General features: G+C 44.1%; 1 protein-coding gene across 4 annotated transcripts; it reads left to right on the top strand.

Annotated features, from left to right (window-relative positions):
* Positions 1-20,839: 20,839 nt before the first annotated feature.
* DISC1 (DISC1 scaffold protein) lies at positions 20,840-413,122 on the top strand. Of its 4 annotated transcripts, none has more exons than XM_090044055.1 (14): positions 20,840-20,872; positions 64,932-65,974; positions 70,192-70,261; positions 137,044-137,191; positions 143,611-143,740; positions 151,402-151,637; positions 177,739-177,793; positions 183,907-184,009; positions 212,580-212,768; positions 327,917-327,977; positions 363,531-363,774; positions 371,281-371,325; positions 397,961-398,077; positions 409,829-413,122. In XM_090044055.1, exons 1-14 carry the CDS (start codon positions 20,842-20,844, stop codon positions 409,976-409,978), a joined length of 2,622 nt encoding a protein of 873 aa, XP_089900181.1. In that variant the 5' UTR covers positions 20,840-20,841; the 3' UTR covers positions 409,979-413,122. The 4 variants fall into 4 exon arrangements, with proteins under 4 accessions (XP_089900181.1, XP_089900197.1, XP_089900205.1 ...); XM_090044063.1 differs by lacking the exon at positions 20,840-20,872 and adding an exon at positions 21,014-21,085; XM_090044071.1 differs by lacking the exon at positions 212,580-212,768.
* Positions 413,123-576,716: the final 163,594 nt, after the last annotated feature.

A 576,716-nucleotide genomic window follows, 5' to 3' on the forward strand; every position in this document is an offset into this window, starting at 1 on the left:
GCTTACAAATGGATTCGTTGAGGATCTGCTCCATGATTTTTCCAGGGATTGAGGTGAGGCTGACTGGTCTGTAGTTCCCTGGATCCTTGTTTTTCTTTTTTTTAAATATGGGCACTATGTTTGCCCTTTTCCAATCATCTGGGATCTCTCCTGATCACCACGAGTTTTCAAAGACAATGGCCAATGGGTCTGCAGAGACATCAGCCAACTCCCTCATCACCCTCAGGTGCATCCCATCTAGCCCCATGGACTTCTACACATCCAGCTTTTCAAAGTAATCCCCTAACCTGTTCTTTTACCATTGAAATAATTAGATTAGGAACAGTCAGCATGGATTCACCAGGGGCAAGTCATGCCTAACTAACATCATTGCTTTCTATGATGAAGTGACTGGCTGTGAAGATGCAGGGAGAAGAGTAGATGTGATATACTCTGATTTTTAGCAAGGCTTCTGATAAGGTCTTTCACAACATTCTTGCAGGCAAACTAAGGAAGTACGGGCTGTATGAATGTGCTGTAAAGTGGCTAGAAAACTAGCAGGAGCATTGGGCTCAGAGGGTAGTAATCAATGGCTCAATGTCTAGTTGGCAGTTGGTATCAAGTGAAGTGCCCCATGGGTCAGTCCTGGGGCTGATTTTGCTCAGTGTCTTCATCAATGGCCTGGAAGATGGTATAGAGATAGAGTGCACCCTCAGCAGATGACACCAGGTCTGCAGATGACACCAAGATGGGGGAAGTAGTATATACACTGGGGGATAGGGCTAGGATTCAGAGTAACCTAGACAAATTGGAGGATTGGGACAAAAGGAATCACATGAGGTTCAACAAGGACAAGTGCAAAGTCCTGCACTTAGGACAGAACAATCCCATGCATTGGGACAGGCTGGGGGCTGACTGCTGGGCAGCAGCTCTGCAGAAAAGGACCTGGGGATTTGTAATGGGGGGGCCTGCTTGGGGTCCGTCTACTGGTGATCCCACCCACCTGTTATGGGCCAACTGCCCACCTTCTCGCCTGCCATGCCTTGTTGTTAATTAATTATTGTAAAATTAAGCAGGAGGCTTCCCATTTTATGCCCTGATGCTGGGGGAGCTATTTGCAGCTCCATTCCTCCCCTACACTGCAGCCCAAGCCTCACAGATGGTATTTGTAAATTCCTTTTTATGTTGGGGTCTTAGCCGCTGTTGGCCTACCCCTTCTCCCTCTAGCTAGGCCTTTCAATCAAAGACCCGCTAATCAGGGTTTGACTCCTGGGCTCTAGCTCTCAAAAAAATAAAAAAAATTAACTAGGGCTCCTGTGCCCTCTGTGGCACTGGGTTCTGCTCACCCCCGGATACTGCGCCCTCTCTGGCACTGGGGTCAGCTCACCCCCAACTACTGCACCCTCTCTAGCACTGAGGCCTGTGCACCCCAAATGCCACTCCCTCTCTGGTGCTGGGGTCCCTACACTGCAGTGGGCCCACAATGAAGCCTCCTCCTTCCCCAAATAGCCTCACCCAAACCATGGGTCTTAACATTCAACACAAAACATAGGCTTCTATGGCCATATAATGAAAAAATGATAATACAGAAAATAGAGAGGCAACATGCCTGCTTACTTTCATAGCGTAGTCTTCTGACAGAGACTGCAGCCATGGCACCATGGTCATTGGGAGTTCCCCTCCCTGCTGCCCCTCTGACCTTCTTCACTTGCCATTTGTAGGATCCTGGCCTTCCTCTTCCTGTCACTTGACTGGCTGGCAGGGCTTGAGCCTTAACCCCTACTTAACTGGCCAGCCATGACTAGAAGGTTCTGGATTTAAAGGGACCATCCTGTCTCTTAGTAACAGGGCTAGGTTCCCTGTTACAGGGTTACAATGGATAATAAGCTGAATATGAACTAACGATGTGCTGTTGTTGCCAAGAAGGCTAATGACATACTGCACTGGTAGGTGTGTTGCCAGCAGGTCAATGGAAGTGATTATTCCCCTCTACTCAGCACTGGTGAGGCCATTTGGAGTATTGTGTTCAGTTTTGGGCCCCCCAGTATAGAAAGGATGTGGACAAATTGAAGAGAGTCCAACAGAGGACAATGAAAATGGTAGGGGGGCTGCGGCACATGACTTATGAGGAGAGGTTGAGGGAACTGGGCTTATTTAGTCTAGAGAAGAGAAGACAGAGAGGGGATTTAATAGCAGCCTTCAACTACCTGAAGTGGGGTTCCAAAGAGGAGGAACTAGACTGTTCTAGACTGACAGAACAAGGAGCAATGGCCTCAAGTTGCAGCAAAGGAATTTTAGGTTAGATATTAGGAAGAATTTTATTACTAGGAGGGTAGTAAAAAGCTGGAAGAGATTACCCAGAGAAGTTGTGGACTTTCCATCTTTGGGGGGTTTTAAGACCAGGCTACGCAAAGCTTTGGCTTGGATGATCTAGTTGGGAATGGTCCTGCTTTGAACAGGGGTTGGACTAGATGACCTCCTGAGGTCTGTTCCTACCCTAATTTTCCATGATTCTATGATTCTCTCAGGGCACGGCTGTAGAGCACTTTCAAGAGGCTACTTGCACAACAAACGTAATTTCTGTCTACACCTTATGTGATCCCACCACTCTGCAAGAGGGGAAGTCAAAGCAACTGCAGCTTACAATAGTGCTCTCTCCTCTGCCACGTAAGCATCTAGCATACATGATCTTCGTTCCTAGTTCCACTCTTGTTTCCAAAGGTCAGAGTTCACGGAAAAATAAGCTACAGCTTCCCACATCCTCTCTGCATACTGCTGCTGTAACAGTACAGACAAAAGCAGGAACAACTTATCCCCTGGTGCTGAAAATGTGCTATAATACTGAGGAAGGTGCAGCTCCAGAAGTGCCTGAACTCTCTGTGTTAATGAACCAGCAACATTTCCACCCAGGGGCTTGTGAAGGACAGACAGCTTTTACCAAACTGCATCAGCAGCATAAGTTAGGGAGATACCAAGAACTTTGGCATATCACCCCAGAAATCCTAATGCCATACCCAGCTATTGTAGTGCCAGTAGGGATACAACTAGCTAAGTATGAATTGCATGTGGTTCTTCACTGTGAACACGTGGGGTTGGCAAGCCTGAGTGCCCAGACCTCTGTAGTGTAGGCATATGCTCAGTCCCATTCCCAAGCTGCCTGTTAGTTTCCCCAGAGCTAGGGCCCAGGCTCCTAACCTCCATATCCCACACACAGCCTCTTGTTCCTTCTGGTATTCAACAGCACCTGCCTTTCTTGTGCTGGAGGGACTATGGAGTCCTCTAATATTTAGATGATGCATGAGGGTTAATACAGAAGTAAATGGTAAAAGAAGTCAGCAGTAATAGGCTCCTTACACCATTTAAAGAAAGCTGTTAAAAAAATGTTTCTTTTAAAATCAATTTAAAAAATGAGGTGTGAGGTAATGTCAATTAAAGTTAATGGAGAAGCAGGATATAAGAATACATTCCTAAGCAGGATATGCACTAGCCAAGACAGACTGTAATACTGACAATTAAATAGGAAACAATTGTACCCACAGATGTGAACAGTCCTGTTCAGAAACACTTGTTGCCTAGTGACAGTGTCTTGATGTAACACTGTCCATTTCCAGCCAAGGTTGCAGGCTGCAGGGCAGACTCCAGAAACAAAAATGAGTGTCAGTTTGAGATATTTTTGTTTTTGTTTTAACATTAAAAAATAGTTGTTAGAGAGAGAAAAAACTCCAGCAGTTGTATTTAAATGCCAGTGTGCTTAGAGATACCACTGGGCTCTTATTTGCATGGGACAGCATCAGTGTCTAGGTTGCTGCCAGCAGCCAGGCTGGCCCAGCAGCAGCACAGTGGCTGCTATTTTTGTGTCGCTTCCAAGTTAGCACCTATAGCTGGTGTCCTGGTTTCATTAACCCTTTAGCTACACTACTGGGTGTGCCTGATTTCAGATTTCACTTATTTCAGTTTTGTGCTGACCTAATTAAATAAACTAGAGTAAACAGTTTCCTGCTCCAGATGGATGTAAGTAAATCAGGTCCCTACAGTTTATTTGTAAAAAATCCTCAAATTGTTGCAGTATAAATCCCCAGCTCACTTGCTAATGCTTTCATGTCACTATGGTAAACACTACATTTCTTCCATTAGTCTACTTTGATGGAAATGTATTCAGAAAAAAAAATCATTCAAAGTCAAATTCTTTTGATTTGTATACCAAAGGATTTATGACTTCAAGCATTTGGGGTTATCTATAATATATGATCCTTAATCCTATAAATAATTTTGCACTGAGATGTAATGAGCTATCAGCTTTACTTTGTAGTTCAGAGGTCCACACTAAAACCAGGAAAAGAATTATTTAAAGTCAGACTATTGGAATCAAGAATGGCAAATGATGCAACTAAGTGATCTAGCTGCTTCCAAAGAGACATTTGCAATAGAAAAGATAGACCTTTGGAATCAAACTTAGAATCATAGAGAAGGAAGGTTGGAAGGGACATCCAGAGGTCATCTACTTCAGTCCCTTGCCTGAGGCAGGATCATCCCTATCCACACCATTCAATACAATCCATAACCTAAACGCTACATAAGGTGACCATCAACCCTGATACAAAACAAACCTAACACCCTAATCTGCTAGAAGTAAAACAGGGGCACCATGACAGCCAACTTCCTGCTTCTGTGAAATGTTGTCAATGTATGCACAAGAGATTCCAGGTAGAGGGCCACAGACCCCACTACAGAAGAAGGCAAAACCCCCTACAGTCCATACCGATCTGACCATGGGGCAAAATTCCTTTCTGTCCCAAAATATAGTGATCTGACCGTAAGTAAAGGGAAAAGACCCTCTAGCCAGAATCCTCCAGCTTTGGTCCCAGCAGAAGCATTGGCACACCCCAGTCAGTCCCTAGTCTAGGCTGTAACCAGTACACCGTGCCTCTGAGGGAAGCTTAAAAATACCCTGACACATGTAGGACAAAGGGAGAGTGGAAACAACCAGAAAAGCCCAGAAGCATGGGAAATACCCATAGTAGAACATAGGCATAGCTATGCCTAGATCATCCCCAACAAGTGGCTGTCCAATCTCGTCTTGGACACCTCCTGTGATGGAGAGTCCACAACTTCCCCAGGCAATCTATTCCACTGCCTCACTATTCTAACAGTGAAGAACTTTTTCCAGATATCCAATCTAAACTTACTTTGCTGCAAGTTTAGGCCATTGTTCCATGTCCTCCTCTCTTCAGCAAGACAGAAAAAGTGCTTTCCCTTTTCTTTATGGCAGTCCTTCAAGTACTGTTCACCTATGCTTTCAAATGTTTTAAATCTTAGAAGGAGGACTGTAGCTGCTTCTCTTGGTTAGTTTAAGACAGAGATGTCAGACTCATCTGGCCCTGTGGGCTGGATGAGGGGTATAGGGGCGGTCTGTGGGTTGGGCTGCGCTGGGCTTACAGGCTGGACCCACACTCTGGTCCTGTTCTGACTACTGTGGGCTGTGCTGAATGGCCCCAGAGCCACTGCAACAAGACTGTGCTGCATGGCTGTGAAACTGCCACCATGTACAGCAGAGCCCCAGCGCAGAACATGGCTGTTCCAAGGCTATCCTGCATGTGGCAGCCACTCTACCACTCTATGGGCATCACACAGGGCCATCTAGAACACCCCACATTCTGTCTGTGGCTCACTCGGAGACCCATGGGCAGTACCAGGGGCTGGATGATATGACTACACAAGTAGTAGCTTTGATATCTCTGGTTTAAGACAAAGTACTATGTCAGATCACAGGTCCCTCTAGCCCAGGGGTGTCCAACCTTTTTAAATGTAGGGCTGGATCATGAACTTTTTATTACCCAGTGGGCCAGCAGGAGCAGGCACTCGTGTAGCCTGTCTGGTTCAGCCGCAGCCTGGGGGTGCAGGGGTCAAGGGTTGCCACCTGACCCCGCCGTGTCCTCCCTGCCACCTGGGCAGCCTCAAGGATGCTCCCACACCTGTGCACCTGGGCTCAGCAGCCAGGGGGACATGTGGGGACTCTACAGGAGAGTGAGGGATGTGCAGGGACACCCCCCTGCTCCCTCTCCTCAGGGGCAGTCCAAGCCTGAGCCCAAGCAGTAGGGGTCCCTCCCTCCCCAGGGCCTGCAACTCACTACCCCCAGCGTGATGTCTGTGGGTGGAGGGGGATGCGGGGAGGCGGTAGCAGCACTGGCTTCCTGCCCCGACAACCACAGCAGCAGTGGCAGCAGCATCTCCTGCAGGCCCAGCCGCAGCATTCCTCCAAGCCAGCATCCGCGCCCCCTGCACCTGCCAACCTGCTGCACTGTGACCTGCTCCAGCACACATGGCCAGCAGGGACCGGCGCAGGGTTAGGCCGGCATGCAAATGAGGAAGGGAGGGGCAGGGCTAGGAATGGAAACCCTGCAATGTGGGAGAGGGGAGGAGCTGGTATGCAAATGAGGAAGGGAGGGGTGGGGCGAGGAAGGGACACCATGAAATGAGGGGGGAGGGGAGGAGCCACACCTCATCAGTCACGTCAAGCTGACACGTGTGGGAACCTTGTCTCTTCCCCAGCCCTTCAACAGCCGTTAGAAAGCTGCTGAGGGGCTGGGGGAGGGACAAGGAGTGGGAACAGCAGCACTGCGGGCCACAGAAAATGGCTTGGCGGGCCGCATGGTGGCCTGCGGGCTGTATGTTGGACAAGCCTGCTCTAGTCCATTATCCTGTCTCTCACAGTGGCCGAGTGAGGATGCTAAGAGGAAGAGTATTTAAATAGGGCATATCCAGAATGATCCATCCTCTGTCACTCTCCTCTGATAGCTTCCAGGTATCAGAGGCCCAGGAAGTCCTAATGTTTATGCTGCATTCCTAACGGAGGTTGTTCTGATGGATCTGCCCTCCATGGATTTATCTAGTCTTCTTTTGAATCTGGTTAAATGATCAGCTTCCACAACATCTTGTGACAATGAACTTCACAAGCTAATTATCCACTCCATGAAAAAGAGCCTGCCATCTAATAATTTAATTGTATGACTTCTAGCTCTAGTACTGTGAGAAATAGTAAATAATTAACCTCTATATACTACTTCTGTGCCTTTAAATGATTGTACAGACCTCTCTAGCATCCCTTCTCTCCCATTATCTTTTTTCCCCAAGCTGAACTGAAGTAAATAAAGGCTTGATATTCAATTAATTGGGGCTGAGATCCTACCCTTTGTATCTAGTGCTCTCAATTTATTGAGAGAATTCAATTTCATTATTAAGAACAGCTTTCAAGAAAACCATATTCTAAAACATTTTCCAGAGCTGCTATAAACATTTAGTAAAAGCTTACAGAATTAAATTAAGTAACAATCACATTTAATCTACTTAGCACTGTCTCTGATCTTCCTAAAGTGCTGTTGCACTGGTTTCTAAGGTATATGCTGATTAAACTTGTGCAAGTACACACACGTACACATAGTAGTTAGTGACTAAAAAACTGTAAAATTTCATTTCAGGTTGACACAACTTTTTTATGAATTGAAAGAAAGTATTTTTTCATTTTGATTTGGGCATTTAAAACTTCTCTGTAAATTAAAGGAAAAGAAGTTTGGAAAGAAAGCGCTAAATTTACAACGGGAGTTATATGCTATTCAGAAAAACAAGAAAGTAGGAGATAATTTTTCCCCTCACAATTTCACTTATGGGATTTAAAACCATGTTTCCCAATCCCAAGAAGTGCTCTAACCACTGGAATATAAGGGCAGCAATGCTACCCTTTCTTTTGTTCTCCTTCGTGAAAGCTGTCCCAGTTTCTTTTGTGCATCTGGTCTGAAAAATCAAAATCTTTCATTCTGGAAATATCAAAATGAACAGTTTAATTTTTTTTTCATTTTTATCAGCCCAAATTTTGCCAATTTGACCTGAAATTGCATTTTTAGTGAATAAAAGTTTTGAGACTTGCCCCACATGTGCACACACACAGAGTGCCAGTTCTAACACTCTTAGCCCTGAGGGAAAGAAATTAAGAAATGTAATACAGCAGAAAATAAGTGTTTGAGTTTTTAAATGAGCTGAAGAAGTGGCAAGACACAGAGGTATAGGCAACCTATTTCTGATAGCAGCAGCTGCAGAAAGCAACTTACAGTGAAGACAAATTAATGTGAAGGAGCTGTAGAAAGGGGAAGCCAGTTCAAAACAAGCAGAGATACTAGAATGGGCAAGAGGCACACAAAAGGGAAATGTTGAACTGGATTTTGTAATTTTAGTGAATATAAAAGGGGTAATGGCATTGCTGCTTGCTCACAGTAGTTTTCACTGAGTAGGCAGCATTTGATGAGCAGCGTCAAAGACATGACAGTCCCCACCTCTCCAGCGCAGAATAGGAATGGTTGCAGAGTACCTGTTCTGTTCTAAGTAGGTTCATCATTGCCACAGGCATCTATAGAATAACACACCCATAATCAGGACCAGACAGTTTCTCTCAGGGTTTAGTTCCTAATTCAAACACAAAATGCACAAAACAAAGGGCACTGACAGAAGTGATTGTTTGTTGTGCGTTTGGGCTACTGAAGGCACTCTACAGCCATGACCTGACAGAAGAGCAGGCCTGCAGAGCTCTTTAAAAGTGCTTAATCATGTGACAATCTGAAACCTCATTACATGAGGGTTTAGATGAAGGCACTCCAAAGTGAAGCACCTTCATTAACTTGTGTCAGTCTAAGCTGGGAGCAGGGCTGAGCTGATACTGCCCAGCCTCACCCCCGGTGCTGTCTTCAGAATGGGAGGGAGAGAAGGAAGGGGAGGAAGCTTGGTTTAGAGTTTGCCCAGCTGTCACTGGAGGGTGGATTGGAATCATCTGCCCCCCCTCTTCCCCCAGGTTCACTCTAATTCACCCGTCCCACCTTCCAGTGCAGGTGGGCAAACCCCAGCTGGAGCTTCCTCTGCTCCCTTCCCCGACTTCCCATTCTGAAGGCAGCACCAGAGCTGCAAGGGATGAGGGGCAGAGCTGGGGGACAGCAGTTGCAGACATGCAGCTGCTCCAAACTGGAGCTTGATATTCGAACCCCCTGGGTCCAACAACCAATGTCTGTTGGGTCCAGGGGATTGCTGTAACTCCTGGTGCTTCCTGCAAAGTACCATGAGTTACTGTGGGGAGCACACATCTGTCAGAGCCCAGAGTTATTCCCCTGATCAAAGCAGGCCTAGGAATCCACTTGCTTCGTACAGCTGTTTCAGGCCTTTAGAGCAGTGATTCTCAGCAAGGGTGATAGAGCACTCTGGGGTGTCTTGAGAGCCTTTTAAGGATGCTGCAGGGGGCTACACAGTGTTAACATTGTTAGATGTAAAAACACGATTCACAAGATAAACTCAGAGACTTCAGATAGGAATTCATACTGTTAAAAACATTTTGACCTGTTGTAGTTTTCCCCAAGTTCTTTGCAACAGAAGAATTGCTCTATTAGTTTTTCTATAGTCAAAAAATTAGTGAAAGCTAAGAGATAGCATTTTCTGAGGGGGTTCCTCAAACCTTAAAACATTGAGAACCACTGTTTTAGAGGAAACACCTTTATCCTTTCCAGCTGTTTCTGGTAACTGAACAGGACTGCATGCTTCCCTTCTCTGACCTTTAAAAGCACAATTCACTGTTGCACTGAATCTGCCAGGTGTTGTTTATCTTATCCTTATTTTCCCCAGGGCAGAAGATATATGCAGTGGAGTGGTTTGTTTCAATTGGATTTTTTTTAAATATATGCATTTATTGCAGAGAAGATAATATTAAGGAAAGGTGCCTTGCACATGGAGCAGAAAGGAGTGAGGTCTGTGACAGGTTTTAGTTCCTGGCAGACTTCCTTTCACAGTCTCAGACTGGCCCCCAAGAAAATTAAGTCCTTGCACAGATGGGATTTACAGAAAGTTACAATTTTTATCTGGAGCATTAGGGAAACTTTACATATTCTGGCCCCAGACCATGCAGTGACTTGACCATAAAGATCTAGACCTTGGACCTAACTCAGTGCTCTGTAAGAACACTGTGAAAACAATGGAGGACAGGTGTGATGCAGGTTTACAGTGGCATTTATTTCTGAGGGACATGCTGCAGTTCTGTGCTTGGTGAGGTTTCATAAATCCTGAAGGCTTCATGCTCAAGTGCACTTCTGCACTTCAGCTACCCGGGATGTTAAGAACTGAGGCCAGGTCATTGTGAGGAAGAATGGAGTGATGTCTTGTGGTTAAGCAGAATTCGTAGACAGAATTATTCATGGATGCTGCTTTATGAGAGCCTAGAGTCTGAAAAACCCAATAGTATGTTTACACTATGGACTGAATTGCCCAATGTGGGTATGTACCTTTGGTCAAAGAAGACCACTCCTCTCAGTGCTTCCCTTTACCCATTAGCTTCACTTCTGATTTGCTTGGTCTCAGTTTTTATCGACTGTTCTTTCCATAAGTTGATCTCATCCAAGCACTGGGACGTGTTGGTGCAAATGGAATGTACTGCAGTTTCAGAATGCAGGCAGGTTAATGGGGTGTTGGTAGATAGAAAGCAGTGGAGGACTAAGGACTCATTTTTCTGGAACACCACACAGAGGAGGTTTCAGCAGAGATGCCGGCAGGTTGCAGAGAGACAGAAGCCCCTGAAGAATGATAATGCTTTTAATAGACAAAGGAGAGCAATTTCGTTGCTGGTGCCAGATTGAAACTAGATTGAAATACACATTCCTCACTGTTCCTCAGAGACTGATGATATAATGACCATGTGTTAGACTGTAGCTGAAACACTTTATGTTTCTGACACCCAAATTCACGGTCTTGGGAAATCAAACCCTAAAAATAAACAAAACTAATTGAAAGAATTTGTTCAAGTATGTCTTTGTCTACACCAGACGTAGATAATCTAACCTGAAATAAAATGTAAAAGACTGAGATATATCAGAAGAGAACATAATTCTTACTGAAGGATGAGGGAATGCAACCTATAGCTATAAGGCTGCACCAAGCACAGGATTTGTTTTCAAGCTATTCTGCAGAAAACCAATTAATATCATATGCAATTGTCTGCATGCTCCATCAACTTGACAATAAAAACTCTGCAACACACACCTAAATGAGTCCTAGGGAAGGACTCCTCAGTGTGTACAATGGCTGCACTATCCGTGCTGTATACTGAAGCAAAATGTTTTTCATGTAGTGTATTCCACACTAGATTATGCCACATCTTTGTTCACAGCCTGAAGTAAGGAACAATGATGAACCCATAGTGCTTCAGGAAGTACATGGGAAGATGATTACCTGTAGACCATTCGATACAACACAGATGAAGCCTCCTGCACGCTGGTGCAGAGGCTGGAGGTTGGTACCATGGCCTCCTTATGCATCCCGAGAGGAGTGTAGAGACGGCCCCTGAATTCAGGGGATGCAAACTGGCCTGAGTTTGAAGGTGGGCCCAGGAAGTATTCATGATGGAATGCTTCCTTTTGCCTTCCCCTGGGGCTCATCTGCCCAAGTGTCAATCAATCAGTGGGCTTCAGTGACATGGATATGTGTTAATTTTAATGAACTGCAAAAATTCTTCTACCATGTCAGATTTGTACACCTCCTGTTTTTGAAAATAGTTGTTCATGTGCAATTTTTATCATCTTACTGCATAGCCTGAATCTACTGATTTACAGTCATTCAATATCCATAACAACTGCCAGTTTTAATCTCCACACACAAAGGCGCATATTCCCCTCTTGTAGAGGTTTATCTACATTGTGCAATGTTGTAATTCTCTTTGTGCCCAAGGTTGTGGCAGTTAAATGCTATCATGGATACAGTATGTTTATTTTGTAACTTACTTGGTAAAACTTATTTAAAACACATTAATTTCTAGGCTGAATCTCGAGTCTGGTATGTGTGCAGTTTCAATTCAAAGTAAATGAAAAATCAATCACAAAATATAGGAATAAATTAATCACCCAGTTACTGAGTTCAATCCCTTGCAGTGGCAGGCATCTGTAGAATAAATGTTTGTCCAAAAGTGTTCATAAGAACATCCACACCATGGCCATGAAGCACCCTTAACACTGATTAGTGCAAAGAAAAACTACAATGTGAAATAGGAAAAAAGTGGGACAGACAAAGGCACTACAATTTCCTGGAGCCCTACAATGGCAGGGAATTTGCTGGGTGAAAGTTGCCTAGATAATCCTAGAAAGTGGACTACCATATTTCTTGCATACAACATGCCCCCTTGTTGAATAAAATATGCACATACATTTATACATGTGCTCCAGAAGTTGGGGGGGTGTTAATTAACGTGGCTCTAATTAAAGCATCTAGAGTGTCTCGTGGGGGCACTTTTATCTAAAGCTCATTTGAGGAGCTTTAGATAAAGTGCCCCGATTCCATTTTTAAGCGTGGGGACACTGATGCACGAGATGCTGGAGGCTGCTGGAGCGTAGTAATTACCATGCTCCAACAGACTTGATTAACTGAGTCTGCTCTGATACACTGTAATTACAGCATGTCCAGCAGCCTTGCTGTTCATCTGTAGGCAAGCCTTGATTTTAAAAGGCAGAATGAAAGAAAAAAGATCTTTCCTTGCTTTGCAAAATATTCTAGCACTTCACTCCTCTGAGAATTAGATGTTTTCTTCTAGCATCCAGTCTCATTTTAAACATAACCAATTTTATCTTTGGCTACTTAACTGAATAAAAGGACTTACGTGAATATCTTGTATTTATCTATGAAGCACCTAAAAAGCTTTTGGTTCTATGGAAAATAAACGTCTTGTATTACACAGTGTGTTTTACATGCCTCCTGAGGGCAAATCCAACAATAATTCAGTTTCTCTGATGATATGCAAATTACCCTGGGGTATTTTATTTTGCAACTGCATATGGAAACTGCACACAGTATGTTCAGACTAACTGTAACAGGGCAGGTTGGCCTCAGCCTTCCACACCCAAAATAGGAATACAGAAGCCATGCTAACGTGGCTGGAGGGACAAGACCAGCAGCAACAAGTGTTCCAGCAGCTCCAGCCTCAGCAGCAACAGTTTCAGGAGAAATTGCAGGAGGAGCAGCAGCACATCATGCTTTGTCTACTGGACCAAGGGAAGCCCAGCCCACAGGTAGGTGCCACTATTCCAACCCTGGCAGAAGGGGGCAGAACTCTTACAAATATGGGGCCGGATTCTGAGGCCTTTGTGGAAACATTTGAACAAGTGGCTGGAATGATCAATGGCTCCAGGCTCAGTGGGCCACTAAGCTTGCCCTTTACCTAACAGGAGAAGCTCAGGCAGCATATCAAGCCTCGGAAACTGAGGCTGAATGCGGCTATGAAACCCTTAGACTGCTTGGGTCTCATGCCTGAACTAGCATGGGTAACATGCCCATGCTAGTTCAGTGAAGAGCTGTTTGATATAGACTCCTGGCCCTGAGTGCTTGCCTAACACCTTGTACTTGATAACTTAAGTCTAACTCAGCCACAGATATAGTAGAATTGATAAGCCTGGAGCAGTTTTGCCAATTATTATATATGGGACCTCAGAAGTAGTTTGCGAACACTGAGTTAGTGATCTCAAGGAGTCTGTTTGCCTAATAAAGAACTTCCTGGAGGATAAATTGGACCAAAGAGCTGCACCTCACAAGATATGAATCTGAAAGGGGGAGAAGCCCCTGTGGCTTGGTAGCCTTTGGGTAGAGGACCTACATAGATTCTGCAATCTTGCCCTGATCCCCATGGATACAAAGGCAGGCTCACCAATACTGGACTAATGTGTCAGAAGCAGAAAAAGATCCCTTCTGGGATGTAATGCCAGTATGAGAGAAACGGAAGACCTTTGTTTGCTTTATGGGTGGGAAGCCCAGCCACTGGTGCAAGGATTGCTCACTAACAGACTAGAACTATATACAGATGTGGATCTCTGAGGTGTAGGCAGAAGCCCCAGGGCAGAGGACCTAAATGGTCTCAATTAAGATAGGAGATACCAGGCCCTGAGTTGGATCTGGGTTCTGAATAAAAATTTACCTATGAACAGCTTGCGGACCTCAACCAGCTGACAGTGATAGTATGCATATATATGATCTGCATCCATGGGGTGTTAGACACTATCCTAGCACAAGTGTAAAGCTGACAGCTGAGGGCCAGATAGAACTGATGGCAGTAGTGACTAGTGATCTATCTCACTTAGTGGTGGTGGGTCAGAAATAGGGCCCAAAATGCTGTTTTACAACAAAAAATAGGAAGGATCTGGGTAGTGACCACCTCAAGAATGATTATATGATCACCTCTCTATGGACCGAGACCTTGTAGTGGTAGAGAAGCTTGTATCCCCCAATGCTCCTCAGAGCAATGTCACCTGGAGTGTCACACTCCTGGCAGAATTGCCTATGGTGAACAGGACTGAGGGGCAGTGCCAGACAAAGTCATGGTCCAATCCCAAGTCCTCAGTGGCAGATCAGGTAGAAGAATATGTCAGGATCTTGATGGCTGTAAAGACAGAAGAAGGCTGCAGCAAAATAGAGGGTTCCTGTCATCTAGGGTTCTGCCTTGCCACTGGGCACAGATCTCTACCTTGGCAAGATATGTGGTTGCTGTTTCTGCACACCAGCTGCCTTACATTAAGAAGTCACATGCAGGCTTCTACCATGGGAAAAAAACATGTTCTCCTTTACCAACCTCCATAAGCCTTGTGGCAATGGACCAGTAGTGACAGAGACAGGATGAGTGAATCTGTCAGTGTCCGGCCATGAATCTGCACACAGGTGGTTGTAACCTGATGGTAATCTTGCACCTAGGTTGACATAGGAGTGTAGATCAGCAGCTGCTACCATGGCTGAGCAGTTCTGTTCAGGATCCTATGTGCTCACCCCACATGGGGAAGGGACTAGAAAGGGTGTCCTAGGCTGTCTTATCTGCTCCTGACTGGATAACTGCATCCAGTGGGATCACTCTGTGGTCAAAAACATCATAAGATGACAATGATTTTCATCACACAGAACGTTTGCACCTTGATGCGTAACCAAGACAATGAATGACCAGGAAAAAAGACCATTGCCTCCAGACAACTAGCAAGATACAACATTAACAGTGCAGCTTTGAGTGAGACAAGACAATGGGATGAGGGTCAGCTGACAGAAGAGGGTGGAGGCTATGCATTCTTTTGGAAGGGGAAACTGGCCCAGGACAGATGCATTTGTGGCATTGGCTTTGCCATCAAGAATTAGCTTGTCAGTTAAATTATGGAGCTCCCTCTGGGCATTTATGACTGTTTTATAAAACTCCATCAAAAACCAGTTCACCACTGTCATCAGTGCATACAGCCCAATGCTTGAGGCTTATGACAATGCCAAAGAACAGTTCTACTTCAACCTTGACTGTGTTCTGACTAATACTCACAAGGAGGAGATTGTTTTCTTTGGTGACTTCAATGCCAATCAGATATGGCCGTGAACTCTGGAATGGCACCATTGGGAAGAAGGAGTAGGAAAAGCCAACTCCAACAGCATCCTTCTCCTGAGCATATGAGTGGGGCACAGTCTTATCATTACAAACACCATCTTCAGACAGAGACAAATCCAAGACCACATGAAGATACCCTTTTTCTAAGCACTGGCACCTCCCCAACTGTTATTGTTAAAGCCCACAATCTAATGGATATCCATATCATGGGAGCCATAAGAGGAACTGATGACTTCTGGTGGACAGATCACCATCTTGTCAGATCTATTATGAGCATCTGGCTTGGTCTGAAACACCAAAAACAGCCAAAAGCAATGTGAAAGACTCTCAATACCAGATCTTTTCAAGACCAGAAGGTCTGTTAGGATCTTTAACAGTGTCTCCATGAAAAGCTCTCTGTCCTGTGCACAAATGAAGGAAATATTGGGGAACTCTGAAAGGAGCTTAAAACTGCTGCTTATATGGCCTGTGCTGAATCCATTGGCTGTATCACCCATCAAAAGGAAGACTGGTTTGATGAGAGTGATGCAAAGATCCAAGCACTGCTCGACCAGAAGAGAAGGGATCATTCCTGTTGGCAAGATGACATCTCTTCTCAGCAGAAGATGTATCAGCTCATCAAAGCTGAAACACAAAGAAGGATACGGGAAATAAAAAATTGGTGGTGGCAAGATAAAGCCAAGGAGATCCAACTGTATGCTGACAAACATGCTGTACATAGCTTATTCCAGGAAATGAAAACCATCTGCAGCCCAACTTTCCACAGTCCTAATTTCCTGTGATTCAGGAGCATCGAGCCATCCTGCAAAAACAATGAATGCTAAGATATAAGAGCACTTTGAGGCACTCCTGAACTGTGATGGATACCACCATTGAGTCCAAAGCCCTGAAAGAGGATCCTGTGCCAATGCTTTTGTCCTAAAAGAAGTCTGGTGTGCCATCAAGGAAACCAAGAACATGGCTACTGGACTGGATGGCATACTTGCTGTAATCTACAAGGCTTGTACTTAGACTCCATAAATTCATTCTTCAAATTAGGAACAAATGGGGCTCCCTGGGACCTCAGCAATGTCAGCATAGTAATTACCTTCAAGAAAGGACATAAGTCTGTCAGAACTGCCAAGGTATCACCCTCCTTTCCACAGCAGGGAAAATACTCTTCTGCATCCTTCTGAGCCATCTTCTACCTCTTGCAGAGGAAGTCCTGTCAGAATCTCAAAGTAATTTCAGACTATCCTGTGGGGCAATTAACGTGATCTTTGTTGCCTGCCAGATTCAAGAAAAGTGTCCGAAACAACATCAGGAGCAGTATATGGTTTTCATTGACCTTACTAAGGCCTTTGATTCGATCAGTCATGGAGCCCTATGAAAGTACTGGCCAGATTTGGATGTCATGGAAGTACATCAAGATCCTGAGGCTTCTCCATGACCGGATGACTGCAACCTTTCTTTGTAGCAGATTGGAGACAGAAGTATTTGTCATCTGAGCTAGGGTCAAGCCAGGATGCATCCCAACTCTGTTCTCCATTAATTTGACTGTCTTCCTGGCTCTCATTAATAACTGCCTTCCTCCTGGGAATTGACACTGAATACCAAATGGATGGAGGACTCTTCAGCCTGGGACATTTTCACTTGAAGACCAAAGATCAAACTTTGGGCCTCTCTCTCAACATTGAGAAGACTAAAGTACTTTATAGTCTGCCCCTGGCCCTGAATGTATCTCAGCATGTCTTTATTCACTGCAATCTCTGGAAAGACACTAAGATTGAGGTCTAAATCATCCCCACTCTTCTCTACTGATGTGAAATGTGGGTAACCTACCATTACCATCTCAAGAGTCTGGAGAAGTATCACCAATGGTGCCTCCAGAAAACCCTCTGCATCAAATAGGAACATTGACTCAGACGCCAGCATCTTTGCTGAAACCAGTGTTACCAGTATTGAGTCAATGATCCTCAAGCACCAAATTCACTGGACCTGACATAGTGTGCAGATGCCTCACTCTTGCCTCCCAAAACAAGTGCTGTACTCCCAGCTTAGTAATAGCCTGAGAAAATGCTACAAAACACTTTGAAGGCATACCTCAAAAAAACAGACGCTGACAATAAGAGTTAGGAGAAGCTGGCTGCCAGCTGACTCCAGTGGCACCACAAACTTACCCAAGCAGCAGCCCATTTTGAGGTAAAGTGTCTTGCCCTCAGAACAGAGAAAGCAAAGGAAGAAAAAGGAGAGGAATCCCAGCCTGCAGCTTAGTCTCCCCGCAACTTCTGTGGATGGATCTGTGGCTCTAGGATTGGACTCCCAAGTCACCACAAGACTCATCAGTGAGCCATGGGAGACAGCATCCTTGGATCAAGGGATTATCACTTATGGGCCCTGGCCTACCTCATATTGGAAATGCCAAATGTTCAGAAGGGAAGCATTCTCGGCAGAGGGGAAGCGTGGTAAAAGACTGGGTAAAGGTGTTGGCATACAGTTTGAATTAGGAGGACCTAGGGAAGAATGCACAGAATTGTTCTTCTCAGGCAAAGAACCTGAGCAAGGTCATCCCCATAGGAGAAGGGTCTGATTTTATACAGAGGCAGAGGGAAGACCCAGACTTTGTTGCACTCTATTGTCAGATCTCTGGTCCACCCATGGTTTAAAACCAACTGTCTGGCAGTAGCAGCAGCATTTTTAGTCAGACAGCTGGTGAGGGAGTCAATTGACTTCAGGACTCATTATAATCTGCCTGATCCCTTCTAAAAACTCTTCATTTCGTAAGTATTAATGATCTTCTCTTCTTTCTAATGGCCTTGATTTTCTACCCATCAGGATGCCCTTCCTTCTGCCATTCTGCTGTGTGTTAGGGCTCTGCTACACATTCAAATTAAAGCTGGATAGAAACCAGCTATACAGTTATTACATACTTTCAAGCACTAACTTTATAGCTGGTTAGCAGTTTTTACAGCTGGAAAGTCATTTTTATCATGTGATAATTTATGTATACGGGTGGCCAGTCTAAATTTATTGCGCCATTCAACTGTGAATTGCATAATATATGTAAGGTATAGCAGGGGCCTAGCTGCTTCTATTTCACAGACCTGCAGATTGTTTTTGAACGCATTCCAATTAAGTTATGTTTGTGTCTGCTCCAATCTTAAACAGAATAACACAGCCCTGGACCCCTGGCATTAGTAAAGTTTCTAGTTTAGTTTAAATGGGAACAAAATATGTATTGTGTTATCTGTGATGATGGACCTTATTTGAGTCACTCCCAAGCACTGAATTAGGTGGAGAGACCTTGGCACATGCCTACCTTTGAATGCGACAGGTTGTAGTTCCTTTTTTTTGCCTCCTCCAGAACCTCCTGCTGAAGTTCTGGTTGCATGACTCCCTGCCCCCATTTTTATTATGTGCTCCCTATCCATAGCACCCCCACATCTGGGACCTCCTAGTCAACCTTCTCCTGGTCAAGATGGCTATATACCCAACCAGGAAGGATCAGGCCCTGGCTGGGAGGACTCTGGGGACTGCAGGGCTATTTTCCTGTCCTTGGTCTGTTCACATTTGCGGGCAGAGTTTCACTGGGCAGTGTCCGCTGGATTCCTGGATGCATTCAAGGACCAGTGCACATGTTCCAGTGTTCTGTGCTCAGTCCACCCCCTCAGTGCGCTCATTCTGAACCTTTGACCTTCACTTCTTCCCTTATTTTGCATTTTATTTGTCTCAAGCAATCAGTGATATGCCCTCAGTGGCTCCCCACATTAAGGGGGTGGGTGCTCATAGCCCAGTTTGATGAGCTTTGACTCTCATCCTGCAACAGCACATTAGAAGGCCTGGCCATCTACCAGACCAGCTGGAATTAGTTGGGTATGTCACAGAATCCTAGAAAATGAGAGCTGGAAGGGACCTCAGGAGGTCATCTAGTCCAGTGGTTGTCAACCTTTTTTGTACAAGGACCCATCTGTAAACATTGATGGCCAGTCCTGACCCAGTGCCCCTCACGCCCAACCTGCTGCCTTCTGCCCCAGTGTGTGAGGTGGGGGGAAGAAAAGGGGCAAGTAGCCCCTCGCAGGCTGGAGCTCTGCCAGCCTGCAAAGGGAAAGCCCTGGCTTCCCACATTTTTTTTCTTTAAAGGAGAATCCATTTTTAAAGTTTGCTTCCAACCCTTTTGTATATTCTTGCAACTCACTTCTGGGTCATGACCCATGGGTTGAATAACACTGATCTAGTCCAACCCCTTGCTCAAAGCAGAACCGGCCCCAGTGATAGGCAGAAACATTAGGTTCTTAAAGGAACTGTACTTGACAGACTTGAAAAGCTGGGTGAAAACTTTAGTTCCAAGTGACCAGCACCATACCTAGACTCCTGGCACCCACAGGCAAGCTTTTAGTATTGCCTCCCCTTCACCAGGGATAATAATAATAATAATAATAATTAGCACTTTTGGGACCCCTTTTCTGCCTGGGCCCCAGGCAGCTACCTGGTTTGCCTATGCCTGTGTCCGGCCCTGCAAGTGGCTTGAGGTGCCTGAGAGGTTATGAGGATGACACTTTTGGATTTAAAACACATCAATTCTGCCTCATTCCTACTTGCTGTGCTCAAGTCCCTTACAGCAGCATTTCTCAACCTGTGGATTGTCCTTTAAAGGAGAAAGATGTGGGAAACCAGGGCTTTTCCCTTGCAGTCTGGCAGAGCTCCAGGTTGCGAGGGGTTGCTTGGAGCCCCCTGTGCCCCACACAATGGGGGCAGTGGGTTAGGAGTGAGGGGCACTGAGTCGGGACTGGCAGTACCATAGCAAGGGCGGGGAGGGGGGGAGTAGGGCGACTGCCCTGGGCACCTAAGTGAAGGGGCAAGAACAGGCGGTGCCCAGCTTGGGCAGGGAGTGGGATGGAGCAGCAAGCGGCTGGTGTGAAGAGGTGCTGGGACCAGGGAAGGGTAGCTTGGGCCACTGTGTGCACTCCTGTGCAAGCTTGGGGTGGGATTTGCGTGCAGGGCTGGGGTGAACTGCCACTACGGGCTTTGCCCTGGTGCCAAACTTCGTTGCTATGGTACTGGGGACTGGCCACTGATGCTTGCAAGTGGGTCCTGGTCCAGAAAAGGTTGAGCACCACTGCCCTACAGGATTGGGGCCTGAGGTGTATTTATTTTTTAATCTCCTCAGTAGCTTCCCTGATGAGGGGAGCCTGAGCCCACGGATGGGGCCTGACCCCGTGATCTTTGGCAGCTCACAGAGGCCTGTCTCCCCCGCCACAATGCGGCCGGGCTGGCGCTGAGGTGCTGGGGGAAGCGCGGGGGTCCTTGCCCCGCCGAGCAGAGGCGGGCGCGGCGCGCGGCGCGGACGCCTGTGCCAAGGCGGGCGGTTGGGCGGGCGCTGGCAGCTCCCGGCGGGGGAGTGGCTGCGGCGCGGGCTGGGCTGGGCTGGGCTGAGCTGAGGGGGTGGCTCTCGCTGTCCCGGGGCGGGCCGGAGGATGTGGTGCGGGGCCAGCGGCGCGGGGCGAGGTGAGGCCGGGGCGGGGGGATCCCTGCGGTGCATGTGCGGGGCCGGGGCAGCGCCGCCGGGTCCCCGCCGCCGAGGAGGCGCCGCGACCGGGACGGGGCCCAGGCTGCGCGGAGTGGGGACTCCTCCGGCCCCTGCTCGGCCGCATGGCTGCACACCCCGGGGCTCTGGAGCAGAGGCAGGCTGGCCCCCGAGCCTGGCGAGGGCACGGCTGTGTAAGGCAGGGCTTCTCGAGCGGGCCGGCACCCGGGGGTACCTTGAGATCTCTTGGAGTGCTTTGTGGTCCTCCTCGGTGCCTTGGGATTGTGGGGTCTCCTGGGGTGTCTTGGGATCCTCCCGGGTGCCTTGGGGTCCCCCTGGGGTCCCTCGAGATATCCTGGGTGCCTTGGGATTGCAGGGTCCCCTGAGATCTCCTGGGGTGCCTTGAGGTCCCCCTGGGCACCTTGGGATTGTGGGGTTTCTTGAGATCTCCTAGGTGGTTTGGCATCATGGGATCCCTTGAGATCTTGTGGGGTGCCTTGGGGTCCTCCTGGGTACATTGGGATCATGACATCCCTTGAGATCTCCTGAGGTGCTTTGGGGTCCTCCTAGGTGTCTTGGGCTCCTGGGGTCATTTGAGATCTCCTGGGTGCCTTGGGATTGTGGGGTCTCTTGAGATTTCTTTGGGTCCCTTGAGATCTCCTGGATGGTTTGGCATTGCAGGGTCCCTTGAGATCTCCTGAGTGCCTTGAGACCATCTGAGGGAGCTGTCACACACCCTTAGCACTGCTTACCCCACAAGATGGGCAAAGTTAAACCTAGAGATTGCTGTAGGACTCCCATAGCGGCAGGCTTTCTGCCTGCGTTGTGACAAAACACCGCTCTATTTCTTTTCTGTAGGCCAAAAAAAAAAAAAGGAAGAGTGAAAATGCAAAGCTGGTCCATGCCGACAGGTGCCTTCATTCTATCCAAGGATGCCTTGAGCCTAGAAAGGGTGAGAACTGCCCGTGTAAGCTTTTGGTAGGCAATAGCTTACTTTTTGTCAGGTGCTGTGAGCCAAGTAAAGTTTGGCAACATAGGTGGTTGCCTGCCAAAGCGCATGTATTAGTCTCTCAGGCAGTGGTTCACAACTTGCTTTAAGCTTGAGGCACCCCTAATTAGACTCAAGGCACCCCATGGAAAATGCCAGCTCTTAGCTGTCACTTATTATTTCCCTGTCCACAGTAAGAGAGCAATTCGTCTATAGCAAAGATCTTAGAAGGACCACAGCAGGGCAGGCAGCTTTTGACGCTGCAGATTCTGTTTGAAATCTCTGGGTTTATCTTGTGAATCGTGTTTGCACATCCAACAGTACTAACGTTGTGTGGCATCCTTGAAAGCATCTCAAGACACCCTGGTTGCGAATCACTGCTGTAAAGGCCTGAAGCAGCTGCAGGAAGCAGGTGGATTCCTGGGCCTCCTTAGCCTCCTTTGGAATTGCATATATTCCCAACCATGCTAGTATTGCGTGGCACCTTTGAAAGGATCTCTCAGCACCCCAGGGCACCATGGCACTGTGCTGGCTCCCAGGTGCCACCCTGTCCTGCCTTCTGCCTGACTTCGGACTAAAACAGCTACCTACCTCTCTCTAGAACAGAATAGAAAAGCTTCCAGATATTTCTCTGTAAACATTACCACAGAATCTCAACCAAAAGAAAAGATCTGGTACTTATCTGAGGGGATGCTATTGAGATCTGCCTCTTGTTAATGGTAGGTGGCTGAGATTTCCAGACTGTTTCAGGTAGCTGAGCTCTAGTAGTGGTGACAAAAGTCCCACCAGTGATTGGGTGTGGGATTGCTGTGAGCCTAGCACAAGTAATAGGTACAGGTTGGTATACTGGCTTGCTCCCCGGAGCCAGTTTCTTCCCCTCCTCCTGTGGTGTCCAGAGGCATAACTGGCTCATATTTTGCCCTGGATGGTGGTCGTGCAGGGTGCAGAGGCAGCGGCCAGAGGTTTGCTGTTGTAGGGGGGAAATTACACTTTGTTTTCGCTGCTGACGTGTTGAATGATGGCCAAAAAACACTGGTTTTTGGTGGCAAAGAAAGGAGGTGGCATCTCTGTCTTTTGCAAGCAGCCCATTGCTCCTATGCACTGGCCAGTCCTACTCTGTGCATTGCTGTTACTGCTTTGCCCGCTTGCTGCCAGAGCTGGAGTCACTGCCTGCGAAGGTGCAGGTTGTGGGGAAAGGGACGTGGAATGGGAGGGTCAAGTGCCCCATCAGCTCTGTTCTGGCACCTCTCATCCCCTGTCTTAGGCAGCACCTGGGGCTTGTGACTGCTTGCCTACTCATTACACCTTTGATAGCGATCACTGTTAAGTTTGGGAGTGCATGAGGTGACTCCTGGTCTTCTAAACATGACAGCAGTGGTGGTTTTTAGTAACGTGTTATAATTATTGGTTTGTTTTGCTTTTGTTCACCCAGAAAGCCTGACAGTTTTGAAATATTAAATGTATAATACAGGAACTTTACTTTGAATATGGTAAAATTCCCAGTGCTGCTGGAAAAAAATACTTTGATTTCCACACTTGTTTTAAGTGCATGCTATTGCCAGTACATAATCCACAAAGGAGGTAAGTACAAAGATTTAAAACACATTTTCTACCATTGTTAATACTGGCTTGGGTCTTGTCTACATTAAGAAGTTATGGCATACTCCCAAGCAGCATGGATACAGTTACAGCTGGTACATGCTATATATCAATATAATTATTCCAGTAGAGGAAGGGGAGGCATTGTACTTGTATAACGTGTCTACACTAGGGATTTAATTGGCAGTAATTATCATGCTTAAAAAAAAACCAATCCCTAACTGAAACAGTTATACTTAGACTTTAAAGCTAGATCAGCCCTCTGTTCCACCAACATTGGGAATGTTGAAACTGATGGTATGAAACAAGGATGTCAAATATACAGCCCTTGGGCTGAAATTGGCCATTGGAAGGGTTTCAACTCCTAAATGAACCAGAAATTCAGGGGTGGGCTGAACAATGTTGGGGCTGCCACCTAATTTCCAGCTATAAAGCCTAGCTGGGGACGTGTGTATGTGTGTGGGGGTGAGTGATGGCATTAACCCTTTCAGTATCGCTTGTCCTGCTGTGGTTTTTGGTTGCTGCTTGCCCTGCTGTTGGGTCTGGATTTGGCCTGTGAGGCTCCTTGTGGTCTGAATCCAGTCTACTAGGAGTGCAGGTGAGTTGGGCACCCCTGCTGCAGAGGATACTAACACTTCAAACAACTTTTTGTTACTACTGTAAAACGGGTTGGCAATCGATAGCCTGCGGCCACCACCTGGCCCACAAAGCCATTTAATTTGGCCTGTGGACACAGGGCTTTGGTGGTGGGAGCTCTCTTGGTGCTGCAGTGGGGAGAAGTGACAGTGGGTGTGGCTGTGTCCTAGTGGCCTTTCCTCCGACCTCTGACCAGAGCTAAATATTATGGCCCACAACTTGAAAAGGCTGCTGACTGCTGCTCTAACGGATGTGATCTATGCAAGACATAAACACTGGCAGCAGAACGTTACCTATCTGCATGAGAGCTTCAGCAACAAGCCTGGTATAGAACAATGGTAGGGAAATCTTTTAAGCTTTCTTTTCTTAAGGAGGCAGAGCCTAATGAAGCAGTGCTTATGGTTGAATGGACATAGCAGATCCTTTGCTTTCGTATAGCTACACTTGTGTTTTTTAAAAGTTCCATTAGTAAAGCAACCTCCCTGGGGAACCTTTTCATTATCTTTGCCAATAATATAAGAGTAAAGCTTTGCTACTTCACACTTCATTAATCCACACCAGTTTTTGTGTGCAAGTTGTAGGCTAAGGTCTCTCTATGCTGCTGAACAATTATGTAAGGGCGCTACAGTGAAGTATGTTATTACAAAGACATTACTTTTACAAAATACACTACAACACATATATCATGCAGTTTTATGAGTCATTAACACCAAATTACACTTGTCACATAAATGTACGAAGTACTTTTTGATGCATTAACTTGTTTTTTTTTCCATTGTGCTTGTTTAATTACTTGCTAATTTGCAATGGACCTTATAGTAATTAGTGCAAATTAGTGAGGTTCTACTTTATTAAACCTTTCCTGGGTGGTTAAAGCGATTCAACATTTAATTATGGAGTAGTGGTGTCCTTCTCTCATTGCTAAATTTAAGGCATTATATTGGGTTTGAGAATGGCTTTATAGATAAGGTTGCATGATGATTTTTCTCCTGATAGGACTTGTAAACTTCCATGGTGCTTAAATGGTTGATCTTTTAAAAAAACCCAAAAACTTCAAAGGGCTCTTGGTCATTGGCAAATGTTCTTGGTGGCAGAAAAAAGTAAATATCATGTGTTTTGGAGATTTTGCCAGGTGGCTTGAATTTTGGACACATTTTTCACAAAAACTATAGGAACAGAAAAGTTAAAAATGAGCATTCTCCCCTGAACTACTTACTCCTACTTGCTCCAGAATACTTGTGTTTTTTTTGTTTGGAGAAGGAAAAGAACCAAAGATCCATTTGACTGATTCATGAATGTTAAATTAAAAGTTTAGAATTAAAAGTTTGCATTCTGGCGTGTTTGTTAGGAATGTGATGCATTACTATAAGGCTAGGGACAGATATTCAAAAAGTCTGAGCCTGAATTGATTCAATCTTTGCAGGTTAATCTAACCTGGTTAGGCTGAATCAGTTTGTAATTGCAGAGGCATCCCCTCTGGACTGAGAAAATGCCAGCACATGCCTGCAGTGGCTCAGGCTAGAGGCTAGGGGGTTCTAGAGCAGCCTTCCCTTCCCTTTTACAGTGCTGGACTGAGGGGTGTTTGCCAAGGCCCTCCACCATGCTCTGGTTAGGGAGGAGTTCACCCCCTGCTGACCAGCCCAGCAAGGAATTGATAACACAGTGTTTATCAGCCCATTAAGAAAACAACAGAGGGACCTCTGATTACTAGCTACCTCTTGATTCTGCCTTTGTCCCATCTGCCACAGCACTGACTATAACCAACATGTGGTCTGCTAGGTAATGCTGAGAGGTGTCTCTGTAAGGCAGAGGGAAGGTGAATCCATGCTTAGCAGGCAGTGGTGTGGGGAGCAGGGAGAAGCCAGGCAGATGCCTCTGTATATGCAGTCTTTGCTGGATCTGCAGCCAGGGAGCAGATGGGAGGGGCCAGCTCTGCTGTGGAGCAGAGAGCCTGTCTAGCTCAGAGGGCATGCTGAGATGCTGAGGGAGTCTGGTTTATCTTAAATCAGCAAAGGGTCTGGGACAGACATTGCATAAACCGGTTTGAGCCAAATCAGTTAAGTCTGATATACTACATTCAACCAGGTTTATCTCAAACCGATTTCAGCTATTTTCAGACTGGCTTATCTGTGCTGAACATCTGTTCTGTTACAGGTTTAAATCGGTTTCTGATCACTTAAACCAGTTTATGTGTAAGGTCTGTCCCTTGCCCATAATTTGGAAGCTTATGCAGCTTGTTTGTAGAGAGGCAGAGTTGTTAAAACTTACACATCAGATTTCCTGACCAGACATTTTCTTTCTCCAAGGGTTTTACTTGGGCTCTGGATCTGGATACAGGGAATTTACCTCATAGTTAGTTTCAGTATTGTGGCTTTGAAGTGCCAAAGTCCAAATAGTCTGAAGGACTTATAACTTCTACATCTAAAGGTTTTTAAATTAGTTTAATATAACAAGTAAACTTTTCTTAATGCTGTTTCCGATGCCTGAGATTATTAAAAATATAATAACTTTTAAAAATGTAGTTCTGCTACTTACCACATATGCTACCATATTTGCTTAGCTTTTATCTAAGATCAACAAACTAGAAAAAATAAACTTATTTTATAGTCAGCTGCTAGCTTGCGTCTCCTAGCCTGACGCTGCAGTGTCACTGTAAACATGCACGTGGGAATATTTGATTCCAAACATATTGTCTTCCTTGCTTTTCTCTTTTTATGTTTAGATATTATTTATGTTGGCCTTTGTCATTTTTATTTTTAAACAAAACCTAACTTTTGGGCCTAACCTACTGTATCTGGCATTACTCTTTTGGCATAATTTAAGCAAAGAGGTCTTAGTTTGTAATGAAAACATTATATAAAAGGCCTGAGTACAGGATAAATAGTATTATATTGTAACTGCAATGTAGTAAACAGATTACCTCTAGCTATGTTCAACAGTTAGGCACTTTTTATTTTGTTCACCGTAACTTGGGCATCCTATAGGCACCCAGTCTGTTAAATGCCATTTGCTCCAGTGTACCCCCCAGGTGTTTCTCAAGGATTATGATTTTTTCATTTCAACATGCTTGCTTTTTCAAGTGCACGTGCTTTGTGTCTGAATGGTAAGCAATCTTTTGCTCTTTCTAGTTTAAGACCAAATAGTACATGTTAACACCCCCTGTAAACACTGCCTTTTTTCTATTTTGGAATATTGGATCTAAGATAAACAGAAAATTAAGCTGTGGAGTTGCCATAGTGATTTCTAAATTCATTCTTACCATGTTGTGACTTTTGCCAGAGACCTGTCCTTTCATGCTGTGTCACCTAGATTAGGATTGGGCATATGAGATGTCATAATACTATTCAGTGTTCTTGAGGGAAGGTTGCTGCAGAGCCCTCATGTACCAGGAATGAATGTAGTTTATTGTGTATCAATGAAGTTACACTAGGGAAAAACTTGTTTGACCAGGACTGAAACATAAATGTGTTGGCTTTTCTTAAAGTGTATTTGGTTTGTTAATTTGGTGGAATCTTTATGATTTTTAAGTCTTCTGTGTTTTTTTCCCTTGTGGTTAGTGCTAGGGAAGTTTCCTTTAGCAAAATATGTGTTTACTGGGGGGAGCAGTGGGAATCTTTAAATTAAGTGCTCTTCAAATGCCTTTAAAAATTAATGATTGTGCCAGGGGAAAAGGGATCTGATATTAACATGCTTTGTTAGTTAGACCCAAGTTCCTCATATGGGGAATAAATTAAGATGGCTGCTAACACTGAGGTACTTACAGTTTACTACAGTTGAAACCTTAAAGTAGTTTTATGCCTAACAAAGTTTGCAAACTTAGAACCATTCTCTAATGCATGAAACTGAAGTACAGTTTCTTTGCTCAGTGTCATTCTTTTGAGGAATTGCATCTAACCTTTTGTCTGATGTTCAAGATCTGCATGCTGTACAGTAATATATGATACCTCTCATCCATTATTTCAGTGGAGATTCACACTTGTATCCCACACAATCCAGTTAATTTTCTATTAGGTCTTGACATTCCATATTACTAATGGGGAGTCTGTGTCCTAATGAGCACAATTGTGTGGGACTCTCCACCCTTTCCTATCTCCCTTCTCCTTTCCTTCCTCTCTTGCTGCCTTACAAGTAGGTTATTGTTTTGTTGTAGACTTGTGACATCAGATTAAATCATCTAGCTGTTACTCTGCTCTTCTTGCTGTTTCCTGACTTGCTTGCCTGCAGCAGTCCTGTTACTTAAGATCTTTATCTCTCAATCTAAAAGTTCCAAATAAGCAGCTGTTTGATCAGTTGTCAGGAGTGGGAAAATGGACCTATGGATTATTTACAGTAGTTTCCATTTGTGTAGTGCTACCTGCTTTGACTGATTATGCAGAATAGTATCTCATTTGGATAAATTGGAACAGCAGTAGTAGTTTTCTGAACTATACACTTGACTCAGATGATAGAATCTTCCCATTTAGGAGCTGTATCAGAAACAGGCTTTCATGGAATCACATGTTGATTATGTGAACAAAGTGCTTGACATTGTATACAAAATGATGCATGTAATTTTTTTGGTATTTTTTCTTTTAGTAGTAAGTAGAGGTTTCTCTCTTCAAAACTGGGTGTGATGGAGAGTGCCATTCATTTAGCACATACATTCCATGACGGGAGTAAGATGAGATGGGTGTTAGTGTGCTGCTTTCCAGCGTCTCTTCATGAGCAGACCAAAGTCCTTGCTCTGATGGTTATTGGAAACACAGAAGTTTGTTCAAAAGTCTTGATTATTTCAGCTTGCATGTAGATAATTGTATTGGTTCAGGACTTCCTGACCACTCGGGCAGTTACAGCAGTGATGGACCAGGGCAGTTACTGGCCAAGCTTGTCCAGTTGGTCACACATCAGTCTTGGTTTTTGAATTGGAATTGGAAGTTAGGCAGCTGAACTTTGTGCCTGTGTTAAGGGACCTGTTTGATGGTCCAGTCTTGGAGATCAGTAGAATCTGAAAGGTTTGAGAGCTCCATGGGGAAAAATCTTATTTTATCACTAGACCACTGCCTGGATGGCTGGTTAGGATACTAGAAGACTTTTTTTCTTTTCATATTCCACCACTTGTAAGGTGATCATTAAGCACTCACTTTCAAGTGATGCAGTTGCAAGAGTGAAGGCAGCTGAAGTTCTGAAGGTAGAAACCTTTTGCTAAGGCTAATTGCTTATATCATAAAGTTGTGTATTTGGGTTTTTTGAGCTTTTTAGCTTTAATTTTTATGCCATGCTGGTGCAAGAGACCAAGAATTTTTTTCCTTCTTTAAAACCCCTGCAAAATCTCAGAGAGAAGATCTCTTAAATTTATTATTAAGCTCAGATTGTTCATTGTGCTGTGAACTGTCTGCTCAGTAATATATCTGAGTCCCTACTATTGTGAGGATAATCTTTGATTGCTTTTCACATGTAGGATCAAACCTAGGGATGGTCTGTCTGTTTCTGGGCTGGGAGAGTGAGGTTTTGAATGAACAACGCCCAGGTCTTTCGGCTTTTCATTTTTAAACAATTTAAAGTGTTACAGAAGTGAATAACTTTGTTTATATTGCTTATTCAGGTGCCCATGTTGTATGGCTTTTGTTGTCTCAGGTGAATTTGACAGGCAATTTGTCCATAGCATGGACTAAATGCTCTAATAAATTTGAAGAAGAAATACCAAAAACTATTTATCTGAGAAAAACCAGCATGTAAACTATGCATTAGTTTATTTTTTTAAATTGTCAATCTCATCAAATTGACCTCCCCCCATATATATACATATCTTATAGTTTTTGATAAGTGAAGGAATAGGCCAAATTGTCTTGTATTAGTATGGCTACGATAATGACTGACATTTCAGCTTAAATTACTATATTTTACTTAAGTGTCAAATTTTCATTTTGTAATGTAATGATATAGTGGAAAGAGGAGGAGTATTATCTGGAACCAGTCATTGGTCTCTGAGTCAGCAAAACTCACCTTGATAGGACCTTCAGGTAATGTGATATACAAAGAGTAACTGTATTGCATGCACTATTTTCACAGTGGGCTGTCTGGATGTCCAGGCACAGTCAGTCCTAGCACAGCAGACCGTGTTATATGTGTATCTAGTTAGCTGGCTCCAGACGCCAGTTCTGGTAGTCACTCATTTGGTGATATGGGAATTCCTGATAGAGGCAAAGATTCTCCTCACCACAGTGAATTGATGATTTTCTTAGGTAGTAGAGTGTCTCCATCCAGTTAGGCTTCCCATTATTCAATCCTGAGTGAGGGGAAGCTGTTGTGTTTTTGAATAGTGACAAGCATGGCATTTGCAGAATTCTGGAGATCCATTTGTTGGTTTTTCATTGCTGGATGTTAGGTGGGGAGATACTGCCTACAATCAGGAACCATACACCCTCCAATACCGTTTCAGGCTGGACATAAGGAAGAACTTCTTTACTGTCCGAGCTCTCAAGGTCTGGAATAGCCTGCCTTTGGAGGTGGTTCAAGCACCGACTTTGAACACCTTCAAGAGAAATTTGGATGTTTATCTTGCTGGGATCCTATGACCCCTGCTGACGTCCTGCCCCTGGGGCAGGGGGCTGGACTCGATGATCTTCTGAGGTCCCTTCCAGCCCTAATGTCTATGAAATCAATGTTTTGGTCAGCTTCAGTGTACCTGTGATAAATTTCATGGTCTGACAAGCCTCACGGTATGTCTGTAGTTGTTTGGTATAGAAAGATCTTAACCAAATTTAGCCACGCAGTTAGACAGCTGAGTAACAGGGGTGTTCAAATGTTTGAGTTTCCACTCAAATGTTTATTTATTCTTTTTTTCCTCCTTGACATCAGTGCATTTGGTCCATCACAGAAGCGGTTTAGCTTCACTTGTCTTGTAGAAGTCCCTGTCCTGCATGTCTGGAAACTTCTTAGCTGCTACAATCAGCTCATTATCATCACTGAAACTCTTCCCATGATGATCTTCCTTCCCTTGGGGAAAAGACAAGGTCTGAGGGAGCCAAATCTTGTGAACAAGCCGGATGAGGAAACAGTAGTTCAAAACCGCATTTGGTCACTGCATTGTAGGATGTGTGGGGTGATTGTATTATTTTGGAGAAGTAGCACCCTTCAGTTCCACTTTCCACAGCACTTGTTCTTGATGTCACAGTAGTTGGCTAGCATAGCACTCCCTGTTAATGGTCTTTCCATGTCACCTATGTCAGTCATCTCAAGATGCATGCTCTCTTCAACCTTCCCAAAGTAACAGTTCCTTGTGGCCAAGCAGATACCATCATACATGACCTGCCCTGACACTGTTTTTAGTAGTATGCTTTAATAATGTGGTCACCAGCATTAAGCCTTGCAGAAGCCCATTTTTATGGAGTGAGCAGGTTCTGATTTTTGAGGTGCAGGGCCACTTGAAAACATTTACCTCAGCATATCAGTTGTCCTAACCGCCCATCTAAGATGAACTTCTGGCATCTTGTATGGTGAGCCAGTGTTGCCACATGGTGTTTTAAGGTCAAAAGTGTCTTTTCCCTTCCAGTTTCGTTCTTTTCTCAAGATCCATTTTTCATGGCTGCAGTGATGTGCTAGCACTAAGTCACAGGTGCTTTGATTTGGTCAGTCTTGTTTGATCGTTACTCAAAAGTTGCTCTGTCATGATTGCTATTCTCTCTTGAATCGTTTGCTCACAGTTTTTTTTATAGATATAGCTCAGGAGTGTTACTGGGTGAAAGCTATGCCAGAGCCAAGCAATCACCTCAGTCGTTAGTTTTATCTTGGCTCTCTTATTCTCTTGCCTGATGCAGGACATGAAAATTGCTTTTCTTAAAATAATGAAAATGACAGGCTTTTCCTGTCTTCACTGATTTCAGTGCCTCTGTTTTGTCTTCCATCAGTAGCATAGCTAGTGGTTGGGAAAAGGACATTGACCCTGAGTGCCAAGTTAGGAGCTGGAACTGTCCCCACCCCTGTGGAGTTCATGCCCTGGCAGCATGCCCATGCCAGAAATTCCAAAGCAGTCTTCAGCTGCTGTTGCCAGCAGCTGGGGTGGGCGAACTATGAAGCTGATTAAATGCAGCCTGCACTGAGTGTAACTTCATATGACCTGGAGAGGGGATGAATGCTGATGAGAACCTACGATAAGGATAGGTTAGAGCAGCCCATCTGAGTAAGACATATGATAGTACTCATTGAGCACAGTCCCCCTTAATAGAGGTGCACCAATATATCGGTTGCCTATTGGATGGGCACCAATAAAAGGGAAAATTATGTTATTGACTATTGGAAATGTTCTTCAACAATTTTGCCTTCAGGCCTGGGTGCCTGGATGCTTGGGTTCCCTCCTTCGAGCCAGGGTGACCCCAGATATACTCCCATCCCCTCACTGGCAGGCCAGATTGGGCTGGAGTGGAGCAGCTTCTGCGGTGTCCTGGGTGCTGGTGCAGTGCAGTGTGGACTGCAGGCTGGGGCCAGGGCAGGCGCTGCGTAAGGTACCGAATGCTGCAGACATGACTGGGGCAGACGGAGCTGAGCTGCCTGGCCCAGTGTGACTTGATTCACAGTGCCTGGGGGTTGGTGCTCCAAGGGTTGGGCAGCCTACATCCCCTCCTCTCCCCCTCCCCACCTCCCGCTGGGTTGTCAGAACTGCTCAGGCTCTGGTCCCTCCCCAGAGCACAGCAGAATGTGGAAGTGCAGTCCTTCTCAGGGCGCATAGCAGGAGCAGAGTCCCATGTGCTCCGTGACTGCCTGGGCCTGCCACCAGTGGGGGCAGAGGGCGAATAATGGGTGGGGCAGAGACTGCAGGGGGTGTGAAGTTTGCTGGGGCAAGCAGCTGCTGTGGGTGTGACTCTGGCTCTGACCCAGACTTAGGGCTGGAGTGGGAGCCACAACAGCTGCCTGCTGTTCTTCCCCCCTACATGCACACTGTGGGGGCTCACCTTGCATCCAAGGCACTGGGTTAGGGGGATGAGGCCCCTCACAAGGAGGCAGTGCATGGGGGAGGAAGATGGCTATGAAGGAGAAGGGGGAAGGCAGGAAAACCACCTTGATGTTTATCAGGTTGGCATCAGATGATTTTTTTTAACCCCCTGTGAGGGAGTTGTTCGCCCCGGCTCCGTCTGTCGCCGGTCAACTTCCTCTCGGGGGACCCCCAGTAGGGAGATACACGTAGAGACTCATCGGCCTCAATGAACCCACGCGCCGGTCTCGCTTGCCACGACTTCGATGATATGTTATTGGGTTCAGATGTTATGGCGCGTGTAGTCCGGCAAATGAGACTCTCATCCTCCGCTGGGTCCTGGGGTCCTGAGGGCTCCTCCCACCCCTACACCCTCACCTGATCCACCGGGTAGATCATCCTATTGGAGCGGTCCTCAGCGCGGCGTGCTCTGGGCCGCGCCACCAACATAAACACAGTCAATCAAACGCCTGTTATGGATGAGGGACCTACGGACTCATGCCTGCCCTCAAGGTGCGCCTAGGCTCCTCGTCGGTCAGGGAGTGGGGTGCTCCTTCCCGTCCCCTCCCTTTTAGTCCTAAGCTCACTGACGGGGCTGCTCCACCCTCATCGTCTGGTAGGTCATAAAGGAAAGTCTGTAAGAAAATCGGAGTACCGGCAGCTCCTGCGTTCCTGGTGCTCCTCCTGGCCGGCGTCTGCCGCCTCCCTCGATTAACTACCCCAAAAGGTCCGTCCTCTCCTCCATGCCACCTGGATCCTCCGCAGTCTGCTCCTGCCGGCGCCAACTCCTGCCACCGCCACCTCCGGATCCACCACCCCTCTGCATGCCTCTGGCACTCCTTTTTATGCCGGCCCAGGTTGCTCCCGCACCAGCTGCTTCCGGGTTCCTGTAAGGGGGAAGTTTCCGGTCTTTGCCCTCTGCCGTGACCCGGAAGTCGGGCCGGGTCCCGCTGCTGCTGGGATCGCCCGGGCTCGGCACCCTCTTCACTCCCTTACACCCCCCCCAAAATATATATATACACACACTCCGAGTATCCCTCCACAAAGACATCCTTAACCTATTACAAAACCCGTACCTGTGCACCCATACAAAAGTCCGCTGGCCACCCAAACCTGTTCCAATATCTGCATCGCATGCTACACATACAAGCAACTTCTGGTCTCTCAGACCAGGTAACCCTTTCCTTTCATTCCCACTCCGCTTGCAGGGGCACATAGTTCACCTGTTGCCCATGTTGCTGTCACTCCAGCTCCCACTGGAGGACCCACTGCTGCTGCTGCCGTCATCAGTTCCACTTGTCTCTTCCTCTTCTGCGCTGTCACTGCCCCCTTTTCCAGTTGGTGGAAGGTGAAGGTCCTGTGCCACATAGCCAGATAGCTTTGGCCAAGTCCTCTCTCCTCCATTATTGATTTCTGGTAGTAGGTCTAGAGTTTGCTCAGAGCCTACTACCTGGCTGGTTAATAATTAGCTATTAGTATTGGTCAAGAAATATCTTTTTTTGGTGCACCCCTACCCGTTAGCACTGACTCTTTATAGTCATGATGAGCAAATACATTTCATATATTTTGATTTCCTCTTTACTCTGACGGCTGAGCTGCGCTTTTCTTTTCTGTTTCCAGTAATTCCTGTTTTTTTACCAGCCTTAAATGTGTGGCAAACATCACCAAATGGGGCCCCAAACAGTTCACCCAGAATTCCTCTGTCACCCCTTTTGCATGTGATTAGTGTGGACCTGCCCTCCATGAGGTGAAGCCAGGCCAAGTTGCCCTATGTCTCATTTACTATAAATTTTTGGAGGATCTCAGGACTCATGACAAGAACACTCAGTTCCAATCATGCATGGGGAGGCGGGGGAGGGGCTAATTAGCACATGGCTTATTTGCAGTGGGGGTACCTGGAATATACACACATAGGGCACATATAGATGTTTTGGGGGGGAGGGGTGCCTGGTGTGTCACGTGTATCAGCTTCCCTGCACTGAAAACGCTGGAGTCTGCTGGAGCGTAATTTACCAGACTTGATTACAGGGCATGGGAGCAGCCTCGCTGCATGTGTATAGGTGCCCATACTGAGCTGTGCTGGGCTGTGGGACCACAATGGCTGGAAACACTGTTGTCTTTGCTGGAGCCAGCCCAGTTAACTATCTGGTAAATCATTTCTGGCTTTGGGCTAATATGCATAATTTGTACTCTCTCTAAGTAGGTGCCAAAGTGCTTCTTAAAAGTATTTTTATGGAGTACCTGTGTTAAAGCTGGAAGCAGTTTCAAAAAAGGTAAAATGCATAATTTCTGGGTGAACTAAATCTATAGGTACTATATGCTAATTGCTACAGCTATATTTATTTCAAGGGCATTTTTTTTCAGATTTGTTCTTCACTTCCATGTGCTCAGGGAAAGCAGGGTCTGAGAATAAGGGGGGAGAGGGATGTGGGGAAAGAAACTGGGGGGCAGAGAGCAGAGGCATTACCTGGCCCCTATATTTATTTTCCCTGCTATAGCAGTGTGAGGGAGACAAATTCAAGGCAAACCTCCAATAAGTAGATTCCATATCTGGAAAATTATATCAAATTTATAAATTTTCCAGATATAGAATCTAATTATTGCAGGGTCATCTCATAATCAGTGTCATCTTACAGTCGAGTAAATATGGTGTTTTAGGTCATGACCAATGTTCCTAACTCTCTGTTCACTGATAATTAACTGCTTTTGATTATGTCATATCTTCTACATTACTATAGTATGTATGTGTGTATATATACACATATATATATTATACACACACACACACCACATATATACATACAACTTAAAGTTCTAGCACTGTTCCTTTCTTGTTACAGGACTGTAGACTCAATGCATGGGCCTTTTCCTTTCTTTGCATCCAATTTGATGAACACTTCATTATTTCTGTGACTATATCATCATACCCAAAGAGGGCATTCTAACCTTAAAAATTTGCTTAGCTCTACAAGAATTCTATTTTAGTCCCTTTTTCTCCTACAAAATTCCTGTTCCTGACTCTAACTTTCAGGTAATCTAATTTCAGAGGAGAAAGTGATGTCAGTTCAAGTCTATTGACTAAAAATGTCATGATAGTTTTGTTAAATAAGCACTGTAGCATCATAGCAGATCATAACTTGCATTTTTTTAGCACATCAGGAAGCTGTTAAAGCTTTTAACATTTTCCTTTTTTGGTAAGACTCTACATGCAAGCTGTTCCTGCTGAGTGCAGGAGTCTTTAAATTGTGGAATCTTTGGAAACCATTTCAGGACTCTTTTGGGTATTCCCTTTTCAGCTTTCTTTAGAATCTGGAGAGGAGTCAAAAAGCTTCCAGTTTGAAGATAATGCCCACTCTGTTCCTCTGCAGTGTAGAAAAGATAATGCCAACACTGTTCTTTTTCAGTGAAGAAATAAATGGAGGTCTTTTATTTTATCAGTAGAAGAACTCATAAAAAATTAATGTCAGATGTTTTATTAAATTTTCTTTTTCCTATCAAATCTGAAAATCTGTTCAGAGTTCCAGGCATCTTTAGGCTTTGTCCAGGGTGTAGAAACACTATAAATTGATTTAGTCTTTTTTTGTATGGATGGGAGCAAATTATGATATGCACACAAGAAGTCAGGTGAGCTAATGCATTAGCATTTCACTTCTGGAGTCATGACTTCATATTTGGTTTAGATTATCTCTGAAAATTAGTCTTAAATGAAGTCCCTGATGGAATATTTTCTGACAACACAAAATCTCATACAGTTTCGTGTGATTGGCAGATTTTGCTTAAGAGAGACTCATGACTTGAATAATGAGGAACTTACTGCTTTCACTACTTTACTTCCAAATAGTGCTGAGAGCATTCTGGGATTCCAAAAAAAAGTGCTGGGAAGGAATTTTATTTTTAGTAAGTCTGTAAGACAAACACTTGAAACAATATGATAAAGTCACAGGTCCAAAAGATACTAAGCTCAAAGTGTTCTTTCTTTGAGAACAATTTTTTTTCCCCTAGTGATCACTCTGCAGTCCCAGGAAAGTTGCTCCTTCTACCTTGACCATAGTTTTGTAACATTATTCAAGCCACTTTAACCTTTAATGGGGCCTGTTTACTAATGGATGGGTATAATAAAGCTGTATCATTGAGACTTCATCTGTTCTGTGTCTGAAAATGCTTTACTTTCCTTGCAAAGAGAGAATAAAATATGGAAGATATAAAATGAATTATATTATTTATGTTGCTGTTCAAGAGTGTTGTGCCTAAATTTAACAACTGACTGTTATTTTAGAACACTTATAAATGCCAAGACTTCTGTATTAGGCACAGTGGTAATTTTGCATTTAAGACCCCATTTTTCTCAGTGCTTTGCAGATTATTATTGCTAATTTTAATGTATCAGATTCAGACTGGTGTAAGCAGCAAATTAGCAAATTTTTGCACCCATAATGAAACTGCCCCATGATATTTACAGCCAATCTTGACTTGCTCATGGTTGAGCACTTCTTAAGTCCTTGAAGATTTCTGCCAATTGGGAGTAGGAGGATGTGTGCTGTCTGCTTGCTTGTGTTTTCTAGCTGAACTCTTACCACCTCCATCATGGGGACCTTTGAAGTTCTTGTTCCAAAGTGTCAGAGGATCCCCACAATCTTTAGGTAGTGCTTCAATTTGTGATCTTGAGTGAGAAGAAAGGGGTCGTCATAAACAAAGAAGCAGGAACTCGCCCTGGGAGCAACTGTAGAAAAGAACTGGTTTAGATCATCTGCATTTTATTCACAAAGAGCTCTGTGAATCCCAGTGAGAGCCACAAAATGTGCATAACAAATGTGGAATAAATAAAAGGAAAAGGAGGAAAACACAGCAGCTGTATAGAAAAAACTGAAAAATAATGTAAGCAAACAATATCAATGCTCCCTTTCATCAAGTCTTTTCTGATCTACATGTTGGCAGATCTTCTCTTGAGATCAGTTACTTTTGTTAGTATAGTGGCCCTCAACCTTTTTGGCTCATGGACAAATGAGTGCCTTGGGGCTGGTGTGCAGGCTAGATGGAGCTCTCTGCCCCAGGATCAGGTCCTGCGGCCTGGCACCACCCTCTACCTGCCTCATGTGCTGAGCTTAGGTCCAGTGTCCCAGCACTGCCCCTTCCTGCCCCTGTGTCTTGGGAATGGACCTTGGAGGCCCAGTACTGGCCCCTCCCACCCCGTGTGCTGGGATTGGGCCCTGGGGACCTGGTGCTGCACCGTCCCACCCTCACACACTAGGATTGGGTCCTGGGAAGCAAGCACCACCCCTTCCCCTCCCTGAGGCCCAGTGCTGCCCCCTGCTCAGCCCTGCATGCTGGGATTGGATGCCCAGTCCATTGTGTAGCGCCTGGGTCACCCCATGAGTCTAGACATTTGGCAGTGGGAGAGTAGTGCCACCATTTCTTTGCTGCCAAATTTCAGGACCTGTGGGGAGACTTGCAGGTTGGATGACACTGTGCTGTGGATTGGATCTGATTTGGGCCTGGTGGTTGAGCACCCCTGCTGTAGTATATTTTGGGCTCCACAATTCAAAAAGGATGTGGAGAAGCTTGAGAGAGTCCAGAGGAGAGCCACGCGCATGATCAGAGGTCAGGAAAACAGATCTTACGATGACAGGCTGAGAGCCATGGGACTCTTTAGCCTGGAAAAGCGTAGGCTCAGGTGATCTGATGGCCACCTATAAGTTTATCGGGGTGACCACCAGGATCTGGGGGAACGTTTGTTCACCAGAGCGCCCCAAGGGATGACGAGGTCAAACGGTCACAAACTCCTGCAAGACCGTTTCAGGCTGGACATAAGGAAGAATTTCTTTACTGTCCGAGTCCCCAAGGTCTGGAACAGTCTGCCAGCGGAGGTGGTTGAAGCACCTACACTGAACACCTTCAAGAGTAAATTGGATGCTTATCTTGCTGGGATCCTATGACCCCAGCTGACTTCCTGCCCTTCGGGCAGGGGGCTGGACTCGATGATCTCCCGAGGTCCCTTCCAGCCCTAATGTCTATGAAATCTATGAGTAGCACAGGGCCAGTCTATGGCTGGAGCCCATGGTTGCAGTTGGTGGCTTGGATCCTGTGTGGAATCTGCATGTTGGGTTGGTCCATGGGTACGATCCCACATTTTGGTGTTATCCAGCGATGGAGCGACACTGTGCAAATCAGCACGCATCCAGCCTGCAGGGCTCCCTATGTGTCATGGGGAAGCAGTAGCAGCATTAATTGCTGCAGCTTTCAAAGCTGCAGAAATTAATGCTGCCACCACTCCTTCTCTCTTGCAGACAAATTTCCAGGCCTAGGGGGAGTCCCATAGACTGCATCTGGTGGCCCCATGGGCCAGATGTTGAGCATCACTGTCTTAATATGTTAAGATTAATCCAAAATCTGCATGCATAAGATGTATCTCATTTGCTTATGTTTACATTTTTTATATCTTGAGCTTTTTGAATTTTAAGGCCCAATTTCATGTTTACTTCATTTTGTTTTCCAAATTAAAAGGTTGCATTGTAAACTTTTTCATCTGCTTCATTTGTATGGAGAACTTTGCATGATACCATAAATTGTCTCATAGAAAGCTAAAGTACAGTATTAATCTCTTCAGGGAAATGTTTAAGTATTAGGATAACGAGAAGAGACAGGTAGGGTTCCAAGTGAAAGATGGCATATATTATGGCCCTTTAGTTAAAAATACTTAGATGATATGCAAATAAGATGTGACAGTAATCAGTTAGCAAACCCCTAGCAAAATTCTACACTTTCATTTCAGCAACAAAGGCATAATATTTATTAATAAATGGCAACCTGCATTCTTGGCTAGCATACATTAGCCCAGAGAGACTGTCAGAGTAAATTTTGGAAATTAATTGTCCTAAGGTTTCCAATTTCCCAGACTTGAATGGTAGAGATTTACTGAGCCTCAAAAGAGAAGGTCTTATAAACAGTATTTCTAGTGTGACACTCTCAAGAGGGACAAATAGGTCAGCTCAATTTCTATCTCCTCATACTTGAGCTACTTCCTAAAAGCAGACCTTCCTTGCCCCACACCTCCCTCCTCAGCCACTGAGTTTTTCCTATGCTTTTTTCTTTTAGAAGGAAACCACATTCCTCTACAGAGGTAACTGTAAACTTAATTAAGCCCTGTTGCTCATGGTAACCACCCCAGCAGTTTCTTTTCATTAGCCACATTCGTTTTCCAGTGTCACTGATGGTGTTGGCTGGTCAAAGACCATGTAAGGAAATCCTTTTATAGAGCTGGAAGATGTTTGATAGAAAAATGCATTCATCTTAGTGCAATACAGGCCTCTGTACTAGAGGTCCTTGACTATGTGTTGGACTAAGAACAGGCAGGTCCCTTGTCGTTCCTGGTCAATTATGATCCAGTTTGAAATGATCTCACCTTTCTGTTTGCTTGTATAGTCATGCTCAGTCTGTTCTCACAACTGTGGCATCAAGGTTTCTTGAAAGACTGCATTCTTACCTACTGGCTAGAGACCCTACTTTGGGTTTCCAGCCAGTCTTCCTGGGACTTCAGTCAATCTTCCTGAGATTTTTGTAGTCTCTACAGGGCCACCTGTCAGACTGTTTCCTGCATTGCCTCATTCTGAAGACAGTTTTTAACAGCTATTGCTTCAGCTTGGGAGAATGAGCAAATCTCAGGCACTTATGATCAAAACTTCTTATGCAGCATTGTACAGAGCAGGGGTGGGGAATTATTTGGGCTGGAGTACACTTAAGGAGTTCTTGTGAGCTGTTGGGACGGGGGGAGGGGGTTGAGGTGCCGCAGCCCTCTGACCCAGCCACAGCCCTCTGTAATGACTGTTTACGCTGCCCAGCACAGTGTGGGGCTGGGAGATGCCAGTTGATCCTGTCTGGCCCTCAGCCCATCTGTCCCACATCCGCTGCCAGGGGTGCCACACAGAGTGGGCAGGTGGGCAGCTGCGTCTCCATGGAGACCAGCCTGGGACCCCCACAGGCAGGGGGTGCATGGCTGGATGGATGGGATGGGGCTACAGGTGGGCAGGGGACAGCATCTGGCAGTGGGGCCAGAATTGCAGAATGGTGACAGCATGGACTAGAGCCATGATCAGCTCCCTGTTCATCCTTGCAATGGGAACAAGAGCCAGCGCCCATCGCAGGGACATGTAGGGAGCGGATTGCAGCTCTGCCCTGGCCCCACGCAGCCACCACCTCACAATCCCAGCCTCAGCCCCACTTGCCCACCCTGCTCCTGGACACTGTTCTCTGCCCACCTACGGCCCCATCTCATCTGCCCAGCTGAGCACGCCCACCCCGTTGGTGTCCTGGGACAGTTTCCATGTAGACCCCATCTGCCCATTTTGTATGGCGCCCCTGTTGGTGGTGAGGGGCAGATGGGTCAAGGTGACAGTGGTGGTGATACTGGCAGTAGCAACTGGAAGGAACCTCCCTTGCCCCACCCCACCACCATGCTGCGTGGCCCTGCTGACTAGAGCTCTTAGCATGCCTGAGAGCCACGCGCAGGGACAGGGCAGGTTCTACTCTACACCAGGCAGCACCTCCGTGCCCAGTCCAGTGGTACTGGCTTTACACACCATGGCCTGAGCTGCTCCGCCCCCCGCCTGCACCTGGGCCAGGTGGGGCTAAGGGACCTGCTGTGTGTTGGATACAATCTGTTGGCAGGCCAAATCCAGCCCATGGGCCATATTTTGCCCACCCCTGGCATAGAGCCAAAGTTCATTCCTCGTTAGTTTCATCTAGATGAGTCGATCAATATACCTTTCTTTTTAAATCCACAATTGACACAAGGGGGGGAGAAAAGATACTTGATTCAGTGTCTGCTTTGTTCTGTCAATGAAGTGATAAAGCAAACTATTTTAGCCTGTCAACCTCTTTATCGATAGCCATGGTGAGGAGTTCCAGAAGTCAAGCCATTTCCCTTCTGAGACTGTTGAAATGGATAGCATTGTGTTTTTTTGCTGCATTGCCAGTTAGGTGGTATGTATCTGCAGCCAAACATTCAAACTCACTCTGCTGGAACTCAGCCGACAGCCTTTGCCTGCTTTGGGAATGGATCAATTTCTGTGATTTGCAGGCAATGAAAATGCTTAACCCTCTGACCCCTTTATTGAGCATTGCTCATTGGACTTGGCTACTTGAGCAGATGCCAAATTTGGGGGAGCAGTACTATAATCCCTGCCTGATTCGATTCAGCTGATTCTCCTCATCCTGAAGGGATACTTCTTGCCAGTTGCCTGCTATGGGATGTGCACTGACAGGTACTTCAAAAGGAACAAAAATGGTCAGTTATCTTGTAGTAACTGTGGTTCTTTAAAATGTTGCTCTTTGTTGATGTGGATTTTACTACCTCTCCTCCATCCCTGTTTTCTGTTTTCTGAGCCTTCTGTTCACTGGCTTTGGATTGTAACTGTAGAAGGGTCACAGCCACCTCACCCTTCTTTCTCTTGGAATCGAAACAAAAACAGAACAAAAAAACCATATATGAAGTAAGATTCATTATATATATCTGTAGTGGGACACACTGGCTAGCTCAGTAACCTAGGTACTGTAGAGTATGTTAAGGTTCTTTATGTGCACACAGGTTAGTTGTAACAGTATGTCAGAGTTCCTGCGCTGAATCCAGAGATACATCCACTGGGACCTAAAATAGATCAAAGGCAATTGGGCATCTGGGGGTTTCTTGTAGGCAGAGAACAAACAACACAGATTGCATATGGACAGAGAAAGACTGTGCACAGGATCACCATTGGTCACTGCAGTGCATTGTGGAGAGTTTTGGACAGAGCCAGTGAATCTGTAGACAGTTTTTATGCATCTGGTTGTAAGTCTGGGTGGATCATGAGCAGTATCTACTCTTTCTACCCATGGCCAAAACAGGATGGATGGAACCTGACTATAGTGGTGCTTTGGGTTACTAGCTTGGGTGTGAGGATTTTTGTCCCAAAATCTGCTTTGTGTGAGAAGAACATTTTGCAATCTGGTTCTGCCCATGGACTCAAGACTGGATCTTTTCATTTGTGTCTATCTGTAAAAGGATTCACGTTTTCTGAATGGGGTCAAATCAAAATGGAATTTGATCTGCACAGACTGTCCCATCAGGCTACCTGTGGCTGTCTTGCCTGTGTTGTTGCTGTATATGATGAGAACTTGTCTAATAATGGGCCCTCTGCCTTACTACTAATTGAAATATAGGCCCCTTCTTTTTGGTGGATATGGTATGAACATTTCTTAGATAATCATTGGCTTGAGAACATCTTAGGAAACTGTCTTTCATAATTTCCCTCAGTCACCATCTCTTGAGCCTCTTTCTTCTTAAATATTTTTGTAAAGATAATGGCAAGGCAGCTCTGGCAACATTTTGGAGTCTCACACTCTGTGCTAACTCCTGTTCTCACTAAGACTGCTTAAGAAAACCCCTCCTGCCCTACCATCAGTTGAACTGGAGTACAGTTAGTAAATACTGGGAACCCTAGAGAGGCTACCAATTGCTGGTTTAAGCCCTGTGCTTTAGGTCAGTAGTCAGCAACTTGTCAGAGCTGTGTGCAGGAACAACTTGGTTTGGGTGGAAGTAGGTGGTGTTCTGACCTGGCTGCCCCTGCCATTTTTCCCTGCTGCTGCCCCTTCCCATCCCCTGGCTGTGATGGGGGCACAGCCTCCTGCTGGAGTCCCCTGCCACCAGAACACTGCTGAAGCCCTCTTCTCTGTGGGTTGGATCCAATGGGTGGGCCAGATCTGTCTCACGGGCTGTATGTTGCTGATGCCTGTTTTAAATTGGTTTGTTCCTTGCTGATTGTACCCTATGGGGAAAGCTATAGCAGCTCATCATGCTCTTCTTCTTTCCCATCCACCTCCCTCTTAAATGAGACGTGACACCTGGGTTGCTCTTCTGACTTTGCTTCTCTTTCCCTGAAAAAGTAGCTGCCTGGAATATGTTTTTCTTTCCTCTCCAGCAGAAGAGCCAGTGTCTCTACCCTCTGATGCCTTGCTAAGTGGGCTCTTCAAGCCCTGCTTGGGCTGTATCCTTATAGCTTGATTAACTGCATTTTTTTGACACTGTGCACTACAGCATGGTATTAGTGTGCTCCCATGGCAGGTGTGTATACAGAATTGTGCTTGAGTGATTCCATTCTTTTTTTTTTTGAGAAGGCCAGAATGGTATTGTCATCTCTCTAATGCAGAGTGCGGCAGGCTTCTGTTTTCTCCTTAAGGGAGATGCTAGGATGACTGGAGTTGCAGTGTGTTAGTGATGGTATGTAGCTCTGTATCTATTCATGACAGATGAAATAATATGGTTGCTCAGTTTTCCTGGCATCTAGGTGACAAAGCAGTTAGGGTGAGATTTTGGCTGGCACCTGGCTTTTACAGCATGACCTCCAGAGTGGCCAACTTCCTGTGGGAGACAAAGGAAAGGAACTTACCCTAGGATTTTATATGAAATTGCAAAGTTAGAAGCTGACTGACTCCTCACCCGTGGCAATATAGGAACTGCCATGTTGTTTTATTTTCATTATATGTGATCACTATTGAGCTGTTAAGGGAAAATTACTTTCTATTTCAGCAAACTCAATTCTGGTTTCAGACTGACTGTGCATCAGACACTTAATTTGGAACCCACTCTCCTGGTGAAATTAAAAATTCAAATCTCCAAGCTGGAGCACTCAAACTGTGCTTGTCTTTTAAATTGACTGCTGCCAATGCGCTCTCACATCTTCATTTTTTCCTTGTGATGAGTTTTATAGTGGAGCCTGCTGCAGGTGATCTATCTGACTGGGCAGACATGGTGGGAATCCACGGTGCTGCTCAGCACATATAATGATGAAAGAAATGTGTGGTTTATTAAATAGACCTCAAAAAGGACTGTGGGGCTACTTATGTCATTGTACGTACATCAGGTGGAACTCTTTGTTGTTGTTGCAGCATAGTACTGTTCTCTCCATTAAATCATGCTGTAAATGAAATGTAGGTCTTTAATTCAGCCGTATACATAGTATTTTTTCTGTAAATATTTTGTTTAAAATCAGACTACTTATATAATCACATTTGGAAACTATTTTGAAGTAAATAAGCTAAAGCCACATTATCTCATTTTGCTCCTCCTGTGCAACATGTTGGGGCTGGGATTGAGGTGGTAATTTGCCTGGGTACTGTTTCATGGAAAGGTGTAGCTTTTAAAAAAATTAAAAATTTACTTTGCTGTTACAACTGTAGTGTTGCAGGCACCATTGAAGAAAGCACCTGCCTACTCATATGATATGATTTTTAATAAAAAAACTCCATGGATTTTCATGGCTAAAGAAGGGAAGAGTTAAGTATTTCCTGCATCTACATTTAAAGATATTTCCTATTTACATCTAAAGAAGGGAAGAGTTTAGTAGCACCTTTTTGTGTTGTTTTATTGGCACTGAAGCAGACACACACTTATCTGAACTAGTATTCCGATACAGCTAGTAGCAGGTGAGCTGAGTTGTCTGTGCGTTCAAATTCAGAGGATACAAGTTGAATATGGTGTCTAGTCCTATAACCAGGACTCTAAAGGCTGTGCTTTTCAATTGTCACTGGATGCGCCTCCTAGTATCCAAAGCACTGTGAATACTTGACATATTTTCTTTCTTTCTGAGATAACTAACACCAGTCAGTATAAGGCTAGACACCATATTCAACTTGACATCATGTTAAACTTTGGAGAAGGTTAGGCCTAATGTCTTTGACTCAGAAGCAGTTGAGTGTTGTTGGGATGCTTGTGCTAAGTAAAGGTTATGTTTACCTTTCTGTTGGCAAAGAGAAGAATGCTTTGGATACAAAGCTGGGCTGACCTGAATAACTTTGTATAAGACTGAAGGCTGAGGTTGAAACATCTCTTTTCTTTGGTGTTAGCTTTGAGAGGAAAGGAGGGAGTATTGGGATGTTTCTCAATTACCTGAATTGACATCTGTACATAGTCTCTTGCATGGTATAAGAGTGAAAATACTGTTTATACAAATACATTTTGATAAGGATAAGTAATTATTCTGTCTTTTGTGTCTCTCTGTGTCCCCCCCCTTGTCAACTCCCCGTTATCATTATTCGTAATAGTATGTTATCTAAACTCCTTCATTTAGACCTGGCACCCCACTGTGCTGCGCACTTTAGAAAGAAATGGTGTAATAATTTGTGTACCAGAAGGATCACAATTTTCTTTTTCCATTCCACTTCCGAGGTATGGCTTGCCCTTTCCCAGTTAGTTTATAAAATCACTGCCCTTTCCATTTAGGAATCTCTCTGGGACCGATTCCTTTCCTGAGGCCTATAAAAAAAATCCCCTTGCTAACTGTTTACTGATCTTTTTCTTTTAAGTGAACTTTTCATTCATATGGAGAGATGGGAGGCGAGTGACATTACAGTAGTAGCCAGTCTTACTTTTTAGAGAAGGAGAGATGAACGTAATGAATGGCAAAGAGAGGTGTGAGGAGGAAAATGTGGAATATTTAAGTTAAAAATATTGTCAAAACATTATAAGCAATGTTTATTTTTTACAATACACAAAGTCTACAACCCTGCCAGATGGTTTTGCTTTGGTGCTGGAGTCTGTCCACGTGAAAACAGTTTTTAGGATTGGAGCCTCAGATGTTGTATTGATATCTTGGGCACTATAGAAAAACCTAAATTGACGCAGAAAGACTGTTACTTTGGGTATAGCATAAGTACTTTCTAGGACTGTGCGAAATTTCTGTGGGTGTTTCATTTCAAAGCTGTTTCAAGCTCAAAACAGCGAAATTGTAATGAAACGAAAGGCTTTGAAACAGCTTCGAAACAAAACGAGGGCACTCAAAACGTTTCAAGCTTCAAAGTCGGGCTTGCTTGCAGCTAAACAGAAACTGAGAGGGAGGGTGAAGAGGGGAGAAGGACTTCTCTGATATTGACATCTAGCTCCCGGCTCGATTCTCCCAGCTCTTCCTGGTGGGGTGCAGGCCCCCAATCTGTACATGTGGTTTCAGTAGGCTGCTGCTGCAGGCTGGGGCCAGTGGCAGCTGCTTAGTGCAGCCCACACCAAGTGCCAGGAAGACTGTGGTGCTGCTGCTGGTGCCAGCCTGCAGTGGCAGTGTGCTGAAACCCGGTGCACAGATCCAGGGGCCTGTGCCCCCTCCAGGAAGAGCTGGGGGAAGTTATCAGGGAGCTGGGGAATTGAACTGGGAGCTGGGGGAATGTTGAGGTCCCTGAATATTTCCATAGTTCCGGTTTGATTCTCCAGTTCCTCAATCTTTTCCCCAGCACTCTGATCACTTCCCCCAGCTCTTCCTGGGTGGTGCAGGCCCCTGGATGATGCAGGATGACATCAGGCTGCTGCTTCCAGCTGGAGATTGCGGCAGCTCTGGGCTGTTTTCCCAGCCAGCAGCAGCCTGCTGAAACCCCACATGAAGATCCAGAGGCCATACCCCCTGGGAAGAGCTGGGGGAATAATCAGATTGCTGGACAATCAAACTGGAAGCTCTGGCTGACAGGTGGAGCTGCCCCAGCTCCCAAATGGTGCATGGTGCCCTGCCAAATTGTGCTGCACATGCGCCATGGGGCAGCTGCCACGCAGATGCCAGGCAGGGGCAGGGGGCATGATCCCTGCTGCCCTGTGTTGTGTGTGGGGGGGGCTCTGCCACACCCAGAGGCCCCAATCCTGTGTTGTGTGTGGGGGGGGCTCTGCCACACCCAGAGGCCCCAATTGCTGCTGCCAGAGCTGATGAGTGTGTGGCTTTTTTTTAAAAAAAAAAACTCTTCACACCCACTACAGAGCATGCAGATGATAGCATGCTGCCACTGCCGACTGAGGCCAGCGGCAGCACCCAAGTCTGCCTGGTGCAGCCTGGAAGAGCCCAGTGCTGGTGCTGGCCTCAGCAAGCAGCAGCAGCAGCCTGCTGTCATTCTGCACGCAGATCTGGGGTCCTATGAGTTAGGCAAGAAATGACAAAGTTATAGGCATTTTCATGATTCCCCATTATAGCCTATGGGCAAAATGTTGAAATGCGTTGAAACAGATTCGCCGAAACAAAACAGAACAGTGCTTTGGAACATTGAAATGAAACAATGTCCCTTCGAAATGGCAAAATGGAAGTTGAAACAAAGTTGTGCTGTTTCGCACAGCCCTTCATGTTTACTCTCTAACAAATAACCTGTTCCTTTGTTATGGATGACTTTTTTTGTTAAATATTTCAGGTTGCATTAGCTGTCAGAAAGGTCCTTTCAATGCAACTTAGACTTTCACAAATCAGAAAGTATTGTGTTTTTTTGTTTTTTTTGTGGGTTTTTTTTAAAGGAGTTTCAGAAATCAGCATTTCATAGATGTGTGGAACAAGGTATTTAACAATATGTTGAACCTCAGATATGTGGGTAGTCACTGATTTGTTGAATAGGGATAGATTTACACAGGTGGTTAAATTTTAAGTTCTTCCTTAAGTGCTTTCTTGATTCAGGGTTTGATTCTGAATAACTGGAAAATAAAAACCAATATTACAACATGTAATTACAATTTGGAGTGTTTATTCTTCTCCCTGTTTGTTTATTTGAAATAATTGGCTGTTTTTGAAATGCCAAAGGTATTTGATGGCTCATTTTTAATGGGAAGATTTAGAATGAGTTTCACATGCTGTGAAATGTTACTGTTTTTAACATCAGATCCCTAGGGGCTTGAACCTGGGTCTTGTGGCCTGGGCACCACAAAACAGCAACTGGGTGCTAGACACAGCCCACCCTGGGCCTTTCTGTTATGTTCCCCCGCAAGCCCTCCCACTTCCCCTGGGGTTTTGTCCCAGCAACAGTGTTGGTAGCCTGGTTATTTTGGACCCTCCTTTCTTGCTCCACTCTTATCTTAGTCTTGCTCTGGGCTCGTTCCTTCCCTGAATTCCCTGGGTAACCTTTGGTTTGGCCTTGACCACAGACCTGTCTTGACCCCCTGAGGTGACACCTAAAAACACCCAAACACGTGTAGCAGAAAAGGAGAGCGGGGCAAACCTGCAAAGCCCAGAAGCATGGGAAATACTATAGTAGAACATGGACATAGCTACACCTAAATCATCCCCAGCCAGTGATTGTCAACCTCCTCTTGAACACCTTCAGTGATAGAAAGTGCACACCTTCCCTAGGTAGTCTATTCCAGTGCCTCACTATTCTTACAGTGAAGATTTTTTTTCCAGATATCCAGTCTAAATTTGCTACAACTTCAAGCCATTGGTTCCTGTCCTCTTCTCTGTGGCAAGAGAGAAAAGTTCTGTCCCTCTTCTTTATGGCAGCCCCTCTGGTATTCGAAGACTGCTATCATGTCTCCCCTTAAGTGATCTGAAAATGCCTAGGTCCTTCAGCCTCTCCTCATATGACTTGCTTTCCAAGTCCTTGATCATCTTTGTTTTCCACCTCTGAACCGTCTCTAACTTCTTCATGTCCTTTTTAAAATGTGGAGTCCAGAACTGCATACAGGACTCCAGATGAGACCTAAACAGTGCCAAGTAGAGAGGCACTGGTTGCCTCTTGTGTCTTGCGCCTAAAGCTTTTATTGGTGCTAGGGGTGTGTAACAGGGGCTTTTTTGGGGCCAGTCTGCCATTGGTCCGCCCACCTGTTTCTGGGCCAACCGCCTGCTTCTGCCCCTGCCATGACTTGATGACATATAATTATGTTGTTAATTAGGTGGGAGGCTGCCCATTCTTTTCCCAATGCCCAGAGGGCGCTATCTGCAGCTCCATTCTTCCCGTACACTGCAGCCCAAACTTTGCAGATGGCAGCTACAGTTCTTAACATCACCAGCCCCACACTGGGCCCCAGAATCCTTCAGTCCAGACCTCAACTGGATCTCTCCAATCAAGTGGCCTACTCCGCCCTCATTCAGGGCTGTCTAGCTCCCTGAACTCTTCCCCATCTCAGGCGTGGCCCCCCCCAGGACTTTTGGCCCCACAGGCCCTGGCCTTACCTCCAAAGCCAGTCGGAAACCCCAGGCCCTGAACTCTGGGCATCCCTTACAGTGGGTCCCTGGCCCTTTTAACCCTTCTGGTCCTGGCCCCAGCACTGACCAGTTGAGGCTGTTTAAAGTCAGGCTTCTGAGCCCCTAGCCCACTCTCTAGCATGGGTCGGCCTTCTTGGCCCTACTGTGGGGTATCCCACATGGTTGTGGGAGCTGGGGTTATAAGGCACCCCAACCCGCCTTTCATCAGGGTGGTAACTGGCCTGGTATTTCCTGGGGACTCCCACACCACTGGGAGCCCGACCAGGCCACCCACTCCTGGCAGGGTGCAGTTTTAGGTCTTGCCCAGGACCAGGAGCCTCCAAACCAACCCCTTAAGCTCCTTCCTTTAACTCCAGGATGTTGCATTCAGTCTTACAGCCAAGCAATATTCCTGCCTCCTCTGCCAGCAGCAAACTGCTCTGTTTATGTAGGTGGCCAGAGATCTAAAATGGCCACCACAATCAAGCACCTGCTGGCTGCTTGGATCAGTCCTTCAAGTGCCCTGCCACAGGGTGTAAATGAGTTTTTGGTTGTAGCTGTGTTTCATAGTTTCATAGTTGGTAGGGTCGGAAAGGACCTGAGCAGATCATCAAGTCAGACCCCCTGCCGTGGGCAGGAAAGAATGCTGGGATCAAATGACCCTGGCTAGGTGATTATCTAGCCTCCTTTTGAAGGCCCCCAGGATAGGAGCGAGCACCACTTCCCTTGGAAGTTGGTTTCGGATCCTAGCCATGTTGCTCTAAGGACATAGGTAGGCAAGGTACTTTGGGTAGATGTGATATTTTTTATTAGACCAACTGAGTAGTTGGGAAAAGATTTTTTTGTAAGTTTTCGGGTGCAATCACCCTTCTTCAGGCATAGGAACATACTAGGGAAGTCCACTTAGACATTTAAATGCCTGACAGTGTTTAAGTGTGTTCTACAATGACAGATAAAACTAACAAGCATTTAATGATTTCAGAGGCTTTTTGGCTATGACATCTTGAAAAAGCAGTTGAATAACTGAACTCAGCATGTGATTTGGAACCATTGGAGTCTTGGTGAGGAAATAATTCTTAAATGGGAATCAAAATAATTCCCTCATCAATTTGTTTTCTCGAAGTTTCAAATACTTATATGGTAGCATTTAAAACTATAGCTATATATGAGAATTAAAACTGTGAAACATGAATTCTAAGAATGATGAAAACCTGTACTCAGAAGGAACTTTCTCTCAAAGAGATTCCAGTTTCTGTTAACTTCTTGAGTATTAATTGTGTCATTAGTAACAAATCTATGTAGTTTTTAGATTTTAATTTTGGAGTTCAGCAAAGAAACCAAAATGTTCCAGTAAAAATTAAACATACCAGTAAAACATAAAAACGAACTTGCTGAAATATAAACTTTGTACAAAACAATCAGAGGACAAAATTATTTTTTCACTCAAGAGTGATGAATTTCATTATTTATGCTTGTTGGAGATTGTTGTTGTATAGCAACAGACAAAAACTTTTTGTTTCTGTTCTCATTGTTGGAAATAAAATGTTTCCTATGCGGAGAACTTCCTCTATATCATGCATGTTTTTATGAAGGCAGCAGTAAAAAATTTATTAGAAAAAGCACAGCTGTAGAAATCCAGTAAGAGAGTGGGATTTGGACAATTGACTTTGAAAAGTGCCAAATGCTAACAGTTGCCCATTCATGCATTCCAGGAAAGATCTCGCCCCAGTTGTTCTAAAAAGGGGAGCACTGATACAGATGTTTTGGGCCAATACTGATGGCCAATTTTTAACGAGCCATATCAGTCGTTACCTGATTCTGTCATACAGCCCCACAGTATGGAGAGCAGCCAGGTCTGGCTGGTAAGTCTGTTGTGGGGGGAAGGGGTGTGGAGAGGGAAGGAGCATGGGGGGGAGCAGATTGAGGCTCCCATGATGAGGGAGGGAGCAGGGCTGGGGCAGGGGCAGGTGCTGCCCTGTTGAGGTGGGGCATGGTGCAGGACAGAGCTGAGGCTCATCTGGGTGGTTGGCTCCTACTGCTGCATGCACCCTGGGGGGTTACGGGGGGGCGTGTATCCCCAGATCTGCATGCAGTGCAGGGCACCTACATATTCTGTGTAGAAAATGAGGAGAGCTAAGCGATTCAGAAATCCCAAAGGTCCCTCGAGATAGCCCATAGGGAACATTAGAACTCTTGCTTCTCTTGGTGAGCTTAGATGCCTCACTCAGGAATGCCCAGTGGGTGCTTTGCAGTCCTACAGTCCAGAATTTCTACTTCAACATCTGAGGGTAGCTGCCTAAGTGATGTGGTGGTGTCTGAGTGGAAAAAATGCACTCAGGCCCCCTCCCTGTACTTCCTCTAGGGGTGTACTGTAACCACTAGACTACAGTCATTCTTCCTCTTTTCTGCATTTTTCTGGCCTTGCAACTCTGTTCAGCTACCAGGGGCAAACCTTCAACATAAGCATATAAGAGTGTTCTTATTCAGTCTAGCTTATGGCTTGATGGTTATAGCACCCTCCTGAGAAGTGAGGGGAAGGCTAAAGAAGGCAGAAACCCAGGTGTCCCACTGCTTGGCAAGGGCTCTAAACTTCAGGGGTGCCTGTAGACATGTGGAGCACCTGCTCCAGTGCGCTGTAATTACAGCATCTCAAAGTAAACTTGATTAATCAAGTCAGCTGGAGTGTGCTAATTAGCACACTTGAGCAGCCTTCACATCTCATGTATTCAGCATCCCTGTGCTTCAAAATGGCAGGGACGTTTTAACTAAAGCTCATTGAACAAGCTTTCGCTAAAGTGACTTGCTGCCATTTTGAAGTCTGTGAAGCTGAATGCACAAGACTCTGGGGGCGCTTTAATTAGAACGGTACCTGAGAGCTGCTTGAGGGGAAATCTTTCTCTCTAGCTCATTGGTCTAGGAGTGTGCATAGTACTTTAAGCTGTGAGATGTCTTGAGTTCAAATCCAAGGTAAGTCTATTTTTTTTTGGCTGAGCAGGGCAATCCAGAAGAGCTTATGGGGAAAAAGAGAGGTTTACAGGAGGTGAAAGCAGGGGGCAGCCACCAAAGAGGAATATACCTGCTTGGCTCTCACTTGCAGGCAAGCAGTGAGGAAGGCCAAAGCAAAAACAGAACTCAGGTTGGCAACTAAGATTAAGGGTAACAAAAAGCCCTTCTTTAAGTAGATAGGGAGCAAGAAGGAGGCGCAGGGTAACCTAGGGCTGCTACAGGATGGACTAGGAAAACTCAGACAAGATGGACAAAGCTGAGCTCTTAAACAGTTTCTTTGCATCTGTGTTCCTGGTCATGGATACAAACACACCACCCAATGAGACTTTCATCTGGCTTGAGAGAGATACCAGTCCACCTACGGTTAGCGCTGACCTGGTGAAGGTGCACTTGGCGGGGTTGGATGTATTTAAGTCAGCAGGCCCTGATGATCTTCATCCAAGGGTACAAAAGGAATTAGCAGGTGTTATAGCGAAACCACTGGCACAACTGTTTGAGAGCTCATGGTGCTCAGGACAGGTCCTAGATGATCAGAAGAGCACCAATGTGGTCCCTATTTTCAAGAAAGGGAGGAAGGAGGACTCGGGTAATTATAGACTGCTTAGCCTCACCTCTATTCTCGGCAAGACCTTTGAAAAAATCATTAAGGATCACATTTGTGGAGGGTCAGTGGGTAACACAATGCTAAGGGGCAACCAGCATGGGTTTATAGCAGGCAGATCCTGCCTGACTAACCTGGCCTCTTTTTACGACCAGGTCACAAAGTGCTTAGATGCAGGAGTAGAGGTAGATGTTATTTACTTGGATTTTAAAAAGGCTTTCGACACAGTGTCGCACCCAGTTCTAAGAAGTAAACTAAGTAGTTGTGACATGAATTTTTTCACAGTCGGGTGGGTGGAAAACTGGCTTCTGGGGCGCAACCAGAGAGTGGTGGTGGATGGGTCGGTTTCTACCTGGAGAGATGTGGGCAGTGGCCCCCAAGGCTCTGTCCTTGGATCAGTGCTGTTCAATATCTTCATCAGCGATCTGGATGAGGGTGTAGAAAGCACTCTGTGGAAATTCGCAGATGACACCAAACTGTGAGGTATAGTAACCACACTATGCAGCATTTGTGAGGCTGCAGCTGGAGTACTACATCCAGTTTTGGGTGCCACACTTCAAAAGGGATGTGGATAACCTGGAAAGGGATCAGAGGAGGGCTACATGTATGGTTGAGGTCCTGCAGGTAAGATCCTATGAAGACAGACTGAGGGACCTGAATCTCTTCAGCCTCCACAAGAGAAGGCTGAGAAGTGATCTTGTGGCTGTCTACAGACTCATCGGGGTGGGGGGTCAGCAGAGACTATGGGATACTCTGTTTACCAGGGCACCCCTCAGAGTTACTAGAAACAACAGCCATAAACTGAAGGAGAGTATATTTAGATTGGACATCAGAAAGAACTTCTTCATGGTTAGGGTTGCCAAAATATGGAATGGACTTCCAAGAGAGTTGGTGCTTTCCCTTACCTTGGAAGTGTTAGAGAAGCACCTGGCTGAGGTCAGACTAGATGATCTAATAGGTCCCTTCTAACTCTAGAAATCTATGAAGAGTAGCTCTAACAAATGCAGTCTTTTCTAGCCTTACAAAACTGGGATTTGAACCACTTAGGATGCCTTAGACATCTTCATTCACATTGTAATTAGAGCGCATTGGAGTGGACTTGATTAATCATGTCTGCTCTGTGTTCTAATTAGAACGCTCTAGCATTATGCCATGGGGGCACTTTTTATTTAAACCTCATCGAATGAACTTTAGAGAAGATGCTCTGTATTTATTTTGAAATGTGCAGGGACTTAATTCATGTAATGGTGAGCCATTTTAATTAGAGTGGCTGTCTGGGCCACTCTCCCATTCCCAAGCATGTGTATAGGCAGCCATACTCAACATTTACTACACAAAGGAATAAGCCTGCAAGGCAAGGTGAAAGATTACTTCAATATCTTCCACAATTACATTTACTTATATTTGAAACAATGAAATAGTGCTCTTGTTGTGTTTAATTGACAAAAAGTACAGTCAACTTTCTTCTAACATATTTTTAAAAATCTAACATCACAGCTCTCTCTGATATGCTTTCCCTCCTGCTTGTTGCTCTATGTCCTCTTTTCTAAAACAGATCACTGCATAACTCTTACTGAATGGCCTTTAGTGGGTTTGTCAATTTAATAAAACACTAATTACCAGAAGATCATGGCAGATTGACACTGACTTGCGTACCTGCTTCTTTCACAGATTTGAGGAAGGTCATTTTGTGCCTGACAGCTTTTCTAACATTTCCCTCAACTATTTAGTTGCTTCTTTGAAAGATATTCCCAAACAAAATTTGCATCTCATTGATTTACCAGTTAGTCATTTGGAAAGTCCAATAAAATAAGTTATCTCCTTTCTTTCACAGCTAGTTACCCTAGATTCAGTTAGATTCTATCAGCTGCATCAATTTTCATGGAAAACATGGTTGGTAGGTTAAAGTGAAAAACATAATGATTTCTGTTTCTGAAAGGCTAAAGTTTGCAAAGGTGGGATGAGAAACAGCTACTGTTTCTTCCCCTTTAAAAGGATTCCAAATTTTATGAAAGTTATGAGCCACAAGCTGTTTCTCTTAACACCGAATAAAATCCTGACTAGATTTGAGAAACCTACAGAAATTTTTTTGTACATGTGAGTGTGTAATGCATTTTCCCTGCAAGGGATGTAGATGGGGTTCTCTGTTCTGTGGTTTGGGGATGTTGCTGGTTGAACCAATAAAGGGATCATGCTGCTTCTGGGGATATGAGGAGAGGGTGGAGGAAGCAGAAGAGGACCTGGAATTGAGTTGAGTTCTGTCTGCTTATAGGGTGGGATCTTTGGAAGCCTGCGTGGACTTAATACAGTGTGTAGGTATGTGTTTTCACTACCCAGTGTTAAATTAATGAAGTTACAGGTTGGCATCTGAAATTCATTCTAGTGTTGTAGTCTCTTAATTGTGCATGATAGGGCTGCCTGGCTCTGGAGTGGACTCCCAAGGGAGGTAGTGCTCTCTTCTGCCTTGGGGGTCTTCAAGAGGAGGCTGGACAGATATTTGGCTGGGGTGTTATGTCCCTGCATTTATTCCTGCCCAGGGAAGGGGTCAGACCTGATATTCTGTTTAGGTCCCTTCTGATCCTAAGCAGTATGAAACTATGAATACTAAGACACTGGTGTAACCTGAATGACTAGAGGAAACTTCAAGGTACATAGCTGGAGAAGAATGTTCTCAAAACCCAAGTACAGACAGTCAAAAAACCTGAGGGTGAATTCAGTCCTTGCAGGTTAGCCTAAACTGCAAGCAAATGAACACACATTCAGTTTTGATTCAGGAAATGCTGCCACATGCCTGCAGTAGCTCAATCCAAAAGCTGGGGGGGGGGAGGGTGGAAGGAGGGGTTTGACCTAAATCAGTTAAGTCTGATAACTACATTCAGTCAGGTTTATGGTAAACCAGTTTCAGCCACTTTGGCTAGGGACAGGCATTCAAAAACCTGGAGCCTGAATTGATTCAACCTTTGTAGGTTAGTCTAGCCTAGGTCGAACTGGTTTGTAACAGCACAGATGTTCCCCTGGACTGAGAAAATGGGGCATATGCCTGGAGTTGCTCAGGCCAGGAGCTGGGGGGCGTGACAGCGTGCTCTTGGCTGCAGGGAAGCTGTGCTGGGGGGTGTGGCCAGTTTGGGCTGAACTGGCCAGAGAGGGGTTTAATTCTCCCCTCCCTGTCTCAGCACAGGGACCCGAGTGAGGTCTTTTGGGTGCTCCCCCCTTGCTGCTGCAGTGGTGGACAAGAGTGGCCTCTGAGGGGGGGACTGCAGCCGGGTCTGCTTGTCCTGACCACCGCTGCCGCTGAGTGGCAAAATAAGCTCTTCCTGTCTCCTCCACCAGACACTGAAGGAAGGGGGAATAACTGCATCCCTGCCCCCTGCAAGGGGCCTTTCCAGCTGGTATTTGGCCCTGCCAGGTGGGGGCTAGCTGGGGAGCAGGCTTCCCAGGCCAGTTCAGAGGTGCTGATGAGCCCTGAGCCCAGCAGCCGCCACCTCTACACCCCCTGCCCTGTGCAGCACCCAGAGCTGTAGCTGCACAAGCAGCTGTGGGCTGGCCAGGGTGGAGGGCTGTTCTAACCCCCTTGCCTTCAGTTGCCATGGCACCCGAGTGGAAGGCTTCAGTCCAGGGTCTGCAGCTGGACAGGGCAGAAACTGCTGGGTTGAAGCTTCGCTCCCATCCCCTCCCGCCTCCCGTAGAGGCTCAGGAGCAGTAGGAATGGGAGGGGGAGTAACTGCTGCAGGCAAGGGGAAGCTGACTTGGCCAAGCAGGGCTGTTTTTCTCCCCTTGCCTTCAACTGTGGCTCCTGCTGCACTGTGCAGTGCCTCTCGGGGCTGGGCTGAAGGAAGTGCTCCCAGCCCTGAGTGGTGCTGCGTGGTGCGGCCCCAGCCCTAAATGGTGCTGCTGGGCCAAGCCTGCTTCCCCTTGCCTGCAACAGTTACCCCCCCTCCCATTTCTGCCTCTCTTGAGCCCTCCTCCCTGGCCAGCCTGCACAAGCAGCTGCAGCCCTGGGCGCTGCACAGGGCAGGGGGTATGGCGGTGGTGACTGCCCACCTCGGGGCCTGCCGGCACCTCTGAGCTGGCCAAGGAAGCCTGCTCTCCAGTCAGGCCCTACCTGGAGGGGCTAGATGCCAGCCAACAGGACAGGGGTTATTCCCCTCTCTTAAATATCTGGCAGAGGGGACAGAAAGGGGCTTATTCCGCTTTTCAGAGGTGGTCAGTGTGGGCAGATCCAGCTGTGACCCTGGGGCAGTGGGGGTAGAGAGGAAAATAACCCCCTAGAATTATCCCCTTCCCTGCCCCCCTTTGACTTAGGGGTCATGCTAGCCTACTGCTGCATCAGCGAGGGGGGAGTACCTGGCAGACTTGGCTTGGTTTTCTGCTGGTAGGGCAGGGAGGGGGGAATTAAACCTATCTCTGGCCAGATCCCCACCCCTGCTTGTCGCTGCTCTGGCTGGGGAGCAGAGGGGCAGGGTAGCCCTGCTGGGCTGGAGAAGACTCCAGCCCAGAGAGCATGCTGGTATGCTGGGGGACTATGGTTTAAATTAAACCAGGAAGGGGTCTGGGACAGACATTGCAAAAACTGGTTTGACCCAAATCAATTAAGTCTGATATTACATTCAACCAGTTTTATCTCAAACTGGTTTTGGCAATTTTGAAACTGGTTTATATGCACTGAGGGCACCTGTACACACCATGGTGTTTAATCCTCATTAAATTAAATAGGTTTATAAAATTTAAACTTGTTTATTTTGCAGTGTCACATCAGTGCACGCATTAGGTTTTCAAACGGATGAGGTGTTTGGAGCATCACACTAGTGTTTGCACACATTTGGTTTTCAGATTAATTAAACCTGATCCCTGGTCAGTGCCATAGGTGAGCAGGGCGGTCCAGCCCTGCCCCTCCCCCCCATCTGTCCCCTAACTCATGCTCTGCCACATGGATGTGGAAGCACAGAGCTGACACATGCCACAAGAAAAAACTAAAAAGTGTAAGGAATTTGAAAGTGGAAGCATTCAAAGTGGTGAACTACAAAAAAGTCGCAGCGCCATCTGGTTGACAAAGAGGCTCGTTAAATGTCTTTGAGCACCTTTTTGTTTGCACACAATGAATCTGTGGACGTGATGCTTTAATTTGTGGTGAGCCAAACTAAACTACATCCAAGGAGTTTTACTTTAATGTGCCAGAAAGTCTTTTAAAGCATTTGGAAAACCTGTTTGTGCAAACAATCATGCTATTGCAGCACAAGAAAGGGCAAAAAACGTGGCATGTACAAAGGCCCTGAATGTCTTTTCTATTACAGGTTTAAACCAGTTTCTGACCACTTAAGTTTATGTGTAATTCCTGTCCCTAGCCTTTGAAACTGGTTTATGTGCACTGAGCTTCTGTTCTGTTACAGGTTTAAACCAGTTTCTGATCACTTAAACTAGTTTATGTCTAACTTCTGTCCCTAGCCAACAAGTGTAAAATAATGTTGTTCCTTTTGTCTTACAGTCATAAAAATGACTCACTAATATTTGTGCTGTAATCACTGTGGTGATAAGCATCTTTAAGAAGTCCATACACTAAACTGATGTCACATTTCATTTATATATTGAAGTTTAATGAATTTGGATAATGGAGATGCTATGTATTCTTTAATTCTAACATGCTGTAACAATGCTGCAATGCAGTGGTTTTAAATGTTTTTTAGCAAGTGTACACATTTGATCTCAAAGTTTTAGCTCGTACCCCTTCATATTTTTTTCTTGTTTTTAAGGGGGAGGGCAGATCAAGGTCCCTACAGTGAGGGAGGGAGTGGGGCTGGGGGCAGATGCTGCTTAGGTGGAGGGAGAAAAAATTATTTGGGGGGACTGAGTGTGTGTGCGTGTGTGCACTCCCCCCAACAAGTAAGTCTATGGGGAAGGGGAAAGGGCCATGGGGGCAGGGAAGATCGAGGCCCCCATGGTGAGCAAATCATTCACCCCTACCCCTGTCCTACTCCCTCCCACATTGTGGGGATTGTCCCATGACCAGACCTGGCTGGGGCCCCATTCATCGTGAATCAGAGCCCAGTGGCTCATCCAGGGGTATGGTGTGGCAGAGTCAAGGGGGGGCATGTGCCCCCCTCCTTGGCTCCCCTGCAGTGAGTGCAGTGGCGGGAGCTGCCCACCCATGCCCCTGGACGAGCTGCTGGGCTCTGATTGCATCACAATCTGGCTGGGCCAGGTCATAGGACAATCCCCACAGTGCAGGAGGGAGTGGCTCTGGGATAGGGGTGAATGATTAGCCCCTGCCCCACTCCCTCCTGCACTGTGGGGGGGCTCTTCCTGCCAGGGGCTGGGCTGGGTTGTGCTTTGGGTGGGTGGCAGTGACACTGGGAGTGGGGCTACGGGAGGGGCTGCAGCCACACACAAAAATTCACTGTAGCCCTCCCCAACCCCCTCTCAGTGCAGCCCGGCCCAACACCTCTGCTGGGAACAACTTGGCACTGCCCTGGCCCCAGTTGCAGTCTGCAGTGACCCACAGTCTGCCTTTCCCCATGTGTTGATCCGGGGCACACCCCCCTCCCCATGGCCACCTGGGAGTGAGCATAGCAGCGGTGCTGGGGGGAGGGGGACCAAACATGGAGGGGGCTTGCACACAACAGCTACTGCCACCGTCCTACTTGGCTGTGTGCCGTGCCTCTTTTCCATGGCCAGTTGTGGCTTTGCGGGCTGCTGACGGGCCTTGCATGTGGCTAATCACATGCCACTGGCGGTGGTTACAAAACACATTTCCCTCCCCCCCACCATTCAGACCCTCGCAGCTCTGCTGCAGGGTAGTGGCCAGTCTGGAGAGTGGGCTGGGGTGGAGGGTGGGGAGGCACCGCAATGTGTCTCCTCCCCAGGTAAGAGGTGGATGCGCCAGGGGAGATGCCGCCATCTCTGCACCATGGGGTGTGCTCCATCCCTGCTTGCCCATGTGTCCCTCTACAACCTTTCAAAGTACCCCAGGTTGACAACCCCTGCTGTAATATTTTGGATTAGAAGAATCATAGGGGAAAGTTTAAATCTAGTCCTAAAACTGTTTTCTGGTTGGAATTACAAGTAGATTAATTAAAATGAGAACATTTAACCGGTTTATAAGTTCTCTAAACCGTTTTTTTTTGCCAAAATCTAAGTTCTAGGACTAAGTCAGCCTAATATCAGCAAGTAGCATTAGTTTTATGTATGAGGACCCCTGTGATGAGACTCTATATGGACTGAGGCACTTCCTCCAGACCACTTCCTCCACCATTGCGGACCATTGTAATGGGTTTGTGTGTATCTATCTCCTTTCTCTCTAAGCGTCGTGAACCCCCTCCTTCCCCTTCCCCCCTTCCTCCCACCCCTCACCCCCGGGCTTAGTTGGCTAACATTGTATCTCCTGTAACCTAGTTGCATTCCCCTCCTCACCCCATCCCTCTACTGTTAGTCCCTCGCTCGGGCGATCTGTATTTCTCTATCAGCTTTGTCATCTTTTTTTTCTGGATTCCCAATCCTAAGCATTTACTAATAAAAGTCAGTCTGTTCTTAGTTTTATCTATGGAGCTTTACTTATGCTTGGTTTTCCTCTTAAAAATAAGGCAATATTTCTATTAGAACATTGTATCTGTTTAGCTACAATGATTTAACCAGACCAGATTTTTAAATATGACACAGATCCCTAATGTTGACACACTTGAATCAGTTTAAACTTTGCTTATATCTATTTAGCTTGGGTCAGAAGTTTAAACAGATTTAAATATCGACTCTGGGGATTTGTACTGATTTAATTAGCTAGTTTTTAAAGATTGATTTTAGGTAAACCAGTGAAACATTTTTATATAGATAAGACTTGTGCCAAACCTTTTTATAGTAAGGTATGTTACAGGCTATTGCAAAGAATAATCTCTTCCAGTCTCTCAGTACTGTTTGCCCGGACACAACACTAAATTTTCAAGGTTTTCTTTTACCTAGGGGTAAAAGTCTAGAAATTAAGTCTAGAAAGACTGACCTATCTGGATTGCAGATGACCTTGATAAAAGCAGATATTTTTAGTGTGCATTAATTTCTATGTCAGATGTAAAGTAGAAAACCTTTCCTAAATTCTAAGGAACGTTTTTGCCAGTCCCAGTTTGCCTTCTTACATCCAGAGCAGATTATATTGGTGGTTGTGTGTTTACCAGATTAACACAAATAGAAAATATTGTTATTTTCTACATTGGTAAGGTGATAAACTGAATGACCTTTTTCATTACTGTGGTTCTTTCTACTGGGTAAAGAAGATATGAGTGACTAAATTGGAATTAGGGATTCTAAATTACAAGATTTTTGAAGCACTGTGTAGAAGCTGAATTACAATACTATAAAGAAGAGATTGAAATTGCAATATGTATGTCATAATTCAGATCATAGGATTGTAGGAAAGTAGAGCTGGAAGCATGAATGCTGTGTGCCCCAGGAGGCTGTGGGGGCACCGTGACCTCCTGCAGGTGGCGGTGTTGCTGTTGGGGGCGGAGGGGACAGGGGCAGTGAAAGCCGACTGGCGGTCAGCGACTACCCGCAGATGCTGCCAGCAGCATTGGTGGCGGCCAGCAGTGGTCGGGGACCGCCCACAGATGCTGTTGGCAGTGGGGGGTGGGGGCAGGTGGCGAGCGGTGACTGCCCGCAGGCACCGCCGGCAGTGTTGGTGGCACTTTTTGCAGGGAGTGCACTGCCAATCTCAGGCGGTGCTCATGCACTCCCTACACATCACCAATGGCTGGAAGAGGCCTCATGAGGTCATGGAGTCCAGCCCCCTGTTCAAGGTAGGATTGTCCCTGCCTAAACCATCCCAGCCAAGTGTCTGTCCAACCTGCTCTTGAAAACTTCCAGGGATGGAGATTCCACAACTTCTCTAGGTAGCCTGTTCCAGTGCTTGACTACCCTTGCAGTCAGACAGTTCCTCCTGCTCTTCAACCAAATTTCTTTTGCTGCATCTTGAGGCCATTGCTCCCATTTCTGTCACCTTCAGCAGAGAGAAAAGCCCATCTCCATGCTCTCTCTAATTGCATTTCCGGTATTTGATGGCTGTTATCAAAATTCCCCTCAGGCCTCTCTTCTCCAGACTAAATAATTCTTGTTCTTTCAGTCTTTCCTCATAAGTCACACTTCTCAGGCTCCTAATCATTTTTGTTGCTCTGCACTGGAATTCTTCCAATCTGTCCACAGACTTCGTGAAGTGTACAGTATTCCAGGTGAGACCTCACCAGTGCAGAATACAGTGGAAGTACACTTCCCTTGGTTTTCAAGCGACTCTCCCATTAATACAACTCAATATTCTGTTGGCTTTTTTTTCTTTTTCATAATAAGGGCACACTGTTGGCTCATATTCAGCTTATAGTCCACCGTAACCCTTGAGTTCTTCTTTACAGTACTGCAGCCTAGCGAATAGTTCCCCATTTTGTATTTGTGCTTACAGTTATTCTAATCCAAGTGTAGGACTTTGCACTTGCCCTTGTTGAATTTCATTTGGTTGATTTTCAGACCATTCCTCCAGGTCATTCTGGATCTTAGTTCTGCCCTTTTAACCAACTGGAGGTGGAAGGAGGATGGGTTGGCCACCGTCTTGGCTATTTCCCTTTGTGCTTCTCTACCCTGGCAGGCTGCTTCAGTGGCTGTGAGAACCACTGGCTCCCACTGGGCAACCAACATTTTATTTTCAGTAAGTAAGGTTTTTTTTTTCCCAGCGATTCTAAAGATTCTCTGTAAAAACACAAATTCCACAATTTTCTCCTCTTTTCCATGACAAATGGATTTCTAGGATCCCTGTTAATTAGTTGTTGAGCACGATGTTAGGTATCTACCTTACAGTACTTTCTCATAGTCTGTATGTCCTTACCTTCTTAATGAAAATGCCTTGGGAGACAGTATACCTCCCTAAGGATAAGGTGCATTGGCATCCAGAAGAAAAGACTAGCTTTGAATCTCATCTGATTGATTGCAGACCACTTTTCCAGTCTATCCAGGTAATTCTGGATACTAGCCCTGCCCTCCACAGTGTCTGTTTAGTTGAAGGTTATTTGAAGAAAAATGAAGTGAGAAGTTAAGAGTAAGCTTTTGGAACAGTCTACATGAAAGTCTTGGGAGTTACACTTACATATTTAACTTTTCCTGACATATTTATATACCTTCATGTTAGTGTTTTAGTAAAACACAAATGCAATTTTTGAAGTACCTGATTTTTTTCTTTTTAAAATAAAAATCTACTTGTATATTTTTAAAGTTAGAAGGAAAATGGAAGAGAAACTATTAAATAGATTCTGTACCTCATTCATTTTTAGCACAAGTAGAACAGTTTTGTATGTCTATAGCAATTTTTTACATAAACTACTGATATGAAAACAGACTGTTTTTAATTTTTCCCTGTTCTGAGGGCTCAGTTCAAAATGCAAAGCTCAATATGCTGCTGAATTATAGGGACCTTTTCTTAGTGATATAGTCTTGCAATAATAATCTTAATTACATAAAATGGCAATCGAACATTGTGTAGGGGACCATCTGCCTCAGAACTAGCTTTTGTTGCTTGATTATTATGATGGGACTTACTTGATTTGATATTTTTATGCATACAATGCTTTTAACTATAAGTAAAATTAGAATTTAGGATTTTTCTTATGTAGAATTGCATTGACACATTTTGTATATCTAATACATGTTTGAATTTTTTGGGCCACGATTTAAAAGAAAAAAGAACTGTAGGCTGTGTTAGTAAAATATGCATGTGAATGCGAGAAACTGAGTGAGAGCGAAAGATTTATGCAAAATTGCTATGCAAGGATCATTTTACATATTATAATTTGCTGTTTTTGGTAAATGTGAGTTCAGTGCTGCACCAAACATGTGTAAATGAGTGTTTTGAGGGTGCCTGTTCATTCATGCTTGTGTGAAAATCAAAGAGCATGTGTGGGGCCTGTTTTATTTTATTGCAGTGATCAGGATAACTTTGTTGGATCCTAAGAACTGGAAAAAAGATGTGATTTATCCTGCCAAAGTCAGAATAATTGTGAAAACTAAATGAATTAACTTGTATACATACTTAAAAAAAAAGTTGGTACCTTTAAAACATGGCTGTGTTTTGCAAATCATCCTGGGCATGAGGAAAAGAGAAAATATACAGAAGGGGGAAGGGAGGAGAGCCATGTTACAGCTGTTTTATCACATATCCAATCTACAGTATTGTCAGTTTCTTTGTTGTGCTTAAAAAGAAATCAGTGTACTGCCTGCATGTTCTGAAGTAATTGGTTTCAGATGCTGCTGTATTTTAAGCCTAAAAAATTATACAAACATTTTAATGACATTTTCTTGATTTTCTTAGATGGTCTGGGTCACCTCATGCCTGCAGGCTCTCTTCATAAAAAGAAACTGGCAAAGAGACCAGGATACATGAGACCAGAAGCTCAGCAACAAATAGAGTTTCAGCCTCCTGCTGACTGCAAGCCATTCAACCCAAAGGGGCTTAAACATGGCAGTACGCCTTGTGCGGACTTCAAGAATTGCTCTCTGCACAGACAAGGCAAAAATGACTTTGAATTCTCACATTGTAATTCATCTGTAAACAGCACCGTAGTTACCACCAGTGTGGTAATGTCATCAACCACTGCTGGAAATACACCAGGGAGCTGCAGAAATCTATCAGATCACAGGAGTCGGCACTCAGAAAACGTAATTATGCAGGTTTGCCCTGGAGCTGCCATATGCAAAGGAGACTTCTCACCTGTACGCACTTCAGCTACATGGCAGACTGACTTACTAACAACTGCATGGCAGACAAGCCATAGTGGGAGAGCAGAGGACCTGCAAAAAATGTGCACTGTCAAAGAGAAGGAAGTGAACAATCACTGCGAACATGAAAACAAAGAAGTTCTTTCTCACTCTCCAGTTTCTCAAGATAGCTTTAATTCAAGTTTTAGCTTCATACAGCTCTCTCTGAACTCAGGTTATGAAAGAAATACCACCGAAAGCCAGTCAGATGGCAGGGGAGCTGAATGTGTTCTACAAACAAATGTAACAGGAAAAATGGACAAAGTGAATTTGGGTGAACTCGGAGAAGGAGGAAGAAGTTCTCATAAGGACCTGGGGGCTTCATCTTGCCTGTGTAGGCATAGTGAGGATTATAAGTATGCAAGAGAGACCATTTGGAATGATAAACTGCAGGATTGTGAGACTGTATCTCTTTCAGATACAGATGCAACATTTTCATGCTCCACAGATACTTCAGATGCAGCATCTGCTGGTTCTTCTATTACCTCAGGCTATGAAAGTAGCTTTACTATTAGTGATCACAACTGGGACACCCTGATGAGGAAATATGAGCCTGTACTCCTGGACTGCTTACTTGGCAACCGTAGTACATTAAAGGTTGGTAATCATGCTCCCTGTTCATGTTCATTTGGTAGAAAGAATTTTTAGACCAATCAATCTTTGGACAGCTGCTGGAGACAGGAAATGACTGACTGCTGGGGCATTTCTATCTAGAGATTTGCAGCAACGTGGTGCATGGTTAAAAGAGGAGGAACCATGACAGTATGTTTGTTTCCTTAATTTTCTGTTAAAAATACAGCTGGCTTTTTTTTTTACCCACTGTTGTAATGGCCACTATTACAGTTTCAGTAGTTTTCAGTGATCTTCATTTCCTTTTCTAACAGATTCTGCACCAACTTGATTTCTGAATTAAACAGCTGCTACCTCCCTCCAGAGGTGGCTGTATATTAGTGATTGATTGACTTGTCTATACATATGTATGTGTGGAGGTTTGGGGGAAGGTAGAGCTGACTGGAAATGTTCCTGTGAAATTTGCTCTCACTCAACTGCAGTAATATGTCAAAAATGCCACTTTTCTCAGGAACTGCTGACAAACTTTCTTTTGAGAGGGGATTTCTCAGTCCTAGATGGAAGTTTTGGTCAACATGAAATGGACCCAGTCCAGAATAGCCAGTAGTCTAGTAATTAGGCACTTGCCATGGATGTGAGAGACTCAGGTTCAAATGATTATTCAGGACCAGGGACCTGAATTTCCATGTACTCCATTTTGAGAGGGGTGCTCAATACAGTTGATTAGAGAGTCCTGTCCATGGAGAAACCTCAGAAGGCCTCAGTTTTTCTCGCAGAACAGAATGGGAAATGTTTTGAAATCCTTCACAGCTTTGCAAGATTGGAAAATTGTTTTTTGCTCATCTGTAATGTAAGGCCAGATTCTGGTTTGGGCTGTGTAAATGAACAGCAGTAGTTCAGAGCAAGGGCTTGCCAGCCAAATCTGGCCAGCGGACTTGATTCTTTTGCAGCCTTGGGTGCTGGGGGGCTTTGGTGTTGGGAGCTTTCCCCATGTTGCCTCTGGGAGAAACGGTGGTGTTATTGGCTGTGTCTTAGTGCCTGACTGTCCATTTGCCTCTGAACCCAGCTGGGTCAGGCCAAGCACGGGTCTAGAGTCCAACACTGGGGTAACTGTTGTCCCGATTTTGAAGCCTTTCTAGATCTACACAAACCTTGTTGCCGATCTTCCCTGTCGAGGACTCTGGAGGGGTATTCTGGAGAAGGACTTGGAGGTGAAATGGCACAGTCAGCTCAATTTAGTACATTGGAAAAGACATAGTCTGACTAGTTGTTTCTGGCAGGGGGATGCTTGTGCAGCTGAGGACAGGGAGGAACCAGCTTTTTGCTAATACTATTTATGCAGATGTTATCATATGTGTTCACTAGGGGAAATTACCTTCTTTCAGTCCTGAAAGAATAGTGTGGCCATAAGCTTCAGTATTTTGGGAAGCAAGTGCTATGTTAATATACATTAGTGCTATGTTAATAGAAATTAATTGCAAGCATAATCAACATTTAAAATGGTCTGCTTTCCTTTCAATAGGCCCTCTTAATGGCAACATTTGCTTGTCTTGTGCTGTAGATCAGAGGTGTTCCAAATCTGGTACATGGGGCTTTCCATGGCTCCAGAAATTTGGCAGCAGGAAGGTCGTGGCACCACTCCCCCACTGCCAAATTTCTGGACCAGTGGAGATCCCAGGGCCCTGTGTGCTGGATTATGTGCCAGCAGGGCCAATCCTTGAATTCAGGGGGCTGGGAGGGGCTGGTGCTGGGTCCCTGAGACCCAATTCTGGCACACTTGAGTGGGAGAGGGCAGTTTCAGGCCCCCAGGATCCAATGGGGTGCTGCTAGGCTCTTGGGCCCAATCCTGGCACGCATGGGTGGTGCTAGGCTCCCAGGGACCAATCTCAGTGCATGGGGGCAGCAGGAGGCAATGTCAGGCCTGAGGGCCTGATCCTGGCTTGCTGGGCTCAATCTGTCCTGCAGATCAGCCTCACCCCACTTATCTGGCTGCAGCTGCCTTTAGGCTATGGGGGCTAAAGGCTGAGCACCACTGCTCTAGATGCATGTTTAAAGTTACTCTGTTCATTTAGTAAAGAAATAATTATTTTTATCCCAAATGCAGCTTTCTTTGAACCTTTATTTTAATGATTTTACTTGTTGAGCCTTAGAATCTTAATGTTAATGAGTCTGTTTTGGAAAAAAAAAACTGTAGAAGAAGTTACTGTTAAGGGAACAAAATCTGACATTACTAAAAATGCTAACAGTAAATTTTTCCTTTTTGAAAATAATTCTTCTTGTACAGATGAAGATTTCATCAGTTGAAATGCACAGTGTTTTTGATAATTCCTTTCTAATTTCTTCAGATTTAAGATGCTGTGCAGCAGTAATATTGGTAGGTCAGCTGTGAGACACCATATGTTATAGACTTCATCCTATCAAAGACTTGGAAAATGACACGGTTTTACTTCCCAGATATTGATTAGTAATGTACAATACTAGCAGGTACAATGGAAACAACTATATTAAATACCCCTCCATAAAAAAGGCCCCCAAAATAACCCCCCACTCCTCAAACAAACCCAACCCCTAGCCCCTGAACCCAAATCCAAGTCCAAACCCTCAGTACTGCAGTCTTCTGTTTGTGGTGTCATATCTTTTTCACATGCTGAGTTAGGCAGTGGCAACTCTTCAGAGAGCCCGCTTCTCCAACAACATGCATTCTTCCCCAGCCTTAAAAAGGAAAAAGTCAAGTTGGCCCAGGTGGGTTCTCTGTCAATGGAGGAATTCTTGGTGGAGGAGGCCTGTGGGACCTGTTTTCTGTTCTTTATTTTGGATGGTGTCAGATGATGACTACTTAACAAAAAGGCAAAACTTTAGTATGTGCATTGATCTGTTTCTGGCTTGATCCTTGTAATGGTCTGTTCACTGATCTACTTTCATCTACCATATTTAGGTTGCATGCTAGCCAGAATCTGGTAGCCCATGTGAGTTTTTATTTGAATGTGGCTTTCTAACGTTTCTCATTAGCTACCCCATTTCTATGTATGTGTTACCCTAGTAGTTAAGGACTTCCACTTGGGGCATAGTTTTATTTGAGAAATCTTATTCTGTTGCTGCTGCTACAGCCTGGACAGAGCACCTGTTAAGTGACAGCAGGCATGGTGGGAGGTGTGGGGCAGAGGCTGCAGGAGGTGAGACAAGGGAAAGAGGTAGGGCCTGAGGCTGGGGGGGCAGAAACTATGATGTTGGGGAGGAGAGGTACCCTCCCCCCCCAACCTCATACTCAATTGCAAGGCAAGGGGCTTCCCTCCATGTGATGCTGTGAGGGAGGGGAGACCTCTTCTTGGCATCAGGCAAAAATGGTACTTTATATAAGAATTCTTAAATTTCAGGGTGTGGGGTTATGTACTGTTTCTTTGGCCAGGTCTGTACTAGAAAAATGATGTCAGTATACTTTTGCCATGAAACCCTCTGAGTGCAGAAGCAGCTGGTTAAATCTGTAGCAGTAAGTGAAGCAGGAATGGGGATAGAAAAGGATCTAGAGCAGAAACTTCCAGGTGAAGTTTTAGGTACATATTTGTGTTTCCTTCCAACGCACATTCCCTGTTGATTGCAAAGGGGCGGGGGAGGCTTTTGGAAATATTTGCCACAGGAAAGAATTGTTGAAAATTTAGAACTGAATGTAATGGACCAGTCTAAGCTGGGAAGGCCACCTTTCAAAGGAAGTTGACTCCAAGCTCAAATAAGAAGACATTATTTTTCCCCACTGTCCCTTGTTTATTCATATAGTATATTGGTACTTTTTTGCATTCATTTGTGGGTGCAAATGGGGTTTGCAGGGTAAATTCTTGGATTTGCTGTGTGCAGATGTGTGTACCAAAAATTACATTGCTAGAAATTTGTGCATTCAAACTTACAGAGAGCATAAACAAAAATCGGGGATGGATTATGATTGTAACTTATAGTTGAGCATTTGAAGTAATAAATAGGGTATGGAGGCTTTTCATGAGTATGTCACTTTGGTTCCTTTCAATATATAAGACAAAGGTTTTCCATATATCTTAAATCTTGCTACACACATCTGGACTAAAGCCCTCTTCAGCACAGGTGGCTATAGACTGGCTTCAGAATATGTCTCCCCCATCGATGAGTGGTGGATTTAGCTCAGCTGGACATGTTGTACTGCTGATTATAGTGATTGTCTTGATACCTCATAGAAATTACAATAATAATATATATCCTTTCGTTTTGTTTTGCCACAGATAAAAGCCTTAATGTTAAGGCTTCAGAGGCTACAAGAAAAAGCAGTAGAGGAAGATGATTATGATAAAGGTGAGACTTTTTCTTCATATTTTCCATATAGTTTCATCTGTTGGCTTTCATTTAAAAAATGTTGTTTAATAGTTGCTACAATGCTAATGAAGCAATGAATAATAGTGAGGAGTTCAGGGAGTATTTAGCAGTATTGTTTACTCTGTAGTACAGCAGGATGAAGAAATTAAAGAAAGAAGCATGTCAGCAATAGGTAGCACAGGCAACAGTTTATTGTATTGAGGCATCCTCAAGTGAGAAGTTCGGCATGCAGATATTCACTAACTGGATCAGCTGCATTTGAATATTATGACTTAAAAATTCAGAAGCAAATGAAAGACTTACACGGAGCAAGGAGGTACTTACTGCTGCTGAAGCATAATTTCTTGTTTACCACAATTAGTCACTGCAGTATAGCAGAGACCAGAAATAATGGTGAGGATGGCAATGCTAGAAGCACCTATCACAAGTTGCAATAACAGCTTTTACAGGTGTATGGTATGATATCTTGTGGGGCTAACTGAAGTTGAAACAAATTAACTCATCTGAGTAAAAGGATGTAACCTTGCATTATGTATGTATTGTCTCCAGGAAAATACAACTGCAGGAGAATATCCCACATTTAAGTGATACTTTTCATCCTAAAAGTATATTAACATTGTTATATGCTATATGCATATAGATGTGTACAGGTGCCAGGCACAGGTCAGGAGTGTGAAGGGCTGGGTTCACATTTCAAGGTACCCAATGAGTTATACCAGTGGCTCGAGCCCCCAACCAGAAATGTGGGAACACCAAATTTGACTGGGGTGTTACACACAAACAAATCTCCATTCCTGTAAGCAATATAAACCAACAAATACAAATCTATTACCAAATCACAAACAAAAAAACAAATGAAAGAACAAATCCTTAAACACAGTATAAATATTATCTCTACAACTACAGTTCATGGATTGAACCCCTTTAGAGAGACTTTGGCCAGTCTGGGATTTGTGTCTCCGCAAAGACTCAGTTTCAGGGTCCATACCGGAGCATGTGGTTCACCACACATTGGTGGTTTGGTTGTGGTGCAAGGGATCCCTCGCTACTTCTGGAGAAATGGTTGAGTGCTGATCTTTGCTCTCCTGGAGAAGCTGTGTGAAGGGAGTGATTGTGGCTCCAGCCAGCATACGTGCACCCTAAAACTTCTGGGCTGGGCTGCATGGCCTGCTGAAACAGAAACTGCAGGACAAATTCAAAAGGGAGCCAGGTTGATTACTGGCTATGGCTGGCTCCAACCACACAGCTTGGCTGGAGTCAAGGACTGCTAAAAGAAACAAAGTGGGGAAAGCCAGGCCTACCCTCTGGGCCTGGGCTGCAGGCAGTCTGGGTCACATAGCTCCACTGGGACCAGAAGGCTACAAACCTCAACCCTGGCCCCAAGCAGGGAGAGCTTCAACCTTTTCCAATCTAGCAGAATTAGAAACTTCCAGGTTTCAACCCTGTTTAAAAACTGCCAGCCCTAATTCCTGGCCAGCCAACCCAAGGAATCAATACCTTCCTCCCTGGTATTAATCTCTTAAAACCTCAGAAAAGGAGGAGAGAGGAGTTCCCAGACCCTGGGTTACTTTCTTCTTTCTCTCTCTCCTCTCCTTGAGTTTCCCTTTCTCTAGCTGCAGATTCCTTCTCCCCTTGGAGGGGACTTTTCTCTTCAGCAGGTCATAGCAACTTCTCTCCCCTCCAGACCAGCCTAGCTGACCTTATATCCCTTAGCATGACATCGTTTTAGCCTTGTCCAGTCAGGGAGTGCCATGCTTCAGTTTCTCTCTTAACCAATCTACCTGCAGAAGCTTCTGCTTCCCCTGGCTACTTAGGCCATAAGATTTTATATATCTTACCCAAATACAAGACCCCAGGTTTCTCTGTGCAGAGCACATGGCCCGAACAACAGGAGCCATCTTGCCCACATAGCCGAAAAAAGGGAAATACAGAAAACACTCTCTCTCTCTCTCTCTCTCTCTCTGCAACTGACGGAGCACACTGCCATATACAGCACAAGTGTGTGTGGGTGTTACGTATTATAACTGGATCATCTATTGATGCATATATTTAAGGCTGTTTAATGCTTCCATTATAAATGTCTACTTTCAGATACTTATACTTCGACAAAGTGGCATTGTTGGTGGAAACTTTCCATAAGAAGTCCACTGTGTGTTTTAAAAAGTTTGGGAAGTTTTAAGTAAAGTCTCTTCAGCTCTTTTTGAGAAGGTCCCTTCCGACCCTACAAACTATGAAACTATGAGATTGGGGACTGACTTTGTCAGTTCCACATGGCAACTGGATGCATGAGGGGTGTAAGCTTATGTCCATATAAAATTTTGTCCAGAGCTGGCCCAATTTATAAGCAACAGAAAAATATCTTTTGTACAAGCTCAGTACAGGTTGTTCAGCCCTTTTGCCTTGACTTTTCGTAGTGCTTCTGCATTGTGTATGCTCAGGCCTTGCTGACAGTGTTCCAACTTGCTTTTCCTTCCCTAGCAAAAGGTTCTGTTTAGGGAAATGTGCACTGGATTAGGAATCAGTCAACCCTGAATTGAAATCCTGAACTTCCTACTTTGCTATTGAGTGGGACCTCCATTCTGACTCTGTCCAAGGCAGAGAAGTATAATTCCCCATATTTTTTACCGAAAAAGGTACCTCAGATGATGTTGCAAGATCCTTCTAGCAGAGTTGCAAAGAGAACCTAGGTCTTGATAGTATGTCAGAGTTTAGTAATACTGTGCAATCTGTGTAGTTGACTGTTGTCTGTAACCTGTGTTTTAGGGTGGGTAAAGGGACCATCTTTTCCACATTGGAATGCAGGACACATGCCTGTCAGCCCCCAACTCTGCCAGCGGCATGGCCAGGCCAGTGCCCAACTGCATTCTAGCCCCAGGCACCAACTTACTAGGGGTGACAGCCTCACAGTGTTACCCTTGCAGCAGGAGCAGCAAGGGTATCCACATATTGTGTTGCTGCTGTAGGAGCAACAGCTGAGGCGGGCAGACTGTGCTGCAGCTGTGGCAGCAGCATCTGGGGACTGTTTTTGAGTCTTCGACATAAGGTAAGACTCCCAGCCCCATACTGTTCCCTTGATCTTGGAACCCTTGCTCCCTGACACCCAGTGGTACCTCTCCACCCCTGTCTCCACAGTCCCACTCTTCTGCAGGGTTTGCCCATAGTGCAAACCCTGCTTGTTATACCTCTGCTCTAATGACCAGATTATGCTCAGCTCCCAATATTCTGGTGCTACTGAACATATAATTTTGTAACCCTCTTGGAAGTGTGTGCCTCCCTCTAGTGGCTGGTTCATATAGGAAACAAGTCTACTAAGGGTACGTGCAAATGTTATATTTATTTCAACCTAACCAAAGTTAGGTTGATCTAAATGCCTGGCCATGCATGTATTCACAGGGTGTAAATTACCCAAAATATGGTGCATCTGCCTCAGGAAGTGAGCTAACTTTAGATCGATAAAAGGTTAACCCAGTCTACAAAAGGTTACCCTGACTTAGCGAATGCCTGCCCATGTTCACAGCACAGCCCTGGGTCTGGGAAAGCCCAGTCACTTGCTCCAGCCTCCACGCTGTGCTGTTCTGACCTCTCCAACTCTGACTGGGTTGTTTTTGGCTCCCTCACCGGCCTTCCCCAGCTTTGCCAGTGCATTCCCCCACCTGGACCCACAAATCCCTCTGATCCTCCCAGCCCTCTTCCACTTTGTAGTTACTTTCCTTGGGCTGCCTGAACCACTCCTGGCAGCAGCGAACACCTGTACACTCTGCAACTGGTTTAGGTTTAGGCAGCTTCCACTCTGATGTTCCACCTTATTAATTTAACTCAAGTTGGGGCTTTGCAACAAGACTGAGATACTGCTGGGACCTGCTGGAATCCACTGATATGCAAGCGGGAGTAGGAAAACTAAATTGTGTTTACATGTAGGACTGGGTTAGGATAAAATGTCCTATGTATGGGAACAGACTTGAATAACATACTTCTGTTAAACAGGCAGTTCCTCTGAGATCTTTCCTTCCTGTTGAGTCAACTTTGTTTCTGAACTGAGGGCGAGAGCAGGTAAATAAGGGCAGAGACTTGTTGTGAAACAGCTAATCTGCAGGTCCTGGGCCTGCATTTCCTCACCAGTCCCCTCTGTTTGACACCGGTGAGCCCACATCTGAAGTACTGAGTCCAGTTTTGGGCCCCCCACTATAAAAAGGATACAGAGAAATTGGAGAGAGTCCAGTGGTGGGCAGCAGAAATGGTTAGGGGCCCAGGGCACATGACTTATGAGGAGAGGCTGAGGGAACTTGGTTTATTTAGTCTGGAGAAGAGAAGACCGAGGGGAGATTTAATAGCAGTCTTCAGCTACCTGAAGTGGGATTCAAAAGAGGTTAGGGTTAGAGCAAGACTGTTCTCAGTGGTGGTAGATGACAGAACAAGGAGCAATGGTCTCAAGTTGCAGCAAGGGAAGTTTAGGTTAGATATTAGGAAGAATTTTCTCACCAGGAGGATAGTAAAACACTGGAACAGGTTACCCAGAGAGGCTGTGGACCCTCCATTCTTGGAGGGTGTTTTAGACCTGGCTAGTCAAAGGCTTGGCTGGGATGATCTATTTGGGGATGGTCCTGCTTTGACCAGGAGGGTGGATTAGATGACCTCCTGAGGTTCCTTCCACCCCCCGTTTTCTATGATGTACCTCTCAGTAAGTGAGATTGTAAACCAGGGCAGCTTGGCCTTAGAATGAAACAGTCTATGTTGCTTTGACTGATTGTGGGGTAATTGTGAAGGCTGTTGAGGTACAGTTAAGTCCTTGCCCCCTCTGAATTACAAGCACACACATACTTATGGCTATCTATGTGCATGCAATTACTCTGCATGGTTCAAAGTCAGGAAAAAACGTGAGTGGATGGAAGCAGGGAAGGCTTTTGCAGTCAGAATGGAAGTGGGATTAATTAATAGTCCTTTGCAGGCCTCTAGGTGAAGTATTAGACCTGTGCTGTAAATCTGAAGGTCCTAGGTTCAAGCTCTGCTGATTATACAAGTGTTGGAGGATCATTTTGGTTTCACATTATGAAATTCTTTTCCTGATTTCTGTTAAAATAATAAAGTTGCAAAGTCAATTTTGTAAGGTGACAGAAATTGTCATGAGGTTTCCCATGCATCTTTAATTCTGCCCCATGATGCATATGCATTATGACATGATACTTGATGACATGCTCACATATTTTTTTGGACAAAAATCTGTACCTTGTTCAGGACATAGGATATAGAGTGTTCAGTAAAAGAGACAGCTGTTCAATGTGTCTTTTCATTTTCATCATTTAGTGTGCAGCATCATGCCGTATTTACTGTATACCCTCCAAACTGTGTACTGTGAATGCCCTTCTGAAAGCCATGAAATAGTTGCATTAGATTTGGTACCTAACTGAGAACTAAGAAGTGAAATATGAGAACCGAATTAGCGACCAACTGAAAATTCTTATCCAAATGACTTGTCTAACATCATGTAGGAAGTGTGCAGCAGAGAGTACCTAGTTCTCACTAGTGGGAACAGTACCGTTTTTTCTTGTTGCATAGCTGTTCATTTATTATACTTCCTTGCTCCTCCAACAACTTAGGAAGAGGTTCTGAAACCTGTGTCATTTGCTATCCATCTTCTGCACTTAATGAAGGAGTGGCTTTGGGGGGCAGAGACTTAGTATGCAACTAAAGATAGAATAATATGTACATAGAGATAGGGTCAAATTTTCAGTACCTGGACCCCATTTTCAAAAGTGACCTAGGCACTGGAAGAAAACCTTAGTCTTATTTAAAGTTTTTAAGATTTATGTGCCTAGAACACTTTTAAAATTGGAACTTTGCTTCTGAAGTCATGTACAGGGTGAGTTATTTTTAAATCTGAGTATTTAAAAATGCATACTCATGTGAACTTAATTCTAGCTTCTTTTTATTTTTGAGAGCTTTACCTATTTTTTTGTCTTGAAGCTCTATGTTTGTCTCCAATGAAATCCTTAGCCAACTTTTTCTGACTACTTTTCATTATTTTCCTGACATCTGAGCTGACTTCTCAAGTTTTTTCTTTGTGAAATGCACACTACTCATCTCAGGGGAAAGACTGGTAGACAATGTACAGTGCAGCAGGAAGAATTAGAACTGTGATCTTCCTCCTTCTTTGTGTGCTGTTGTCCATTTCTTTTTGCTTCTAGCAAGACTGCATCCTACTGAGAAGTGAAGTTTTAAAATTTTTCAAAAAGCCAATGGATTGTCTAGCACCAATTTCCATGTAAAACTTCGTAAATCTGTAATGACTCTCTTTTGTGAAGTGATTTTTTCCTCCCCCTTTCCATGCCTCTAGCAAGGAATGGAGATGCTGAATGTCTCTTACCAAAAATGAAATGTTTAAGTATGAATGGGGAAAAACAAACTGAAACAGTGATTTGAAAATATAGTAGGCATTAATGGAAACAAAAAATACATAGTGACTTCTCCATTCAAAAGGAGAGCTGCTGTTCAAGTTATAGTATATAGCAGGGGTTGTCAACCAGGGGTACTTGAAAAGGCCCTAGGGGGTATGCGTGGGCAGGCAGGGATGGAGTGTCTCCGTACACCATCCTGCACAGGCGCCACCCACCCGGCCACATGTGGGGATGGGGGAAGCTCACACATGGCAGCTGCTGTCGTTTTGCATCTGGTTGGCCGCCCGCATGCCCCAGCCCCCGCCCTGCTCCGTATCCAGCTGCATGACCCCCCCCGCTCTGTGTCCATCCACGTTCTGCCCCTAACCCCTGCTCTGAGGCCAGCTGCGCGCTCCCCGCTCCCAGCCCCATTCCTCATCCGGCTGCTGGGGGCACACTGATCCAAAAAGGTTGAAACCCTCTGGCATATAGAAGTGTAGTTGTTTGCCACAGACTACTGGTCCATCTAGTTTGAGGATGCTTCAAAGGAGTAATGTACTGCATGCATGCCAGCTGTGGGCAGTGCCATTGGGAGTCTGAATGATGGGTACGAGGTGATCTGTTCATATCCGGAAATAGGAAATTTGCTTATTGCCAAAAATAGCATAGTTTGCAAGGGAGCAAATTCTAGCAGTGGTTTTAAGATTAGTCACTTCTCTTTAGCTGCAGTACATGATAAGTACCAAAGTAATAGATTGCCAGTCCCTGATCTTTTCAAATTCCTCTGTAGTTTGGAGGAAGACATTCTTTTTTGAATTAGATTCAATGGGTAGGAATTCCCCAACAGTACAATTTTAATGTGGGTTTCTGTTCTTGAGTCTTTCAGTTTCTTTGTAAATAAAACACAGGGGGGGTTTTTATACTAAAACATACAAAACATTGGTTGTACTTGGAAGAGATTAAAGGCCATTTTTTATTTAAAAAATGGGCAGAACAGTCACTGGAGTGAACAGGCACATGTTAATTGAATTGTACAGAAAACCAATGATAAGATGAGCTTGAAGGACCCCATAATTGCAAAATCTTATTGCAGACATTGATCCTCTTTTCTATGATCCTGTTCTTTGTAATTGCTATAGTGGGTTTTTTAATTTCAAAATTCTGGAAATTAAATGTAAATAGAATGAGATCTGTTCTGCTGGGAGGTGAAGTTAATGTATTATATTCTCAGTTGTATTTTAGCTTGTTCTATTACCATGGAAAAAGAGTATTATATAAACATATTGTTAATGGTTTTGCAGAGAGGAGAAAAAATACTCTTTTATTCCATCTACTGTGTGTCAAGAGGGTTAAAGGTATGGATATTAACAAATTAATAGTCCTCCTCTAAATAGCCAAGGCATTAAATGACAGGTTCTGAAATTCAGGCTGATTCTAAGGGATGATGCTGAGTTGCAACTTCAACACATTTGAAAAATGTTGATGTTAACATCTTTTATTTCCTCCCACCCAGCAAAGCCATTTCTTTGTTGTCCTTTCCATTCAGTCCTTAACAATCTCCTTTGCCATGGTGCTTACAACATAAACTTTACCATGGCTAGTCTGCTGGAACTGCACTTATCTCCTTCTACTTCCTCCGATTTGTTACATTACACTTACGGTACAAACAGATCTTGTCTTTGGAGTGGGATCAGCTGTGCTGGGACACATCCTGGCACAGCTGATCTGCTTTGCTGGCATCTACAGTAGTAGCCTGGGGCCATTGTCCCATGTGGTTAGACTACTGTGGCTTCTGAGGTCTGATCCTGCAGAACAAGAACCCCAGGTGCCATGCCCCAACCTGGGACGTGTCTGAAAGCTGTGGAACCTGCAAGCTAGGGAACCTGCACTTGCAGATGGACTCCCTGAGTCAAGGCATAGCAGTCTGTAGACACATGTCCTGAGTCAGGGCATGGCAATGAGGTACACAATCCACAGAAATTCCCTCCAAGAGGATTCTCACAGCGCAGGACGTTAAGGGGGGCGGGGAACCCTCATGCAGCTTCCTTGGCTTGCAGGCAGCGTATAGTGGTCTGATATGCACGGTGCAAGAATGCCTTGCTGGGGAATTCCTAGGGTGTGCTATGAGATGTCTTCCCACTGTGACTACCTTTGGTTGTGGTAGTGTTTTTGGGCACTTGGAGCATGGCAGTGGTGTAAGAGGTCTGTTTATTCTCAGCCTGTGCCTCCGTAAACAGTTTTTATGGTTGAATGAAGGGAGATGTCTGCTTGCATTCTTGCTGGGGGAGCAAGTGTTCACAAGATCCAGCTTAGGTTTAGGTGGCTTAGTTTAAACTAAGGTGGCTTAGTGTGTGCAGGCATTTGCAGGAGGGAAATAACTTGGTGGGGGAGGGGGGCTGGCGGGTCTGGGGGGCCTGCCTGGTTTGGGGGGTGGTATTGCCCGGTTCAGGAGGGGTAGTTGGCGGGCGGGGGCTAAAAATAGGCTGGTCAGGGTTGCAGCAGGGCTGGAGAAAACAGTACAGCCTTGGGGCTGGATGAGTGACTGGGCTTTCCCAGCCTGGGAGCTGTGCTGTGAGCGTGTGCAGGTGTTCACTAGGTCAGGTTTAATCTCATTAGGCTGGATTAACCCTTTATCAATCTAACATTTGTTCACCTGAGAGGTGAGGTGAAATAACTTTAGATTGGGTGTGCCATTTTTAGGGCAATCTAAACCTCGTGAATGCTTGCACGCCGGGACATTTATGTTGATCTAACCTTGGTTGATCTAAATGTAACGCTTGTATGTACCCTTAGATTGTGAGGCATGGACTGTCTTTTTTTAAATTTTGTTATAGTTTTGTACCTTTTTACAATTCCCAGCCCACTAGGCTTCTGGTCTCTAAACGGCTCCTGATCATATAAATAATGAGCAGACTCAGTGCCAGTAGCATAGCTAGGGCAGGCACCCTGGTACTGACTTGTGCGGAAGGAAGGGGTACAAAAAAAAGTGGCTGCCACTGGCAGCCCTGTAATTGCAATTTCAAGGCAACCAGAAGTTGCCACGGCCTGTGTGCCCAGCTGCATCCTTATGCTGTTGCTCCATGCTGTGTATTGGCCAAGCAGTGCCAAAGCCTTCTATGAACCCATTTCATTGTATGCTGTTCCTCACTGAGGTATTTGGGTGAGATAATTATATTTCACCACACATTCTAGAATGAGTAATAAAAAGTGTAAAACCATGACATCTAACGTTTTGCATTTAAAATTAAACAGAGGAGCAAGAAAATTCAAGTGGTTCATTTGATTTTGTATTTACTTACAGTCTCCTCTTGATGGCCACATTTCTGTGTATTTTCTAAGCAGGTATAACACCCTGGGAATATGATAACAGCATTTTGCCTTACATAGCGTATAAGAGAAATTGGCCTGTTCTCCAAGGATCACTTGGAGTGTTGTCATGGCTCATTATTCATGATGGAGCTTGACAGCTCCAAGGTTAAACATGCTGCTGAATACAGAAAAGCAGCATATTTTTGTGTCTCTGGTGTTGGGCTTGCAAGGGGAGCAGCCTGTGGCCCTTTGTGTGTGGTGTGAGTTGCACATCTGAACATTTAAAAACCTGTTTGTGTTTCCCCTACTAGTTCCTGAGAGCTCCAAGAATTATTTTGTTACTTTTGGTAGCCCACGGTGGTGAGAGCAAGCTGAGGGTCTGGCCTGCTGTGGAGCTTCATTGATGGGTTGCTTGTGCATAGCTATTTGAAAAGTAATTTTTAAACCCTTTGTGCATATGTAACTGCATTTTATCTATGCAGGGCTGTGTACAAGTGACCTTGATGCTTGGAATTGGCAAAGAATGGTAACTTACCCTGTAGAGCGAGGTTCTCTTGGGAGTCGAAGGCAGGTGACTTATCAGAATACGATAGACTCCTGGAAACTCTGCTTTCCGACTGGCACAAAGAAAATTGCTACCATTTGCCATGATGAAGTCTGTCCTAGCTCAGTAAGCATGAATGGTAGGTATTTTGGAGACCTGTTATCCTGCATAAGCTTGAGCTCTTTTAGTTTCAATTCTTGAGTGCTGTCACATCTCAAAAGGTTAAGTGGGTTTGGGTGGTGTTAACTGGTATGCTGCTTCACTTGTTGGTGTGTCAAAGAACCTTGTCTGGCCACAGGGGCTCTGCTCTCTTTTCATCTTGCATCAGTTTTATTTCTTCACAATAAAATGCAAACCATATCCTTGTTTCTTCACATGGGATCTTCTGCAAGAAAATGGCTATGTCCTACAGGATTACATTCTTTAGGCTGCCTACCTGGGAGTCACCTCAAGCCTCTGTGCTCTCCTTCTCCTATTGAGCACCCAACTCCCTGTAAAAAGCTAGCAATGTGTGATCCCTAGGGCTTGTACTTGGTCTCTCAGAAAAGGGATATAGAATTATTAAAGAAATGTGGCTGTTTGTTCAGTGGCTGGTAACTTTCCTTTGGTTGCACTGAGACAGTGCTGTAAGTTGGTGTTAGACAGAGCTGTGGTATTAGAAGTGCCATCAGGGAAATGAGATACAATACAGAAATTTTTGAGAACTTTAATTGTTATGGTGAACTTTGCGTGAGCAGAGATGTGTTTGAACTGTAATCTCTTGGCCTGATTTATTACTTGGATAACTGGGTTCTGCATTTTTAGTTTCCCTTGTAGCTTAAATTGGTAAGGTACTCTATTTGCAGACAATAGTTTCTGTTAGGAGTCATCATTTTGCACTAAACACAAGAGCCAATTTGATTTTAAAATGTGAAACTTTTGTCAGTAGAGCTGCTCCACAATGCGGGGACAAAATTCACTTTTTCTTATATATATTTTTTTGTTGGTCTGAAATGGATTGGTTTGATGTGTTGATAACAAAGGTGTTTGTGTGAAATAGATGCTGCGGTGTAGGAAAGCTTTATCCTTCTTTTTGAGAAAGGAATATACAGTTGATCAGGAGGCCTGCTTGGAAGTGGTTTCCTGATAACTATAAGACCTGGCATTCATTCTTTTTTCCAGGATAAGAGAGAATGCAGCTGTTTAATCAATCTATTTTTGGAGGTAAGATCCTCCTTAATAATCTGTAAATGTTTGGTGACAAGAAACGAGATTGTTTAGCTTAGCATAAGATGATGTCCAGACCAACAGGATAAGGTAAGATACGAGACTGCTGGAGAAGTAGATGCCCTTGGACAAAAGAGAGACCAGTACTCTTGGGAACTGCATAGTAAGCTACCTGCTATAAGGTTGAGAGCAACTTGGCTTAGGATGGATGGGACTATGAGAGTCCTGTTACATATGATTTTTCAGATATCTTAAGTTCCGTGTTGCATCTTAAGCTTAGAGCCAATTTAGAGTTGCCTTTGTAATCAGCTAGGCAGATTTTCTTTTGTCTTTTTATTTCCTGTCACTCTTAAAAGGAAGCAAGACCTGGTTTCAAGCTTTTAGATGATACTGAGATCAGTCGGAGTGATTATCTTATAAAAAAATAGCTTATGAAAAGTGTGCCAAAAAACTCATGCATTAAAGCTCATGAAAGGGATCCACAAAACAGATGAAGTACGAACAAGCCACTAATCAATTGTGATGTCTCAGAAAATGGCTTCATTTGATAAACCAATTTAGGAGGGGTAACAACATTATTCATTGTCCAGCAATGGACAATGGATAATGTCAGCCATTGGTTTCTCTGCTTGACTGTCAGGTTGCACAGTTCTAGTGCTGGTATTGGCTTTTATCATCCAGCAACTGGAATGAGGCCTACCAATTCATTTAATGTAGGCTGCAGAACAGTCAACCGGAAGGTACTGGTTTTGTCACTGGCAGTCTGGACAGACATTCTACCAGCACTGACTTAGACCTTTAAAAATGTTATTCCACCATCAATCCATTTAATTACGTATGTGATAGGCCCCCTCTACGCGTTACATTTATGCTGCTCTCAACATGTTAACCTGTTAATCATGGCATAAATAGCAAGGGTGGTACACATACACTCAATTTAAGGTGTCATAAAACATGAAGTGAACAGGAAGTCGCAAGGATATTAAGAACCCTTTTGAGGCTTATTAAACGTAGGGAAGAGTTATAGAAAAAACATTTGTCTGAGATTGTTTAGAAAGAGAGGTTCCGGCCTTGAGCAGGGGTTGGATTAGATAATTTACTGATGGCCCTTCTAGGTCCCCTCTACTGAAAGGACTTACTGAGGTCCCTTCTACTGCCTTTGACTTCTCTGATTCTAACCCATGCAACCTTGATATTGTCAGGAAACTGCCTTTTTGTGAGAATCTAGTGTGCTCTCTCACCCTTTAGTCTTTGCTGGTACAGGGATGTTGAATGGGTTGTTATGCTGCTGGGAGCTGGTTTGACCAAAATAAACCTACTGGCATTTAGGTGAACCTAGTGCTTGGAAGCTGACAACGCACCTTGCCATCTGGTGTTTAAAACTGATGGCACAGGTTACCCTTGTATGATAGTAAAGTTATATTTCTTAATTCATGATATGCCCAAGCTGTTCTTGGGCAGCCTGGCCAAGCTTTTAAATAGTTGTTAAAAAGTCTCTGAACAGAATATGTAGCTCTGCATGACTGAGCAGACTCCTTGCTGAATTGGGGTTTTTTTTGCTATAGAAAAATGCAGAATTCCAAGGGGTGTGGCATGCAATAAGTTATGTTGCCAGTCTGTATGAGCAGTACCTGCTGACAGCACATGATGCTGAGCTCCTGCTGCCCAGCCCATCTGTTTAGTTTGTACTTCCCACAGCCTGTTCACACCCCTTCCTTACAAACAGTTTAGCCCAGGCAGAAGAGGATTTTGCACCTAGTTAGGTGAGACTCCTAAAGGGAATGATTACTTGAGCTAATACCAAACAGCCTGTTCTCTTGTTTTATACTTAGCTTATAAACATGTTAGAGCAGAAACCATTATTTGCTTTGGTTCTGAAAGCACTTTGCATGATGGGCTTCTGGTTCATAACTAGGGCTCCTAGTTGCTGTGCTACTACAAATTTATAATAATTTATCTGTAATTGAGGCATCAAAATATACTTAACCATGCTACAAGCCAGTGGATTAGATCTGTTAGCCAGAGACTGATGCTTAAGTTCCTACAAACTTTCAACCTTCCTGGTGCACCATTTTGTGGAGAAACTAAGTACGGGGCTTCCTGTTTGTGAGAGAGATGATGAGATGGCTGGGTGTATATGTTCATGAATCTGAGAGAGTGGGTAATTGGGCTTGTGCATTTTACTGGAGCAAAACGGGAAGACCAGTAGTGTAACTAGCTGAATGTTGAGTTTCTCAGTGGGGTATGTCCAGGGGATCCTGATGGGGGCCCTCCATCATTTATGCCAACTCTGACTGGTAGGTGAGTTTGCCCCAGAACTCACCTTCTTCTTATCTTGCCTTATCTTTCTCTTATCTTTTCTTCTGTCTTTGTCAGAGGTATACCTGGTTTGTGCCCTAGGCAGCCACAGGCTCTAGGCAGTGTCCAGGATCCAGAGGGTTAAGGCAGAGCTCTCCAGGGTCCCAGCAGCTGTGGGCTCTGGCTGCATGGTGAGGGGGAAGGAGCCAGAGGATCTAAGGCAGCTATGAGGGAAGTGTTGGCTCTGGATTTTGGACCCAGATGCCTTATTCCAGGGGAGGAGGGGGGAAACCCAACCCAAACATGACCTTTCCATTCAATACTAGACTATACAGTGATCACAGAAAAGAAACAATACAAGCAATCAAGCAATTCTATATATCTGCCAATCCTAGGGCTTTCATTAGAGTCAAGATACATCTGGCCAGGATGCAGGCTTCACTCTGAAGGCTCTCTTAGGTGTCAGATATCAGCATGTCAGCCACCTGGAAGTGGGATGCCGAGGCCCACCCCCACCAGTAGGGTGGATGAGATGAGCTGGTGGTGTGTCTTCTGTCCATGGGGGCCTCTGGGATCCCTCTCAGGGACCCTCTCAGAGAGGAGGACCCTTTGTTACTCTCTGGTCTCTGCTTCTGTATTCTTTTTCCCTCCTGATGATTCTTCATCCATGGGTATCACTGATTGTTCTCTCTGTGGTCGTCATACTGTCCACGTTCTGTTCTGGCAGCAGATTCCAAGGTCATCACATGCATACCCCTCCCAAAACAGGAATTTCAGGCCTCCCCTCTTTGGCCTTGTGAGCTGGTGCCACCCTATTTCATGTTATAGAACAGTGTAGTACATGCCCCCTGCCGAGTGCCAGGGAGAGCCTGGTGGTGCCACCAGTCCTATCCTGCAGTGGTGGCCTGCTGTTGTTCTGCGGACAGGTCTGGGGGCCTGTGCCTCCCTGGGAAGATTCCAGTGCAGCCCTCCAGCCCACAGCCCTCCTGGAGAGCATGTAGTAGCAAGAGCCATGCCCCACACTGCCCCCTGTACCCTCTTACAGTTCCAGCTGCTTTGCTGCCTGCTGCAGCCCCAGGAGCTACCAGTGGGCTGTGCCGCGCACCTTCCCTGGTCTCAGCCTTGCTCCCTCCTTCCCTTACCGCTGTGGGAATGTATCTCTATCTGTTCCATTGTAAACTGGGTTTGCATTCTGCAAATTTGATGTATGTGCTGTTCTCCAGGAACGCATGTACTGTATAAATTGAGGGAAACCTGTATATCTGTTGACCTTGCGTCTGGGTTAGACATCCCATCTGCCTCAAAGGCTGTGTGAAACTGACTGCGCTGCACTTCAGGAGGGATGTGGACAACATGGAGAGGGTCCAGAGGAGGGCCACTCACATGATCGGGGGCAGCAGGGCAGGCCCTACGAGGAGAGGCTACGGGACCTGAACCTGTTCAGCCTTCAGAAGAGAAGGCTGAGGGGGGACCTGGTGGCCATCTACAACCTGGCCAAGGGAGACCAGCAGGCTATGGGAGAGTCCCTGTTCCCCCGAGCACTACTTCCCAGTAATGAGGAATAATCACCATAAGTTGATGGAGAGTAGATTCAGACTAGATATCAGGAGGCACTACTTCACAGTCAGGGCGGCTAGGATCTGGAACCAACTTCCAAGCGAAGTGGTGCTCGCTCCTACCCCGGGGGGTCTTCAAAAGGAGGCTAGATAGGCACCTAGCCAGGGTCGTTTGACCCCAGCATTCTTTCCTGCCATGGCAGGAGGTCAGACTTGATCTGCTCAGGTCCCTTCCGACCCTACCAACTATGAAACCAGGCCTTTAGAAATCAGTTAACCCCTGCTGTCCATCCTGAACCATTCGAATGCATAAGTATACCTATAAGCCAATTTCCAAAAAGTAAACCTTTTCAATATTGTTTTTAAGCCATCAGGAAGGTGTCCCCCAGCTAAGTTAAGCCTCTTCCCTGTTTCCCTGACAAGTGATGCTAAGCACCATACTGAGTGAAGAACTAAAGGCAGAGAGGTGTGCCTCCCACCTTGATTTGGTGGTAGTAGGGTTTGGGGGTGCACCTCACTGACTTTCTTCCTTGGCCCTTCCCCTGCTCTGTACAGTCATAGCCTATAGCTGCATCCCTTCCAACTCCCCCTTGCCTTCATTCTGGTGTCTCCCCATCTTCATCAGTGCACAGGGCCTGTGACCCCTTGTCCACTCTTAGTTGCACTGCTGATCTTCCTCCGATTTTTCCCCAGTAAAATGTGCAAACCCATTTGCTCATACTCACAGATTCACAAACATATACACCCAGTCATCCTATTTACATCTTTCTTCCCCACAGCTGCCCAACATTCTTGTGTATGCATCTTTCCAGCTCTTCAGTCCACAATGAGGTTGCAATGGGAAACTGGATGCTCCATGGATATTATAAATCTTCCTCTGGACAGTGTTGGGATATAGAACTTAGAAGTACTTAAACTACTGCTGATGCTTCAGGAAGCTTTTTACAGAAGCCACCTGTACCTCCCCATATTCTTTGGCATCAGCTGAAGGAGATGCCTGTGGGAAAATCATAGGTGGCTCTGCGGAATGACATTTTCAAGCCGTTCCTCTAACAGTGTCTTCTCTAATGTGCTGGGAACCCAGCGGTGTTTAGGGGTTCCAGTTTTTGTCTTTATAGGGTGGATGATAATTGATGGGAGTATCTAAATATCTATTGGTAACATTAAAGCACTATTAAAAGATGAAGAGGATTCATGTGATGGACTAATAGGGCTGATATTTGGCAGCATGGGATAAATGCTAAAATGAAGGATTTCTTTGGCTGCATCATAGCCAGGGATCAAACAAGAGTAAGGGCTAAGATCCATGGGATACTGTAGGAAACAGGACTTGCCTCCATGTCATTAGTGAGCAAAAATTTAAGCAGCTCATTCTCTTGTCTTTCCTAAGAATCTAGCATTGTGTCTCCCAGTTACTGCCCTGCCAGATTCATACCTACACAGGCTAGGCCTTTTGCTGCTGGGAGTTAGACTTGGTAACCCAACAGGAGATGGTGGGTGGGAGTGCAGAAAATCTTAACTGATGACCACAGATGTGGGGTCTCAGCTCCCTGGGAGAAGATTTTAACCCTTTGATTTTCAGATGCTGCAGGATTCACCTGCTATATTAACTGTTTTTATATAAACGGAGATATACAGTGCCACATAAACCACAGACCTTGGAGGACCATATGGGACTGTTAGACTTAGTCCTACAGTGTTGTGAGACACTACTATAGAAAAAGGACCATTGAATTGTAAAAGTGCAGAAGAGGGTATTAGAGATTCCAAAGTCTCCTTAGTATTTATAATTATAAGGAGATATTTAAATATGGATTATTTGTCTTGATCAGCAGTGACTGAAATATTACTATACTGTACTAGAAATTAGGGGCAATCTTATGCCTGTAGGCTGTGTGGCTGACATGTTAAGATGTTATGCATCTGGGCAAGTAGCTATGATAATATGAGCAAACTTAGTTTCATAGTTTCTAGGGTTGGAAGGGACCTGAGCAGATCATCTAGTCCGACCCCCTGCCATGGCAGGAAAGAATACTGGGGTCAAATGACCCCAGCTAGATGTTCATCTAACCTCCTCTTAAACACCCCCAGGGTAGGAGCCTGCACCACTTCTCTTGGAAGTTGGTTCCAGACCCTAGCCGCCCTGACCGTGAAGTAGCGCCTCCTGATATCTAACCTAAACCTACCCTCTGCCAGCTTGTGACCATTATTCCTGGTCACTCCTGGCAGTGCTTGGGGGAACAGTGATTCCCCCAATGCCTGCTGATCCCCCCTGACTAGTTTATAACAGGCCACAAGATCCCCCCTCAGCCTTCTCTTTTGGAGGCTGAACAGGTTCAGGTCCCGTAGCCTCTCCTCATAGGGCCTGCCCTGCTGTCCCCTGATCATGCGAGTGGCCCTCCTCTGGACCCTCTCCATGCTGTCGACATCCCTCTTGAAGTGTGGCGCCCAGAACTGGACGCAGTACTCCAACTGCGGCCTGACCAGTGCCGCATAGAGGGGGAGGATCACCTCTTTGGACCTGCTCGAGATGCATCTGTGTATGCATGACAAGGTGCGGTTGGCCTTCCTTACTGCCTCTCCACACTGCCGGCCCATGTTCATCTTGGAGTCAATGATGACACCCAGATCTTTTTCTGCCTCCATGCTGACAAAAGGGGAGTTCCCTAAGCTGTAGGTATGGTGTCGGTTGTTCCTCCCGATGTGCATCACCTTGCACTTGTCTGTGTTGAAACCCATCCTAGTCTTGTCTGCCCACCCTTGTAACCTGTCTAGGTCTGATTGTAGCCTGTTGCATCCTTCCAGTGTGCCCACGTCTCCCCACATCTTAGTGTCATCAGCAAATTTGAACAGGGTGCTTTTTACCCCCTCGTCCAAATCACTGATGAAGATGTTGAACAGTGCGGGCCCGAGGACCGAGCCCTGCGGAACCCCAGTGCCCACGTCCTTCCAGGTTGAGAAGGACCCATCCACTACCACCCTCTGGGTGCAGCCCTCCAGCCAGTTGGCGACCCATTTGTCTGTGTGGGTGTCTACACCACAGCCCCCCAGTTTCTTAATGAGAATGGAGTGAGAGACTGGGGAACTATGGAAGTGAAACCATGGGCTAAGCAGGAAATGATAAGATTGGTGGGGGTGGGGAAGCGGCAAGGATGCCACAATGCTGAATAAGTGACTTTGTCTTGGCGCTGCGGCCCTGGTTATGGCGAGGGCTGAAAATCAGAAAATCTCTGTAATTATAACGTCCAGAAGTAGCAAAAAGAGAAACTAAGTCTCACTAAACTTAAAAATGTTGGTAACAATGTACTTAAATAACTAAGAAGAAATAAAAATACTGAACAGTCCTCCATTTCCAACCCCTTGACTCATTAACCTTGTCTGGACTGGGATTTAAAGGAAACATTATAAGAAGATGTGTGAGCTACTGTGTGTTTGTGTAGTGCAGATGGGGACATGCATGCTCTTCTAGTTGAATAGAACCCAAAGGGGAACCCAAGCTTCAGCCTTACCAGGTTAGTATGCGTTGCAGTCTATGCACCCTTTTCTGCGTTAGATTTTTAAGTGCATGTTAGCCAATATATTTATAATATTCTAATCTAGCCAAGGCCCTTATGGTCAGGGTCTGTCTTCTTGTCTTGTAATTTTAGTTGTCATGTTACAAGATTTCTGAAGTGAAGTAATAGCTTTTGTTGAACCAACTTTTATAGTTCTGGAGAGAGATTTTTTTAGGGCACATAATGCCTTTCTTTATGTCTGTAAAAAAGCATATACAACTTAGGCTAACTGCCAGTTTGAACAATTGCTTTCATTGAACCTCACTATATTAATGAATGTGATCACTAGGGTATGTATAGACATTTGGGGAGGTTAGATGGAGTTAAAAATGGCCACCTGATCTAAGGTAAGTCAGGATAGGACAGCTTGGGGAGATTGGGGAAGGGCAAGTGGAGTCTGCAGGGGGGCTTGAGGGATTGGGGGAGCAAGTGGGGTCTGAAGAGTGGTTGGTGGTGTTCAGGAGGTTTAGGCAGGATCAGGGGAACTAACAGGGTGTGGGTGGGGACTGGAGGTGGAGTGAGGGACTGAGGACCTAAAAATAGCCTGGTGTTGGTGGGGGGTGCTTTGGGGAGTGCAGTCCTGAGTCTGGGGCCAGCAGCTGGGGTTTCCCAACCTCAGGACTGTGCTGGGAACTGTACAGAATTTCAGTTCGATCAGTTTTGCAGATCTAAGCTCGACTATCTCTGGGTCACAGTTAACTTAGCTCAGTTGAACATTTTTTGACTGATTTGTCCTGAACTTCTGTACAGTTCACACTTAGATCAACTTAACAAGGCACACCTGATCAATTTAAGTTAGATTGGGTGGCCATTTTTAACAGTCTGTTCTCCTCCTAACCTCCCCAAACATCTATATGTATTCGTTACATGGGAAGTGGGAAGTTAACCGGAGAAGCAAAGAGGTAATCAGCAGCAATTACAGACCAGTTAAAGAAGAATTGATACAGTAAAACTTCAGTTATGAATTAAGACCATTCAGGTTTTGTTTTTGGCACATGTAGCATCCATAGGTCCTGATGGACTTGTTGTGGAATATATTGGAGGAGGAGAGGTATTGATAGGTTTGCATTTGTTGTTTAGGCAGGGTCTTGTTCCATTTGGTGTTTGCTTGTCAGGGAGAGTTTTCTTCTGATGGTGAGTTTAGCTGGTTCGGGGGTTGTTTCAAAGCCAGGAGGAGGGAGTCGTCTGAGGAAGTACTTTTTTACGTTGTGATTTTCTTCAAACATAGGTTGTAATGTTTCTTCCTAGAAGGAAAGATGAATGTGATCCAGTGTGGTTGATGGTGGTTTTCTTTTTGTATTGCAGTAAATTTGTGTACAGTATTTGAGTGACTATTTGAGTTCGAAGAGGTTCTCAGTTTCTCTAGTAGAGGTCCTTGTTGAGTGTAGTATAGGTTTGGTAGTGCATTTTTCTAAAAACTACCCTTCATGAAGAAGTTGGTCTTTTGAGAGGCAGACTTTGTTCCCATAGCTGTGTCCATGGTTTGAAAAAAAGTGTTGGGTGTAATGTTCTGGATGAGGATAGCAGGGATGAATTGTGCAATAATTTGTGATTGCAAATCCAGTCATTACCTCTGATCTTGTAGGTGTTTGGGGAAGCTATGATGCTGGTATCTTAATTAGGATGCTAGGGATTTTTCAGTTCCAAAGTGATTTTCTCAGTTTAGAATGAATTAGTCCAAAGGAAGAAAACATTCTTTCTGCACCTGCAGAAAAAGCTACTGCTGTTAAAAGCTGAATTATCACTTCAATAGTCTCTGATGGAGCCAGGTGCTTAAGTGACTTCCACAAGTTCACTGGTGTGACTTTCTTTAAAACCTCATCAGCAAACATATATTTCTTGAATGGTTCACCCTTAGCCCTGAAATTTATTGTAGTTGGTATTATGGAGGGATGGATTGCTAGTTGCCCATGTCATAGCCAATTCCTTTTCTTCAGCAGTTAAGGATTGACCCTGATACATACTGAGTATTGAGAATATTGGCAAGAAAATGAGCTGGACGTACTGCTTGATCCAATGGTTTTTTTAATGCCTGTAATTTAACTCTGTCATTGCATATTTCTCTTTTCAAGGTCTCACTCAGTTCCTTCCAAATTTCAACAGCATCAGCAGTAAAGTAGCTACTTCCCTGCACTTTGTTCATGTCTATGGAAATAGGCTTCAGGATAGTCAGCATATGTTCTACATCTCTCATTAGCTCAATTTTGAGAACTTTGGCTATGACAGTTCCATCAGTTATGTCACAATTTTGTTCACAGATTGTCATTATGTTGAGAACTGGCCTAATCTATCGCTCAAAACAGTCCACTACTGAGTTCTATCACTCATCTTGTGGGAGCATTACTTTGGTTCCACCTGCTTTCTTCAGAGCAGCTGCTGGAAAGTTGCTGTATTTTGCAATTTCAACAACATTACCCTTTATTTCTGGAGCACCAAAGTCTTTGGCTAAGAGGTGCATCAAATGAGTGCTGCAGCTATATGTTATTAGCTTGAGGCTTTCTTCACTTCCTTCTAGATTCCTTCTCATCTTTCATACGTTTGCAGCATTGTCTGTGACAGCTGCATCCTAGACATTTGAATTTTTTTTTCCACTGTTTGTTATAACTTTTACTGCTACTTCTTGTAAGTATTCAGGTGCATGTGCATTTCCTGATGTGTCAATTGTTTCTGTAACTAGACAGTCCTTTTTTTTTGTTGTCACACAAGCACATATTATTGGATCAATTGTGGGCATTGCTCCACTCATGAAGACTCAAATTAACAGTTTTCCCCTCTAGACTTTGTGTACACTATTCAATTTCTTTCTCATATACTTTATCCAGTAACATTATCTCAGACAGTATATAATTAGAAGTTATAATCCCTATCCCATTATGATATCTTTGAGCTTTAACATAGTTTCATAGTTCGTACAAGTAGGGTCGGAGGGGACCTGAGCAGATCATCTAGTCCAACCCCTTGCCCTGGGCAGGAATGAATACATGAATACAAGGGCTCTTATGACCCTTACTAAGTTTAAGCTCAAATGACCCCAGCTAGGTAGTTTTCAAGCCTCCTTTTAAAGACCCCTAAGGTAGGAGCCAGCAGCACTTCCCTTGGAAGCTGGTTCTTAAATTAAAACATATTGTCAGCATGTATGGAATACCTCCTCTATCCTCGTGTTTCCTGCCTGCCATGACTTGAATCTTAAAGAAATTACATTGGGAGGAAGTGATTATTACCAAAGGAAGTATCCGCTGGAAGTACCATGCTGAAATAACTTGGTTTTCTCCCTTCTGCTTTTATTCAGTGGTTTGCCAGTTTTACAGGGAATTCCCCTTTTAGAGGAGAGGGGAATCACAGTCCTAAGGGTTAACCCTGGGTCTCCACTGGGTCACCCTCTGTATTTGGCCAAGGATCTCCAACCCCTTACTTGAGACAGCAAGTGAAGTAGTGTGCTTACTTGCTTGTAGCGGCAGTGCAGAATCAATGTCCACAGGGTCCTTTCCGCGTCCCCTGCCCTGCAAAGGGAGTCTCCGGGCTCCTTAGTCGTACCTGAGTCCTAGCCCGCTCCCCCTTGTAACTGACAGAGAATAAAAAGAAAAAAAAAAGAAAAGTTTCCTTTTGTTCTATTAAGCCGCTAATAATTGACTAATTAGCGGCATGTTACAACTGCCGCTTGTTTCCTTTTACTGTGCGGCTTCAGTGAGCAGGCTTTGCGGCTCTCCCGCTGTTGAGGCTTGCTTTCTCAGCTCTTAGTGTCCCTTTTTCTGGAGTTCCTGAAGTCACCCAGACTCTTCAGGGATCTGGGCGGGATCTTCCCTCCCGCTGCCCCTCTGGCTCAATGGAGCGTCTCTATCCTTAATGCTGAGCGCGGCTCCAGCCCGTGGTCTGGCTCCGCTTCTCCCCACACTCACCGTTGCTCCGGTGGACTCAAAGTAAGATCAGATGAGATCTGGATCCTGAGATCCCTCTAATCCAGCGCCAGGGTGGGTCGGTCGGTCTGTCTTCGCCCGCCCCCCGTGGTGCCCGAAGGCACCTTTCCTCATCGTCCTCTCCATTTTATCCTCTGGGGTTTAGCTGCCATTGGCACCCGAGGGCCGGGGCCCACCCTCCACATGGTGTCATTATTTCCAGCTGCCCCTTTTTCCTTAACAACAGAGTCTCCAGGAGACCCTTAAATTAAAACAATCTTTGTATAGGTTTATTGTTTAAAAAGAAGCATCTAACAAAATTAAAAAGTCTGATTAAAAAAAGTCTTATTTAAATTTTAAAAAATTGATTTTTAAATAGTTGATTTTTATCTACTCTGTGCTCTTTTAACTAAATTGAGGACAGACATTTGGTGCTTCAAAATTGGGAGAGATGTTAGGTGAACCGTAAAGTTGTTCTAATGAAAGATAGCATCTCACCTCGCAAATCTTGCTTCTCACATAGTCTTTGAGCTGCATCAGCTACAACAACACTGCATCACTAATGTTATGTTCAGGGCAGCCAGGTAGGGTTAGTATGAAATTGCCAGTGTTTACTAAATTATTTACCTTCCTTTGTTAAAATGTTTTCACTAGTTAGAGTAGTGATATAGAAAGGGTAGCACAGCTGACATCATACGGTATTATGCAGCCTACAGAGGATGATGTACAACAGTGTTAGGATAAAGAATGTCTAACTTTTAAAATCATGTATTATCTTTATTTCTTAAAAATGTTGAATTGAACAGTGGAGCTTATGATTGTGACACAGTGGTTGTTGATATTGGATTCACATTGGCTTCATACTTTATATTTATTTTTTGCTGATGTATGCCTTTCTGATTTTCCAGGGTACTGGAATTAGAATGACTAGAGAGACAGAGATACAAATAGAATTTTCTGTGTGAAAGTAGTTCTGAGTCAGCCAAAGAACTTCCTTTTGTACTTTCAGGCTGTAGAATTTTCTTTTTTTCCACTATAGGGAGGCACAAATTTGACTTCTGAAAAAAAGCGACTTCTTAGAAACTGATCAACAGATGTCGTTTATTATTAAAAGTTTTTTTTGAAGGATAGCAATAGTTAAGTTTCCAGATGCAGTCAGCAAATAGCTTGGAAGCTTTCCTTTGGGGTAGCAGGACATTGAAAGCAGGGAAAAAAGTATTCATACAGGCACTATTTGAAAAATAAGATAGTGTAACCTTGAGAAACTGAACCAAAAAAATCCTGGGAAATAAACATATTTAGACTAAGGGCAGACATATTTGGTTGGTGGATTTCTTCTGAAAGAATGTGTGGGAAAGAAAAATGCGATATTATTTTAAGTCTCTCACTTTTCTTTTCCAGAAGATCAGTCATGCAATCATACTGTGATCACAGCATTTGTAGAACTGCAATTTTGAAATGAGCAACACCTGCAAGATATACAATTATAAGTCTTAACTTAATTTGTGTGCTCAATACATTCTGTTCTATCTGGTTCCTAGTCCTTTTTCTTTAGCCTCCAGGGGCTTTATTCTCTTAAAGACAAATTTTAAAAACAGCTTACTAGCATGGGAAAAAATGTTATTTTATCCATTCAGGTGTGTGTAAAATGTTCTAGTCTAAGTTGGAATTCTTCAAAATATTAACAGAAAACTTTTTATTTTCATACTTTAAAAATTTTGATTTTACTCCTCTCATTTTCTAATTTTTTTGCATTTATTTTATGAGGTTTATTGGAGTTTGTTAGTATTTCAATCATTTTTCAGACAACTCACAAAAAGAAACTTGTAAAAAAACCAAAACCAAATGTAGCAGGCTCACCTTTCAGAGCTTGGCTTGAGTCCCAGGCTTGAGATCCTGCTGTTTTGATTGGTGGAGCCCATCCACCAATCAGGAGGCAGCAGGAGAAAAAAAGTCATGCCCCCTTTCCTGAGAGGACGGGGAGAAGAGCTGTCCCGGACCTGATTGAAGACTGTAAACTGTCAGGTTGGGAAGACTTCAGGGGCGGAGCCCTGACGTGTATAAAAAGAGCTGCGTGTCCAGCATAAGGGGCAGATGCAGCGAGGGACTCAAGAAGAGCGGAATCAAGAAAAGCTGGGGAGCTCTCCCCCAGTGGGCAATAGGCCCAAGGCTCCTGAAGCCCCCACTGGAGGAGCAGCCTTGGGAGTGGTGCGAGACTGCTTGGGCTGTTGACGGCACACAGGGTCAGCGTGCGGAGACCCGGTCCTAGGAGTGGTGTGAAACTGCTCGAGCCCATCATGATGCACAGTTTGGTGCATGGAGCCCAGGCTTTAGGAGCTGCAAGCGGTGACTTGAGCCTGCAACCCTGGCAGGGCCTTGGGGGCCACAGTGGGGCAGCTCAGGGCCCATCTCCCAGCAAGCGGCCAGGTCCCAGGTGCACGGGGCGGCACACGGTCCTGAGCCTTGGGAGCCAGGGAGCCGCAGAGGCTGCTTGGGTTAGCCACCCAGCATGAGGATGGCTGGCTGGAGCCTGAAGAGCCCGGCCTGTGCTAAGAGAGCCCTCAGTGCCGAGCCGGGCACAGGGAAATAGTAGTGCTGCAGCGTGAGGCCCAGCACCCAGGAGCCAGCAGCAGTGGTGCAGCAGCTGAGAGGAGCTGAGCCCTTGGTGCCCAGAGCGGGGCACAGGGTGGAGAGAAGCCCAATGGTGTGGGAGAGACCTGGAGAGGTGCTCCAGCAGAGACACCCCATTGAGCTGCACCCTGACCACTGCCACCTGAGGGAGCGTGAGTCATTGGGCCCTTGGGACCCACAGGGGAAAGACGTTTGGGGCAGGCAAACCCAGAGAAGGGGCTGGGTGAGCAGCCCCCCTGCCTGGTCAGGGCCCTAAGGGGAGGGGCCCCTGGTGCTTCCCGGACAGCCCCCCAAGGGACCCCATTGGAAGGAGGACTATCTCTTGCTATGGGTCAGGGACTGTATTAAGGAATAGATGTTATTAAGATTGTTCATGTTTGTGCCTTGTATTGTGTAATTGAAATGTTATATTATTATTCAGGTTAGAGTTCTCTGTGTAAATATATGATGTTTAGTTTTATGTTGATGTATATTATAACTTAATAAATTGTATATAGTTAAGAACTTTGGGCTTGGGCTAACTCTATAGAGGAAAGAGGGATCTGCTTAAAATTCTGGCATCCCTCTCACAGCACCCCTTCCTGCCTACCCATCCCATTCAGTTGAGAATAGGACACCCTTGGGTGTACCTGGGTTACACAAACCAAAACTAAACAACCCCCTACTTTTGTAAAATTATTTTGAAGAAATGAATTGGCTGATGCTCCAGCAGTTGTTCTCTCCATGAAGTCTAAGTACTTACTGCACTTGATTCTCTGTTGCTCCTGTGATTTTTTTTTCTATAACCAGGGAACTGCAAGAGTAGCTTTATGCTACTTTTGTGTTTTGCTTCCCATTAGGTCCTACCTTAAGCACACATTGGCCGGGCCTGAGAATTGCAGGTAAGGAGAAAGGATGAGGACCTGGAGGAAAACTCATTCTGTGGATACAAAAGAAAGTCAGAGCTTAGAAATGCAATGGAAGAGGTGGCTATTTAGAGGCATCAGAATGAGGGAAAGGAATGAATCGGCTGAGATCGTGGGCCCTATTGATGAGGGAGCCAAAGTACTTTACTGTAAACCTCAAAGCTCAAAGATCATTGACTGAGTGAAGCCATGTCCTGTGCTGACTCTCACGTGTCTCTGGTGACTTGCGTGCAGTGCAACAACTTTTGAACTCCTCATCTGAACAATCCCAAAATTTTAGGGAATTGATTTAGGCAACAATGAATGGAATCTTATTGATTTGGAGGATGGGGGAAGGAATCAGAAGACTGACATGATGAAAGGAGGGGCGTGTTTTCTCCTTGGGATTTGGTTAGCAGAACTTTCAGCTTCAGTTCCCTCTGCAATTTGACTACAGACCAAAGAAAACATAAACAGCAGCCATTCATGCCTTCCATCATATCTCTTTTTCTCTATTTCCTTCCCATCTCAGTTTTGTTCATCACCTCAATACGGTTTAAAATGTTGGCACCCTGGCAGATAGTAAAGAGTGGTAGAGGTCACAAATGGGAGAATACATGCAGACTCCCAGACACTGGGGAAAAAGTGGGAAGCATGGGCTTATGGAGGAGTCCTTGTCATTTGGTGGAGGGGGATTGAGGGGACTTCTCTGACATGAGAAGAAGGCATAGAGTGTTTGCAGGGGATCTTTGTAATAGTGAGAGATGAGAGTATGGATCACAGGAAGAAGTGGAGTTCTAGGTTGTCAGGAACTCTGATATATGCAATAGCTTTGGCCTACAGAAGTTATGCAGAATGCTCTCTCTGTGTCAGGTCTGAATAACTTAGTTTTCAAGACAGATTTATGCTATGACAGTTAAAAAAAAAAAAAAAGCATTGAAAAGAAAATGCAGAGAAAAGAACAAAAGTTTAGTTTAGGTTGTATTAATGATAGCTGTCACATATATCCAATGTTATCTGAATTTCATTGGCCACTGAGATAAGAGGCAGGAGATGAGTCTACAGCAGGGGTGAGCAATTATTTTGGCTGGAGGAAGCAAGGGGCAATCACCAAGGAGGATTACACCCCCATTGCTCATGATTGCAGGGAGGCGGTTAGGAAGACCAAGGCAGAGATGGAACACAGTTGGAGCACTGCATCCAGTTCTGGGTGCTGCACTTCAAGAGGGATATGGCTAACCTTGGAGGGTCCAGAGGAGGGCCACTAGCATGATTAGGGGGCAGCAGGGCAGGCCCTATAAAGATAGACTAAAGGGCCTGAATCTATTCAGCCTCCATAAGAGAAGACTGAAAGGGAATCTGGTGGCCATCTATAAACTCATGGGGGGGACCAGCAGAATATAGGTAAGGCTCTGTTCCCCTAGGCACCATCTGGGATAACAAAAAATAACGGCCACAAATTGATTGAGAGCAGGTTCAGGCTTGATATCAGGAGGCATTACTTTATAGTTAGGGCTCCCAAGGGTAGTAGTGCTCTCCCCTACCTTGGGGGTCTTGAAGAGAAGGTTGGATAGGTATCTGGCTGGGGTGTTATGATCCCTGCACTTGTTCCTGCCCAGGGCAGGGGGTCAGACTTGATCATCTGTTCAGGTCCCTTCTAACCCTAGAAACTATAAAACTATGAGGGCTGCTTAATGAGTTTTGGTAAGTTGTTGAGGGCCAGAAATATAGCCCCACCCCTTGACAGTTGCCTCACCCCCCACTCACCATCTTGGGACTGGAAGTCCCACTCCTAAACCCTGACTTTTGCCACTGGAAGTTCCTCCCTTGTCGCTGGAAGTACTTATTTTGGGAGGGGAGGGTTGTCATGGAACCAGAAAAAAAAATCATATACTAAAAGTCAAACACCTACTATAACATTTTAATTTTATTACAAAAATTTTTTTGTTATGATTTATGTTTGTGTACTATAAATAGAGATGATTTCATAATAGGTCAAAGATAAAGTCTTACTCTTGTATATTGTATGTGGAAGGTGTGTGGAGTGTGGTTGCGGGTGGGTGTATTGTGTATGGTGGGGTATGGAGTGTGTGATTTGTGAGGGGGTGTGGCTGTGTGAGTTGGGAGCACAGAGTATGTTGGGGAGTGTATATGTGGGAGGGGGCAGGGTGTGGGTATGTGGGATTTGAGGGATGTGACAGGGTGGAAGGGTGTGGGGATCTCTCACACTCCCTTCATGGCGCACAGCTCCTGTCACTGACAGCAACAGGAGCAGGTGGCAGGTGGTTGGGGCACTTGTGGCCCATGCAGGTGATGCTGCCTGGTAGTACACAGCTCCAGCCTGACCTGCACATGGTGGTAAGGAGTGCAGCCAGGCTGGCCCGCCTCTCTCGTGTGGGGTTCCTTATGGCACACATTCAGCTCCCAGTACTTGCACACCACCAAGAGAAGCCTTGTGCAATGGAGCCGGCTGCCTTCCTCACCCCCTGCTGTGCAGGTCCCAAGACTGCCAGAAATGACTGAAGCTGACAACAGGAACCAGCATGATGTGAAACTGGTTGGAAGAAAGCAGGTTAAGCATCAATTGGTAGATTCTTGAATTATTAACATAAAATCTGAAGTGAAAGCTGTGCAATTATATAAATCAGGGGTAGGTAACCCTCTGGCATGGGTGCCAGAGCATGCCATGTGAAGGCATTTTGTTTGGCACCTGAACCTCAGGCCAGATGGCAGGGAAGGTGCCAGGGCTGTACTGCCCTGGTATAGATCTTTCAAAGAGAGAGAGAGAGAGAAAAATAATGAAGTATAAAGGATTTTAACACTATTCCTATTCTGGAATGAAGTTGGGTTTATTACAGAATAGTGTCCCCATAGGGGAATTTATACCCAGATAGCTATAATTGGTTAATTATTCCACTATAAGTATGCCAGCCAGTTTCCATGCATAGACAGGCCTGCAGATGAATTCCCTGTGGCATGGTATCTCCTGAGTTGCTTTTGGGAAAGAAAGATTTCTTCTGCAGCTCTCCAAGCACTTATAGAAGACTTGTTGGGATATTGTCATTTCAGACAGCATTTTTTTTAACAGTCTTTAAAGCAATTACATGATTTCAGATTAGACATGTGAGAAACATGACACATGGGCAAATTGCCTTCCTCCTTCAGGCCACACACCACGTTTGTGCTATTATCAAAGGTGTTAAACATGAGAGAGAGAGAGAGAGAGAGAGAGAGAGAGAAAGCTGCAAGGGCAAAGTCAGTGGGGTTGCACATTTTCTGTAACGATACATCGTGTGATTTTTCTAGGCCATGTCTGCAGAGTTCTGCTTGCTGCTTGAAGTTGGCTCTTAATTGGATATGAGATCTGCTCAGGTTTTTTATTTTCTTCATACCTTTTTAGCCAAAGTACCAGGGTACTCAGTGTATTTGATCAGATCATGTGCAAATAGTGGTCTGCTGACTGTTCCACCCCAAAATTGGCCTCAGATCTGGTTGTTATCCAGGTGGTGGAATTACCCGCCATCTGTGGCCAATTATGGATCCTTGGGGTCTCTGCCTTGGAGCCCCCCTTCCTAGAGCGTGGAGAGTCTCCCTACAGAAGGACACCTGGAGCCTCGAAACCTTCTATCAGACAACACTCAATACTTAACTATATAAAATTTATTTACATAGGGAGAAAAGGGGAGGTAGAAAAAACCATAAGAATCAATATGTACATCAAAAAAGATATTAATAACTATTATATACTAGTAACTATTATACATATGCTACAGCAGTATGAAACCCCAAACAGCCTCTTCTGGAAGTTTGGGAGCAGTCTCTGGGGAGGAGTAGGTGGTAAGAATCCCTTATACTTAACTCTCAGGTCAGCTTCTAGATGAGTTTTGCTCTATGTTGCTTGTAGTGATGTACAACTCCCAGCAATGAATAACATGCTGGTCCTGGATGCAAGTAGCAACCCAGTCTTTTACAGACACTCTGTACCCCCCACACGAGAAGCAGCAAATTTCTGACTTGCTCATATTGGTAAGCCCCTTCAGAGTTTTATACTCTATAGTGTATCAGTCATCGATCCTCTCTGGATCAGTTTTGTATCAGTCACCACTCCGGCGGGGTTGGTGGAGCCAACCTCCTATGGCCAGAACCCGACTCCTCCCTCTCAGTGGGGGCTCTGGCAAGCACTGTGCAGTTTACTACCAGGCTCCTCCTGTGGTATGATTCCTGCCTGCGATATCTCTCTCCAGTGCCCAGAATTTGATGGAGGTCACTCTCCCCTGCATGGGATGGGTGACTCCCCAGCTCCCCCTCATGTGCAGGCTGTGAACACCCAGGGACGGATGCTGACAGCCGCGTCTGGACTTAACAGGTGTTGTCTTGCTCTGACTCCTGAAACCTGCTGGCTCTCAGAGCAGCACCTCGGGCTCTGCCATCCTGCTCTCACTTCAGTCTCGTTCCACTGATTTCAGGCTCTTCTGGGGGTCATTTGACTGCCCTGCTGGGTCAGCTCACCCCAACTCTTCAATGCTCACATGCTTCTTCTTCCCCTGACTGCAACCTGTGCTTTCTTTTAAACCCTTAGGGGGCCATGCCCCTGGATAGCAGCTCATCCAATGAGGACTTCAGAGTGAATTCTCCAATCACCTTGTGCCACATCTGTGGATCATGGCTAGTCCAATCAGAAGTTTGGGTTGAATGGTCCAATCACACTGAACTTCCCTTGCTGCAATAGTTTGAAGCATAAGCCCAACCAGACCAGGCTGTAAGAGAGCCTGATCCAACTCTGTTACATGGTATTTAAAGGATGATGAAGGATTACAGACTTCTGGGTTCTCTGGAGCACTATGTCATTCCTTTACTGTAGTAGTATGACATTAACAAATCTATTTTCCAAGACCTTTTTTTTTAAAGACATATATTAGTCTGACAAACAGAGGTTTAGTTTCACTCATCTCATTGTAGCAAAATTTCTGCAAGGGCTGACCTTTGTTTTCTGCCACTCAGGTTCCACCTGTATCCTGGGATCTCGGTGTAGTGTTGGTTGGTTTAACCTGGTTCATAGCTGTAAGCCCCTTTCATCACTTAATAAAAATGACAGAATTCCTAACCACAGCTAGAATGGCAGAGGAGATTAAAGTCCTATGGCAGGCCCTCCTTAGACTGATTTTCACATGGACAAGATTAGCTTCAGGACTCAACTGAAGCTCCTGCCTACAGTTTTCTTTTTTTTTTCTGCTAGCCTCTTCCATCAACCTCATTCTTTATCAGCTGAAACAAAGCTTCCCATGCTAGCTGATATTAGTGCACTATCCTTTATCTAGATCTAAGACTAGGTCAACTAGAGCATTAATGTGATGACTGTACTTGCAGAGCAGCTAAAGAAAACTGATATCCTCCCAGAGACTGATTACATGGGTTTTAAACTACTCGAACAGTCTTGCAAAACGTGTAAGTATGGAAAGATCCTTGTGGTCACAGCAGGGCTCATTTGACTTGAGCACGAGCAGCTTCTGTTGTTTCTTTGAACAGTGTCCCATTTGCTGAAATACAGAGGATAGTAACATAATGTTCAGTCCATTCTTCCAACACTTGTGAGGCTTTGGTATAGATCTTTAGGGAAGCAGGGCAATCCAGTCTTATTAAAGACTCCCCTGACTTGTGTCTGAGCACAGATTAATGCTTGCTAGCAGCATCTGTGGGCACATCTATGCGTGCTATTAATGCAAAGTGATAAACTCTGGCACACTTTGTGTCAGAGTTTACTGCTTCCAGGTGCAGTGTTTGCACATACATCTGGGATTACAGCATGTTGAGCCAGGGTGGAGCAGCCATGGCTGGGAAGAGGTCCAGGGGTCAGCCTGCCAGCCCGGGGCTGTGCCAACCCAGCTCAACATGCTGTGGAGGGGCTAGTTGGGGCATGAGGATGTTACAATGCAAGGCTGCCTGCCGGTTAGCCCCTCACTATAGTGCCATCATGCCCCAGCAAGCCCCAGTTACTGTCTACATGTGAGTTGCTAAATTCCACCATAGGATAGTATTTGTGTTGGGCAGTACTGTCCTGTAGTGGCATTTATTAGTTTACTGCAGCCTAATAGTGCAGCATGTGTTGGTGTGATGGGCACCAGCAGCACCCAGATGACTGTGGGTGGGGAGGAAGGGGCACCAGCAGGAACAGAGGAGGCTGTGGGTTGGGAGTGAAGGGCACCAGCAGGGCTGTGGCTTGAGAGTGAGGGGCAATGGCATAAGCAGGGTACCAACACATGAGGGCTGCTCAGCACCACAAAACAGTGTTGGGGAGGGTCAGCTGCAGCCAACTCACATCCTGGTGAGCGAAGGGGGCAGAGGGAGCTCTGATTTTTCATGATAAAAAAGCCAAAATCAACCACCCAAATTTATAGGTATTTAGTATTTATTTTATTATAGTGATTGAGACACTGGTAAGCTTCTAATTTACTTTAAAATTGTAAATATATCAATAAAACATTGCATTCAACTAGTGTGTGTGTGTGTGCATGTGCATAGTGGCATTTAATTTTAATCAGGGAAAAACATGGATTTTGGGCTATTTAATGAGAAAATTTTCAGTGTTATTTTAAATCAGAGAATTTGCAATTTTTAAACTGAGAAAATCAGGTTCCCTGGTGATTATACTTGTTTCATGGGTGACATTTTTGCCTCCTCTCCTGTGTTTTGTACTTAAAGCACTCAAAGCTCCCAGAAAAGTCAGTGGCAAGTGAACGCAGGATTTGGCCTTGGTGATTTGACATGTAGGACAAGATAATGACGGCAGTGAATTTAGATAAGGGATCTAGTTTGGAGGAGTGATGAATATAATGGCTGGATTAAAGGTCTCTCTTACTGTAAAATGTGAGATTAGTTGAAGGGTAGTGATGCAGGAGTTAAGATTTTCTATCCTCAGACATGAAGGGCTGCAAAAGATGTTTAAAGTAAAATTCTCAGCAGTGAGTGAATGTGAGATTCATCAGGGAATTGGACTGCATACCTTGTACCTTTTAATACAGACTTAATTATTTTTCCTGAAAGAGATCTTGCAGAACTTTCAGAATCTCATTTGTGGTTGCAGGGAAGGGGATGCTGGAAAGGAACTTCTCAGCATTTTCTATTGTAATTGGCAGTGTTGAAACAAGATGCCAGTAGCATCTGTAGGGGGGTTCAGAATATACAAGTGCATCTCTGGTTCACACTCTGCTTGTCTGCTGTCCTTTGTTCTTTTTTGCTGGGAGTCATATTTCATGGCTTGGGTCCGTGTCTACTAATTTAAGTAAAGAATCCAAAGCATTTTGTATGTAAAGCATAGCCAGGGTACAGAAAAGAGCTTGTTTAGCCACATAAAGATACAATAGCTACCTAACTAAGCATGTAAGAAAAGGGTTAGTTATTTAAATGATTGAGTTCCAGTAGGACATGCACTATGCTAACATGGTCCCTCTCTTATTGCAGCTGGAGTTCAATGGAGTGGGCTCATGCATGGTGGACTATACCTCGGGTGCTTGGGGATGTAGGGGGGTGGTCAGGAAGGCCAAAGCGGAGATGGAACTGGGACTAGCTACCCAGATCAAGGACAACAAGAAGTCCTTTTTTAATTACATAGGGGGTAAAAAGAAGGTACTGGGTAACTTGGGGCCTCTACAGGACATGCTAGGAAATCTGGTTGTCATGCCAGACAGCAAAGCTAACCTATTTAACAATTTCTTTGCCTCCACTTTTCTGAGCAGAGACCTGGTCACCCCCCCCAACTGGGACCCCCATAGGTCCCAGGGGAGGCACATGCAGGCCTAGGGTCAGTGAGGACCTAGTCAGGGAAATTCTGGAGGCACTGGACGTATTTAAATCAGCAGGTCCTGACGATCTCCACCCCGAGTGCTGAGGGAATTAGCACTCATGGTGCTCTGGCGTGGTGCCAGAGGACTGGAAAAGGGCCAGTGTGGTTCCCATTTTCAAAAAAGGGAGGAAGGAGGACCCAGGCAACTATAGGCCAGTCAGTCTTACTTTGGTGCTGGGTAAGCTTTTTGGGAGAGTTATCTTGGTGCATGTCCACATGGGGCCAGCAGGGGAGATCATGCTTAGGGGCAACCAACACGGGTTCATTAGAGGCAGGTCCTGTCAGACCAGTCTGGTAGCCTTCTACGACCAGGTCACCAAATCCTTAGATGCAGGGGCAGCAGTGGACGTAGTCTTTCTGGACTTTAGGAAGGCCTTTGACACTGTCTCTCACCCCATTCTCATTAAAAAACTAGGGGACTGTGGTGTTGACACCTACACGGTCAAATGGGTCACTGGTTGGCTGGAGGGCCGCACCCAGAGAGTGGTGGTGGACGGGTCTTATTTGACCTGGAGGGACGTGGGCAGTGGGGTTCTGCAGGGCTCGGTCCTCAGGCCCGCACTGTTCAACATCTTCATCAGTGTCTTGGACAAGGGGGTGAAAAGCATCCTCTTCAAATTTGCAGATGACACTGGGGAAAAGTGGGCACGCTAGAAGGGAGGAATAGGCTGCAATCGGACCTAGACAGGTTACAGGGGTGGGCTGATAAGAACAGGATGGGATTCAACACTGACAAGTGCAAAATGATGCCCCTGTGGGGGAAGAATGAGCAGCATACCTGCAGGCTGGGGAACTCCCTTCCCATCAGTGCAGAGACAGAAAAGGATCTTGGAGTCATTACTGATGCCAAAATGGACATGGACCGGCAGTGCGGGGATGCAGTCAGGAAGGCCAACCGCACCTTGTCATGCATCCACAGATGCATCTCGAGCAGGTCCAAGGAGGTAATCCTCCCTCTCTATGCGGCACTGGTCAGGCCGCAGCTGGAGTACTGCATCCAGTTCTGGGTGCCGCGCTCCAAGAGGGATGTGGACGACATGGAGAGGGTCCAGAGGAGGGCCACTCACATGATCAGGGGGCAGTAGGGCAGGCCCTATGAGGAGAGGCTACGGGACCTGAACCTGTTCTGTCTCCACAAAAGGAGGCTGAGAGGGGATCTAGTGGCAGTTTACAAACTAGTCAGGGGGGACCAGCAGGCACTGGGGAAGTCCCTGTTCCCCTGAACGCTGCCAGGAGTGACTAGAAATGACGGTCACAAGCTGGCAGAGGGTAGATTCAGACTAGACATCAGGAGGCACTACTTCACGGTCAGGGTGGCTAGGATCTGGAACCAATTTCCAAGAGAAATGGTGCTGGCTCCTACCGTGGGGGTCTTTAAGAGGAGGCTAGTTGAACACCTTGCTGGGGTTGCTTGTCCCCAATATTTTTTCCTGCCATGGCAGGGGGTCAGGCTCGATGATCTGCTCAATCCCCTTCTGACCCAACAACTATGAAACTATAACAGGGGTTGTCAACTGGGAGTACTCATCTGGCCGCTTGTCACCCCCTACCCCCCACCCCTGGCCACTCTCTACCACTCCTCTGGGGTACACTTACTAAAAAGGGGGCCACCAGGGGTACACTAAAAAGGCTGAAAACTCCTGCAGTAGGAGATCCAAGAATAGGGCAAGGAGGAAGTGGCAGCTCTCCCCCTTCTGCCAACTTTGGCTGTGCCATGTGCGTGCAGTGAATTCTGAGCTCAGGACCTGGTCAGCATGGGCTCCTGCTGGAGCTCTGCATGAGCAGTGAGCTCTGAACTCACCAGCTGATTGGGACAGGGTCTAGCTGGAACCTCTGCTTGCTTGTGGCTCCCGATCCTACAGGATGAATGTTGCTGCTGTTTGCCATTCCTCTCCCTCCCCCTCCTCACTGGATTCAGCAGTAAGGAAACAGGAGAGAATGCACAGCAGCAGCAGCATTGCTCACCCAGAGCTCTGGAACTGTGTAAAAGCAGGGGCTGTGCCTGCCCCGCCACCCCGCCAGAGCTTACACAGAGCACAGCCAAAGTGCTGAGGGGTGCAGCCATGCCATCATACCCCATCTGGATCTACCCCACATTCACAAATCTGGGAGGAGGGACCAGGAAAAGCTGAACCGGTCTTTCCCCAAATGAACTGTCTCTTTCACAGGACATGTTTGGCATCTCACCGCTCCTTTCTGTATATCGATTTTAATTATCTCATAGATCCTTTCTGTGTAGAGTGAGGAAAGAAAATTATTGTACGTGCCCCCAGATGGCCCTTGTCTTGCTTGGGGAAGGCAGAGTGAAGAAAAAAAGATTTTTCCAGAGTTGTGTCTGAATCCTTACCTTAGGGGATCCTGACTGCACGGCGGAATCCTAATGTCTCGGCTCAGCCAAAAATTACTGGTAGTTTGGCTGTGGCTGTGAAAGCGTTAAAACAAACTCTGGCACCGAAGACTGCATTCTGCCTCTCATTCCCTGGCTGGGAAAAAAGGGGCAGCCCTGGGCAGTATTCCTGTGCAGCCAGTGCAGCATTTTAATGCACCTATTCCAGTATGGTAATCAGTTTCCCCCTCTTAAGACATGTACATTGATTTTTTGGAGGGCTGATGTTTGGGAGACAGGCACATATAGTATGCTAGTAAATATGATCACAGAAATGAGGAGGATAAGAGTACAAGTTTAACAGGCTTCTCAAAAAGACCTATAGAATGTAATATTAATGGAATGAAAATTCTCTAGAAAGAAAGAATTTTCTAGGGAATTCTAACCTTTCCTCCTGGTTTTTTTTTACTATCCTGAACAATTCAATAGCAGCAATATAGGCAAATTGGTAATATGGTAATTCTGTAGGTAAAAGCACATATGAAAATTTGTATTTTTCAGGAATTTTTTGTAAGAAACTGAATTCTCATTATTGAAAATGTGATGCACTCACTTGATCCATCAGGCTACTCAGCAAATCAGTCCCATTTCTGGAAGATAGTAATCTGTCCAGGGTTGGTTCCCTGAATTCAGCCAGATCTTGGCTGGTATTGGTCACTTGCAATTTTCAGTGAGGTCACTGGGAGTTGTAGGTTCTTGAGATCTCTTGTAATTTGAAACATAATTTACTGTAGGTCAACTTCTGAAATTTGTTTTTAGTCTTTATTAAAGTTATTTTTGAAGCTGGGATTGTTAGCTGTATTAATCTGAGGTCAGGCAGAAGGTAGAGCAGGGTGGCACATTACAGGCTAACTGGTTCAGAGAGGCATGAGCAACAACCTACTTCATCAAATGCTAGAAGCAGACTCCATTCTATTTGTTCTGTTTCAGTGACTACTTGTATGTGCAAACTTTGCATTTTTCATTAAGTCCCAGTAATTGTGATTGCATATTTACAAGCAGTATAACTGTAGCTGCATAACTGCAATTCAGTGTCAAATACTTAATTGATATAGTCTTTTTTCACATGGAACCATATAAAAACCATAATCTAAGAGTTGCTAGATTATAGCAATGGCTGATGCTTTGTTTGGTAACCAGACTCTGGAACACACAATTACCATGGGTGGATTTTTAGAACATTTTTTTAACATTTGAAACTTCACATCTCAGGGTGTCAGCTGATCACTTGAAGGGATCAGAAGGAAATTCCCAATATCAGCATCATGAATAGCATTAAAAAATTGGCTAGTTGCCCTCCTCTCTCTCTCTCTCTCGTATAATTTGCTTTTCTGCTTTTCTTTTAAATATCCAGCACTTGTCACTGCTCTAGGCAGCATACTGCTGTGCTAGATGGACCTAGAGTCTGATCTGGTGTGGCAACTCCTGTCATTTTAAGATTCTGATGTTTTTTGATTCTTTTGCTGTAATACTTGATACCACATTCATGCACCAGTATATTGTACTTATGAAAACAATATGTTTTGGAAACTTTCTATTACAATACGAAACTGCAAGACAAGAAAATCTGATCTTTAGAACAGTTCTGTAAATGTAATGTTAGGAGATCCTGAAAATCTGACACCTTCTCATATAAATTGTATCCACAACTAAGTTGCCTTGTAGAACAGCTAGAAAATGAAAATTGTATCTTTATGTTTCTTTTCTTTTAATTTAGGATGCCACAGGATCTTCAGAGTCTTCTATAGCTACATAACTGGAACTTTAGGATGTATCAATTGCAGTGGAAAAACTACAATCCTCCTGAAGGACTTTTTTGTTTTATAACACAAGTCTTTATAGTGCCAGTGTTGGGATTCTTTGAACAAATTCATTGAATTTAGGGTTGTTGGTTGTAGCCGTGTTGATCTAAGGATATAGGCAGACAAGCCTCTTTGGGTAGATGTGATATCTTTTATTAGACCAACTAAATAGTTGGCAAAATTGGTCTTTCCAACCTTTCGGGCACAAACACCCTTCTTCAATTTATAGAGAGAGTCTGTTGGTGTTTTGTGTGCTGTCCTGGATAGAATAGAAGCCAATATGCAGGTCTGTGAAAATACAAAATAAATGCATGGTGGTGAGGATCAGAGGAAATGGGAGACAATAGGTATGAGACAGGTAGGTGGTGGGGGAGAAAGAGGGAAAGTTGAACTGGTGAATTTAGCACCTTTGCGAGATGCTGGTAGGCAAACCCCAGAAATACAGATAACCAAGTTTCCATGGTGAGGTACTTGCTGGCAGTGTTGATGCCAGTTTAAGAATGCCAAATTATTCCTTGAAGTGCTTCCAGGTTCTTGGCTTGTCCATTGGAAATGAAAAGCTATGGAACTAGCTGTATTAATATGCAGTGCTGTAGATTTTTTTATCAGGGTGTTTTGAAACCCAAAGGGACTCTGATTCCAGAATCACTGTTTAGTGTATCACACAGCTGCCATTGTTTGTTGTTCCTTATGCACAGAGCCTAATCCTCCGGTCACTAATCTTGATGGTGGAACTCCTATGATGAGAATCAGGTCCATATTGTTGGCTTTGTATTGTATATGCAGAACTGCAGAATCTCTGTATTTTTGGTTGCTTCAACCCCAAGTTTCCTCAACTTTGTGCTCAAAGCACATGAACTTTTGAGAAGAGCAGCATTAGAAGTACTTAATCTTCTGTCTGGGAACAAAATGGGTCCTGAGCAACTTCCAGCACACTGCTGTAGTCAGTGCACACACTGCTGTAGTCAGTGCACACACTGCTTGGTATGTTGAGGAATGCATTTTTAATGTAGTATTTAGCATCTTCATCTGTTGGTGCATCTTGCTCCACGAGCTGGTATCACTTGATTTGCAGCTTATTGGTTAATGCTTTGTTTCCAATCATGCTCTAATTATGGATTTATATGGGTTTCAGTAGCCACATTAGGTAAACTTGTGCACGTTTCTCCAGTTCTTTTCCATGGTCACTGAAGCAGCCTACACTTCCTGTGGTGATGTGGGTTATATGATCATTGAGGTTATTAGTTCCTGAATTGTATTCCAAGAGGCCACTAGAAATGGTTTGGGGATTGCCTTCCTTCTAGCTCTTAAATTAAAAATTTACTTGGTGGTTCCTGAGAAATTCTGAAGGTTGACAATGGTTTTCTTGTCCAAAGCATTTGGGAACCACTGACCTAGATAAACAGTAAATATCTCCCTAACTATTCTTGCCATACAGTCATAATCTTAAGTGGACATTGTGTTAATTTATGTACTAATTTTGAATCATATTAAGTTAACATAGTATTTAAATGGCAATTTACCAGGATATTGGGGATAACAGTTTCGCTGAAGGAGGAGATAGAAATTATAATATGCTAGTGAAGGTTTTTATTCAAGCATAGGTAACTTAAAAAATTAGTCTTTTATTTTGGATGTGATATACCTTAACTTTAACATGGTATTCTATCTCCCATGACATTCTCATTAAGAAACTAAGGAACACAGACTAGGTGAAAGTACTGTAGGATGGATGCGTAACTGGTTAGACAGCTGTGCTCAACAAGTAGTCAACAGTAGCTCAGTGTCTAAGTGGGACGAGGTAGCGAGTGGGGTTCCCTTGGGGTCTGTCCTGGGTCCGATATTGTTGAATGTCTTCATTAATGTTTTGAACAACTGGATTGAGTGCATGCCTAACAAATCTGTGGATAACAGCAAGTTAGGTGGAGTTGCAGACACTTTGGAGGGTAGGGCTAAGGTCCAGAATGACCTGGATAAATTGGAGAAATGGTCTGAAATCAATCAGGTGAAATTTAACAAGGCTAAGTGCAAATTCCTTCACTTGGGATGGAATAATTATACACACAAACAGTGGATGGGCTGCAGTACTGCCAAGAAGGATCCTGGTGTTACAGTGGACTATTAACTCAATATAAGCCAACAGTGTTCTCTTGTTGCAAAAAAGCCAAGAGTATTCTGGCTTGTATTAACAGAAATGCCACTTGTAAATCAAGGGAAGTGCTTCTTCTGTTCTGTTTGGCACTGGTGAGGCCTCACTTGGAGTACTGTGTCCAGTTTTGACCCCCAAACTTTAAGAAGGATGTGGACAGGTTGTGGACAGACTCCAGGAGAGAGTGACTCAAAATGATTGGAGGCCTGGAGAACTTGAGTTATAAGGAAAGGCTGAAAGAGCTAGGATTGTTTAGTCTGGAGAAGAGACAGCTAAGGGGGGATTTGATAAGTCTTCAAATACCTGAAGGATAGTTCATAAAAAATATGGATACGACAGGACTAAGAGGGGACAATGCTAAGAGCAAGGGCCTCAAACGTCAGCAGAAAAAAATTTGGCTGGACATTAGGAAGAACTTTCTAACCACGAGAATGGTCAAACATTGGAACAGACTACATAGAGAAGTTGTGGAATCTCTATCTTTGGACATTTTTAAGAGCAGGTTGGACAGAGACTTTGCTGGAATGGTTTAACCAAGGATGATCCTGCCTTGATCAAGGGTGGTGGAATAGATGACCCTGTGAAGTCCATATCAGAAGTACTTTCCTATAACCCTATATTAACTCTGTAGTCTAGTGATTCCCCTGGGTTGTAGCCCAGAACTGTGGATCCCCTGGCATTTACTTCACTTATTTTCTTTACTTTAGTTCAGTTTGGGGGGAAAAGAGGTGTGAGATCACTTACCTTACAGAAGGATCATGAGACTGCATTAAAGACCAGAACCTTTTGAAATGCTTGTACAACAAGAACAGGTGAAATTTAAAGTATTGCTACCAGTAAAAGTCCTATTTTAATTTTCATGTTTTAATAGAGAGTGGCTATAATTAGGTCTAGAAATCATAGAAAAGTATGGATGGAAGGGATCTCTGGAGGTCATCTAACCCAATCCCCTGCTTGAGGCAAGATCATCTTTATCCAAAACATTCTGCACAAGTCCTTGTCTAACTTATTCCTAAAACTGCACAATTAATCCTGTCACATGGTTGCCTGACATATTGCTCAAAGACATCAAAAATACTTTACCCTATCACAGGAAGCAGGGGGTCAATGACAGTCAGTGTCCTCCTGCTGCGAGAATTATTAAAATGTACTTGAGACGTTCAAGGATGAAGGTCACTCCCCACTTCACAGGAGGGCAAAAATGCCCACAGTCTATACCAGTCTGACCATGGGGTAAAATTTCTTCCTGGTCCTAGATCTGGAGATTAGTTTGATCCTGAGCAAAGGGGCAAGACCATCTAACTAGGAACCTTAGTGTTTTAGTCCTAGCAGGAGCATTACCACATCCTAGTTTAAATCCTTATCTTTGGCTGCAGCCAATACCCAATGCTTCTGAAGGTGGAAAAAAAAATCCTTGACACCTGTAGCCACTGGGGAGAAGTTGTAGTGATCACAGGGTTCAATAAATGCAGGCATATACAGGGTTCAATAAATGCAGAATGATGAGAAACTAGCAACAGACTTTATTGTGAAGCAGTAGATGTGAATCTGCAGGTCTTCAGTCTTTTTTTCAGACTAACTAGGTTCTTCCTAACTCAGGGGCTATTTCCAAATTCCCAACTCCCTGTTAGGGAGCATCTCCTAAACTATAACTTCTATCACTACATCTTCCATCTTAACAATAATTGTAGAAGTCAGTTAACACAAAAATAATGAACCTCAAAATCCATGAATGCTCACCTGTAGAGGAGAGGTTACTAGCACATCACTCTGGAGTGTGTCTTTACCACTCACTTGCCCGTTCCCCTTTTGCAAAACTTTTTTTAGCAAGTATCTTGAGTCTTTCAGAAGGATTCTTCTTAGACAAGATTCTTATCAGATACAGTATCTGGTTTGCTTTTGGTAGGAAGCTTGTCCTCCAAGCCTAGGGACAAACATTCAAACAGCCTGAGCCTGAATTGCTTCAATCTTTGCAGGTTAGTCTAACCTGGCTAGGCTAAACCAGTTTGTAACTGTACAGACATCCCCTCTAGACTGAAAAAATTCAGGCACATGCCTGCAGTAGCTCAGGCTAGAACCTGGGAGGTGCTAGAGCAGCCATCCCTTCCATTCGACAGTGCTGAGGTGAGGGGGTGGACATGGCCAGGCCCTGGCAGGATGCTCTTATTACGGAGGGTTCCTTTCCTCCTGAGCAGCCCAGCAGGGAATGTTTATCACCCCTAACTCAGTGTTTATCAGCCCATTAAGAAAACAAAGCCTCTTTCTAATAGTTCAGGCTCTTCTTAAACAGCTTTTCCAAGGAAGGACATTAAACTATCTGTTGATTAGCTCCAAAAATCCTGTGTGCCTTTGTCATCTCCTATGGCACAGACTGTAGCCAGCATATGGTCTGCTAACTAATGCTGAGGTGTCTGCGTAAGGCAGAGGGGCTGGGAGGAGGGAATAATCCCTGCTTAGCAGGGAGAAGCCAGGCAGATGCCTGCAGTCTCTTCCAGAGCTCTGACCATGGAGCAAAGGGAAGGCGGCAGCCCTGCTGTGGATCAGAGAATTCCATCCTGCCCAGAGAGCATGTTGGGATGCTGTGGGTATGTGGTTTAACTTAAACCAGAAAAGGGTCTGGGACAGACCTTGCATAAATCGGTTTGATCCAAATCAGTTAAGTCTGATACTACATTCAACCAGGTTTATCTCAAACCGGTTTCAGCCATTTTCAAACTGGTTTATGTGCACTGAATGTCTGTTGTGTACAGGTTTAGACCAGTTTCTGATCCCCTAAACCAGTTTATGTATAATGTCTGGACCAAGTCTTGATAGACTTGAGTCCTTATACTGGGATCCAACTGAGTTGCACTTTTTGCAGCTGTTGTTTTGTACATAGCACAGAGTTCATTAGCTGAAGACCCTGGAGGCTGATGTTCTTTTTCTTCATTTGCATTTGTGTTCCTAAGTATCTTTCTCACCATAGGGATATGGTTGTTACTTTTGTTCTAGAACATTTGGTTTCTTCATAAGAAAACTGTCCAGATTTGGACTGTGATGGCCAAGAAGGATCATCAGGAGACATGAATTTTGTGTTGTCTTGTACTGCAAGCACATACTTAACTAGATTCAATTTCTCACAAGCTGCCAGACTCAAAATTGGTGTCACTTCCCTAGGTATTGCAATGGTATCATAACGAATAGGAATTTGTATGTTCTATATACTCTAGTATATATACTATATATACTGGATGTTAGCAGTGCATCTCCCTTTCACTGGTATATATGTTCCTGAATAGTCAGTTACTTTGATGTAAGTTAGGTTCAGTTTTGGTTTTAATTTTAATTTTCTATGTGCATGCTCTGGTGAAACACTAACTTGGACTCTGGTGTCCAATTTAAATGAAACTATTGTTCTTTGCACTTCCAGGCACACTTACTGATTTTTGATTGATTCTGCTATGCTTACTGAAATAATTTTTTCAGTGTATACTCAACTGTGTGTGCTTTTGAGGTTTGTGTGTTTAAACTGTATGTAGCACATGGCAAAATGGTTTCCATTGTTGTTGCATGTAAAACAGGGTTTTCCAAATACAGCATAACATTTGGGTTTGTGTTGCTTACCACACTTGCTGCTGCAAAGTTTATAAGCTGCGCCTCCCTTTGCATGCTCCTTGCCAATGAAAAATTCTGTTCTGTGAGGTGGCTTTTTAGTAGTGGAAATCTTCATCTGGTGAATTAGCTTTTTCTGGCCACAGGCTTTCATGCCTACTGCATGGATGACCCCTTTTAGTGCATGGTCTTCATAGTTTGTGCTGCCCTGCATATTTGGATAGTCTTTTCTAGGGACAAGTCTGCCTTGTACAGTATTTTTTTTTTGTAATGCAGTGCCTGCAGTGTCACAAATAATCCTATCTCTAATCAGATATTCTGTCAACTTTCCAAAGGCAGAGTTCTTACTCAGTCTCTTTAGTTCAGTAACATAGCCATCTACTCTTTGTTCTGTTGTTTATTTGCACATAAAAAATGTGTCTCTTTTAAGAGTCTCATTCTTTTTTTGGCAGGCAGTACTCCTCAAATTTGGACAGAATTATAGCTAACTGCATAACTTGGCCTTTTGAAAAGGTAAAGTTATTACAAACAGCCAGGGCTTTCTCTCCCACAGTATGTAAGAAGATTGAGGATTTTACTTTGTCATTTTTCTCTTCTGCCACTATAGTTACTTGGTACCACTCAAACCCTTGTCTGAACACCCTCCAGTTCTCTGCTATGCAGAAGAGCAGGTGACAGTTGCAAAATTTCCATGAATAACTGTCCTTACACGATAATTGTGCAGGCAGATCACTTAGAGAGGCCCTTGTCCTTCCACATGGCTGTGTTGCTCCACTTAATCTCAGTTTCTAACTTCTCTCAAGTGCTTTCTCATTTGCCACTTCTAACACCATGCAGTGATCACAGGGTCCAATAAATGCAGGCCTCTAAAGAATGAAAAGAACTAACAAGTTTTACGGAGCAGTAGATGACCTCTGCAGTCTTCAGTCAGTCTCTGTCGCTAACCCGGTGCTCCTTAACTGAGGGACTATCTCCAAATTCCTAACTCTCTAAGTCTCCTATTAGGGAGCATCTCTATGCTATAACTTCTGTTGCTACAGAAGTTTTCTGCATTATTACAAATATATAATGGTATATTTAAGTCAAAACTTTCAGGCAAGTAACTCTATGTGAATTTACAGCTTTTGTTGTATAGGTTACAAGAAAATGAAAATAGGAGTGTTGTTTTGTGGAAGTCTTGAAGAAACAGTTGAGAGACAAGAGAGCCTCAGAATAGTTTTTTCATCAAGTAGGTTGCAAGAAAGTTATTTTATGTTGCAGCAATGTATTGGATGGAATGACCTTTACCAGTTTATGACGTTGATGTAGTGGAAGGGACATTTTTCCACTTGACCTTTACACAATGTGTCAGCTTTTCCTGTAGCACAAAATAAGTTGCAATTGACATATTTGACAAATGCTAACTTGACAGAAGCTTATTGTTTGGAAGGAGATATGTGTTGAAACGTGGACCCTCTAGCAAAAACATGGTGAAGTTTTCCTGTGCCCTCCATCACTAAGGAATGGATGGCTTAAAAATGACTACTCCCCAAATCACAACTGGAGCCACTTGTTTTAATTAACTCATCTTTTTTTTCGTAAGCATTTTGGTAGAACAGGCTTCTTAGGTAAAATTTTTCTTGATTTAACTTTTTCCCATTTCAACTGCTATATCCCTTACCCAATTGATACTTTATTTTCAAATTCTACCTTTCTTTGTTTCTTTGCTTTTTTTTTCTGCTTATGCATGTCCGCTTGTACAGTTTTGTTATCTTGTCCATGAATGGGCAATAAAATGTCGAAAACTTCATGATCATGCAGTTAAATCTGAGGAGGGCCTGTCACCATCAGGGCTCTGTGTGCTTGTGTGTGGAGCCATTTCTTTGTTTACTCTGTGATGACCCCTAGAAAAGATCTTGGAATAGGGTATAGCTATGGGCAGTGAACAGCTGGCAAGCAATAAACAGTGATGGGGGAGGGATATTATTGTGAAGGGTATAAGGAGGGTAGAACTGTTTTTTTTCCGTGGCTTGGCACCTTATCTAAAAGAGTGCGACTCCAGCCAAACCTTAATGAAGGAGGAAGACTTACAGTTACTTTTAAGTAGTGTAACTGGAGATGTCAATCAGGTACTTCAGACTGACTTCCAGTTGCCTTTTCTACCCTGGTTGTGGGTTTTAGTGCTTTTTATGAGGTTTGAGTAGAATGATTATGCTGGCTAGCAAATAGGATCCGTAATGGAAGCAGAAGCCTCTTTGTTTGGAAATCTGAGAATGTCCAGTTAGTGATTTTTTTTCAAAACCATTCAACAGGCAGGAATGATTGAAAAAAAGCATTGAGACCATCTGTCTGTTCTCTCAAGACTAGACTCAAGCCGTCTAGGCAGAGTCAACCAAAATTAGGAAAGGAGCAAAGAAGAACTAATGAACCTTCAAGGGAAGTGCAAAATCTTCCTGCCTAGGCATTTATGGAGTTTAATCGTTTAAAAGTGGTCTCTCCAAATATCACTAAAGGGTATATGTGTATGTGTGAATCTTTTAGCAGTCATCTAATCCTACTATGAAGTTTTGTGCATGTATTTCACAAAAGACTTGAATACCAAAGGTAGAATATATTTTTTTAATGGAATCAACTCAGGATGGCATGAGGCAATATGTTTTTTAATAGTCAGATGGATGCAAATGCTAAAAACAGGCTTGTTCATAAGCTGTAGATGTCCCTGCTGTAACTTAAAAATGTATCGCAAATATTCGCCAAATGCACTAAGACAATTTAATTATAATTCGCATCCAGTAAGTCCTAGTCAGTGGAAATTAATGTAGCTGTGTCTATTAGTTATAATGCCTGTCCTTTATTGACAGGATCTCCAATTTTGACATGGTCAGGGGCTCTATCTGGCATTGGACTGTGGCCCTTGGACTGCTCACCACATGGGCCACGCACTGTGAAGGTGGCCCTGAGCCATGTTGAAGTTGGACAGCCCTCCTTGCTGTGTGGGCGGTACCAGTGGCGCACAGCTCCCCTTCCATTCCCAGCGCTCCTCTGCCACATGCCAGCAGGGGCTGATGGGCCTCATGTTACCTGCTTACAGGTTGCTTGTGTGCTGTGGGGTCTGAGTTGACTAGCCCTGCGTTATATAGTGCTTTTTACTTAGTACAGTCTACAAAAGAGGGTAGGTATCAATAACTTTTGTAGAAAGGGGAAGCAGTCATGTTGAGAGGTGCAGTAACTTGCAGTGGTTACACAGCAGATCAGCTGCAAGTCAGAAAGAGAACCCAAGCCCTCTGATTCACAGTTCAGCGCTCTGCAGTGCACCACAGAGACTGTTGTACAACACAGATGTTAAATTATTGTTGTAAGTTTCACAAGGTAACTTGTGTTCCCATGTGCTGCTGTAATAGTAGAAGTTAGAGAGGAAAATACTGGTGGGAAAGAAGCCCAGCCACCTTCTTTTTTGGATGCTGTCAGCAAGGCATGTAAATACTTGCTTAACATCTTTAACATAAATTTAAGATTAAATTGATTCTTCACTGCCTTGCTGAATTGGAATCCAAGTGGAGATTTAGGAATGATCAAGGTGTAGCTATGTCTATGTTCCACTGTGGGTATTTCCTGTGCTTCTGGGGTTTGCTGGTTGCCTCATGGGGCTGGGAGGGAATTCTGTGTGCCTTCGCCTGTCTGATACATGTTTCATGGGGTTATTTTAAATCTTCCTCAGAGGCTTTGGGTGGTGGCTGCTGTCAAGGTTTTTGACTGGGGTGTTCCAGTCCTCCTGCTGGGACTTAAAGCTGGAGGTTCCTGGCTATAGGGTTTTGCCCCTCTGCTCAGGGTCAAACTGATTGCCTTGCCTGTGCCATGGTCAGGAAGGAATCTTACCACGTGGTCAGGTTGGTATGGACTGTGGGGGTTTTTGCCTTTTTCTGTAGTGGGGGCATGGGCCTCTACCTCAGGTCTCTTAAGTGTATATTAACAACATTTTATAGCAGCAGGATGTTGGCTGCCATGATTCCCCTGCTTTACCTGTGGTAGGCTAGGATATTATGTCTTGTGTTAGTCAGGTTGATGGTAGTTTTACTAAGAGATTAGATAATGGATTTGTATAGGATGGTTTGGATAGGGATGATCCTGCCTCATGCAAGATTAGGGCTAGGGACAGAATTACACATAAACTAGTTTAAGTGATCAGAAACTAGTTTAAATCTGTAACAGAACAGAAGTTCAGTGCACATAAACCAGTTTCAAAATGGCTGAAACTGGTTTAATAAACCTGGTTGAATGTAATATGAGACTTAACTGATTTGGGTCAAACCGGTTTATGAAACTTCTGTCCCAGACCCCTTCCTGGTTTAAGTTAAATCAGAGATCAGAGTCCCCCAGCATGCTTTGCAGCCCTGTGTTGGGCTGAGCTATCTGCTTCAGCAGAGGAGGGTTGGGGCAGTGCGGGGAGAGGTAGTGACTGCCCCCCCTGGCAAACCCTGACTGGTCTAGGGCCAGGGAGGGGTTTTAAACCCCCCTTTCCCTGGTTAAACTCCACTTTTCTCAAGTACAGAGCTGCCCTGCTAAACTTACTGAAAGTTACTGCTGACTGCAACTGTGGACTACAAATCCCGGAGGCACCTGGAAGCAGGAAGAGGGAATTATGAGCAACCCTACAGAGTCCTGCTGCTGTGATGCTGGACTGCAAATCCCAGAGATCTTGGGGGCAGCAGGAAGAAGTGCCAAAAAGCCTGCTCTAGCCCCCCTGGCTTATAGACTGAGCCACTGCAGGCATGTGGCTGCATTTCCTGAATCAAAGTTAAATGTGTGTCCAGTCATTTATCAGTTTAATCTTTGCAGCTTAGACTAACCTGCAAAGACTGAATTGATTCAGCCTTGGGCTTTTTGACTGTCTGTACTTAGCCTTCATGAACTATGAAGGTCACTTGCAGTCCTGCTTCTCTATGAGTCTATGATTATTAGGGCGGTGCAAAGCTTTGGTAGCTGATTTGATTTGGAGGAGATTTGACCCAATACAGGGGCTGAATCTCCAAATCCAAATCAAGTTGGGAGATCCATTAAAAGGTCCAAATCAAATCAGAAGCCTCTGAATTGATTCAGAAGCCTCCGAATTGATTTGGAGATTTGGGTGGTCCCTGATTGCTGCCACAGGGAGCTGGACCTGGGCTCCATACCGGTAAGTAGTGGGCGGGAGGCCTGGAAGAGGAGGTAGGGGACCATGGGGGGACCACCTCCCAGCCCTATCCCCTGCTGGCTCCCTCATCCCACCTGAGCACCCTCCCTACCTGCCCTCACCCCCCGCCTGCTCCCCTAGCCTCTCCCCATGGCTGCCCTGCCTGGCCCCAGCATCCTGGCATTAAAAAAAAAAGCCTCACACTCGCAGGCTGTGGCAGCAGTGATTGGGGCTCTGGGGGCTCATTGCAGAGCCCCCCTGTGCAGTGTGAGGTAGTGGGGGGCAGTGGCAATCAGCCTTCACAGCCTGGCACTTGCCTGGCAGATGTTGCATTGTGCGGGTGGAGCATGGCTTGGCAGGGTGTCATGGGGCTCCATGCACTGTCTGGGAGCTGGGGCCACTGGGGCTGGGTGCTGCTGGCCTCTGGGTGACTGCTGGAGCTGCCTTAGCTCCGGGACAGCGCACAGTGCCCTGCTGAGCCACACTGCACCCATGTGATGTGATAACTGCAATGTGAGTGCCAGGTGGGGTGGGGAAGGTGATCTGTACTGCAGCCAGTGAGTGCGGGGCTCTTTTAAAAAAAAAAAAAAAAAAGTTCCATACTCACCAGCTGCAGCAGCAGCAATCAGGGCCTCTTGGGGCTTGTGGCAGAGCCCCCCTGCACAGCATGGGGCAGCAGGGGACAGTGGGAATTGCTCTCCCCAACTGGCACCTGCACAGCAGCTGTCGCATTGTGCTGGTGCAGTGCAGCTCAGCAGGGTGCTGCATGCTGTTCTGGAGCTGAGGCAGCTCTAGCAGTCACCCGAAGCCTGGCAGCACTCAGCCTGAGCTGCCTCAACTCCTGGACAATGCACAGAGCCCCATGGTGCCCTTCTGAGCTGTGCTGCACCCTTGCGATACGACCACTACTGTGCAGGTGTCAGGCACGATAGTGATCCCCACTGCCCTGTGCTGCATGGGGTGGGGTTCTGCCATGAGCCCCCAAAGGCCCTGATTGCTGCTGCTGCTGCCAGTGAGTGTGGGGCTTTTTTTTTCCCTTCTTTTTTCAAAATGCCAGGATGCTGGGGCCCAGCAGAGCAGCCATGGAGGAGTGGGCAGGGGGTGGAGCCCCTTTGCCACCGCCATGCCCCTGACACTGCTGCCGTTGCCTGTTCAATTCAGAGGAGATTTGGCCTGAATTGGCAGCCGAATCTCCGAATCTGAATTGGCTGAATTGAATAGGTACAGTGATTCAGATCACCAAATTGAATCACTGTTCCTCTGAATCAGCCAAATCCAAAGCCAAATCAAATACTTGTTGCTTTACAGAGGCCTAATGTTTATGATTTTGGCTGCTGCACTTGCTCAGTTGAAGATCTTTTGGCTTCCTTGGGAGCTCACCAGGCATTTATACACAGACACATGTTTCCATGCCTGGAATTGCTGGAGATCGAGAGCATCAGAGCAAACTTGATTAATTAAGTGTACTCCACATGCAAGCTGATGCACACAGCGCTGCATTGCTTGCAGTTGTATAAGTGGTGAAATGTGTGTCAGTATGTAGAAGATGGTGGTGGTGCACTTTTGAACTAAAACACCGTCTATGGTGGTGCTTGCATGTGTAAAAATGCCCCCTATTATCAAGAGATTCCTGTGCTCTACTTGTGAGTGGCTTACATGGTGCAGAAAGCTGTTTGAGTTTACCCAGTTCTTAGGCAGATCTTGTAGAGTATAATCACAGTTCTGACCGTTGCTGCAGAGCTGAGATGAAAAGAATATTGTAAAAATTAAAAAAGAAGAGAGGGTGGGAGTGTAGCTTGAATGATAAAAGGCTGAAAGTACTTTTTGTTGTTCACATAGGAAAGGGAGACTAGGATTTGTCTCTTTGAAATGAGGCAGATTAAGAGATGACTCCAGGAGGTTATATAGCCTTCTGGAGGGAATAGAGTCCAAGGAAGGAACAAAAGGGCACTAACTTTTTTTTTTTTTAAAGGGCAGATTATTAACGAGATAAAAGGCAGAATTTCTTTTTTTTTGCAATGAACAGTTCATCATAATATTTTACTGTTACTGCAGTGCTTTTCATCTGCAGGTTTCAAAGTTTTACAAACATTAATTAAGCCTAATAAGGCCCCTGTGGGGTAGGTTCTATAATCCGTGCCTTACAGATCAAGGAAGCTGGAACATTTAGGAAAAAAATGTTGGCTTGCCCAAGATCACACCATGGCGTAAAATAATGTTAGGGATGGAAACACAACCTAGGAGTCTTGACTCAGTTCTCTGTCTAATAGTTAATAATAGCCCTTCCAGATAGTTGTGTTGTTCTTACAACTTTCTGTTACTCTTTACATATTCCTAGTTTTGGAAAGAATCTAGCTACATTTTGAGTTAAAAATACTATTGATTGCAAAAGGGGACATAGGTCTAGATTGACTTTTCTGATTCTTATTGTTCCTAGAAATAGTCATGTTTTGGTTTTGAAGTTTGCATTTTGTTTGTTATATTTGCAATTGTCGGATCTTGAGGTAGACTGAGGCAATGATGGGAAGACAGGTGAAGATCTGATAAGATGGAGGGAGACTATGCAAGATAGGAGGAGGTGGAGGGCTTTAGTTAAGGTAGTTATAGGCCATTAAGGCATATGAGACCAGAGCATTATATTTGTGGTTTGCATTTACACTCAGTGTCATATGATATTTTGACCTATCCTCATTGTTTTGAGGATTCTTCAGGAATAAGCGATAAAGAAAAGTTACCTGGGATGTTTTGTACTTTATTTATTGATTTTTTGTTCAGTACAACACTATCTTCCCAGCTGGGAGGGGATTGATTATTTTGTGAGGTTGGCATATGGGACTCAAGAAAGTCGACACTATCATTTCAGTCCTCATACAGGACTCTCATTGGGTTTAGATAATATCACAATATATGATTTAGAAATGCTTATAGATGGATGGAAATTTGAAAATCTCATGTTATATGAACAACCTCTCCAATACTGAAGTGTGGCACAATGACCTTCACCACCAAGGTCACCTTGTGTTGCTCTTTGTCTCAAATCAACTTTCAGACTCTTGTTGAGCATTTGTTTCTGGTCCCTGGTGCATGTGCAAATTTGGTACTTTGGGACTGATAATCTATGCTCTTTCTCCATTCCTGACTACCTTCTGGTCATTGTGTTCTCACTGTCTGTGGAGTTTGTGCTTCTTCAAACCATATTCTGTCAATAGTCCTGACTCGATTGTATTGTGAAACATCAACAGTGACTCTAAAAGGACAGAAACACTGCTTCCAATACCATAGTGAAGGCTTGCTTAAGTACCAGTTCACAGAAACAGCACCATCTGCTGCATAGGCAACACCATTTCCTGAGTGTTGTTCTGCCATGTTACTAATTATGTTGTTCCTTATTTACTTATTTTTTATGATCATGCCAACAATTTTCTAGGTCTTTCCCTACTCCAAATTACACAGTAAAGAAGTTGTGGGCTGGATCTTCTTTTCTTCCACAGTAGAGACTTGGGCTGTGAAAAAAGGAAATCTTTTGGAGAAATATGGGGTTACTTTAGCATTAGAAACTGCTAAATTGTATTTTTCCATTTTGAGATGGGTTTGAAAATGTGTGTCAGTTTTTAGGTAGAATAACAAGATGTGCAGTAGGTACTTCATGTTTAGATGCTAGGAAGATTTCATGATCCTTGTCTTTTTACACTGAGCATATATCTGTCAATGTTTATGGAGTAAACGTTAGCACTCAAGAGTCTAATGGATGATATAGTTGGGGTGGTCCTGCTTTGAGCAGGGGGTTGGACTAGATGAGCTCCTGAAGTCCCTTCCAATCCTCATTTTCTATGATTCTAGAATAAGTGTCCTTGCCTGGGAGATTGAAAATCCATTAAAAAGCAGTGGTGGTTTGGGAACACAGCTCCCATACTCCTATGTTTCCTTACTAGTTAAATTCTCACTTCGCATTGGAAAAGTAATTGTTTGCCCAAAATATGCATTGGGCCATATGACATGCAAGTCAGGAAAGAAAAAATCTGACACCAGCTTGCAATAAATTTATGATATTCAGTAATATTTCACATTACTGTAGTTGGTCAAATTTATTTGCTGTGCATAAATTTAGTTCGCTTTGAATTGGATTAGAATCGATTTCTGTGAATGTATTAAATGTTTTGCAAACTGGCCTTTTCAGTTACTTGCTGTTGTTCTAGAATAGATCAGGGTGGCCAACCAGTCTTCCGAGTGTCGTAAGTGGCATGTACTGCCTTTGTGTGTGGCATATGCCAGATCAGGAAGAGGGCAGGAAGCACTGCAGCAAATAGGGCAGGAAGCAGAGCAGCAGATCGGGCAGGAAGGCCGAAGTAGGGAATAAAAGGCAGAGCAGCAGATGAGACAGAGGAAAGGGATCAGAGAGGCACTCAGGGAGGGACTGGGGCTATTTTGTAATATGCCTGCCTTGGTTGGCCCCCACTTCTTTAGATTATAAGCTCTTAAAGAAAGGGACATTGTCTCTCTCCTCTGATCCTGAAATGCCAGTGCAATGAGACTGATCTCAGACTCGGATCCTAGGTGCTAGTATGTGGGAGGAGGAAAATAAGGCCTTCCCTAGATTTAACTACCCCATTTTAAATAGTTTTGAACCCTCTAGTTTTGCATCAGCATGCCCAAGTTGATTTAAACCACTTTGTTTGGTGAAATTAATGCAAGGTTTGTAATATAGGCAAGGTGTAAGAGAATGGAAGGAAGACTGGAAGGAATGGAGTGGGAAAATGAGTAGATGTGTGTGTGTGTGGGATTACTTTAGCATATTACATGAAGAGCTGAGTATGATAAAATACTGGAAGCTAGAGAAGAGATTCAAAGAGAAGCTGAAGTAGATGAAGTGATGACAGAGGAAAAAGGAAGATTATTTTATTTTTGCATACTGTCACGTTTTCAGTTGTTACCCTAAGACTCCTTTAATTTCAGTACCAACCTCCTGAGTCCCACATGCAGTTGCTTGCTGAAGATTCACTAAACACAAATTGTGCGCTAGACTTGTAGAGAGTGATTTTTTTAAAACTTATAGCACTTGCCAGAAAAGAGAAAAGATTGTGTTGTCTAATTGCACTTTGTTTTCAGGGATTGTGATCTTAGCTGATGATTTGCCTTCAATCAGTGACCTGTTTCCTTTGCACAGAATAGTCCACAGGGAGACTATACAATTTGAATTACAAAATATATGAAAAAATCAATGCAATCCTCTTTCAGATTTCAGCTTTGAAGCTGTTGATAGGTCACTTTATCTACTCCTGTTCATTGATGTATCTTGGACTGGAATGTAGGGGCTTTTTTCAGTGCCTTTTTAGAACTTGACATTTTTTTAAATTACTGGAATAACTTCGTATTATCTATTGTCTTTCTGGACTTCTATCATTCAAAAATGTTTCAGACAGTCTAGTTTAGGATGATGTTTCGTATATGTTTAGGTTAGGAAATAATGAAGGAGCCTGTTCTTTGTTTGACAGCTGGAACAAAGAACCTTAGATCTGTAATACATGCTTAAAAAGAGTCAGGAACAAAACCTCTGACTGCATCTGTAATAATAAAAAAAATCCTTGAATTAAAAACCCAGATGAAGTCAATCACATTCTTTTTTTATTCCTCAGTCAGTGTTTAAAATTTACTCTTTGAAAACTATCATTGTGGCATATTATGCATCTCCTTGTAGAAAATCCATTGTATTTCAGTGTCATTAATTGATTAAAGTCATCTCTTGTTTCTCACTGATGTTTTGCACCCTTTTTGCAGTGCTGAGGAAAAGGAAAATGTTGGATTCTGGATTTGGGGGGAGGAAAAGGGAATTTCCTTTGAGACATCCTCAGTAAGAGACTAATAAATAATTGACCATAGGCATCATATTGAACAATATGCATCTGAAAAGAACTTCCTTTAGAGAGGGAGGAGGATTTCAGTTGATGTTTCCTCCTCCCTCCCCCCTTTCCCTTCCCCTTTGCTGTCAGGGATCTCCTTATGTGTAGAATTGAGCTCTTAATGTATATTGTCTGTCTATTTGATAGTGTTATATATTCTTGCTTCTTTTTGTGCAGATACCCACTGAAATCAGTGTTTCTTTTAATTTCTATAGGATTCCATGAAATAAAAATAATATATAGTAACACTGTCTAAGCTTACAAACTAATTGATTATATGACATAAAATGTACCAGTGATTGACTTATTTTTAATCTAAGTAGTACTTAGCCAATGTACTGTAAACTCAATCACCACAGTATTTTCATTAGAAAACTAATTCCTATGAAAGAGTACAAAAAACAAACAGTCAACGGGGCATGGTTGAATCTATATTTTGAGTTGATTAAAATAAATCCTTCCACAAATTCTCCACACCTTAAAACTATTTTCTTGTTAGAAGCAAATGACAGTTATGACACGTTTCAGATACTGTGCGCAATATAAAACTGTACCATTGGCTTCATGTTGTTAAGAGGATTAGTTTGAAGCTGCTGTATAGAAAAGTATATAATGGGTTTCTTTATCTATAGCACATGTACTGTGGGTAATTTTAAAATGTAGTTGTTCTAGTACTGTATTTTGAAAACAGTGAGACCCAACCTTTTGGCAGGCATGCCACAAATTGGTCCCTGATCCTCTCCAAGTGCCACTCTTATTCCTTCCCCCACTCAACCTGCTGCTCTGCTACCTGCTCCCTACTCTGTACTCTTTGCCTGATCTGTTTTTTGCCTTATCTGCTGCTGTGCTACCTGCCTGCTCCCTGATCTGCTCCACGCATAGAAGCAACCTGTGCCACTTGAGACATTCATACCAAAGGTTGACCATCCCTGGCTTATATTATGGAGTAAATGCTTCTGGAACTCATTTTTTAAGAAGAAATGATCAAATGTGTGTTATTGAGGGGTGCCAGGTTGACAGTAGTGGAGTTTGGATCGCTGCTGTACTGAGACCACTGCCACTCATACTGACCGCTGTCATTTCATTGCTCTCTATACTTGGATTGTAAAGTTTTGGGGGGAAGGACTGGCTTTTTGTTGAGGTTTGCACAATGTCTAACACAGCAGGCTTCTGGACTAAGACTGGAGCTCCTGTGTGCTTTGGTAACACAAACAAAAATTGCTGCACACTTGTTCACCGGATAGGTATAACATGCAAAATAGTTGGTCAACATTTCCATCCAGTCCCAGAATGCCTTAGAACTCAGTATCATAACGAAGCAGGGTGGGGAGGGGAAGTGACTGGGGCAGGAGCCCTGGTGGGGAAGGATGCCAAAAATAGCCATTGCTGCAACCCAGAGCTGCCTTGTTAAGCCTTTGCTTAAACTTGATCTAGAATAGACCACTTGAATAATAAGGTTAATTAAGCTACATCCTTGTCACATGACAGTGATAAAGGCACACAGGAAAACCTTTATTTCTTATAATACAGAACAAGGAATGTTGTTACAATAATTAATAAAGTAATATTCCTAAATATCCCACAGACTAGCTCCCTCTGCTTTTGCTCAAACTTTCCCAGTCTGCTTAGCTTTGCTTCATCTGAAGTACCAGTACGTACATCCCCACAACAGCTAATTCTTTAGCTTGTCTCCATAGTTTGGCACCAATTTAAAGCCCTCATTACCAATTCGTGGTGACAAACAAAGGTCTGAAAAGGGTTTTTGTGTCGGTTTTGGTGGCATGGATACCTGTAAAGTAGAGCAGTATGTCAAATAGCTCTAACTGTCATTTGAGACAGAACAGTGGAACAGAAGCTATGAACCTGCACCAAGCTGGCATCCTGGCAGCAAGGGGCAAAATGCTATATTTTTTAATGTAAGCTCTTGTGAGTTGGTTCTGATGGCTGGCCAGAGCATCTGTGAAACTTTGAGAATTTTACCTATGTCAAAATGGAAACTAGCAGATTCTGTTTAAATTAAAGAGGGAAAAAACCTAGATCTGCCAGTGTGTGTCATGTTTCATCTTTTGATATGATTTATAGCAGCTGAAATACTAAACTATGGGACTAGGTTTATAAATGCTGTCAAACCTTTAAGTAACTATCTGCAAATCTGTACGTATATGGAATTCGGTACCTTCTTTAAGGAGGTGGTAATTTTCTGGTTTGTGGTGGGCAAAAGGAAAGAAACTTTGGTGACTATGAGAATGACTTGCCTAAGGACCCAGATGCACCTCTCCATTACTCTTCTGGTAGAACCTATGTATGTCACTTGTATGTGTACTTTTTTTTTTTTTGCTTTTCCCTATTAATATAGTCCTTCTTTCAGATAGGAAAGAAACATGGGAAATAAACTTGCATCTAACTTAATATGCGAAGCATGGAAAACTTAGGGAGATAGTGACACTAAGCCATCTTTGTATAACATAGTAAGACAATAGATTGAAATTCAGGTAGCTTGGACTAGAATCCTGATTTAGCTGAAAACTTCCTGTTGGTTCCTTCACCTTGGTGAATCTGCTTAATGTGTCTGTGCCTTAGCTCCCTGTTGCAAAAAGGGACAAGTACTTTCCTAGCTCCTAAGTACATTGTAGGGATAAATCTACTAATGAGTAAAGATGGTGATAAGGGGCTAATTACTAGATGGAAATACATGGCAGTAAGTTAATAGGAGGAGCTGACCAGATGCTGGGTAAAGGCAAACTGTGAGTCTGAGGTGTTCTCTTCTCTGAGTAGGGAGGGTCCTGAATGGTAAGTGGGAATTGGTGGTGGTAATGGGAGCAGGAATAGATATATATGCACAGGTTTCTTGCAGGAAATGCCGGAGAAAAACTGAGACTGGCGATGTGTATTCTTGCCTTTCAGAATTGACTTTGCTTGAGTAGGGAAATCAAGGGAATAACATTTTAGAACACTTTAGTTTGCCCAGAGTTGTGCAGTCCTAAATAACCTGGTCTGATTAAATGGAAAAGAAAAATGGTAAAGCTTTAAGTCTTCAAAGTAGTCACTTCCAGCTGTGTTGCTTTTAGTTGCTTCAGATTGTACACCACTGTGAACCTGCTGTGATTCAAGGCATTATCAGAAGTACCTGTGTTCTTCACTCTTCTTAGTGATAAACTAACAAGAATGCCCTCATTCATAGATGGAAGAGCTTGTGTCCCAGGATCGTAATATCTGGGGCTCCTCTGGAAGGGATCCAGCTTCTCATGTACTGTAGAGAAGCCTCAAACATTACTTTCTTTGTCTGTCAGTAATGGCCTGAGTGGAGAATTTCTGTGCTACCTTTTAACAATGACTCTTTCCGTTGCACAAGGCGTATAACTCCTGCAGTGTATCCTTTTTAATGAAAGCTGCTGCAGTCACTGTCAGTTCCTACTGCTCTTGGGAGACTGGATACAGACCTGGGAGTTAAAAAAAAAAAAAAAAAAAAGAGGAAGAGTGTGAGTGTGGTTAATCCTCTGATATTTGATTTTTTGAGTGTCTTTGAGAAGCTTTTTGTCTTGTTTTTTTGCTGTCCCAGCTGTTAAAATGATAGTTTATTTCTGGAGAGAAGATAAAAAATTCAGTTGCTGCTCTCTGATGTTTTTTTGATTGCAGTCAGGGATTGGGGATGGAATATTTTTAACAATGTAGACGCTATTTTGGTGGCAGTTTATGTTAAATGCTCAGGGCTTTCTCTCTAATTCTTCATAGGATGTCATTGTAGAATTTATTATGGATGATTGCAATTAGTATATCTCTATCCCTGTCCAATTACCTTTCCTTGTAAACAGAATAAAAAAAAATACAAGTTGAGGTGGGAAATAGAAAGTCAAACTTTATTCCTTGTGGTAATGTAAAACAACACTAGTATGTTGAGAAATGTGCACAGAAGACAGGACTGTGAAACAGGAATGGTATTGGATGCACATTTTGGTCCTCCTGCATTGAGCCGAACTCTGGGGGCAATTGTTTCTGGTACCTAAGAGATGCTCAAGAGACAACATTTCAATTTGCTTGGAAATCCCTTGAGGTAATCCTTCTAGTTTTGCAGCATGTGGCTGGAATGCTATCACTCACAAATTCTCTTTATTATTTAGTGTGAGAGTGACGTTGTAGTCATGATGGTCCAGAAGTTATGCATGAGGCAAGGATTTCTTAGGGTGATATCTTTTATCAGACCAACTATGTAGCTAGGATAAAGTTAAACAAGCTTTTGTATGCAAGGCATTCTTTGTCGGTCTGTGATCACAGGAAGCTAGGCACAGCATTATCACTATGCTTCCTGTGATCAGAGACCTGACAAAGAATGCCTTGCATTCGAAAGCTTATCTGACTTTATTCTAACTACATAGTTAGTCCAATAAAAGATAGCCAGCTAAAAAATCCTCGCCTCTCTTTATTATTTAGGAACTGGAAAATTTAACAGAGCGTGTACTCCTTGCAGTGTATTTTCCAGGCTTCTGTTAAGAAGAAAGTTTTACATACTCTTGCATAAAATTTGGGGATATTTTTGGTCATATCCAGATCCAGCAATCTTGAAGTGTATTTGTTCTCCAGATTTGCAGGATTTGGAATCTTTCTCCAAGTCAGGAAATCTAGCAGTATCGAAAATAAGATCTTTTTATGAGCTTTGCAAAAAGGCAAGAATTTTATACCAACTGCATGAATGGTATAGACATAGGCAAGCTTTTGGGAAGCTGAGGAAGTACCCTTCCTCAGGCCTCAGGATTGTTGCATGTGTCTATACCAGCCATCCAGTTGATCCAATAGCAAATATCAGCCACAAGAATTCTTGCTTCTTGAATATCTCCTAGACCATCATGGCAATAACTTCACCTCAATACTGTTTATACTGGCTTTGTAGTTAGAAGAGGACGTACTCTTTGAACTTGTTCTTCTTAAAAGTCATGATAATTAAAAAATAATAAATGTTTTTTGACTGTGTATGTCAGCACAGTACAGGATAGGGCTGCAAGGCCCAAAGGCCCTGTGCCCTTTGTGACTGTGCCTTTGGGGCACAGACTCACCCAAGTCTTATGCTCAGCGGAGATTACCTGATCCTTGCCTACCAAGTCTTGATGTTAAACTTGTCTAAGTTGAGAGGTGACCACTTCCGTTGCGTACAACTCTGGATGTGCTGGGATCGGCTCTTCTTTGGGATTCCAACCTCCCCTACACCCTCTTCTAGTGCCACCCAGTTGTTATTGAGTTCATTGCACCCTCATCTTTCAGTGGACAATCTTCAGCTGTTCTTCCTTGGCAGGTCCACGTGGGTCTAGACTGGATTTAAAGAGGCCAATCCTGTGTTGAACCTTTGGTCGGTCAGTCACAGATCGATCAGTGGACCAAGAAAGTAAGAGGATTCAGACAATAAAACAGAAACTCCAGTATGGCTTGATCTAGGGCTTCACTGCTGGACTTCTTCCCTTGGCCCTAAAAATCCAGTTCTTGGGGCTGTGGGCCTTTCTTCACTGCCTGGCCCTTCCCCAAAGAACTAAAGTAAAAAAGAAAAAAGAAAGGTAAGGGGCTTCCTGGACCCCTTCGCCTCACTTGGACATTTCCCTGACTTAGATGGTTCAGAATCTGGTCTCAGCTTCAGCAGCTCCTGCTGCCTTTTAGCAGGTAAGTCCATCTGTCAGTTCCCCTTTACTCAGCTCTTGAGTGAGCTTGTCATCAACTTCCCCACCAAGGTGTATGAGCTGGCCTGGTCAGTGTCCTGTCCCCTGCTCCTGGGGCTGTAGCCCAGTCTCTTAGGTTCTACACCCTGTTGGAAATTTTTTTTTTAAATTAAAGGGAACTAACTGCCCCCCCCCCCAACCCTTAAAGGGGCGCTGCTGGTGACCCCAGCAGGCACTCCCCTCTCTCACCACTCCTGTGGTCCCTCCAGCGGCATTCTAGCTCATTGAGCCCGTTGTGGCTCTCAAGAACTGCCCTCTCCATTGCTCCTCCATCTGGAGCTCTTCTCCTGGTGAGTGGGCGTCCTTGACTTTCCTTCACTGTCTTTCTTTTCTCCCCACCACTTCTCTCCCTGATTCTGGCAGCTGGCCAGAATTCCCTGCTCTGCCCCTGGCAGGGCTAAGCCTCATCCAGCAGCTGCTTGTAAATTGCTGCAGCTGCTAGTCTACTCTTGTTGGCTTCTGTGGGGTGGTGGTTCTCATCCTGCTGCTGACAAATAAGTATTTTTCTTCCCTTTGTTACAGTTTAGAATAAGTGTTTCTTGCACCCCTATGGAATGTCAAAGCTTCCTATTTTACAAATTAAAGCAGTGAGTGGGAACACTTCAAGACTTGGGCTTTAAGGGCGTTTATACACATACATTTGTCTGCTCTGATGAGCCGGAGATCTGGCATGTTGGAGCAGACTTGATTAATTGCAAGCTGGTGCTGTGTTGTGTGCATGTGTATAAATGGCAAAATGTGTATCAATTCTAAGAAAATGGTGGCAATGCACTTTTGAACTAAAACACCTTTGGTGCAGGCATGTGTACAAATGTCCTAGGACACACAAATTGCAAGACCTGAAAACACTAATCCTAAAGAAATTGTTTCCTGAGTCACACCAGCAAGAAAGGAAAAATTGATGAATATTGCTTAGGAAGTTCTCAGCTGATGATGACTGACTTCAGATTTGTTAAATTCTGTATTGCAGAAACTGTCAGTTTTATCTACCTGTGGGGTCTGGAAGTAATTGGTTAATATGCAGGGCCTCAATTTGGAATCAATAGGCTTTCTTCTCTTTGGTGACAAAGGTGTCTGAGAAGCAGATAGCAGACATAGGACATCTCTATAACTTGGTGGCAGTATGCCCTGGTCTGGACAGCCATGTACTCGCATGCTCCAAACCTGGAATCAGGTTGGTAAAGATGTTCCAGAGTTATTCCCGAAGGCCATTCTCAAGCCTGCAGAAAATGGAGGTCCTGACTGGACCTTTCTTTCTTTTGTGGGACTTCCTTTAATAGTTCTTTTGTCACCTAAAGCATGCCACTAAAAGAGCCTCAGTGGATACCAGAGTTTGGTGAAGAATTGGGTATCTAGGAGAAACAGAAAATACTCAAATATTTAAATAAAACATTCCAAATAACAGTCTGATCTCATGTACCTTCTTTCCAAACATCAGCACACACTGTCTCAAAATAGCAGTCCTTTAGACCTATTGCCTGCTTTGCATATCTAAACAATTTCTCAGTTGGTCAGGTGTGATAGCATCTTGAGCAGATCATTTACTCCTGTTTTCAAATTAAAGAACTTTGTACTTAACTTGTAATTTTAGTTTACACTAGTGTGTAAAATATAAGGTAGCAGTTGTTTTTTAAGGTAAAAATTGTTCTTTTCCAGCTGTTAGTTTAACTGTTTGTTTTATTTTTGATTTGTAGCACTGCAGTACATGGAAGGATATTTATGCTGAAGGGTACCACTGCTGTGCGAACAGCCAAAAGGGAATATTAGTTTCTCCTTCAGTCCAATCAGTTAATCTTTTGTATATCCCATGTCTTTTGTATGGTTTTAATGTGAAATAGGGGCTTGGTTTTCATAGATTTCATAGACCTTAGGGCTGGAAGGGACCTCGGAAAACTATTAAGTCCTACACCCTGCCCCAGGGGCAGGAAGTCAGCTGGGGTCAAAGGATCCCAGCAAGATAAACGTCCAAGTAAGTGTTTTGTAAGATGCTGGAAAAAACACCTGTCCCCAATGAATTTGGATGATAGTTGAGGAGATTGCAACTCAGGGTTAGGTTCTATAATAGATTAATGCAGGGGAAAATTTTCCCTTTATCATATGATAGCTTTTGGCTACTTTTCTGCTATTTACATTACCTAAGGAAACATTTTTAAAAAATGGATAAGAAGAGTGGTATTGTTTGTGTGTGTGTGTGTGTACTTTATTATTTTTTGTCATAAACTTTATTAGTAGTATATATCTCTTATGAATGTTTTCCAAGACCAGTGCATACAATTTATAAAATTAATAAGTACTGGATGATAGTTATTGGACCCATTGGGTCCAACTAATGGACCCATTTTCTATGTACTGCATTATTATTTTGCTGATGGGGAAGAAAAGATACATCTTTACTGTTTGTGTTGTGATCCTTTATGTGATCCATGCTGGATGGACATTAACCTACCCTGCTCCTCAAATGTTAATTAGGGAAGCTGCAGGATTATGGCATTAAATCTAAAAAAGGGCTTGGTTATCTGAAATGGGAATAAGGTAGAATTTAGGCATCTAAATCCAAAAAACCTCCCTGGCAGCTGCACAATAACCTAAGCGCAATAGGTATCTCTGTTTTTGATCCATTAAATCCCCCTGGGATCCTGCACAAGCCCAGGAGTACTCCACTTCTGGCATGGCTGAATGAGCTCAGGGTACCTATATTCTTTGACATGTTTTAATTAGAACACATTGGAGCAGACTTAATTAAACAAGTCTGCTGGAAGACAGACTTCTAATTAGAATGCTCCAGCATGCCTTGCTGTCATGTGTATTAAGCATCCCATATTTCAAAATGGCAGTGGGGGTGCTTAACTAAAACTTCTCAAATGAGCTTTAGGTAAAACGCCTCCATGGCCATTTCCAAATGCAAGATGCTTAATGCACATGACACAGCAACGTTTTAATCAGGCCCAGTATAGGAAGCCCAGAAGCCCAACACAGGGCTCTGGGTTCTACTCCATGTGTTCTTTGCAGGGCTCAGAATTGGGATATCTAAATCCTATTTGGAAATATTGCTGAAAAGATAAAAGATCATTTGGTTTTGAGAGATGATAAGCAGATGTGGCCAGCAACATTTTTTTTTTTTTATAAAAAGCACCAATCAGAGCAAATTATTTAAAAATGTCTGTTAGTAGAAACTAATTGAATGCCATCTAGGCTGGGATGTACAAAGCAGAGTGCAGCCAAGAATTAATGAGAGAGAAATACTGAATTGGCATTTGAATGCCTTCATCTGTATTCCTTCCAAAAGAACCGTTATTTGTATATCCTAAGGTGTAAAATGATTAAAGGCAGGCTAGCCAAGTGCACAAAATGTGGATTGGCTGATGCACAAATGCAGGGTTGGCCGGTCATGTTATGCAACAACAGTTAGAGCATTATAATGGAACAATTTTTTCTTCCTCAGCTGAGAATCTCTAAAACCTAGAATTCAGGAAATGACCTCTCCCTGACCTGTTCTTAGAACAGTTGTTTTTTATAGTCCCTTCTTGGAGCATCTGCAGAAGCTGAAGTTCAGCTCTCTGTTTGTCTCTGTGTATCCACTGACACACATTTCTTAAAACGTTTTAGTACTTCTGTGCGTAGGTGGTAAGACAAAGGATACCAAGTGCTGATCAAAAAATTATTTAGTGCTTAGTTGTACTATGCAGACATAGTACCTTGCTGGAATCTGTATCGAGATACCATATCCTAGGTGAGCAGTAGGAGTACTTCTGCAGTGGAAAGTTCATAGCTCCTGCAGTTCCACTGCCGCTAATAGTTTAAGCCTATCCCCTACCGTTTTTCACACCTACTCCATAGCCTGTGTGGGGGCTGCCATGGTTCCAGTGCCTTCAGTTGGTGTTCTCTTTGAGGTGATATACAGCTGAGATAAGCATGGGGAGCATGGTGCTCCCTGTATTCTGCACAGAATCCACTCTGTCAGGCTTCAAGCCATGACTGTTTGGCAACGGGTTAATCCCCATCAAGGATGACCTTGGCTACCACCTTGTTTGCCTACCTCAGTGCCATATTCTGGATGAGTGCTCTGCTTATGAGTCCCCCTCTTCTGGGAATGGTAAGTCCAGGAGTACACATCTCAAAATATATCACTTTGGATTTGGAAGTGATGGTTAGAACCAGATCATTTGGCTACCATTTCTTTAAGCAGTTGTCTTACTCCAGGATGGGACAGTGAAGAAAAAGTCAAGAAGATATCCTTTTTGGAGATGTTCCTGATACTGAAGAGGTGATGGGCACTGAAACTGGTCCCATACCGTCTTGTGATGCCGCCTTTCAGTAAGGGCAGATATTTCTTCTCATTGTCAGCATGTTCTTTCGTGCCAGCTTTGAGCAGGGATCAATTTTTCCTGCCATTGGAGAATGACCCCAAGGAGGTAAATGGAGAGCTCCTATTCATAGAATCATAGAAAATGAGGGCTGGATGGGACCTCAGGAGGTCATCTAGTCCAACCCCCTGCTCAAAGCAGGACCAGCCCCAACCAGCCAGGGCTCTGTTGAGCTGGGTCTTAAAGGATGGATATTCCACTACCCCTCTAGGTAACCCGTTCCAGTGCTTTACCACCCTCCTAGTAAAAGAGTTTTTCCTAATACAGGTTTCCCTCACTGTATGTGGGTTCTGTATACACAAATTTGCTCTTATGCAATGACCCTTTTTATACCAAAAATTTGTTACATGTCAGGTAAATTCACTCTTATGCAATCGATGTAGTGGAAACCTGCAGTCAGATGCTTTGTGCGGTGCATTGTGGGAGTGACACCCCCGCAAATATAGTCTTTTGTGCGAATCTGTCCTCCTTGCTCGTTGTCTCTGACACGTGTTTCTGTAGTTGCTATTCCCATTATGGTAACATTCACCACCACCCTGTGATGGTGTGTACTGTCTGCTGCTGATGAGTACCAAAACTGTCTTGTAGAAGTGGTAGAAATGGGTCTAGGGGTCAGTACAGTTGAGGCCTTGGAACATATCCCTATTTATTACATTGTAAAGTGGGTTTCCTTTATGCAAATTCGAGTTATGCGCCATTTTCTAGGAACACATGTCCAGCATAAATGGAGGGAAACCTGTATCCACATGTAAACTTCCCTAACAGCAACTTGAATATAGAGTATGTTCAGAGTATAGCTCAGAATATACCCTCCCTGAATGGGAATGAAAGTGGTTCAGGACCTGCCAGGGACCATGCCTCCCTGCCCATAGTGGTTATCCTCCCATGTGTCAAGGAGCAGGTCATCCTTCAATATAAAAGAAAAAAATATGAGATTGCTCTGTGTAATGGCTTTGCTGGTTAGGCTAGCATCAACGTAACTGGAACAAAAGATGGTAGAGGGACAAGAAGGATGTCTTTTACTAATGGTTCCCTGTGGACCCTGTTGATAGACTTTAATTACATGTGTATTCATTGCCTGGATGTTGCTCATAATTTATTAACTTAAGATACAGCATACTGTCCAGTTCTTATGTAGTAATGGGGTTGCTTTTCAGAATTGTGAAAATCTAAAGGTCAGATCCAGACATGTTGCTACCATCTGATGAATTTGGTTGAAATTGGACTTGCACAGGGAATTTTTATAGAGATTAATTTCTTTAATACACATCCTCTAGGAGTATTGCATGGGTTGTATACTATAAGCTAAATCTGCCAGGCTTTACTGAGTTAAAATTATCAGTGATGTGAATGGGAGTATTGAATATGGGAGGCCTGTAGAATGAGGCTTTTTATAGTCACAAAAGTAAATAATTTGACATACGTCCAATGTTATCCATTATAATTTTACTAGTTTATCCTGGAGCAAAATGAAATGAGTATCAACAAAGGGGAAATATTATGTACAGTATGCCATTCATTTTTCTCTTGTTTTGTTTTTATTTGGATGGCCGTCCAATTTGCTTTCTGTCTAGTAAAACATAATCCTGTTTGTATTTGTAAAATTAATGTCAGCTTTTTGTGCTTTGTCATTTGTAGCAGATAAATTTAAAAAGAAACTGGAAGAACTGGAGAGAGAGAAGAATTCTTTAAAATTTCAGCTTCCTTCAAGTCATCCTTCAATTAGCAGCTTCTTGGGCAGATTTCATGTGCAAGTTCAAGCAGCACTGTCCCGGGCTGCGGATCGGTAAGTTCACTGGCAGCTTGTGACATGGAATTGTTTCAGTTTTTTTTTGCTTGAAATATTGGATAAAATTAATGACTACTTTAACTTCTAAATGCAAGAAGACTTTTAGAATAGTGATATTTCATCTTTTCTGAGATACTTTTAGTAAATGCTGTAGCATTTTTGTCTTTCTACAAGGGCCTAACCCTGTAACTGTGGCTTTGTTCTCCAAAGTATGTTCATCACTACACAGATCCCAAAAATAAAGTTGCAGTCTCTCTCACAAGGGCTAATAGCTTCAAAGAGAGAGAATGCAAGATGCTTTAGCTGACCTTGGGGATGCAGTTAACTAATTTTTTTTCCTGTTTTTACATGTGTGTTTCTGGGTCTCTGTCTTCTTGGTACACCCATGAGTAGTTTCATTAAATGTAAGTCGTCCTTCTTAAATCAGTATTGGCAGCCATCCTCAGTTGCTAGGTGTCTCTGTCAGAAATCTTATTTCCCTGCAACTCCACATTTACAAAGTCTCCTGTGTTACTGTCAGTAAACATGTGGATTCTTTTTGACCTACATGAGTGCTAGGTAAAGTACCCATAATTGTAATGGGAGTTAGCTGCAGTAATAATCTGTTGATTGTTTTTTGTGATATTGGTTAATTGGTCTATTTCATAGTTTCATAGATGTTAGGGCCAGAAGGAACCTATTAGATCATTGAGTCTGACCCCCTGCCCTGGGCAGGAATGAGTGCTGGGGTCAGAGGACCCCATCCAGGTGTCTGTCCAATCTCCTTTTAAATACCTCCGAGGAAGGTATTATTCAATATTTTGGCAACCCTCACTGTAAAGAATTTTTTCCTGATGTCCAATCTGAATTTTGTCTCTTCCAGTTTATGAAACTATAGTTACCCCAACAGGCACCCTGGTAAACCTTGTATCCCCTATTTCTTGCTGGCCACCCCGATTAGGTTTGTAGGCAGCCACGAGATCACCTCTCAGCCTCTTCTTGCAGAGGCTGAAGAAGTTCCGGTCTCCCAATCGGTCCACATAGGGCTTTTTCTGTAGGCCTTTACCAGATGAGTGGCCCTCCTCTGAACCCTCTCCAGGCCATCCACATCCCTCCTGAAGTGCAGTGCCCAAACTGGATGCAGTACTCCAGCTGTGGCATGACCAATGCTGCAAAGAGGGGAAGTATCACCTCCCTAGACCTGTTTGTGATGTGCCTACTAATGCAAGAAAGGGTGGGGTTAGCTTTACTTATTACCTCATCACACTGGTGACTTATGTTCATTTTGGAGTTGACTGCAAGTCTGAGATCCCTTTCTGCAGTTGTGCTACTTAGAGTGGTACCTCCCAGGCTGCAGGAGTGTTGATGATTCTTCCTCCCCATGGGCAACACATGACACTTATCCTTGTTAAACTGCATCCTGTTCTGTTCAGCCCACTTCCCCAGCCTGTCCAAATCAGCCTGAATTCACTCCCTGCTGTCTAGTTTGTGTGCATCCCCCCATAGTTTGGTGTCATCAGCAAACTTGGACATGGTGCTTTCTACTCCCTCGTCCAAGTCACTACTGAAGATATTGAATAATACTGGTCCTGGGACAGAGCCTTGGGGGACTCCACTGCCTATATTTCTCCAGGTAGAAACCAACCTGTCTGCCACCACTGTCTGGGTGCACCTCATAAGCCAATTTTCTACTCACTGGACTGTGTAATAATCTACATTGCAACTGTTTAGTTTATTTGTAAGAATTGGGTGTGACACTGTGTCAAAAGCCTTTTTAAAATGTAAGTAAAGAACATCTACCTCTATTCCTCCATCCAAGCATTTTGTGACCTGGTCGTAAAATGAAACCAGGTTAGTCAGGCAGGATCTGCCTGCTATGAACCCATGCTGATTGCTCCCTAGCATCATTTTACCCACTGGTCCCCCACAAATGTGATCCTTAACAATTTTCTCAAAGGTCTTGCCAAGAATACAGGTGAGACTAACTGGTCTATAGTTACCCGGTTTCTCCTTCCTCCCCTTCTTGAAAATAGGGACCACATTGGCCCTTTTCCAATCATCTGAGACCTGTCCTGAGTGCCACAAGTGCTCAACAGTTGTGCCAGAGACTCCACTATGACTCCAGCTAATTCCCTAAGTACCCTAGGATGAAGATCATCAGGGCCTGTTGACTTAAATACATTCAACTCCTCCAGGTGCCCCCTTACTATGTCAGCACGAACAGTTGGTGGGTTGGTATCTATACTGGGCTTCCATAAGATCACAATGGGATGTGTATTTTTATCCATGTCCAGGAACACGGATGCAAAGAAATCATTTAGAAGCTCCACCTTGGCCATCCTGTCTGTTACCAGTTGCCCTAGTTCATCTTGAAGGGGCCCTAAGTTACCCTGTACTTTCTTTTTGCTTTCTATGTATACTTACAAAATGAGAATGGGAGTACCTATCAATCTCCTCCTCAGTCACCCTGATACCCCACAACCTACTCACCTCTGCCTGGAGTTCCCTCACCTGCTCCTCCAGGGCCTCAATCCTGGCACACGTGGGACAGGTGAGGGGAGCCCTGGCCTTCCTGCTACCCCTGGGTCCTCGAGGGCCTGTCAGGCAACCCCTGCAGGCAGGGGGCCCGGGTGCCATCGACCCACTCAATGGTTCGATCTGGGTGGAGGCCTCAGTGGAGCTCTGGGCGGGAGGCAGCACTGGGGCAGGGTCCCTGGCTGCATTCTGAGTCACCACCCCCGTTAAAGACCCTCACATGCACTCACTTGATGACTCTGACAACTCTGTCTAAAGCCGCTGACTCCAATGCATGGAGTCTCAAGCCCTTCCTGCTCTCCCTCCTGTGCAACTCCTGTGCAAAATCTGGCACGCCTTTGAAGAGTGCGCCTGTTTGCCTGGCTTGGGAGCATGCCTCCTGCCTGGCGCATCTAAGTAGGGATGGGAAGGGAGGAAATCCCCTTCCCAATTCCCTACACCTAGCCCGGCTTGGCTTTCCCTTCCCTCTCCCGGCCCAGCTTACCTTTTTGCTGCTGCTGGCTCCTCACTCCTTTCTGCTTCGCTTGGTGGGGTCAGGGGAACCAAGGGCACATGGGCACAGGTGTGCTTGCTTCGGTGTCCAGATCTCAACTCATTGACCAATTTGTTGACCAGTTTGAATTTGTTGACCAATATCTATTTGTTGATTGGTTTATTTGTGGTACCTGTGTCTATATATGTGGCAAATTATAGCTATATAGCTATAGATATATATGGCAATATCATTTGCCATATAGATATAGATATCACAAATAGATCAATCAACAAAAAGAAATTGGTCAACAAATAGACCAATCAACCAGATATAGATATAGATGGCAATATAATTTGTTTTAAAATAAGTATATTCTCTTAAGGTCACCTCTTGTGTGTGACCTCATCTGACAGAAGGGAGCTATGATACAAAGACAGAGTACCATCTATTTATATGGTTAATCATTAAGGGGTGTGTCCCTTGCATATATTAACATAGTATAAAGTATCCTTATCTCAAAGTGGTTATGTCAGCTTGAATTCTAGGAAATGGATTAATTAAAAAAAAAATCTTTATTTTGATACAGAATCCTTTAAATAGTATGTCCTGATGATTTTTTTCTTAATATTGTAAAGCCTTTTTTATTCCCTCACTGACAAATTCATATGATTGTTTGTATGGGTCAGAAAAACACCATCCACCTCTTCTTTCCCTTTGCTTTTCTGCTATCGCTCCAGTTTCAGGTTTAGCTTGACTATTTCTGTCATGGCTAATAACCTGTTATCATTTGTTGCCTTTGAAAACATTTTTTGTAGTTTCATTTTTCGGTTGATCTTATTTCTCTTCTTCAGGCTCTGCAGTAGGGTGTATTACCTTTATTACGATAACCTTTTCCCTACAAACTGAAATAAAAGAATTCTGTTCCGTGAAAATGTTAAATTTTCAACACTTCTTATTCTGCTTGAGAACAAACACAAGACCTGTAGAAATTTTTCATGAAGAAGGAGAGAGATTTCTGAGTCCCAATTAGTCAATAGCTTATTTAGGAAACTCCACCATAGACCTTGGATAACCTTTATGATAAAAAAACCATGAAACTATTCTTGCCCTGAAATAATTTTGAGTTGTTTGTAATGGCACAAGATAAGGTACTGAGTTTTTAGATGGAAATATGATTTCCAAGTTGATGACTTTCTTTTAAGAATAACTTTTTTTCATAGTGTGACTTTTCTAGGCTTTTTGCCAGCAAGATTAAAAATCATTTTCTATAAGACCTGTATGATGTCATATTACAAAAATGGGCACTTCATTTTTTATGTACAGAATTTTATGTACTGTTGGGTTGATGAGGGCATAATGATTTGTAATCAGTGAAGACACACACACATAAGTGATCTAGCACATAATATACACAGATGATTCTTTCTTCTATTTTGTTTTTGCAGACATGCATGTACATAGTTATCTTGTGATTTATGATGATACTAGGGACTTTTTTCCTCTGATGTGGGATTCTTTTCTGATGTGAGATTCACAGTTTTCAAATCTGAATGCCTAACTCATGTTTGCCAGTAATTCTCTGGTCAAACTCATTTTGAGTATCTATTGCTGGCAGATATTCAAATAAATTTTGTGGGACAACATTACGAAGTCATGACTAAAACCTTGTCCTTGACTGGTGTATTCATTTTAGACCAGACCTTTTTTAATGATACTAAAATGCACTTTCAGTCTTAATGGGTAAACCCACATTTACTTGCTGCATGCATAAATTGACAGAGAAATGCATGCGCTAAGACAGAGGACTGCATAAGAAAACATGCTTGCATTATTTGCAGGTGTATTGTGAAAGGCCTACTCTAAATTTCGCACTTAGGGTACCTGCAGACATTCAGAGAAGTTAGGAGGAGGTTAGATCAGGTTAAAAATGGTCAGGTGAGTTAGGATGGGGCAGGGGAGGAGCTAGTGGAGCGGGCTTGTGAGGTCAGGGCGCTAACAGTGTCTGCAGGGTAGCTTGGGATTGGGAGGGCCTAGCAGGGTCTGCAAAGGAGTTGGTGGGCCCTGAACCTGCAAACCAATCCTGGGGCTGGTTTAACCTGTGTTCACCAGTCCTGGGGGCCTGAATGAAGTACGTCAGGGTGGGGGGAGGGGCAGGCAGATTGAGGGAGCTAGCAGCTTTGTGGGGGAGGGTTGGTAGGATTGGGGGGGGGTGTCATGATTTTCTGGGGTGGATTGGGGTAGCTGGATTGGGTGGCTTCCCCCCCAATACCAGGGGCTATTTCTAGCCAACCAATTTCCCCACCCCATCTTTGAATGAACAACTCCCCCCAGTGAATGTATTCTCTCATATCCTGCCCACACCTCTCTCCCCACTCTGACATTGACTTCTGGCAGCAGTGAACACTAGTAAAACTGGCACTGGGAGCTGCTTGCAGGATCAGAGGGTTTGGCGGGGAAAGGGGTGTCTATCTGGGGGTGGGGGAAGGGGCCAGAGGACTAAAAATGGCCAGGTGCTGGGGGAGATGGGGTAGGGGATAGGAAAAATGCAGGCACGGGGCTGGGAACATGTATAGAAGTTCATTTAGGTTGGTCTTGCCATACATGATCTAAGTTAGACTAGCCCCAAGGTGCAGTTACCTTAGGTCAGGTCAGCTGTTTTTTGATGGATCCAATCTTCCTGGTACTTCTGTAAAGTTCACACTTAGATTGACCTAACTAGGAATATAAGCGTAAGATCCATACCTGTGCTAACTAAGTTATACTGGGTGGCCACTTTTAACACCTAACTTCTCCCTAACTTCCCTGAATGTCTGTACCTAGCCTTAATGTACTGTACTGATTTCCTTAGGGAACAGTCATGCAAAAATTGATTGTTGAGTGCTAACTACTGCAAGGAATCCCAAAGATAGTAGTTTTGAAAGAACTTATGCAGAAGAGGGATAACTCCCTCCACAGAAGCACAAAATCCAGTTGATCTCTAGTGTGTTCTCTAAAAGCTGACAGAAGCCTCAAAAACTACTTTGGCAAGTTTCTAAACTTTTTACCCCCAAAGGAGATTTTTTTCTCTTCAGTTATGTGATGGGAAATTATGTTTTTAGTTTGCCTGCAGCTATTCATTTGAGATAGCAGTAGGTGATTTCAGTGAAAAATGAGATAGCTGGAAGAAGCCTCAAGCTATACGAGAGTTCCTTTTTTTTTTTGTGAGCATGTTATGAAACGTAAAACAAAGGAAGCGTATAAAAAATAGCATTTTCATTCCTTAAATCCTGTTTTTAGTTTGCTCTGTTAAAAAATTAGTCATCCCATTCTGATGATGGGCCACTGAGAGTCCTAGGGTAATGTGTAACATTTCTGTCTCTGTCTTAAGACTTCAGGAACTGAATATCTAGGTCACAATATTTATGTCTAATGTTTCTCATTTCCAAAGAGGTAGAAGTGAAGAAATGCAGCTCTGGCAAGAAAACGAGCAGAAACTTCTGAGTCCTGCTTACCATGAGAGGATACAGATTTCAACTGCAAAGAGAGACCAGCTTCTTCAAGAAAAGACATGGTTACAGGTAACAAGACTGTAAAGTGGTTTGCGAGAACTGCTGGTGGGGCGGGAGTAGCTTGTAGGCATTCGCACAGAATTAAACAAGTGGATGGTATAGTGACTTTGTTTCTGTGCCTGAATTAGAAGCTTTGGCTGTTGTCCAGCTGGTTATCTAACTGATGACTGGAGAGTACAACCACAAGTTTTGTGAATCTTATTACAGACATACAAGAGTTGAAGGCTCAGTTGTTCATGACTGTGCTTTAACTTTCCTCATTATTTTTTAAGTATGCGCTTTATGTTCAGAGGTCTAATTTGCCTTCTCTAAAATTCACTGATCTTTAGTAGTTTTTAGTAGTCAGATGCAGTCATCAATGTACAATTTACCAGCTTTCATTCATGAATGACAATCTGTACATTTTGTAGTGATGTGGTGGTTGTTATTAACAAGTCAGCATCTGCCAACAGTAACTGTGAACTAATATGCAAAATCCCAAGGCTCTCCTGCCATTTGGATTTGGATGTGTGAGAATGGCTGGAGAATGTTGTCTGTTCTAGAATGGCTTCTCTTGTAATGTATGTATAAAAATACCTACATGCTCTTCAACTGTAGACCACTCTTTTTTGACTCTCTACCCCCAAAATTTGTTTAAGATTTCCTAATACTTAAACCTTTTCTCTGATACTCCCTAGTCAGCCTTAGGAAGGAATCTGTCTGAACCATATTGTTGCCTTTACTCCTGCGATGTTTTTGTGAGGGTTCATTGCTTCATATGAGTTCCTTTTTTTTCTTCAATGGGTCTGATGATAGGAGAAGGTTAAATGGAGAGGATATTTATTAAAGAACTGAGAGCTCCTAGATTAAGTAGAGGTGCTTTGTGCTGTGCTTTTTTTCTTAACAATTAAGGATTTCTTGATGCTTTTTTTCTTTGATTTATTGCTAAACTATTAGAACAGACATATGGTAGCATGCAATTACAAATATTCAAAATGTAACGTGCTGCTGAAATGTAAAGTGTCGCTATTGATCTAGCTGTCATACTGGAGATCTTGGCACACATACAGATTTAGATGATGAGACTCCAGTTTATGGCCAGTAAGTCAAACAACATACTAGTCCCTTGCTGAGATGACTAAACGAAATCCCCTTTTTGTATCTCTCTTGGTGGCTGCCCAAGAGAATGTTGTTATAATATTTCTAAAAAAGAACAAAAGAGAATTCAGTTATCTGGCCAAATTTTCCATACCATAGGAACATGTATAAGCTGTGTTTCTGTCTAATAGCTTCCCTGTAGGTGTAGTCAAGATTTGTAGTTTGTTATCTAATTAACATTGTAAACCGTTTCAAAATACTTTGAGTATGGGAAGCATGTTAGAAAACCAAGTCCTGTTCATCTTTCTATACATTCCATTATAGACTTCTTTTATTGCAACCATTGCAATTAGTACATTTTCAAAGAATTTAGAGGTTTTTGTATTAAGTGGGGCCTATTAAAAATCTGGCAGTATTCCCAAACTGGTAGTACAGACAGAATTATCCTTTGTGCACACTAAAAGCCTGATTTTAGACTGAAAGAAACAAAACTGATGTTTTTGGCCTGCTGACCTTTACTTCCTTGACAAATGCCGGTGGCTTGAAACATCAGCTGTTCTGTTCCCTTGCTGCGAAATCTAAGGGATAAAAGGAAATAATTGGTCTGAGCTGATGCTTTTTTTTAGTCAATTCTGTCCTTTAATGTGCAGTAACTTTTTTCTTATTTTAAGTAACAAAAATATAGAATGGGAATAATCTGTACAGTGCAGGAAACCTTTCAATATGCCTTTCACAAAGGGAGCATTACTGCCTTAGTGAAATGTTAACCTTTATTTAAGTCCTATACAGAAAATTCCATTAAAAGGATGTTAAGGTTGTGAAGTCAGGCTTTAAAAAGTTGGGAAATGCCAAATCAAGCATGCTTTTGCATAATGTGAATGCATTATGATACAGTCCTTAATTACATGATCTCATACTTTATTTTTCCTGGGACACCTGTCTCATTCAGTACAGATGATGAATGGTGCTCATGGAATGAGCAGCTATTCAGTATACCATTTTATCTTCATTATTGTTCAATGGGTGGCCCAAGGCCTATTTGCTGCACAGCACTCAAATGCTGGTATGCATACAGAATTATTAATTTCCTTATAGGCTATTCTGTGGCATTCATCATTGTAGCATCTTAGTGCTTCAGAAACAGTAATGAATTTTAACTTCATGGCACCCCTCTGAGGTAGTGGTATTATTACTTCCGTTTAACAGATGGAGAATTAACACATTGAGACACTGTTGTCAAAAGTGCATACTAATTTTGGTTATTGATTGCTTTTTTTAAGGATAACTTATTATGTATTTAGTGGTTTATCATTTTTATCATTTTGTGTATTCAAATCCTAGTTCTTGTTGACTTCAGTTTCAGTTATGAGTGTTCAGGACTCCCTTGTGATAGAGATCCCAGCTGTTGAACATTTAGTAAATAGAGAATGCACAGTTCATGACCATTTTTGAAAAAAATTGTGTCTTGTGTCATATCATGTGGAAATTCAGGTTAGGGACAGACATTAAGAAAGCCTGAATTGATTCAATCTTTGCAAGTTAGTATAGCCTGCCTAGATTGAACCAATTTGCAAGTGAATAGACATTCACTGTTAACTCTGAAAATGCAGGCACATGGCAGTGGCTCAGGCCAGAAGCCAGGGTTGAGTGCTAGAGCAGCCCTCGGCTGCAGGGAAGCTGTGCAGTGGGGGGGCGTCCAGCTCACGTAGTAGCCTGGAGTGAACTGGCCAGGGAGGGGGTTTAATTCCTCCTTCCCTGTCTCGCTGACATGGACCCGAGCCAGGGCCCACCTGGTGCTTCCCCCTCACTGCTGCAGTGGTAGGGGTGGGAGTGCAGCTGGATGCTAGCTGGCCTGGGCCCTGAGGCAGGGGGGGCAGGGAGAGGGGTTAGTCCTCTCTCTGGTCCCTCTGTCCTTGGGGGATTGCAGCAGAGTCTGCTAGGCCCGACCGCTCCCTGTGTGGGACGAGTGGGGGGGATAAGCCACCTCATGCCCCCTCTGCCAGATGCCATGCATGGGGGGAAAAACCCCTGTCCCCACTCCCTCGCTTAGGGGGCCATGCTGGCCAGAACTCTGGCCCCACCCCCACCCTTGCAGCGGTGAAGGGGCAGGGCCCCTGATGGGAACAGCAGCTCCTGTCATGGTGTCCAGGGAGCGTGAACCTCTTTCCACCAGGGGGCCTGCGCTGCTGGTGGGGGTGGCAGCTGGGGGTAAGAGCTACCGTGGACTGTGCTGGGCAAGTGGTAGTACCAGCACTCGGAGATTTGGCCATAGCTCCCTAAACCCTCCCTGCAGTGCCCCTGCCGCTTGCCCCATACAGTTCATGGCAGCATTTCCCACCCCCGCCCGCAACATGGCCCCTCCACTTGGAAGACTCTCACGCTCTGGGACATCATGACAGGGGGTGCTGACCCCTGTCAGGGTTGCTCCCCCCTTGCTGCTCCAGCAGCAGGGTGGGAGCATGGCCAGAGGCCAGTTGGCATGGCCCCCTTAGGCGAGGGGGCAGGAAATTGTGTTCTTCCCCCCTCCCTCTGGCATCTGGCAGAGGTGGCAGGAGAGAGCTTATCCTGCTGCTTGCCCCAAGCAGGGAGTAATTGGTGGCAGTTGGGGTTGGCAGACCACACTGTAGTCCCCCCAGGGGCAGAGGTGGGGAATAGCACCCCTCCCTTCCCCACCCTGCACAAGGGGCCATGTCAGCTGGAGTGGTGAGAAGAGAGGGACCCTGGCGAGGGCGGCACCCTGCCATCATGCTGTTCTGGAGCACAAGCCTCTTCCTGGTGGGAGGGCCATGGTACAGGTGGGGGTGGGACAAGGAGAGCTGCCATGGACTGCGTGGGGTGAGCAGCAGTAGTACTAGGGGAGTTTTGGAGACTCCAAGCCCCAGTGCTGCTGCTTGCCCCATGTAGCCTTCAGCAGCTCTGACCCCCAACTTCTGCCCCCATCTGCAGAACAGCCCCCATGCTGGGAAGAGGTTCCTGCTCCTGGGACACCATGACATGGGGTGATGCCCCCATCAAGAGGCATCCAACTCTTAAAAGTGGAACATGTGGGAACTAAAATGTTTTGGAAGTTCTAACTTGCCCAAATTACAGCAGAACTCCATTAGCGAGCAAAAGGTACATCTCTTATGCCAGGGGTATCTGCCAGCCAAATTTCAGCCCCTGCTCCAAATCAAGGTGTGGTAGCTTCTTGACAAAGTGATTGTAAGGTCTCTTTTTTGACGTAGTCAAAGCAACTTATTTTTCCAGATAAAAAGCCGATTGTTTTGGTTGAAACCTTTTAATAAAATTCAGCAGAAAGCAAATCCACTAGGCATACAGACGGTCAGGTCAAACAGTCAAAGCTTGGCAAAGTTCTAAGCATGTGAAAACAGGGTGAAAAGCTCTGGGCAGCTAGGCAATACCTGTTGCCACCTGTGCCCACTTCATAGTTGGTAGGGTTGAAAGGGACCTGAGCAGATCATCAAGTCCAACCGCCTGCCATGGCAGGAAAAAGTACTGGGGTCAAATGACCCCAGCAAGGTGTTTGTCTAGCCTATTCTTAAAGACCCCCAGGAGCCAGCACCACTTTGCATGGAAGTTGGTTCCAGATCCCTGACAGTGAAGTAGCACCTTCTGATGTCTAGTTTGAATCTACTCTCTGCCAGCTTGTGACTGTTATTTCTAGTCACTCCTGGTAGTGCTCAGGGTAACAGGGACTCTGCCAATGCCTGCTGGTCCCCTCTGACTAGTTCGTAAATGGCCACTAGATGCCCCCTCAGCCTTCTCTTGTGGAGGCTGAACAGGTTCACGTCCTGTAGCCTCTCCTTGTAGGGCCTGCCCTGCTGCCCTCCTCTGGACCCTTTCCATGTTGTCCACATCCCTCCTGAAGTGCGGCACCCAGAACTGGATGCAGTATTCCAACTGCAGCCTGACCAGTGCTGCACAGAGGGGGAGTATCACCTCCTTGGACCTGCTTGAGATGCATCTGTGGATGCGTGCCAAGGTGTGGTTGGCCTTCCTGACTGCATCCCCACACTGCCGGCCCATGTTCATCTTGGCATCAGTAATGATTCCAAGATCCTTTTCTGCCTCTGCAGTGACGAGAAGGGAGTTCCCCAGCCTGTAAGTATGCTGCTGGTTCTTCCTCCCCAGGTGCATCACCTTGCACTTGTCAGTGTTGAAACCCATCCTGTTCTCATCTGCCCACCCTTGTAACCTGTCTAGGTCCGATTGCAGCCTATTCTTCCCTTCTAGCGTGCCCACATCCCCCCACATCTTAGTGTTGTCAGCAAATTTGAACAGGGTGCTTTTCACCCCCTTGTCCAAGTTGCTGATGAAGATGTTGAACAGTGCGGGCCCGAGGACTGAGCCCTGCAGAACCCCACTGCCCACATCCCTCCTGGTCGAAAATGACCCATCCACCACCATTCTCTGGATGCGGCCCTCCAGCCAGTTAGCAACCCATTTGACTATGTAGGTGTCAACACCACAGTCTCCTAGTTTTTTAATGAGAATGGGGTGAGAGACAGTGTCAAAGATCTTCCTAAAGTCCAGAAAGACTATGTCCACTGCTGCCCCTGTGTCTAAGGATTTTGTGACCTGGTCGTAGAAGGCCACCAGGTTGGTCTGACAGGACCTGCCTCTAATGAACCTGTGTTGGTTGCTCCTAAGTATAACTTCCCCTGCTGGCCCCTCGTGGACATGTGTAAGAATAATTCTCTCAAAAAGCTTACCCGGGATCGAGGGAAGACTAACTGGCCTATATTTCCCCAGGTCCTCCTTCCTCCCCTTTTTGAAAATGGGAACCACACTGGCCCTTTTCCAGTCCTCTGGCACCACACCAGAGCACCATGAGTACTCATAAAGCCGTTCCAGGGGTCCTGCAATGACCTCAGCTAATTCCCTCAGCACTCTGGGGTGGAGATCATCCAGACCAGCTGATTTAAATACGTCCAGTCCCTCCAGAAGTTCCCTGACTAGATCCTCACTGACCCTAGGCCTGGGTACACCTCCCCTGGGACCTATGGGGGTCCCGGTGGGGGGGCTCATCCAGTCCCTGCTCAGGAAAATGGAGGTAAAGAAATCATTAAATAGGTTAGCTTTGTTGTCTGGTGTGACGACCAGATTTCCTAGTGTGTCTTGCAGAGGCCCCACATTACCCAATACCTTCTTTTTACCCGCTATGTATTTAAAAAAGGACTTCTTGTTGTCTTTGATCCGGGTAGCTAGTCCCAGTTCCATCTCTGCCTTGGTCTTCCTGAGTGCCCCCCTGCAGCCCCGAGCAACCAAGGTATAGTCCTCCCTGGTGATAGCCCCTCCCTTCCATTGGGTGTACGCCTCCCTTTTAGCTAGGATACATTCCTGTATGCTTTTGCGCCCTCTTGCCCCCTTTGTTCTGTGTTGGGATTACTTCCCTTTGGGCTTGGAGGATTGTCTCCTTAAGGAACGACCACTCTTCTTGGACACCTGACTCCCCTCCCCTCTGGGACCTCAGTGCCTCCCTGACTATTCTCCTTACCTCGTTAAAGTCCACCCTCCTGAAGTCCAGGGCTGTTGCCTTGCTGCAGGCCTTTGCCACCTTGCTCTGGATGGCGAATTCCAGCAGGCAATGATTGCTGTTGCCCAAGTGGTTGAGCACCCGCAGCCCCCTCATCAGGTCATCGCCCATGGCCAGCACAACAAGGCATCTCCCCTGGTGGGGCTATGCACCTCCTGGGTTAGATGGAGGTACTGTATTTCGGCTAGGAACCTACATGAGTGATCAGACCTGGCTGACTGCTCTTCCCAGCAAATGTCTGGAAAGTTCAGGTCACCCATGATGTCCACGTCCTTTGACCTAACTACCTCTGTGAGCTGACTTAAGAATTCCTGGTCTAGCCCTTCCCCTTGGTTGGGTGGTCTGTAGTAGACCCCCACCATTAAGTCCCTTTCCTCTCGACTGCCTTGTATTCTAAGCCAGAGCACTTCTGTGTGCCCCTCCTCTGACCTTGTGCTACTTGATGAGGATGTGTATTCCTCCTTGATGTAGAGCGCTATACCGCTACCTTTCCTTCCTGTGCTGTCCCTCCTGTACAGCCTATAGCCCTTGGCATTAACCACCCAGCTGTGCGTTGGGTCCCACCACGTTTCTGTGAGCCCCACTATGTCTGGGTTGGTGTCAGCTAGCAGGAGGGGTAAATTCCTCCTGCTTGTTCCCCATGCTATGAGTTTGTGTAGAGGCATTTGAGGCCCCTGAAGATGTGTACACTAGCCCCCTAGTCTCGGTACTGCCCTGGCCCCTTTTGCTTACCTGGGTATTTGTTCTGCTTGTTGTCAGTCTAGGCTGGGCAGTTCTTGTGGGTGCTGCTTGGTTTAGTGGTCCAAGGCTTCCTCCGCCCTCATCTTCCCCTTCCCCCAATGAGCCTAGCTTAAAGCCTGCTGGAGGAGATCCGCCAACCTAGAAGAGAACGCACACTTACCTTTGGGGGAAAGGTGAAGCCCATCCCACCCAAGCATGTCGTTCGTCCTGATGTGCGGGTTGTTGTCTAGGACTTATATTACATGCATCTTGTTAGCAGCAAAGTTATTTTCTTTAATAAGGTTAATCAATAAATTCTGGTCTCAATTCTATTCAGAAAGAAACTGAAGACCTCAGAGCAAGGCTGACTGTGCTAGAAGCAAGGGATCAACAATTAAGAAGAGAAATTGAAGCTCAAGATAAGCTTATTCAGTTGCAGGACTGTGAACTGCCTGCCTGCCTTGGTTTTGTAAGTTTGAGAGAGCTTCAAGAAATAAGCAAGGCCTTGGATGATACTTTAGGTTCATCATGTCAAATTCCATTTAGTTTGGACCTCCCAGGAACCGTAAAGAGGTATTTGTGAGTTTAAATTATTTTCTGCTACATTTTCAATTAACCTTTTAAAATGTTATGGCTATATCATTTTATCAGCTGTCTTTCCCCATCATACTGCTTATATCATCTGATCAGGTTGATTTGTACATGTTCAGAATTTATGAGGATTGATCTTGCTGTTGTTCATAAATAGATATACTTTTTACAAACTCTTCTTTCTTTTATGCTTTTCATTGTGCTCTTGTTAAGATGCATCTACAAAAAAAGTTTCAGGCTCTTGGCACTTGATGAATAATCTGTTCATTTAGGTTTGAACCTATTCTGATTTACTTAACAACAGATATGCTTTATCCCCAGCAATGGCTATGTGGTAAGTAACATTAATTTCTTCCTGATTTACAGACAAATAATAAAAAGCTGTGTTCCTTGCCTCAGAGAGTTTCCATTCAAAACAGACCTGGATGCAATGAGGGACTGCCTATAAGAAGGGAAGGAGGGTATATTTATAAGATTTTGAGGATGCATTTATCAATGTGTGCAGGTAGATGATTTCTCGAAATATAAATACAGCTAAACTTGTGGACACAGTACATAAAACTTGCAGGACATCCAGTTCCCATTTTCGAAAGTATCTGAAGCTTTTTAAAGTCTAAATAACCATTAATATCAGCAGCACTTCAACTGTGAAGTGTGTAAGCAACTTCTGACAATGTTATCTTATGTTTGTGTACTACCAGGACTTTATAAAAGAATCCTGGTTATAACTTTAGTTTCTAGGTATGTATTAACATATACTAATGTGTACATTCTAAAAGCTCTTCTTTCTTTTTTTTCTTTCATATTTCCTGGGGTTAAGTTTTATTAATGTTAATGAGAGGTTATGCTTTAGGGCTAGGGACAGAAGTTACACATAAATCTGTTTAAGTGATCAGAAACTGGTTTAAACCTGTAATAGAACAGCAGTTCAGTACACATAAACCAGTTTCAAAATGGCTGAAACTGGTTTAAGATAAACCTAGTAGAATGTAGTATTAGACTTAATTGATTTGGTCAAAATGGTGTATGATTCTGTCCCATGTCCCTTACTGGTTAAGTTTAAAGCAGTGTTCTCCAGGCATCCCAGCATGCTTTCCAGCCCTGGACTGGATTGCACTGTCTGCTCCAGTAGAGAAGGATTTGGAGGGGGCCAGGGGGAGAGGCTGGGACTGCCCCCTCCCTCCCCAGGCAAAGCCTGGCTGGGGCCTGGGGCCAGGGTAGGGAGTTAAATTCCCCTTCCTCTGAGTACAGAATTGCCCTGCCCTGCTAAACTTACTGTTGGCTGTGACTGTGGATTACAAATCCCAGAGGCACCTAGAAGCAGGAAGAGGAAGTGATGAGCAGCCCTGCAGAGTCCTGCTGCTGTGATGCTGGAGTGCAAATCCCAGAGATCTCCGGGCAGCAGGAAGAGGATGTGAACACATAGCCCATGCTGGCTGTGTGCTGGAAAGCCATGCTCTAGCACCCCCTGGCTTCTCGCGTGAGCCACTGCAGACACGTGACTACATTTCCTGAATCAAAAGTAAATGTGTATCCAGTTTTTTCTCAGTTAAATCTCTGCAGTTTACACTAATCTGCAAGGACTCAATCAATTCAGCCTTGAGCATTTTGACTGTTTGTACTTAGCCTTGATGTGGTAACATCCCAGGAAAGCTTTGTCTTTATTATTTGAAATTGTAATTTAGACTGTGGACAGCACTAATCTGAATTAAGTTTTAGTCTCTAGGGCCAGGTACAGACATTATACTTTTTACCAGTATACATGATTAGAAACCAGTCTATCCTTGTAACAGAACAAAAGTTTGTCATACACAACCAATTTATACCCATAACCCTGACAATCTTCAAAAAGCGCCTTGACACACATCTTGCTGGGGTCTCAGATCCCAGCCGTCTTTCCTGCCCAAGTGCAGCAGGGCTGGACCTGATGATCTGTAAGGCCCCTTCCAGCCCTAACATCTATGAACTCAAGAGAAAGTTTGGTACACACAGACTGGTTTAAGAATGGTGGAACCTGTTTTAAGATTCTCCCCCCTCCCCCCACTAAAGGGTGAATGTGTGTTTTGTTTGCTACCTATCTAAACTACACCACTTACAGAACTGTGCAACTTAGAGCAATTCTGCCTTGGGCTTCTTGAATGTCTGTATCTAGCATACCCATTTTATGATTATGTGAAATTTGTCTTAGCAGCGTTTTCACCCTACACTTTTCAGAGCCTTTGTCTGGATTCTAGTTCCTTCCATTAGTCTTTTTGTTGCAACAGGAGCATGTTTAGTATTTTTCTTTCTTGCATTATCAATAAATTACCCTTAAAAATATTAGCTAAATAATGAGACATTAAGTTCCCAGAGAGTTAAATTGTTTTTTGACCAGGTTGAAATGTTATACCAATATCAGAAACAAGGCCGTCACTTTGGGAGAAAATGTATGAGGGACATTACCAGGAAATATATAACAGATGACTCTTTTTTTGTCAGCCATCTCTGTCATTTTTTCTTCTTTCTCATTCTATTTTTGCAAATAAACTTTTAGTTTCAAAATAACCAGGCCAAATCCTCCACTTGGTCCACTGGACTTGGGCTGACCTCTGTGTGCTGACACTTCTGTGCAGTGTGGGAGTGGAATTCTCACTTGGTCTCACTCTTCTGCTGCTTCTATCTCAACTTCAGAAGCCTTCATTCTTACTATACTCCATTTCCTGCAGTCTGAGCTGAGGGGTATTTGCATTTATCTTGCCTTGCCTCCTGTCCTTGCATCTTTCTGCTCTGTCCCAGAATCATCTGCTATATTGGTTTGGCGAAAGCTCTTGCAGAGGTGTGGGCTGTGAGGCTCCAATGGGTGCAGACTTCTAGCATGGGCTTCTGCCATTTGGGTGGGAAAATAGCAATTGCCGTTCCGTAGGCTGGAGGTGCCTGCTTCCCTCTACTTATGCTAGTGAGAAAACCCTGGTGGTTCTTTGGCACTTAGAAAACTTTTGTATTCAGAAGGGCAGGAGGAAAATGTGTTTCTAAAATGAAAGCTGCATATTCAAGGTGAAAGGTTAGCTTGCAGATTTCTGCACCATGAAAAAAGACTGGGGTTTTAATAATGTGAAGCAGCTCATGTGTCCCAGCCATTCGTGGAGGGAGGGTTCGGGATTCAGAGAGTGGTCAGGAGTAAAAGGTAAGAAAGGTTTATTGATCTAACAAACACACAATATGCAAAGCATAACAATGCAACAATGACAGACAGTAAAATTCTGAGTCGGCAACTTATTGGCACTCCCCTTTGATGGCTGGTATACGACAAGCCTCTTAAATCTAGTGAAGTCAGGTGATGTTAGGGATTATTTGTCCCTAATCTGCGCTGTCCAAAGGGTTACTGGGAAGGACCCTGGTATTCAGTCTTTGGCCTTCTTAAAATCCACTGGCCCACAAAATCCAGGTCAACAGCTCCTCCTTAGAGTTAGCTTCTTTTACCATGCTGCGTGTCCCTTCTGTCGATTTCTGGATGTACTAGCAAATTTATAACTTTTGAACTATGCTGTTGGCTTACAGCCACTCATAATCTTTATGCTGCAAAGTTTCCTTGTATGACTAACCAATAGCAGTACAAGCCTTTGCGTTTTCCTTATATGATTAATTTCAGCTGCGCCATTGCTAACAAAGCTGGCCTTAACTAGGTTCTGAACTTTAATTAAACTCTAATTATAAAATGGCGTACATTTTATAATGCATTAACAAATTACACAAAATGCCTGGTCTGAACATCACAGAGCCTAGCAAGCACCTTACCACAGACAGTTTCCTTTAAGCTTTTAACTAAACTTCTTAGCTGTAAAAAACAGAAGGCCTGGTTTAGCTGTCACAGGATGCTTTAGCAAGCATTTATTTTAAGCAGACACAACTTTTCATTGTCACACTCATGGTCACAGTGATCATACTCAATGTCCATTGACTGCTCTGTGTAGGCCTCACTGGAGCATGAAGCAGTATAGTAGTGGATCAGTATGTATATAAACCACATAAAGCTCTGCTAACAATGTAAACTGAAGCAGGCCCCAATGATTACAAAACTAGGTGTACCATAGAGGGCTTGCACAGAAGTGCTGGAAAAGTAGCTGGTTAGTTTTAGAGGGTGAATTGATAAGCCCAGTACAGCATCCCAAAACAAAGATCAGAGTGACCTGAAAAATGGATACCTTTATCTGGTGGGAAGGTTGCACTTATTGGTGAGAAGTAGGATATGGATGATATCACCTGAAGATGTTGGTGGGAACCAGGATGTATATGCTGTAAACATGATTCGGTTTTGATCAGTGTGTAAAAAGAGGCCCAGGAATCCTTAATACTTTGGACTGAGCTTAAGGATTACCAGGGCTGTGTACTGTGCTTGCAAATAACCTGGCTAGCACAATGGACCAGCTGGTTATAGGTGTTAACAGCTATGCTTATTTGTAGACAATAAACCTGGCCAAGGTTTTTGTCACTAAGAACCAGAGCTTGTGGTCTTTATCTTGTAACAAGGAAGTCATTAGGGGCATGGCATCACAAACAGTGGACATACTATCTTAAGGGCCTGATCCTGGCATGAGGGACTTAATCCAGTCTGCAGACTGGCCCAACAAGGCCAGAAAGTTGAGCACCGCTGGAATAATGCATCTGGCATAAATAGAAACTTTAAGACTGCTTAAACGCATTTAAAATTTATATAACTGAGAAAGCCCTTTATATTCAGTCAGCTTATTCTGAATTGATATTCCTGGGGGGATGAATTTGCATGTCAATTAAGAGAATAAAATTAGTAGAGTTTATCAGCTGCTGTTGAGCTTGGACTTCATAATTGTGGAAGTTCTTCATTCCTGCTGTGAAAAATGTTTTGCTGGTAATGTGCATTTTATGCAAGGAAGCATTAAGAGGAAATATTTAAATTGTTTCACAATTACGTCAGATGTAGCAATGAATACATTTTTTAGCCCTTTATGACTAGAATGAATCAGCACATAAATACTACAGCATTGGTACTTACAGATGGTCCTCATTCAACAGTGTTGGGCTCTAAAGGCCAGCCAGCTGGGTGCCAGAATGTAGATATTGTATGCCTATTTTAATGACTGCATCATGCCAGCCAATGAAGGATTGTTATGAAGTGCCTTTTACGATTTTATTTGCTGCATACGTAAATTACATTCGGCAGTGGAATAATACAGGGTTGATGTGAAGTAGCTCTCTAAACAATGTGTACTGTAATGAAACTCATTCAGCAACTTTCAGCTGACTATAAAAACAAAAATTATTTTGCCTTTCTTTGGTCTAAATGTTATTAAATATACAATAGGAACTTAATAAAGCAAACTTTGGAGGGCAAGGGAAAAACATGTTAGAAGAAGAATTGTGCAGATATTTTTGTACTTGAAGAAGAGAGTCAAGTGTTTAATGCCTAATTAATATAATGTGGATTGAATGTTGTTCTAAGCTTATCATTTTTCTTTTCAAGCATTATTCTTCTCAGGCAAATGAATACCCTTTTTTTCCTGTTTATCTGTTCTAAGGAGTGGGTTATTTGAAAACAGAGGCTTTATAGTAAATATCTTTGATACTTAGCAATTATGTGTGGTACATTCTTCTCAAGCTTAAATCTCATTAAATGCAGTCTCAAGCAGTCTTGGTAGGTAGGGGGAAACTTGGCCAACTAAGGTAGCAACATGGGTATTAGCCTGTATCCTGCTAAGGCTTTTGATTTGGGTGAAGATTGAAAAACTCATACTCCTTATCCATGAGGATGGGGCCTAACTGCTTTTTATAAAAACCTTATGAAGCACATAAACATAACTATCCTTCTCTTGTAGATGAAGAATTGAAGCAAGAAGGCAGGTTAATTGCCCAAAGCCATACAGCAAAGCTGTCAGAGCCTGGCTATGTCACAGCACCATGATCAGTCTCAACTAATAGAGGGATTTAGGAAATGGTCAAAGGATGATCTGTCCTTTTGAAACTGTTTGAAAACCTATCTCAGGGTCAGGCAATTATTTTGAGGGGAGGGCCACTTAATGAGTTTTGGTGAACTGTTGAGGGTCGCATGGGTAGCCCTGTCCCTTGCTGGTTGCCCCATCCTCTCATCGCCATCTTGGGACCAGATGCCCCACTCCTAATCCCTGATCTTTGCCATTGGAAGTCCCTCCCCTGGCCCCCAGAAATACTCCTTTGCGGGGAAGGAGGTTGCCATCTTAGAACCAGAAAAAACAACAACAAATCATACACTAAAAGTCAAGCACCTACTATACCATATTTTAATTTTATTATGAAAAATAATTTTGCCATGATTTGTGTTTGTGTACTATATATAGAGGAGATTGCATAATAACTCAAAATAAATTCTTAGGCTTGTATATTGTGGTGGGGGCATGTATATGGTGGCGTGTGGGTGTGTGCGTTTGTATGGTGGGGTGTGGGGGTGTGGGTATGTGTGTGCTGTATATGGTGGGGTGTGGGGGTTTGTGTGGTGGGTTGTGGGGTGTATGTGTGTTTTGTGGTAGGGTGTGGAGCTGTGTGTGGAGGAGTTGTGGGGGGTGTGGCTGTGTGTGGGGAGGCAATAGGGTATGTTGGGTTATGTGTATATGTTGGGGGTTGTCGGGGAAGGGTGTGGATATGGGGGGTTTGTGGGGTGTAAGAGAGGATGGAGTCGTGTGGGGAACCCCCCACCATCCCCCCCATGGCACAGTAGCAGCAGGCAGGGCATTCAGGGCACAGGTGCCCGGCAGGGCGCAGGTGCTTGGCATGGCATGGCTCCGGCGAGCACTGAACATTGCAGCAAGGGGCACAACCTCCACTGGGCTGTTTATCATCGGTGCTCCTTGCCACTCACATAGCCTTGCGCACACTGGCCATGGGAGGGAAACCCCAAGTGCTGGAGTTGTCTGCCTTACCTGCCCCCAAGGGAAGGAACCTGGGGCTTCCCTCCCCTGCTGTGCAGCCTCAGTGGAAAGACAGCTGACTTCAGTGGCTGGGGCTTCCCTCCTGTGCCCGGAGAGTGCCAGGGCTGCGTGTGAGTGGCAGGGAAAGCCAGTGATATAAACAGCCTGGTAGAGTCTGTGCCTCTTGCTGTGATGTGCAGTGCTGGCTCGAGCCGCACCCTGCTGGGCTCCTGAACTCTAAGCGCCCCACCTGCTGCTGCTGCCACTGCCTGCAAGAGCTATGCGCCATGGGGGGAGTGCGTGGAGGGGTCCCCACATCCCCACCCTCCCTCATCCACATGCTGTGCCCTCCTGCGTATGAGTTTCATGCTCCTGCCCAGCTGCAGCTCTGCCCCTGTCACTTCCCTACCTGCTGCACAGAGCCAGCAGGATACCAGGGAAGTGAAGCAGGTCTCCGGGGACTGTGGCAACAGCAGCCCTACCCAGAAGCCGTGTGTTGGCTGGGCTGTGCCCTTGTGCCCATAAAGGTGGTAGTGAGGCACAATAGAATATGCTCCCACCCCCATGGGTGGAAGGGCTAGGTGGAGTGCAGTTTGTTGTGGGGCACTGCTACATGGATGAAAATGCTTGTCATCTGTCCTGTAGGTCTACCTCTGTTCTAGCTGGTGACCAGAAGGGGCATAAAGGGCGTGGCTTCAGCTTCTAATTGGAAAGGATTCTGTCAATTTAAAAACCATACATTGTAATGAAACAGACTTCTTTATCTTTACAATCCAGATTATTAAATGAAGAACAAATTTTAAAGATACAGATCATTTGTTACTGTACTGCTTGCACTATTTTTTGTATTTTTCTGTTTCACTCTGAAATTCAGGGAAGTTTGTTTTGCTTTTGTTTACGGTAAGTTTCATTTACTACCTTTTTTCTCAAAATTTTTGATACTGGGCATGTGACTGTATAGGAGATAGGGAAATAAATTTAATAGCCCTTTTGTCTGAAAAGTTGTATACCAGGTCAAGAAAGAAATTCAATTAAATAATTACCAGCACTCTTGAACACTCTGGCTTGTCTTCTACCCTTGCAATGCAGCAATCTTTAATTAATAGAAATTTGTTCTACAGAATCTGTGAGATTTTTGGAAGATAAAGAAGTTCTCTGTTCCCTTGTGTTAGTTTTTGCTGTATTGTCACAGCCAGTGGCACCAGGAACTGAATTTGAAGTTTTGTGAAATCAGTCCAATCTGCCTGGAGCTTATTTGACCAAGATTAATTCAAAGAAGTGCATATGCTCAGGGGGTAAAAATCTTATTACCTAGAATATGTTGAACCATTTGGTGATCTCAGTTGAGGACAAATATTGATTGAGCAAAAAGATTGTATTTTTAGAGAAGTTGATTTATTTGAGGTCGGTAGGGAGCAAGAGTGGAGCAGTTGAGATACGTGCATGAGCACACACACACACATGCATGCACACATGCAATATGAAAAGTAAAATTTCCATTCAAGGTGGACCATGCTCATTTATCACTAGAGAATTCTGCTCTGCACATGGTTTATTGTTTTACAGGTGTGTGGCCCCATACAGCTCTGACCTAGTGAACTTGGCTGTGGAAGGCAGCCAATAAGCCTGTGTACAGTCATGGTTGGGCCACATTTATGTTAAAAAAAGACTGTCAGCTTTAAAGAGTTGCAGTTAGAGAAGATAGTTAACTCTACCCTTACCCTTTTGATAGGATGGCTATTGCTTGAGACAATATGCTGTGAAAATGTGAAGGGTTTTTAATGTTACCTTATTATTTCTGTTAAGTACACATGTATATGTCTTGAGGAATCCACTTATCTGCTCTGTTTTTTGGAGATAAAGGGAGCATGTGTGGCCGAGGCAGTGCAAGTAGCAGGAGCTTGGAAGAGAAAGCGGATTCATAAGAAAAGTCAGTTTCTGTTGTGGGGAGTACAGTGTAGAGCAGTGGTCTCCAAACTTTTTTGATTGTGTACCCCTATCAGTAAAAAATTTTTGAGCACGCACCTCCAATATATGTATATTTATATTTGAGCACCCCATCAGTAAAAAAATTTTGAGTACTTTCCCCAATTTATATATATTTATTTATTTATAAATTATATACATGTACTACTGTACTAATATATTATGTACATTATAAAACATACACAAAAAATAGAAATTAAATAGTCATTGTTTTTACCTCATAATGTGGCTGACAAAGAGCTTCTACTAGGAGTAGGAGAAGTGTCAGCTCTGCCATTTTCTTGTTGTTCGCTTGTGCTTGCATTATTAGTATTATCTTCAATCCGCGGTTTCTTTGCAGGAATCTTTTAAAGCCATTTATCCATTTTGTGAGGATTAGATTAGTTAAAACTAGATAATATAATCTGTAAATCCACTTAGCCGGGCACACACAAACTGCAATACGAACGGACACTTCTTCCCTCAGGATACCTCACGTACCGTACATGACGTGACTGTCTGACATACGGATGGAGTGAGGGTGCCAGTGTCAATCTGTATATTAAATATTAGTAAAGCTTAATTTCTTTCTTATTTTTTTAGATAAAAAATAATAATACAAGTTTTAATATTTTCTTCACGCACCCCCTGGGATCGTCTCGCGCACCCCCTGGGGTGCACGCACCCAACTTTGGAGACCGCTGGTGTACAGCAGTGGTCTCAACCTTTTCAGAGTTGAGGCAGCCCTCCATAACTTTTGTGAATGGAGTGGCACCCAATGTCAAAAAATCTAATTTATGTATTACAATGCTTACCTCCTTGCAGAGAGGCTGGGCAGTAGGGTGAGGCTTGAGCCTGGCTTATGTGCTTATCACCTCATACCTCACACCCCAGCACCCTCGTGTAATGTTTCTTTTGAGGGGTCTGCACATGGAGCAAAGGAGAGAGCATGGAGGGATATTCAGTGCTGCACACATTTCTGCTCATGCCGTACTCTACTGTCACCTGCTCTGGAGTCTTGCCTGTTCACCTGGGTTAGGTACAGACAGTCAAAAAGCCTGAAGCTGAATCGATTCAATATTTGCAGGTTAGTCTAAACTGCACAGATTAAATTGAAACAAAAGTTAACAGACATTTACCTTTCATTCAGGAAATGCAGCCACATGCCTGCAGTGGCTCAGGCCAGAAGCCGGAGGGCACTAGAGCTGTGTTCACTTCCTCTTCTTGCTGCTCCTGAGATCTCTGGGATTTGCAGTCCAGAATTACAGCAGCAAGACTTTGTAGGTTTGCTCATCACTTCCTCTTCCTGCTTCCAGGTGTCTCTTGGATATGTAGTCTACAGTTGCAGCCAGCAGTAAGTTTGAGCGGGGGAAGGGGTGTTTTAACCCCCATCCCTGGTCTCAGACCGCAGCCAGTGTTTGCCTGGGGGGCAGTCCCCCCTGCAGAATGTACTGCATTCCCCCCTACTTGTCAGCCATCCCACACTGCTCCAGCTGGGGAGTAGAGAGGCAGGGCCAGCCCTGTTCTCTAAAAGAGACAGCATAGCCAGCCCAGGGCTGGAAAGCATGCTGGGATACTCTGATTTAACTTAAACCAGGAAGGGGTCTGGGACAGAAGTTCCATAAACCAGTTTGACGCAAATCAGTTAAGTTTGATACTACATTCAACCAGGTTTATCTTAAACCAGTTTCAGCCATTTTGGCTAGGGACAGACATTACACATAAACTGGTTTAAGTGATCAGAAACTGGTTTAAAGCTAAAACAGAATAGAGGTTCAGTGCACAGAAACCAGTTTGAAAATGGCTGAAACTGGTTAGATACAAAACCTGGTTGAATGTTGAATCAGACTTAACTGATCTGGCTCAAACCCGTTTATGCAATATCTGTCCCAGACCCTGTGCTGGTTTAAGTTAAATCAGAGCCCCCCAGCTTTCCGGCATGTTCTCTGGGCTGGGCTCCACAGCAGATCTGGCCCCTCCCTTCTGTTCCGTGGCTGCAGCTTGACACAGACTTGCAGGCACAGCAGGGTCTGCTGGCTTCCTTGTGTCCCCCTCTCCCCCTCTTCTCACCACTCACTGCTTAATCAGAAATCCCTTCCTCCTCTCTGTCACAGCAGGGACCACAGCCAGCATGTCATATGCTAGCTAATGCCAAGAGGTGTCTGTGTGTGTGCACGTCTCTCTCCAATTTCACTGGGATAGGCAGACAGAACAATGATTGCTTAGGGCTTTTGGAGCTAATCAACAGGTCAGCCTGTAAGCTGTTTAAGAAGTTTGAAGTTACGTGAAGAAAGGCTATTGTTTTGCTAATCAGGTGATAAAGAATGTTACCAGCCCCCCCCCCCCGCCCCGGCTAGCTTGCTCACCTTTCAGTTTGCTGCAGACCACATGATGAAGCAGGGAGGGACATTGAAAAGCTCCGTATCATCAACAGATGCATGCACTGCACACTGCTCCTTGCTTCAGAGTGCTAGCCTAGGTCTAGGGGCTGGCAACACTGCAGCCAGCAGGGAAAAGCCTGGTACTATGCAGGCAGACATCTCTAATGAGAGAGTCCTGCTAGGGCCTGGCTCAACTCACTGCAGAAAGGAAGGGAGGGCTGCTCTAGCATCCCCCAGCTTCTAGCTTGAGCCACTGCAGGCATGTGCTTGAATTTCCTCAGTCCAGAGACAGTGTCTGTCCAGTTTCAAACCAGTTCAGCCTAATCAGGTTGACTAACCTGTAAAGATTGAATTAATTCCAGCTCAGACTTTTTGAATGTCTGACCTTAGCCCTAGAAACTGTGTAGAAGTGCACTGCACTTCTGTTCTGTTACGGGTCTAAACCAGTTTCTGATGACTTAAACCAATTTATGTGTAACTTTTGTCCCTAGCCCGGAGCTCCCAGTGCTGCATTAAGCTGATAATGTGGGAGGAGTCTATTATGTCTGGACAAAACCAAAACAATGTATACTTGAATATGTACATTTATCCTTCCTGCAGATTTTCAAAGGAAAATCATTTTTGCCTTTTATGAAACAAACCCAAGCGCTAGTAAGATTAGAAGACCAATGAGCAGGCTTTGGCACTATAACCCATTCCATTCCAGTGGGTTGTTATGATGTCCTGGCACTTTCTTTTCCTTTCAGAAGGGTGTGCTCAGTCTTATCTTTCCTTTGCAGGTAAGAGTTTTATTCATTTTACTGTACAGAGGTTTCTTACATGAAACCTTAATTGATATCACTGCATTCTTTGTATTGCCATCAAATATCTGATGGTAGTTTTTTTAAAAGTAGGGATTTGTCCCAGTGGACGTGTCCAGAATTTCTTCATTCCTGCCATCTAGTCTCTGATAGATACATAGTTGTTAGTTTCTTTATTGCTGAGGCCACTGTGCTTCAGTGGTTATGCAAGCATGTGTGGCTAAGACTTATACACTTCTCTTGTGCCCTATTTGTAAGAGAGGGTGAATAAAACTTTCTGACCTATTGACTCTGTACCATTTCTTATTTTGTACACCTTTACCTGTGTTCCCTCTTATTTATCTCCTTTCTAAGATGAATTACTTGAATCTTTCCAATCTCTTCTCATATGGAATGTCACATAGCCATGCAAAAGAGCAACAATAAAAAGAGGACTAAGAAACTGCTCCTGAGTAAAACAGGAAATATCTGAAACAAACAGCTTTCCAGTCTCCCCTCCCCCCCCCAAAAAAGGAGAATTGGGTTGAAGCAGATGTATAAGGGGAGCAAATGCCATCTCCCAACAGCTACCACAGCTAGGACTTAATTACCTACTGCCCTACAGCATCATAGAAGTGAGGAAGCTGCCTCTCAGAGTAAAACTGATGTTCTTTCCCAATTACTCACATGGCCTGATTAATCTAGCTCTGTGTGAAAGCCTGTAGGGGCTGAGAGATAGCACTTACCCATGGAACATAGAGGCAAATGAAAAAAGTTCCTGCATGGCCCTAATCAAGCTGTTCTTCCTGTTGTTCATTTGTATCTTCTACTCTGGGGTTCAGGGCCACTGGGTCCACATAAGCAAGCATTAAATATTGCCTCTCTTGTCCATCTTATAAAGCCCTGCCTTTCCTAGCCTAGTTGAGATCAGCACTGGGCTGGACTGCATGGCAAGAGGTGAGCGTGGATTGCCCTACCTTCTTGCTCCTACAAAAAGCAATTCCAGATCTTGAGTGAGGGTTTTGTAGTGCATCTGATGACACTGATGTGATTTCACTTTTAAAGCATATCATAGCATTGTACAATGTTCTCTGTTTCAGAGAAATGTCAGTCTAAATTGGGCTTGCAAAGTCCAGCCTGAAGTAGACTCCATTTCCCAGTAGCCCCTACTCGCATCACTGCAGATGGTTTCTATGGAGACCTCAGGAGCAGTGTGGCTGTGACAGTGCAGGACTTGGGTCTCCATGGAGACCAGCCCCAGCAGTGCTGGTTGGAAGCAGTGATTTTTGCAGTGGTGACAGTGTGGTCCATAGCCAGGGCAGAGCTGCAATTGTGGCTCTGCCCCAGCTCCGGACCATGCTGTCACCACTACAAGATCCCAGCTCCAGCCCTGGAGCAACTCCCTGTCCAGCCATGTGCCCTGACAGTGTTGTTGGGGCCAGTCTCCGTGGAAAACCTGGCCTTACGCTGTCATGGCATCACTACTGTTGGCATAGGTGACGCATAGCGGGGGCATGTGCCCCCCCTGAGATTGGCCACCTCTGAAGCCGCTACTGGCTTCTGCAGGCAGTTGCTGCTTGCCACCCCCCCCGACCCCGATGCAGCTGCTGGTGTTTGAGGGCAGTCCCTGCTCACCACCCCCTGCTGCTGACACTGCTGCTGGCCTCTGCAGGTGGTCCCGCCTCGCTGCTTGCTACTCATTGCTGCTGACACCACCTCTGGCATCTGCGGGCATCCACAGGCAATCCCCACTGCTGCCTACAAATGGTGCCCCAAAGTCTCGGGAGTCACCAGTCATTCATGGCTATTGAGGTCTCCATGAAATCCAGCCACAGCAACACAGGCAGGGGCTGCTGGGAAATGGAATCCGGCCACTAGCTAGATCCACCATTTTACTCATCCCTGGTCTAAATGATGTGAAACGAGCTGAAATAAAATGATTACAGTGCTCCTAAATACAACTAGTAGCACTATTATGTGTCATCAAGAACTTATTTTGATTAGTTTGTTTTAACTGTGCCTGCAATGACCTGTCTTTTCCTCATTGTGCGAAGGTCCATAGGTTGCCATAATGGGTACTGAAGTTTGTTTCCAGCTTAGGGGCAAACCAAGACCTGTTGGTCACTGTCATGGTCACCTGAAGTTCTCTCCAGATTTAGACCACAGGACTCACCTGCTATTCTCAGCTGTTTCTGTGTGGTGCTGGCTGGGCTGGATCAGCTCCTGCTGCATCCTGCAGTCTGGGCCGTGCAGCTGGGACATAGTGCCAAAGTGGTGGGCAGGCAGGGGAAGCAGTGGCAGCAAGTGGGAAAGTAGAAAAGTGGCAGGAGAAGGACAGTGGTAGCAGATAGGAAGGGGAAGTGGCAGGGAGCGGGAGCATGGGACCCGTGCTGGTGCCCCAGAGCCAGGAGCAGCAGCAACATGGAGCCTGGGGTTGGAGAAGCGATGTCAGGTGCTGTGCCTGCTGAAGCAGGGACTGTGGGCAATGAAGTAGGGGAAAAGAGAGTGTGTGTGTGTGTGTGTGTGTGTGTGTGTGTGCATGTGCATGTTCCTAGGGTGAGTCCCACATGCATATTCCACCATACACATATACCCACACCCCCCTCACACTGTCATACACACAAACCCCACACCTACACCCCTCACACACCTCAGCCACCCTCTTCTCCATACATGCCACATCCCTTCCCACCAACCCTTCCCCCATATACTCTCAGCCCCCTACAAAACACACATACCCATACGCCCATGTGCTCCCTCACCCCACATACACAGCCTCACCCTCCACACCTATCCATTTCCACACAAACCCATACCCTCCCCCGCACTGCACATTCCCACTCCCCCCACAAACCTATACCCATTCACCTACACTCCCATACCCCTCACAATATACAAGAGTAAGACTTCACTTTAAACTATTATACAGTCACCTCTATGTACACTACACAAACTCATGTAAATCAGGGCAAAATATTTTTTGAAATCAAATTAGTGAATGTTTAATAGATGTTTGAATTTTAGAATATAATTTGGTATTTTTCTGGTTCCAAGATGGGAAACTTGCTAAAGGAGTACTTCTGGGGGGCAAGGGTAGGGACTTCTGGTGGCAAAAGTCAGGTGTTAGGGGTTGGGACTTCTGGTCCCAAGATGGCGAGGTACTGTCAAGGGGTGGGGTTACTCACGAAGCCCTCAACAGCTTGCCAAAACTTGGTAAGTGGCCCTCCAGCCGAAATAATTGCCTGTCCCTGAAATAAGCCTAGTTCTTTTAGCTGTTTATGCTCTATCAATTGTGCTGCCAGGAGGCAAATTTGCATAAAGGGTGAAATCTGGGAAGACTATTTACCTGAGAAAATAAAAATCTGACAGAAGACAGTTCCTCCCTCCTCTTTTCCCCACTCTCCCTTTTTCAGACTGATGCTAAGATTATGAAACCATCCCCAAACCATGGCAGTAAGAAGGAATCCAAAGCAGTAATTTGCATACAAGATGATCTCTGGCTTGCGTAAGAGAAAAGTCATCCACCTAGTTGTTGCACAAAAAATATGGAATTGCAGTCATTTTATCTAATTCCAAATCTAATATACCATATTTCATGCATATGACATACCCTACAATATAGTATGCACCTTGCTTCTGAAACACAGAATTAAGATGAAAAAGATTTTTCCAGAGTTCTAATTGCATAGAGAAGGAACAGAGCCTAATCTCCAGCTGACTCAGCCTCTTGTTTCTGCTTAGACTGTGGAAAAAGGAAGAGGGAGATCAGGAGCAGCAGATAGCAAAATTACCTTGAAGTTAGCTCTATGAATGGAACATCAAGACCATTAAAAAGGAGAGAGAGTCATTAACACCTCTGGAGTAGAGAACAATGAGCCATTAAATCAATTGACTCCCTCAGGTTCCTGAACAGGAATACCACAGCTGCTGCACTGCAAAGCAGGAATCAAGGCAGGGTGCTTCTATCTCAGACAGAATATCAGCTTCCCACTTAATACATACAGTCCAATTTTGGCTGATTTTGAGGAAAAAGTATGCATTGTATACTAGAAAATATGATATATCTGCTTTTCAATTTAGGCCATCTTTACCAGATCCCCATTACTTTCTGTACATGAATGTTACAGTAAAAATACCCAAGGCCCTGCTGAGGACTGTCTTTGTTGTGCTCAATGGTTTTTACATTAACATGGAGAAAGAAGCAGTGCTACCTCACAGAATTTGTTATCTAAAAAAGAACAAAGATAGGATATCTAATGTTCAAGGAAATGAATCTGGTAATGTCTGGTACCATTTTTTTGTTATGTGGCCAGGGTTTTTGTTTTATTTAAATGTTTTAATTTACAAGCAGATATAAGGTGAGTGGAAGAGTAGGAAACAGGTGATCCTTTTAAGTGATGACGATACAAAGGTAGACTTTTGCTGTTATAAAGTGCTCTTGTTTCTTTAGTCTCTTTAGGCCTACATCAGTTTAGAGAGAAGCCTCTACTTTCTGCATGTCTACACTAGTGAAGAAGTTTGTTGTGTAGGATTCAGAACACACACACACACACACACAGAGTGAGAGAGAGAGAGAGAGATCTGCTAGTCACGTGTAGAACTCTTCAGCTATTCAAGAAGCGGTGGTGGTACCCAGTAACGCACCAAGGGCACAATCTCTGTGGTCTCCCAAGACCAATGGCTGCCAATGATGATTGATCAGTCTATCTCTAGATAGACAGATGTGGATGCATTGCTGTATATCTGAGCCTGACATCCTTCAGAATATTCACTTCCTGTTTACTTTAATTTACATTCTGTAGAAGTCTTTTACCACAATAGTATATGTGTATTTCATTACTTCATGTAATCACACAGATAGAAAAGGCTAATTCATTTATGAATCTCAAGAATAAGGAGATTATCTTGTATTGGCTTTCTATTATTTGGTCTCAGTGTTTTTTTCCTTAGTATGCTAAACTTCAGCACACAATACTTTAACATGTAAATATGAGATTGCAGACAAAATCGGAGAAAAGAAAATCGGAAATAGGCTTTCATTACTGGAATGTGGTTCTCCTCATATTATTTTTTTTTAGTCTTCATATGTGCAGGGCCAGGTGCATTCCTCATGCAACAGAATGATTGAGAAGTTACTCAAAATAATCAATATAAGATCTGTTAAGTATCCACTGCTACATCATGGTGTTTGGTAGCATCTAAAGGTCCCACAGGAAGTATGTAGCTAGGCAAGAAACATAAACCAGATTGTCTGCACCATCTTCTCCCTTGATTTCAAATGCATCATCATCTTTTAGGGACCTCCATCAAACATAGCGCAAAATATTTTTTGGTGATTTCTCAACTCAACTCAGCATGCACCCAAAACATTTTTTATTTTTTATGTGTTCCTTTAAGATGTGAGTTTTAAAAGGTTAACAGAGCACTGGTTTGCCCGAATATAGTAAAACATTTGGTTCTTTAAAGTTTTCCCACAGCTTGCTCTTAGGTATTAAGTCAGGCCCATATTATAAATAGCAAGTATTCCCATGTCCTGTAATTTTGTGGCTGACTCATATGTGTTCACTGGCATATTATTTCATTCATAATCTAGTAAACCTAATTCCTTGCCTTGTTTTTTCTTAGCCTGATCTAGTGGGTATAAAGTGTAGCTTCCAAATATATTTTGCAAATCTTTGCTGGTTTTATTTTCCTATATCCTTATTTAAACTCTCAGAATGTGCCTATGTCTGTTGCTGGCACTTTAAATTTAAAAACTATATGGCTATTTACATGAGCTGAAGAAATTACATGCCAAGTATAGATTTCTGACAGTTGCATAAATGCCAAGATTCTTCCTTCCCTACATTGCATGAGTGACTGGTGCCTCATAAATCTGGGGGGGCACCTGCAGAAGACACTGCTGGTGGCAGCTGCCAGGGGGGGCACCAGCCCTACTGACAGCATCAGTGTTGGCCATCGGGGGGGCACGTGCATGCCCTACCAGTCGCCCATGCTACATTGTCAGCTAAATATGTTCTTCAGTTTTGTCTTATTCTAGTCCTTCCATCAGCTGGGTAACAGCGTTACATTCTCTGCATTAGAGTTATTCTGTTTAGATATCAAAAAGTTTTTTAATAATCAGCTGATAGGCTATAGAGGCTTTGTATGAGCACCAGCTGGCAAGCAATCAAGTTCCTTATGAGTTGTTCTGCCATAGAAGGGTGAGGTAATACATGATAATTATGGGCCAACCAGTTCATTTGGAGCTTATTATTAAATTAAAGACCCCTATAAAGATATTTGCCTTTCTTCCCAAACAGAAGGAGTAATTGAGCTTCTAAGATAATACAGGCCCCATCTACATGTTACATTTATGACATGATTAACCAGTTTATCATGCCTTAAGTTGTGACCTAGCCACATGTTCAGTCAATTAGGCCAAGTACAGCAGTCAAAAAGCCTGAGGCTGAATCAATTAACTCTTTGAAGGTTAGTCTGAGCTGCATAGATTGAACTGATAAGCTAGTGAACAGACATTAACTTTTGATTCCAGAAATGCAGCCACATGCCTGCAGTGGCCCAGGCCAAAAGCTAGGGGGCACTAGAGCATGCCTCCCTGCTGGGCTGGAGCAGACAGCTTAGGCCAAGGCTAGCCTACCCACCCTATGAGGGAGTGGGGTTTGTGGGGGAGGTACAAAGCATCCTGGGATGCTGGGGCACTGTGAGTTAACTTGAACCTGGAGGGGATCTGGACAGAAGTTCAGTAAACTGACTTAATCTAAATGGGTTAAGTCTGATACTACATCCATCCAGGTTTATCTTAAACTGTTTTTTGCCATTTTGAAACTGGCTTATGTGCACTGAACTTCTGTTGTGGTACACGTTTGAACCAGTTCCCAATCACTTATACCAGTTTATGTATAATTTCTGTCTCTGGCCTTAATGGCATGATAAAACAAGGAATAAGACACAAAGTTATTCCACAAAAAATGTGGAATAATTTTGTGGCTTGTTCTTATCATGCTATTAATTGAATGTGTGGCCAAGTGTGCCCCTGTATCTGACAGGGCTCCCAGCTGTGGGGTGCACCATGTGCTGCCATGGCTGTGAGCCCTGCTGCTGGTGATCCCAGGATCCCACTGCCAGGGCAGATTTGATTTAAATCACAATTTAAATAACTGGTCAGGAAGCCTTGATTGAATCATTGTTTTCTACAAAAAGTACATTCTTGTTGTTTGATATCCTTTATTCATTTAACTTCTTGAAACTTTGCACTTTTAGAGAAAGGTAAGGGCTTGACTGTGTGTACATAAACTTGCAGGGAGACAATAGGCCCCGTGGTGTACTGATTGTGGGGGGACAGGGACTGGCAGCACTTCTGATTTCATTGCCAGCATTTCTGGGCTGCTGGGGGACCCTCTATCCCCTCTCAGCGATCGGCCATGGATAGGGAGAGAGGGGGGACAAATGCAAGCATTGGCCCCGGGCACCAGAGACCCACAGTACGTCACTGAATAGGGCTGATGGGTAGGTAATCAGGTCTGTTATCTCTCACCTCCATATATTGCTGTTAACAAGGTTGTTATCTCTAAAAAAAACCTCTCCTTATGCCTGAAGAATGGCATTTGTGCTCCCAAACTTGCAAAAAACAGTGTTTCTAACTATTTAGTTGGTGTAATAAAAGATCATTTACCCAAAGAACCTTGTCTGCCAATGATCTCTGGAGACAAAAATCCACTGTTTGAGAACTGAAACTAAGCACCACAGAGATGTTTAATGGATCTTCTAGACTAAGCGCTGAGTCCCATTGGGTAGAGTGGTTTTGTTTAACCTTTACTAGTCTGTAGAGGAGCCTCTGGGAAACCCATAAGACTGTCCATGGTTTGGTTTGTTGCGACCTATTTATAAACTTGTAAAAAGTTACATGAATATATTGTCTCAAACAGTATATAATTAGAAGTTATGTTCCCTATTCCATGATTATATCTTTGAGCTTTAACACATCTTAAATTAAAACCATCTTTATATAAGTTTATTTTTTTTAAAGCATTTTAACAAAAAAAAATACAATTCAAATCTGATTTAAATCAAAAAATCATTTTTCTTAAATAGTTGATTTTTATCTACCCTGCCCCCTGCACTAGTAATAAGGCATGTTGCTGAGACCCACTGTCATACCTCCTGGCATACATGTGACTGAGGATCGTGCATCAGATCCTATCACGCCTTCACCTAAACATCTAGAGGGGCCCAGAGTGTTACCCTTGTAATAAAGGTAGGATACATGGGAGTACTCGTAAAAAGAGATTTGAGAGTTCCTGGTTCCAATCACTTGAAAAGTCAGGTGTTATTAAAAACCCCTGTTACAAGATCAGAGTCAGTATCTAGTGTCTCACTTTGGTTGTTATATTCCATACCTAATAATTTTAGTAGTCTTACCATCCAAGTTGGATATTTTTCTTTATAATTTGTTTCTTTCTGGCACAGGGTAGAGTACAGACACTGGAGGAAAGGAATGACTTGGTTATGAATGCCTTTAGGTGAAAGATAGTTTATAGTTTGTACACCGGATTTGTTCATTCATGCTTCCAGCTATGGTGCTTGGATGGATGCTTTAATAAGCCGCTTGATAAAATACCACCAAAATGAATTATAGTTAGTTTTGAATGGGAATTGTATTTGTCTACAAACACAAAAACAAATAAAAAACAGCAAATGTTTTTTGTGGTTTAGATTATGGAAAGGTATGTTGCTCCAATATTTTGTTTAAAGCCTTTGGGGACCTATTAGGTGTTTTGTCAGAAATGGTGTTCACTGTTTTTAGTGCAAATTTCCAACCATATAATTTAAAAATTATATCTCACTCTAAATTCACCTTTCTTAAACAGCGCCCTTCATCTTGGGTGACCAATGTTATTTTTTTCCTAGATAGATATTATGTTTTATATTCAACATAACAAAACTGTATTTCTCAGATTAATTTTAATTTATAGTATTAATTCTCTAAGCATGTAGTTGTATGCTGAACAATGAAATGGCATTATAGGATTCCATTTTATAATACTAATATTTTGATTTTAAAAAAGAGTGTTCCTTTAATTTCTCTGCCAACTCAGTATTGGACCTGAACATTTAGGTGGCTTTTTCCTGGCTTATCAATCAGCACTAGTAAAAAAGGGCGCCTATACACGACACACTGCAATTACTCAATTAATCAAGTTTGCTGGAACATGGTAATTATTGCGCTCCAGCAGACTCCAGCATTTCTTGTATCAGTGTCCTTGTGCTAAAAAAGGGCAGCAAGAGCACTTTAATTAAATCTCATTCAACAAGCTTTAGTTAAAGCACCCCCACTGCCACTCTTAAGCTCAGGGTTACCGATACATGAGAAGCTTTTGGAGCTGCTTCAATTCCCCCTCCACTTATGGAGCATGTGTATAAATGCCCATAGATTCCACAGACAGAACATAGCTCGCAGTGTTTTTACAGAAATGGAAGCCAGAAAAAAAGTCCTATTTTTTCCATATCTGTACTGGCTGTACAAATGACTAAAAAGAGAGAGAATTGCATTTCTTTTCAGTGAAATAATAAGTAAACGTGATTTTTTTTTTTGTGTGTACACACAAAAACATCTACTAAAAGGACTATTTTATAATCTTACTTTTTTGGCTATAACCATACTTCACATTTTATTAGATTTTGGGTTTTAAAACTCCATTACAGAACAATTGGGGCAGTCACCTATTATTTATTCAATTAAGCACACTGCTTGCCTGCTGTCCCCAGTTCTTTTTATGTAACATGACCAGCTCAAATGATGATTATTATATACTTAAAGTGATTGAGAACTGTCCAGTAGCTGCAAAAAGAAGTGCTAACTGTTTTATCCCCTTTGGCATCCGTCTAAGAGGCACAAGAAGGTGAAAATAGCATAATTTCAATTGCAAGTACTTTAGTCATGTTGCCTATGTATAGGAAAGGTTCCAACCTACAGAACGTTTTAAAACTTTGATAGAGGAACATTATAAATACTCTGCCACCTATGCCATCTGCTTTAGCTATCTTTCTATCTTAGGATATGTCTATATGGTGTAAAGTAGAGATACCTGAGCAAGTTTTAAATGAGTAGCTCAGATACTGAAAGCAGTTTAGCCCATGTGAAGCTCCAGGCTGTCATGGCTAATGTACCTAGGGTCTTTAGTTCAGTAGCTGAAGGTCTTGGCTGTCTTGTCACATGAACTGGATATTTTTCTTTTCTCTTGATGATAAAAGTTTTTGTTATTTCTTTTTGGTACAATCTGGGAGCACAAAACCCTGTGGAAAGAAATTACTTTGGATTAAATTTTGCCTGGTAAAAAGGCAATTCATAGTTTAGTGGACCCAGTTGTATTGTATCATTTCAGTTGTGGTGCAAGGATTTTGATGGAGAAATTTGCTCATATAGAGCTCATTGCTGCTGCATCTTGGCGGATCATGGGACCTTTTCACTGCACTGCAATCTTCACTGTTGTTTTTTTTTGGTAAATGTCTCTCCCTGTAGTTTTTACCATTACCTTGCATATATTCTCTGCTATTTAAATGTCCCAGAAATTTGTATCAGCTTGTAACTATTGCCAAGAGTTCTAGGGCAGATATAAATATGGGAGGTAATCTTCTTCTTTTATAATGTTGCTGAGTTGAGCAGTGAAGAGGTAGATCATATATTATTGGTCTTTCTGTAAGTACCTTCCTAATTCTGTTCTGCAGTAGATTTGCATCATCAATGAATGGTTGTAGAATAGCTCAGGAATGATAAGAGTCAGCAAACAGCTGAATTTATATACATAATACTGTACATCAATCCTGGAGTGTTGCATTTGCTGTGAGATACTTTTATTATTGTTACTACGTTTCTAGGCACTTGAGGTAGTGATACACAATTCCCTGCACTTGTTACATTCATGGTATGATTAATGTGTCAATTGTGTCAATTTAAAGCTCCATAAAATAGGAAACCAGTCACAAAGGGCGCCTGTGCACGTGATGGACTTCTGCTTCTATGCGTGCTAATTAGCGTGCGTTAGAACAGGTAATAAAGTCTGCTGTCCTAATTATAACACTCCAGCAGCTCGTTGAACAAGCTTTAGTTACAGCACCCCCACCACAATTTTGAAGTGTGGGATGCTGAGTACACACGATGCTGCGGGCACTAATTCAAGTGCGCCCTCTCCCCCCACCACCCTGGAGCATGTGGACACTGGAAGATGTGGGACTGCCATCCATATATAATATAGAATGTGTACCCCTAGTTCACAACCCCTGATGCAGAACATTTTTGTGATAGGTTTGTACAGTGCCTTAAATTGAATGCATGGTGTGTTCACACACCATGGCTATCTTGGGCTCAATGCAGAATCAGCCCCCGACAGCCCTGGGTCTCTAACCAGCCCAGAGCTGACAATCAGCTGATTGTCCCCTCTGGCCTTTGGGCAGCCCCAAGTCTCCTGCTGTCCCAGGGCTGTCCTGGGGGCCAGTGCCAACAGTCAGCTGATTGTCAACACCAGTCCATATGATAGCTGCAGCTCTCCAAACAACCCAAAGCTGCCCTGATCAGGAGCAGGGAAAGTTGGGGAGCTTCCTTCACTGGGAAATTTAAATCTCTGTACATGTCAGGGCTGTTAGATGTGGAAGTTTAAATTACCTTGTGTGTGGAGCCCCTCGACTCTGCTTGCCAGGAGGCTTTGATTCCCCATGCCTGGCAGCCCTAGCTGGGCTGCTGGGAGCAATGATTTAAATTCATGGGCAGTGGGGAGCCCCTCAGCTTCACCCCTCCAAGGGGTGCTTTCATTCCTTGGAAGTGGCAGCAAGAATGCCAGCAAACACACAGTTGGCACCTCTCTGATTAGATGGTGAATGAGGTGGAGTTGCAGGAGAGGAAGGAATGGTTTGACACTTCAGGTAGTTGGATTCTGTCCCTGCCTCTGCTACAGAACCTCTATATAAGTCTGGGCAGGATACTTAAACCACATTTTTACAGGAAGTCATTAACAGTGTTCCTCATTTTCTAGGTAGCAAGCTTAAGACATCTGGGATCTAAGATTTACAAGAGTGCTTGGGATTTGACTGCAAGTGAAGGCACTGAAAGCTATGCTTTGAACACATAAAGCACTATTCCTACTACTCTTTCAGAAAGATCGGGCTAAGAAAGACAAAATAAGCACTCAAAATGATTGTGTGATCTTCAAGTTTGTGAATCTGTGACTTAATAGCTTTTACATAAAATGAGGAATTTTTGTGAAGCACTCAAGTGCTTTAAGTTAGGAATTGGGCCACACGTTGTAAAATGAAATATCAATTTGCTGCTTATGAAGTGACTGCCATCTGTAGTGTGTGCTGAATGAGTCAGGTTTATAAAAAATATAGTAGTGAGTGTGTGATCATGTAATTAAATAGTCCGCTAATGTACCAATGAGGTAAGGGGTCAAATGAAGCTTGCATTTTTGACATTTTCTAACTTTTGAGTTTTTGGCTTTGCTGCCTGAATAGTCTCTCCCCCCAAGGTTTTTTCACACTACAGGTTCAGAATATAGTACATACTTGCCTCATCTACATGAGACACTGACTGAGTATTAGCTTGTTACTACTGTGTAAGTAGCGTAACATGGCAGGAAGCATGATACAATGCTGTTGTGCAGTAGTAACCAGTTACTGCGCAGTCAGTGTTACCTAACAGCTGTTTGGCAATGATACTGTGCAGTAACTCCGGTTACTTGTTTATAGAAGTACTAAATGACTGTGCAGTAACGATTGCACAGTCAGCATCTTGTATAATTGCGGCCACTGTAGCCTATATCACTGGCTATTCATTGATGCATGCCCCAATTTAGTAGGCCTCTCAGTGTTGTGTACATGTCAGTTGTACCTGCAAGGCTTGAGCATGCAGTTGAATAGTGCGGGCCAAATATTTGGTCTTGTATTACACTGCTGAACCAAAATAGAAATATTTTCATTTTTTTTTAGTGAAGACAGGTTGATGGGTTTCATGTATTTTCTACCCGTGTTAGAAACATGACTATAATAAGATACTATATTTCCTAGCATGTAGCATACCCTGGAATACAACGCACCTTATTTTTGAAAGGCAGAATGTAGGAAAAAAAATCTTTTCTTTGTATTTGTACTTCTCACTTGTAGTAAGTACCTGAGAAGCAGCAGCTAGGAAGCTGAGCCTACCCATTGTTTTGCAATCATGTGCAGATTTTACTTTTACCTTTGTCTAGTAAGGTAAAAACTGCTCTTACTGTATTTCTTGCATATAATGTATGCTGCAATTTCCAGCAATGGTTTTTAAGTAAAAAACAATAGTTATATGCAAGAAAATACAGTAATTTTATTACACAATTTTTGGGGCAGTTGTAAGTTTGTGAAAGGTCCATCACTTTGTTGTCCTGGTCCCTGGCCTGCGCTCCTAGGCACTGCTGCTGTATAATTACTAAGTAGGAGTAATAGAAATAATATTTTCATTTATATAGTAAATTAAAATCAGCAGGTAAAGCGGACTGCTGACTAGTTTTACTGTGCTTCTCAAAGTATAGAAGTAAGCAAGCTCCCCTTCACTGTTGTACCAGAGTGGCAAGCAACAAAGAATGCAAAACTAGGGGGAGACAAAGGAGGCAGTCTTCCTCTTGCCCCACCTCCCCACCTGCCCCTTGCCACTTGCTTCCCCCATGGAGCGCCAGCTGCCTCCCCTGGGCTGGTACTCAAATCCAGGACAGGGGTTTCCCCCCACCCATGTTGAATGGGGGAAAAAAATCCATGCCTTAGATTTGACTCAATATATTATTTAATTAAAAATGAGGCTAGAATGAGGTTGTGGGGGGAAGAGGGGTGATTTTCCATTTTGATGATTCACATGTTAATGTTATTGATTATAAAGACTGAATGAGAATTTGAACCAAACAGGAATTTTATCTTGAAATTGGCCCTTCATGCTGGGATGAGTAATTTAGAAACCTTTGTGCTTCTATATGAAAAAGTGTGTTGTGTAACAGAGCATGATTTAGTAGAGAAGGTCAACATTTTTATTTTATTTTAATCCTTCTAGCCTTCAGGAAAAAGAACAGTCACTCAGCATGTCCATTAAAGAAACTGCTGCCAAAGTAAGTATATGTCAATTAGCATTCTTTTCAGTACATTGAAGAGACTAAGATAACGCTTTACTTTTTTAATGTAATATTTAGTATTTTGAAAGGCTGAAATATATGGATTTCTCCTGAATGATTTTTTGCTTCATGTGTAAATATCCTTAAACATCTATTTAAAAAAGGGAAATTTAAACCTGGTGAAGGCAGTATAAATGCATGTGTGTCTGCCAAAGGAAGCAGGTGGAGCAGTGCATTAAATGTAACATTTCTTGGCTCATGTTCACTCAGGAATCCAATCTGTTGGCCTCAGTTTAGAAAAGAGCTGTCAGCTTTATGAAATGAAAGTGAACTCTGATAACAATTGAATGTCTTCGTTCTCAGGGTAGAGGGGCTTATCCTCATACCTGTTTTGCAGGTGTAATTCCAGAATAAATCTTCTAAAGGCAGAGTAATTATTTGGAATTTATGTTGGTGGAAATGTAATCAAGTTGAGGGGTGATTATGGGAAATTCCTTTTTAATCTCAGCAGAGTAAAACACTAGACACATTCGTGTAATGCGTCGTAATTTTTTTGACGCCGGTGGATTGTATTGCATTTCTATGTTCTGCTGTACTGACCTTCATTTTTATATCATCCCTTTGGAGGCTTTGATTCTTGAAAATACTTATGCATGTGCTTAAATTTAAGCAGGCAAGATAGCCCATTATTAACATCTGTAGTAAAAGTAAAGCCACGTATAGCTTACAGAGCTGGGGGCTTGGTTGTCACATGGGTCACATATTTGTATAATACGTAGTGGTATAGCTGCTTGATCCGTGACAGGTGGGATTTTCAAAGGTATTGTGTGAGATAGGGGCCCTGGTTCCATTGTATTTCTAGTAGTCCATCACAGTAGTTTGTGCTCAGTTGATTCAGAGTTTCATTTTTGAACACAGGTGCCTTAAATGATGTGTAGAAGACTAATTTTTTTGAAACTCTATCCAAGAAATAAGCAATGGCTCATTCAAAAAACTATTTATACATATTCTTGTATGGTTTGGGCATGTGAATGCATACTTGATAAGTACAATAGTTTGTTTGTGCCCACTGTCATACTCAGTGTGGGTATAAACAGTAGGTACACTATCCATTTTTACAGTTACTAAGACATGCAGTAACTTGCAGATTTTTGTAGGGAGTTTTGGTTCTTGATGGTTTCAAATTGAATTCAAAAGTATTGTGAGACTTGCAGCATACTTGTAGTTTCATCATGGATGCTGTTGCTTTCGTTTAGCTCCCATCTGACTTTCAATTTCTTCTTCTGCAGTTTCCAACCACTACAACAGTTATAGAAGTTGCATATATAAGAATGGAACATTATGCTAGTTTTGTTCTGACAGTGGCCAGTTGTAGATGTTTTGAAGAGAGATTTGAATTATTTTTTATGCCCATAATTCTGTAATGCTATATAGTAGGAGAGAAAATTACCTTGATCTTGACCAAAAATCTGTTTATATCCTGAAATGTTGCAGTTGCACTTCTAGGTGTCTCCACCCCTCTATCTGTAATTCAGCATTTTGAAACCTTTGGAAGCTTAAGTCCCATTTTAAGAAATTTGAACCAATCATACACTGCCTAACAGCTCCGGCATGAATTGTAAAAAGACTATAAATCTCATCTCTCCCTGCTGTAACTTATGGCACTTTACAGGAAGTGCCATAAATTACAGTGTTCCCTCCGTAGTGGGGAGGGTTTGGGGGATTGAGCTCTAGTTTGGAGAGGCTACATGTCTGAAGCCACGCTCCTCTAGCCCTTGCCCTTCCCCTTCCCAGCTCTGGTGCCATCTTCAGATGGGAAGTGGGAAGGGAGCAGAGGGAGCTTGGTTTGGGGTTTGCTCAGCCTATACTGGAGGGTGGGGCGGATGGATTGGAGCACCTTCAGCTCCCAGGACTTGCTGACAGACATTAATAAACTCTCTGTTTCGGAGAGTTCAGATTGTCAAATGATTGATATTTTTAAGAGTTTTGCAACCATGCATTTCTGTCAATACATGGCTGTAGAGTGGTTCAGGGGCCCGGTCTCATGACAAATTGTCACTTCTGTCAGTGCCCTTTATCACTGCATTCCTGCTCCCTTACTTGCATAGACACATGCATGGGAAGTGCTGGTGTATACCTTCATTATATGACAATACCATACTTCCTTGCTCTCTTTTTAAATATCTTTTAATGAGTAGACATGTGGATAACAGACTTCATTTTTTTTAAATGAAAGCTTGAAAATTTAGGATAACAATTGAGAGGTTTTTCTACTCTCTGCCTTACCCAGCCAGTCCTTCATGCTTCCCATGGAGATGAGCACTGTTTACACTCTGGGAAACCTTGTGGTAAATTCAAATATTAGTCCAATCTCTCTCTCTCTCTCTTTCTCTCTCTAAATAAAACTAAAAAATGTCTAATAATATAAAGGTATAGGTGTAGAGATAGATATAGATATCTAATCCTGTTCTCAGTGGTGGCAGAGGATAGAACAAGGAGCAATGGTCTCAAGTTGCAGCAAGGGAAGTTTAGGATAGAAATTAGGAAGCATTTTCTCACAAGGTAGTAAAGCATTGGAACCCAGACAGGTGGTGGAACCTCTATCCTTGGAGGTTTTTAAAGCCTGGCTAGAGAAAGCCTTGGCTGGGATGATCTAATTGAGGATGGTCCTGTTTTGAGCAGGAGGTTGGACTGAATGACCTCCTGAGGCCCCTTCCAACCCACATTTTCTATGGGCACTTTTACATGTGCTCCAGGAGATGGGAGTGAGGTGGGGGCAGTGTGAAGGAGAGCAGAATAAAGAACATTATATGTTTTTTTACCTTCATCATAAGGAGAAATCTCTTCTCCTTCCTGACAGCTGCTTCCTTTCCCCAGGCCTTTAATATTTACATTGCCATTCTTTACCTTTTTTATTTCTTCAATGTCATTTTTGAGTTGAGGCAGCAGAAGCCAAAGCTAGCATAGTAAAGTGAACAGTCTTCCCCACCCACGTCCTTCCCTCAAGAATTAATACAGGACTTTGTCTGATATCAAGCAGTGATATTTTACTGCATTACTTAGATTATGACACTGACAGAGATTCAGCCCTTTGCTTCAGACATAGACAGTCTTTATTTCTCTGTTTTTCTAAGTAGTCGTTACAGGAAATGCTGAAGACAGCATGGTAGTTTTGAAAGAATGAGTTAATTTTAGTGTTCTAGCCCCCACAACTACATTTCCAGCTACATTTCTGCCACTGTGAATTAACATCACACGTGGAAGAGATGCAGTTTTGTCAGTATTGTGTCAGTATTTTCTTTCTTTGGGCTAGATACTACAAATTCTTACTCGCATGGGTTTCAGTTTCTGCATTGGGATTGTGTTTAGTTACTGATGTAAGCGCTAGTTTGCAGGGTTCATTTGTAGGATTAAATTATCTTTGGAAAGGTGAATCTGAGAAATGCAAAGAATATCTTTATATAGTTGTATATATATAGATATATATATTCTTTGCATTTCTCAGATATCTATATCTCTATATATCTATACATTCATTTAAAAAAATACCCATCCATCCTGCATTGACAATATGGAGTAAATATTCAAAGGGTTAGTTATCCTGCCTCATGTACACCCATGTTGGAGCCCAATCCTTACCTGCCTCTGCAACGGTGGGGAGGGGAGAGTGAGCTGCTGGCGGGCAGAGCAGTCCCTGAGCTGCAGGGTGCGGGGCACTGGTGTTTCCCTCTGTGGCAGCAATGGCTCCCCCGATGGCACCCACCCACAGGCACCCAGCTCGGCCAGTCCCAGGGGGCACCATAGCTGCGGAGGGAAGCACCAGGCCCCCGCACAGCTCAGGCAGGCAGGTTGGGGGGGAGATCAGGCTCGCCGCTTTTTCCCCCCTTCTGTGGAGCCTGCCTTTTATGCTGCCGGGCTGCCTGCACAGTCTGCTAGCGCAGCCCCTGAGCTGCACAGAGCCTGGTGCTTCCATCTCCACCGGTGGAGTGGCAGGTAAGGATCGGGCTCTGACACGGGTGTACACAACACATGGGTTTACTTTGCCCTAAATTGAAGTGGTGTTTTAAAAAAAAAACACCGCTTCAATTAAGGGAGAATTAAACCCCCATGTTGTCTACAAATGCCCATGGGGATTTAAAGGTTATGACTATTAACATGTAGTTGTTATCAGCCAAGGTAAAGCTACGTTAGTATTTTCTTTCCCCCTTCTCTTTCATTTGTTGAAAGATCCCTTTTGATAGTGATAGGGTTGATGGTCAGCGGAAAAGTGGAAGGGCAGGTAAAGCACAGGTAGTGTGAGAGCCTCAACAATGTGCCTCACTCCTGTTTTACAGAAAGCATCTTAAGAAATAACTGAGTTTCCATATATTCCATTGTGCCTCTACTTTGGCTGGTAACAAGAGGGCCAATCAGCATCAGTTCTGATGGTGGAGTTTGTGATGTGGACACACTGTTCACTAGGAACCTGATTAAATCTACCAACTCATTTCACATAATTACCAAACAGCTGTCCCATGGTAATGATGTTAAGTTACTCCCAGCATGGGACATATTCATGCTGATTTCCTGGAGGTGAGAGATTCCTTGTTTAATTACCAATCCCCTGAGCCATCCAGTGTCCCTAGAGAGAGAGTGCCATTTAGAAAGAAATCAGTGAAAATATTACATTTTATTTCAGTTTTGAGAATAAGAAAACCCTCAGTTTTCTTAGGCACATTTATCTGACTATTATAGTTCCTCACCATCATGAGAAAATTATTGGATAAATTAGAGCAGAAAATAATGTGGACTATCTAGAGACTGAGCAAAGCTAAATTATATACAGCAGTGACTAGAACTATCAGCATTACAATTTAATAGGACTATTCAGAGAGGTTATATATTAATAGTGACAGCTTGAAGGATAGTTTTGTTGACTAAAGGAATAGCTGAATCAATTATGATTAACAGATGCTTTTATTTAAAATAATGGGATATTATAAATTAACTATAATATGTAGATCTTATTACATTTATGTTATATAGTTAACATAAGTCTCTAGGATATATCTAATTATATTCTTGCGGTGCCAGGGTCTGAAGCATAATTCAGGTACAAGGGAATAATTTACAGGACCTTATATAACAGACATCAGTGGAGTTTTTGTTTCTTTCTATATGCAACATATTTCATCACCGCTTGTTATTGAGGAAAATGGATTATCAAGGTTATAAAAGGCAAACAAGCTTTTCTTGACAGAGCAGCTTGAATCTAGTCTTATCTTATTTTGGGAGTTCTAATGTCTGTGGGTAGTGACGAGTTCTGAAATTTATGAGAATTGTCAGAAAAGATAAGGATTCTACATGGAATTTAGCATGGTTCAGAAATGGTAACATACATTTCCCTTTGTATTTGTTTCCACAGTCATTTCCTGATCTTTCCAGCTCTTACTCCATGAACTGTTCTCCTTTGCTTTCTTTCTTACCTGTCTTCCAGTTTTCTGGACAGATCTACTGAAGGTTTTGAACCCAGAAGACTTTCCTCACAATGCTAGTGTTGCACACTGATCCAACAGCATCTAATGAACTCTAAACACTATAGATTCTTGAACTAGTAGTATAGGTGACACTCATCGCCCACCTGTAGTAAAAGACCAAAATCTGGTAATTGCAGCCAAGTGGTTGGAGACAGTATATTTCATAAGTAAATTCCCAATATTGTCTGTGTTAGTGAATTTTAAATTCCAAACCCCATTTACTTGAATTCCATTGGTTACCATGCAGCATTATTGAAAAATGGGACATTGGAGCAAAGTTCATAATGGAAAGCCTTTCTTTTGTATGCAGTCTCAATATATACTACTGGAACATTCTGCATTAGTTCTCTCCTGTGGGTTGCAAAAAATACCATTAATCTTTTCTAATTTTTATAATAGAATGCATAGCAAAGCAATTGAATTCTGCTCTGAGTCTTTATAGAAATATCACAGATCACTTTTTATTAAGGTTTGCTATCTTGTTTTAGAATGTTATGTCATGTCTATAAACCAAGACAATTTGAAGCCCCATTTAAATTGCCCGATATTTTTACATGAATGAATTATATATCATGGCTGTCTGCCTCAATCTAGGTTTGTACCAGTCAAAAACTCTGCAGTACTTTAAGGAGGAAAGTGAGTGATATTGAAACCCAACTACCAGCTCTACTTGAAGCCAAAATGCTTGCTGTGTCAGGTAAGTTTTTATGTGGAGAGAATGACTGCATTATAGAAAATGTTTGGTGATGGGGAGGTGAAATAGTCATCTGGAGTGTTCCAGCTCTCTTCACAGTAGTCCAAATGAATAAATAAGCTATCAGTAGCTTTCTTGACTTTCATAAGTTAAGTGTTTATGGCTATTTTGTTTTAGAAGGACCATAATAAACTTACACAAAAGATATTATAATTACATGTATTGGTTTTAAATTACACTTTAAAATGGAATATAATAATTGGCAGCTTCTGCTATTCAGATCATTAAACTACTAATTTTGGCAGCAACAGGGCAATTTGGCCCTTAGAGCACTCATACATATTATTTACAACAAGTAAAACAGTGAAATGTGAATACAGAGCCTGATTCATAACAGCTTTTCATGCCACTTATTTGGGATTGCTGTGCTATTTATTAAGGTGAAAAATACTAACCACAGTTCTGTTTTTGACTTAGAACTGGCTTTTTTAACTTAGCCAGTCCTTTCCATTTGTGTAAGTAGATACCTCCCCATTAAGCACCTGTTACTGAGCTCAAGAGGAGGAGGGCACGGGTTCAAGCAGAAAAGGTATTCTTTCCTTGCATCAAATTAAAGGAATAAACTAATGAGTAGCTTATGTGACAGAGTTACCTATAGCTATGCCTTAGCTATTTCGCTTCTTATATACATAAAATATATACTGCTATATATAGGTGCCTTTTAGAACTGATTAAAACAAATATTTTTAAATGATGCATTATCGTGGGAGCAAGCATGCTGCTTGCCAGATATAAGTAATGTAAGATTTAAGTACAATCATCAGGATCAAACAAAATCTAAAAGGAAATAATTATGGCCCTGACCCTTCTCAACTTCTGATGTCTCCACGAGTCCCTTGCAAGGTTGAGCCGCTTGTGTTTTGCCTGTTGTGAAGATTGGAATGTCAGTCCTGTAACAAATATTCTTCTACATAGGTTAAAGAAACAAACCTCTTATATATTATTGCAATCGGGCCAGGTTATAGGAGGCAATGCCGTGGAAGCCAGTCATCCTTGCCTGTGAGAGATTGCTGATGGTGATGAATTTGGGGATCCTGGAAATTCAGAGATCCCACTGTCCCCTTCACTCACCAGCAATGTTCCCTCTAAGGAGCAGCAGTCTGTGAGCATGCCACCTTGGTCTGTGAGCGCACCACCTCAGTCCGTGAGCGCCCCGCCTCAGTCCGGCATGGGACACTTACTGAAGTGGGCTGGGGCCAGGGGCCGGAGGCTGGGGCTGGGGCCGGGGGCCAGAGGCCAGGGGCTGGAGCTGGGGGCCAGAGGCCAGGGGCTGGAGCTGGGAGCCAGGGGCCAGGGACTGGGAACTGGGGGCCAGAGGCTGGAGCCAGGGCCCAGAGACCAGGGGCTGGAGCTGGGAGCCGGGGACCAGGGGCTGAAGCCAGGGGCTCAAGGCTGGAGCTGGGGGCCAGAGGCCAGGGACTGGAGTGGGGAGACAGGGGACAAGGGCTGGTGGCTAGATGCTGGGGCCAGGGTCTGGGAGCCGGGGGCCAGAGGCCAGGGGCTGGAGCTGGAGCCTGGTGCAGACTCCCTGGGTCCAGGTAAGTGCTCCACTCCCTTGCGTCAGGTCCGGGAAGTGGAACACTTCTCCGGAGCCGGCGGAGCCTGTACTGGCCTCCATCCCTGGCTTGCCTCACCTCGGGGAGGAGCCGCTGCCTGCCCCAGTGAGGCTCCTCTGGCTCCGGGACACTGCTCTGCTCCCCAGCCCTGACGCCATATGCCTCCTCACTCCCTGAGGCGATGCGGGGGAGCAGAGCAGTGTCTTGGAGCCGGCGGAGCCTCACTCAGGGCAGGCAGCAGCTCCTCCCTGAGGTGAGGCAAGGCAGGGATGGGGGCTGGTGCGGGGGGCTGACGTGGGCTCCACCGGCTCCGGGGAAGTGCTCCACTCCCTGACCCTGATGCGGGGGAGTGGAGCACTTCCCCGGAGCCGGCAGAGCCCACGCCAGGCTCCCGCCCCAGCCTCTTCGGGTGCATGGCCTTGAAAAGGCTGTGCACAGCCACACTTTTAGTTGCATGCAGCCACACACATGTGTACCTTAGACGGAATCTTGCTCACCAGTATGTGGGTCCACTTACAGTTGTCCCCCCTACTGCTTTGTGGTACCGAGCAGCCCTGATATGCCTTTGCCCCTCAATCCTAAGCCACATCCCCCTCACCTTGCTGGTGTCCCTCATTCCCAACCTGCAGCCCTACCTGCCCCCCACTCACTCCCTTTTGGCAGGAGCTGTCCCCCTGTAGCAGGACACAGGTCCAACTGTGGTCCTCCCCAGCTGCTGCTTTGTGGTGCTGAACAGCCCTGATATACCAATGCACTGCCCCTGCTCATGCCATTGCCCATCACTCCCAAGCCACAGCCCACCCCCCACCTGCCCTACCTTCAGGCATCTGTGGGAGCTGCTCCCACAACCCTGTCTGGCTGTACTGCTGGTCACGTATGTAGTGCCCCCTGCCTCTAATCACCCTCCCCCCACTTCCTCCAGCTGCAAGCAGCTCCTTGCTGCCAGCCTGCAAGGGGAAACCCATGGTTTCCCACTTCAAAGAGGAAAAGACAGGTTTTTCTCCCCTAAAGGGGAAAATCTGCATTTTTCCATAGGAAACAGAAAACACAGATCCCCACTGCTGACACTGAGGGGTTGCAACAAGTGCAAACAGAAATCGGGCTAACAACAAGTAACTTCCCCTCCCTGCCCAACCTAATTTCTTGCTCTGTTTAGAACAGCTTGCTTGAGGGCGTATTCAGCAGGTGTGTGAGAAATGGGCCATATTCGATTCAGTTTCGGCCCAAATCCCGGACTCAATTAGTGATTCAATTAGTTGATTCGATCTCTGTACCAGTTTGATTTGGCCAAATCTGAATCTGAAGATTAGATGCTGATTCAGAGAATCAGTGATTTGGCAATAGACACAGCTTTAAAAGTTTTTCTACATACCTCAAGGTACCAGGTGTGGCTCATGAATGCTGTGATGGTGGGGGGGATGGAGCTCCATCCGCCCTAGCATCTCAGCATTCAGGAGCTGCCTGGTACCTTGAGGTATAAAGAAAAAACATTTAAAGCTGTGTCCATGTCTGAATCATTGAATCTCTCTGAATTGATTCAGAGGGTTTTGATTCAATTCAGAGAGATTCAAGGGTCTCCTGATTCGATTTTGATTTGGAGATTCAGCTGCCAAATCGAGCCAAATCTCCGCCAAATCGAATCAGCGACTGAAGCTCCTCACAGCCCTAGTATTCACTGCTGTGCCAAGCTCATCAAGATTGGGGTATTTTTCTTGTTTGCCTTTGAAACTGTCCTTTACAAAGAGGTCATCCCAAAGACTCCTGCTAATGAAACACGTCCTAGACTCCTTGCTGAGGTAGTGCCAGAACTTTGTTGGCCAGCGATAATATTCTAGCCCAAGTGTAGGCAGGGCTCAGGGGTTGAGCTTTGTACTTGATAAAGCAAGTTAGAAAGCCTATGCCTAGGACAGTCTCCCTAAAACAGGGCAAATCTGCCAACAAAAAGAAAAAGAAGGTCCTAATATCTCTTAGAAGTGCCCTAGCAAGTAAATGCATGATGAACTTCTGCTCCAGGAATGCACCTCATGTAGTAGATGAAGGGGAAGCTTGGCGGGAGAATTGTGGCTGGGGGGGGGGGGGTTGGGTGTGCGTGTGCATGTGTCTGTGCACGCGCATGTGTGTGTGTGTAAATGTTCAGCTCTGTGTTGTGTCTGTGCCTGCAGCATGTGCCTAATATCATACCCCTCCACATAACCTGCAGGTAGGCTTCCAAGGGCTTGCCTACCTTGGGCAGCTCCAGGGCGCCGAGGCTTGGGATCCAGGCACCAAAGGGGTGAGGAGGGGTCTGGGACTTTCTAGCCGTAAAGAAAACACTCCTGGGAAGATGCTTCTGGCTCTCCTTCCCTTCCTGCCCCTGTGACTGGGGTCCAGCTCCCAGTGAAAACTTGAGCTGATTCCTCTGAATGAATCAAACCTCAGGAGTGATAACGGTGATGGGAGATGCAGGGAAGCTAATCCAATCCAATCCCCAACAAATATGTGGTTTGTCATGTATGCCTCTTGGCTAATTCCCATCCCTTTAGCCCTGTCCATAACTGTGCCCCAGAGGAAGCCGAGCTTGGAGCCTGTGTACCTGCCCATCCCTACACCTGGCGGGGCGCAGTGCACCTGGCTCCTGAAGTGGGGATGCTGCCCGGCTGCTGCTGGCCTGAGAGCACCCGTAGACTTCTCCATGCTTCTCCAGACCCCACCCACATGCCCCTGCCTTGCCCTCTGCAAGCCCTGCTGGCTCTCCCCATAGCCCCCTCTCAACTCCCCCAGTCCTGGCAGTGTCACCCACACCTGACCCACAGGGCCCCCCTCAGCCATGTTGGTGCCCTTCATTCCCAACCCAGAACCCCCTGCCGTCTCCCCCAGTCCTGCTGGAGGGGGCTGCCAGATGGCCTCTAGCCCCCTGCAAGCTTTACTTACCCCAAAGGCTTCAGGAGGAAAAGTGAGTCTGAGCCAAGCCTTGGCTGACCCAGGTATTCAAGAGCCGCCCCTTTCGCCTCTTCCTCCCTCCCTCTCTGGACAGGGCTTAGGGTTTCCTGGCCTTTTTCAAGAAGCACTTGCAGGCTGGAACTCTGCCAGCCAGCACAGAGCTCTTTGCAAAAGAAATGCCTGCAGTTTCCTGCTTCAAAATCCATGTTTTTCCCCTATGAAAACGGAAAATCTGCATTTTTCACCTTTAAATGGGAAAATTTTGCATTTTTTCCACAGGAAACAGAAAGCTCAGATCTGTAATAATGATGACAGCAGGAAGTTTAATGCTACTGTTCTTATAAACTTTGTTTCTAGTGCTGTCATTGTGGTTATTCCATGCAGGTTATTTGTTTTATTTTTAAAGGAGTAACTGCCCTATTTCTGAGCAAATTGATTGCCATTTTTAACTCTTTGAGTTTAGGGAATTTCAAAATTGCTGGAAAGTGGTGCCTCCCCTTCCAGAATGTCCATTTTATTTCTAGATTTAAGCTGATAGAGGTTAAGAGTTATCCAATCTGCTGACAAAACAGAAGCAAGCAGTCCTTACCAAGGCATAACTTCCATTTACACGAGTAAGATTTTTCCCTGAGTGAGGATTGCTTCCAGCCTCATAGTCTTTAAGTTTATATTGTTTTCCTTTCTACGGTTATTTTTGCATGTGTGTGTTATGTATGGTTTGTGTATTTTAAATATTCTTTTTCAAAGGTGGATTTTTGCAAATGTCCTCTTCTGAGACATCTGACTGGCAGAGCACAAGGTCTCTGAGTTTTCTCTTTGACAGTTGTGCTGCAGAGAAAAGAAGAAAAAGTAGATGTTGTATATGAAAAAGTTGTGCTGCATGTTTACATTGTTGCTTACCTTTCAGTCCTCTTGGGTATGAGGTACAAACCTCATATCCCACAAAATTGGTCAGGAGCTTGGTGGCACTGTAGAGCCTCATTTCCCACTGAAATCAATGGGAGACACTGAGGGCAATCATCATTGCAACTTTGCAAGATCATGGTTTATGTGCTTTATTGATACAGTTTACTTGTGATTTTACCAAGGAGTAAAGGGTATAGAAGTGAAACAGAGTAAGACAGTTTACCACGTAGGCTTAAAATAGGTTTGAAGAATGGCAGCTTCAGATAGAAATACATAAATAGTGACATAATCGAAATCAGAATATGGGTGGTGGGAAATGGGAAACTGCAATAAAGTCATAGAGATAGGAGGGGTAATGGAACAACCTGATGAAACACTTGAGTTGCCTATACCCAAATAGACTAACTAAATCAGAGATGCATAAGCTTTCATAAGTAGCACCTTGCACTCATCATTAATTACACCAATCCCTCCTGGAAAATGACAGTCATCTCAAGGTCGCCATGGACTCTTGTTTTACAGACAGCCCTATAATCTTAAATGGCATCTCCCCACACCGCCTAGCTCCCATAGGCACCACACCTTGCAGTGGACTCAGAAGCCAGCTGTGCCTCCTTAGTGATACAGACCACATAATCACTGGACCAAATAATACAGGTTATAACACTTGACCTTCATTCACTTTCACCTCTACCAATATCAGTACCTGCTTAGAGTGCTTCTCCACTGTCTATACTGGACTGTTGGACTGCATTACTGGTATAGAAGGATACACGGGACAGGGAAGCTTGTTAAGGAAGAACAGGAGGGGAAAGAAGAAAGGAGGTGTTGCATTGTTTATCAAGAATGTGTAGATCTCTGAGATACAGCAGGGGGGAGAGCAGACTTATTGAATTTTCTGAGTGAAGGTAAAGAGGGAATAGAACAAAAGAAAAGAGGCAGTGCTGTGGTAGAGGTCTAGTATCAACCACTCAGTGAGAACAAGGAATGGATGAGGGTGTCTCTGAGCAGCTAGCAGTAACATCAAAAGCACCTGGTGGTAAAGAGAGAATATAGTTATTCCTATGCCTGTCAGAAAAGGAATAGGGCAGGGCACAGATAGTTAACATTAAGTGCTTTGAATGTGCCAGAAACAAGGTTTTATTTTAGAAGATGAAAAAAAATGATTAGGGCGTCAGTCCTTTAGATGTGATTTTGAAGGAACTGCTTGAAATCTAAAAGTGGAAGGTAAATCAAGTGCAAGTGATCATGAAATGGCAGAGTTCAATGTCCTAAGAAAGGGAAGAAATCAGAAAAAGGAGTTCAGTAAAGTAAGCTTAAATTCAGAGAACCAGTAGGAAGAGCCTGTATGGAAGGCAATTTAAAGGTAGGGGCACACAGATAAGGTACTTTGAGGTAAGAGGGTATAAATCTACTGTGGCAGATCACCATCTACACAGAAGCTGCCTGTGTTTATCCTGCAGTAAATACAAAGTTACTTTCCCTATATCTCCCCCTCCCGTCATACCTCATAATATTCACGCTTGTTTACTCACCCTTTAATGGATAAAGGACTCTTACACGTCTTTAAGGGAAAGAGTAGAGAATGTAGAGGGAGTGTAGGCTGGCCAGCATGATTGTAATGATTAAGGAAATGTGGATGGGTGCTTGGGTGCAAGCATTGTAATGGGATTTTCAGGTTGTAAAAGTTATAAGTATGCCAGGGCCTGTCAAGTGAACCATACTGGTAATGAGACAGGCCTGTGAAAGTAGAAGTCTGCCTGTCTGTCTGTCTGTCTATCTATGTAGAAATATTTTTTTGCAAAAAAAAAATAAAGTAAGAGGTAGTTACTGAAAGAAACGATATTAAGTGCAAAACAACAAATTAACCCGATTCTGGAGAAAAATAGTGAACTTAGTAAGAGACCAGTATTGCTTCATAAGAAATCTTTAAGAGCCCCAAAATCCAGTAGGAATCATACTTAACTTCCCTTTTTTTCACTTGCTGTAAGAATAAGCATCAGGAATAGCACAAGCACATAGGGATAAAATCAGAAAGCCTAAGAGACAAAATAAGGGTGAAGTTTACTGTTACACCTGGGACATACTAACTCTGTGGAATAAGTAGTATTAAAAATAGAACATGTTGTGAGAAGTTGCACATTAAGGCTTAAACTGTTTCTTCTTACCTGTACAGCTCTGACTTGCCTTTAGAGGGCTGGTGAGCAGGGCATCGGAAGGAGCCAGGATACCTGAACTCCATTCCCACTATGGGTAGGTGGGAGGGCTAAGACTAGTGTATCTGGGGATGCAGGAGGTCTGCAAATTGCTCATTTGTTCTCCATGAAGCAGATTAAAGTTACCCTAAAATGAGCTAGATAGCATGGCCCAGAGTTAACCTTCACTTGAAGTGGCATAACACTGGGAAGGTCAGAGAGCACTTAGCATGATTTAACAAGCTTTAATGTATGGATGCACACATTTTAAGTGCCCTTAGTCTGATCTAAGCGTAATGTGCAACTCCACTCAAAGTTGCAACTAACAAGGGTATAAAAGGCAACAGGATATAAACACATCAGAAGTCTGGGGGAAAGCAAAGGAAAGAATAGACTCGTTTCTTAACTAGGAAGGTAAACAGTGGATTATATTGAGAAGGCTAAAGTATTTGATGCCTTCTTTGCTTTAGTCTGTACAAAAAAAAATATTTCTAATCAGATATTTAACATAATTCGCTTTAGCAATATAATAGGAATGCGTGCCAGACAATGGAAAGAACAGTTTAAGGAATATTTCATGTACATTAGATATACTCTAGTCAGCAGTACCAGTTTAATTATGCTGAGGGTACTTTAGGAAATGGCTGAACCAATCTATGAAATATTCATGGTTTCTTAAGAAATCATGGACAATAGGGAGGCGAAAGGGGTGGAGACTAGAGAAAGTCAAACATACTTTCTAACTTAAAAAAATTTAAAAAGGACAACCTAGCAAATCTCGAATGAATCAGCCTATCTTTGATGCCTGGAAATGTGCTGGAGTAAATAAATAAAATACCCCAAATAAACCACAAAACACATAAGCACCTACAGGAGAATCAAATTATTTAAACAACCCCTCCAACATGAATTTATGAAGCGCAGATCATATGAAAATAATGTAATTGCTTTCTTTGAGCAGATAACTGACCTAGTGGATAAAGGAGAAACATTAAATGTGTTATAGTTTGATGTTAGTGGCTAGGGACAGAGATTCAAAAAACCTGAGCCTGAATTGATTCCCCTCTGCGAGTCCGGAGCTGCAGATATGGTGTGGAGCCCTGGGGATAGAAGCAGCCGGGCAGGCTGTGCAGGGCTGCACTCCTCACCCCAAATGCAGTGCTGGGACTAGAGATTCTTATCTCATTTCCTGGATTAGCCTTTTTTCATCCCTGTGTTCATTTCTTGTTTGCTTCCCTCAGGACTGGTCATCAGCACATATTCAATTAGTCTAGAACAGGAGCGGACAATTATTTTGGGCAGAGGGCCGCTTACTGAGTTTCGGCAAGCCATCGAGGGCTGCGTGATAGGCAGCTCAAGGCAGATTAATTAATTTTCTAAACTTTTTAGGGGCCCCGTGGGCCGGATAGAATGGCCTGGTGGGCTGCATCTGTGTCGCTTTGGTGGTGCTTACAGTAAATTTAAGCATGTGAAAGAAGACTTAGCATGTCTTTCTCATTCCACTTCCCTTTCCACATCTAATGCAACATAGGAAACCCCTGACCACCGTTCCTAGCTCACTGTCTCCTCGTCACATTTATTCATTTACATTTTAAAAGTTGTTAACATGTGAAAATAGTTGCTCCTTGCTATTTGGTGCCTTCTGCTGCTGCATGCACAGATCATGAGCAGCAGTTTATTGGGCGGTTGTAAATTTCCTTCCTTACATGACCCAAGTTGTTGCTCTACACCGGGCTACATTCCCCACTATAAATCTGCCTAACTGGCCTGCCCCTTTGCTTTGGACAACATACAGAGGAGTAATGTCCTTATCTGTCTTTCGTGTGTTTCCTGGCTTTTAGAGTTTATATTTAGGTTATCTGCAGAAGACTCCCTAAGTCCTGACTCGTTAAAGGTGGGGGGTCCCAACCCATACACAGGGGACAAGGGGAAAGTCTCAGACTGTCTCTGAGATGTACAGATCCCAGCATGCCTGGGGGCATAGGGAAAGGCTAACATACAAGAGCAGCAGGGGTCCCCAGGAATCTTGAGCAGTTTATGTCTGTCTATAGATTTTAATGTTCTGTTGAATACCTGGTTCTATATTCTTCCTCAAAGGGGTAGTGGGGGCCATATGCAAAATGGGACAAATGTCAAGAGAGCTGCAGGAACTAACTGACCTCCAAAGAAAGGCTGAATTCATAAGCTAGTTATCTATGTGAACTACAGGTGTGTGTGTCATTAATTTTTTTGCCTTCTCTATTGTAACCTCATCCTTGTACAAGTTAATTAGGCTAGATGGAGAAATGAGGCTGAGAAGATTTATAGCTCCTTTTGAAAGAATGTTGTGATTTTTTTTTGTAACACTGACTGTACAGATTAGAAATCTTATGTTATAATTCTTCTAATAGCACCAGCTACCTCAGCTATATAAACTGGCAAATGGGATCTGACTGGGATATTGATTATAATATTACTTCCAACACTTATTTTAAAGTAAGAGCATCCATCATTTATAACTTGTGTCCACATAAGATACAACCAAACAGCCTGCTGTATGTATGTAACTACTGTCTTTTCACGGAACATATTGTGCTGGCACTGTTGCCTCTTTTATAATAAAATCTGGATGTCAGAAACTAGGGAATGAGGTTACCTCAGACAACTGCTAAAAATCCTGCAGCAAATTTACTGTTGGTGCTAAACACTACTTTTTCTTTGTGATGACTGAAGATAGGTATGACAGAACAAGAAGACTGAAAGATTGACAATACGTTGTGATGTATAATTAACCATGTGCCTGTGTATTTTTGGTAACGTGAACTCTTTGATTTCTTGTAATTATGCTGTATTTTGCTTAATTTTATGCAAATTGGGTATGGTCCTGAGGTTCCTGGCAAGCTGACAACATGGCCTTCTGTCAGGCAGTTTGCTCAATCTTTCTTTACATGATTCATAGGTTGTGTTGCTGTTCATTCCATCAGAAGACACTTGTATTCCTCTTTTGTAACTTTTTTTACTGACACAAAATGCTGTTAAGCAAGGGGAAGAAAACTCAGCTAGTTAATCGGTGATAAACATCAGTATCTCAGTGTGACTTTCATTTTTATTACTCAACCTCAATAGTTTCCTGACCCTTCGAGGACATGGGTATTGCCAGACTAGCATCACCAGTCCATCATGCTTGGAGCCTGTTTCTAGAAATTAGCAACACCTGATGTTTCAGAGGAAGAGGACCACTGCACTCACCCTCTGCTTATCTAAACCTCATAATTCCCCATATCAGTGGGGCAGTGTTGCACTGTGGGGGATGAAGCAGCTTATGTCCCACATAATGAGATGTAATTACCATAATCTTAGCCTATATAATTACTAGTGGTATAATTTCTCATAAATGCACCCATTCCTATACTAGAACTGTATTGTCATGTCCAAACTGGACTGGTCCTTGTTACTGGATCTTAGGTCCCTGACTTACGTTCATTTAACAATGGATGGGATCTGTTCCCGATCTCAACAACTGGGGCCAAGAATCTGGGAGAAGTTCCCCAATCCCAGTGTCCCCATGCACTGGGGATGTCCAGAAACCATTTGTGCAGCCAGGTTGCACATGCGGTTTTTAAAGGTCTCCGCGCATGGGGACCTTGGGGTATGGGAACCTTTCCTTATCTCAAGATCTCCCTGGCTGGGATGTCACGTGTTTTGCTCTGCAGCTCCCTGGGATAAGGGCATGTAGACTATTATTCCTTCATTATTCATTTCTTCTCAAGACCCATCAGTACTGCTGCTATCTTGGTCACAGCAATGAATTTCCCTTCCTTTTCATTGTGCTGAGCTTATTGAGACTTTTCTTTACATGGTCACAGACCCCCTAGTTCCTTTGCCAGTCTAGGCTATAACTAAACCCTATGTTCTTGTTCGTGACTGGAGGGAGAATGTTCAAACTTGTTTTTCAGTGGCATTGATGGATGATGAATAACCTGAGGTAAAATGGTAGCTAGCTCTTTAGTTCTTAACGCAACGGGTGTTAGTTTTTGAATACTTTGATTGTGGAGTGGAAAGGAGAATAGGTGCCTGTGCTCAGTAGTATTGCTGTTTCTCCCCCCAGTTTGTATTCAACGTGCATATTTTTACATCATCCAATAATTGTTTTGTGGCTACATGTTGAATGACATTGGACATAGCTGCATAAGAGAAAGTAGCATATTTCTATCACTTTAATATAAATGATCCTGCTCATACTAGTTTGTGACTTATGACGTATTAGAAAAATTGACAATCAGAAATAGTGGTCTGTTTCCTCATATGATCTTTTGCTTGGGAGAGGCTTGTAATGGAAAAGGGAGTGAGAGTGGAGTCTGCAGAATTGAGAACATCAGCTTTTCCCTCCACCTAGTGTACAGAATAAGTGCATTTTAGTACCTTTCTTTTCTCCCTGAAAGGTTTTGGCTGCTACCTGTCCAAGAGCTAGAAACTCTTAAATAGCAGAGATTTGGTACTGGAAGGAGAGTTTAGGGTAGCGTATGCTTTGGGTTTACTTGGGACATTTGTATACTGACTCTGTGGGAGCTTGGAAGGAAATTCCTATGGGGATTTTCTACATGGGTGTTTTTGCTTTTCTTGGCGTAGAATATCTGTAGTTACTACTTGATTCAGTTCTTTTGTCATGACTTTATTAGCATAGTATGGGACAGCACAACATGTTACTAACACAAATTGATCAGCTGACTGATGTATTATACAGCCTAATTGGTTGTACAAAGTAGAAACTCTCAGGGTTTTTGTGTTAAATCTGTGTTCCATAAAATGTTGGCCCAGGGTTATCTGACTACACATGGCATTGTTCAGGAATGATGCAAAGCCAGAAAACCTGACAGAGGTCTGCTTCTGTCCAGTGCTTGAGTTCCAATCAGTCAGCTTTCTCAATCCGGAGTCTCTTAAATGTACAGTTCACCACAACTTCCTTTCTCAGCTTAGCAATAGCTGACAGTTGATATTAACATACTGTAAAACTGCAATACTTACAACCAATCCATTAACTAACAACATGTTCGGTTAGTCTTTGAGTTGTTGCTTGGACCCTATAGGTTTCTTGATGGCCCTCAGCACTGCCATTGTTGGGTGGTTAGAAGTCCATTTGTTCTGGTTATGCCATGGCTGGGGCTCAGTCAGCCAAGTTTGTTGCCTGTCTGAAACTTTCTTGCTCAAAACAGTGAAACTCCCTCCTTTCTCGGATTTGGAGAAAGTGTTGCTTATTTCTCTTTAACATGCGTTTGTTTGGGGTGGCACCCTCATATGGCCACAGGCTGCAGCTTGTGACTCAGTGGCTCTTTGCAGCCATTATTTCCCATTGTAGACATACATAGCAGCTTTTTTTGTGGAAGTGGCCATTCTTAGACCCCAAAATCATGCATTTTTTTCTGTTTTGCCTTATATCTGTTTCTTTCTAGATCTGCAAGTGCCTGAGTTCTATTCTTAGTTTTCTGAACAGAATGTCAGCAAATGACATCCCATGCTGCATTGATATTTTGTATGTTAACACTGCTAAATATGGTTCAGTCTGACTCCGCCGCCTTTTTATTTTTTTGATGCTGATTTCTACCAACCCATTAGTTTGAGGGGGAATAATGGTTTCATGTCCAAATCTGTACTTCTTTGTCAACTACATACAGTAAATTCATGCCAATTGAGCTGTGGCCCAATGTTAGACTTTACTATCTCCAGTATACTATGTTTAGGGGGAAAATTGATATGCATTATAATCTTTTAAACAGTTGTATCTCCTTTTTAAATAGTTGTAAAGCTATTTTAGGGCAGTGAGAATAATAGTTTAGGACTAGTTTTGTAGTTAAAAGCAGGTTAAACCTAGTGCAATTGAGGATTGGCATGATACCCCATTCAATTAACAGCAGAAAGGCTTTAATAACAATACCACAAGCAAGCTATGAAACTAAATGACAGAAATTCATTCCTATTCAATATTTAATAAATTAGCTATCACCAAAGTTCAAATATATGTTTAGCTGCAAGAGTGTTTTCTCACCAGTGCAGGCCAGGATTCCTTACAGCTTTCACTGAGTACTATCCTTTGCCATGAGGAACTGGGTGCGATGTTGTGATGATTTCTCTGTTTCTCACACAATTCTGTTTTGCTTTTATACTGTTTAATTGTATAGCTTCAAAGCATTCCTCCTTGATAGTTGGTCAGTTAAAGTCTCAACAAAATTGCCAACTGCCGGGATCTTGTTTTAGATTGTCCAGCTGTGAAACTTGTTTTTACAAGTTTCTGATCGGTCCAGAGGTTACAAGTCAATCAAATGTGATGGACCTTGATTAACTGAATGAGATACCTTGGGGCATTGGTCACAGGACACTATCTATGGGTAGCTGTTAGGGCTGTGAGAAGCTTTGGTTACTGATTCCCTGAATCCATATTGAATCAGGAGACCCTTTAATCTCTTTGAATCGAATTGGAACCCTCCGAATCGATTCGGAGAGATTCAACGATTCAGACATAGCTTTAATTGTTTTTTCTACATACCTCAAGGTACCAGGCAACTTGTGAATGCTGAGATGCTGGGGCCCACAGCAGCAGGGGGAGTGGGGGGGTCCCCAGCGTGTTTGGCAGGAGACCCAGAAGTGAACCAGAAGTACTTCCAGTCCACTTCTGGGTTTGATGCTGAGTATGTGGCCCCTCCCTCCCCATTGCGTGCTCTTGTGGGACGCTCCATCTGCCTCACCATCTCAGGGTTCATGAGCCATGCCTGGTACCTTGAGGTATGTAGAAAAAACGTTTAAAGCTATATCTATGGCCAAATCCCTAATTCTCTGAATCAGCATCGAATCTTCAGTTTTGGATTCGGCCGAATTGAATCGGGGACAGTGATCCAAATCAATGAATGGAATCACGGTCCCCGCTTAGGGCCAAATCTGAATCCAAATCAAATACAGTCTGTTTCGCACACCCCTAGTAGCTGTCTTAGCAATGGGGCAGAATCTATATTTACAATAGTCTGCATGATGGAGACATGTACAGAACCGCAGACAGACATTTGAATACCTGCTTTGAGAAATATTCCTTAATTGGGGGGATGTGTTAACCAGGAGATATTTACAGCTTGTTTATGTTCATCATTGTCTTGTATTTGGTGCATTTTAGTCTTTACATCTTACGGGTTCTGCTTTGAAATGTATATTTAGTCCTTTGTTTTCTTTAGTTATACTAGTTCAGTTGAAATGTATATGTAGTTTCCTGCTTTCTCTAGTTATTCCTGCCCAGGCAGTCTGGGCCCCTCTCGCTCTTTTAGCTTTGTTATACACATTTGATGAGTGTGTCAAGTCTCTGTTAACAATTTTACCAGTACTTCATTGTTTGAGTCTAGTATAAAATACCTCTGGCACTTTCTTAATTTTTTTCAGTTCTTACATGATCTTTACATACTCTATTGTCCATGCTTTTCTATAGCATGTTAGGAATTGCTTTTCTGCTAGCTTAAAACAAATTCCAAATAGCAGTGAGAACTTTCCCTTAAATTGTTAGTTCCTGCTGAGAGTATAGTATCATGGCCAACCACCCTGTGCTAATAGTTTTAATTACTTCTTCAAGGTATTTATCAGCAAGAGCTCTTGCATCTCAGTTCATGTTTCATGTGAGACTGGACAATTTTAAAATCAGGCTAACATATACATAATTTAGCTTTCTACTTTGCTCCACTGAACGCAGAAATGCTCTGGAGAGTGTCTGCAACCAGCAAGCCTTTTCCAGATTTGTGTGTGTGTGAATAGGAGTTCAGACAGTCCCCAAGATCTGAGGTCCTGAGTATAATATTTAATAAATATGCAGAAGGCTTCCACCTGTATAAGCACTGAGAATAGTATTGCTCAGAATAAGATTGCTTAGTCTTAACACAGTCATCCTACATTAGCAGTGTATCATCTCATAGGCAGTGAATACCAGTACTAATAGCTCTTTTTACACTAGCCACTTGGGATCCTTGACAATTAATCATCTTGTTCTGGGTTACTGGTATAATTAATACCAATTTCAGATATGAGTGTTCTTTGCAAACTCTCAAGGTAATATTCTGCCAGAGCCTAAAGGTTTCTCTCAGAAACCCCCTTTTTGTGTCTTTTAGCCAAATAAACTTTTATACTGTACCAGCTTAAGTGTCTTGGGTACACTATTGCTCTGGCTTTGCCCCAAGCAAAACCAAAAAGCTCCATTGTGCATTTTAGCAATTGGATACTCATGCTCTGTTTTCCTAAATAGGACAGTGTGAGGGTATAGTAGGACTTCCTGATGTAATGCAGCTTAAGTTCCAGCAGCTCACTCTGGTCACTACTGCTTTAATTCATAGAAATACCAGAGCTGAGAGTGGTTGTACAGGGAGTACAAACTTGGGAAGAGGAGATCCCTGAGACAGGGATCTCAGAATTAGGGACAGTCAAGCTCAGGGCGGGTTATGGAAGACATTTTATGAACTACCAGAAAGGTGAAACTCTGGAAAGGGGCAGAGCTTGGACACATAAGGCACATCCACACATGCAACCATGTGCACTTGCAGCAGCTCAAGTAGAAGCAGCTTTTTGCCTCTGTGCCCATGTCTGGACATGCACTTTGGTGTGGGGCAAAATAATCCTGCCTGGCTTCTCCTGGATCTGCTGCCAGGGGGAACTAGAGCCCGGGACCAGCACCTCTGCTGTTCCCAGCAATATAAAAAGCTGCCCTGTCCTGGCCCCATCAGTACAAAAATCTGTCCTATCAAATAGCTCAGGGCTACTCACTTTCAGGATCTTTTGGGGCCCAGCCAATTAGTACCTGGGAACACTACCCCTTGTGCCAGCTGGACTGCTGAAGCAGCCCTGAGAGTTCCCTGTACCCTTTAACCACTGCAGTAGTCTGGCAGTGGGGGCTGGTGCCTGGCTGTGACCTGTTGTGCACCTGCCAGACCTGGATAGGGACTGCACAGCCAGTAGAGGCATCTGCCCCTCTGGGCCAGCTGCTATTGGGCTGTGGCTGCAGGGTTGGCCTTTGTGTGGCACTACTGCCATGTGTGTCCCCTGCCCAGCCATCTGGGCAGTTATCGCCCAGAAGACGTTCCCAGTGTGGTGGCCTGCTTTTTACTGTCAAAGCCCAATTGGCCAGGAGGTCAGCCATAGCCAGCTGGGTCCAAGGTGCCAGTTCTGAGCAGGCTCCTCTGCCTGGGTCCTGCCACTGGCTGCCCTAGCAGGAATTCTAGTGTTCCCTATTGGAAAACTGAAAAATCCCTGATAAAAAAATCCCAAAGTCACTTTGTAAAATACCCCAAAATCCATGTTCCTCCCCAATTAAAACAAAAGACCACTATAGAGAGACAGCAATCAGTTGGGAAATGTTTTAGTGATCTATCTACAGTGTTAAAGCAATTTGGAAGCCTACTAGTGTCTCTGTCATAATAATAAAGCGAACTCTAAATACAAGTTTCATGAATATATGTTTTGCTGCCCCCCATAGGGGCTACACCCCCCCCCACACGGGCCAAATGGCATCTGCAGGGGCTACCCTACTCCTCAGGGCCCACATGCCTCACCCCTGCTTGCTCCCCCAGCCCCTTGAATTGCTGCCCCGCCTAGCCCCATCCCCTGCTGGCTCCTGCAGCACCCCCCATGGCTGCCCCCCCATTCCCCCAGCCCCCCCAGTGGCTGCCCCGCCTGGCCCCATCCCCCACTTGCACCTCCAGCCCCAGATAGCTGCCCCTACCACAGCCTCCAGCCCTTAAAAAAAAAAACGAAAAAAAAAACAGCCTCTACTCACCCCAGCAGCAGGGGCTGTGGAGGCTCTGGGGCCTCCTGGCAGAGCCCTCTCACAGAGCTTGGGACAGCAGGGGGCAGCAGGGCCCAAGATGGGGCTGTGGTGGCTGTCACCCCACCCCGCACTGTACAGGGGGGCCACAGTGACCCCTGATGGCAGCTGGAACTGCTGGTAAGTGCCAGTGGTTTTTTGGGGCTGGTATTTTCTGGGATGCTGGGGGGCAGGGACTGGGGGGGGCTGGTAGGGGTGGGACTGGATGGGGTGGGGAGGGGGTGCTCACGGGGATAGGGGGAAGGGGCCAGGTGAAGCAGGGATCAGGAAGCTTGAGGGGCAGGAGGGGGATGGGACTGAGCAGGGCAGGGATTGGTGGGGGCTGGGGGAGTGGGCGGGGCCACCAGGCGCCCCCCCCCCCCCCCATGCTCCCCTCCTCCCTCCATTGGCCCCCTGTCCCCTTACTTACCGGCACTGGGTCCAGCTCCCTGCTGCTGGCACTCTGCCTACCCTTCACCCGAGTCAGTGACAGCTTCTCATCCCAGCCTCGCCACCTCCCTCTGGCCAGTTGTGATCTGCAGCTGGCCACGGAGGTGGAAGGCTGGGGTGTGCCACAGGGAAAGGGGTCCAGGCCTGTGGTTCAACACTGCCTGGTCAGGGGGCCTGTGGGGACACAGAGCCCAAACCCTTTTCCCTCACAGTCCCCCTGGCAAGGCAGCAATGAGCTGCAGGGCCAACTGCTGCTGACAGTCATCAGCTGGTGGGGGGGAAATAGGGCTCTGCAGCCTCCTGGGTGGTGTGTGGGAGTGTCCGCAGCAGCCAGTGGGAGCAGGCTCTGAGTTCCTCCACTGAACAGTGAATATCTGCTCACGCTCAGACTTATAACATTTTAAGTAAAGCATGATAGTGCTTTTCTGCCAGTGGCTTTTTGAATGTTTCTACTTAGCCTAGATTTCCATGAATCTGGGAATATTTTTGTCAGGTTTATGTAGCTGTTAGTTCCACCCATCTGGGGTAACATTGTACAGTTAGGTATTTATATATAATGTACATTATTATATGGTATATCATATGCACTACTGAAATAACAGTTATTGCTGGGTTGAAACTTGGCGGTAATTTAATGGATCACATTTACTCCACAGTAGTTTAGAACAAAATAAAAATGCCACATTAATGGGAACAGCAGAAGAGTTCTGCTTAACCTACACCCCTGTAACATGGAAGATATCAAATTCAGCCGTTTGAAACAGCACGGCTACAACCTACACCCATGTAAGCATGTAGTGCTTTCTAAACTGGAGTTTGAGCAAAGGAGGGGAATGAAACGAGTTACTCTTGTAAGACCTGCCATAGGTTTCTGAATAACTGGAAGTGGTCAAAACCTTGGTTTTCTGCTCAACCTGAGTTATTCATTCATTCATTTTATTGTTCCACTACTGATTTTGATTTTCTGAATCATTGACATTGCTTCCTTTGAAATTTTTGGTTTTCATGGGAGATGTTAGTTTCTGTTATTTGAGGACAGGTAATCCTGCTTACTGAGTGTGATCCAACAAAAATGTTCATCTTGGCAATGTGGCAATAAAAATTAGCTCTGTTTGAACAAGAAAACAATAAAGTATACTCCTTTAGGTAAAATTATTATTTAGTTATCAAATTGATACTTTTTATGAAAATAAAATATTTTGACGAATATATAAAGAACATTTATATAGAATGAAATATTTTGACGAATATATAAAGAACATTTCTATAGCAATTCAGAGTGAATTTCAATCTGTCAAAAAGCAAAAGGATATCTTTTAATGTTAGCAGTAGCAGCTAGGTATATTTTTGTGTGTGTGTAACATATATATATTTATAATATCTCAACCTCCTTGTGGCATTTAGAAAGTGCCTATTTTAGTTACTCTGATTGAGGTCAGGAGTTCATTGATGACACCTTCAGGAGGTGGTGTACTGCTCTATATATGCTTTTCTGAATTTTCATCATGGACATATTTCTGCTATCAGGGAAAGCTGCATCAGGTAGATTTGCCTTATGGGCATATATCTAATGCCATTTCATCATTGCCTGGGTTTTGATATTAATCTTCCCTCTGGGAATTCAGAATCATTCAACAGATATGAAAGTTTTATACACAGTGTCATACATTTTCCCTTGCTTTTTTCCAGAAATATGAAGAAAAACTCTAGATTGGAATTAAGAATCTTTCCTTTTTCATGTTTTATTAAGACTCCTGTGCACTGGTGCTTGTATTCATAATGACATCCATTTGGAGTAGAAACTGTTGTTTTGTTGTCAACTTACTGACTTGGAGATAGCCAGATTATCTGCCGTTCATTAAACTTTGGGCATTTATACAAGTCCTCTTCTCTTTCCTCTGTTTTTAGACTAGGACTACAACATTTGCATAGTAAATTAATGGAGAAAAGCATGGTAACAGCTATACACCATGCTCTTTAAGATTTAGAATTACTTAGTTGAAGATATTTGTTATAGGTTGAAGTTTGGCATGTGGAATCCTAATGGAGCAAGAGAAAGGCAGACTTTTTTAAAAGCAAGAAAAGATTAAAGTTGCCTTCTTTAATTTACAGTAAAGGACAAGATATTGGATGGAGAGTCCTTTCCCCTTTTATGGTTAAATTAAAATATGCACTACATCTTTATGTTTGAAGATGACATTTTGCCAACTTTAGTTCATTGTTGGTTGATGCTGTGGCATATTTCTTAAAGTAGAAAAATATTTGTTTAAAAAAATAATCATCTCTTGTACACAGGGAGCAGTTTATTGTACTTTAAGAAAAGGTTTACGAGTATATTTTATCATGTGGATGATGTTTGTACTGTAGATAAAGCTACTATGGTTTCAGGTTCCTGTAATCTATTCATTCTTATTTTTCAAGTGGTAGATTTTCTTTACAGTATTTAGAGGTAGAAGTAAGTCTGTAATTCCTGAATGCCTTTCCCTGTTAAGACATAATCCCTAAATGTTTTAAGAGGCAGCAAGACATTTATAAATGTTGTGTCCAAGTACTTACATGGCTGCTGTTGCCTCAGCACTGGCCTACTCTTAAGTTTTACTGTATAAGTATTGTGCTTAAGGGCTGAGGGGTGTGTGTCAGTGGGTAAACCTACACAAGTTGTTTACTGTGGAGCTGACTAATTAGCTCTCCAGTGAAGCCTCAGTGTCTACACATGCAGCCCTATTAGGCCACAGTAAACTAATTGATGCCACCGTAGGATGGTACACGTCAACACAAGTACTATCCTGTGGTATCATTATTTAGTATGTTGCAATGCATGTGTAGATGCTATCAGGACTGGCTAAAGCACAAGGGTGCTTTAGTGCAGAGACTGCCTGCTGGCTAGCCCTGCATTGGGGTACCTTCATGCCCCAGCTAGCCCAGCTGCATCATGTTAAGTTGGGTCAGAGCAGCCCCAGGCTGGCAGGCTGACTCCCAGGTCCCCTAGCAGCCAGGGCTACTCTGACCCAGCTCAATGTGCTGTGATCATGTGTGCACAACACGCAAACATGGCACCCAGGAGCAGTAAATTCTGGTATGAACTGTGCTGGAGTTTATTCAGTTGCATTCATTGCACATGTAGACACTCCTTGTGTGTGTTTAACTGACATAGTTATACCTGTGGATATGGCTGCATAACAGTGACTTTTATCAGACTGCTCATCTCCCTTTTTGTTTGGGACTACATATACCAGTATAAAACACCTTTAGTAGACAGACCTAAAACTTAATTAGACAAATTGTACTGATATAAGGTGTTTCAGTGTAACTGCGCCTCCTGATTGCAAGTAAGAACCCAGACTTAGTAGGGCTCACAGAAACCTGGTGGGACCCTACCTATGACTGGGCGGTGGGCATTTATAGAAGAGACACCCTATATAGAAGAGACAGGACAGAGAGGAAGGGTGTGGGGGGGTTGCACTCTATGTCAAAGAGCACCTCACATCATCAAGGATTAGCTTTGGGGTAGAGGAAGGGCGGGCAGAGACACTATGGGTCAAACTACAAGGAGGGGCATGCCGAAAGGGACCTTACGGTGGGTGTCAACTACAGACCACCCAACCAGGGGGAAGAGCTGGACCAGGACTTCTCCAGTCAGCTTATGGAGGTGGTTAGGTCAAGGGATGTTATTGTCATGGGTGACATTTGCTGGGAGAAGCAGACAGCCAGGTCTGACTGTTCTCATAGGTTCCTGGCTGTATTACAGGACCTTCACCTTATCCAGGAAGTACACAGCCCCACTAGGGGTAATGCCTTGCTAAACCTGGTTCTGGCCACGGAGGATGACCTGGTGAGGGGACTGCAGGTCCTTGACCACCTGGGCAATAGTGATCATCACCTGCTGGATTTCACTATCCAGCGCAGGGTGTCAAGGGCTTACACCAAGGCTAATGCCCTTGACTTCAGAAGGGCCAACTTCAATGAGCTAGTGGGGGAGGCACTGAGGGCCCAGAAGGTAGAGGAGATGGGAGTCCATAAGGGATGGTCGTACCTTAAGGGGGTGATCCACCAGGCCCAAAGGATAACAGTCCCTGAGAGAAGCAAGGGGGGTAAGAGTGCTCAGAAACCCCCTTGGCTCAGCAAGGGCATTCAGCAATGCCTGAGGACTAAAAGGGGGACGTACAACCAGTGGAAGGGAGGAGCTATCACCAAGGAGGAGTACTTCTCCTTGGCCCGAGAGTGTAGGAGGGCTATTAGGAAGGCCAAGGCAGAGATGGAACTCAGGCTAGCATCCAGGATTAAGGACAACAAAAAGTCCTTTTCCAAGTACATTGGGAGCAAGAAGAGGACACCAGGCAATGTAGGGCTCTTGCAAGATGCAAATGGTAATCTTGTGGCTACGCCAGACAAGAAAGCTGATATTTCTAAGTTTCTTTGCCTCTGTTTTCTTGAACAGGGACCGGGATATCCCACCCACCAGGGACAATCTTGGGGATAGCATTGTCAGGCCTTCAGTCAGTGCAGATGTAGTTAGGGATCTTCTGGAAGGGGGTAGACATTTTTAAATCTGCAGGTCCAGATGCCCTCGACCCGAGGGGGTTGAGGGAGCTGGCAGGGGTCATCGTGGAGCCCTTGGCCCGGCTGTATGAGCATTCGTGGTCTTCTGGCCAGGTGCCAGGGGATTGGAAACTGGCTAATGTGGTCCCAGTTTTCAAGAAAGGGAGGAGGGAGGACCCAAGTAACTATAGGCCTGTAAGCCTCACATCGGTGCTTGGGAAGATCTTGGAGAGAATCATCAAGGAGCACATCTGTGGGGGGCCAGCAGGGGAGATCATGCTCAGGAGCAATCAGCATGGGTTCATCAAAGGCAGGTCCTGCCTGACCAACCTGGTTGCCTTCTTTGACCAGGTGACTAAATCCTTGGATGATGGTGTTGCCATGGACGTAGTCTTTCTAGACTTTAAGAAGGCCTTTGACGCTGTCTCTCACCCCATCCTCATCAATAAATTAAGCGACTGTGGCATTGGTGCCTGCACAGTTGGATAGGTAAAAAATTGGCGATGGGGCGCACCCAGAGAGTAGTGGTGGATGGGCTGTACTCAGCCTGGTGAGATGTGAGCAGTGAGGTACCCCAGGGCTCTGTCCTCGGGCCCGGACTGTTTAACATCTTCATCAGCGACTTGGATGAGGGGATGGAAAGCACGCTGTCCAAGTTTGCTGACGACACTAAGATGGGGGGTGAGGTGGACACACTTGATGGGAGAGGAAGGCTGCAAATAGATTTAGACGGACTACAAAAGTGGGCAGATGAGAATAGGATGAGGTTCAACGTAGACAAAGGCAGGGTGCTGCACCTTGGGAGAAGGAATCCACAGCATACATACACGCTGGGGAGTTCCCTCCTTGAAAACACAGAGGCGGGATGGGATCTTGGAGTCATTATTGACTCCAAGATGAACATAAGCCGCCAATGCCAGACTGCAGCCAGCAAGGCCAGCCATACCTTGTCATGCATCCAAAGATGCATCTCAAGCCAGTCCAGAGAGGTGATACTCCCCCTCTACATGACTTTGGTCATGCCGCAGTTGGAGTACTGTGTCCAGTACTGGGGGCCGCACTTCAAGAGGGATGTGGCCAGCCTGGAGAGGGTTCAGAGGAGGGCCACCTGCCTGGTGAGAGGGCAGCAGGACATGCCCTATGAGGAGAGACTGAGGGACCTGATCCTGTTCAGCCTCAGCAAGAGGAGGCTGAGGGGGGACCTGGTGGCTGCCTACAAACTCATCAGGGGAGATCAACAGCAAACAGTTAGAGCCCTTTTCTTCCCAGCACCACCTGGGGTGATGAGGAACAATGGTAATAAGGAGAATAGGTTTAGGTTAGAGATCAGAAGGCAATTTTTTACAGTTAGGGTGGCCAAAATTTGGAATCAATTTCCCAGGGAAGTGGTCCTCGCCCCTACCATGGCAAATTCAAGAGGAGGTTGGATGATCTCGTGTCTGGAGTCTTGTGAACTCAGCATTCATTCCTGCCTGTGGCAGGGGGTCAGGCTAGATGATCTGTTCAGGTCCCTCCTGACCTTAGCTACTATGAAACTATGTTATATCTGCCCAATGAAGCTGAAGTGGACCTAAACTTTTGTAAATTAAAACTGTTTTGTAAAGGTTTAATTTAGAGGGGATTAGCTCAGTTTTACTGATCTGGAAGCAGAGAAATAAAACAGTTATGTTGGGACACCTGGTGTATACTTGTGAGTGACAAATCCATGTACCAACTCTTTAAAACAGGGGCAGGCAATTGCTTCAGGCAGAGAGCCGCTTAACGAGGTTTGGTGAGCTGTCAAGGGCTGCATGAGTAGCCTCACCCCGTGACAGGTGACCCACTCCCTGACTGCCATCTTGGGACCAGACGTCCCACCATTAACCCTTGATCTTTGCCACCAGAAGTCTCTCCCCTTGCCCCCCAGAAGTACTCCTTTTGAGAGGGGGGAACCAGGAAAAAACAAATCACACACTGAAAGTCAAACACCTACCATAACATATTTAAATTTTATTTTAAAAATATTTTGTCATTATTTGTGTTTGTGTACTGTATATAGAGACAATTGCATAATAAATCAAAAATAAATTCTTAGTCTTTTATATTGTGTGGGTGGGTGTGGTTGGGTGTGGCTCTGTGTGGTGGGGTGTTTCATAGTTTCATAGTTTCTAGGGTCGGAAGGGACCTGAGCAGATCATCTAGTCTGACCCCCTGCCATGGTAGGAAAGAGTAGGTGTTCATCTAACTTCCTCTTAAAAACCCCCAGGGTAGGAGCCTGCACCACTTCTCTTGGAAGTTGGTTCCAGACCCTAGCCACCCTGACCGTGAAGTAGAGCCTCCTGATATCTAACCTAAACCTACCCTCTGCCAGCTTGTGACCGTTATTCCTGGTCACTCCTGGCGGTGCTAGGGGGAACAGTGACTCCCCCAATGCCTGCTGATCCCCCCTGACTAGTTTATAACAGGCCACGAGATCCCCCCTCAGCCTTCTCTTTTGGAGGCTGAACAGGTTCAGGTCCTGTAGCCTCTCCTCATAGGGCCTGCCCTGTTGTCCCCTGATCATGCGAGTGGCCCTCCTCTGGACCCTCTCCATGCTGTCCACATCCCTCTTGAAGTGTGGCACCCAGAACTGGACGCAGTACTCCAACTGTGGCCTGACCAGTGCCGCATAGAGGGGGAGGATCACCTCTTTGGACCTGCTCGAGATGCATCTGTGGATGCATGACAAGGTGTGGTTGGCCTTCCTAACTGCCTCCCCACACTGCCGGCCCATGTTCATCTTGGAGTCAATTATGACCCCAAGATCCTTTTCCGCCTCCGTGCTGACAAGAGGGGAGTTCCCTAACCTGTAGGTATAGTGCCGGTTGTTCCTCCCGAGGTGCATCACCTTGCACTTGTCTGTGTTGAAACCCATCCTATTCTCATCCGCCCACCCTTGTAACCTGTCTAGGTCTGATTGTAGCCTGTTGTTTCCTTCTAGTGTGCCCATGTCCCCCCACATCTTAGTGTCATCAGCAAATTTGAACAGGGTGCTTTTTACCCCTTCATCCAAATCACTGATGAAGATGTTGAACAGTGCAGGCCCGAGAACCGAGCCCTGCGGAACCCCAGTGCCCACGTCCTTCCAGGTTGAGAAGGACCCATCCACTACCACCCTCTGGGTGCAGCCCTCCAGCCAGTTGGCGACCCATTTGACTGTGTGGGTGTCTACACCACAGCCCCCCAGTTTCCTTATGAGAACGGGGTGAGAGACAGTGTCAAAAGCCTTCCTGAAGTCCAGGAAGACTATGTCCACTGCTACCCCTGCATCTAATGATCTGGTGATCTGATCGTAAAAGGCCACCAGGTTGGTCTGACAGGACCTGCCACTGATGAATCCGTGTTGGTTGCCCCTAAGCATGCAGTCCCCTGCTGGCCCCTCCTGGATGTGTGCCAGAATAATTTTCTCGAACAGCTTGCCTAGGATCGAGGTAAGACTAGGTGGCTTATAGTTTCCCGGGTCCTCCTTCCTGCCTTTTTTGAAGATGGGAACCACGTTGGCCTTCTTCCAGTCCTCCGGCACCACTCCTGAGCACCACGAGTGCTCGTAAAGCCATGCCAGGGGTCTTGCAATGACCTCGGCCAGTTCCTTTAGAACTCTAGGGTGGAGATCATCCAGACCGGCTGACTTGAATATGTCCAGGCCCTCCAGAAGCTCCCTAACTAAATCCTTGCTAACCGTTGGCCCAGGTGTGCCTCCCCTGGGGCCCGAGGGGGGCCCAGCAGGGAGGTGGCTGTTCTGGTCCCTACTTAGGAAGACGGAGGCAAAGAAATTGTTAAACATGTTAGCTTTGCCATCTGGTGTGATGACCAAATTTCCCAACGTGTCCTGCAAGGGCCCCACATTACCCGGGACCTTCTTTTTACTCCCTATGTATTAAAAAAAGACTTCTTATTGTCCTTAATCTAGGAAGCTAGTCCCAGTTCCATCTCTGCCTTGGCCTTCCTAACTACCCCCCTACATCCCCGAGCAACTGCAGAATAGTCATCCCTGGTGATGACCCCTTCTTTCCATTGGGTGTAATCCTCCTTTTTAGCAAGGAGACATTCCCAGATGCTTTTGGTGAGCCATGGAGGCTTGTGTGCGGGTGTGTATGGTGGGGTGAGGGTGTGGGGGCATGTGGGGGAAGTTTGTGAGGGAATGTGGCTCTGTGGGGGCATAGGGTATGTTGGGGGATTATGTGGTGTTTGTGGGGTGTGGGTGAGTGACTATGGAACACACTTCTGTAGTCAACACAGGCCACACTGGGGGTGGAGGGGTGTATATGTGTGTCTGTCTGTTTGTCTGTGTGTATGGTTTGTGGAGTGTGAGGGAGAGTAGGAGAGGTGTAGGGACCCCTCCCCCCCACACACACACACACTCCCTCCATGGCACAGCAGAAGGTGAGGGTGTTGGTGCTTGGCTCTGGCCAGTGCTGCACATTACAGTGACGAGCACAGCCCCTACTGGGCTGTTTGTTTCCCTAGCAGTCCCCATACTTGTGGGACACAGGAGAGAAGCCTCAGGTGCTGGAGCTAGTTGCTTTCCCTGCCCCAGGCTGCTCCAGTGCCTGTGGCTTCCCCCTTGTGCCCTGTGAGTGTGGGGAGTGTTGGGGAAACAAATGACCCAGTGCGGGGTGCGCTTCTTGCAGTGCTGGCCGGAGCCAGGAGCCAGGCACCAGTGCCGAGAAGAGTGCCTCTTTCTTCCCCCCCACTTTCCCCCTCTGTGGTGCTACTGCTGCCCCGCATTGCCTGCCAGGGCTGTGCCCCATAGAAGGGTATGGGAGGGATTTCCATACCCCTCCCCCCTCACACCCACATGCTGCTCACCTGAGCTCCATGCTGTTGCTGCCACCCAGGTGACGGCTCCACGCTGAAGCCAGCCCTGCACTCCATGCTCCTGCCCAGCTGCAGCCCTGCCCCTGCCGACACTTCTCTACCCACTGCCTGGAGGGAGCGGGACACTGGGGAAACCTGCAGCAGCAGCCCCACCCTGTGTTAGCAGGGCCGGCCTTTCTGCCTGCAAGGGTGGGCGTGAGGCATAATAGCATATCTTGGGGGTGGGTGTAGATGCCTTGCTCCCACCCTCATGGGCAGAAGGACTGGGCAGGTCTCAATTCGTTGCGGGGTGCCACGGACCAGATGAGAGTGCCTGGGAGGCCGGATGTGGCTCACACGCTATATTTTGCCCACCCCTGCTTCAAAATGATTTAAAGTTTTATGTTTATTAACAGCCTGAAACTGATGAAGCTGTGTCCATAATATAGGGATTGTGTTATTTCAACTCTGGTATATTTGTTTTCTAGTGTAGACAAGCCCTTACTATCTGAGCATTTCATTATTGTTGATGCATTCATCCTCACAGCACTTTGGTGTTATTATCTTCATTGAATAAAACTGAGATGCAGAGAGGTTAAATGTACATATCAAAATGACAGCAGCAGGCTAGCAGCTGAGCTGCGTGTTTAACTTAATGTGAGGTCAATGTGATCTGGGAACATGAGGAATCCTGCATGGCTTCTATGCTCCACCTGTCACAGAGAGACAGAGGTGGAGATTTATGACTGCTGAGACTTTGTCCATGTGATCTCATTGTTTTCTTAATTACATATTTAATGTAACCAGCAAAGTGTGTGTTGTTTATAAAAAACCTTTATGAAATACTGTTTAGTGGTTTACCTTTGTTCAAAGAAAATGCGTTTTCAGTCTAAGAGATTGATAACATCCATTTAAAACATATTATGACTTGAAATACACTGCAAAACCTGGTGATGATCTGATAGATTGCAGTGTAATGACCCGTGAATTACACAGTGTGACATTTCCCTCAACTTTAATATTCAAATTAGATTTTCTCCACAAACATTTAAAAGGTTGTGATGCTATGTGTGTGCGAATGAGGCAAAATAAACCATCATTTTGGATAACTTGTTCCAGTGGGTTATTGAGAGAGTTGCCTGTAATAAGATTCAGTAGAGGAGAAAAATTAAGACCAACTCAAAACTTTCCTGACTTTCATTAGTGCTGTTGAAGCTATTGTTTGGATGTTTAGTTGCTTAATTTCCCATGTTTTCTATGTAATCTACTGATGTTGCAAATGTTTGTTTCCTTCTCTTTTCCTGTCCACCCCTGCTCTCCAAATGCATCTGCAGGACGTAATTTCTGTACTGCTAAGGATCTTGCAGAAGAAATTAGATCATTAACATCTGAGAAAGAAGGGCTGGAGGGACTTCTCCAAGAGCTCTTGGTATTGAGTGCCAGAAATGTCCGAAAATTAGAGAGAATTAAAGAAGATCACAACAGACTGAAACAAGAACTGGAGCAGGGGGAGTCTGCCTTTGGTAAGCAGTTCACCAGCTGTCGCATGATTGAAGTCTTGCTTGTGCACTATTGTGGGTGATCCAGGATTCTGCTTGATTTGATGAACAGCCCTGTGAAATGTGACATGCAGAATGTACCACTTTTTAGGAGGGAAATTTTGGCAGGACCTTGATAAACAGTAGGTTGAACATGCTGTCAGGCTTTGTCTTGTCATTCATGAGTGACATTTTTTCTGGCTTTGTACACATTCAGTGCAGAATGCTTCCAGCATTTTTCTCAGCCCTGGTTTTCAAAAAGTCTCTCAGGCTGAAACCTACTTAATAATACTGGTTTATATGCATCTACCTCATATACATGATACAATAACAACTTGTCTATAAACTTGTCCATTGCCTCTGTGGAAAATAGGGTTGCCCGCAGCAGTAGCAGCCCTTGCAAGGAGCCTTTAATGCCACTGAATGTTGAGTTCAGGTGTGCCTTGTGAAAGGATGTAATTCCCTGTCAGGCACAAGGTTTTGAAAACAAAGGTCTTTACTTAAAGATTAAGGAATTAAATGGTTTAGCTGTTAAAATTTGCATCTAAACATAAGCAACCTTATGTTAAGGTTAACTTAACTATATTTCACAGCAGAAAAATGATATTTGACCAGTGATCATCCAAATGCAATTGACAGAGTTAGGAAGTAGCGATAAGTCTAGGTGAGGTAGAACCTGCCATCCCCTCTTGAAGTTATCAGATAAAGTGGCTTTCTGGCTTGTTTAAACAAATACCTGAGCAGTATTTAATTCATTACAAATGTATGAGTACTGCATTTCCTCTAACATTAAAATGCAAACTGAGAGATGCACTCTTGGGAAAGGTTTAGAGTTAGTTTCAAGGGTTTGAAACACTTTTTCCTACCTCAGAGTGTTTTTTGGGTAGGGGAAAAGGGATGAGTATTGCTCTTTTGGAAAACAATAGCTTGTGTTTCCTAGGTAACCAGTCAACCCAAGCTACCTTAAAACCAAAAGAGTGATTGTGTAGGCCATTAAGAGTTGCTTTTAAAATTACATGAAAGAATGAAGAATAGTCCTCTACAGTGCTAGATAGGTGTCCATTCTATTAGAAACAAGAAAAGATCCAGAAGAGGCATACACATTTTTATTTGTGTCCCTTCAAAATGTATGTGCTATACTGAGGAAAGATAATTCAAAAGTAGATGATGTAGCATGCTTCATTATTAGTTGGGTTTGCCAGTGGATTGAAGAGGTTCGTCACCTTCAAAGCTGTACATTTCAAGTTACTACTTAGTCTAAGTTAGCAAAGTGGAATTTCTTTAAATCATTTTCCCAATGGTACATACTGCAGCTGAGTTTGTATTCAGTACTCTTTTAGACTAATAATCTATGTAAGTTTACTGAAGTACCAGAATTGGTAGCAGTTTAAAGATTGTTAGTTTCTTCCTCCCGTCCATCTTTTTTTTAATTATAGCTGAAAAAAATTGGCATCTTGTACCCTAGAGACTTTCTTTAAATAATTGTGATAGCTTATGAATAAATGCAGAAAGCTTTTTCCTGTGTGAAATAAAACTTTATAGAGCTAAAATTACTCAAAAGTACATAAAAAATGTTAATATTTTGTTTTCATTGTATCATCTATCCTATTTTCTTCTTTATGAGGTAGATCCTCCTTTAGGTCATGGACATTCAGCATGATTTAAATGTTAGGAAATTTAGTTGAAAACCAAACTTTCACTTTTACTGCTAAAAACGTATTGTATTCTTTTAAACAAGACATTCTGTTTTAGGAACCAGTTGTCATTTCACCCAATACTTTTACGTTTGAAAAATAAAACACAAGCAAGTGGAATGGGATTTTTACTACAGAATAATTTAAACTGCAGATGGCACATAACCATTGAGAAGGCTTTTTCTGTGATTGCTGGTTCTTTTTCCCCCTTCAACGTTGCACTTTCTTTCCAATGGCAGTCTGATTGGTGATGAGGATGATTTTTTAGGATTGTTGTTGCAGTTAACTTTTAGCAACTGGCAGTTGAAATGAGTTGAATAACTGAATTTGGGCTGCATCAATACTCATCATGAAGTGTATTTTGTAGTAATGCTGGTTCAGAAAAACTGAGGGAGAAGAGAACTCCCAGTGGAAATGCTGACTTTATAGCTTTATCAGGAAATGTAAATATCCCACCACTCACAGCTCTGACCACCTTTTATGGTTAACAGGAATATTACGAAAAGCATACATGGGAAATAGCGCTTAAGGCTAAATGCAAGTTTCTGAACAATGGCCTGGCAAGTGAAAGAGTATCTATTATTATGCAAATGTGTATAATATCCTGCTTATTGATTTGAGTTTAGAAAGCAGTAGCAGACTCTGTAAAGTGAGGTAGTACATGCATTATCATTATCCTTAGAAGGCAGCCTGTCATAATTTTAGCTACCTTTGATGTTAAATTATCATTTGTTTAAAGAAAAAGTATAAGATGTTAATTTTTTTAAAAGTGAGGTAACAAATAAAACAAAAAGATGGAGAAATAAACCAGAATAATTTGATTTGGGTTTTCCAGGACCTGAAACAATACTTTTTTTTTTGTTAATTCCAGAATATTATTTTTCTTCATCTTTTCCTCTGTACATTCAGGTATCAGATGTCTCTGCAAACTTTTTTTTACTGCAGCGCTAGGTCAGAAAATAACTTGTGTTGTCCCAAACTCATCTACACATAGATGTCTCTAGCTGGAATTAGTTGTGCTTTCCATTTGAACTAGCTATTGGATCAGGGGCTTGGTTTGAAGTTAGAGTGCTGTGACACTTAAGACAAGGATTGGCTGCTCTCTGCTACTAGTACAGATTGTTGCTGCTGAAACAATCACATTGCACAGAAAGTTGTATTTGTAGTATGACTGCTTTCACTCAAGCTTTGCTTGAGTGCTGTTCATTTGTGCTAACAGTTATGAAAACAAGCCCTCTGTTTGGTCCCTGAATACTTATGGTAGTTTTAATTACATTAGTAGTGGAGGAGATAATCTTTCACTATAGGCAGCAGATGCTTCAATTTTTGTTTCTACATAGATGATTAGATTAGTGGTATGTCACTGGTTGCCTGATCCTCCCACTCTGGCTTTGTGCTTTTCTTCATCTATATAGCTATATATATGTTTATATGCTACTAAAATGATATTATAAACACAACTCATTTCTTAACAGACTTATGAATACAAAGCGCAAGCAGAAGCACGTACAGGAAGAGATCACTATAGGAAAGCTTTGTGGAAGTTGCAGGAATGGAGAAGAGAAGAGGGGAGAGCTTAAGCTACTGGGAAGAGAGAAGATTGTTCCAAAGATTTTATATTATATATAAAAGAGCTCTCCCCTCCTCTCTTCTCCATTCCTGCAACTTCCACAAAGCTTTCCTATAGTGATCTCTTCCTGTACGCGCTTCTGCTTGCGCTTTGTATTCATAAGTCTGTTAAGAAATGAGTTGTGTTTATAATATCATTTTAGTAGCATATAAACATTTGTGTTTCCTGAGAAATTTGAAACCCTAAAATACATTTATAAATGTGTGTGCACATGTGCGTGTACATACGTACTTTGGTTTTTTACTGCCTCTCATATAGAAATCAGTCAACTATTTTGTACTTTATTAATATTGTTGATTTCTCCCTGTAACTCCAATATAAGGAGGCAGACATTAAGGGAAGAGATTTAATCGCACAATAATAAGGGTTGGAATTTTAAATAGGACACATCATTAGCATGTTAATGAATTTTCTCACTTTGTGCCAGCTGCCCAAGTAGAACAGATATTGCAGATGCAGTGGAAAAATCTGGCTTGGCTTTCTGAGCTGTGAGCTGTCAAGGTTTTGTGGAAAGGAGTTGTTAAAAAATATGAAAGGCTTTTTAATCAAATAATCAAAAATGTTTGTGTTTTTTTCTTGTATAATAGTAGCATCAACTGATAACTTAGTAACTTTTATCTGAGGATCTCAAAGGTCTTTATAAAGATGATCAAGAACAATTATTTCCATTTCGCTAATATGGAAGTCAAGGCTCAGAGGAGTAGAAACAGTTGGCTTAGGATCACATAAGGCAGGGGTCAGCAATCTATGGCCCACAGGTAAGGTCTAGCCGCTGCAGACGTTTTATCCAGTTTGAAGAACCAGGGGGCTTCTGTGGTGTTTTGGCAGGGGGCAGTTTTACTTGCACAGTGGGCAGCACTGTGGGTGGGGAGAGTGATGGCAGCAGTGGTGATGGCATAAGTGAGTTGGAAGCAATTTGCACTCACAGCTAAGTTCCCTTTAAAGTGCCCCATGCTCCAAAATGCCTAACATAAGGCTTGCTCCACATTGGTACCACATTGTTCTGGAGGTTGCTGCCCAAAACTTAAGTCCCACTTACTCTGCATGCACCAAACCTGGAAATACAGAAATCTGGACACTCTGCTGATACCCCCTGCTGCCAGTCTTGAGCCTTCTGTCTTGTGAGATCTCCAAAGTAGAGGCACCCTGGAGCATTCTCAGAATGGCATTTCTGGTTTTGGGTGGTGCAGAGCTGGAGTGAGTGGGCAGGGCTTGTTTTCTGGCAGCAGCATTGAGACCAAGCTGATGTAGACACCCACCTATTGAGATAAAGGACAGAGTTGGGTATAGAATCCAGATTTCTGCCTCCCACTCTATTGTTCTAAGCAGACTAATGCTACATAGATGCATTTTAGATTAATATAGGTACACAAGACTGGAAGGGGTTGTCTGGGCCAACAAGTCCCAGTCCCCTTTTTTTGCAGACCATCATTTCCCCCAGGTATCCCAAAACTCACCGCTTTAAGCCTTTCTACAAAATTGCAAGGAACTCTACTGAACAAGCAGGAGCAATTAGTGACAGACAGGGGGGACAAGGCTGAGCTCTTCATTGAGGTTTTTTGCCTCAGTGTTTCTGAGTAAGGGTCAAGACAAGTCTCCTAATGGGTTCTTAGATGGGCATCAGATGGACACCAGGCTACCAACAGTCGATGCTGACTTGTTGCAGAGTCACTTGCATGGACTGGATGTATTTAAGTCAGCAGACCCAGATGAGTTGCATCTGAGAGTACTGAAGGAATTGGCCGGTGTCATAGCAGAACAAGTCTTTGAGCACTTGTGGCGCTTGGATCAGGTCCCGGAGGACTGGAAAAAGGGCAATGTGGTTCCTATCTTTAAGAAGGGGAGGAAGGAGGACCCTGGTAATTATAGGCCAGTCAGTCTCACCTCTATCCTTGGAAAAGTCTTTGAAAAAGTTATTAAGGATCATATTTGTATGAGTCCAGTGGGGAAAAATAATGCAGCAGAACAACCAGGATGGATTCATAGTAGATAGATCATGCCTGAGTAATCTGGTTTCTTTTTATGACCAGGCCACAAAATGCTTAGATGCAGGAGTAGAGGTAGATGTCATTTACTTGGATTTTAGGAAGGCCTTCGATACGGTATCTCATCCCATTCTCATAAATAAATTAAGAGGCTGTGACTTAAATGATTACACAGTCCAGTGGGTAGCAAGTTGGCTTAGAGGTCACATCCAGAGAGTGGTAGTGGACATGTTGGTATCGACCTGGAAGGATGTGGGTAGTGGGGTCCTGCAGGGCTCGGTTCTTGGCCCTGTACTCTTCAATGTCTTCATCAGTGACTTGGATGTGAGCATGAAGTGTACTCAGTCCAAGTTTGCAGATGATACTAAATTGTGGGGTGAAGTGAATACACCAGAGGGTAGGGAATGATTGCAGGCAGACGTGGACACATTAGAAAGTGGGCAATACACAATAGGATGCAGTACAACAAGGACAAGTGCAGAATGCAGCACCTAGGGTGCAAAAATATCCAGCACACCTACTGGCTGGGAAGTGACCCTCTCAGCAACTAGAAACAGAAGGCAATCTCAGAGTCATAGTGGACTCTAAGATGAACATGAGTCGTCAGTGTGGTGAAATTATCGGCAAAGCTAACCTCATTTTATCATGCATCAGCAGATGCATAACAAATAGAACCAAGGAGGTGATACTTCCTCTCTATGTGGCACTGGTGAGGCCACAGTTGGAGTACTGCATCCAGTTTTGGGCGCCATACTTTAAGAAGGATGTGGATAACCTCAAGAGGGCCCAGAGGGCTGCCACTTGTATGGTTAAGGGGGTTAGCAGGCCAAGGCCTATGAGGAGAGACTAAGGGACTTGGATCTCTTCAGTCTCCACAAGAGAAGGCTGAGAGGTCATTTTGTGGCCGCCTGCAAATTCATTAGTGGGGCGCAGCAAGGATCTGGAGATGCTGACCCCAGCACTCTTTCCTGCCCAGGGCAGGGAGTCAGACTTGATGATCTGTTGAGGTCCTTAACAACTATGAATTTATGATTCCATGAATATCCAAAACACCAAGAACACCCTATAACATATGCCACAGGCAAAAATTGGGGAGGTGATGTTACTGCCACTGTAACAGTAGGGAATGAAATCTGAGGACAGGAATGCAGTGTTACACAGGAAGGCAAACAACTTTCTGCCATTCCTCTCCCTCCCTGTTCTTGCCAGTCTGACTCGGTGGAAAAAGTCCATCTTGACCTCAAATGTGATGATTTGGTATGTCCTTGAGTGGAAAAGCAAGACTGTTCAGCCTGGAAAATGAGTCCTCTAAGTAGCAGCAGGTGCATCAGCTTATCCATCAACAGCTTGCAGCCTTTGGCTGTGGCCACTGTCCCAGCATTGCAGATAAAGTTGGGAAAAAACCTCCAAACTGCAACCATGAAATCTCTGTCACATATCTGTAGCATTTGTGAGGGTAAAAATTTTCTTCCTTGCCCCTACTGACAATCACCACAAGCCCCAGAATATGAAATTACTAGGCGCCTTCCATATTGTCCCCTCTTTTTAATAGTTTGGGGATTGCCAATACATAATTGTACCTATCACACGCAGTGGTTATAGAGTCAGAACTCTTTGTCCTATCACACCATCCCCCTCACAAACTTTATCTGGTCTTAAAGTGATTTAGGTTCTTTGTCACCACTACTGGGCTTGGAACCCATTCCATACTGTTTTCCATAGCTAGTGTTAGCTATTTTATATTTTTGTCAGTCTTGGTTTTCAGCTTATAAAGCTCTTCTCCCGCCCTGATATTAGTCATATTTGCTCTCAGTCTACATATTGTTAAGCTAAATAGGTCAAGCTGCTTTAATCTTTTTTTCATAAGAAAGAGTCTTCATTCCCTTGACTATCTTAGTGGCTCTTTTTCAACCTGTTCCTGTTTAACTTAATCTTTTTTAAACACTGACAACCAGAATGCATACAGTTATATTAATGGCATCTTATCAGTGCCATATGCAATGGTATTGGTATCTTCTTGTCTCTGTTGAATATCCCATGCCTCCTGCATTTTTAGGATGCCATTATACTTTTTCACAGCCACGTTGCACCAGTGGCTCATGATCATCCTAAAATCAACCAATACGCTTTCTTTCCTCAGTTCTCTCCAATTTATGCATTTTGTCTTTTAGCCAAAACCCTTGTTGCAGGACCCTGTAAGTGTATGACTTTGCACTTCATACTTTTAAATTTCACTACATTCTAGTGTCCATTGCACACCATTATCTAAATCTTTCTGCATAATAATCCAGTCCTTGTCAGGATTGGCAACATTCCCCTCCCCTTCAGCTTAATATCATTTGCAAATTTCATTAGTTTATATGTAGTTCACTTTTAAGGTTGCAAATAGAAAAGTTAAATAGGATAAGTCCTAAGACTGATCTGTAAACAACACCATCAGTAGCTGCCCTCTGTTCAGATAACTAACTTAACAATACACTCTCCTTTAACTCCTTATCAACTTCATAATTGTAGCACTGTCAGCTATAGGTTCTGTAGGGCTATCGATCTTAGGATAACGATTTTCTCTCCTGCTTTACCAGGCAGAGGCGCTTTATATTACCATGACACCCCTTCTAGTTATTAGAATCTTGCCCACCACAATTTTGATGTTTTAGTGAAAGAGGATGGACCCAAAAGAAAAAAAGGAAAAGAAAACAAAAGCAGGAACAAAGTTCAGCACTGGCTTTGTGGCACAAAATGGGCCTCCACCATTCCCTGCACCCTGGCCTTACCCCTCCTCAGCCTTGATTCTTCTTTCAGGGCAGACCAAGAAAAAAAGAAACAGTTTTTCGCCTTTTCTGGCAGCAGTGGTTTTGCTTCAATTGGTATTAGCTTGTCTGGGGTCACTCCACTTCCTGCTGCTTTCCCTCGATCCTGGTTCCTTTCTCTACTCATCTCAATCTTCACAGACTTAATTTTGGTAAGCTTCCAGTTCATAGTGGGAGTTCTCTCTTGTTGCCATCCCAGGCTGTGCTGCTTCAGGGTTCCTCTGATCCCTGTCTACCCTCTCTCTTGAACTGGTCTCTTGCCTCACTTTTGGCTGAGCGGTTCCAGGGAGGGAGTTCCCGTCTGGTCTGCATTTTCCAACATGGGCTCTTGCCTTGGCTGCCCCTCTCTGGGCCTGAAAATAGGCAGTGTGACATAGCACAGACCAATCCAGAGCCGACATTCACTCTGGAAGCAGGTTTTTCTGCCATTTGTGTTTCCTGCAGTCCTTGGATCTTTTAAGGTAAGTGCCGAAGAAGGGGGGGTTTTTTGGTTTTTTTTTTACAGGGAACCCCCTTCCCCAGCTTCTCTCCTCCTTACACACTGATCTCTGTCCCCTGCAGTTTGACCAATATTTTCCCATGATTTGTGGCATCAAAATCTTTCCTGTTTTGTTTCAGCCGTTGCATCTTCCTCTTATTTCTGTTCTTCCAAAAGAGTTTGTAACATTCATTGTCTGCATTCCACTTATGGCTACTAGTCAATTCTTTCCCTTATTCTTATGATGTCTGGTTTTGCATTACACACGGAGTTCCAGATTCCTCCATTTTATTGCCGAGACTCTTTGCATTGTTGTACACACAGTGAACTTGTTTCTGTCTAACCTTACCCAAGTTTCCTTTGGGAAAGTATGCATCTCTCTCCTTACCATTTACAGTTGTTGTTGACTTTTCACTTTTGGTCCACTAGGGAGGGAAGCTTGGGGAATCCAGGTGCTGGCTGCAAGCCTGCAGCTGGCTTCCCCCAGCATTGGCCCCTCCTCCTTCCCAGCCTTGGAGCTATTTTGAGAATGGGAGAGGGGAACGGAAGCAGAGGTAGTTTGTTCTAGGGGATCTCCAGCCTGTGCTGGAGTTTGTTGTAGGGGTTCCCCACCCTCCAGTGCTGTTGAACAAATCCCAGACCAAACTCTCTTTGCTCCCTTTCCCCCCTCCCATTCTAAAAAGAGCTGGGAAGCAGGCTACGGCAGATGCTATGTTTTGAAATGTCTTCATGCAACAAGGGTTTAGATTTTCATGGGATCTGGGGCCTTTTAAAGTGCTTTGTAGCTGTGCACTCCTGTTTGGTCACAGCTGTAGAGCACTTTCAGGGGCCAGATTGGGTGAAAATTTTCACTTATGTCCTGCACTTTTGATTTCCCAGACTCAGTTCCCCATTCTTTTTGGGGCTGGCTGCTCTTCTCTTCCTTCATGCCATTCCAGTTTCAGATCCTGCCCATTTCTCCTCTTCATCTCTTAATACATTAAACAGATTTCTCGGTTCTATTTTGCCCACATAAACCATTGGCTTCTGTTGCTTTGCTCTCCAAATTACATACCTCCTTGGGTTTCTGTCCCTTTCTGAAGATCTGCACCTGTAGTGATCTTTCTTGGTAATTGTTTGCAGCTTCTCGTTTTATATGCAACCGCCCTTTTCCTTTCTTCCATTACCTGCTGCACATCCTATCTGAACTCCATCGCTGTCTTCAGTTTAATTTCTAGCCTTTTGATCTTCTTCTCCATGACCACCATTAAGTGAATTTTCATGAAGGTGTTGTTGGCAAGAGGGACTGATTCAAGGATAATATACATCCCACAGCTTACACAGCTTGTCATCCACATTTCCTCTGTCGTGATTGCAGAACTTCTCCATGGATGGCAGTGTTGCCATCCATTTTGTACTTTTTATGTTGTTAAAAAATGCTTAGAAGTAAAAAAAAAAAATTAAAAGACCTTTGCATCAAAGTAAAAGAAAGAGAAGGAAAAAAAGAAACAATGGGGTGGGCAAAGGAAATAAAAACCTCACAGTCACTATGCAAACTCAAGCAGTGTTTAAAGTTAAGTAATGCTTAAGTCTTTATGTATATTTTTGTACTTTATGTTGCAAGAATCTTTACTGTACAGTCAGGTTCTGATTGTATATTAGGGAATCTGGCACTTACCCATGGACTTCCTCTTCAGGCTGAGGAGTTCTGTCATGATAAGAAAATATCTTATTTCCTGGCAGCAGCCCAAAACAGCCAAATCCTATGCCAGAGAAGTGAAATTTAATTACTTTCCTGCCGACCAGACAACTTGCAATCCTAGTAGCATTGATTGGCCTGTCTGAACAAAGCATGGAAATGAAACCTGCCCTCTTGTCTCAGTTTCCATTTAATCACTGCTCGTAGACAGATTTGGCTTTCTAGTTTGCCGAATTCTGCTCTTGTCTTTGCTTTGCCACTTTGTCAGGATGTCTTTGCTGAGTCATTTCAAATAAAATTCCCTAGCCCGAATGATTTTCTAGAGGACCCACCATCCATGTGGCACTAAAATAAAATAGGCCCTTCGTGCACATGCTAAAGCAGTGTTTAACTCTTCGCATTATCCCTTGTTTGGCAGCTGATCCTGCCAGTTCTTGTTTATAAACTCCCATTGACCTCAACCAGAGCTTTATCTGAATAAGAGTTGCTGGTGTTCAGGCTTTAAAGCTCTTACCAGTCTACTTACAGAGTGGCTGGGGCTTTCTGCGAATGAACAGCCTTATTTATCAAACAATAAAGTGAATGGAACAGATGGGCAGCTTAAGGAGTCCAGATTCAGAAATACAAGTACGAGCAATGTCTGTCATGCTCAATGATTTTTGCAGTCATTTAACAGACATATGCTGCCTGCTTACACAGGTAGTCTGCAAGGATTTGTCATTTAATTAAAGGGAAAAGTATATTTTTTAAGTACTCTCTTCTCCTCCCCTATTTTATGTTTGGGCCTGGGAGCTAAAAACTAAAATACAATGTTGTAAGATTATTTATGTATTAGATTTAGATCCTGCCTTATCCATATGTCTCAGAGTGGGTTACAGTAAACAAGCAACCAACAGACGGGATTCCCCAAGCACCCCAAAACTCCAGCCCACCCCTGGCTCCCAACCACTGCCTCCCTGCCCAGATTTCCACACAAGCAAAGCCTCCCACCAGTCCCAACTGTTTCCCAACCACATCTCCCAATCACCACACATCAGGAATGATCAGTATAGTATAGTAGATACTCATATAACTCAGATAACTCATATAATTTAATCTCTTAGCCCAAGGGGGGGCAACCTTTTTGGCGGGCATGCCACAAATTATCTCCACACCCTTCCTGAGTGCAACTCTGATCCTTTTCCCTTATCCAATCTGCTGCTCAACTTCATGCTCTGCTCTGCGCTTTCTGACCAAATTGCTGCTCTCCTGTATTCCCTGCCTGATCTGATGCTCTGCTTTCTGCTCCCTGCCCTATCATGCTGTGTCTATCTCCTCTTCAGTCTGCTGCATGTCATGAAGAGGCTGCCTCAGCACTTGTGGCACCCATGCCACAGGCTGGCCACCCCTGCCTTAGCCTTTGCAAAGATTAGGGTTTTAATTACATAAAAGTAAAAATATGTGTCGTAGAATGGGAACAAAATCTTCTAATTTTTTTTTTTACAGTTGGTATTCAATTCACTGTAGTCGCCCATTGAATAGGATTCGGTTAATTACTTTGTAACTTAATATTCTTGTGGATAGCAGAAAGCATTAATGAGTACTTAAAATAACAGTGGTTTTCACTGGCGACATCTAGGGGGTGCACGTGGGTGCACATACACCTCCTGAGCTTGGCAGTGTCCCCTGCAAAGTGCCACCGACATTGTCAGCAGCACCTATGGGTGGTTGCCTCTTGCCACCCCCTCCCACCCCGCCACCACCAGCGGTGTCTTCAGTCAGTCCCTGATCGCCGCTGGCTACTGCCGCTGCTGCCCATGGTGTCTGCGGGTAGTTGCTTACCACCGGTCAGTGCTTACTGCCTCCCCCCCGCCACTGACAGCACCACACCCACCTACGGGAGCTCGCCGCTCACTGTCGCCAACAGCACGGCCACCTGCGGGAGCTTGCCATGCCCCCCCCAACCTCCAGGGACATGCAGCATTCATGGTGGTTTTGCATATTTAAGTATTTATGAAAAGTAGGCTTACTGTGTCTTTTACATGTTCATATAACCTGACTTGATTTTACCTAACTGATGATGAATGGTTATGTCAAAATATGTTCATACTGATTTTTTTTTAATTTGAAGTCATACTTTTTCCTACCCTCACAGTGTGTGGCAAACTCATATTTTATCAGTTCTCCATATAAAAGTACATGTTACCATACTGGGAGTTCAGTTTTAATCAACTGATACTTTAAAAGCATATCTCTCTGGATATAAATGAAGTAGAAAATAAAGAAGTTTTTTCATAGCTAATATTCTTAGAATTTTAGATCTTTCTAAAAATGGCTCTAAAATTGTAGCAATTTTAATAGTTTAAAAGTCTGTTTGAAAAGATGCTTGTATCACATTCTGACAGAATTATCCCAAATTTGTTTGTATTGAGCTGGGTTTGATTCAGTAAGTTTGCAGTGTCTATACAATCTAGGTTCTCCATACTGTTTCCATATCTTATGTTTGAGTGACTAGCTAATGCTGAACTGAAAAGATGAACCTTTTGATAGTATGTGTTTCAATAAACCATTTAAGAATGACCACATAGTGCATAACAGATGGTTTTCAGTGGGAAGGAAGCTATTCCCAGTCACATTTTGTGTCCACTTCCCATTAGTACAAGGTTATTCCATTCTATGACATCATAAAATATATTACAAAAGGAATTATTTGTAGTACTAGTTGTCATTCAAGACAGAGAGTGAACAGAGAACTTTATGCTTTATCTTTTCAAGTGATTATCTTTTCAGCTTTGGGAAGTGCAATAAAACAAGTTCTGGCTAATCTTTGGTAATGAAAACCAAGTTGTAGAATATGGGGTTGGTGATTCAGTTGGTGGCATTCTTCATTCTGAATTGACATTTAGCTAGTTTTCTAATGTGATTGTAAGTAGTCTTCTGTGAGACAAAACACAAGCCCAAAGCCCATAACACTTTTTTAAAAGATCTCATAGCTTTCTTTGCCAGATTAGAGGTGATTTTCAATTTTGGGGTGATATTAAGCATCTTGCATGTGTCATTTCACTAATAGTGGCATACTAATAGTGATTTTTGAAGTGATTACTGTGTTTTAAGGGTTTGTAAAGCACTTGGAACTTTATGGAGGAATAGCACCATGTAAAATTTTGTTATGGAAATGTTGAAATGCAAGACTGATAAGGGAAAATGACCACTTCAACGTTAATAAAGTTTAAAGTAAAAGTTGTCACTCATCCCTTTTTCCGGCTGTTCCACCACAAAATATATATTAAAAAACATGATATTTGGTTCAATGTCCGAGTTAAGTAGGAATGCCTAATCATAATACATTGCTAAGTTTTGTACCATGGAATTTGCTATGATGCATTTTAACTGTTTGTTGAGAGTTCAGTAAGTTAGGAAGGGCTTTATTTTTAAGTACTTTAAAGCATTGCCTACGGGCTAAAATATGCTGCTTTTATTCTAGACATTTTTAATATGAAATAAATGATTGGAAGATATATAGTAAACTTCATTGTTCCAAAAATATAATGTGTTAACTCCCTTGCAGTTGTGATTTGCATAATGACAAGGGTCATCTTAGTTTGTAATTGTTTAGTTATATTTGTAAAATGCTTCATGATTGTCAGAGTGAAATTAGGACTGTTTATAGAAATTTTAAAATTGCATTATTCTTTAGGCATTGCATTTGAAAGATTGTCTAAGTCTATCCCAACAATTCAAGTTGACCAATAAAAAATAGCACCCACAAAAATATTTGCCCCTCATATTTCCTGGACCATCATGGCTACATCACTCCAATACTACCAATAAAGAGTAGCATATTTAGTCATTTCCAATTCTTGTTCTGCATAATTAGAAGCAAATATCCACAACACAACATATATAAGTATCTTGTAGCAAGTTGACATGATAGATAACATTTCTGTCAGATGTTTTGAGGTTGATTCAAAGCCTACTTGCCTTCAATCCTATTGACTTCACTTAGCTTTCAGTAGGGCTCTTCTTTTGCCATTGCTTTTAGGTATGCTTCTACTCTATCTGTTTCTTCTGAGGTGTGTTTGTTCCCACATTTTTAGATTAGATTATCTATCTGTTTAAATCTGTTTTTCCAATTTATACTGAACCTCTAAAGACCGCAGAACAGAGTAACAATTCCTTAGCAATTAGAGTGTTTATGAGGTAATAAGAATGTTATTGCAAAAGACAGAACTTGGTTAGCTCTCTTAAAGTAACAATCCTTGTCTTCTGAAAAGTGCCATGATATCTTCAGTTACCACAGGTGGTCAGGACTTATCTCTGTGCTTTGCAACTTACAGGTTGACTGTGAATGTGTGAGCAAGATACCAGCCAGATAGAGATTTTTAAATAATGACAGGACTATCTTCATATCCCAACCAAGCTCCTGTCTTTACCTATAACTCTGGTGACCATGAAATCTGGGACACCATTTCAAGTGAAGGCAGAGCAGCATGGTGTGCTGGGCAGGTGGGCACCACTGCTGCTGTGCAGAAGCAAGGTGGATGGACTGGAGTGGTGCCCAGCCCAGCCTGCCCCCTGCCTCCAGCCACTGTTCAGGAGGAGCTGAGCTAGGCACGTGTGGTACGGGGTGGCACTTGCTCCAGTCCACCAGGCTTGCTCCTGCACAACAGCAGCAGTGCCTGCCTGTCCACCCACCTGGCACACCATGCCACTCTGCCTCCCTGCCAGACTGTGCCCTGCACTGCTGCCCATCTTCCTCTGCCTGAAGCAGCACCACTGACTTGGGGGGAAGGGTGCTGCCAAAATACAAGTTTGCCCAGGGTGCCATTTTCACTAAGGCCAGCTCTATTGCCACGCACTCATATGCACTAGAGTCAGTAGAGAAAGAAGGGATCATGTTAGGTAGCCGATTCCAGGACTTTTGTTTCAATTTGCACCAACTAGCCAGGCCACCAGGATGGCCTACGAAATCTGGGACTGTCCCAGCCAAACCAGGATGTATGGTTACGCTGCCTATAACCTTTAGAAGACAAATATAGCATTGATATGAAGGGGGAAAAGTATTGGCTGTACGACTACCAGCAGAACCTATGAAGCATGTAATTATCTGACACTTCCCACTTAGAAATTGAACGTCCATTCAACCCCCTGGACCTCTTCAGCCTCCGCAAGAGAAGGTTGAGAGGCAACCTTGTGGCTGCCTATAAATTCATCATGGGGGCACAGAAGGGAATTGGTGAGGCTCTGCTCACCAAGGTGCCCCTGGGGGTCACAAGAAATTGGCCATAAGCTAGCAGAGAGCAGATTTAGACTGGACATTAGAAGGAACTTCTTCACAGTTAGAGTAGCCAAAACCTGGAATGGGCTCCCAAGGGAGGTAGTGCTCTTTCCTCCTCTGGGGGTCATCAGGAGGAGGTTGGATGGGCATCTGGCTGGGGTCATCTGAACCCAGCACTCTTTCCTGCCTATGCAGGGGTCGGACTCGATGATCTAATGAGGTCCCTTCTGACCCTAACATCTATGAATCTATGAATAGGGGGTGGATACCAATACTTGAATCTGTACCTCATGTGCATCTAGCCTATCATATTGTACTTTCTAGCATTGTCAAGTTCCATCCTGAAGCAGATGGAAGTTCCTTCCTCTCAGTACATAAGAACATAAGGACTGCCATTTACTGGGTCAGACCATAGGTTCATCTTGCCAGCATTCTGTGTCATGTAATAGCAGAAAGTGGATGCTGAAAGGGAGAGTGAGCTGGGTATGACCAGTGTTTTTTCCCCCTGTTCCACTCACTTGCAACTTCAAGCATTTAAGGTACCTTATTTGGAAGACTGTTGTGAAACTTCAATCCTCCAGTCATTAAAAATGTCATGCTTATAACCTTTCTTTGTAAGCTTTTGGGCCTGTGCACCCTTCTTCAGTCTGAGGACAAATCCAAGATGTTTTAACACCTTGGATTTGTCCTCAGCCTGAAGAAGGGTACGCATGCCTGAAAGCTTGCAAAAAATGATACCTTGTTTTGCAATTTCTTGGTTGATCTAATAAAAGGTATCATCTCTGAACCAAGAGTTCTAGAGTTTTACATTTCTCTTTTTCTCAGACCAACACGGCTACCAAATACATCGCTGAATGCTTACAACCTAAACTTTGACCATTTTGTAGTTATTTGACCTTGTATCAATATTTTTCTTTAGCTCCCTGATCATCATTCTGCAAGTGTATTTTTTAAAAAAGTAATCATATTCCCTTTCAACCTTTGTTCTGCTAGGCTCAGTAAGCCACCCTTTTTAATTTACTCATGAGGTAGGTTATCCTTTTCCCTAACCATCCAAGGACTCTACATTTCATACCTTTTCTATTGCTCCATTCCACAAAGTTGTATAATTCTTGCTGTATAATTAATCCAGTCCTCCTTTGCATTGGCTGTACGTCTTGCCTTTGTCATCTTCAAATTTCAAAAGCATTCATCTGTTTTTTGCACCAAGGTCTCTAAGGAAACTGTTAAATAGGATGGGTCACAAAACTGGTCCCTAAGGAACACCGCTGCTGTTCTTGCTTTGGTTTAACTCTCTTTTCAGCAATTCTTTATATTCTCCCTCATAGCCAACTCCTCATCCACTTATAGTATTAATCCCCATTTTTTTTCAGTTTAGTTAATAATTTCCCACGAGGCAAAGTATCAAGTGCTTTACTTAAATCTAGACAGATTAGGTCCATTGCAGTGACCTTGTCTAAGAAGTCATTTATATTATCACAGAATATTAGATTTGTCTGCAACAGTCTTCCTTTAATAAAACCATATTGCATTTTATCTCATTTTGGTTTACCTAGCTGCATATCCTTGATTATATTTCCTTTAATATCTATTCTAATACCTGGTTTAATATAGAAGTCAAGCTAACAGATCTTTAATTATTTGGATGACATTCTTCACTCCCCTCCCATATTTATTGTGAATATAGCCAATACATTTGGTCTTCTTCAATCACAGGGTACTAGCCCTAGATTCAGAGATTCACTGGAGAGCTATCCTACAGAAGTTACTATTTTGTGTGTCAATTCGTTCAGTATTCTGTGTCCCTTCTGGTTGGGTTACAGTGAGCAATCTAAATTTTGCTTCCAGCTCAGCTTGGGTAATTTCCATTGTTGGAGTATTTAGAATAGTTGCTGTAATTCATGTAAAGAAGAAATATTTTTGTAAGCTAGCATGTTGTCTTGATTTACTGTCCTTCCCTTCTTCTCAAAATATGTAAGGTAGAACTTTTACAAAAATCTATTCAATCCTTTCCAGACACAGTCACTTTAATATTATTCTGTAAGGTGAAGGTAACAGAAATTTAAGGAGAACCAACCTCAGAACAAGAAAACAAAAAACAACTACTACCACATTGATGGATTGCTTGCAAAAAACTTCTCTTCTCTTTTCCTTTTTTTCCCTTTTGCCTTGAGATGTTGACCTTTGAGAGTGTCTCTTGCAGTCGTGTTACATTAAATACAAAGTTATGTCTGACATTGATTTAAATTGACACATAGGTCTGTTTTCAAAGTTAAGGTAGATGTTAGCTCAGTCTAATTTTTTTATCTTGTAAATCTTTAAACAGTGTATTACATTTTGATAAGGATGTATTTTGTAGGATTAACAGTTGTATCTAAGATATATAAGGCAAAACAAATTTGGGTTTCCACTTCCAATATTGATGTAGCAAATGAAATGCAGTTCTAAGGACCAATTTTAGTGATGACATTAAACATAGTAAATCTTGCATCGTAGATGTAATTTGGTCTCTAAGGGTGAAATTTACCATGTTCTGAGATCCAGCACATGTCCTGTTCACCACTTGCATTTTAAATGAACCTTCAAAGTAGAACTTACGTGGTACCATAAATATAGGTCTACCCAACTTGAGGAGGCAGCTTGCTGATTTTATGGGCAGATCACGGGGATGGCTGCCATTTTCGAGTACTTATTATGGCTGGGGCCCCTCCATGCCTCTGATTGGCCAAGGGGGCCCAGGGGCCCCACCCCTGCACTGATTGATAGAGAATGTTGTCTATTGTACAGCTCTGCCCCTCTGATTGGTGGAGAGAGGCTTGGCCACATGACAGGAAGCCCTATTAGGCAATCATCAGCGAGGGACGGAGCATCAGCCTTCTTGCTTGCTCATCTTCTTGCTAGGAACCTCCCTTCACCCTTCCCCGGGGGGGTTGTACAGCCAGGTGGACTGCCAGTTTCCACTGGAGAGCCAGCATTTTATCTTTAGTAAGTTTCTGTTCTCCCCCTTCCCCCCCACAGGTTTCATGGAGATTACCCAATTTTGTGATTTCTACAAAATTTGCTCAATCACTATTTAGATAGCTCCCTAGCCTATCCAACTAATGTAGTGTAGTAAAGAGTCAAGTTATTTTCTACTGATCTGACATTTCAGTGCATGCAAGGAAAAAAAAGAAGGAAAACAAGAAATAGAACAAATTGGTTGATGTACCAGAAAGACCATTAGAAGGAGGGGGAAATAAAGTAATGAAAGTTTTCATTGTCTTGCATCATCTTCTGCTAGGTTTATCTATCTATCTCCTCACTGTATTAAATTCATGTTGGATACCCATTGATTACCCAATTATTGCAAGCTATTATACTTTTATTTATGGGTCAGGTTCATTTTTATATCATTCTGTTTTTTATGTTGGTATACAGTTAAGTCAGTGCCATTGCAATAGAGAAAACTTAGAATAATGCAGAATTTAGTCCTATGTACAGTTAAGACATGCAGACTTTGAATTTAATTCCAGGTCTTCAGTGACACCATTTGAGGATGTTTTGGGTCAAAATGAACTCCAGTGTAAGTTACTTGTGAAGATCAAGTTTGTTTACTCTTGATGTCATTATTTGTGGGGAAATTACCTTTCCTAATTTTTTGCTGGTATACCTTCACACTACTCCACCATACATGCTGTGTGTTTCATGTTTGTTCCATTGCAAATCTAGCAATACTTCTGTGGCAGGCCCAGGCCCCAGGTGCAGCTGTGATACCCCTTGGTGGCTGTGCAGCTCCTGCCTGGTTTAGTCTTTAACAAGCCCTCACCTGTCACGCCTTGTTTTTATTGGAGATTAAGGAAGGAAGGCTGCCCACAGGCTTAGAGTGAGCTCTAGTCCATGCAAATTGCCACTGAGACCCTCCTGGACTCCACTAGTCTACATTTGGCCCTCATGCTCAAGCCTTAGGGGCTCATCACATGACTGTCCTCCCTTATACCATGCTCCATGCCTCACAGGTGTTACTATACAGTCATTCACCTTGTAGGGGTTTTGGCATTATTGGTCACCTCCCCTTATGTTCTCATTGGGCCTTTTAGCCCAGGTTCATGGTATTGGACTTGGCTTCTAGGGTCTAGCCTCCCTAACTGTGGGTCCTGGACCCTATCGGTTTCTGGCAGTGGTCTTTCTTGGACCTTTGCTCTGCTTCCAGGAGCTCCTCTTTTCATGGGTCTCAGAGCTAGATGGCCTGCCCAGCTCAGGCTCAGGGTTTATGTGGCTCAAACCCAGCACTCTTCCAGTCAGGTGAGTCTCTAATCAGCCCCTCTTGCCACCTGCAAGCCATCTCTCAGGCTGCTTGCCCTCATAAATGGACAGGCACACCAGTTGTCCAGTCACAACCTCCATTCTAATGATGGTATTGCTCCCACTCCTGGACCTGCAGCATGACAAGTGATTTTCTTCAGAATACTATTTAAGGTATCAAAGTTTCCTTGCAGGCCCGGAAGTGAGTTTTGCTCATTCGGGATGAACTTCTGGGTAAGTCAGTTTTGTAGGTAGAATTCTACATTTAAAAGAATAGTGAAGTTGTGGTTGCCTGGAGCTGCTTAGAGGTATATGGAATATAAGTCCTCCGATATGGATTACTGGGCAGAAATCTAGTGATGGGATCAGTCTATATAACTGTATCTGCCAGATACAGTTGTGGAATCTTACAAAACAAAATGAATATCATTATCCCTATTTTATAGATGAGGAAACAGAAATAGATGGTTTTGTAAATCATCACATAGTCTTGTAATTTCCTATGGATAATGCATTTGTGTATTGGACTGGAGTAGTCCCATGCCAGTTCTGTGGCACTAGGATCCTTAATCTTTGGCAGGTTGTAAATTTTGAAGGCAGCATCTAGTATATTCAAAAACTGAAGTTTTATTAAACACACTAACAAATTATCCAGTTAATACAGAATCACTTCTGTTTATTTTATATTAATATTGATGAAATTAATATAGCAACAAACTAGTATTTGAGCTTCTGAGGACATGCTGCCCCATCCACTCTCTGTTGAATCCTAAGGTGAAGATGATTTGAGTATTTAGAAATTATCTTCATTCAAAATCAGTCATCACTCCAGTGAAACCAATTAGGGCATTCTGTAGGCAGATCTAGGCTTTTGGAAAGTGGGGTGTGGTAGATGTGACTGGCACCATAGAGGTGGCTGCAGATGCCCCCCCTCACTCAGCAGGCTGACTATACCACAGCAGCAGCAGCCAGGGACTTTCTAGAGTCTCCAAAGCAGGTAAGACTCCCTTCTTGACCCCCTCTCGGCACCCCCTCCCCTCCTCTTCTCTTCCTCCACCTTCCATCTGGGTTTGCCCAGGGCGAAAAATTTGTTAATTAATGCCTCTGGACACAGGAAGGGGCACCCAATCACTGGCATCCCCACCTGACTCAGGTGCAGGGAAGAGGTCCAGGGTCACTCCTGCCCTGCTCCAACTTGAGTCAGTGAGGCAGGAGCAGCCCTGTAGTTTCCCTAACACCCATGTTAGCTGTAGGCAGTGGTGAGCAGGGCCCCCTTTCTTGTGCTTGTTCCCTGCCTGGCCCTCCTGAGGATCCCCTGCTAGCCAGTGGAGGGGAGGTCCGGCCACACTTCACCTCTATCTCCCCACCAGACTTTGAGCTCACTCCCTGCCCAGACTCCACAGGGGACCCAGACATCTGGAGCCATGGGGAACTGCAGCTGCTGGCATGTAAGATACACAGTGAAAATAGGGTATACCCATAACATTGCACGCCCTCTCCACCATCCACTCCGTGGTAGTTCACATCACTCTGAACTATTGTTTGCAGATTCAGGAAGTCCACAGTGCATTGAGTTGCATGTAGTTCATACATGATTTTAAGTATAAGGGGTAATTTTTTTTTGTTTTGGTTAAATGGAAACTTGAGTATTGCTGACTTCAGAAAAGTTTTGTTAATGTCTGAAATTCAGTAACATGGAGAACTGGTCAGTAGGATCCCATGGGAATCAAGGTTAAGGGGAAAAGAAGGAAAAGAGAGATGGGGCAGAAACAAAGAGATAATATTAAGAACAGAAGAACAAAATATGCCAGTGCAAAGGAAGAACAGGAAGATAGCATGACACGAGCTAACTAAAAGCACATTCCACAATGCTTTTAAGCGCATGCCGATCTGAAAATAGTTAGTTTATCTAAATAATCTCTCACTTATATTTTCGTTATGTTAGCCTGAACATCTATCCCCTGTCCTTAAAGCTAGCTGTGTTCCTCATCATCGTTTGACAGCTGACCTTATGTGTGAAGATGAAAGTAAAAGAGGCATTACATACTTCAGCCTTTTCTGCATTGTCCATTATTAATTTTCTCTTCCCATTCTTTTGGGGAACCTATACTTTCATTGGGACTGTCTCTCAGGGCTTTCTCATAAGTAAGGCAAAGAAATCTTCTATAGATTAAACTATTTAAGGTAGGGGCAAAACTGGCTGGCTAATCATGCTCAAAGAGTGGCTCAGTGTCTGTGTGGAAGTAGATATCAACTTGGTATCAGTACTGTTCAAAACCTTCCTTAAGGATAGACCTTTATAAAAATGTATACAAATGTTTGTGTACATTTGGTAAAGTTAAGGATCACATAAAGCTGGGTGTGATAGCATACAATGTAGAGGACAGAATTAGGATTCAATTATCAGAATTAGGATACCTTGATTAATTGGGAAAATGGCCTGAAATTAATACAGTGAAATTCAGTGGGGACAAACCTAGCCCACCCACCCTGCGAGTTGGGTTTCTGGGGGAGATGCAAAGCATCTTGGGATGCTGGGGGATTGTGAGTTAACTTGAACCTGGAGGGGGTCTTGCATGGAAGTTCAATAAACTGATTAAATCAATTAAGTCTGATACTATATCCATCCAGGCTTACTTTAAAGCAGTTTTGGCCATTTTGAAAGCAGTTTATATGCAATAAACTTCTGTTGTTTTACAAATCTGAACCAGTTTCCAATCACTTATACCGGTTTACGTGTAACTTCTGTCCCTCGCCATTGAGGAAAGCTACTATGGGTTTGCTTTCACTTACTGTGAGAGTGGGAGTGTGCATATGGAAAATTACCATGGAACAGCAAACGTATCATAGAAGTCGGGTCAGAAGGAACCTTGTAGATCTTCAAGTCCGACCTCCTGCCTGGGCAGGAATAAAAACTGGGCTCCCATGACTCCAGCCAGGTAGGCATCAAGCCTCCTCTTAAAGACCCCCATGGTAGGTGCCAGCACCACTTCCATTGGAACTTGGTTCCAGAAGAAGATTTGCTTTTTGTTATCTCACTCACTCCAAGTCACCTCAGCTGGGACTTGAACCCAGATCTCCCACATGGTAGGCAGGAACACTACTGCACAACCAAAAGTGGTGGGAAAATCTTGTTTTTCCTTGTCTTGTAGTAACTTGTTTATGTACTCACACTTTCTTACAAGTTTTGGAAGAGTTATATGATGGATTATATGGCATCTTGATGCTGCTTTGCTTTTTGTGACTTGTGTAATGCTATCTGCTGACACTGCTGCTGTTTAACTTTTGTGGTAATCAGTGTATTTTCACAATTTATCTTATAAATCAATAGTGAAGTTTCCTCCCAAATTTTAATCTGAAAATGTCATTAGTGTTCTCAAGTTATGTTAACTGGGCTTCGTTTGTTGCTCACATATGAGTGTGCAATTAAACAAGTTAGTGGATTCAGATTTTCATACACAAAAGGTGAATCACTTAAGGTTCAATGAGTCACTTAAAAGTCTGATCATTTTCTGGTACGTGATATCTCATCTTTGCTTTGGTATTGACTGGCAATAGTCTAAAACACCAGCTGGGAGTATGAAAACATAAGTAAAAGCAACCCTTGGGACATTGATCCTCTGTAAATGTAATATAAAAAAGACTGACATCTTATGAAATACGGTATTTTTAGTTTTCATTGCTCTTCATTGTTTTACCTATAGGGTAGATTGCTTTTTCTTCTGCATTTCACAGAAATACATGATATCTACAGGATGGAAATTTAAGGAAAACTGCTTGTGTTTAATTATGGATATTTTAAAATAAGATCATTCTTATTCATACTGAGCTCCTCTTACCTCCTAAAACAGCATAGTGTAGTGCATATGAGTTATGTTTCACTTTTATGGTAGTTAGTTCCTTGAATCAAATAGGATTCCAAGTGTATCACAAATTTTACAACACATGCACACTCATATGCTTTACCACTGAAATCAAGAGTGGAGTATTAGACACTTTCTTTTTATAGTGTATTGCCCAATTGTGATGGAGGAGTAATGTTTATCACAAATGTGAAGGAAAACCTGTAAAATTACCAGATGTATCTAGCCATTTATCCTGGAGATTATTGTAACCCAGTGTACCTCAACTCTAACTTTTTAGAACCAAGCAGAGAAGACTCTAAAGGCAACAGCCTTTGTTCACCTAAAAATATTTCCCAAATAAGTGTAAAAATGGAAACTTCCTATTTTTTAAAGGCAAAGGGATAATATACTCAGATTAATCCACAGGGAAAATTCCTCTCACGTTCCTTGCTTTTCTTCTGTTTTATTTCCTTCGCCTCTATCAACATTTTGTTATATGTATATATATACAATCTAGTTGATGCCTGTGGGGTTAAATAGAAACCTATTTATTTACAGAAATGTTATTTTACAGATGATGAAACTGAGGTACAGGGGGTTAATTAACTCAACCAACCCCGTGAAGTGTTTAGAATAGAAACCAAATTAATTAAGAAGCCTAGTTCCTTGCTCTGGCCATTACATAGCATTTTCTCATTAGCTTTTAAACTTGTATCCCCCGTTTGCACCTCCAAGGGAGGCAAGAAGAGAGGAAGCAAATCATTACTTTGAATTTGGATACAAGACCCAGAGATCCAACTTTTATGTAAATAAATAGGCTTCTATTTAACCCCATAGGGATCATGTAGAACTCAATCTAGATTTTAAACACACACATGCACACTTTTGATAGAGGCCAAGGAAATACGACAGAAGAAAAGCAAGGAATGTGAGAGGAATTTTCCCTTGGAGCAACAAGCTTCATAACACACCTACCTGGCCTCTATCTAAATTTTGTTATACGTGTGTATATATATATAATCAAGCTTGAGTTCTAGTTGATACCTGTGGTGTTAAATAGAAGCCTGTTTATTTATGGAAAAGGTAGTTACCTTGATCTTATATCTATGAATCCAAAGTAATGATTTCCTTCCTCCCTCCTTGCCTTCCTCGGAGGTGCAAACTGGGGATACAAGTTTAAAAACTAATGGGGAAGTACTGTGTAATAGGGCTGTGCAAAGCTTTGGGTGCTGATTGGATTTAGAGGAGATTTGGCCCGATTTTGGTGGCTGAATCTCCAAATCCGAATCAAACCCGGAGACCAATAAAAAGGTCCAAATCAATTCGAAGCTCTCCAAAGCTTCAGAAAAGATTTGGAGAGCTTTGATGATTCAGGCTGTCCCCGCCCACTGCAGCAGGGAGCTGGAGCCAGACTCCATGCTGGTAAGTAGGGGCAGGGAAGGAGCGGGGAGGGGACCATGTGGGGACCCCTGCTAAGCCCCATCCCCTGCCTGCTCCCCCAGCCCTCCCCATGGCTGCCCTGCCTGCCCCAGCTCCTGGTGCTTTAAAAAAAAGCCTTGGCTCACCAGTTGCTGCCAGGCAGTAGGGCAATCCCTGCTGCCCCCCACTGCCCCATGCTGCATGGGGGGCTCTGCATTGGCCCCCACCCCACCCCCTGCTGTCCCAGCCTCCCCCATGGCTGGCCCAGCTCCAGCCCTTTACAAACCCCCCTTGTGGCTTTGTGGGGCATGAGATCACCCCCGCCCGGCAGGAACTGATGTCGGTGGGGGGCTCGTTTCTTAAAGGGCCGGACGGGGCAGCCATGGTGGGGTTGGGACAGTGGGGGGGTCATACAGAGCCCCCCACGCAGCATGGGGTAGTGGGGGGCAGCAGGGATTGCCCCCCTGCTTGGCAGCAGCCACTAAATCAGGGCTTTTTTTCCCCAAGTGCCAAGAGCTGGGGTGGGAGGGGCAGCCATTGCTGGGCTGGGAGAGTGGGCAGGGGATGGACCTGCATGATTCAGAGATTCAGCAGCAGCCAAATCTCTGAATCAGATTCAGGACAGTGATTTGAATCACCAAATTCGAATCACTGTCCCCCGAATCTGAAACAAATACTAGCTGCTTCACACAGGCTTTCTGTCTAATGGGCAGAGCAAGGAATTATGCTTCTTAATTAATTTGGTTTCCATTCCAAATGCCAGAAGGGCTAGGTCAAGTTAATTAACCCACCTGTACTTCTGTTTCCTTATCTGTAAAATGAATATAATACATGCCTGTTTTAGAGGTGTGTTATGAGGCTTGTGGCTCCAAAGTTCTGATTTAGCAGACTGCATTGAAAGACCAGGGATTAATTCACAAATAATGGCAATGTCAAATCACAGAAACCACTTTTTCAGATAGAAAATTATTTTAATTTAAGTGGGTATCAGAAAAAGAGGTATCTTTAATCTTGTTTCTCATTTCTTCAAATCCTGATATAAAAATACATCACAGTATGTGGAATGTGATAAAGCTGAAATGTTGCTAACTGAAAGAAGGTTCAATCATATATGCAGCAAGTACATTTAGTCTGATGTGCATATTCAAGGTTTGGGTAGAGATAAACAGAGGCAATGTTTACAAACTGCAAAAGATTAAACAGTTCACTACCTGTTTGAATTATCAGGCAGAAGACACACTGCATAATTTGGATTTACAACTTTTATATAAATTATATAGTTTTGGCTGGATTATACTCTATCTAGTGGAGTGTTCTGAAAAATAATTAATAACATGAAGCATGGAGTTGTAAGAGACAGGCAGGAATTATATGTGATTATGTAGAGCTGACCAATTCTGGTTCTGTAGTGTGGAAATAATGTGAAATCTTTTCTATGCTGATATTTTTCTCCCTCTGTGTTTTAAAATGTGCAAGTATGAAATTGATATATACCACATCCCAAATAAAGGAGGAATAGAACATCGTCCAATTTAAGGGTGGGCTTGTTTCTTAACAAATTAATTCCTCCCATAGATCTAAGTGGGAGTTGCAGGTATTCTGCATTCCTTGAGTTCAGGTGTTTGCATGAATACATACAAATGGAGTGAAATTTCAGCCCTGTTAATGTCAGTGGAATTTCTGCCATTGACTCCAGACCCCATTTTTTCTCTGAGTTACGTGCATTCAGCATCCACTACTTAGAAGAGTTCTCCCCATATAATAAAGAGCAGAACTGAGTCAGAGTCCTTTTAAGTAGAAAAAACACCTTTGTAATAAAATTAAAGTGATATAAAATGTACATACTCATCTGAATTGTATTGCTGATAAAGGATGCCCCATCTTGCAGTTTGTATTTAGGCAAAAAAAACCCTAAATAATTTCTATTAGCTTTATTTCACTGAAGCTATAGTCTTGTCACTAGATTTAAAAAAATCATTGTTAGATGTTACTGTTCTTCTGTAGTTAGAAGATAAGGCCTTTTTTATTTTCAAGTAAGGACATTATTAATGTAGCATTTTTAGACAAAACTGTAATGATGGTCTGTAACATTAATTTTTGTTATTACAAAGGCAGCATTGACCTAAATGAAATGTCATGCTTTCTCATTTCCAAATCTAACTGGTAACACACACTGTGATATATTCAAACATTTATTATTATTACTGTGCTGCTACTGCTACAGCTTATATCCTCCACCACCTGGGATCTTGGAGGGAACTCAGTTGCTAATGTGGGTCTAATTTAGACCAAGGAATCAGTGAGTTTAGAAGGGTATTACTAGGGGTGTGTGAAACAGGCCATATTTGATTTGGATTCGGCATGAATCAGAGACAGTGATTTGATTCGTTGATTTGGATCACTGTCCCCTATTTGATTCAGCCAAATCCTAATCTGAAGATTCAATGCTGATTCAGAGAATCACTGATTCAGGCATAGATGCAGCTTTAAATGTTTTTTCTACATACCTTGAGGTACCAGGTGTAGCTTGTGAATGCTGCGATGCTGGGGTGGATGATGGGGTGGATGGAGTGTCTCACAGGAGTGCGCCCTCCCCCTCACCCCACATGCTTCCGGTCCATTTCCAGGTCCGCCACTGAGTGCTGGGGCCCCCTGCACCACTCCAGCTCAGCACTTGGCTGTGGGGGATGCAGGTGCCACCCCAGACCCAGGAGGCACTAGTCACTGAGCCGGGAGGGTGTAAGGGGCCACTCATGCACTCCCCGGCAGATCTGGAAGTGGATTGGAAGTGCTTCTGGTCCACTTCTGCATCTGCTGCTGAGCACAGTGGGGACCCTGCCATGCTCCCGTGGGATGCTCCATCCACCCCAGCACCTCAGCATTCATGAGCTGCCTCGTATCTTGAGGTATGTAGAAAAAAACATTTGAAGCTGTGTCTATGTCTGAATCACTGAATTTTTCCAAATTTCTCCAAATCGATTCAGAGGGTTCTAATTCGATTTGGAGAGATTAAAGGGTTTCCTGATTCTATTTGGATTTGGAGATTTGGCCACCGAATAGAGCTGAATCTCCGCCTAATCATATCAGGGACCGAAGCTTTGCACAGCCCTAGTTATTACCTTACTTTTAGAGGTGTCAAACAGTGATTGCTTTCCAAAGGACAGAGGGTCTAACAATGGAACCAATTTACACAGTGCTAGTTCTGTTATACAGTCCCAAAACACTGCAACAGTGGTCACCAAAACAGTGGAGCTTGATCCACCAGTAGATCTTGGAGCCTCTTGGAGTCAATCTGAGGCTGGGATGGGGGACTAAGTGCCCGCATGCATGCACACGTGGACCCTAGCCCAGCAGGTTAGTCTGTGAGGGAGGGAAGGGACAGGTGCTAAGGGGCAGGTGGGAGGCACCTGCTGGGGAGGCACACCCTCAGATATTTTTTTCTCCCTCTGCCTTGATCTGCCCCTCCACTTTTCTCCCCTCAGACTTACCTGCTGGGCGAGGGGAGAGGGGGTGGGAGGTGATGGTGGCACACAATAGATCTTGGGTTGCTTTTTAATGGCAAAGGTGATCTCCTACATAAAATGGTTGCAGACTAGGACTGTGTGAAGTTTCGGGTGCTGATTCGAATGGAATCAGAAGACCAGTAAAAAGGTCATAATTGATTTGAAGCATCCCAATCAATTCAGAAAAGATTCAGAGAAAGATTTGGTGATTTGGGCAGTCCCCACTCGCTGCCACAGGGAGCTGGACCTCTATGCTGGTAAGTTGGGGGGGGGCTGAAGGAGGAGGGAAGGGACCATGGGGGGACCCCCACCGGGTCCCATCCCTTGCCTGCTCCCCCAGCCCCCCTGAGTGCCCCCCAACACCATCCCGCTCTCCTAGCCTCAGCGTCCCAGCTCTAAAAAAAAAAAAAAGCCCTGCACTCACTTGTTCCTGCTAGGCAGGGGTTGATCCCTGCTGCTCCCCACTCCCCCATGCTATGTAGGGGGCTCTGCCATGAGCTGCCATCCCCCACCCGATCTCCCATCCTGTCAATGGCTTATCCACCTGGCCCCAGCATCCCGGCGCTTTGAAAAAAAAAAACCCTGTACTAACTGACTGCAGCAGCAGCAGCCATTGGGACCTCTGGGGGCTCATGGAAGAGCACTCCCATGCAGTGCGGGGCAGTGGGGGACAGCAGGGATCACCTCCACACCTGGCAGGACCTGGTGAGTGTGGGGCTTTTTTTTTTTTTTTTTTTTTTTTTTTAAGTGCTGGGATGCTGGGGCTGGGCAGGGCAGCCATTGATGGAGCTGGGACAGTGGGTGGGGGGTGCAGCCTGTACAATTTGATTCAGCAGCGGCTGAATCTTTGAATCAGATTTGGGACAGTGACTCGAATCAGCGAATCAAATCACTGTCCCCTGAATCAGCTGGATTTGAAGCGAATACAAGCCACTTTGCCCAGGCCTATTGGAGACCACTGCATTACAACATATGCTATGTTATCTTCTTAGCATGAGGATTTTTAAAGATCTGGGCTGCTGAGGCAGGGATTGTGGGGGGTGCTCAGGGAGGCTGGAGGAGCAGGCAGGGTCCACAGAAACAAACCCCACCTTTCCATTCTTTTCATGAGGTTAAAAAAAACTAAACTAAAACAAACTGCCACTTGGTTCTTTTTCCATTATTTTCTGTTTGTATACATTTTGTCTGACTATGATATCTCTCAGCCAGTTTTTCTGCCTCTCCTGATTTGCTGTCACGGTGCAGTCCTGTTCCCCACTGTTCTTGACTGCTCTTGTCCCTTTTTGTCCATCCTACTTTTCCATATGAAGCCTTTTCAAATCCAAGTTCATGTTCATTACCTCCTATCACTAATTTATGCTTAGTCCCTGTGTCCTTAAATTAGTCATAGTCCAGTTTACTACTCCTGCAGACTATCAGGTGCCTGGAATGGCATGTATATTTGTTGTCCCTACTGTATTTTGAGTGTTGTGTTTCAAAAGAAACAAAACAAAGCTCTTGCTCTTTAGTATTTCCTTCATTTCTTCATCACAAACATTTTCCTTCTGGAGAACTACTACTTCTATTTTATTAATTCATATCACAGTCTCATTTGGTGTCATTTTTGGCCAGTTGGCTATATTCATCTTAAGCCAGGGTCAGCCTGATACTTCAAGGTCAAAATGTTGTTATATAATGGAAGATGCCCTCAAAATTACACCATCTGGAAGGCTCCAGCTGCTGATGGGATTGTCTGAGTCACTGATGTGGCCTTTCATTTTCAATTCTGCAAGTTGGTTCTACCTTAGCCTTTCCTATCAGTGTTCTTTCTAATTCCATTTTTAAGGGTTTATATTTTGCAACCTTTTGTTTTTTCTTCTCTTTTAGATGTTCATTCACAATGTGTGTGATGGCAATTTTTTTTCTTGCAGTCATGATCTAGAGGCCAGCTGAATCTGTAGGATATAGAGTTTTCTAGCTTCCAATGATCTATCTAGTTTTCAGTTGCAAGGGGAAGCAAAAAAGGATCTACGCTTTATCATTTTCATTTCCTGGGTCAGCTACCTTAGGGAGATGGTACGAACACAGAGATCCTGTTGAAAGGTACTGAATGCTTGGTTATGCCCATATCGTAAGAGCTTATGACTTTTAAGACCTTTTCTGTTGTTTTGCTTAGATAGTTTTTTGTTGAGCCTTTGTTTCTAATATCGTTCCAGAGATTTATTGAAAAAACTCCTTTGATGGCTGTTGAAGAGTTTGTTTTGTCTATATGTCTTAATATAGCTACTATGCCTTTTAGTTTTTTTCTCATGCAGGGTTGTCTTGTCTTAGTTCTTCTATGATTGTTTGAAGTTCTCTGACTGCATATTTTAAGTCTTACATATAATATCTCTTATCTCTCTTCTGCTGAAGGTGAAGGGCTTGTGAGCTTGAAGGGGAGGGTGGGGGGATCTCCACCAGACTTGATGCATGGTGGTGGCAATGGGTGGCAGAAGGAGTGGGGAATGGGATGAGAAAAGACTTATAACTGAATGCAAGTGGCAGTCGGGGCGGCAGGTGAAGCAGGGGTTGGTATTGTTGAGAGGGTTTGCTTGTGTTGGGGTTTGGCAGAGGCAGTGGTTGGGGGCAGGGGAAAGTTGGAGTTCTCAGGTTTTGGGGTGTTCTTTGAGGAATTCTCTTGATATGTTGTTTGTTTATTGTAAACCACTGAGCCTTTTGGATAGAGCAGGATGTAAATCTAATAAATAAAATTGACTTAGTTTCTTTTTTAAAGTTCTGTGGAGATGGTTCTCATGAAGTGATTGGGGCTGATGATCTGTGACTCTAATCACCAACATTTCACAGGTAATTTGGGCAGAAGCTGATATTAATTGTTGGGGTGGAGTGTTATCTTGGATAATTTACAGGTTCTTAAAGTGGGACAGTGGACTTGTAGGTCTGTGGGATCCCAGAATAAAAGGCTCTGTCCTGGAAAAAAATCCAGCATCTTTTTTTACCTGTACAGCTTCCATCATTCAGAGTCCTAGGATTCTTAATTTTATTTTAACACCTACTAATGGATCCATCTTGCATGATTTTTTTCCAGTACCCTTTAGAAACTCGTTAAATTATCAGCTTCTGCAACAACTTGTGGCAACACGTTCCACTAGTTAAATTATACAGTGTGAAAAAGAACTACCTTTTGTTTTAAACCTGCTCCCTAACATTGTCACAGTATATTCCCTAGTTCTAATATTGTGTGAGATTAATAAATAATAAATCCCTGTTTACTTTCTCCATGCCATTCATGATTTTATAGACTCCTTCCTATCTTATCCCCCCTCAGTCATCTTTTCTTTAAGCTGAAAAATCTTAGTCTATTTAGTCTCCTCTTATTCAAAAATGTCTCCATATCCCGCATCATTCTCTTCTATATCCACTGTAACCTTTTGGAGGCGAGGGGATCAGAACTACAAACAGTATTCAAGGTGTGTGTACACAGTGGATTTATACAATGACATAATGAAATTTTCTGTTTTGTTTTAAATTCCCTTGTTAATAATTCCTAACCTTCTGTTTTCCTTTTCGAATGTTGCTGAACACTAAGTTGATGTTTTCAGAAAGCTATCTACAATAATTTCAGTATTTCTTCTTGGGTAGTAACAAGTAATGTAATGTAAAGTAATGTTTCATCATGTCTGAGCATCTCAAGTTATTTTTCCCCCCAAGTGTATCACTTTGCATTTATTAAGATTGAACTTCATCTGCCATGTTGTTGCTTATTCACTACATTTTGCAAGCTCTTTCTACAGTCCTCTTTGCTCTCAGTGCTCTGTACTGTAACAGTGAAATGAGTTACTACATTAGAAACTGTAAATTAGAAGAATGGATGCAATATAAACAGAGATACTAGGTGCAACTACATGTTCATTAATGCGTTGTAGTTACTGTCCATTAAGTTTAGTAGTTGTACAACCAGGTGCTAAATCAGTTTACAGTAATTGGTGCTACTGTGCAGTAGCACTGGCACACACCTTTTTTGTGATGCTACTGCACAGTAGCACAATAATACTGCGCAGTAGGGATGTGCAAAATGGGCCGTATTCAGTTTGGATTCGGAATCGGCCCCAACTGGGGACAGTGATTTGATTCCTTGATTCAGATCACTGTCCCGATTCGATTCAGCCAAATCCAAATCTGAAGATTCAGTGTTGATTTGGAGAATCAGCGATTCAGACATAGACACAGCTTTAAATGTTTTTTCTACATACCTCGAGGTACCAGCTATGACTCACAAATGTTGCGATGGTGGGGCGGATGGAACATCCCACAGGAGCATTGTGGGGGGCTGCCATGTGCTTGGCAGCAAACCCGGAAGTGGACCAGAGGTAGGCCGAAATAGGCCGAATCTCTGCTAAATCAAATCAGCAACTGAAGCGTCACACAGCCCTATAGCACAGTAGCGGATTAGCACTGTTTTTGATGTGACACGCTACTGCACAGTAGTATTAGGCTACTGTGCATTTAGCATCTCATGTAGATATGCCCACTGAATAGGATTTACTTTGCACATCTTGTTTTTTTAAAGGGGCTTCAATGAATCCCATAAGTTTACACTCACAATTTTCCCCTTCAACTTAATTTTCTGAATAATTTTTGAATTTGCCCCTGTAACTGACTGACTGTGTTGTATACTTTTTACCCTTGCTTTTGTATAGCATCGCCATTACCATGAAATATTACTGAAATACTATGTCCAGTTATGCTGTTCACAATCCAAGACGAATACTAAAAAATAAGAAGTTCAGAGAAAATGATTGGAATGATTAAGAAACTGAATGACATGCCTTACCCTGGAGCACTCAAGTTGTTTGGTCTATATAACTTAACAAAGAGAAAATTAAGGGATCATGTGATTGCAGTTTATAAGTTACTTAGCTGGGCAAGAGAAATTTGATAATACATACATTCTCAGGCTAGATCCAATGTCTAGGTAAATTCAAATAAGAGATGAGGAACACATTTCTAGCAGTGATATTTATTAACTGCTGGAATAATTCACCAGTGTTTATGGTAATTTTAAAAAAATAGGTGCTCTAATTCAATGAATTTGGGAAAGTTTCATAGCCTATGCTGGGAGTTAGCAACCTATAGCCTGTGGGTCAGATCTGACCCATGGAGCCATTGGATCTAGTCGGTGGACATGGAGCTTTGGCGATGTTTGATGGCAGGTATCTTTGGCTGTGAATGGTTTCCTAATACCACTGTAGGGATGAGCAGTGACAGTGTCTGAGTCTTAATCCTGCCCACCCACCCACTTCTGACCCAGGGTGGGTTGGTGTAGCACACAGCTGGAAAAGGTTGCCTACCCCTGACCTACGTTATACTGGAGGTGAGCTAGATTATCAAAGTAATCCCATGTGGACTTGTGTTCTATAAACAGTTGCTGTGTTTTCAACCTAGTGATGGCTGAGTTACAGCAGTGGAAGACATATTTCCTATTTGGGGAAATTTATTGAAATATTTTGGAATTCTTCTGACTAAAAGATACTCAATGTGTATACTGTTATAGTTAACATACTCTTCTTATTAGTCCAATCATGCCCTGAATTATAGTAACTGCTCTTTTTCTTTCTTCTCTTTTCAATTTCTGTTAGTTATCCCTTCTTTTATCAACCTTTGCATCATTCATTTTCTTGTGCAGCTGAAGCTTTAAGAAACTTTTTTGGTTTTTATAATTCAGCAGTTCATGTTAAAAAAACATGCTGAACTGCTGCTCTTGTGAGCTCCTAATCATGTAGAACCTTATTTCACACCTTTTCCAGGGCAAGGTGTAATTCACTAAGATCTCTTTCTCAGGTTTTTCTCCCCAGCTGACTTACTTATTTTTTAAAGAAGCTGAAACGTTCATATCTTCTCTGACTCATTTAATTTCTCCAAGGCACAGTATGTAGGTGTTGTCTCATTTTTATTCTGTGGGCATTTCAGCTCTCATGGTGACCCCTGCTGTGGTTACTTAAGTTGCATATGAGTGGATTGGATAGGGAAATGGAGACTGTAGGAAAACATAGAGCATTCTGGAGTGTATAGCATTTTACAAGCTTCTTTCCTGGCCTTGAAAAACAATATTCACTGGTCTAAATGGAATACATTTTCACAGTTTTGCAGCATAAAATACCAAACACCAGGATCTCTTCCTGTGTTAGGCTAGTTTATCACAGCTTTAAGATGCTGAACTACAGCTGAGAATCATCAGGGTGCATTTATTAGCTATTTCTGCCTCTACAGAATCCTCCTGAGTGGGGGGACATTTATCCATTTATACTGTCTAAAAGAATATAAAGAACAAAAACCTTTGTCTTGATTTAAATACCTTTTTTTTTGCATATACCATTCCCCTGAACACGCACCCAATTTTTGCAAGGCTCCAAGAAGAACAAAATCTTACCATGGAGTTATGGGTAAATACCAGTGGTCTGGGGTCTGTAGGGCTTGAGGACCATGGGCCAGGGCTGGAATCTGGGGAGTCAGGGGCCTGGGAGCTGAGGGCTGTGTGCTGGGACTGGGGAGGCTTGGGGAGCCAGGGACCACACAGTGGTAGTGGTACTGGGGCTGCATGGTAAAACCCAGCTCCCGCCAGGTGCAGTAGCACTAGGGCCCCATAATGGAGGCAACTCTGCATCCTGGCTCCAGAGCCATGTGCCAGTTGGCTAAGAACTCAGAACCTAGGGTCCAGCCCAACACATGGCTCTGGAATCAGCATGTGGGGTCTGGCTCCAGTCCAACCCCATGTGCCAACCTGGTCCAGCATGTTGCTGGGGGGGCAGGAGGGGGAAGGGAGCAGGGATCATAGGTCTTGACATTTGTCAGTGAGGATAGGGAGTGGAGTGGTGGCAGCCTTAATTGCTGTGGGTCCCAAAGCCATGGTAGTTAATGCTGCTACTGCTTCTCCTCCATGGGGAGCCCTTTTCTTGCAGATAATGCATTCCTCAATTTCCCTGCCTGGTTTGTGGGGAGAGAGAAGGTGCAGGTTATATGTGAGAAAATACAGTACTTTTTGGGTTTTGACAGCTGTTTTATTTGAAACATTCTCACTGAACACCATTTTCACAGTCTTCCTCAGCACTACTGCATTACTTCATAGCCTGTTTTTTAGGTTTTGGCTTGTGCGGCTTGTACAGCATGTTTAATAATTATATTCTTCATCTTTGTTAAATTATCTCTTTTTTTAGGGCTTTGAGGATTTAACACCTAACTTTAACTCTTTAAAACCTTTTGATTTTTCCTCTTTCTTACCAGTTCTTTCCTCCTCAGCAACAGTTTGATTTCCATGACCTTTTCTAAGTCCTGTCCAAACTTATTCTTCTTTCATTACCCTTTTCACTTTTATCTCTTCTCTGTTCCTCATCTATTTTAGTTTTGTGTTGTGTAACTCTTTCCATGTATCTTTTCTCATTATTTAACTTCACTTCATATATTGCATTATTTTCTCTCTGTCTCCACCTGTGATAATGTTCCTCCCTTACCTATCATTTGTGAAGGAAACCTCATGATCAGAACTTTTCTGTTAGCTTCATTTTCCATTATGTTAATTATTTTCGTATTTGCATATAATCCAGTTCCAGTGAGATTTTCACACCTGATAGTTAACAATAGTTGCCTTGTATCCTCAGAACAGGCTTTCTTCTTGTAGGTATCCATACGCATCAGAGTTCATACAGAAAGATTCCTCTTTCCAGTGAGACATTCAAACTTTGTGGAAGTGGTAATTCTTTGGTTACTTAATATTGACAAAAATCCATTGTATACCCTTCTGCAGAATGCCTATATGCAATGAAAACTGTCAACAACTTTGGATTGTGAGTTTTCCTGTTTATAACCCATCCATCCAGAAAGGGTATAAGCTACCCTCACAATCTGTAATTTCTGATGTTTCATACCTAACTCTCAGTCTGTACAGGAAAGTAAACAGTATCTTGCGTTGCAAAAATAATGCATCTTCAGCTGTCAAACAAAGAAGATCCATTGGCAAGGGGGCAAGAGAGCATATTGTTACTTGGGAATACACAGAGGGTGTGTCTGCACGTTCATTAATGTGCTGTAGTTACTGCACATTAAGTTTAGTACTTGGATAACCAAGTACTAAATCAATGCTCGTAACTCACGCTACTGCTCAGTAGTGTCAGCACACAGGTTTTTGGTGATGCTTACTGCGCAGTAGTCTAAGAGCATGCGTAGCTGAAATGGGGGCCCTAAATTGAAGCGGTAGGTTTTGTAAAACACCGCTTCAATTTAGGGCCCTTTAAACCCCCATGTTGTACACATGCCCAACTTACATGCCTCTCCAGTGGTGGGGAGCAGAGGGTGAGCTGCCGGAAGGTGGAGTGGTCACCGGGCTACAGGAGGTGGCTAGTGCTTCCCCCCATGACAGTGACGCCTTCCTCCCCATCCCCCAGGTGGCACCTGCCTTCAGGCACTTGGCTTAGGCGATCCTGGGGGGCATCGCAGCCATGGAGGGAAGTACTGTGCCTCCACGGAGCTCAGGTAGGAAGGCAAGCTCCAGTGGGGAAAAAAAAGGGATCAGGCTCGCTGCTTTGTTTTTTCCTCTCTTGTGCAGGGCCCCTGAGCTGCACAGACCCTGGTGCTTTGTTCCACAGCTGGTAGGGCAGCAAACTAAAAGTCCTCAGCGGGGTTTTATTTTGCTGAAGTCCAAGTCATTTAAGGCACATTACACCACCAAATTTGCTACAGCAGCTGTAATTAAAGTGCAATACACCACTGACGCATGCAAACACCAACACCATTAAAGCAATGCAAAAGCATTTAGCCCACTTTAAAATGTCAGGCACGCATGCCCATTGTTTTGTCTACACACGGCCTATTGCTACTTCACAGTAGCTTATTAGCATGGTTTTTGTCCAGCATACTACTGTGCAGTGTTATCAGGCGTAGTTAGCATATGTAGATGGACCCAGAGATGCCTTCTTCACACTGTTATATACACATATATACACAGTAGGGATCCTGCACACCTATAAATAGTGTTTAACACTGCTAAATCCTTGCTATTTGAGATCAAATGGACCCAGTGATTCATGGGCTTCATCAGAACTGGATTTATCTACGAGTTCCTCTTCCATTGTACTAGGGAGCGCACTATAATTAAGGACAGCTTCAAATCAAGTCAAAGATCAGCCCAAGCCTGATGGCCCTCTGGGATAATGTGTTTTAAATGGGTACAGAAACTGGTATGCTTTAAACACATTAGCCAGTGGCCCAAGGGGTGTTGTGACTACCTTCAAATCCATCCTTTGACTCCCCAGCCCAAAGGACCAAGTTTACCACTAGCTTACTGGCGGACAGCCTTTGGCACAAGCCCAAAGTCATCTTTGAACTCATACCTCTGGAACTATGGTGAGATGCATTAACTGCTCTGCCACCATTCCCTATAATTAAGGATGACTTGGCCATTTATTAACTTTGCATGCAATTTTTGACATCTGTGCTGCTTTCAAGAGTGTATTTATCACATAGAGCATTTCTGTCATGAGTTCCCTCCCACTTCTATCCGGTCATCAATCCCTTTTTAATTTGGTGCTGTCAGTGCTTATAACTGGGTGAGGAGGGCTTTCTTGTAGTTCTTTTTGGTACAGGGTTATATATGTTCCACTCAACGGGATTTTCCAAGGCTTTACCCAAAGCCTACCCATCTACCTTCAGTGTAGCATTAAGGAACATATTGAGCTATGACTATATATCTTGCTCCTTCGTGGGAGTGAGAGAGCAAAGCAACTAGGAAATAGCATCACTGTGTTGTTAAAGTGCAGAGATCCCTAAGCTGATTTGGTTTAAAAATTATAATTTCATTTTTTCTCTGCAGCTTCTTGTCTGTAGTATTTTGACACAGCAAAGAAGTGCTTACAATAAACTTATGTGTCCTGGAGGTACTTTAGGAAATTATATTTGCTGTGAATTTATGAGATGAATAAAGATATTTTTGGAAATAGCCCACCTAAAATGATTGTTTAGATAAGAATTCTGCCTGAGTACATGGAGTGTTCATCTGGGATTGCTTGCAGTTTTAATATTATGAGCTTCTTGCATTATGAAGTAGGCAAAAGTAACATTAACAGAAGAGCTGCAGTCTAAGAATAGTGCTGGAAAGGGGAGTCATGGACTGTCTAACAGTCAAAGTTCACTAGCTTAGGCAGAATTAATTTAGCTTTTGTTTCAGGGATGCTGCTACTGTAAATAAGTTACTTTTTCAGATGTTACCTTTATTATCAGTAACACATTATGTGACAGTGACAGCATACTCTTTAACATCATGCCTTAGGCTAAAAACTTGCCTCTAAAATTGCAATTATTTTGTTAGCTTTGACAAGGGTTCATATAAAGTACAGCTTAATTCTCCACCAGGTTTTTTTTGTTTTTGTTTTTAGCTTGGAATGCAGCTTTGCTATTTGCCCTGCCCATGGGTATTGCTCAAATAGTCAATGTAGACAAATAGATGATTTACTGTACGCAGGCATAAGTTCCTTTGAAGCATCTTTCTAGGCATCTTTCTGTCATGCCATAACACTTTGGGTGTAAATTAATTGGAAAGCAGTTGCAATTTGCTGCCAAAGGTAAAGTCATATAACTTAAATTGGTTTGACATTCATTAGGACCTAGGTTCTCATCTTTGCTACATGAGGGGAGCATCAAAAATAGTGTTACACCACTATTGCTTCATTCTCTGTTGTGGTCTGACCCAGTTTTACTGGGTAATTTAGTTCAGCCTCTGTATTTATCTGAATTATTTGCAACTACTGTATCCCCCAAGAGACCAGCACATTGGCAAAGCCCTTCCCTGCCACTGACATATAGTGATATAGAGCTGGCATAGCTGGCTCTATCCAGGTCAAGGATTTCTTTGTACTGAGGGAATCCCCAACTGTGAATAGTTTATTATTAGTCAGTTTGGCAACTGAACCCGAAAATTTAAAAAAATAGTTTAATGTGAACTAAATTCTATTTTGGTGGGAGAGGGTCTCACTGGAATAAAAAAAAAAATTGGAAAATTTTGTTTTAGCCGCTCGTAAAAAAGGAAAAGGAAATGAAGTATCCTGATCCCCAGGTTCAAGACCTGTTTTCTTTCATTTAGTGGGTTGGGTATGTAAGTATTTCATAGTAAATAGAACACCTGCAACTGGATGGATTGAGTAAGATCATTGTATAATTTGGGATACTGTTATGAAAATTGAGAGGAGTTAGTTCAAATCTGAACTTGGCAAAGGAGGTAGCTTTGAACTTGGATCTTCACCTTCCATGGATAGCGTCTTAACCATGGAGTTTCCTGTGGTGGGCCTTTGTCAGTACTTCATATTGGAGCTGCTCCTCTTAATAAACAAGAACAAAAGCAAAAAATGCTTAAAATTAATCAGAAGAGGAAGAGAGAGAGAGAGAGAATGGCTATTTATCTAGCCTGTCAGCTAGGCCACTCATGCAAGTGTTATACTACAGTCCCTATTCTAGTCACTGTTTCAGTGGAAGGACGGAGAGCCCCCAAACCCAGAACAGCTTGGAAGATGTTGGTTAGGCTGGTCCTGGGGAGTGACAGATGTGCTTCAGAAGCCCTCACTGTGAAGGAGTGTTGGGTGTTTTGTAAATATAGGGTACAATTCACACTCTCCTCCCTTCTCCTCCTCCTTTTGTATCTTTCTGGAAAATTTAGCTCCATTTTTTTCCCACTGAAACTGTTCAGGTTGACCTAATTCTTCTGTAGTTTGGAGATAATCGAAACAACACTTTTTGCCATATCTACCCCTCTTCTCTCTGCCAATCGCATACAGATTCACTGAAGTTTAGGGTTGGGAGGGACCTTGTGAGATCATCGGGTCCAGCCCCCCTGCTCTGGGCAGGAAAGGGTGCTGGGGTCAAATCAGCCAGTAAAGTGTGTGTCCAGTCTCCTTTTGAAGATCTCCAGGGTAGGTGCCTGCACCACCCCTGCTGGGAGTCTATTCCAGTGAACCGTGAAGCAGTTTTTCCCTATATCCAGTCTGAAGCCTTCTTCTAGGAGTTTATGACCGTTGCTTCTTGTTTTCCCCTGTGGCGCTTTGCTGAATAGTTGTTCACCTAGCCGCTAATGCTTTCCGCTGATGTATTTGTAAGTTGCCACCAAATCCCAATTTTCTCTTTCCTCACCGGTGTAATGCTTTTTGTGTTTCTGATGCTGTCAAAGCATTTTATGGGAGATTAGTATATTGCTTTGGGTCCGTAAAGATGTAGGAAAATTGTACCCACAGAAGGCAAAAGTGAGGGTGTGGCAGGAAAAGAACATAATGCAGGAGTGTGAGAGGTAAAGGAGGTTTTCCTGTGTCTTCACTTTCATCTTCCTGTCTGTTGCTTTTTCTATTACAAATACTCTTGCTATTGAAAGTCATATGTGCCCAGATGACATGTATGATTTTCACTTACATACAACAAACCATCTTCTGAACACAGCTTCTGAATTTAATTTATTTGAAAATTGAATATTCTTGTCAAAATTAGGCACATTTTAGAAAGAGAGTTTAGCGCTATATCACTGGCCAGTTATTACATTTACAATCTCATTCTGGAAAGTAATATTTTAAGAGGCTATATTTTCAACACTTACCCCCCAAAAAGTTAACTTCATGTCCATTTGAACCTTTTTTAATTTGGGGGAAGTAAAGGGTCAGTATTTCTGTATACATGAACAATGTTTTAATGGTAGATTTATATATTGCAGATAATCTCTCTGTTCATTAGGGCTGAAACTGTCAAATTTTACATCTAAATAGACAGGTTTTTTTAATTGTGCATCTTCCACATGATAGCCTTTATACTGTCTATGAATGTTCCTTTTGACCTTGATGAAAGGCTGTAATTAATTTGTAATTAAAGTAATGATAGGCTTTCAGGGGGAAAGAAATATCTTCTGCTATCTTTCTGACACACGAGGGCGATGTTGTAGCAATATACCTTCACAGTTCCAGACAAAAATATTAGCAGATTACAAGAGGGACACATAAAACAGAACTTCAAAAGAAATGTCATTTCAGAATCTTTTATATCAACTTCAGATAAGTTCCCTCGATCCCAGGAAAATGCAGAATAAATATAGATAAATCATCACAATTATATTCTTGCTTGATAGCAAGGCCTCTTTTTAAGACATGATTTAAGATCATTGTTCCTTGGTTTTGAATTACATTGTGTTCTGTGTAGATTCTTCCTTAATACCCACCTTGCTATAATACTCCAGATGGCTGTCTTCTTAACAATAGATAAGAATTAAGAATGGTAATAGGGGATATTTTATTTAAATCCACTTCTTTATCTTTCATTACTTATTCACATGCTATTATACCCTAGTGCTATATTCAAAACACTCAAGGATTTAATGTGAAAAATAACCATTTAAAATGAGGATATTATGTCAGTACCTTTTTTTGCTGATAACTGTTTAAAGAAATCATTGTCGCTCGAAAGAGCTGAAACTGCTGTGTATGAAGGTCAAGAAGCTTTCACAAACTCAAAAATTTGATTCATATTCCCATTAGACAATGTGTATTAATTCAAAAATTGGCAGAGGGACACTGGAAGAATCAGTGTTGGAGCGTCACAAATAGGTGTGTTCACAGTGCACCATTTGAAAAGGCTCATTTCCTTCGAAGTGAGATAACTGAGATGGTGCTTATTGATCACACAAGTAACAGAGCTTTTTTTAAATTATTACATTTAGGAGCCTGAAATACACCCAAAGCGCACACAAAGTGTACTTGCTATTTTTAGTCCTGCACAATGGAGTTAGTAATAAATAGGCAGCTTTGTCTGTACTTGCAATGAAACACATTCCTAGTAAGTTAAAACCCTCTGTTAATCAGTTTCTTTAAAAATGGTCTTATTTGGCTCAGTGAGTGACTACTGTGATTATGTACAGCATTTCGAGGTGGTTAGAACATTTTTAATAAAATTAAATCTGTTGTGTTACTGAAGCTAAAGTGCACTGTAGACTCTTCTCTCTAACAAAGTTTTCATTGAGAAGCTGTCTTCTGTCTGTGTTTGTGTCTGAGAGACCACCTTACTCTGGTGCTTAGGATATTGACCTAGTATGTGTATACACAGATGCAAGGTCCTACTTTGCCTGATTCAGAGTGATGTTAGATGAAAATCTCTGAATGAAAAAAGAGCAGGAACTGGGTTTCTCACAGCTCTGGCAAGTGCCTTAACCACATGAGGATAGATGGTTGCCTGCTCATATGCATGCATGAAAAAGCTCAGGCTGTAATGTAAAAATAGGTGTTTTGACACAGTTTTGTTTTCATAAAACCATTTGAGAGGTTTTGATTTTGTACTGAAATTTGTTTAATGAATTTGAAAGCACCAAAAGTTGCTGCAAACCTGAATTGTCATCCTCCAGTCAGCAATAATGATATTACAGTATGTAATGAAGCCACATTTTTCAACTGTCCATGTGGTCATGGATAATTGGGCTGGTTAAACTGTCTCTACAGCAGAGATTTAAGTGCCAGTAAAATGAATGCAGTTGCAATCCCACTTAGCATGAATACTCCCCGAATGCCTGCTGACAAAATTACAGCATTGGTATTGCATTGGCCATGCCACAGCATTGAATAGATTTTGTTCTGCAGACAGTGTCTGTGTAATAACTAATCCTCTGTACATCAATATTTCAGGGTTGTAGAGGCACAAGGACAGAACATCTTCCTTCCTTTCTTTTTTTTTCTCCCTGTCACTCACATTGAGCTACTATTTTTGTGCTTCTCTTAGGGCTTTATTTAGTTTGTTACCATAGTTGTTAATTTAACATTTATTTTCATAAGGATGACTGGATGGCTGAAATGGCTGGTAACAGAAAGCAGAACCTCTCACCTCTGGACCACCTGTTCAATTTATGCTGGATTTGGTAGAGAAAAAGTTGTTGTCCTCTCCTGGATTTTAGGTGGTTGAAGTAAAAGGAGTTTGGGTGCTCAAGGCATTTCCCTGAGAACAAGTAAAGATATCATCAGAGTTAGCTCAAATTAGTATGACCTTGAACTCTTGTTAACAGTTTTATAGTATAGAATGATTCAAGAATGAATTATCTTTTTACTTTGAAAAGTGGTCTCTCAAAGCTGGGATTTAGGTTCTTTGGATAGGGGCAGCAGGGAAGCTTGTGCTGCTGCTGCTAATGCTGTGTCTGCTGAGCAAATACCTAGAAGATGGCTCCTTTTAGCATGGGGAAAAAAGCATTAGAGATTGCGTTAACTACCCAGCTATAGACCCTTTTGCTATTTTTTATTTGAAATACAGACTGTTGATACTAGGATATCAATATAATTTCAGGTTTCATGAATCTAATAACTCATCTCCTGTATCTCGATGTGTATAGAATATAATTTCTGTACTCTACTAATATAAATTTAACTTTATTTTATAGTTATATTATATCTGTTAACTCAAACTAGAGTTCAGTGACATAAGTCCCACATCCCTCCAGGTCGAATATTCCTGGAGGGAATAAAAGCTGCTAGAATAATATCAGACAACTTGAATGTATCAATGACTTACCAAAGGCCAACATAAAATAAACCATGGAAAATCTTTGCCTCTCTTTTTCAGTACAGTAACATCCTTACTACAGATATAAATAGACAGCTGAGTTTGGTGTTGCTAAATCTAGTTTCAAATGTTCTAGACATCATCATGGAAATAAGTGGGCAAATTGCCTTGAGACAAATCTGGATTCTTTCTACTTGGCACATGCTAGCTAAATATTTTTGGAGCCCAGCAAAGTTGCAGTGTGTATACATATAGCTAAAAGCCTCATCAGGCTGAGGGAAACATTCATAAAACTTGTGCGATCAATGGAGTGAAGAAGACATGAAATATGTTTTAGGTGATAGCATTATTGTCTGTAAGAATTAATACAAATGTTGCAGATGTAAGTTTCTGTTTCAGACTTTGACTCTCTATATTCGAGTTACACAGCCATTTTCCCTCCATGCAAGCTTTTTTTTCATTTGTGTGCTTGTTTGCTTAGTAATGAAAAAAAATGTGAATGCCACACTGGCCCTTAATGTCATGTTATTTTTCCCCATTTTTTTGAAAACTTACATATTTTTCCTAGTCCATCTTATTGATTTTACTGCATCAGAGCTGAGCAACCATCAGCCGTTGATCTGGGGATATATGTTTATCCCTCTTGCAAGGTCACTCTGATTCCTCAAACTTTTTTTTGACTTCCATTGCCTAGAGGTGAAAAGTTTCAGCACCTGACAGACAACGAAATGGAGACAACTTTTGTTGATATGATTTCATGCATATTTTCATATCCTGTCTATGCCTAGTGACAGTTGGAAAGCATCTTGTCAAATAGGGAAAATTTGTGTTAACCCTTTTCTAGGTCTAGGCAATGCATCAACTGGCAAAACTATCTGAAGTAGCATGTAATAATTGTTTTATACCTCCCTGTCACTTTCAAGCTTTATTTCTAAAATGCAAAGCCTTGTATAGCAGAACTTCTGTCTCCTGCTGTTTCTCACTGTCTTCTCTCCTTCCCCCACTTGATTTAGGCCGATAGTAAATGCTAATACTTCCTGTAGTACATTGTCTTCTGTTGTAAGCAAATTCCCATCAAATCAATTATCTGTTGATTTTTTTGAACAGGCCTATGGTTTCTTCAATGTCCAGTTTGTTTGATTTACAGACACTTGCCTATTTAGGCATGAATACCTCAAAGGCATGTGCACATATTTACGCACAAGGACTCTCATCAGTTTTTGAGTATAGTTAATCGTGTGTATATCTTTATAAAAAATTATTTGGAGGTTTTCCTTTTACAGTTCCAAAATCTGTTACAGTGTCTAACTTTCCTTTCCAAAATGAATTGACACTCTAGGGGTTTCCCTTATGAAATTCTGGGGGAGAAATCTTGTCCTTATTGAAAGCAATGGTAAAATTTTGATCAACATCCAAGGAGCCAGGATTTCAGTTTGTGTATTTTAGTTGTTTCACACACAAACATAGTAGATAAAAACAAAGATACAAGAAATACAGTACTGTGTTATGGATTGCACCAGCTTACGCTCTTGCTTTTAGAGTTGTAGGGGTAATTTCATGAGTTTCGTTATTGCTTTGCTGTCAGATACAGATGAGATTAAAACCGTGAAACTATTTACAGAGACCTCTGGAATTCAAAATATAATTAAATCTCTCCTCTTGAAAGATTTCATGACAAAAATACTTATTGGAATGAGTTTATGGAGTGCCTAGTGCTTAGTCTTAAAAACTAACAAGCCTAATAAATTGTCGTACAGTTTTATTGTAATATATATTGCAGACATCAAGCTATAAAGTTACATACAAACGAAAAGAGGTTTTGTCCTTCAGAGTAAGTTTGAAGGACTACAAAATCTTGTGGAAAATCCTTTTTAGAATGCATTGGCTTTGCCTGGAGGGATCTACAGGAATTCGGAGTCATTTTTAGCTGTCCCTCACTTTAGTCATAAAGGGGCTCTGATAGTTCAGGAGGTGCATTGATTGAGGACTAGGGTGGAGGCTGAATAATGCTGAGAGTTTCTCAGGCGCTGGCATACCATTAATCTCAATAATGTACACACAGTTACAAGCCCCTATGGAGGGGTTTCCAATTTTTTTTCTTTTGGTTGAAGCACATCTATTACTTACCAATTGCCAAAGCCTTGAGCAAGGAGGAGTTTGGGAATCTGAGCCAGCACTGGAGCCTGAAGTTGAAACCAAGGCCAGGAACCCAGTTATCTACACTGTAGTCAGAGAACTGAAAGAAAATAGGAGGAGGAGGAGGCTGGGATGGAAACAAGGCTGGAGCAAGAGCTTGTGGACAGGAACCAGAATGGGAACTGGAGACCAAGGGTGAAGCTGCACGTTACACTTAATCCATACTAAACCTGTGGAACGTTAAGCAGTGTCGAAGTAAGAACGTGCTGTGAGCAGTCGCTCGTTAAGGGTTAATATAATTTCTTGCCTGTGTAGCGGGCATACCTTTATGAGCTTGGGTTGAGTCCCAGGCTTGAGATTCTGCTGTTTTGATTGGTGGAGCTATCCACCAATCAGGAGGCAGCAAGAGGAGTGAAGCCACACCCCTTTTCTGAGGGGAGAGGGAGGGGAGCTCCACCGACCTGACTGTAGACTGCAACACTGTCAGGTCTGGAAGACTTCAGGGGTGGAGCTCTGAAAGTATATAAAGGGGAACTTGCTTGGCTGCTGGGGACGGGGGGTGAAGAGACATGACAAGGGATGGTGAGGAGAGAGGAGCTCTGGAGGTGACAGTCCTCAGGGCCCTGTCTGAGCCTTGACAGTGTGCAGATCAGCACATGGAGAGCTGGCCCTGAGAGCAGCTCGAGGATGCTCGGGCCGCAGCCGGTGTGCAGGTTGGCACACAGAGAGTCAGCCTTGGGAGCTGCTTGAGGCTGCTCAAGTTAGCCTTAGCTCTAAGCCGAGTAACTGGAGGCCCACAGTGTGGCTCCTCATTAAACTAAAAGAGCCCCAGTACCAGAGCAGGGCCTGGGAAAGGGAAATACACCCGGTGTGAAGCCAGGGAACCAGAGCCAGTAAGGGCTTGGGAGCACCTTGTGTGCCCAGTGTGGGGCACTGGGCCTTTGAGAGGAGCCAGAGGTGCCGCTGGAGAGAGGCCCTTGTGGGACTGGCCACCAGGGCCCGAGCCTTGGCTGCTTCAGAGTGGGAGTGAGAGTTGCTGGGGAAGTGGATCCCTCAGGGGGAGGTGGGCTTGGGAGAAGAGGGTCTGTAGGCTCTACCCTCCTCCTTTGTGGGCCCAGGGCCCTAAAGGGGAGGGGCTCGAGGGAGTACCCTGTGGGGTGCTGAGTGCACTCTTTATTTTGTGATTGTTGTTGTTTCATATTGAAGAGATTAATATAAGTGTGGGTACTCCTTAAGGGAGCTTATATGGGTGTATCTGTCTTTATTGTCTATATGCGTTCATTGCCTATTATCGGAATATACCTGTATTGTTGTCTGTGTATGTTTATGGTATTGCTATCTCAACTTACCTGGGTTATTTAAGTTGATCCCCATATGTGTTTATTGTGTTGATACCTTGACTTATCTGTTTCAGTGTGTTAATGCCTGTTTTGTGCAGGGGGATTAATTATTGTATATGTTGTCAGTCACTTGGTTTATGTTTTTCTAGTCTCTAGAAGTTGTGTTATATGTTGATATGAGGTGTCACATGTTAATTTTATTGTAAATATTTAATGTTCCTTATTTATATGTATTTATTGTAGCAGTAAATTTGTATATGGTTAAGCACTTGGTCCCAGCCTGGCTCTGTAGAGAGGAGAGGGAACTGCTGCCGGTGGCAGGCCCCTCTCTTAGCACCCTGCCTGACCACCATCCCTTCCATTGGAGGACAGGGCACACCCGCTGGGTGTACATGGGCTACACCTGCACAACTCTGACTTGCCACTGGAGGTCTGGTGAGTAGTGGTGGTGTGGCTAGGAGCCAGGACACCTGGACTCTATCTGTGTCCTGGGTGAGGAGCAAGGGCTGATGGAGGTACACCACAAACTCTTCCTGACCCTCAATTGTAATAGGCAGGGATAGTGGTGGAGTCTGAATACACCAGGAAGGTGTTTATTCTTTTTTTTGCCACCCCCATAGGGTTTATGCAGTGATATTTGGTAAACAAGGTGGAACTTCATTGCCTCTGCCAAGCAGAGATGCTAGAGGTGTAATCTGTTGGATTAATTGGAAAGGTCCCAGGCAGTAATTTATCTTAGCTGAAAGGTGTGTGAAGGTATGGTTTCATGTAGACAATCACACCTACTGCAGAGCCAGGGGTGTTTTATTGGCCCTGATCAGCACAATTATTTGTAGGTGTCTTTAGTTCCCTGGAAATGGTCTTTCAACTCCTGTTGAGCTTGATGCAAATGATTTGAGCAGCTCAGCTGCTGCAGGCACACTGCAAGCCTTAAGCAGAGCACGGTCAAACTGAGGATGATAACTGTAATTTTCAAAGAAAAGGTCTGTATCTTGTAGAGTTGATTCATGCTATTATAAGCAAATTTTCCTAAGGATTGACGGAAACCTAGTCATCTTTATGATAATCGAGTAAGCATCAGAGAATGCTCCAGGAGCTGGTTGACCTGCTTATTCTGGCCATTGGACTGGGAATAGTATGCTGTGGGAAGGTGGACATTGACCTTAAGGAGTTGAAATGCTCCTGCAAAAAACACAAGGCACTTTTCAGTCTCTGATCCAAAATGATGTGTGATGGAAGTCCATGGAGCTAAAGATGGGTTCCAGAAAAATCTAGGCTGTTGACTAGAGGACTTGTCCAGGAACAGGAGACTCAAATACCTAGGCCCTGCCTCACCATAGGGGAGGTTGACCTTGTACCCTAGCAAAGTGATCAGATAGTGGGGCCACAGACTAAGCATTGCCCAGAACACCCTCCATTCCTCCTCTTGAAGCTGGCCCACAGAACCTTGCATTTAATATTAATTTGACAAAATAGATAAAGAGCAGCAGGATATTACCTTCTCCTTTGGGAGCCCCTGCTAAAACCGAGGGTTCCTTCCATTACAGGGCAGTGTCCAGTCTCACTGAACCATCCTCCCTTTAAGGTTTTTTTCCTCCTCCTGGTCCCACATATCTTCCCCTTCTGGCTGTCCAATGGAACAGCTTCAAGAGAGTGCTTATGGTAGTGACTGCCTGTGATCTGGTGGTTCCCATTTTTTGGGAAGTAACAAAATCTCCTGCTAGCATTTGCTTTTGTGGGGTGAGGCACCTGCTTTGCTGTTCTTGGTGCAGATACTAGCAAGCATTGCACTCTTTTCACAGTGGAACCCAGTCACCATCCTTCATAAGTTAATTTTCAAACCTATGGGATATAGCATAACCTAGGAATTCTACAGGATGTTGCCTAAATTTGCACTTTCCCAACTAAGAATTATTCCACAAAGTGTCTGATTTAAAAAAAAATCAGAATATTTTCTTATTAGCTCATGACAAATTGTTGTGACACATCTCTGAAGATATCATTTACAAAGAGCTGAAATGTGGCTGCAGTGTTGGCGAGGCTGAAGCATGAGTAGATACTCTAAATGTCCATACTGGCTACAGAAGTAAATGGACTCTGAACTAGGGCTGATATTTCTGTTGCATTGGAATTTAATTTGCTCACATTGGCTATGTCCAGACAAGCATGGCTGTTTGTTTCCCTGGGGACAAGTAGTGGTGGCACACCTTGTGCTGCCTGTTCTTGTCCCTGGGGAACACCTATGCCATGTGTGCTCTGGCACATAGCTGGTTACCCTGGATGGCCCCAGCAGCCTTACCTGGGGGCTGGGAAAGCTGCAGCCATGGCAGTCCTACAGCCAGAAGCCTGGCTGGCAGCTATAGTGTGGCTCCAGCTGGCCAGGCTGTGGCTTTGGATGGCATGTGCTGCTGCCATGTGCGCCACCATGCTTTTTTTCCATGTGGAGGTTTTTGACCCCAGGATCTCCAAGGGCCACCTCCCCGCCCAACCCCTGTGCTGCAAGATAGCAGCACAAGGAATGCCTCAGTGTGTGTATGTGTATGGTGTGTGGTGCCGCAGTTGGGTCTGTGGCACCACATACTGCATGGCTGCATTAGTCTGGATGTGGCCACTGAGTCTACACCCATGAAATTATAGGAAATACCAGCACATTCAGGATGACACCTGAGCTGATGGGGTGTTGGAGATGCAGCTCTGTGTGGACATGCAAGCCTGGTGTGAGCTAGAGACCCTGTCCAGCTTGGCTTTCTTACCATAACTGGACAGGAACTGAAAGCAAGGCTACACAGATTCAGAACAGAAATGGAGGCAAGATTTTGCGCAGCTGTTCAAAATCTGAAGGATAGATGTTGAACAGATCTTTGCCAGTGTTCATTCTTCTCAGCCTGTTTATGGCTGCCTCTGAGGAACGCATGTGGCCCTATGAACCATGGGTTTCCTACAGTGTGTGGCTTCCCCTGCTTATGTCATGCTGAGGATGTGGTAATGCAGCTACATTGGCTCCCTGGCACTTGCTCATCATATGGTTCTTGTAATATTGCCAACTATATATACTAGCAGCTGAAAATGAGGGTTTTTTTATGTTTTTCCCCAAGCTGCCTGTCACAACAGCCTTCTACCTAGAGTGAGCAGTTGGTTTGGGATCACTAATGCTAAAATGGATTTTATATTAATACACAATGAAAACACAGCTTTCATACACTGGCTTTCTCTGAGATGGGTGGGCAGTGTGTGTCTTTCACCTCCAAAATCAAGAAACCCCTGACTGACACTCAGGTTCTTTGCTTCCCTCAGCAGGTACAGAATTTTAAAGTGACTAGATAATATTGTATTTTCAGGAGGATGGTTTGTTGTTATATGTTTTCTGTGCTATCTAACTTCTCAAGCAATTGCTGTTCCTTTTTTCTCTCCCCCTCTTTTTCTCTCCCTCCATTTTCGTACGCTTTCCCTCTCCCTCCCTTCCAGAAAAATAACACACTAGGATACTGACCTCTCAGACACTAATCTTCTCTCTGTCCCTGAAATGACAGATTCTAGAGAAGGAACAAAAAATTGGGTTGGAAAACTTGCAACTATGGGTTCTCCCATGAAATATCAAGCTAGTCGTTCTGCTTAATGGAACTCTGCCTTTATGCCACATTCATCCCCGCAGTACAGTGCCTGAATGCATAGGCATTTCTAACAGTTTTTGGTTTGAGTCACAGAAATATTCCAGGTATAATAAAGGTACAAATGTAAAACAAGAATAATGTAGCCAGGCTTTAGAAACATTAGATTTGGGATGTGGATGTTGTCAGGTTCCATCCCCACCTTCTCTAAACCATTTGGTCTGTTTCTAATCAGCAGGTCATTAGTCTTATGATAAGACAAAGCAAACTGAATTTATGGGTCATGAGCCATGCACACAGAGTGGAGCAGAGGCAAGATTTTAGTAGTAATGACAAGCCAATCCCTGGCATTGCAGAGGGAAAATGATACAAATAAATGAATGAATTAAAAAGCACTCACTAGAATAGAAATTGTGAATATTCTTGTGCATAAGTTTCCATGCTAATATTAATGAGTACCCACACTGGAAGTGTTCATGCAGCCATCTGAACAGCAATTTGTAGGTTTAAAAATAATCTGGAAGTAGTAAAAATACTGTCTGATTAGATGACCCATCACAAAATGAGAACAGTGATTAGAGAACACTGTACACTCTAAGCAGTAGTCATACTGAATAGTATATAAGTAACAAGCAGGTTGTAGCATATTCACCAAAACCATTTGTGAACTAATTGTGGTAGTGACTAAATCTGTAAATCAAAGGCTGCAAATCATTCACCAACTGTAAAAGTCTAAAATTATTTAATTGTTCACTGTAGGTAATTTGATGAAGTCTACCATACTCTTATAAAAATAGTTTGGGATTTTTAATGTATACAAAAAATGAGACTTCATTTTTTTATGTTGTGTCCAACAGTACTCTCACACATTACTTTCATGATTGTAAGTCCACCACACTCAAATGAATACTTGTATTTTAGGTAGTCTGAATCTGGTGGTTGGTTCTCTAAATTGTATTTGTATTTTTTTCAGAGTTGTTCGCAGCAGCTATTCACAGTCTGCCACCAAGAAAAAAGTACATACACAGACTGTTCAGTATTTTCTGTCAGAACAAATGTTTTGGATTATTCATAGATTCATAGATGCTAGGCTCAGAAGGGACCTCAACAGATCATTGAGTCTGACTACCTGTCCTAGGCAGTGTTGCCGGCACAAGGTGCCCGAGGGAGGCAACAATTGGGTTCGTTGCCCGGTGTGCGTCGCGCCAAATAAACACACTGGGGGGAGAAGCAGACAGAGTTTATTTGAGCTCAAGTAAAAGGCACAGGGAGACTGTATGGTCTCAAATCCTGCGCACTTAGCTCTGCAACAGTGTACTTTTATATCTTGGTCAATTCTCTGCAGTGATTTTGCACTAGTTGGCCCCCCTCTTCCTCCCCTTTCCCTCCTCCCTTCTCTCTCCGAGCGGTGCCCTTGCATTCCACAGATAACAGTTTTAGCTCGCCTGCTTTCCAGAAGGACAGGAGTTTACAGGTGCCAGAGAAAGGGTTACAAAGGTGTGGGCAAGGGGGGGTCCTGGCTCATCTGAGCCCAGAGCAGAAGGACTTCATCGACACTCGTGGTCTTCCATCCCTCTGAGTTACCTAGGGTTATGCCCAGTGACACCAACAGCAGGAAAGACAGCTGGTGTCAGATGACCCCAGCCAGATACCTATCCAGCCTTCTCTTAAAGACCCCCAAGGTAGGGGAGAGCACCACCTCCCTTGGAAGCCCATTCCAAATTCTGGCCAGCCTTACTGTGAACAAGTTCTTCCTGATGTCTAACCTAAATCTGCTCTCTGTCAGTTTGTGACCATTGTTCCTTGTTACCCCAAGAGGCACCCTGATGAACAGAGCATCTCCAGTTCCTTGCTGCGCCCCACTAATGAATTTGCAGGCGGTTACAAGATCACCTCTCAGCCTTCTCTTGTGGAGGCTGAAGAGATCCAAGTCCCTTAGTCTCTCCTCATATAGCTTGGCCTGCTAACCCCCTTAACCATACAAGTGGCAGTCCTCTGGGCCCTTTTGAGGTTATCCATCTCCTTCTTAAAGTATGGCACCCAAAACTGGATGCAGTACTCCAACTGCAGCCTCACCAGTGCCGCATAGAGGGGAAGTATCACCTCCTTGGTTCTGTTTGTCATGTATCTGCTGATGCATGATAAAATGAGGTTAGCTTTGCTGAGGATTTCACCACACTGACGACTCATATTCATCTTGGAGTCCACTATGACTTTGTTCATCTTGGAGTCCCTTTCTGCTTCTGTGCTGTTGAGAGGGTCACTTCCAAGCCAGTAGGTGTGCTGGATATTTTTGCACCCTAGGTGCTGCACTCTGCACTTGTCCTTGTTGTACTGCATCCTATTGTGTACTGCCCATTTTTCTAATGGGTGCACGTCTGCCTGCAATCGTTCCTTACCCTCCAGGGTGTGCACTTCACCCCACAATTTAGTATTGTCCATAAACCTGGACAGAGTACATTTCATGCTCACATCCAAGTCACTGATGAAGATATTGAAGAGTGCAGGTCCAAGGACCGAACCCTGTGGGACCCCACTACCCACATCCTTCCAGGTCAATACCAACCCAACCACTATCACTCTCTGGGTGTGACTGCTAAGCCAATTTGCCACCCACTGGACTGTGTAATCATCTAAGTCACAGCCTCTTAATTTATTTATGAAAATTGGATGAGATGCCATATCGAAGACCTTGCTAAAATCCAAAAAAACCACATCCACCTCTACTCTTCCATCTAAGCATTTTGTGACCCTGTTATAAAATTAAACCAGATTGGTCAGGCATTATCTACCTGCTACGAATTCATGCTGGTTTCCCTGCTGCATTATTTTTCCTGCTGGACTTCCACAAATATGACCCTTTATAATCTTTTTCAAAGACCTTTCTAAGGATGGAGGTGAGACTGACTGGCCTATAATTACTTGGATCCTCCTTTCTCCCCTTCCTGAAAATAGGGGCCACACTGGCTCTTTTCCAGTCGTCTGGGACCTGACCTGAGAGCCACAAGCGCTTAAACAGTCGTGCCAGTGGTTCTGCTATTAAATGAAGGGGAGAGAGATTCTCTTTCTAAATGCCTTGATAAAGTTCCCAAAATACTACTGTATATATATTATTACAGAATTCAGTTACTGTACAGGTCACCATAACCAAAACTAGTCAAAGTAAAATCTGTAGTAAATTAAAAGGCACATAACAGTTTTTCTACAACAAAGGATCTATTCCGTTGTTTTCCTTCTCTGCTTTCTGTGGTATTGTCAAGAAATCTGAATTCCTCTAAATTGGAGTGGTTCAGTCAAATCATGAACAGTGTCTGAGGATTTCACTTGACCTCATTTATTTCAGGTTGTTATTTGGCTTTTTGCAATCTCTCTTCTGTTCCTTTCCCTTGTAAAGAGTTGCAAGCTGTAGTAGAGGAAAAAAGGGACACTTTTTATGAGTTATTATGTTATGGGTTATGGGTTAGAAAGTCATTCTGAGTTGTCATTCCGAGAAAGTAACTGCTGCCCCTACTTCATGGTTTTAAGAATCAATGAGGCACATGTCGGAAGATCAGGGAAAGTGTGGTCCTTTACTGAATGGGGGAGGCAACATAGTGATAGATGATGCAGAAAAAGCTGAAGGCACATGCCCCCCAAGATTGGCCCTCGCCAGTGGGGGAGTGGGGGTGCAGAGTGAAGTACTGGCCAGTGCCCAGCCTCCCGCTGAGATTGGCCCTTGCCGGCTGGCACTGAGAAGTACCGGTAGCACTTCCATTTTTGCTGCTGGCACTTCTGGTTTTGTTGCCAGCTTTGTGATTGGCTGCTGTGGGACACCCCCTCCCAAGTCAAAGATTGGCTGCTGGTGCCCCCCCCCCAAGACTGTGGAGCCACTGGTCACTCATGGCAGCAGGGAAGAGTGGTGAGCAACTTCTCTGTGCAGCTCTGCTTCTGCCTGCCGTGCTGGGTCATACCTGCAGGGCTGGGGTGGCCCTGAGGGAGAGAAGCAAGGTGGCAGGGAGCAGCAGAGCTGCACACAGAAGCTGCTTACCACTGTTCCCTGCCACCCTACTTCTCTCCCCCAGGGCCTCCCCAGCCTGGTGGGCACAACCTGGCACAGCAGGCAGCAGTGGAGCTGTGTAGGGATCTCCCCACTGCTGCTCGCCCTGCCCTGCAATGAAGGGGTTGCACCAGGGCAGTGGGGTTGAGTAGCAGTGAGGAAATCCCTGCGCAGCTCTGCTGCTGCTTGCCATGCTGGGTCTTGCCTGCAGGGCTGCAGAGGCCCTGGAGGAAAGAAGCATGGCAGCAGGGAACAGGGGTGAGCAGCTTCTCTGCATGGCTCTGCTGCCTTGCTTCTCTCCCCCAGGGCCTCCCCAACCCAGTGGGTATGACTCAATGTGGCAGCCAGTAGGGCTGGGGAAGCAAGGGCTGTGGGTTGGGTGCTAGGGTCATCAGCAGGGCTGGGGGAGCTATGGATGGGGAGTGAGGGGCACTAGCAGGGCTGTGGGGGCCCTTTAATTTTTATCATGGATTTTGGGTTTTTTAGCAGAGAACTTGTGATTTTTTTGGGGGGGGAAACCAGGTTTCCTTGTGATTAGGAACAGTCAGTCTGGATTCACCAAGGACAAGTTGTGCCTGACGAACCTGATTGCCTTGTGTGAAGATATGACGGGCTCTGTGGATGTGGGGAGAGCAGTGGATGTGTGAAGTAGGGCACTGGGGTGTGCTTGCTCCTTTTAGTGAGCTAATAGCCTGCAAGGCTGCTTGCAGGTGGTGCAGGGGGCTAATGAGAAACTCATCTGACCAGAACAGGGCTCAGGCTGGAGCTATATAAGCCCAGAGCCTGGGCAGTCTGTCCCTAGCAGCCACAGGGGAGGAGTTCTGGGCAGTAGGGCTTCTGAAAGGACTGGAACTTATATAACCAACTCTGCATGCCTGGGAGCAGAGGCAAGGCCCCTGGGCAGAGAAGGTATGAGTTTTATAGGCAAGTGGCCTTTGTTTTATTTTGAGCCTACAGAGGGTCCTGGTGCCCAGGGAAGGGACCAGAGGACCAGATGGACCAGATAGACCAGAGGGTTCCTGAGCCCAGAGAAGGGCTGCAGGTTGAACTAGGGATCCAGGAGCCTGGAGAAGGGGTGGTGTGCTGGACCAGGGAGTCTGGGAGCCCAGAGAAGGGTCTGTGTGTAGCATGTGAGGCCCAAGAGTCCAGGAAGAGACTGTGTATGAGACTGGGGGAAGGTCCAAAGGTACAAGTGGGGCTGAGGGTAGAAATAAACAACATCACAGAGAGGGAACACCTGTGAGGCTTGTGGCATGGTGTAGGGGAGATATGGATCCATGCAAGGACTCCTTAAGGCAACAAGTGCCTGGGAGGGGTATAGACAGACTGAGAGGGCTGCTGGCCTGGGGTGCAGGACTGTGACTGAGGGGACCAGGAGAGGCCCACTTGGAATCTTCACAGGCTAAGGCTCACACTAGCCCACAGGCAGCATTCCTTTTATAATCATCATTAAGAGAAAGGCATGGCAGGAAAGATCCAAGGGAAGGGCTGCAGCTGAGCCTGAGCTGGGCAGGGGTGTACAGCCACCAGGAGGCATCATGGCCACCTCTGTGGCTACAGAATTGCCACAACATGATATACCTTGACTTTAGGAAGGCTTTGAGTATGGTCTCCCACAACATTCTTGCAAGTAAGCTAGAGAAGTATGGCTAGATGAATGGACTGTAAGGTGGATAGAAAACTGGCTAGATTGTCAGACTCAAAGGATAGTAATAAATGGTTCAATGTCTAGTTGGCAGACAGTATCAAGTAGAATGCCCCAGGGGTCGGTCCTTTGGTCAGTTTTGTTCAACATCTTCATCAGTGACCTAGAAGATGGGATGGAACATACCGTTAGTAAGTTTTCAGATGACACCATGCCGGGGGAGGTAGTAGATATGTTGGAGGGCTAGGATTCAAAAAAACCTTGACTAACAAGCAGCAATGGTCTCAAGTTGCAGCAATGGAAGTTTAGGTTAGATATTAGGAAAAACTTTCTCACAAGGTGGGTAGTAAAGCACTGGAATAGGCCACCCAGAGAGGTTGTGGAAGCTCCATCCTTGGAGGTTTTTAAGACCTGGCTGGGCAAAGCCTTGGCTTGGACGATCTAGTTGGGGATGATCTTGTTTTGAGCAGGGGGTTGGACTTGACCTCCTGAGGTCCTTCTAACCTTCATTTTCAATGATTCTGTGTCCTAAGGTTAATTCTGAATTAGGACTAACTGTGGAGTCAATTCTTTTTCTCTCTTTTGCCACCCCTTCTGCCCCTCATTATAGGTATATCTATAATGCAGAATAATACTTTAGTGTAGCGGTGCTCAACCTCCAGCTTGCGGGTCAGATCTGATCTGCAGAAACATGTCATCCAGACTTTGAAGCTTCCCACAGATTCAGAAATTTGAAAGTCCAGTGGCAGCATAAATTGCTGCTCCCCTATTGCCAAATTTCTCAATCCATGGGGAGCCCCTCTGGCTGGATAAGGTGGCTAGATGGTGCCAGTGTGTGATCAGGCCAGCGTGTGGTGAGACCCAGCACACAGGGTCAGGCCCTTCACCATTCATCTGGTCTGTGGCACCAGAAGGGGCAGTGTAATACAATGCATTAGTGCAATATAGTGTAGGGATATCTGAATTAGCTTTAAACAAGCAAGCTTGGAGGTCAAAATCAGCTTGCTTCTTGGGAGGAGAAATTAGCTAACATGGAGCTCCGTGCTGCTGTAGCCAGACTAATCCTGGTGCCAGACTAATGCTGGTACTCATACTCTCCCCTCCCCTGGGGTCTTCAAGAGGAGGTTGGATGGGCATCTAGCTGGGGTCATCTGAACCCAGCGCTTTCCTGTCTATGCAGGGGGTTGGACTCGAAGATCTATTGAGGTCCCTTCTGACCCTAACATCTATGAATCTATGAACCTGAAGCAAGCTTTTATATCCCTAGACTATGCTGCAGATTGCACAATAGACAAATGGACGTAGTGTTATGTAACTGGAATGGATGTGTCCCCTAAAAAAAAGGAAAAAAAGAAAAAGAACAGGAGGGGAGAGGGAAAATGATCCTTATCTGAGGACCTGTCCTGATCAGTTTTCCAAAACTTGAGGTTTGTCCTGATTCTGGTGAGCTCTAGAAGTCTGCCTAACAGTGTTGTCTGATAGCTTAGGCTATGGACAGCAGTAACTTTTAACCACATTTGAAAGGGACGGGGGAGCTATGCGTAGGCTCTTATGATGCAACTGGTACATCCACCTGCTTCTGTAGCAATGTAAGTAAGCTGAATTGCTGAAACCATAATCTTAAATGAAACAGAGTTAAAGTTACAACAATTTTACTCTATTTGGATTGGTATTTGAGCAGTTGCATGGTAACAGCTCACACCAGTGTCATTCCATACCATATAATTGTTACATCCTTCTATGCACTTATCACAGTTGACAACAGAGGCCGCCTTATAACAGATGTGACTATAAAGTCTCCTTCCATTTGGCTTTTTATCTAGTGTAAAATTATCAAAAATGTTGATGTCTGTTGACTTTCAGTGAGATCTGAACATTGAAGTAACTTGGGTATTTGTGGAAAAAAAGTAATCAATTTATACAATTTTATATATTTTTATGTATGGTCAGTGATTTTTAACTGAAAGAAGAGGACAAAGTGTTTTCCATCTTGCAGCATTTTTAAAAACTTGAATGGCCTTGACAGTAAAAATGGTTAGGGTCAAAAGTTCAAAGTGTCAGGAAAATAAGCTTTAACAAGGAGAAATGCATTTAAGTTTTCTGGTGAAATACAATTATAATTTGACTGGCTATAGGAGAAATCAACCTACAGACAAGCAATATTGGTGTATATTTTTAAACATATCTTACTAATGTTGTCTTGGCAAAAGAAAGCTGCATTGCAAATGTACATGCAGCTAAATTAGCTGCCGAACAAATGTGCATATCATTTGAACTGTGCAGCAAATGAAGCAAGAGACTTTGCCTCATTCACCCTACATTTTATATATAAGTTGCTTTTAATGAGTTTCATTGTCATGCAGTGGATACTTTACATGCTTATTTGGGGTTATAAAAATGTACGATTGTTTTTCCTTCATCCAACCCCAGTGTGTTTTGTCATCAACACTATTCCTCTGCTGAAGTGGTAGCATGTCTGAGGCCTTCCAGGTTGGTGGAGGCCTTCCAGGTTGGTGTCACAGTGAAGAAGTAGTAGGGATACTCAGTGAGTGCATCTACATGTGCAGTTACCCAGTGCAGTAAACCAGGGGTTGTCAACCAGGGGTATGTGTACCCTTAGGGGTACTTAAAAATGTCATAGAGGGTATGCAGAACTGATGTGGCCGATAAATACCGTGTGTGCATGCAGCCAGAGTGCAGCATGCAGGTGGCCAGGAGCATACCCTGGCAGCATGGAGACCAGCTGGGTCCTGCTGGTAAATCTGTTGTCAGGGAAGGGACATGGGGAGGGCAGATCGAGGCCTCAGCAGTGGGAGAGAGAGTGGAGCTGTGACAGGGGCAGGGGCTGCCCAGTCAGGGTGGGGCACAGGACTGAGCCATGTGTGGGAACTCTCACCGCTATGCACACCCCTGAGAGGGCATGGGGGTGTGTGCCCCAGGATGTGTGTGTGGGGCAAGGGCAGGCTGCCACTGGGGTCGGGGCAGTGCAAGCTGTTCCTGGAGGGGGTGTCGAGTCGGGCTGTGCTTGAGGCGGGGGGCAGCAGTGCTAGGAAGGGGGATTGGGAGGAGTACAGTGAATTCTGGAGTGGGTGCAGCCACGCCTATAGCCCCACTCCCAGTGCTGCCACCACCCATCCCAAGTGCATCCCAGCCCAGCCCAGCCCAGCTCCAGCCTGCAGCAACAGCCCACCCTGCCTCACGTGCAGATCTGGGGGCACGCACCCTCCATGCCTTCCCAGGGTGCATGCAGCAGCGGGAGCACTACCCTCCCTCCCGCGCCTCCCCAGCTGAGTCACTCAGGGCTCTATTCCACACTTCACCCCAGCTGCAACACCTGCCCCTGCCCCAACCTGAGCCCGAGCCCCAGCCCCAGCCCCAACTCTACTCCCTCCCTCACAGCAGGGGCTTCAATCTTCCCCTTCTACCCTGGCACATGCCCTTTAAAAACAAGAAAACTATATAAAGGGGTACATGAGCTGAAACTTTGAGACAGAAGGGATAAACTTGTTAAAACGGGTTGAAAACCCCTGAAATAAACTATGGTGCAGTTCGCGCTGGAGTCAACAGCTCCCAGGCACAGTGTTTACACGTGCACCTGGTATCGCAGCTCTTTAAGCTGGAGTGGAGCTGCTCCAGGCTGGCAGGAAGTCTGGGGGCATCAGCCCTGGGCTCCAGGTGGCAGTGTTGGGTGGCCGAGGGCCTGGCTGGTGCACAAGGGTGCTACAGCATGGTGCTAGGCAGCAGGCAGTCCCCTCTTGGTAGCATCCTCATGCCCCAGCCAGCCCCAGTCACCGTATACACATAAATTGCTCTGCGATAGGATACTGCCTGGAACAACTACTGTTCTATGGCACAGTTAATTAAATTACTGTGCCCTAATATGGGCACACATGTGGATGGTGATGCTTATAGTGAAGCTAATTAACAAAGCACCCAGTGATACTCGGACCATGGCTTCTCAATGATAACTTGTGATTTTCTGGGGAAAAAAAATAAACTTTCTTTTTTATTGTATGCATTGGACATGACTTTTTTTTTACAGTCATAAATATAACACAATACATTTCATATTAATTACATGATAATGTTAACTAATTACTGTCTTTTATTTGTATTAAACTGGAGTGTGTGTGGCTGCAGTTCCCCTAACAGCATGCATCTTGTGGTTCTAGATTTTAGCACTGACTGCTCCTGTGGTTCCTGACCCAATCAGGACTGAGTCTCACTGTTCTAAATTAACTTGTGTTTTTTACCTCTTAAGTGTCCTTTGTCTCCCAACTGGAAAAATCAGGAACCTATTTACAGCTGGATCAACTAGGTGCAGCCTTCTCATGAGTTTGAAGTGAGGCTTGAATGCTTTCTCTGTTTGCCAGTGTTTGATGCCTTGATTGCTCTCCCAGTGTGGCACTATGGTGTCTGGTGTGACAATACTGTGTTGTTTTGTTTGAGAAATAGTTCCTGGCCATACTATTAAAGACTATATCTTGGTAAATACACACTGAAGGATGACATATACAACACGTGTGAATCTTTAACTTTGGCACTTTTGAATTCTGATTTGTACAGCCTGAGTATTTGTTTTTCACAGGTTCTCAGTACTTTTACACCAGTCTCATTATTTTGGGGGTGTACTCCGTGATTGTTGAGTGCCCAGTTGAGCAAAAGTGAGCATGGGAATAGCAGGAAGTCATGGAGCTCCTAGTTGATGAACAGCCCTTTGAACATTCTGGGGAATTTTAGATTTTTTTTCCCCTTGGAAAGAGAGGGGGAGAGAGAAGAGCAGTGAAAAATCACCCTAACCTACCAGAATGAACATTGCTGAATTGAAGAAACATCCCTTGAAAATAATGTAGTTCCCCTGTGTCTTAAAATAGCTCTCCCTTTTCCCACTGAATTTTTCATTATTTGTGGAGCACTGGCAATGTGCTCAGTACTGTACAATACAAATAAGTCATTCCAGTTTCTTCCCCTAAAAGTTTAATCCAGAGCTGATGCACAAAGCAGATAAGATAGTCATATATTTCCCCAATGGTGTATTTAGAGTTATCTCAGAATGCCACAGATTTTTTTTTAATATCATTTTCTTCTCTGGTGGATGCTGTCTGTGTTTTAATGAAAGCAGAAAAATACTGTTGGTCTCCCCAAAGATTTTACCAAAGCTACATCTGAATCACTGACAGGTAGGATCTATCATACCAAGCTTAAGCTTATTGCTAAGCCAAAATATCTGATAAGATGGTTTGCCTGCTGAAAAAGAATTAATTGAATTTCATACCTCACTGTCCTTTCTTTCTCCCCTTCATTATTATCATAGAGTTGTAGAGTTGCTGATACAAAAGACCTATTAGGTTATCTTGTCCGTAGCCTTCTCAGTATATTTTCTTCTACTTTTCTTCTACTTTTCCTTTTTTCTTGATATTCAGTCTAAATGTTCCATTTTTTAAATTTCATTTCATGTTGCTCATACCCTCCTAAATAATTATTTTCCATTGGTGGCATTTGTACTGTTTCAATATTTGTAGGGTGTTATAATTTCCCCTATTACATTGTTTCTTAGCTAGCCTGCAGATAGTTAACTTTTAAAGACTCCTTGTAGTCTCTCCAGTCTCCTCATAATTTTTGATGATTTTCTGAGACCTCCCTTCAAAATGTTATCTTTCTAGTAATGAGGTGTCCAAAACTGAAAATAATATTTATACATGGATATACCAGAGTTGTGAAGAGAAAGGGCTAGTGGCTCTCTGCTCTGTGAAAGCAGACCAGAATTGAGTTCTTTTGCAATTCTGTATAGCCGATTTTGATACCAGTTTTATTCAGGTTGCATTAGTTATGTGATGAGGGACAATTTTAAGTGATGAGACAATATTATGATTGCTTTTTAGACTGTAGGTGATAACAGGACTCATTTGGTTTTCGTACATGTGCACCTGAACTGGGCTAATGGGGTTTTTTTCTTTTTTCTGTCAGGATATGGGTGCAGGAGCAAGTTACCCTAAAGTAAGCTAGGTTGTGAACTTGTCACATGTCACTACTCCATGGTAACTGCCCATGTGCATGTTCTTAGCCTATGGTAAATGTGAGGCAGTCTCCCCTATTCATGCAGGGGCAGGCTGCCTTTTATTTACTATGGTATAAAAGTGTGAATGTCAGGCACCATGCAGTAGCTAATGTGCCCAAAGTTCACACCTAATTTATACCTAAACTAGCCTTTAATAGCATGTAATATTTTAAAAAGAAAATGGAAACTGAGTCCAAACAATAGTAAATTTATCAATAAGTTGAAGGAGGGAGTGGCCAGTGGAGAAGAGCAAACTAGGACATAATGCTCTGTAGGGAAATTCAGTTTATTTTTTGAGTTGTGAATAAAGCAAAAGACTGGGAAAGGATGGGGTTTTCATGCAGTACAAGGCCCTGTTCAGTCTTGAGAGGCCAGGACTTGGTCCATATACAAAGTCTTCTACTCTTGGGAATGGATGTGTTTAATGAACTTCAGCATTGCTACCCCCATTGTGGGGGTTAGTTTACCAGTTCTGGGCAAGGCAGTGGAAGGCCAGGGCTTACTGGGGCTTCACCTCCCCAGACTAATTTTGCAGTTGCCAGCGACAGCAGCAGCAGTCCATGGTGCCACTCAGCATGCAGCCAGACCAATGCCCCACATGAACTCAGCTCTGTGCAGCTGAGGAAGAAGATGCTAACCGTGCATGCATTGCACTGTGCAGAGCACAATCAGAGCTGTAGTTCTGATGCATGCACTCAGCCTGCCCAGGTAATATTTTCTCCTTCCATCCATGATAGGATGACTTACAAACTGAGAGTATGTGCAGATGTTACATTTAGACTGACTTAACTAGGTCAATCTAAATGCTGGTCTGTGGAGATGTTTGGGGAGTTTAAATAAGGCAAAAAATGGGAGGTCCAATCTAAATTAGTTCACCTGAAGAGGTGAACTAACTTAGACTGGGAAAGGGATACCCCAATCTAGCGAATGTCTGCACACGTCGCTTGCCCCAGCCCCAGGGCTGTGCTCCTCTAAGCCTCTCCTCCCTCACTGGGCTACTTTTAGCTTCCCCCCCAGTGCCCCTGTACCCCTTGAACAACCCCTGCCTGCAAACTTGTCAGACAACCCGTGTCTGCACCCCTCTCCCCCGCCAATCCAGCCCTCCCTCCTATAGGCCTGCTATCTCCCCTCCCTCCCAATCCTGCCTGCTCCTCCATCCATCCCAAGTTACTTACACCAGGGTCCTGGTGTGGCTCGTGGCGGCAGTGGCGAACATCAGCACACACTGCTCTGTATCTACAATTGCATGATTTAAAGAAAGCCTCATGATCATAGACTAGGTGCAGTGAACGTCTGCATGTACCCTGAGTGAAGTGGGATCTAATTTATTGCTCCTTTAGACCCTAATTCCACAACATTTCTGCAGGTGATTTAAGGCACGTACAAGTGTATAACTCTTCTCATCCTGAAGCACAGAACTGTGCTCCATGGCAGCTGTCTGTTCAGGCCAGCAAAAAATGCTGTGCAGAAGGGAACTGTGCAAGAGCAAGTAAAGGCCAGTTGCTGGAGGTTGTACAAGTAATCAGCAGGGTGGATATAAATGACAGATTTTTGTTAATGGATTTTATATTTAAATTATTTCTAATTTAAATCTATTTTTATTTTAAAAACAACTTTTAAAAAATATTGGAACATACGTTAGTGTCCAATATAACTATAAAATAATATTTAATACTGTTTTTGCTGCTGAAGTTTTAAAGAAAGTCAGATCACTGAACTGGGAGAAGTCACTAGCTAAGCACCAGGAACCAAAGTTTTTTGAGAGAAGTGGCCTCTTCTGCAGGTGCAGAGAGAATGTTTCTTTCATTTCAGTTTAATCAGCCAGTTTAGTTAATAACTAACTCATTTATAGTTGAGAAGCTGATTGAGTTAGAAAAATGGCAAAATGTGATTTATTTTTCCAACCTACAAACAAAAACAGTGCATGAGAGGACAAGATGTACTAATTCTAAAGTCCTGATGGACATGATAATTAGAAATTATCTACCGATAAGCCTTCCTTTGCTTAGCAAATCAGTTTCCAATACAAAATTTGTTTCCATATGTGTCCAATATATTTAAGGCAACTTAATTTAACAAATAATTTTAAAAGGCTGTTTTTGTGTATTTAACTGGATATTGTTTGTCTTTCAAATGCAGCTTGACAGAAATCATAAATAAATAATTAAGAGGGAAATGCATTACTCACCATTTTAATATGATATAAAATTAAGAAACTGAATAAATATCTGTTAAGTTGTCTCATTTTCAAATACATATGTTTAGATATAATGTCCTCCTAGGTAGCAAAAGTAATACCAAATTTACTGTAAAACTTTGTATAATTGTAAACCATGTTTTCGTGGTTATTTGTGAATAGGAATCTGCCTTTCTTGGGGAAAATAAATGAACAAGATGAACATAAGCCTGCAATGCGATGCTGCGGCTAGTAAAGTGACCAAAACTCTGGCTTGCATCCATAGATGCTTCTCGAGCAAATCCTGGAACGTCATTCTCCCCTTGTACTTGGCCTTGGTGAGGCCGCAGCTGGAGTACTGCGTCCAGTTTTGGGCTCCACAATTCAAAAAGGATGTGGAGAAGCTTGAGAGAGTCCAGAGGAGAGCCACGCGCATGATCAGAGGTCAGGAAAACAGATCTTACGATGATAGGCTGAGAGACATGGGACTCTTAAGCCTGGAAAAGCGTAGGCTCAGGGGTGACCTGATGGCCACCTATAAGTTTATCAAGGGTGACCACCAGGATCTGGGGAAACGTTTGTTCACCAGAGCGCCCCAAGGGATGACTAGGTCGAACGGTCATAAACTCTTGCAAGACTGTTTCAGGCTGGACATAAGGAAGAATTTCTTTACTGTCCAAGCCCCCAAGGTCTGGAACAGTTTGCCATCGGAGGTGGTTCAAGCACCTACATTGAACACCTTCAAGAGTAAATTGGATGCTTATCTTGCTGGGATCCTATGACCCCAGCTGACTTCCTGCCCTTTGGGCAGGGGGCTGGACTCGATGATCTCCCGAGGTCCCTTCCAGCCCTGATGTCTATGAAATCTATGAAAAAGTATGACTCCAACATAAGGTTAAACTTGACTTAAATTAAAGCTTTCTGCTTTTGCTATTTAAATTTATTATAAATATTGGTGACAAATCACTTTGGTTAACTAATTTTACCCTGCTAGTCAGGATGGTTGGCCAATCCTTCCTATCCATCTGTTGACATGCAAGGAAGGCATAGAGGGAGCACTACGTACCGGTGCTTCATCATTCAGGTATATTTCACATTTGAGTCTGTTTTTCTGGACTCTATAAAGATTCCTTGATTGTTTGGGTGTTTTGCAGGAGAATTTAAAAGGAATCTGCTTTTGCCCTTACCATTGCCTGTGCTCCTGACTTTGGCATATGAATGGGAGTAAAGGATATCTGACTAGCCCCTTAAACTGGCAGACAATGCTCCTTTGCAGTGGTGCTTCACTGAACTTAGTGCTTCTGTATCCCCTTTCCTAACTAATTCTTAGGTACTTGATTACAAGTTCCTCCTGCCTTATCAGCCTTGGTATCATTAGTATCATGTTGACATTCATAATGGCTTCAAAATCCCTTCTGTAAACGTTAATACTATACCTGATAGTAAAACTCGCAAGATCTCATAATTCTGTCTCTCTCCCACTGCTGACTCACTTCCATATTATTAATTGATTGCACATCAGTAGTTTTCAAAGACCTCAGTCGGGGGAATCTGTATACCTTTCTTTCTACCTAGCTGTGAGCCGGATCCTGTGAGATGCTGAGTATCCTCAGCCCCAACCACAGTGATGTGAAGATGGGCCTCCCTTCTCCTTACAAAAATCAAATCTTTTCCTTGTAGGTTTTGACAAATTCCATGCACTGCAATCGCCCGTTTCTCTGGGGTAGGAGAAGGTTGCAGCTTTGGCTTGCCCTCTCTCTATCCAAGACTCTTCTTCTGACACTGCTGGAGGCTGCTCAGTTGCCACATTTCCATCTCCTGAGGATCTTTTTAGTTGGACATAGTATTTTTCACCTCTAGGTTTTTAACCTTGCTGGATCAGCTGTGTAACTTCCTGAAGAAGGGAAATGGCATTTCCCAGTTTCATGGCCCTGCCATTATGATCTTCATTTGCTTGAAACTGTTTACTCCAGGTGTCTCTCTGTCATTGGTCCATTTCCTGTATACTGTCCTTCTAAAAGAATAGCATACTATCAGAGGAGGCTTCCTTTGGTTTGATTCTTAAGTAGTCAAACAGAATAGTGTCAAATAAGTACATGCAGGTAAATATATTGCAGATATTTTTCCTCATTCCCCATAGCCTGTAAGCAGGAAGTGGAGTTACCTAGGGTACCATGCTTAAAGTAACAATTGAACTTTTTTTTGAAAGGTAAATTGTTGATGCACTCATTCAGACACCTTCCAAATCTGAAAAGGGTAAAAAGGTGACAGAAACCACCATTTAATGAATTTTTTCATCTCCCCATTGTCTCTGTAAAATTTGAATTGATATATGATGATTTATTAGTCTTTCTAAAGAGACAAACTGTAATTCTTAATGCTACACAAATCAAAAATCCATTTACAGAGGTGTCTCTTGTCTTGAGTAGTTTCTTGTCTGATTTATGAAGAATGTATATACTTGAATGGAAAATACTGAGATTCTTTTCCCCAACAAACCTGCATACTGTAACACACAACCAACCTTTAAGATGAGGAATTTAGATCAGGTTTTGGGGGGAATAACTTCTTCTTTAAGCTAGGTATGAAAAATAAATTCTTCTTAAAAATACACAACAGAAGAGATCTTTGTGTCTTTGTAAAATAAAATAAAATAATTTGGTTCTCTGAATATTTTTTATACCAAATCACCATATGATTTTTGGTATTTTTTCAGGTGTATCACACCTGTGAATGTGATCTCTGTCAAGTTGATTATCCTATGTTTCCCTTGCATGCTGTGATCAGCATTTTATTTGTCCAAGGCAGGACTGCTAGCAATTTTTCTTTCAGCCCAACTGATGCATCTCATTAAATGGAATAAATGTTATATGTACAATATCAGCATCTTTATTTAAAAAATAAAAAGTCATTGCCTCATGGAAAATGTTCACAAATATTTCCTTCAGACTGTATTCTCTGTATTTCTCTTGCCCTATTAGAAACATTTGCAGCAAAACCTGTTCTCTGTTTCTTACGGAGTTCATCGACCTTTGCTACTTATTCCCTTGCTGAAGTCATCGTCCTCTGTTTGTGAAATTGCCAGAGGTTGCTATGGAAATGACTATATCATCACAAGTTGAGGACGATGGCTTCAGATGGAGAATAACTAGTCAAGGTTGATAAACTCAATAAGAAAGAAAGATTCAAAATTTGCTCAAATATTTGTAATAACAGCAGCAGGCCGTATTATGATCTCTAGCAGGTCTGTTTCTAAAGAGATTACATTTCCTGTTAGGCATCAGAATATTGAGTTAGTTTATAGAAAAAATCACATTTAAAAAAAAATGTCCATTGTTAGACAGAATTTGGTCCAATAAGTTTACAGCATTTTTCACTGAGTAAACCAGAGGGAAGAATGTGCCTCATTACGATTACCTGTCCTAAAAACCAGTACTCAGCATGTAGTTCACAGAGGCATGCACACTAAAATCAATCTTTAAGAGAAATAATCTAAGAAAGAGATCATGACCAAATGATTTTCATGTTCCTTTTAACAGTTGGCAATATATTCGCTAGTGCATATTGTAATGATAATTCAGGTCAGGGGATCCATTGTTTTTAATAAGCATGCATATACTTTGTTATCATTCATTATAGGCATATCAAAAAATCTGTTCACGCTTTTTTTTTTTTAATGATCAAATCAACCAGTGTACTGTAGTTTTAGTTTATTTTGAATTTAACCTCTTTTTGCTGTTATTGGTTGAGTATTTCATACAAAATAATTTTCAGAATAACTCTGAGACAATTTGGGAGGGGGGGTTAAGAATTGAATTGTTAACATTAAAATATACTGCACTTGGGTACAAATTGAACTCCAGACAGATAAGAATCCATTAGTTATATGCCCAGCAAATTTTAGCTGATCATTGTTTTCACAGAGGCTACTGATTTGAATTTTCTTTCAGATGCCTTTGCTTTCATCCTTAATTCTGCTGCCTTTAGGATGGCAATTGTATTCCCCCTTTTCCATCCTCCCTAAATGAACTACCTGGCACAGGTAAATTTTGAGTTATCATTTGTGGAATAAGTCCTAGACATTTCTTTTCACACTCAATGTGTTAAATGAATCATCTGGTTTCCCTCCCTGTGCCCCTCCCCCTTTCAGTCTTCAGCATATTTGTGTTGTCTGAAAAACTTCCTTGCTGTGACATTTTTGCAGCAGTTGATTACATAATCTCCAAATTTGGGTCACAGTCAGCATTCTGCAGTGAACTTATTTTGTTTATTTTTAGTCTTACAGTTTGCTGCTATAATAGCCACCGCCTTGGGCAGATTTGTGATATCATGTTTAGTTAACTGGAACAAAAGAAGAGAAAGGAACAGATGAAGTATTCATTTGCCACCACCCCCTTTGGGGGTTAAAACTGCACATTAGCTGAAACCAGGGGTCATTCTTTCCCGCCAGAATGACAATCAACTACAGAATCCAAAAACAGGCTATTAACTTTTTCTGTTTCTCCTTATGTTAAGGGAAATCTTCAGTCTCTTTCTCTCCCAGGAAATGTCAATGTGCAGCTCCAGCATGAAGTCTTTTTATGTATTTGATTACATTGATTAGTTAAGCAAAATCTATGTCCACAGCAGGAATCTGTATTTTGCTTTTGTTATTCATCACTGTCAATTTTACCTTATTAAGACCCCCTCTGTTTTTAAATACTCACATTGTCTCCAATTTTGCTATGAATATTCATTTGGCTCACTCAGTCCTTATGATTTTATTTACATTTGAGATTTAGCAGCCACTACATGCATTAATAATAATGAATAATAATAATAATTAAAGAAAATAGGAATAAATCTAAGCTTTTAAAGTGACTGGCTAACTCCAACATTTAATGATTAGATTTTTGAGGTGTTTTTATTAGATATTTTTGTAAATAAAAATGATAAGGTGCTTCCCGTTTGTTTAGTTCAGCATTGAGTTATTGCCTCCTAACGTGAGGCCTGAAGCCAAGGAATTTATTACCTAGTGTGGTTAAGTTAACAGGGTTCACCTTCAAATTATTGTATTGATCAGAGGTGTATCAGGACAGCTCCACTCCCTAGGCCTCTGCACTTATTGCCATTCACGGTCAACCCCAGTTGCAGTGGTGGCTGCTTTTGTTCTCCCCAAGAAAGGCAGTGTCCTGGGCTGCTGTGCGGGTTGCCTCCCCACAGTTACACTAATGGTATTGACCCTGTCACACCTGCACTCTTATGGTTACTTCCATAAACAAACCACCTGTGCACACAACAGACACTGCTGCAACAAAGGTGACTTTTCATCCTCTTCATCATGTTAGCCTAGATATCCTCAACAATCTTTTTGGGGGGATTCCTCTATATACACATTCTACTGGAGATGCACATGCATCTCAAGCACTCGAGCTTGAAGCCATAATGCATCAGAGTGGACTACTAACACCCAATCCCACCCATTAGTTCCAGCTTCTCGTGTGGTATTGCTCCACTCCATTGCATGGAGTGAGCTAACTATCCAGCCCAAACTGGAGTCCCATTACTATCCTTGACTCCACCGGTACCATCTCAGATCTGCCAGCCCTGATTCTGGATCCTTTGGCTCCACCAACTGTAGTTTCCTTCTCAGCCTCTGCCTTTATCCTTTTCCTTCATGGAGTCTCTTGTGGAGGAGATTAACTACTGGATGGTTATCTCATACTTCTTAGCTCCCATTTCAGCAATCACAGGGACCTTTCCCAGTGTGGCCCTTCTGGCCTTGTGCTCCCACACTCTAGGGAGCAGCCAGTCCTCTTGAGTAGCAGCAGCTGTTGGGGAGCTGCTAATAAGGGAGTGACTCACTGGGAGCTTAAAAACCCAGAGAAGAGAGCAGAAAGGGGGACTGTGAGGGAACCATTTGGAGGGAAGGAGCCAGCTGTGAATAGAATGACTTGCTATAGTGAGGGGTCAGGCTGCTGTGTTGGGGGGGCAAAGAGGTTCCTTCCCCTGCAAGTGCCCGCAACAGCAGGGCATCAGGGTTTGGTTTGCTCAGCTGTATATTTGTTTGCAGTTTAAAGATTGGGTTTTGAGTTGGGAAGGGTAGCTAAGAAGCTTCTCGGGGAGCAAATCCAGCTGCAAAATTCAGCATACTAAAAAACCTACTTACAATAAGATTCCAAGGAAAAGGCTTTCCAACCAGGATTGTGGTCATCTTTCTTATAGCTTTTCTGGAGGTTGGCTATGAAGAATCCTTCCATTCTGAGGACAGGAGACAGAGTCTGAGCATGGAGGGCCTGTGATATAAGAAATTAAATCAGAGGACACTTTAATCTCTCTGATTAAAATCGTAACCCTCTGAATCGATTAGGAGATATTTGGAAAGATTCGGAGATCTGGACATAGAGACAGCTTTAAATTTTCTTTTGCGCACATCTAGGTAGCAGGTGGCTCATGAATGCTGCAATGTTGGGAGAGATGGAGCATCCCACAGGAGTGCGGGGGGCTCCCCAGCATGCTTGGCAGCAGACCTGGAAGTGGACCAGAAGTACTTCTGGGTCTGCCCGGGGGGCACCCCCATTACCCCCCTGGCTCAGTGACTGGTGTCTCCTGGGTCTGGTGGGGGGCATCCGGGGTCCCCCTGCAGCCAACTGCTGAGCTGGAAGGCATGGAGGGGACACCCCAGTGGGCTCCCTGGCAGACCCAGAAGTGGACTGGAAATACTTTCCGTCCACTTCCAGGTTCACCTCCAAGCACATGGAGGGTCGTCCCCCCTCCCCCCCGCACTCCTGTGGGACACTCGATCCGCCCCAGCATTGCAGCAATCACAAGCCACACCTGCTACCGCAAGGTATGTCAAAAAACCTTTTAAAGCTATGTCTATGTCCGAATCACTGATTCTCCAAATCGGCATCGAATCTTCAGATTCGGATTCAGTTGAATTGAATTGGGGACAGTGATCTGAATCAATTAATTTCATAGATCTTAGGGCTGGAAAGGACCTCAGAAAATCATTGAGTCCATCCCCCCGCCCAAAGGGCAGGAAGTCAGCTGGGGTCATAGGATCCGAGCAAGATAAGCATCCAATTTTCTCTTGAAGGTGTTCAATGTAGGTGCTTGAACCACCTCCAATGGCAGGCTATTCCAGACCTTGGGGGCTCGGACAGTAAAGAAATTCTTCCTTATGTCCAGCCTGAAACAGTCTTGCAGTAGTTTATAACCATTCGACCTCATCATCCCTTGGGGTGCTCTGGTGAAGAAACATTTCCCCAGATACTGGTGGTCACCCCTGATATACTTATAGGTGGCCATCAGATCACCCCTGAGCCTGCGCTTTTCCAGGCTAAAAAGACCCATAGCTCTTAGCCTTTCTTCGTAAGATCTGTTTTCCTGACCTCTGATCATGCATGTGGCTCTTCTCTGGACTCTCTCAAGCTTCTCCACATCCTTTTTGAATTGTGGAGCCCAAAACTGGACGCAGCGCTCCAGTTGCGGCCTCACCGAGGCTGAGTACAAGGGGAGAATGACATCCTGGGATTTGCCTGAGAAGCATCTATAGATGCAAGCCAGCATTTTGCTCGCTTTATTAGCTGCAGCATCGCATTGAAGGTTCATGTTCATCTTGTGGTCAATCATGACCCCCAAGTCCCTTTCATCTGTGGTGCTAGCCAGCTTAGCACTGCTGAGCCCATAAGGATGCTGAAGGTTTTTCTTCCCAAGGTGGAGAACCTTGCATTTTTCAGCATTAAACACCATCAGGTTCTCGTCCGCCCATTTCCTGAGCCTGTCAAGGTCAGCCTGGATCTCCCTTCTGTCATCAGGTGTGGATGCTTTATCCCAGAGTTTGGTATCATTGGCAAACTTGGCCAGTCCACGTCTGACTCCAGCATCCACATCATTAATGAAAATGTTGAACACTATAGGTCCAAGGACAGATCCTTGAGGGACCCCACCGGTCACAGGGCACCATGATGATTGACTTCCCTCAACCACCACCCTCGGTCTGACCACAGAGCCAATTTCCCAGCCAGCAGAGATTGTGGTGGACCTGAGGCCGCAGTTGGCCAGTTTTGCCAAGAGGTAAACATGGGATACCAGATCAAAGGCTTTATTGAAGCCAAGATATATGACATTGATCTCCTCTCCCTTGACCAGGTAATAGGTCACCTGGTCATAAAAGGAAATGAGATTGGTGAAGGAAGACCTACACAGAACAAACCTGTGCTGGCTATTGTCACAGGAGCACTGAGGTGCCCTGTTCCTAAGAAGTGGAGAAGTGGAGCTGCCAATCTCCAGGGGCAGCTCAGGTGCCGGTTGCTGCGGCAACCGGGCGGGCCATGTGACCGGAAGGGGGCAGGGCCGGGCCTTTATAAACAGCCCAGGCCGGAACCCAGGAAGCAGTCCCCTTCTGGTCACTGCAGGAGCAGGAGTCGATGGTTGCAGCCCAACCACTGTGACCGGCTGCAGTGATGTGGGCAACTGAACCCTATAAGAGATCATGACTAGGGAACTGAGTGAGTACAAGCTTTGTGTTATAAGCTGGCAGACTTCTTGTTTGTGTTGCAGCCGCTTGGCTCGTGGTTTTGTTATGGTTACACCGGAGGACCGGGTGAGGCTGGAGGGGAGTGAGGAGGCCTCATGGGGCTCCCCAGTAGTTTGGGGGTTCCCGGTGCCCAGCAAGGGCACAGAGAGTGGTGCCAGGGTGGCACACCGTTAGGTGCCACAGTGGGCACGGTGGGCAAGCGCCAGAGAGGCGCTCGGCGTGTGGGGGTTGAGGCCCCAGCCTGAGAGGGCACGCAGTGCGGGAAGCACAGCATAGGCCCCAGAGGGGGTGAGGGAGCACGGCATAGGCCCCAGAGGGGGCAGGAAAGCCCAGAGAGGGGTGAGAGGCCCTAGGTGGGGCATGTACAGTATAAAGCCACCCCAAGGGGGATGGCATGTATTATTGACAGACACCCCAAGATGGGTGCAGACTAAAGGGTGTTCCAGAGGGCTTCCGCAGCAAAAGGAAGCCCAAGGAACCAGAGGAGCCAGGTAAGGCTCAGGTGGCCAGAGCCTTAACTGGACTCACGTGATTGACGAGACCCAGTCGGCCCAGAGGGGCCAGGTAAGGCTTAGGTCGCCTGAGCCTAATTTGACAATCATAATTGACAGGACTCAGAAGGGGCCAGGTAAGGCTCAGGCCGCCTGAGCCCAATTGATACAAATAACTAATTCAGGTTGCGGGCCAAGCCCAGGGGCGCCAGAGAAGGGCACAGAAGGTTAAGGACCAGATAACGTCCAGGAAGAGCTGTGAGGCTTGGGGCGTGCTGAAGGGGAGGAAGGAGGCACTCATTGCCCATAAGGCTGGGGTGAGAGCACCCCACTAGGAACGGAGGTAACATCGGCGCGGTGTCAAAGGTGCAAGTAGGCAGCCTCCCATAACTGAACTTAAGATCAAAGATGTGGTGGGCGAGTAGAGGGTGCTGAATTGCCTGATTGACACGGCAGGGGGCGCTAGTGAGCTCACGGCTGCTCCTAGGCCCCACCCGTGACAGCTATCCCTCAGGATGTTGGCGTCGGCCAGTCCATTAAAGATGACCTCTTTCATAAACTTTTCTAAGATTTTTCCCTGGGATAGAGGTCAAGCTGATGGGCCTATAGTTTGACAGATCCACTTTTCTCCCTTTCTTGAAGATAGGCACCACATTGGCCTTCCTTCAGTCTTCCGGCATTTCACCAGAGCACCAGGAGTTCTCAAAGATCCATGCCAGAGGCTGAGCTATGATGCTCGTCAGCTCCTTGGGTACCCTGGGGTGTAGATTGTCAGGGCCAGCTGACTTGAGCATGTCCAGCCTCTCAAGGTGTTCTTTTATGAGGTCAGCATTGATGGAGGGCAAGGAATCTCCCTCACCTGGTCCTCCCTGTCCCATAATGGGCTGGTGTGTCCCATGGGACTGATGAAAGACTGACGCAAAGTACCCATTCAGTAGGTTGACTTTTTCCTGAGCGTTGGTTGTCAGTTATCCCATCTGCTTTAGCAGGTGTCCAATGTTGCCCTTGCTTTTCCTCCGGCTCCCCGCATATCTAAAAAAGGACTCTTTATTATCCTTGATACTTGTAGGTAGTTGGAGTTCAGTCACAGCCTTGGCTTTCCTGGTTTGCTTCCTGCAGTTCCAGACCAGTGTGGAATATTTCTCCTTGGAGGTGGATCCCATCCTTCATCCTTTGTAGGTCTTCCTTTTTTAGCTGCAGGAGGTCTGCTAGTTCCCTGGAGGGTCAAGGGAGCTGCTGAGCCCTTTTGCTGCCTTTCCTCTGAGATGGAATAGCATTAGCTTGTGCATCGAGGATCACTTCCTCAACTCCCCTCACCTTGGGGTCGTGGTCCCTTAGGGCCTCACCGATAAGCCTCCTGAGCTTGTCAAAGTCAGCTTTCCTGAAGTCAAGGACTTCTGTATTGCTGACTGAGTTGCCAGCTTTATGGTGGATGGTGACAGTGATCAGCTTGTGGTCGCTGTCCCCCATCGTCCCATTGATCATGAGGTCACTGATTAGGTCCAGTACCAGGTCAAGCAGCGCTTTACCTCTCATTGGCCCGTAGACTTTTTGTGTCAGATAGAGGTCATCCACACATGAGAGGAAGCTTTGCAACCACTTGGATTTAGCCAAGCGCTCTTCCCAAGAGATGTCTGAGTAGTTGAAGTTCCCCATTACAACCATGGACTTGGAGCATGTGGCCTCAGCCAATTTCCTGGCTAACTCCTGGTCAAGCTCTTGGCTTTGGGTGGGAGGTCTGTAGTAGACTCCCACTATTGTGTCCCCTGTACCATGTTCCCCATGAATTTTAACCCAGAGGGTCTCCAGTCCACCCTGGTCACCAATATCGGCTTGCAGGGATGTGTAGCTCTCCTTGACGTGGACAGCTACATCCCTACCACTTTTGCCTACATGATCTCTCCTGTACAGGTTATAGCTGTCTATACCCGTGGTCCAGTCATGGGTGGAGTCCCACCAGGTCTCTGTTATCTCTGACATTGTAATTATTTGTGTTAAGCAGGAGGACAAGTTCCTTCTACTTATTCCCCAAGCTCCTGGCATTCGTGTACAAGCAGGCAAGTGTCTTCTTGGGGGCCCTTGCCTACAGATTGGGGCAGGGGTGGGTTCCTTTAAGTGCCTTGGCCTGCTGGCTTTGCAAGGGTTGCTCAGCAGGCCAGCAGTGACAGTAGTCCCCTCCATCCTCCGGCAGCTTAGTTTAAAGCCTGGTGGAGCAGGTCAGCCAATCTGGCTGAGAAGAGCATCCTCCCCAACAGAGAAAGGTGGAGGCTGTCCCTTCCCAGCAGCTTGCTGCCTCTGACCAAAGAGCGGTCTGTGGTTATGGAGGCCAAAGCCTTCCCAATGACACCAACACCACAATCTTTGGTTTACTACCTGGATCCTCCTTTCCCTTCTTAGCCCGTAGCCTGAGACTGGGATGATCAAAGAAAACACCACCTGCACCCCCAGACCCTTAAGCCTCTTTCCCAAATCCCTGTAGCACTTCATGACCTGGTTGGGAGCGCTCTGATCTGTGTCACTGGTGCCCACATGGATAAGGAGCATAGGGTAGTGGTCAGTGGGCTAGAGGAGCTTAGGGATCATCTCCACAATGTCTCGGATATGGGCTCCTGGGAAGCAGGAAACTTCCCGGGCTAAAGGGTCGAGGCGGCAGATTGCCCCTCAGTCCGCCTCAGGATGGAGTCTCCCATGACAAACACTTAGCGTTTTGTCTTGGGGAGAGTGGGAGCGGTAGCTACAGTAGAGCCTTTGTTGCCTGTGCGAGTTTATGCCAGGGCTGTTCAGCCTTTGGCTCCAGTTGGTGGCATCAGGTGGTGGAGAGGCTGGCTGGTGGCATGAGGGTGCTGACAGTGCAGAGTCATGTGGCTAGGTGGCAGGCAGAAGTCTGGCCCCCAGCTGGTTGGGCTGACTGGGTACAATTTGTGCCCGCACTCAGCATCTACATGTACATTTAAGCACAGTAAATGACCCCAGCATCATATAGTGGTGTTCCTGATAGTATTGTCCTACTGCAGCATAAATTATTTTACTGTGGTCTAATATTGTTGCATGTGTAGATGGTGATGTTTTACTCTGCAGCTAATTAGGCCGCTCTGCAGTGAAGTGCATGTGTAGACACGGCAAGTATCATCCCAGTTGCCTTCCTTTTATTTTCACATTCTCAGTCAATTCCTCCTTGTGATCAGCAACCTGAGAAGACTTTCCTCCCACAGTGGGTTTCTCTGCTATGTATACCAAAAAATTATCCCTGAAACACTCTGAGAATGTTTTTCCTGTGTACTGTTGTGTTATCCTCTCAGCAGATGTCAAGAGAATTAAATCATCAGCACCAGGTCCTATGATTTGGATACTTCAGTAAACTTTTTGAATAACTCTGGTCCATCCATCTTCTTCACTTGGTTTGGCAGTCTTATAGCATACATACACTGTGCCATTACCCTTGCTGTTTTTGTCTCTTACTTAAGGACTTTCAGCAAGTCTACCTCCTGCTATATGCTACAGCTTGAAAAAAGTAGAGCAACATCACCTCTTCTATTTTCCTTTGGCTGTTCTTCCCAACAAGTTACACCCATCAATGATGGTTCTCCATTTATTGGAACTACCTCATCAAGTCTCAGTTAGTCCAGTTACATCATTCTTCTGTGGTTCCTCTAGGACTTCCAGTTCTTCCTGCTTATTCTCTGTGTTTCCTGTATTATTACATCTTTATATGATATTTTGGATGACTTGCTGATAATCTTGCAAATTTCCCTCTCAGAACAGTGTTAAGACTCCCCACGTTGTTTCCTCTTACTTGTTTTTTATCTGGGTTGACTTGCTCTTTACTTACCAATGGGCTTTTGTCTCTGCCCCTGTTGAGCCTCCCTAATGTAAATTTTAAGACAATGCCTTCACCCTGTAATTAGATTCTGTAAATGAAAAATATAGACATTTGTTATAATTTCCCATGTATAGAATCTAATTCTTGGAGCAGGGGAAGCAGTGGCAGGGGTGGAGGTAGTGGCAGGGCAAGTTGAGGGGGGCAGGCAATAGGGAAGGCACAAAGGGGGCAGGTGGTGGGTAGACAATGGGGGACAGATAGCGGGGGGGTGGAATCAAGCAGCTTGCCCTCTGCCACCTGTTTCTATCATCACATCTCCTGCTGCTGCCTTTTGTACCTGCCTCACCAGCCTCAGGCCCCCCACCCTGCCTTTTTTCCCCCCTGACGCCTCTGCCCCCCCACTTCCCTTGCAGAGGATGTGGAAGGCAGGGGGATGACAGAAGTGGGTCAAGGGCTGAGGTGGCAGAGGCAGGGGTGTTGGAGGGTCAAAGACTGCAGAGGGTGGGAAGGTAGTGAGGCGGGGGCAGATGCAGAGGTGGTGGAGGGGCAGGGGGCAGGGGTCAGGACTGCAGCAGTTGCCTGCCCCACTGCTGCTGCTTCATATTCGATTCCAGGACAAGGGGCTTGCCCCACCCCCCTCCTCCGCCATGATAAATGGGGGAAAATCCTTATCTTGGAATTAAGTAAATATGGTACATTTGAAGTGTAAATTTGTTTCTGGTTCATGCTCAGTATTTCATTTCAATATAGCTGAAGGAGATGATGAAGCAACTATAATGTGTGTGTAATGAGTTTTAAAGGCCCACAGTGAGAAGGCATTTGTATAAGAATAATTGCAGCTAGACTGAAATGATGGAAACCCCTTTCAATGAGGATGATCTTCTGAGGTCCCTTCCAGCCTTATAATCTATGAAAGTGATGGTTGTTCCAGAATAAGTACAAAACCAACTTCTTTAGCTTTGGCTCATCATAGCATTAAAACAACTTAGAAAAAAAGTTAGCAGGAGGAAGAAAAGTCACTGCATGCATACATTAAAAAAAAAAAAAAAAAGCCAAAATCTTTCTAGGGAGAAGGAAGCAATCTGTTCTACTTTTGTGGCTCTTGTTTGATTTGATTTTGTAAGGTGCTCCGTTATGGGCCATCTGTGAAGAACCTTAATATATAGATCCCATTAGCTAATAGTAAGAAGAAACTTAAAGAACACAGGTTTACATGCTGTACAGTAAGCTTGAATCATGTAAATTGGATCTCCTTCGGTTAATTAAAGTTAAGAGAATTGTGTAACTAAGAAGTAAGTGTAAAGTAGTGGGGCAATAACTATTGGAGCATCCTCATACTCTGATTGGCTGAGACATTGTATTTCAGTATAATTGCCAATGAAAAAATATGCGATTTAAAATGTATTGCAAGAGGGTTTGGCTCAGACTGATAAATTTGTGAGGCATAGCATAATATTATTGATGTTCAATTTTTTTCTTGTTTTGTTTATCTCTTTACTACTTTGATTCTGGTAATACAGAGTGAATAGTACAAAACTACATGTATTGGATTTCTGTAACACTTGAAGAAAGATCACAATTATTTTTAGTGTGTCTTGATAAAAGGCTTTATTCCCAAAGGAAAATTATTCTGCAGTCATGCACTGAAAATTATTTTATTTAATATTATAACATTGAATTTTAATTTATTTCTTTAAATAGACACTTCTATACTTCACATGGACTCTCTCTTCTACTACTTTTAGCATACATTTTGCAGTCAGTAAAATTAATCTTAAGGGCCATTGCTTATTTCTATATCATATAAATCTCCTTTCTGTAAAGGTGTAGTATTGTCTTATGGTTATCTTGCAGGCTGCTTTACTCTGAAAAGCATGGCTTGAGAACATGGAGTCCATAATCCTGTGCTCTTGGTTTGAGGTGCAGGGCTTGCCCTATTCTTGGGTGTCATGTAATGGACTGGGCTGCAAAATTACAGCTACTATTATCCTTCTTGCTGGTCTCCTTTACACAACTATACCTCCTTACCCATCAGCTATCCTGCTCCCTCCAACCTATTTCATACTCCACATTATACATACTCCACACTGTATTATACCTGTCCTTTCCACGATGGCCTCTATTTTCTGTTAGTGACTGGACACTATACCAATTCAGGAGATTTCAGGGAAAAAGCTCTTCAAGACAGTATATGTTCCAGTTGCTAAGTTTCATCAAGAACGGATGTGGTATTTTTAGTCATATCTTGTATGCAAGAAACAAGGGAGTTTGGATGATATGTTTTATTGGACCAACTATATAGTTGGGAAAGATGTTAGACAAGCTTTTCCCATTTGAATGGTTCTCATCTTCTAGGTAATTAGGTTATCTATTCAACCATGTTCCTCTTGTTTTGAAGCTACTTCAGATAACTTCTTTACTCCTTTGTTCCTTTTTTAACATACAGCCTTTAAGGGACAGAAATTCAAAAAGCCTGAGCCTGAATTGATTCAATCTTTGCAGATTAATCTAACCTGGGTAGGCTAAACTGGTTTGTAACTGCACAGACATCCCAGACATGCAGGCACATGCCTGCAGTGGCTCAGGCTAGAAGCTGGGTGGGGTGCTAGAGCAGCCCTCCCTTCCCTTTCACAGTACTGACCTATGGGGGGGGGTTATGGCCAGGCCCCATAGGGACGCTCTGATTAGCCCAGTAGGAAATTGATAACAGTACTTATCACCCCTAACTCAGGGTTTATCACCCCATTAAGAGTGTCCGCGTCCGCGCAATGAGGGATGGGGAGAGACAGACAGAGAGGGCAATGAGGGAAGGAGGGAGGGACACACACACACACACGCACACACACACACACACACGCACACGCACACTCACACACACACACACACTGTAGTGAGGGAGGCACTGTGTATTTGTGTGTTCATAGGGCGAGTCCCACAAGCACACTCCACCATACACATGCACCCACACTCCCCCTTGTACCACCATACATGCAGACCCCCACACCCCCAGCCACCCACACTGCCCCCATAAACTCCATACCAACCTACACCCCACATACATCCACATCCTCCCTCACCCCACACCCACACCTCTGCATTTATCCACCCTGCCACAACCCCCCCCACACACTTCACGTACCCACACACCCACAGTCCCCCACAAATGTATACCCACCCCCACAGTATAAAAGAGTAAGACTTCATTTTAAGCTATTGTGCAATCACTTATGTGTACACTACACAAACACATGTAAATCAGGCCAAAAATATTTTTTGAAATCAAATTAGTGAATGTTGTATAAGTTTGATTTTTAGAATATAATTTGGTATTTTTCTGGTTCTGAGATGTCAAAACCCCTTCATGAAAGGAGTATTTCCAGGAGCAAGGGAAGAGACTTCTGGTGGCAAAGGTTGGGTGTTAGGGGTGGGGACTTCTGGTCCCAAGATGGTGACCGTGGGGATGGAGCACCTTTCAAGAGGCAGGGCTGCCCATGTGGCCCTTGACAGCTTTCCAAAGAGAGGGCTACCAAGAGAGGTGGTACTATCACCTAACTTGGAGGTCTTCAAGACGAGGCTAGATAGACACCTGGCTGGGGTTGTTTGACCTCAGTCCTCTTTCCTGCCAGGGGCAGGGGGTTGGAAATGATGATCCTTCATGGTCCCTTCCGACTCCACAGTCTATGAATCTATATAAAAAAAAAAAAAAAAAAAACTTGGTAACTGCCCGCCTCTGGGTTAGCATAATCCCCATCACCCAACCTTTGCTCCAGGTGTTGAAAGATCTCAATATATATCTGGCCTGGGGTAAGATTACACTAGTTTAGAAACAATAGATAAAAAGAGAAAATCTGAACTCTAGTTGCAATAAAAACATTCAGGCTCAAGTGTCTGTGATTTAATTAAAAAAAAAAAAATCCAGACAAGTGGATGCCTTCATTGTGAGCAACAGAAATTACAGATGATTATAATGTTTCTTTTACCCATGCTAAGATTAATCAGCCTTACCTTTGCTTTGGTTTGTTTGAATCACTACCTTGACAACACTTTATTTGTGCGCCAGTTTGTTTGTGCACTGCTGCACCAAAAGTACCTGGTGAGAAAAGAAACAGCTGCCAATTAAAAATGATATATTTCAAGTTTTAATGAAAAATACACATATTTGTGATGCATACTGTAACAGGAGCACTTGAGAGCCCTGTTCCTATTGAGGAATAAGGGCTGCTGAAGCTCCCTGAGACAGCACATGTGTTGGTTGCTGGAGCAGCCAGGCTGGTCATGTGACCAGAAGGGGGCAGGGCCGGGCCTTTATAAACAGCCCAGGCCAAAGCCTAGCAGCAGTTCCCTTCTGGCAGCCTGAGGTGAGTGGTGCAGCCTGAGCACCTAAGGGGCTGCACCATGGTGAGGGTGGAGAGAACCCTGACAGGGAGGCCTTTGCAAGAGGACCAGGTGGGCCTAGATCCTATGTTATACCCAGTAGGCTTATTTTGAGTTAAAGGTTGGCTGATAGCTTTGCGTTGCTGTTGGGCTGTTTGTATAAAACTGGAGGACTGGGTGAGGCTATAAGGGGATGGAGGAGGCCTCATTAGCCGCTCCCCAGCGGAGTAGCGGGGTTCCAGGGTGCCCTGGGAGGGCACAGCAACTGGCACTAGAGCTGGCACTGTGGGAGAGTGCCGGAGAGAGGTGTGATGTTGCAGGCCCCAGAGAGGGTGAGAAGCGCAGCGTAGGCACCAGAGAGGGCAGGCACACGGGAATAGGAAGCCTCAGGGAGGGCAGATTAGAATAGGAGGCTCCAGGGTGAGCAATTGGCACCCTACCGGCACTAAGTCCCAGAGAAGGGCGAGCATGGAATTAAAGTCCCGGAGAGGGGCAGGCATGCGAGAACAAGCCTGGACAGGGGCGGACGTGCAGATAGGGACCCGACGGAGATGAGAGCGTGGTTAGAAGCCGGAGAGGGCTGAGAGCGTGGTTAGAAGCCGGAGAGGGCCGAGCGTGAGAGTAAGAGCCCGGACAGGGCTGCGTGTACATTTGACGGGCCCAGAGAGGGTGATTATACAGTAAGGGCGTGAAGGGCGTGTATACTGGAGAGGCCCCGGGGAGGGGCGCTTATATTGGAAAGACCCCGGAGAGGGCATTTACAGGAGAGAAGCCCGGAAAAGGGCAAGAGTGTGAGCAAAAGCCTGGGAGGGGTGAGTATATTGGGTGCACATACTGAGGGACCCCAGAGGGAGGGGGTGTGCATATTGAGAGACCCCAGGAAGGGGCGAGCATACAGACACGAGAACGTCCGGTACATCTGTGAGGCTTGGGGCGTGCTAAAGGGGAGGTTGGAGGCACGCATAGCCCATAAGGCTGGGGTACACCAGATCACGGTACAGAGTAGGGGCTAAGACAAACTTGGCACCGTGTCCAAGCGGATGATAAGGCAGCCTCCCATTAGTAATATTCCAGCAAGACATGGCGGGTGAGAGAGAGACCCAACTTGGCACGTTAGGGGTGCCAGGGGAGATCACAGCTGCTCTTGCGCCCTGCCCTGTGACACACATCCATTTTGTGTCAAGTGGCATTACCAAGTAGAAATAATTTTCTCTTTAATGTTATCACTTCTTAGTGTAGGCATTTTCAACTGAAAAAAAATATCATTGAGAGATTAGCCAAGGATGATTTCTGCTGCTAATTCCCTTGTAAAAGCTGTTAGTATTAACTAGATAAAGAACATTTATGCTCTTAGTTCTGAGAGAAATTGTAGTAAGGCCTGTTTGTTTGAAAGGATACAATAGCGTTGTCCTCACATGACCCATGCTTCACTTTTCCCTGGTTTATTCCCTAGATGTTTCTAAAAGCCTTTAAATGGAAGCATAATTTGTACTTGAAAGTAAAATTACCTTAGTGAAGTTTTTTATTTTATTGTTATAACAGATGTAGCAAATAATCATGTGTTTTATTGCATAAATTAAAATCAAACTATATAAAGACTATTAATATTATAGTACTTTTCTTTCAAAGAAACATTAGTATAACTGAGATGCATAAATTTTTAAGTTGCCTCAGATAACAAATCGTGGTTTATGATAATCATAAATCCATCTACACTAAGTTGTAATATGGCTGTGATTATAATGGCATTAAGCAGATTTTCTTGATTGCTGTTTTTTTTCCAAATGTGGGGAGAAAAACATGATGCCCAGAAAGGCAAATATAGCTGAAACTTAAATATTAAACCTGACTTTTTTTTTTTTCGGATCTCAGTGAGACTTGAAGACCTCTGGTTCTACTAGGATGTTTTTTGTTTTGCTTTGTGTTGTCTTCTGTTTGCTTCAAGCATTGGTTTTTTGTGTTTAAGGGCCAGGTACTTATGTGATATATAAAAAGGAGTTTAGGCATAACTCCATGAAGGTTACAGAGATCTCTCTTTTACAGCAGCCAAGTGTCTGACTTTCATTTTTTCCTTACCCTTTTCTTTCACCATTAAACCAATGTAGATTTAATAGACCCAATCAGACAATTTTCACTGAAACAAAAAATACCGTTTTTGTTGGTTTTCTGATCAGAACTTATAGTAAACATGAAAAATCTGACACTCGATACAACAAAATATAGAAAGTTTCATTCAAATTGAAAAATTTAAAATGGGGGGGGGGGAACCAAGATGGCAAGAAATAAATCCTAATGAAAGAACAATTATGAATAGGAAAATGTTTGATTTGTGCCCGTATTGGATGCTTCCTTCCAATCTACTTTTTGGAAAATAACTTGTCTGCAATATGTTGTGCAAATGCAGCAAGAGAGCACATGCTGTTGTGCATTGTGACATCTGTAGGTATTGTCGGGCTTTCTAGTACTGCCCTGAGCTCATCTGCCTACAGGTGTGTCTTCTGTGGGGCTCCAGGCCTCCCTTTTACCCCAGCCTCGCCTCTCCAGATGGTGTTTACGGTATTCTTCCACAGCCAGGTTGCAGTGCTGCCTGTTGTAACATTATTGGCCCCTACCCCAGGGTGTTGTAGTGCCTTCTTTGGTACACCCTTCCAGGGGCTGGTCTGGCTTGTGCTCTAAAAAAATAAACAGAATCACAGAAAACCCTGGCAGCTTTTGCTTTTCAGCCTTCTTGTCAGGCTCTGGCAATGTCCCTTTTTCTCATGATTAGGTGCTCAACCTCCCAATCACCATAATCCAGGCAAAGCAATCCCTTAGTTCATTCTTTGCTGTCTGCTAGCCTGCCCTGCACCCCTATGAATGTTCAGTCTCTTTGGGGTCTCCCCACTGTGTGCAGGAAGGCTCTACCTGTAGCTGTAGGGGTTTTTTTTCCTTTAGGCCCTCCTCCAGATCCTCTGTTGGAAAAATCCACTCCAGAGATTCTCTCAGGCCTTGTGGACTCCCTCACTCTGGATCCTCAGCTGCAGCTCTGCTCCAGAGATTACCAGTAGCTATGTGTTTGCAGGCCTCCACTTGCCTCAGGTTCATTAAGGAACCTTCAACAGTTTCTACCTGCCCAGATGCTCAGCCGCTTCTCTCCCTGCACCCCCCTCTGCCCCTCTCCGGGGCCAGAAATACCTTTGAGCGGCCTCCCTCCACCAATCCTGAGTGAGATGCTGCTCCAGAAATTGGATAGGTATTTTCCTTCCTTTCTGGGCTGCAGCTGCAGCCCTACCGGCCCTCCATGCCGTAAGCTCCGTCTCACTCCTTCACATGCATACAGAGATTGGGCTTTGTATTTGCTACTCATTAAAATGTCTGTTGAGTTTGACAAGGTTCTTTGGGTTTGAAACATTTTAAATAATACAACTTAAAAAAACCTTGCTGAAGTTATTTGTGTCAACCTTTTGTTTCAGGGATTCAAAGACACTAAGTTGCATTATGACTAACCTGCCTCTAACATGCTGGAGGTCTAGGAGATAGCACTTGTTTTGCAGGCCTCTATTTGAGGTTACTACTGATTGAGGTATTACCCATCAGATGAGTTATGAAAGTTAAGTTAGGCTGTATGTACGTCTGCTTGTTCCCTGTTGTTAGATTCTGTGGTCTATATGGACCACTTGCGTTTGGAAGCAGATACCCCTGGGACCTGAAGTAACCTTAGTTTTGGTCATATGGATCATGGAACAGTTTGAATTTAATGTTATGTTGCAGCAGTGTTCTGTAGAGGAGCATATGACAGAAAATTACACCAAGCTAGGGGGGAGTAGTAGATATGCTGGAGGGGTAGGGCTAGGATTCAGGGTGACCTAGACCAACTGGAGGATTGGGCCAAAAGAAATCTCATGAGGTCCAGTAAGTACAAGTGCAAAGTCTTACATTTTAGGACAGAACAATCTCATGCAGGCTGGAAATTCACTGGCTAAGCAGCAGCTCTGCAGAGAAGGACCTGGGGGTTACAGTGGACAGCAAGCTGAGTATGAACCATCAGTGTGCTGTTGTTATGAAGAAGGCTAACAGTTGGGCTGTGCAAAATTTTGCCGAATGTTTAATTTCAAAGCTGTTTTAATGCATTTTGAGCTCAAAACAGCAAAATCAAAATGAAACAAAAAGCTTCAAAACAGCTTCCAAATGAAATGAGGGCACTTGAAACATTTTTAAACTTTTGAAACATTTCAAGTTTCAAAGCAGCCCAGTAGCAGGAGGCAGGGGAGAGCCAGGGCTGCACTCTGAGCAGCTTTGCAGCCCCATGGAGCTCAGACCAACACTGGGAGGCGGACCACAGCCCTGGCTTTGCCTACCTTCTGCCATCGGGCTGAGCTCCGTGGGGCTGGCAGAGCTGATTGGAGCACAGCCCTGGCTCTGCCTGCCTCCTGCTGCCAGGCTGTGCTCTGAGTGGCTCCGCAGCCCAGCAGTGAAAAGAGGAGCACAGCCCTGCCTCCCACTGCCTGCCTCCCACTGCCAGGCTGTGTACCATGGGGCTGTGGAGCACAGCCTGGCAGCAGGAGGCAGGCAAAGCCAGGGCTGTGCTCTGCCTCCCACCACCAGGATGAGCTACATGGAGCCCAGCACTGGTCCTAGGTGGCAGCGGCAGCAGCAACCTCCTGTCATCTGGTGCAGATCTGGGGGCCTGCAGCCCCCAGGAAGAGTCCAGCATAGTCCTGCAGCCCTCCCAGGGGTGCGGATCCCCAGATCTGCACACTGGATGACAGGAGGCTGCTGCTGCTGCCTGGGGCAAGTGGCAGCATCAGTCTTCCCTGATGCTCGGTGCAGGCTGTGCCCAGTGCCAGTCCCAAGCAACAGCAGCAGCCTTTTGTCATCCAGCACAGCTGTGGTGGCCCACACCCCCGGGAAGAGTCCATCACAGCCCTGCAGTCCTCCCGTGGATGTGGGCCCCCAGATCTGCGTGCCTGATGACAGGAGGCTGCTGCTGCCAGCAAGTGACAGAAGTTTTGTTTTTTGCTATTTGTAGTGCAGTTACTGAGAAACCTCTGCACCTATCTCCTTGAAACTTGGCAGGCTCCATGCCCTCAGAAGGGACTACCATTCCTTCAATTTTCATCTGAATCAGGCAAGACATGATAATGTTTTAGGCATCTTCATGATTCCCCATTACAGCCTATGGACGAAACATCGAAACACGTCCAAACAGTTTCGACAAAACAAAATAGGACAGTACTTTGAAATGAAATGAAATAAACTGATGAAATGAAACGCTTTCCCTTCAAAATGGTGAAACAGACGTCAAAATGAAATGATGGTGTTTCGCACAGTCCTAGCTAACAGCATACTGGGCTTCATTAGTAGGAGTATTGTCAGCAGATCAAAAGAAATGATCTTTTCCTCTACTCAGCATTGGTGAGGCCACATCTGGAGTACTGTATCCAGGTTTGGGCCCCCCACTATAGAAAGGATGTGGACAAATTGGCAAGAGTCCAGTGCAGGACAACAGAAATGGGTACAGGGCTAGGGTATGTGACTTCTAATAAGAGGCTGAGGGAACTGGGCTTATTTAGTCTGGAGAAGAGAAGACTGAGAGGGGATATAATAACAGCCTTCAACTACCCATCCCCTGCTGGCTTCCCTGCCCAGCTCCATCATCCTGGCACTCATGAGCTGCAATAGAGGTGATTGGGACCTCTGGGGGCTTGTGGCAGAGCTCCCTCATGCAGTGTGGGGTATTGGTTGGCAGCGGGGATCTCCCCCCAACCTGACACCTGCATAGCAGCTGTCACATCCTGAGGGTGCAGCATGGCTTGGCAAGGCTCTGCACACTGTCTGGGAGCTGGGGCTGCTCTGGCTGAGTGCTGCTGGGCTCCAGGTGACTGCTGGAGCTGCCCCAGCTCTGGGACCACGTGTGGCATCCCGGGGAGCTGTGTTGCACCTCTGCAATATGACAGCTGCTGCACGGGTGCCAGGCGGAGGGAGGCGGGTGATGCCTGCTGCACGTGGGGCACTGCCAGGAGCCCCCAGAGGCCCTGATCACCGGTGCTTCAGCCAGTGAGTGAGGGGATAAAAACAAAAACCTAGCAGCCCTGGGCCCATTGGCTGCAGCAGGGACCTCTGGGGATTCATGGCAGAGCCCCCCGGAACAGCACGGGGCAGTGGGGATTGCCCCCCTCTCCCCCATCCTATTCTCATTGACAAATTGAATGGCTGTGCCATAGATGATTACAATCATGTGGGTGACAAATTGGCTTAAGGGTCATATCTAGAAAGTGGTGGTGGATGGGCCAGTATCAACCTGGAAAGATGTGGGCAGTGGTACATGAGAACATGTACATGAAAATAGCGTTACTCAAGGCTCAGTCCTTGGGCTAGTGCTGTTGAATATCTTCATAGTGACCTGGATGAGGGCGTGGAAAGCACTCTGTCCAAATTCTCAGATATTGCCAAACTATGGGGCAAAGTAAACACACTGGTGGGAAGAAACTGAATCCAGGCTGACCTGGGCAGGTTAGAAAAGTGGGCAGAAAACAACAGGATACAGTTCAGCAAGGACAAGTGCAAAGCGCTGCATCTAGGGAGAGGGAATCACCAGCACATCTATAGGCTGGGGGAAGACCCTCTCAGCAGAACAGCAGCAGAAAGAGATCTGAGTCATTGTCTCCAAGATGAATATGAGTTGTCATCATGATGAAGTAACTGGCAGAGCTAACCACACTGAGGCATGCATTAGTAGGTGCATCATGAACAGATCCAGGGAGGTGATGCTTCCCCTCTATGCAGCACTGGTCAGACCACAGCTGGAGTTATGCATCCAATTCTGGGTACCACAATTCAAGGGGGATGTGGACAACCTTGAGAGGGTCCAGAGGAGGGCCACTTGTATGGTTAGAGGCCTGCAGGCAAGGCCCTATGAGGAGAGCCTGAGGGACCTGGACCATTTCAGCCTCCTCAAGAGAAGGCTGAAGGGGGATCTTGTGGCAGGGGGGCGGGGGCAGCAGGGAATTGGAGATACTCTGTTTACCAGAGCATCCCTTGGAATAACCAAGAACAATGGCCACTACTCAATAGAGAGTAAATTTAAGTTGGACTTCAGAAAGAACTTCTTCATGGTTAGAGTTGCCAAAATCTGGAATGGGCTTCCAAGGGAGGTGGTGCTTTCCCCTACCTTGGGAGTCTTCAGGAGGAGACTGGACAAGCACCTGGCTGGGTCACATGACTCTAACACTTTTTCCTGCCATGGTCAGGGGGTCAGACTCAATGATCCATTGAGGTCCCTTCTAACCCTAGCATATATGAATCTCTCTATATATTTTACAGGAGGATTATGTTCTTACTAGTTTTTTGACTAGTGGGTTTTCACTGTCTTTCTTAGCATGCACCACCCTACTGAAGTGTCATTATGCTATTAATTCCATTGTAGAAAATTTAAGTCTCTAAGAAAAAAAATAACCATAGAAGTTAGCCAAAGATTGTATATTAGCGCAAATATGCTAGATTGTGCATAGACTATTAGTCTGCCTATATGTTTTTTCTCTGTCTAATGAACCTTTGTAATATTATGCTGTCTCTAAGGATGAGATTGGCCTTAAGGAAAAAGCAAGTCCATCATAAAAATGTACATGAGAGTAGCATTACTTTCCTAGAAATAACTGCAAGAAGAAGGCACACCATAGGCAAACATTGAAACTGTGCAGTCTGTTTCTTGGTCAATTTAGGTCAGAGCAACAAATATTCCTAATGTAGTTGACAGGGCAGAAGAATGACTTTTATTTAACTTTCGTAAATGAAGGAGAAATATTATTACTATGCTTCCTGTTCTCTGGTAAGAAACGTTTTTTTTAACACCTTCAAAGCCAACTCTCTCAACAAAAAAATCCAGCTAATTAGTGTCAAGGACAATTTCTTAGCTAAGAAGTCTGTTCATAGTTTGTCATATTATCTTCACTCTGGTGATTTTAGGTCAACATTTCTCATCAGACAGTAGTAGCTGGTAGAGGTCATTCAAAGGCCAGAAACTAGAAGGTTAACAAAAGTTACACTGCTCTGTCTTCTTTCTTTTTCCTTTTTCTTGTTTCTTGACTTTTTAAGGAGTTTAAGGTGATTATTAATAGCAGGGAGGCAGAAACATTATGTATTGGGCTTTCTAATTTTTAATCTTTCTCTTGTTTATATCCATCCCCCGTTACACACTGATCAAATCTCATGCTAAACTGAATCTGGGGTAGCACCCCTACCTGGCAGGATAATTTTGAAGGAAAGCCTGGAGCAATACATAGTCAGTCCCAGAAAAGAGAGTATTTTGTACTGTGAATAAGGCTGTGACATGAGGTCCTGTATTTCTGTGCATTCTGCTGTTGTTATAGAGAAAGTTTTGATAGATTTTTCCCATGTAGAAGAGCACTGTAAATCAAAAGCTTTTTCCCTATTTTGAATTTTTTGAAGAGTCTCTTTTTAAAATAGATGATAAAGGTGATGAAAGAAATACTCCTAACAATAATGTGGCTAAAAGCAAGTAAGTGCAGTCCCTTAATTGAGAAACTGAAGGAGAATAATTAATTGATAATTCCATCTTTTAATGTGCCTTCAGCCAATCAGACACTACTGAACGTTGCTTTAAGCTCTGCACTTTTACTTCTATGGTATCTTGCAGTAATCATGTTACTTCCCTAATTTTGTAAATTCAGTTGTCCTTCCTGTTTGGATAATAACCAAGTATTATAATTATCTGGGATTTTTTTTTTTTTGGTTTGTTTTTTTTTTCCCATTTCGCCCTATTTCAGAAATGCTAATTATGTCAAGGGGTTTTTAGATTGCTAGGCATTCTAATTCATCTGTTTTTGCTGTTGAGTTTCTTGTACTGGTAGGCACATTTATAGTTTTGACTTCAGGATACGTCTGGGTTTTTTATTTTTGTCTAACACTGGTCTTTTTCTTCTAGTGCAGCTTTAATTTCTGTTCCATCTATTGCTAGATAGAGAGAGACCTTTGTATAACTGTCAAATCTAGGAGATGTCTTTCACTGGCTTTGAGTACTTGTCGGTATCTGTTACCTCTTGATTTGATTCATCCCCCCCAAATCTTATTAATTTTCTGTTTCACCAGCATTTGTACTTCATGAAGGTGTGGGACACACTATGTCTTCATGGGTTGTTGTTTTCCTAAATAATTCCCCAGTGCATAGTATATTTAAGCCCTTTTTTCATATCATCCTTTCATCCATGTAGGAAGAGCTTCTAGGTCTCAACATCCAGTTGTGTGCCTGGCACCAGAAGAATTTCATACCATGGCAACACTGGAATTAAGCATTCAAATGTTTTCTAATGCCTCTCTATTGTACATCCTTACATGTAGCTGGTTCCATTACATACCACCACCCAGGGTTCTTCTCTTGTATCGACAGCACTTAACTAGTAGGAGCTATCATTTAGGGCACAGACAGAAGTGAGAATTTTTGACCAATCTAGTCACACCTATAGACCGCTTTCTGCAGCCAAACACAAGTGCACAGTTAGAGACAGCTTTAAAAAATGGCCGATCAGGTGACAATCTGAACCTTTGTTGCATGAGGGGTCAGATGAAGATGTTTCAAAACAGGGTATCTTTTCTAACTTCTGTCTGCGCTGCTGTCAGCCTGTCAGTGTTTTCAGAATAGGAGGGGGGAAGGAGTGGGGGGAATTTGTTCTCAGGGTTTTTCAGCCCCCATTGGAGGGTGGGGTGGGTGTATTGGAGCCCCCCACCCCAGGTGTGGGGGCTATAATTCACCCACCCCACCCTGCAGCACCGGCTGAGAAACCCCTAGAATGAGCTCCGTCTGCTCCCTTTCTTCCCTTCCATTCTGAAAACTGCAGCCTCCCAAGGAAGAGGGGCTGTTGCTAGGGGAATCCAGCTTCAGGCTGCAGCCAGCAGCTAGATTTCTTTTCTCCCCTGGAACCAGTAGTGAACTTCTGTTTGCTCCAGGGGATCATTGTAATTCAGAACATTTCCTGAAAAGCCCTCTCGGCTACAGCAGGGTGCTGCCCTTTTGTTTGTACCCTTAGGGCCCTGCCAGATATTCACATTAAAGCTGGATAAAAACCAGCTATAAAGTTGTTACACATTTAAAAGCACTAACTTTATAGCTGGTTGGCTCTCTTTATAGCTGGATGAACATTTTTATGGTTTGATAATTACTTTTTACATGTGGCTGGTTTAAATTTATTGCAAGGTTAACCAGTTAATTGTGTGATATATGTAACGTGGCATGGACCTTAGGCATCCACTAAGCCAGTGGGGACCAATTTTTTGGCTGGCATACTGCAAAGCAAGCTGTGCATCCTCCTCAAGTGCCACTCTGATCCCCTTCCCTTGCCCAAGCCATTGCTCTGCTGTTTCCTCCATACCTTATTTGTTCTATTGTCTCTACTCTCTGCCATCTGTCATGTACCAAACAAAGTGGCTGCACATGCCACTGCTGAGGGGTAGCCACTCATACACAAAAGAATCATTTAAAGAGCTATGTATGTTGTAAAAATAAGAACTAGCAATAGTTCTAATAATCAGAACCGATGTCCCACAGTTGTATCTACATCCTCTGGTGCTGACCATGTAGGTGCATGAGGAATAGCTTTGAGACCTAACCACTGTTCCATCTGGGGATCTTCTGTCATGTTACAAAAGGAAAACAGGTACTCCTGAGACTGACCCCTTGTAGAAAGTCCCCTCCTCTACTGAATCTGTATATGATTCCATTCCTTTCTGTAACTCCATTTTAGCAATACTGGTCCAAGGATGCTGTATCCTAGGGCCATGAGCCACTTGCACCTGCTATGTACATACGCTGTTCACCTATAAGACAAGTAGTTAGTTATACATTGTGCACTGTACGCAGTAAACTGAGTAGTCCCTACCCTGACTCAACTATTGCAGGCTTCCTGTCTCCATTGTTAAACTAAGATTTTGTGCCAGAGGCATTAGATTGTCCTGAGGTTTGTCTTCATTTATGAAATTTAGGAACTTTTCTTTTTAAGTTATAGTTTTTATGTGAGGATTCTCTTCTTCCCCTCCCTGCTCAATTCCCAGATAATTTCAAAAACATTCACACTCACCTTATCTTTCAAATTTGGATAAGGAGGGAGGTGTCCTGCTGGTTGCCACCTTAGAAAAGAGCTTTTCTCTGTTTCTTTCATTCAGACCCCCCCAGAGACTTTAGATCATGCCATGTTGCTTGGTCACTGCCCTTTTGACTGTTTCAACCTAAGGAAGGAGAAGGGTTCTTAGAATTTGAATCATTCTCTTTATACTTTTGCCTAAACTATTGTTTAGATCTGTGCTAATTGACGTGATGTTCTGGTTTTAGATTCATGGTAGTAACCCTCAGAGCTAATATACACAACGTGCTTTGAATTGAACATGGTAATGCAAATATAATGCCCTATTAGCAAACTACAAACTGTTACCACTGGGGTTTGTACAGTGTTTTAAAGCTCATTATGACTGCCATTCAATACTTCAGATGAGTGTGAAGGGGGGGAAGAATAATTAAACAAAATAGTGGTATTAGCCCCAGAAGGAACATCAGATCCACAAAGATGAAATTCTAGAAGTCTTAACTTGTGGTTAGTATATAAGTTTTGTTGGGAGGGAGAAGCAATATGGGTGTGTTAAATATACTCAGCAGAGTTGACCAACTTAATGGAATGGAAGAATTGATACCCAGTGAATTGTTTATTTCCATCCACTTATCCAATTTTCAGCTAAATCCAAGGATTGTAATTTTTCACAAAAAAATGTGTAAGAAAGGTACTGTTTTAATACCTTAAATGGAAAGTGATTTCCAAAGTGCTGCTTGGAGATTTATCCGTGTGACTCCCATTGATGTTATGAGGAGTTTCATGGCAAAAATCCACACAGAGCTTTGAAAGTGTGGCTTGCAATGAAGCTCTGTGGATTCATCATTATGTAAACATACTTCAAGTCTAAAACTCACTGGTGGTGATTGGCAAAATGTTAAGAAATGTTAGCAGCAGAGATGAATGCTGGGATTAACTAGGGGTTCAGTATGAGCCAAAGAAATATTGCACATTTCTTATATCCATGCAATTATGTAGAATAATAAAAGGGCATCTATCCTAACCTATAGGCACTCTCACAGGCTAGGGACAGACATTTAAAAAAACCCTGAGTCTGAACTGATTCAACCTTAGTAGTTTAGTCTAAGCCTGGCTAGGCTATATCAGTTTTGTAACCAGACAGACATCCTAGAAATGCCGGCATATGCCTACAGGTGTTCAGGCAAGACACCGGGGGATGCTAAAGCAGCCCTCCCTTCCTTCCACAGAGCTGAGCTGAGGTGGGTGTGGCCAGGCACCATCAGGCTGCTGTGATTAGGAAGGGGTTCCTCCCTCTCCTGAACAGCCCAGTAGGGAATGTTTATCATCCATAATTCAGTGTTTATCACCCCATTAAGAAAACAGAGGGACATTAACCAGCTATCTGTTGATTCTGCCTTTGTCCTGTGTGCCACAGCTCAGAGGTAGCCAGCATGTGGTCTGCTAGCTAATGCTGAGAGGTGTCTGTGAGGGATGGGGGGAATGCCTGCTTAGCTGAGAATGAGGAGGGGAAGGTGGGGAGCAGAAAAATGCTGCTGTACCTGCAAGTCTCTGCTGAAGCTGCAGCCAGGGAGCAGAGGGGAGGGGCCAGTTCTGCTATGGAGCAGAGAATCCCGCCCAGCCCAGAGGGGATGGTGAGGGAGTCTGATTTGTCTTAAACCAGCAAGGGGTCTGGGACAGACATTGCATAAACTGGTTTGACTCTCATCAGTTAAGTCTGATACTACATTCAACCAGGGTTATCTCAAACTGGTTTATGTGTACTGAACATCTGTTCTGTTACTGGTTTAAGGAGTTTCTGGTCACTTAAATCAGTTTGTGTGTAATGTCTGTCCCTAGCTGCAGAGTTTTAACATACAACAGCTCCTAGAAAACCCAATCGAGATGACAGACAAATCAACTTAACTACTTGACCCATGTAATACAATAAACCCACTAGATAAGTAAGTTAAACAAATGTACTGCATTGATTTCAGATCCCATTCATTCCACAGCTCTTGGCTTTATTCAAATCTGATCTTGTGCCCAAGAATTGGGCCTGCATTTGACCCTGAAAGTCATTAGATGCAGACTAATGAAGATCAGAGGGAAATGATTTTCAAAATCCAGACCCCTTCATGGTAGATATACTGCCAGTGCTTCCCTTTCAAGCCAGAGAGCTTCAAGTACAGCACTTCCAATAACTTTCACTACAAGGGCACATACTCTCAAAAATGGTGACTGAGGGTCAATTTAGAGCTCTTATGTCAAAATCAGTACCGTAAAATATGCCGTATTCTGTTCTTCCCTTTTAATTTCGAAGGCACCATGTCAGACATTGCTTTAATATAATCTGTGTGCTTAGGACAGACTCAATGGGTGTGTCTACTCATGCACTTCACTGCAGGGATGACTAATTAGCTTCATGGTATAGCAGAACCATCTACACATGCACCTGTATTAGGCTGCAGTAAATTAATTAACTGTACTGTAGGATAGTATTGTCTGGGACAAGTAGTATTCTACAGCAGAGTAGTTATTTGCACTGAAACTCATGGGTAGACTGACCAGGGCTGGCTGGGGCATGAGGCTGCCTAGCCCTGCACTGTCCCAGCCAGCCCCTTTGCAGCATGTTGAGCTGGGGCAGAGCAGCCCCAGGTTAACAGGCTGACCTCCAAGTACCTGTGCCAGCCCAGGGCTGCTCTGCCTTGGCTCAACATGCTGTGGTTCTAGGCACACATGTAAGTGCTGCACCCAAGAGAAATACACTCTGTTGCAAACTGGTAATTTATTTATTAGCAGTTTAGTTTATTGCTACATGCTAATTGCACATGTAGCTGCACCCTGTGTGATGTAGTTTATTACAAATCCATTCAGAAGTAGTTGCAGGATGTATGAAGGTGTTTCAGAAATCTTCAGATTACTTGGATGCAAGTCTAACCACCCCAGGTGGGGTGAAATGGAGCTGCCTGGGAAAAAGTTGTTTAGACCTCCTTTGGAAACGGGAAAGGTTTTTTATTCCAGTAATTGCAGAAACAGATTACATTAAACCACAGACAAAATTGCATCAGACTGGTTGAATTGCACTTGACCATTAAAACACTTGAAAAATATATTGTGTGTCAGTTTCACAGTAGCACAGCAGCAGAAAAAATACAGAGTGGTTTTGGACTTCAGGGACCACTCCCCTCTGTCCTTCATGAGGCTGAGGTTTGGATGGAGCAAGTGAAAAGTCTGTTAGATATTAGGGAGGAGAATGAGTAGTGGGGAAACTTCAAGGTTCCCAACCACTGAACGCTGATGTGCACATACATGTGTGCATGTATGTGTGTAATCAGCCACTGATCTGGGACTTTGAAGAGTTTCCTGGTGGATTTTAGTGAATGAGAAGTTATTTTTCTCTGCTCTTTCCTTACCTCTTTTAAGAAGCATGTTCACAGCACTGTCCATTTGCTAGCCACATAGAAGACACCAGATTTCCTGCCTATTAGGAATGCTGTCTTTGGCAACAATGTTTGCATGCTGCCTGTTATGTACTGTACTTAGAGTGGTGGAGAGGTTAAAAAAAAGGAGAGCACAATCATACGATTAAATTTGTTGTACAGAAGGAAGGAGAGAATTGGGAAGGGGAGAATTGGGAAGGACCTGCAGAAGAGAGGAAAAACTTGGGAGCTGGGTGAGAGAAGAGGAGTTTTAGAGAGAAAGAGAAAGGGGCCAATCACAAGCGTTTCAGAGAGAAGGGGAAGGAAAGACAAGATGGGTACAATGTAACAGCAAAATGAGTGATGTTGCCACAATGATGAGTGAGGGATGGAGAAAAAGATGCAGCTCCTTCATAAATAGGGGTCTGAACCATAGGTGACTGGTAGGGGGGATGGGGGGCAGGGCTTACATGCCCCCCGCTCCAGCCCTGCTGCCAACGCTACCAGTGGCTTCTGCAGGTGCTCCCCAGCCCTGCCCCTGCTGCCATTGGTGGCTTCTGCTGGTTCCCCCCGACTCAGCTGCCCACAGTCTGAACCATTATACCAGAGAATTCTGGGGTTCCTGTGCACTAAATGACTTTACCTATTTCCATACAAGAAAAAGGGGAAATGTCTTGTGAAGGGCAGAGTGTAGATGGCGACCAAAATTTCTTTTCAGATTACTTTCTTTTGTGAGTTTGGCTCAGACTCTGTGCATCATTGTAACAAAGCTTTTATAGTTTAATTCAAATAAATGATTTTACATTGATTCTGAAACTGCCTGCTGCAATCCAGAAAGAGTAGTAATAGGGCTGCTGCTTTCATTATCTTTTTGAGGTAAAATATGTATTAAAGTCCCTCTCTCTGTCAAAAAGGTTATTGGCCAGCTCAAATATATTATAATTTATCTTGGCAACAAGGGGAAACTCTATACTCATCTCTGACTTGAGAGTGTATCAAAAAAAAGATACCATAGTCCTATATAAAGCAATATAGGTAGAAATTACATAGTAACCAGGAGTATGACAAGCTCTGTCTTCCGGTAAATTTATGTCCCTTACTGGTTAGTTGATTTGTAAAACGTACTTTATGATCTTGTTTTAAAAAATCCTCTCTTTCAGCCTACCTTAAATCAGAGTTGTTAAAACTATCTCTTTCAAGGGGTCCAGTATATTACCTTCTGGCCCTAGAAAGAATACAGATAGAAGTTAGTTATCTTTTTATGTTATAAGAATTATTTTTTAAGTGAACACTCTCTATAAATTAATCGCGGTGTCTTCAAGCAGTTCACCAGAGTCTGTCTGCCGCATAGTGTATATACTCATTGTGCTTGCAATAAATACATCCTGCCTGGGTAACTGTTATACATGAAAGCATGTGCAGAATTTTAGGAGGGTAGAGGGTATATGTGCATTTCATAGATATACCTTCTGTGTTCATTTTTGAAACTATGACCGCTTATTACCACAGTTATGCTCTGTAATCTTTACTCTCATATTTTAAGGGAAACAATAAAAATGCTTTTATTTAGACAAGATAGCTTTAAGATGCACATGAGACATCATATGTAAGCCTTTTGACCCCAAAGGCCAGGTGAGGGGTGCGAGGCTGGTCTGTGGGCTGGGTTGGACCCCTTGCACCAGGATTGGGCCCTGAGCTCCCACCCCCACCCAGTTGCACCCACTAGCATCCAGTTCCAGGGGTCCCTGCCCTGCCTCCACCCAATCCCACATGGGGGGGATTGGGCTCTGGTAAGCCATGCCAGTTTTGCCCAGTCCCATCTGCTGGGATCAGGTTCTAGAGAACCCATGCCCTCTCTGCCTTGTCCCACATACTGGGATTGGGCTCGGGGGCCCTGCTTGCCTGACCTAGTGCACATGATCATGGCTCATGGGGCTCCCCATGGACCTGGGATTGGATGACATGGTACCAGGAGCTGGGGGTTGAGCACCCTTGGTTTAGAGGAACATTTTTTTTTCTGGCCCTGGTTTATCTGAGTAGGGCTCAGTGGTTCCCAGAGCTTGAGCACTGAGAGACCCTGTGTAGTCTTTGTTCCCCTTCCCACCTAGACCTGGGCAGCTCTATCACCACTGAGGATTAGGCGGAAGAAAAGCAGAGGCAGGATCGATCCCCTTTGGGATAACTAGAAATGCTTGGCTTCCGGTTACATGTTCTCCTTACTCCACCTCCTTACTTACACAGGGCTGGGTAGTAACTTCAGTCTGATGTCAAGGTAGCTTGGTTCAAAACACCTCCAAATGAGCTTCACTCATAGCACCGGTCAAACATCATAGCTTTGAGCCCCGTGTAAATTATGGTGGACTAGAGCAGACTATCTTGGGAAAAATGCAAGATAGCAGGCTAAAGGAAAGAAATGCTTGCAAGAATTGTCAATTAAACCTTCCTCTTGCACTTCTTTTCCGGGGGGGGGAGGGAAGAGGAGTATAACCAAGACTCTGCAGCCCCCAAAAAGGTCAGGATAATCCAGGCCAGTGCAGATCACGTCCAGTGGAAATGACTTGTGCATGCTGCTGCAAATAATAACAACAATAATAGGCACCAATAATAATAATAAGCACCTGGCTCTTACATGCTGTTTTCCATCAGTAGACCTCAGAGCACTTGGCTGTATATTCAGAGTGAGGCCAGCATTACTAATTCCATGATATAAATGGAAAAACTGGAGCATGAAGAAGAGTGATTTGTACAGGCTTCCCAAGCAGTCCAGTAGCTAAAACAGGAATATAACTTGGGGTCTTGAGTCCCATTCTGATGCTGTCTCCATAAGGCTCACTCCTCTTTGATATATTTAGCAGCTGATACGCTTAACTGCGGTCAGGAGATCAGCACAGAATGCTATGTTTGAAAGATGTTGCAAATGAGGGTAGTTAAAACAGTGACCAGCAGCACTCAGCTGCATCAGAGTACGTGAGCCAACATTTCACCCCCCAGTGCTGCAGTTTGGTACTGCAGTCTGGATTTCCCACTGCATTCCACCCAAGGTGACTACTTTTCCCTGGTGGTGGGCATCTGTAGTGTGAGGACTACTTTGGGATCCTGTGGGAAACATAGCACTCTACAAAATACAAGTTATTGTTATTTGTAGTTATCAAGTGGTGAGCATTGGCACAGGAAGTCAGTGTCTTATTTGATGTCATTTCAAGGTTGTTACAAATAATTTGTTGTAATGTTGAATATCTGTTTATTTATCTTTTACAATTTATATTGATTCTGATCTTCAATATGACCCATATGTGACTTCATTCCTTTTTTTGCTTGACATGAACCTGAAGGACCAGTGCCTATGCCACCATTTCCTCTGCTGGTGTGAACTCAAATGATACCATTTTTGTTTGCCAGTTTTCACATCAACAGCCCTTTTACTCAGATTTCTTTTTTCACCACTTTCCAGACCTCTTTGTCCTCATATTTTCCTGTCTGTTTTTCGGTAGCCAGGATCTGTGTCAGTTGGGAGCCAGTGCCACGCATTTCTTCTTGGCTGAGTCCCTATACAGTGTTTTTGTTCCATAAACAAGTCTGTTATATGCGCAAAGACATTCGCACCAGTAATTGTATTTGCTGTAGCACAAAATTACATTTTGTCCTTTTGGCCGAAGAGCTAGCCTCTGCATGTACCTGGATTCTTCCCAGATTGTAGTCAGACAGACAAGCATGCTGAGCAGCTGCACAACTTACAAGAGGAAAAAGACTTTTCAGCAGCAGCATTAGGACTGGCCTGAGAGTCTTTTGGGACTTTTCTTATTTGGGAGAGTTTCTAAAGAAACTGTGTCTGACTGGGGACTCGTATTAAAAAATAGGTAAGGGCCACTTGTAAGTGTGTGGCTGTGCAATTCAAGGTCTAAAACTGTTGATGATGCACTCCTGTTTCTTCTCTCTGCAGTTCTTTGACTGAACATGGAGTAGACTTCCACATGTTTTGATAGCCTTTGTCAGACCTATAGTACTGTTTAGCTAGTACCCACTGTAATGATCCCACATCTTGTGGCCTTTTGACCTACAGTGCATAGTTGGACCCTCCCACATTTCCCTCTTAATAGGCAAATATTCAGCTTCCCCATTTCAAAGAAAAGAGTTGAACCCTATAAAATCAGCTAGAAATAAGGAACAACCAAGTTCACTAGCTTGGTGTAGGGGTGGTCCCTAGTATGAAAAAGGATAAAAGAACAGTGGATTCAATAGTGGTGGGGAGCTGCCAACCAAGAGCAGGAGATAAATTTCCAGAGAAACAGCAGCAATGCTTTCAACTATGTGTGCTGGAGTAGGAGAAGATTATCATGTGGTTTTGCAGCAGGGAACAAAGGAATTAAATAGTAATAAATTATATTCAGGAGAAAGAGATCCAGTAAGAGAAAAGCAGTTGAAGGAAGGAAAATGAGACAAAATAATAAATAATGATATGCAGACTGGGTAAGGTGAGAGAAAGGAATGGAGCAGGTAGGAGTGGGAGAGAAAGATGAAATGGAATACAAGAGGAGACTGATCAAGTTTCCAACAAAACACTTTGTCACATTAAAGTGAGGTGAATCCCAACATGTTTTCCTGATGTTCTATGTAATCAGTGGCTATAGTTTCTGCAGAGAAGTTACAAGACAGCAAAGTGGATGCGGAAGCTAGGACAGGATGCGTAGTCTGTATAATCACAAAAGGAATGTGCAGGTATGAGAGAGCATTTCTTAGGATGTGATGCAGTGTATGGGAAAAATGTAATGATCCACTCCGTTCAAGAGTCCTTCTTGACACTTTTGTGCAATGCAATACAACCTTGAAACTGAAGGAAAGAATGTACCTCTTTATTAGGGATATGCAAACTTAAGTCCCCCATTCGATTCGGAGGAGATTCGGCCTGATTCAGTGGCCAAATCTGAATTGAATCAGAGGACCCTTTAATCTCTCCAATTCAAATCGGAACCCTCTGAATCAATTAGGAGATATTTGGAAAGATTCAGAGATTTGGACATAGAGACTGTTTGGTTTTTTTTTGCACACCTCTAGGTAGCAGGTGGCTCGTGAGTGCTGCAATGCTAGGGCAGATGGAGCATCCCACAGGAGTGTGGGGGCTCCCCAACATGCTTGGCAGCAGACCTGGAAGTGGACCAGAAGTACTTCTGGGTCTGCCCGGGGGTCACCCCCTTTACCCCCCTGGCTCAGTGACTGGTGCCTCCTGGGTCTGGTGGGGGGCACCTGGGGTCCCCCTGCAGCCAATTGCTGAGCTGGGGGGCATGGAGGGGACCCCGCAGTGGGCTCCCTAGCAGACCCAGAAGTGGACTGGAAGTACTTCCAGTCCACTTTCGGGTTTGCCTCCAAGCACGTGGAGGGCCCGCCCCCTGCACTCCTGTGGGACACTCCATCTGCCGCAGCATTGCAGCAATCACAAGCTGCACCTGCTACCTCAAGGTACGTAGAAAAATCTTTTAAAGCTATGTAGGAATTGCTGATTCTCCAAATCAGCATTGAATCTTCAGATTCGGATTCAGCCGAATTGAATTGGGGACAGTGATCTGAATCAATTAATTTAATAGATTTCATAGACATTAGGGCTGGAAGGGACCTTGGAAGATCATTGAGTCCATCCCCCCCCGCCCAAAGGGCAGGAAGACAGCTGGGGTCATAGGATCCCAGCAAGATAAGCATCCAGTTTGCTCTTGAAGGTGTTCAGTGTAGGTTCTTGAACCACCTCCGATGGCAAACTGTTCTAGACCTTGGGGCCTCAGACAGTAAAGAAATTCTTCCTTATGTCCAGCCTGAAACGGTCTTGCAGTAAGTTATGTCCGTCTGACCTCGTGATCCCTTGGGCCACTCTGGTGAACAAACACTTCCCCAGATACTGGTGGTCACTCCAATAAACTTATAGGTGGCCCCTGAGCCTGCGTTTTTCCAGGCTAAAGAGCCCCATGGCTCTCAGCCTGTTGTTGTAAGGTCTCCTTTCCTGACCCCTGATCATGCATGTGGCTCTTCTCTGGACTCTCTCAAGCTTCTCCACATCCTTTTTGAATTCTGGAGGTCAAAACTGGACACAGTTACTCCAGCTGCGGCCTTACCAAGGCCGAGTATAAGGGGAGAATGACATTCCGGGATTTGCTTGAGAAGCATCTATGGATACAAGCCAGCGTTTATCACTTTACTAGCCGCAGCATCGCATTGCAGGCTCATGTTCATCTTCTGGTTAATGATGGCCCCCAAGTCTTTCTTCCATAGTGCTAGCTAGCGTAGCACTGCCGAGCCTATAAGGATGCTACAGGTTTTTCCTCCCAGGGTATTTCCTTGCATGTTTTGGTGTTAAACACCATCAGGTCCTTGTCCACCCATTTGCTGAGCCTGTCCAGGTCAGCCTGGATCACTCTCGTGTCTTCAGGTGTGGATGCTTTCTCCCAGAGTTTAGTGTCATCAGTGAATTTGGCCAGTCCGCTTCTGACTCCTGTGTCCACATCATTAATGAAGATGTTGAACAATATAGGTCCAAGGACTGAGCCTTGGGGTACCCCACTGGTCACAGGGCACCATGACGAGTGACTTCGGTCAATTACTACCCTCTGGGTCCCACCACAGAGCCAATTTCCCAGCTAGCGGATCGTGGTGGACCCAAGGCCACAATTGGCCAGTTTCGCCAAGAGGTGATTATGGGATACCAGATCGAAGGCTTTTTTGAAGTCAAGATGTATGACATCAATCTCTTCTCCCTTGTCCAGGTGAGAGGTCACCTGGTCACAAAAGGAAATGAAATTGGCGAAGCAAGATCTACCCACAACAAACCTGTGCTGGCTATCCCTCAGGATGTTGGCATCGGCCAGTCCATTAAAGATGGCCTCTTTAATAAACTTTTCTAAGACATTCCTCAGGATAGAGGTTAGGCTGATGGGCCTATAGTTTTCTGGATCCACTTTTCTCCCTTTCTTGAAGATAGGTACCACATTGGCCTTCTTTCAGTCTTCCAGCATTTCACGAGAGCACCAGGAGTTCTCAAAGATCCATGCCAGAGGCTGGGCTATGATGCTCATCAGCTCCTTGAGTACCCTGGTGTGTAGATTGTCAGGGCTGGCTGCCTTGAAGATATCCAGCTTCTCAAGGTGTTCGTTCATGAGGTCAGCATTGATGGAGGGCAGGGGATCTCCCTCACCTGGACCTCCCTGTCCCGTAGCGGGCATGGGCATCCCATCAGACTGATGAAAGACCGACACAAAGTACCCATTTAATAGGTTGGCTTTTTCCTGGTCGTCAGTTGTCTCATCTGGTTTAGCAGGGTCCAATGTTGCCCTCGCTTTTCCTCCAGCTCCCCACATATCTGAAAAAGGACTTTTATTGTCCTTGATACTTGTAGCTAGTTGGAGTTCAGTCGCAGCCTTTGATTTTCTGGTTTGCTTCCTGAAGATCCAGACCAGTGCAGAATAACCATCTTTGGAGGTGGATCCCATCCTCCATCCTTTGTAGGTCTTCCTTTTTTTAGCTGCAGGAGGTCCGCTAGTTCCCTGGAGAGCCAAGGGGGCTGCTGAGCCCTTTTGCTGCCTTTCCTCCAAGATGGAATAGCACTAGCTTGTGCATCGAGGATTGCTCCCTGAAGAAGCAACCACTCTTCCTGAACTCTCCTCCCGTTGGGGTCGTGGTCCCTTAGGGCCTCGCCAACAAGCCTCCTGGGCTTGTCATGTTAGCTTTCCTGAAGTCAAGGACTTCAGTGTTGCTGACTGACTTGCCAGCTGTACGGTGGATGGTGAAAGTGATTGGCTTGTGGTTGCTGTCACCCAGGTTCCCATCGATCACTAGGTCACCAGTTAGGTCATCCCCAGTAGGCAGTACCAGGTTGAGCAGTGCTTTACCTTTCATTAGCCTGTAGACTTCCTGAGTCAGGTAGCGGTCATCCACACATGATAGGAAGCTTTGTGATTGCTTGGGTTTTGCTGAGTGATTCTCCCACGAGATATCTAGGTAGTTGAAGTCACCCATGAAAACCATGGTCCTGGAGCATGTGGCCTCAGCCAGTTCCCCTGCAAACTCCTGGTCAATGTCAGGACTTTGGGTGGGAGGTCTGTAGTAGACTCCCACTGTTGTGTCCCCTGTGCCATGTTCCCCATGGATTTTTAACCCAGAGGGTCTCCAGTCATCCACTCTGGCCATGATCAGCTTGCAGGGACGTGTAACTTTCCTTAACATAGAGAGCTACACCCCCGCCCCTCTTATCTACATGATCCCTCCTGTACAAGGTTTAGCCATCTATACCTGTGGTCTAGTCATGGGTGGAGTCCCACTGGTCTCTGTTATCCCTATGACATCATAATTATTTGCATTAAGCAGGGGGATGAGCTCCTCCTGCTTATTCCCCAAGCTCCTGGCATTTGTATGCAGGCAGGCAAGTGTCCCCTTGAAAGCTCTTGCTTTGCCCAAGATTGTACTAGGGCTGGGGCAGGCCGGGGCTCCCTTAAGTGCCTTGGCCTGCTGGCTTTGCAAGGGTTGCTCAGTAAGTCAGCAGTGGCGGTAGTCGTCCCCCCCCCCCGTCCCCCAGTGGGCTTAGTTTAAAGCCCGCTAGAGCAGGTCAGCCAGTCTTGCTGAGAAGAGCCTCCTCCCCAGCAGAATCCCTGTCCTTGATTCAGGCCAAATCCAGATCCAAATTGAATAGGGCCCGCTTCGCACACCTCTACTCTTTATGCTTTAATGCCATATCTCTACTGCAATTAGCTTAAAAAGCTTTTGTAACAAAGGTCAATTTTTTTCATGAGAGAGATGCTTTGCATTATTAGCAGAGGTGGGACAAAGAAACATACCGCTACTTTTAATTCAGATTTGGAATTTAAATTAGATTTTCCAAAAGGCACTAAAATTAAGGGTGGAGTTGCATTTTACACATAGACCATACTAAACCTGTGGAACGTTAAGTTGTGGTAAAGTTTGAACAGAGGTCAGCAATATTTTTGGGCAGAGTGCCAAAAACACCATCAACCTTGACTTATAAGATACTAGTGTGCCAGAGATGGACAGTGGGGGAGCCACAAGGAGCCTGATCCTTGTTGTGGCAGTGTAGCACTTGCCCTTTCCCCACTGTCCACCCCGAGGCTTGTATGCACCCACCGCCAGCAATGAGCTGGGCTGGGGCTCCATGGACCCTGGTGCAGCTGTTTGCAGCCTCCTTGCTGCCTATCACAGCCAGCACAGGCTCTGGGCAAGCCCCTGCCACCTACCACAGAGCCCAAGCTGCCTGCAGCAGGGAGATGGCAAGCAGCTACACTAGGGTTCACAAAGCCCTGGCCTGGCTCATTATCAATGGCATGTGCATGCATGTCTTGAAGCAGATGCAGGGGCAGGGGGAAGGGGCCAGGGCTTCCTGCCACAACCAGGATCACTCTCTGCGACTCCCCCACTGACCACCACAATGCACATGTACCAAGCAGAATGGTTTTGTATGCCATGCTTTGGCACATGTTAACGAGCAATTGCACTAAAGCCAAGAGGGCTGAAGGCTGTTCAGATTGGTGAAGAGTGACACCAACGAGACATTGGTGTGGGCATGGCCATGGCTGTAGGCCATGATTAATGCCCTGTGGGCAAGATAGGGGCCAGTTGGGCACGAGTCATTGAAAGAGAGAGGTAAACTGAGGCTCACTTCAGGACCCTGAGGCAGCTTTCCAAAGGACTAAAATACACATCAAGGGGTAGCAGGTGAGGCATATGGGAGGGTGAGGCAGTAGTAGCTTAGGCACCAGGGGGTGCCACGGTCATACTTGCAGGCCACGACCTGCTACAGTAAGAAACTCATGCTGTAGATAGAGAGATTTTTAATGGTACATTTCGTACAATTGAGCAAGTCACTTCAGCTCTCTCTGCCTCAGTTTCCCCTTTCACTCTGTTAAAATAACCAGGGGAAGCACTACCTCTTCTCACAGAACCACTCCCCTGGCCCCTTACTGGACTGCACTCCACCCCAGGTCTGGGCCACACAGTCGCGCTCTGAGCGTTTTGTTTCTTGGGCCTCGGGTCCCTCTTGGTGGACCTTGGCTCCAAGCCTTCCCTGTATACATGGTGAGCCACAAAGCAGTGGGGGCTGAGGCTTTCTGGCACCTGTTACAGGCCAGCTGGGCATCACGGGCACCCTATCCTTGCCTTTCACTGGAGTGGCACACATGTAGCATTTCCTGGAGACTGCGCCACCACAGGCAGACCCACCACACTACCTGACTCCAGCAGGGTGCAGTTTGAGGTCTTACCCAGGACCAAGAAAAATCTCTTCCATCCCCATAATTCTTACCCTAACCTCCAGGTGATATAGGATCTGAAGTCTTCAGGCTCTGTGATGCTACTCCTATGGTTTCCCAGATGTAACTGCTGGCCCTGCTCCCAGGGTCTGGGCTTATACACTTGCTGCCCAGCCCTCCTCCAGTTAGGCAGCTGCTCCACAACCTGCCTGATGTTTTTAAAATGGCAGGCACAACTAGTGCACTGCCATGGTTCTGAGCACTTTTATTTTAATGTGTCTGAGTAAGAAAAGCTGAGCTTGAAAAAATTGTCCTATTTTGGTTTTAAAGGTATGTTTAACTAAAATAATATAGAGAATAATTTATCCTCTTTTTCCTACCACAAATACTGCAAGAGGAGTTACCATATGTTTAGTTTGCTAGATTTATAAAACTCTAAAAGAAGCTTAAAATCCATATGGAGCTATGGTATTTCTCTTTGATTTGAGCAATGTAATCATCACTGAACGTGAAGGGTCATCTGCCTTTTATATTCTGGGAAGAGATGTTTCAGTTATCCCTTTTGATGCAGAACGTTTTATTTTCTGTTTATCTACCTTTCCCATTATCCCCCAAAACTTTTCATTCTGCATTCAGGGGAAAAATACATACACTAGAAGTAGCAGGTAGGGATGATATTTGTGTTAGTGCTTTACTAAAATCACAGTATTTCCCTGTGACTTGTTCCTCTGAAACCCAGTTAACTTTCTTGTTATTGAGAAGTGCAATCTGAGCATCTCCAAAGACGGTGTTATCTTAACAACCAATCCTGGTCTGGCTCCAGTCCATAGTTTTGGGTAGTCTCATTATGCAGGAACAGCTGTGAATTTCAACACTGATTTTGTACCAAACTTCTTTGCAGTTTAGAGATGTTTCAGTTACTGATTTTGATTTAAAACCATTTCTGCTTTTTGAGCTAATCATTCTATTGGTCCTGATTCTGTTCTTGGTATCATGAATCAGGTATAAATGTACTGAAGTCAGTGGAGTTATGTTGGTGCATTCAATAATATTAGAATGGTGCACTCATTTTGTCTATAAGAAAGAAAAGAAACGTACACTAAATGGAAGCATACAGCATATTTAAATACATGTATAATATGTATGCACTGGGTGGTTTAGCAGTAGTAATCAGGTATGTATGAAAAGGTTTTCTGTATTGTATAAGGTTTTGGAACTTTTCTTAGCAAAGGTTCCAGGTTCCAGTGAAATTCAAAACTCATTTTCTCCAAAACTTGAAGACTTGAGTACATTTACAGTTAGTTAGGTACTCTGGAGAGAAAGAAACAGAAAACATTTATTAACCTCTCTCATCTCCTCAAGAACCTAACACTATTCACATAAGTAGACATCAGGAGGCACTACTTCACAGTCAGGGCGGCTAGGATCTGGAACCAACTTCCAAGGGAAGCGGTGCTCGCTCCTACCCTGGGGGGCGGGTCTTCAAAAGGAGGCTAAATAGACACCTTGCTAGGGTCGTTTGACCCGAGCATCCTTTCCTGCCCATGGCAGGGGGCTGGACTTGATCTGCTCAGGTCCCTTCCGTCTCTACCAACTATGAAACTGTAAAGTAGGTATCAAATCCTTTATACAGCTTCCATTGGAGTCCTGCCCTCCCTACCTTGAGAGAGTTTGGGAGTATCTAAAAGTCCCTTTCCCCTTTTCTGTATATGCAGGGGGTGTCCAGCTTCCTTGTCTTGTTTGTGTAGGCCAGGGGTGCTCAACCCCTGGCCTGTGGGCCAGATCCATGGGTTTTTCAGGATGCCTGCAGGCTGCGGATCTGTACATTAGACTGAGTATGCAGAGTAGCACCAGGCCTGATCCTGGAATGAAAGACTGGGTGGAGGCAGAGCAGGAGCCCCAGAACCCAGTCCTGGCACACAGGCCTGGGCAGAGGCAGTGCAGGGCTTCCAGAGCATGAACACACTAGGCAAGGGCCCCTGGAATCCGCTCCTGGCACTCTGGACTGGATGAAGGTAGCATGGAGCCCCTGGGACCCAATTCCAGCCCTGGGGGGCAGGCGGAGGAAGCATGGGGTCCCAGGTTTTGATCCTAGCATGCAGGATCCTCTCCATCCTGCAGACTGGCCCCATTCCCCTCATGCGGCTCATGGGACTAAAAAGTTGAGCACCATGGGTAAAGGAGAATAGGTACTCCAGCTGTATTCCAAATTCAAAAGCCCAAGGTTTCTGTTCTCAATTCCTCCCAGGTCAGCAGCACTGGGATCAGGATAAACTCCTTTATTTGTGCAGCCGCCATTTTCAGGACTCTTCATACTGTTCTGTCTGAGACTTTGCAGAAGGCACCCAATGAAACCTGCATTACTGGTACATTCTGGGTGTCAAACTCAGAATACAATAAACACTGTTTTCAAGTCAGGACAGGCCCAGAATTAGAAAGGCTTGCTTGTTGAGTGAAGAGCTGAGATGGACACGAGTAGACATTTTACGCCCCGAAAGATGTTTCCTGTGGTTTTAAGGAAGAATGAGACTTCCAGTGCCTCCAGTAAATGCAAAGGGGGTGGCTATTAATTTCGTAGCAACTTATTTCAACCTTTCCACGTATTTTTTTTTTTTTTTTTTTTTTTTTTTAAAAACTTAGGGCACAAGGTAGTGATGGTGAGAGTGAAGGATTATGTGGCATGACGACCAAAATGGATCTCTTAACTGCTGGTTTCCAGACATCACAGGAGCTGCCATTTAAGATCAAAGCTCTGTTCCAAGGTATGGCAACATACTTTTCAAGCAGCAGCCAGTTGCCAGATGTCTCAAACGAAGGAGGACAAAACCCTGAAGTTGTCAGTCATTGAATAATCTGTCTGTAGGAAAAGTTTCCTTCTGAAAATATGAGGGGGTTTGTTTTCACTCCTTCCTTGTATAATTCTGGATGGTCTTTTTACTTGTAGAAATGCTCTATCATGTAAGGAGTGAGTGGTCAAACTCATGACCTCATGAAATCTTATGACGGTGAGGGCCACAGGTTAATTGTGTGTATCATAATAATACCTCTTAGATTGAGCTGTTTTTTAGAGCAAAATTAAATAACTGGAAGAAAAAGGTATCAACTATTTATTACAGTATTTTTCTTATTTTTGGAAAGTAACCCACAGACCAGAAAAGTTTGGTGACTGTATTGATTCAGAGTGACAAGCTTTCTAGGATTTTTTTTCTTCTTCTCTGTTGCCTGCCAGTTTCTTTTCTTAATCCTTGTTTTTTCCATAAGGATTTCCCTTTCTACTACTGTTTCCCATAGAAATGCATGACTTAGAGTAAATCATGCTTCCTCAGAGTATGTTCTCTTGGATTTTTTCCCTTCTCTATCTGCAGGATGCAGTCTCCTGCTGCTCTGCAATCCAAAATCTTGCTACTGTTACTGCGGTTTGATAAATCAACTTGACATGTGGTTGGAGAAACTGAAATGTAGTCTCTGAAGTTTGACTGGCTTTTCAAGTTAACCTTCAAATACACTGAAGCTTTGCCACAGTTTTCAGACTATGGCTTCACACATTTTATTCAGCACATCATCTGCTATTATAGAGAAAACCAAATACTTTTCTGCTAATCATGTACTTTCTTTTTTTAAAATGTTCTGAAGGCTGAATTCTATTATTCCTTGTCAAACCCAGATTCTGCTCTGTTTTGGCCCTTTAGGTCTATTTAAATCAATGCAGTTACTCCAATTTAACATTAGCGCTACTGAGGGTTGAATTCTGGCCTCAGACTAATCAAGCAAAAATCCCATAGAAGTCAGTGGGAGTTCTGCTTGACATAGCTCATAAAGCTCTTGGGAAGGAATATAGCATTCATGGGAGGGAAAGAGAGACTAATTGTTTGGGCTTGAGCTACCTAATGCAGGCAAGTGCTGTGCAAGTCACCTCATGCTCTTGCCTGAGCTGCACCACCAACTGCTGTTCCATCCCTTAGCTATGGACAATGGATCGTTCCTAATTTTGCCAAAATTAGGCCATTTACAAGTGTTTTGCTACTACTAGAAGAGTAGCTACTCTCTTGGGAGAAACTACACGTATAGACGTATTCATTTAGTTTCTCTTGCAAGGGTGAATGCTTGTACGCTCTTCTCCCAGCCTGGTCCAGGAGAGGAGTGGGTCGAAGCCCCCTGCCTGTTCTCCAGACTGGGGATCCCTGGTTTGGGGTGTGACAGGGAGCTTCAGTGGCTGCACTAATAACCTCCTGGATGGGTCAGGGAGGAGAGTGGAGCACTTGCTCCTTGCCTGCCACCTGTTTTCCAAACCAAGACATTTCTCTGCTAGATATAAACACCTGTTTAAGGCCTCAGTGCCTCTATTACATTACTAATAAGCATTCTGTAGTAAGAAAGCGGGAGGCAGAAGTTTCACTACTCTGGTTTAGGTTTTGTGTCACTGAGGGACAGGATGTTGATTACCGTTTGGCCAACTTTTTAAAAGTGGGTATTCATTTTGGGTGCCAACTTTTTTGTGCACCCTTAGAGATGCACCTCAGGCTTGAGCATGCATTTATGACAGCTGGGATTGCTCACCAAGTATTGGATCTGGGTCATGGTTTCTCAAGCTGAGTGCCCAAAACACAGGTAGTTTTTGGAAACATTAACCACAGTGCATAGTATATACATTGTAGGTTCTGATTTATAGCTATCGGAAAACCAAATTAGGAAGAGTACTTTAGGCAGGAAAAATGGCAATACTTTACTATAAAAGTGAAAGCTGTAGATTTTACTGATAAACAGACTTCGCTGTGGTTACTTGCAACCAGTTAGCAAGTTGCAGTAGATTTGGCCCTAAAATAAGAGAAGGTTATTGGTAGAAGGATACTTTTGCAGAGATAAGAACTATTGATTCAATTGAAAAAGAAATATTAACCTTTGTTGAAACTGAAGAGGACACCCTAGAAACCCAAGTATGCAACAACTCAGGATCAGCTCCATCTGATTTTATTTGTAAGACTAAATTGTACCCAGCAGGAAAAAGAAAATATGCCAAAAAAGTAACAAAAAAGAAACACTGAGTGGTTTTTCATTAAATTAAGATTCCGTGGGAAAAACCTATTTTTGATCTCTACAAATACACCAAGGCCTGCTCTTCCATTTGCATTTATGCTATTTTATGGGTATGTCCCTTTAAAGGCCAATAAAAACTAAGCATCTAGATCCCTTGAGCACTGGTAAAAAAACAAAAAAAAACAACCCCCAAACCCTGTTTGCAATATTTTAAAAATAAACCCATTGACTTGTTTATGTAGTACAAAATCCCATAAATTATTTTCTCTGCCATTGGCTAGTACTTTCTTAGCTAGATTTAAGAGTTTTCTTTATGGGTTTTGGTTTGAGTGATCTTGCACTAAGAGGTGGCAAATTAAAATAAAATCTACAAATCTGCTGCTTGTCCCCACTTCAGATGAATGGTCCATGGGGCTGAAATATTTGTGTAATTCATTATTAGGAAAGTAACACGCATAGAATTTTTAAGCAATTAAAAATGTCTCTGGGTTACAATTCTTGAAATTACACACACAAAGAAAGAGGCAACATTATTCTGCTGTTAGGGAGTCACAGAAAGTTTTCCTTTCTTTTAATTTAGTTAACAATCTTGATAGTGAAGTATACGGTTTAGTCATGTGAGGACGTTTCCAAATGAGTGCTAGCTTTTAACTGACCTACTTTTGGCTAGTGACTTTCCCTTGTACCTTACTTTTTGTCATTGAATAATACTGATGTATTAAACTGTGTGCTTCAAGGGCATTGTAAAACTGCATGTAGGGGCAGGACTGAACTGTGAAAGTGAGAATTACTGTATTAGATCAGATCCAATTAAAATGTGACAAGCGCAGCAGGAGAAATTGGAAATAGGGTTTATCTTTCATGTAATGTAAGAAGTCCCTATATTGGTTAGAAACAAAGTAAGTGTGAAACAGATTCTCCACCCTTTCTCATCCTTCTCCAGAAATTAATATATCTATTGACATTTATATTAGAAAGAATAAGCCCCAGAGTTTTAACCTCTCATATTCAAGAATATTATGGCAATGGCATGTGGATGGAAAGTTTGGCAGCCTTACAAAGCTGTCCATTATCCAAGCACAAATCAAATTCCAAATCAAAATATTTGCAATTGAGAGAAGTATCTGAAATTTTAGCTTTATATAAAACTATAGTGTGTAATTAAAGAAAGGTTTACAGTTCTGCAAGTCCTCTTGGATTTCACAGTTAGGCATTTCTGGGTCTATCCCAAAAGAGAGGGAGAGACAGAAAAAAAGATGTTAATAAAATCAGACTTTTTTTCAAGCTTTGTAGTTCCCTCTCATAACAGTCTCTTTGTCAAACTGTCTTTGATCTAAGGTAGAAGAACCATGGATTGGCTTCCAACATCATTGCAATCCTTATATAACATTTTTGTATAACATTTATTAGCTGTTCTTGTACAGAGCAGAACTGTAAACGTAAATGAATGCAAATATCTGTGTATAGCCTTCCTTAATCCCTCTGGCTCATAACATGTATTGTTGATCAGCACTTGATAGGGAATAGCAGTGGAAGGTGCCATGGACAGCAACACTGTGCTTTCTAAGAGTGTTATCTTTAGAAACAATTGTATCTGATTGGCTGACTAAGTTATTCCCTACAATCGGTTCTATACTTGGTTCACTGGTGTTTCCTTGTTTGGCTGTAATGTGATTATTTTTGCACTCACCATCAAATCTACTCTAGGGTTTCAGGAAATCTGGGCAGATCTGGGGGGAAATTGGAAAAGCAAAAGGTGGCCAGAGACCCTGGCATTTGGTTTCCCCACCCATCAGCTTTACACATATCGGTGATTGTGTTCAGATGTAAAAATCATTGTTGGTTTCCATTAACAATTTCTACTCTTCCATCTCTGCTCTGTCTAGGTTAAAATGATGATACTATCACTGACTTCTCTCCCAGACGGGACGAAAACAATACTTATAGAGGGAGAAAGTGTGTGTGTGTGTGTGTGTGTGCGCACGCGCAGTAGGGGTAGGAGGAACTGATGGGTGCAGGGAATTGTCAGTGTGTACACTAAGCACAGAGTGAAGGAGCAAAAGAGGATGCAACCCTTTAGGGCCTGGGAGGAGAATTTTATGAAGTGTTGATATTGTTTCCTGTAGGAGTTTTAGAAGAACAGTGTATATTTGTAAAACGTTAAAAATCCCTCCCACCCCCCAACCTGGAGAAAGTAATGGTCATAAGAGTGAGAACTGAAGAACTATTTATGCTATCGGAGATATATACACACTTTGAAAATATATATACTTTGGTTGCATCTGTTTTCTCAAACATGATTTACATTCCCTTTGTACTGAATCCCAATGGGGTATATGGATTTTTATAAAGGGGCATTTTAGCCTCATATTTCTCTTATTTGGGTGGCATTTATTGAAAGAAAGTTTAGAAATATTTCTTCTGTCCTGTGGAGCAAATGGTATTCAGCTGTCTATTCAATGAAAACTCAGAACCAGATCCCAAGGTAAAACAATGGCATTTAAGAACTTCATGTGGATTGAGAACAATCACCAAAATTCCTTTAAAAGTTTTTTGATGTCCTGGGCCTGATTTAGGAGTGTCTGTTTCATGAAGCTTTAAAGAGGTCTTTGGCATGGACTGGCACATTAGCTGGGCTCATGTGCTTCATTTCTTTGGAGAACAATGGAAAGCTAGCTTAGGGGTGTGTGTATGTGTGTGTGAAGAGATGGGTTCAGTGTCCCTGCTGCTTCTCTCCCCACTATCTACTTAGTTCAGCTACAGGTAGGACTTAGTGACTTTATCACAGATATACCACTAAACATGGTTTAGACTTCAAAACAGATACAAAAATGCATTCAAATCCTAATTTTATTAAGCGGCAGATGAATAGCTTTGTCTTTCAAACTGCTCTTTGTACAACAGTTGCATTTGAAAGACGGGCTATAAAAAGTTAAAAATTAAGGGTTATTTTCCACTGATTAAATGTATCTGTGTCCTGTATCTTTCCATCTCAATTCCCTCGTTAATAGTAGGAAGCCTAGAAAACCTAAATTAATCAGTTTACAGAATGGACTACCTTTCATTTTTATCTTGCAGAGGCAAATGTGAAAGAAAATGCTGTGAAATACATGGACATGCTGGAGGACAAGCTTCACAGGTAATGATAGCATGGTGGAAGCCTTTAAGATTCTTAAAATTTTCTGCAGAAATGTAAATGTTGCTCTAGGGCATATTTTGGAACTTGATCAAGAAATAGGGGAAAGCCAGACCTCAGAAAGGAGTCTTCTAAAGCAAAGGGGTTTTTTTTTTGGTTTTTTTTTTATTCTTTCATTCTGCAACCCCTAAATATGCACCAAAATGTTATTTTAAAATAGATCTGCAGTCTTAGAAGTCCTATAAGTGTTTGCATTCTGGGTCAGATCATGGCTGTAGTGCAGCTGTCTTGCCACCAGTCTGCCAGTACAAAGTGCTCATACTGAGTAGGTCTAGGCAGCAGAGGAATCTTTCTGTGCCACTGGAGAATTCCCTGACAAGTCCCAGTCTCTCGCACAGAAGATTTGGCAAAAGAAAAGGGGATATGGCCAAAAGAGCACTGCATCTGCTTCACAAGGCTTCTAGAATGACCTTAAGGCTTCTTTAATTTATGTTGGAGACCAGTCCCTACTTCAGCAGCTCTGCATTGTGTGGAGAAAGGATAGCAAGAATAGCGAGCTTAAAATAGCAGGTACTTCCCAACCATACCTGTACAAAGCACAACTTAGCTCTGGTATAGAAACTTGTTCCCCTGAATTTTGGACACTCTCCAAATAATTAAAGACCCACTTACATTTGAGTAGTTCTGAAAAATACAATGAGCTATTCCTTTGCTTTTTGTCCCAGGAACAAATAGAAATCAAGACAACCCTATAACTGTTAAATATTTAATTTCTCCCCAGAAAACACATTTTTATGGACAACTTCAAGGATTAATAGTTAATCCTCTTGCCATGTGACCAGCTCTGGTACCTGTTGGATTGCCTCTCCAAGGCTTATCAGTTGGTGCTGTGTTGCTTTGTAATGGAATCATGTTAAAATAGACTGTGTTTTACAGAGGTACTTACATTTTTTAAAGGTTTTTAAAAGCTAGAGTCTGGACTCCTGGTTTGTGTAAAGAGCATCTCCTTCTGTACTGCTGAACAGGTATTGACAATGTCCTTCTCTCTCTAGTGTTTACTGCAATTAGAGAGAGGATTTCAGAGATGTTTTGGGCATGTTTAAAATTCCTTTTTTAATTAACATCTTATATTTACTATGTCATAGCTAATAAATAAAAGTCAAAATCATAGTGCAAAACTGCTTCTTAATTTTTCATCGGGATTACACATTCTGAAAAATATATGGTGTAGCAGCCTATATACTTGGTTTTGTGGCTTTATATTGAAACAGCTAACCGTCCCTTCCCCCCATAACTGAGGTCACATTCTCTTAAACAGATAAACACACAAGGAAATTCTATATAGTAATATCATTTGAGTGTTTTTCATAGGGATCATTAAGAAAATGGACAGCCTTCTGCTAGCTTTGCAATGGGCTTTTCAAACAAAGCATGATAAGGTGACCCAAATTAAAATCTGCAACTTTCTTTTTTTAAATTAATATTTTAATCCAAGAAAAAAAAGTGATGTGTTTTTATATATATATATATATATATATATATATATTATCTACTGTTAGTAGTCTGTAAAATTGTGCATGGCTCCCACCTATCCTCCCACCCATGTCTGAGAGTGTGTTGGATTTAGAGATACTATCATGCAATGATCATCCTATTTCTGTGTCTGGCAGGGTGCCCTTAGGGGTGCCGTGACCTCCCATAGCGCCCCTACCTACCGTGCCAAATATGGTTTAAATGCACCCTCTTTATCTCGCCTGCCACATCTTTGATGTTGATATGTTCAAGGAAGACTGCCTTTCTACCCTTTTTGGCACGACCTGGATGTATCTTGGCTTGGTCTAACCGCCCGGTACACTCTGACCTTTGGGGCTGCACGTGAGTCCCACCGTCGCCTGTGCCCGTAGGGGTCCTCGGACTCATCCCCTTGCCCTCCTGTCTCGAACTCACAGGTGCCCCCTTGCTTCCCTTGTGGCCCTTGCTGCACAGGGCCTGTCATGCATGCTCTCACCCACACCAGGGCCTTGCCTCTGTATCGCTGCCCTGCACTGGGCCTCGCAGCTCTCGCCGTCCATGCCGGGCCTGTCTCCCCCCGCGGGCCTGTGCCTCGCGCTCCCCGCCCCCAACCGGGGCCTGTGCCTTGCGCTACCCGCAAATTAGGGCTCAGGCAGCCTTGGCTTTACCTGGCCCCCAGACTGCCTTGGGTCCTATGCCCACTGGGCTCCTCACAACGGGGCTCAGGTGGCCTCAGCCTTACCTGGCCCCAGACCCGCCTTCTCGGGTCTTATGCCCCATTGGGGCTTCTTGCTTGCACCCACACTGGGGCCGGGGTCGGGACACCCCAAAATGCAGCACCACTCTCCGATGCTAGGAACCCCCCCCACTACTGGGGAGCTCCTATGAGGCCTCGCCCGGTCCTCCGGTGTAATACAACAACAAAACCAAAAACTCCCACTCCTGGGTTCCAACATAAATTTCAAGGCAACCTGGCTATCCTTCACGTATCCCTGTCAGGGATGGGTTCTCTCCACCCTGTATCATCATGCCAACTCTGCTCAAGCCATCCGGCTTCCTTACTATGTCCGCCCTGCTTGCTCCAGCAGAGCTCCCACTTCTTAGGCAGCCAGAGGGGAACTGCCCTCTGGCCTCAACCTGGCTTGTTTATAAAGGCCAGGCCTTGCCCCCTTCTGGTCAGGTGACCAGACTGGTTGTCATGGCGACCCACACCTGTGCTGCCCTGGTGATGGGCAGCTGAGCCCATTTTACTACTTGTCAGTAGCAGGCACCTTAGTGCCCTGCTACACTATGCAATGTCAAAGCATTGAAAGCTAAACTGTCCTATGGCTCTGTAATCTATTCTGGAAGCCAACACTGATCAGCATGGCTGAACGTTTCAAATTCTCCCAGATTTAAGCAACATAGTAGGTTGTATTTCAACATGTTGAAACTTTACTTAGAGATAGCATTGTTAGTGCCATATTTAAATTAATATGTCTTTTGAAACTCCACTATAGTTAATTATTTTTCAGGATTGCCTATCTTTTCAGGTTTTACTGAGAACTTAAATACTTGTAGGTGAAGTTCTACATTACTGTGGTCCATATTAATATGTTAATATTGTACCTTTGACCTTTCCACCAGGGATGCAAAAGGTTAAAGGATTAATTGTTTAACCAATAAGTGCAGTGATAACCAGTTAGCTTACCAGTTATCCTTTGACTTGAGATGGGCACAGTTTAGCAGGGAAGGAGGGAAGGGAAGCTGCATGGTGCACTGGTAGGAATCAGAAGGCAGCAGGGCAGGTTGGAGGGGAAGGAGGGAGGGGCTAGGGAGACTAGTACTCATAGCGTAGGGGTGGGCTAGATCCGGTCTACAAGGCCATTCTATCTGGCCCACGGGGCCCCTAAAAAATATAGAAAATTAATATTTCACTCTTCGGTGAGCTCAAGCACAAAAAGGAAGCTTACAAGACATGGAAGCTGGGACAAAAGACTAGGGAGGAGTATAAGAGTACTAGCTGAAACCCACAAAACATTTGTGATTTAATTTTTTATTGAAAAAGTATTTCTTTAAATACAGGATTTTTAGTTATCCTTTGACCGAATACTTTAACCGAATACTTTAATGGAATCAAAACTTCACACTGCTGAAAAGGCTGCATGTGTAAACACAGGTGTAGGAATATAAATACAAATTTTGTCAAAAATCTGACCCTGTGACTTGTTCATAGTCATAGAATAAGAGGGCCCTTGTATATGTGACATGGGGTGGTGGAAGGCCAGGCATGCTGAGGGAAGCTTGGGCTTGACTGGCTTCCAGTGCTCCATGCACCATCCCCACCACCTTTTCCGGCTGCCAGCACACTCAGCCACCCTTCTGTTACCTTCTTGAGGCAGCCACCCCATTCCCACGCAGTCCCAGCTGGCAGGAAGGTGGTGGGGAGGGCATACGGAGCTCTGAAAGCCTGCCAAGCCTCAACTTCCCCAAGCACACCCAGGTTTCCAGTGCCCCATGCACTGTTGGATCCAGTGGGTGCTGCCTGCAAGCTGGGGCTGCACCTGCACAGGTAGCAGCCGGCTTGGGTGGCCCTGGGGGCACTGCCACCATGCACTGTCCCAGCACCCCCCACTACAGCTCGGGGGCTGCACGACTCAGTAGTAGCTTCCATGGGAAGGCTTCACCAGGTGGGGGGAAGAATGCCAAGGGGCCTGATTTTTAATTTTCTCCCAGAGCCTACCTGCATCTCCCACAGTCAGGGAATGAGCTGCCAGTGGGTTGCTCAGTCCCTGAGCTGTGGGGGACCCTGGTGCTTCCCTCTGCGGTGGTGGCACCCCCTGGGCAGCACCCACCCACCCAATGGCACCCTGCCTGGGTGGTCCCAGGGGTGCTGCCACTGTGGACGGAAGCACTGGTGCCCTCCATAGCTCAAGGACTGCCAGGAGCTTGGCCCCCGGCTGCTTATTCCGTCTGTCCAGAGCACTCTGGCTGTTTCAGTAAGCATTGTGTTTGGCTGCCGAGGCAACCAACTGGAGTGCTCTGGACACACAGAATAAGCCTATTATTATTATTATTATTATTATTATTATTATTATTATTATTATTACAGTAAAAGCTCTGTTATCCAGCATCCCCCAGGAATGACAGATGCCAGTTAATCAAATATTCCGGTTAATCAAATGTGCACCGTTTGGTGCGCTCCCTGGCATCAGTGTGCCAGGGGACAGGGAAGGGGGCCCCACACAGGCTGCTTTTTCCTGTGCAGGCTGCTTTGCCCTGAGCTATGGGTTAAAAAAGTGGCAAAGAAAAACTTAGTTCACGGTCGCAAAACAGGAAGTCCCCTGGAAGCAGTACCTCCAGCTTTGCTTTTGTTGCATTGCTCGGATGCCGGTTAACACAGCTTTTACTGTATTATATATTGCTTGGGCATGCAGGGGTGAAATCAGGAAGGCCAAAGTGCAATTGGAGTTGCAGTTAGCAAGGGACATGAAGGGATTCTACAAGTCTGTTAGCAGCAAGAGGAGGGTCAGGGAAAATGTGGGTACCTTACTGAATGGGGGAGGCAACCTAATAACATGATGTAGAAAAGGCTGAAGTACTCTATGCCTTTTATACTTTGGTCTTTGCAGGCAAGTTCAGCTCCCAGACTACTCCACTGGGCAGCATAGTTTGGGGAGAAGGTGAGCAGCCCTTCATGGTGAAAGAATAGGTTAGGGACTATTTAGAAAAGTTAGATGTCTGCAAGTTCAGGGGGCTGGATGGAATGCAGCCCAGGGTGTGGTGGGAATTACTGGTATGATTGCACAGCCACTGGACATAATCTTTGAAAATACATAGCAAGTGGGGGCGGTCCTGGATGATTGGAAAAGGGAAATATACTGCTCATCTTTAAGGAAGGGAAGGATCTAGACCAGACCAGTCAACCTCACCTCAGTCCCCAGAAAAATCATGGAGCAGGTCCTCAAGGAATTCATTTCTAAGCACTTGGAGGAGAACAAGGTGATCAGGAACAGCCAGCATAGATTCACCAAGGACAAGTCATGCTTGACCAGCCTGACTGCCTTCTGTGATGAGATGACTAACTCCCTGGATCTAGGGAAAGCAGTGGATGTGATATACCTTGACTTTAGCAAGGCTTTTGATATGGTGTCCCACAACTTTCTTGCAAGCAAGCTAAGGAAGTTTGGATGAAAGCTGGCTGGATCATCGGACTCAATGGGTAGTGATCAATGGCTCAGTATCTAGCTGGCAGCCAGTCTCAACTGGACTGCCCCAGGGGTCAGTCTTGGGCCTGGTTTTGTTCAGTATCTTTATTAACAATCTGGAAGATGGGATAGAGTGCACCCTCAGCTAGTTCGCAGATTATACCAAGCTGCGGGGAGTAGCAGATATGCTGGAGGGGAGGGCTAGGATTTAGAATGACCTAGACAAATTGGAGGGTTGGGATAAAAGAAATCTCATGAGACTGAACAAGGACAAGTGAAAGTCCTGCACTTAGGATGGAAGAATCCCATGCACTGCTACAGCTTGGGGACTATCTGGCTAAATAAGAGCTCTGCAGAAAAGGAACTGGGGGTTATAGTGGACAATAAGACAGTTATGAGTCAACAGTGTGTCCTTGTTCCCAAGAAAGCTAACAGCATAATGGACTGCATTATTAGAAGCATTGCTAGCAGATCGAGGGAAGTAATTTTCCCCCTGTAGTAGGCACTGGTTAGGCCACATCTGGAGTACTGTGTCCAGTTTTGGCCCCTCCACTACAGAAAGAATGTGGACAAGTTGGAGAGTGTCCAGTGGAGGGCGAGAAAATGGTTAGGGAGCTGGGGCACATGACTTCTGAAGAGAGGCTGAGGAAACTGGGCTCATTTAATCTGCAGAAGAGAAAACTGAAAGGGGATTTAATAGCAGCCTTTGATTACTTGAAGGGGGTTCCAAAGAGGATGGAGCTAGACTGTTCTCAGTGCTGGCAGATAACAGAACAAAGAGCAATGGTCTTAAGTTGCAGCAAGGGAAGTTTAAGTTGGATATTATGAGAAACTGTTTTATTAGGAGGGTAGTAAAGCACTGGAACAGGTTACCCAGAGAAGTTGTGGAATCTCCATCCTTGGAGGTTTTTAAGACCTGGGTAGACAAAGCTTTGGCTGGAATTTATCTTGTTGGGGCTGGTTTTGCTTTGAGCAGGGAGTTGGACTAGATGCAGCTCCAGCATTCACAGCAGGGGAAGCCTGGAGAAGCCCCACACTGGAGCCTGCTGCCTCCTGGACTCCCTGCTGTGCAGATCCCTGCACTCTGCTGAGAGTGGAGGAAGCCCTGCCACCTGCTTCCCCACAGAGTCCAGGGCAGGACTTCCCTACTGTGAGTGTGGAGCCCCTGCAATAGAAACAGCTGAGCAGGCTGCATAGGGGAGGCCCCTTGCCCCCAGCACAGCACTGGCTGCCTCTATCACAGAGCCTGTGCATTGCACACCTGCAGCTCCCCACTCACAGTGAGGAAGCCCTGTGCTGGACTCCATGAGGAAGCAGGGGACAAGGCTCCCTCCACTCCTGGCAGAGTGCAGGGACCTGCGCAGAAGGGAGTGGTGGAAGCAGAAGGCTCCAGTGCAGGGCTTCCCTTGCTGTGAGTGGTGGAGCTGCACTCGTGCAATGCCAAGCCCCAGTGATGGGCAGGCTCCACTCCCTCCTCCCGCGCAGCGCTGGCTGGAGCTGTGCCTGCTCTGGGCATGAGCACCCCGACCTCCCCACCTGCTGCTGCTGCATGCTATGGGGGGAGCCTGTATCCCCCAGCCTCCCCCACATACCCACACCCTGCCCCCACAACCCCCATCAACATATACATACACCCCAACATACCCTATGCCCCCTTACACAGCCACACCCTTTCACAACCCCCACTCATACTCCCAAAAAAAACACACACACTATAAAAGTGACACTTTATTTTTGAGTTACTATGCAGTCCCTTCTATCTACAGTACACAATCACAAGTCATGCATGTGATAGTGTATGATTCATGTTACCTCTTTAGCCTGTGCACAGAGGAGGGGTTAAGTGCCAAGGCTGGCTACGGGCGAGACAAGTGGACCTTTAGCATCAGCAGTCTTGAATGATTTTGACCTATCAGCAGAGGTGAGATGTCAAGTTAATCTTTCCTCCTGGGTGTTGACCAAAAGAGAGAGCAGACTGAAAAAAGCAGGCTGGCAAGTCTAGGGCCAAAGAGTCTTTGATCTGGAAAGCTGGAGAAGACTAGACAGGAACAACTAAATATCTTTGGAGGTGTTCAGGGCTGTGTAATCTAGCTTGGGGACAGAAGGACTGTTTCCTCTTTTTGGAGGGGACAGAGAACCTCTGGCTGGCTGGGCTTTATCCCAATACATACCTTTACTGAAGAGACTGGCTGCTGTGCTGCTTGGAACTGTGGGTTACACTAAGTAACCCCAAGAGGACAAAACATCCCTCCCAGGAGTGGAACTTGAGTCAGGGACACAGAAAACCAGGAAGGGTGAGGACCTCCAAGGCGGGGATCTCAGAGTGGGAAGGAGCTTGGCCTCCCCGCTTGCTCTAGAAGCCAAACCTGGGCTGGCTTCAAAGGGTACTCTGAGAGCAGACAAGGCTCAAGTGGTCCCAACCAAGTAGCCCCCTGGAGGGCGCTCCATGAAACCTTCATGCTATGTGGAAGAACTATTGGAAAGTTATTCTTTTAAACATTTTTATTAATGAAAAAATAATGAAGAGCATTAAGACTGTAAATTAAGAAATAAAAAAAGTTAAAGACCTGTCTGGGCTTTCCCCACTCCCCCTTCCCCTTTTCCTTTTTTCTGTTGTGTTTTTCCCCCCAGGGACTGAGTCTTTGCAGTACATTTTGTTTAATGTTTCTGTTGAAAAAAAATATTTGGAGCATTTTTAATGATTTTATCCTCTTATGGATATGTAATGACTTTAACACCTGTCTACAAAGTTTATTGTTCCTTCCTTTCTTCATTTTCAGACAGTTTGATAGAATGGTTAAGTCAACAAATTTTTCTCCACCTCTACAGAAAAATAGTATCATACAAATTTTTAAGTAAAAAAATGTATACATTTAATGGGGCAATATCATCTCATAAAATGGTAAGCACCTACTAAGCTTGACTAGGTATGTAAAGCCCTTTGCATTATAAATCATTTTAAATCATGTTTATTATTTATTTATTATTTCTGAGAACTGCTGAGTTAACAGCTTTTGGGAAACATATCCTCTGAAAAGATATAAAAGAGTCAATGGCCCTGCTGGCTTCATTCACATAACTTCATCAATGTATTTCAGCCCATCTCTGGGTTTCATACAGTATACAGGCCTTGGCCACTCTGCTATGACTGAAGGAAGGGTGCCATTGGTAATACTTATGGTTGGTTTTGACACACAGATTGCTAATTACATAATTACTTGGTATATGATGCACACACATCAGTGAGTCAATATGACCTATGTGTCACAGCCAGGTTATGGGAATGTGTAATATGTACTTGTACATATCTATATGATTTAACATACCAACGATAAAGAAAATATACATTTGATTTAAATTAACTCATCACTTCTGTGTTTTCAATTTTTAAAAATTATATAAAGAGTTCTCCAAAGCAGTTTGATTCTCATGTTAATCAGAGCTGGCTGAGCATCTTTATATGAGGTTGTCTTTCATGCACTCTTGTTCTCTTGGAGAAAATTGGTTTCATGGTTTTACTACTTTCCATTCCTCCGGGAGTATCTATTATGGACAATTTAAATAAGAGTCTTGTAGTATCCACATCATTCAAGATGTCTGTAATCATAGCCTTAATGATCCAACTCTTTGAAGAACTAGAAAGTACAGCTATGAATAGGCATAAGTCACATGCCTGTTTGTGGGGGGGAAAAAAGTCTGTCTGAGACTCAGGATCCAAAATAGAAAAGAAGTTATACACACTGCAGTAGAGCTATTAAGATTTGGGCCAACATTTGCAAACCTGGATGCCTAAATTTAGTCTCATAAATCAATAGTTAGACAGCTAAATAAAAGTGGCCTGGATTTGAAAGGTACAGAGCATCCATAAAACACTTTGGAATCAATGGAAACTAATTTTGAAAATCATGTCACTTTATTCAGGTTCTCAGGCATAGGACTAAAACTCTAGACATCCAGGTTTGCAAATTTTTGCCATTTTTTAAAGCATTCAGAAAGAATCCCCTCTCTTTACATAGCTAAGAGACCTAAAATGTTTATTACCACACACAGCCTTGATTACCTCTAAGTAGTTACGTTTGCTGGATTGTATATCCCATGGACTGAAGCCATGAAAAGGAAGTATTAGAGCTCCTGTCTCATCTCCATTTCACACACTGATTCTCTTTATTGGAGTATGGCTACTAAGTAAACAAACTGTGTGAACTTAAAGCATGTTTGTTACTGTCCAGTAACTGCCCATGTGCATGCTCTTACTCTATTCTAAAGGCAAGTAAACCATATCACTAACCGGGCATGTCTACATGTGCAGTTAGTGCACACGAACAAACTCTGGAGATTATTGCCCAGAATTTTTTTTGCTCCTGGTCACACCATTTGAATGTGAGCCCAGGAGCAATTGCCTACAGAGCAATCAGCTCTGCAGTTTATTCATGTGCAACTCTGTGAGCCAGGTTGGAGCAGCCTTAGCTGGCAGGAGGCCTAGGGGGTCAGTCTGCCAGCCCAGGGCTGCTCTGCCTCCCAGTCAACATGCTGTAGAGGGGCACACATTCAAATGGTGATAAACTCTGGAGTTTATTGCTCAGGAGTTTATTGCTCCCAGGGGGCATGTTCAAACAGCATGCCCAGGAACAATAAACTCTGGAACGATAAAATCCAGAGTTTATTATTTGGCATTAATTGCACGTGTAGACGTGCCCACTGTAGACTAGGTTACATCACACATAGACAGGAATTCCATTATATTACTTTAAGGCCCACTCTACATGTTAATTGTGTAATTACCTAGTTAATTGAGCAATTACCCTGAGACCAGCTACACATGCAAAGTAGATATCACATTATAAAAAGCTCTGAACAGGTATAAATTTAGACCTCGAAAAATGTGCACTAACTTTATCTCTTTGCTATGGAGGTTTAATTTGCATGTGTAGCAGGGTCTCCCCTAGGGTTGAATTAGCTCTGTCAGCTGTGGGCTCCCAGCTGCAGAGGTTCACCTTGCCCAGCAGGAGCTGTGAATCCTGTTAACTGCTGTGGACTCTCAGCTCCAGCAGTTGTGGATTCTGGGTCCTGGCAGCATCCTGCAGCTGCTGGGACTTAAAGAGTTCCACAGCTGTGGATGCTGGGTGCCCACAACATGCCTCCTAGTGCTGGCACCCAGCTGAGTCCCAACACCCAGCTGCAGGGTGAGACTGTGGCAATCTCCCAGCCCTGGGGAAGGAGACAGGTGTGAAACCCCTGAGGCTAGGAGCTTGCTGAAGCTGGCAGTGTCCCATCCCTGGGGAATTTTACACACCCCCAGGGCTGGGAGATCCCTGCAGCAGTCTCCCCAAGCTATGTGAGAGCTTGCTTCTTGCTGGTGAAGGGGGAGCCAGGGATCAGGCTTCCCCTGCACTGGCAATAAAGTGCAATGGGATCTAATGCACAGTCCCACAACTGTGCCTACTGCCATGCACAGGTGGCATGGCAGGAGGCATGACTGTGTGGATCACACATTAGATCCCGTTGTACCATTACCTGCACATGTAGAGGGGGCCCAATTACCATTCTCAAACCAGCTGTAACTGTGGAGCCACTACCAATGTGTTTGTATTTAAAGGTTAAAGGAAGCTATTTAAAAATTAGAAGATAGGACTCTTTATGTTAAGGAAAGCTAAGCATCATTAAATGGTGCAAACCATTTTGTTAGATTTGAGGTGAAGAGGCAATAGAACTTGCTTTTTTTTAAAATGCCATTGGAGGTATAAAGCTCTAAATACCTGTTCCTTTGATTCAGACATTTACAGCAATCCTTCAGTGGTATCCATGGGGAAAAAAATACTTGGAATGCCTCAGCTCTTGTGATACAAGATGGCAGCTTTTAGAAACCTTATCAGCCAGCTACTGATAACCTGTAGAAATTTACAACAATGGCACAGATTGAGCCAATACAACAGAATCATCCTGAAGAGTCTTCTAATGATTCTGTGAGTTAGAAACCACACCTTTTGGCACATAACAAAAACACTGTATGGCATATCAAATTACTAGTGTTTAGGTGGCACTATATTGTTAACATCAAAGTCTTGCCCTAGAAATATTTCTTGATAGCTGGAGTCAGAAAGCAAATAGAATGCCAAGAGATCCCAAAGATCTTAATATCCTACGTTCTCTTTTCTCTTGTATTCACAATGTGAAAACTAGGATTGCCATGGAAAAAAATAAACACAGTGTCAGCAGAAACCCCAACAGAGCCAGCTTCATCACTAATTAAATAACCATGCCTTAAAGGCATTTTTCAAGACTGTCAAGACCAGGGGCGGGCAATTATTTTGGGTGGAGGGCCGCTTACTGAGTTTTGGCGAGCCACTGAGGGCCGCATGACAGGCATCCAGGAACAGATAAATATTAATTTTCTAAAGTTTTTAGGGGCCCCACGGGCCACATAGAATGGCCTGGCAGGCTGCATCCAGCCCTCAGGTTGCATTTTGCCCACCCCTGGTCAAGACTGTCTATTGTAATGCAAGGCCCCTGTCCCACAATTTGTTCTGCAGACTCCTGTGTCTATTTGGAGCTCTTTTTGAGGTCAGGCGCAGAGACCCTGAGGAACAAGGTGTAGTTTCAGGGCCTAGGTTAGTGAAAGCATTAAGCCTACAAAACTCAGTTAAATAAAACCCCTCCTGGATTTTTCATGCACAAATTCCTCATACACGTATTGGGAAAAGTTTATAGTTTCTGGGCAGCTGAATATAAAGCCCCATGGCCTGCTAGAAGAGAATCCTGTTGCTGGGAGCACAGCATAAGCAACATTCAGGTTGCTCTAAACAAGTCCCCTCACAAGCTCCCCACCGTAGGGGACTTGTTCATCGTGCATGACATGACACTACAGGCATTGTAGAGAACCCTGGGTGGCCTTCTGTATCTTACAATAACCCTCAAGCTGCTGAAGTTACACTGGGGATTGTTTTCGGCCCCTGAAGCAGCTCGGATTCAAAATCGTGCAAAAAATTAAGGCTACCTTTGCCCCAGGGCTTCACGTTTTATACTATATTGTGGAGAGAGACAGTACAAACTCTCACCCATTGTTTAAAAATGAACTGATCTTGTTTTGCTTAAGAACACATCTGCTTCAGTAGTGGTAAATGTAAGTTGGACCAAATCCTGTACATTTTTAGCGACTCATTTTATCCTTTTCGCCCAGCTGCCCCTAGTCATATAACAGCTGTGAGAACATTAGCTATGAAGTAGTGAGTAGCAGACACTTTATATGCTGTGATGCATTCCATTATATCTCATGGCCCACATGGTGATGGGTCCTAAACCCCTTATCACAGTTGCCTCAGGCTGGAAGCAATTTTTTGTACCAGCTGATGTAAAGATGACATTTCTTGAGGTGAGGGAATTTAATTTGATTGTACTGTACTCCAGGCCTCAAAAGATTATTCTGTGAATTCCATTCATCACAAAAATAGAGGCTTTTAATTGCTCTTTCTAATTCACAGATAGAAATTATAAAGTTATTTTAGGTGAATAAAATTTTTAAAGGCTAACTGGTGACAATTACACAAAGCTGTTTTTCTGAGTTATTTTCTTTATTATTCTGCAAATGGAGAAATAAATAAATGTGCCCTCTAAGAAGGTACAATATTGCAATGAATGTGCTCTGCCACTATTGACTGGTAATAATGCAGCACCCTGCAACTTTGTAAATGAATACAAAACTTTCTCCTTCAAGTGATCCTCTTTGGCTATTTGTCTTGATTTATTTCTGTTCAGCCATGTTTCTTTATTTTATTTTAATGGTGGCTTTTGTCAATTCTTGGACACCATACAGGGAGTGTAGTAGAGGCTTATTTTGATGCAGGGTATCTCTTTTGTGGCGCTGCTTGTTTACTGAAGCATGAAGGGGATGTATGTTTTTAGGACAACTTACAAGACCTTATATTTACTAAAGAAGCAGAATCTTAACCCAGAATGTATTTCACCTGAACTTGTACATCTGTAAGTGATTATTTGTGATAGATGTTCAATCATCCGTCACCTGACTAGTTCAGAATGAATTTAGCAGGAGCCTAGTTGTTCAGCCTGTCAGCACTTAGTCGCTTCTGTGGAACATACATGATGAGTACAAGGGAAAAGCTGTGCTAAGCTTGCTGAAATTGAAAGGGACACTACCAAGAAGTTGGCGGCATTGTGAGGATTTTCAAAGGAGTTTATAAAAACTAAGTACAAATGGAAACATTTTCAAGTAAATATTTAATTGAAATAGTTTTGAGGATTTGAATGCCCCTTTTGCAGTTGGAAATGAGTATTTGCAACGGCTTTCAGCTAAAGCAGGACAACAAGAAAGTGAAACTGAGTAGGAACAGATCCATTTCATTTCAAACTCCAACCTCAACAAATAAAAATAGCCACACTTGCTTAAATAATTAAGGGAATTCAAGATTTTTAAACTTGGCTGCCAAAATTAAGGTTCATAAGCCTAAATCAGAGAGAACCTGTTTGCCTTCCTATTTTTCAGTTGTCTGGATCAGGCTGGCCTTTAGAAAATTCTCTGCAGAGAGAGGAGCTGTAAAATCCAGTCACTGAGTTCCTCATATGTTATGTGACTTGAGTGTCAAACAAGGGGTGGAGGCCATTTGCCTCTGAATGTGTATAGATGTCCAGAAACTGTGGGCACACAGTTTCCACTCTTTCAGGACAGGTGAGGCCCTATTTGGAGTACTGTGTCAAGTCCCTCGATTTGAAAATGGCACTCCTGTTAATACAATCTGGGATGCTGTTGGCTTTCTTTGCAACTAGAGCACACTCACTGTTGGTTTGTATTCAACTTATGGTCCACTGTAACTTTCAGGTCCTTCTCTTCAGCACTGCAGCCTGGCCAATCATTCTCTAGTTTGTATTTGTACATGCAGTTATTCCATCCCAAGTGCAGGACTTGTTGAATCTCATCTCATGGATTGCAGACCATTCTCTATTCTACCACACCTTACAATACTTTCATCTAGTCTGTATTTCCTTAGTTTGTTAATAAGAATGTAATGGGAGACAATGTCAAAGGCCTGTCTAAAATCAAAGTATACCACATCCACTGCTCTTGCTCCTCATCTACAGAGCCTGTCACTTGATCATAGAAGAAAATCAGACTGGTCAGGCATACTTGCTCTTAGTGGATCCACGCTGGCTGTTCCTGATCACCTCATTCTCCTGTAGGTGCATCACAATGGATTCCTTGAGGACCTGCTCTATTATATTTCTGGGGCTGATGATCCAGTCCCTGGATTGCCTTTCCCTTTAAAGATGGGCACTATATTTGCCCTTTTCTAGTCATCAGAGACTTCATCCTATCTCCATGAGTTTTCAAAAAGAATTACCAATGGCTTTTAAATTACCTCATCCAATTCTTTCAGTACCCTTGGGTGCATTCCATTCAGCCCTGACAACTTGGAAGTATCTAGCTTCTCTAAGTTCTCCCTCATCAGGTCTGGCATTACTCTAGGCTGTTTGTCTCCTATCTTATCTCTGCTGTCAACTGCACTTGTCATCTGGTAGCTAGCTCTCTTTGTGAAAACTGCCATAAAAGGGCATTGCATATTTCAGCCTTCTCTGCGTTGTCTGTGACTAGATTGCTTTCTGCATTCTGTAAGAGACTTAGGGAATCTCTGGTCTTTCTCTTACTTTTAACATACCTATAGAAACCCTTTTTGGTGCCTTTTATGTCCCTTGCCAACGGCATCTCAGATTGTGTCTTGGCCTTCCTAAATTTGTCACTGCATGCATGTGAGATACTTTTATCCAGTATTATGATCAACTTTCCACTTTTTATAGGATTCCTTTTTGGGTTTCCATTCCTTGAAGATATTTCTGTCTAGCCAGCCTGGTCTCCTGTTGCACTTCGCATTCTTCTGTCTTATCAGGATAGGTTGCTCCTGCACCCTTAAGAGAACCTCCTTATAGTACAGCCAGCTCTCTTGGACTCCTTTTCCCCTCAGACTTGCCTCCCAAGAGATCCTACCCACCAAGTCCCTGAGCTTGTTCAAGTTTGCTTTTCTGAAGTCCAGTGCCCTTATTCTGGTGCCCTCCCTTCTCCCTTCCTCCTCTTAGGATCTTGAATGCTGTCATTTTGTGATCACTGTCACCCAAGTTATCTTCCACCTTCAAATTCTCAACCAATTCCTTGTTTGTGAGTAGCAAGTTGAGAAGAGCTTTTCCCCACTTCATATGATTCAGCCTTTCTACCAGCTGAATCAAAAAGTTATCCCCCAATACACTCTAGGACCTTGCTGGATTACTTTCAAGTATCTGACACTCCTATCCCCTCCCTTGGAACATTGCTAAAGTTTCCTTTATTGCTTACCCTTTACTTATCTTTAGGCTTTTGTCTCCATCCCCTGGTGAACCTAATTTAAAGCCCTTCACATTAGGTTAGCAAGCCTGTATGCAAAGGCACTCTTCCCTATCTTCATCAGGTGGACCCCATCCCTTCCCCACAGTCCATCTTCCTGGAATACCATCCCATGGTCAAAGAAACAAAAGCCCTGCTGGCAACACCCATGTATGCAGCCATGAGTTGATATCTCGGATGGGTCTGTCTCTTGCTGGGCTTTTACCCTTGACTGGAAAGATTAATGAGAATACCATCTGGGCTCCCATCCCCTTTACCCTTGTACCCAGCACCATGTAGTCACTTTTGAGCAGCTCAAGCTCACTCCTGGCGGTATCATTAGTGCCCATGTGGGAGCATCATGGGATAGCAGTCAGTGGGCTAGATGGATCTGAGCAGCTTTTCTGTGACATCTTGGATGCAGGCTCTTGGTAGGCAGCAAACATCTCAAACCAACAGATCAGGCCAACAGATGGATGCCTCTATGGCCTGCAGGAGAGAGTCACCAGCAACCACCACCTCTTGCTTCTTGGTAGGAGTGGCCTTGATCCTCCCACCCTTACAGGTGCATGGTTTGGCATCCAGTGCCACTGGACTGGGCTTCTTCTCATCAGTTACATCACAAGAACATGTGTGGGACTGTGAGATAGGAAATTTGTAATCTGAAAACCAAGTTTGTGATTTATTAGAATACTGGTGCAATTTGTTTTACCTGAAGATCTCATCTTCAGTAGAATAATCCCCTTGAGACAATCCTTGTGGTCTGAGGCTCATTTGCTGCTGGGAGACTGATTCTGAATATCCCCCACCAAAATTCATTCCACATGACTCAGAAGATAAAATCATTGAGTATGCTCTTAAAATTAATGTCACACCTCCACATCCTGTCATTTTATTCACCATACCCCCATAGCCTACATAAAATCTAAAGCTTTTCAGAAAGGTTTCATGTAGCAGTGCTGGGTTTCAGAATTCTCCATTTAAATAGCACACTGAGCAGGCTCATTAGCATGCCAGTGCTGCTGCTGTCATATTGCTGGTCTTAGAGCTTAGGGAAAAAATTGAAAGAATTGGATGTGCTTGTACATGCACAGAGCTGTTTTGCGCAGTTTGTAGGAGAGGAAAATGTTATGCTTTCTCTGCTTTCCACATCTGTATTGTACTGTTTTGGAGCATAGAATCTGGAACATTAAATGAAAACAATCTTCATATGTCCGGTACTGCCACCTAATGCTCACTTGAGTAGTCCCTACCCCCCTGAGGCAGAGCTGTTGACTTCGGTGAGACAACCTGCATAACTGCAGGTTGTAGGACTGACCCCATGGCTATCTTTTATATGGAATATCTAGCGTGCTGGTTAGCAACTGGCACCACAGACGCTAGTGGATATGGTTAATAACTTACAGCGTGAATGAAAGTTTCTACATTTTATTGGCATCTGAGGTCATTGAGTCTCAAAAGTATTTTACTGTTTTCACTTTTTAAGTGGCCTAATTTGAATACTTTATTTAGAGAGTTTCCTGCAGTTGACGAACTCTAAAACCATTCCCAAATCAGCTGCATCCTATAATATTGAGTTTTAAAAGTGTTGCAGCCACACTGAGAAGACTGAAAGCAATTCAGTAGAGGATCGATTCTATTTCTTCCTGTATGACATATTTTCTTTATTATTATTGCCTTATTCTTCATCTTGTGTGAGACGCTGTCATGAAAATAGGGTTTTTGTTTCTTAAGAACTCATCTTTCCCTGATGTTCATGCCTAACCTGAAAACATAATCCTTGTAAACAAAAATCATGTTTTTATAAAGACTTTTGTAGGATGGAAGTAATCCGGACAATCTAGTATATATTTTCAGAGTTGTTTTCTTTTTCCTGTTGAGTAGCTACCTGCAGACTTTCATAATTTTCCCTCTAATCCGTTGCAAGAGTCTCCTGATGCTCATGAAACACCTGATTTCTAGAAATATTCCTGTTAATAGAATTTCCCAACTGCTCAAAAATAAAAGGGATTGTGAGTAGTATTAAAGGAAATCAGTAGGCTTAACAATTCTTGAATAATGTGTACTGTATTTGTTGGCTAAACTTTGGAGTTATCACCTAATTGTTAGACTGACTTAGAAAATGAAGTGTTCTAAAAATGATTGTGAATACACTTTAAAACAGAATGAAGTATAAGCCACCCTTTCTTTCTTTTTTTCTTTATTTTCAATAATTTTAGGATTTTTTTAAAATTGTCCCACCTTTCCCACATATAATTTGATTTCTACCTCAGTTTAGCTTATCTGGAGGAAGGGCTTCCTATTTTCCCTTCTTGCCATTCCTCTGCTTTATTCTATTTCTTCTTTCATTCCTTTTTGTTTCCGCCTCCTATTTCTGCTTATCTTTTGTCTTCTCTCGTCACTTTTTTCTATTTTCTCCTTTTCATGCTCTCATTTTTTGTGTCTTCTTCATATGTTGTTGAAAAGAAAGCTAGATGAATAGAAGTAGAATTCTGTTTTTCCATAAACTTGAATGTTGACTCCCCAAATGCAAGATTGCTGTGAGGACCTGCAAGCTAGGGCAATTATAGTAATTTAGAAGTCTAATATAAATAACCCTACGTGAACTTAGAAGATGACAACTTTATTGAGATGAATGTGGTGAGCTGAATGGGGAAAAAAATAAACTTGCTGTTGCACAGATGTACTTAGATACAGAAAGTTTGTCCAAGCCTCAGGGGGGAAAAGGAGATTGTAACCATTGCTCTGAAAATTCAAAGGATCAGAACCCAGAAATAGCTGGCACTTGTTCTGGATGTCATGTTCATTGTTAATGATGATGAGTGCTGGGAGAAGAGGGCCTCCAGTATTCATATCTTGTGTTACAAAGTAGCTAGTCTTCCCCAGTCCAATGTTCCTTCCTACCTTTCCCTCTTTCAGAAAATAGCAGGATTGATTTGTACTCCCCTCTCCTGCTTGGAAAGGCAAATTTTACCAGATCTCCTTCCACCTCTGGTATGCCACATGGCAGAGCAAGGAAACAAGAAGATAAGAACATGTACTGATAGTCAGCCTAGGTGAGAGAGAAAAAAGAATAAGATAAAACAAAGAAAAGAAGGAAATGCACCCTTAGTAGGAAGGTAGGAAAGATGGCAGTGGGGCAAGCTACTCTGTTCCCATATGCACACATCCATGGTGATAATAGTGAGAATGCCTTAGAGTTCCTTTGGTGATTGACATAAGGAAGCAAAAACCCTACAGTTTAAATCCAGGGGATGAGTGCAATGGATCAGCTGGCTCTTCGTGCTTGGAGTGGGGCATAGTTGGCGTGATAGTGACAGGAGAGGGAGGGTGGAAGCAGGGCCTTCAGGCTGAAGCTATCCAGGAGCAGAACATATACAAACGCCTTTATTTGCAAATACTGTAGAGTTTAGTGGCTGACCTTAAACTAATTTGTTTGCCTTAGATTGTGCTAGAAACATTTTGTTATAAAGTTTAGGTTTCATATATAAAAAAAAAAAAGCAAAACAAATAACGGCAAATTCCAAAGTTGCATACTCTACAGTTTCCTTGTGCCTTTGATTTTTTTTCTTTTGTCAAGTTCCAATTTTATGACTGTTGGGCTGCTGGTATTGATTTCTGTTTTTTAAAGGGGGATGAAAAGCATTAAAGCATTTGTCTGTGATGAGGGGGAGATCTATACTGTTTAAAAAAATTTTGGGAAATAAGATACCAGATCTTTTTACAGCTCCTGAGAGAAAGTAGGTCAAGTAGTGGGCCTATTGTCCTTCACAGCGTCCCTTAAAACTTCTGAAACAGCAAAGCACAATCACTGAGCTCTTACTAACTCTGTATCCATACTAATTCAGAATTCATCCAGGCTGGGACTTTATCCAGACTACTGAGCTAATTTATCTTTTCTCTGATTTTTGATCTCTCCAGATTGATTTACAGTGGGGCATTGCTAAAGACAAGGTGACTAAGAATGAGATTTTTGGGTTTTATTCATGAAATGAAAATGCATTTTTCTCCACACTCCTCTTTTCCCTTCAGGTCATTTTGTACCTGGCATGTCAAAAGCTATCAGAGGGCAGGAGAGGGTTCACCCTCAAGCAAGAGAAAATACTGCCCTTATTTATCAAGAAAATGTTCTGAAAATTCAGTCTTTCTAAATGGTTAGCTTCTGGTTATTATATTTCCATCTTTTCCTTAGATACTTCACATCTCCCCACTTCTTCAGTGTTAACTGTTCTCATGCTGCTTTCTCACTCCAGTGAATATGCAGTTTGTATTACCATAGAATAGTAGGATTGGGAAGGACCTCTGGAGGTCATCTAGTTCAACCCCCTAACAGAGGCAGACTCAGCGCAACCTAAACCATCCCATACAAGTTAAACAATCCATTGATATCTGTTAATCTCATTGTATTCTTTTCCCTGAAAAGTGGAGGTTAAACTGAGGCAGTTTGCCCTTGAATGGAAGAGGTTACCACATTTTAGATTTATTTAGTTTGGAATGGGAGTAGGTAGACTAAATGGTTGTACACATAACATAGCTGAGGGAGAGGCCAACCAGGGCAGCAGCCCTAGGCACTGCCTTTGTTGAGGGGCAAAAAATAGTGGCTGCTGCTGCTGCAGTTGTCAGTATGGCCACCAGTACTTCCCTGCATAGAGCCAGTGCCCAGGGTGTACAGGTGCCAAGTTATACGTCTGGTTATGCTAGATTTAGCTGACATGCCCTTACAAGCAGCCAGGCAGTCTCCCACTTAAAAGTGGTAAAATTGTTTGTTTGTGCTCTCAGAGTTGTCGTCTTCTATAGACTTCATTCTGGAGATTGAGGGGATGATCTGCCTATTCTGTGTCCAGGCCAGGAGCTTGAACTTGTCTTTGGGTATTGTTACCCTGAGGCTATACTAAGAGCTCATAATACAGGAATGTCCACACATTAAAGCATGAACATTAGCGTTTAAGATTCTTAGAGGGTGCTTATGTTATGCCACTTTGGGTGAAGTTTATCTATGAGCTGTGTTACCCAGTTCACGTTACAGTAACACACAACTGCCATGGAGATAAAGTGACCAATTTTCAATCCTCCATCCCAGGATGCACGATCCCCTTCCCCCACCTCCTGCTCTCTGTGGACAAACTTTCCACCCCTTGTACTCCACTGCCCTGGGAGTGGTACTGGGATCAAGCCAAGTCCTCCTCCTGGCCCCCTAGGGTCCAATCCTGTGCAGTGTAAGCAAGCCAGCTGTGCAAGCCATGCTAGCTGGGGCAACAGGACCTCTGCCAACTTGTTCCCCAATCTCCCCCTGTGAATCCCCCCACCCAATCCCAAATTGTTAATATGTGCAACTTATTTATTCATTTGTTTATTTAATTCTTTTTTATTTCCTCTTTTTTATTTCCTCTATTAGTCTATTGTATTCTTTGAGGTTTTATTTCGTTCAGTACACTTCAGCTACTGACTTATTTCATTTCACCACTACCCCCACTCCTCATGCCCTCTCCACCTCCATGCTCCTGTAACACATCTCTCCCACCCCATCCTCTCTACTCTGGCTTGCCAGCCCTCTAGTGGCAATTCACAGTTGTGCAGGTCAGAGATGGCGTTAAGCCTAAAGTGTGGTTGCTCAAAGCTCATTCTAATATTAACGTAGCTCAACACTCCACAGCACTTAGTACAGCTTAAAGGTAACATGCAACAACACCCTTTGTCTTTTACAGCATACCAAAGTACAAAACAGAAGACAATGTTCAGGGTAGCTTGTGATCAAGAGGAATTGTGCTGCAGTGTTGTGGCTGGGACCTGCTGGAAGCATGGTGGCCCCCATGCAACCAAGTCCTGGCCTGGCCTGGCCACAATCCTGTGTGGTTGCTGGGTGCTGCTGTAGCTGGACTGAGCCTGGAGCTCAGTCTGCACTTAGTTTGCACTGTACATGCTCGGCAGGCAGCAGCTCCACACCCCTGGCACTGCCAGGCTGTGGAGCAATGTTATGCAGGGTTCTGCATGACTGGCCCCAGGCTCCAGTTCCAGCGTGGACCTGCAGGCAGGGGCAGCCACAGCTCCTGCCCTGGGCCTGGGGGATAGTGTGTCCTGTTCTGGCCGTTGCTCCTGTTGTGCTAGCTGAGGATGGAGCCCACAGCTGCAGGGCAGTGTGGAGGTCAGGAGGAGCTTGGGCCATGTGGTGGGGGTGGGGGGAAGGGGGGCAGGCCCGGGGCCCCAATTAATCTTAATCCACCTCTGCTGGACACGATTGTATATATTGCAGATATTACTGGGTGGGACCTTTAATGTCAGCTGGAAACCTGTGAACGCTTCAAACACTGTGGACATAAGTGATCAACTGTGGGTCCATAACTTTAACTGAAGGAGATGGCACCAGGGTAGCAAAGACTCTTCTTCTCTTCCCACAAGCATCACTTCCGTCTTACTTGCATAAGCATCAACCTGTTGACTCCTAGTTGCAGAACCATTTCTTCCAAGCATTTTAATCATAATGATAATTATTTTCTGAGGTGTCCTGTAACCTGCCATGTGTTCTTTATGACATCCATTGCAGAGTTTTGCTTGGGGCTGCTATGCACTACTGTAATAATAAATAAATACATATACCCTATCATGTGCAAAGCCTGCATATGAGGGGTGAAGCAGGTACAGAGAATTTCTTTGTGCACAAGCATTAGTGCAGGATGTCTCGGGTATCTCTTGATTCAGGTGCTGACTTGTATGAACATGATTTGCTAGGCTGATAGTTTGTGCAGGCATCCAACAGGTTAATAGGTATGCAGCTACTAGCAAGACAAGGCAGCCAGCATGCACACTGGCCATTGGCTGACTTTCTTTTTCTTATCCTCCCTGTTTTTCTCATCCAGCAGCCAAATTTTGGCTCCAGACCCTTTTTGTATTGGTTACAGTGAAGCAAATCCTGCTGTCTCTTACCTCAGTGGGTGTCTGGTATCACTGCTATCACCAGAATTTGGCCAGCTTTTGATTTCAAGATTTCATTTCTGGCTGTTCTTGGGCATCTTCCTAGTTACATTCCTAAATTTCAAGGTACAGCAGACCCTCACTATTCGCTCCTATCAGACCCCACAGCTGCCCCCTGCTCCCCCTCCCCGCGAGGTGCTGGAAGCGCGGGGCTCCCCACAGTGCCTGGGGACCAACTCTGGCTGCCTCCGGGGGAGAAGATGCCACTGCTGCCTCTGCCTCCCTCCCCGTCCCTGGGGCTCACTCTCCACCCGTCCTGCTCTGCTCTTCACTCCACTCTCCCTGGCTCTGCCCTCTCCCACCCCGTGCAGCATTCTGTGTCTGGCTTAACTGCAGAGGCAGGAGCTCGGTGCAGCGCCAGGGGGAGCCACGGTGGCACTCGCCCCAACCCACCCAGTTGGCATGGCGCACTGCAAATATTCAAATCCACAGAGAGCAGATTCATGAATAGCAAGGGTTTCCCGTACATTCTTTCTTTTGTAATGAGTACATCCCATCTTTCCTTACTATACATCCACCAAAGCACATTTCTTCTTCCTGTCTCTTGCCATTACATTTAACTAAACCCAATTTCTTTGGCAGCACACAACCTAAATCACATTCCAGATTCAACTGACAGTGGCTGCTGCCGCTTATAACTTCCACAGCAGTAGGTCTGGGCAAGAGAATGTATATTCATATATTCAAAAGTGACCAAAAATGACCATTCTTAAGCCAAGAACCTGTTCTCCATACCAAGTCCTTCTTGTGTGCTTCTGAATAGTCTAAACCCCTTCCCCACTACACCCACCATGACTTTGATAAATGGAGAGGATTGAGTGGATCAGTTCCATTGTGCATGTTAATTTGCTAAAAGAAATTAAAATGAATCCTTTCTCTATTGTTCAATCTGAATGGTGTTTCAGTATGTCAGGCCAGAAGTTCTCTTGGAGGAAACTGGCAGTGCTGTACTGACTACAGTGGAAGAATGGTCATTTACAGCAGCTAAAAATCAGGCTTCAAATCTAATATGCTCTATTTTCTTCTAATCGTATAAGCTGGGAAACTCATTTTTTTCTGCAAGTGGCATTGGCAGTGCCCGTGAGATCATAAGTGCCTCTGAGAGTTGCTGAACAGCTTCAGTTCTAACAGCCAGAACTGAGAAATTCAGCCCCTTTCTGAAGTCACAATTCAACAACATATTTAAGTGTGCTTAGGTCCATTTTCATTGTTAGGATTTTAGGTGCATACAAATACTGTTCTGAATAAGGATGCTCTATCCTAAATCAGGACCCCTTATTTGAATCTAACTTAGAGCCATATACTAGATAATGATGATAAATCATTCATTGACCATAATGGGATAATCAAACAAACAGAACTGCAGTCTGACTTTGTTGGACTTTGCCATTATTACAGGAGCCAAAGGCAAACAGCATGGAGATTGAGTTATTTGTGCCTGTACCAAACTAGAAGGAACTTTATCAGATTACGAATGAGGTGAATGATAAAATAGGGTTGAGAAACTGACCTTGTCCATGGACTTTATAATAAGAGTAATCCCATGGTAGTTTTCTGCTCATCTATCAAAGTTATATTTTTACCCGTAGGATAGATTATATACAGTAGAAGTTTTAGTGGAAAAACATATTACTTTTTAAAGGAGAAAATATGATTGTAAACAAAGGCAGTGAATTCCATGTATTGTGGATTAGATAATGTGGTAAAAATGTACTGTACAGTAAGTATATGGACTAATAGTAAAAGCTCACTACAAGATGCCTTTCTTATTTCTTTGTCAATTTGTGAATTTCCAGAATTGGACATGGCATCCACCTTGTATTAAGAATCAAAGTGAAAACAATCAGCTCCAGCAGTCTATCATTTTCTGCTTCCAGCGGAGATAATTTAAGTATAAAGCAGTGATGCTGAATATTGATGGAAAAATGACAGGCCGTGATTGAAGTTTTGTGCCAGATAAAATGAGTGGCTGGCAGATGAAAAGAAAACAAAACATTAATTCCCCTCTCTGACTCCTGTACAAATACATGTTATAATTGTTATTGCTCAGCATTGTATGAGATCTTGTGTTTAATAACCATAATCAAATATCCATTACTGGCTTTGAGCAATAGAAAAAATTGTTCTTCCCATTTATTTTCTTGAAGAGTATCATGGAACAGAAAAGGTAGTTACATAATCTGTACTTTCACATAAAATGCAAGAAGTCAGTTATGCCCTCAAGGTATTGATGTCAGGTTGCTCCTTTTGTGGGTGGGAAAAGAAGGAAATATTTTTTTTTATCAGGATATTTTTAGATTATAGTTTAAATTTCAGCTCCTGTATCTAGTATGCTATGGATGCAGTAGATGATGTTAGGAGAAGTTGGGGTCAATGACTGTCTGATTGGTTTTATATTTTGACAATTTAGCAGAAAATACTGTCAGCCACTTGCTTTTCACTGTATACTGAAAGCACAGTTAGAACTAGGCCTGTGTGAAGTGGCTAGTATTTGCTTCGGATTCAGATTCAGCCTATTCGAGGGACGGTGATTCAACTCAGTGATTCAAATCACTGTCCTGAATTGATTCGGCCAACTCTGATTCGGAGATTCAGCTGCTGCCAAATTAGCCAAATCTCCAAATTACACAGGCCCATCCCCCGGGCCGCTCTCAATGGCTGCCCTGCCTGACCCCAGCTCCTGGCTCTTTGAAAAAAACAAAAAAACACTCGCTAGCTCCTGCCCAGGGGAGGGCAACCCCTGCTGCCTGGAACTGCCCCACACCATGTGGGGGGGGGGCTGTATCATGAGCCCCCCAAACCTCCTCTTCCCACTGTCCCTCCCCCCACCCCACCCATGGCTGCCTTGCCTGTCCCAGCTCCAGCCCTTTAAAAACAAAACAAAACAACCCCCCCACACACCAGCTTCTGCCTGGTGGGAGGAGATCCCCACTGCCCCCCACTTCCCCATGCTGCATGGGGGGCTCTTCCACAAGCCCACAGAAGCCCCAAGGCTGCTGCAGGAGCTGGTGAGTTCAGGGGGATTTGGTTTTTGTATTTTAGAAGGGCCAGGAGCTGGGCTGGACAGGGCAGCCATGGGGGTCTGGGAGATTGGGGGGAGGTCAGGGGGCTCATGGCAGAGCCCCCCCACATAGTGTGGGGCAGTGGGGGACTGCAGGGATCGCCCCCCCCTCCCCTCCACCTGGCAGCACCCGTGAGTGCCGGGTTTTTTTTTTTTGAAGAGCCAGGAGCTGGGGCCAGGTGGAGCAGCCATGAGGGGGCTGGGACAGCAGATGGGGGGTGGAGTGGGGCTGGGGGAGCAGGCAGGGGATGGGCCCTGGCAAGGGTCCCCCCCATGGTCCCCTCCTCCAACCTCCTCTCCCTCGCCTCCTACTTACCAGCATGAAGTCTGAGTCCAGCTCCCTGCTGCAGTGAGCAGAGACTGCCCAAATTGCTGAAGCTCTCTGAATCTTTTTTCTGAATTGATTCAGAGGCTTCAAATCGATTAGGACCTTTTTAATTGGTCCCCGGATTCAGAGATTTGGCCATCGAATCTGGCCGAATCTCCTCCAAATCGAATCAGCACCCAAAGCTTCACACCGCCCTATTAGAAACCATACTTCTAGCATTAATACCATATTTTATTTATTTTATTCTACTACTAGCAAACTTTTTTTTTTTTAAAGAAATTCAGAAGAAATACTGTATCAGTATAACTTATGCTGTTAAATACAGCTGTTAGTTTGTGAAGATCTGAGAAAATGCCATAAGAAGTCTTTCATTACTGGAAATGTCCATTGACATTTTCATTATGCGTTTTTTCAGGAGCAAGAACTTTTCAGTTTATAATATCAGTTGTCTCATCAGATATTTACACAAACATTAAGGCTTTGAAAGCATGGATTTAAATTCTGAACTTTATGCACCCAATTTGGACAAACATTCGGTGCGTCTTGTGAGGGTGAGATTTATATGAGGGAGTAAAAAGACTGTAAGCCAGAGGTAGGCAATTATTTGAGCCTGGGGACCACAAAGGGTTTGAGTTGTTGCAGGCTGGGTCAGTACCCTTCCCTCTGCTGCAGCAACCCATCAAAACTCCCTATGTGAGATGGGCCCGCAGGTGGGAGGGCAGCAGTGTACAGAAGTGGGACAGGCAGGAAGGGCTGGGATCATGGGGTGGGGTTGCGGGGTGCTGACAGCATGGGGCCAGGGGCCAGGACAGAGCTGTGATCTGCCCACAAGTTGGGGTTCCACAAGTAGGGGCACGCAGAGAGCAAATTGTGGCTCTGCCCTGGGCCCCAGCCCCACACTGTCACCACCCCAAGATACAAGCCCCATCCTCAGAGGCAGCTACCTGTCCACTCAGCCACATGCCCTGTCTGCGCAGCTCCTGGCCAGTCTCCATGGAGACTGCAGGATCACATGGTGGGGACAGCACAGGGTTGGGGCTGGGGCCCAGGGCAGAGTTGCAATCTGCTCCCCACATGCCCCTGCCCTGTGGTGGGGTGTGTGTGGGGGAGTATGTATACATGTGTGGGGCTGGGGTGTGGGGGCTGCCTGGGAGCCAGCTGGGGTAAGGGAAGGAAGAAGGGGCAGGGGACATGTGCAGCAGCGTTTTCCCAAGCGGTGTGGTCTACAGCTGCACCTGCTCCGCAGCCCACTTGACCACCTGACCATGGGGCAGCCCACTCAACTACCCGCAGGTGGCTGCTCATCACACCGGGTGGGCACTGTGGGTGGAAGGCAGCCAGAAGCTAGAGTTGTTGCTGGAGCTGGACTCCTGTGTGCTGGGGCTGGAGCCACCTGGCTGAAGCTTCTTTCCCGCTTGGAGCGATGCAGCAGGAGGAAGAGCCACCACTGGAGGCAAGGGTATCTGAGCAGCACCAGGGCAGCTGCAGCTGTGCTGGGAGCAGTCCCACCAGAAAGCTGTGTACACTGGCCTGGGCTGGGGCTGGTGGGTGCAGCCAGAAGCAAAGCATTGGCAGCCCCAGTAATTTAGTGGGTGCTCTCTATGAGCCAGATCCAATTAATTGGTGGGCCAGAACCAGCTTATGGGCTGTAGTTTGCCCATCCCTGCTATAAGCCACCAACATGACTTGATGTGAAATTTTTCAGCTGTTGAGATCTAGAGTTTAAATGAAATGAGAACTGTAGACTTTGAAAGAAAATATGAGCCATTTTCCCCAAAACTAAGCTATTCCTATATTAGGCTTCATTTTTTCACAAAAAATTTCTTTCCTGTGCATCTTGCATAATAAAGCATATATTGTCTTGTAACAGAAAACATGCAGCTACATGCACAAAATGGGGACCTGCTTGCAGTTCACAACTCCCTTTTGTTTCATTTCCTCTTTTGCTTTGGCAATTTTGATATGTATGTATGAAAATTCAGCCCTTAATTTTGTAGATTTTGTGAAATATACAATAATAATACATTTCTTTGTATTCAGAATCACTTAGTATAGTAAAAGGAATTTATTTATATGGGTTGAAAAGGCTGCTTTATTTGCTCCATCTTAGTATATAATAATTTATACATGCAGCTCTCTACTTGCATTGATATCACAATGTCCTTTGCAAAAAGATAAAAGAATCCAATTAAAATTGTTTACAAATAAAACATTTTTAGGATAAATGCAAGTCATGTAATTTAGATCTAATCAGCAAAGTCAATTATACAGTATAGTACACATTTGTTTTGTACACAGTCTTTCACACAAACTTCATCACAGGATGTGTTACAGAGTTACTGCAAATACAAAATTGCAGTACTAAATAATGAATACTAGCAGAGAGAGAAAGAAAAGAGAGTGAAGAGGGGAAAGCTGTTTTCAGTTGAGGTTTGAAATTACATGAAGATCTGAAGAGACTGTTTCTGGCAGCCAGAACTGCAGGAAAGAACACCCTATCAAAATTGAATGGCCGGACAGGGAGCCCATGTTAGATGTTGGAGGGGCTAGAGAGGGCATTAAAGAGTAGCAGTGTCTATGACACAGAAGAGAGAAAAGTTTGCAGATACAGAGTTCAGTATTCACCTGGAGCATTAGAGGAAATTGCTTGACAGTGCCAGTGCTTAATTTGGATTTGTGTTGTTCCTATGTAGTCTATAATGTGTTAGCCATGATAAAGAGACATCAGCAGTGCAATGCTTGGTTCTGAATTGAGTGCTTCAGTGGGGTTCACAACAGTTAACGTGCTGAGCAGTGAGACTTCTAACCTAGCCAATGGGAAATGGTGATTATAAGATAGTGTCTTAAAGTCTGACCTTCCCCAGCCTTCTGGCATCTACCTCCACTTGCCTCCTCTGCCTGAGAGCATTTAAACCTATAGCTCCTGTCTCCCTGGAGGCTGTTCTCACTCCAGGCTAGAGGGTAGTCTGGAATGGAGGCACTCTTCACATCTCTTGCTCAAGTGATTTCGCTTTACTCTGACTGTTAGTTGGCTGTGAAAAGAGAGGGCACCACCAGCACTACTTCTTCCAGCCATGTTTTTGAATTAAAGTAGTGGCCATCACCATGTTGTGTCAAGAGTCTGATCCTGTCCATCTGTGTTAGGTATGTCATGAGCATACTTACCACGCTGTGCCCCACAGGATGTACAGACCAGGGAAGAATGACTAGTTTATGGATTTTGATCAGGCTTAGGTGAGAAAAAGTTGCTCAACATAGTTGAGAAAGTACCAAGTGGCTCAACCTAGGCAAGAAAAGGGCAATGCTGCATCTAGACGCAGAACTTGCTATTCCTGGGAACCTTACTAGAGAAAACTTGGACTCGTATAGACTAAAAACAGACAACCAGTTTGATGTAGCTCTGACGAGGCTGGGATACAACTCTTATCAAAACAGGTGGGGCCCAGCCGTTTACACACTAGGCCTATGTGGCAGTTAAGTCTAATTAGCTGTGATTGTTCTGAATCAGTATTAATCTGAATAATTTAAAGGTATTTAATGCAGGGCATTGAGCTTGATTGCCTAAAAGGTCTGGATTAAATACAGCATAAAATGCTTTGATACAGATCAAACTAGTTGTCTGTTTTTAGCCACAGGGAGCATCTATACAGGTGGGGGGTTCTTTAATTAGAATGGCTTTTGGAGTTCATTAAAGCACCCACACCTCTCATGTATCAGTGTCCCCATGCTTCAAAACGATGGCAGGGGTGTTTTATCTAAAGCTCATCAAACGAGCTTTAGATAAAGCAACCCTGTTGCCATTTTGAAGGATGGGGATGCTGATACATGAGACACACAGGCTGGCTGGAGCGCAGTAATCACCACACTCTAGCAGACTCGGTTGATCCAGTCTGCTCCAATGCACAGTAATACAGTGTGTCGGAGCAGCCTCCATGCTCATGTATAGGCACCCAGGGGCTTGAGAGGTTAGGCAGGGTTTGGGAGGTTTGCCGTCTTGAATTTCAGCACCTAAGTTATTTTTGTGGATCTGGTCGTGAATGCCTTTTCAATAGAGTACTAAACCATGGGACTAATAACTGTCACATATATAACTGTTATCCTCTCCAGAGACGAATAAATGTGTATGGTCAACCATCTTGGTTTGGTAGCTTTTAGTTTTATTTTTTTAAAGTAAATATGTATGGCACTGCTATGTCCTTGAGAAAGCAGAGCCCTTGTACTTGGAGCAGAGGGCAGTGAGGTCTGTGATGGGCCTCATTACCTAGGGTAGTTTATTCTTCAGTCTTGGATCAGCTCCCACAGAGACAGGTTTTATTTTTCTTGTGTCAATTTCTGTTGTGCCAGAGGAACTTGGTTGTCATCCACATACTTTGTCCTGGAGCTTTTGGCAATCTTTTAAATGGCTATGAGTAACTGAGGCCAGGTCATCGTCTGCCAGAAACAGAGAGAGTGCCATAAAAAATGGTGAGAGTAGGAAGCATTAGTTGCAGGTGCTGCTATGTGAGAATTGTGTCAGCAATAAATCCAATAATACTCTTAAACTATTAACTGAACTGAGCAGTTGAGAGTTTGCATATATGCTAATCAAAGGAGATGGCTCTGAATCTAACAGTGTTGGATCCTGCATGGTGGAGGGATGTGGCCTGTGGACCAGCCCCGTGCCGCTACTCATCCAGCCAGTCCTTGGAATAAAAAAATTGAACAGCTTGTGTCTCATATGGCTTAAATTGTAAAGCACTTGGATGGGGACAGAGTTTATGGCGTTGAAGAGCAAACAAGGGTTGTTAACACATTTTGAAATAGGGAACAGCAAAAAGAAGCCTATGATGCCTTAGGAACTTCTGTGTAGTCCTGTATGTAATGAGCTAATGAGATTTCCACCTCTCATGGTGGTCATAGAGGAGACATACAGTGTCATATTAGGTATTGAATTGTGAAATTGAGACTTTATAGCTGGTGACTATATCAGGGATTGTATAGAGGGTCGACTATCCTGCCTGCAAACCTGTCACAAGAGGGGCTGCTGCAGTGTGTGGTTTTGATGAACAGTAGAAAAGGTAGAGGTGTAGGCATTGAAAACTTGGCTGGGATGGCAGAGTGAATCCTGAAGGGTCAAGAGAAAGTCAGATTGGAGAACTGGAGTGATACAGTAGGGCATAAATATGCATTTCTGAAGAAGCATGTGATGTTCATATATAGCCACGGCTGTTAAAGCACAACATTATGGTATTAACATGGAAATTTTTTTTAAAAGGATGGTTAAATAAAGATGTGGTCTCTCTATGTCAGTGAAGACATAATCATTAATCTTGATTTTTCTTTCCATCAACTTCCTCCTCGATTCTGTTTTGTTGGTTACCTTAAGAGGGCAACCAGGCAGTGTGTAGACACATAGTAGGAGACTGTCTTTGCCCCAGGTATGGAGCACAAACAGAGAAGACAGACAAATGCTGGGAGTGGGAACAGAGGTGCAGAGAGATGAAGTGACTCTTCTTGGTTTACGTGGTAGTCAGTGGCTAAGCCAAGAATAGAAACCAACCCTCCTGATTCTGCATCTGTATGAACCTTCATCTGGACAGGCCATTGGATTAAGTGACCTTTGAGGTCCTTTTTAGCCCCTGTGATTGTGATTTCCCAGCTCTCTACTGGCAGCTAAACTAGTGCTGTGCACTAGATTTTGCTGTTAATAGTGTCTGTATCCTTCTTTGTAATTACATTCTCGCTTTAGTTCTGTCGGACCCTTTTCATTACTCCTCACTATCTTTTTATACTCAGGGAAAACTCCCATTAATGTCACTGGAACTTTTTCTAGGGCAAAGAGTGAATATGGAAGCCTGAATAGGGCCTGCAGACAATGACCCACAATAATGTCATTGAGACTTAAGCATGCACCTGAAGTTACCCATATGCTTATATGCTTTCCTGAAGCAGGAGCTTAGTTTTGATCTCCTCAAATATTTTCTTTTACCTAATTGATGTTCTTGCTACAGCAAGCTTTTGCTTATGTATTTTTCAAATCTGAGTTTTATTATGCTTGATTTCATTTTCAATCTCACTTTCTTGGCTTTGAAGATTGGGTTTCTTGCAGAGAGGCATTCTCACTGTCAGCATAAAGAACAGTATCATCTTCAAACACACAGCGTTTTGGCTACCGTGGAACGTGAACCATTTTTCTTCACAGTTCAGTCGTTGGAAGACATCCCTGAGATAAGCTGTGGTAAATCTTACAAGAAATGCTGTTTCCTTGTCTGGGTTTTATACATAATATGTATATGTGGGTATGTATATATTTATGTATGTATATATACATATACATATTTTGGCTGTTCTTACATGAGTATATGTTTTCACTTAGGCTAAAGCGTTTTGGAGCTAAATGTGACTTGTGTACGTCTGCAAAGCTCTTAGTAGGAAACCTGTTTTCTCAGACTTGCAGCTAGCCTTGTAAATAGCTTTCAAACACTATTTGGCTGAAGAACCCACTGCCATTGGTATCACCGAGAATCTTGCATGGAGACTGAGGGAAGCAGCAGCCTTTAAACTTTACAGAAGATGAAGAAGCCTCACTGGGTAGAACTCCCCTTATGTATGTAATAAAGCATGACCCAAGATTTAAAGGAGACCCTCCCTCCTGCTTTCTGTGGTACTCCCATGGAGCTCTGTCACTTGTCCCCTTTATTCTCTCCCTGCAACTTATGTCTTGGTGATCTCATATACAAACACAAATTCAACTATAATCTCTACAGGATGGGCTCACAGATCTACTTTTATACTTCAGCCTTGGTCAAAATTAACATCTTGATTTGTCTTTCCAACATCTCATCATGGATAACTAGTGACATGATTGACCTTAAAGCTAAAACAGCTCTTAATCCTTCCCCTCAAAACCCTCCCCTCTACTTCCTTCCTTGGTCACTGTGGACAGCTCCACCATGCTCCCAGTTACTCAAGCCCATAACAGACACTCAGGAGTCATCTTAGATGCTGACCTCTCTCTGTAAGTCTTCATGCCCAGCTGTCGTGATCTGATGCAGAGGTGCTGGAGAACACCAGCAGCTCAGAAACTGACCCCAAGACAAAAAGCAGGGAGCTGAAAAACTTCTGCCTTTTATGCATTTTCTCTAGCCCTCCCCCAGAGCACTGGGATTAGAAGGGACCTCAGAGAATGCTGACAGGTCACTGGCCAGCCCAGGGAATCCAGTATAGGCAAGTCGAATATTCGACCCTTGTCAAATATTCAACCCGCGCTGTTAATATTTGACTTCTGGTATTCGATTTGACAGCTATTCGACTCAACTTTCACTTTTCAAGGTCAAATATTTGTCAAACGGAATATTAAGTCAAAGCTTTGCACAGCCCTACTGATTACTAGAAGTTTGAAGTCAGTGGTCATAATGCCATGATTGACAAGTGCCAAGTCTAGCATCGAAAGAAGCAGGGAAGTGATTTTTGGCTGGGTAGGCAGACTGCTGACTCGATGGAACATGGAATATGAATATAGCACCTGTTGAAGATTTCTTCCCTTCTAATTAGCATTGCTTGGGAGCCATTGGGATTCAGGCAGCAATCTGAAGACCACATGCCACATTCCACTTCAAATAAGCAGATATACAAGCGTGAAGTACTAATCCAGTATCTTAGTTCCAAAATCCCTGTTGTTCCACATGTGCACTCCCAGTAAAATATACAGCATGTACAGTAAAATATACCAGCATTTATTTAGTGCAGTGCTCTGGTCCCACAGGCCGGATGAGTGTAACAGGGCTAGTCTGCAGGCTCCATCCTGCAGATGGGGGTCTCTCCATGCCCTGATCCGACATGGGGTTGGTATGTGGGGTCAGTCTATGGATATCATGCGTTAATTGACATGGATCAATTATATTTAATTTATATAAAAGAAAAAGTATTTAATTATATTTAATTCTATCACAAATGAACCTGCAGAACATACATAAATTCTTAGGTTTCAAAACACAATTTGTCTAGAACAGTGGCTTTTGAACTGTGGTCTGCAGACCCCTGGGGATCCACACACTGTCTAAGGGGTCCACAAAAGATGACTATGATTAATCAAAAGTATGTGAATACCCACATCTACAATTCAAAGGGGTCTGCAGCTCCATTCACATTTTTTTAGGGCTCTGCACATGAAAAAAGGTTGAACACCACTGCTCTATAAGTTCCTAAAGGGGAATCAAGACTCCTGGGTTTTATTTCCATCTCTGCCACTATCCAACTGCACTTTAGTAGGTCTGTCATCTTTAAAATGAGGTTGAGCTATATCCATATGTTGCAAAGGTAATGTCAGGTTTAAATATTTAGCGTGTAATCCTGTGAAACTCTGTATGCATGCAATTCTCATTGACTTAATTGAAGAGCTGTAGATGGAAAGTTTCAATAATGAGTCTTTAAAGTAAGTAAGAGAATTTTGAATGAAAGAAGATACAGTATTGCAAAGTTGAGAAGAATTTTTAAATATAAACATGTTTTCAGTTTGTTCTGCACTTGGATTGAAGGGAACAATAAAGTATAATAAAGAGAGATAGGGAGAAATAGACAGAAGAAAATAAGAGGAGGCTGAAGAGAGGAGAAAAAAGTCCTTATGAGATAAACTTCAATCTGCAAAAGCCTGAAAGGTCAAAGTTTAATTCTAGTAAAAATAATATTTACACTAGTAATTTAAAAAAAAATAGAATTTGATTAAATTATTATTGCTCTAAATAATAATTTTTCCATTGACAGTAATAGTTAGAGCAGTTTGAGGGGAAAATATGAGTTATTTTTGGGATTCCAGATATGCAGCCCCTGGAGCTGATTAAATCAAGTGAGCCTGCTCGCACTGAAGGCAATGGCAAGACTTCTATTAAGTAAAATCAGGGTGGGGTCTAATATCCCTACAGTGCATGCTACAGTAAGCAACAGCATCTTATCAGAAAGATTTGTCTTGATGTTCTTTTACTACTACTCAGCTTGAAATAACCCATTTCCATTTAAAGATGTGCTGAGGTTTTGTGAAAACACTGAACTACCCTTTTTTGTTAGGTAGGAAAACAGAAACAAACACCAACCCCCAAAAATTGTGTGATAGGAAATATTCTCCCTGAACTGCATTTTTATTATCCTTTGGCTTTTATTTCAGCTGTGGGAGCCAGCTGCTCCAGAGAGTGTGGGAAGCTGACTTGGAGGCCTGTCAGCTGTTGATCCGAGGGTTTCAGCTGAAAGAAGCTGGTTGCTGTGCTTCTGAGGAAGACAAGAACCAAGCAGATGAGATGGAGGCTGCGGCTGATAGTCGCTTGGATCCTGAAAAAGGAAAAGAAAATCACATCCCAAAAGGCACAGAGTGGGGCACTTCCCCATGCCCCAAACCCTGTGAGCTGAAAGAGGTATCTGAAATTTCCTCCAGGTTGCATTCAAGAGCTGCTCTTGTTTTTCATTTGGAGAGGACGGGGTGCAACTGGATTATGGGTCAGCAGAGCAGGCTAATATGAATTTTGGATTTGGCCTCAAGAAAGGTCCAAATAAAATGGCTTACTTGCTGTATGAAAACACTTTCAACCTCCTTTTCCTTTCACCATTAATCCTTTTGGAAAAAAAGAGAGAATTCCAGTAACAAATACGTACTGTACAACTACACTTTATTGAGAAAATATTCCCATGCCATCCATCATGCTTTATATGTTTAACACACAGCATCTGCTGTTTCTTCTCTTACTTACATCAGTTTCACACTGACATCGCTCTATTGACTTCTTACACCTGATTTACATCAGCCTCAGGGAAAAGAGAAGCAGGGTCCCTTATTCCAGTGGAATGTCAGTCTTCCCCTAGCTCAGGCTCTGGCAGGCTTCCAGCTCACATCAAATATTAAATGGGAAAAATGGTGAGGTGTAAAGGGCTTGACATTTTCTTTTAAGTTTTGTGTTTTGCTTGGAATTTTTGTCTTGCTTAAATATTTACAACTGTCCGGTAATCTTTTAACTGCACTGTAAGGATCAGCAAGCTGTTAAAAAGCATTATCATCTAATCATGCCAGTATGACAAAACTCCCCCTACCATGAGTTGTTGTCATTTTTATTACCTTGGAATTGTGTTGACAAAAATTATATGCGTGCTTAATGGTATATGATGTTTACAGCCATTGAACTCTGCACTAGGCAGAAAATTGATACTTAATAGTGCATTTGTACCAACTGAGATTTACCAAAAGCCAGGCCTTTACCCACCCTTCTGGTTTGCAAAATTCTATTTTGGTTCAGGCTATAAATGATAATTTCAGCCTTTTGTTTGATACATTTTACACAGCTAGACTAGTTTTCACGCAGAGGACATTTTTATCTTAAATGGCCAGCTGTGGTTTTTATTTTTATCTGCTGCTTTCTCTGTGAATCTGCAAAGATAATGCCAGCAGTCCTGTTGCATAATAAATGCCTGCCTCCCATTCCAAAAATGCAGCATCTGTAGAGGTTTGGGTCTGATGGTAACCGATTTTTTTCCTGTGGTCAAAGTTAAGATTTGCACAATCTCTCCAGGGGACTTAAGCAGAACTCCAGGAGAACTGGTCTGTAAATCTCAAATGGTTTAGGGCAGAATTCAGACTAATTCCAAGTTTGATGTTAAAGTGTGGGATGGTCTGCAGGAAATGTTGAAGGTGGGCAATGATCACATGGCCCAAAAACCTGGGGAGCCACTGGGTTAGACATTTAAAACAATTAACTCCTCTAAACAGAAATGTCAGGCAGGAAGCACATGAATAGTGATAGAAGGCATAGAGCATCTCAGATGCATTCATGTCTCAGAAGTGAATCACGGGCTGGAATATTTAATAAATGTACTACACCTTTCTTCAAGCTTAGCCACAGTGATTTTCTGTTTTTTTTTGTTATTTTAGAGAGAATGAGAGTAAGGCAAAAAAAAAAAGTCTTCTGCTCTATAAAAGCATTTATCTCAGAGAGCTGGAACACTTTTCTAGGATGCAGACTCTGTGCCTAGTTGTGGAAATGTTGTGGTTGTTTAAAAATAATTCCATGCTTATGGCAAAAACCATTGTGTGGCTTTTAGTGCCTCTAATATGACCACTGAAAGGATTTTAAAGTCCTTCTTCTGGAACAGCTTACCAATAATCTTTAATAATAAATCACAAGATAATGATCATGTAACAAGAAATAGAGATTAAAGATATTCACTTAGTGGGAGAATGTTCATTTATCAAAATGGTGTTGTTGGCCTTTAACAGGGTGGTCCAGGGTTTGTGTAAAATGCATTTCTTGGTAAGACTGAGCTCTGTCCAATGAGGATGGTTGTCTTGCCTCTGCTCTAGGCCATGGGAGGATCACATATCCTTTGAAAAGGTATCCTCTAATTCCTTTGCAAAGGAAGAGACTTTGTTTAGAGTCTGCAGGGTTATTAGACACTAGTATCAAAGAGAGTCATAGTGGTGTGTATAAAACATGCACTTTACATAGAAGTGCTGTACTTACCATGGCAATTGAACCGTATAGCAAAATGTTATAAGTGAATCATTTATCTTCCAATCACTGACAAAACTTATGGCAAATTGGGTATTGGTTTCACTGCAGGGCACTATAGATACAATTTCCTTGCATGCAGTAATTTTCCTTACGAATTTCCTTACAAAACTATTGTTAGGCAGAGGAGGTACACATGAAGGGAAAGGGCAAATAATGTATTCAGATCCTGCTTGACAATGGAGTCAAGTTTTTATTTTTGTTTTTAAAAAAATAAAGCCTATCCTCAGTAGGTCACACAAGGTCACGTTCCCAATGCTGAGAGTTCAGGCTTTGCATTCTTTGAAAGGTCAGATAGTTTTACAAATTTCTGTAACTCAGCATTATGTTCAGAAGCATAACTGGAGGGCAGGGCAGGGAACAGGGACAGTAGCTTTGGATGCTGCCTTTGGAGAGGACACAGCAATACCTGCTGTTATAGCTAGTGGCTAGCTATGTGACTGTCATCAGTGGCACAGCAGTTGGTGCTGGCCCACGCACTGCCTCTGCCCTGGGTGTAGAGCTGCCCTCTTACACCTCTGACTATATTTCTTAAGGCAGTGAGAACTTTTACTTGGTAGTTTACTTATGCTGAAGATTCAGTGGTGTCTCAGAATAACCCTATCAGCCAACTTTCTCCTGCAGCTCCTGACCTAGTGAAATGTGTACAAACTCTGACAACTCTGCTTGCAGAAACATCTTTATTGTTTTTTGCCAGAACTTACATCCAGTGGAACCATCCAAAAATCATTCTTTTCTGAATTTTGAATTTCATTCTGAAATTGCAGAAACATCCAGAAACAAACAGCACCCTACTGGAACTACCACGAGATAGTCAGAACAACATAGTTGTCTTTAACTTGCTGGGACAAAGCCATAAACAACACTAACCAGCCTGAATCAGAACAAAGTCCTCTTTCAAGTGGAGGAAAATAGACTCATATGCTGATGTGTTGTTCTGCTACCTAGAATCAGAGCTAACTTGGTAGAATTACATTCCTGCAGGCAAAGGGTGTGGACAGATAAATAAGTCTTGAGTTAAAAGGCAGAGTATGGGGAAATCTGCTACAGGTCATCTAATCTGTAGTAACTATACTGTATGTTTGTTCTCCTGGTATGTGGAAGTTAAACTGGAGTAGCGTACCCCTGAATTAAATATTTGCACGTTTATTGCAACTATTGTTTACCTTCCATTTACTGCAGGATAGAGTGGATATGTGAAGCACTTCCTGGGTGCATTTACTACACACTTTACTGTGGGGTAATCTAATTAGCTCCTCAGTAAAGTGTCACTGTCTACACATGTGCCAATATTAAGGCAGGGGGGAAATTAATTAACTCTGCCAGAAGGTAGTAGTCAGGGAGTAATTAACTGCAATGAAATGCACGTGTGGATGGTGACTGTGGGCATAAATTGAGCCCAGTTAGCCCAGGCAGCAGAGGCAAATTTCTGTCTGTCTCCTAGCTATATGCTGCCACATTTTTGGTGTTCTTGTGCCCCAGCCAGTCCCTCTGTCTGATGCTGCAGCATGGAACTGATCCCTCAAGCCTGCTGCCAGCCTGGACTTGCTCTGCCCTGGCTCAAATTGCTGCTGTCCCAGGTGCAGGTGTAGATGCTGCAATAGGAGAAGTTTACTCCAGCCCAAACAGCCCCAGAGTTTATCTGTTCACATTAATTGCATGAGTAGATGCACTGTGTATCAGCTGATCTGCAGTAAATCCCCCTGTTCCCTTTTTTAACATAGTGTAATTTGTTTGTCTGTCCACACCCCATCTTAGTTAATACTACTTGGATCCCTATGAATTCAAGGTGAATACATCCTATGAATCCTAGCTTTGTTTTGAAAAATTTCTACAGTTCTAGCTGACTTTGAATGATCTTTCCCTTGGTTGTAGGTGAAGGTGATGGATTTCTTTCTTTCTTTATTTTGGATAGTGTTCAAGTGTGCTTTTGGGTGATCTCTGAAACATACCAGAATTTACCCAGATGTATGTAATATAACTTTTCATTTCTTTTCATTTCTTGCTTGTTTCATTTCTTCTCATGTGTCCTTGCTTTGGCTTTTGTTTATTGATATTTTCTTTTTTAAGCTAAAACCTCTAATAATATCAGAGATGCCAATGGCCAGTCATAAGCATCTAAACTTACCTGTATCAGGAAGGTTTTAAGACCAGGTATTTCTATTAACGTAATACTCATGAACCTGCTGGCTTGATTCCCTGACCTATCCTTTTTTTCTCCTGCTGCTGCTACTATCTGGCATGCTGTGCAGTGTTCCCTCTTACTCCCTGTGAAGCAAAGAAACACCTACTAGATTGCAAGAGATGTCAGGGGATTGAAGTGCCAAGGTAAAAAACCAAACAAAACAAAAGAACCAAAACCATGCCTTTTGTCAGTTAGTAATGTTGGTGGTTACTGCATCATAATCACTGATAAATTGTGCATCATTCTTCTTAGTAACTGAAACAGAGAGAGGATGTTGTTAGAGTAGTGGCTTCCAGGTTCTCTTGATATCAAGGTCACGCATCTACACATGTGGTTTAATGTGCATTTGCTTATTAAAGCATCATTTAAAATGAGCTTTTTAGTTAATGCGCATTAAAATAGGCTAGTGAACATTAAGCATCACTTAAAAAGTATGCTCTCCAGTTAATAACAGGCTAAGATGGGCATTAAGACAGGCTAATGTGCATTTTCCTAGCACCTCACAACAGAGGTACTAGATGTAATGCACACTAACGAAAGTGTGCTAATGCATGTGTAGAAGCACCCAGTTCACCCCTCTTCCATAAACAACCTCTCCACATACTTTCACAAGTGCTAGAGAATTACAACTGGGTTAAAAATACTGATACCGTAAGTGATGAATTGATAATGTTTCATTTTAACATGATGTTTTTCATTAAAAAGAAGTCAATGCTGTCATGACAGATACAAGTGTCTCAGAATTCAGTGAAAGCAGCCAGCAGTAAAACCGCTGTCAGCAGGCTGCAACACATTACTGAAAATTAAATAGCTGTAATCTGAGAGATAAATTTGCCAGGTGTAAAGAACAAAGCTTTTAGAGGTCTAAACAAACTGTACTTTCATTTTAGTTTTAATTAAAAATTGTGTTTGTAGAGCTTCAAAAAGTATTTGGAAGCTAAATTTGTCTCTGTTTTAAATGTCAGGATTAAGCATCAGTTAAGGTCAGCATCTGAAGATGTGGTCGGTAGCCTAATCCATGCTACAGAAGGATTCTGCAGGAATGGGTAGATGGCTGGTATATAACAGTTGGGTCATCATAGGATGGCCTCCACTGTTTTTACACACTGATGTTTGAGGTGTACTCAAGGTGTGTCAGACACCACTGTGCCATCTGTTAGTAAACACTGGCTTTTCCATGGAGACTTTTGTATTTGATAAAGATTAATCCCTACAAGAATGTGCTACTTAGTCTAAATAAATAAGATGAAAAATTAGGAAATCCAGAATTAATTTTAGACCTTCAAGAAACCTCAACATTCCCTTTTTTTGGGTGCGTTACTGAAACCAGGTACTATAAGATATTGATTTTTACAGTCTCTTACATATGTGTTTGTGATGTTAAGCATGTTGCTTTGTTAGAGCACCACCTTTTAACTCTGTTCACTTAAGGGCTACAGAACATGCTCATATACGTGTGACACATAATTTTATAATTATGTTAATACTGACTCTCCCAGTTTCCTCTTAGCCTACCCAGTGGCTGATTTCTTGTTGGTGTCAGTGGAGGTGGGTTTTGGGAAAGGATTTGAATTTGGAGGGGGTCATAGCTTTATTCATTAGGGCTGTGTGAAGCTTTGGTCCCTGATTCGATTTGGTGGAGATTCGGCCCGATTTGGTGGCTGAATCTCCAAATCCGAATCAAGTCAGAGGACCTTTTAATTTCTCCAAATTGAATCAGAACCCTCTGAATCGATTCGGACGTAGACACAGCTTTTAATGTTTTTTTCTACATACTTCTAGGTAGCAGGTGACTTGTGAGTGCTGTGATACCGGGGCTCATGGAGTGCCCCACAGGAGTGTGGGGGGGCTCCCGGTGCATTCAGCAGCAGACCCAGAAGTGGACCAGAAGCACTTCTGCCCCTCCAGCTTGGCGACTGGTGCCTCCTGGGTCTGGGGGGAGCACCTGGGGTCCCCCCACAACCAATCACCAAGCCAGGTTGCGGGGGGCCCCTGTATGCTCCCTGGCAGACCCAGAAGTGGACCGGAAGTATTTCAGGTCCACTTCTGGGTTCACCACCAGGCACGTGGAGGGCCCTCCCCCAACCTGCACTCCTGTGGGAGGCTCCATCCACCCCAGCATCGCAAAGATCATGAGCCGTGCTGGTACATTGAGGTATGTAGAAAAAAACATTTAAAGCTGTGTCTGTTTCCGAATCTGTGATTCTCCATATCGGCATCACATCTTCAGATTCGGATTCAGCTTAATGAAATGGGGGACAATGATCTGAATCAACTACTCAAATCACTGTCCCTGATTCTGGCCAAATCTGAATCGAATAGGGCCTGCTTTGCACACCCCTATTATTCATCTCTTCAGGAAAGACTCCCACTTCTCATTTGTCTGATAAAATTCAGCTCTTGTGACATTTCTCCGTTTTCCTCATTGCTAAGCCTCCATTTTTGAACTCATCTCTATAATTAATTAATCTTTCTCCATATGAACTCTAGGTAATATTGACCCACCCTTTTAAACCATTCTGAGACCACTGTTTCAAACCCCAATTTTGTGAAGGAATGTATATGGATAGGCTGTGTTTTCACTGTAAAATGGTAGTGAAAACCTACTCAGATATACGAGTCTTTTGGGTCACAGTCGCTTATAGATTTGAGGCCTAAAATCTTAATTTTTAATTAGAGCCTGATCAAGAAACAGTTGCTTCAGTGTACTGTATCTTAAAAAGTAAATCCAAAAACCTAAGTATTTCTTCTCTTTCAGTTTTTATTTTAAACAAAGTGGCTCAAATGGTAATTTTACATGCATTATAAAGTTGATAAAAACCCCTCTGAGCCCTAGACCTAAATGTTGATATTTCTTTGTTTGTAGACTGTAGAGAGTAGGCCAAACTAAAGTTTATAAAACAAAACAAAACAAAACAAAAAAAACCCCCAAACCCATATGTAAACTTAATTGAGGGTTGGCTACTGCCACTCCATTATAAGCAGCATGAAAATTAGCTTTCAAGTGTCTCCTCTGTTGATGTCTAAAGCGTTTCTTTATATCAATGCAACAAAACAACCTATTAGTTCAGACTATAATCTTTTTTATTATGTACTATGGTGCCTTTACACAACTACATTAAAAAACCTAATGTTTGTACACTGTGGGTAATATGTATCTTGTAATATATTCTTAACAGGTTGTGGCAGATATTTCATTTGGTGTGGAAGATCATTTGTCTGAGGTAAGTGTTTTCTGGAGAATATAAAGGGCAGGGAAAATTGTACAGATTTCCTGGGGATTCCTTGAAAATAGATGATACATCTTTTGATAATATTACTGTTGAGTAAAACTTGCACCATAATGTGCAAATATTTAGGAAAGCAATGGTGGAGCTACAAGTAAGGGCCCAATCTTGCTCCTACTGAAGACATAAAAATTGCTTTTGACCATTCTATAGTTCTTGTTGAACAAATTACTTTTATTTTCAGAAGCAGATGCTAGTATGTGACTGTCCAGCAGCGAGGGCCACACACTACACTGGTTGCAGGCCCTAGGCCACACACTGTACAAGCTGCATGGTGTGGAGCCACACGAGCCCCCCAGCACCCCCACCACATGCAGCACCCCCACCCCTTGCCACTACCACGGTGCTGGTGAGCACACCCCTACTGCTGCCATGTGAGCCCATTGCATGGGTAATTCCCTCCTCCTTCTTCACCGCCACACAAGCAGTGTAAGTACTCTGCCGGAGCCCCTGCACTGGCACCACTACACAGGCAGCAAGCTCACATGGCCTCCCACCATGCTCCCATGCCACTGAGACTCTGGCCACTGCAGCAGTCAAACCAGTGGGGAGAGTGGTGGCTGGATGAGAACCTGCAGGTTACACATGACCCCTCGCTGGTTAGGTGTAGCCCAAAGGCTACCAGTTGGACAGTCCTGTGGTGGTATATACTGTTAAATGTATATGGCATGGTATGCAGAAGCTTTATGTAGGTAAACTTTCTGGAAGCTTGTCATTTTGTTTTCCAGCCTTTTCATAAAGATATCAGAGCCTGTAGTCTAGGACTTTTTGAGTAAGCCCTAGATTAATCAAGCAGTTAAAGGCATTCCTTATTTTAAAAAAAAAACTAAATTAGGGACAATCTTAGTTTTTGTGAACTGAGTGGTTAGATAAACCTTTAGTTACATATGCATAGGACTTGGGAGAGTTACAGATTCACAATGGCACAATTCTGTTGCATTGAAACATATATTGAGAAAGTTTAGAAGCCATGCATCACTTCCAGCAAGCAAATTATACAGGTGAGTATACCTTATTTCACATCCCCAAATAGTATATGTTCCATCTGCGAGATGAGAACATGCCCCTTGCTACCTAGCTATGCACATTCAAACATGGACTGTCACTAGGTTGCATATGGGGGGAGCTATTTGGACCAGCTGCTTCTCAGTGTTCCCACCCATAAATCCAAAGGCTGCCCAAAAGCTGGATCTCTACCTCAATTCACTGTCCTTTCATGCAAACAGACTGTGGGATCATACCCAAAGGAGGCTGTGCACGTCCTGGAAAATTCTACTGTGCAAGATAGAAGTGTAAATGGGAACCGTAAGCTTTGGGGTGAAGGTTATCTCAGCAGAAAATAAGCTCCAGAAGATGCAAATTGCCACTCCTGCCAGTGGACTCAGCTGTGAATCAGAATGAAGCTATTCACATGCCTGTGAATGGTGTTGACATATAAAAGGAGTACACAGTCCCACAGGCACCAAGACAGTGAAAGCACCTGTTGTCAGAAGAGAGTGACAACAATAGTACATGGACAGTGTCCAGCCATCAGTTACATGCAGCTGCCAAGACGGCACAGACTTTGCAAGATAGTACAAGCAGCATATGGCTTCAAGCAAAGAATGTAAACACCATCAGCCTATTGCACAGCAGTGATTCTCAGGGAAAGATGCTGGAGAACTCAGAAGAAGTTGGCCTCTAGGGTCAACGTCCGCAAGACAGAAGACGCACCCAAAAGCACAGACTATGCCGCACTTATAATTATGACTAAGACCCAGGAAAGCAGAGGAGCAGGGAGGATGATCATTTGGGAAACCTTACCACCACCACGTTCACCACAACAATCTTCTGATAATCACATACAGAAAAAAACTCTTCTTCTGAAGTTTAGAGAGGAAAAACAAAACATAATAGGAAGGGATAGCACAATAAGAGGAAGTGGATACTGGAGCTAGCAACCCAGCTTGTACCGCAGGAAGGCAAGCCACACGTCCCTCACTTAGAATGTCAAACTGGAAACTCTTTTGCAGATGATTCAGGATACTCTCAGCATGCTTACAAAGGCAGGCCTATAGAGACATGGCCTTCATACACAGTTCACTTACTCAACTCTACTAGGTTTTCATAGATATTACGGCTGGAAGGAACCTCGGAAGATCATCGAGTCCAGCCCCCTGCCCGAAGGACAGGAAATCAGCTGGGGTCATAGCAAGATAAGCATCCAGTTTACTCTTGAAGGTGTTCAGTGTAGGTGCTTGAACCACCTCCGATGGCAGGCTGTTCCAGACCTTGGGGGCTCAGACAGTAAAGAAATTCTTCCTTATGTCAAGCCTGAAATGGTCCTGCAGTAATTTATGACTGTTCAACCTCGTCATCCCTTGGGGCGCTCTGGTGAACAAACGCTCCACCAGATACTGGTGATCACCCCTGATAAACTTATAGGTGGCCATCAGATCACCCCTGAGCCTGCGCTTTTCCAGGCTAAAGAGCCCAGGGCTCTCAGCCTGTCGTCGTAAGGTCTGTTTTCCTGACCTCTGATCATGTGCGTGGCTCTTCTCTGGACTCTCTCAAGCTTCTCCACATCCTTTTTGAATTGTGGAGCCCAAAATGGATGCAGTACTCCAGCTGCGGCCTCACCAAGGCTGAGTATAAGGGGAGGATGACATCCCAGGATTTGCTTGAGAAGCATCTATGGATGCAAGCCAGCATTTTGGTCGCTTTACAAGCCACCGCATTGCATTGTAGGCTCATGTTCATCTTGTGGTCAGTGATGACTCCCAGGTCTCTTTCTTCCATAGTGCTAGCCACTGTAGCACTGCCGAGCCTATAAGGATGCTGCAGGTTTTTCTTCCCCAGGTAGAGAACCTTGCATTTTTCAGTGTTAAACATCATCAGGTTCTCGCCCACCCATTTTGTTGAGCCTGTCCAGGTGAGCATGGATCACCCTCCTGTCTTCGGGTGTGAATGCTTTGCCCCAGAGTTTGGTGTCATCAGCGAACTTGGCCAGTCCGCTTCTGACTCCAGTGTCCACATCGTTAATGAAGATGTTGAACAATATGGGTCCAAGGACAGAGCCTTGGGGGACCCACTGGTCACAGGACACCATGATGATTTGACTTCCATCAATTACTACCCTCTGGGTCTGACCATGGAGCCAATTTCCCAGTCAGCAGATCGTGGTGTACCCAAGGCCACAACTGGCCAGTTTGGCCAAGAGGTGATCATGGGATACCAGATCGAAGGCTTTTTTGAAGTCAAGATGTATGACATCAATCTCTTCTCCCTTTTCCAGGTGATAGGTCACCTGGTCATAGAAGGAAATGAGATTGGTGAAGCAAGACCTACCCACAACAAACCCGTGCTGGCTATCCCTTAAAATGTTGGTGTCGGCCAGTCCATTCAGGATGGCCTCTTTTAATAAACTTTTTTCTAAGATCTTCCCCGGGATAGAAGTCAGGCTGATGGGCCTATAGTTAGCCAGATCCACTTTCCTCACCTTCTTGAAGACAGGCACCACATTGGCCTTCTTCCAGTCTTCAGGCACTACACCAGAGCGCCAGGAGTTCTCAAAGGTCCCTGCCAGGGGCTGGGCTATGATGCTCGCCAGCTCCTTGTGTACCCTGGGGTGTAGATTGTCCGGGCCGGCTGACTTGAAGGTATCCAGCTTCTCAAGGTGGTCCTTCATGAGGTCAGCATTAGTGGAGGGCAGGGGATCTCCCTCACCTGGACCTCCCTGTCCCGTAGTGGGCATGGGCGTCCCATGGGACTGATGAAAGACCAACACAAAGTACCCATTTAATAGGTTGGCTTTTTCCTGGGCATCAGTTGCCTCATCTAGTTCAGCAGGGATCCAATGTTGCCCTTGCTTTTCCTCCAGCTCCCCGCATATCTGAAAAAGGACTTTTTGTTGTCCTTGATGCTTGAAGCTAGTTGGAGTTCAGTTGCAGCCTTGGCTTTCCTGGTTTGCTCCCTGCAGGACCGGACCAATGCAGAATAATCGTCCTTGGAGGTGAATCCCATCCTCCATCCTTTGTAGGCCTTTCTTTTTAGCCTCAGGAGGTCTGCTAGATCCCTGGAGAGCCAAGGGGCCTGCTTGCTGCCTTTCCTCCGAGATGGAATAGATTTAGCTTGTGTACTGAGAATCACTCCCTTGAGGAGCAACCACTCTTCTTGAACTCCCCTCTCCCTGGGGTTGTGGTCCGTTAGGGCCTCACCAACAAGCCTGCTGAGCTTGTCATGTCAACTTTTCTGAAGTCAAGGACTTCTGTGTTGCTGACTGACTTGCCAGCTTTCCAGCGGATGGTGAAGTTGATCAGCTCGTGGTCGCTGTCACCGAGCTTCCCATCAGTCACTAGGTTGCCAGTTAGGTCATCCCCAGTAGCCAGTACGAGGCTGAGCAGCGCTTTGCCTCTCGTTGGCCCATAGACTTGTTGAGTCGGGTAGAGGTGATCCACACACAATAGGAAGCTTTGCGACTGCTCAGATTTTGCTGAGTGATCGTCCCATGAGATGTCTGGGTAATTGAAGTCACCCATGACAACCGTGGCCTTGGAGCATGCGGCCTCAGCCCATTCCCGGGTGAACTCCTGGTCAAGGTCTTGACTTTGGGTGGTAGGTCTATAGTAGACTCGCACTGTTGTCCCCTGTGCCATGTTCCCCATGGATTTTAACCCAGAGGGTCTCCAGTCGTCCACCCTGGTTGCCAACATCAGCTTGCAGGGACGCGTAGCTTTCCTTAACATAGAGAGCTGCACCCCGCCCCTCTTATCTACATGATCCCTCCTGTACAGGGTATAACCATCTATACCCATGGTCTAGTCATGGGTGGAGTCCTACCAGGTCTCTGTTATCCCTATGATGTCTTCCTGATTAATGCAAATAATTATGATGAGTCCTCCTGCTTATTTCCCAAGCTCCTGACATTTGTGTACAGGCAGGCAAGTGTCCCCTTGGTGGCTCTTGCCTTCCCCACAGATTGTACCGGGGCTGGGGCAGGGGTGGGCTCCCTTAAGTGCCTTGGCCTGCTGGCTTTGCAAGGGTTGCTCAGCAGGCCAGCAGTGGTGGTAGTCCCCCTGTCCCCCAAGGGGATTAGTTTAAAGCCCGGTGGAGCAGGTCAGCCAGTCTGGCTGAGAAGAGCCTCTTCCCCGGGGAGAGAGGTGGAGGCCACCTCTTCCCAGCAGCTTGCTGCCTCTCTCGCCAAAAAGCGGGCTGTGGTTATGGAAGCCAAAGCCTTCCTGATGACACCAGTGCTGCAGTCTTTGGTGAACTATATGGATCCTTCTCTCCCTCCTCAGCCCATACCCTGAGACTGGGAGCATCGAAGAGAACACCACCCATGCCCCAGACCCTTTATCCCCACTCTAAAATCTCTGTAGTGTCTCGTGACCCAGCTGGGAGTGCTCCGAGCTGTGTCATTGGTGCCCATGTGAATAAGGAGCATGGGATAGTGGTCTGTGGCCTGAAGGAGCTTAGGGATCCTCTCCGCGATGTCTCAGATGCAGGTCCCCAGGAAGCAGCAGACTTTCTGGGCTAAGGGGTCACAGCAGCAGATTACCCCCTCAATCCCCCTCAGGATGGAGTTTCCCACAACAAACACTTTACATTTTGTCTTGGAGAGAGTGGGGGCGGTAGCTGCAGTTGAGCCCGTGTTGCCTGCAGGAGCTGGCAACTTAGCAGGCTCTGTTGGAGCAGCAAGAGGTGCATACCTGTCGCTAAGCTCTAGCGGGGCAGAGGCCTTGGTGCGGTGCACCTTAGGGCTCTTGACCACCTTGGTCCATACCCCTGACTGGACAGAGTGGGAGGTCCTGGAGTCCTCCTTTGTCCTGGAGGGAGACGGTGACCTACCCTCCAGCTCCCGGGGGAGAAGGGCCTGGCAGTAGGAGTCAGTCTCCTGCTCACAGTCCCTGATGGCACGCAGTCTCTGGACTGTGGCCTGGAGCTCCTCCAGCTGGCGCGCCAGAGACCCCAAAAGGGAGCAGACCCCACACGGGGAGGTGGCCATGCTCCTGGGCCCCAGAGCCTGAAAAAGGGACAGGCAGCCCCCGCAGCCAAGAGCCAGAGGCTCCATCTGCATGGAGCCCTGAACCATGGGCTCCATCTGGGTGGCTGTCTCTGATGTGCTGGGGGGGCAGCTGCAGAGCCTGAGGGGACCCTCGGGGTGTGGCGCGTGCCCATCTACGGCATGCCGCTGGTAGGCGGCCTGGGCCTGAGTCTATCTACCCCAGGGGGCTCACAGGCAGGGTCTTGGACCCTCCCGCGCAGCCTCTTATGCGAACTCTGCGCTAACTTATGTGCCGGCAGACAAGCGCACCTGTTTGCACAGCCTGTTCTCACAGTACCAGTCGCATGGCTCCCTGGGGGGCTAGGCCAAGTAGGGGCCTGGGCGGGGCAAGACCCGGCCTGGCTCCACTCAACCGCTGCCTCCCAGTCACTAAGGGGTTAACCCCCTCCCACCATGGGCCCTGCATACCTCCGGCTGTGCTGGGGTTGGTGGAGTGCTCCGCGGCTGCAGGAAAGTCTCCAGGGGGCTTCAGGGGAGCAGGGGTGCAGCAGGCTTTTCACCACGCATCTCTCACTGCTCCGGAGCCTAACTGTCCACAAGTTATAGAGTGTGATTTTGATAGTCATTCTAGTCTGCTGGATCCTGGATCCAATATGAAACGCCTGCAAATGTTGTCAAGCTTTGTCAGCTCCTTACATTGCAGGGTGTAGAATTCAGAAAGCAATTTCTGTGAAAAGTCTTGGCCCATTGCAGATTATCCCTTTCAAGCCAGTAAACTGCATCGCTCCCAAGGACATCCTGTCAACAGAAACTGGAGTTGTCTAAGATGCATTGATGAGACTAAATAGTAGTCTATTATGGTATTTAAAGCCCTGCTGTGACCAGAGACACTATTACTGAAATGGGACAAGGGAGGGAAATCTGATCTCACACAAAATGTGACCAAGTGCCTGCATGCCTGAACATTGGAAGACAGGAAAGATCTATCCCTGTGTGGAAAATCCTCCAATAACTATAATGCAGCAAGCATGAGGGGAATAGGTTGATCAGGTTTACAATATGCTGTTGGCAACCATTAGCATACTCAAGTACTATGTGTGACTAGAGGAAGAAGACAACAGATCAAGTTAAGTGAAGAAAATGTAGGAAGTTTGAGACAGTTGTGAGAAAGTGTTACATAATTGCAGAGCAGCTGTCCAGGAACTTTTTTACTGGAATCGCTGTACTTAAGAAGCTGTGGTGCATGTTGCGATGTACATGTGGTGTTCCATAGTCCGTAACATGTGGCAGTTTCTTAGTTGGCAATAACTGGTTTATGGAAATGGTTGAAGAAGTGGTTAAGCTGAAAGTAGAAGAAAGTGGTCATGAAACAATGGAGTTCATATTTCTTAGGAAACAAAAGTACAAGAGCAGATGGTTGCAGCCAGTGGACTTCAAAAGAGCAGGCTTCAGCATCCTCAAAGTAAGGTCTCGCAGGAAGGTATTCCATAGGGAAAAAGGAATACCCAATTTCCTGCAATTTACAACAGTTTATTCTGATTCAGAGGGGAGGGGGGAAGAACATTGGTAAGATGTTAATATAGCTACACCAGGAGCTATAGAATGACCTGCAAAATTAAAGAGAATATACAAAATATTGAAGCCAGAACACATTACTAAGGATTAATTTAAAGGAAGGCACATATGGATTAAATCAGGTAGACTGAGGCACCAAATGAACTACAACTAGTGCAGAACATAAAAGGCAACAAGCAAATTTCCAGAAATATGTTGGGCCTAAAGAGAAGGGTGACGGTATGTAGGTCCATTACTTAATAGGGATGGTATTCCGAGGAAATAAATAATGGTTGGCACAGATGAGGGATATGTTGAATGCCCTTTTTTTGCTTTGCGCTTCACAAAACACTACATTTTGATCTCGTGCTTAACATACTATTCAAAAGGAGGTAGGAACACAAGACAGAATAAAGTAAACAACATTTAAGTAAGTTAGATGTATTCAGGTAAGCAGGCTGTAAGCAGGGAATGTTTTTCTGAAGTACTTAAAGAAGGATTCAGCAACCTTGTAGGAGCGGCAGGCTGGAGTCATGGAAGTGGGTCTGAAGGAGGGCTGCCATTGTCACAGTTCCTGCCTGCTGTATTGCCACTGACCTGCCACTGACATCCCAGTGTTGGAGGCCAGCTACAAGCATTTGGCAGGCTGGATCTGGCCCACAAACTGTAGATTGCTGACCGCTGACTTAAAGAACTAGCTGAAGCAGTCTCTGAACTATTAATAGTTACCTCTGAGAATTCATAGAAAACAGTGAAGTCTCAGTGAACTAACAATTTTCTTGCAAAGAGGACCCAGGAAACTATAAACAAGCAAGCCTGTTTTCAATAACCAGAAAGATAATGGAACACATTATTAAACGCACAATTAGTAAGCACCTAGCCTAGGGACAGAAATTACACACAAACTGGTATAAGTGATTTAGAAACTGGTCTAAACCTGTAAGAGAACAGAAGTTCAGTGCACATAGACCAGTTTCAAAATGACCAAACCCAGTTTAAGATAGACCTGGATGGATGTAGTATCAGATTTGAATCAGTTCAGGTTAGAGTGGTCTATTGAACTTCTGTCCCAGATCTCATAGCAAATCACCCTGGTTCCCTGCTGCCCCTCCCCTCCCCTCCCCTGCACCCCAGATCCCCGCTTGCTTTCCCCATGCCCCCTGATTAGCTGTGGCTGCCTGCACTCTTTGTCCCAGGGAGCAGGAAGAGAAGAGTTAAATTGCTGGGGTCTCTTCTGCCCGAGAGAGCTGCAGCTGCCATATCCAGACACGCAATTGAACCCTTACCCATCCTGCCTGTCTCAGGGAGCAGGCAGGGAGCCACAGGTAATAAAGGGGGGGGGGGGCGGGGAGCAAGGCAGTGGACCCAATCCAAGCCAGCAGTGGAGGGGGGCAGGCCCTGGCTTGGCACCCCCTGCAGGTTAGAGAGTGGCAAGGGGCAGGACTGAGCAGCCAGCCTAGCCATGCGAGCCAGGGGGAGGGGGGTGGAATCAGCCTCAGCACCGGGTTCCCTATAGCTGGCAAGACCCTGGCTCAAGGGGAGTATAGGCCAGGGCATGTGGCTTTCTCCACTGAAGAGACCCCAGATCTGCACTAGGACGGGGGCTCCTTCCCACTCCCTTGTGGGAAGACATCAGGGGGTTGGGAGCATGCTTGGCAGCCAGTAAGGGGTGCCCTTTGCTCTAGTGGGCTGGGCTTGGCTTGGCTTGGCAATGACTGGCAGGTTGGGAAGCATGCTTGAGCACCCCTCTGCCTTCTGGTCTGGGCCAGTGTAGGCTTCTGCCTGCCTTGGCCAATTGAAGATTGAACGTGAGTTAAATTTGTTATCAGTCTAATTTATGGAGCTTAGAGGAACCTGCAAAGATTGGATCGATTCTGCCTTGTGCTTTTTGACTGTCTATACTTAGCCCTAGAGAGCAATACAGTGATAAGAAACGGTCATCATGGATCTTGTCAAGGACAAATTATGCCAAATAAATCTACTAGTTTCCTTCTTTAATAGGGTCAGTGGATGAGCGGGGGTAGGGAAGGTACAGGAAACAATAGATTTTAGTATGGCATTACACATAGATCCCATATGACATTCTCATAAATAAACTAGGGAAATGTGGCTTCCAAGAGGAGGGTCTGCAGCTGCTTGTAAAATAAACGCACTCAAAGAGTAGTTAATATTAGTTCCCAGTCAAACTGCGAGGATGCACTGGGAGCTCTGTAGAGGTCTGGTACTATTCCATCTGACTATTAGCAACAGGATGATGGACTAGAGAGTATACTTATTAAGTCTGTGAATGACACCAAGCTGGGAAGGGTTGCAAGCAACTTGGAAAAAAGAATTAGAATTAAAAATGATCTTGGTAAATTGAAGGAATGGTCTGAAATCAATAGGATGACATTCAATAGTCAGGTGCAAAGGAATACACTCAGGGAAGAAAAACTGAATGGTCATGTACAAAATGGGGAAACTGGCCAGGCAACAGTACTGTAAAACAAGGACTGGTGTTATAATGGAACCTGCGCACCCATTTGGATCCACCACACTTCATGAATGATATTGAGGCAATGGAGAAAAGTCTGTGGAAAGCACAAAAAAAAGATAAGAGGTTAAGAAACATGACTTAGGAGGAAAGGCTGAAAGAACTGGGGTTATTTGGTTTGGGGAAAAGAGAAGGTGATGGGGTACATATAACTTCCTTCAAATGTGCAAGATATTGTTTTAAAAATAGCATTGATCAATCAGTCTCCTGTGCCTACTGAGGATAGACAAGAGGTAACAATTGGCTTAGCAAAAAAGACTTTGGTTAAAAATTAGTGACAATGACCTAAGTATAGGAACTGCTAAGTACTGGAACCAGTTACTAGGGAAGTTGTGAAATCCCAGTTTTTGAAGAATGCTCAGAGTAGGGGGTTGGACTAGGTGACCTCTTATTGCCTTCTTTACCTTGACTTTCTTTGATAAGAGATGGCAAGAATCCAGAGCACAAGTCATGTTTTATGTTTCATGTGTCTCCTCTATTCATACCAATATGTAAATCCATGTTAGTCATTGACAGGGGGAGTTCTGAAAGAGAGGGATATATGTGAATTGGAGATGAGCAAGAGACCATTGTCCCTTGTGTCCATGTCATACAAGACATGTTCAGGTTGTCACAAAAACATACTGACAAAATTACTTTGATTTTGATTTGCATCCAGACTAAGTTGCGAAACCCCAAAATAGCCCACAGAGTCAGATACAGCCATCCATGGTGTGATGTTACTACAACTGAATTGCCAAGCAGTGGCCAACAATGTACTATTGTCATGGTTGGGTGTCACTTGCGGGCTGACTTGAAGTAGTTGTTTTAAAAGCCATTTTTCTCCAGCAGAGAGAAAAATGGGTGGTGGATCATTGCTGCTTCTCTCCAGGACTATTTTAATAGCACAACAAGTTGGGTGCATTGCTCACAGTCCCTGAGAATGGATTTTTTGGGTCTGGAAGTGCTTTTGGGAGCCAGGGGTAGTCTGCAACTTAACATGATGTTTCTTGCCTTGCTGTCATTGGGTTTGGAAGGTTTTTTGGGAGCAAGGGGTTGTCTACAGTTTTTCATATTACAGTGGTCATATTAGGTGCTGTAGATTATACACAGATGAAATTTGTGTCTCTTCTTGGTGGCTAGCGTAACTATTAGAATACCACAACTCCCACAGGATCACAAGCACTGTGTAAGAGGTAAAGCAAACGGAGCATGGTGTTTGTCCCTATGTAGCTTAATTTTTTTTGTGATTATATAGCTCACTGTCTGAGTATGATAAGAGATTATGGTATACATGTGATTTAAACTGGGCAAGAGCTGTGTGTGTTTATGGACCTCCCCATAATGTACTATTAGGAATGTGTGGGCTTAAATTTTAACAGGTGCTGTATATCTGAAGTTCTTGTTAACTTTATTAGAAGCTGTGGGATCTCAGAATGTCTGAAAAATCAACCCTGACTGCCCTTACCACTGCACTGTAATATGAAATATCTTTCTGAAATAGGAAGTGTCATTTTCTGTTTTAAACCGGATATGAGAGAAATTGAATATCAGCTCTAGTTCAACACAAATGAGTCTTGGACAGGATGTCCCATAGGAGTCCTTTTAAAAGCTTCTTTGTGTGGTAAATTTTATTAAGGCATTTTATTTTATTAAGGTATTTTACCTGCTTGCTTTTAGCAGGTTATCACCTGAAGGGTGGTTCCAAAGAGGATGGAGCGGGACTGTTCTCAGTGGTGGCAGATGACAGAACAAGGAGCAGTGGTCCCAAGTTGCAGCAAGGGAAGTTTAGGTTAGATATTAGGAAACTCTTTCTCACTGGGAGGGTAATAAAGTATCGGAACAGGTTACTCAGAGAGGTTGTGGAGTCTCCGTGCTTGGGGTTTTTAAGACCCAGCTAGACAAAACCTTGGCTGGGATGGTCCTGCTTTGAGTAGGGGGTTAGACTAGAAGACCTCTTGAGGTCCCTTCCAACCCTATTTTCTATGATTCTATGATCATATAAACATGGGTGATTTCAAGGATATTTCTGAGAGTTTCACTTCTGAGACTGGTGTGAAGAGGAACTTTGTGTTGAAAAAAGCAGTTATCACAACCATCGTATTAGATGCACTCATTTCTCTATCCAGACTGCTGAAATAGAATCCAGAGTGCAAGGAAAATGTTTCCACTGGGCAAGATAACCAAACATATATATTTGTACTTAAGTGGTTTCGTGTAGCATCTGCCAGTTGGAGGCAGGGATTAAAATGGCCTTTAAGAAAATATAATGAAATTCAGAAAATAAAATGAAAACCATTCTTCCCTTTCCCTATTAAAGCCTAGCATGCCAGTGCTCTACTGCAGGTGCAGCACCATCTGTTTTATCCCCAGGTGTGCAGAGGAGAGAGGTGAAGAAGTCCACTTTGCTTTAGAAAGCAGAGAAAATACTCCTACCATTCCCACAAAAAAAAAAAAAATTATATGCATTTTTGTTCATTTCTTATCTCTTTTAGCATCTGTAAACACAAATCCCATCCAGTGGCGCCTTCCACAGAAAAAAATCCATAAAACAATATTACGTATCAGCTTCCCTCATATGACATCAATTTCTCTTTAGCAGTGATATTCAGCTTTCTAAAAGCGTGGTCACTGTAAAAATATATAAATAAGTAAATAACAAAATGCATCTCAAGGTGCTATCAAAGTTATATTTGCTTGTAGTATTTGCCTACCTTGTGAACTGGTGGATTTGTGTTTTCTTAATACATGGAGCTTAAGGCCGAGTTCACTTACTTCTGACATTAATAGGCGTGAAAGTTTCTGAGATGCATTTTCCGCTCTCAATTTCTTTTAGCTTAAAAGAGCTTTTATTTTCCTTTTCAGAAATGGAGGATTGTGGAATTCAAAAACTGTAGAATGCTCACCATTTAGTATTGAGAGCATTAGTGACTTTTTGTCATCCCATGGGCAACACTTCTCAGCGCTGTCTCTTTTTCAGTAGTAAACTAAGGTTGAAACTGTCTGTCCAGAGTATAACATTCCCATTCAGAACAATAAATCTATAAGATGCATGAAAACCTTAGAATGTATTTCTTATGACTTACTGAAGCATCCAAAGACGCTGCTTGTCTGAACTAGAGAGGTATTTTTTTTTTATTTAAACAGAAATGTTTATATATTATACTTAGATACAGTTTTGTAGGTAATTTATTCAAACAGTATTATTACTGTGCTACAGTAACATTGAATGTGAGATTGCACATCAGAAATTAGGGGTCAAATATGCTACAGGAATGTTGAAGTGACCCAGTACTGACATGCAATATGCATCCAAATACGATTAAGACATTTTAATGTTTCTGGGCCCCAATAAGATTAAGTTGATCTTTTAAGAGACATGATTTTTAAAACCCTTATTACAAGTCCTTACTGTATGCTCCAACTGTTATAAAATAAATTCTTTATTAATTTAGTTTCCTAAGTGAATTAATAGATTTCCTTTAAAAAAATAGGAAATAGGAAAAAATCTACAATTATATAAGAGGGGTGCATCAGGACCTGGGAGAACAGCTGTTCACTAGAGCTCCCCAAGGGATAACAAGGTCTAACAGCCATAAACTCCTGGAAGGCCAATTTAGACTAGACATAAGAAATAAGTTCTTTATGGTGCGTGTGTCCAGGGTCTGGAACAGACTCCTCCCAGAGGCGTGGTGCAAGCACCTACTCTGGACTCTTTCAAAAAACATGTGGATGTATTTTTTGCTGGGGTAACTTGATCCCAGCTGACTTCCTGCCTATGGACTCAATGATCTCATGAGGTCCCTTCCAGCTCCTAATGTCTGTGAAATCTATGAAATTATTTACTCATTATTTACTCACCTTAAGTGCTGTAATTCTGGGGAGGCTGCACAATATTTTGGATCCAAGACAAAAACAGGCTGATTCTATAGTTTAGGTACAAAGTTCAGCTTTTAAAATGGAGTTACTGTACTAGCAGTGTTCCTATACTAATCAAGATATCATTCTAAGATGTTTTGAATTATATAATAAGCTACCAATAGAGGAGGACTTGGTTCCCTCTCTGAAATAAAAGTAGGTCTCATTAGGGAGCCAAACATTTAATGACAGAATGGATATGAAGACAGTTTTTATTATATTAGTTTTCAATTTGTTGGGGTTTTCTTTGAAAGTCTGTGCCTTCTTTAGTTTGTTTGAATTTTCCTTGGAAAAAGTCAGCCATTTAAAAACTACAGAGAAGAGTGGAACAGAGTATTAAAGAATAGTTGCACTAATCAGACCATTTGGAGTTTGGGAATTTGTTATTTGATAGCTAAGGTCTTTAGGTTTTATGCACCATAAAACTGTGTAAACATTTTACACAGTAAAGAACAGTCTACCCACTTCTGTATCCTTTACTCTACTCTTCATATGACCAGCTAGATTCCAGGTCTTCTGTCTTCCTGATCTACTATTTGTATTAATAGCGACAGGTCCCAACCAAGAGCTGCATCATGCTAGATGTGGTCCATTAAAAAAACCAGAGGTAATCCATGTCCTAAAGCATTTACAATTTCAATAGAAATAATTCTACCTTCTGTTTTTAAGATGGGGGGAGAACTAAATCAGAGGAAGACCAAATATCTTTTCCAAGATCACCATAAGGCAGCAGTGGGCAAACTATGGCCCCCGGGATGGACACAGCCCACCAAGCAATTCCATCTGACCCATGGGGCCCCTCTAAGCCCTGGCCCTGGCCTGCCCCTTTGCAAGCTGGCACCTCCATGCAGACATGCTGCTCTGGTTGCTAAGTGAGCAACAACCCCATCCCAGCCTAAACTAACTTGCTCCCAGCCCCGAGCTAGGGGGCACTAGAGGCAAGAAGCCTCTGCCTGGCAGAGGCTTTTGATGGCCACCCCAAGGGTGTTTCCAGCCCGCCCTGTGAGAGTGGAAATTTAGGTAAGGGTCCCACCAGGCCAGAGGCCAGGGACTTCTGTTGGGAGAAAGGGGGCCAGGAGTGTGGAGAGTTGTGTACCATGGGCCTGGGTTGTGTTGGCCCTGTATGCTGCCACTATGTGTGGCTGAGGACTGGGTTGGGAGCTGTGCAAGATGAGGCCAGGTAAGGCTTGCCCTGCATGCTGCTACTACATGCAACCAGGGACCTGGACAGGAACTGCATGTTGCAGGGCCAGGATTTGCACACTCCAAGGACTCTGAGGATCCACACCATCCCACACACCCCACCTACCACCATACCCCCAAACGCACCCACACCCTCCCACACACTCTTCCACCCCCCAACATAACCCCACACATTCCCACCCTCCACATATTCCCACCACAACCAAATACCCCACACCCCTCCACAGTTCCCCCATCCTCCCCCACACACCTCACCTATCCTACCCACATCTCACACCTACAAACCCACTCCCCAACCACACATACACCCTGGTACCCCCCCCCACGCACAGTGTACAAGTTTAAGACTGTATTTTGAGCTTTTATGCAATTGCCTCTTGATACTCTGTGCAAACGCACATAAATCAGGACAAAAATATTTGTTTAAATAAAATAAATTATAGTGGATATTTGGCTTTTTTAGTATAGGATTTAGGTTTTTTCTGGTTTCAAGATGACCTCCCTCCCCCACCCCCCAAAGGAATACTTTCAGGGCAAGGGGAGGAATTGCTGGTGGAAAAGGTTAGGGTTAGGGGTGGGACTTCCAGTCCCAAGATGGTGACTAGGGGCGGGGCACCTGCCAAGAGGTGGGGTTACACTTGTGGCCCTCAACAGGTCACCAAAATTCATTAAACAACCCTCCAGCTGAAAGAATTGCCCACCCCTGCCATAAGGTTTCTGTGGAAGAGCTAGAAAAAGAATCTAGATCTTTACCAGCCTACTGCATTCATCACAAGACCACCGTTTCTCTTCTAACTCGCTTATGCTTATGGTAATTCCCCTTTACATTCACACCAGAGTAATAAATACCACCAAGGCAAGAAATTATCATTACGTAAATAGGTTCCTTGCTTGTGATCTTGAGAACACTACATGAGATTTATCAAAACATTGATGCTTTACTAAGGGGTTAAAAAATTCATAGTACTAGGCCTACTTTTATTGATGATGACAAAGTAAGTGTTGCCACACTCGTATGTCAGAAGCATAATGGCCAGAAAGCCATCACTAGATAAAATGGTCAATGTCAATAAAACCTTGGGCACCTGAAGGAGGACCATAAAGGTATTCATAGAGGATGTGGTTGGTCGTCTGAGCTTGAGCACCACAGCTGCAACCAGCATCATTGGAGAGGCCTCGAGTGCATACTCACCTTCAACCATCCAACACCTGTTCTGAGATGGTTAAGAGCAATCCAGGCCCTGCAGGGCAGCTGCCAGCCTGAGGGACAGAAGTTGATGTTGGCGATGAAATTCTTTAGGTGCAATTCTTGTGCAGCATATTGCCTGCTCCACTGATGAGAGGTCCTTACTGTAGATCACAGGTTCCCAAACACTGTGCCACAGGCCAGAAGCATTGGCTGCTGGGTCATGGCATAAGCCCCCCCGCTCAGACCCCTGTCAGTTCACCCAGGCAAGTGGCTTCTTCCTCCAGCAGTCATGTGTGGGGTTAAAGCTGGGTGGCAGGGCAGCCCTAGGAGAGAGGCAGCCAGCTCCATGCACCCTATCCTACTCCCATGCCAGTCCACAGTATAAAAAGGTTGGGAACCACTGCTGTAGATGACATGCCATCTGCTGATTCAATGAGCTTATTGGCTTGAGTGGAGAATGGTTTCTAAGACTGTAAGCAGTAGTTGGTTTTCTGGCTTGCCAGCTACTAGTCTGCAGTACAAAGAATGGTTCAGATCTTGGCCTTTGAGGTCTAGGGCCAGGATAGCAGCTTGCTGCTGGATGCCAGGGGGAAAATGCCTTAGAGGACTGGTAAAAACTTAATGGGAGTTGGTATAAGGCATCTGGTGATGGTCCTCATGATGCTGTTAAGGCTGGAACTCACTAACATAGCATGTATGCTCTGGCCCCGTACTGGTGCACAATATTCAGCAGGAGCATACGAAAGTGCCAAAGCAGAGGTGTTTGGAAACTTGCACCCCAGGTGGTGCCAACAAGGCAATAGATAAGAGCTCCTCTTCTATTAAGCTTACCCTGGACCCCTTCCAGATGCTGGTGGTAGGTAAGGGTCTGGTCCAATGGTACTCCTAGATAAGTGATGGTGTGACAGTGTTCACCTGTCTTGAATTTTATTTCTTCCTTTGCTAGTTGTTATTTAGGTGGAAGGCTGTTGCAACTATTTTAGAGAGGCTGAGCTGGAGAGCCCATTTATGGAAATTGTCAGCAAGGATGTTCATGTCTGATGTCAAAGTGGATTCAATGGACTTCCCATTCCTTACTTGATTTAGTGAGAGCCAGGTCATTGGCATGGCCATACATCTTGTACTTTGTGTCAGGCAGGTCGGCAATGTACAAAAGTAGACTAGTAGACTCTGATTGGTACCAGCCTACTTTTGTTCAGAATGGTGGACCACCCCGCCTCAGTTTGTCAAATAAGACATCATAATTCCTTTCAGAATGGCCTCTCTCTCTCTAGCGTTTCACTGAACTCTTTGCAGCAGTACAAACCAGTAATGCATCAGAACAAAAATTATTATAAGCCTTGTTTGCTAACAAATAAGAAGGCAGCTGTGGTGAAGATAAATATACATGTAGTTTGTATATTTATAGTTAACACAGATGAGTAAACCAGATTGGCTAGAATGAAAATATGCAGCAATTGATGTAGCGAATATGATTTTAATCTCCTCTGAGTGCAAATCAAAGAGTCAATCTGTTGAATTCATTGGAGTTACAGAAGTGGTAAAAAGGTGTAAGAGAGCAGACAATTAGCCCCACTACATATGTATAAGTTTAAGTAATTCAAACTGTTGATACGTGATCTGAGTATAGATAGGGCTGATAGTTGAGAGTTAGGTTTTCTGATTGCAGTTCTGCTGTTGTAGTGTGACCCCAAGTAAGTCATTTCAAACTGTGCCTCAGTTTTAGTGGCTGTAAAGTGTGGATGAACCAAGGTGCCCTTACCTCACAGAGGTGTTGTCCAGCTTAAGGACCTTAGATGGAAGAACCTTGGAAAGAATTGTTATTTTGGTCATGCTTTACATTAATATTCCATTTATAAATAACTTCAATGGGTCAATTAATTTATTAGTAGATTTTTAAAAATTAAATGTTATCAATATTGTACAGTACCAAAAACTGAATAGGGTTACTTAAGATTTTCTGATGCGTTTATAGTCATGTGACATAGCACTCGTGTCTGTAACATGTTTATAACAACTAATAAGCACATCTTAATCCTTTAAGATTGATGTATAAATGAGTGTGTGACCATAAACTAATTATGAGAAGCCATGAATAATTAAAGGTTATTTCTTATAGCCAACTGACCTTAGCTTGTATTTTTTAATTAGACCATGCATTCTAGCTATCTTTTTTGAAGGGGTCTGTAGTCTGCCCATTAAGGCTGTGAAAACTCAGTTCATGTTATGGAATACAATAGGTATTCATTTTTTAATGCTTTTGGTCCAAACCAGATTCTCTGTGTTGTATCTGTAAGAAAAGCAGACTTCACTGACTTAACCTGGGATGTCCATGGATAGTGGATTTAGCTTGCTCCTTGCTGTGGGGAATAGTGTTCCTTTCTCAGGCACTAGTATGTGATTTACTTTATGCTAACGAAATTAAAACCATTTCCTTAGGGGTTTAGAAAAGAGGAAGCTGTAAATTTCATGTTTATTCACAAGAACCAATAAAGCAGTCACAGAGATGGAAGAGAGAGTCCAACTTTTTCTTTTAAAGGACGTGAAGTATCCAGCCTTCTTATCTCTAGCAGCACTGCTATTAAATCATTGCTCCTGAGATGCTTGGAGACGCTATGGTAGGTGCCCCTGTGGCTGAAAAAAGAAAAGGAAGCTTTAAAAATTAGCCATGGCTTTGCCTGGCCCGTCATCCTGTGACAGCTTTTCAATAGCAGCGTATTCTCATGAAAGCAGGTCCCAGTTCTCTATGTAGGCTCTGAGAGAAAATTTAAATCAGAAGTTGCAGAAATGTTCTGTGGCTTCCGATTCAGGTTTAAAAGTTGAATGTTAAAATAAAAATCCTCATGGCCAAGAGGGGAAATGAGAAAACAGGAATAAAAAGGAGCCTGGGGAAGGCTATTTCTCTTTACAGAAACAAAGAGTGCTGGAAAAAAATCTTTTTAAAATTGTTGAAGTTACATATTGTGAAATTAGTCTTTCATGCCAGTTTTACCCTGAAGTATCTTAGTTGACTTCACTGAAGTTGTACCAGGGAAAGGTATCAGGAGAATTAATTTTGGCTTTAGCTAAGTGTTGGTTACAAACATACTGTTGTACCTAGTGGCATAAGAACACTCTTGTTTTTTAATTATTCTTAAATTCTTTTCTTTTTGGCCTAATCATGGCAAGAATTATTTTCATTCCTGCTAAGGCTTGAGGATATGAGTGATAAAAGATCTCCTAAACTTGGTGATGGGCTTTGTATAAGCTGTCATCCCTTTAGCTACAGCATTGCAATTTTCTGTTGTTTAATCCTTTCTTTTTCCATCCTAATTACGGCAACCATGACCACAATGCCCAGAATCCTCTCCTCTGATTACTTCAGCAATAACTGAGTGTGGAGAACTTTCCTGACCCAAGTCTAGTGAGCAACCTGATATTATTTTGCACTGTTCTCCAGCTCCTCCATTTTCATCCTCTTCAGTGCAGAGTGTAGTGTACAGCAGGAGCATCCCAGCTGCTGTTATGGACCAAAGACTGTGCACTACTCTGCACTATCTCAGTAGCAACACAAGTCCATTATTGTACATATGCAGCATTCTTCAGATTTAACTGTTCTCAAGTTCAAGTGTTCTGCTGCTGAAAGCCACATCAAAAGTGTGTTTGGTGCTCAGGCTGGTAGAAGAAGTCAATAAAGGAGAAATGTGACATCCTGACTAGCTTCAAGGGTTGAATGCAGGAAGCAAGATTAGCTTGGCAATATCTTTTATTGACGAGCTTTGTAATTGGAAGAGTTGTTAGACAGGCTTTCCCTTCCTCAAGTCCAAGAAAGCATCAGGTATGTCCTAAGGTAAATGCTAATTAAGCCATCATGTTTGTAAATAAAAGTGATCACTTTCAAAAGGGAGGCTAGCTGTAAACCTGTGAAGCAAAGAGAAGCTATCAGATGTAGTTACAAAGCAATTAATAGCTGAGAGAGATATGCCTAGTGAAGATGGAAAAAAAAGGAAGGAGGGCTGTTATCACGTGTAGACAAAAAGAACTTAGCAAAGATAGCAAGTAAGTTCTAATGAGCCTTTAAGACCATTGTGTTAAGTCTTAGTTGAACATTGTCTGTTTTAAGTCCTAGTTTTGGCATCCCAGTAGAGTTATCCATTTTTGTTCCTTGGCCCATCTTCTGTGTATTGTGTAGATTTCCATTAAGGACAAGGACTGTAAGGTAGAGTGATTGTTCTGTGAAAAACATTTTCCCACTGGTGATTGGCTGTTTTTCTCCTTTGTCATTTTTCTGCGAGTGTTTTGGAGCATGCTGCTCATTCTGTTTCACTTGTATAGTTTCAGTGAGGGCGTTTGGTACATTGGATAAGGTATATTATGTTTATGTGTATGTAGGGATCCATGGATTCTTTTGATTTTGAAACATTTTGAAAACTTTTTTTTTTTTTTTTGCAAAAAAATTTTGGTTTTTTTTAAAACTCATCCTAAGGGTCCATGGATTCTTTTGATTTTGTTGTGGGAGGTGCTGATATTACCAATGGTGATATGCTGGCAGACTTCACAGCTGTTGTTTAAGCAGGTACTTGGTGTGGTGTCTGTTGGTCAATGGGGAGTTTGCCCCTTAGGATGAGTTTAGTGAGTTTGGGAGGTTATTTGAAAGCTGGAAGAAGTTGGACAGTCTTAAGATTAGGAAGTTCTTGATGTTTGCCATTTAACAGTACAGTACAGATATCCACATTATCAAAGTCCTCCACTGAGTAGTGAAAGCTTAAGGAATAATAGTGGCAGATCAAAGGAGAGGAAGAAATAGATGAATGGTACTAGGGATTAAACTATCTATGCTGTGGAGATGGATGTTTGTGTAGATCAGGGGAGGGGACTTTGCCATCCACCTAGCAACAGCTGACTTGACACTACACTTGCTGCTTGCTGCCAGCACACAGTATTAGCTGCTGCTCCTCCCTTCCTCTCCCCATGTAAAAGTCAAAATCCACTGGTATCTAAGGAACTACTCTGACGTTGGATTAGATAACACTTCTGAACATGGAGACATCCCAGCATGTGCATAACATGCACCTTTGCCATATCATTTTGCTTAAATGCACTCAGAATGGCACAGATTTCCAAAGACAGTCACATAACTAGTAACAGTGTTTTAACTGCTCTTACAGTGATTCATGTTTTCAAGCCAGCCTGGGAAATGTCATCCTTTGTGACAGTGTGAGTCTGATCTATAATCTAATATACTAATAGCCCTTAATTAAAGCATTGTACTTTAGTCTGATTGAGCTAATGTACTCAATATATTGACATTACAGAGCTAGAGCTTGCTTTTTGTTTACCCTTCACAATAAAATAGCAATTCCCCATGATATGTACCTTAATAATTCATTTTGCCTAAGCACACAGTCTGTAGTGAATGATTAGCTTGATTTGGGAAACTTTGTTTATGGTTTTTGTTCATTAAAGCAAATATGCTCTTAAGAACTTGTACCATCTTTGTTAAAAGCTTTTCTTGCTAAATTAACGGCTTGATTATTTTATACTGCCAAGCAAACCAAAAAACCCAACCAAAACAGAAATCACACACACATTTGAAAGTGTGGCTATATACAGATATTATTTTCTTATGAATGGCAAACTTCTTTAGACAAACTGTTTAGATATGGACCTTTCACTACATGATGATTTTTAGATAAGCTTTCAGAACAGAGCATAAAAATGACTTGGTGAGTGCATCCCCACATGCAGGGACATGTGCTTGCGGTGCTGAAAAAGTAGAAGCACAGATTTGTGCTGCTACTTTTTGCTACTGTATAAGCCCCTACACTTGTGCTTTGGTGCAGGGCAAAATGCCCCACTTCAAGGAAATTGCCATTTCTCCACTCCTGCCAGCTTCTGGCATGCTGAAGGAGCTGGAGTGGAAAGCCAGAGTATCTCTAAGGAGGACTGTATCTGCCAGCACACGCTCCTGTGGCATGCATTGTGCCACTTTTTTCGCTTTTATTTATTTATTTTTGCTACCAGGATTTCCCAGTAGCAAATATTGCCCCCATGCTGCAAAGAGGTGTGCAGTGCCACAAACCACACACATCTGCATTTCTGGATCTGGCCTCTAACTCTTCTCTTTCTGAAGGCAAAGTAGATATGCACCTTTATAGATTAACTAAGTAAGATATATATATATATATATATATATATAAAATGCAAGCTTTCTAGCATAAGAGTACCAAAGTTTATTTAGAATGTTGCCATTTCTTCTTGCCTGCACATCACAAAAATATCCTCTAATAGCCTTCCAGTTGTGTAAATAGCTCAAGTTATCCTTCTTGAAAACAAAGAATCGTGGTGGTATATTGAATACAAATTTATCAGCTTGATGGATGTCTTGTTTTTTGTCATCTTTCACCATCTGTGAGATAAGGACATTTATAGTCAGTCTAAAGCATTGTTTACCAACCAGTCTGCCATGGCACAAAAGTGTGCCATCAGAAATGAACTCGTGTGCTGCAGAATTTTGCAATGGCAATTGGCTACAATGAACTACGGTAGGTATGAGGATGGGGAATGCCTTAACAGGTGTTCTGCAGAAAATTTTTATTAATGTAAGTGTGCCTTGGGCTGGAAAAGATTGGGAAACACTAAGCTAGAAAGATGTGACCTTCGTTCCACTATTTCATTTGGTAACTGTCAATCCTCTGGATCTATCCCTTAATTAAAAGGAACAGACCAAGTTAACACCATGAATATGGCCAGGAACCAAAGATCAGCAGAAACATACAACTGGAAATCCGAACATTCACACTTGGCAGCACCCCAGCAAAGAAAAAGCATGCTTTTTAATAAGAAAACCCTTATATATATTGAAACAATGACAATATTTGTATACCTAGCCCCACTTGTGTCAGTTGCTATGTATTCCTATCTACACATGCACCTTAAATGCCCTTTCCATCTTCCTTGCAATCCTTTCTTCCATAAAAATGTGTCTGGTTTTGCTCTTTAGGAGCAAGGACATAATCTTTTTCACTGATATATACCATGATTTAAAGGAAACACCCTAGCAGCTGGCATTGAGGAGCCTTAGGGCTCATCTTAGCATACTGGCTGCATCTCTGAAATCAACACTTTCTGTTGGGCAAGCATGTAGTAGGTAAACAAAAGGCATGTACACAAGTGCAGCTAGCCTATTGGAGAGGTGTTCTAACTCATGGCGCTTTACAAAAAGTGCCATGAGTTAGTGTGCCAATGAACCCAACAGGCCTGTTGGGTAGGAGGAGCTTGGAGCTGCCTGCAGTGGCCCTAGCCAGCAGGTGGAGATGCTCCAGGAGCTTCTCAGGAAGATGCCAACCCCCCCCCCCCCCCGCCCTCAGCTGGCAACTGTCAGCATCAACTGCAGGGAAAGACAGAACCCACCCTTCCAGATATGCCTCCCCAGCTACCTTGCTGGGCTGGGTAGGGCAGTGGATGGGGCTCCCTTCCCCCCACCCCACACCACCCACACAGGTATCTTGATAGTGGCAGAGGCAGCTGCTCCCAAAGCTGGGGAAGTGGGGGAAATGGAGACCCCCCTCATCTCATTGGGCCCAGCTTGGCTTCCCTCAAGACTTAGCAGGGGTAGCTGGGCGGAGCCTGTGTGGCAAGGGAGGGGCTCCATTTTACTTTACCCCCCTACCCCAGCTCTGAGCATGGCAGCCACAAGGCTGCCATTGTCAAGAGCCTCAAGTGGGGTGAGGAATGGAGGCCCCCTGCCAAGCAAGCCCAGCCTGGCTAACTCTGTTGAGGTCTTGGGGGGAGCTGGGTCATAGCCTATAAGGTGGAGGAGGGGCTCTGTTTCCCCTCCCCCTGGCTTTGCTCTAGGTGTGGTAACCATGACTGCTGCTGTCAAGACATCCATGCGAGGGGAAGGGGTGGAAGAGAGCCCCCAACCTCCCTCCCCCACCTAGTGGGCTCAGCTGAGCTCCTCCCAAGAACCACACAAGAGTAGCTGGGGTGAACACATAGCAGGGAGGATCTCCCTGTCTCTACCCTGCTCCCTCCCATGATGCACAGGGAGGAGACAGAAGATGTGACAGGCCCAGGATCAGGGCTGGGCTGGTGCTTGCCTACATGAGCACCAATCCAGCCCACAAAGCTATATGGGATGTGGTGGACCTGCCCAAAATTAACCCTTGCAGGGAACCTGTATACATAAATTCATAGAAATTAGGGACTGGAAGGGACCTCACAAAATCATCAGGTCCAGCCCCCTTGCTCATCTTAATATAAGCCAACACAGTTAAAGAGTCTCATCTTAGAACACTGCATGGTCAAATTCCTTAAAGAAAAACACCAAATAGTGCCACTGAGATCAAGCACATATGATATTCTGCGTTGTCCAAACACAGTTTCTAACTTTTTAAAGATATTTATTTGTAAAATGTTATAATTTCCACTTGAAATATTCAAATTGTATTTCTAATTTTATATGGTTTGACTGACAAAATGCTATATAAACTGAAAAAAAATGAAGGGTTTAAAAAAAAAATGAGTATGTTTTAAACAAGCCAGCTCTATCTATGTTAACTCATAATTCTGGCTTAACATGTTTTTCAGAACTGGAATTTAAATATCTTGTGGTATCTAAGGGAGGCAGAAGTTACAAAAATCCTTGCTCCAAAAGCCTGTGCCCTTCCATGAACACCAAAATGTTCCTAACTTCTTAGCCAATTATTTTTCTTCTAAAACTTATAAACAAAGTTAGTGCTTATTAGAGATGTCAGTGAAAATGTCTATGGGTGCTGACAGATGTTCAGGTCCCCACTCTAACTCATGGTGCTTTATGTAAAGCATCATGAGCTAGAGCACCCTCCCCAACCCAGCAAACCTGTTAGGTCAGAGGAATCAAGCCTGCCTGCACTGGCCCTGGTCAGCAGGTGGGGGCTCTCCAGCAGCCTCTGAGGAGACTGCCAAACTGCCCCTGTCCAAAGCCCTGCCCCCACTCCCCAGCTCCAGGGCTGTCAATGGAGAGGGAGGGAAGGGAGCAGCAGCAGCAGCTGGGCTGTTATGCCTGGCTTGAGCTGGGGTGGGAGTGTAAAACAGAGCTTCTTGCCTCGCAGCAAACCCCCCCACAGCTACCCCAGCTGGAGTCCTGGGGGGAGCTAGGCTGGGTCCCAGGCAAGGGGGCTCTGTTCCACCTCTTCTCCCCCCTCCGGCTCAAGCTGGGCTTGCATGGCAGCTACTGCTGCCACTCTCAAGAGGCTGGCCAGATCTAGGGTCAGGGTGGTGTGAAATGGAGCCCCTTCACCTGAGGGGCACAGCCAATCTATGCCCAATACATCATCTCGGGTATCTAGTGGGGGCCATGAAGCAAGGGGCTTCATTCTTTTCCGCCCCCTTCCCCAGTTCAGGCCAAGCATAGAAGCCTGGTAGCCGCTGCTCCCTCCACTCCCTGTCCACTGGTCCTTGCATGGAAAATTAGCCCAATCCTGCCCTTGCATGAAAAATTAACCCTCAAGGTAACACAAGTTCCCTGAGGTGCTCTAAAGCAGAGCAACTTAATCTCTTACCTGATTAGATGAGGGATAATTTTTCATGCAATCACCGTTTTTAGAAGCATTCTACAGCCATGCACATGTGTTAGGTCATGTCTGTAGAGCACTTTCATGGGCCGGATCACATGAAATATGTCACTTCTGTCTGCACCTTTGTGACTTATGAGCTCAAGTCCCATTTTCAAAAGCATCTTATATTTAGGAACCTAACTCATTAAAGCTCATTGAGGCAATGTGTAAAAATTGTGCTTAGGTACTTTTTCAGTTACTAATTTTTTAATTACCCCTGGAGACTATAGTCCTTTTTTTTATTGAACTGATGTGGAATAGGCAGTGTAGGAATGCCCTCTGATTACATGAGAGAACTACACAGAGGTATGAAAAGGCAGTTCACTTTTCATGCCCACTTAATCCTTTGCTGAGAATAGCATTTACAATGACTGGTTTTTCTGGTAGGAAGTGAGTTGAGACTATGAGGTCATTTCATTTCACGTAGGTCTCCAAATCATCATATGATAATTCTCTTCAGACTATTAATTGGATCTTAGTTTCAATCACTTAGCCAGGCATTGTATCCTCTAACTAGTACCTTAAATCTACCTTTAAAATAAAAGTGTATATATAATATATCCTTAATCTGCCCTGAATTTTATTTGTACTAATGCAATCAACAGCAAACACATTTTCTTTTTCATTTACTCTAGGAATTCTACATACTTTCTGCAGAGCTGGGAGAAAAATGTGAAACAATAAGTGAGAAATTGGTGTACTTAGAAGGCCAGCTTCAGAGTGCAATTTGCAACATTGATGAAGGTCTTATTCATATCCTTTTTCTACATAGATTAACTGTTTATTTTCTTCCAGCTTCAAGTAGAACATGTGGTCTTGCTGTATTAAGAAAACTGGAAATCAGTGAATGTAGTAGCTAAGATGACAAAGTTCTTTTGGTGAATCTGATATCTTTTATTAGACCAACTTAAATAGTTGGAAAACAATTTTTAAGCAAGCTTTCAGGTTCAAAAACCCTTCCTCAGGCTAAGGAAGTTTCAGCAGTTGGTGTGTGCTCTTCCTGGATGGAATGAAAAGCAAAGAAGCCAGAGGCTGGTCTGCATACAAGACAGGTAGGTCAGTGAAGATGTAGATTGAGAAGTCAATGGGTAAGAGACATGCTGGGTGGGTGGGGAGAGAAGGGGGATGAATAGTGGAGAAGTACCTGGGGAGTCGGATGTCAGGCAGGTTATAATGTGTCATAAATCCAATGACACAACCTATACCCCTGTAGCTAAGATGGTCCTTCTTCTTTAATACAACTTTTCCTAAGTGCTCTTTCATTGTAGGTCTGATCCCACCTTCACTGAAGTCAGTGAGAAGACTTACCTTGATTTGATTTGCATCAGTTCTTATAAATTAAATTTTGAATTACATATTGAAATTTTGCTGATGTCTACCAGTCTCATCTATGTACCAGAGCACTATAATGTACATACATGTCTGATATTCCAAAGGTGATCTGTTAGCCAAATTAGACACGAGTTTGTCTATAGTCAGACATTATGACTGGTACTTCATCTGGCTATTATTCCAGTTGAAATAGCTACCTCATATCTCATGATTTTATCTGCATATAATGCAGTATAATGCTCATCAATAAAAGAGATGAAAGGGTTCGCATGCCATCTGGAAAAAAAAAGTTTCTTAACCTTTACAGAGCCACTTGTATCTTTATATATGTGGAAACCTTCCAGCTTAAAAAGTGAAGAGTATTTTATACTTGCATTGTCTTATCTTTTTACTGCGCTTTAATCTATAGGAGAGATTCCTTTCTACTGAGAATGGAAATAAGCATAAGGATAAACTGGTTGGGTTTGGATCTTGGTTTAGTATATTTATTCTTTATTAACTAAAAGAATTTTCATAGTTTTACTACTAATCTAGACACTTTACAACTAAAGTTGTAGTAATACAAGTTCCCTGAACTGAAAAGGATTCAATCTAAGATAAACAAAACAAAGACAAGATGAGACATGGAACAATAACTCAAATAAGAGAGAATGGAAGAATGATTTTGGAAGAGGACTTGGTACCAAATATTCCTGGAATATGCAATAAAAAAGGATACTCAGTAGATAAAAAGTTTGAGATGGCTCTTGAACTAGGACCAGCATGATAGAAGTACATGACCACAAGTTCCAGTTCTGTGTAAGAACTGTGGGGAGTCCTAAATTCAACCACATTTTAATAGAAAATATACTTCAGCCTAATTTCAAGTTCTTGCTATGTCCAGTGTTAATCTAGCATGCACTGCCTTTTGCAGTGAGCATTAAGACTAGCTATGAACATTACATTTAACATGTAAGTGCACAGAAATCTCTTTAAAACCATAACAGAACAGATGTTCATAGGACTTGAAGTGCTTTAAAAATGGCAGATCTTGCCCTCAAGTTAACGCATGATTAATGTGGTATTAAAGAGCTTTAGTTTAGGGCACTTTTATGAACTTCTGTACCACATCCATCATGCTTCAAGGTCAAATCCTGCTGCCATCCCAGGGGCCCCTTGCTGGGTGGCTTGCTAGCCTCATCTGCTCTGAGCAAGCATCGGCCCAGCCCTGCCCTTGGGCTGTCATAGAGTAAAGACAGAAAAGGCTCTGTCTCCTCTCTGTGCAGCCAGGTGAGGAGGTGGAAGAGAGGAACATCTCAGCCACAGGGACCTCCGCAAACTTGCAGGCTTGGGTCATAGTGGGAGCCGAGCTGGGTCCACACATGACTGAGAAGCTCCATTCCTCCAGCTGCAGCCAAGACCTGCAGCTCCTAGCTGCGCCACTTTTTGCCACGCTGGGAACTGTGGTAGGGGTGCGGGAAATGGAGCCTCTCTGCCACACGGATTTCTCCCTTCTTTCCCTCCACCAAGCTTGCAGGCTCAGGTCTTGGCGGGGGCTAGGTTAGGTCCATGCAGCAGAGAGGCTATGTTTTCCCCTGTGACCTGAGTTCCTGGTGGGGCAAAAAGCTAGCTGGACAGCCCTATGCTGTGGCTTCTACCTGCAGCTGTGAAGAGGGTGGGGCAGAGGAGGAAGGGAGCCCTCCCTGCTCTTAGGCCATCCCCGCCCCCCCACAGCTTGCTAGATGGGACCTTGTGGGGAGGCACGCTGGGTCCATGTAATGGGGGACTCACTCCCCCACCAAGCTTCCTGACAATGGCAGCCAGCACCTGGAGAAGGCAGATGCCCAGCCAACTTTTTGCTGTGCCAGGAACTGGGGCTGGGGGGCAAGGAGACCCCTGGCCATACAGACCCAGTCCAGCCCCCCTCAAAACCTTAGCCAGTAACTGGGGGCAGGGGGCTTTGCAGCAGGGGGGTTCTCCTTCCCCCCCTGTCCCTAGTTCCCAGCACATTGAAAAGCCAGCAGGACAGCCTTTGATGCAGCTGTCAGGAAGCTGAGGAAGGGAGACAAGGGAACCCACATGCTGTGAGCCCCACCCCCATCCCCTCCCAGCTTGGTGTCTGGGGGTGTTTGGGCTGGGTCTGTGCAACAGAGGGGCTCCCTTCCACCCCGCTTCCCTAGCCCAGCCTCTTAAAAACAGCTGCCAGAAGCTGCAGCATGGGACTGCCTGGTTAGGTTTTTAGTCTATTGGGAACATGGGCTAGGGAAGGAAGGGAGCCCCTCCTGTTGTGAGGGGCTCTCCCCACAACTTGCTGCCTAGGGTCTTGGTGGGGAGGGGTCTGGGCTGGGTGTGCATGGCAAGGGGTCCCCCTTTCCCCCCCGGCCCCAGTTTCTGGAATGGCAACAATCTGGCCAGGCAGCCCTGTGTGTTGAAACGGAGGCTGGCAGGAGGCTGGGGGGTGGGGGGGAAGAGGGAGCCATCCTCTATACAGACCTGACTCCACCCACCCTCCGAGTCCCAGCTAGTAAACTGGGCAGACCCAAAGAGCAGGGTGCTATGTTCCCCCCACCTCCTTCATATCCCAGCCACTGCTGACAGTCGCCAGCTAGCGGGAGGGGAGTGGAGCTGGCTCCAGTAGCCTCCTGGGAGGCATGTAGGAGCACCCGCATCTGCTGGCCTTGGCCAGTGCAGGCAGGCACCAAGCTCCCCCCACTGAACAGCAAATGTCTGTTAGGTTCATTCCTGCTATAACTTATGGCACATCAAGTAAAGTGTGATAGAGCATTTCTTCCAGGAGGGTTTTGAACGTCTGTATTTAGTCTAAGGTGCTACCTACTGGGCATGGCTACATGTGCAATTACAGCGCCTGAATAAATTGCAGAGCTTATTGCTCTGCAGTCAATTGCTCCCAGGCATGCTGTTTGAACCTATGCCTGAGCCCAATTAACTCCAGAGCAATAAACTCCACAATTTATTTATGCACAGCATGTGGAACCAAGTCAGGACAGCCCTGGCTGGCACGGGGCCCTGAGGGTCAGACTGCCAGCCTGGGGCCACTCTCTCTGGTTCGATGTGCTGCCAACAGGCTGGCAGGGGCATGAGGAAGCTTCAGTATGGGGCTAGCTGGGAGGCAGCTCCTGCACTGAAGTACCTTTGTGCCCCAGCCAGCCTCTCCAATGTCTACACATGTATTGCTGCAGAGTTTTTATTAAATACAAGTACTATCTGGTGTGGAGTAAATTTAGTGTATTCCAGCCTAATAGGGGTGCACGTGTAGACACCAAGATGTTTACTGCACAGCTAATTAGTCAACTGTACAGTAAACGTCTCGTGTAGATGTGCCTACTAAAATTCAGTGCAATTAATAATAGTGAAGATAAACAGTTTAATGGTAGTGGTTAAATCTGTTCTGTTCGGTAGGTATTTGGGTTTGAATTCAAGGTATTGAGGACTACAGCACAGAAGTGGAGACTTGACACAGATACATGAGTTTGAGTCAACTCAGCTCTTAGAAATCAGTGAGATGTAGTTCTTATGATCCAGATATCAAAAGTTATACATCGTGCTCTGGGGGAAGAACATCTAGATCAGGAGTTGGCAGCATATAACCTGTGGCTCAGATCCAGTCCACCAAGCAGTTTCATCCAGCCTGCAAAACCTGGATGCCAATGTTATTTCAGTGGCAAAGGGATTCTGTGGCATTATTTCAGCTCACTGCTCCTAAAAGGTGGCTGACCCCTGACCTAGGTGGTTCTAAGGAGGTATCTCAAGAAGTAACTAGAAATTTGAACTGTCTTGAATCTTCCTAAGTAGTTGGCAAACAGCCTTTAAATGGTACCCAAAAGCTGGTCCCTTGTAGTCACCAGGCCTTATTTTAAGAAAGGCCAAAAGACAAAACAAAAAAACCCTCCAAAACTAAACCTGTAAACCTTAATTCAGAAATCAGTCTATTGGCTGCTTAGTGGCTTATGAACTAAGCTTTGTTTGATTCCTGTATTTCGAAAACTAACACCATAATTGGTGCTAGTTACTGGCTTTAGTTACTACACTAGGTGGAGGGTGAATCAGAGTATTAATTATGTTATAATTATAAAGCATTTTATTCATTTGACTTAAGTGAAAGTACTTCCTATCTCTCACAATAGGCACTTGTCCAGTCTTTATTAAAAATACTTTTAAAGAATTAAAACTGTATAAGCAGTAGATAGAATTTATTTTAAGAATCTGATCTGAAACTTAATGGCAGTAAAAGCTTCCCCTCAAAACTCCGATTTATCAATATTCTGATCAAAGAAAGGACAGAATAAATGCACTTGAAGGGGGAAAATATAGGTTGCCAAATTTTGGTCATTGCCAAATATCTGGGATTGCACCGATATAAATGAAGGTAGAATATGTTCCATTTTTTAATATTAAAATACAAACAAAAAAATCACATTGAGAGAATTAGAATCTGGTACTGTCATGCACTTCTGCCAATATTTAGTGTATATCATAAATCTGCTTAATAATTAAATATATATTAGAAGAAATAAATCCCAGATGTCATTGTTTTTCATGATCTATTTCAATGGCACAGAACACTTGAAGACTCAACCATGCTGCTAGTAGTAATTGCCAATTCAGCATGAACAAAGGAGAAAGCCAGTGATATTTCTGTGTGTTGAATATTTACATGGGACCACTTGGGATTTTCATTTAATATTGAAGCCTTTCACAGCAAATATTAAATAGTACCTTTGTATAAAAAAGCCTTAAACAAACAGAAACAAAAAAAAATCTCATCTGTAGAACTGTGTCTGACAAGTTGCTAAATTCTATGTAATATAATCAAGTAAAACCACAAAACAGTCAACTACAGTTAATAAGTGGCAAGTATGAAAACAGACTGCATCATTAATTGGAAAAACCAAAGGAGGAGAGGTGACTCATTGCCAGTGTCTGCAGAGTTGATGAGAGGTGTTACTTTACTGACAGTAAAGGCCTAGAATTCACAGTAAAATTAAATGGATCCTATATTGCAATTTCACAGTCATTTTTGTTCTTAATTAGCAGTTATGGTTTGATAGACAATTTGAGTGGATGTAATAGTTTCTCCTAGAGAAAATGCTTTTGTTGAAAGAAAACTGGATCTGGCTATTTGATTTTAATAAGGCACAGAATCCCCCTGCCTTATTCAGCTTAAAACTAATTTTAAGTAATGATTCTGAAATTTCAATAGCATGCTTAAATGCCAATTAGAGGTATTGTGGGTCCTCCTGTGCTTCCCATTTGGGGTATCCAGGGGGCTTGATTCTTATCTCATGTCAGTTTTATGACTATGTAACTTCATTTGACTTAGTATAGTTGCCCCAATTTCCACTGCTGTAAGTGAGAACAGATTGGGCCCACTGGATTTAACTCTTGACTATACCTTAGCCAGGAGTCCCAGCCTGGATGACCTTTTGAAGAATACACCTGTCATATATAAAATCCTGGGATTTGCAGTATTTCTTTTATGTTTTATAGTGTGTTCACATTATGCCTTCCTGTCTTCACACTGCATATCAATACATAGGACAAGGAAATTCACAGATACAAAAGGCCTAGTTTTCAGCTTGAGTCCTTTATCCTCAGGATGAAAGGAACTGACACTGAGCTTTGGGGACAGAGATAGAAAAAAAGTGCAAGCTCCCAGAGCCTTCTGCTAATGGAAGACAAACCAGCCAGTGGATGATTTTTGATAGATTCTAGAGGGGCCACCATTTCTAGTCCTAACTTCATTATAGGAAGGATTGCCCTCAGACAGGTCTAATAAAAGAAAAGGGGGAAGAAAGGGTTGGGTCAGATAACGCCTTTGCTCACTTTTTCAGTCCCTTCAGAACAACAACGCAAACATATTCAAGTTGGGATTGAAAGGAAAGGTTAAAATTCCATACCTAGCTCCACCACTGCTTTTGTGTGGAACATTTTATGTAGTGCACAGATATAAGAAGCATAATATAATACGCTGACCTCGGACCAGTGTACCAGTTAGGGACATTATAAATGGGCAGAGAAGATAAGCATGCAGAATAAGAAAGGAAATCTTTGGGTGCAGACAGAAGTTATGTTTGTCGCACGATCGGCCCCCTGAAAGCGTTCTCCATGGCCATGCCATGATATACATGTACAGCTGCAGAGTGCTTTTAAAGTGGCTGATCGCATGACAAATTAACTCTCATCAAATGAGGGATCAGATAAAAGGACTCCATTTTGGAGTTTCTTATGGTACTTGTGTTCCTTAGGATTAATTTGTGGTGTGATGGGAGCTGTCTGCAGGAAGGGAAGGGGGATGAGGAGGAAGCTGCTGACTGGAGTTTGCCCAGCCCGAGCTACAGGGGGAATGAATAGATTGAAGCTCTCCTTGAGCTTCCCACCTCCAGCTCAGGCTGGGCAAACCCCAGCCAGCAGCTTGCTCTTTCTCTCTTCCTACAGACAGCCCTGGAGCATGGTTGGAGGAGAAAGGTGTCTCCTCAGCTCCTACAGGCAGGTGCAATCCTCACCCCCTCCTCCCTGCCCTGACCCAACAGGCAAATGTCTGTTGGGTTGCGGTCAGGGGAAGGAGGTGGGGAGGCACTGTAACTCATGGTGCTTTATGTAAAGCACCATGAGTTACAGCAGGGGCCTGTGCATCTGTCATCGCCTTTTGTGACTTCTTGTAGTTTTCCTTAAAGTATTTTTCTTCCCTGTGGGGCTCAGAGTATGCCATTTATAGCATGGTGCTGTTAAACTATCAGAAACCTAAACCAGAAAACCCAGTCTAAGGTATCACCTCCCTGAATATTTTACTCCAGGGCTTCTGCTTCCAATAAGCTATTCTTATAGAAAGGGTTTTCTTTTTTTCTCCCAAGAAACTTGATTCACAGATAGTGTCCAGCCCTGCTGCTTCTTCCCTGGGTATCGTTGAAGGGAGGAAGCTAAGTTAGAATTAATCCCCTGTTTTCCAGAAACCAAGTAATGCTTCTGGACCCTGTCAGAGCTGGAAAATGCCCTTGACCATCATGTAGAACTCTGTCTTACCAGTAGAGATTCTACACTCAGCTTCAAAGCTGTATGTGTTGTTTACCCACAAAATATAGTATTTCAAGTTTAATTTTACATTTATTGGCCTCCATCAGTTTGTGTTATATTGTAAATGTGGAATCATTCGTGAAACTATTGGCCGTGTGTAGAAAAAATGAGGGGCATGTGTGCATGACACTTTAACGCAAGTTAAATGCTTTTGCACTGCTTGAATGGTGTCAGTGTTTGCACTCCTTGGCAGCACATTGCACATTAATTCCAGCTGCTGTAGGAAATTCGGTGGTATAATGCACCTTAAATGACTTGGGGTGGAGCAAACTAAAACTCCTTCAAAGAGTTTTAATTTGCTGCCTCTACAGCCATGGAGCAAAGCACCAGGCTCCGTGCAGCTCCAGGGGATCTGCAGGCAGCCCGGCAACAGCCTGGGGAAGCAGGCTCCACCCAAGAAAAGCGGCGAGCCTGATTTCCCCTCCACCCCCACCCCCAGAGTCTGCCTGAGCTGCGCGAGGGTCCGGTGGTTCCCTCCGCAGCTGTGGTGCCCCCCAGGACCACCCAAACCAGATGCCTGTGGGTAGGTGCTGCCTAGGGGGGCCTCTGTTGCCGCAGAGGGAAGCAGAAGCCCCCTCCCCCCGCCCCCCCCTGCAGCCCATGGACCCCTCTGCCCACCAGCAGCTTGCCCTCCCCTCCCCACCAGAGAGGCAGGTGTGTGTGCACAACACAGCGGTTTAATCAGCCCTAAACTGAAGCGGTGTTTTTTAAAACCCACCACCTCAATTTAGGGCCCCCATTTCATCTACACATGCCCTATTTGAGTGTAGGCTATTAAGTTGCATTAGTTTTTTTCTCAGTTAAAAAAAATTTCTTCCTTTCTCTTTCCTCAAAGACTTCTGACTCACTGATAATAAAGCATGTATTTTTGCTTTCATTTCCCCCTACCTAGAAATGTTTTGTAATCATTTAGCATATTACAAATACCAGTATGTAGTCCCAGACTGCATATCAAAGGTAATTACATCTTGGGGGTTTCTTGGTATTCATAAACTGCATAAGCTACCTTCCTACTGGTTGTGATTTCAGCAGAACTTCATGATTACACTGCAGCATAGTGATCAGTCTGGGACAACTTATTACAGGATAATTATATTTCCCTACCTCACAAAGGTGGTGTGAGACCTAGTTCACTAATACTCATAAAGTGCTGTGAGATCCCTGCATAGAAAAAGTCCACAGAATTGCTTATAATTATTAGTGTTGCATACATAGCCAGAAGTCAATCCCTTTGATATTAATAAAGCTGTCTAAAAATTAGGAGGAAATGTACCCTCTCCCCCACAAAAAAAAGATAGAGAAGGAAATTTTTTTTTCCCCTCATGGTAAAGTGTGAAGAGTAAAACATCACAGTAAATGTATGTAAATTACATAAAAGATGAAGTCTTGAGGAAGCTATAATAGAATCAAAAGCTGCCAAAAGGCTTTTCAAACTGGTAAGTGTGACTGCCTGGCATAGAAGTGATTTGCATAACTTTCCCATGATTCTCTATAGCCACATTTTTCAAAAGAAAGGAAGCTTGCTTTTTGCAGTTGCATAACTTAAGGGTGTCTTTTCTCTTGACATTGCATTGACATTGTGGTTGGGTAAAACAACATTTCATAATGGATGTGCTATAAGAAGGGTAAAAGCAGTAAAGCATGTCCTTGTGCTTTATCCTTTATATGTATTAAATTTTGAAAAAGTAAGTTTTGTTTCAGCTCCAACCTTTTCCATTTTCATTAAATTTCAGGATCTTGCACATATCTTATCCTTGTTGTTGTAAACTTTTTTGTTTTGTCTATACCAGTTGTATTTACTTTAGCCTTTCTGGGCTCCATTTTTTTATTTCACTAGTTTCAAAGAGAGTGTTGGCTTCAGTGGGTTTGTGCTTGGATGCAAGGATCTATCCTCATGGATTCAGTTGCAGTCTAGGAACATCACTGAGGAGCATTTTTCTACTTGGAAAAACCCAGCTAGGGTTTTCATTTCTTCTGATAAAAAGCCAGGAGGACAAGATGAAGTGTTTATTTTATTGGGTCAAATTCTTTCCTCACATGAGCTCAATCTGAAAGTAGCTCAGATTGAGGCTATAGACAAATTTACCTTTTGATTGCTTTAAAAGAGGAGGCAGAGCTGACATTCTGAAATGGGCATCAGCTGCTACATCTTCATGTTCCTGTAATCATAAGAGTTTGCTGAAACCTCCCTGAATTAGGCAGGGCTAGTGTTGCAATGGTTTTGGTACATTTACATGGCTACAGAAACATAGAGATATAAAAGATACATTTGAATAGATTTATCCATAGCATTTGATTTGTCGCATCTGTCTGTACCCTGAGTTCAGGGGGCATGGTACAAACAATGGGATACAAGTTAGTCCAATGCTAGTGAGAATTACTGTCCAAGATTCAAAGAGTTGTTACAATAATATGTTGTGTATTTACTCAAATATAAGATGAGGTTTTCCCCGTGATCTGTATGGGGAAAAAAAGCTCTTCATCTTAACACTTGTTTACAAGCAAATCTCATTAAATACCTTGTCTATCATTAAACTCCTGCAACTCCTGCGAACTCCTACATTGTCTATCATTAAGCTCCTGCAGCATGTACTCAGTAATAAAAACCAACTATGGAGCTGATTAAATGCAGGCAACACTGAGCATAACTATAAAAGACATAGTCCATATTGGGTAAACATACTGATGGGGATTTACCACAAAGATAGGTTTGTACAGCCTATCTGAATAAGATATATGGTAGTACCCATTGATTGCAGTCCTCCTCAGTGCTAACTTTCTTTAAAGTCCTGGTGAGCAACTATATTGCATACATTTCAACTTCCTCCTCAGTCTCACAGCTGAGCTGTGCCTTTCCCATTTCCAGCAGCCTTATATGTCTGACAAACATCATCAAACAGGGCCCCATCCAGAATCCTTCTGTCACCCATTCTCTCATCCTATAGCATATGATTAGTAAGGCCCTTTTCTCCATGAGGTGGAGTTGGATTAGGTTGCCCAACATATACATTTTTGGAGGATCCCAGGACTCATGGCAAAAACACCTGGTTCCAGTCATGATGGCGGGGGCTAATTGCATGTGGATCCTTTTTGGGTATATCTGGAGTTCATGGACATACTGAACAGTGCTGAGCTATGGGGTCACCTGGCTTGAAACACTGTTGACTCTGCTGTGGCCCAGTCCAATAAACTATATGGTAAATCATGAGGCCTTTAACTTTGGACTTATGTCATGCATAGTTTGTACTATATATAAGTAGGTACAAAACTGCTGCTTAAAGTGGGGTTATGGAGTAGCTGTGTTAAAACTTGCAGCAGTTTCAAAAAAGGTGAAATGCATCAATTTTGGATCAATTAAGTGTATGGGTACCCATAGCTGTTTGCCTAAATGCAAATTGCTACAGGTATGTTTATTTCAAAGTCAGTATGCTCAAGGAGAGCAGTCTGACAGTAATGAGGGGTGGGAAAGGGCTATAGGGGGAAATAATTGGTGGTGGGGGAGGGAGATGGAGGGCAAGGGGCCACCTGATTATTCCAGATTTATTTTCTTAGCTGTATCAGTGGGAGGGGGACAAATTCAAGGCAAACCTCCAATAATTAGATTCTATACCTGGAAAATTATAAGAAATGTATAAATTTTCCATATATAGAATCTAATTATTGGAGGTCATCTTATATTTGAGTAAATACAATATCTGTTAACAAATTGTACTGTCAAGTGGGATTATTCCAATGGAAGACTGATCACAGGAGAGTCTTTGGTGATTTGGATATCAAAATAAAAATTTACCTTGCTCTGCATGACACAGGGGGAAAAAAAAGCCAAAATGTTATTCTTTTCTGGTCCTGGAAAGATTAGTGCCAATTAATGGTACTTGAAAGACTTCAATCTTACTGAAAATGAAAAGAAAGACAGAAAAAAAAAGCAAGTGTAAAATATATATTAATATTTAATCCAAACAATTTGGAAGAATTTGAAGCTACAATTATATAGCGATGCCCATCTGTTGTGAACAGCAGAATGACAATTCATTTAATAATTTGGAGAGAGAAAGGGGGCTGCCAATCACCTATAGATTTATTCCTTAATAAAGTATGTACAGTCTCTACAGAGGGAGATCCAGATGGTGAAGGAAACTCTGCAGGCCATGCTGGTGCAGCTCCAGCCAGCTAAGGAGGCAGAAGAAGATGAAGCTAGAGACTTCCTCTGTGACAGCTGGTGTCCAGGAAAACAAGACTTACAGGAATAATAGGGAAGGGGCTGGTGCTATAACATTAATTCACAAAGGGCTGCTTTTAGTAACTGGATACTGTCTCACCAAGCCTCGAGGATCTCTTCTCTCCCTGCATAACTAATAACAACTAAATCAATTATGGAGAAACGGAGCCTGGAGGTCTATCAACAGAAGTATTCTACACTGCTTCACATGCTCTGGCACAGATTGGAAAACAGCTTTCAGAGCAGAGCAACTCCTGTAAATGTGTAGATTACAAATTGATATGTTTCAGAGGATTCTGTAGAGTTTCTCTTATAGCTGGTGAGATTTTTCTAATAGTTTCCTTCCTTGCTCATGCAGTCTCTAAAACAGTGATTGTCAACCAGTGTGCCTGGGGTACCCTACGGTGCTGTGACATCTTTTGAAGGGGTGCCATGAGGTATGAAAAAATAAGCAGGAGTGAGGCAGTAAGTACAGGCTCAGACTGCCTGGCCCCCCCCTCTTGCCCCCATAGCCTAGTCCCTCTGTAAGGAGGTAAGCACTGTCATAAATACATTTGTTTTTTAAATGGGTTGCTGTCCATGTCACAAAAAATTATGGAGGGGGTGCCCCGAGTGCCTTAAGTCTAAAAAGGTTGAGAACCAGTGCTCTAAAATACATATTTTTTCTGCTTCAAAATCTAATCTTAGAATGTATCTCTTCAGTATTGCTGAAAGAGGGCTGGGAGGGAATAAAGTGGGGTTTTTAGCTTATTGTCTTCCTAACACTTTCCTTATCCCAACTTACTAGTTTTCTGACTACTACAAAAATGAGACCACTCAGCTAGAATTCAGAAGAATAACCAAATTCTTCTATATTAAATTAGGACTGCATTTTCCCAGTGGCACTCTGAATACTGGAGATAATTAACAGCAGACTATAGAATAATGGCTTTTTGACTGTTTTCATTTGCAGCTTCTGTAATATTATAGCAAATGCATATTAATACCCAAAGCACAAAACATTCTTGGTAATGACCTGATGATTTGTGGCTTTTTTATTTAAATACTATATGGAATTTTTTTTTTTCAAGAAAAGTTTTAAATAGAATTACAGTAACTTCTTTGATCTTCCTTAAAAATGTCATAAAATGAAGAGGGTTTTTTGCAAAGCAATTTTGTATGTAATTTTATATGTATTCTTCTTTGATAAAGTTGTATCATCAGTGTAATATCTTTGATACAGAAAATGACAGGGATGTTGAATGGCAGCCAACTAAATATGGAAGTGTTCAAACAGCAAGTATTCATAAATCTAAGCATTTTTATTTGCATACTAAGATGCATTGAGTTTATCGCATTTTTAAATGAACTTTTGCTTCTGCAATTTGTTGCAGAGACTGAGGAAGAAGAATTATTTAAAAATGAAAGCAGCTCTTTTTAAAAACTGGTTAATTCAATCTTTAAATCACTAGATTGAGCCAACCACAACAGTCTATTGTACCTCATTTTTTAAACTATTAAAAATAGACTTTTTTTAAAAACAATCATTCATGTTTGTACGTTTTGAGATGCTGGTTCCACACATATAGCATGAAGGCTACTCAGATAATAGCCCCTGTATTGCTCACCATTTAGTCCTACAAAATTGTCTTTATTCTTACTTTGTTTACTTAAATACTAGAGTTAGAAATGCTACCTCAAAACTGTAAAATTTAGAGAGAGGAAATAAATGCCAGGCAGCTGTGACTTAGAGCAGGGTTATATATAATTCCAACTAGGGATGTAAGGATGTCAAACCATGAGAGAAAAGCTCAGTTGGTTTGTGTAGTCATCATATCCTCAGGATGGAATTACAGCCCTGTAATTCAGAACATGGCTGGCTTTTTATCTTTGTACAATATATGGATCAGTGTCCATGTTGTGGCTGAGAGTCCTGGATCTGTGCCTTGCATGGGCTGCAATTCTTCCATCTCCTACTGTACCCTTTCTCTTTCCCCTCCGCAGCCTCCTTTGGAGAGCTCATGCTGCTGCCTCTTCAATCCCTACCTACTCGTTCTCTCTCTGCTTCCCTAGAGAGTCCTTACATACTTCCCCCCCACTTTGCACTTTCTGCAAATTCCCATGAAGTGGATGGACAAGGCATTAGTCACTATCTGTAGATGGTGCACACCTGCCATTCTTCTGCAAGAGGATGACATTCATTACTGTGCACATGGCTTGCTCAAGGCCTTGCTACCCTTTAAATTCCAGTTAATCCAAACAAACGGGAGGGAGAATAGTGTGACTTGTTCTGCATAGGGATGAATTTCAGTTAGAGAGCTTACAGTGGAATCAGTGCAAGTTCCCAGTAAAAACTGAGGGTAGAATATGGCTACATATACATTCTAAGGTAAGAGTGTTAAAACGGTTAGCCAAGCTAAGTACTTTGGAAATAAATATCGCTATTGTGCCTCTATTGGGGTTAATATAAACAGGGCAAAACTCACTAGACTACCACCACAGAGGAGCAGATTGTGAACTCCCCATTCACTTAAGCAAGTAGTTTTATGCATGTGACTAGTCCCATTGGGAGCATACAGTGTTTTGTCCTTGTTGACTATGCAACGTGTGTGACACAAATGAAGTCCACACTGGCCACTTACGAATCACAAAGCACAATATGAATCGCATGGATGGGGATACTTTGCAACAGTCTGAAGTCATGGCACTTTTCTTCCAGTGAATCTCAAGATTTGAGAACTGGGGACAGTTAATCCTCAGATGTTTTCTTTGGCACTTTCTTGGCAGTATAAGTTCTTGAGAAAATTCCAATTTGATTGAAACCTTTCCACCTCCATGTTTCAAAACTTCACAACGTTGTTGCTGGGTTTTAATAATAATAAAAAAATGTGTACAACCACTGTAATAAAAACACTGAAGTCTTAGGAGAGACTTGAAGCTGTTAGTATCCACCATTACTTTATTCCAATGTAATTTTTTTATGTTTATGTATTCACTTTTTTATTTTATATATGTGGTGGACTACTGCTTTAATTTATTATTCCATTAACTTTACTGTGTGTTATGGGGAGTTAGTCAGCTCTAACCATTCCTCTCCTAAGCCATTCTGAATAACAAGTGTAATAAAAAATCTGTCATTCACTGTACCTTGGTTGCTTTTCTTTTACTATGGAGAGGACAGTTACAAATAAAAAGAACTTTGTTTTTTGTTGTTTTTTCTTAAATTGCCAGGGCTGTATTTATTGTGTGTTTGGTTTAACAAATGTGTTTTTTTAGCTTTCCTTCTAAGGGGGAAAGACATCAGTGTGTGATAGCATGAGGAGGAGACAAAGGCTGTGTTAGGGGAGTTCTGAGACCTTCCTCTGGGAACACGTTGAAAAAAATGGTTCTGCTTGATGCAATCTGATGCATTTCAACAGGAAAGGATCCTGATTTTCAGACGTCTCCATGAGTGAGTGGGTTAGTAAGGTTGTCCAGTGGTTAGAGCAGTGCTATGGTATTCTAGATCTGGGTTGTTCCCCAGCCTTCCCATAGTCTTGTTGGGTGAACTCTGAGGTAGATATTCAGTTTCTTTGTGCTTTAATGTGTAAAATTATCCCCATTTTACAGTTCCATCTGTAAAATGGGGATAATTCTTCCTCACCTCAGAGTTTTATGAAAGTGAAGTTCATTAGTTATTGTGAGGTGCCAATAGTAATGAAAGGCAGCCTGATTGATTTCATACTTCTGTTGAGCACACTCCCAGTTCACTCCCTCGTATTCTCACCTTTAGATCAGAAAGGGATTACAGTAGATATGCAAAGTGGACTGCAGCGTGCCCAGAAGTCATCTCAGTTGATAAATTTCTCATCACCTTCCTCTCTGAGCACCAACCTCAGAGAACTTGAAAATCAGGAAGCACAATGCAGTCACTGAGCAGAGTTCAAAGACTTTGGAAGAGTTGTTGTTCTCTGTGTTTAAGGTTTGCTTTGGGAACAGAGGGGAATACAGCCTGAGGATGGTTCAGATCCATCCTAATATTTCTGGCCTCAATCAATTAGCTAATCCCTTTTCTCTAAAGCTTGACATCCCAGTCTTTTACTTTCCTATCATTACTTGTTGAATCAAGATAAGCACCTCTTTTCTGGAGGGGATGGAGAAGGCCATTATATAATGGCTACCAGATTTGTGGCAGTGCTTGAGGGAGCTTCAGGGTGGGATTAGAATAATCCTTATGTATCCTCTTAGTTTACTATCCTATTAAAAGTGAGACTGGGACCAAGAGATTTTTAGTCTCAGAGATTAACACGCTACAAAGAAGCTCTAAAAAATTACGCGCACACAGATATTTTCCCTGCACTGTCAGGGAGGATAATAAAAATTTTAGGGGATAAAAAAAAATCAAAGATGCTAAATATTCCTTCTGCATTTGTAAAGGAGCCAAACCAAAAGCTCTGGTAAAGCATTTCTTTTTTAAGTCACTGATTAAGCCCTAAATCTGAGCCCTGGTTAAAATGCATCTGAGCTTTGTGCAAGCAAGAAGATGTCTGCATTCTTAGCATGGGCTGTATTCAGTCACACTCCTGCAGACACAGGAGATAATAGGAGCAAGTGTTGGGAAAAGACACAGGTAAAGCCACTGAAAAAGCCCATGCATCATTAGGACAGTTGCTCTTGCAAAAGCCTGTGAAGATGAACAAACAGCTTGTAAAAACAGTAATAAAGCAGCAGCAATACAAGACAACAAAACTCGGAAAGAGATAATAAGAAAATAATCACAGGCGCAGCTAAGAGACACATGATAGATCTTGCCACGGAAATGGAAAATTAAAAAGACCTTTGCATAATGGCCATCCAATGCAAAGAAAACAATCTCTGATTTATTACTATTCAGACAATGAGAGTCTGAAATGCCAAAGGGGAATCCCTTGTAATTATCTTGCCAAAGAGGCATTTTAACTTTTTGGGAGCGGGCTGATAAGCTTACAATTACATTACAGGCTGATGCTAACTTCCAGCAGCTTATAATAAATTAAGGAAAAAAAAACTGTAGTGATGGCACAGCTCACACGGGTTATTCTGATCAGAGTAGTTTTTATTTCCTTCACAGCATTCTCTGAAGTCCCAGTTCTCCATAGCCGAGTCAGCAAGCTTTTGTTGGCACAGGCTGGTGTTTGTGACCCAGCTGTCATGGTGGGCTGCAAGTCTCTACCCTCCCCCCACCCTGAGCAGCCAGCTGCCAGATATCCGGCAGCTCTGCAGCAAGGGCGAGCTCAGATGTTGCAAAGCAGGTTCCACAGGAGCATGGTACACTGACCCCTCCATACTAGATCAGACCTCTTGGTGGGCCAGACCATAGTTTGCCAGCCCCTGTTCCCGAGCATTTCTGCCTGCACCACCTGCTTTGATGATTTTTTCAGATTGCTGCAGAGAGAGAGGATGTTGAAATGCTTCTTCCCACTTATATGCCTTGTTAGTTGCTCTCAACAAGCCTGAGAATTATCAAAGATCAAAGTCAAGCTGAACCACAAGTTGTACAAGCAACTACTTAGGCCCCAAAGGCAGTGGGGGGGTGGAGAGGGGAGGGGAGTGGGAGTGCTGGACCCAATGATCCGTAAGGTCCCTTCCAGCCCCTTACATCTATGAAACTCAAGGCTGGAGTATGACACACACACATAGCAACCTTTCCATGATTTTTCCTGGGAACAGGGTCAGACTAACAGATTTACGGATACCCAGATCACCTGTTTATCCTTTTTAAATGTTGTCACAACATTAGATTTTCCTGTCTTCTGGAATGACTCCAGGATTTGTTACAAATTGCTGTCTCTCTTCCCAATCTTTTGCTCTTAGTATTATTTTCTATGACTTTATTGTGCATCTTTTTCAGGCCAAGAATTATAATTTGCAGGCTCAGGGTCCCAAACTGCTGTGAGGGAAAAATAAAAGAGGAAGGGTACTGCTATCAGTTGGAGAGTTTGGGTCATCACATTCTGCTGTGATTCCTCACATATTGGTAAATAACCACATAAACATGAGCTCCTAGTGTGATGCTGCAGGTAAGAGGATGAACGTGGTCCTTGGACATTTGAGCAGGGAATATTAAGAAGGAGCAGTAGGACAGTGGTATTACCTCTTCATATGGCATTAGTGAAAACATTCATGACTTAGAGCGACACCCCTGACCCAACAGACATTCACTGTTGGGTCTGGCAGGTGGGGAATCAAGCTCCACTTTGGAACCGATCCAGAAGGAACTACCTGTCTACAGCTGCTTTCCCCTAGCTCCCCCCACCCACCAACTCCAACGTTGTCTGCAGGATGGGAAAGGGAAGAGTTAATGTGTCATGTGATCAGGCACTTTTAAACCACTCAGCAGTGCACTTCTGTCAGGGCATGACTGCAGAGCATTTTCAAGGGGCTGATTGCATGACAAATGTCACTTCTGTCAGCACCCTAAGTGAATAACAGTTCTGGTGTTGGCCCACCACCATCCCCTTAAAAAAACAAATATAGAAAAACTGGGAAGGTTTTTGTGAAAAAGAAACAAAAATGAACCGAGGTTAGGAAAACATGACATCGCAAAAGGCTAAAGAGGCTCAGTATATTTTAATTATTCAACAAAAGAGGTGACTGGATCAGTCTGGAAGTACCTACTTGGGGGAAAGATTCCTAACAGTAGAGAGATCTTTAATCTAGCAGAAGAACCATAACAAGATCCAAGGGCTAGAAGCAGATGCCAAACAAATTCAAATTAGAAATGAAATGAAGTTTTTTAATAGTGAAAGTAATTAATCACTGATGCAATTTCTCAAGAGAGAGGTGGGGGATACTTCATCACTTGAGGCTTTTAATCAAGACTGGAGCTCTTCCCAAAAGCTGCACTGTAATTCAAGCAGAGGTTATAGGCTCAATTCAGAAATGACTGGATGAGGTTCTAAGGCGTGTGTTATACAGGACACCAGGCAAGGTGGTTTTCTTCTGGCATTAAAAATCTATGTACTGTGATTATTTAGACTGTGAATCATATGGGGAAGAAATGCTTTGAAAGAGCTTTTATGACACTGGGGCTAGAGAGCTGGAGTTAGCAAGACAGGATATCTAGATGTCTGCATGTAGGGAAAGCCCATTTAGTTACTAGATGATTTTGACCTTAGCTCTAAAGGGTAACTGAAGACAGGCAAATGAAACCAAACATTAAGAAGGGGCTTACTGCAAATCTTTTTGAGATGCAGGGATTGAAACTATTACAGAATACAGCACGGTTCAAAAGCCTGACTAACTAGGCAGGAGCTGACAAAGAAACATGAACTAATGCATGCATTCCTTTTACAGCAGGCAGGGCAGCCTTTAGGGATCCTTGTTCTGTGTTTCTGCAATAGGTAGCCTGGGAATATTCTTGGCTTCTGTGAATGACATGTGGCTGTGACAGCCATACAAAGGGCTGAGAGACTGAAAAAAAAACAGGCTCCTATTTACAGCCCCCTCTGGGTTTCTTAACATCAAGCTCTTTAATTTCCATGTAAACCACCTATTTCACCTATCAAGAGTGGCCTGTAGAGGACAGGGTAGATTTGTACCTTATAGACTAACCAAAGGGTACATACAGGCATTCAGGGAGGTTAGATGCAGTTAAAAATGGCTACCCAATCTAAGGTGAGTCCGGGTGGAGAAAATAGCAAGGGGCGGAGGGAGCTTGGAGAATAGGGGGCCTGGTGGAGTCTTCAGGGGGAATTGGGGGGGGCAGGCAGGGTCTGCAAAGGGAACTTGGGGCATCGGGGGGCAAGCAGGGTCTTTGGGAGGAATTGGGGGCAGGCAGGGTCTGTGGGGGCAGGAAAGCGGATTCTGCAGGGACTTGGGGGAGGGAAGCAGGGTCTGCAGGGAGCATTAAGGGGATTTTGGGGAACAGGAGGCCCACAGGGGGAACAGGGAAACTGGGGAGCAGGCAGGGTCTGTGGAGGGATTGGGGGGCATGTGGGGTCCACATGGGGGGTAGACAGGGTCTGTGGGGGCTTGGAGGGATTCAGGGGGCAAGTGGGGTCCACAAGGGGTTAGTGGGGTATGATAGGATCCATGAGAGGGGTCACGGGGGGTCTCTGTCCCCCCTGACCAGGGGCTATTTTTACCCCTTGGCCCCCTCTACTCTAGAGGACCCCACAGTGAACCTATCACCCTTTGATGCTAACCATCCTGACTTACTTTGATTGGCTCCCAGCTCCAGCAAACACTGGTAACACCAGCACCAGGAGCAGCTTGAGGGATAGGGTTTTGGTGGGTTCAGGGGTCGGGGGAGGGCTGTCTGTTTGGAGGTGGGGCAAGGTACCAGGGGGCTGAAAATACCCAGGAGGCTGGGTAGGAACATTGCAGTCCTAGGGCTGGGGCCAGCAGCTGGGTTTTTACAGCTCTAGGGCTGTGCTAGAAACTATACAGAAGTTCAGTTACATCAATTTCACCAGACCCAATCTAAGTTAGGCTACCTCCGAGGTACAGTTGACTTAGATTGGGTTGCCCATTTTTAGACCAGTCTTATTTTCCTGGAACTTCTCTACAGTTCACACTCTAGATCCCTGGTTAGGCCAATCTAAGTGCAAGGTCTGTACCTGTGTGAACTAAGTTCAGTTAGGTGGTTGTTTTTAATGTGATCTAACTTCCCTGGATGTCTGTCTGTAGCTGTGTGTGTGTGTGTGTGTGTGTGTGTGTGTGTGTGAGATGAAGCTCACTTCATCAGATGCTGTAAAAGGACATGGAGAAAGCATGAAGGAGCACAAGCAGAAAGAAGGAGAGAAAAATAGGAACACAAAGGACAAGGGTGGTGGGGAAAGAGAGATAGTAGGGACAGTGGGGGCAGTGCTGGGAGAGTCAAGGAAACAAGCAGTAAACCCACAGGGACAGAGGAGTCACCAAAGCTAACCCAGATAATGGAATAAGAATCCATAGTCCCTGTTTAAACTATACTTAACACAATCTAGTCTGTGGATGATTTCTCATTCTGCAATTTCCTGTTCAAATTGGTTTTTAAAAGTAGGCTAAGAACAGCCACCTTAATGTGAAGAATGGCTTGTGCCATTACAGCATCAGAGCAATTTAATACAAAGGGAACATTGTGCCCTGGCCAGCTTATCTGAGTGAATATGGTAAAGCAAACACAAGCAATGGAATGAAAGCCTGAGAGCAATGGATCAGAAAGAAGAGACCTCTTAATGGAAAAGAGAGAGAAACTGAGGTAGATTTTTGTGTAGCGGTTTATAATAGTTGAAAGGGAGTTAGAGAAGTAACTGAGTTTATCATAAGTAACTGAGTCACTTGTCTGGGCTTTATAAGAGCCTAGCAACTTCCCTCACCAGCAGAAAGACAGGGCACCATCATTAGCATATGATTGTACAAATGACAGCTACATGCATAATACCCTAGAAACATCATTGTTAGAAACATTTCACATTTATGTAGAATTTAGTGTATATTTCACATTTTGACTCAATTCTATGAATACTTATTTGGGTTTTTTGCTGACTCCCAATTAAAAAAGAAACCCTTCACAATATTAATGTGAAAACAACAACAACAAAGCCAGCGATGTACCCATCGAATTCCTCCCTTGCCACCCCCCATGGCAATTTTAGTAAAATGTTTAAAATGCCCTTTTTGGTGGGGCAGAAACCCCTCCTTGGTTTACATTTTGTTCAGAGTTCATCTTTACCTCAACTATTTTCAAAATGAAAACTGAAAACCTGCATGAGGATGTCCATTACTATTATCATTTGGTGTCATATGGGTCTGTGACACACGTGGTGGCCTTTTTCCCCAACACCAGTATTTGGGAAGGTTGCTAAGGTGCCTGCATCCCTCCCAGAAGATTTCAAGAAGAATGAAAGGTTCCCAGGCTGAAGCAGGGAGATGATTGAGAAGGCCATTGTCTTTTTCACACTGAGCCCAATCCAATGCTCAGTAAAAGAAAAAAAAATGAGGTGTGGCAGTTGTGGGGGTGAAGACATTTACTGAAGTGACTTGCTAATTCTAATGCAATCCTTCACCTTAAATTCACTGAACACACAATGACATGAAAGCTTTGGGGTTGGGATCTGCACAGCTCTCAGCATGACATGCCTGCTAGAACAGGTAAGAGAAGAAGGATAACATAAGGTGCAAGGAAAATTCCTTTTCTTTCACAGATGCATTAAATAATTGCCTCAAGCAGTGAGAAAAGTCATGAAAACCGACACAACAAAGTGAGTAGCTTCCTCTAGGCCAGGAGGAATTGGCAAAAAAGAAATGTTTGTTCAAATTTTGAAAAGCTATTTGCTTCAGTAATGTTGCAATTCCCAAATAATCTCGGATAATCTTTCACTAGATGCATATTTCACAATAGATAGCTATCAAATTCATGTGTCTGTGGGTTTCATGAATGCTTCACAGCCTTTCTCACATTTATTCTCACAAATACCTACCAAAGTAGAGAAGTTCTAGTTACCTTCATTTTACACAGAGGACTCTGAGGCACAGGTCCATGAAGGGACTTGCTTTGAAGCCATATACCAAACATCACAATACCTAACTTTCAGGCTCTGGGTCCCTGTAACAAATCCATAGCTCTGAGCTAAATGTGGAGGCTCCCTGTACCATGCACAGGAGGAGTTAGGAACCTAAGTAGTAGTAGGGTTGGCGTGTTGTAGCCAGGATGGTCAAGGAAATGTATGGGAGGCAAGGATTTTTTGTGGTAACTTTTATTGCACCAACTGTACAGTTGGGAAAACTGTTGGACAAGCTTTTGAGCATCATGTACCCTTCCTAGACCTGCTTAGACCTGAGGATGGGCACTTGATGCCTGAAAGCTTGTCCAGCAGCTCTCCCAACTATACAATTGGTCCAATAAAGGATATCACAAAATATCTTTGTTGGGCAGAGAGCCACCTAAGCTGCCCAAGAGCAAATGATAAGGAGAGAAGCGTCACTTGAAATCTTCTTGGGGGCTTAGGCATCTGATTAGCACCACCAGGAGGTATCTCCCTTCCCTTGGGAGTTACAGTCCTATACAGTAGGGCTGTGCAAGGCTTTGAACAGAGCTTTGGATCGGGAGGAGCTTCGGATGCTTTGGCATCCGAAGCATTATGTCCAGACTGAAGTGCTGGCTTCTTTAGGCTTTCTGAAGCGGCTCAGAGCATCTGAAGCACTTCAGAAAAGCCTCAAAGCTGCCTCGGAGATCTCGCCATAGGGTATAATGGGAAATCAATTAAATATCTATAACTTTGTTGTTTTTTGTCTGATTTAGATGAAATTTGCCAGTATTGTAGCCTCTGCTGAGACCATGAAGTCTGCTAATTTTCAAGAAGATCGGTCCAGGAGTTTCTGGGGAACTGCACCCCAAATTCTTGAAAGCAAAACTCAAGTCACGTGTATATGTTACACCACAGTGGGGTGAAAGCTGCATGGATGGTGGCTCCTCATGAGGCCCCATGCCTACCAAGTTTCAAGAAGATCGATGCAGGGGTTTGGGAGAAACTGTACCTCAAGCTGATGACAAGTAAAACTTGTGCCATGGGTAACACTGTGTGTGTTAAGGCACAGCAGGGTGAAACCTGCAGGGATGGGAGCCCCTGCTGAAGCCACGAAGCCTGACAGCTGTTAAGGGAATCAGTGCAGGGGAGTTCTGGGGCCCTGTACCCCTAGCTGCTGAAAGACAAAACTTGTGACATGGGTGCTTGTGCAACTGACTGTCTCTGTCTTGGGGCAGGGAGGGAAGACACTACTGCAGGCCTGGCTGCTAAGCTACTGTGTTACCAGTTACCAATTAATCATGATTCACTCAGGGACCAGCTCAATACACAGTAGCTAGCTAATGTAGCCAGTTAATTACCATCAATTAACACCTACAAAATCAGAGACTAAAGAGAGGAAAGAATCTTATACAGACAATCAACTGCCTGAAGACAGAGACAGTCAGTTACAGTTCTCCCCAGACCACTTGTCACAGGATCAGGGAGATGACCTGTGACTGATAGGGAGTTAAGGAGCTGCCAATCACCAGAGGCAGCTCAGGTGCAGGTTGCTGCAGCAACCAGATAGGTCAGGTGACCGGAAGGGGGCAGGGCTGGGCTTTTATAACAGCTCAGGCCTGGGCCTAGTGGTAGTACCCTTCTGACTGCTGCAGGAGCAGGAGCAGGAGCAGGAGAGCAGGAGCAGGAGCAGGAGCAGGAGCAGGAGCAGGAGCAGGAGCAGGAGCAGGAGCAGGAGCAGGAGCAGGAGCAGGAGCAGGAGCAGGAGCAGGAGCAGGAGCAGCCTGGGCTGGGGGTTGCAGCCTTACCTTGCGGACCGGCTGCGATGATGCTGGGGATGAGAACACCATAAATGGAGGTATGGGTGCGAGCCCTAGAGGGGCTTGGAGTTATGTTATGAGCAGGAGGCTCTGTGTTTATGTTGAAGCCAGGTGGCTTGCGTTTTGGTTACAGTTACACTGGAGGACCGGGTGAGGCTGTAGGGGTGTGAGGAGGCCTCATGGGAGCACCCCAGCAGCTTGGGGGTTCCTAGTGCCTAGTAGGGGCACGGTGCCAGTGGGGTACTATTGTTGGCACCAGGGAGGCATGGTGTTGGCACCAGGGAGGTGGTGTGCGGGGTTTCAGACCCCAGCCTGTAAGGGTGGCGTTTTTGCCCAGTGGGGCAAAGGACCCAGAGAAGGGTCAAGGGGCTATCAGAGCCCCAAGCACGGCGAGCGTGGTATAGGCCCAGAAGGAGGGCAGTGGCCGCGGAGAGGTGCGGCAGAGGCCCAGAGAGGGGTGGGGAAGCCCAGAGGTGGGTGATAGGCCCCAGAGTGTGGCACGGTTACAGGCAAGGCCCCAGAAGGGGCTGAGTGTGGGGCCCATGAGAGACCCTGGGAGTGAGAAGGGGCGCTGAGGAGCCCTAAGAACACACAAAGGGCTGGAACCTAGTATCATGGCCCTAGTGAGAGTATTCTAGTACCATTGGTGAGGCTTGGGCTGCGGTACAGGGGAGGTACAGGAGCCACAGACGGCGCCCCCTGCCATCGGGGCGCGTACAAATGGGCAGCTTCCCACTAAGTTTCATCATTTGTTACTTATAAACAAGATCAAGTCGTGGCAGGCGAGAATAGGCGGGTGGTGGACCCATTGCAGGAGTCCGGAGTTGCACGCGTGGAGAGACTCCAAAAATGAGACTCCTGTCACACCACTACACTGGTCTTCTTGAAACTTGGCAGGCTTTGTGGCATCTCCTGGGGTACTATCAATGCAATTTTTACCCCGCTATAGTCTAAAGCATAGACATGACATGAGTTTTGCTTTCAAGAATTTGGGTTACAGTTCCCTCCGACCCCTGCAATTATCTTCTTGAAAGTTGGCAGACTTCATGCCCTCAGCAGAGGCTACTACCCCTGCAAATTTCATCCAAATCAGACAAAAAACAAAGTTTATAGATATTTAATTGATTCCCCATTATGTCCTATGGCAGGATCTCCAAGGTGGCTCTGAAGCGTCACAGCCACTTCAACCAGATTGAAGCACAAAGCCAGTCCAGAGCTCTGGATTAGATTCTTGGCATCTGAAGCAGCGAGACCCAAAGCCAGATTGGATCACAGCCATCTCGCACAGGCCTACTATACAGTTTCCCAAAAGTAGATACCAAAGCCCATCCTTTCAAAAATGGAATAGGTGACACTATTTTGTTTTAACACAGAGCTGGAGGAGGAATTGCACCCTTTTTATCCAATTATTTGGTGGTCAGAGCACTCACCAAAGATGGGAAAGACCTGGGTTTAATTCCACCACCCCTCCTGAGCAGGAAGAGGTATAAACTGGTATCTCCCACTTCCTGGGAGTGCCCTAAGTATTTAGGCCAGAAACTATATTGGAAGAGGAAATCATATCCCCTGCTGTATCCATCCACCACCTTTCTGGTGAAATCATTCCATGACACAGATTCAGAGGGTCAGCAAAAGGGGTCAGCGGGTCAGCAAGGGATTCAGGAGGTCCTAGATGACTCCTACTCTCCAGCCTACTAGTTAAAGAAGTCACTGTGGCAAGAAGGGTTCCTGGGCTCTAATATTGGGTCTAAGGACTTCATGTTTTGTTTTGTTTTTTATACAATAGTTGTTCAATGTGAAGTACTAAAAGAGTTATTGAAGCAGAGACAGACAACCAAGCTTCTCCCTTCCACATGAGTCTCGTAGCTGCTTGGATACAGTCTTGCTCACTCTGGCTTGTTCTTTCTGACACAATGAATCTCTATTTTATGCATTGTATGTACCAATTCAATAGGACGATGGGAGAGTGGCTCCCTTCTCATAGCTTGATGATAGAGGCTCCGCCTTGGGGGGAAAAGCCCTTTTGGCTGAACAGGGAAGTCCAGGAAAACCTAAGGGCAAAGAAAGAGGTATACAGGCTGTGGAAACGGGGTAGCTACCAAGCAGCATACCTCCCTGTCTCACACTTGCAGGGAATCAGTTAGGAAGACCAAAGCAGGATTAGAATTTAGACTGGCAACAAAAATTAAGGACAACAAAAATTTCTTCTTCAGGTATATAGGGAGCAAAAGGAAGGCACAGGGTAGCCCAGGACCTATTGGTGACAGAGAGGGGGGACAAAGGTGACAGAGAGACTAGGACAATTGGTGACAGAGAGGGGGGACAAAGCTGAGCTCTTCAGTAAGTTCTTTCCATTTGTATTCCTAGACACAAATGAAGACAAATCTCCCAATTGGAACATAGATAGACACAGGAGGGACACCAGCCCACCAACTCTTAGTGCAAACTTGGTGAAGGGGCACTTGGAAGGGCTGGATGTGTTCAAATGAATTCATGAACTTCATCCAAGGGTGCTGAAGGAATTGGCCAGTGTTACAGCAGAGCCACTGGCACAGCTGTTTGAGCACTCATGGTGCTACAGTCAGGTTCCAAAGGACAGGAAAAGGGCCTATTTTCAAGAAGGGGAGGAGGGAGGAACAGGGAAACTATAGGCCAGTTAGTCTCACCTCTGTCCTTGGGAAAACTCCGGAAGAAATCATTAACGATCACATCTGTGGGAGCCCAGCAGGGGAAATAATGCTGAAAGGAAATCGGCATGGGTTCATTGCAGGTAGGTCCTACCTGACTAACCTTGTTTCTTTTTTATGTCCAGGTCACACGATGCTTAGAAGCAGGAGTCAAGGTAGATGTCATCTACCTAGACTTTAAGAAGGCCTTTGACACAGTATCTCATTCTGTTCTTGTAAATAAACTGACAGGCTGTGATGTAAATGATTACATGGTCATGTGGGTTGCTAATTGGCTTAGGGGTCGCACCCAGGGAGTGGTGGCAGCCAAGTCAATATTGACGTTGAAAGATGTGGGCAGTGGAGTCCCGCAGGGCTTGGTCCTTGGACCAGTGCAATTCAATGTCTTCATCAGTGACTGGGATGAGGGTGTGGAGAGTACCTTGTCCAAGTTTACAGATGATACCAAATTATGGGACAAAGTTAACATACCAGAGGGTGGGGAATGGATCGAGGCGGATCTGGACAGGTCAGAAAAATGGGCAGAACAAAATAGCATACAGTTCAATAAAGACAAGTGCAAAGTGCTGCGCCTGGGCAAAAGAAACCACCAACAGACTTACAGGCTGGGGGATGACCTTCTCAGCAGCACAGCAGTGCAAAGGGATCTTGGAGTTCCTGGAGTAACTAGGAACAATGGCCACAAATTGATGGAGAGCAAATTTAGGTTGGACATTAGAAAGAACTTCTTCCCTGTTACGGTTGCCAGAATCTGGAATGGGTTTCCAAGGGAGGTGGTGCTCTCCCCTACCCTGGGGGTCTTCAAGAGGAGACTGGACAAACACCTAGCTGGGGTCATCTGACCCCAGCACTCTTACCTGTCAGACCTGATGACTAGAAACTATGACCTACTGAGGTCCCTTCTGACCCTAACATCTATGAACCTATGAAATCCTTGGTTCTGGTCTCTGGCCCAGGGACTACTTACGTATTTTGCTTTAGAGACATTGTATGTCATATAAACATGTAATATAATGCCTACAATATATAAATATAAATGGGAGCAACGGTTAGATTAGAATCTCATAGAGTGTGCCCTTCTCACTGGGATGTAGAGTTATGTTCTGTCTTGCTTGCTTTCATTCATGAATCTTACATTTTTTTCCTACACAGTGGAATGGCTTCAACAAGAGGGGTGGAGAGTGCTCCTCCACTAGGGTGACCATGTTTAACTGGGACAGTCTCAGATTTCAGAAGCTAGTCCCAGCTGGCTGTTGAGAATTATGATAGCCATCTGGGAAATGCAGGAGCACAGGATGCAGCCTGGCTGGGAGTTAGAAAGGTGAGGAGCACCTTGCATCAGCCCCATCCCCACTGAGTTGTGGAGCATGGGAGGAGGGGGAGGCAGTATCTTGGATTTCGCAGATGATGTTCTGGATTTCCAGACTTTCCCCGTGGCTAGCCTACCCTTCACCCATTCCCATTCTGTATATAGTCTGGTGCTTAAGGCACTCTTTTGGAAGGCAGGAGGTGTTGGTTTGAGCCCCCTCAGGCTGAGGAATGCCTAGAACCCAGGTCTACCACTCCCTAGACCGACCAAACCACCAGGTAATTATTAGGGGTGTGCGAAACAGGCCCTATTAGATTTGGATTTGGACTCAGCCTGAATCGGGGACAGTGATTCAATCCATTGATTTGGATAATTGTCCTCAATTCGATTCAACTGAATCTGAATCTGACAATTCAGTGCTGATTTGGCAAATCAGCAATTTGGACATAAATACAACTTTAAAAGTTTTTTTATGTACCTCAAGGTACCAGCGTGGCTCATGATCACTGTGATGCTGGGTGGGTGGAACATCCCACAGCAGTGCAGGGGGCTCTCCAGCATGCTCAGCAGCAAACCTGGAAATGGACCAGAAGTAGTTCTGGTCCACTTCTGGGTCTGCTGGGAAGTGTGCTGGGCCGCCCCCCCCCGCACCACCCTGGCCTGATGATCAGCCACACGGGGACCCCAGGTGCCCCCCACCCCCCCAGACCCAGGAGGCACCAGTCGCTGAGCCAGCAGGGCTGCAGGGGCCACACACTTCCCGATGGACCAGGAAGTGGAGTGGAAGTGCTTCTGCTCCACTTCCAGATCTGCTGCTGAGCATGCTGCAGAGCCCTCTACACCACCATGCTTCTATGGGATGCTGCATCTGCTCCAGCACTGCAGCATTCAGAGCCCCTGCTACCTAGAGGTATGTAGAAAAAACACTTAAAGTTGTATCTACATCTGAATCGTCAAATCTCTCCAAATCAATTCAGAGAGTTCCAGATCGATTCAGAGAAATTAAAGGGTCCTCTGATTCGATTCAGATTCAGAGATTTGGCCACTGAATCGAGCCAAGTCTCTGCCAGATCGAATCGGGGACTGGAGCTTTGCACAGCCCTAGTGATTATATGAAAGATAGACATCACCACTACCATCCAGGGTTCAGAATGAAAATGACCATGGCTCCTGTGGTTTCTACAGAGAACTCGGTGCTGTCAGTGTAGGCTTGGCATGTCTGGAACATGCCTACTGAATCAAGCCCCTCAGGAAACTTAGCAGTGTAGATCCCAAATGCTCTTAGGTGGACACTCAGCTCAGCCAAAGTGGTGACAGTCCTGGGCAGCAACAGCAGCAGAAAGACTTCAGGCACATAACTAACTTTAAAAAAATGTAGGTACCTCTTATGGCTGAATTTTGTGGATTATTTATTTGGACTATGGCACCTAAATTCTACCCCAAGTCACACTTTAGGTGCTGATTGCTTGATTAGGACCACCCAGCAAGCCAGTAGCAAAGCAGAGAAGTGACCCAAACCCTTCTAAGTCAGGTTAGTACCATAACCAATAGAGTAACTTTCACCTCCAGCATCTGATCAGAGAACAAAAATGTCATTTTATGATTTATTTGACCAACCAGAAGTTACAATGTTCAGATTTAGAACACTTACATTCATTTCCTAGAATGAGATATTCAAAATTACTCACAGATATTATTTGAACTTGCAGTATGAGATGCATTCATCAGAAAAAATCATTTATTATGAATTGTTGTCTCAACTCCAATATTTGCATCTCATATACCTGACAGTCATTTTCCTCAGTGTGAGAGAGAGAGTTTTTAAGACTAAACAAAAGAAACATCTGGGCCTACACCAACATACACACTCTTATTCCTTGCAAATGTCAAAGTAGCCTATGTTGGATGAACCTATGAATTGTTTTAATTAAAAGAGAAGGAAAATACAGAAGAGGGGGATAGTCTCTCACCAAAGCTATTTATCATTGTTATGCTCTTTACCATGATGAACTCTGGTAAGAGGATCCAGTCTTGCTGCATCAACTGTGATATAGAGAAGAACTATTTCCCTTTTCCATCAGCCAATCTCGCCCTCTTTAATGGGACCCATACTGCAGCTTAAATGAACCTAGGGCTACACTAGAACCTGTGCTCATTACTTGAAATCTTACGTTCTGCACTGTCCATAACTTGCCATGATGTATAGTTGCTGTGAAGCTATAATGATACTCGCTGGGTAGGACAATGGAAACAACCACCAACTTTTTTTCCCCTGTATTGCATGTGTTCCTTATTATCAGGAATTGGGAATGTAATATTGATTGGGTCTGCTAGAATGTCAGTGCTTAATAACCCCATTAAATATAAAGTAGAACTTATGTAGTGGAAGAAATGAAAGACTGATACTGTCTCCTTCAAGACGGATTAATCACAGTGTATTTCTAATTGCTGCCTGTTCCTTTGCAGCTTTAATTCACAAGAATGTAGATTTTTAGAGCCTTCTCAGCAGAAGGCATATGGATGAAGGTTGGAAAGATGATCACTTACAGACTTCTTTATTCACTTTCCCTGCAACTGCTTCTTTTTAACAGAGGATGGTGGTGGGCCTCAGATTCTGCTGCTAAGGCTACTGTTGCTGAGCTTTTTGTTACAGCAGGTGACTTTCAGAGCTGGAGAAAGGGAGTAAGATTAATAGAAAAAAGAAAATGGTCATAGATGGTCCTTCAAAGCAAGCTAAAGATTTAGCTGGTGTGTCATGCTCAACTGTTTGCAGAAGCCTCCTTGGTTCTTAGACTTGCCTATGCTATGCATTGAAGATGACATCCACCCTATGGTACAAGACTGGCAACCGGCATATGTACCATTTAAATCTAAATTGCACCAACATAAAAAGTACATGGGTCTTCAGTGCCTCAAATCTTGAGGGAAGGGTGAACTTCACTCAAGGTTTACTAACTTAATTTTTCCATGCTGTTAATGAATATATATATTTTTAAATAATTTTGATTCCTGTTTCCCTTTTTGGCCTATGTGGGCAACACCATCCCTCTGCCATGCACCTAAGGAAGCTCCTACTACAATAGACTGCCTCACCAGGTGCAACATTTGCTGAGTTGCAACAGCCTATGCCTCACAGCTGCACACATAGAAACTGTGTCAAAGAGGAAAGTGCAGAGCCCAGACGTTATAGTGCTAGCTTCTTTTGGGTGATACGTATAGAAAAGCCACTGTTGGAAATGATTACATGGTAAACAAAACCAACAAGTGCTGGACAAACAACTCTCACCTTTGTGATTTGTACCTTTTGTTGAAGTGATGCCCATTCACAGACAGAGAATCCTGAACCTGATGGACCTCTAGTTTCTCAAAGAATAGCAGGGTTGAGGTTGATATAAGACCTTGGTATGGTAGAGAAATAATGAATACTTTGAAAATATTGAACACTGAGAAACAACAGGAGCAGGGGGAGGGTGGGAGATGTATATAATTTTTTTTAATGTAAAAACATTTTTATTCAAGCAATTAAAGGAGAAGATTAAGGGTCAGGACCCTCCTGGCTCTATGAAAGGCTCCCTGCAAGACTCTGGGCAAATCAATACACTTTTTCTGTGCCTCATTTTACCCAGCTTGAAAAGCATTAAAATGGCAACACCAGAGTCAGGATGCTCAGCTGCTTAATTAAAAGCTTCTGATGGTGGAAAGAGGCTTGATACATGTAAAGTAATACTGAAGATAGCATGCATTTTTACAGAAGCTGCATTTTACATTGAGCTTGTCCTCACAAAATGGCAGAGCCCTCAGCCCCAGAAGCCTGCTGTGCCTTTCAAACTGTCTGTTGAAAAGGCTTTACCCCACTGACCACCGCTGGATTCTCTCAACAAAATCAACTAGCAATGGCAAAACCCCAGCCCCCAAAAGGTATTTAGGCACCAACTCCATTTGACTTCAGTTCAAGTTGGGAATCTGAATAGCTTTGAGAGTGTGAGCCAAAACCCTTTGTAGACTTTATTGGGGCCCCAGCTCTAAAGTGTACTTTGTGATGGCTACTTAGTTTACGCTGAGTTAGTGCCAAGAGGTTGAACAGCAAACTCTAGAACGTAATCTGAAAACCATATTATTTCTGTCAACATACCATATTCTGGCCCACATATAGCATTCATTCTTCAAATTTGCATTATTCACCCAACATGGAGTTGACCATTTGGTCTGTGTTACTTTTTTCAATTTGCCTCTCCCTGAAAAAAGGCAATGGTGCTCCATCTCCAGCCCGCAAGCCAGATCCAGCCCACAGAGTTGTGTCATCCAGGCAGAGGGTTGAACACCACCACTGAAGCACTATGCTGCATTTGAAAGGTGCCTGTGATAGGCACACAGGAATGCTGAATAGGAATCCCACTGGCCTCCCCTTAGTTGAGAAATCTGCAAGGTAACACAGGGCTTATTCAAGTTAACTAAATGAATAAAATTCAATCACATCCTCTGTTAAGAGGGGTGTACTGCTCATGAGCGGGAGTAGAGCCTGAATTAATACTACTACAACATAAAGACTTATTTAACCATATTCGTTTGACATCAAGAAGAAGGTAGGGCACCTTGGGGACTAATGGGGTCTCTTGAAGAACATAGTATCAATGGGGGCATAAAGAAATCACCCCAAGTGATCCTCTCAAGTGAAAAAACTTCATCAAGAGGATCCTGGGGATTCCTTTCAGTGTGCAACTGGACAAAATTTAGTTCAGTTTAATTCTCACACAAAGTGCACCCCAACAGGAGCAGCAGGAATATATAACTCTAGAAGTAAGACTTGAGCCCATGTTTGACCCAAGCAATGACTGTGACACTAACTGGACTACACTGGTAAACAGTAGCATTTTTCTGGCATGGGAAGAGGCATGAAAAAACTTCATTATCGGTGATATGCAAAAATGACAGTCTCCCCACCTTGCAGCAGATCCCAGGCGGAGGGTAAAGTATACAGAATTCCAGCAGGTGCCATTCACTCCTGTTAGTTCAGTAAGTAATTCTGTCTCCTGCTGCCTTGTCCACTTGCTGATTGCTTGAAGCTGCTTTCCTGCTATTCTCTCCATCTGCTGGGAGAGAGGAAGGCAGGAGTCCTTCTGGTGCCTTGCCTTGTTCTTTAGGATTTTCCTTTGCCAGACGCACTGTTTCCCCACTGAGAGACTTAAAACTGACTTGTTTACATCAAAGAGTTTTAAACTGATTGGAGGAGAGCAGACTAATGAATGAAAGGAGGATATAAGCTTCAAAGGTTTTTAGCAACATTGTCAATAAAGAGGATTGCTTTCTTCTCCTCCCTCCAACCAGATATGTGCACAGAGGAAAGAAATATAAATCAATTTTTGACCCAAACCACCTATCTTCCTGGGAAAAGCCTGGTATATTTACAGCCCTGTCATCTAAAAATGTGGCACACTCACAAAGCAGATTGTACAGTTTGTCAGTATTTCAGGATCTGCCAATATTCATTGCAATCTTTAATTACAAGTTACTTATATCCAATGGTTCTTAACCTTTTTCAACTCAAGGCCCCCCTCATTAAACTGATTGCACCCCTCAGAAAATGCTAGCGCTTAGCTTTCACTTGTTTTTGGCTATGGAAAAGTAATAGGACAATTTTTCCATTGCAAAGAACTCAGAAAGACCACAGCAGGTCAGCATGTTTTTAACACTGTGGATTCCTATTTGAAATGCCTGGGTTTATCTTGTGAATCATGTTTCTACACCTAACTAACATTGCATGGCATACCACAACATCCTTAAAGGATTTCATAGCAGGCCCAGAGTGCCACAGCACCCTGTTTGCGAATCACTCCTCTGGTCCTTTGATAAGTTTTTCTTGAGGGGACCCATGGTATGGAGGATCACTTTTAGCTCGCCTAGAAAGGCACCCAAGGCTACAGACAGACATTCAAAAAGCCTGAGTCTGAATTGATTCAATCTTTGCAGGTTAGTTTAACTAGCTGCCGGGTGGGGAGGAGGGGCTGTCTTCAGTGTTGGAGGGGAAGGAGAAGGGGGAGAGTCCCCCTCTGGGCTGCACAGAGCCCCCCTCCCTACCCTGCAGTGGTGGGAGGAGTGGGGGGGGGGCTGCTTCACCCTGGCTGCAGTCCTCTGGTGGGAGTGGGAGAGGAATTAACCCCCTCCCTGCCCCCTGAGCCTTAACGGGGCCATGCTAGGATGGCTGTGGTCCCTGCTGGTGGAACAGGGAAGGGCAGGGAATAAACCCCTTTCATGATTCTGGTCCCTGGGGCACCCTGACAGAGGTTGCTGCCCCTCCCCCCCTTCACTGTTCAAGGGGTGGGGGCAGGGGTATGGCCAGATGCCGTCCTGGCATGGCCCTGTTAAGGTGAAGGGGGCAGGTCTGGGGTTAATTCCTCCCTCTGTCCCTTCTGCCTCTGGGGACCACTGCTGGAATCTACCAGCCCCAGCCACTGCCTCCATCACCTGCTGGCAAACCCTGGCTGTGGTGGGGAAGGAGGGGGGAATTAACCCCCCTCCCTGCCCACTTTGCCTTAACGGGGCCATGCCAGGATGCCACTGGCCGTGGTCCCATCCCTGCTCGAGCTAAAAGGCAGAGAGGCGAGGCCAGCCCTGCTTCCTGGAGCAGAGAGCATAGTCCAGTCCAGAACTGCAGATGCTGAGGACACTGGTTTAACTTAAACTAGGAAGGGGTCTAGGACAGAATTTGCATAAACTGGTTCGACCCAAATCAGTTAAGTCTGATACTACATTCAACCAGGTTTATCTTAAACCAGTTTCAGCCATTTTGAAACTGTTTTATGTGCACTGAACTTATGTTCTGTTACAGGTTTAAACCAGTTTCTGATCACTTAAACTGTGATGTGTAAACTTAAATTATGTGTAATTTCTGCCCCTAGCCCAAATGACAATGAAAGAAATTTGATTGTAAGGGTTATTTTTGAGCAATGTGTCCCCATCTCAATTCCTTATCCTGTAATGTTAGGCAAATTTCCTGATTTGCTGAAATTAAACAGCTTGTACTTGTGACCACTGCCAAATAGCATATTTCTTCATTACAGCTGCAAAACAAAACGTCATCTATAGAAGCATTATTGACCAGAATAAAATAATTAAGAGAAATGAAGCAATTTATTGTCTCATTTCAAATAACAACAGAGTTATTTGAGGCAAGAAGAGCCAAATGGAGTGGACTGAGAAAACAACATTTATAATAATAACGATGCCTAGACACACTGTAACTCACCACCCTATGCTGTCTGGTGGCTGCTGTGTTCCTTTATTTGTTGCCCTCTTCTTTGGTACTTATGTAGTCAAATGGCACGCATCACTAATTGATCTGGTTGCCTTTAATTACAATTAGAAATTAAATGTTGTTTGTAATGGAAATAGCATAGTAGAACACAGGCAACCTGACAATAAGAAATGTGTGATTTTCTTTTTTTAGTTCTTGTTCAGGGTTAAGGGATTCAAATAGGTATGAGGGACTCGCTCCTTGATGTGGAGTGAATCAAACATGGCTACTTGGAGTCAGCTCAGGCACTGCAAAAGTTGTGCAAATTGCCCTGTGAGTCAGACACTCTTTTCATCTTACTCAGCTGTAGGTGCCATGCAGGACTTTTGAAAGCAGGCAATTTAGTGTGGTTGATTTCTCAGATCCCTTGATGCAGGCTCTCACAAGACCCCAGAGCCCACCGCACTATTAAAGCAATGAAACTAGCATTATTGCATTTGCTGAAGAATACACCTTCCCTGGATTTTACAGTGCCTTTCATCCAGAAAGCCTGTCTCTCTCTTCCAGCTGCAGTGGAGTCAATTATTGCGTGGGACATGGGAGCCTTTACAGAACAGTTTTTAAAGGAGAAACGTATACATCGTTCTGCCAGGCACCGGATGACTGTAACAAAGGCAAGGTTCACATTTAGGGGTTTTACTCTAACTTTTAAAACTTAGCTCAAGCCCCCACTCAGAAACCTGGGAAAACAAATTTTAACCAGAGGTTTGAAGGTGAACAACATTCCCCACTTGCAAGCAAACATTTAAACTAAACATGGTTTATTACAAGGGGGAAAAGGGAGCAAACATGCACTTTAAAGACAGCATTAGCTATTAAGCACTAAGTGAAACCTCAACCGGATTAAAGTCACAGTCACCAGCAAACAAATGCAGGAGCTACTACCTAGCCCAGCAGTTGGGAAGGGAAACTCTCCCAGGAATGCAGACCCCCTGCAGAATGCACAGCGAATGTGGACTCACCAGTGACCTTGGTATGACTTTGCATTAAGCACATTTGTATGCTACAGACTTCACAGATTTGGAAGGGAGGGACAGTGGACACAAGTCTTATCCACCTGCCCTCTGCTATTGCACATTTTAACCCCAGACAATGAACCTATGCCTACAAACAATGAAAACAGGTGCAAGTAGCCCCCCAAACTAATGAGGATATACACATACAGAATGCGCAGTTACCATCTGAGAACAGTGTGCTTACTCTTCTGGTGCTGCAGGCCATATGAGTGGCACTTTCTTTCCCTTGGGAGCCCTGAGATGGCTGTGCAGCACTTGGGAGCCCTGCCTCCCTGCCCAGCAGCAGCGGAGAGCACAACTCCATGGTGCTGCCACCCCCGCTGCTGCTGGGCAGGCAGGGGGCACCTTGCCATGGTACAGCTGGTGCAGGACTCCCAGGGGCAAGGCAGCAGGTTGGAGAGCCCTAAGCCCACAGTGGGCAGCCTGCATCTGCCCCTGCCCTGCACACAAATCTGGGAGGGTACGTGCTCCCCATGCCCCCTGGACAAGCTGCCCACAGCTTTCTCCTGCTCCCTGCCCCAACCCCATGCACCACCCTGGCTGGGCAGTGCCTCCCACCCCTGCCCCATTCCCTCCCTTACCACTGGGGCCTCAATCTGCACACATACCCCATCCCCATGCCCCTTCCCACCCAGAGACTTATGTGAAGGGAGCTTCTCTCAATACTTCCTGGCTATACTTCCCAGCCATGTGCAGGTATGCACATGCACGTGGCAGCCCCCATGTCCCACTCCGAGCCATGCCTTGCAGACTGGAACACTGACAGCCTGCAACAGGAAACTCACCCTTTCCCAATCTCTGCAGACACTGCAAATCCAACACAAATGTTGTCCCAGAGTCATGCAGCCTGGAATCAGGACTTGAGGTTCCCATGTGGGACTGTCCCATCTAATTAAGGATGGCTGGTAACCCTACATGCAGGTCATGGGATTCTCCTTGGATCTAGAAATTTGGCAGTCATTACTACCCTGGTGCCATATTTTTGGATCTGTGTGGAGCCCCTGGGCTAAACAACTTGGTGGGGGGGGCTAGATCTGGCCTGTGGACCAGGGTTTGAAGACCCTGTTACAGGACATAACCATAGTCAAACATGCAGAATAGAAGCAGGGTTACATCCATAGGCAACACATAGGGGGGCACATGCCCCCCCTGAGATTGACCCTTGCCAGGGAGTGGGGTGCAATGGCCGGTGCCCCCCCCCCCGAGATTGTGGGGGCACTGAGAGAAGCACCAGCAGCACTTCTGTGTTTTCCACCAGCACTTCTGCCAGCGGCGGCAATCAGCCACTGAGGGACCCCTCCCTGGTCTGTGATTGGCCACTGGTGCCCCCCCAGTATCAGGTGGCACCAGTACCCCATGGTTACATCTAAATATATTTTATAGGTGTAACAAAGCAAGGGTGGGAAATGAAACAAGTGTCAGCAGGTTATCCATGCTCTGCTGGAATTTGTTTCGGAAAAACTAGGCAAAAGCTTTCCTACAAGTAAGATTGTTGGCTCTCACAAGAGCATATGCTTATTAAGTTCCTCTCCTTCACAGACTCTCTGAGGCACAGTCTCTGTTTCCACATTGCTCTCAGTCTATATTGCCAACAACAGACATGCTTTTCTCCCACTAGTTCCTATGAGAAAGACACCTAGGAATTGTCATTTGGACTAGTCAGTCCAGATGATTTGCCTTTATCTCAAAACTCTTTTCAGCTCCCATGAGTGAAATGGCTGTTTGTATTACACAATAGTCTCAACAACCCACATATCCTACATGCACAGGGTAATGGTATGCCCTCTTTGTGTAATGTGATAGGGTGGCATGTGATCCATCCTTCGTCATCAATTATGTATGCACTTTTCATGAGCTTTTCATTAAAGATTAGAATTACTCTATGGGACTCTAAGGAGGTACAAAGATTTTGCACAGGATTTGATCTGACCTAACTCAATAGTCTTTAGTGAAAGTCCTAATTAGGCCGGCAGCTAGGTGAACAAGAATGAGGAGTGAGGCATACGTGTGTGTGCTCATGCATGTGTGTGTGTGTGTGTGTGTATGCATACATATTTGCGTGTGAAGTAGGGAAAGGTTTCAGGGCTGTTACCTGCGAAATTTAAAAATGATAGATACTGTATTCTGCAGTCTAAAAGATCTCAGACCTTAGCTTAGCATTTGTAACAAGGTGAAAAATAAAGCGCCTAAATTTCCTTACCTCACAGCTTGAGCAGCCATTTCCACTTACTACTAAACATGTCAAAAATGTCACTTGTCTACTTCAGTAACATTTTGCACAAGCCATACCAAGGTGTAAATGATGCCTTATGTCACCAAGTAGTGGAAACCAAGCCCAAAAAGCTTGCTTTCTGAACCAGTCAAAGCTTTCATGGTTAATTCCACACTCACGGTGTTGTTTGGGCAGAATAGAGATGTAAAAAAAGTTCAGCTGAATTGTTCCCTTTGTCTCCTGTTCATTTCCTGTGTATCTCCTCCATCTCTAGAATCAGAAAGATACCTTGATCCTTGATATAGAGCAGAGTTCCAGTTTTTTACATCAAGATGGTTCATAACCTATAGCTTGCCAAATTAGGACTGAGACACTCAGTTGTTTGCTGTAGCTTCTACTTCAAAGGACACTGCTGCTTCACACCACTGGAGCTCAGGAGCGGTTCTGTGCAGCTCTTTGGAGAAGCGGTGCCCTTTAAAATAAAAGCTGAAGCAAGCAGCTGGAGCACCTTAGCAGTCCCACGCAGCTGTTTGCTGTGGCTCTGAATGCCCTTAGCTACTTCACAAACCTTCAGCTTCACAGGTAGGGCAAGACACCAATCCTGCCAGGTATCTGGGTGCTCCTGTATTGTCAGGCCTAGTCAGGAATGAGGCATGCATGCTGGACGGTGAAGAAACAGCACATTTCTCCAAAGTAGAAAACTATTCTGGTGCTATAAATCCAGCTTAGAGTGGAAATGAAGAGAAAAGCCATTCCTTGTCTTTCAGCAGTTATCAGTACTATATCTCAGAGAAGAAAGGCAGAGAGCTTCCAGATAGATACCAAGAAGCCTGAACGTGCAGATTTGTCTTACATGTACTCGCAGGCTGATGCTGACATACCTCATACAGAGATCAGGATGGGGTTATCGGGATGAAAACAGGAGATCAGAACTGGCTAGCAGACTCGGGAGTACTGACCTTAAAGGGCTAGAGGTCTGAGAGTTATTCGCAGGCTCTTTCCCTGCTTTGCTTCTTGTCAGGGCTTTAGTATAATCCATTCCCCTCTGCACATACCAGACCCCACTTCCATTACTGCATTAGCTAATTAACCAGTAATTAGTTGGTAAAAGTAAGCCTTCATTTAATTACTTAAAATGGAAAATCAGAGATCGCTGCTCTGAGGGACTTGGGAAGTGGGCAGAATCCAGCAGCTGATTCTGCAGTATGCTTATGAGGGCTGCATCTGGGATTTCATTTTGCAGTTGTAGTGCAGCCTTGTGGTTCTAAATGATGGCTTAGCATCAAAGTGACTTAGTGCTTCATGTCTGTACAACAAAAAGAGTGGGTTGATAAGGAAGAGGGTGATGGAGACCTTGACAGAAGGAAGAAAAAAGTGGAAAGCTGTGGTCCTCCAAAATCACTTTGCCAAAGTCACTCCTTACAATGTCCCAGGGGCATGTGAGCTTCAAACAAAACAAACCAAAATAAAAAGTCTGCAGCCTCCTGCTGTTTCTTTATAGCATACCGTCTGAGGGATTTGTGTTCCTTGGAGAAAACCACTACCATGTGTTTAAATAGCTCAGAAAATCATCAAAGACCTTCATCTGCAAAAGCCATACAAGCATTCTTGCTGTTGATGCTGCTGTGGAACAATTTATTAAAAAAAGAAAAAAGATCCAGGTTACAGACAGGGACTCAGCACTATTCATGCTTCACGAGTGAGATTACAGTCCTCGCCATTCAATAGCTACCGAAGCAAGAACTTTTGACTTCTCTGGCTTGTCTCATTAGTTCTGACTAGCAGAGTTAATGACACAGGGCTGAACATATCATTGAGTCACCAGGGTTCCTAATTTATGATCCAGACAGTTCCAGGTCTAATATGGTAGCAAATACTGAGAGTCAAACTAAGTTATTTTTTTATCCCCAACCTCAAGAGGGAATGGGTCTTGATGTAGGCTATCAGGCATGGTCTAAGATAGGTGCTATATACTTCTTAGAAGAACAGATATTAGGTCAGAGAAGACCAACCAGGCAGGACTTTCTTGGCTCTGTCTAAAGTTTGGCTAGGCATTGCAGGAGAAAAGACCAAAATTAACCTCTGGCAGTATGGTTTATCTGAGGCATGGACAAAGTGCCTCTACCTAGGAGAACACTCCTTTTGTTGTCAGTAAAAGCCTGTGGAGGTTCATTTCCAGAGACTTTGGTAGCAACAAATCTTACTTCTCCATTAAGAGGAGCATATGCTATTTGTTGAGTCACTTTGAAATTTCAATGCTGAGCTTGCAAGTTCAAGCAACCTGAGACTTTTGTTTTCCAGTATCCAAATACTGAGTGCAGGTGAGTCATCACAGTAGCAGCAGTACAGCAGTTTAGAGATCAGTAGCTCTGACTAGCTGCATTGGTGCAAAGCAATTGGAGTAAGATTTCTCCACAGGTGGATGCCTGTGAACTTATACATCTGGAAAACTGTTACTATCTTTTCTGGTAGGAAATAATGAGCACACTATTCAGAAAGAGGACATCGGAGCTGCCACTGCAAGTGTTGTTTCCTGAGTTTGCAGGAAACATTTGCTGTTTCATTTGCTCTTCTGGCTTGTATGAAGAGCCTGAATAATCAGTGATGATGGTTTGGATCATCCTGGTAAACTGACATTACACTGCAATCACTCTGCTGCTGTTTCATGTATGCTTGCCTGATTTAAATATTGTTTTGCAAGGGTTGCTTCAAGGAGACCTCTGACTCTGTCTTGACTCACTAGCCATATCACAGGTAGCAGGTCCAAGTGGCTCAGGATGATGAGAAACTGTTCTGTCAAATATCACTAAACTGGGGAATGCGTGAATATCACTAAGTGCTTTCTAAGCACTATTCTGCATATAATGCTGAATCTTAGGTATTGGTTTATTCCACAGATGATACTAAGATTTGAATATCTAGTCCTCTGCATGAATATGATATTGCCCCTCCCCTCCTCCCCACAACAATGACATCTTTCACTGTATTTTCAGGTTGTGGACTTATTATGATGTTTCTAGTCCCTGTTTTTTCTATGATTAGCAGCTGATAATACATGTCTTATAACACAGGTAGGTGTCTCTGTACTACAGTGTTCATCACAGCTAGCTGTAGTGTCACAGCTATGCATGGTTATATCAGTGAAATATGTTTAAAACCCCAACGAGTTGTTCTTATGCCATTCAGGCATAAATGGCTGAGAGCCACCCTGCAAAGAAACATTGTGCCATAGCAACTTTTAGAAAAAAATTACCAAAAAATTTCAGCAAAAAATCAGGGGATCAAATCTTGTCTCTGACTCTTTTGCAGTGCAGAGTCAGCTGGAAGTGTATGATCTGTTAGTCTCTGTGGTAACAGAGTCCAAAGCATGGGAAAAAGCCTTTCCCCTCACAGCCATGAGCCACTTCATCTGGTGGATGATGGCATAACTCCACTGAAGTCAGTGGCTCTAGGCCAAGTGATAACACTTAACACTTTATGCCAGCCATACACCAGGAGAAGAACGCCAAACATCCTTCTCAACCCTGTGGGAAACGTATTTCTCTGTCAGTCATATGGAGATTGAGTGGGCCATTTAACCCCAACACAAGGGACTGACTGACAGCAAAAGAATGGTGGTGAATGCTTGTGCCGTGCCTATCCTGACTTTTTTCAGCAGGCAGGGAGTTTCCTCTGGGCACTTGGAGAGGAGTAAGGGGGTGAGTCTCAATAATGAAGGCCCATGCAGGAATGACCACAGCCAAGAATAATGAAGGCCCATCCAAAAAAACAAAAGGAAGAAAACCGACCTCAGGCAGCACAAGCAACTACTTGTTCATATTGTGTGGGAGCTGGTATGCTTCCAAGAAGGAGGAACTTCCACAGGTCACAGGTCATGGCACTGGGTTGTAGCCCAAATGGGAACTTTTGTGATTATGTTACACCAGGCTTGTGTCGGAGTTGGAATTTCTGGACCTGTTAAAGTGAAAGCAAATCTGGAAACTCTTCCAATGACCAACTGCACTCCCCAACTATACACATGAGAATTAAATTACTTTCTTTTCAACAACCTGTACTCATATTAGAACTTGAGTATTAAGAACAAATTTTGCAGGTTATGTCTCCCCAGTATGGGCCAACTGTTTTGCCTATACTTAGGAGTTTGGATTTTTTTTAAAGAAAGACATTACCTGTAGCTGTTAATAAACAGCTAGTTGATATTCTAATACACTCCGCACACAGAGAAGGCAGAAATGTATTTGATATTTATGACTACAGACATAAATAAAATGGGGTGACTGGGTCAGCTTCCCCAGGTATTGATTTTGGGGGAAAAGGGGCAGATCAAAGGGCTGCCATTGCAGCTATTCTATCGCACTGGCAGCAGCAGCAGCAACTGGAAGTCTCTGTTGCCCCTGTGTGCAGCAGCTGCCCTGGGTGCCCAGCACATTGTTATATGACTTGGTACAATGTACTCTGACCCAAGATCTCACTTGACTTTGGCCTATCTGGCTTGACTTTAGTCTGTGCACTAGCATATAGATCAGTGGTTCTCAGTGGTTTTGGATTCAAGGCATCCCTCCATTACCTTTGTGAACTGAGTGACACCCAATTTAAAAAAAAAAATCAATGTATCCTTTATATGCTTTCCTTGCAGGTAGGCCGTGGACATGAGGGATCAGTCATGGAGGGACAAGTCTGATACTGTACTTACCTGTTTATTTCCTCATACCTGGTGGTGCCCTTAAAGGATCTGGTGGCTGTGGCACACTGGTTGAGAATCACTGATTTACATTCTCTTTTAAAAATTGGAAATAAATTCATGCAAAATCCATTTCAAAGAAGTACTGAAGTGAGAGTGAAGCAATCAGTTCTGTGCTCTTGTTAGGTACAAAGGACTCAGTATTATAGGGGACTGGGCGCATGCTTTGTGTTGCTAAGTACCTACAATACCCATACATCATAGTGAGATTTAAGGATACTCAGTGCTTTAAAGGATAAGGTCTGTTACTTTTGTTTTGGAGGACTTTTGCAATTTACCTTTCACTTAGTTTTAATGATGCACATGGTTTTCCAACTTAGCCACAACCTCCTTTGAATGCAGGTTGCAAGTGAATATTTGATCAATGGCATCCTCAGAGTGATCTCTCCAGTGATCAAAGTCTCCTTGACAAGTGTGTGGAATCTTGATTCTTTCCGCTGTAACTCAGGAAAGAAGAAGCTACAATTGGATAAATATAAAAGGAGCAAAGTGAGGCCATTTTTGGCTCATGAAGTTTTGCTAAGCTGAACCTAAATCAAGACAGTTCAGTGAACACATTCCAGTGAGTCATACTTAAGAAGTGCCCTGCAGCACTGAAATCCAAATGCTGCTTTATACTTGTACATGAGAACCAGAGAATGAACCTGATTAGAAATCTAACTAGAGTCAACGAGTTCATTTTAATGGTTTGATTTGAAAAAAGTAGTGTAACAGTAATTAGCCACAATGAAAATTTAAAAACATTCTTTCCATTTTAATAAGAAGAGAACATGAGTGAAAATTTCTGTTACTTTAAGAATGTATAAGAGCCTAATGTTAACATGTTCCCTTAAATGAATTTTCATCTTGCCAGAAAACATTTTTTAAAGAAAAATTAAACTACTGTTCCAAAAACAAAAACAAACCAGATTTGTGGTGTAATCAATAGAAAACAAATCAGTTTAAAGTTGCCAGCTTCTTACCCCTGCATTCCTATTAGGCCTAAAAAGAACACTTGTATCAATCAAGCACCCTCCAGCAGAGTATGCCAGCAATGTATTTCCCCAGCCCTCCATGACCTACTCCCATGGGGTTACAAGTTCGTGGATTATACTAATCCATATAAATGTAATTATGAGTCTTTATGGCTCTTAGGGATCTCTACATATTAGGCACATACAGTGCTAGGAGTACTTCTGTAATACAATTTTTCTGATCTATTCACTGACTAATGCTGAGTCTTCTTGGCTGAGTGTGGAATTTGAAGCTTTGGATCTTATGTATAAAAAATTATTCTGCTTTCAGCTGTGTGCTTCTCCCATACCAGTTGCAGGTTGCTAGTCTTCACGGAGAAGGCAGAGGCTATGAATCTGACAAAGGAGGCTGTCACCTACAAAAGTTTATGTTTTTCTGAATGAATTAGTTTCTAAGGTGCCACTTTGCCCTTCCTTTTCCCTGACTGCAGACTAATATAGCTAACTACCTTTCATGTCATTATAGAGTGAGAGCTCTTCAGCTCAGGGACTGTGTGTGTGTGTATGTCTGTGTGCATGTGTGTACAATCACATGTGAGCTTTTGTACACAGAGATTTTTAAACCACTAACTGTGTACGTGTGTGTGCACGCACATGCAAGGCACAGAAACCTTCAAAGGGAAAAGGGAAGACTCTCAGCGTGTCCCTGCTAACAGAACTGTATAACCACAGAGGAGAAGTAGCTCCACTTAATAGGATTCCTATGAGGAATTGCACCTTACTCCTGGAGTGAGGGGCAGGTCTGCCTTGTCCCCCGCTATACCTGGGCTGTCATAAAGGCCAAGTTTGGCTCTCAATCAGTGGTTCTTCTGAGACAATGATTGGATTTTGATATGTGGATCTCTAGTGTATTGGCTAATTCCTATAGCTGTGTACAGGCAGAGTCACCCTGAAGTTATTCTGAATGAACATGGCTGAACACTGGGAATTATGTTCTGCAGAAAAAAATTGAGGAAAAAGTTTTAAAATGTCATGGTATTTCTCTCAATTTTTCAAGGAATTGATTTAAAGTAAACTGTTTATGTTCCCAAGAAAATTTCTGCTTTGTTCAAAAAAGCCTGTTTTACAACAACTCTACTAAGCATGTTAGATGCTAAGCTACTGTATTTCATGGTGTATAAGTCAAGGTTTGAAGTTCAGTTCTTAACTCTTAAAATTCAGCCTCAACTTATATACCATACCATGGTCCCCTGTGAGTGGCACTGGGTTCGGTGCTTGGCTGGCACAGTCCAGGTAGCACCACTTGCAGGGAATGGGTCTGCACCGGGTGAGCGTCGAGCCTGGGATTTCCCAGGGGATGGGAATTAGGCTGGCCTTGGCACTCAGTTGGCGTGGCTCCATCCCCTGCAAGTAGTGCTGCCTGGGCTCCACCAGCACTCTTCACAGGGGATGGGGCCATACCAGCCGAGTGCAAAGCCTGGCACCACTCACAGGGGATGAGGACACACCAGCCAAGTGCTGATCCTGGCCCTGACCCCTGCGAGTGGCACCAGGCTTGGTGCACATCAGCGCTGCTTGGAGCAGAAAGGGCTATGCTTGGCACTTGGGTGGCCTGGCCTCATTACCTGCAAGCCCAGCATTGCTTGCAAAGGATGGGGCCACACCAGCCAAGTGCCAAGCTTGACCCTGGCTCCAGCTCCAGCCTCAGCCTCAGCCTTAGCCTCAGCCTCAGCTTCAGCCTCAGCCCTAGCCCCATCTTCGGTGAGTGGTGCATCCCCAGCCAAGTGCTAGGCCTAACACTACTTGCAGGGGCTGGAGCTGGGGCGTGCTCAGCTGGGGATGCACTGCTGACAGGGGATGGGGATGAGGCCGGGCTCAGCGCTCAGCTGGCATGGTCCCATCCCCTGTGAGCGGCACCAGGCTTGCAGGGGATTGGGTGCACCAGCCTAGCACTGAGTCTGGCACTGTCTGCTGCAAGCAGTGCTGCCAAGCGCCAAGCCCAGCCTCACTCACAGGGAATGGGGCAGAGCTCACTGCTCAGTAGCACTGCTTGCAGCAGGTGAGGCTGGGCTTGGTGCTTGGCTGGCACAGTTCAGGCAGCGCCGCTCACATATGGGGCTGTGCATGTTGAGCGCTGAGCCTGGCCCCGACTTATACACCCTGCCTATGAAAATCCTAATTTTTTGCATCAGAAAACCAGGGGTTGACCTATACACTGTGTCAATCTATACACCATAAAAATATGGTATTTGGAAAATCTTGCCATGTCCCAAGGTGCCTAAATGGTTGGTCTCTTTGGAACTTATGGTCCAATTGTGGTATGTTGGGCCCTTAAAAAATCTTGTCTTGAGCTCTTGTCAAATTAAGTCCATGCAGGGATTAGCCCCTGAATGAATACAACTACATTCCCAGTAGAGTGCTTATGTACAGGGATGCAGCAGAGGTGTTAAAGTTAGGATGTGTTCTATTTCTGCAAGGTACCAAGATCCGTGACTAGGAAGGTGACAACAAAGGACCCAGTTTCTCACTAGTATTTTACTCTACATATGTAAAGGAAAATCTATACCTGATCTTCCAAGGAATACACAGGTGGTTCTGTAAAATGATCCCTTTACTCATGAAGGACTGGAATTCAGTTTCTAGGCTGTCACAGAATCAAAGCATGACTATAGAAGCTTTTTCCTTTAAAGAGACAGTTTACCCCAACCAGGCTCTGGAGGGACCACTACGTGGAGCAGGAGAGACTCACTTTGTCTGACCCATTATGTTAATAGCCTCTCTGCTTGAGACTGCCAAGAACAAGGACCATTAATAGCAGTTATAACAAGGGAGGGAAATAATACTGCTGCAGTTGAGGCTGATAGCAAGACTCCCAGGAGCACCCATGGAAACAGGACTAGAGCCATTATTGCAAACGATGACGTACAACAAAATGCTAAAGGACTCATGGAGGGAAAAAACCACTCTAAATCTCTGTCGTCTGGTAAATACATCTCATTTTGTCTTGCCCTGGGTGGATTTTAGGGCAGCTCAACAATGGTCATACAGACCGTGGGCCCTTTATGGCAAAAGGCACCTGAGGATCTCCCACACATTAATTTTATTTATGCTCTTGTGAGTCATTCAGATAAGACAGAAAAACCACAAAGATTATTGTTCTGCTCTAAAAGCCCTTTGCATAGCTGAGTCAATGTAATTACTGACTAGATCTGGTTGGAAAATTGCCGGAAACATCTCAGCTTCGGTGAACTTTCATCAAAACACAGGTAGGACTCCCAGGGGAATCTACTTGGTTTCCTGTCAGGTTGCTTCATGTGCCACTCAGGATTTGAGGCTTTCAGAGCTGTGGCTCTGGGGCAGCTCCTTCTGACTCCCTAGTAGTCATCTACCCAAAGGCTTTCATAGTCTATTGCTGTAATCCAGAGCCGTTGGGGATTCCTGGCTTTTTAGGCTCCCAGCTTTTGGGCATGCCAACTCCTGTCTCTGAGGTCTATAACCTGGACCCTGGTTGTCCTAGGAACTGGTAGCATCAGAGCTTTCAGACTCCTTGGGCACATCTACACATGGCCCTGACTACGCAGATGTTACTGTGCAGTCCCAACGGCGCACAGGTTGTTTCTGACTCTACTGCGCAGTAGCATCATTGTTCAAGCCCACCAATGGTGCTTCACTGTAGCGATCAGCGATGTCACTATAGTCTCCCTTCCACAGACCTAGGAACTTCAGCAGCCTCAGATCACAATAAAGGCTTACTGAAATCACCAAAGTTTCTCGCAGAATAAGAGTTCTGAGTTTCTACCAGTTTTATTACTTATATTTCAGCATGAGTGTGGTTTTCACCATTTAGAAAAGTGATTCTCAACTTTTTGCTGCCTGCCACTGTTGGGTAGACAAACATACTTTACAAGTTAAACCCAGAGATTTTAAATAGGCATTCAATGTTAAAAATATTCTGACCCACTGTGGTCTTTCTGAGATATTGTCAACAGAAGGATTGCTTGATTATTTTTCTGTAGACAAAAAAATGAGTCAAAACTAAAGGCTGGCATTTTTGTGGGGGCGGCGGTCTTGAATCTAGGAAGGTTGAAAACCACTGATTTAGAAACTTTCCTGTTTTCATTCTTTTGCATCATTTCTTTCATGCACCGAAGTTTCACTGCTCGTTTGATGGAGTATGTCATCAGCGAGCTTGATTTTTGTTAAAGTGAACCTAGTGATGAATTGACAGCCCTGGAGTCTACAGATATGCACAATATGGTCAGCCACAAGCATCAGCTTCTTCACAATGCATTCCTAAGATATATCAATTCTGACTGTGAAGGATCACATCTGAGGGTCAGAATCACTTTGGCCTGTTTTCTTGTGGACCATTCAGCCTTGGTCCCATCTAGACAGACTTCCAGCAACAGTGCCAATAGGTATAAGGTTTGCTTTTGTTGTAATGCAGACACAGGCTTCACTGAACTGCTGATAGGGACTTAATAAATTTCTGAAGCCATACTGCCTATGTGGGCCAGGTCCAAATGATTAATTACCAATTCCTGGATTTTTCAATCCAACCCCCTGAAGAACTTTCTAGTCTGTGACAAGGTAGTTCTGCCTTGGCTCAAAAACTCAGCTCCACTAATCTTCCCATATTTGAAGTATGTTTGCTTTGTCCTCAGAGGCAAGGACTCTATTCTTTTTAAATCCTTTGCTATTCTATACCAGACTTGGAAATAGTAAGGCACAGTCAAGCAAATTGTTCAACCTAATCAGAGTAGCAAACATTTTCTTCAGGCTTAATGTAAGACTTTTACTTTTGAATGCACTCCTCTGTACCAAATGAATAATACAGACAACCAAAGTCAGGAATGGAATAAGGTTGCTTATGCTCTTACAGCTGTGGTGCAATTTTGTTTGGACAAAATATATGGTACAACCCAAACCTCATTGAAACAACAGCATTCCTAATGACCTGAGCAAGTAACCCTATTTGTTTGCCATAGATGCCCCCCCCCCAAAGTTGCCAAAAGGTATGCTGAAAACTAAGAGAAAGCTCACCACATCTTTTATTTATGTATCCCAGTGTCACAATCAAGAAGGAACTTACTTTCCTCTCAGTGGGCACATCTACACATGCATTTACACAAGTCTAGATTTACTGTGCAGTAAGTTAGTTTTGCTAGGTGCCTGCATGTGCAAGGACCTGGAAGAAAATTTTCTGCCAAGTTCCCTCCAACCCTGCTAGGTACCCCTGTGGCCACCAGGAGGGAAGTACCTGGCAGCCATCTTTTAAACCCAGCCTCACCCTGTGCTCTCTGGGCATCCAGTTTCTGTTCTCAGCGGAGCAGCATGGCACATGCAGAAGCAGCATGTGGCAGCTGTGTTAGTGCCCACTGTGCTTCCCTGTGCTATGGCTGCCCCAGTCCTTGGCCCTGGAAGTAAGGACAGGGTTCCAGGATCCTGCTGGCTACCTTGGTCGGCCTGCTGGCCCACCACCCCAACCATCACCTGGCCCATGGCTGGCTTGCCCCACCTAGCTCCCCCACATGCAGTGACCACCTGCCCTCCCATAACACACCCTCCCACTGCCTCTACCACCATTGCGCAGATGCCACCACCAGGGACACTGATGAGGGATTCCCTGAGGCCACTGCTGGGGCTGCTGTCACCCCTCTGGGCCTCCAACCACACCATCTTTGGGCCCACTGTGCCAGCCAGCACTGGTGGCAACACCTTGTCCAGCAGAACTGGGATGATGATCAGTGGCTGGATGCATTTTGACTGACCCAGGCTACCTTCAAGGACCTGTTCCACCAGCTCTGGCCCCACCTGGAGCACCCGGACACCAACATGTGGCCATCCCTCTCCACTGACACCTGCCCAGCTCTGGTGCTGCTCAAGCTGGCCACTCCTGCCAGCATCTAGTATGTGGGCCACCAGTTTGGCATGGGCAAGACCACCACCAGGGAGGCTGTCCTGGAGGTTTGTGGCGCCCTTCAGGATGTGCTGGAGGACATGGTTCTCTATGTCCACAGCCCCCAGGCAGTGGTGGCAAGGATCTGTGCACTGGGGCTCCCTCAGTGTATTAGGGCCCTGGACAGGACCCCCATACCAGTCATTTGCCTGCCCCACAGAGACCACCCCTATTATACCCACAGGGGGTTTCACTCTGTGGTCCTACAGTCCCTTGCAGGCCACCAGGGCATGTTCACACATGTGAGTACTAGCTGAGTGGGCAGTGTGCACGATGCCTGCATCTTCAGGAACTCTGGCCTGACTGCACTGGTGGAGAGCAGGCACTTCATGCCAGGGGTGGAAGACCTGCAGCTGGCCACTGTGATCGTCCTACCCCTGCTTATCAGGGACCCTTTCTACCCACTCATGCTCTGGCTGATGAAGCCCTACACTGGCCACATGGACCCCCACCAAGCCCATTTTAATTGTTGCCTGGGCAAGACCTGCTCCCTGGTTAAATGTGCCTTCAGCTGCCTCAAGGGCCACTGGTGCTTCCTCACTGCTGGCCTCAAAGTCACTAAGGAGAACCTCCCCTGGGTCACTGTCACAGCCTATGTGCTGCACAATATATGCGAGACCCGGGGAAATTGTCCCACAAAGTCTGGGCAGAGGAGCTGTGATGCATGGAGATGGCTTGGCAGCTAGAGCACCACCGGTGGTGGCAGTTGCAGCAGCAGGTCCTCCCTGGCGAGGCCCAGGAAAGAGGGCACCAAGTGTGGGAGGCTCTGGTGGACCACCTTCTGCAGCACTCCCCACTCTGGCCCACCTACCCATTGCCCACAGACTCCCCCCACCCCCTGCCCACCCCCAACACCACTCTCATGCCAGGCATGGATCCAAAGAACACATCTTTATTCCCCTCACAGTTCATACCCCCCTAATGTTAATTTCCTTAATCCATATTTAGGCTCCTAACTAAAATTGTTCTGATTTTCCAAAAAGGTGAGGACTTTGAGTTCTTACTACTTGCAGTGGGAGCTACGAATGTTCAGCACCTCTGAAAATCAACACAATTTAGGTCGCCAGTGTGGTCTTTATGTATAGACTATGTTTACTTTAGCTTCCTATGATCAGAGATCCAATGAAGAATGTCTTGCATTCAAAAGCTTATCTAACTTTATCCTAACTATATAGTTGATCCAACTATGCGATCCACTAGATAAAAGATAACACCCTAAGACATCCTTGCCTCTTATATGCTCACTTTTATAACAATCCAGACTAGGATAGGGACAGCTAAACAAAGAATAGGAAGGTAATTAACGTAGTGAAGAAGAAGACTCATCAGTTCGTTAAAGTGTAGAACACAAAGGCCCATTATTAAGAATGGAGGCAAGTAGACCCAAAGTTTTCCTTTTTGATTGTCCAATGTCATGTTCCAAATATGAAACTTCTTCATTTTAAAAAACAGCTCATAGAGAATGCTTGATAAATTAGTGATTGCAAACTCCTGCAAGTTGCTGCTCTTTTAATCTGCTTTGAAACTCTTCAGAATGTAGTTCTTTTCTGGTGCACTATGTAAGTGCAAGAATACCTAGAAATTCAATTACAGGTTTTTGTTCCCTCTCCAAATGTCATCTCTGATATTATCCTTTTGTGGCAGCTACAATGAAAGGTTTGGGGGTTTGGGGTTTTTTTTTGCAGCTTTTTGAAATGTAGACATCAAAGTCTGTTCAAGATTAGTGAAGAGCAGTTTTGACACATGGTTTCAAGGACTACAGTGAGCTTCTCTCTTAGAACTTTGCTTTACTAGGTTACCAACTTTTGTAGTCTGTCCTACTATTATGTCTATTACTTGCCTTGGGTTGCTGAAATTCACATGGGGTGAGGGGGAGATGCTGCTGCGAGCATCTTCTACCTATAAAGGCAGTGGATGCATCCGATCCCACTTTCGCCCATTACATCTTAACACTGGCCATGTCCACATGTGCACCCGACTGTGCAGTTGTACTGTGCATAAGCAAGTACTAAATGACTGTGCAGTAATGACTATACTGTGCAGTCCCAGCACTGCACGAGTCCTTTCTGACTCTATTGTGCAGCAGCAATAAGCTATTGTGCAGTAGCACATTGGTACTGTGCAGTAGTGGTGGCATCACGGTTCATGCTTGCCGACACTGTGTCACCATAGTGACAAGCTATGTCACTGTAACTCATTGCTTAAGATGACATAACTTCTTGTGTAGATGCATCATCTATGTAGTAAATGTGACCACACTGCTAGACCTTAGTACACCGGGGCAGGTTGCCTCTCTTTTTTGTCACTTTTCCCCATCAGTTCAATTTCAGATAGAAAGTCTGCACTTAAGAAATGTAAGAAATTATTTTACCTAGGTCAGTTTTTGTCCCCTTTGCTGCCTCCAGATGGTGTGACTAGAACATGTCCTGAGCATGCCTCAATCTCCACTGGCTTACTTCAAAGCTTGCACTCTCTTATATTGTATGAGACTTGAATGAACAATCACTTTGGACCCTCAGGCGCTTTCAGTAACTACACTTGATGTGGATGGATGTCAATGTGGAGTCGGAATGAGACCAGCACATTCATTTTGTAGGTGTGTGTGACCCAGATCTTGCAAGAAGACAGGCTAAGGGTAGCATTATCAAAGTGTATGTCTTAGGAGCACAGTTCTACTGAGACTCCTAAATAACTTAGTTCCTTTCAGAATTCAAGCCTGGAGCAGTACATCACTGGATGACAGTGATGTAGCTTTTGAAACAATAAACAATTCCAGCATATACTGTAATGCATTTTGCTTGTTTTTAAGAAGATAACCATTAGAACCTGGGAACAACAGTTTCATAATTCTGTGCCACTCCACTCCCCCTATTAAAGAGAAAAAAAGACACCAAGAGGTTGATAAATAAAGCCAGTTCCCTCTTACCCATAAACCTTTAAACCTTACATGACTGCTAGAAATGTTACAGTTGGAAAGTAGATAATCCATCTAAACACACCATGGTGCTAAGCTACTATAAAGAAATAGCTCTAAGCACAGACTTCAGAGAAGGTGTCAACCTTTGAAGATCCTTTCAAGTAGAAAGTGCATGGCTCAAATGAATCTGACATAAACAAGAGAAAACTGACAGACACGATTCAGCCAAAGATTGACATGGGTTAGGAAGAATTGAGAAGAGCTGCCTTTTCATCCCTTAAATTCCCACTTTTCAAAGCATCCTACCACAAATGAGACATTCCTCCTTTGTTGACACTTGCCATTTGGTTTTCTTTTGTCACTAGCTCAGCAGAGGAACACTCAAGGACAGAACAACAAACATAATATAACTAATGACTAACTCATCAAAAGTGGGCTGCCTTGGAGGATGCAATTTCCTTCTGTAGGACTGGAAAAAGGGAAATCAAATGCTTTGAATCATATTCTACTAAAGAGCAATCTTTGAGTCATTTCAAAGGGCCCTATGTCACCTTTGCTAAAACCTCCAAGGGCTGAGGAGATTTGGAGATAGGGAAATATTGTGGGGGGAGAATGAGGAGATGAAAGAATACCACTTTTTCTTTTGCCAAAGAAAGAGCCAGCTCACCTAGCCAGTTTGTGAAAAGAAACTCCCTCATTCCTGACTCTATTAATCTTAAAAGTATTTTTTGTTGAGCCAGTGGGTCTTGTTAATATGCCACATAGGAACCATATAACCTGCTAACCTTTTCTAGCTGGGGGCCTTGGAGTTTAGAGCCCACCTGTCAGCCTGTAATGGCCTGGTTACACATTAACTTTGGGCAGCTCCTGGAGCTCTTAACCCCTGGACTGTTCACACATTAATACCTGAAATAATTTTAAGCACACTTTAGGTAACCAACAGTTATGGCACTGCAGGGCAGATTTATTTCTGATCCGTGTTACCCAGCATGTGTTGCACCAATGTGTAGTCACTCTAGGCTACACATTAGTGTGAACACCCCACCTGACCCCATCCTCCTCTGACCCAAATTAGGCTTACTGCCCCCTCCCCCCAGCCTCTCCAACACCCAAGGTACCCCTTTTTTCCCCAGCTTGTTGCTGCCCACACTGTCTGTCTTGGAGAAGCAGTCAGGGAAGAGTTAACCTGCCTGCCTGGAGCAGCTTCTCTCTGGGCTGGGCTCACCCCAGAGAAGAGCAGCGGTCCAGTAGTGGTGGTGGCTGGGCAAGCAAGTTAACCCTTCCCTGCCTCCTCCTGCCGGCAGTGTCTGCAGGCTATCCGCCATTGCTGCTGCCCGCTGCCGCTGCTACCAGCAGTGTCTGCGGGTGGTCACTGACCCCCAGTCAGTGCTCACCACTCCCTCGCCCCCTTGCTGACAACACCAGTGGCATTTGCAGGAGCTCCCTGCTTACTGCTGCCACACTCCTGCCACTGCCACCAGTGTCTCTGTGACCCCCAGCCACTGGGGGCACATGTTGTTCATGCATGGAACATTGTTCATGCATGGAAGATTAAATATTATTAAGCAGAGGGTCTGAAGCATCTCTTACTTTGGGATAAGTGTGAGCTCTATCATGTGCTGAAAGCTGAACCATTCTTAAATAAAACTGGGGAGAATTACTTCATTGCAGCAGTGTGTGTGGATTTTTAACTCCCATGATTAAAAAAACTTGATTTCCAATGTTTCCCTCACATATTTCATGTTCCAGTCTTTCTCCCTGGCACAGACTGAGTTATGAAGCCTGCTGGCTTCACTCTCCACTGCCCTGTACCTTGTGTAATCATTTGCATCAGTGCAAAGTAGGTGTAAAATGCTGGCAAATACTAAGAGCAATGTTTTACCTGTCCTGATATGCATTGCCTATGGAGTACCAAGCAATCAAAAATAAGACTTTCAGTCTTTATTCATGTGCTCCTGAAGCTCAAAAATGGAGGTGGGTGGGGTAGCAGAAATGCTAGGGGACAGAATTAGGATTCAAAAGGCACCTGATAAACTGGAAAAAACTGTCAAAAACAGGGGTGATCAACCCCAGGCCTATGGGCTAGGTCTGGCCCCTGGTGCTGGGTCATCTGGTTTACAGATCTCCTCATAGATATAGAATCATGGAAAATTAGGATTGGAAGGGACCTCAGGAGGTCAGCTAGTACAACCCCTGCTCAGAGCAAGACCAGCTCCAATTAGAACATCCCAGCCAAGGCTTTGTTGAACTGGGCCTTAAAAACCTCCAAGGATGGAGATTCCAGGACCTCTCTGGGTAACCTGTTCCTGTGCTTTACTACCTTGCGAGAAAGTTTTTCCTAATATCCAGCCTAAACTTGTCTTGCTGCAACTTGAACCCATTGCTTCTTCTTCTACCATCCGCCACCACTGAGAACAGTTTAGCTCCATCCTCTTTCGAACCCCCCTTCAGGTAGTTGATGGCTGTTATTAAATCCCCTCTCAGTCTTCTCTTCCCCAGATTAAAAAGCCCAGCTTCCTCAGTCTCTTCTCAGAAGTCATGTGCCCCAGCCCCCTCACCATTTTGTGCTCTCTGTTGGTCTCCCTCCAATTTGTCCACATCCTTTCTGTGCTCAAAACTGGACACAGTACTCCAGAAGTGGCCACACCAGTGCCAAATAGAGGGAAATAATCACTTCCCTTGACCTGCTGGCAACACTCATGCTAATTCAGCCCAGTATCCAGTTAGCCTTTTTCACAACAAGGGTGCACTGTTGGCTCATATTCAACTTACTGTCCACTGTAAACCCTGAGTCTTTTCTGCAGAGCTTCTGCTTAGCCAGTCAGTCCCCAGCCTGTATTGGTGCATGAGATTGTTCTGTCTTAAGTGCAGGACTTTGCACTTGTCTTTACTAAACCTCACTAGTTTTCTTTTGGTCCAATCCTCCAATTTGTTAAGGTTTCTCTGAATCCCAGCCCTACCCTCCAGCCTATCTACTACTTCCCACAGCTTGGTGTCATTTGTGAACTTGCTGAGGGTGCATTGCATCCCATCTTTCAGATTGCTGATGAAAATATTGAATAATATTGGTCCCATGACCTACCCCTGGGGCAGTCCACTTGAGACCACCTGCCAACTAGACAGAGAGCCATTGATTACTACCCTCTGAGCCTGACAATCCAGCCAACTTTCCATCCACATTACAGTTCATTCATCCAACCAACCCATACTTCCTTAGCTTGCTAGAAAGAATGATGTGGGAGACCGTATCAAAAGCCTTGCTGAAGTCAAGTGTCCAGGTTGTAGCCATATTGGTCTAGAGGAAAAAGCAATCAGGACTGAAAGAAGAGATGATATCTTTTATTAGACCAACAAGATTTTTGAAAAAAAAATCTTTAATTGTAAGCTTTTGGGCACAAACACCCTTCATCAGGCATTGGAGAAAAGATTGCAAAAGTTCTCCTGGGTAGAAATGAAAGTTCGTATTTCATAGGATTTCACAGAGGAGTTCATAGATGGACAACTCCTCTGGGCAGTCAGTTCACAGCAGGTATGAGCTTTTACAATATTTTTTCCAATGCCTGATGAAGGGTGTTTGTGCCTGAAAGCTTGCAATTAAAGAATATTTTTCTGTTTTTGAAAAAATCTTGTTGTCTAATAAAAGATATCATCTCTACTACAAGTCCTGATTGCTAATGTCAAGGTATATCATGTACACTGTTCATCCCCCATCCACAGAGCCAGTCATCTTATCATAAAAGGCAATCAGGTGGGTCAGGCATGATTTGACATGACTTGTCTTTGGTGAATCCATGCTGACTGTTCCTAATCACCTTATTCTCCTTCAGGTGTTTAGAAATTGATTCTTTGAGGACTTGCTCCATAATTTTTCCAGGGACTGAGGTCAGGCTGACTGGTCTGTAGTCCTCTGGATCCTCCTCCTTTCTTTCCTTAAAGATGGGCACTATATTCTTCCTTTTCTAATCATCCAAGACCTTTTCAAACTACCCTGAGTTTTCATAGATAACGGCCCAGCAGTCACATCAACCAAATCTCTTACCACCCTTGGGTGCCTTGTGTCCAGCCCCCATGGACTTGTACATGTCCAGCTTTCCTAAATTGTCCCTAACCTGTTCTTTAACCACTGTTGGCTGCTCACCTTCTCCCCAAACTGTGCTGTCAGATGCAGTAGTCTGGGAGTTGACCCTGCCTATGAAGACTGAGGTAAAAAAGGCATTGGGTGCATCTATACATCACCCTACAGCAATGCCCTACATTGCCGTACAGTGTGCTATGATGATGTAACAATTGTTTGTCTATATGTGATGGCCAGCTACATTGTAGTGGTAAACTCCCTGGGTATAGCATGGCTATGATGACATAGCAGTGAAATTTAACCATGCACCATGAACCTTGTGCAATAACTGCCCATACTGTGCTATGCTTAAGTACTTCCAAAAGGAAGTACTAAAGCATGGAGCCATACCCATGTCACAGTACGGTGACATGTGTCAGAGCAAAATTTTGAGTATATGCTGCCAACACAGAAGAGCTGGACTGACATGCGCGGTTTGACTCTGAGTGGAAAGTTCCAAGACTCACCCAGCCCTTGCCCCTTGGGTGACCTGCGGGCCTGTCAATCATTGTTGACCTACTTTCCCCACAGACGCATGCTCAGACTGTGTCAGCTCCTGACTGAGAGCATGCTCAGTCAGAACCTGACATGAGGTAATCGGACTAGAAATTTCTCTGCGGAGAGCGTTCTGATTGGCTACCAAATTCATATAAAAGTTCAGTGAACCCCTCCCTCGGGGGGAGATCGAGTTAGCTGAGGACAGAGACTGCTGCTGCAGGGACTGTCTCTCAGTCTCTCAGTCAGGCTTTAGGGCCTATAGATCTCCTCCTTCGCCTCTTCCGCTTGGCATTTTGTATTGCTTACGGTTTTGACTATGCTCGCCTGGTTTCTGATTCACCTTGGTACTGACTAACGGCTACGATTTTGGATCACCCTTTTGGACTCTGTTGTAACCCGGTTCCGGATCATCGACCTTGGCTTCCTTCACTGATTACGACTCGGCTCACTCCACTGACCTGACGTCTCCGCTGCATCACCTCCTGGCTTCCGACCTCGGCTTTCTCCTTCGACAGCTCGATTGTCCATCACCTTGGACTAGCGTCACGCGGTTCATCGTTTATGTGTTACAGTTTTCGTTTTATTGTGTGTATTCCCCATTAATGAGCTGTTGACCAGCCCTGGGACTAGGTCTTCGGACTGAACCTCGTGGGCCAACAGACCCCTTTGTTGTTTGTACGTTCCTAACTGTAACTGAAGACATCGCTGCCTACGCCTGATGCGTAAGTCAAATAAATCCTCTTGCTTTTCAATCCGCTCCAGGTCCGTATCTCCTGACTCTACGCCAATAATCCCACCTGTCCGTATCTGATGGCCACCCCGGCCCACCGTGACCTTGGGGCCCGATTCATTCTGTTCGGTTTTCCCCGACAACATGTAGATATGCCCATTGAGTGCTTCAGCCTTTTATGCATCATCTGTCACTAGGTTGCCTCCCCTGTTCAGTAAGGCACGCACAATTCCATAATCTTTCTCTGGTTGCTGATATACTTGTAGAAAAACCCTTCTTGTTGCCCTTCATGTTCCTAGTTAGCTACAACTGCAATTGCACTTTGAACGTCTCAACTTCCTCCCTGCACAGCTGAGCAATATTTTCATTCTCTTCCCTGGTTGTTTGTCCAAGTTTCCACTTCCTGTAAATTAGAAGTGGAATGTGGGGGTCCCCACAGGCTGTGGGGATCCTATGTGATAGATTGGGTACACAGGGCAGCACAGGACCTAATCCTTGTGTGCAGGGACTGGGCAGGGGCAGCAAGGGGCCCCTAGAAACCAGTACACCCAAGAATTGGCACAGTGCCACTGATCTGGCCTGTGGGGCCAAAATCATGAGTACCACTGGTCTATAGTAACTAGGATGACATTCATCCAGGATGAGTGCAAAGAACTGTGCTTCAGAAGAAACTATCAACTGCGCAACTGTAACATGGAGGATGAGTGGCTGGTTGCATTCCTGCAGAAAGAGTTGGGGGTGGTAGCGGACCATGGACTAAATATGACACAGAAGTATAACATTATTAAAGCCAAACAGTAGCATTGTTAAAGCAAAGCAGCAGCAAATAGCATGTATTAAAATGACATATGCAGATCACAGGAAGTGATTCTTCAGTTTTCTTCATCATTGGTGATGCCACCTCTGCAATACAGAGTCCAGCTTTGGGCATTAAACATCAAAAAAGGGGTGGATAAATTGGACAGTATCCAGAGGGTGGCAACAAAAACAATCAGAAATCTAGAAAAATGACAAGAGGAAAGGCTGGAAGAACTGGCATTACTTGTTTTGCAGAAGACAGGAAGATGAAATACCCATGATTTTATAACAATCTCCAAATACAATTGTTCTTTGTGTCAGCAGGGGAGAGGACAAGAAATAATAAGGGTGATTTAAGTTGCATGTTAGGCAGAACTTCCTAACGATGAGAACAGATTAACTAGAAAGGTTGTAAAATAATTGTCACTGGAAGTTTTTAAGTGCCAATTGTGTAAATATTTGATTGGGGGCATTTAGACAGTCACCCACTAATTGGGATCTATCCAACCTGAGGCGGCAGTCGGCCAATTTTGGGAGCAGATCCTGGGAACAGCCACTATTTTCATGGGCTTATCCTGGTGTGCCCCCCCACCATGCCTCTGATTGGCTGAGGGGCCCTGGTGGCCCTGCCCCCTGCCACTGATTGGTGGAGAGTGCTATCCATTGTATAGCCCCACCCTTCACCACTGATTGGCCAAGAGGGCTGTCCATCATGTGGCCCCATCCCTCATTGCTGACTAATGGAAAGTGGTGGGAGGTTGCACAACAGGCAGCTCTCTCAGCCAATCAGTGGCGGGGGAGGGAGGGTTGGCATCCATCTTGCCTGCTCGCTTTAGTGCCAGCAGTCCCCTTCGTGCTGGGTTACGTGGGCAAGTGGACTGCTGGCTCCCACTGGGGATCCAGCATTTTATTTTTAGTAAGGGTTTTTTTGGTTGTTTTGTTTTTTCCATGGACTTTGCGGACATTGCCTGATTTTGTGATTTCTGCAAAATCCGTGAAATTCTGATTTACATAGGTCCCTACCTATTACATGACATTTTTCATTGCTGTGCAGGATAAATTGATAGGCTTGCAATCTTCCTTCTGAATAACACCAACCAGGAAAACTCACAGCTGAAGGATAAGGTATGTGAAGTCTGTGGGCTTTTGTGGGGTCCTCATGAACCAGATATTTGAAGAGCTACATGGAGGGACACCTCCATCTCCATTTTCACTGATTGGCTTTCTTGCCTGCATTGCGGGCCAGGCCAGCCTCTGGCTTCTTTACTATTCCTTCCATCCAGGACCAACTGCACGTACTTCCTCAGCCTGACAAAGGGGTTTTCAACCCTAAAGCTTCCAAAGATGCATTTTAAGTACTCCTTTTTTTTTCCACAATACACATATAGACATAAAAACACAAGATAAGCCATCACACACCATGAGTAACATCATATGTCCAACACGACACAACATCTTTACTTCTTCCTGTCAATTCCTTTATAAAAGGACAGGCTCTGTGTCAGTTCTGTCTGGGTACCTTTGCTGCTGCTGCTGCTGCTGCTACTGGTGTTGAGCCAGCTAAGTTATTGTACCTGTTGTCACGTAAAGCAGAGGACCGGGCGTGAGGCTGTAGGGGAGGAGGAGGCCTCAGTGGGGCACACTGCTGTGTTGTGCAGAGGCCCCAGCGCCAGGAAGGGTGCACCTTAACACACACACAGTGTCACCCACCCACGTCACGAGTTTTGCCTGTCAGCAGCTTGGAGTGCAGGGCTCTGGATGACAGACTCCCACAGTGAGACACACACACCTGGCATGCTTCATGACCTGGCAGAGCTCAGCACTCAGGGCTGCACTAGGATACACACAGCTGGCATGCTTCATGGCCTCACCAGGGGCTAGCATCCCTGTAGTTTTCAGCCCCCTGTGGTGTAATACATACAGGTGACAGTAGTTTTGCCTTCAAGCATTTGGGGTGCAGTTCCCCCCAAGCTGCTGCACTGATCTTCTTGAAACTTGGCAGGCTTTGTGGCCTCACCAGGGGCTATCATCCTGGCAAGTTGCACCCAAAACAGAGCTAAAATAACAAAGTCATAGATATTTCATTCATCTCCCATTATAACTTATAGCCGGATCTCCAAGGCGGCTCTAAAGCTTCGGCGCCGCTTCAGCTGGGTCGAAGTGGCAAACTGATCTGGAGCTCCAGATTGGATCATGGCCATCCGAAGCAGCTGGATCTGAAGCCGGATCAAATCGCTGCTGACAAGCCTAATAGTCAGTTTGCTTTGTGTATTTTACATGCTGTTAGAGAAGAAGCCAGGATACGAACATGTTGCCATTTCCTTGTTTATGATCTTTATTAATTATTGGTAAAACCCTGGAAGAAGAGAAGACAGCTAAAAAGGTGCCAACAACACTGATTCCTATTTCTCTTTCCGTTCATGCATACAATGAGTTAATGTTTGATACTTTAGCTTGTTGTGCCTGTTTCATCCCAAGTGTATTCCTTTTGCTTATAAAAGTCATCATGGAGTTGTGCAAACCAAGCAGATTCAGACATCTCAAAGATGGCTCATGGATGGACTGAAAAGCTGAAAGAACAATACAATCCATATACATGATAAACTAGTTTCAAAAGGTGTGGTACAACTGCATCTGGTTCCCAGACCTCATGAGCATGGGAAAATAATTCTATTGATATGCAAGGTCTTTTGAAACAGAGATTGCAGACACTCATTGTGTTACTATTGAAATTGAACAGATTTTGAAAGACTGTTCTGAAAATGCTGACCTAGAAGAAATGCCCTGGAAATCATTTGTCAGATTCCTTTGTCAGAGTTACTAAGGCCAAAGCAATCTGACATGCAACAACCCAGAGGGCAAATCCTGACATCCTCATTTGGTTTGTACTCTTTCCCTAGACAGGTAAAGTACCATGAACTTCCGTGGCATTTTTGCTTGAGTAAGAGCTTCCAGATTTGTCTCCAGATATCATCTGAATAATTGTTGCCTGGAAAAAGCAGGCCTCCCAAGCTTATATGTTGACTCTCAAAATCATTCTTTGAAAAAAAAGTAATTTGATTCAGTACAACAGAGCACACAAGACACCAATAGTGCCTGGGTAATAACAAATAGTAGAAAGTGAAGTTTCATGATGCTTAGTTCCAGAATCCCACTGTGCTGCTTTTATAAATCTCATAAACTTGGATTTGTAAGAAAAAAAGGATGATCCAAATTTAGTGACCTACTCCAGATTGTGGAGCAGAAAGGGCATTCTATATGTATATATATGAACAGTTGCACAGGAAAACATGCAAGACAATAAACTTTGTCTGTGAATCAGGAACAAGCTGATCTGTTTTCCTGATTCTTATGATACCCTGGAGTAGACTATGGCCATGTGTAGACGAAATAAGGGGCATGTATGCATGACACTTTAAAGTGGGTTAAATGTTTTCCACCACCTAAATGGTATTGGTGGTTGCACGTGTTAGTGCAACCACCATTGTGCAGTAATTCCAGCTGCTATAGCAAATTCAGTGGCATAATGCACCTTAAATGACTTGGGGTGTGAAGCGAAGCACTGGGCTCTGTGCAGCTCAGGGCTCTGCAGGAAGCCCATGCAAGCACCTGGTAGCAGGCCAGGAAGGCAGGCTCTGTTCAAGGGAAAAAAAAAGCAGCAAGCCTGATCTCCCCCCACTGGAGCCTGCCTGCCTGTCTGAGCTGCATGGGGACCTGATGCTTCCCTCTGCAGCTGCAGTGTCTCCCAGGACTGCCTGAGCCAGGTGCCTGCAGGCAGGTGCCACCGGGCGTGGGGGGTGCCACTGCCCCGGAGGGAAGCACTAGCCCCCCTCTCCACCTCCAGCCCAAGGACCACTCCACCCTCTGGCAGCTCGCCCTCCCCTCCCCACCATTGGAGAGGCAGGTAAGTTTGGGTGTGTGCACTACACGGGGGTTTAAAGGGTCCTAAATTGAAGCAGTGTTTTTAAAAACCCACCTCTTCAATTTAGGGCCCCTGTTTCATCTACACATGCCCTATGATATTTGCTTTAGATGTTCCCCAGTGAAATTAAGTTGTGCTAGCAAAGTACAGCAAGTAGACAGACTAGAGACTAGAAACTGTGTTTTATATCAGAACACATGCATGCCTTTACACTATTTATGTTTGCTGCACTGGGTTTTATCAATAGTAAAAATGTAAGCATTAATCAATAGATTCATACAGAAATTCATTAAAATAACTCCAGAACTGTTCTGGAGGTCAATTATCTCTATATTAAAAAACACAAATGTTCCATAGAAGGGAAAAATATGTGATGTGGGTTACTTTAGGAAGTTGCTTCACAGCTCCAGAACACTTTTTTGACTTGTGATGCCTTTGTGACTGCAGATTAGTAGTGGAGAAGTATCTTCAAAGTTTAAGATTTTAACTGAGTCTTTTAAAAAAAATATTCTATTCAGTTATCTTGGAGAAACAAGATTTTATATTAGGTTAGAAAAGTGTTTTGTTGTTTTTTTCTTTATCAGCTGCAAGGTTGGGTATAAATCTTATACTCAGGGGGCATATCTACATGTGTAATTAGGGTGACTGAATAAATTCTAGTGCGATTTGCACCAGAGTATATTGCTGCCAGACACAGCATGTTGAGCCAGGCCAGAGCAGCCCTGGCTGGCAGGGTCCAGGGGGCCAGCTTGCTAGGCCAGGACTGCTCCGACCTGTCTCAAAATGCTGCCAAGGGGCTAGCTGGGGCACAAGATGCTTCAGTGCAGCAGCAGCTGGCAGGCAGCCTCCACACTGAAGCATGCTTATGCCCCAGCCAGCCCTGTCAGCATCTGCATATGTGTTGCAGTGAAGTAAATAACTCCACTGCAGGATAGGACTTGTGTCTACCAGTACTATCCTACAGTGCAGTTAATCAGTGTGGCAGGACACATGGTGTGCCTGCCACTTTAAGAGCCTGCTGACCCACCAGAAGGTGGGGGTCAGGGCTGATTACAGAGTCAGCTGACCTAGAGGGCTGCCAGGTGAGGCTAGGCCTGATCAAGGGAGTCACCTGATTGGAGGAGGGCTGGGTTTAGATGGAGTATAAGCCCACAGCCAAAAAGCAGGGCTGGTAGTAACATCTTGGAATCTGGTGTAGGAACATCACTCAGCAGGAAGGCTGCTTCTCTTGAATGCCAGCATGGAGAATAACATCTGAAACATCTGGAAGTTTTGGTAGGAGCTAAGGGGATATAGGAGGTTTCTGGGGACCCAGTGTGGGATCCAGAGCCCTGAGAAGGGGGCTGAGTGCCTGGAGTGTGTTGAGACCTGGAGTGTACCCTGACATCTGCTGGGAGATGCAGACAGTAAATTCCCACCGTTCACACAGGTTCCTGTCCTGTGTGCAGGACCTCGACATGATGCAGGAGGTACATGGTCCCACTGGGGTGAATGGCTTACTGGACCTGGTGCTGGCGACGGGGGATGACATGGTAGGGGACCTACAGATCAGTGGTCACCTGGGGGACAGTGACCACCAAATAATAGAATTCACCATAAGGTGCAGAGTGGGAAAGGTAACTAGTAGGGTGGAAGTGCTAGACTTCAGGAAGGCTGACTTCAGCGAGTTCAGGCATTTAGTCAATGATGCACTGCAGGGTAAGAGATTTGGCGAGATGGGAGCCCAGGAAGGGTGGCTGTGCCTTAAGGAAGTGATCCTTTGGACACAGAGGAAGACGATCCCGATGTGGGGGGAAAGGGGCCAAGAGGCTTCCTTGGCTAACCAGAGAAATCCAGATCAGCCTAAGGGCAAAAATGGGGGCATATAAGCAATGGAAACAGGGAGAGGTTACTAAAGAGGAGTATGCCTCCTCAGCTTGCAGTTGTAGGGAGGCAGTTAGAAAGGCTAAAGCCACCATGGAGCTGAGGATGGCATCCCAAGTTAAGGATTACAAAAAATTGTTTTTCAGATATATAGGGAGTAAAGGAAGGCCCAGGGCAGTATAGGACCACTACTGAACAGGCAAAAGCAATTGGTGATAGACAGGGGTGACAAGGGTGAACTTCTCAATGAGTTCTTTGCCTCAGTGTTCCTAAACAAGGGGCAAGACAAGTCTCACAATGGGATCATAGAGAGACAACAGCAGGCGCCAGACCACCAAGTGTTGAACCTGAGATAGTGCAGAGTCACTTGGAAGGACCGGATGTGTTTAAGTCGGCAGGCCCAGGTGAGCTCCATCCAAGGGTACTGAAGGCACTGGCTGATATCATTGCAGAGCCACTGACATGAATATTTTAGCACTCGTGATGCACAGGCCAGGTCCCGGAGGACTGGAAAAGGGCCAGTGTGGTCCCTATTTTCAAGAAGAGGAGGAAGGAGGAGCCAAGCAACTATAGGCCAGTGCTCACCTCCATCCTTGGCAAAGTCTTTGAAAAGATTATTAAGGCTCATATATGTGAGAGCCCAGCAGGAAAAATTATGCTGAGGGGAAACCAGCACGGGTTCATAGGTAGATCATGCCTGACTAAACTAGTCTCTTTTTATGACCAGGTTACAAAACACCTGGACGCAGGAGTAGGGGTAGATATCATTTACTTAGACTTCAGGAAGGCCTTCGATATGGTATCCCACCCCATACTGGTGAACAAATTAAGAGGCTGTGACTTGGATGATTACACAGTTTGGTGGGTGGCAAATTAGCTAGAGGATCATACCCAAAGAGCGGTAGTGGATGGGTCGGTATTGACCTGGAAGGACGTGGGCAGTGGGGTCCCACAGGGCTTGGTCGCTTCAATGTCTTCATCAGTGACTTGGACGAGGGGGTGAAGTGTACTCAGTCCAAGTTTGCAGATGATACAAAACTGTAGGGAAAAGTGGACACACCAGAGGGCAGGGAACAACTGCAGGCAGACCTGGACAGGTTGGACAAATGGGCAGAAAACAATAGAATGAAATTTAACAAGGAGAAATGCAAAGTGCTGCACCTAGGGAGGAAAAATGTCCAGCACATCTACTGCCTAGGAAATGACGCTTAGCAGCACAGAAGCGGAAAGGGATCTCAGAGTCCTAGTGGACTCCAAGATGAACATGAGTTGTCAGTGTGACAAAGTCATCAGCAAAGCTAACGACACTTTATCATGTATCAGCAGATGCATGACAAACAGAACCAAGGAGGTGATACTTCCCCTCTATCAGGCACTGGTCAGACTGTAGTTGGAGTACTGCGTCCAGTTTTGGGCACCACACTTTAAGAGGGGTGTGGATAACCTGGAGAGGGTCCAGAGAAGGGCCACTCATGTGGCTAAGGGCTTGCAGGCCAAGCCCTACGAGGAGAGATTAGGGCACCTGGACCTTTTCAGCCTCCACAAAAGAAGGTTGAGAGGCGACCTTGTGGCTGCCTATACATTCATCATGGGGGTACAGAAGGGAATTGGTGAGGCTCTACTCACAAAGGTGCCCCTGGGGGTGACAAGAAATAATGGCCATAAGCTAGCAGAGAGCAGATTTAGATTGGACATTAGGAAGAACTTCTTCACAGTTAGAGTGGCCAAAATCTGGAATGGGCTCCCAAGGGAGGTGGTGTTCTCCCCTACCCTGGGGGTCTTCAAGACGAGGTTAGATAGGCATCTGGCTGGGGTCATCTAAACCCAGCACACTTTCCTGCAGGGGGTTGGACTCGATGATCTATTGAGGTCCCTTCCAATCCTAACATCTAGCAGAAGAATTGAGGTGTATAAAGGAACTACTGAAAGGGGAAACAATGGGTAATACTGAAAGGGGAACCCAGGGAGTGGTTGTGTAAGACTGAGAGTCTGAGTGTCCAGAGAGGGGCTGGAGGAGAGACTGAGGGGTCTGGCAACCTGAGTCAGGCCCCAAGGGAGACCAAGGTGTCTGGTAGCACAGGAAGGAACTATGTTGAGTGATCAAGAGTTCTTTAGGCCCAGAGTGGGGCTGACAGAGGCTGAGGGGCCAGAAGGCCCAGAGAGGGGCTGCATCAGCAATTGGTAGAACATCTCTAAGGATGCCATCTGCGAGGCATGGGACATGGTGTAGGGCAGGCACAGAGCCATACAATTGGCCCATAAGGCCAGGACCACAGCCCGGGTGATCACTGTAATAAGACCAGGGCACCCTCCCACACTCTGTATATCTACTAATATCAAGGTGTGGCAGGAGAGAGCTGGGCAGGTTGCCCATAAAGTAGGGTATTTCAAAAATGTTTTTTGGGGTACCCTGTGACCATTAGCTTACTCTGTCTTCTTAATAGCACCAAATGTGTATACATTGACATTTTACTATGGAGCTAATTAGGCAACTCCTCAGTGAACATCTCATGTAGCTGCATCCAGTTTGGTAGATTTTTGGTCTCATTTATTGGAGCTTTTTGTAACACAAAAACAGCATTGATCCAGGTGTGGGAGGGCATAAATTACCCGTAAGTGCTCTCTCCCTGTCCTTTCAGGGTAACTGAAATCTCCTCATGCCCATTTTAAGTCCCCCTGAAGACTTATAGGCCCATGTGTTGAAAAATACCTCCTAATTTTGGGTGATTCAGCTATTCAAAGGTACTGGGTGGGCCTACGTATGCCCCTACAGCACTATTGTTACTGTGATGTCATTTTGTACTTCCTTTTGGAAGTAGTAAATGATGGCACAGTAACAACCCATACTGCACTGTATTAGTAGTGTATGGTTATTTTTAGTGGCTATGTCACCATAGCAGTGTGCTATACCAAGGGAGTGCATTGCTATGGCGACATAGCAGCAGTATTACAGTTTTTGCCCACAGGTGCTACAGTGCTGTAGTGTGTTGCTATGGCAATGTAACATCACATGTGGACATGTCCGCTGAGAGCCAATGGCTTCCATTGATTTTAGCTGGAGTTGTGGTGCTTCACAATTTTGAAAATCAATCCCTTGTTTTTTTAAAGCAGGGCACCGAAAAATCAAAGCCTGCTTTTGAAAATTTGAGCAATATAATGAAAAACCCTCTCTTTCTAGGACTGCCAGTTGCTGTGGGCATGACAGGCAAACCTAAACCATTGGGTTGAAATCACCCATGTTTGAGACCCTTGAGTTTCAGGTTCCACTATGAAATTTTTGCACAACTCTAGCTATGTTTTTTTGTGCACTTCAGCCTACTAAGTGCCGCCCGCAACGGCCACTTGCATATTACAGATTCTTCCTTTGTTATCTCTAAGCAGAGAGCTGAAACACTCTTTGCATCTTTACTGCTTTTCTAAATGTCATCTTTCTTATTTCCCCTGCTTATTCTCTCACTAGACTTGTTCCTTTTATGCTAAGATGTCAGGAGTGTGGCCTCATTAAAGCCAGTAGCAAAGGATGAACATGCATTATGGGGCCGACAGCACAGGAGGTAGGATGCGTGTGAAACTAACGTGATCTCAGAGTGAAACTGAGCAATAAGCAGCACTTGTCAGTGTAAATTCAATAAATAGCCTACACTGGGGAAACTGATTAGATTTTAAGAGTCATTTGGGTCTTTCAAGCCTGGCCAAATATGAAGTTTTCATTTCTTACTTGGCTCTAGATCAAGCCATTCCATTCCATTGTTTCATGTATTTGTTTACCACCTTGAAAACAATGTTTATAATTTATAAAGCACTTTATGGGCAAGCCACACCCTCAGCAAGCTGGGGTGTAAGCTGGGAAGGTGAAGAAAGCCAATGAAACTGAGGTTCCAGGCCACAAATCAGAATGTCCTAACTTCCAATCCTCAGCTCATTCATCTAGACCACGCTGCTGCAAAACTAAATGCACATAGTGTCACTTTGAACTGAATTCAGCCTCTTTCACCCAGACATTCTAAAATTTAATTGAATTTTCTGATTGCTGCAGTAGTGCTGCATTAAAATAATTCTCAGAAGAAGCTCTGATTTATTGAAAATAATATTTAGCAGTTCAGCAGCCAATGTATGATAGAAATACAAGTTTATTGTGATTTGCTTCAATTACCAGTGGAACATGCGGTATAAAACCACTTCTTTTGCTATACATTGCGATTGCAATCTTTTGCTATGCATGTCCGATTGTGGCAGTGCACTTGAAGTTACCTGTCACTTTAAGGGCTGAGTCAAGCAACCAGCAGGTGCTTGATTGCAGCAGCCATTTTAAAACACTGGCTGCCTACATAAACACAGAAGTTTGCTGCTGGCAGCCAGGCAAAAACATTGCTTGGCTGAAAGGTGGTGTGAAACATCTTGCAGGTAAGAGCAGGAGGCTCTTGGTCCTGGGCATGACCTAAAACTGCACTTTGCCAGGAATGGGTGGCCTGGTGGGGCTCCTAGTGGTGTAGGAGCTCTCAGGAAATGCCAGGCCAGTTACCACCCTGGTGAAAGGTGGTTCTGGGTACCTTAACCCCTAGCCCCCACAATACTGTGGGTGCCAGGGGCCAGGCATGGCTATGGCCACCTAAACCCAAAGGGGGTGTAAGACCCAGGTGGGGTCAGACATGATTGTGGCCACCTGAGGCCCCACAGGGGTGGGAAACCCCAGAGGCCCAAAGGAGGGGATAGATGTGTAACCCCAGAGAGGGAATGATAGTGAGGGTTTGGAAGAGGGCTGAGTAGGGCTGTGGGACAGCCTGAAGGGCAGCACATAGACCAATCCCCAGGAAGAGTCAGTTGTGAGGATGATGAAAGGACCCCAGGGTGAGGCATGGTGCAGAGGCCCTAGAGGGGGCACAGTAGGAACCCTGGGTGGGGCCGCAGAGGTCAAGGGAGTAGGTTGGGCAGGAGGCTGAGAAAAGGGGGCTCAGCCAGAGTGTGAGAGGTAAGTCCTGGCCCTGGTAAGTCCTCCATTGCAAGGAGGTTGAGTGTGGGTTGTAAGTAAGACCTGTAGTCTGAGTCCAAAGACTTTGCTCCAGGGTGGGGAGTGAGAGTCCCTGTGAGACCCTGGAGCACCAGTTGTGGTGTGGGGTACAAGTATCTTGTGGATGCCATATGCGAGGCATGGGCTGCAGTGTAGGGTAGGTTTGAAGTCGCAGATAGTGCCCCCTGGCTTCAGGGCATGTAATGGGTAGTCTCCTGCATTTTCCATCAGTTTATGGGAACAGCAAAGTTGTGGCAGATGAGACTGGGCTGACTGCCCCATAGAGACAGGTGGGTGGGTTGGCATGAGGCCTGGCCCCAAGTGTGCCCCCTGTCACACTGATTTATTTAGATCCAGAGCCCACTGTCACCCTTTCATCTTAGCTACCATCATAATTCTAAGGTAAGCCTCAAAAAAGATACAAGGAAGGAGTGTTCCTCTCTGTCCAAGCCGAGTTCGAGGGCTTGTTGACATTTGTAAATAGCAATAATACATTCTCACAGAAAAACATTGTTCCTAATATACACAAATGGGATTTTTTTCACTTGCTAGTGGAATCCAAGGGTGATTTGGGTGAGCTGAAAGAAGGCTAGAATCAAAGTTCCATCTTGCTCAGATAATCTTTCCAAGAGAACATTTGCCTCTGTCTTTCCCACCTGCCCCCAAACCGCCACTTTTCTTGGCAAGTAGCAAGTAGACCTGTTTAATTTTAGCTTCCATAGAGTAATTTTTTACAGTTGATGACCACTTTTTTTTTTGGGGGGGGGGGAATCAAACATTGGAGACCGCATAGCAGAGTGCCCAACATGCAGAAATATAATTCCACATCCAAGTGCTCTTTGAGCTGAGAAACAGCCCTTCTTCTTATCAAAGAAACAGATTGATGCCACACTTCTTCCAAGCCTCCCCTATCAGAGAAAATGAGCTCTGTTTTGGAATGATCTGGTATGGCCAGGCTTGTGTAACACAAGAACAGCACCTCTGGAGAATCTTTAGCTTCCAATTTCCATTCTCAGATGTCATTGGCCATCTAGAATGCCCTTCCTTCAGTCAACCAAGGTGTTACTGACATTGACCAGTCTACCTGGTGCTGACTTTCTGGCCTTCATGCTTCTGGCATAGGAATGTGGCAACACTTACTTCATCATCCATTCCTGTCACCCAAGCACTCAAAAATATCACCTGATACTTCTTTTCTGCTGGTCTCCCAACTAAGGAATAAAGCCAGCTTCCCTTTCTGTTCCTCCATATTCAAGGAAATTATCAGCTGATACAAACCACTGTTTCCCTCCACCATACTAAAATGATACTAAATTGACTCAGTCCCTGTTTACAGAAATTTGAAAAGACTCATTGGAAAAAGGATTCCTTTCTTTTTTTTCTGTCTCTCTACTCAAAGTCCCCCTCCAGCTATGAGAAGGAAGTTTCTAGAACTCGCACATGATTGGGAGGTTGTCAAGGGTCAATTTACAAGGAAGAAGTAGTACCATATCTTGAGAGGGAGTGCTGGGGTATGACATAGCGATGAGAGTTCAGGAAAACTGAGAGAGGCAAGGATTTTAGGGGTCATATCTTTCACTGGATCAACTGTATAGTTGGGAAAGACAGTTGGTTCAATAAAAGCCATCACCCACAACAATCCTTGCTTCTTGTCTATCTTGAGAGATCATTTATTCACAAAAAATACATTTAGAAGCAAATCTAAGAAAAAATCTAAGACCAATGAACTATAAAAAACCATAATGCTCCTCCAGTGCCAGGCCCTCCAGAAGAAGAAGGAAGATGCAGCTTGATATAAAAGATTTTTTTCACAAGGAACATTGAATTTTTAATGTTTTTTGTACCTGAAGGTGAAAATAAGTACTTAGTAGAATTTTCAAAAGTTATTCTGCTCCCACTAAAATTCCAAGAAGCACCTAAATACCTCTCAAAATGTAATACTGGGTTTGGAACATAGTTGTGGCCAGATTGGTCCAGGAAATAAATGAGAAGCAACATTTTTTTTTCATGACATCCTTGTTGGACCAACCAGGTACATCTACACATGCAATTAATGTGCCCTTGCATGCAAATTTGCTCCCAATGGGAGCAGTTCAACTTCAGTCTAAGGCTGCTCCTGGTCTGCTCTGCTCCCCTGCAGCAGTCAGGGGGAGCTCCAACCTCTCCTGGGTGCCAGCCCTGAGCTGGCAGGAGGCATGGGGGCCAATCCCGATATCTGTGGGGCAGGGGAGAGCAGACAGCATCCTACTGACCTAGGACAGCTCTTCCCACCCCCTGTGGTCCCCTTCAATTTGCTCCTGGTCAGCATCTACACATGCACTTTGGCACATTAGTTTACTTCCCTGATTTCTAGTACCTGTATCTATAAGTACTAGAAACCAGCGCATTAGACTAATTGACTGCATAGAAAATGCTGTGCACATGAAGTCGGTGCCACTTTACTGTGTATTACTCTAATGCTCAGTAAAGCACCCACTTTAGAGTTAGGGGAGATATTAGATAGGTTTCCAGCATAAGGTCTTCAGGTCCGGGATCTTAATTTTGGCTCTTTTGGCTAAAACAGGTTACAGAAAAATATCTTCCTTTCAGGTTGACAAAAAAAATAATCATGGCTACTCCTTCCAAATTCTGCTTCCGTGAGGATATTTAACAGACTATGAGAAAAGCTCTGAATAAAAAGTGTAGCCATAATTTTTTTTAAATGGAACTCTATAATCTACAATGGTCAAAGGCTAATTTTGCTTTTGTTTCCCCCAAGGTGGACAATATCACAACTTCCATACCCAAAGCTACAATTACTTTTTCAACAGGGATTTTTTTTCTGAGGACCCATCTCCCAAGAGTAGGACAATCAAAGAGATTCAGATATAATGGGGGGAGGGGGCAGGAAGCACAGTATAAATCTAGGAAAGGCAGAGGAATAGATCAACAATATTAGATGAGATTTCCACCTCTCAAGGGTCTCTGGGCAATAGTTGTAACCACAATCCTATCACAGCTGTGAGTGACTGAAGAAGCAGTTAGCAGCTACCCTCCACTGTCACAGTCCACTCACAGTTTGTTGTCTAGGGTTGGAGGAGTCCAAATTTTGGGTGGATCTGTCTCACCCTTCAGGGCTATGCTGCTCCAGAGGTTCTACCACCTATTCTAAGTGAAGCAATTACAGTTCTGGTGTTGGCAAGAGAGGTTTGGCAGGTGCCACTGCGTGATTTCATAGCTTCAGCCTGGCTTCAGCCCAAACAAATTAACTCCACCCACTGCCTCACTTGTCAGAGGAAGCAGGATTTCAACAGAGTTGTTAGCACAGAGGAAACACTCCTGGAAAGAGTAGAAGTGTGTTGCTTGTTGCCTGTTTTTCATTCCTTTCCCTCTCTCTCGCATTTTCTTTACCTTGTCCAGGGCTCCTCCTGCTACTCCAGACTGCAGTTCTAGTTAGGGTGGTCCCTCACTTCAGGCATAGTTGATGTCATTCTCTTATCCACGTATTAGGTGACAAGAATAATTGCATTTCATTACCCTTCTAACAGCATTGTAATTAATATACCCAGAACTGTCACATAGCCGAAATGCAAATGAAGCCTGGCCTATTCCTTTCTTCTTTCTTACTCACTAGCAGATATCGGCAGAAAGACTTAATGGAGGCCTCATCCAGTTCTCTGAAGGAACTCTTTCCTCTGTTCACCAGTAGGTGACAACAGTGATCTCCCTACCTCTTTCAGGCTTCAGGGCACCAGACTTACCCAAGCAATTAAAATGTATGAAAAACAACTTTAGTGGAGAACAATTATGTTTTATTTTGCACTGTGCTTGCTATATTATAATGATTTTAACTGTAAAAACTGAAGGTGGTTTCCTTATTGTGGGAATTAATTAAATCAATTAATCATTTTAATTATGCAACCATAAAGATCTTACCCTTCTCCCTAGTATGAGTTGTCAGCAAGTTTTGAAGCAGGGTCCTTCAGATCTTTGGCCTAGACATATACCAGATAAGCAAAAGGGAGAAGACCCAGAGCCAGAAAGGGACTTAAGAATAGTGCTAATATTATGCCTAAAAATTAGGCATATTACCACACTTAATTTTTAGGTGCCCAGCTGGATACATATAGTTCACAAATCTAAGTCAGCAGTCTAGGTTTTGAATTCACAACATTCAATAGAGGAAAGCCTAAATCAGGCAATTGGAATGTTTAATTGAAAGCCCACCTCTTTTGGGCTCTTACCTACAGCTCTGAATTAAGCAGTGATGAAAAACCACAGTTCTCATTTTGCAGAAGGAAGCCATAGCCACCAAATTATAGGTTGATCAGATGAGGCCTTTCTCCACCCCTCCTAAAGAAGCTGAGCTTGCTTGAGACCCAGGCACGAAAGAACTGTCCTGAGAGAGTGTGATCAAGAAGGAACTTTTATCTTACGGTTTTCCCTGAGAGGGTGGAATCCCAAATTCTGAACCCCTGATCCAAAGTCTGCTTATGTATTTTGTATTAAAGAGTCACTGGAGAAAATACAGAAGCGGCATCAGGAGCAAGGACTAGAACCCAGGACTTCCCCTCCAGCAGGCTGGTGAATCCGGGTCTCTCTTGTTTGCACTCCAAACCCATGGAGCTCGGTTTCTTTTTTTTTTTAATCCAATAACTATTTAATCCAAAATTCAGCAACACTGTTGGGGGGCTGAAGCAGGAGTTGGAACACATCATCTTCTCTTCTAGGACACAGATTCAGGCTCCTCTGAGCTTGTTTGCTTTCTGGCCCCATGCATCTTCCTCTCTTGGTTGTCCAATGGATATTCTTTTGTAGAAGGGAATGAGGAAAGTATTGGTGGCTAGAGCACTTTGCTACAAAATTGGAGAGGTAGATTCAAACTCACTCAGGCAAAGAGGGAACTACAAATTGGGTCTCCCACTTATTGGACAAGAGCCTTAAATACTAGCCTATCGATCTGAAAGCAAAAGCTGACTGAGGAAAGGATCATCCTACAATAAATAGCTGCTCTCCCTAATTATTCGCTAATTAAAGTTTCAGATACTCATGTGGAGTTATTCATCTTCCAATGTGGAATAGGATAATTTACAGAGAACAAGTTGATTCCTGCTGAACATGCACAGCAGACAAATCTATATCTGCAGTAGAAATAGGATAAAAATTAACATAAGTGGCACTTAAGTGCTACTTACTCTACATTTAGACTGGTAAGTAGATCCTAGAGGTGAAATAGGTTTTGGACTCTAGTTCGTAAATCCCAAAAAGTTTAGGCATGAGAGAGACACCCAATTTGACCAAAATGATAGCAATTCTGGGCACATGCAATAGCAGAACTTTACGTGCCTAAGTAGGCTTTATTTTTTTTGGTGAAAATGCAAGTGCCAATGGCCCCTCAGCCAATTTATGGGTGAAACAACATTTGTATGAATCATTCACTAGAATTTAATTGCCTAATTGCAGTAAGTCTTTTTTTTTTTTTAAATTTGATCCAAAGCTTCAGCATGTTGGTAGACTAGCCACTAAAATGGATTATTACCCATTATTTGCTAGTGAGTTATATGACTCTTTTTAAAGAAGGCAGTAGCATGCTGCAGTTGGGTGCATCTACACAAGATGTTAGCTGCGCAGTAGTGTGCTGGACCAAAACCATGCTAATATGCTACTGCACCGTAAGGGTCACTAAAACCTGTGCAGTTTGTTGACTATAGGTGCTATAGGATGATGTCTTCTTCTTCTGTTTTATAGGGGAAAGGGGATCATATATTACCCTTTTTAACTCCTCCCCCTTGAACAGATCTCACCTGCCATGACTTTGATGTTTAATAATGATGTATGGGAGGATGTTCCAAACAAAAGAAACACATAGAAAAAAGTAGGCTTAGTAAGGCATAACACCTATGATTATGGAGAAATATGGGGCTCCAATATCCCCTACACCCCTTCCTCAAAGAAAATAAAACTAAACAGGTCTTTTCCATTTCTGTATCTTCTAGAAACTTCTCATTCCCTTGTCCTTTAATTTAAACAGTTTTTACCTCATAGCGATTCTTCTATCCCCTTTTCTGAGCCTGTTAGATTCTCAGCCTGTAGTTCCCCAGTTTCTGTGTCCCTCACAGGGTCTGAGCCCAGAATTTTTAGAGTTGCCACGTTCCTCTGCATACAGCTATTCACCTCTCATTCACCGTAGGGGTTTCCTGGGTGTGAGGTGCCCCTTCTCTTTTTTCCCCAGTTGGGGATCCCCGAGGGTGTTCCACCCCTCTACCACCAGATCTCCCTTGCCAGCTCTCAGTTCTCTATTTTTGCTGTTGTCCTCCACATGTGTCCAGCCCCTCCATTTTGAACTCTTCCTTTTTGGCTCCCAGCCAGGGCTGTCCAGGCATGTCCTACCCCTCTTGCCTTGGCTCTCTCTCTCTCCGACTCAAAGTATATCATCCTTGGGTGTGTCTTGCTCCACTTGACTTGGCTCTCTCCTTTCCACTTGGAGTACAGCCTCCTTGGGCATGCCCTGCCCCTCCAAACTTCTTCCACTCTCCCTGGCTCACCATAGAGCCTCCCAGGGCATGCTCCACCCCTCCAGGCTCATCTCTTTCCCTCTGGTTTGGAGCAGAGCCTCCGTGGTCACACTCTGCCTATCCAGGCCTGGCTTTCTTGCTATGTGCCCTGAGTTCCTCTCTTCCTTGCCAGAAGTCCCCTGCTCTTAACTGTCTCCCTCTGTCTGGCATAAACTATCCCTTCAGCTGAGTGGCTCTCCTCAGGTAAGTATGGAGAGAGAGGAGTTGGTTCCCCTGGCATTCCTCTCACCTGGTCCTTCTCTCTCTTACACAGTAGTGCAAGTTTTTGTGCACTGATTTAGTATTTGTTAACCAAGTATTAAACTTAACATGCAGTAACTATAGTACATTAATGAACACAAAGATGCACCCTTTGGGATTTCTGAGCAGTTTTGTTTTATCTAAGTTAAGCTTCCTGAGAGAGAGGCAGGTCATCAATGACCTAGAAGATGGGATGGAGTATACCCTCAGCAAGTTTGCAGATGATATCAAGCTGGGGAGAGAGTACAGCATAGGGCAACAAAAATGGTTAGGGGGCTGAAGCACATGACTTCTGAGGAGAGGCTAAGGGAGCTGGGCTTATTTAGTTTGGAGAAGAGAAGACAAAAAGGATTAAATAGGGGCCTTCAACTACCCGAAGGGTGTTTCCAAAGAGGATACAGCTAGCCTTTTCTCAGTGCTGGCAGATAACAGAAAAAGAAGCAATGGTCTCAAGTTGCAGCAAGGGAAGTTTAGGTTAGATATTAGGGAGAACTTTATCACTAGGAGGGTCATAAAGCACTGGAAAAGGTTACCTAGAGAAATTGTGGATCCTCCATCCTTGGAGGTTTTTACAACCTGGATAGACAAACCCATGGCTGGGATGATATAGTTGGGGCTTTGTCTGCTTTGAACAGGGAATTGGACTAAATGACCTTCTGAGGTCCCTTCCAACTCTAAATTTCTATGATTCTATGAAAGTATTTGGGCTCAGATCCTCAAAGATATTTTTGTTCACATACCCTGTTGGTTTTAATGGGTGCATCTACACATGTGCTTTACTGCAGTTGACTAATTAACTCTGCAGTAAAGTGTCACTTTCTATGTGTGCTGATATTAGGGTGCAATAAACTAATTAATTCCACTGATAGTACTGTCTCTGAGACAGTACTGTCTTATGGTGAAGTACTTTACTATGCTGAAATGCACGTGTAGACAGTGACTACAGGTGCAAATTGCAACTGGTCAGCCCAACCAGTTGGGGGCCTGCTCCCCTCTGGCTCAAATTTCTGTTGTCTGAGGTACATGGGTAGATGCTATGCCTATGAGCAGTTCACTTCAGCTGAAAATGCTCCAGAGTTTATAGTGTCACATTAATTGCACATGTAGATGCACCCAATGGGAATTAGGTGCTGCTTTTGCTGTTTTATATGGTGGGTGTTCCTAAGCCACCTTTTCTTAAGAATTTTGGCCATTGTTTCTACTGCAGTTCCAACAAGTTACTGTTTGAGGGCCTAGTAATTTGTAGATGTGATCAGACTTGAACTTTTAAATATAGCAGATGCTCAGTAGACTCCATTAATTTTTCAGCTAGGATTTAGTATATACCCTGGCAACCACTCTGTCTTCATAAAACATACCTTGGACAAGGAAAGTCGTCAAAGTGCAGACAGATCCAAACAGCCCACTGGATGAACTTACTGATGTAGTGAACTCTTGTGCACAAAAGCTTTTGCTTCTCTGATTTGGTTAGCCTATAAGGTGCATCTCTACTCTGCCTTCTGTCTGACTTTACACTAATATGACAAACTACCTCTCTTTAACCAGAATGCTGTTATGTAATGCTTATATTGTGTGGTTCTTTAGTTACTTGGTGTATGTTACATCTTTTCTTATTAAGGTTAATTCTTTCATTGCATTTCTTCAGAGTACTTGTTTCTGCTGCAACACGCTTCTCATACTTCGCATGTTCCCCAGACTACCTCTGGCATCAAGAAGCTTGGGAGCCTAAAGTCAGGTCAGGTGTACTGCTCACTATGTGGCAGGACAGTTAAAGGTGCTCAGTGTTTTTCAGTAAATCTGCTTCTGGCCTTAGGAGACCATAACTGCAGTCACTAACACATTCTTCATTTAAACTGTTGGCTGTTGCAAGCAAAACAAAGAAGTCTCCCCTTCAAATACTTGTCCTCTAAGGATAGACACAAAACTTTTAATGATTATTAACCCTAATTAAGACCTGCTTTCTTTTTCATATATAATGTGGTCCTCAGAGACGTGTCAGGGGTGAATATAAAAGATGTAAGAAAGAAATCACTTCTAATGACACAGCACCACAAGTTTATAACGGAAACATTGTTTACTCGTATTTTAAAAAAATGGTCATTTGGAAGCGCAGGAAAAAAATCTTTTAAGGTAAAATTTTTCACTAATAAAAGACCAATCCAGCAAGATTCATAGACCCTAACCTTCTGCATTCAGAAATCATGGAACAAATTTTCCTCAAGCCTACATCCATTATCAATAAAAGTGATTTGTATCTGGCCAAATGTAACCTTGATTTCTTTCTGCCTATGACTTTAGCACATTGTGATAGGCATTTGCAAAAACAGCTAAATTACTTTTTTTGGAACAGCAGTCCCATTTAAGGTCAATGAGACCACTCGTTCTTAAATCACATAGATGAATTTGAAAACCCTGCCTTGTGAAATTATGTAGGAGAATCACCTGTACACTTAAAATGAGAAACAAGGCCTACTTCTTATAAAATCCCTACTATAAACACTAGATCCATTTAAAAATTATGGTCACTGTTGCCTTACAAGTGTTCCTTTGCTTTGCTACAATATCGTCTCCCATCCATGTGCATTTTTCATTGCTTTTTGAATGGCTTGCTAATGCTTCTCTTCATGTTGCAGACACTGGATATGGTCAATAGAAGAATGTTCATAAGTAATAAAGCCAGGTCCTCTTAATGGTTGCATTGCATTACATTCTACTGCATTAATATCTAAACCCATCTATATTCTGAATTCATTTGTTCCTACTGCCTTTGTAATTATTCATGCAGCATAGCAGTACAATAGTAGATAATAGGCCAAAGAGCCTCCACATGCAAAGTATTTTCACAGTCAGTGGCAATGGAGTGTGATCAAAACCAACTCACTGGATCAGGTCTTACTGCTGCTTTTGCAGCGTACATATAGTATTCTTAAGGCACCTTGTCTGTATTTGCCACTATGAAAGTAGTAATGTGGTAAGAAACACATCAGCTTCAGGGGAAATAAATTTGTTTTTCTAGCAGCAAATTCACAAAAGTATTTTTAGATTTTATCCTCACTGGTACAGAGTGAAGAATTTTTAAACATTTACAAAAGTAAAGGAAGTAAGAAGAAAACTACACGAAGTATACGTGACTTGAAAGACTTTAAGCTTTTCTATTCTTGGGTAATTATTTTGGCTGAATTCTCTGGTTTTAAGTGACATACAATATTAATGATTATTTGATAAGACATGTAGGATAGTAACCATAGGTTAAGAGGCATGTTTATCTACCAATTTGAGTCAGACAGTGTTTACTTACAGTTACAGATTTCCACTGAGTGGATAATTTTTTGAAATGTTACTATTACTAGTTACCAGTATGAAGCCAATAAATTAATTCATGGAGGGGAAAAAGCAATGGTTAGACAGCGACTTATCCCAACAAAGTGTCAATGTCTTCACTAAATATTTGGATAAGCCAGTCATCTCTCAGCCACAGAATTGCGTAATTATGTTGGATGCTGCTTTGAACAGATGGCCGAAATGTTTCTGTTTATAGTGTAATGCCTTTATATATTTATTGCATTACTAAGCACGGTAAGATGCAGGCCCCTCTTTCCCAGTGTTTTTCCTAATGGGAGTTTGTACAGTCACAGAGGGCAGCACACAAGAAGCCAGTTTCAAAAGCTAACATTAAAAACAGCAACAAGAGAGATCCTATGTTGTAAACTATGGCAGGTTACACTCGGAAACAAGCCCAGCTGGAGTTTAGAAGATTTTATTATGGGAAAACAGTTAGATGGTCACTGAAAGCTCATTCCAGATTAAATAAACTTAGTTAAAAAAAAGGACTATTCTAGCCAAAAGCAAAATGATTAAACAACAGCTTCAGGGCTCAGTGGCAAATATCCCAACTGGAAATCTCTGAAGGCATTGAGGGACATAATGCACAACATTTTACAACAGTATAAACGGGAGGGAAAATCTCTTTGGAGTCCATTGAGTTTGACAGTGGGCAATTTGATGGGAAAGTAAAATACAGCCTCCTCTGACATTTCAGGACACACATTTATCTTTTATGTTGTCTCTCCAAACACTGCCACCCTTCCTCTGTGATAGTTGTGTTCTCTTTTGAAAGTGCTTTTTGGTAAAATTGTTACATGAAGGAATCTGCTTGCAGTCTTGACTAGCTAGGTAATAGCCCTGTGCAAAGCAGTTAGTATTCGCTTCGGATTCAGATTCAGCTGATTTGGGGGACAGTGATTCAATTTGGCGATTTGAATCACTGTCTTGAATCTGATTCAGAGATTCAGCTGCTGCTGAATCTCTGAACCACACAGGCCCCATCCCCCATCCACTCTCCCAGCCCCGGCAATGGCTGCCCCACCCAGCCCCAGCTCCCAGCTCTTCCGGGAAAATAAAGTCCCAACTCACCGGGTGCTGTTGTGGGGGGGCAATCTCTGCTGCCCCCAACATCCCACGTTGTGTGGGGGGGCCCTGCCACAAGCCCCCCAACCCCCTCTCTGTTGTCCCAGCCCGCCTCATGGCTGCTCCACCTGCCTCAACTCTGACCCTTTAAGAAAAAAAAACAAAAAACCCCGCACTCACTAGTTCCTGCCTGGCAGGTGGGGCTGACCCCTATTGCCCCTCACTGCCCCGTGCTACATGGGGGGGGGGCTCTGCATGAGCCCCCTGAAGCCCCAAGGCTGCTGCAGGAGCTGGTGACTTCAGGTGGGGGTTGTGTTTTTTTCTTAAAGGGTGAAAGCTGGGGCTGGCAGGGCATCCATGGTGGGGCTCGGGGAGCAGGCAGGGGTCAGGGGGCTCATGGCAGAGCCCCCCATGCAGTGGGGGGGCAGCGGGGATTGCCCTCCCAATGGGCAGTACCTGGTGAGTAGGGGCTTTTTTTTTTTCTATAAAGCACCAGGTGCTGGGGCAGGCAGGGCAGCCATGGGGAGGTTGGGAAGTGGGTGGGGGTTGGGCCTGGCAGGGGTCCCCTCATGGTCCCTTCCTCCAGCCCTTCCCCCACCACCCCTGCTTACCAGTATGGAGTCTGTTCCAGCTCTCTGCTGCAATGGGTGGGGACTACTCAAATCACCAGAGCTCTCCAAATCAATTCAGAGAGCTTCGAATTGATTCAAACCTTTTAACTCGTCCCCTGATTTGATTCAGATTCAGAGATTTGGCCACCAAATTGGGCCGAATCTCCTCTGAATCGAATCAACACTTGAAGCTTTGCACAACCCTACTAGGTAACTTGATGTATACGAGCTGAATCCTGCTTTGCTGAGTGTGATGGTGAAATGGGCCAGTATTGATCTGTGTCAGTTTGTAGAACACTAGGACCTCTTTTCTGCTGATTTGACTTGATTTGTTAAGTTTCCATAAGATCTATACATTAAGTGTAGCCTTTTCTGGTTCTGGGGTGCTGAAATGTAGAATTTCTTGTTGAAAATCTGGGATGGAAGAAGAGGCTAGGAGGAAGGATCCCTCCTTATTCAAGAAAAAATGGCTGACCACTTTTGGTCAAACTGTACACAACACGACTGTACACAACACTACTAATTTGAGACCAAGAATGAAAAAAAATCATTTAAAGAGCTGTAAGCAACCAGGCAAGGTGAATTGGAATGGAACTCAGACTTAATTAAAGTGCATACTTGACAAGCACATTATATTATTGCATATTTTGAACAACTCAAAATTGTAACAAGATTTTTAAGCAGTGAATTTTTACTGTACATTTCTTTATAATTTGGCTGTTATTATAAAGAGCCAAAAACATTAACTATGTTACATGTACTTGGTAATTATTTGCATGAGCATGAAAACAAAAGATGGCATGTGGGGAAACTTTCATCCAGGGGCAGTATCATTATAATAAACCAAAATCACAGCCAGTGCTTTGAATACACAGACATTAAGATTTTAGGGTCAAATTTTCCCTTGGAAGGCTGTCCAGATGAGGGGAGGTCTCATCTGATGTAAATATGATCACTGATTTACATTCACTGGCACAGAGACCAGGATGAGTGAAAGAGAATATCTTTGCTCCATCCAACTTTAGCAGGTTTATATTCCTTTGTAGATCTTGGCCTGCTTACATAAATTAGGACAGTCCGCATAAGAGGATGAAGAAGCAATGTGGCATGAAAATAAGGAAGTCAAAGATGGCTTCTTGATATCTTGCCAGAGGCCAGGTTCTCTCCTGCAATAACATAGTTTTGAGTCACTCTCTACTGGCCCAAATCTACTGTAAGACTAGATTACCTAGACACAGAAGGATCACCCAGTGTAGGGCTATTCTCAAGTGGCACAGTACCACTGTAGTTGGTTGGGGGGGGCAATCTCTGCTGCCCCCAGTGTCCCATTGTAGTGGTACTGTGCCACTTGAAGCAACCTTCCTCCTTGTTAGCACAGAGGAATTGGCAGGAGGAAGGAACCTCTTTGCTTTGTGCAATCTCAAGCTGCTCAACAGGCTCCTTGGGGGTCTTTGCAATCATTGCTGACTGACTTTAGTGTGCTCTAAACTCATGTCAGGAGTGACTCATTGTGAAACCTTCTGAGGATCAGAAAAATGCACATTTGGATTAAAACTCTTTGAACTCTCACTTCCTGAGTCTACATGAAACATTCCTTGTCCAGAACCAGACCCTTCATTCCTATATCTGCTTTTTGGAACAGAGGGACTTATTGAGATAACTTAAACTTGGTAACTTGTTAGTGGCTTTGATGTCTTTGGCCAAGATCAAGGTCTTAAATATGATTCCTAATTAGCTATTCTGCTATCTAAATGAAGTTTCCCAGAATCCATAGGTGATTGTTCCAATGGGCTAATATGGTGGTTTTCCCTGCTGGTACTATAGATGTGTATCCCAAGCTGGATAGCAAGTTTTGTAATACCACTTTAGACCCTAGTGAACATCTGTGTATAATTGGAAGTAATCAGAGGATTACTGTTGGTCTGTGCTACAGGAAAATATGGGCTGAAATATATGTAATGGGGTTGCGGGCTGGCACTGGAGTACATAGACAAGAGATATGGAAAAAGTTGCCTTGGTGAGACTTCAACTTAACTGGTACTACTAATAGTCCTTCAGTTTCATGGGTAATAAGTAAGTTACCCTTCAAAATAAAAAAAAAATCCTTAATTCATATCTAATAAATATGGTCTGTTCTTCCTGTGAAAAAGAGGAACAGTGGTGAAAAAGGATTCTAACTTTATTAATGTAAATTAGGAGTAACTCTTAAAGTCAATGCCAGTGCAGTGGGGGTGAAAGAGATGTGACCTACTCGCTGCTTTCAAGTTTAGTCACCATGTAGATCCTTCCATAATTTTTCCAGGGATCAGTTCTAATTAGTAATGACTCCTGCTGAGGACAGTGGAACTTATGACTGACTGAGGAATGCAAGATTCAGACTGTAATCTTATGACTGTTTTGAAGGGAGTTTGGTTTAATCTGTCTGGGGATAATTGCATTTGTTATAAATTCATCCTGGGGATTTGTCTCGAGTTCTGGGCATGTGACAAGTGGTATAACTTTCATTAGTTTTGTAGACCAATGTAAGTTACACTGCTATCTGGAGCAGACAGAGAAGCAACTTGTCCCAGTGTGGCAGAAACGAGCATACTATTATTGTGCCTCACCACTAGGCAAATGGCTACTGTTAGAGAGGAGTGGATACATGGCATCTGTTGTGGTAGAAGTCACACTGGTGTAGTTATACCTCGGATTTTACAAGAGATAATTCTGCATTGGATTCTATTAACTTACACTGGTGAAAGTCTACACACCATTTGTCTGCTCCTTATTTACACCACTATAAGTGCAGGTTATACCCATGTAAATGTATCATTTGTTCAGGCCCAGCATCAGTGACCTCTAGTACAAATAGGGTTAAACACTATGGGCACATCTACATGTGCTGATTGAAGGCACAGTAACCATTTTAAAGACATATCAAAGGCACAGGTCTACATGTGCATGCCCTTAATGCACCTTAAAAATGGTGATTTTAGGCTATTCATGCCTAAATTCAATACCTTAAAAAACCAGGTATCAAATTTAGGCGCAAATAGCTAAAGTGCCTTAATGCATGTGTAGACGCGCTAATGCATATTAAGGCTGTGTATGTCAACTGACTTGGAATTAACTTTAGTCCATTGTGCCTTAGTGCCTGCATGTGTAAACACGTCTAAATCTCCTTAATGCACATTAGGCAAATGCGCATTAAATTTAGATGCATGTAAAAGCACGTGCAGACATGTTCAGCAGCTCATTATTTGCTGCAGTTTGCACTATTTGTTTAGATTGTAAATGCCTCAGAGTCAGAGGGGTAGTAATTTGTGTAGCTGAGCTAGTCTGTAACAGGTTTGGGGTTCTAGAATAGCAATTATAGCTACAGCAGCAACAACACTGCTAATAGTAATAATCATTAATAAAACTGTAAGATTAATAGTAAGATCCAGCAGTGTAAGTAGCCTCTGTCCATCTTCACCAGGATTCCACATGGTGCAGCTGCACAGAAGATGGAAGCAAATCCCCAGTTTAAACATTAACTATGATTGTGATTTACCTATTTTAGACATTGTTTGAATGATGACTACGAGAAGCAGACAGAGTAATAACATCACCCAGAAAAACAGAGGTTTCTTAATTGCTATGGATGGTAGGAAAACTTTCTAAAATATTTGCTTTCAGGGGAAATGGGATATCAAAGTCTTGGGAACATTTAAATCCTTGGAACTCTTAGTGCAGAAAAGCTTTGCAAGACACTGCTGGTGACACTGTAGGCAGGAATCACATTAAATTTATGGAAATGTATGGAAATTGCACATACCACTGCCTCAGCCTCCCAGAAAGTATGGCTTTGAATCAGCTTTCAGGACCCCCTGTTGGGAGTGTGTAGGGCTGTCCATCCATCTGGCAAGGTTACAAATGTGTTTCAGTGCTGTCTACAACATGCCTGATGTAACCTCCTTTCTATGGCCTGAGCACTCTTCTTGCAATCTTTGTTTTATACTGAGGAATGAAGCACTGCAAAGCAAAAGCAGTGAACCATGAAAAACCTAAGGGTTCAAACTGCTGGCTTCCATGAGAAGAGAAGGGGGGTGGGGAAAACATAAAAGAGGAATGGGAAGGAGCTAAAAATACAAAGTTCTTAAGCAAGGGGGAGAAAAAAGGACATGAAGAATGCAACTAGAGATGGACTAGACCCTCACCATGGGGTTCAAGAATAGGTTATTAGTTCCTTTGCATGTATACTCCATCTGTCAAAATTTCAGGTCTCTAACTGTCTACGTATTTATATTAAACTGATCAGCAGGAAATCAGAGAGCCTGTCACAAGCTTTCCCTCTTTTCTCTAAGGCTGTTGAGGAGGGGGGTGGATCTGTTTATAAGCAATCTTTAGTTTATTTTTATTATGATTTTTAAGTTACAGGATATGAAACCAGAGTACAAAATGGGCCTCTGGGGTTTCATTTTAGAAACTGGAGGCAAATACAAGCTGATGAGGAAGAAACAGTTGCTGCATGAGTCAAACAGGTATTTATGCTAGCAAGCTTTCTTATCATGTTGGGGTAGACTGTGCTACATGCTTTAATCCACAGGATCCATGACAAAAGATGGTGCAACACTTTAATAGGAATCTATCAATGGAATATCTATAATAATCCCAAAAGCATTGTACTACCTACAATAGAACTAGAAAGGACTTTAATCCTAAAATACTTGTTTTTGTTTCCTATAAATTAACAGGACAATAGTAATGTCTTTTATATAGCAAAAGCAGCCCTTATCCTTATGCCTCTGAATGAAAGCAGGAATGGAGCACACATCTTTGGGTAGTTTTGGGGAAGGTGAGCTTGCTTACAAGAGGTAGGTGTTTTTTCCCTGACTCAGGAAGAGAGATTTGGCAAATTTCTCAGGTTGTTTTCAGAAGGACAATTTGTTGGCACAGCTCAACGGTAGGTGCAAGTCTATATAGTGATGTGTCTTGTTACGTATTTTTGGTGGCAAGCAGGTGACCAAATGGCTTATCTACTAAGACTTTCACACGTCTAGGAGCTGTAAAGCTTATTTTTGGCAAAAGGGATTTATACATAGTCTTAGGTTGGCTGCAGATGTACTCTGTAATTCCCCTGTACCTCAACTGCCAAGACTGTGGAACTCCTTGTCCCATGAGATCACATGATCAATCACAGCAGTTCATTAATTTCTAAAAGTAAAACACATTTTGTTTGATTGGCTCATAGAATCAGAAGGGACCTCAAGTGTCATTGGGCACATCTACATGTTGCCCTACAGCTATGTTGTTACTGCACCGTGTATTAGTGCTTCCTTTTGGAAGTACTAAAGTTTTCACCGCTAGTCGCCATAGTGGTGCCCTAAATGGGGGAACACGGTGTTATGGCAGAGTAGCTGCTGGTCATGTGTAGACCCATGTCACCCTACGTCACCATAGTGATGTGCTACGATGATGTAGCGCATTGCTAGGGTGACATGTACACATTCCCATCTAGTCCAGCTCCCAAGACTGGGCTCATCTGGGATTTAACCACAGGAGATCCTGTACCTTAAAGCAGGAATCATAATCCAGAACAATGACCCAGACAACAGCTATGATTCCCCACACTAATTCTGTATTTATGCATAATAATGCAGATGCAGAAGAACCAACCTCATTATAAACCCTATTTATAACCCCTGCTTTTAACAATCTCAACAGCAGGATTCAATAATTACATTATTATGCTACAATACAATCATTAACCCTGTTAGAATGAACACCTTCTAACTTTTTTTTCTTCCAGTTCCATGGGGTTATGTTATAATGAAGTTGTGCTGTACTAAGAAAGTACTCCACCCCATGGGGAGACAAGATGAAGAGGATAATAGAATCATAGAAAATTAGGATTGAAAGGGACCTCAGGAAGTTATCTAGTCCAATCCCCTGACCAAAGTGGGACCATTCCCAACTGCATGATTCCAGCCAGGGTTTGTTAAGCCAGGCCTTAAAAACCTCCAAGGATGGAGATTCCACCTCTCTCGGTAACTTGTTCCAGTACTTCACCACCCTCCTACTGAGAGAATTTTTCCTAAAATCCAGCTGAAACCTCCCTTGCTGCAACTTGAAACTATTGCTTCTTGTTCTGTCATCTGTCACCACTGAGAACAGTCTAGCTTCATCCTCTTTGGAACCACCCTTCAGGTGGTTAAAGGATGCTATCAAATCCCCTCTCAGTCTTCTCTTCCGCAGGATAAATAAACCCAGTACCCTCAGCCTGTCCACATAAGACAAGTGCCCTAGCTCCCAAACCATTTTCATTGCTCTCCACTGGATTCTCTCCAACTTGTTCACATCCTTTCTATAGTGGGACCCCCCACAAAAATTACATGGTACTCCAGATGTGGCCTCACCAGTGAAGAATAGAGTGGAATCATTACTTCCCTCACTCCTATTAATGCAGCCCAGTATGTTAGCATTCTTGGCAACAAGGGCACACTGCTAACTCATATCGATCTTATTATCCACTGTAAACCTCAGGTCCTTTTCTGCAGAGCTTCTGCTTATCCAGTCAGTCCCCAGGCTGTAGCAGTGCATGGGATTCTTGCATCCTAAGTGCAGGACTTTGCACTTGTCCTTGTTGAACCTCAAGAGACTTCTTTTGACCCAATCCTCCAATCTGTCTACTTCACTTTGAATCCTAGCCCTACCCTCCGGCATATCTACTACTCTCCTCAGGTGGGTGTCATCTGCAAATTTGCTTACGGTACACTCCATTCCATCTTCCAGATCATTAATAAAGATATTGAACACAACTAGCCCCAGGACTGACCCTGCAGCAGTCCACTCGATACTGGCTGCCAACTAAACCACAAACCATTGATCACAACCCTCTGAGCCCAATGATTCATCTAGCTTTTTATCCACCTAACAGCCCATTCATCCAACCCATACTTCCTCAGCTTGCTTGCAGGAATGCTGTGGGAGACTGTATCAAAAAACTTTCTAAAGTCAAGGTATATTATGTCCACTGCTTTCCCTGCATCCACAGAGCCAATCATATCATCATAGAAGGCAATCAGGTTGGTCAGACATGACTTGCCCTTGGTGAATCCATGCTGTCTGTTCCTAATCACCTCCTTCTCCGAGTGCTTAAAAGTGGATTTTTTGAAGATCTGCTCCATGATTTTTCTGGGGACCGAGGTGAGGCTGACTGGTCTGTAGTTCTCTGGATCCTCCTTCTTCCCTTTCTTAAATATGGGCACTATATTTGCCCTTTTCCAATCGTCTGACACTTCCCTTAATCACAACAAATTTTCAGTTGCAGTGGCTCCGCAAATCACGTCAGCCATCTCTCTCAGCACCCTGTGATGCATTGCATCCAGCTTCATGGACTTGTACACTTCTAAATAGTCCTTCACCTGTTCTTTCATTGCTAAGGGCTTCTCACTTTCTCCCCAAACTGCTGCCAGGTGAAATAGTCTGGGAGCTGACCTTGCCTGTGAAGACCGAGGTAAAAAAGACATTGAGCATTTCAGCCTTATCCTCATAGTCTGGCACTGGGTTACCTCCCACATTCAGTAAGGGACCCACACTTTCCCTGACCTTCCTCCTGTTGCTAACATACTTGTAAAAACACTTCTTGTTGCCTTTCACATCCCTTGATACCTGCAACTCCAGTTGTGCTTTGGCTTGCCTGACTTCATCCCTACATGTCTAAGCAATATTCTTATACTGCTCCAAAGTTGTCTGTTTTTGTATTTTTTTTTGTGTGTTTAAGTTCACAGAGTTCTCTGTGAAGGCAAGCTGCTTGCTTGCCACATTTGCTATTCTTTCTGCATACTGGGATGGTTTGTTCCTGCACTCTCGGTAAGGTTTCTTTAAAATACAACCAACTGTCCTGGACTCCTTTTCCCTACAGACTGGCCTCCCAGGGGATCCTTCCCATCAATTCCCTGAGGGAGTCAAAGTCTGCTTTTCTGAACTCCAGGATCCATATTTTGCTGATCTCCTTTCTTCCTTTTGTTTGGATCCTGAACTCAATCATCACATGCTGTCCAACTTGCCATCCACTTCTGTATCTCCCACCAATTCTTCCCTGTTTGTGAGCAGGTCAAGAAAAGCATGGCCCCTAGCTGGTCTCTTCAATGCTTGCACCAGAACATTGTCTCCAACGCTTTCCAAAGACTTCCTGGATTGCCTGTGCACTGCTGTATTGCCCTCCAAACAGATGTCAGGGTGATTGAAGTCCCCCATAAGAACCAGAGCCTGTGATCTGGAAACTTCCCCTAGTTGTCTGAAGAAAGCCTCATCTACCTTATCTTCCTGGTCTGGTGGTCTGTAACACACCCCCACCACAACATCACCCATGTTGCTCTCCCCTCTAACCTTAACCCAGAGACTTTTAACAGGCCTAACTCCAGTTTCATACTGGAGCTCTGAGTCATCATATGGCTCTTTTCCATGAAGTGCAACTCCTCCTCTTCTCGTCCTTCCTGAACAGTTTGTACCCACCCATGACAGTGCTCCAGGCGTGCGAGCTCCCACCAAGTCTCTGTTATTCCAATCACATCACAGTTCTGTGGCTGTGCAAGGACTTCCAGTTCTTCCTGCTTGTTTCCCAGGCTCCTTATGTACAGGCACCTAAGGTAACTAGCCTATTGCCCTACTTTCTCAGGAAGAATGAAGCCTTCCTGAAGAATGAAGCATGGACAGTTAGAGACCCTCTGAGTAAAAATTCGTGGGGAATTCACCACAGGGGACACAATGGTGGGAGTCTACTACAGACCTCCCACTCAAAGTCCCGAGCTTGACCAGGAGTTCGCCCGGGAACTGACTGAGGCCGCTTGCTCCAGGACCTTGGTTGTCATGGGTGACTTCAATTACCCGGACATCTCCTGGGAAGATCACTCAGCTAAATCTGAGCGGGCGCAAAGCTTTCTCTCGTGCATGGATGACCTCTACCTGACTCAAGAAGTCTATGGGCCAACGAGAGGCAAAGCGCTGCTTGACCTGGTACTGGCTACGGGGGACGACCTAATCAGCGACCTAGTGATTGATGGGAAGTTGGGTGACAGCGACCACGAGCTGATCACCTTCACCATCCGCCGTAAAGCTGGCAAGTCAGTCAGCAACACAGAAGTCCTTGACTTCAGAAAAGCTGACTTTGACAAGCTCAAGAGGCTTGTCGGTCAGGCCCTCAGGGACCGTGACCCCAGGGAGATGGGAGTTCAAGAAGAGTGGTTGCTTCTCAAGGAAGTGATCCTCAGTGCACAAGCTAAATCTATTCCAACACGGAGAAAAGGCAGCAAGAAGGCACAGCAGCCCCCCTGGCTCTCCAGAGACCTAGCGGACCTACTGTGGCTAAAAAGGAAAGCCTACAAAGGATGGAGGACGGGATTCACCTCCAAGGAGGATTACTCCGCGCTGGTCCAGTCCTGCAGGGACCAAACCAGGAAAGCCAAGGCTGCAATTGAACTCCAACTAGCTTCAGGCATCAAGGACAACAAAAAGTCCTTTTTCAGATATGTGGAGAGCCGGAGGAAAAGCAAGGGCAATGTTGGACCCCTGCTAAACCAGATGGGGCAACTGACAACTGACGCCCAGGAAAAAGCCAACCTATTAAATAGGTACTTTGCGTCAGTCTTTCATCAGTCCCATGGGACGCCTATGCCTGCTATGGGACAGGGAAATCTGAGTGAGGGGGATCCCCTACCCTCCATCAATGCTGACCTCGTGAAGGAACACCTTGAGAAGCTGGATACCTTCAAGTCAGCTGGCCCTGACAATGTGCACCCCAGGGTACTCAAGGAGCTGGCGAGCGTCATAGCCCAGCCCCTGGCACGGATCTTTGAAAAGTCCTGGCGCTCTGGTGTAGTGCCCGAAGACTGGAAGAAGGCCAATGTGGTGCTGATCTTCAAGAAAGGGAAGAGAGTGGATCTGGCTAACTACAGGCCCATTAGCCTGACTTCTATCCTGGGGAAGATCTTAGAAAAGTTTATTAAGGAGGCCATCCTTGAGGGACTGGCCCAGGCTAACATCCTGAGGGACAGCCAGCACAGGTTTGTTGCGGGTAGGTCTTGTTTGTCCAATCTCATTTCCTTCTATGACCAGGTGACCTATCACCTGGACAAGGGAGAAGAGATTGATGTCATATATCTTGACTTCAAAAAAGCTTTTGATCTGGTATCCCATGATCATCTCTTGGCCAAACTGGCCGGTTGTGGCCTTGGCTCCACCACGATCCGCTGGCTGGGAAATTGGCCTCGTGGTCGGACCCAGAAGGCTGTGATTGATGGCAGTCACTCATCATGGTGCCCTGTGACCAGTGGGGTCCCTCAAGGCTCTGTCCTGGGACCCATACTGTTCAACATCTTCATTAACGATGTGGACATTGGAGTCAGGAGTGGACTGGCCAAGTTCGCCGATGACACCAAACTTTGGGGCAAAGCATCCACGCCAGAAGATAGGCGGGTGATCCAGGCTGACCTGGACAAGCTCAGCAAATGGACAGACGAGAACCTCATGGTGTTTAACACTGAAAAATGCAAGGTTCTCCACCTTGGGAGGAAAAACCTGCAGCACCCTTATGGGCTTGGCAGTGCTACGTTGGTTAGCACTACAGAAGAAAAAGACTTGGGGGTCATCATTGACCACAAGATGAACATGAGCCTCCAATGCGATGCTGTGGCTAGTAAAGCGACCAAAATGCTGGCGTGCATCCATAGATGCTTCTCGAGCAAATCCCGGGACGTCATTCTCCCCTTGTACTCGGCCTTGGTGAGGCTGCAGCTGGAGTACTGCGTCCAGTTTTGGGCTCCACAATTCAAAAAGGATGTGGAGAAGCTTGAGAGAGTCCAGAGGAGAGCCACGTGCATGATCAGAGGTCAGGAAAACAGATCTTATGATGACAGGCTGAGAACCATGGGACTCTTTAGCCTGGAAAAGCGCAGGCTCAGGGGTGATCTGATGGCCACCTATAAGTTTATCAGGGGTGACCACCAGGATCTGGGGGAACGTCTGTTCACCAGAGCGCCCCAAGGGATGACGAGGTCGAACGGTCACAAACTCCTGCAAGACCGTTTCAGGCTGGACATAAGGAAGAATTTCTTTCCTGTCTGAGCCCCCAAGGTCTGGAACAGTCTGCCAGCGGAGGTGGTTCAAGCACCTACATTGAACACCTTCAAGAGTAAATTGGATGCTTATCTTGCTGGGATCCTATGACCCCAGCTGACTTCCTGCCCTTTGGACAGGGGGCTGGACTCGATGATCTCCCGAGGTCCCTTCCAGCCCTGATGTCTATGAAATCTATGAAATCTCCCCTGCTGCCCCTTCCTGATTCTGCTTCCTCCAGGTCCCCTACTTACCTCAGGGCTTTGTTCTCCCCTGAGGTATCCCCCAGCAAGCTATATGGTTATCCCCCAGCAAGCTTAGTTTAAAGCCCTCCTCACTAGGTTAGTGAATCTGTCTGGAAAGATGCTGTTCCTCAGGTGGATCCCATCTCTTCCTAGCAAACCTTCTTTTTGGAACAACATCCCATGGTCAAAGGAGCCAAATCCCTGTGGTGACACCACCTGCACAAATATACATTGAACTGCAGGATGCATCCACTCCTGCCATGGCCCTTTCCCTTGATCAGAAGGATTGGGAACATGACCTGAACCCCTGTGCCCTTCACCCTTCCATCCAGAGCCCTGTAATTACTTTTGATCTATTCAGGGTCGCCCCTAGCAGTGTCATTGGTACCCACATGGATGAGTGGCATGGGGTAGTAGTTAGAGGGCTGGATGAGTCTCAGTAATCCTTCTGTGACCTCCCAGGACAACAGGTCCGGCCAGCAGATGTATCCCTCTATCCCCCACAGAAGGGAGTCTCCAATCACCACCACCTGTCACTTCGTTTTCGTGGCAGTGGTCTCGATCCTGCACACCTGGGGGATTCCTACCCTGGCCTCTTCCTCCAGTGGAATGCTCTCCTCCTCTGTTGCTGGTGCTCCATATCTGTTCTCCACTGCACATGGGGCTGATGACTTATTCTTGCTGCCAGAAGATACAAGCTTCCAGCTTCTACTTTCCTGGGAGTCCATGCCCTCTTCCTGTTCTAGCACCACCTCTGGCAGTCCTTCCTCCACAGTCTGAGAGGTTTCCTCTAGCATGGAAACATTGGAGGATGCTTCAGAGCCTTGTTATCTCCTCCTGTAGCTCCCTTGCCTTCTCTGTGAGGGATTCCACCAGAAGGCAATGCTCCAGTTGCAGGCACTCTCCCACCTGGCTGACACTAAGGAATCTGCAGTCTGCACAGCACCAAACCAGGACCTGGGAGGAAGCCTGGATGGTGTGCAGTCCTGCCTGTACAGACACCTCACAAGTGCAAGCGGAGGAAAAGATGGCAGTGACTCTGGGATTGCAGTGTCCTCCAGCCATGTCTAATCTGCTGCCTCTCACTTTGTGCCTCACTTTCCAAGAAGACCTTCCCTAGCAAACTCCTCTGTAGCTGACCTGTTTGCTGTTCCTTGATCTGAAGCATTCCCCTTTCCCTGCAGCCTCTTTCCTCTCAGCAAGTTTACAGTAAAGGAATGAGAGAGAGAGTTTCCAAGCAAACTTCCCTTTGCTCTGGACTCCAGTTAAACAAGAGGCTTATGTCTTAGCTAGTTTTAGCTGCTAAAATAAAACTAAATATATAAAAAGAAAGAATCTTATTTGGAATCTTTCAGGCTCTCCTTCAAAGAGAGGGGTAGCAAAGTGACCTGCAGACTGTCCTGTTTGCTTCTCTATTGTTGCTTGGACTACCTCCTTATACCTTTCCTGGGCTTGAACTGGCTAGGCCTGTTTGTTAAGGCCCTTTGTCATACCAAGGCAGCAATCGATCAGCAATCAGTTCATTCAGCTGCTAAGAGCACCCACCCAAGCACACAAACACACCAAACAACCCTCAGCAAGCCAAGCTCACAGGCAACTCTGGCTCAGTTACCTTCCCACAGCAGGATATGGTGCCTGGTGCCTCTTCCCTTTCCTCTTCTTGCTCCCAGCAAACTGCTTGCAAACTGTCCTGTTTTCTTCTCCCTATTCCCTGCTTGATAGATGCAGCAATTACTTTTACTTGCAATGTACAAAGCTAGTCTTGAAAAATGTTGCAGTAATCAAAACCTCTGGCTGGACTCTCAACTTTGTGACATCTTATAGCTCAGATGAAGGCAACAAAACTATGGCATTTCATAACATGGCCTTCTACCTGGGACCTCTTGAGCATATATTGGCAGCATTATATAGAGGCAGGGCATTGGCTGCCCTGGTTCACCTGCATTACGTATGGCAGGCAAGATGTTAGGTCTGTGTCATGTCAGGCTTGATGGCAGTCTTGTGTCAGGGTCTAGGTGATGGTTTGTATAGGATGACTTGAATAGGGAAGATTCTGCCTTGGGCAGGGGCAGAGGCAAATCAGTCCATGTGGGCCCCACCCCTGCTCCAATCGCACGGGTCCTGGACCTGAAGAAGCTGCTCCTGCCAGCAGCGGCAGCAGTGGGGGATGGGGGGTAGCAAGCGGCTGGATGTGGAGCCGCTGCTCCACCCAGCTCTGCGCCGCTGCTATTCCGCCCAGCTCCGCAGGCCCCCCCACAAAGTGCAGGGCCTGGGGCAGTTGCCCCGATTCGCCCCCCTTGGGGCGGCCCTGGGTGGGGGGTTGGACTAGATGACCTCTGAAGGTCCCTTCCAGCCCTACTTCTCTATTAATCTATGGGAGCATCTACACAAGACGCTCACTGTGCAGTAGCTGAATAATACTGAACTGTGCAGTAGCGCACCACAGCACAGACAGTACTAATATGCAACTGTGCAGTATTATTAGGTTCCTGTGTAGTAGTGTCACTTAAACCATGTAACTCCAATTGCTGCACATTTATTTAGTACTGGCTCATTGTATTAATGCACAGTAACCACTGTGCAGTAGCATCTTATGTAGACACACTCTATAAGTGCTCAGGATCTGGCCCCTAGGCTCACATTCCAAAGGGAATTAATCCAGAAAATTTCTCACTTCTTTCAGTGGTCGTTTTCTCTCTTTCTCTGTCTCCAGTTAAAAGTAGCCTAACATGAGTTATATTTGTCCTTCTCTGAAAAAGTGCATTTGGCCCCTCAAAATCTGCTTTACTTCCACATACAGGAACAGCCTGTAACTGCATGCAACCCTTCATGTCTATTAAACCTAATCCACTTTGCCAGGCGATAAATAAGAGATGGGATCACTAGTGTGCTATATTACTCTACTTAAAGGGCTTTAAAACAATTTGCTTTTGTTTGAAAAAGAATTACATGCAGTCTTGATTAGTCACACTATTCCACTCAGGAGTATAACCTTAATTACTGTTACTAGGCTGGCATGTCTAATGTATTTGGTTTTTGGTCTATGTTGCTTCTGAACTTGTTATTTTCAATCATTGCTCTAAAAAGTACTTAATTATTATTATTGTGTTGTTTCTTCACAAAATGCCAGGATGTTTATTTTTGTCTGGCCTGGAAGGGTTAGAAGACTTTTTAAACTGCTTTGTTTGGCACAGTGGTGCTCATGGTTTTCACAAACCATAAATATAAATGTTTCAAATACAAAAGTGATCCTGGATCATTATTCTTTTATTACTAGCTGTGTCTGAAACCCTCAGGCTTGGACTAAAAACTTGCCATGGAATGTGATGATACAAGTCCAACTACAGCAGCAACATGTTCTAATTAGATTCTCCGAAGTAAACCCATTCAAGTACAAGTGCGGGGATTTTTCACATGTTTCTCATCACATCCCTGCAGACCCTGGAAAGCTACTTTATAATGAGATGGCATTGTGATTTCTGTTGTACAGTCTACAGTAAGAAACCATTATGCACCTCCAATCTACAGTGGGGTCGTGATGACTGGCTTCTTTATGGTTTTCACTGGGCTTTGTTGTTCTTGTTCGTGTCCGAGCAAATCTTAGGGAGTGCTGGCAACACAAGAGTTAAGTCTCCAGACATGCGCAGATAACATCAGCTAATGGAAAATTCCACAGTGTGCCCAGCATGTGCCCCCTGGGTGACCTGTAGGGATGTCAATCATCCGTGACCTATTTTCCAACCCTGCACATGCCTAGTAACAAGACAGAGGCCGAACTCGCGCATGCTCAGTCGCACAAAACCATGATGTCACCATCCAGAAGATTCTAGCGGTCAAGCACCCTGATTGGCTGGGGGTAGCTTTAAAAGGTTCCTGACCCCACATTTGTGGTGGGCGGTGTGGGTTTAGGAGCGTTAGGAGTGTTATTGGTGTGTGTCGAAGAGAGAGAGAGAGCTGCTTGATCTAAAGGCATTTTAATATGTAACCAGGGACCACAGGACAGATTTCTGAATGGCTTTAAGGGGAATTTGAAAAACTCTTTTGAGTTTGCTTACTATATGGTTATTGTGAAACATATTTATACTATTGTCATATTAGTTGTGTCTTTTCCATTTATGTTTTCCCTATTTATCAGTGATTGTGAATATACACCCCACCAGTGATTGGCTAGCTAGCCACTTCACACTACGCAAAGAAGAGGTTGCTGGAGGGAGTAATAAATTCTCCTGTCAAAATATTTTCTTTAAATTTCTCTTTGTTTATAATATTCTGATCAGAATTTGCTTCTCTTATTGTTCAATAGCAGTTTCTTTCCCCCAGGTCCCTTTCCTCTTTTCTCCCCTACTGCAAGTGAGATGAAACTTTCAGAAGTGATTGCCCACAATATCAAGTTCCGAAGGCCACAGGGAAGAGAGTTCATACAGAGCCATTTGCTTCTCTATACTGCAGTATTTGTTTTTAATGAGACTTGTGCCTAGCAGGTTTGTGCAGCATGCCGTCATGGATGGGATGACCTGTTTTAGAATTCCTGACTGCTCCAAGCACTTGCCTCCTTGCTAAACAGCACAATATTGTGGTTATTTCCGTTTGATATTTATCATTCTTTGAACATTTCATTTGGGTGTTTAAAAACAGAACAAAGCAAAAACTAGGCTGTAGCCCCAGTCGAAAGTCACAAAGTTGCAAAGTGCCTAACTATTTCTGGCTCTGCCATCAGTTTTGGAACTATAAAGGTGGTAAGCTGAGGGGCTGAAAAAGCCAGAGTTGCCAAGGGTGAGATATGGTGCTGGACAGCTCCCAGTGCGAGAGGAATTTTTCAGGCCAGAGGCTGAGTTGGTGGAAATGTAGCTAGAAGAGTCGGGGGGAAATAAAGAACCCCAGGATGGGGGCTGGAGAATTTAATTGCCAGGAGACTGAGATAGGAAGGGCTTGTGGGAGCTGTTGGGCCTGGTGAAGGCTTCACAATTGTTCAGCCACCTGAAGTAGGATATGGTGGAGCAAGATGAGAGCTCCATCAACCACTCCTTTGCATGAAAGGGATGACTGTTGCTGACACCAGTGTGATCTCTAATTCAGTTGGAGCTACACTACTTGCTCTGAAAATGAAGGATTCCCTTAACAGAAAAGGATGGTAGGATGTTTGTGCCTGCTGAAAAGACTCTTGGAATTAGCCTGTGGACCAAGCAGGAGCCTATGTCCCTGCAAGTTTCACAGCTCCAAACACTAAAGTGTATTCAAAAGCAGTTGTATCTGCCATTTATCCAGCCGACCCCGCTCTGTCACCTCTGACCTTGAGGGTGACTGTTCACAAGAACGTGCTCGCCTCTTTAATACAGACGTAAGTATTGGTAATTCAGGAAGCCCTTTCTGTAGAGATGCTAACTGCAGAACTCATGTTTTTCACTAGCAATGGTTTCAGTATAGAACATGTAGCAGCAGAGTCTGTTCAGAGCAGAAACAAAATCCTTTTAAGGGTGTTGTAGGGTGCCACATGATATTAGCCTTGTTAGGCTTGCAAACATCCAAGCCATGACTCACAAGATAAAAACATACATTTCAGATAGGAATCCATAATGTCAAAAACATTTTGACCTGTTGTGGTCTTTCTGAGTTCCTTAGCACAGAAGAAAGCCCAATTAGTTTTCATAGGAAAAAAATGAGTAAAAACTAAGTATTGGCATTTGCAGAGGGTGGTCTTGAGTCTAAAGGTGAGTGCCTAAAAAGGTTGAGAACCATTGTTATAGGTACTTGTTAGATGTTAATGTCTAACCAACAAAGGTAACTCACTTGTACATTCCCTGAGCTTGCTATTAGTGGGACATGGTCATCTCTTCCTAGGATCTCGCTAGAATTTGAGAAGAAATATTTACTCTTTCACAAGTCCATATATCAGTATTTTCTGAAAGATTTTCATGTGATAAAAATAAACTGTAAATGGTATTTTGATTATTGTTTGCCATATACAAATAAACAGAAGTAGTTTGGAAAGTTTTTAAGATGCTACTATCTAAATATGTCTTAGAAATACTTATGTAGGCAACTTTCATCATTATTAAAGAACACTATGATAAATACATTTCACAGCCCTAACCAAGACAGAAATGTGAGGGAAGAATTGAGTGCGTATAATTAAATTCTTATCGTATGATAGTCCTTCAGGTATGCTCGGTTATTATGCTATCTCTTCCAATTATCCTTTTTAGTCAATGCTACTTCTTTTCTACCGGTACGATGATAAATAGCGTTATTGCAGCAAGAAGGGGAAAAAGTCTGTAAGGTAATAAAAGCATTAGAACACAAGGGAATACAATTGAAAAACCCTGAAAACAAGATTTTGTCTTCTCATAAAAATTAGTTACACAGCAACACAGACTTCAGTGCCTAAGAACCACTCCTTTACCCCTCACCAAGCCCTGTCTAATGTCTATTCAGCTTGTTATAGTATGCCACAACAATGAGTTCATATAACCTTATTCAACTTTAATCTTTTCTTATTCTAGTCATGTTTCATAGCACCTCTAAGAGGCACGTAGTGCTCCATTGTATAAGTTCTGCAGATAAAAGGAAAATAATAAAGGTTTGGAGGGGGTTTGACAACCATTTGATGTGCAAATGGTTTTCTTCCTGTTGGGAGTGAGGGGGGAAGCCCATCTGAAAACAATAAAACCCAACAACAGTAAAACACTGGGAATATTTGTCAAAGTTACTTGTTTTCCCCAGTCACCCCAAACAACTGACAAAACAACAGAAATGTCTTGAAATCACCACAGCTACAAAATGAATGTGATTTAGGGACAAAACTCTAGGGCAAGACATCTATTTTTTTTCATGGACTTTCACAGTTTCAATTTTAAAAATTCATGAAATGGAAACAGAAGTTTAAATGCACCAACACCATAGGTTTCACCTGACAACCATTCCTGCTATTAGTGAAGCAAGGTCCCTAAAATCCATGGATCAGCATAGATCTTTTATTTAACATAAAATAGCCAGTAAACTACTAAGTCATTGTTTCACAAAGCACACAGAGAGATCTTGATGTGCAAAGATGCACACACAAGCCTTCAACAAATGACATAGATGACAGACTTAACAGTATGCTCTGAAGACGAGGCAGTACATAAGATTGGGTTTTAGGGGCCCAATCCTGTGCGTCCTGGGGATCCCCTGGCATAGGATTCCTTGGGTGCGTGTATCATGCCCATATGCCCCAACTCAGGACAATGGGGATGTCTGAATTGCTCAGTGAAGTGGATCAGCTGTGCTGGATACTCCCCCCCCCCCCCCCCCGCCCCAACACAGCTGATCCCACTCCAAGAGAAATGTCTATTTATAGTGTAAGTTGCACCTATTTCCCACCCCCTTGCACAGGAAAAGAGCAGCTGTCCTGAGCAATGAGATTTTTTTATGTCCCTCTTAATCTCCTTTTCAGTATGCAATTAAGTAGAGATCTTACCTTAAATGTTGCTGGGCTAGATCCCCACTGGTATATAGACACAGTGGGCACCTATACATGTGCTGAATGTCTGCTCCAATGCGTGCTAAATAGCACACATCAGAGCAGACTCAATCAGGTTTGCTGACACGCTCTGCAGCCTCTGTGTCATGTCTATTCAATGTTCCCATGCTTCAAAACAATGGCAGGGGTGCTTGAAATAAAGCTTGTTGAATGAGCTTTAGTTCAAGTGCCTCCGCTACCATTTTGAAGAACAGGATGCTGAATACACAAGACACTGCAAATACTTTAATTAGAGTGGCTCTCAGATCCACTCTAATTAAAGTACCCCCTTCTACCCTGCAGCACATGTATAGATGCCCTTTTTTATGATACCAAAAAAAATTTAAGGATCTGGGCCTCTCTCTCTCTCAGGGATTACCTACAGGGAGGCTTTCAGGAAAATTAAAATGAATCAATGAAAGGTGTGAAGTTAACACTCTACACATAAGTCAACGTGGTAGATATTTTCATCTAATAAAATAATGTTCTAGAAAGGATCAAACTACAGGGAATCTAATGTCACTTTACTCCTCATTGAAAATATCCTTATGCCGATCTAATAATTAATGTATTTTATTTTATTTACATTGTACTTGCCTTTCCTGAATGTCCCTGTGCAGCTATAGCCCCAGTCTACCTGTCTTGTGTGTGTATGTTTCATTCTTTATCTGTCCTGTCTATTTAGACTGTAAGGTCTTCAGAGCCAGAGTGGTCTCTTATGGTTCTGTATAATGTCTACAATGTTTCTGTACACTGTCTGAGACATTGTTGTCTAGACAACAATGTAATACAAATAATGAACAACCTTCTGTGATTTGTTCCATGTTTCAGAACAGTGATTATTAGAAACCAAGTCTGAAACATTCTCCTATGAAATCCAGCACAAGCTTTGTGTAGAGTTCTTTGGCACGTTACGATTGAAACCAAGATTTTTGGGATATCTGAGCCAGCTTTGAAGTATTTCTCTAATGACCAGGTGGGGTTTAAACAATGACAGCACCTTTCATTTTATTTTGCATGAAAATTTCTATGTGATCTTTTATTGAGTTATCTGAGGTATAACATCCATCGACCAGACTATCTCCCTCCATCTTTTCTTTCTTTCTTTTTTTTGTTGCACAAATGTCATTAGATGTATTTTTGTCTGATGATGATTGTGACTTACTGGGTTTTTTTACTGTTGAATGTGTTCTCAAGTTACCAAACACACCTGGAAGTATCATAGAAAACCAAAACACTGGATATCCCTTGCTTGGTAATGTCATATGAATGAGGCTCAGCTCAACTACTCTTCTGACATCAAAGGAATCAAATTCATGGTAGAGGTGATACCTTCTTTTAGACGAACTAGATTTTTGCAAAAAAAACCAAAAAAAAATTCTTTATTGATTTTTTTTTTTTTTTTTTTTTTTTTTTTGCAAAAATCTAGTTGGTCTAATAAAAGATATCACCTCTACCATGAGTTCTGAGGCCTTTTGCCTCTGGACCAATACAGGTACAACCTGGATATCTTAACTCTGATGTTACATTTTTACTTCAAACACAACATTTACCCTCTTTTACGGATTTCTCTCCCAAACACCACGGTACCTGCATGATATTCAATGTACAATGGCTATAAGATACACCCTGCATGCAAAATGCACAAAGCTATTTTTAGAGGGTCACTTTCCAAGCAGACTAATTGCAATTCATTGTGTCTGCTTCTGAGCTTATATGGATTTCATTCATTTAAGTTGTCAGGATCAAAAGCAGAATTAAAGAAAAAGTTCAGAGAAAAAAAAAATGAAGTAGCATTGTGTTGAAAGCTAAACTTCTAACTAAGAGATAGTTTCACAGATGTGCCAGACCAGAACTCAATAATTTTAAAGGGATAGTTGATGCATTTAAGTCACTTTTTTGCCCTCTGACCACATAGGCCGCCTGGAACCAACTAGTCCCTGGTACAAATAGAGCAGTGTTTTTCCTATTGTATTCTGGGGAACCCTGGGGTTTTGTGATACATCATCAGGGGTTCCACAAAGAGACTGGGGCAATGGAAGAATGGGCTGGGAGGCAGAGGGCTGCCATTGTTAGGTTGTGTCTCCTGGCTCTGCATCAGCTCATTCAGTCTTTAGGATAGGGGTAAGGATTCTATGACAGAAGTAATATGAAAGGGTTCTGTGACTTCAGGAAGTTTGAAAACCACTGAATTAGAGTAATCTTGAGGCTACTCTAAGTTATGTTGGCAAATAATAACAATCAAGGGTCTGCTCTCCAGTATCCTATTCTAGCCATATCATAAAATACCAGATCCCGCTCTCCAGCATACAGAAATACCCCATGCACTGAAGGTAGTGGTAGTGGAAGGACAAAAGTGGAGGAGAAAGAAGTTGAGTAGATGTTTCTTTCCTTCTGTTGTTCCCTTGAGTTCCATGTGGGCCTCGAGTGAGTTAAAGAATAAAAGACTGGTTCCCCAGCCTGTTTCATGGCAGTGAGACGGGCGATCGTGGAGGGGAGCCACACATGCCCACTGGCAGAATTCCAAGACAGCTTTATGTACCCAATTTCCCTCCTACTTGAATCTGCTGCAGCCAGTTACATCTTTGCCCAAAATAGCTACCTAAGTGTAAATGGCTACACCAAAAAAAGTGCAAGAGAACAGGGGCTCAGGCTCGATGAGTGGAATCTCATGGGCTCTTCTCTCCTTTAAGAGAATTTTTCCTAAAGAGGGGAGAATGAAGCTGTGCCAAAAGATTTCGGTTTTGGTCCAGGACTATCAAAGTGATTTAGCATGATAAGGGTCTACGAATCAAGGCAACAAACTTCAAACCATCAAACTTCACTCATTTTCTCCAGCCTTTCTCTTGTGTTCCTCTTTCTAAATCTCCCCCTAATTCAACAGGGGGTGCTGTAGTCATTGCTGTCGGTTGCATATTTTTTCACATGAACAGTACACCTATTTATTACCTTGAGCAATTATTTAATTGAATTCAGCAGATGACAACATCATGACACTGCTAAGATTAATGACTCAATAATTTTCAAGACAAGGCAAAATTTTAAGTTAAATTGATTGCGTTAATTGTTTCTTTGAGAACAGTATTGCACACTTCATCTGGTGGTATTCTAGAGTGTCCTTTTGCTATTATATCAAGGGAAGCTTAGTTACCTACTCTTATTTTGGCTTTGTCATGCTGACATTATTTTAGAGTGTCTTTTAATGCTATGTGCTAGTTACAGAGATACAGACTGACAATAATTGCACTGTGATCCTGACAGACCAAATGATAAATGGAGAGGGCATTTTGGAGTGGAAACTCTGGTTATTATTAGAGCCTTCAAGAGAAAGAAGGAAGATGTCAGAGCATGGAATAGAGCATTAAAGTGGCTAAATACCAGCCTTGGCTATATTAGCCTTGAAAAGAGATGTATGGATTTTAACTTCATGATCCAGCACCTTGATAATTGTTTATAATCACTCAAAAATCCCTCCTTGTGTAAACATGTTGGCAAATGCAACACTTTTTTTTTTTTTTTTTTTACAGTTTTGGCTACAGTCAGTGAGATGGTTTCTCCAGTGCTGTCACTGTCCCTTGGATGTGTATAGTAAATAGGTGAATGCTTTTTGTATGGTCCCCTGACTCTGTGCCAGTGAAGCATGTGGCATGGTGGTAGTAAGTATGGTGGCTTTTGCTTGTGCTGATAGTTCAGGAGTTAGCTAGTTTTCTTCTAAGTAGTTCCAGTCTTTTCATGCAGCCATTCTAAGTACCAGAAATGAGAATGGGACCTCAGGTATGCCAACCTACATCTCCTTCTGTACCTCCTCCCTTCTGTGTTTTCATGGAGAATTCAAGGCTACCACAAGACCTGACATAAACTGTAAATGTCCATCTGTCTACCCACATTTCATTTCAGTTGTTCACAAGCAAACCAGTAATGCAACTTACTCTGCTTCAAGTCTCAGAGCATTGCCACACAAATGAACAGGAGATAATGTGACAGTGCACGAGAGCAGGCCACAGATGTCAGACCTTCAGTTCCTGCAGCCAAAAGAGAAGACAACCTTTAGCCCAGCATCTATGATGCTACAGATGAAACATCACTCTTGGAAATTACTGGCTTATTTATTCTGGAAGAGGTGGTGGGAAGAAAATACTGTTTGCATTTAAGATGGGTTCTCCTAAATGTGTGTGCAGATATTGCAGCTTCTGGGCACTACCACAATAAGAAGCAACACTATGGAAGGAAAAACAGGGTTCCAACAATACAAAGGCTCTCTTTGAGTTAATGCACACCAGTTAAATCATGTCTGAAATATTTCTGGAGCATCTACATCTAGGATTTTATCATCTCTGCAATTTAAGGGAACTTCATCATTTAAGACATTTATATTAATTATAATTACTGATCTGTTCAGACTCGCCTTGTTTTGCAGAGGGTGGTATTGGAGAAGAAAGCATTTCCAGTCTAAGTGATCATGTTCTGCTTCAGTGAACAAATGTGATCTTTTTTTTAGTACAGTATCATTTACTTTGCCATCCAGCTGCATGCCTCCTTGTCCAGATATAAGTGCATAAGAGATGACGTGTGCAGGAAAAACTGTTTCTTTCAATAATACTGCAGCACTATAGAGAATTTATGACTCAGAAAAGATGGAGGTTTATAGTCCAAGGCTATTGAACCATTATAGGTCTTGAAGGAAAAAGGGCAAGGACATGCTTTTTTCCCTCAACAATAAATAATTTGACTGGGCTCAACTTTGCTATGACTTGATGATCAAAACAAAAACAGAAGAACTTTCACTGCTAAGGAAGGATTTCAAGAAACAAACCATGTGCAATCAAATGGTTCCTAGAGCGCTCTCAACAAAATCCACGTGCTGTTTGGATGACGCTTCCAAGCTGACACCAGATACTTGCAGTGCTCAGATGTAACCACTGGTCTTTGGATCCTCAGATTTTAGTTCCCCTTCAGATACTCTGGATTTATTCCTGGGACTGCTCACAGCCAACAGCTCCATTTGAAGCTAAACCCATTTAGTGGGCCTAACATGTCTGCAATTAGACCCAGGGCATACCATTCAGAAAGGCAAGCATCTAAACATAAGTGGCTGCTTTTGAAAGCTTTGGCCCTGATAGAGGTAACTTTAGATTTATTCTGCTAATCAGCACTAATTCGTTAGCTCCCAGTAGGAAATCACCCGAAATTTAGAGGCAACTGCTCTTTGCTCTTCATTCCTGATGGTGCTAACTTCTAATGAAGGAGTCTTCCACAGAGACACTTCAAGAGAAGAATTGGTTTTGATGAGCTTCACTGGCACCCACTGCAGATCTAACATGTGGCTGTGGAAACAGCAGGCTGTTAAATTGGGTGAAAACAGGGAAAGAGCGGAGAAAATAGTATGGAAGAAGGAGAAGCATAAAACAAAACTGGACGAACTGGAATGGTCTGAAGGGGAAGAACTAGGGTGACCACCCATCCCATATTGGGTGGGACAGTCCTGAAATATAAACATCAAGGTCCCCATCCCAGGCTGAATGACTCCAGGACAGCATTTGTCCCAGATTCCCTTGTTCAGAGGGAAGATGGCAACAGAAGGAATGAGCGCCAAGCCCAGGTCTGACTTCGGCTGCAGCCAAGAGGATGAAGAAGCAGTGTAACCAGAGCCAGGGCTGGCTGGCTGCAATGGGCACTTCCCGGGGCAGAGGCTGTGGTGTGACCTGGCCCCCTGCCCCGGTGGGGCAGGGACAGTGGGGAAGGGAAGCTCCAACCCCTTTCTCTTTGTTTTCTTTATCATTATGCAAGTTAGCAATTGACTGGTTTTTGTGTTGGGGTTCTGGTGAGTGAGTGGCTGCCAATCTGGAACTTCTCTAGTGCAATTCTTATTACAGTGAACCCCGCTACAAAGCTTGATGAAATACAGAGAGTTTATTGGGAGGGGAAAGGCAAGAATCTTATTAGAACTACATTCACCATCATTAATCAGAAAAAAAGAAATCCTACAGTAACACTGACAGTTCCAGTTTTGGCTTCCTACTAGATTTATACCAGATGTGACTTGAATAACAGGACAATTGTAGTGGGAGGGAAAAAATAATTGTTTTCTAAGCAAGAGACCTGCAAACACTAGGCTCCTAATTAAATAACAATTGTACTGGAATGCGCAGGTGTATGAGACAGATGGGTTCCTACCTCTGGAATGCAATTACCATTCACTGACATCCCTTTTAAGTCAGTCAGTGACTACTTTAAATACATTCCCTCTCTTCTTCCTCATCCTGGGCTTATTTGTGCTGCAGCATCTTGCAATGCTGTAAAGAGATTTCCAATGAAATCCCCTCTCTGCTTTGGGGATACCTACATCATGTTCCCAGCATGTCCTAGGATGGATGCCCTGAGTGTGCCCCACCCATTCAATCCTGCTCCCAAGCACTAGGGATGCAATGTAGACATGACTTTTGAGGCCTTTCCTAAGGGTCCCCACACTTAACAAGTTTGTGCACTACTTATATGTAACTATATCCTTCTCGTTTAGATTTGTGCGCTTCTCAGTGCATTTTGTTTGCTTTTTTGTGTTTACCATCTTTTTACCATATTATGGACCAGGATTACTAGTCATTCTAGCTCAGTGATTTTCATCCTGGGGGCTGCAGTAACCTAGGGTGCCCTGAAATCTTTTTAAGGGTGCCACACAATGTTAGCACTGTTAGGTATGCAAACATGATTCACAAGATAAACTCAGAGATTTCAAAAAGGAATACATAGTGTTAAAACCAGTATAACCTACTATGGTCTTCCTGAGTTCTTAAGTCATTTTTTTTCTGTAGTCAAAAGAATTGAGAGCTAAATGCTGGCATTTTCTGAGGGGTGCCTCAAGTCTAAAAAGGTTGAGAGCCACTGCTTTAGCTGGTCAGCAGTGTTCCAGTGATACAAAAAACAGCTGCATACCTGCCTCACTTGGCTAGGTAAATTGTGTTTGCCCATGTTCCGTGTTCCCAAAGAAGTGCAAAGCAGCTAAAGAGTACTGGGGAGTCTTGCCCAATGTGCTGGTACGGCAGTAGAAAAAATTGCAACTGTAGCATTCCTTGGCTGTCGGTAATATCACAGCAGGGCTAGGGAGTTCACACCCTAAAAGGCTTTAGTCAGAACCAGATTATAGTATAAAAGATTTTAAAAAATTATTATGTTATAATGCAGGACTTACAGTAACTTCACTGGCGATTGGATTGGGTCCTTAAATAAAAGGAAGCAAAGGAAGAGGGTTTAATGATGGCATGCAGAGATTTTTAGCATCAGCTTTTGTTCTGTAAATTATGCATGGAAAGTAAATAGAAGAGTGTTTAAAAAAGTAACTTACTTTGGCAATGTAACTTAGGAAACTCTCCACAACTTTTTCCCAAACTCTAGGAAAAAGAGATAGATTGCAGTTAGCATTCAAGATGTGTCTTGATACATTTCAGCTTATAAAACTTAAGGTATTTGCTAACAACTTGTGTAGTGCTCTTCATCCAAATGTCCCAAGATACATGAACAATTGGGCAAATCTTGTAGGTCTTTACACAATCATGAATTGCCTGCCTTCAGGTGTGGCAGTTGTGGTGATTACTCAAAAGGAAATATGTCCATAAGCAATGGCCCTGGAGGCACTGTAGGACTGCTCTGAACATACCAATCAAGAAAATGGAGCAATGGGGGGAGTACTTTGCAAAAGTTGACAGTGGACAGCTCCATGGATTGCAGTGCATGTTGGAGTGAATACTCACTTCTTCCCTGCACTGCCCACTGTACTTCAGTTTGTCTGTAGCTCAGCAGAGCATCTTTATTGGGACCTTTGCATACAAAATGCAGGAAACGTCTCAAACATACAGTACCCCCTCTAATATGGAAGACTGAAGTCCCTCTATACCATATGCATACGTAGCAGTTTAGTGAGGACAGCTTAATGGGATTTTTTAATAGCTACAATACTCAGAGGCTGGTCTAATTTCTATAGCTCATTCATTTGACAGCACCTCCAGCACCAAAGTCTCCCCTGCTATTTAGTTAGTACATTGACTCAAAAGGAGAAAGTGCCAGCTACTGAATTACTAAAAATGCTTCTTGGAGCAGCCCCATTTTACTTGTGATCATCTATGGGCTGACACAAGACAAAACCTTCTGAATATATGATATCTGACAAGTCAGTGCTACAAAGGCATCCAATAGAAGATTCATGGTAAACCTGGATAATAAAATGGTTTACAGATAAAATGTGAGAGGCTAGGACAGAGAAGCCAGGGTGCGATACAGAACAGGTAGCATAGAGATGATAATTCTGTAGTTTGGATTATATAATATCAAGACAACTGGGTCTCATTTTATTCACATAATGCATAAATCACCTATAGAATGGAAGAAGCATTTCCCTCCCAAATCAGTTAAATTGGTATAAATGTGGGTGTAGACCTGGTCTTAATCAGAAAACAAAATAATCCTATTGTAATTCAGCATTTAACACCTTGCAGGTAAGTGATAATTGCTTCCATCCAAAAGGATTAGCACACTGTAACCTGATTATAAAATAAATTGTAACTTCCCTATAACAGCTAGTCTACATGGAAGGTTATGCTTGTATAAACCAAAATATGAATTTAAAGCTGATTGACTTTTACAGTTGTAATTTTCAGCATGGACGTGCTTATCCCAGAATGAGAGTTCCCTCCCCGCTTTGAAAAGGCTCTAAACTAAATTGGTCACCTCTATACTAAAGTCACCTCTATACTAAAACAGGAGGGTCCACATGAAGAACATTTATATTAGTATAGAATTTTAATTACACCTGTATAATTAGACGGATAAATCTTTCCTATATGGCTGAGCCATAAGTAAAGTGATGCATCAGTCTCTAAGGTGCCACCCTGCCCTACCTTCTATATGACTTTTGACATAGCTACCCATCTCTCGAAGACAGAGAGTGAATGGATAGTGGACTTAATTGAGGCAAATTTACTACATTTCACTTTAAGCAGGGCTTTTTTCTTTAAAAGTTCACTCTAAGTGGGTTTCATTGTATATGGATCAGTTCTCTCTCCAATTATCTAATGGTAGCTGTTTATGGCATTGGGGTGGAGTTTATGCTATGTGCAGTCATCTGAATTTGTTATCATTAGTGGGCACGTTTGACTCTGAAGAAACATATAATGGTTGCTTTAAAAAAAAATGCACACACATGTGCACACACTGTGACCATTCAAGCCACTTTCACACAGAGCAAAAGCCCGTTGATTTTAATCTTGCCTGACCAGGGACTATAGGATGGGGTCATAGAAAGCAGGGCCAGAAGGGACACTGAGAATTCATCTAGTCCAGTGGTGCCCAATTCATCTCCTAAAAACCTCCAGTAACAGGGATTGCACAACTTCCTGAGGTCATCCATTCCCATTGCTTAACTAGCCTTACAGTTAGGAAATTTTTTTCACCATGTATGTGATACATTGATGATATGTTTAAAAAGCACTTCATAACCTATAAAACAAACAGTGTATTCTGTCCAGTGCTGACAGCCCATATGTTCGAGCATAAGGTTTATAGAAGGTTTGGGCATGCTGAGGGGGAAAAAGACAGAGGCTTCCACAGTTTATTCCTCAGAGTTCACAGAGAGGACGCAGAAGTTGAGATACATGCTAAAGGACCTCAAGGAGAAGTTTGGTGCCAGTAAAAAGAACCACCCTTCATTTTCCTGTTTCAAGGATTCTGTGCAACTTCCCCCACTCCAAACCCTTTATACCAGGGGTTCTGTGTTACTTCTTCCCCCACTACTGCATTCACCCATTCTTTCCCTATACCAGAGGCTGTCTGTGCCCTTGCATTCCCTCCTATACCACAGGCCAGACCTGTTTGCACCCTTTTTCTCTCATACTAGTGTCCTCCATTCTTCTTCCATCCAAGGTCTCTCTGTATATCCCTCTGTAACAGGGTGGCCTCCTCATCAGGTCTTTGCCAGCTGCCCTGCTCCTAGAGTAACTGCCTGCTTTGCCCTCCTGCCATGCCTTGATAGAAAAATATGAGATCTGATACTAAGGCAGGAGGCTACCCATTACTCATCCTGCTGACAAGGGCCTAATACCCACTCTGACCTCCCCTCCACAGGCCCCATGCCTCACAGATATTACTCTGGTGTTACTTTTCCAACCTATGGCTGGAGCAAACTGGGCATACAGTTTTAGCTCTTTTCTACAGCCCCGGAGGGCCACTTGCACGCTACCCTTCTCTCACCCGGGTCCCACTCACTTTGCTAGCTCTCACCCAGCCTCTTTCATACTGCCCTCTCTCAGGGGCCACACTCATGCTGCCCGGCTTAGCTCTCCTCGGTCAGCCCTAGTGCAGTCTGTTGGGCACCTCCTGCTACCCTCATCTGAGTGTAGACTGAGTGTTTGTACATTTGTTGGCATATTTCATGCCTAGCCCCTCGCCAGGCCACTGTGTCCCCACTGGGCTGCCTCACTTGCTCACACTCATGGGGTCTCTCTACTAGTTGCCCCTTTCACTCAGGGTCCCTCTCACACCCCCAGTCTTTCCTTGTTGCCTGGGCACAGCCCCAGGCTTGACTTCTGCCCCAGGCCTGAGTTCTGCCTCAGGGCTCCCCTTGCTCATTATAACACCACCAGGGATGTGGGGCTGGGGTTATAAGGCACCCTGACCCACCTTCACCAGGGAGGTAACTGGCCTGGCATTTCCTGGGGGCTCCCACATCACTAGGAGCCGCACCAGACTACCATTCCCCAGCATGGCGCAGTTTTGCCTCACCAAGGATAAGAGGTCACCTCCTCCAAATAGGCCCTGCCCTTACCTCCAGACTCTGGCCAGAGCAGCCTCTCAGCCTGATGCTTCCTCTTCCCTTTCTGCAGCAACCTGCAGCCCAGCTTATATCCCTGGGCCAAAAAGGCTGCCCTCATCAGGCACCTGGCTGCTGCCTGTTTGCTGCTTTTTAGGTGGTGGGCACCACAGGTGCCCTGCCATGGCCTCATTTCCCCCTTCTTCCATGACTCTCTACGTCCTCTTTTCCCACTGTGGCAGGGGCTATGTATACACCCCTCATGCTTAGAGCTCTTTTATCCCACAGATGGTTGAATTACCATACCCCATCTTGAAAACCATAGATTTCATAGACATTAGGGCTGGAAGGGACCTCGGGAGATCATCGAGTCCAGCCCCCTGCCCAAAGGGCAGGAAGTCAGCTGGGGTCATAGGATCCTAGCAAGATAAGCATCCAATTTACTCTTGAAGGTGTTCAATGTAGGTGCTTGAACCACCTCCGCTGGCAGACTGTTCCAGACCTTGGGGGCTCGGACAGTAAAGAAATTCTTCCCTATGTCCAGCCTGCCCCAGGCCTGAGTTCTGCCTCAGGGCTCCCCTTGATCATTATAACACCACCAGGGACCCCTTGCCGGAGCTTAGCAACAGGTTCGCACCTCTTGCAGCCCCATCAGAGCCCACGCAGTTGCCAGCTCCTGCAGGCAACCCAGGCTCGACCACAGCTATTGACCCCGCTCTCCCCAAGACAAAGCGTAAGGTGTTTGAACTCCCAAGACCCCTTGCGGGGTCTGCTCCCTCCTGGGGTCTCTGGCGCGCCAGCTGGAGGAGCTCCAGGCCACAGTCCAGAGACTGTGTGCCATCAGGGACTGTGAGCAGGAGATAGACTCCTACTGCCAGGCCCTTCTCCCCTGGGAGCCACAGGGGAGAGCTCCGTCTCCCTCCGCGACTAAGGAGGACTCTGAGGTGGAGGCCATCTCTTCCCAGCAGCTCGCTGCTTCTCTCTCCAAAGAGCGTGCTGTGGTCATGGAAGCCAAAGCCTTCCTGATAACACCAGCGCCGCAGTCTTTGGTTCACCGCGTGGATCCTCCTCTCCCTCCTCAGCCCATAGCCCGAGACTGGGAGGATCGACGAAAACACCACCTGAGCTCCCAGACCCCTAAGCCCCACTCCCAACTCCCTGTAGCACTTCATGACCTGGCTGGGGGTGCTCCGAGCCGTGTCATTGGTGCCCATGTGAATAAGGAGCATGGGATAGTGGTCTGTGGGCCAGAGGAGCTGCGGGATCCTCTCCGCAATGTCTCGGATGCGGGCCCCCGGGAAGCAGCAGACTTCCTGAGCTAAGGGGTCGGGGCGGCAGATTGAAATCCCATCTCCCTGGGGTCACGGTCCCTGAGGGCCTGACCGACAAGCCTCTTGAGCTTATCAAAGTCGGCTTTTCTGAAGTCAAGGACTTCTGTGTTGCTGACTGACTTGCCAGCTTTACGGCGGATGGTGAAGGTGATCAGCTCGTGGTCGCTGTTACCCAACTTCCCACCAATCACTAGGTCGCCGATTAGGTCGTCCCTATCCTTCCCCTTTCTTTTGGCCTAGGGCAGCCTTTTAAACTGCACTGGAACAATCTGCAGAGCTAAGATGGGGTTCTGACATGAAAGGTTGATCTTGAAATGTTGGAACTGATCAGATGTGACATTCAGATGTTTTCATGTTCCAAACAGACAAGCAGAAAAATGAGCTGACTGTAGGGATTTGCTTTACTTGGCCAATATATTCAAACTAGCGCACAGTTCAAATGTGTAATGGTGATCATAATAAACAATGTACATCACTTACCAAGGCATATGGTGTATTGTCCATTATGTGAAATCGTAACTCAAGACAGATGTGTTCCTAAAAGGTATGCTGTAGGTTAGGGGTTGATGCAGGCGTCGCTTTGTGGAATTCTATGGCTTGGGTTAAGACTAGGATCTCGTCTACCCAGCAAAGTTTTCCTGGCACCACTATGTTGGATAGGGTATGAAAACACCTTTGTCAGCTGATGTGTCTGTCTGCTCAGGACTCAGCTTCTCCAGGATTAGCTGATGTTATTCAGAAGGTAGTGGAACAATATCGATTTATTACTGAGGTTGCCATCTTCTTTCCTAGCTCTCTATGAACAACTCCAAACTGACTCTGATTCTCCTTTGTCTAGACAATCCTGATAATCTCCTCTTTGCCATCTTCCTTCACTGTTTGGCTGCCAGGAACAGGCATGAATTTGAACAAAATACATGGGCATGTTCTCTCTCCCTCTCACTTTCCCTTGGCCACAAGGTTTTATGAAAAGGAGCCATTACCAGACAATGTTTTTTCTCCTTCCCAGTTGTCTTGCTGCTTCAAGAGAAAGCATTCAGAGGAAGTCTTACCCCAAAGACCCTCCTCTGGGTTGCAACATTACTTCAAAGGTGCTAGAAAAGCAATGCATTTTATTTTCAAGGATTTTGGATAGTGAATCATAGAATCCTAGAAACACAGGGCTGGAAAGGACCTCTGGAGTCCAACCTCCAGTTCAAGGCAGGACCATCCCATGTAAGTATTTGTTTAGCCTGTTGTTGTTTAGCCTAACTCTATGAATAAGGCCTGTCACACAACTACAAAGCACATCAAAAACACCCGCAGAGGTCAAGAAGGGGAGACAAGGGTTGTCAGTGTCCCACCACTGCAAAGGTTGCTAAAAAATACTTGAGAGACTTTTTCAGCAGGAGCTGGGGGTGATCAATACATCTGAAAACTTTTGAGATTTTACCCTTTGTCCTGCTGGTATGCTTTCCCCAGAAGGGAAATGACTTGTGTTCTAACACCATAGAAATCCCATGACTAAGCCCTAGTTTTAATTAACTCTGTGGTGATTAAACAGAAATATTTAAACATCTAGCACTGAGTGGAGGCATCTGAAAATGGGTCTGCAAGAGTAACATGTGAAAACTCCACTCAGAGCCAATTTATGATGGCAAGTAAAGATCGTGCTATTTCTGACTCAAAACAGGTCAAGCAAAACCTATTCTGACCTCTCTGGGGAGCCACTGCTGGCAGCAGGATTAACTCACATTTCCTCTTAATGCTTCACGCACTCATCACCTGCTTGCACATTTCTCATTCCTTATAACCCACATAAACTGCAAATACAAAATACATAATTAAAAATGATAGGATCAGGCTTGGAGGAAGACGGATATATACAGAAACAACAAATATGATCAGAAACCAGAATTCAACATTAAATTAAAATCATTCTATATCAAACAGTAGATGAAAACATTCCCCTGAAAAATAGATTAATAACATTTGATTAGAAGTTGTAGTGAAGTATACAAATAAGAAAAATGGATAAAAATGCCCCAGGGATATCTGGTAAAATAAATTATGCCCATCAGTGAAAAAAAAAAATCATTCTATTATCAGCCAGTAGCAAATGGGTTAATGGGTTTTTAAACACTACAGAGACTGTAGAGTCAAAAATGCCCCACTAACATTATTAAAAGTTTTTAAAAACTGCTAGGTGGTAGTGATGTTTAAAACCATGTTAATTAACATGTATTATCTAAAGCCTGGTCCCCACACAATTTTTTGAATTGATGTAACTACTCAGGTACAGATGTGGTGTTCTTACTGAATTAGTTATACCAGTCCATATGCACAATTGTTTGATATAAAGGTCCCTTACACCTTCTGTACCAAAAATAACTAAAATAGAGTCTTTTTTATTAGGCTGACTAGTGAGGTAGGGTGAGGAGCATGTATTACTTTAATTAGTTATACATTTACAATACAGGGGCTGTACTGTTTTAACTACTAGTGTAGTTACATTGATACCATTCATGTATAGACAAGGTGTAATTTCCCTAGCTCCCTATTTGGGATCTGCTCGTTGCAGACAATGCTGCATTTGTCTCTAACTCACCTGTAAATTGCAGATCTTGATGAACAAGTTCTCCAATGCAAGCATTACATTTGGCATGACAATCAGTTTCAAGACAACAGTTGTCATGTTACAGGGGACCTACATCCCACCCAAAATCTATATCAATAATGAAGCTCTGGACAGCACAGACTACTTCTGCTATCTTGGCTAAACTCTTACCAGCTCACTTAGCCTTGATAGAGAACTTGATGTGAAAATCAACAAAGCCTCTGTCACCTTTGGCAAACTTACCTGTTGTGCCTGGAACAACAAGCTGCTAACCCTGAATACAGAGGTGTCCATCTATCAGGCTTATATCCTCAGTACCCTCCTTTATGGCTGTGAAAGCTGGGTCACATACTCCAAGCAGGAGCAGAGATTGAACAGCTTCCTTATTCGCAGTCTCAGAAATAATCCTTGGAGTTGCTTGGGACCAATGAATCACCAACAATGAGATCCTTGAGAGGACTGGCCTACAGTCTATGCAGGCTATGCTGGACACTCTCAGGTTTCGCTGGCTGGGACACTTGAAGCACATGCTCCAAGACTGTTGGCTGAAGACTGTGGTCTATGGTCAACTCAAGAACTACCCGTGATGTAGATGTAGATGGCTTCCTGATACAAACTTGTTAGCTGTTCCTTATTCTTGTTTTTATTTGTGCTATTTTTATTGATTGAAATTGATTGAAATTAAAGTAACAGCAACATTGCAACACCTTCCATTCAGGAATCTCAGAATTCTGTATATTCACCATTAAGTCCCTTGTTAGGTAGTTTGGCATTACATCTATTTCTCTCTAAGGCTCAAGCTGATGAGCTCTCACCTGGCTGTCACTTCATGTACACCCAAGGTCAGCATGAATAGCAAAATATGAAAATCTAATCTGTTTTACTAATACATAATAACTTATTTCTGTGTGTAACCTCACACAGAGTTCAGCTACTCAGCTGTAACAGGCTAAAGATTGCTTCCAGAGTCTTAATTCAATTTCAGAGAGCTCTGTGTGAACTCCTAGAGAACAAGAAAGATGCCTCTGACTGCCTTCCCCAAGAGAAATGCATCACAAAGCTGTCCTTGATGAGCTCTTTGATTTCAGATTCTCTTATAAAAACATCACTCAGCTCAGATGTTCCCTTCACATTTAAAACACCTGGGGATTTGCCTTCCACATAAACAATGCATATTACTGCTTTCCAGGCATTTACATATCAGTAAAGTCTAAGGAAAAATCTTTAATTTAGCCATTTTGAGCACAAATATTGTCTAGGTATGAATGCACAGTGGAGGAAATAAATGTAGATATCTCCCCCCCACCCCCCATAAATGTGTAAAACACTGTTTCCTTTAATGGGGAAAACAGCACAATACTCTATCATATAAATCCCAAACACATATGTTATCATTGTAAAGCGTTTTAAAATAATAGTAGATATTTTAGCCCTATTATTATTATAGGGATTAATGACAACCAGAACACATAATTTATTTGGGCATTAAAATACCCAGGAATATTGATCTCACTGTCTGCCCAAACTTTTGGATGTTATATTTAAGAACCTACCAACATTGTGATTTTGCGATCTTTGTGGAAACTGCAATTTCAGGTGGGCTCCAGCAAAAAAACACAGGTTCTGCACTTTTGACCAGTTCCAATGGAAAAAAACACAAAAAACTGGCTGCAAGTAAAATTCTGGCTTCCTCGGGGGAGTCAGCAGTCCTCATGGTTCCAGTAGCTCAGCTGCATGGCCCACTAGGGAGGGAAAGGGGAAGGGAGCCTGCCAGCATGACAAGATGGATGCCACCCCTGCAGCAGGGGCACATGACAAAAAGCCCTCACAGCCAATCAGTGGTGGGGGGTGGAGCCACGGGGGGCCCTTCATCAATCAGAGTCATAGGGAGTGCTGTGCTCCACCTGTAAAAATGGCTGCTGGTTTAGGCATCTGTCCATGAAATTGGTGGCGGCTACCTTGAGTTCTGTAGACCCCTAGTTATCAGAACGATACGAAGCTTCAGTCATTGATTCAGATCAGTGGGAATTCAGCCCAAGTTGGCAACCTAATCTCTGAATCTGAATTGAATCAGGAGACCCTTTAATCTCTCTGACTTGGATCAGAGAGATTCGATGATTCAGACATAGATGCAGCTTTAAATGTTTTTTCTACATACTTCAAGGTACCAGGCAGCACGTGAACACTGAGATGGTGGGCCACATGCAGCATGTCACGGCAGCGCAGGGGGATCCCCAGTATGTTCGGCAGTGGACCTGGACGTGGACCAGAAGCACTTCCAGTCCACTTCCGGGTCTGCTGTATAGCACACGGGGGGCCCCTTCCTACCTCCTGGCTCAGCAACTGGTGCCTCCTGGGTCTGGGGTGGCACCCAGGGTCCCCCCCGTGGCTGATTGCCAAGCTGGGGGGGGGGGGGGTCCCCTGCGCATTCAGTGGCAGACCCAGAAGTGGACTGGAAGTACTTCCAGCCCACTTCCAGGGCTGCTGCATAGCATGCAGGGCCCCTCCCCCCCATGCTCCTGTGGGACACCCCATCTGCCCCGCCATCTCATCGTTCATGAGCTGCACCTGGTACCTCAAGGTATGTAGAAAAAATATTTCTCAAGTATATAGAAAAAATATTCAGAGTATCAGCATCGAATCTTCAGATTTGGATTTGGCCAAATTGAATCGTGGCAGTGATCCAAATCAACAAATCGAATCACTGTCCCCTGAATTGGTCCAAATCCAAATCTTAATTGAATACAGCCCGCTTCACACACCCCTTACTAGTTATGCTATAGGATCTGAAGAAATGGAGCACTTTGGCAATATTCTGATGGAGGTGTGTTAAGATTTAAAAAATGAATATATTACTTCATCTAATTTACTGATTATGCAACATTCCCATTGTAATCCCCCAAATCTACTGTATTAAAATCAACCACATGTTCAACAGGTTTCTGTGGAAAAAGGATAAAAGGGTTTGGTTTTCATAAAGACAAAGATGCAACTACCAGTTGAAATGGGTGGCTTTCATCTTCCAAACTTTTAACAATATCACAATGCTTTCTTAGTAAGTCAGGCTATGTCCTGGATGACTGACATAACCGATAGCTGTCTTGCCAGGGAGGGATGGAAATGGAACATGTTTCCCTTTCTATTATCAACCATCATAAATTATATTATCACTGTCTTCCTAACTTTCTAATTCCTACAAGTTTTGCATCCAGACAAACATGGAAAAATTTGGCAAACTTGCTAAACTTCATTCTTCATTACATGGAAGGCCTCTATTTGTGGCAATCCCTTTCTGAAATATGGGCTCTACAAGCTGATGGGGAGAAACTGGATGGATAAGGGTACTGTGCACATAGAACAGCTTCAAGTAGGAAATTGTATTAAGTCCTTTTCTGAGTTATGTGAGGAATTTGACCTTCTGAAAACAGATGAGTCAAATACTAGAAAATCAGTTTGGACCTGAGGCTTTAGGTGTAGCAAACCCTCTAGATACATTATAATTTGCCTTGAAATCTGCTTCTCTCCCCCATCCTATGCCATCCCACTATGAATATATAATGTCATATGACAAAACTCATACAGACTATTTACATCAAAATGGTTTGGAGACCTAGGTATTCAGATGACAGTATCCCAAAGGAAATCATCAATTTATAATATTCAAAGATCAACAATTGATCTTAGACTTTGTCTTTTACAATTAAAGGCCTTTTTTTTGCACTGGGCTCCATCTAAACTTAACAAATTAAATATACCAACAGTAGATATATGTTGGTGATGTGATGCCTTATAGGCAGTGCTTGGTTATGCCTTATTATCAATTCTTTTAGGAAATAAATTATAATTAGAGTTAACATGGTTAACACAGGATTGATGTCTTTGGCAAATATATGTTTTTTGGGGTATATCCCAGAGGAATTCAAACTGAATCCTTCCCAAATTGCACTCTTACAGTGGGCCTTATGGGTAACAAGCAGGATTATATTGCTGCATTAGAAAAGTAGGGCATCTCCATAGGTTGAAATCTGGTACAACAAGGTGGTGCAGCTGATGTCCATGAGAGAGAGTCATGTTTAGCAGGATTACCTGCTTCAAAGTTTGGTGCAAATTTGAAGGAATTCTTGGAATATTTTGGTAGCTAAATTATTGTTCATTCCATAATTCTCTTTTCCTCTTCTATCCCTTCCTCTCTTCCTCTTCTTTCCTCCCTTGTTTTTCTTCCCTTTTTCCTTTTACTGCTTATTGTTTGTGACATGGTTCAGTTTTACATCTACAGTTGATATTTATGTTTTTCTGATTTTTGCATTGTATTTAAATACACACACACAAGCTGTTAACAATTTTCAGCTGGGAGGGTGAGATTTAAATGTCTTTTTGTTTGTCTTCCTTGTGGCCTCGTGACTCCTGGATTCTGGGCTAGCTGGTAGCCCAAATTCAACAAACTATTTATGGCCTGGTAGTGAAGGCTGTAGACCTGCAAAATGGGAGACATGGGAATTTAATCCTCTCAGCCTGAGGAGAGTCTAGAACCAAAATATGCTGTCCTCTGGGCAAGTGGTCCAACTGCTAAGCAGTTACACAAACCTTGGGCACTAGTACCATTACCATAGCTTCTCCCACGTATGCGGGACACAGCAGAACTTAGGCTTGCAAATTAGGTGCCTAACTGTCTAGACTGTGTCTTTGTGCATGTCTTCAATTCAAGTTAGATGGCTATCCTCCAGCATCCCAGCCTGCACCCCCTCTACCCCTCCCTCACAGGGAAGCTTGCTAGCACTAGGCCCATACTCAGCTGCTCCGGCTAAGCACCCAGCTGGCCTGAGCACCCAGCAAGACCTAGCCCGGGCTGTCTCAGTGCTGAGCAAGCATAGCCCCTCTCCCCAACCCTGTCTCCAGCCTCCAGCCACTTGTCAGCTGCAGAAAGGCAGTGGGGGGGAAAGCAAGGTGTTTGTGTCCCTTGCACATGCCCCAGGCTCTGGGCACCTGAGTGCCTGGACTGTGCCTTCAACACCCCGCATCCTCAACACTGCCTCACGAAGCACCCCACGATATACACACAGACCCCAACACTGAGCCCAGGAGACCTCCTGTGCTTTGGCACAGTCCCTCAGATCCCAACCCTGATACCTGCACACCCAGCCAGGGACCCCCAAGTCCCCCACTCAGGCACAGGTCCACAGACCTCAACCATGGCACCTGCACACCATGCCTCAGAGGCCAAAGTCAGACAGTCTGCAACTTGGGTACCAGCATAAATACCCCTGCCTCCTATGCAGGAGCTGTGTGGGCAATTTATCTCTGGTAGGTCAAGGTCATGGGGAACATAACATTGGGACTCAGACTGTACTGAAGTGACCCTGTAACATCCATGGCTGCTCTGTAAGGGAGAGCCATGCACCAGGACTGGCACCTATGAATAACCACCACCACCATGCACCATCACCTTGCAACCAGACCTTAATCTACCCATGGATGATGAGACCCCACAGGCACCCCATGACCATGGAAGACCCTCCTTCAGTACCCAACCCTGGTCACACAGCTGGAGCTACAGAGAGATGGGGGAATCTCATCATCATCTGGGCCAAACAGGAGACTCAGAACCAGTTCTGCAAAGGCATCACAGGGATTTGTTCAACTACATTGCCCAACACATGCAGAAGCAGGGCCATAACAGGAACTGGGTTCAGTGCTGGGCCAAGATAAAATGGATGAAGATTCAGTACAAACACATGCCTGATGCCAATAAAAAGTCCAGGGGCAGGAGGCACAGCATGCCTTCTATAAGGAGCTGTCCTGCTTCCTCATCGTAGACAGGGCCATTGCCACCTTGCACACCTACAGCACCACTGGGGTGCAGGAGAAGTTGCCAGCAGAGACCCCACAACAGGAGGAGGCACAGAAAGGGCCTGAGACAATGGGATGGCCAGGTGCCTAGGAGTAGGTCCCTAGAGGCCACAGGGCACAAGGTCTGTTGATGGCAGTAGCCCCCAAGGACTCTGGCCCATTGGTGCTACTTCCTGGATCATCACAGGATCTAGGAGTGGAAGTGCCCCAGCACCTAGACTTGAGCTCTCTTGACATCTTCTTGGGCATGGACCATGGTGTGCAGGACCAGGGAGAAAGGTCCGATGCTATGGTCATCATGACCCAGAACCTGGACCCTGATGCCATGCCCTTCACCTTACAGGAGCACCCTCCTCAGGCTCAAAGCCACAGACTGTGGCTGAACACATGGTCCTTGGTACACCATTTCTGACACAGCTGCTACAGCTGTTCCACTCCCACTGCTCTGCCATCTCCTAGCTTCCCCCCTTCCAGACATGCAGAGCACCCCCAGCCTCCTGACTACCAACACAACAGGCACTGCTACAGCACCACCCACAGCACCCAGGAGGTAGCAGCATGATGATGCCCTACCAGCCCAAAGCCTGTCTCCAGAAGGGGTCACCTGACCCAACCTGCTTATCTTCTCCCCCTCCCCCTGGTCCCTGGGGGACCAGTGGCTGCTACATGCCATCCTATTGTCACAGCATTCTCCCAAGCCATCATCGCTGAGAAGCCCAGAAGGGGATGGCCCAGTGCATGGATGGAGGGGTGTGGCATGCAGGGTGGTGGGGAAGTGGGGCAGTGGATTGGTCTGCCCTGACCACTCAAAGTGTAGCCTGACCTCAGGCCACTAATTGCTCAAGAAGTTTCTGTCTTTCAACACTGGACAGACTGGTTACCCCTGCCCTTCTCCTCCCTCCATTCTTGAAGCACAACTAGGGCACCATGTCCCTCACTGGTGCTGGGTGGTTAACAGCCCATCTCCCATTCTGTGGGAGCATAAATCTACCTCATTCACAACTCCCTGCCCTATCTCACAGGGCTATGCTCAGTGACCGGGAGGAGCTGAGTCGCCTCCCTGCTACCCAGAGCATTGGTGCTAAAACAGCAACCCTCTACACCTCCTACCTTGCACTCATGGAAGGGCACTGAAAGAGTTTACTGAGCTCTGCAGGCAAAGTGTAAGACACTCTATGCCCTTTGCCATTTGATAGCACCATGGGCCCCGTGGCAGAGAGAATGCAGAGGCCCGGGACAGGAGATAACACACAGCTATCTATGAGAACTCCTAGAGTTGCAGTACAGCAGGAACAAAAAAAATTCTCCCTTGCCATACAACCCCTCTCCCTCCCTCCCTCCATCCCAGTCCATGAAAGGCACTGATGTGATGGCAGGAGTCTTGTGTGGGTACCATTATCTCAGCCAATCCAGTCCCATTGCCAGGGTGACTCTATCTGGAGAGGCTTGAAAGTGGTACTTCAGCAGTCTCACCCCTCCCACCTGATCCAGGACTTGGGAATGTCCATGGGAGCCAGGCACAGTCTCATGGTGCAGGCAGTCACTGTACTGACCCCTCAAGAAATTCCTACCCCCCTCTCACAATTGTGTTCCCATCCCAATTCCAGATAGTACCTCCTCCAACCCACCCCTGAAACTAGAGTAACCCCCATCCTCACCCCCACTGGGTGTATTCAAAGCAGAAGAATGGTGCTGGAAAGTCAAAGGCAGCCAACAGAAGGGCTCTTCTGAGGCAGCCAGGGTGTCGGGAACCTCTCTTAATCAAGTTATGATGAGTTCAGCATCACATCAGTAGCTGAGGCTATCATGAACTCATCCACAGGTAGCCACAGGTATCAGTTCTTCATAGCAGAGCCACAGGTAGCACATGACCTGGACTCTCACACTGAACAGGAACCTTGGCTCTCCCTGAAGACAGCCCACCTCCAGGTGTTGAACACCTCCTGAGGTACTGTGTCCTTCAGCAGGAGCAGGGCATATTGGCTGGCATTCCCCCAGGAACAGTGCTCATCCCTGCAGATCTGGCCAACTTTCACCAGGGAAATGTAGGGAGCTTACTCCTCCTGCATTGACACAATACTGAACTGTCGCTCCTTTGAGGGAAAGATTGAGGGGGATCCATCTGCATTCCCTGCAGTCCCTGCCTCTGGGGATGGTCCGAGTCCTGGCAGGACCCCAGGTCTCCAGACCCTCTGAGGGAGCAAAGCAAGTGCCTGCTGCAGTTCCTGGAGAGGGACACACCCCTCCCTCCTTGGAAACATGTCCCAGCACCACTGTCAGGACCGCTGCCCATCGACACCACAGCAGAGACCCCAGCAGAAGGTAGGATTCTGAATGACATCCAGCATTACCCTGGAAATCTTCCAGAGGAGATTGGACAGTCACCTCGCTGGGGTCACCTGACCCCAGTTGTCTTTCCTGCCTAATGCAAGGGGGTGGGCTGTGGAGTGGTGCAATGCTGGCTGTGGAGTCCAAAATGCCTGCCTTTGTACTTCATTTTATCAGCAAAACTTGCAACTTTACACAAAGGCTCTGTGAATCTGCAGAAAACACCACCTGTGTGAGGGAGGGCAGTGTGCAGAAGACACAATGGTGGCTCAAGAACAGGAGGCTGCACAGCTACAGAGCATGAGGGATGTCTGGGGGAAGTCTCAAAGAACAGAGAAGGAGATGCTGTTGGCCTTGGCCTGAGCACCAGGTACCAACAACTGACTCCTGGCACCAGGAGCTGTGGGACTGGTATGAGGAGAGACTTTAGATGTGGCAGGGAGCGGGGTATCCTCAGCTGTGGCATGCCTATACCTGGCCTGCTGAAGAGCGGGAACAAGAGATCAAGATGTCTACCTGCACCTTGGTGGAGCTGGAAGAGTCTCAGTGCCAGAAGAGAGAGTTTATGGACAGGGTTCTGAACCATTTTGCAGTCAGATAAACCCCTGACTGGTGCCAGTGCTGTCTCCCACAGACAGCCCATAGTCCCTCAGGCTAGGGGTGGTGGCACACCCTGCCACCCAGCCCCTGATGGCTTGTCATGCCCTGCTGTGGGAAGTCTTTCAGGGGCAATGGGAATAGGGGGTCTCACAGGAGGGATGCTGGGTTGATGTTGTGGGGGATTCATGCAGCAATGGTAAGGCACAGGTTCTCCTCCACCTCAAGGCTCATGCTGCGAGCCTGGCAGCATGCCTTGAGGCAGGTGAAGGCACACTTCACAATCATGCAGCACCTGTTCAGGTAGTAGTTGAAGTGTTCCTTTTGGTGCTCCAGCTGCTCCTGTAGGGCTTGATGGGCCAGAACAGGAGCGGGTAAGCTGGGTCCCTCATCATGAGGGGAAGAATGATGATGATGGCACTGACGATAAAACTGGGGACTCCTGGAGAATAGCACCCATTCTCATAGCACCCATCTGGAAGACAGCAGAGTTTCAGAAGATGTGGACATTTTGGGTGCTGCCCACCCAGCTGCTGAAGATGTGGGTAAATGGCCCTGGTGGTCTGTGATGCTCTGGAGGATTATGGAGAAGTAGCCCTTGCAGTTGATTAATGCCCAGGTCCCTCTGGGAAGGCAGGATGGGGATGTGGGTGCTGTCCATGGCCCCCATGCAGTTAAGGAAGCCCGTGTGGTAGAAGCTGGTGACCACCTCCTGTGGGCTGACAACACAGATGAAGCAGCTGGTCAGGACACTTTGGATGACCAGACACACCTCCCAGACAGCGTCTCTGGCCATGGACTTGCATATACCAAACTGGTTGGTAATGTAGCAGAGACTGCTGGGAGTGGCCAGCTTCATGATAGTGATGGCCACCTGCTTTTCTGGAGTGAGGGGTGGCTATATGCTGATATCTTAGTGAAAGTTGTGGGGGGGCCACCGGGGTGATGATGTCCATGAACATGGCCTGGTGCACGTGGAAAGTCTTGATCCGCTGCTCATCATCCCAGGTGTTTAGGGGGCCTTGGTCAGCACATGTTGCTTATGCCCCCTCACTCCTACAAGGGCAAATGCGCATACTGTTCAATCCTGATCTAAAGTAGGTCACTTAGAGAAAACTGGATAATTTAGATTGATTCCTCCCCCAGTTTTTGAATGTCTGTACAGGGCCTGGGAGTCTAAGTGTAGATAACTAAGGTACTCTGTGGTTCAAATGTAGGTATTTCAGGACTTAGACAGCTGCTGATCAGGGCCTTCCTTCATTGCCTAGAAGCCATCTACGTATCACTTTAGGCACCTGCAGTACTTTTTTGGATCTTGCTTTAGGTGCTTCTCTAATTAAATATGTCTAGCAATCTGGCCCTAAATGCCTATTGTGTTTTTCTTCCAGGTGTTAATTGGTGAAAATCCATTTATTTCAACAGCGGTGAGGCAACTTTCACCTGTGCATCGTCTACCCCAAGATCTTATCAACTGGAATTTATAACCAAAAACCTTGCTTATCCTGGCACTGTTTTAAAGCATTTAGGATTGACAATTCTTTTCTTATAAATCTTAGCATTGATACCAAGCAATGGAACATCTGTAAAAATGAACACATTGTTGAATTTAATTGAGTTTATCTGCTCAAGCTATCAAAGAAACATTCTCTTGCCAGGAAGCAGTGATTTTTTTCCCCCTACAGCAAGCGAAGTAAACATTTTGTTATATCTTTGTACAAAACATTAATCTTCTCCTGTTCATTCCCCCCTGAACAACTGGAAGAAATTAAGTTTCTTTTTAATTATTCTGCAGCTTGTTTACTACATTATTCAATTTTAATTTAATAATAATAATATTTCGCATATACATAGTAATTTACATATTCATAGTGTTACCAACATGAACTAATGAATTCAACTGTATTTTGCACTTGTAGTAAATATGTAGGCAATTGCAGGTAAATCATAGAATCATAGACAATGACAGTTGGAAAGGACATCAGGAGGTCATCTAGTCCAGCCCCCCGCTCCAAGTAGGACCAGCCCCAACTAGATTATCCCAACCAAGGCCTTGTCTACCTAGGTCTTAAAAACCTTCAAGGATGGAGGCTCTACCACCTCTCTGGACAACCTGTTCCAGTGCTTTACTACCCTCCTCATGAAAAAGTTTTTCCTAATATCTAATTTAAACTTCTCTTGCTGAGCCCATTGCTCCTTGTTCTGTCATTTGCCACCACTGAGAACAGCCCAGAGCCATCCTCTTTCAACCCCACTTCAGGTAGTTGAAGGCTGTTATTAAATCCCCTCTCACTCTTCTCTTCTCCAGACTAAATAAGCCCAGTTCCCTCAGCCTCAGCATCTCCTCCACAGTCATGTGCCCCATCCCCTTAACCATGTTCACTGCTCTCCACTAGATTCTTTCAAATTTGTCTACAACATTTCTGTAGTGGGGGCATTTGCTTTTCACCGGATCTGATACATTTTAGGATTACAGATACAAACAACCATGACATTCACATTAGATTTCTAGGCAGGGTGGAATCTCAATAAGATAAGAAAGAACCTTCTAAGTTCAACTGAACTTAGTAGTTGATATTGTGTTGGTGTATAGAATAAAGACTTATTTCCAAGAGACTGAATACGTAAGTAGCACAAATGGAAGTCTGTAGGAAGCAGGCCTTTATCCTATCATGGCTTCCTGTGATATAGTAACATGCTCTAACCAAAAGGTTGGCAGCTCTTGGCATGCATGCCAGAGTGTGGTATATGAAGGCATTTTGTTTGGCATGTGCACCTCAGAATAGATGGCAGGGAAGGGGCTAGGGCCACTCTGCTACAGCAAGGATTGGGCCCCTCGCAGCTCCTCCACCCTCTGCCTGGAGATGTGTGTTCACGCACTGCCAGCAATGAGCAGGTACTCTGCAGATCTTGGTGTGGCGGCTTGCAGCCTCCTGACTGCTTGCCCCTGCTGCCTGCCATGGAGCCCAGGTTGCTCACTGCAGGTGGCAGGGAGGCCGCAAGCTTCTGTACTAAGGTCTGAGGAGCCCTGGCTTAGCTCATTGCTGGTGGCAGGTGTATGCGTACCTCTGGGTGGATGGCAGGGAAGGGGCTGGGGCTGCACTGCCACAAGGAACAGACCCTTCATAGCTTCCCTACCATGCACCCCTAGGAATGCTAATATCTTCGAAGTAGAGGTCGGGGTGTTTTTGGCATTCTGTCTAAAAAGGTTGCCGACCCTTGCCTAACAACCTTAGTTTAGATGGGGCCTATAGTGATCTGTATTCAAAATGCTGCTAAAAAGATCCTTTTTCCTTGCTTGTCACTTTGCCCATCTTTCTCTTTTCATCTTTCTACTTGCTTTCTATTCTCAACTGCAGCAGACATAAGCTACCTGTCCTTACTTTCAAAGCCTGTCAATGCCTGTCCCCACCCTCCCTGTCATCTCTCATCCACTATCATGCTGTCAACTCCCAGCTAAACTCTGCCCCAGGTGCCAGCCTTCAGCTTGGTAAACTTTCAAACACACATTTCTCTGCTTTCTTTTATGTTGCTTCTCAACACAGGGATGAACTCATCAGACTCACAAAGCTACCTCATTGTCCTCTTTCAAATCTCTCCTTAAAACTCTCCTTTCCTGTGACAACTTCAAGAACCTTAAACATGGCTTGGCTGCTCATACCCTTAGAGCACAGCCCATCATGATGACCAGTACTGTCTCATTGTTTCCCTGTGCTCCTTTATCACTCCATCAAGTCCTGCCTTTTCTTTCCTTATGCTGATGCTACAAGGTCTTTGGGACAGACACCATCTTTCTGTTTTGGGTTTGCACAGTGCATAACACCAAGAACACAAAACTAACAGTTTTCAGATCTAAATGCACTAAATTCCTTCTGCTCAGCTTTCCCTCAGCTCCACCTCAACTCCTTCGTATTCTCTCACAGAGGGAGTGCATTTTAAAAGGGTGTTATAAATAAATCAAGCCACTTATCCTCTCAGCTGGGAGAGGAGACCGAGCGAGCATTATTTTTATCCTTAAATTCTATAGGGGGAAGGAAGTTCCAGTGTTACAGTAATGGGCGCCACACACATGTATGTGCACACTCAGGCTAATGAAGCTCTGTGACAGTCTGAGCAGAAACTGATAGAGCTGTACAAACAAAAGTAATGCTTTGGTAGAAATATTCCATGCCAGCTTTGGGAACTTTTATCCTTCAGCATAAAGACGCCAAGGACGCTGAGTTACCCAGTTCCAACGTTAACTGTCATCAGCAGGCTGCACACCTAATATTCCTAAAAGCAGCCAATATAAATAATCAATACTGATAACCCCCGATGCATATTGATGTGGCCAGGAAGAGCCGCCACACATAGGGGCATCAGTGATTTCCAGTTGCTGCTACCACCACTGGCCCGATTGTGTGGCTGCAGTAGAAGCCATTTTTTTCTGCTCCCCCTCCACTCTGCAAATCCAGCAGCAGGGGTGACTCCCCCATCATCCCGCCCTAGTAACACCACTGGATTACCTCTAACAAGCTACCTGGTATGCCTGGATCAATCTGAGTCTCCTTCAGCTCTCTTCTTGAAATACACATCTAGCATGGTGCCTGCCGGAAAACATCTGACCGATGATAACACCCCAGTTGAGAAAGAACTGGTTTTAAATCAGCACAGCAGCAAAAGTACTGATTTCTGATCATTGTGGAATCATTGAGCTGTGCACAGCTCAACTCAGGTAGTCATATGCATTCATCTTTGTTCTCCTTACTCCCCTCCTTATTGTTGTTTCTCTCACTGATTGTGCCACATTTTGGATTTGATTGTAACACCTTTAAGGCAGTGCCTGTGTCTACTCCAGTGGAGACCGATTCCTAACTGGGGCCTATAGTATAATTCATAAAAACAAGAAATACATTGCATTGTTAGGCCCAGGGGTACCACAAGCCAACTAAACAAGTGCAAAATCAGACAGGACACTTATAGTTTCCTTCATTCCTTTTAAATTCTGGAGCAGACAGCAAATACTTCACTAACAATCTTTATAGCAAAGGACAAATGTCTCAATCCAAATTAGTAACACAATAGCAGGCAGGAAGGGACAGTCTCAGCTAATCTTGCTCTGGGTTATTTAAAGATGACAGATATTTCTAGGAAATCCAGGCTGCAAGGACATCAGTATTTTGGTGAAGATTATATACATTTTTAGATCCCAAATCAAGTGTAATTAGTAGATATATCGTACTTCAGCCAAAAGAAAACTGAAACATCTCACATGGTGCATATGGATATTTCTCCTCAGGAAATTTTTGTGACTCACTGTTCCTGTCAAGCAGGTTAATGTGTCTATAAATTTCACCTGGCAGAAAATGCATCACAGCATCAACTGACAAATATAACCAAACAGTGTGACTGTTGCTATCTAACACCTTTATATCACTCCAATGAAATGTAAGCTGCGGAAGTGGCCTGCCTTGGTCCTGATCCAAATACAATATTTCCACCAGTCTGAGACCTGGTAATAACAAAAAGGCGAACAATACCAAAGCAACTGCAATACATGGGGCAGAGGAATCTTCTAGCTGCTGTTGTATCTCCAGCGCAATTGAGTTGGTGGCAGTTTTTTCTTGCCCTCCTCACTAAGTTATGCTACCAATAACATATATGACTCCAGTAATGTCTCTTTATTGCCTAAACCCTGTAAGAATAAATTTGCAAACTTCTTCGAGGAGCCAGACCAGGCATATGCATGTGGGGCGGTGCCTGCTACCATCCACCTGCCTTGCTCCCACACAGCAGTATCAGTGCCTGCCCATCTATCTGCCTGGTACACCATACTGCTCTGCCTCCCCACCGGACTGTGCCTTGAGCCCTTGCCTGCCGGCTTCTGCCTCTGCCTGAAGCAGCACTGCTGCCATGGAGGGAGGCAGTGCTCCAGATTTCCTTTAAAAATAATATGGTTACCCTAAATATAAGTCGCTTACAGTCCCCAAGCTAACAGACTTCAAGCATGAAAAGTAGAGGACTTGTGATCAGTATCTACAGAAGTTGCAGGCTAACACACGTATCAGCTAAAAAGTGATCATTTTGGCTGCCTACACATGTGTTAGAAGGTGGGGGGAGGTGCATTTTACTTATAGCAGTTCCTGGAGAGTTGATCTAATTAAAATGGCTTACTGTCACATGTCTTAAACCCCCCAGCCTTTTAAAATAGCTGTGGGGATGCTTTAACTAAAGCTGGTTTGTCAAGGGTAGTTCTGGAGCCACAAGTTACCTTGCTTTCTCACTGAAGTGCTCTTGCAGTATCCAGTTCTCAGCTTTTCTTGCAGCACTCAGTACCTGGTACAGAATGCTGCCAAAAGCTGTAGACGGTCTTCTGGGGCTCCCCATACCAGTGGCTAAGATGCTGAGACAGACTGACCTTGGTGGGCCTGAGTGAGCTAACACAGTGATCCCATATGATTAAGCAGGAGAAGAGAGGTCTTCCATACCTTTTTTCCCCAGCTGCTTTGGGAGTTGCTGGATGCCTTCTTGTGTGATGTGATTTGGGCAATGGCCTTCTTGAGATGAGATTTTTGGGCTTCTGCAGGTTTGGCTTTATTTATCTGGCCCTTTTATTTTGCCCTTCATAAAAGAATGAGGAATTGGATATAAATGTATTGAAGCCATTAAAATATGTCCTGATTCTTTTTTATGCCATAAGTACAGGCAGCTATGACTTTTTTGCATAGACCTCTGAGAAGAAAGGGTTGTGGAAGAAAGGAAGCTTACTATGAACGTGTCAAACCCAACACTTAATGAATTAGGAGTAAACAAAAATACAAACAAATTGGTTTTGATCTAATAATGGAAGTCTGAATTAGTGTTGGTAGGTTGGATCATCTGTCTATGCTGCACTTGTTCTTATTAATTCAGTTGATGGAGCGCAGATGTTGGATAGCTAAACAGCGCACACCGATCTGTAGAGCCATCACCTTAAAATAAGCAGCTGCAGAAGCTACAGTAACCTCATTGACCTCATTCAGGTCGGTGGCTTAATCTAGGAGTAATCAGCAAAGTCTTTAAAGATATTTAGTTTTCTGGATAACTTCAGAGCCCTTTCTGTGCCCTAAAAACAAACTCAAAAACCATTAAGAAGGTTTACTGGAATTAAGTAACTGCCCACTGTTGCCGCTGCACCAGCCCACATCTCAAATGCTGAGATTAAGCAGTGGACCAGACAAGGTAACATGAATAAGTAAACATAAACTTAAGTATAAACAAAAGGAGTGTGAGAATAAAGTTATTAAGAAGCTGTCTTATTTCCCAGAATCTTCAAAGTAAGCAAGCAAGCTTTAAGTAAATCATCAGGTATCACAAGACTTGAGATAAAATCACAAGAGCTGACAGCACTAGAGACAAATTACAATGGATCATGGCTGGCTAAGGAAGGCTGGACACAGCTTCTTCTGGAGATAGCCAATACGGAGAATTATACCTTTAAGAGCCAAGAACAAGATGAAACAGTTTGTTGTGCTGACCCAACTACATTATATGTTCAGCTAAATCTCAGGAATTGCTTGAAGTAGACTTCTGTAAGGTTCCTCCCCTCTGAGTGTTAGCTGAATAACCCATGCTTCTAGGAATAAAATTAACTAAGAAAATACATCAGGGGAAACATGAAACAAGCTCAACTAGAGTTAAAACACTCTAGAAATGTGGAGGACAACTGGAGAAGGTTTAAACAATGCTTCCTTTGGTTCTGTAAGCAATGGGGGTCAGCAAAAAAAAAGAAGAGTTGGAAGGTAGCTGTATGTCTAATGGCAGCTGAGTCTGAAACACTTGAGGCTTTCAGGCATTTTCAGCTAACTCAAAAAATGAAAACTAAACGTGAGACTATATATAGGGGTTGGCAAAATGTGGCTTGCGGCCCACCAGGCCATTCTATCTGGCCTGCAGGGCCCCTAAAAAATTTAGAAAATTTATATTTATCTGCCCCTGGCTGCCTGTCATGCAGCCCTCGATGGCTTGCCAAAACTCAGTAAGCAGCCCTCTACCTAAAATAATTGCCCACCTCTGATATAACAGGAACGCCACATAAAAATGAAATGTAAGTGATGTTTTAAACAGGGAGTTAAAAAAAGAAGCCGGAAATATTCAAGAATCTATGATTGATCTAATGCTGAAGAACCAATCTTGTCATGTTGGGGTAGCGAGACTCTGATTGGGATCTAGGGAAAAGCACTCAGACAGAGACTCCTGGAGGACCTGAAATTAACTCTTGACAAAGAAATTAGAATTTGCTAAGCAAAGGAAGTCATACAGTCCAGACTGAAGATCATGAAGAGCTAATGGTGCTATGACATGATGCTATTTTAGACAACTCAGAATATTTCAAGAAAAGAGAGCTGAGGTAGAAAGGTATGTCAAACTCATAGTCTAAGTCTACAAAAAAAGGGCATGAAGTGCACAAGTGCACACATTGTAGCAAACAAAAAGTAAAGATAATGCCCAACATTTGGAAAAAATGATGCAAGAGCTGCAATGGATTACATCAATCTGCAAAAGTGCACGAATGCCAGCTGAGTGAGCACAGCATGGACAAAATGGATGACAACAACACTGTTAGCTGAGAGGAATTCTTCACAAAAGCAGCGGGTAATGTTGCGGCAGAAGATGAATGAACTGTCAGCTTGAAAGCAAATGGAATGTTTATTAATTTTAAGCTAGACCCAGGTGCAAAACTCAATATGGTGCCAGAAACAAAGATATTAGCACAGAGAGGAAAGTTGAAGGCACAGGGAAGAAACCCAAAGGCAGTAGAACATAAAAAAGTTAAACTCAGGGCTTACCGTGGTGAATTTATCCCCACTCAGAGATTATGTGAATTAACACTATGGGTAAATAACTAATTGGAAAAAGGTGCAATCTGAAATTGTACCAGGGAAAAAGTGTCTCTTATTGGATTACAACATGTAGTCTCATCAAAAGGGTGCACTTGCTAGAAGGACAAAGGACCAAAATAATTGAGAAAGCATTTGAGGATTGGTTTTCAAGGAGTAGGGAAGCAGGAGAGAGCCAAAAGAACAGATCCCTGATTTATGCTCCCTGGAGAAATATCTGATGGCCTAAAGCAGAGGCTAAAGGCAGAGTTGGATAGGCTTATTGCTTTCGGAGTCATCCAGTAAGTAGAAGAATCAAGAGCGGCTGGTGCTTGCAGGTCATTGCAGAAGAAAAAGATGGATCTTTTTGCTCATGTATATACCCCCAACATAAATATGTCAAAAAGGATTATTTTCCACTACCTACAAAGGGAGAAATTATTGGAGACTAAGTTAATGCAAATATTTTTCTATGCTTGATGGACCAGTAGGGTTCTGGCAGATGTCCCGAGAAAAATGGAGTATATATTTTGCACTAATTCAGTGATCACTTGGGGGGAAATTGTTTCCGTATACTGCCATTTGGGTTGTGTTCAACATACAAAATGTTTCAAAAGAAAACACTACCCAAGGTTCAGAGGTACTAACATCTACAGAGATGGTGCTTTGATCTGAAGGAAAACAGAAGAAAAGGATGACCAGAGACCCCAGGAGCTATGGAAAGAGCTAGAGCTGTTATGCTAAAGTGAAACATACATAGGAGAAAAGTTAAGATAGCACGGTGTACAGGTGGATCACAATAAGGTCAAAGCCATCACCAACATGCTTACCTCAAATAACAAGAAAGGTGTACAAAGGTACCTTGGAAGAATTAACTATTTAGGGAAGTTTGTGTCTAATCTAGCTGCCTGAACCAGCAATCAGAGGGTGCTACTGTGTCAAGATGTTCAGTGGACATGGGATACAAAGAGTTTAATAAAGAGCTTGAGAAACTGATGAAGTTTAAAGATACCCTGACAGTAAGCACAAAAGCAAGTTGTCTATAGATGCTTCCAAGGAGGGTAATAGAATGCGACAGCATGGTCAGTGCTGGAGGCAAATGTTTGTATGTCACAGGTCTTTACCAAAGCTGAATGTCAGTATACTTTGACAGAAAAGAGGCTGGCCTTAGTCCATGAGTGTAGAAATCTCATGTCTTTGTTTATGGGAGGCCCATGAAAGTGGAAACTGACAGTAAACTATTGCTATTTTTATAAAGGGGCAGGCAAACAATAAATATTAAAATACAGAGATGATTTTTTCAGCTACAATTAAGAGTTGCAAATTGATTTCTAATCTGGAAGAGGTTGTTACAGACACTCTAGTTTTGGGGCGTTTTTTTAATAAAAGTGCAATACAGCAAAGTCCACAACAAGCATAGGTACATGTCAATCTGATAAAAAACATTAGTTTGATCACTGATGATATGTGGACTGATTGCTAGGGCTAGTGCTGATAATAACATCCAGCAGAAAATAATTACAGGCAACCCCCACTTTGCACTCTTAATTGGTTCCTGAAAAACTGAGCACTAAGCGAAATGAGTGTTAAGTGAAACCAATCCAAGATGGCGACCACAAGTGTTTTTAATGACCCAAGATGGTGACTTATAACAAAACTCACTGAGCGCTAAGTGAAATAAGTATAAATTTAAAATGAGCATTATAGCAAAATAGTGATAAGTGAAAAAGCATTAAGTGGGGGGTTGCCTGTAAAGGGACAATATATGTGCTGTACATGACCTGCCCTGGTGCAAAGGACAAGGGTGGGGTGGGTCAGAATGGCAAGAGTGGATCTTCAGGAGCACAAAATACCAGTGGATTTTGCTACATGTGCAATTAATGTGTGTGAATAAACTCCAGTGCAGTTTGCTTGGACTGGAGGGGGTCAGAGTGCTAGCCTGGAGCTGCTCTGCCCTGGCTCAACGTGCTGCAGAGGCGCTGGCTGGAGCACAGGGCTGCTACAGTGTGGAGTTAGCCAGCAAGAAGCCCCCATACTGTAGCACCCTTGTGCTCCAGCCAGCCCCAGTCACTGTCTACATGTGCATTGCGGTGGGGTAAATAACTCTGTTGTAGGGTAGTACTTGTTTTAAGCTGTACTGATTTATGGTGGTGTTAATTAGTTTAATCCAGCCAAAGAGCTCTGTACATGTAGGTGGTGACACTTTACTGGGGAGCTAATTAGGCAACTCCACAGTAAGCATCTCATATAGATGCCCCCAGTGCTCCAGAATCTGCACTGTCTCCCAATAGCTTTCTGGTCATAATTCAATGTGCTAGCGGTGACCTATAAGACTCAAATAGTCTAGGCTCTTCATACCTAAGAGCAAAAATACATCTGCATGTCTGGGACCTCCTCCATCTTGCAGGTTACCAGCCTGAGTCTGGACATTTTTTGGGAGCGCTGTTAAGACCTTCCTATTTGGGCAATTGTTTAGCAAACAAAGTTAGGCTGGGATATTGTTTAATGGGTTTTTGTTTTCTGTTTTCTCATGTTTTATAAATTATTCCTGTTTTATAAGTTATTCTTTTCTCCTATTATAAGCAGCGCTGGGTCTCTATTGGGGAGAACACCATATAAATCAAATAAAAAAACCCATATTCATTGGCTCTATTATCAGATTATGTAGAAACTCTTAGTGGTAGAATGGATTGATGGAAACTATGCCAAGATAATAAAGAATTTACAAAAAAAATGATGCGGAGTCAAACTCTAATCCATATTTGTCACAGTCAAAATATAGAAAGGCAGCAATGATATCATCTATTGACATTTTTATTAATCAAAAACCTGCAATAAGGGATGTCTGCATTTGTAAAAGCTGATGTCAGAGCCAATGAGGACTTGCAGATTTAGAGACAGAAAATGTAAAACAAAAGAGATGCTAGCTCTTTGTGAAAACAGCCCTGGTGAATATCTGTAATGGTAAAAAGTAGTTGTCCACTGTAATAGTATCACAGGACATAGCCCCACAGTCAGAAGAAGTTGTAACTGCAGATGGACACATACAACAGAGAAACAGGCAACACTTCTTGAAATCACAGAAGGGGAAGGAAAAAATGGGCACCGAGTTGGCTGTTTTTCTTGAGAAAGTCTTGGACAATGGTCATAGCAGGTTAAAACAGCTGAACCCAGGACATGGCACAGCTAGAACCAATGAAGTCACTGCCACTTGGTAAAACTGGGGCTAATGTCTTGGGGAAGACTCCTGAGTTCAACCCTGAGACTAAATGAACACTACTGATAATTTAGTTAATTGATAGGTTATAAGTATTTGAAATGTGTATATTACTGATTGTCAATTGTTTCTGTAGATCTTACAATGTTTGTCTGGGAAAGATGTCAGAAGTCAGGCTGAACCTGTCTTAAGTTGCGCAGAGGCTCATATCACACAGTGCTAACCAGACAGAATTCAGACACTGAATGAAGCTGACCTCCATCAGACTTATTTGCAACATAAAGACAATATGCCTGATTTGGCTAGAGATGTGTCACGGCACAGGGTCCTAGGAGTGGCCATGATCTCTCCTAATGCCCCCTACCATGCCAAGTTGGCAATAAAACACCCTCATTCTCGCCCATCACGTCTTTGATGTTATGTATTTTATAAGGGAGGTTGCCTTTTGTCCCCTTGGACACTGTGCTCTGGTTTATCCTGGCCCCCGGTTCTTTATGGATTGACTTGGTGCACCCCAGCCTTATGGGCTATGTGTGGCTCCAACCTCCCCTGTACCATGCCCCAGGCCTCGCAAATGTCCCAGACATTGTTTTGTCGATTTCCTTTCCGTGCCCTCACTGGCGCCCCCAGGCTTGTCGCGCAGCCGGCACCCCTCACTGGTGCCTCTCACAATTGCCCCCACCTCACGGGTCCCTGGGTCCGTCTCAGTTTCCTGCACCCTCGCGGAGGCACAGTGGGGCCTTATCTGTGACTGTGCCCGCACTGGGGCCTCTCACAATTGAGGCTCAGGTGGCCGTAGCCATGCCTGGCCCCCAAATCCCCTCCTCAGGTGTTAAAGTGAGTGCCCTCTAGGGCTTCTCACCTGCACCCGCTCTGGGCTTCTCACTATTGGGGCTCCGGTGGCTGTAGCCGTTCCTGGCCCCCAAATCCCTTCCTCGGGTCTAAAAGTTCCTGTGGGGCTCAGGCAGTCTCAGCCTTACCTGGCCCCCAATCCTCTGCACCCTCTCTCAGGGCTGGGGTCAGTGCACCCCTAAATGTTGTGGCCTCTCTGGCACTGGGGTCCCCACACTGGCCTCCTCCAACCCCTATTAGCCTCACCCGGTCCTCCGGTTTTATAAAACTACAAACAGAAAACTCAAGCCCCTGGGCTACAACATAAACTCTCAGCCAACTGGCTAACCATCATTCTACTCCCTACCAGGGCTTCCTCCACCCAGTATCCTTGACCAGAAGCTGCTCAGGCCATCAGGCTTCTCTACTCTGCTTACGCCAGCAGAGCTCCTTCTTCCTTGGCTGCAAGAGGGGAACTGCTCGCTTGGCCTCAGCCTGGGCTGTTTGTATAGGTTAGGCCCTGCCCCTTTCTGGTCAGCTGACCAAACTGCAGTTGCCCTGGCAACCGGCACCTGTACCTTTTCCTAGGAGCAGGGCACGGAAGTGTCCTGTGACAAGATGACATTGCAAGGTAGGAAAAGGCGTTATCAATGACCTGGAAGATAGAAGGGGTTGCACCCTCAGCAAGTTTGCAAATGATACCTGGGGTAGTAGCAGATATGCTGGATGGTAGGGCTAGGATTCAGAAAGACCTCAACAAATTGGAGTATTGGATAAAAAGAAATCTCATGAGGTTTAATAAGGAGAAATACAAAGTCCTGCACTTAGGACAGAACAATCCCATGCACTGGTATAGGCTGGTGACTAACTGGCTAAGCAGCAGCTCTGCTGAAAAGGACCTGAGGGTTATAGTAGACAAGAAGCTGAATATGAGCTGACAGTTTGTCCTTGTTGCCAAGAAGGCTAACGACATACTGGACTGCATTAGTAGGAGCGTTGCCAGCAAATCAAGGGAAATGATTATTCCCCTTTATTCAGCACTGGAGAGGTCACATCTGAAGTTTTGTGTCCAGTTTTTGGCTCCTCACTACAGAAAGGACAAATTAGGGATAGTCCAGTAGAGGGCGACAAAAATGGTTTGGAGGCTGGGGCACATGCCTTCCGAGACACGCGTAAGTCGGAATCAAGTAAATTGGGGGTCTACTGTATATTTATGTGAACCCAGAAGTAGCTGGTGACCTTCCTTGCACTTTCACAGTCTTACTCAATCCTCTGGGACGAAGCTGTCTGAAGCATTCATGAAGCTGTCTCTATATTCTGTCTTCATCTTCTTGAAAAAGTTTAGATTCTTTCTTCTAATGCTTCTTTTTTGCTCCAACTTGTTTGAGGGCTCTGACCACAACATCATATGGAGCAACTAAATGTGGTTGCCAACACAAAATAGTAGATGGTATGAAACCAACTGATGGTGTTATTCCAATGCCTGGAAGAGAAGTGTTCTCATTATAAAAAAACTTTCCAAACTGACACTAGTTAGGACCCTTGGCACTTTCAGCAAAGATCAAATGGGTATGGAAATCTATTAATCAATCCAGAACAACCTAGTGCAGTGCCTATTCTGCCCACAAAAGACATATCTGCATTGTAAACCTATTGTGCAGGGCAGTGATACAGTCAAACATGTGCTCTGCAGCAAGGTAGTCATGTTTGCATGATGCTGCAGGCATGATAATTAGCACTGTTGAATGGTAGAGCCAGTTAGCCCACACACAACACCATGCAAACATGGCTATACCCGTGCTAGCTTGGGAAATAGCATGTGCAAAGCAGCTTGGAATACCATGGCAACTTTGTAGTATAGGCTTACCTTCGCAGTCTTGGGGTCTGCAGTCCTACCTATCTGGTACTTCAAAGCTTCCAAATATTTCATAACTTGTGAAAAAAAGACAGCAAATATTGACAATAGCACTGATGCTTCATAGCTGGATCAACAGTTCTCTGAATTTTTCAGGGGCATCATGTAAACTTCAGCTGGCATTAACCTGCACTGTATTCTTTTTCATTTTACCTCAAAGCCCTTGGATAATAGGGAGCTTTACAAACAGGGAATTAAACTCTTGAGGTGAAATAACTATTGACTATATTTTAGTTCTTGAGTAGGTTAGTACTAAAGGAAGGTTTCAAAGGTCTATCCATTTAAAATATTATCCAAAAATCACTGAATTAATGGGAAGACACCTACTGATTCCAAGTGGGTTTTGGATCAGGTATATAAACCTTCAAACACTTAACATGTGCCAAAAGACATACAATTATTTTTTTCAGAAGTGGTCATCCTTTGTGGAAACTTGATTTGAGATGCTCTGAGTCAAAGATATCTCAGGTTTTGTACCCAAAATATTCTGAAGCATGGAATCAATGGCATCTGAAAATTTGGCCCTAAATTGTCAATGGAGATTCTCTGCAGGTGTAAAACACAAGCTGATGCTGGAGGCCTTTGCACTTACAATGGTTTTTGTGCAAGTACTATTTCTATGAGAGTTATTATGAGGCTTTTCCCTTAGTCTAAGAATAGGTATCCAGAGAAATAATCTTGTTGCAAAGTAGCTTTGGTCTTAGAATAGAAAAGATTTGCTGGGCTCTTCCTGTTTGTATGGGAATGAGACTTTCTTAGCTCAAGATGGATATTATTTCCCAGGACTGTTAAAAATACACCATTATTTGCATTAGTTCAAAATTTTTGTTGTAATTAATTGTAAATGTTAAAAAATGTGGGCATTTGTGGTTTTAATTGCATTCTTGCTCTTATATGTAGCAATGAAATGTAAATGCTTCAGTTAGAAACAAGGTTTGGCAAGGGAAAAATCCAAAAACCAAAGTGTGGTTGTTTAAAGGGGGGATGCTCTTTTGACATTTGCTTTTTTTTAGATTGCCTAACAGCATAAAACTTCAAAGGCAGCTTGGTCTTTGTGCTCACAAAGCACTTTCCATATGGCTATCTAATGGTAAGGCTACAAATGCTTATTTGTACAAGTGGACTTAATGTTTGGTAATAACTTAAATATGTATTTACATAGTACACTGTCCTGCTGTAGAACCTCTGTGATGATACAGTATATAGGGAATGCACATTCAGGCACGCACACACATAAACAGTGTGGAAGTACCACCAAGAAAAGACAAAGAGATTTATGCAAAGAGATAGGTTTTCTGGTGTGCTTGATCTGTACTTAACAAGATTTTACTGGACTACTGACCTGTAGGAGCAGGGAGCAAAAGACAAATGGTGACTTTAGCATATCCAGTTTGCTACCCTAACTTGTAACAACCTAAAGTCTGCTCTAAGGTTAGACATGGCTCCCGTTGCCCTTAAAGGGTCATTCTAGCAGCTATGGCTAAAACAGTGTCACTCTCACCAGGCTTCTTTGCAACAGTATCCATATCTCACCCATGGAGCATATGTGAAGGGAATCCCTGGTGGCTAGTTAAGATGGCTATCTTGGCTTGGCTTGGTTTGCATTGTTAGAGTGGCATGGAGGACCAGTGGAGGTTTTGTGTTTCTACATTCATTTTGTTGCCTTTGTCCCCTTTATCAAATATGTGTCCAGCCAAGAAGCCATGAGTTAATAAATAATGGAAAGGCTAAAAATGGCCCACAGTATTTAAAAAAGAGGCATGAAGAAAGAGAGCACATTGGTAGAACTGGATCAATCTGGAAATTGTTTGTAACAGGGAAAAATGGTTTACATATATAACAAATAGTTCAGCCAGTTCAATACCTAGTGTTACTAGTTCTACAGAATGCCAAAAGAAGGCTCACTTTAACCTGTATTTCACTGATGCTACTGCAAAGGGTCAGATGCTGTAATATATTTATGTATGGTATTTTCCTGTGTATAATTTTGCAACATGAATAAAACATTGGGGAGTGTTGTACAGTGTGGCAAAGCAGTGTATCTTTTATTCTGCAGTTCATTTTTTTCCAGGCATATCTGGGTTAGGATTACACTTTTATTCCATAGCTGTGCTTTGGGACAAGCAGTGGGTGGAAATGAAAAGGCTAGGGTTGGCAAAAATAAATATAGCTGCTTTTTTTTAGCCATTAGTACCACTTCTGTAAACCTCATTCCTGTAACTGGAAGAGTGTGAAAGTGAAAACAACATGGCCTAGTGAACTGTAGGCTGGACTGCAAGTCACATAACCTGGATGCTATTCCTGGCCCTGCCCACTGGGCTTGGACCTTGACCAGGTCTGTCACCCTTCTTGTGACTTCGGTTCCCTCCTCTATAAAATAGGGATGACAATGTTCTTAAAGAGATTTCAACATAATGAAGAGATGTCAGAGAGAGATTGTGCCATCACAGTCACTGGAAGCATCTACACAAGATGCTGACTGCGCAGTAGCTCGTTATTGTGCAGTAACTCATTACTATTGTGCAGTAGCATCGTGCAACACAAAACGTGATGTGATGCTACTGTGCAGTTGTAATGAGCTACTGCACAGTCAGCATCACCGAGAAGCTGTCTGGGGATGCTACTGTGTAGCAACACTGGTTACTGTGCAATCATTTAGTACTTGTGTATGCAGTAACAACTGTGCAGTCTGAGTCTTATGTAGACACGGCCACTGAAAATAACTATAAATGCAGGTTAGACAAACACTTGTTTGGGAAGTTTTAGACAGGGAGGATGCTGCCTTAAGCCTTAAGCAGAGGGTTAGGATGGATAACCTTTTGAGGGCCTTTCCAGCCTTATTTTAACACAATACAACGACTTTAACAGTGCAAGGAATCAATATTATAAGGGGTCATTACATTTATTACAGAAAATTACATGAGTATCTAGCATTGTTGTGGAGAGCTGTGGGGCAGAAGTAGGGAATCAAAGCCTTTTAAGGTTTGTCGCAGAAAATTGTTTAAAAGGAGGTGAAGGATCAGCTGTGTTATTGCAGAAATTGTTTCTCTTCTGTTTTCCTTTGTTTCTTCCTCTTTGTGTCTATTCTACCAGCACCAGACAGCAGCTATGAAAGCCTTTTTTTACATCAGACCAGAAGGCTTGCTTCCAGAGATGACACCACACCTGCCTTGGGGATCAATCAGCCATTGGGCTGTAGCAGACTCTCCTTCTGGAAAAAAACAGTCATCACTAGAGACACTGAAAAAGCCAGCACGCAGGAGAGCCAATTGTAAACATTTTGTTATGTTCCATCCAATGTTTCTTAAGAGGGACTGTGAATTAAAATAAATGGCAGGTGGCCATGAATAGTAGCAAGAATGTAACAGGGATCCATCCTGCTGTGACTCTGAGCAGGGTATAGTGAAGGGAGTCAGGACTTGAAAGAACCAAAGGGAACCTCAACAACCGTGCTGGTGCATTTATTCACTTTGGGCCAAGGACCTCTTTGCTTCAGTGAGCCCTGCAGACACCAGGCTCAAGGATATATTGCCTCAGGAAGAGGTAACATTGTAAATGCATTTCCTCTTCGGGGTATGATTGGTTGGATGAAGTGGCTGGGCTGCACTTACGAGAAACAGATTCTCCCCTCCAGTGTCTCACTGTTCCAGAGTGACTTAGGGCCCAACCTTAGTGGGGGCTGATCCCTTCCCAACATGGACTTGAAGATCATCACTCTCTGGGCCTGTGTTCCACTGCCAGCTCTTGGGCCTGGATCTACTTTACAGTTCTGGATAAGTATAATTACAAATACAGTAATTACATTTGCCAGATGGAGAAACAGGTACACGGACATGTCTTCATCACCAAGACATGGAATACAGCTTAGGCATCCTGATTCACTACTTAGCTCCAATTGTCAAGATTCATTTTCCCCAAGTATCATTATGGATGATAAAAATACTCACAAAAGCCACAAGCTGCAGGAAGAAAATATAGGCACTGAAATATCTACTGAATGTCCTCACTCAGTAAGCTTAGTCATGTAAGAATGAAAATAATGCTTACCAAACAGAGACAATGGTTTTATGGGCTGAGGTAGTTCTTCAGGTAGAGTGGGAGGCATCTTTACCATCCATCTGCCTTGCATGCAACCATATCATCCAATGTGAACACCCGTGGAGGCTTTGGTCCTTACTGACAAGTGTATGTATTTCATTAGATCTGCTGGTAATAGTATGAGGTATGTCTGAGTCCGGATTGGTATACAAAGATATTATGATGAAACGGAGTCCATAAGGCATAAACTGGTAAACGATGGGCACATTTACACGAGACACTGAAAGTGCAGTAGATTAATTCTACTGAGCATTAGCGTGGCAGGCAAAAACTATGCTAATGTGCAAATGCTCAGTAGAATTAGTCTACTGTGCATTAGAGTTATAAAAAGCATGCACTGGCACTACTGGACAGTGGCTCTGATTATGGTGCATTAATCTTAAACTTAATCCTCTGTAATTACAGCACATTAATGGATGTATAGACATGCCCAATGGGTCTTTCTGGGAGCAGAGTTAAGGCCAAGAAGTCTTTCAAGTGTAGATCCTAGGCTACAGATCTTCCCATGTTATTAATCACAGACGAATTATGCCTGAGAATCTACAGTAACCCCTGGGGGCGGGTGCAGGGACAGAAAAAGAGGGAAACATTGTAAAATAGGAATGAGATGTCTTATTCATTCACCTGAGGCATGCAACTCACATGTGTACAGTCATCAACATGAACTCTCAAATAAACAAGGACATAAAATAATAAATAAATAAAGATTTAATTGCTCCAGAATATCCTCTGGCACGTTCCCCCTGTATTCACTCCATTACACTACAAGACTTTGTGGAATCAATGTGGAATTCTTGTGGCAGTGCCCATAAGGGTGTGTTACATCAACCTGCACGCAGATGTTTCCATTCAGTTCCCTGCCACTTTTGTTTTGAATGGTGAACGATAACATGCTTCCTAAAAGTGAAGGAAGTGGAGGTGCTTACTTAATTTTTTTGTTAAGGTTGCATTTTTAAAATGGCATTTCTAGAATAACTAGATGCTAACTTGTTCTTGTGTTATTCTTCAAACATGCACATAGCTATGAACAGGAGTTGTCAGATCGAATCAGACAAGCGATCCATCTAGTCTGGTATTCTGTTTCTGACAGTGGCCGGTACTATCTGCTTCAGAAGAAAGTGTGAGGAACTCTACAATTCAGTTATGAACTGACCTGCTTATAGCTCCTTCTTAATCCCTATCAGAGTTTGGCCTATGCTGTGAAGAATGAAGTTCCTAGAATCATAGAAAATTAGGGTTGGAACGGACCTCAGGAGGTCATCTGGTCCAACCCCCTAACTATAGCATCCCACCCAAGGCGTTGTCTACCTGCATCTTAAAAGCCTCTAAGGATAAAGCTTCCACAACCACTCTGGATAACCTGTTCCAGTGATTTACTGCCCTCCTAGTGGGAAGGTTTTTCATAATATCCAACCTAAACTTCCCTTGCTGCAACTGGAGACCACTGCTCCTTGCTCTGTCATCTGCCACCACTGAGAACAGTCCAGCTCCATCCTCTTTGGAACCACCCTGCAGGTAGTTGAAGGCTGCTATGAAATCCTCTCTCAGTCGTCTCATCTGCAGACTAAATAAGCCCAGTTCCTTCATCCATTTCTCATAAAACATGTGCCCCAGCCCTCTTACCATTTTCATTGCCTTATGCTGGACTCTTTCCAGTTTCACCACATCCTTTCTGTGGTGGCCCAAAATTGGACATAATACTCCAGATGAGGCAGTGACCAGTACAGAATAGAGGGGAATAATCACTTCCCTCAATCTGTTGGCAACGCTCTGACTAATGCAGGCCAATATGCTGTTAGCCTTCTTTGCAACAAGGACTCACTGCTGGCTCATATTGAGCTTATTGTCTACTGTAACCCCCAAGTCCCTTTCTGCAGAGCTGCTGCCCATCCAGTCGGCCCCCAGACTGGTGTACTGGATTGTTCTGCCCTAAGTGCAGGACTTTGCACTTGTTCTTATTTAACCTCACGAGATTTCTTTTGGTACAAACTTGCAATTTGTCGAGGTGTCTCTGAATCCTAGCCCTAGTCTCTAGCCTATTTACTACTCCCCCCAGCTTAGTGTCATCTGCAAAGTTGCTGAGGGTGCTCTACTTCCCATCTTCCAGATTGTTGATGTATCCCCTTTCCAAACTTTCTTTTATGTTGACTACCTCTGGACATTCTTGTTATCCATATAAATGACCTCTCTAAGCTCTTACTCTTAATGACGCCTTGTGGCAATGAGTTCCACATGGTATGTGTGCCCTGGATGAGAAAATATTTCCTTTTATTTTCCCTTTTATTTGTTCAGTGCACACCTCATGTAGAGCCAAATGCTGACTTAGGACTAAAAGCAGTTTAAAGCTTATCCAAAATTAAGCTGTCCTTTAAAGATGTATCTCAAACATTTTAGTCAGCGGCTTCTGATATTGTTCGGACATACTGAAAAGCAATTTGTGGCATCTGTGCATAGCTATTTAAGTCTGGGTTCTGCCCTGAACAGCTTAAACTGGAAGAGTATTAAAAGGTTACAAGGACAGAACAGCACTGAGCAAATTCTTCCCACGGTTATAATGTTAGCTGGTCATGTGGCTTAGATGCTTAAAATCAGAGACAAGCTGGGTTCCAGTTGCAAAAGAGTTGATGAGCCATTGTGTGACTGCATGAGACATTTCCCCATCTTATGTTGGCTGTAAATCCACCTGAAATATTGAAGTAAGAGCTGAATCCTGTATATGAGTTGAACTTTTCAGACCAATTATTCCCCATACAATTTTGTATATGGTGAGGAAGAAAGTGAAAGGGTGGAGTTGAGAACTAACAGCTTATTACAGAAGACCAAACTCTGACCTCAGATGGATGCAAATTCAGCTCCCATTGACATCACCAAGGGCTGTGTGCCTGTTTCTGAAGGCAGAAATTGGCTCAAAACAGCTGCATAGAAAGTGAGATGCAGCATGAACACTCCTTTAACCTGCTAGAAGTGAAGGACTTTTCCTTCTCAACACTCAATTTTTATTTTTCTTGCAAAACCTGATTTCATGCTAAGCTGGTAAACAATAGCAGTTGCCTACCAGTAGGTATAGGAAGGAGAAAAAAACCAAGGAGTATTACAGTAGTTTCAGCAATAATCTCAGCAGGAGTCCCAAGCCCCCTAAACTGTTTTATCAGCTGCCAACTGAGAACAGCAAGAGAAGCACTGTACAGGAGATACGGAGCAGAACAGCAGTGTCTGCATTTATTCTGTCTCCAGCTATAATCATTGCTTTTTACCCACTGATTCCTCCAAGTCATATGCTGGCTGCAAAGTATAAACTGACCAGTCAGGAAAGAAGCACAAGCATGTTTCAGCTTGTCTTGGCAGTACAGTGTGCTGTCACAGCCCTTCCTCTTATTCCAAATACCATGCTTAAGATTTGCAAACTGTGGCCAGCCTGCTAAATTTTTCTCATCCAGGGAGGGGCTGGGACATTATCTCTGATCATTGGGGATCCTGGTTTTCTGTTTAAAAATCACAGATTAAAACATCCCAAATCTGTGACTAAAATAAAACACCATTATGTATATAGGTATTAGCTGAACACAATGTTTCATTTTAAAGCAACTTGGAAGCCTACCAGTGCCACAATCGTTATAATAAAATAAATTCTAAATACCTATACATTTTGCCATTTGATTTTGGGTTTTTTATCACGGAAAATCCCCCAGCCCTCTTCACTTACCAGGGTGCAGGGCCAGGACCCTCAATCCCCATCTGCAGCCCTACTCCCCGCCATGGGAACCTATCCTTATTTCTTACATTATAAAGTGGGTTTCCTTTATGCGAATTTGATTTATGCACCGTTCTCTGGGAACACAGGTACCACATAAATCAAGGGAAACCTGTATTCCCCCAAGTTCTCCAGGCATCACATAAGAAATTCCGGAGTTTGGGATTTGTGGAGATGGGGACTAAGCAGGTTGGCAAGGAGCAGATTAGATAGGGACAAGATGCACAGTATGCCTATCTGCCTCTGCAGATTTTACCTGGTCAAGATAATACAGCCATTTGGAATATTGTCTGAATACGACCTGAATAAAAGCTGAATGAATATTTATTAATTTGGGTCAACGTGCTATTTTTTGCTGTTGTCTCCATAATGAATTCCTTACCTGAAGACACTGATCATCTTTCTAATTGGGAACAGAAACAGAAGTGTACAAAATGAGCTACAAAGAAATCTGAAGCAGATTGATCAAGAGAAAGAATAAAGTTATCTGTAGTATATTTACCTATCTGTGATGAAAGACAGATCCACAGAATCACAAAATCATCATGGAAGCACCTTGCAGGGGGCATCTCCCCAGTTGTCAATGAGTTGTTTATCTTCTAGTTCATCTCCCCCACCAGTGCAGGATTATTTCCTACAATGTAATTTCTTGTGTTTTATCTCATCTAAATTTTAATGTTCCAAGCGATGAGGTTCTCACTTTTCTCCTTGGGCAATTAGTCCATAGCCGAAGAGATTTAACTGCTTGGAAGTTTTCCCTGTTGTTTAGTCTAAATTTCTTTGTCTAAGCTTCACCTTATTTTTCCTAGATATAGTATATCTCTTTATATCAATCCCTCCCTTGATGTTTGCTCCCTGTAAAACTGCAGATAATTCTCAAATCCTAAATTTAGACAAATTTTACAATTTCACCCCCTTTAAGTCATCTCAAATCAGCTTTACCATTTCTGTGAACTTGCTCTAGCTCTACCAATATATTTTTAGTAATATGGTATCTAGAGTAACAAGATCATTAGCACCTTTTCTGTATTGCCTCCTCGAGGATGTCATAGTCTAGTACTTAAGTTGGGACATAATGTGACCAATGAGTAACCTCCCCAACCATATCCCAATGCCCAGCCTTACATCACTTAGAAGGTATTTGAGAAGTTCATACAAGGTCTTCTCCTAGATAGTGCTGGTACTTGAGAGGCTACTTGGCTGAATAGGATTAATAACAGAATAGGAACCCTGGTGTGTTCCTGTATGATGCCAGGCTGGCACAGACTTTGCTCCTACCAAATTTTTGCTTTTTTAATCTTTTCCACATTAGAGAATTACTGGTAGTATGCTCCAACCTACTGAACTCCTTGAAATGTACTCAGATATCTTGCTGTAGTCATGTGTTGCAGTTTTACAAGCAATATACAATACATAATAATTTTGCTTAGTTTATACACTGAAAGTGCTTCCCTCTTCAAAACTTGCCCAGGCTTGGCCTGCAACCCATAGTTTGGAGCCTTGGTAGTGCATACTCTAGGTTCTTGCAGTAACTAAGAAGAAAGTGCATACTCTTGTATCTTAATATAAGTAGCAAACATCTTCCATATGTCTATGTGTGTTCTCTGCTATGACCTTACTAATTAATATATATTACAATATTATACAGGAAAGTTTGAAGTATCATGTAGCATATGTCTGTGCATGTCACACACCTGTTTCTTGGCTTGGATGCTGCTCTCCATAACTCTGTCATGTCATTATTGGCTTGGAAGGTGGCACAGTCTAAATGGCAAGCTGTAGCTCCTTGGCATGCCTAGTGATGCAAAATATTGCACTCCCTTTTTGTACTGTTGTTCAAGCCATTTCCATGGGGTTGTGCTTGCTTGTAAGTAGAAGTGGCACTGTTGAGAGTTAAGAGAGCTCTCTCTATTATGGCCATCCCCATTTCAAAACAATACTGCCAAATAATTTTCAAATGTAGTTCCCAGTGCATTCATGTGGAAAAGTGCTTATTATCTTTGGAAATTCACAGTGCTGGTGTGAGGAAAATAGATATGGTTCCTTTTAAATAACATGAGCGATGTTGGAGCAGGATTACATCTGTCACAGATAAAAATGCTATATTTATGCCTCATTGTAATCCATTCATTGGTTTATGGACCTAAAGTCCTTTAGGGAGTGTCACAAATCTACACAATGTTCCCAAGTGCTAGATTTTGCATTTGGATCTCTGATTCAGTTGACAGATGCATACAATCACATGGAGCAGCCAGACAACTCTCTATTGACTATACATCTGAGGAGGATCAAGAGGGCAAGTTATTCTGGCTAAGGTCAGCATTAACTCAAGCTCGAAAATATTCCCTCCAGATCCACCTGTTTCAGACAGAAGCATGCGAGTAAGTGTTCTTCCTTTGTTAATTCCACCCACTTCCCCATTTCACATCCCCTTTTGGGGCTCTGCCATCACAGATGCAGAAAACATGCAGCTCCTCAATTAAGCAAAAAGGATGCATTCAGCCTCTTCAATGGGAAACTAGTTATTATACAGTACCTAAAAAGTGAATATTCCATATTGTATACCTTTGTGCTGGCTACACACACACACACACAAACATGCATGTGTACAAAAAAAGTTATGCACTATTTTAAGAAAGTTTTACTATTTATTTAGAACTATACAGCAAAAATGTCAGCATATTAATGCCCCCCAACCCCAAAGTCCACTTGACTGTAGTGGTCCATTGGGCTAGTGTGGTTAAGGCAAACCAGCTTAATTAGCCGACAGCACACAAGGGACTGATGGGGCAAACATCACTTTTAACATTCCCCAGCCTGACTGGGTACCCATTTATGGCTGGATCATCCAGAGGGTGGCCCTTATCATAAATCTGGAACAATTCTTGCGCTCACACTTTTATGCTGCTATGGCTACACACTGCCACTGCACCATCAATATATTTTTAAAACCGATATTAAATTAACCGAACATTTCTGCTTTAAACAAGAGTCATCAGTGTCTCTTTCTTTCACTAGCTTTATCATAATCTTGGAAATATACACAGACTGGCCAACCAATGACTTCTTCTTTCATTCCTAATTATAAACCAGATAATGTTGAGCTGTTCCAAGAAAGCACATAAAGCCACCACCTCATCCTATTCTCTTGAAATTGCATCTTGGGCAATTATAATCCCTGTGTTATTCCAACTGCAGTGACTTTTGACCCTATCACCCACAATGTACAAGACAAAGGTCAGAAGGGAAATGGCCTAGATACCCAACCAACCATGCTGGTCAACTATATTGTGGGGAACATTTTAATAGTACAATCTTGTCCACAGGCCTTATTGATACAATAGTTCTTAGCAAGCTGGTTTCAATTGGTATCATACAAGTCCTTCACAAGTATCATCTTAACTACAGTATTTCTGGACTTCAGATGAGGGCCTTCCTTCTGGAAGGAGATTAAAAGTAGAATTGGGGCACCTTTTTGGAAGCATTTCTGAAACATTACTCACGAATGCAAATTTGTTCTTCTTTAGGCTCATTTACAGTGAAGTATACAGCTATGAATAGTTTGGAGATTGTCCGTGATTAGCCACAGACTTTCATAAATACAAGTCAACGGAGAGGGGGAGGCACTACCATGCTTACCTCAGATGGCTTCAATATTTTTATTGCCTGTGTCCTGCAAAAGTAATGGCATAAAAAACTAAGACTCTCTCACATAGGGTGGCCGTCATAGAGGACATTCTGGTTTTCTGCTACTCTGTCCACTATTGATATGAAACCTGATGCCTTTATCTCCTCTATTTTTCTCTTCAAAAGAAAAATTATGTCTTCAAGAGAAAAATAGATGTCATAAAGGCATTGGGTTTCATATCAACAGAGGACAGAGGACAACTGTACTGTCCTCTGTGATGGCCACCCTACTCTCACAGCAGATAAACAATCTATGAAACTGGGCAAAAAAATCTGACAACAGGACACATTCTAATTAAGCTACAGAACAAGTTATATCAGCAAAAATTCCTGTGGAGATCCTCCTCAAGGATTCATCATATACAGTACAAATATTTCGATCACATGGTACCCGACAATCTTTGTTCAGTGGCAAAAATGTTTAACCATAGTTCCTTTCTGAAGCTAAGCAAATTATACAGAAGGTGTTGCCTGAAGTCCAGACAATGATGTAATGTTAACTGCCCTGAGAAATGGGAATTTAAAACTCTAAGCAATCTAAAACATGGTGACACAAACTGATAGACACACTTACTCAGACAGGCAAAGACTAACATATACTGACCTAGAGATCAAGCCTTTCTTTGAAATAGTCACAGTAAGATGAAAGTTTTGTCTGGACATTTTAAGAAAGCTGCTGAAATGTAGCATACCTATACATCAGATGCATCATGAAGCAGATGATTAGGGTCATAAGAGCTGAACAATTATGAGCCCAGAGCTGAGAGCTCATCGTCACTGGCCTGCCCCAAATTAAACAAGATGACTGCTGGCTTGTGGTATCACAGAGAAATAGTTGACTTAGATATAGGACTAGGACTTAGGACCCAGATATAGTTATATAAAATGTATCTAAGATATTTATACTAACATGCTTGACAAGCAATCAATATAGATGTATTTGATATATATACACACAGGTACACAATTAACTCTATTTCAAGAGTGTTAGATTGCATGTCTTAACCATTTGAATAATGTCTGAGTGAAGGGTATTGTGTAGTCTCTAAGGGCAGGCCTTGCTTATGGACCAGCTTACAAGTATGTTACTTGCATCTTCTAATAAGGCAGAGCAACAAATGAGCAGGTCACAAAGGCCCCCTTTCGGTCATGTGCTGCACGTCTGAATTCTCCACATCTGAAATGACTGAACTTTACCTAAAGATGGCATGGGAGGTCAGAACTAGGGAACAGGTCTGTTGGATCTGCTACTGGCTATGTGTGAAACTTGTAAGTGATTTGGCACTGACAATGAGGTTTGTTTGAGGAATTGTCCAAATGTGGACTGTAGGGTAAGAGTGTGGTTGGTCAATTAAACACATATGTAAACAAGGAGAGATGTGCCCTGCCTTGTACCTTGTTGAGCAGATTCTGCAAAGCAATTTGTTGTCTTATGCCAGAAGGACTAATGTTGGATAGACCCAGCATCCAAGCCTGGTGGACTGGACTTACAGTACCTGTATTGAGCACACAGTTTCTTTCAAGTGAGTTATCTACTAGCCATGTGTGAGAAGAGCTGAGCCACACCTGGAAGCACCACCTTGCTACAGAATAGACTAAGGCAGAAACAGTATTTCTTTGGGTAAATCAACATGGTGCCATGCAGTACCATTCAGAGATGCCTTGAGGTACCTGTGAATCTGTTAATTCATGTTCTGGAGTCTGCATAGTGCATTGTAGTCATGCTTGGGCTAGGTCTTGAACCCAAACAGTATAGCTGCATTAAAACAATGCTGTGCCCAAGCTAATCAACAGAACTAATTAGCCGAGATTTGGTGCTGCACTAAAAGGGCTTTACTTCCAGTTGTGTGAGCCCATGAAGACTACCTGGGGTAAACCAGAATTGGGTAGGGTGTTTTTAAAAGATTATTTACTAAAATGGCTTAATTTCACAATACCATAGAGCCCTGAATTAAATGAGGCTTGTTTTGTGACAGTATCCCTTGAAGAGAGATTATATCCATCCTAGGTATGAAGCCTATAAAGTGGAGAACAGAGTGTTTAGCAGATGAAAGACATTAAAATTCCAGGGTTCCTTGATCACAGTTAATAGCACTGGGTGTGTTTACACATGATTTTAAGCAGGCTTAAATTTAAGGCACATTAAAAATACGGATCAAGTGGGTTTTGGCAGGTGTCTACACGTGGTAGGACTTGGAATATACACTTCAGTGCCAAGTGAATCCAGACCTGTTATCTGTCTCTGTGGCCACCAGTGGCAGCTCCAGTCTCCAAACACATGGCTGCCATTACTTGGCAGCCATGCTGAAGCCACCGCCAGCTGCCAGCACTTGGCAGCCATCTTAAAAGCACATCCTCCACATTCCAACCTCTGGACTGACACGTTCTGTGTCCCAGCAGCAGTGTGGCACAGACACAGGCAGAACATGCCTGCTGTGGCCTTGCTTTAGCTGTGCTTCCCATTCCTGCCTCTCCCATGTTCTGGCCTTGGCACCCAGGGACAGGTTCCCCTGCTCCTCAGGACTCCTGCAGATGTCCTGCTCACCCATCGTTATTCCATGCACTTCACACTTGGCCATCTGGCACCACCTCACTCCCCCACCCACTCTGCCTGCCTGCAATTGGTACATGGCCTCCAGGTGCCCCGCTGCCACACAACTGCTGTCATACAGCTGCTGCCACAGGCTCCAGGCCACTCTACTGGGATGGCTGTCACCCTCCTATCCTACCAGCCCCACCACCTCCGGGGTCACTGCACCAGCGAGGACTGGTGACAGCATTTAATGCTGCAGGAATGGGACAATGACCAGTGAGTTGACACATTCTGGATGACACTGGCCACCTTTGAAGCTCTGCTGTGCCAGTTCCAGCCCCACCTGGAGTGCCAGGACATGGAGTTGCACCCACCTATCCCCACTAACATCTGCTTGCCCCAATGCCCACACACCCACAACCAGCTGCCCATCCCCAGCATCACTCTCAGAACATGCACGTTTGCAATGAAAATTTTTATTTCCCTCATTCCCCACACTCTACCCTTCCCAACACATGAGCCACCACCCTCCCCCCACCACCAACAATAACAAAACCCTCCTTCCAAACTATGTACAAGAGGCTGAGTCGCTCTCTGAGTCTTAGAGTGGGGAGCTGTGGGGTGAGGGCACCCAGGGTGTATAGCCTGGTGGTAGGTGGCTAGCACCCTGGCCATGGACAATTCCCTCACAGGTCTGGGGGCTGTGGTGAATGCCAGGGGCTCCTGCAGGTGGGAGGCAATGGAGGCCCTCCTCCTATGGGGCCAGGGCCAGGGGTCAAGCATGGGGCAGCCTGGATGTGGCATCTAGTGGCTCACCCTGGCTGGCCAGTTGCTGCTGGAGAAGCTTCACATGGTGCTACTCCAGGGTCTCCAGCTAGGACCAGTACATCCACTGTGCCTGGTCCTGTGCCTCCTCCTGGGCAGTCTCTCAAGAGATGTCACCCTTCTGGTAGGCCAGCTCCCATGCCTTCTGCACCTGCTGCTGTGCCTTCTCCCAGTTCCCTGTGCTGTGCCTGCTGCCAGTTCTCTGTGACTGCCGCTAGCTGCTGGAGCAGGAAAGTGCAGCCCCTGGTGTGCTGTTGGTGCAGCTGGCACATCCAGAAGGCTCCAGTAGCATGTAGCGGTGACTTCTGAAGGGCCCTGCAGCCTCTCTCCTGCATCTAGATCCCTCCCAGGCCCCAGCCCTCCCATGCCACCACTGTTCCCTGAGCATGCCCCATTGCATGTGCCCTGGGTTCATGATGAGCTGTTTCTGCAGGCAGAGGGCTGCCCAAGCCACTATGCCCTGCTGCTGCTGACCCTGCTGGTGCCCTGGCCACACCTGCACTCCTGGTTCAGGACCCTGAGCTAAGGTGGCATGGGGGTGTAATCCCAGGCTGCCTCAGAACCTCCTCTGCTGTCTTGATGGCTACCTGTTGCAATGTTACATGTCTCTGCCCCCACTGCTGGCATCAATGCCTTCCTTGGAGTGTAAGAGGCCTGTGCCCACCTACCTGCAGGTATATTGACTGCTCAATAAAGTTCTAAACTGTGTCCCACCTGCCTGCATGCTGGTGGGGGGACAACCTGGGGTCAGGGGAGCATGGACTGGCCATGCAGGAAGTGGGTCAGGAGCTGGGGCCAGGGGCCAGGGGCCAGGCCAGGGAGGGCCCTCCTCTAGTGTAGGAATTACCATGTGTTTGGGGCTGACTAGGCTGGTGCTTTGGTGTGGGTCTCCCCATTGGTGAGGTCAAGCAGTTGCACCCAGTGTCCATGACCTGTGTTGTGTGGTGGGCTGTTGCCTGACCAGGGGTGCACCCTACCTGGGAGGAGCTGATGGCTGGTAGTGGTAGGCTGTGGGGCTGGACTGAGATGAGGCAGCCACTGGACAGGGCTCCCTGAGCTGCCAGTGGGTGGAACAGCCAGAAAGGTGGGCAGGGAAGGTCACTGAAAGCCCAAAGGTCCCTCCTCCTGTGATGTGTCACCCGAGGTGTCAGGGCAGGATGCAGGTGAAGCCAGGCCTTCTCTGCTGGTGGCACTCACAGGGGTGCGGCTTGTCTCCCACAGCACAAAAATGTGGGTCAGATCCTGCATGAAAGACATGGTCTTATGGACATGACTGGACCAATGACTGAAGTCAGTCATGGACATCCACTGTTCCCTCAAGGCCATGGACTTCACATGGTACTGCTGCACCATCTAGGAGTGGCTTCATGCATGCATCCTTGTTGAAATGGCCCCATAAATGTGGGCATCCTTGTGCCTGCCCCATGCAAACTGCCTCTGGATGTCAGCCCTGTCCCAGAGTGCCATGAGGTCATGCACCTCCTTGCAGGTCCAGTTGGGGGACCAGGCACTCAGGATGGGCATGGGCACATGGGCAGAGCTGGGTTTGGACAGGGAGTATGTGTTCGACACAGTCTCCACACCAGCTCTCAGGACCCCTGCCCAGCTGTCCCTGTGATGATGGCCCTGGAGGGCTGGCAGCAGCACCCAAGACAGGGGCATGGCCAGGGATGGGGAGTTGCATGGCAGAGGCACTTCACCACAGTGCTTGCAAAGAGAGAGGGCTGATAGTGAGGAACAGCAGGGAGCAGGTGCTGGCCCTCCTGTGATAGAGAGCAGGGCCAGCAAATGTGGGGAATCTCAGGACTGGGCAAGGGACTCAGCAGGTTGCAACACTCACCTATGGCCAAGGAGCAGCTCCAGCTAGGGATGGGCAGAGGCTGCCTGGGTCCTGTGCAGGGGGACACATGGGGCCTGGTGGGCTGCTGTAGGCAGACTGACTCCTTTAGGCTCCCTGTGCAGTATGCCCCAAGGTACAAAATGGCTGGAGGCTTTTATAACCTGCAGCTAGGGGCTGCCAGAGAACAGCCCATGCATGGCAGAGTAAAGGCAGCCAGCTAGAAGTCCTGCTGCTGAACTCCAGCTGGCCCCCAGTGGCTGGGCAGACCCAGGACTAAAGTCCCTGCATTAATGCACATTAATGTGTCTACACATGTGTTAATGCACATTAACTAATCCTACTTAAATTTGATACTTAGTTTGCACATGTCCTGCTAGTTGAATTCCCCTACCAAAGCAGGATACTTAAGGAAAATATGATTGATTTGTAGCTGCATTATACCCCTTATTTATAGAGAGAGATACAAGTACAAGCACTTTACAAACACATAGACATGAGCCCAGATCCTTAGAGATAGTCGACTGCTAAGAACTTGATTTTAGTGGTCTCTACCCTGAGTTCACAAGCTAATGCAAACAGACAAATATGAAACTAACAAAGTAAACAAAGGATGGCAAAGGACACAGAGTTAACAGGAAGATCAATACTGAAAGACTTTGGAGAAGTGATTTGTAAAGGAGAAGCAAGCCAGCAGATGAAAAGCCAAAGGCTGTTCCAAGTCCAGCATAAAAGAAAGTATGAATCCTTAAGGTTTGATAGGTTTCTTACTTGCAGATATCCTGTTGCTTTATATAGGTAAGTGTTAATAAATGTGTAAATGTTTGAGGTCATATGCAAAGGTAAAAGACCTGGCTCCATGGCTGCCTCCTGAAAGGAGAAAGAAACCAAAGGGGTCTGTAGGAGTGAGGATCAGGAAGAGCCCTAAGTACATGATGGAGGGCATGCCTATTGGGCCATTGTTACTGCCCTGTGCCAGCAGCACATGGTTATTTCTAGCTGCTTCATTACTGTAGCAACACACTATAGCGAGGAAGCACATTGCTACAGTGACGTAGCTCTTTGACATGTTTTGTGCCCACCAATGCTATGTTTGTGTCCGCCAGTGCTACGTCACCATAGTGCATTGCTACAGCGACGTAGCATCACTTGTAAATGTGCCCAGAGTAGTAAGAAATGAAAACTGACATTGCAGTGAAGACAGGATTTTGCATGTTCCTCAGGATGCATGTGGGGAGTTTGAACCTAATGCATGTAAAAAAATAGAAGTGGCAGAGACAGATCCAAGGGAGGGTGTGGTGGTGCAGTCACATTCTCTTTCAGCTGGGCTGTGTATGTGCAGTGACCTTTCCACCCTTTTCAAAATTGTAGATCAGCTCCTGGAATAGAGGCCAGTGAAAGGTTTGAAGGAATGAAGTGATAGCAGAAGCAGCAAATACATGTGATGAATTAGTATATTCAACTCAAATGTCTCTCTGCCATTTTGTTTGATTAAAATCTGACTCTTAATAGAGCTGGTCAGAAAACTTATTTTTCCATTGGAACAAGCCGGTTCACCAGAAATGATATTTTTTTTCCAGTGAATTGAGGTTGATGTTGATGACATGCACCAGGAAATGGAAATTCCATGTTTCAAACAGCTCTATACTTCAGCTCTTAAAAGTATAGCTCCTTGGCTTGTGACATCAATGCTAAGCACCAGTGCTCACTTTAAAGGTTCATGGTGCACTCAGAGATTTCATCTAATACAGGCTCCTTAAGAAGTAGTAGAAGGGTTTTGACTATACTGTACTTTTCTTATATGATTAAGATTTTTTTTCTCCTACTAAATTCTGATCAAGATTTGCTTTTCTTTTCTTTTCTTTTCTTTTCAGAGTTGACCATTTAGTTTTTATTTAAAAAAAAAAAAGCATGGTGACCTGGCAGCTGTGTGTAATACATTGCCATGAAAGAAAAGAGAAAGCTCCTTTGCATGTTGTCCTTGGATATTGTTACTAACACGTAAACAACTGCATTCAGTTGCACATATTGTACCCATCTAGTTAATGGGAAGTTTGAGCATCTTTTCCTTTCTGTTTCAGCAGAACATTATTCCTTTTATCACACTATTATTTTAGGACATTTTCTAAGTGCTTTGGTTTGTCACTGAAGCCAGATGATATGACTTTGCTATATGAAACTCTTGTTTGCAACAGCATCCTAATTGGGTTACTTATTAGAGCTGGTACATAAAGGTGGCAAGGCAAGGGAAAGGCAGAAGCAACACTATAAAGTCCTAAGGGAAGAAGTTTATCAACACTGATATTGACTGATATCAATGCTGATGTCCCCCATCCCTCTCCTTTGAGTGAATAACACATGGTGAAATGTCTTTCACAGGAAATCAGGGAGATCCAGTCAAGGGATGATACCCCTTGTCCAATAAAGGGAGAGGATTCCTGTGGACAGGAAAAGATCCTATAGAAGGAAGTAAATTCTGGGCATGTTTACACATGTGCATTTAGTGCACAGTTACAAAAAATTACTATGCAATACAGGTGCACATCTACATGTGCACACCCATACTGTGCAATAAATATGGTGACTTATGCTTATGTAAGTGTAAATTTGATACCTGCATCACGCAGGTATAAAATTTATGCCAGATTAGTTATTGCACTATTAGTTAACTTTAGTCCCAAGTCAGTCCACACACAGTGTTAATGTGCTTTAACACCTGCACATGTAGATGGTGGCTTATTACCGCTTACTGAGCAGTAACTTACTGAACAGTAAATTTAAACTAGCATAAAGGCATGTGTAGACACACCCTGTGTGTCTGTTTTGTAGCTACTGAAATGTCCAAAAATTCTGGGATGATGTCCTTGATGTTGAAAGGGGAGTAGTATGACACACCAGATTCTGAGTTTTGAGGAGTGTTTGCCACCAAAAGGAAATAAATTGCTTCTTGTTTTTAAGGGGATCCTGGCTTTTTAATATCCACCACATTTTCCCAATTAAAATGTTCCGGCCCTGCATTTTGAAAGCTGTACACAGCTGTTCCAAATTGATTTATAGTACACTGTGGTGATGGCTGGAGCTGCTGGCTGAAACCTTGGAAACAGATTTTTAATTTAGATTTTTGGCCAAGCTGTAGCCTACTTTAGGCCTTCAAAAAGACATTAGGTTTTATTCTGATCTTGGCCCATTGGAGTAATTCAGGAACAACTCAACTGAATAGAAAAGAAATATCCCATGGTTAGCTTGGTATGAATGGAATCAGAACACAAACCCAGTGTTGCACTGCTTGCAGTGTTGGACGGCATCTTAACGTTTTATAATTAGGCTTTCCACACAGCCAAATAGAACCTCAAATGTTTTTTTTCACTTTAATGAAAAGTCAGTGCATCTTTTTTCTATACCAACTTGCTAACAGATAAGCAGCTCTGTTGCTTTATGGCCAGAGCCTTGTTAGCTCTTGCATGAATATGTAAAGAATCAAACGGTACAATGAGCTCTCATTTGTTCCCTGGCATACTTGCCACGGTAGATGGTGATTATAGTCTCTGTAGCTTGCCAGTGATCCCACAGGAATTGATGGCCTGAAAGAGGGTGGGGAGAGTAGAAGGCATTCAACCACAAGGAATAGGATAGCCCAGAATTAAGTTAGTTGGGAACAGAAAGGGAAGCAGGTTGTATCCTTTCCAAAGGTACCAGAGTTGCTGTTACAATGTATGCTGTCCAGGAGCCACAGACAGTGTTTCTTTTGGAGGATCTGGCCACATAATGCACTCTCTCCACAGTTTTCCAGCTACCTACAGCCCACAAGAGAAAATTTCACTCAGCTTGTTTGGACAACTTGTGGTAGGGTCATTGGACAGAGAATAAAGATGTGAATGCTGTTTTCCCAGCTCTGCCACAGGCTTCCTGTGGTGACTGTGGGTAAATAGCATCAGTCATCTTTATGTGCCTCACCTGTCCCACTGGAAAAAAAAAACATTACCACATAGTGGCAGTGCAAGGCTACCTTGATTCATATCTATGAGTTGCTTGGATGAGGATGAAAGTCCTTACCTTACAGCCTGTATGTACATAATAACATAGTTTTGTACCAACATCCACACACTATGGTAAGGAAACACTATGGTGAGGAAATCAGAAGAAAGTGAGACTCTTATAAATTCACTGATCACTTGAAACATGTTTTCTTTATGGAGCAAGTTTTAGAGATTTACTGCTGCTTCTGCACCATTTTTTTAAATGTGGAAATTCCAATCTTTAAAGCTTGGTGAAGAAGAGGGAGCAGAGCAACAAGTTAGAGGCTGCCACATTGTGATCATCATGATATATGTCCCTCTGCCTCCTTTACTGGTGGCATTGTATTCTGTGAATTGTTTTGGTAAACTTCATGCTTGGGAAAGATACTGTAAGGGTGCGTCCAGATGAGCGGGCACGTGCCTCTTGTCCTGTCTCAAACCCCTTTGAGGTGGGGCAAGAGGCACATGCAGGAATGAAAAAATGTTCCCTGCACTACAAACTTGCAGTGTGGGGAGAAAATTAGACCCCTGGATATCCAGGGGTCAAAAAAAACCCAGAGGAAAAAGCTGGGTCAGGACACGGTCCCAGACTACGCCCTGAGGAAACCGGAGGTTCAGGCAACTGGAGGCTCAGCCTCTGGGCAGGCAGCAGTGCAAGCTGCAGGGACCCAGCTTTTGCCAGGTAAGCAGGGGGTTGGGGGGCTGGAGGAGTGGGGATGGGAGCTTGGGAGGCTGGAGACAGCAGGAGAATGAGCAGGGGGCTGGAGACAGCCCTGGATGCATTCCCCTGCTGTCTCCTACTCTCACGAGGCTGGAGGCAGCAGGGAAATGTCTCTGTGGCTGTTTCCAGCCCCCTGATCCATCCCCTGATGTCTCTAGCCTCAGGACACTGCAGACAAGCAGGGGAAGAAGCAGGGGGCTGGAGACAGGGGAGCTGGGGGAACAAATGGGGGTAGGGGAAATAAGCCTCCTGGTCATTCTCCTATTCTCTCCAGCCTCCTGCTTGTTCTCCTGCTCCTTTCCAGCCTCCACAGGCTGGAGAAGAGCAGGGGAATGAGCAAGGGGCTGGAGACCAGTGGAGGGGGAGGAGGGGAGCTGTCACCTCTGGGGGGGCCTGGGACCCTGCAAGTAGGATAGTTCATGTGCTGGGGTGGGGGGACTCTGCCCTGTGTGGGGCAGAGGACCATTGGAGATGAGTAGGGGGTGCACGTGAACTCCCTGAGCATGGCAGTGCACCCCCTCAAAAAAGGTGCTGCTGACACTGTCGGTGGTGCCTGTAGGCAGTTGCCACTTGCCCCCCACAGCGAGTGGTTTCTGCAGGCAGCCAGCGATTGCCCCTGGCCACCACTGTCGCTGCCGGTGGTGTTTGTGGGTGTTCGCCACTCACCATCCCTCCCCCCACTGCTGACAGTGCTGGTGGCATCTGCGGGAGCTCCCTGCTTACCACTGCCACCACGCTCCCACCGCCGCCAGCGCTGCCATGCCCCACCAGCCACCAGAGGCATGTGGTGTTCATACAGGGGACCCACCGCTCCTAAGCAGCCCCCACACTCACAGTCTCCCCACACCTACCCACACAGTGACTCACATCCCCCCACATTTCTCCATACCCACCCACCCACATCCCCCCACCCCCTTCCCACCCCATACTGCAAACCCCACATCCCCCCATCACACACCCACCATGTGAGAAGGAAACTTAAAGCATACATTAAAACATATAGATATTTAGGATTTATTTTACCATGATGCTAGAGACACCAATAGGCTTCCAAATTTCTTTAACGTCGTAAATATAACAATAAAACATTGCCCATCTGATCAATCCCCCTTTCTCTCTCTCTTTTGTTATAATTGTGGAAGAATGTGGATTTTGGGTTATTTTAAAAAGTGAATTTAGGATGCTGCCTCAGCAGTCTAGCTGACACAAGGGGCTAGTGTCCCCAGATACCAATTGCCTGGGCCCCAGAAGCCCCTGAGGTCAAATAACCCTGAGCTGCTGGCCAGGGCAGGTTTTTGTACTGCTGGGGTGAGGACAGGGCAGCTTTTTATACTGCTGGAGACAGCACAGGTGATGGTCCTGGGCTCTAGCTCCCCTTGGCTTCAGATCTGGGAGGAGCCAGACAGGGTTATTTTGCCTCAAGTGGCACAATTTGCTCCACAATAAAGTTCATGTCTGAGCACACGTGCCAAAGCAAAAAGCCCTGGCTCAAAATTGCAGTGCTTCTATTTGAGCTGCTGCAAGCACACGTGCTTGCATGTGTGGATGTGCCCTATATGTCTATGTAATAGGTTTAGTAGCAGCAGTTTAATCTTTACCCATACTACCAAGCCAGCGTATCTCAACTCTGTTCAACAGTTGAGACGTAAGACTTAGCTAGGTGTATTATCTGATCACCAGCTAGGTATGAGCCATTGATGCACTACCCCTGTGAAACATGTGATCTTAGACTGTATCAATAAATGTATTTCTGTCAGCAGTCAGGAAGTATGGATGCCACTGTACTCGACACTGGTAAGCCCTCATTTGGAATGCAGACTACAATTCTGGTCATCCTTGGTCAAAGACAGCTGTATTCAAACAGAAAGAGATAAAAAAAGTGGGGGGGTGCTACTGGGATGATCAGGGGAATACAGTTCCCATTTTACAAGGGAAAACTAAAAGAATTTCCCTTGTTTAGTAGAGCTGTGTGAAATTTCACCAGCTGTTTTGTTTTGAGGCTGTTTCCACTTGTTTCAAAATGAGGGGCAGTTGAAACACTTCGAAAGTTTTGAAACGTTTTGAGTTTCGAAGCTGAAGCTGGCCTTGCCTGCAGGGAAACAAAGTAAGGAGAGGGAGGAGGGAAGGACTGCTCCGACATTGACTGTGTAGCTGGCCAGTGACTGTGATCCTTCAGGAGAGGCGTGGGACTGCAACTGCCTCCCAGGAATGGGGTGGGGAGCTTGCATATGGCAACCACTGCCACCACTCACTGGCCTGCAGTGCCACCAGTGCACATCTGGCTGCACGCAACACCCCACCACTCTGCATATGGCCCTGTGCCCTCCTGCATCCAGCCCTGTGGCACCCCCCCACCCCAATCCACTTGGGTCACTCTGCTGGAGCCATGCCCCACCCATCATTCTTGATGGGCATCTCTTCTCCAGACTCTGATGTGGCAGCTCCCTCCCCCTTGTCCACCTCCATCTCTGCTTCCTTACCCAGAGCAGAGCGGCTTTTCCTACCTACCTGCCTGAGGTGGCGGTGGCAGCAGCTCCTTCTCTCCTACCCACCTTCATCTCTACTTCCACCTTCTCCCCCAGAGCAGCAGGGCTTCTAACCACCTCCCTGCCTGAGATGGTGGTGGCGGTGGTGGCTCCCTCTTCCCCGCCTGCCTCTGCTTCCTCCCCTGGAGCAGCGGGGCTTCCAACCGCCTTCCTGCCTGAGGAGGCAGAACCCACGCAGCCAGTCTCCGCCAGCCCTGTCGGCAGTGCATGCACAATTGCCCAAAAGTGTTACAGACAGACTAAGCCCTTTACTATATCAGAATTGTGTAATGTGGTTTCCTGTGATGGCAGGGAACTTCTTTTAGTTGGTGGAGGAGGTGCCTGAAGGGGCCACACAATTACCTAAGATAGATAGGCTGGCAGTGCAAATGCAAATCAGACCCTCTTGTTGGCTGTATTAAGCATCTCTCCGTTGCTTTAGGTGGCACTGCTAATTGAACTCATCTAAGATATTTATGCAGCAAATATATCATTTTATTTGACAACCTGCTGTTGGCTCGAGGTTCTTTGGTGCCTGGCTGATTAATATGCAGACTTCATTGTTCCCTTTCAGCTATTCTGATTCAATAATTATTGAAACCTTCATATAGATCCATAATTCATATATACAAGGCTTTGGATTACTAATACATTAGACTAATCTCAAGACAGAGATATTTTCTCCCATCAGACATGCCTATAGAAGCTGAAACATTGCAATATTCAGTGACATTTTCCTGTATATGTTCAATAATTGAATGAAGAACACGAAAGAATTTGCTGTGGCAGCTTTATAAATCCCTCCTTAGTTTTAACACATATTCTAAAATGGTATGTTTACAAGTTTGCATTTTCTTACAACTGTGTCTCAACAACAGCATATTGTGTGACCCATCACTGTAAGGGCAACAACAGCAGCCAATTTATGCATGTTACCATCAGATAAGCTTGTTATAAAATGTCCATTGTGATTCAGTGTTGGCTGAAGTGTTAGCATGTCTTTTTCAAAAAACAGTGCTAGCTGTAAGTGGTAGTCTAATATGGGCAAACAAGTTGGAAACTATGAGCCATTAGCAGTCGATCCTTGCCTGTCCAGCAGTCACCACCACTAGCAGGCCTGTAGCTCAGACCAGCTGAGGCAATGTGGCCTCACAGTGGCCTTAGGTAGCTCAGTAGTTCTGCAGGCTAGAGAAGGGTAGGCAGCACCCTCTGAAAAAGCATGAATAGGATGAAATCCTGCCAGTGAAGAAGGGTATAATTGAAATGGGGTTTGAAAGCTTTTGAAAAGGTACCAGCCCCATAGCCTATAGAACAGTGGGAATGTATCCAGACAGAAATCTGTGATGAGAGAACAGCTCTTCAGGGTAATTCCACCCTCAAGATAAGTGGAAAACATTGGTGAAAGGTTAGGAAGTAGAACAGAAACAATGTAAAGGAGTATGAGCAGCAGCTGGGCATCAGAGCGTGAATGTGGTACTCTGAAATTCTTTCTGAAAACTGTCTCTATGCCTCAGTTCTCTGGTGGAGTTCTCAGTATTGTAATGAACTTGTGGGGAGTAGACGCAGGCAAAACACCTCTGCCCATTCTCCAGCCTTGTACAAGACAGCATCGCAGTAGCCATTCCTTGAGCAAGGGCTGCTTGTCCCTCATTCCTTTTCATCTGTCTCAGAAAAGGGCTAGGATGGGGATATGATTGCTCTCTATAAACACACTGTGGGGTAGAGAGGTAAGCAACAGGGAGGAAGGAGACATATTTAATCTCAAGGACAATGCTGGTGCAAGAACACATGGGTGTAAACTGTATATAAATTAGAAGATTACTACTCTCAGAGAAGTGAGGTTAATGTATCTGCAAGAGGAAGGAGGCCAAGCTTGGGTAACCATTACTCTTCGCCCTTGAGAGACTGTATTATGAGCTAGTCTTTACTTGCAAGATCACGTGCTGCTGGCGACAGAGGCATGCCTCCGTCGGTGGGCAGGTTGGTGAGCAGTCTTAAGTTACATGGACAGCTATTAATCTGGCATCTCCAAACTGCTAAGCATTTGAATTTGCAACTTTAATAATTTTCTTTTAATGTAGGCCTTATACATTATTGTACAGATATAAGAGGCACGCTGAGGTATTAGTGTTAATCTGAAGGAAATATTTTATATGGGCTTGTCTGCGTGATTTGCATTGCACTGCTGTGCCCATCACTATAAGAATCAAAGGAAAGAGCTCTGACTCACTGTCTGGGATTCTGAACAAATAGGGTTTAAGATATATAAGTTTTGCTTGCTTGAAGCAAGTCACTTCTGGAAAACTACCTGTAATAAATAATATCTGCTCACTGTGCATGTAAATTCATGCCCTAAATTGCAAATACTGACTCTGAGACTGGTTACCAGGAGCTGTAATAAACAAGGGCACAGGTACTGGCAAAAGAAATTCTTCCATTATTCATTTGACAATGGAGTCCAGGACTCCAATAGTATTCAAGGTGATGTACTTCTTTCTAAATAAATCTTTCCACCACTAGCCACTTCAGTAGCTGGAGCTGGCAATATACAGACACTTAAGAAACATGGTCTGTGCCCTGGGTAAACCCTGCAGGAGAGCGGGTGGAAGAGTGCAGCTCGAGCTGGGAAGTGAGGAAGGCAGTTTGCAAGTGGGGGCCCAGATATCTTAACCATGGTGGATATTCTCAAATAGTTCCTCCTGCCAACACCGTGTGCTCTGCCTATCCTGGCTCTTGCTCTTAAAGCAGCAGCAGCAGCCATGAAACTGCTCTTGCTTCCACAGCAGAGACTGTGCCGGGTGGGGGATGATTGTGGTGCCTCTCCCAAGTTGGTGCTCTTGTTGCCCATCCCCACTTGGGCTACTAGCAATATATATGCGTATGTACAGATACCAGGCCAGAAAACACTCATGTGAACCTGGAGTTGATCTATTTTGGCAAGATGCTGTAAACATTACCTGCTATTTCTTTTTTGGTTTGTCATTGTCAAGTTCATGGACACATGCACAGTATCTGAGACTAGTAGAGCACCTCAGCAGTATTGCCTCCTTAGAAATGTGTGTGTGTAGGCATGTTAAGCACTGTTCAGTGATGGACAGGAACCAGAAAAAAAAAAGTGAAAAAAATCATGTGCTGTTGTCTGGCCTGACCTGCGAAGATCTTACTAAGACCCAGCAGAGGGAAGACCCTGTAGAAAATATGCTCCCAGCTGCCTCTTCAGAAGTACTGATTGATCTTGTGATGAAGAGAAAATAGTCTCTGCCTCCTGAAGAGAGGAAGCAGTTTACCACTGAGGTAGGGCTGGTTTTCTCTCAGCTAAATGGTGCTAATGATCCCGGTACCAGGTCACACCATCTGACTCAAAGCAAATTGGGCTTTGGAGCATCACAGAAACTAGAGTGACTGGGGAAAGAAATTACAAGAACACCAAGACCAAAAATTTTGCTTGCTCTTCTTGCTGAAGTTTCACATTTTTGTCAGTGTCACAGAAGTTACATGTGCAAAAACCTACTTAATTCAAATTACACTCACTGAAAACCAGAAGAGCTGCATTAATTGTGCTGAATCAGGTGATTCAATTTAACATTTTCAATTCTAATTCTAATTTTATGCCTGAGATATGCTGAGGGTCAGTCAGTGTGCGAAATCTAAAATATAACAGTGAAGTATGGCTCATGGTGTAGAGACTAAAAGAGAGATGAAGAAAGGGAGCACTCAGCCACAAAGTCTGGTTTGCTTTTCCTCAGCAGAACATCACTAATGATATAGATATTAAATAAATAAATAAATAAATTCAAACAAACAATTAAGACGCAAGGAAGGTTTTAAATGTTTTCCATAATGATGTTAGTAAAAATTCATGAGGTGGTGAAAGGCGAAGGAGCTTCTATACTTTCAAGTTAGTCTCCAGTGGTATGAAGACCCTCAAGTTTGTTTGTACTCCTCTCCCTCTTCATCCTAAAGGAAAGACAATAAAACTGAAGCTTGAGGAAACCATCTCGGTGTAGTGGGGGTGGGAATTGCATCTACTTACTATGTGGGATGGCAGGTGGCTCTTCTGCTCTTCTGTTCATCATGACTGCTCTCCCCACTTCCACAGACACCAGACTCCCCTTAAGAAAAGGATTCTTGGATGAAGGGTTCACATGGGCCCTAGTTTTTCTCTGTGCTAAAAGACACTTCTGTGAAACTAGAGGACAGAAGCCAGCCTGAAGAGATGAGAGCTAATTTGCCCTTAAGATAAAGCCAGAGCAAGGACTTATGGTAACATTAAGTTGGTTGTTGACATTGCTCCTCTGAGTAGATTCAGGACATTGTGCAAATGGTGAGCCCAGTGGTAGGGAGAGAGGTGCCGAGTTTGAAGGTGTGACTGCGATACCTAAACCTCTTGCGTGATGAAAAAGCTGTAAGGAGCTTTTAAATGAAATTCCCCTGTTATTAGAAATGCTTATCAATCTGGGTCTGGGCAGTGCCAGAGTGTCCCGTCTCCCGGATGGTTCACAAAAGCGTGGATGCCCTGAAAAACTGACAAACACTGTGAGAACAGCACAGAAATGTCTGAAGGCAATCTTGCTATTCCCTGAAGTGCTGCCAGGTGTTCTTGGCTCTGTGCCACAGATCTGTCTATTTTTCTTTATATCCTTCGTTTGCCTGCCTGCACCACTACCTGTATATATTACAGTGATGATGTAGACCCACGTCTGCGGTTTATGAGCTGGGCAAAGGTTTGGAGTTCTGGGGCTGACACCTGTGAATCCAGCAGAAAGTCAAAGCCAAAGGAATTACCTCCAAACCGTGGGATCTGTAAAGCTGGATTTTCTCTTCTAGTACCTCTGCTTGCTAGTTAACAGCACTATTCATGTGGTGCCCATTGCCTTGTTATTGCTCTTTACCACCTCCTTCCACAACAACAACCTCCCAAGGCTATCCTCCTGCTCAGGTCACTGATCCCCTCTCTAATAAAATATTTCCTCCTCTTTCCTGCCAAGTTTCCATACAGACCTGGCTCTGTGCAGTGGGTTATTTAAATATTTAGTTGAGTTTTTGTGAGTGGAGGGTCTACAGTGAGGGCTGGAAGGGACCTCAGGACATCATCTAGTCCAACCCCTGCTCTAGGCTGAACTGTCCACAACTATATCATCCCACCCAAGGCTTTGTTTAGATGGTCTTAAAAACTTTCAAGGAGGGAGATTCCACCACCTCCTAAGGTAACCTGTTATAGTGCTTTACTACCTTCCCTTGCTGCAACTTGAGACCCTTGCTCTGTTATCTGCCCCCACTGAGAAGAGTCTACCTCCATCCCCTTTGGAACCCCCCTTCAGGTAGCTGAAGGCTGCTATCAAATCCCCTTTCAGTCTTCTCTCCTCCAGACTAACAACCCAGTTCCGTCAGCCTCTTCTCAGAAGTCACGTTCCCCAGACCTCTAACTGTCTGTGTTGCCCTCCACAGCATTCTTTTCAATTTGTCTGCATCCTTTCTTTAGTGGAGGGCACAAAACTGGACACAGTACTCCAGGTGTGGCTGTCACAGGATGGGGCCCTCAAGAATGTCTGCGATCTCTTAAGGCCCCTCGATCGTGCCAATTTGGCCCAATGGGCATCCTCAGCTCTCGCTCACCATGTCTTTGATGGAAAATGTAAATAGGGAAGCTGCCTTTAAGTCCTCTTAGACATGATTTGATGGACTCTCTGAACCCCGTGGGTTCCCAGACCCCTTGTAAATCCCATTTCACAATGGGTGTTTCGGAGGCCCCCTAGCCTTATGGGCTATATGCGTGGCTCCAAGCACCCCTTTACCATGCCCCAAGCCTCACAGATGGTACTGGCATTGTCATTCCTAGGCCTCATTATAACTCAGCCCCTTGTCCTCACTGGGCTCTCTGCAGCCCGTGTCTCTGCACCCCTTGGCACTGGGGTCTGAGCCCCCCCCCCCAGGTGCTGCTCTGGCGCTGGGGTCCGCACACTGCCGTGGGCCCCCAATGAGGCCTCCTCCTTCCCCAAATAGCTTCACTCAAACCACTGGTCTTATATAATGGCAAACAAAACATAAGACCCTGGGCTATAACATAACACAAGCTACATAAGGTATGCTTGGCCCCTCTACCCAGAGCAGAACTTAGGCCTCTTCCCTTCACATGCTTCAGGAGGGCTCCTTCTCCCTTGGCTTCCAGCAGAGAACTGCTTCCTAGTCCCCATCCTGGGGTTTATATGTGCCCACGGTCTTGCCCCTAACAGCCAGCTGACCAAGTGTAGGTGCAGGCTAATTTCCTCATTAGCTAGCTGCCACGGCAACCTGCACCTGGGCTCCTATCTGGCTCTTTGGGCTCTCCCCAGGCAGCTTCTGCTCCTCTAGGAGCAGGCACCTAAGTGCTGAATAGAGGGGAATGATCACTGGGGGAATGTTTGTTCACCACAGCGCCCCACGGGATGACGAGGTTGAACGGTCATAAACTACTGCAAGACCGTTTCAGGCTGGACATAAGGAAGAATTTCTTTACTGTCTGAGCCCCCAAGGTCTGGAACAGCCTGCCGTCGGAGGTGGTTCAAGCACCTACATTGAACACCTTCAAGAGAAAATTGGATGCTTATCTTGCTGGGATCCTATGACCCCAGCTGACTTCCTGCCCTTTGGGTGGGGGGGGGGGGACTGGACTCGATGATCTCCCGAGGTCCCTTCCAGCCCTAATGTCTATGAAATCTATGAAATCTATGAAATCCTTCAATCTGCTGGCCACTCTGCTATTAATACAGACTAGTATGCTGTTAGCCTTCTTTGAAACAAGGGCACACTGTTGACTCATATTCAGCTTCTTGTCCACTGTAACCCCCAGGTCCTTTTCTGCAGAGCTGCTGCTTAGTTAGTTAGTCTCCAGCTTGTACCAGTGAATGGGATTGTACCATCCTAAGTGCAGGACTTTGCATTTGTTCTTATTAAACCTCATGAGATTTCTTTTGGTCCTATCCTCCAGTTTGTTGAGGTCTTTCTGAATCCTAGCCCTACCTCCAGCATATCCACTTCTCCCCCCAGCTTGGTGTTATCCATGAACTTCATGAGGGTGCACTCCATTCCATCTTCCAGGTCATCGATGAAGATTAAACAAAACTGACTCCAGGACCAATCCCTGAGTATTCCACTTGACACTGGCTGCTGACTAGACATCGAACCAATTACTGCTCCCCTCTAAGCCTGATGATAATGCCAACCAGTTTTCTATCCACCTTACAGTCCATTCATCCAAACCAGACCTTCTTAGCTTGTGTGTGAGAATATTGTGGGAGACTGTGTCAAAAGCCTTGCTAAAGTCAAGATATTTCATGTCCACTGATTTCCCCACACTCACAGAGCCAATCATACTATCACAGAAGGCAATCAGGTTGGTCAGGCATGACTTGCCCTTGGTGAATCCATGCTGACTGTTTCTAATCACCTTCTCCTCCAGGTGCTTAGAAATGGATTCCTTGAGCACCTGCTCCATGATTTTTCCAGGGACTGAAGTGAGGCTGACTGGTCTGTAGTTCTCTGGATTCTCCTCCTTCCCTTTCTTAAAGATGGGCACTATATTTGCCCTATTCCAATCATTTGGGACCTCTCTCAGTTGCTATGAGTTTTCAGAGATGATGGCCAGTGGCTCTGCAATCACATGATCCAACTCCCTCAACACCCTTGGGTGCATCCTGCCTGGCCTCATGGACTTGTACATATCCAACTTTTCTAAATATTGCCTAACCTGTTCTTCTTTCACTGTTGGCTGCTCACCTTCTCCCCAGACTGTGCAGTCAGGTGCAGTAAATCTGGGAGCTGACCTTTCCTGTGAAGACTGAGGTAAAAAAGGCATTGAGTAATTCAGCCTTTTCTGTATCATCTGTCACTAGGTTGTCTCCCCCATTTAGTAGGGGACCTACATTTTTCCTGATCTTCCTCTTGTTGCTGACATACTTGTAGAAACCCTTCTTGTTACCCTTCATGTCCCTTACTAGCTACAACTTCAGTTGGGCTTTGGACTGCCTGATATCATCCCTGCCTCCCTGAACAATGCCCTATTACTCCCCCTAGCTGTTTGTCCAAGTTTCCATGTCTTGTAATCTTTCTTGTTGTGTTTTAGCTAACTAAAATGCAGTGGGATATTTGCAAGGAGGGAAACAGAGCAGTGTACAAGCAGAAGCAAATTCCTGGAGTGTGTTAGTGATACCTTATTGATAAATATAGTAGACAGCCCACCTGAAGGGGAAGCTCTTCTTGACTTGTTGCTCCCAAATGGAGGAATTGGTTAAGAGTAAGAAAGTGGAAAGTTACTTGGGTGACTGTGACCATGAAATGATAAGAGTTCAACATCCTATGAGGAGGAAGGAGGAGAGCTACATAATAAGGACACTGGACTTCAGAAAAGCAGATGTTAACAAACTCAGGAAGCTGGTAAGCAGGATCCTCTGGGAAGGAAGTCTGAGAGGAAAGGAGTCTGGGGAGCTGACTGTATTCTAAGGAGGCCTTTTTAAAGGTGCAGGAGCAAGCTATCCTTATGTGACAGAAGAATGGGAAATGCAACAGGAGATCAGCCTGGCTATACAGCTATCTTTTCAAGGAGTTGAAACTCAAAGGAATCTTCTAAAAGGTGAAAACGTGGTCATTTTACTAACTAGGGAAGAGTATAAGAGTATGTCATGGACATGAAGGGAGAAAACTGGAAAGGCAAAGGCATGATTTGAGGTGTGACTAGCAAGGGACATAAAGGGCAATAGAAAGGGACTTTACAAATATGTCAAAAGTAAGAGGAAGACCAAAGAAACCATAGGCCCTTTATGGAATGCAGAAGGCAATCTAGTTACAGACGATGCAGACAAGGCTGAACTATCTAATATATTTTAATTACAGCCTTCACAAGCAAAGGCAGCTACCAGGTGCCAAGTGCAGTTGGCAGCAAAGATAGGGTAGGCAACAGACAGACTAGAGTAGCAGAAGGCACTCAGGGATACTCAGAGACACTAGACGCTTTCAGGGTGGCAGGGCTAAATGGGATGCAACCCAGAGTAATGAAGGAATTGGCTCAGGTGATTTCAGAACCCTTAGTTATCCTGTTTGACAATGTGTGGAAGTCAGGGGAGGTCACAGGTGATTGGAAAAGGGCAAATACAGTGTCCATTTTTAAAGAAGGGAAGAAGGAGGATCCAGGGAATTACAGACCAGTGAGCCTGACCTTGATACCTGAAATGTTCGTAGAGCAGGTCCTTAATAAATCTATTGTGAAGCACTCAGGGGAAAACAAGGTGATCAGAAACCGCCAGCATGGATTCACCAATAGCATGTCATGCCTGATCAACCTGATTTCCTTCTCTGATAAGGTATCAGACTCTATAGATGTGAGAAGAATACTGGATGTGATATGCTTCGATTTTAGCAGGGTTTTTGACACAATCTCTCATAGCCTTCTCATTAGCAAGCTGAGGAAATACAGACTACATGAAACTACTCTAAGGTAGATATGTAACTGGTTGGGTCATTGCACTCAGTGAATAGTTATTAATGGCTCAATGTCTAGTTTGGAGGAGATATCAGGTTGGCTTCTCAAAGGGTCTGTTTTGGATTCAGTATTCCTCAGCATCTTCATGACTTATAAGGACTATGGGATTGAGTGCCTGCTTAGCAAATTTGGTAAATTGGGTGGAGTTTCAGACAATCTGGAGGGCTGGGCTGGGATATATAGTGATCTGGATAGATTGGAAAAATGGTCTGCAATTAATCAGATAAGATTCCATAAGGATATTTGCAATGTCTTACACTTAGGATGGACTAATTGCATGCACAAATACAGACTAGGGTAGGACTGGCTAGGCTGTGGTACTGCGAAGGACCTAGGGGTTGCAGTAGATCATAAGCTCAATATGAGCCAACAGGGTGCTCCTCTTGAAGAAAAAAGCCAACAGTATACTGAATTGCATTAACAGGAGTGTCACTTGCAAATTAAGGGGAGTGCAAATCAAGTTGTAGCAAGGGAAGTTGAGGTTGGATATTAGGAAACCTGTGCTTCACCACCCACATAGTGAGAAAGTTTTACCATAGCACAGGTAGGGTTTTGTGCCACTACATACATGGGGAGAAGTAATTAGAAGGATGTGGACAGATTGGAAAGAGTACAGTGACAAAAATAATTTGGAACCTGGGAAGCAAGACTTATGAGGAAAAGCTGAAGGAATGAGGGTTATTTAGTCTGCAGAAGAGAAGATTGAGTGGATTTGATAAAAGTCTTCAGATACCTGAATGATGATTATAGGGAGGATGGAGATAGACTTTTCTCTGTGGCTGTAGGGGACAGGACTAGAAGCAATGGCCTCAAGCTTCAACATAGGAAATTTAGGTTGGGGATTAGGAGAAATTGTCTGACTCTGAGGGTGTACAAGCATTGAAACAGGCTACCAAGTGAAACTGTGGAATCTCTATCCTTGGAAATTTTCAAGAACAGATTGGGCAGATACTTGGCTGGGATGGTGTAGTCAGGAACCATCCTGCCTTGAGCAAGGGGATGGACTATATGACCTCGTGAGATTCCTACCAGCCCTACTTTCCTGTGATTTGATTCTTAAAATCCTGATCCTTTTATTTCATAGATTTCATAGACGTTAGGGCTGGAAGGGACCTCGGGAGATCATCGAGTCCAGCCCCCTGCCCAAAGGGCAGGAAGTCAGCTGGGGTCATAGGATCCCAGCAAGATAAGCATCCAATTTACTCTTGAAGGTGTTCAGTGTAGGTGCTTGAACCACCTCCGCTGGCAGACTGTTCCAGACCTTGGGGGCTCGGACAGTAAAGAAATTCTTCCTTATGTCCAGCCTGAAACGGTCTTGCAGGAGTTTGTGACCGTTCGACCTCGTCATCCCTTGGGGCGCTCTGGTGAACAGACGTTCCCCCAGATCCTGGTGGTCACCCCTGATAAACTTATAGGTGGCCATCAGATCACCCCTGAGCCTGCGCTTTTCCAGGCTAAAGAGTCCCATGGCTCTCAGCCTGTCATCATAAGATCTGTTTTCCTGACCTCTGATTATGCGCGTGGCTCTCCTCTGGACTCTCTCAAGCTTCTCCACATCCTTTTTGAACTGCGGAGCCCAAAACTGGACGCAGTACTCCAGCTGCGGCCTCGCCAAGGCCGAGTACAAGGGGAGAATGACGTCCCGGGATTTGCTCGAGAAGCATCTATGGATGCACGCCAGCATTTTGGTCGCTTTACTAGCTGCAGCATCGCATTGGAGGCTCATGTTCATCTTGTGGTCAATGATGACCCCCAAGTCTTTTTCTTCTGTAGTGCTAACCAACGTAGCACTGCCAAGCCTATAAGGGTGCTGCAGGTTTTTCCTCCCAAGGTGGAGAACCTTGCATTTTTTGGTGTTAAACACCATGAGGTTCTCGTCTGCCCATTTGCTGAGCTTGTCCAGGTCAGCCTGGATCACCCGCCTATCTTCTGGCATGGATGCTTTGCCCCAAAGTTTGGTGTCATCGGCGAACTTGGCCAGTCCACTCCTGACTCCAATGTCCACATCGTTAATGAAGATGTTGAACAGTATGGGTCCCAGGACAGAGCCTTGAGGGACCCCACTGGTCACAGGGCACCACGATGAGTGACTGCCATCAATCACAACCCTCTGGGTCCGACCACAAAGCCAATTTCCCAGCCAGCGGATCATGGTGGAGCCAAAGCCACAACTGGGCAGTTTGGCCAAGAGGTGATCATGGGATACCAGATCAAAAGCTTTTTTGAAGTCAAGATATATGACATCAATCTCTTCTCCCTTGTCCAGATGATAGGTCACCTGGTCATAGAAGGAAATGAGATTGGTCAAAGAAGACCTACCCGCAACAAACCCGTGCTGGCTATCCCTTAGAATGTTAGCCTGGGCCAGTCCCTCAAGGATGGCCTCCTTAATAAACTTTTCTAAGATCTTCCCCAGGATAGAAGTCAGGCTAATGGGCCTGTAGTTAGCCGGATCCACTCTCCTCCCTTTCTTGAAGATCGGCACCACATTGGCCTTCTTCCAGTCTTCGGGCACTACACCAGAGCGCCAGGAGTTTTCAAAGATAGTACATGGCAGGTAAGTTTAAGTGCTAAGCATTGACTGGATACTCAGTTAAAGGCCTCTGGCCCTCACTGAGCCCAGTCTTTTGCTCCTAATAACCCAAGATGCACAGAATCTGCCTGAGCAGGCATGTGTTAAGCATAATCTTTGTTGTGCAAATGTCATGTCTACCTATTTGTTTTCTATTTGGCTTTACTCCAGGAATAATTTCTCAGCCAAACATCAGTGCTCTCATTTATGCAGAATCAGGTTCCCCTACACTTTCTGTTTGGCTAATTACTTCTCCCCATGTATGTACTGGCACAAAACCCTAACTGTACTATGTAAAATCAATCCATAAATCTCTCCAGGATTCCCCTTAGTCACTCTTACATAACCCTATACCTCAGCCAGGGTAGATTTTGGTGCTTTTCTTCTAGGGCTTTTATACTTCACTCAGCTCTCCCACATTCCATGTACTCCTCCAAGGGTGGGCCTGCTATTTCTTTGCATTTACTGCAAACTTCCACTGTGTATTGTCCTGGCCAGATAATGAGCAAGGCATCTTAGTGGCACAAAAACTTCATCTACCCTTCTATCCTGCACAAAGGGTCTAGATCAAGGACTGAGGGTCAGGCCTTTTATGCTTATTTTGAGAAAGATCCTCTTATATGACAGAAAGACAGGGTCAACAAATGTCAAATTAAAATGTTTCTTTAAAATTCTGATTAAATCAGCAATAACTTGCAACAAAATTGGTTAGAAAAGAGAATTGTCTTCTTTTCACTATAAAAAGGAAAAGGGAAGGTGACACTGCTTCTCCAATACAGGCAGTAAGGAGATATTTTAAATGAATATTAGATTTAGATCATACATTTGAGTGGGTTACAAAGTTTACAATTAAGGTGACCTGAGCTCAAAGAGATAACATTAGTAATAGTTAAAAAACTTTTTCTTATTAAAACACGCAACCAAGATATAGCACCTTGTCTCCTGCAAAGTCCTTTTATCTCTGTGCTTAGGTCTCAGCTTCTTCTGGAAGCAAGATATTTATATGTCTGGATGAGCTTACTATCACCTCAGCTAGAAGTATTGAGCATTTAAACATAAGCAGCAGAAGCTCATGCACTGAGGTCTTAGTTTCTGTCTCTCTGCTAACCCACCAAGGGCGAACCATCTTTTACTTGGTCAATAAACATTCCTATCTACCCCATCTTCCACCCACAGTGAAGCATTACATGTGGTGGCCCCTAGGGCAGCAGGAGACACCCCCATGGCTTCCCTGTCCAGTCCCAGCCTCCTGGCACTTAAAAAAAGGGGAAAAAAAGAGCTCTACACTCACCAGCTCTGGCAGCAGTGATCAGGACTTCTGGGGGCTTGTGGCAGAGCGCCCCCATGCAGCACCTGCTCCCCGATGGCCCCCTCCCCTCCCCTCTTCCTGGTCCCAGCAGTCTGGGAATTAAAAAAATAAAAGCCCTGCACTCATCAGCTGTAGCAGGGACTGTGGGAACTCTGGAACCACATGGCCGAGCACCCCTGCCCCCCACAGCCCGCACTCCCTGATCTCCCCTCGCTGCCCAGCCCCGCCCCTGATGGCCGCAGCACCCAGCCCCAGCATCCCAGCACTTAAAAAAAAAAGTCCCACACTCTGGTAGTGGCAATCAGGGCCTCTGAGGGCTCATTGCAGAGCCCCCCCCACATAGCATGGGGCAGTGAGGATTACCCCCCGCCTGGCACCCACATGGCAGCTGTCACATTGCATGGGTGCAGCACGGCTCAGGGTGCTGCACACTGTCTGGGAGCTGGCAGCTCCAGCAGTCTCCTGGAGCCCAGCAGCACTCAGCCACAGTGGCCCCAGGTCCCAGGCAGCGTGCAGCATCCTGCCGAGCCCTGCTGCTTTCCATGGGACAGCTGCTGCATGGATGCCAGGTGGGGGGGGGCCATCCGTGTTGGCCCCCACTGCCCCATGCTGCATAAGGGGGCTCTGCCATTAACCCTCAGAGGCCCTGATCCCTGCTGCCAGAGCCGGTGACTGCAGGGCTTTTTTTTTTTAAGTGCTGGGAGGCTGGGGCTGGGGCTGGGGCTGGGGCTGGGGCTGGGGCTGGGGCTGGGCAGGGCAGCCATGGAGGCTTTTCCTGCAGCTCCTCCTGCCCAGGGAACCTGCAGCCGCCTGGCTGTGCCTGCCTCTACCCGGCCAATCCAAATCTCCGAATCAGTCTTAAATCTCCAATGCTGATTTGGCCGAATAAAATGGCACAGTTATTCAAATCAGCTAATCAAATTACTGTCCTCCAAGTCAGCCAAATTTGAATTGAATACTTCCCTATTTGCACAGGCCTAGTGGCCCCTGAATTTAAATTAGTTGGGTGAAACTGTGAAACTTAGGATAGGCCCCCACCTATATGGTCACTAGCGGTGTTGCCAGACATGGAAAAAACCCCAAAACAACAGTTTACCGGAAGAGGAACCACATCAGTTTGACCTGGCTCCTCAGCATCTGATACAATTTCTCTTCTGGGCATGCACTCTGTTGTTTTTTCCATGTCTGTAAGCAAGCTATGAACACAAATTGCTAAAGGTTCATAGATAGTGCTGGAATAAACATAGGTCTTCTATGGATTGGGCATAGAGGGAGATGTATATATAACACACGCTGACCAATGAGTGACACATGGGATGGGATGGAGGAATGTTCAGAATTTCTACCCTGCGGGACATTTCACCATTCATGTTTATTCTGAAACGGGAAGGACCATTGGAATTTCAAAAAATTTCCATGTAGCAGAAAATTCCTGGACAGCAATAACTGAGCAACGCTGTTAGGAACTCCAGTTGTCACAGACCCAGCACTGACAGACAGGCAACTGGTTGAACAGGTAGTGTTAAAAAATAGCAGAAATCCGTATGCAAAGGTAACTGTAAATGGTGGGTGCCTTTAGGCATACGATCCAGCAACTTGGGCTCCTGCACTGATGTCTGAGGGTGTTCACTGGAGTTTGTACAAACAAACTTATTCAGGACAGATCCCTGCAGCAGGATAACCTCTGGGATGCCAGAAAATCTGCACATAATGCAGACACAGGTCATTGCATTAACAGTAGTATCTCTGAAACATGAACAGACTTGTGAGCTTCCAGCAGTTCAGTTCCTCTCAGGAATTAGAGCAGCAATCAAACTGAGGTGCGGCCTGGCAACTGAATAATTAATCCTTTTTTTTCTCCCTGCCCTAGAGAGAAATGCTGGCAGTTGGTTGTAGATGAGCTCATTTCCATGGGATAGAGATGAATCCAGCTGTGGGTTCAGAAGAATGGTTTAGGAGCATGGCTGTGGGAATAACTCTGAGCTTTCCCCCCCTCTCTCCTCCTACCCTGGGTAACTACACTCTGCTTTTCTTTTTCTCCTCCTTCATTTGTTTTGTTTCATCCTCTTTCTCTCCCCTGGGTTTGGTGTGCACTAGAAATTTTGCCAAAAGAAGTCAAATTCTGTCAAAAAAGCTTGTACTCATCCACCTATATAAGCCAACAAGACCT

Source organism: Crocodylus siamensis, chromosome 1 (assembly GCF_052110815.1).
Source record: "Crocodylus siamensis isolate JL-2025a chromosome 1, ASM5211081v1, whole genome shotgun sequence".
NCBI lineage: Eukaryota > Metazoa > Chordata > Crocodylia > Crocodylidae > Crocodylus > Crocodylus siamensis.

Coding starts and splice junctions, on each gene's coding strand:
- DISC1 (XM_090044055.1), top strand. CDS start 20,842: ATGTGGTGCGGGGCCAGCGGCGCGGGGCGAG. Junction 70,262..137,043: donor GGAAGATGATTATGATAAAG/GTGAGACTTTTT, acceptor TGTCATTTGTAG/CAGATAAATTTAAAAAGAAA. Junction 212,769..327,916: donor GCAGGGGGAGTCTGCCTTTG/GTAAGCAGTTCA, acceptor TTTATCTTGCAG/AGGCAAATGTGAAAGAAAAT.